Source organism: Ochlerotatus camptorhynchus, unplaced genomic scaffold (assembly GCF_037179485.1).
Source record: "Ochlerotatus camptorhynchus isolate MF236.1 unplaced genomic scaffold, CSIRO-AGI_Acam_v1.1 ptg000292l, whole genome shotgun sequence".
Classification (NCBI taxonomy): domain Eukaryota; kingdom Metazoa; phylum Arthropoda; class Insecta; order Diptera; family Culicidae; genus Ochlerotatus; species Ochlerotatus camptorhynchus.
The window spans coordinates 1,425,391-2,002,106 of NW_027040781.1; the positions used below are offsets into that span (position 1 = coordinate 1,425,391).

The window sequence follows — 576,716 nt, forward strand, 5'->3', positions numbered from 1 at the left end:
TTTAAAGAAAGTTCATACAACTTCTTCTACTAGCTTCAAGGCATTTTGTTAAAGATTAAATTCAGGAAGGTTTGTAGAACTTCGAGGTATTTCTCAGGAAATCAACGGATTTCAAAAAAGTTTAGGGAAACTTGTAGAAGTTCAGTGAACTTCATAGAAATTTTGAGACCTTGGTTGAAGGCAAGAAAATTACGAGGAGCTTCGTAAAACTTCATAGAAGCGCTAGGATTTTTTTTTTACTTCAAGTAGAAGTTCTGTCAAAATTCTAGGAGCTTAGAGAGTATTCTAAAAGTTTAAAATACTTCTTAGAGCTTCAGGGCTTGATTTGGGAACATACTGAAAGTTTTGGAAACGTTGTTAAGCCCAGATTCCTTGGGAAGTTTGTAGAAATGATTTAAGGTCTTTCCTGAAATTTGGAGAAGATCATGTGGTAAGATAAGGGAACATTATGGAGTAATTTTTCCGCCACGCAGAAATTTTTCGCCACCTGCTGTGTATGGTGCTAGCCGTTTTGAGGTTCACCAAAACTCGTACACCAGAAAAACGCCCCGGAGTTCATCCAATCCATACAAAATATTTAGCTCAACAGCTATAAAATAAATATTTATCTAGCGACCAAAAAGGCAATGCTCTGCGATGATATTCACTATTACCATCGTGTTCCCCATATGGCCGTCTGACGCTATGATCACTTACAGGATGAAGACCATCGGGGGGGTTATTTTGCGGCGGGAAAACTCGCTTCTGTTTCGAAACTGCACCGTGCACTTTGGAACTTTCTTCTAACGGCCAAAACCAACTCCGTACGACGCGTTCCGACAAGGCCACGATCCGGAACAGAAGAACGTCCAAAATCGAACTTTCTCCACGCCGATGTAGCCGTGAAGTGTTGTAAATCGTTTTACAACAATTTTAGACAATTATTTTGATTGAAATGCATCGAGCTGACAGCAGCAAATAAGTGTAAACAGACAAACACTTCATATGCACACGGAGAAAATACTGCTTAGATTGACGAGGATACGTAAAAATCTCAATGCATCACTAGCGTAGTGCAGCTTCGTTTTTGCATCATGATCCCCTTTCAGCAATGCAAAAGCTGCTAGTCAAGTGTGACGTTAATATTTGGGAAATGTGCAGCATTTTACCCATCATGTGTCAAACGTCAGCGAGTAGATTCCAGCACCACCGTCTGGGCGTCATATTGGTGGAACGGTGGGTGTTTCTCGTTGTTGCTAGTTTAAATATGGTCATACAAAAGGTGCAACGACTGCAAGTGGGATATTTCCCTTTCAAGACGTTGAACGCGTGTTGTGGGTGGTGAGTGCTAAAAATATCGGAATCTGATACAGTCGAAACCATGCATGGCTCGGAACCGTCATCATCCCATATGTACCCATCAAGAATGAGGGCCAAACAAAGTACTAATGGCCGAACAAATGATACCATTGCGAGCGGTCTTAATTTCCGCTCATTTGGAAAATGTGATGGGTCCATCCGTTTCCCCCGGCGAAGATGGACGTTTGAATGGAAGTGTGAAAAGGCTAGACTCGGACACAAGAAAGTTGCATCCCAGCAAGATGGGTTGGATTTTTTTTGTGTGTATCGAAGGATTGAATTACCGAAAAAGACGTTTATCTTCTGTTTCGCTTCGGGGATACGGAAGATTTGCTATAAAAATAAAAGTGAATTGATTCGTGAATTGATATCGATATACAAACAAGTGATTTTTTTATTCGTATGGTATCATTTAATTTTTTTTGGGTAGGTCAGAGGTGGTGATGGAAGATCAGCAGAAGTTGGGAGCAGTCATACTTGTGGTGTAGGTTTAGTCTAGACGACAATTTCAACGAAAGGGCATGTTCTGAAGTTTCAATACAGCGAATTCGTCTCCTTAGTCTTCACTCAAATCCATGGGGACGCTTGGTGTTTCGAGTTACGTTTTTCAATGGATTGTTGGCTATCATTTCTTGTCCGACAAAAATATTGACAATGAAGATTGGTATACCGACAACTCCCTCTGCTTATTCGAAGTCAGTCAAACGAAATTCAATCTCATATTATTGTGACAGAACATAACGTGATGAATGAATAACAAAACACTCTATTGTGCACGCAATCTTTGCTCTCGCACTTGTTGATGGGAAAACACCCAAAGACGAATGACTCGATCAATCAAATTGCAATCCTACCTAACTGATGAGACAATGTTTTGTTTACTGTTCGCTTTGGAGTAACGATGTGGATTCAGTCAGGCAGTGCTTATAGGGAAGTGTTTTTCTATAGATACGTTATTATGGTCGATTGACTGCATCTTCTTTCTGGGGAGCAAAAGTATGCCCCTCACCTCTATCCCTCATTGTTGAATATAAATCGTCTTTTAGGTTTTTCTCCAATGATTCAATTCCCTTTTAGAGAAGGAAAAGCTACGCGGAATTTGGTGCTTGTAAATGCCACATTCCAATTACCATCCATCAACGTCGACGGCAGCAGCAGCAGTAGCAGTAGCAACAGCAACAGTATGCTTCACTTCTAACATACCATCGTTTTGTATCCTCCCCCACAGTTTTCCTCCCCACAATCTCATTAGCGGCAAACGGCGACGGCGAAGATGGTGACGGTTAGAGCAACCGTACCGGTGCGTTGTTAAAGCTATTTTAGCAATCTCTATCATACCGGTGGTTGCTCTCCGGGTGAGTAAAATAGAAATCGGTGAACAGCGGGTCACTAAACAAGCAGCGCGGTAGCAACCGACCCAAGCGCTGCTATTTGTGAAACGTCATTTTATGATTAGGAAATCGGTTATGAAATAACTTGTAGTGATGATAAATGAATTAATTTGGATATGGGACCGGACTGTGGGCTCCAGAGACCACAAAATGGTCCTTCGAATGATCCGGAACATCCGTAAAAGTCGCCAATTATTAAAACTGATTACGGAATTTAATTTAAAATCACATATAGTGATTGATGACAGAGTGAGCAATTCCTCGCGGTGCTCCAGATGAATGTTAGCGTTAGCGTTAGCGTTAGCGTTAGCGTTAGCGTTGTTATGATATACTTCGTAGATTGGATACTAGCGACACTCACGTCTCTTCTGGAATTCTCAGTTAGACTACTTTCAGGAATAATGCTGGGGAGTAAACATTGGTTCCAATCTAAACAAGAGTAACAGAAGCATGACTGTCGCTATTCCCGGCCACGCCCATCTTTACCATAACTAGGGATAGGGAAGGAAATGTTGATGTAGTACTAACTTAACGAGAGGCCACCGACTTAGCGACACCCTCATAGGTGCTACGGAGTTGGAGGGTTGGGAAGGGTATTCGGTTAGGATTCACCTCAAGTTGGCGATGCAACCAAAAGTATGTATTGTTTATTTGCTGTTTATTTAATCTCTCGATAGCCGGCTATCGAAAGAACATATTCATTTTGTTTAGTGATCATGAAATTTAAGAGTCATGGCGGAGAGCTTGGGATTAAACCCATGATTTTCTTTTTTTTTTTTTTTTCTTTGATTTGTTTTCCGTCGATCTTGTTTTCCGTGCTGAGCACCAATGCTACCGACGTGCCAGGAAGGCAGCTCCCACACCTGGACCCTACCTATCGACCCATCAACTCATGAACCGGGGACCAACGGCTTTACTTCCCATCCGAAGGAAGGCGTGATCAGAGATGTTATGCCTCAGAACATCCCGGCGGCGCCGACTGGGATTGAACCCAAGCCTGCTGGGGTGAGAGGTAATCACGCTTACCACTACACCACCGGCGCCGCTGCCATGATTTTCTGCTCAGTAAGCAAAAACGATCCCTCCAGGGTCATCGAGCATCTCATAATCCAGAGCGCTTCGCATCAAAGTACGAATATATGGATAAAATATCTATTATTGAATAACTATTATTTACGATAATTACATGAAAGAAATCTCGCGGTGCTCCAGATGAAAGTTCTGCAAATAGTCCAGAGGAATGCGGTTTATGGTTTTTGTAGTGTTTACCTTTAGTCCAGTGTTTGGAATAAACGACTTTACTGAGACCAGGGTGTCTAGATTTATGTACTCTTCTCCATCCATATATGCTGAACAGTCGGAAATTTGGATAAGGAATGATCCAAAGGATGATCAAAACAATTTGAAGATATGGTGACGTTTGCGTCGTTAACCACGATGTTGACTTCGTCAATTCGTTCGATATGATTTTGACCATACGTTTTCTCCATAGGACAATGAGCGGAGTTCCCATTCATCAATTGCGTAACGCATTGGTCAGTTAATTTTGTCTGGGAACTGGAGCAGACAAACAAATTCTTCAACTTCGGACACAGTGATTTTACCGAATATGATTTGATGCGTTTCAAGAAGTAATTTGACTGAATATGAACCTTTGAAGCGTTATTGATAACCGGTTCTACCGGTAGTATAAATCGAAGTTAATGGCTTTAATCTTTGGAATTTGATTATCGGTATGTAGGATGTATGCACTTGCAATGTCTAAAATGTCGTCCGGAGAATCCAGACCAAAGTGACTGTCCGTTATGAAGTTTTTGGCCAACTGTAGTTTCTGTATGGTGATGAGACGGCTACTGGGGATATTTACCCTAGCTAATGCTATTGTATCTTCTATTGTCTTCTATTCTTCTTTCCTTTATTTAACGTCGGTCTCTGTTCCGCAATCTAGTGCCAATCACCGACGGACATCGATTGCCATCCATTGACGGCAATCGAATGTGCAGGAAGGCAGCTTCCACACCTGCGTAGGATATTGCACCCATTCAACACACATGGGCCGGGACCAACGGCTTTACTTCCCTTCCGAAGGCAGACGTGACCAGAGATTTTTATGCCTCAGAAAAATCCCACCGACCTCGGCTGGGATTGAACCTGTGTGGGTGCAAAGAAAGCCCAATGCTTCTCTGTGCCGTGTGCTGAACATTCAGCGCTATCGCAGGGACTGGTAGTATAAGCCATGATGAGCGTCGTTAGGACAACGAACTGGACACTGCATTTTCCTCTCTCAATCATCAACCACCGTGGAGGTAAGACGTTCGGCGATATCGGGCAGATTTCTTTCCGGCTGATGGTCAGTTATCCACAGAACCCAGACCCATCGGGGTGTTAGAAAGCAGTCACGCTTACCACTACACCACCGGCGCCGGCTATTGTCTTCTATTGAACTTATAGCGACATTTACGATAAATGAAGATAAAGATTCTGACATTTTAATGATTCTATTTTCGAACCGTCTATCGATTTCAATTTGGTCACTGTTTTGTTTTATAAGTGAGTTTGTGGTACTGTTTATGACTCGTAAATGCTTTGCATCTGGTCTACCTGAGATGTACTTCCAAGCTGAGCCTAACCCGAGCAGGAAAAAATAACTTATTAATACCAAATTCAGATATGAAAATAGCATAACTGGCAACCTAAATATGGTATTAGTGAGGCTGACATAAGAGGTTAAATAACAAAAATAATACCTCAAACATATTCTACAAATAACGAACTAATAAATAATTTAGTTATTACAATAACAAACGGATAACAGACGCTTTTTTAGATGCCAGAATCCCATAGTTTGTTATTTTGAAGGTCTTCTAATACCAATTCAATTACTCTTTTAGGTGTTATTGTCTAAAAACTGAAAGATCACATTTTGTTATTTTGGTATTCATTTGATATTTTAGAAAATATTTCGATAACTGAATAATATCAAAACAAGGTTTTATACCACAAGCATACCAAAATATGGTATCATACCACATTAAGTTATTCATTTGTTATCGATTAGCTATCGGTTCTGCTCGGGAATTGGGCTACAAAATGATGATTTGACAACCTGGAAGGAGCGGAACACCTAGCCCTGGTCCTCACAAGTTCCTACTTCACGCCTCCTCGAGTCATATGATAACAAAAGACTACCTGCTGAAATATGGACATAACTGGGTGACGTAGCCTGGGCAATGTTGCCAGTCCGGCAATAGCAAAGTGAAGTAACCATAGTACGGTGATAGAGGAAATGCTTCACCAAACCTGAGCGTCTGTGCATCATGGAGGTGCGGCTCAAAACGGCGTCTGTTCTCCATGTTAGGAGCATCTGATCACCGTCCTAGTGCCAGCGTGGGACTCTAATCAGAGCTGTGCACGATGGTCCCCCGGCGAGACAGAGGGTTGGGGCAGGCCCAACAAGCCGCCCTGGAAAAAAAAACATAAAGATGCAAATGCTGAAGAAAGAAATACGGATCGGAACAATCGGCACAGACCTACGCGACGAAATAAGGACTACGATTGGAAACTCGGAACATGGAACAGCAAATCGCTCAGCTTCCCGGGCTGCGATAGGTTAATCTATGACGAACTTCAACCACGCAACTTCGAAGTCGTAGCACTGCAGGAACTTTGCTGGACGGGACAAAAGGCATAGAAAAGCGGGCATTGAGCGGCTACTTTCTACCAGAGTTGTGGCACAACCAACGAGCTAGGAACCGGCTTTGTAGTACTGGGTAAGATGCGCCAACGCGTGATTGGTTGGCAGCCAATCGACGCGAGGATGTGCAAGTTGAGGATTAAGGGCCGTTTCTTCAACTACAGCATCATCAACGTGCACTGCCCACACGAAGGGAGACCCGACGACGAGAAAGAAGCGTTTTATGTGCAGCTGGAGCAGGTGTACGACGGCTGTTCGCAACGGGACGTCAAAATTGTCATCGGCGACATAAACGATCAGGTAGGACGGGAGGCAATGTATAGACCGACAATCGGGCCAAACATCCTGCATGTCGTATCGAATGACAACGGCCAACGATGCATGAACTTTGCAGCCTCTCGGGGTATGGTAGTTCGAAGTACCTTTTTTCCCCGCGAGGATATCCACAAAGCCACCTGGAGATCACCTGACCAACACACAGAAAACCAAATCGAGCACGTTCTAATCGACGGGAAATTCTTTTCCGACATTATCAACGTCCGCACGTACCGCAGTGCGAACATAGATTCGGACCACTACCGTATGCGTGATAATGTTTGCACCATCGTACAAATAAGATTCCCTTTTCACCTGTGCATACAATGCCTTGGTTTTCTTTGCATGCACGTAACCTATAGCTCATACCGTAGTAGGCTGTGTATAAAAGAAAATGATTTACTTAGTTTGACAGTTGCACCATGACGAAGTGGCAGCGTATTCGTGATTTGTCCCACGCGCAAATGTCGCAAAAAATACATTTCAATCGCCGTAGGAGTGTCCCGGTGGACCTTCAAAAGGGTTTTAGACCGAGAAAAGAAAGGACAACTATCCGCGAAGGTGGCCACAGGTCGTCCGAGGTCAGCTCGGGTTTCGAGGGTTATCGCTGCTATCAAAAGGAATATTCGGGTGAATCCAGTGCGTTTAATAATGAAAATGGCAAAGGAACACGGGATCAGTGACTTTACGGCACGGAAGATCGTAAAGGAATATTGCGGGGTGAAGTCGAGGGCACGGAAAAAAACTCACATGATTACCAACCGCATCCGGAAGCTACGAGTCGAACGATGCAAGAAAATCTTGAACTTCCTTAAGCGAAAAAATCCGGTAATCCTGTTCACCGACGAGAGCATGTTTACCGTCGATCCCGTATCAAATTCCAGAACCGACCGGTATATTAGTTCTCTTCCGGTAAAAGACGTGGCCGACGAGCACAAGAACGTGTATCTGACCAAGCATCCTGCTAGCGTTATGGTGTTTGGATTGGTGGCTTCCGATGGCAAAAAAATGGATCCGGTGTTCATTCCAGAAGGCGACAAGGTCAACACGGAGGTCTACATCGGGATTTTAAGTAAGTATGTTCTTCCGTGGATCAAAGAACAGTACGGTCCGAAACCAAATGTCATGAAGGCCAAGGCCTGTTCTGAACGCCACCCGAGTACAGCAAGCCTCAGACAAACATTGACCCGTACCTGGAGAGAAATGGATCCCGACTACATTATTAGAACTTGCCGTACATTCCGGAAACGTGTGGAGGCCGTAATTGCAGCAAGTGGAAACTCGATCGATGATTAACATAGTTTAAGACTCTGAGAAACATCCCCCTTTAAATAAATAAAAAAACTCAAAAACGAAATTTTTGAGAATTTTTTTTTATTTTAAAATTGTTCAATGGTGCAAACATTATCACGCATACGGTACCTAGTTGCAGTATGCATGCGCTCAAAACTCTCGACGGTGCATAACACCCGTCGAAGTCGAACGCAGCGACCCAACATTGACCCAACAGCTTCTCTTGAAGATGGCTAAAGGGACATCCGTTCCGCCATAGGTAGTACTGCTGCAGTGGCACTAGGTACTGCAATCCCGGACCGAAGAAATGACTGGTTTGACGGCGAATGCAAACTGTTAGTAGAGGATAAGAATGCAGCACGGGCGAGAATGCTGCAACACCGCACGAGATCATAAGCGAGCGATACAGACAAGCGCGGAACAGACAAAACTCGGTATTTCGAAGGAAGAAGCGTCAGCAGGAAAACCGAGACCGCGAGGCGATGGAAAATCTGTACCGCGTAAACGACACACAGAAGTTCTACGAGAAGCTAAATAGTTCGCGCAAAGGCTACGTGCCGCAAGCCGATATGTGCAAGGACTTGGACGGTAACCTTCTCACTAACGAGTGGAAACAGTACTATGACGAGCACCTCAGCGGTGAAGCAGCAGAAAACGACAGACTACCGGCCCCTGATCTTCAAAAAATTGAGGAGGAGATCGGTCGGCTGAAGAACATCAAAGTAACTGGTGTAGATCAACTACCAAGTGAGCTATTAAAAAAATGCACTGGGTAATTGCCAAGATTTGGGAGGAGGAGATATTACCGGAGGAGTGGATGGAAGGTGTCGTATGCCCAATCTACAAAAAGGGCGACAAGTTGGATTGCTGCAACTACCGCGCGATCACACTGCTGAGCGTCGCCTACAAGGTACTCTCCCAAATTCTATGCCGCCGCCTGTCACCATTTGCAAGAGAGTTCGTGGGCAATATCAGGCGGGATTCATGGGTGCCCGGGCTACCACGGACCAAATTTTCACGATTTGGCAGGTTCTGCAGAAATTCCGCGAATACAACGTGCCCACACATCATTTGTTCATCGATTTCAAGTCCGCATACGACACAATCGATCGAGATCAGCTATGGCAGATTATGCACGAGTACGGATTTCCGGATAAACTTCGCCGATGACATTGACATCATGGCACGGAGCTTTGAGACGGTGGCGGAAACGTACATCAGACTGAAGGCTGAAGCTAGGCGGATTGGACTTGCCATCAACGCATCAAAGACAAAATACATGAAAGGAAGAGGTTCTAGGGAAGACAATGTAAGCCTCCCACCCCGCGTTCAGATTGACGGTGACGAAATCGAGGTGGTCGATGAGTTCGTGTATTTGGGCTCACTGGTGACCGCCGAAAATGATACCAGCAGAGAAATTCAAAGACGCATTATGGCAGGGAATCGTGCCTACTTTGGACTCCGGAGGACGCTCCGGTCGAATAAAATTCGCCGCCGCACGAAGTTGACTGTCTACAAGACGCTGATTAGACCGGTGGTCCTCTACGGCCACGAGACCGTGACTATGCCCGTGGAGGACCAACGCACGCTTGGTGTTTTCGAACGGAAGGTGTTGCGTACCATCTACGGTGGAGTGCAGATGGATGACGGAACGTGGAGGAGGCGAATGAACCACGAATTGCACCAGCTGCTGGGAGAACCATCCATCGTCCACATTGCAAAAATTGGGCGACTACGGTGGGCTGGGCACGTCGTAAGAATGCCGCACGACGACCCAGTGAAAATGGTTCTAGAAAGCGACCCAACAGGAGCAAGAAGAAGAGGCGCACAGCGGGCAAAGTGGTTCGACCAAGTAGAAGGCGACCTGCGGACCCTTCGCAGACTACGAGGCTGGCGAAATGTGGCCATGTATCGAGTAGAGTGGAGGCGACTTCTTCGGACAGGAGAGGACAACAAGGCCTTAGCCTGATTGTAACTACCGGGATAAACCGTCGGTAATAACTTACGGTTCCCAAAAAAGATTTAAGTTGTTTCGAAGTCTTCGGTAAAGGCCAGTTTAAAACTGCCTCTACCTTTTAGGGTTAGGTTTTACTCCCTCCGTCGTTACAACGTGACCAAGGAACTCAACTTCCTTGCGGAGAAATTCCGATTTGTCACATTGAACCTTCAAATTTGCATCACGTAGGGTTTGTAATACCAGCGTGATGTCTTTCAAATGCTCCTTTAGGGAGGTCGAGAAAATAATGATGTCGTCCATGTAGCCGAAACATCTTATTTCCGAAGAACTGAATCCATCAGTCTTTGAAACGTTACCGAAGCATTCTTTAAACCGAACGGCATTCTAACAATCTTAAATTTGCCGTGGTCAATATTAAATGCTGTTTTCGGAACGTCTCTGGGGTTGATTTCAATTTGATGAAATCCACTGGCTAAGTCTAAGACCGTGAAGTACTGTGCTTTTCCGAGACGGTCTAAAATTTCACTGATCTCCGGTATAGGATATCGGTCTGCAGGAGTCTTCTCGTTCAATTTCTGTAGTCCACCACTATCCGGTATTTTTTCCTACCAGAGTTTTCCATCTTTTTGGGGACAACCCATATTGGCGAGGTCCATGGGGATGAACACTTTCTAATTCTGCCCGAAGCGAGCATTTTCTGTATCTGGTCAGATACTTTGTTTCTCAAGTGGTAGGGGTAATTATAAGTTTTTTTGGTGAATTGGTTTATCATCGCTAGTTTTAATACTATGTTTAACCTCATGCGTGAAAGTCAACTTTCGCTCTTCGTCAAAGAATACATCTTTGAAAGGCTTCAATACTTTCACCAGTTCGCGTTTCTCCTCTCTGCTAAGGTGATTCGCAGGAAAATTAAGCTTCGAACATGTTTCGTTCTGGTTCAAGAAGAAATGTTCGTTTCAAGTTTATCGTTTCTCCTTGCTTAGACGTGGACAGATAAACAGGGGCTTTATTGTCTTTGGACAAGAATAGGCAGGTTGTTATGTTACACACATTAAGCTTCATTTCATTTTCTATGTCTCAACATGTCCCGTCAGCTGTAGTGCAAATTTCAACAAAGTCAGTGCTAACATTTGAAAACGGCGCAAAAGCCATTTGTAAACAAATGGTTTGTGGGCCCTTTACTCGCTACCCGAAGAACGCCCACGCAAACCAACAGCATCGTCAGGAAGGGGAAAATTTCCCCTACCCGATGTTGCTGTTGTGTCGCGTGGGTGTACTTCAAGTAGTGAGTAACGGGCCCACAAACCATTTGTTTACAAATGGCTTTTGTGCCGTTTTCAAATGTTAGCACTGAAGTGCTCCTTTTGCTCATGAAAATTCATGGTAGATGGATAGTATTTTGAAAATGAATATTTTGTATCACCAAGTTGGTGATTATTTGAATCAATTATGGCTTTCATTGAAGCTATACTTTCATAGCCAATTAGGCCGTCAAAAAAGTTGTGAAACTTGAAAACGTTGTACGGGAGTTTCTTGTCAAATGATTCTGAGAAGAAATTTGCATGTACTGCTTTGTCGATTAAAAACTTTCTATTTTTATTGGAAACGATTGATGGAGATTTTGATTTGGAAGCTCTTTTTACATGTTCGGAGTTGATATAGGATTTATTAGCCCCTGTGTCAACTAAAATATTGATAAACCCTTTTGTTGTTGGGAATCGTAAATACGGTATATAGTTTAAGTCAGCTGTTTTTCTTTGCTGACCTTCTGAAAATTCAGTTCATCGAATTCAACTTCGCTGTCGGATCCCGAGCAGGAGAAAATAACTAATGAATACCTGATTCTGATCTGATACCAAAACTTGGTATTGGCCAGCATGACATAAGAGGTAAAATACCAAAGCATAATACCAAAAAATTACATGCAAAATACTTTGTGAATACCAAAAATTGATACTTGGATACCAAAAGAATACCTGGGTGGTATTGATTTGGTATTGCATTATCATAATTTGGTATTGTGGTAATTAATTAATGGTATGATTTTTTGGTATTTTACCTCTTATGTCAGGCTCATCCATACCAATTTAAGGTATCGAGATATTCGTTCCTGCTCGGGATACATCAGTCTCCACTTGTTCTTCTGGTTCATTTATTACTTCATTTTCTTCTGTGTTATTTGTCTTACTTCTAGTTTGTTGCTGGAATGATTTTTTTTTAAAGTGAGGGTGGGTATCTGACACCTTTCCTCTATTCCCGTCGTGTTTTGGCTTCTGCATGCCCAACCGTGGTTTAAAAATGCCGTCGTCACGTGGTCGTGGTGATTCCTTTTGAGTGCGTTGTCCCACGTTTTTGATGTGCTTCTTCAAGATTTCTTGGTTTTGAGTTTCGTATAATGGAACCTAATGGCTAGACAATCTCGAAGGTTAGGTATTTATTTCTTTGATATCGTTGTAAAAACGATTGTGGGACCTGTCCCCTTTCCGTATGTGAAATAAACCGGATAGATTTGTGGTGAAATCCTTTTCGTCACCATAGTGTTCGAGCAACACCCTTTTGATGCCCTCGATAGTTTGGGGGTTCCCATTAGCACATAACAATGTGCGGGCTTCCCCTCTGATTTTATTTTTGATAGCACGGACGTACGTGCTAGGGAGTGCATCCACTCCATTTTCCTTTTTTTATTTTGAAAGATGTGAAAAGTTCGTCGACCTCTTCTATCCAGGCCGACAATTCCATTTTATTCCCAGAAAATTCTGAGAGGAATTTGAATGGGTCTGGGAGACGAAATCCGTCTCCAGCCGTATGGTGAGCCGCAAGTAGGGCACGGAGCTCTGCCATCTCGGCTTTGAGCTGCTCAATTTCCTCATTTTCTTGAGGTGCAGGATTTTTTGGCATTTTACTATGTTCACTGTTCACTTAGTAGAAAAATAAAAGGTTGTGGGTACTTACAGTAAGAACATGGGGTGCGCTCGTGGCGGACAGCAATGGGTCGTCCGGTGTTCAACTTGTTGTGTTAGGGTGGCCCTTTCCATGTAAGGGTGGTCTGAAAATCGTCATTTTTCATTTTTTTAAAATCATAACTTATTGAGTTATTTGCTTGTCACATGAAATTTCTTCGTCAGAAAATTTGTTCTAGAACCGATTCCAGTGGACCCGGTATGAACTCATGATCGTTGTATGATCTCCAATTCTGAAATGGATCGAATGATCTCCAATCTGGGATGAGGCCTGAGATTAGTAAAATTCGCTTTCTTGACACAAATTAAATTGAACCAAATACAATAAAATATCAAATCAATGGCCGAATAAATAAAGTCCGTCAGCTGCAAACAATGTAATACGTCAACAAATATCTTGACAAATAGCTGGTCAAATAGCCATTTCGTAGTATTTGTTCAAATCATTTTTGGTCAAATATTTGTCAAATATCAGGCATGTTGAATGGCTTAGGCAAAAAAAAATATGGCAAAAAACATTATTTGGCAAAACAAACAGTGGAACAAAATTACCAAAGATTACGAAATTCTACGATCCACTTTAATTTTTTTTCTATGGAATTGCTGTATATTTGGAATCGATATGTGGACTCTCGGGGATCTGATCCAAGAGTGCCTTGATTTCGTTTGAACGAATTTTTATCAGAATCACGGACTGTGTAGTATTGATCTCTAGGTGTAGTCGAATTTGACGTATGTTTCATCGTCCATGATAACACAGGCCAATTTTCCACACAGCAATCTATCATATTGCTTCCGAGCCGTCGGTTTGACGGATGCGGCTTGTTTCTGACTCCGGTTCGGCTTCTTCTGCTAGTTGAACATTTTCAGCACGTTTCTTGCGACGTTACTCTTCGATGTTCTCAGTTTTTTGGCCAAATCTCGAACAGAGGCATTTTTTATATTGACGAAAGCTTTGATGATCTTCCGGTTCAGTTTTCACTCCAGCGGTCCCGGTTTACGGCCAGATGGTGGTTCGGACTGCTTTGATACTTACTTTCTCCTTACTCTGGGTAGAAATGGTGCCGAGTTGAAAGTGTGTTTACACTTTCAATGACACCCTATATATCACAACCATACATAACAAAACTTTTTGGAAAAATCACGAAGCTTAACGAACAGTTTCAGCTCGAAGTTCAACGATAAAAATTCAGATTGGAAACTACCGGTGTGAAAGTCAAGATCATAAATTAACAACCTTGATAGCAACGACCGGTGTACAAACTAAAATAGCAACGAACAAAATTGTCAAAATAGCAATCCGAATAGCAACGCACCGGTACGGTTGCTCTAAGAAGTGGATGCTCGGGAATACTTTGTGTAGTAGCATTCAACAGCTCTTTAGCTCTTTTATGTGGGAATCAATCATCCTGGAAGACAAGCATTGCTGCAGTCGAGCTACTGTTGATAGTGTGGTGTGTAAGGATTTATTTGAATGCGACGTAGACAAACCACCTTTGCATGTTATAGTCATAAATTCTTGTGGATGAACTGTGATTTAACGTTTTTGCGCTTATTATCCGTCAGGGTTTCTTTTGTTTGGATTCGTTGTTGGGATATGTATCTACCCACTGCGTTAATCAAATTAGCAAAAAGTTTACCTTCTTGTTAGATTTACATAATTCTCATGGACATAACGTCCTTATAATGCTACCCATTCAGACAAATTTTGCTTTCGCAAAGCACAATGCGCCAACAGTTTGATCCCCAAAGGATGAATGACGAGACAGCAAAGTCATTAAACATGATTTGATTCAATTAGAAGGGTCATGATTGCGGAATGAATTATGTTTTACTCATTATCGTGGCTGCGTTGCGTCCATCCTTCCGACACCGATCCGGAAGTCTCCTCATCTTACTTTGAGAATGATGCCGCCAAAAACATAATCCCAAATTGATCATTTCGGAAAACTGTTGTCACACCGGAATGCCCGAAGTGAAACCCTCAACTTTTTCATCGCGAGCGGAATTAGTCATTCGCTAATTTTCCAACGCCTTTTATGAGACATACCTATATTCTGCGAATCCATTGACGAATGTTTATGCACTCTTCGTTACAAGTGCAAACAACCGAGTGACCTCAACCAGGCAGTTTCGTGCGAAAAATGGTAATCCCCCGACAAACAGATGACTCTACTTTCGAGTGGCTTGGTGGCATGTTGTAAAAGCGATAAGCAGAAGATGTTCAATCTTCCCACCCTCACCCTCGAGGGCAGTCGAATCAGAGGGACACCGACCGCGGTCGTGGTCAAAGCGAGTGCTTTTGAATCCGCTCGTACATGAGAGCAGTTTTAATGATTGTCGGTCGGTTTATCGTTCATTTATTGCTTGGTCCGTGTGCTGGTGTAGGAAAAGTGATACTTGCCGCAAGGCAATTTTCGCGAGTATGACGTAGGTTTCCCGGTAGTAAGTGGTAGAGGGGTTTGAGAGATGTTCCCTACAATTTTGTATCAGAGGCGTACGCAGGAGTGGTCGTTAACAAGTGACTTGTTTTAAATTAAATTTTAAGAACATCCCATGTTGGAGCATTCTGTTTGGAATCTTTCACATTGCCAAGAAAAATTATGTATTTATAAATCGTCAAGGAGGAGGAGAAGGTGCTAGGGCTGTCACAACCTCAAGACTCATATAAGTGCATACAGCCAAGAGCAAAACGCATACAACGATATTGAATTCGTTTCAATTTTCTTGCCGAGAGAAAGTAGATAGAACCATTTACTAGAACAGAGAGAATGGTTGTTTTATAAAGCATTATATGAGCACTTCATCCATATGCATCATTGAATACTTCACCGCGAGCACGAGATTCCCTGGTTTCGGCACCAAAATATGTTCGGGAACTACTTGCACGGTAAGTCACACCGATGTTTTCGACGGGAAAGCTTGTAAGGTTTCGGACTTCCAGAAGAAATGCGTGCAATCTGATTGCTGGTCACATATCAACTAATCTGTATTTCGCATATCGGTTATACTTCTTGTGTGGATGACCGAGATATGATAGTACGTGTATCGAAAGTGAGTGCTATTGCGTGGATCTTGCGGGAAAAGTGAATTTAAAACCGGGTTTCTCAAATACTGTACATGTTACAAAGAATCTGAGTACATATGGTCAAAGGGTTTCAAATTTATCGACTAATGGTACTGTTAAACGGGTTGAAGATGATCATTAAAGAGAAGTTTATCGCTGCACCACTCTAAATTTGATATCTAATGAAATGTGCCACCACATTTATCACTGAAATCTACATTTTTTAATTTTTTTCTAACGATTCAATCAAGATGCTTGCTGTTTTCTTTAAGGACATCACAAAGGCAACTATGATTTTACAGTTATATTTTACAACATTTATTGATATAAATCTTCCTGTGAATTGAATTTATAAATAAATATAACTTATGGACAACGATATAACTGATTGTAATATAGGTTTATTTTTATTTTGAACAGATATTTTGATATAAAAAACATTCAGATTTCTATATTTGATATCTTGATTTAAAAATAATAACTAATTTAGTTTTTTTTTTATTTTTTTTATTTTTCTACCATAGTTGTAATAACAAATTGATTATTTATTTTGTTCATTTTTAACAAAATTACTGATATCAAAACGAATACATGAATTTGTTACCAAGAAAATATGATTTTGTATCTTTTTAATATCCTTTATATGCCATTTAGATCTAATTTTTGTTATGATTACTGTTAACTCGACCACACGGTAGGCAAAATTTGTTTTCATATTGTTTGTTTTTTGTTTTCATTTCTGCTCGGGTAACCATTGACGTACCTGAGGATAACAAAATGATCAATGGACATTTTTATTTTTTTTTCTAAAAAAATTAGTTGTTTGTTAACTACTTGATGGATAATGATCACCAAATTTTAATGTTTTAGTTTGTTTTAAAGACTTTGAATAAAATGTGTTTTAAAGTATTTTTGTACCTTTTAATGTTAAGAAAGTTTTCGAATCTTGCGTGAGCCGATCATCTAATGACGAATGATATTTCAAGTTGATATGATCACATTAGTGGTGAGAACTCACCCAGACCGGCATCTGTGAGCCTTGCTAAAATTGCATGTTATCTATAATTTTTGAGTAAATTTGGCAAATATAGAATTATGCCAGGGGCTCCCTTAGCTCAGTCAGTAAAGGCGCAGCTACAAAGCAAGACCATACTGGAGGTGGCTGGGTTCGATTCCGGGTCCGGTCTAGGAATTTTTCGAGTTGTTTTCAGAGAATAAAATCTATTGAACAAAGACAACCTACCATGGTTATATTGGGGGGAAAACCGTAAAAAATAAAAAAAACCTTTTTTTTGGAAATATGTTTATTTTTTTCAACAAATCTTCTGTAAAAAAAAAATACAAAAAGCCATGATACAATAATCAAAATCCAATATGTTTCAACGAATTTCTTTTTATTCCTCTGTTACAATGTCATCATGAACAAATTCTTCTTCAATTTCATCGACTGCTTTCATAAGTTCCTCCAAGGCATTGAAGTTATTAGTATCGACTACTGAATCACTTACAGAATTTTCAAATATCATGAAACTTTTCACGTTGTCGGGATAATCCAGGGATACTTTTTTCTGTCGTCTTTTTGCCATCCAAATGGAACTTATCAGTGGGTCCGATTCATTAATGGCACGAATAAAGACATCATGTAAATTTTCTACTCTTGATCGTTTTCTTGCATGATGGGTTCGATATTTTTTCAATTGTTTATGTTAACTTTCTGCTGCCTCTTCCGCTAATGAACCAAGTGGTGCTGGTGAATGTATGATTATTTCTCCGGCATGAGCGAGAACTTTATGCACGGTTGCAGGAATTTTGTACCAATCATACAATTTAAGATAGAGCCTATATGTTTCCTTGCAATATGCATCAAATTTTTCCGGGTTTATTGGCTCTTGGCAGTTAATAGCAATTAATATATTCCGGAATCTGAAAATTAACTCTTCATCAATGTTCAACACGGAGCTTAAAAGCTTGGGATTTCCAAATGCTCTTCCTGTAGTACTGGTACCTGCTCCACCCGATCGTGGTTGATCTACTCTTACTCCAAATTTTTCGTAAAGCTGTGTCGTCACATGTTTTTCTCTTTGTTCATATAGTTCTTTGAACGGTTTCGTTACCTTCCATTTTTTAATATCCATTCTGTATGCAATATGCAAAAGGCATTCGAAAAATCTTATCCAAGCATGAACTGGAGATATGCCGTAATGCAAGGCTTCTTCGTTAGATATAAATCCTTCCTCGAATTTCTCTGCATCATTCATTACATCTGGTGTTGCCCCACATATTGGACAATTCTGCATCGACAAATTTCCAGTGATATAAGTTAAGACTTTTCCGTCTATCATACTGAGGAAAAAATCAAAATCAACAAGTATAAATTTGTCGTTTGAGAGTTCAATTTTCACTGGCGTTAGTTCACTCTTTTCTTTTTCTACATCCTGTTTTGTAGCCAGAATAACTTCTTTACTCTCTTTAATGAATTCAAGGATGAATGGCCTACAAAATAGAATACTTTGAGGCATCGGATTAAAGGGCGAACACGAAATTATTGCGACACCGAAAATGTCATGCCAATTTTCTTATAATGTTTAGAATCAAACCAAAATTTTAGGGTAGTTTTATACATATATTTGCTTCAAAAATCAAAAGAAAAGTTAATCGATGGAGCCTTGAGTGTAAAATTGAACGCTTTTTCGCTTGATGCCCTCCATCAAATTCTTTACAGTGTCATCCGGTACCAGTTTCTCAGTTTTTTTTTTTTCCATTTTCTTAACATGTCCTTCTCGTCTTTGACTGTCTTCTTGCTCTTCCAAAGTTCCCGCTTCATTATTGCCCAGTACTGCTCCACCGGGTGCAGCTCCGGACAGTTTGGCGGATTCATGTCCTTTGGAACAAAATGGACAGAATTGGCCTCATACCACTCCAGGACACTTTTAGAATTGTGGCATGATGCCAAATCTGGCCAAAATAGCGGAGCTTCGTCGTGCTGCTGCAAGAACGGCAAAAGGCGCTTCTCGAGGCACTCAGATTTGTAGATCTCGCCATTTACTGTGCCCTTTGTCACGAAAGGCTCACTCCTCAGTCCGCAAGAGCAGATGGCCTGCCAAATGAGATATTTGGAGGCGAACTTCGACATTTTCTTCTTCTTAAATTTGTCGTCCACATCGAACTTGCTCTTGCCGGTGAAAAACTCCAACCCCGGAATTTGCTTAAAATCGGCTTTTATATACGTTTCGTCGTCCATCACACAGCAGCCATATTTTGTCAGCATCTTCTCGTAGAGCTTCCGTGCCCGAGTTTTAGTCATCGATTGTTGCCGCTCATCGCGGTTTGGGAAGTTCTGTACCTTGTATGTATGTAGTCCAGCTCTCTTCTTTGCATTCTGGACGTAGCTCTGCGACATGCCGATCTTTTTAGCCAAATCACGGCTTGAGACGTTGGGATTTGCTTTAATCATCCGCTTCACCTTTCCCTCCGTCTTTTTGTTCTCCGGTCCCGGTTTTCTTCCAGCTCCTTTGCCGTGGTCCAACGTCAACCGCTCCTGGAACCGCTTCAACACTCTGGAGACGGTTGAATGGTGAATGTTCAACATTTTTCCCAACTGCCGGTGCGACAGGTCAGGAAATTCCAGGTGTTTGGAAAGAATTTGTTCTCTCAACTCGCGTTGGTTCACCTCCATTTTCGTTGAATCGAAAAACACGACTTCGAGTTTGACAGCATGTACACAATACACATCAATGAGAAAGTGTGCAAAATTTGGTTGATTTTTTCCCAATGGTAAAAAAGTTATGCCCTGTTGAATGTGTTGCAATAATTTCGTGTTCGCCCTTTAAACCACATAATTTCCTTTCGATCATTGTACATGAACAACTGAATTGGTGTTAAAGTGGACGAAAATACATCTGAATCGTCCTGACATCCTTCTGGTAGCACTTGATGATATTGCGAATATCCAGTTGATCCGTCCATACCCCAGCTACATAGAAGAACCAGTTCCGTAGAAAATAGATCGTTGCTATCCATATACTCGTTGAGCTCTGCATCAATTATTTGGACGATTCGTTTCACTGTATTTTCCATCAGCGCCTGAAGTTTCACTCTTATTTTCAATGCACTTTCTTCGATGAATTCACTAGAAGGGGCGCATATTTTTTTCACTGCTCCGATCACATAGTAAGGTGGAAATCTTGAAGGTGATTCACTATGTATTACTTCGTATTGAAATCTACTCAATCCAGCCTCGATAAGTACACTAAAAGCCTCTTCTGGTGACATCATTCCTCGTTGATCAGTTAGTTGGGCCAGCATGGTTTTAGAGCTTTTTGGTTTTTTTTTAAATATGCCCAATAACTTTAACTAAATTAAAATCCTTTCGATTATAAGCGGTCCGTCTTGCAAATAACAAAGATTTCTTGATGGTATCGAATTTTGGATCAACTGCAACCGCGACGTTTTCCTCTTTCACTCAAATCCAAGAAAGGTTTTAAAGGTCGTCCACGTTTTGTTCCCGAGACCGAGGTTGAGGTAACACATTGCTCCTGTTCGACGAATTCCTCGATGCCAAATTCTCCATCAAGCCAATTCCGAAAATACGACTCAAATCGCTCTTTCGTGCGATTATCTTCATGCCATTTGTTGATGTATTTAGTAACGATTTTATGGATCTTTTCATCGAGACGTTTACGTTTTTCCACCACAAATGAATTCAATGGCTCTGTGAACATTGTCATTATGGCTTAATTTTGCGTCTAATAGATTAATAATGGTTCTATTATCCATGCTCACACTTGGTCTCAACCGTAAATTTGAATTACACTGTAGTAGTTTAAATAAAAGCTACACAAAATACACTATGGCTTCAAATTCACACTACAGTAGGTTAAGTACAGACTTAGGTATAAATTAAACTCATCCGCGCATATGCGTAGGTACATACTAACGCATATGCTTCTATAATCGTCATAACCCAGGTACTTACTTTAGAATAAAGCATAAACATATGTAGTTTTACGTTCATCCAACAGTGAACTTTATGATAATGATGACTTCTTTTTGTACAATAGCTTAAGCCCTTTTTAAAAGTTGGTCATGAAATATTAGAAAATGTTCTTTAACAATATATTTCGACTATATCAACCGAATATAACTCCAAAAGTTGCAAAATAATTGTTGAAAAAGTTTGTTTCCAAACCGGCTCTTGTACAATTTGAAATCTCCCATAATAACCGAAAATTTTCAAATCGCTTATATTTCCAATGGGGCAGGTTAGGGCAGGCAAACTCTTCAGTACTTGTTAGAGTACACTCAAAACTTCATCCAAAACTGAGAATTAGCCTGGGAATGTGCGAGACTCGAAAGTTTGTGATCAATTAAGTTAAATTTTCATTAATTTTCAATTATTTTTTTTCTATTTTTATTTTTAAACTCTTTTTGTATCCATCAAATTTTCAAATGGATTTTATTTTCGGAAAGCTTATTAAATTACCTTTCCAACGATGTATAATGATGTGGTAGTTATATGATAAATAGTGGATGAAATTTTATTTGAGTGGTAGTGTATTTTTGCGGCAAAATTTGTACTTTTCTTACTCTTTTTTGACTTTGACATCCGATATCTCAGAAACTAAAACTGCTAGAAGCTTGAAACTTTCATATTCTCTTAGTTGAAATGTTTACTATCGACCAAAAATAACGAAATAAGGATTAGTGAAAGTCGATTTTTTGATTTTTGGCCGCCTGATATTTGATAGTGACCGGCGCCGCTGGATTACGCCATGTAGTTTAGAGACATAATATAAAAAAATCATTTTAATCACTACTAATTTAACATTTAAGTACAATCCACGTCACAAAAACTCAACTAGTCAACTGCAACTGATTTAAACTAAAACCTTATCAAGACTGACTTCCACCTTCGTTCTCTAACTGATTTTGTTCCTCGGTCCTGTAGTAAGAGCAAAGTCTTCCGGATGGTAACTGGTCGTTCGCTAACTGAGCCAAAACTTGAATGCTTTTTCTGATTGAAAGTTGTTGGGTTTCATGCTTGAATCGAAAGTACCTGATGATGTCCAACTCCAACGACAAACGGTTTCTGGCAAATGCTTCCTCGCAATACCGGTGATGAGATCCGACTTGAGCTTGGTTTTTGGTGACATGATTTTCTTTTTTGGTTCAGCTTGCTACGGCAATCAAATGGAAACTAATAAATTGTGTGATCCCTCTCCGCACATATACAACAAAAAATATCATTTTAGAAAATTTGAAATATTGTAACTTACAAATTGGACAAAGAACATGCCGTAGCAATTTTTTCTCTTATAGTTTTGACCCTTGGTAATCTGCGAAAAATATAAAAAGTTGAGATTTCACTGAAGTTTAAAGAACTAAAAATATTTATTTGATAATAGCTATGAAAAATGGACTTTTTTCAAAAATCTCGTCGGGGCGAGCTCTAAACAACATTTCCCAGAGTTGCCGCCATACAAAAGTTTGTTTGTAACACACTTAGCTATCATTTGGAGGGTGAGTCCCCAGATTTCCAGACATAGTGCAATCTTGGGACACCCTAATCTGCAAACTTTAAAGCTGTTTTGAGAACTTGAGAGAGCTTTGGAGACGAGCTGCGAACGAGTAAATACACCTTTATTGATGTTCAGGGTACTTATAAGGTCGTGGAATCTATGGGATGCTAAGGAGATTTTTTTCTAAGTTATGAAGGGTTTTAGACATTAAAATCAGAAACGTACTTTCGCTAAAACAGCAAAAACGAAAAAAAAGAGTGTGGGAATGACACTGATGAAGACTACACATTGTAGTCGAAATACGTATCTGGCATAGATACCAAAATTATTTAAGTGGAATTAAATGAAAGATAACCTTTTTTTTTGCTGTTTTATAAGCATCCCGTTAACAACCCAATTTCATAACTTCAGTACTGTTCAATGGATACCTATCAATGTATAAATGTGCAACTTTCTCCCAATGTCAGTATTTGTCAGTATGAAGTATGTATGTCTGATCAAATGCCTGTATAAATACAGGCATGTCTGTACATCTGGCATCCCTGGTGTGCCGACAACTCGGTTGTGGTTGCAAGACGGTGAAGCGGAAGTGAGAACTAAATCGATAATGAGAGTAAAAATGTAAAAGTATGACAGACTTGAAAAGCATGGGCTACAAAATGGTGAGTGACAATCTGGAAGGAGCGATATACCTAGCTCCGGTCCTCACAAGTTCCTACCTCACGCCTCCACGAGTCATATGATCACAAAAGACTGCCAGCTGAAGCATGGACACAGCTGGTTGGCGTAGCCTGGGCAATGTTGTCAATCCGACAATATCAGAGTGAGGAGGTGCGACGCGAACACTGGTGCGGTAACCATAGCACGGTGATAGAGGAAATGCTTCGCCAACCCGAGCGTCTGTTCACCATGGAGGTGCGGCTCAAACAGCGTCTGACTGGCATCCAGCGGCTGAATAAGAAATGCTCTTCCCCGGAAGCTACACCGAAGATGGCAGCCCCATCACGGCGGATAGGAGACCTTAGGCCAACCACCTACTGTCTCTGAAACCTTTACAAACAGAGAAAGACATCAAACTGATATAACGGCAACGACTTTTAGCGCAAAACAACGAACACGAATTGGATCATGGAATGTATTGACGTTAGCCCAGCAGGGTAAACTGGCACAACTCACCAACGAGGCGCGACGCATGAAGCTAGAAGTCCTGGGACTGAGTGAAGTTCGTTGGCCAAACTTTGGAGAACACAAACTGCCGTCGGGACAGGTACTACTATACTCTGGTATTCGAGGTGAAAACGCTCCCCGCCATCGTGGAGTTGGTCTCCTACTTAGCGTCCAGGCAAGTGCTGCGCTCATCAAGTGGGAGCCTGTTAATGAGAGGATAATCGTTGCCAGATTTAGAACACGGGTTCGTAACCTTACCATAATCCAATGTTATGCGCCAACCGATGCTGCCGAGCTACAGGACAAGGAGAATTTTTACAGTCAACTGAATGCCGTCGTGGATAAGGTTCCAAAGGGTGACATCAAGATCTACACTGGCGACTTCAATGCGAAGATCGGCTCCGACAACACGGACTATGAGCGTGTCATGGGACGTCATGGTCTCGGCGAAATGAGCGAGAACGATGAGTTGTTTGCAGAATTTTGTGGCAATAACGACATGGTGATCGGAGGCTCGCTCTTCCCCCATCGGTCAGTGCACAAAGTCACGTGAGTTTCCCGTGATGGACATACCGAGAATCAGATCGACCACATCTGCATCAGCCGAATGGAGACGGAGCCTTCTTGATATCCGGAATAAACGCAGCGCCAACATCGCGTCTGACCATCACCTTCTAATCGGCGAAATCCGCCGACGCGGATCCAGCGACGGGAAATGACGCGGATCCAGCGACGGGAGGAGAGACTCGGGCGGCGGTTCAACACACGCCGACTTGAAGATCCAGCGGTAAAAAGGTCTTTTGTTCATGAACTTGAGACTTGAGCTGCGGACGTTCCAGAAGGTGGCAGCGTAGAAGAACAATGGACGGCCATCAAGAATGCCTTTATAGAAACAAGCGAGAACAACTTGGATGAGCTGCGCACCCAGAGGAAAGAGTGGATCACAGATGAAACCTGGCGGAAAATTGAGGAACGTAGAGAAGCAAAAGCCGCGATAGAGCGGGCGAGAACCAGAGAAGCCAAGAACGAAGCCCGTCAACGGTACTCGGCTCTAGAGAAGGAAGTCAAGCGCTCTTGCAGACGGGACAAGCGAGCACCCACGTATATCGCCAGTGTTTGCGGCTTTCTCCCCTTCGTCGGCCAGGGAGTTCACCCACGAACTCCCTGGCCAACGAAGGGGAGAAAGCCGCAAACACTGGCGATATACGCCTCCTCTACGATATCTCACGACGCCTGAGTGGAGCAAGGATGAACCCGAGGATGCCAGTGAAGGACACGACTGGACAATTGCTTACCGACCCCACTGACCAGCTGAAACGCTGGTTTGAGCACTTCGAACAACTTCTTCAAGTTTCGATGGCCAACCAGCCATCAACATCTCGGCATGATCCGCCTAGGGTACGGCGCATCACTTGCGTCAATTCCGAGGCCCCATCACTGCAGGAGATTGAAGCAGCTATCCCAAGCATGAAATCCAACAAGGCTCCAGGGGTCGATCGCATATCAGCAGAGATGCTCAAAGCTGACCCCATGCTATCCGCACAAATGTTGCATCAACTATTCTGTAATATCTGGGACATCGCGACTTTTCCGGCCGACTGGATGCAGGGCATCTTAGTGAAGGTCCCAAAGAAGGGGGATCTGACTGTGTGCGACAATTGGCGAGGCATCATGTTACTGTGTATTGTTCTCAAAGTTCTGTGCAAAGTTATCCTGAATCGGATACAGGAGAAGATCGACGCGACTCTCCGACGGCAGCAGGCAGGATTCCGTGCCGGAAGATCTTGTGTGGACCATATTGTCACGCTCCGCATCATCCTGGAGCAGGTCAATGAATTCCAAGAGTCCCTTTATTTGGTATTCATTGACTACGAAAAAGCTTTCGACCGTCTCAATCACGAGAATCTCATCGTCGCAGTATGAGGCTTTCACGTGCAGAGTTCTGCATAACGAAGCCTTGTCCGACCCTATCCGGGTAGTCACTGGTGTGAGACAAGGATGTATACTATCACCGCTACTGTTTCTCTTCGTAATCGTCGGGATCATGGTAGGTGCAATTGACCATGTACCGAACCGTGGGCTGCTTTGGCAGCCTATCACCATGGAGCATCTCAACGACTTGTTGCTCTTGTAGCACAACGGCGCTCTAATATGCAGAGTAAGCTCAATGACCTAACCGAACGCTCCTCTGCGGCGGGTCTCACCATCAACGTCAACAAGACCAAATCGTTGGATATCACGGGCAACCCTTCCAACTTTATGGTAGCGGGGCAAGCAGTGGAGAAGGTCGAAAGTTTCCAATATCTTGGCAGCCAAATAGCGTTGGACGGCGGGACAAAGAGCGACATAGGTGCACGAATCAAGAAGGCTAGGGCTGCCTTTGCGAGTTTACGAAACGTATGGAGATCCAACCAGATAAGTCAACGCACCAAAATCCGAATTTTCAACTCGAACGTGAAATCTGTGTTGTGATATGCCAGCGAGACGTGGTGTGTATCAGCGGAGAACACTCCAAAGCTGCAGGTCTTCATCAACCGATGCCTGCGGTATATAATTCGTGCCTGGTGGCCTCACAACTGGATCTCGAATGCCAAGCTCCATCGTCGATGTCATCAGAAGCCAATAGCAACCGAAATTCGAGAGCGAAAGTGGAGGTGGGTCGGCCACACACTTCGACGGGGCGGAAACGAAATCTGCAAGCAAGCGCTGGATTGGAATCCGGCAGGACATCACAGCAGAGGTAGACCCAGGGGCTCATGACGGCGGAGCCTCAATAATGAAATTAAGCAAGTCGATAGGAATCTGACCTGGGCCCAGGTCAAGGCAAAAGCGAGCAGCCGCCCAGAATGGCAGTCTTTCACGTTGGCCCTTTGCACCGCTGGTGGTGCACAGGACCCTTAAGTAAGTAAGTAACTTGAGAAGCATTCATGGAGCCGTTCTCGAAGATACTAGTTCTAATTTGTAGTTCTTGTTCTCCAGACCCGTTCATTCCTTAGTTTTATTCATTCTAAAAGAACTAGGGTAGGTGTTCCAGCAATAGTGGTGCCTCTATAGTTGCGTTATGGAGTTTGTGCCGGAATAGTGAGGAGGACCCGGATATGATTATTTTTCATCGGTAGCTCTCTTAAAATAAAGCATATTTGCATATTTCAATCTTAAAATATGCCCAAAAGTGACGAAAAATAATTAATTTTCCTTAAGATTTTCACTCCTTTGCACCTATAGTAGTGTACCTATAATAGTGGAACCCATAAGAAACCAACGCATTTCACTATTACAGGAACCAAATTTAGCAACAACCACAACTAGTGGAACAGTGTTCCTATTAATGGAGGACGAGTTTTCTAAAATTGTATGCAATTATATTACAAAGTAATATTTTTCTATCAAAATAGAGGTTGGAAGCTATAAATTGATGTATAACGATTGTGTGTATATCGTATATTTATTTTTTATTAATAAATTGATTGATTGGCCATCTCTGGTCTCTGGGATGAAAATGTAAAAAAGTAGGTTTTGCCATACAAATTTCAAACGCAATACGGAAAGCCGGGTTAAAACCAATCGTCTTTAAATGTTGTACAGTTGTTTGAGACCCCAAACGGAACCTAAAAAGGGCTGTTCTCGCTTGATGTGGTCAAGTTTGCGTTTTTTTTCCTTTAACGGTGACATGATCATAACTATAGATCAATTTTGTTTTTGTTTTATTAATTCCCATTTGACTCAAAATCAATTTTTACTACTTTTTACCATTATATTATTGCACAATGTTAGTTAAAACAGCAGTATCAGAAGCGTTAGAAGCCTATTATTGTGTATGGAGACCTCCATACACAGCAATATGCTTCTAACGCTACAAACGTACCGCAACAATAGGACTGTTTCCCCTAATCTTCAGACGACCGCGAGTAATCGGTTCAATTCCTTTAACTCTAGATTTAAGTAAGAACATTAGTTATGTAAAACGCAAATGATAACTTGGCTCTGTAAAGCTTATTCGATTGAGACTGTACAAAAAAATTAATACAAAAAAAAGCTTTTGTTCTTGTTACTCCTAGAAACTATACGGTTCGTTTTCTGATGTGTGCTTAGTTCGTTTTTTTCCTTGATTTGTTTTCCGTCGTTCTTGTTTTCCGTGCTGAGCACCAATGCTACCGACGCCAGGGAGACAGCTCCCACATACTCTACCTATCGACCCATCAAATTCATGAACCGGGGACCAACGGCTTTACTTACCTTCCGACGGGAGGCGTTATCAGAGATGTTATTGCTGGGGTGAGAGGTAATCACGCTTACCACTACAACACCGGCGCCGCTGTGTTTAGTTCGTTGTCTAGTGTCCAGCGTTCAGCATAAAGGGTGTCCACGATGAAATTGCCACACTATGAAATTGCTCTAACTTTTTAACCGTTGGGTAGAATTTAATGAAAATTTGGGTGGATTTAGCTCATAGCGCATTATTTACATCCTGCAAGTTTTAAAGTCCTGTGATCAAAACTCGCGGAAATGGAGTCGAAAGAACAGCTCGTGCGTGATAAAATCTTGCGCATTCATCACGAGAACAAGGATCTCTCGCATCGTTCCATCGCTAAAACGTTGGGAATCGCGAATTCCACGGTGTCGCGAGTGATTAAGCGGTTCGAGGAACGGTTGACCACCGATCGGAAGCCCAGAAGTGAAGGAAAAAGTATTTCGTACAACACCAAAAATCACAACCGCGTAGTTGGGGCCTTCAACCGAAATCCGAACGCCTCCGTTAGGGATGTGGCTAAGAAGCTGCACCTAAGCCGAAGTTTTGTCCAGAAGGCCAAAACTAAGGCTGGGCTTCGAACGTTCAAGGTACAAAAGGCCCCTAATCGCGACGAGAAGCAGAACAAGTCCGCCAAAACCCGTGCCAGGAAGTTGTACCTCAACATGCTGACGAAAGTTGAATGCTGCATCATGGACGACGAAACATATGTGAAGGCCGACTTCAAACAGATCCCCGGCAACCTGTTTTTCACGGCCAAGGATAAGTTCAGCGTTCCGGAGCATGTCCGCACTCAGAAGATGTCCAAATTTGCGAAGAAATTCCTGGTTTGGCAAGCCATCTGCACGTGCGGGAATCGGAGTGCACCTTTCGTGACCCAGGACACGATGAACGGACAGGTGTACATAAAAGAGTGCCTTCAGAAGCGGCTGCTTCCTCTCCTGAAGGCCCACAACGTCCCAACAAACTTCTGGCCGGATTTGGCCTCATGCCACTACTCCAAGGACGTGCTGAAGTGGTATGCGGACAATAAGGTCAATTTCGTGCCGAAAATGTTCAACCCTCCCAACACTCCGGAGCTCCACCCCATCGAGAAGTACTGGGCGATTATGAAGCAGCACCTTCTTAAACGACCTAAGGTAGTGAAGACAGTCGAGGAACTGAAGAAAGTATGGGTTTACATGCAAAAAACGGTTGATTCACAGGTTGTGCAGAATCTTATGGCCGGGGTTAAGGCCAAGGTGCGGGTATTTGCGTATGGACTGTAAATAAAATACGAGTAAAATGGTAAAATGAAGTTTAATAGTTATTTCTCAATCCCTGAAAATTTGATGGCAATCGGATGAAAACTCGAATTTTGCGAATCAATTTTGTGTGTGGCAATTTCATCGTGGACACCCTTTATGCATTCTGCAATCGTCAATTGAAGGTAATATGATCTTATTTCATAATTCTTGCTATAAGACACCAATCATACCGATGAAAGAACACAATCATAAAATGAATGAACACACTTTCGGGCACTTTTCGAGCAGTGCCTCCTTTTGGCGCGCTCTGTCTGCAACACTGTTCGTATCTCGCGACCAACCACCCACACTTGTTTTGCAACACTCCGGTTAGTTTTTTCTCTTGCTCTCAGCATTTTTCGCGCACATGTTTTGCTCGCTCTCTTCTTACTGGCGCGTTTGTTTTGTTGCACACATTCAGTCAATATACCGGCTCGTGACGAAAGACCAAAAAAAAACGATACTCCCACAGTCATCGCGGTCCTCACTGCCAATCCGCCTCGGCAGTAGTAACGCACGCCAGACCAGACCAGACCAACCAGCCAGCCAGTTTCGATTCAAGTCTCGGAACGGTTGGATGCTCTTTCTTCGAGCGGGCGCAAACTGTTAGTTAGTCATCGGGATTCGGTATCGGTTTCGTGTGTGGTGTTGGCGGCATCCTTTTGGCATCAACTGCCAGTTGAGAGATTTTCATCGGTTAGTGTTCAGTTCATTTTGAACCATCAGCCTGAGTGGAAGGACTTTCGGTAATACACTAATCTCACAATTCGATCGGATTGCCTCGTTGTTAAGGGGGATGCTTGAAGATTAGGATCCAATCCAATTTCAATCAAGTTTCCGGGTTTTGGATTTCGGTATCGAACGGACAAAACGGATTGTGGTGCGTGATTTGAAAAAAAAAGGAAAGGCGACGATTGGATGCTGATACCACCCATGGTTCCGAACATGGAATGATCATCAACGACCATCGATAATTTTTGCCGGAATTGGACGACGACGACGACGACGACGACGACGGCGACGCTACGGTATGGGAAGCTTTGATCTCAAGTGTTTGCTTTTGTTGAGTTCTGCGATTACCCAGTAAATATTGTGAGGGTAAAATACGCTTACAACTGAATTAACGATTCTTTTGCTAAGCAGCCTTGCATATATATGTGTGTGTGTGATTATTTTATTTCTGTTGGACCTGGGTATCAGATGTTTATGTGTTTTGCTCGAGATTACAAACAGTGCTAGCGGGCGTTAATTTTGTGGGTGGTTCGCGAAAATGTGATTGGAATTGATTTGTGTGTTTAGGAAGCGAACGATGAAAATTCAATCAATTAGACGGCGAAACGGTTTGTTATGATTAATTAATTACACAGATTACGACCGTGCGATCTTTTACATTTTTACATGAGCATAGGTTCGTTAGGAAGTGAATTTATATTCGTGTGGCCTCTGGAACGGTGTGGTATTTAATGAGTTCTAAGAAGAATGTGTGCTGTTTTCAATGAATCTCTTGGAAAGACATACATCACAGGATTGATTCAGTGAAATTGATGAGAATAAAATCTCAACTGAGAAGATGCTCTAATGAAAAATTTGCTCGACGAGCTGGAACATTTGTTTGGAGTTATTGTGCATAATTAAATGGAAAGTTACCCGTGAATAATTAGTTTTCTCAAATATATATTATATATACATGTCGAATCATAATCGTAAGTATGGACAAAATTTGTATAAACATATCGTGAAGGATTTTCGTGGTAATAAATCATACAGATCCATAAAATATTTCCGAGTAAATGACAAACACAGTACCAATTTTTATTGGCTGTATTGGCTCTTTTTGGCCCGAAAGGTGGCCATGAAAAGAATCAGTTAAGTAAAAATAAAACTTCCTCAATGTGTGTTTTTTGTGTTTAATTTAATTTCTCAAAAAAAAAAAGAAAAAAGAAATATCTATAAAATGATTGCCCAAGGTCTTCAGGGTTCTGACTCAATATGGAATACTCAGAATTTCAAAGTTTAAAATAATTGATTTTCTTTGTTAAGTTCGCAATCTGCAGAGCTTTTCGAAGCCCGACATCTCGAATATTTTGTTGTTGATGTTTGTCTCAGAATCTTGAAAACTTGTTATATCCTAGAATCTTCTCATTGTGACTGTGTGTCGATTTTTCCCAAGTTTTAGGTTAAACATGTCTCAGTTTCATATTGTCGAAAATAATTTCATGTCTCAGAATCCTTAAGATTTTTTAAATCGATATTTTGAATTATGTTTTCCTATCTCTGAATTACCTTAAACGATTTGTTGGTACTTTTAGTTAGCAGTTTTTTAAAGAATCGTCGCATACGTTTATTAGAGTTCATATCAACAATTTTTTTTTTGGATTCTCTCTGGTATGAGAAATGGCTTTTATGTTGGCCTATGGATGTCAAAATTGAATCCATTGTTAAAAATATAATGTTCTTAAATTTTTCGTAGAACATATGTCATCTGGACAATTCAAATTAATATTTTTGATTAATTTTAAAACATTGTCAAAAATAGCTTTTCTTCGAAATTTATTATGGGACCAATATTAGAGACACATTAGGGACATCAACCCTAAGTATTCTCTTTAAGAGAGAAAAAAGAGTTCAGCACTCTAAGTTGCCGTATTCTTCTTTCAATTGTTAATCATGTTTGAAAAATCTCGTTTATGTTTTTCCTTTAAGTAATCATACCACTAGAGCAGTTTATGAAGACGTGTCGTATCACTCAACATTTATCACGTAGCAATATTTTGAGTATTTTCTTCTTCTAGGGCTTCAAGGGTTTTGTTTACGATAGGCCATAAAAATTAGCTCTTCTTTTTAAACTATATAGTATAAGTAGTTCCAAAACTGCTCGACGAAGCGAATGATTCTCTTCAATATTTTCTTAGAAACAGCTTTTCGTCAGGCGTGACCGATTGCCAATTGCAGTGGGTTGATTAGATGTAAGGAGCTCGGTGACCTAGTGGTGACCGTTTATGGTTACTGTGTATACAATCTTAGGTTCTATCCAAGCTGAGTTGATTGGGCCACATCAATGTATCTTTCTCTCGATACACAAGGATACGATTTATCAAATCGTTTATCAAGCCGAATTCATACCCATTACCCCAGCTCTCATACCTTCCTGTGATACTCGAGGACTTCTCGGCTTCCATCAAAGCAAGTATAACGCAATCAAAATACTTTCTTCTCCCTAATGACCTGCATTCGGTCGTGGCCGGCATCGACCTTGATAAAATATATGAGATTGCCAGCATTTGGACATTGAAAATGAACGTTAGTCCCAATAGCCAATTATCCGCAGAATTATCTTCGAATGCTTCCTCGAAACCCCCATTAAATACTCTAGGAACTCATCCCCTAAGGGCCGTTCATAAACCACGTAGACTTTCTAGGGGGAGGAAGGGAGTAGCAAAAAGTCTACGCTAGTCTACGAGGGGGGTATTTCACAAAGTCAGCGAATATTTTTTTCTCCAAAATATGAGATTTATCATCATCTATAAATAAAATTCGCTGCAGATATGTTAATAAATATATATGTACAGGCTCAATCGAATAAACATTACAGAGCCAAGATCAACATGATGTGTTTGTAGTATTTTGTTCCATCATGTATTCAAACAGTACAGTTCTTGATTACTTTTTAGAGCTAGTATATTTATAGCTGGTTTTTCACCGATTTAGTGAACGTGTGCCCCACCCACCTCGAATCTTTGCGCTCTCTTAAATGAGCACCCATTATTGTAATTAAGGGGAGTGCATACAACACTAAAGTATGCAATATTATTGACATTTCTGGAACAGTCCTGAAATTTTTGAAATTTTTCATAACGCCTCCCAAATTTATGGAAGTTCCTGCAAATAATTAAGGTTCAATTTACTTTGATGTATTTTCGAAAAATTCATAAGCAGTTTCTTTTTCGAAGCGTCACTATAGATTGCAAAAAGCTCGCGTAATTCTTTTCCCTTTTCTATTTTATAGAAAATGACGCAAGCTTTTTGCAAACTGAAATGATGCGTCGAAAAACGCTGCTTTCGAATTTTTCGAAAATGCATCAAAGTAAATTGAACCTTAATGCAACTGCTCTGAAGTTCTCTGATCATCCTTCAAGTAATTGGAATATCCTTGAAAATTATGCAATTGTCTAAAAATCTTGACTCCTCTCCGAAGATCTCTGGACTTACCAACTGCATTTTTAAGAAATTCCCTGAGATCCTTGTTAAGTTAACCGGTTGTCTGTACCTCTAAAATAATGCTAAGTTCATTACAAAAATCCTTCAAACGGGTATTTAATAAAATTCGAAATATAGGGGAAATGGATGTAATGTCGGTCTAAATGCCCCTGAATTGGACCCATACATAAATTCAGCAATCGACTAAATTTTCAATAGCTACCAAAAATATTTATTAGTACCGTCCCAATGACGCGTTCATCTAGATAAAATTGATAAATAACAGATTTTTAGTGATAGGCTCAATCTTAGATCCATACACTGAGGCAATTGGACATAAGAATTCCATAAGAATTTTAGCCACAAGAAATAAGTATGAATTTAACTGATTTGCCTTATGAAAAATAATGTTGACAAAAAAATAATAAATCGGAGCAGACTGGAACCGAACCATGAACGTTAAGATTACGAGGCCCGTGTGTTGACCACTCGTCTTTCAACGGTTGGGAAAATGAAATGGTTAAAATCGTATAAGGTATGAGGTAGCTCATGTTACCCGAAAATCATTCATAAGTCACGTTTATGAAATTCATATGTGTTGGTCATAAGTCGAGCCTTATGAAATTCTTATGTCTATTTGCCTCAGTGTAGGCCAACATTAGAGCCATTTCCCCTATCTCAACTAAGAGGCAGGCATATCAAGAAGAATTTAGCATACAAAAATTTAAGAGAAAAATTCATTTTGATGAATAATCAAGATTGCAAAAATTACCTGGGGTCATATTGACCCCAAGATATAGACAAAGGGTTAATTGAACTGAACTGAGATTAATTGGTCATCTGTGATGTTCTCGAAGTTACCCGGAGGTTCACTAAATTTTCATGAAGTTCATTCCCTGAACTGGACTTCTTTTTTTCCCTTGATTTGTTTTCCGACGATCTTGTTTTCCGTACTGAGTACCAATACTAACGACGCCAGGGGGGCAGCTTCCACTCCTGGACCCTACCTATCGACCCATGGACCAACGGTTTTACTTCCCTGCCGAAGAAAGGCGTGATCAGAAATTTTTTGCCACAGAAAATCCCGGCAGCGCCGACTGGAATTGAACACTTTGGGGTGAGAGGCAATCACACTTACTACTACCCCAAGCAACACGGCTTATCATAAAGAGAATGAAAATACTTTGTAATGACTAACGCAAAGAATCACTAATATTTTAATATACATCATTTAATTAATACATTTATACAACCTAAAAAGCGCAAGACGCGGAGCTTATACAACTAAATACTGGTCTTGTAACATGTTTTGGAAACATCATAAAAACCAGCGACAAAAAAAACAATTAAAAAATCTTGAGCATGGGATTCGATCACTGGTCCTTGGCGTGGTAGACTTGTTTCTACCTAACTAGACCAACACCGCTAGATGAAAGGTTTGTTATAAGTATCTATGATGTTCTTGCCAATGGCATGAACATTATTTTCTCGTTCAACACGCCTTCGATCCGTCATGAAGACGTTTTGTTAGTAGCAAAGCGTACATCTAATTGCCAGAATGTTATTTAAACGTATTTTCAACTCCTTATAAGACAACCTGCACATTTTCAGTTGTATTAATTTATGAGATGTCATAAAAAAGTATTTTCAACTTTCTTTATAACAAACCTCCGAATACCTCATAAGAAACTGTCAATCACTGCATGAAGAGACAGTCCGGCTCAATGGCACCCCCAAGTAACACACAAAACATCTTTCTGAAAAAGAATTAGAACGACTTGTTGTATTAATGTATTATAAGTGATGCATAAAACATCCCATGTGTTATATGAGGTTTAAAGATGTTTTCTTCATACTTCCTAGAATTTAACATTTACCAAAATAGTTTTCTTGTGCTTTTAACTTTAAATGTTATTTAAACGTGCATCTTACTGTTTAAATACCACTATAAAACTTGTCGTATGTCAAATCAATCTTAGTTGAGTTTATAAAGCTCTTGAAGAGATTCTGCACTTTCCAGATTGACGTGGACATTGACGGCGCCATTGAGCTGGACTGTCACTTCACGCAGTCATTGACAGTTTCTTATGACGTTTTTGGAGGTTTGTTATAAAGAAAGTTGAAAACACTCTTTTATGACATCTCAAGGATGTGTTATAAGTAGTTGAAAATACATTTAAATAACACTCTGGCAATTAAATGTACGCATTGCTGCTTACAAACGGATCGAAGCAGGCGTGTTGCACAAGAATATAATTTTCATGCCATTGGCAAGAAGATGATAGATACTTATTATTAACCTTTTATCAAGCGGAGTTGGTCTAGTTAGGAAGTAATAAATCTTTCACGCCAAAGACCTGTGTTCGAATCCCATGCCCATTTTTTTTAAATTTTGCTGTTGGTTTTTATGATGTTTCCAAAACATGTTATAAGACCAGTATTTAGTTTTATAAGCTCTGCTTCTTGCGCTTTTTAGGTAGTATAAATGTATTAAATGATGTAACTGAAAGTATTATTGATTCTATACGTAAGTCATTGAAAAGTATTTTCAACTTCATTATGACAAGCCGTGTTGCTTGGGCGTTAATGTTTACGTCAATCTGGATTGATTTTGTATACGACAAGTTTTATAGGGGTATTAAAACAGTAAGATGCACGTTCAAATAACATTTAAAGATAAAAGCAAAAGAAAACTATTTTGGAAAATGTTGAATCGAAGAAGTATGAAGAAAACATCTTTAAACCTCATATATAACGTAGGATGTTTTCTACATCTCTTATAATACATTTATACAACAATCCGTTCTAATTCTTTTTCAAAAGATGTTTTATGTGTTACTTGGGACACCACCAGCACCTCTATTTCTTTATGGGCTTCTGTTAAGTTCCCAAAATATGCATGAAGTTTTCAAAAAAATTCAGAAACTGTCTGGACTTTTCTGAAATTCTCAGAACGCTCAAAGTTTTTGAAAGCTTTCCTGGAATTCATGGAGCTGTCCAGAATTAAACCAAACTAACCCTTACAGGTCTTTAAACTTCCCCTAAATGCTGTCCTGTAGTTATTGGGACTGCTCTTAAGATCTCCGAGCGTGTCTGAAAATCTCTGGACTCAGGTTGTCTGAGGTTCTTGGAATTTCTTTAAAGTGTTCACAGTTTTTATCAAATTCTGTTGACTTCTCTAAAGTTTTCATTATTTTCCTGAATTTCTTAGAACTTCTCAAAAAAGCCAGCAGTTTCCATGAAGCTGATTGTACCGTCTTGAAGACCTTTTCTGAAATGGTCGAATTTTTTTAGAAGTTCTCAAATCTTACCTCATTATCTCCAGGGAATTTTAATTTTTCCAGAAAATACCGGGAAGTCTCAGCAAAGTGAAGAAGAAAAGTCTATATAACTCTTAAAGCGAACATTTTTTCCGACTCGATTTTATTTTTCTAAAAATACTGGGAAAAAATATCAAAAATCCATAAAATTAGTTTTTTCCTTAGATTCCAACGAAAAATTTATATGTAAAAATATTTTTTTTATCTCATCATGAAAACAAAATGGACCCTCAGCAAAGCCGAAAGGTCGATGTTTTGTGGTTTTTTGAGTCCAATTGTATGCAATCATGGCTTATAAAAAAAGTTTTTGTACGTAAATTTTCTTTGAAAAATTAGAAAAATGTGATTTTTTTTAGATTTTTGATAGAGAAAATGAAGGCTTCGGCATGACAGACTATTTTCTGCAACCCAAATTGAAACGCTGGAAACTCGATTTACTTACGAAAACATTTATTTTTCCTTGAATTGTTTTCCGTTGATCTTGTTTTTCGTGCTGAGCACCAATGCTACCGACACCAGGGAAGCAGCTCCCACACCGTGGACCAACGGCTTTACTTCCATTCCGAAGGAAGGCGTGATCAGAGATGTTATGCCTCAGAACATCCAGGCGGCGTCGACTGGGATTGAACCCCGGCCTGCTGGTGTGAGGAGCAATCACGCCTACCATTCGCTGAATGCATTCAAACGATTATTTAGGCTTTCAGCTTCAATTTGATTATATTTTTACCACTGAGAAAAAAAACAATCCAGCAGGGTTTTCTTGATATGAAACACACGCACTGCAAAATGCTGCTGATTTCGAGTTGCCGATGAAAGTGCAGCTACTTAACACGCAACTCGAATAGAAAGGTTGCCGAATAAAAAGATGTTGCCCACAATAGTCGCTCTCACTAGAGAAGATTGGAGCTTTGTAAAAGCGTTTCAAAACAGTTTTGAACAATTCTTTCGACTGAAATTGTTAGAGCAGCTGGCAGCAAAAGATTGTGAACAAACCAATACTGCATATGTGTGCGTTCGTTAGAGAAAAAGGCTATAGAAAGATGGTCGCTGCTTAGGTTGCCGAGAATACGTAAATTCCCCTATCTTTTTTCAATATTTTTAGAAAAATCAAAACGTAATTATTTTTTTGGAGCGATAAACTTCACCTTAATAAGGAAAATCCCCAAAGGTTTGGTAGCCATCATAATGAAGTATTGAAATTGGGTTGCTAGCGGAATGGTTAAATAAAATAGCTAAAAAGGTTGACTTCTAATTCCACTTAATTAATTTTGGTTTACACGTACGTTTGGTACGTTTTTCGACTTCGATTTCTCTCGATTTTTCTCGTTTACTTTACTTCAATTTCAGTTAGGTAGGTTCCAAATCTGCACGTTGTAGTTTCATTTTTATACCTATGAGCTTGAATTTTTTACCAGGGGATGAGTACTTAAAGGGGTTAACTTTTGATAAGTCTTTAGTGAGAATGACACGACTGAAGACATCACCCTTCTATATTGTCAGTGTTTTGTATGTTGGAAGCTTTCTAGTGCCACCTAGTGGAAGAATTACATGGTATCAACCACCCAGCAGCCATTGATCTCTTGATCAACTTTGCCTAAAACAACCGGTCTAAATAATCAGGATCTTGAGATACAGCAATACAGAATATTTGCGTGTGGGATGCTCACTAGCGGTAGAATTCCGAATTGATCTGTCAACCTCCCAGTACCCCTCGACCTCCTGGTCAACTTTGCCTAAAACAACCGGTCTAAATAATCAGGATCTTGAGAGCAATACAGAATATTTGCGTGTGGAATGCTCACTATCACCACCTAGTGACAGATTTACGATTTGATTAGACCACCTTTCTTCAGTCCTTGGCCACCTGATCAACTCTGCCCAAAACATCACCCTTCTATATAATCAGGATCTGAAGATACATCAGTTCTGAACATCACCCTTCTAAATAATCAAGATCCTGAGATACAGCAATACAGTGGGGTGTGCAAAGGATACTTTTTAGTGACTGGCTTGAACAAAGTGACCAACTCACTAAAAAGTGACTCGCTACTAGCCCCACAATTTGATTCCTTGGATAATTTGGCAATAATTAAGTGCACATGGGTTCAACATTTAATGCGTCAATTTAAGATTCCGTTTGATTTAACTAGTTTCTACAATTTGAGAGGAAATCTGCCAAAATGGACCATTTCCTGAAGTTTACCCAAGATGGCACTTCAGCATTCAATTCTTCGGACATGTTTACGTTAGTATAATAATTATATATATTACATTACATTTTTTACCTACGGGATGAGTACTTACGGGGGGTTAGCTTTTGAGAAATCTTTAGTCGGAATGACAAGACCGAATACATCTCCCTTCTATATAATCAGAATCTCGAGATACAACAGCACATAATTTTTGTATGTTGGAAGCTCAATAGTGCCAACTAGCGGCAGAATTGCGAATTGGTGTCAACCACCCAGCAGTCCTTGATCTCCTGATCAACTTTGCCCAAGACTTTACTGGTCTATATAATCAGGATCTTGAGATACAGCAATACAGAATATTTGCGTGTGGAATGCTCACTACCGCCGCGGCGCGCCGCCTACAAATTGATCTGTCAACCATCTATCAGCCCTTAACCTCCTGATCAACTTCGCCGAAAAAATTACCCTTCTCAGGATCTGAGGATACATCAGTTCTGAAAATTTACATGTTTACTAGTTACTGTTACTGATCAGCTTTGCCGAAGACATCACCCTTCTAAATAATCATATGGGGTGGGGTGCATGATAAAATGGACCATGATTTAAGGTTACAATTACAGGGTTAAAAAGGAGAGCACTACACCATTCAATTCTCCGGACATTTTTACATTAGTATAGTGCAAGTGAGTGTAATGTTAATGGCACCAATTTATAAAACCGCATGATAGATGAGTTTATTCAACTATGAGTGGAGATTGGGGAAAATGGTGTTTTTCAGAGGCCACCACAAAACGGGACTAGCACAATTCGATTGCTTAGATAAAGATTGCCCCATACCAAATTGCATCATGGAAAAAACGCTGTAGAAAACTACCTAGTTGACCGATACTTTTCAAACTTTCAGACAATAAAATATAACCCATTAGTAACTTTTGGCATATTTATTTCATTCAACTTCAATACCATAACGTACGACCTTACGATTAACTCCACTCATTAGGCTCTGTACAACATCTGGCTGCAGCTTCTTCTGTACGGAAACCCACTTTTTCTTCATGTCTTTCTCAGATTTGCCCTCTTTGGGATGCTTGCGTAGTGCCTGCTTCATAATAGCCCAGTATTTTTCGATGAGCCTTAGTTCCGGTGTGTTGGGGAGGTTCATGTCCTTGGGTACGAAAGTGACCCCGCATTTAGGGACTGGAAATCGATGTCTGGAAATAATGTCAAATACCCACAAAATTGATGTTTTTGGAATCGGGATGACGTGTAGTGACCGAAAATCAATATCTGACGCCATTTAGAACTCCAAGATGGCAGCTTCCGTCTAGAGAAAAACTGGGAAACACTGTCAAATACTCCAAAACATGGGTATTTTTTGGAATCGGGATGACGTGTACGAATCAGAAATCGATGTCTGATGCCATTTTAAAATCCAAGATGGTGGTTTCTGATTACAGAAAAATTAAAAAAATACTGTCAAAAACCCACAATATGGGAATGTTTGAAACCTTGCTAATATTAGAGACTGGAAGTCGATGCCTGACGCCATTTTAAAATCCAAGATGGTGGTTTCTGGTTACAGACAAAAATAAAAATACTGCCAAATACCACACATTATGGGTAATTTAGAAACCGTGGTTATATTAGGGACTGGAAATCGATGTCTGACGCCATTTAGAAATCCAAGATGGCAGCTTCCGGTTAGAGAAAAACTTGGAAATAATGTCAAATACCCACAATATGGATATTTTTGAAATCGGGATGACGTGTAGGAACTGAAAATAAATATATGACGGAGTTGGTTGGAAGTGCTAATGTAATAACTCAAGGTGGAAGTAACCGTCTACAATGGTACAGCAACAACCACCTTACTTCTTTCTCTCTGAGATGACTAAGTTGGTCTTGACGAGAGGAGCAACACAATAGTTGGGTTAAGAAGAATTGAATTATAACACACCATCGACTGGAAATGCTTTCGGCAACGTGGGGCTTTAGGTAGTGATGAAACGTCGCTAGAACTATTCCACAGTTGCAGACAGTATATGAGCAAGTCAAACGCGCACTTTTTTGCCTGTATATTTGAGGAAATACTTCAAATCTCCTCATACATTGTATGAGTTAGGTAAAGAAGTGTGCATTTGACTAGTACTGTCGTATTACTGGCCCACAAAAGCTTCCTCCATTCAAAACCATGAGGTTGCTTGTAGCTTCCGCCTTCAATAGGAAGCTTTTCCAACTTTCACAAAAAACTTCTTTCTGACATTTTTTTCAGCCTTCCCTCGATTTTTATTAAGCTTCCCTCGAGGTTCTTCTAGCTTCCAACTTTCCCAAAAGTTGTAACCAACTTCTTGCGGAAATATGTTACACTTCCCTTAGAAGGTTCTTAATCCTTCTTCTGGAACTGTTTTTGAATTCCTCCAATTTCTACAGACTTCCTTCGGATTTTTTTTCACTGTCATCTCTCAAGTTTGTTCTGGTCTCCTCGGTAAACTCTTCTGCCTTCCTCTGAAAATATCTTCTGTTCTCCTTCGGAAGTTTTTTTTTGAATTTCCCGGGTATTTATTTCGTCTTTTCGCGGAAGTTATTCCAATTAAAAAAATAACTGGAAGCACATCCGCGTTTTCAACATACAAAAGTCAAGTGGCCGTTTGAGTTCTGTTCGTAGGATAAGGCACTAAAAATTGATTCATCCATTCAATCTGTACCTAATAATGCTGCTCGCTTTCCGTCTATCAGTAGCAGTAGTAAAATAAAATTTTACATCCATTGTTCAAGGTTTTACATTTGTTGTTCCACTTCAATTGATTAAGGGGAGGTTCATGTGGATTTGGCCGAAAACCGTTCAAACTTTGCGAATTTTTTGTGGGAAAACGAAATGAAATACAAAGTTGTGCTATTGAGTTTTAATGCGTTATACATGATGACTACAAATTTTTTTTTTGTTTTAAAAAATTCAAAATGCGGCTTATCAATGGCGAATCTCGTCGGCCTCTGCGCACGAAACAATGTCCCCTGCTGTCAATTGTAGGGCCTTCCGTGGTAAACTGAAGTGAGTCACTGTCATATATTATGAAAATAAATAAAATTTCTTACGGCATATACCTAACCTAAACAAATTTTTATTGAAAAAACCTAACTTTTTGGACATTAAAAAAAAGTTAATTTTTTTTCTTTTTTTTGTACTTTGATCTCGTTTAAAATTATTAAAAAAAAACGATTGTTCATGCCAATAATAGGTATAAGCCGTAAAGAAAAGTATTCACTTTAAAACTATGTTTGATTGAAGCGAATCGGATGAATAGAACAAGACTTATGATTGACAAGAGTTCTCAAAACATGGTTCCGAGAAAAACGCGTTTAAAGTTTTTGGCTTGAAATGGGTCCATTCGTGACATGTGTCCGTCCGAGACGCTCTTACTCAAAAAATACGTATTGTATCGGAATATCCTTTGACACATATATTCTAAACATGTGTAGTTTTCATTTTATGCAAAAAAAAATCGATTTTTTTTCGACGTGTTCAGTATAGGTGACAGCATCACGAATCTCATTTTCCAAGAACACCTTCAGCACACCTCGTTGATCATACCGGAGAAACGTTTGACACCGCCACGGCGAGCCAGACCACTGCTTTTGCTGCTTCTGTTGTCTGCTCACCATCGCGTCCGAAGCAAAAATGAGTTAAGACTGGACAGCAGCGTTGTTTTATATCTTTTCAGGTTAAAGAAAAATGATGTGCAACCAAGTGGTACTCAATTATGACGACTGCGCTTGGGAACAACGTTTATTTCATTAAAACAGTGAACAAATTATCACTTTTTATTTGTACTTTGAATAATGTTTGACATTACCACTTTTCCAATAGTCTCTTGTTGAAAATCATCAGTTGGAAGCATTGCGTGGACATATTTCTGATCGATTGGTGATAAAATTATTGAAATTGATCCAGGGGCAGCTGAGTTATTATTGTTCAAAATCTTTCATAATTTTGTTTCATGTTCCATTTTCGGTTTTCACAAAGTGTACCCCAGTATAGAAATTAAAGACGTAGTCCTACGTCAAAAAAACTGGCGGGAGAAGATGGAAGAATCATTCGAGCGAAGGCTGAAAAAGCTTCCAAGAGAAGTCGAAATAAGTTTCCGAGAGGAATCAAAAAATAATTTACGATGTAAGGTGGAAGGAAGTTCCAGGGCAAAGTTGGAAGAAAATTCAGGAAGTTAAAAGTATTTCCCGATTCCCCTGGAATTACCAGAAAGAGACATCGACTGTTTATCGATTCATGGATAGCCAAAAACCGTGAGAAAATTGAAACATTAATCGACAGGGTATCCATAAGACATTTTTAAGGATGTTTGATTTTAGATTAGATTTTGATTGTTTAAAAAAAATCGGTGTAAATCGGTATAAAACCTCAAAAATCGGTATTCTGAGGAACCTTATCTGTATATCGGTATCTAGTTCGTAAATCGGTATAAATACCGATAAATCGGTATATCAGGCAACACTGCTCCCAAGTGACAAGCACATTGAGTGAGTCCGTAGTACCCACACTCCATTTCAAAACTATCCAAATTTAGGAAGAATCCACCCAGTTTGGTGGGAACTACCAAAAATTGGGTAAACATGCATTTACCCAAATCCGGGTAAACCTACCTGCGACATAAACTGGGTAACGGTTACTCACATGTTGAAATTTGATAACAGGGTAAACTTTACCCATTTTAATAGATATTAGTTGATATGATCGCTGCAGAAGCTCTATCAAACATAACCTCACACGAATAGCTTCTCTAGCCTGTTATTGATTGTTGAGGTCGTATTGTCGGAAAAATATATAACTACGGAATACGACATTGAAATACCCAAAAAAAAAACTATACCATTGCAAATGCTAACCATTTATTGAGATTTGATTTTAAATGAGTTCTATAAATAAGGAACAACGACAAACATTTGACACCGAGAAAAGCTTCACAGAATATCCCGATAACCTAGAATTAGTAGAATATTAAAGGTCCAGAAACTAACAATATACTTACTAACTATAGCTGCTGGTAGCATTCACCATGAAAACAATTCAATATCTGTAATTTTTTTAGCATCAGATTTATATACGTTGAGCATTAAAACTTTCACTGGCAGCGCAACAATTTCCATTTTATACCTGAACAATTTTTAACTTTGGGAATATTTCGATTAGAACTATTTACCCAGAATCTGGGTAGATTTTACTCATCAGAACAAAACTAGTTTACCCAGATTTTGACAACTCCATACTGGATACAAGAATGGGTTCCATCCACCCAGTCACTGGGTAGATTCAGAATAGCGTGCAGCTAATACAACGCAGAGAAAAAAATTACCCTAAATTTAAGTTCTTTTTACATCCCAATCTCACTTTTCGTTGTTTTTTTTTTTGTAATTACTTTATTTGTACAGGCTCAATCGAATAAACTTTACAGAGCCGAGTTATCCTTTGCGTTATACATTATTACTGTCTTAAATTTAAAGTTAAAGGAACTGGACCGAGTACTCGCGGTTGTCTCGAGGTTAGTGGAGATTTACAATTTTTTGGATGGGAAAAGGGAAGAAGGAGGTTTGAAATGTGGTTTACGATACAACTATTTAATTAATCCTAAAGCATGAAATTATTTCTATTCATCTTGGAAACAAACATTGAAAAAAAAACCCCACACGTACAAAATACAAACTAAACACAAGGTTAATCCAACTTACAATCTAAGGTTAATATCCTTAAAGTAAACATATATGAGTTTCATAAACTCCAGATCGCGTCTAGCCAAAATATCCCGAACTGGAACATTAGGTTGTCTACCTCGAGCCCGAAGGGAATCATAAAAATGTGATCTGACTCCACGATACTCCGCACAAGACCAAAGGATGTGATCAGCGTCCTGGTAACCTTGTCCACATTCACAGAGATTGCTGTCTCCCAACCCCACACGGAACAAGTGAGCGTTTAGACAATAGTGATTGGACATGAGACGAGACATCACGCGTATGAAGTCTCGACCCAAGTCCAACCCTTTGAACCATGCAAACTTCGACACCTTAGGGATAATTGAATGTAGCCATCGTCCCAAGCTCCCGTCACTCCATTGATGTTGCCAGCTAACGAGCGACTGCTGACGATAAATAGAGAAAAATTCACTATAGGCGATTTGTCGATCATAAATGTCGCCTTCCATAGCGCCCACCTTCGCAAGTGAATCCGCCTTCTCATTGCCCAAAATTGAGCAATGCGAAGGGACCCACGCGAAGGTGATGATGAAAGAGCGCACGGATAAAGTACTAAGCAGTTCTCGTATTTTCAAGAGAAAATACGAGAAGTGCTTTACCGGCCTAATGGAACGTATAGCCTAGACAGAACTGAGACTATCCGTAAAAATAAAGTAGTGGTCTGGAAGAAGTGAAACAATAGTTTCCAAAGTGTAGTGAATTGCTGCCAGTTCAGCCACATATACAGAACAAGGAGCTTCAAGTTTTCGAGAGGCGCTATGAAATTCATTAAATATACCAAAACCAGCGGACTCCTCTATTAGAGATCCATCTGTGATAAAAGTTCTTGCAGAATCAACATGGCCAAACTTTGCAGCGTATAATGACGGAGCAATCATAGGACGATGATGCTCTGGAATTCCGCGGATTTTCTGCGTCATAGATAAATCAAAATTCACTGAATTGCCGAAATCGGAGAAGACTACACGATTGGGAATATTTCTTGAAGGGCTGACATCCTGTGTTAAATATAAGTAGTACAAAGTCATAAAACATGTTTGAGGATTTAGCTCCAGAAGCTTCTCAAAGTTTTCGATCACCAGTGAGTTCATTACTTCGCAACGGGTGAGGAGCCTCAGAGATAACTCTGAAAAACGGACGGATAGTGGCAACATGCCCGCCAGCACTTCGAAACTCATAGTAACTACCGTACTATAAAACCGATAAAATCTTTGTCCGGTACAACGTCAGAAGATCTTGTGGATGGGCTCCCCACCACGTTCCGGTAATTGATCGAAGGAAATTGATCCTTAGTTGGCATTTTCGTCTCAGATACTCAATGTGGGATCTCCAGGTGCATTTGGAATCGAACCAGACCCCGAGATATTTAAAAGACATGGAATGAGTGATCGGTTTACCCAAAAGTTGAAGCTTCGGTTGTGCTGGGCTATGCTTCCTAGAAAAAACGACCAACTCAGTTTTCTCCGTGGAGAATTCGATACCTAGCTGGATAGCCCAAGTAGACAAATTGTCTAAGGTATCCTGTAAGGGTCCTTGTAGGTCAACCTCTTTTGGCCCTGTGATAGACACTACGCCGTCATCTGCAAGTTGTCTCAACGTGCAATTGTCACTAAGACAATTGTCAATTTCTCTAACGTAGAAATTGTACAAAAGGGGGCTTAAACATGAGCCTTGGAAGAGACCCATGTAGCTAAATCGAAAAGCTGTAGAGTTTCCATGAGAAAAGCTCATATGTTTTTCTGACAGCAAATTGTACAAAAAATTATTTATTAATGGAGACAATCCACAAGCGTGGAGTTTCTCTGAAAGAACTTCAACGGATACTGAATCAAAAGCCCCCTTGATATCCAAGAACACAGAAGCCATTTGCTCTTTCTTAGCAAAAGCTAACTGAATTTCCGAGGAAAGCAACGCGAGACAGTCGTTCGTTCCCTTACCCCTACGGAAACCAAATTGAGTATCTGAAAGAAGGTGGTTCGTCTCAACCCATTTGTCGAGGCGAAAAAGGATCATTTTCTCCATCAATTTCCGAATACACGACAGCATCGCGATGGGCCGATACGAATTGTGATCCGACGCGGGTTTATCAGGCTTTTTAATGGCTATCACCCTCACTCGTCTCCAATCGTCGGGAACAATATTGAGCTCCAAGAACTGATTGTACAAGTTCAACATGCGCCTCTTAGCGACGTCTGGGAGGTTGAACTTGATTCTATCAGATCCCGGGCAGAATTGCCACACGAAAGGAGAGCGAGTGAAAGTTCCACCATGGAAAAAGGCTGACTGATTTCGTCTACCAAATTCGCGGTTTCGCGAGGAATCAACTGCGACGGCACGGAATCCGGACACACTTTTCGCGCGAATTTAAGAATCCATTGATCCGAGCATTCCTCGCTTTCGTTGTTAGTAGACCGGTTACGCATTCTTCGCGCCGTACTCCAAAGCGTATTCATAGACGTTTCGTGCGACAATCCGTCTACAAACTGCCGCCAGTAACCCCGTTTTTTGGCCTTGATGAGGCTCTTGAGTTCGCGTTCAAGAGATGTGTATGCGTCGAAATGCTCGCGTGTTCCGCGTTTCCGAAAAAGTTTAAACGCGTCGGACTTTTTACGGTAAACCTCCGTGCATTGTTGATCCCACCAGAGCGATGGTGTTTTCTTACGAATAGACGATCGCGGCACCGGTCGTGTTTGAGCTTGAAGTGCGCTGTCGACGATGAGATTAGAGAGGAAATTATATTCCTCCAACGGCGGAAGCTCTTCCACTGACGATACTGTATCGCCTATCGCGGATTGGAACTTAGTCCAATCGATGTTACGGGTTAGATCATTCGCGACGTTAACGGATTCTGACGAGTTTAACCCACTGGCAATCGAAATTTTGATCGGCAGATGATCACTACCGTGCGGATCCTGGATTACATGCCAAGTGCAATCCAACGATAGTGAATTGGAGCAAAAGGTGAGGTCTAATCTGCTACCATTCGAGGATGGACCAGGCAAACGTGTTACTTCTCCATTGTTAAGGATTGTCATGTTGAAGTTGTCGCAGAGATCATAAATCAAAGTAGAACGGTTATCATCGTACAGCTCCCCCCAGCCTGTACCGTGGGAGTTAAAATCTCCCATGATCAACCATTTAGCGGGAAGTACCGCACATATGTCGAAAAGTTGTTTGCGATTAACAGAGACTCTAGGAGCAATATATATAGAAGCAATACAAAGGCTCTTACCTTTAATGGTAGCCTGACATGCGACAACTTCAATACCGGGGAACTCTATAGAAGGAATGGCACTTTTTGATCCCCAAAAGTACCCATCCTCCACGTGAATCCTCACGATCCAATCGAATAATGTTAAAATCATAAAAAGGGAGATCAATTTCTGAAGAGAGACATGTTTCACAGAGGGCAAATGCATCGCAATTATTGTTATGGACTAAATACTTGAACGAATCTAATTTCGGAATAAGACTTCGACAATTCCACTGTAGAACAGTGATCAAATCCCCGACCTCGTTTGGAAAATTATCCATCGAAGGAGATGATAGCTGCAAGAAGGGGCCATTTCAAAGTCAATTGCTTCAAGAAGGATTTCACAGTGGGAAGCTATGTGAGGACAATGCTTTTCAGAGGATCAGAAATGTTGAGGTATTTGAGAATACCGTCCACAATGTCATCAAATGAGAACAACCCAGATGAAGAAGGGGTTTCTGTTCTTAAAATTGAGGCATCAGGGGTTTTGGATGTCCCCGGAAGAGGTGGAAAATCCTGCACACTTGGAAATTATTATTTTTACACGAGACGTAATTTAGCTTTGACGTAAATCATGGAACGTAAACAAACATAGCATGTAAAATTAAGTGTCCTGAAACAGCAACATATGCAACTCGACGAAAAGTGCGTTTGATTGAAGTGATTTTCTCGTCCTTTTCAACTGATTCTTATATCGAAAGGGCCGGTTGCATGTGTCGGTCTCAGGGCACTGAAATTTACATGTCTTTTTCGTAGTGTGTGGGTATAGTCAGTTCTGCGGAATCCCGGAGGAGTAGAAGTCTCCTTTTTTCCAAAACTCCTTGATTTGGGCAAGCTGATTTGGGGTTCTTTATTTACAACAATCACTTTTTGTTGTTGTCAATAACGGAACGAGAGATTCGACTTTCTCATGACTTTGAACGATAGTGCTACACACTTAGAAAAAATCATGTAAATTTAGGTGCTCTGAGAGTGACATATACGAGCGTCAATTTTGACATAAATTTGAGTCATAACAGACGCGCAATATAACTCAATCAAACGTACTTTTCATCGAGCTACGAACTTTTCAGTCTCGGAGCACTTAATATTACATGACATGTTTGTTTACGTCTCATATTTTATGTCAAAAATGGATTCCGTCACGAGTAAAATTAGTTATTTCTAAGTGTGTACTAGTGATTATATGAGATATTCTCAAATTTGAGTCAATTGAACTTAATTTTAGGTGTAATGTAAGCTACTATATGCGGTTTACTGAAAATAAGCTTATTGAACGGAACATGGGAGATGAGTGAAGAGAATTTAATTTTGGGGAATTTTTCAGTTCCGTGTACCTATCCGGTCAGCAGTCATTTTACCACCACTCGGACCCGTCAAATGCTATTCACGACTTGCAATCGATCCGCAAAGTTCAAAACGGTTTGCAGGGTAACAATTTCATGTACTTAGTGATGCTTCACACGATTCTACTGCAGCGTGCAAGTTGTTGCAACTTTTTCTTCACGTTTAAACAAAGTTTCACCCGCATTTGCTAGAATCTGAACAGACCGGAGAAAGACGAGCCATCTCCATAAGAGGGACCAGGGAAGAAAAATAAACTGATGGTGGTGTGCTAAATGCATTCCAACTCAGATATTTATATTTGGTGCGAGATTCGCTACTCTTAATCTTGTTAGGTCAAAGATCTTCGAGTTAGCGAATCGGGAAATAATGTGATGATGAAATATAGCGATAATTATCTTGTTGGTAGGGGTAAACATCAGGCCGGTAATGGGCTATTAAACTGAACTCTTGTTAGCTTTTTAGTATACCCGCTTTTGGCTTTGCTGTTTGAATTCTGGATTACGGTTGAACGTTTGATTCTTCTTCTTCTTCTTCGCATTACAAGCTTATTGCTTATCGCATATTAGCTTATTGCATGTTTTCAACTTAGTGTTCTAGATGCACTTCCACAGTTATTAATTGAGAGTTTTTGATGCCTGTACCATTTTTGCATTAGTATAATTGCACAGATAAAAATTCTGAATTTTAATTGTGATGTAAACATTCATTCACGTAAACTTAAATTTAATTTCACACAACCGAGCAACTTGTAAACAATATTGTTTACAAAGATGGGGTTTGTATACAATATTTGCTACATTGCATGAATTGTGCTAGAACTTTACATGATATATAATGTAAACTTATATGAAATATGACGCTCCATTTGTGTGCATCATATTGAACAGAAATTTACACTACTTTTCGAACTGTGTGTGTACTCTATGCCCAGAGAAGTCGAGAAATTTTCCAATCCGAAAAATTCCTAGACCGGACCGGGAATTGAACTAAGCCACCTCTAGCATGGTCTTGCTTTGTAGCTGCGCCTTTAACGACTGAGCTAAGGGAGGTATTGGACGTTTGATTACAGATTTTATTTTTTATTAATGATAGATAGGCATAACTTAGCCGGTTTTCATATGTTCAGATATTTTATTAAATATTTATTCTGACTTGAATTGATTGTTAAATCAATTCGGCAACCCGTGATTGATGTTTTTAAAACTTAAAATCCATTGATTATTCAATCAATTACATCATTCGAGCAGACAGCTTAATATGCCATTTCCAACCACAGTGAACTCTGAGAGCAAGTTTTATCGAGGCTGTAAAGCATGCTACTAGCCTAAATTATGATCTAAAGAACCCTCATAAAACCAACATTGATACTTGGGTATTCTTGTAACCACTTCGAAACTTTAAATGCGCAATTATCACCTTCTACGACACGTGCAACATTTAAATAGTTACTCCACGTTTGCTGCACTGCAGCATACATGTAGCAGCAATTCCAAATGAAATGGGGCCCTGATTTCCGAGATTTGTGTAATTGAAAATTCGAAACGGTAGTGCATGTATAGCCTGCGTGGCGGCCATTTGTGGCCGCAAGGAATTACATTAAGCTAGCTTCGTACCATTGCAATGGTTCAATCCGTTTAGGTGTTTTTCCAAACTTTTCCAGTTTATCCAGTATTATGAAACTATGACTAATTAGCTACCACTTCCATTGAAAAACTCGGTTTTGACAAAAACGCAAATTGTACCGACTTGCGGTGAACGGCAGAATATCCAAAAAGCACTTGTGGAAACTTTTGAAAGTTATAGTTCCTAAGTGGTTCATGATAAGGGCAAATCTTCTTGCAAATACTAAAAACACAATCAGGTAGAGGAATGATTTCTCTGCCAGCTGATGCAGTTTGTTTGCGGCAATTGAAGTCAGTGTTTACAAAAGTTGCTCTAATCTCGAATCACTGTGGAGTTGACGGAGTCGTGTTTCTTAACACGAGAAGGTACTATATTTGTACCAAAGATAGCTCAAAACGTTCAGCTGATGCATTTTCCTGAAATCTTATCTTGACGAACATATTGAAGTGGTAACCTTTCGAATGACGCAACCATAAAGCACTAAATGTTAGAGGTGATGAAAACGCGAATCGGTGGTCAAGGAGCTTTTCGAGTTGGAAATTCTTCCCATATATCATCTCATATCATCATCCCATAAATCATACATCATGTTAAAAACAATGCCAAAATTTCCATCTAACAAATTACCTTGTATCGCATTTCAAAAGTGACTGTCGAATTCCCAACATTGATCGTCATCATCCCATAATGACCTATCATCTCAGCTGAGCCTACCAATAAATCAGTGCCGCTAATTTTCAAAACATGTACTAGAATATTTAACTCCGAAACCAATCAATCAAATTTCATTCCATGTTGTGTTTGAACTCTATCGATCGAACAACGGTTCTCTTATTAAGTTCATCTACATATTGGGTCAATGTCAGATTGCATCAAGTCCTGCAGAATGAATTCCCACATTTGTCTCTTCTGTTATGTCCTGCAATCCACCGGCCAATGTGTTCATAAGTTCCCAGAACTGATTAGCCACACTTAGATGTGTTTCTTAAGAACTGATATTTTTGCAACAAGTACCGCTGTCCGAATTTTCAGAATCCAATAAACTACGTAAACGATAACCTCAAGTTCGCCAGCAAATTTTATCCCACCGCTAGTGGCGTAAATTGGATGAGAGTACGTATAATCTTGCTCTGCAAATATGGAATGACATGTCAAAGCACAAATCATACCACGACGGGGCATTTTCCAATTCAAAACAACAACGCCTGATGCAAATTTAGTCGACGTAGATGATGGCCTTACTTAGCCACCAGACGACTGACTAAAGTAGTGACTGATTCGCAACCGAAAAAAAAAATGAATAGATTATACTGAGGATGAGCCGCTTTGACGCGATGATAGGCGAGAAAGACGCGAATTCCGGCGACAGTGATGAAGCGAAAAGTGTGTGACGATGAGGCGGATATTGCTCGTTCACTTCTATCGGGTAGGCATTAGGGATTGGTGTTTTCTCTGATGGTCATCGTGGCGCTGAATCGCGTGCTGCTGCATCATTAATGACAACGATCTGCAAAAACAAGCAAACATTGATGTCACACAACCAGTCTCATATTAATCGGGTCGAAGTTTCCCGATTGTCATTGACCCACGCGGTTAGGGTTATCAGCCATTGAGAACTGTCAATTGACCTTTTGCTGCTGTTGTGAATCTAGATTACACCCGTTTTTTCAATGCTCCCGATCTGGAAACTGTGGGCCAGTGTTCAGAACAACTCAACAGCTCCAATCTCATTCGTGAGTTTATTCATCGATGAGTTTTGCCTTGCAAAATTCAACTGCGCAAGAATCACCGATGAGTTTTCAGGCATAACAATTCATTGTCTTTCAAGCTGGAATGATTTTTTGGCATTATGAGTACGTGAAAATGCAAGAAATTCTCAAGCGTGAGATTTGTAAGGCTCAATGAGTGAGATTTAAGAACGATTTTCAGAACATGGCTGCGGACTCAATTGGTTTTTTGGCAAGACAATGGAAAACTGCTTGACATTTTTCACAGGTATCGAATTGTTTTGCTCTTCTTCCAGTTGATTCCCACCAAAAACTCTTAGTCTAGAGGCAAATCGTTACATTCTTTTCGTGTATTAATTTACATCAATTTACCTCTAACTTTTTTCATCATCAGAATTCCGTAGGATGATGCATAAAGCACAATGACTTCTCTCGTTGATTTCTAGGAATTCAAGACATGCCTACACAAACCAATATATCCATCGGGTAGGGGAAGTCTTCCCCTACTCGATGGTGATGTCGATTTGCTAGCGAGTGCCATGACTTTCGAGAAATCACCGAGAGAAGTAATTTTCATTTTCATTTTCATTTTATGATGTACAAGGGGGTCATGTCACTGATGTGAATATTCACACCATCCATAATACACCAGGGAAGGGGAGAGGAGTGAGGAACACAGCATCTTTACCCATGGGGGTTGAAAAAGTTCTGCGAGGTATACTTATGGTGAACCAGCTGCTCAGCGATTGTAGAAAGGAAAGGGTTGGGTAGGTTTTGTGTGAAAAGCGCATAAGTAATTATCGTATTGTTAAAAAATGGCCTCGTTTGGTTTGCGCCCTCGTCACATAGCGCATCGATTACATCACACCGTCAATGAAAAAGAAATAAAAATAGATTGAAAGAGATTATTAGTTAGTTTTAAACTGTGATTTGATTTACCTATTAGAAATACATTTGTAAAATTATCTCCGTGTACTGAACAGCCATCTCTCTCGCCCTCCCGCCGCCAAATCGTCTTAAGGAGCGTGACGTCAAACTCCGTCATCCATTCAATCAGCCGGAGAACGAAAGAGCGTGCAATGAGCGTCAGCGACCCTAATAAAAAGTGGGGGGAACACCATACATGAACGATACCACAAATCGTGCCACCGTACCACATATTGCTGGGATGATAACCCGAATAGGTTGTTAGGCACTCGTTATGGTTATCGTTCATGCGGGTGTTTCAAAGCAATTTACATCTAATCAACCCTCTGTGCGACCCAACCCGTGCAATGTATTTAATGTTGAGAGCCTTGTGTGCTTTATCATGAGTGGTCACGGATCTGGCAATCTTCACATGACTATGCGTCCCGGTGACGACGACTACGATCTAGCCGGTTTACAATAGGTTTTATACAAGAGTACTAGAATAGATCGGAGTATACTTACAGTTTCGACGTTCCCATGTACTCCTTGTATACCTTCAATCCTACTTCCTTCTCTTGTTGTATTGTGTTTCTGGATATGCCACTTTCATCATACCTCTGACACAAGATAATGGATCCTCGTTCCGGAATGTCTTCAAAACTGGGCAGAACGTATCTTTTGTACAGAATATGGAAAAAAGGATGGACTTTGGATGTTAATCTAATTTAATATATATAGATATGTTTTACAGTCATTTGTTTGTAATTCATCGAATGTATGTCTCATCTTCCTCAATTTTTTTTAATTTGGCTCTGCGTGTAAAAAATTGTTTTTACTTATAATGGGCTGTTCATAAACTACGTAGACAGAGTTTAAGGAGGGGGGGGGGGCAATTATCCACAGCCCATACAAATAAAAAAAAAATGTATGGACAATTATCTACGCAGGGGGAGGGACGGTCAAGAATCCCAAACAAATGTCTACATAGTTAATAAACAGCCCTTAATTGTGGTTTGATTAAAATTAATTTGTGCAAAGTAATGAGCAGAGGCAGGAAAGCAGCTGTTTTATATCTTTTCAGGTTCAAGCAGAATTATTTGCAACCAAGCGGTATTCGTTCAACACAACGTTTCCCGCCCACAAGCTGTAGACCGAGTGCAGAATCTTTGTGATGATACTTTCCAAACGTGCATACCTATAGAAATAAATCCAATTCAATAAAGGATGGATTAAAAAACAAATGATTTCCACTACGACTAAATCCAGCATTTCTACTAAAATATCAAATGCTGTGCTTAATCATTTATTATATTAGTACAGAGCAATGAACAATGTACGGTGATGATTAATCTGTTAATATGCTTTTATAAGCGGGATAAAATGCAATTTTGGTAAGCATCAACACTGATCTGGCAACACTAGTGTGCATCTTTCCAAGGAGGTAAAGATCCAGATCAGCCCTGGGACCTGGTAGCTTAATTAAACTACCTCAAGGTTTTGCCAAAGCCCAGGGAGAAATCACCGAGAGAAGTAATTGTGTACAAAAGCTATTACGCCATAATTCCAGCTCTATCTAGGCTGAGAGCAATGTGTCCGGGTTGCCAAGCCGTGAAAACGTTTCACAATGCAAATCCAGGGTTGCAACTGTGGTGTTGGATTGAGTGCAAAAAATTTCGGGCCATTTGGAAAAGGCATCCACTATGACGAAATAGTAGCAGCCATCAATTGGAGCAGCAAAATCAATATGGACACGTTCGTCGCGGACTTCGTTGCTGCAGCGCACGCAGTGCACTGACGGACAAACTGCGCTACATCGTCGTCCACATTAGGCCAGTAGATGTAACTGGGTGTCCACGATGCAGCTGACGAACGATCCGCTTGCGAAACTTTGATGGTACGACGATTCGATCGCCATAGAGATGAACTAGCCTAAGGCTAAAAATCTCTTAAATAAAGAAAAAAAAAAAAAAAAAAAAGATTCGATCGCCGACCATAACGCAGTTGTCGACGACTTGAAGTCAATCCCGTCTGGCGAAGAACTTCTTGACATCAGGATCAGAAACCTGCTTCACATTTTCTAACCAACCTTCGTTGAGGAAGTTCACCACTTGCTGAAGAACTGGACCTTTCTGCGTCTCAGCCACAACCATCTGATGCGTGACTGAAATGGTTTCGTCGAGAATTGCTTTTGCTTGAGATTCGACGTACAACGCGGCTAACATGTAGTCCTCGTTTACTGCGATGACATTAGCCGGGAGAGGAAGTCTGCATAGCGAAAATTGGTCATCGAAACGTGTTTAACACTCCGAATACGATGCCTCTGAAAAACGTGTAACGGCAAGTTTGCAATAGCATAACTTAGCCATTTCTTGATTAATTTAAAAAATATGGTACTTCTAGAATTCCTAGGGTCTGTAGATTGTTTTGATTGTAAAAGGATTAAAAATAGGGTCGTCTACTTTATTCAAACGCGAAAATAGTCGCTACACGTTTTTTTTTAAAGAAGTGTATATGGGTTTTGCAAGTGGCCTAAGATCCAAAAATTAGATGAATGGGCACAAATGTTCATAATTAGCCAGAATACAGTCATGGTTTCTATATATGGATCCTGGAGACAACGGAACGGTCCTCCGGAAGATTCGGTACATCCGTAAAATTAGTCAATCCACGAAACGAGCTCCGTGGTTTTTTCGAAAACATTAGGAACTGTGATATAAGAAAGGATTTGGATTCATGACATAAACACGGACCCGGATGGCCATGGGAGCGTGCTCAGGAAGATCCGAAACATCTGTAAAAGTGGTTAATCCATGAAGCTGATCCTAGAGCTCCGCAATTTTTTTTCGAAAACACGTGGATCTGTGATATAAGACAGAATTTGGGGTCGTGACATAAAAATCGACTTGGCTGGCCATGGGATAATCCTCCGAAGGATCCGGAACATCCGTAAAAGTAATTCATCCATGACACTGATTCTAGAGCTCCGCGGTTTTTTTTTTTATCGAAAACACTAGTAACTGTGATGCAAGAAATAATATATGGTCGTGAAATAAACATGGTCCCGGATGGCTATAAGACCGTCCTCCGGAAGATGCGAAAGATCCTTAAAAGGGGTCCATCCATGAAACTGATCCTAGAGCTCCGCGATTTGTTCAAAAACATTAGGAACTGTGATATAAGAAAGAATTTGGGATCATGACATAAACCTAGACCTCGATGGCCATAGGACCATCCTCCGGAAAATCCGAAACATCCATAAAAGTGGTCCATCCATGAAACTGATAATCATGGACCCGTATGGTTATGGAACCGCCTTTCGAAAGATTCAGAGCATCGGTAAAATTGGTTCATCCATGAAACTGATTCTAGAGCTCAGCAGTTTTTTTTTAAATCTCTTGGAACTGTGATATAAGAAAGGTCATGACGTAAACATGGACCTGGATGGGCATGAGCCCGTCCTCTGGAAGATCTGGAACATCCTTAAAAGTGGTAAAGTCATGAAACTGATCCTTAGAGCTCCGCAGTTTATTTAAAAAAAAATAAAAAAAATAGTAGCAACTGTGTTATAAGAATGAATTTGGAGTCGTGACATAAAAATCAACCTGTATGGTATGGTCATTGGACCGTCATTCGGAAGATCCGGACCATCCGTAAAAGTGTTTCATGCATGAAACTGTGAAAAAAAAAACCGTGATTTTTTTCGAAAAATTCACAGCTCGAAGTGTGCTCGAGAAAACCGCGAAGTTATAGAATCAGTTTCATCGATACACCACTTTTACGGATCTTCCGGAAGACGGTTTTATGGTCATTCAGGTTCAGCTTTATGTTATGACCACAAATTATTTCTTATATCACAGTTCCACGTGTTTTCGAAAAAAAAAAAATGGAACTAATGGATCAGTTTTATGGATTGACCATTTTACAGATGTTTCAGATCTTCCAGATGACGATCCCATGGTCATGCAGGTACATGTTTATGCCATGACCCCAAATTATTATATCACAGTTCCTAATGTTTTTGAAAAAAAAAAAAAAAAAAAACTGCGGAGCTCTAGGATCAGTTTCATTGGTTGACCTCTTTTCTGGATGTTCCGGATCTACCAGAGGACGGCCCCATGGCTGTCCGGGGCCATGTTTATGTAATGACCCCAAATTCTTTCATATATCACAGTTCCTAATGCTTTCGAAAAAAAAAAACGCGGAGTTCTAGGATCAGTTTCATGGATTGACCATTTTTAAGGAATTTCCAGATCTTCCGGAGGATGGTTCCATGGCCTTCTAGGTTTGCCATGTTTATGTCATGACCCCTTATTAATGTATATATGACAGTTCCAAGTGTGTTTGAAAATAAAATAGTGGGGCTCTAGGATCAGTTTCATAGATTGAACACCGGAGGACGGTCCGATGGCCATCCAGGTCCATGTTTATGTCATGAACCCTAATTCTTTCTTATATCACAGTTCCTAATGTTTTCGAAAAAAAAAACCGCGGAGTTCTAGGGTCAGGGATTTATGGATAGACCACTTTTACGGATGTTTCAGGATCTTTCGAGAACTGTGCTGTTATCTCCAGGCTTCATACATAGAAACCATGCGAATATCAGGTTCAAAGCTACTCCACTGGTCCGTAATTCATCTCTGCTAGGGTCAGTGGCATGAGCGATTGCCTTCACTTCACCAGTCGGGAACCGATGCATGATGACAGCGCCAAGACCGTACTTTGATGCATCTGCTGCAACAATGATTTCCTTAGACGGGTCCTAGTGTGCAAGCAGCAGGTCGGATAACAGAATGGCCTTGAACTGCTCCTAAGCCTTCTGGCAATCGATGGTCCAGTTCCAGTGTGCATGCAGCTCTGAGTTGTTTCATTTGCTTCACGAATCGACCATGGTAGTTGACAGCACCGAGGTAGGAACGGTGCTGCTTGGTATCCTTCGGATGCTGCATCTTGGAAATGACTTCTGTTTTTGAAGGGTCAGGTCGAATACCGTCATTATCCACGATGTTCCTGAGGAACTCGATCTGCCGCATTACCTTGACAATTTAAAATTTGCCTTTTCGGCCACTCTGTAACTCTTTACTTCTATGGTAAAATCCCAAAAAACAATCGTCAGTATGGAGTATGGAAAGCGTTTTGCGCTCATAATATTACAATACTTCTCCCTCAAACAACACCATGATGACGTCATTCTCGTTTGACTACACTAACTGACAGTTCGTTTAGATACATTATACTTTGCCTCCGCTTATCTATGGAATGTATAGTATCTATAGTGGACATTGCCTCACCATTTCAAGACCAACAATTGAAAAGGCCTTAACTCCATTTTGTTAACAAACCTTGTAAGGCCATTTTCTCGTGAACATTCGCAACCCTACCACACAATCGGGTAGAGGCGAATTTCCCCTACCTGTTCAGTTTGTTGGTTTGCGTTGGCGGCATTTGGTTCGCGAGAAAATGGCCTTACAATGTTTGCTTACAAAATGGAGTTGAGGCCTTTTCAATTGTTGTTCTTGGTTTCACTCCTTTATAAATTCCATGAGAAATTGTCAATCTTTGCGTGAAGCCCGACGTGAAGAGATGGCAGCTTGCTGTTGGAACGAAGAGATAAGACAAAGCCCACTAGATTTGATGTACAGGTTGTCAGATGCTTCTGAAATTTCACCATAGGAGTAAAGAGTTGTAGAGTTGCCGTCGATGTCAATGCTTACTGAGCATGCAACCATACATCTGCCTTTCTTTCATAAGAACCAATGTCGTAAACGTATACAATTACTTCTCGAGAATGAAAACTCACTCAAGTAAACCACCACGATGATTGTGTAGAGGAAGAGTCCGTCTATCCGATAGTGGCTTACATGGATTGACTTTGAACTACGAGAAGTTTACGAAAGAAGCCATTGTTTACGTTTTCGACATTGGTCCTTACGAACGATCAATGTCGATATCATAAAAATTGTAAGATCGATGTCTTACTATGCATTCCTGTTATACCACAGAGGCAACACAAAAAAGGGTCTAAGTCTAAGAGTTTTCAGTTTTTTCTCGGTCAGTATTGCAGTTCATAATTTTGAATTAGTAATTGTTGGAAGATAATGGCTACTAGGATAGTCTATTTTTTCCAAAGTAAAACCATAGTAAATTTATTAGTCTGAGATCTAGGAAATATTATAAGCTCGGTATCTGCAATATTTATGAATTTTCTAAGCATAAGATGTTGATATTCCTACATGGAAAATTGTGTAGGCGGCCTCCGGGTCTTAGATCGGAAAATGTGTTTTTCAAGTGACATTATAGCCTTTCGGTACCGCTAGCCCTAGGTGTACGAGAAAGGCAAAAAGCAAGCGCTGTAGCCGTGATGAACACTAAAACAAACATCACTCTGGTTGGTAACCCTACGAAACCGATCGAAAACGAAACAAGCCGGGCGCTGTGTGACGTTGAAGGAATTTTTATAGCTTTTATTTCGGGATGCTGCAAATCTTCAATCTCAACGACGACGACGACGACGACGACGATGCCCACTGCCGTCGACCCCCGTTTGACATGTTGTGGTACGTGTGCATCGCTTTGAGGTTTTGCTGTAGGCAGTACATACTGCTTTGACGTTGACCATACCGGCTCATATTGCAAGCCAAATATTTATGTCTACGCTCACCGAATCGAAACTTTTCAGCCTTTCGTGCGGGGGAGGATGTTTTCGGCTTGTTTTCAATAGGTGCTTCAATAAAATGAAGAAATAAAAACTAAAATTCGTCGAATATCGACTTCAAGGGTGCTTAGTTTCTCTAGCAGAGAGCAAAGGAAAATAATCTTCGAATGAACTCCACCGCTTTGGCACGATCCGCTGGTTTTGGTAGCGATACACGGTTCTGGGGGAAAAGCAAATAAACACAGGTTGATGCTGGCCGTCCGTCGAATTAAGATTCAAGCAAATTAACTCGAGAGTGCTTGTCTGGGGGCAAACGAGCTAATAAAGGGGAGCCCCGGTTCTAGTAAGGTGTGAAACTGAAAATTTTGTTATTTTAGAAGATGTGTGGAAGGTCGTTGTCTTGTTGTATGTGTTGTTAGATATTTGATGATGGGGTGTATTTTGAAGCAGGTTTCATCTACACCCTATTGGCCTCATTTCACACGAACCTTTGATTCCTTATAATGGTTTGAGGGGAAATTCATCAGGAAGTGAAAGAGAATACGCTTTCTTTCGGTTGTTGGCATCTCATTTGCATCTTATGCGTACAAAAAAAACGTCTCTGGTGGTTTTCTAAGCTCTCAACTATAAGATTATGGCTGAGTCGCATTCATATAGCCATATAAATAACGAAGGAGTTATCATACAGAACCCTAGATTCACAACAATTTTGCTTATCAGGACTCAGCCGTAATGTAAATCACCATCATAAATGAAGGGTTTCTGAAATGTATTCATCGATATGTCCAAAGCATAAATTTGATATGCTGATTTGAATCGGTGTAGTTGCATTTCACGTAGGGGAAATGGCTTTAATGTTAGCGTACGGATCTAAGATTGGGCCCATCGCTAAAAATCTGCTATTTATCAATTTTATCTAGATGAACGCGTCATTGGGACGGTACTAATGGATATTTTTGGTCACTATTGAAAATGAAACATGTATTAGGCCGACATTACATCCATTTCCCCTATAAACTCGAATACTGTATTAATTTTCTTCACTGGATTTGAAAGTATGTTCCTTCGTTTAGAGTTGTGTCTTATATGTAGGGCGAACGCGAAATTATTGCAAGACTTACAACTGGCTGTATCTTTATTCCTACTAGGCGAAAATTAACCAAACTTTGCATAATTTCTCTTTGAAGTGTAGTTTTTTTTTGTATTTATTATAGAGACTTTCAGCCTTAGGCTGGTTCGTCTCTTTTGAAGTGTATTGTTTACATCCTGTAAATTGCTTTATTGTCTATTTCGATGCGGCTAAGACAGAAGTGACTCAAGTGAAGACGCCTGAAAACATTTTGTAAGCTCATATGGAAAATCCGGAGCTGCCCCATCGTGCTTTAGGAAAAATACTGTTTATAAATAATTCAACCGTATCAGGAGCTATAAACAGGCAATGAACAGGAAGGAAACTGGGAGCAGCATGTAGGAAGACGGAGGAAAAAATGAAGGGTAATTACACCCGAAATCCCAACATTTTAACACGTGATGTTGCCAAAAAGGTCGGTGTTTCGCAAGAGTTACGTGCAGAAGGTTAAGGCAAGAGCTTGATTACATGCATTCAAGGTTCAAAACTTCCCAAACCACGATGAACGCCAGCAAACTGTTGCCAAAGCCCGCGCAAGGAAGCTCTACACGGAAATGTTGACCAGATACAGTTGCTGTGTGATGGATGATGAAACATACGTCAAAGCTGACTTAAAAAAATACCAGAATAGTAGTAGTAGTAGTACACCGGAAAAGATAAGTTCCAAGTGAATGATCGCTTCAAGAAAAAGAAAATGTCAAAATTTGGATCAAAATGCTTTATTCGGCAGGCTATCTGCACCTGTGAAAAAAGAAGTAAAATATTCGTCCCAAATATCAATGGTGAAATTTACAAAAATGAATTCCTTCAAAAACGTCTGCGGGCATTTTTTAGGCAGACAGGGAAAACAAATTGATTTGGCCGGACTTAGCTTCATGCCACTATTCTAGAAGCGTGCTGGAATGGTATGAGGATAATTTGGTGGATTTTGTCCCCAAGGATATGAATCCACCGAATCGTATTGGGCCTTGATGAAGCGGGAACTCAGAAAGACCAATGAGAAAGTAAAGGATGCAAATGACATACGGAGGAAATGGATAAAAAATGAGAAAAGGGTACCGGATACCACTGTTAGTTAGCGTGGGTCAAAAGCTTTTTAACTACTAGGCCGATGTTCGATTTTTATTTTGCAAACTAAAGGTATTAGATTGCGCTATCTACGAAAGTTACGAACGGGATGGTCAAACAAGTTGAAATGTACCAAACATTGTATTTTTTTTTTGTGTTTCACACTATTGAGACCCCCCTTTTATATTTTTATTGCAAAGCTCATACTTTTTTACATAATGTACCAGCACATTAAAAACATATTATTTTTCGTTTTTGAGGGTTTTTGATCTAATTTCCGTCCTACTGAGCACATCCTGCACTTTACCTATTTTTTAAAAAAGGGTTTGAACAAAACATGGAATGTTTTCGTCAAAAATAACTTCTAAATTTATTCACCTTTCCATACGTACCTTTGGATTTGATAAAGAGTCATACAATGTTGAGATATTATTAAAAATCTAACACTGCTTCTTGATTCTAAATTCGTCCTACGAGTTTCAATTCCGTCGTAACGCATTGAAACGCCATTAGATTTTCCTCGTCCTACGGATAAACGTAGAAAAAGGGGATTCGCTAGGAGCGCTTCTTTTGTTTTGAGAACAATGAATGTTAATATTCATACAATGTGCTGTAATTGGCTTCATGTGGTGGCTTATGAACTAACGGATCGGAACAAACGTATGATTGTTTTGTGCATGGTGAAATCATTGATATTATTGATGATTTCTGCTCGATAGAACGGAAATGGGCGATTACGACAAAGTAGCGCTCTTCCCTTCCTTTTTTTAAATACCATGTCACAGCGCGAATTCATGTTTATGCATTTAAAGTGCAATGCATCTCCATTGAATCAAAACAATTGAATAATGATGTGTTTTTATTAATGAAAACTGACCTAGGACACAATCGTTATTTTCAATATGAAAGTAGTACCCATACCTTTCAGTTATGTTAGTAAAGTCATGGTGTTTTTAAATGAATCAATGTTTTTTGTTTGTTTTGTCCTATTTGAGCTTCTCACTGTGACAAGCGTTTTGTGGTATAGTGATTTTTTTATGGAACTTTACCATGGCACACAGTGCAAAAAAATCCACCCACGTTCAGACAGAACTCTTTTTCCATGTGGCAAAAATTGAAAGCTGTCATCTTATTTTTACAGTGGCTCAGTTATAGTGGCGATTTATCGGTAGTCCTACCGATTTTCGGGATGCCTACCGATTCACAAACGAAAGGTTCAAAACTACCGATTTTTCACTTTTCCTACCGAGAATCACAGATTTTAAGTAACATTGAAAAATGTTCAATACCTAGGTTTTGTTTTCCGTGTAGTCAGTAAATCTGATCGAACGCGGTGCGTTTTGCAACTTAAATCCAAACGGATGAGAATTTTTACCGATTAATCGACTTCTTCTGTCTGTCTCCAAGCGGGGATGCTATTTTCTGTTTATCCTTTTTTGGTTCCGTGTTCCGTTCGTCCTACTTACACTTACTTGTTATGATTAGACTAGAGTCGGTGTATGACGAGGGAGGCGACACATCTAAATCTCAAGTTTAGATGCTCAACAAATCTCACACTAGCGAATCAATGTTCGAAAAATCTTCTTTTATTTGTCGCATCTACTTGCATCGCGCATCATCTTTTTGCAGGAAATCTTCAGAATCATCATCAATCTTCTTTCTATCTACTCAGCGTGCGCGCAGCTACCAACAGCAAACCACAATCTTTTCTGCATAGTAGATAGAGTCGTCCCCCTCGGTGTATGATGAGTCACGCCAAGAGAAAAACAGTTGAACTCGGTTTTTGAAAGATTCCCTTTCTTTTCACTTGACAACAGAGGACTTCTACATCAACTTCAAATGACTTCTAACGAGAAAAAATACCGGCTGTAGTAAATCATTATGACAGTGATTTTGTCAAATTAACTTAAAAATAGTATAAATTGTAATTACTGATCATTACCAAACGTATCCCATGACAATTTAATGCTCACTGCGTGTTTATGATCATTTATTCAATTATATTTTATTTTTTATTTCAATACCTTTCGTGGACCTTTCAAAGGATCGTAATGTTTATTTACTTTGCACAATAGGTAGCCAGTTTGACAGTTCAATAGGTAGACTTGGCTTTACTCTTGGCGTGACCATAGTCGCTATATTTATAGTCTGGCGGATATAATCTCGGGAACCAATTGAGCTGTCAAATAACGGAACCAATCTAGCATATCACGACCAACAACAGAAAAGAGCACATCAGCTATTGCGATCAAAACTTCGGAAACACTTTTCTCGTGACTCAAGGCTCGCCAACGCAAACTAACACCATCTTTGGGTTGGGGAAAGTTTCCCCTATCCGATGTTGCAAGTTATTTGCGTTCAATTGGCGAGGAAATATTAATCAACGTTTTGTTTATAAAAGTTGATAATACCTTTTCAATTGTTGGTCTACAATATATTGAATTGGTTCCGCTTTTTGATAGCTTGAAATTCTATCCGCCAGGCTATAAACATAGCGACTATAGGCGTGACTCATTATACACCGATTCTAGATTAGACTATTGTCAATTCAGAGAAAAAAATAAGATTTGGCGTCAGATTTGACAAAAAAACTTGAAAATCGTCACTGACATCCTGGGCATTTTAACACACTGAACCAAAACCTTTTACTGAAAAAAAAAAACAAGCCAGGTGAAAATTTGCAATAAATAACAAAGTAAAGGAAACAATTCAACGACAGTCCTACTGGTAATCTTGCCCAACTTCAGCCACAAAAAGAGCCTTAACAAAGAACGGTATTTAATCGAATCATCAAGCAGTTTATTTAATTGATAAACTGGGATCAGCCCAACTCAACGCTTGTGAAAAGTAGAAGTTCGAAGTTGTCAACAAGCCGTCGTCATTGTCCATTTCATTGACAGCTTGTTTTTTCAAGCACTGAACTCCGCCTCGAGGTCCCGTTTTTTCCTTCGGAAATACACCCGACATGTTTGGCCAAGTGTAGTAAACTGGTGGCCAAAAAGTCGATTTCAACGCTTTTAAAATCTTCAGAATTTTTATCTATCTTCATTATTATCTACTCAGCGAAAAAAAAAACTGCTAGCAGAAATTCCTCAAAGTACGTGGTGGGTGCTAGCGGTGGTCCATCCACCGGTTTATCCCGACTGCCAACCAATTGAGCTATTTTTCTGTAGATGGCTAGTTTATGGTTGGTACAAATCGAACAGACAAAAAAGTAATAATTGGAGGATTTCACAAGGCACATACATATTTTTGTTCATAGATTTGACGGCATTGTTTTGAATCCTATTGAATTGACAATTAGTTTATAAATGACTGTCTATAAACCACCTAGATATCTTAAGGAGATAGCGCAGGGCAAAACAATTATAAAAAGAGGCAATGAGTTGCAGATTTTACAGACCTATCCATGATCATGTTGTTCTTTCTCGAAGTTGTCGAAAAAAAAAAATCATAAAATATTGCTTCGTCATAAAGTTTGAGCGGTAGGAATCGTCATTGTTACCTTGATTTTGAACCTTGAAGTTCTTAAGAGCGAAATTTATATTAAATTTGAACTTATGTGGAATCGGATGAACAGTCAGGGTAAAATATTGCTTCAACCGCTTTAATGACTGCTATAAATTTAGACTCAAGTCAGTTTTTCAAAATAAACAAAAAAATGTATGTATGTGTATGTTTGTCATGTATGTATGTTTACCACAGCTGTGCTTGATTTTGTCCTTTTCGAACCTTTTGCAGTCGGTAGGTTATCACTCAATTTATTCTAACTAGAACAATACTGAAATTTATTAACGAAGAAATGATGTTGTTGCGGAATCTGAAGGAAATTTCGAATATTACCCCGGAAGCAACCTCCGAGAGCGCATTGTTAGAGCTCGAATTAAAATGATCATTTTCCTCCTCAGCTGCTTCATCCAAATTCTCATAAAAAAAGGTCGAAATTAAAATCCGGAAGCACTATACACTATAGAGTATCCTCGAGATAAACGTCGGAATGAACTGGTTCGTATCCTTCCATTTTTTTCCTTTCTGCGTTTTTGTATCAGTGTTTATAATGTTTGACAACTGCGGATGTTTTTTTCTCCTTATTTGTGAAAATTCGAAGCATGGTAAGGTTTCTGTGAATTGGCAATATCCAATGTGTGAGGTTGAAGGACTGATTACTCGGTTCGAAAGTCATAAATTGCGCGTGATTTGTTTGCATCCTGCCCCCGCTCACAAAGCTTTTAAGTTTCTGGAAGCCTTCTTAAGACGACCTACCGATAACTACCGATAACCACCGATAAAAGTTTTAAGAAGCTACCGATAATGAAAAAAATAATCTGGCCACCCTGGTGGCTGACTGATCCATACGAGAAAAAGTGAATCTTTTGCAAACCAGTCAGCTTGCTTTTAAGCAGCTTATAAATCTTACTAGTTATGAATAATTGGACAGCAACGTGATTATGCTTGGTAAGCTCTGCAGTTGCTACAAAACTTGCAAACTTTTAATTTTTCGATTCGTCCGTTTAATATATCGGAGAAGGATGAATGTGTGTTGGCCCAATGAAATCCTTGCACAGCTTCACAAATTAGAATGTACTCCGTGGCCCATACATTCTTTTTTAGGTTTTTAAAATTGTTCCCCTATTAACAAGCGATGAAATTGTGTGGCAATAAATCGTTTAATTTTTCCATAAACGTATCTACAATTTCCACCTATTTCCAACTGTAAAGATTCAATGTCACCGTCAGAAAGAATTGCAATAATATCAAAATAAAGGTCCTTTATTCCTGGACATTGCTCACATTTCATCATTGTTCATTTGAATTACTACAAAGAATTTTGGAAAATAATTCATGATAAGTATTTACTCCGGATAAATGCAACTGTCTAAGGGATTCTCTGGTGTTGTCATAATACCTTTTTGCTCTTGCAAGTGCGTTGCCCGGTCTGCCATGAATCGAGAAACTGCGAATTCCTTTACAATTTAGTAAGCTGACCAGCTTTTGGATAAAGTTGGAATGATATTTCTTGCTACTATCAGTAGTCTTCTAAAATTTTCCTTTTAAGGTGAAAGTTAATGCTTTTCCGTTGATACTGAATCCACACCCAGGGTTGCTTCCACTCACTTGCTATAAAAAATTGTTTTTCGGAATTATGAAATCCTTAGATGCAGGCTTGCAATTGATCATTACAGCTAAAATGCTATTTTTCGTAATTATGAAACAATGAGATACTATAATGATAATTTTTATTTGTAAGATGCAAGAAGAGGTGGTAAAGTTTGTGTATGACACATAAAATTTGTCAATTTTGCTTTCAGAAGGTCACAACTAGTGATGTTATGATCGCTGATTGCTCGTTCATCGCGTTGCTCATCGTTACAGCTAATCGCTAGTTGTGACCTTCTGAAAGCAAAATTGACAAATTTTATATGTCATACACAAACTTTACCACCTCTTCTTGTATCTTACATATAAAAATTATCATTATAGTAGCTCATTGTTTCATAATTACGAAAAATAGCATTTTAGCTGTAATGAGCAATTGCAAGCCTGCTAAGATGTTATAATGGTCATTAGTACTTGAAGGGGTCAAGCATTGCAAATTAGAAAAATGGGAATTTTGAACATATTCATAAACACAATATTATTGTATAATTATAATAATTCTACTACTGAAATGACAATTTCAATTCCAAGATTCCAAGTTCAGGGTAGTCCTACTAATGCTCAGAAAAGTTTTGTCGTAGTTCAGGGAAGGCCTGCCAAACTTCAGCGAAGTCCTGATGAAGTTCAGGGAAGCCCTGCCGAAAGTCCTTTCGATGTTCAGGGAAGCCTTGCTGAAGTTCAGGGAAGTCTTGTTGAAGTTCAGGGAAGTTCTGGCGAAATTCAGAGAAGTTCTGTTGAAGTTCAGGGAAGTCCTGCTGAAGTTCAGGGAAGCCTTGCTAAAAATCCTACCGAAGTTCAGGAAAATCCTACCGAAGTTCAGGGAAGCCTTGCCGAAGTTCAGGGAAGTTCTGCCGAAGTTCAGGGAAGGGCTGCTGAAGTTCAGGGAAGTCCTTTGATTTCAATTCTCGGAAATCAGGGAATGATGAAGTTCAGGGAACTCATGCCGAAGTTCAGGGAAGGCCTGCCGAACCTCAGAGAAGTCCTGCCGTAGTTCAGGGAAGGCCTGTCAAAGTTCAGGGAACTCCTGCTGAAGTTCAGCGATGTCCTGCCGAACTTCAGAGAAGTTCTACCGAAGTTCAAGGAAGTTCTGCCGAAATTCAGGGAAGTTATGCCGAAGTTCGTGGAATTATCTAATTATCTTTAAAAATACCAAGATATATCAGAATACCTTCATCAAAAAGGCTGAAATGTTTACAAAATATACTCAAATACTTGTGATACAACGTGATACATTTGAAGATCAAATTGGTTTAAAAAATATTTTATTGATCAATGGCAAAGGTGGATGATTTCTACAATATTTGAAGATATAGTTCAATTTATCTAATTATTTTTAAAAATACCAAGATGTAACAGCATACCGTCATCAAACAGACTGAAATTTTCCTTTACGACTTAGAAATTCTCTCAATTTAGAAATATTTTTACGATTTATTTTCAAGCACTTTCATAATTGAGTTCTTGCGATATCGCCGAATAGCATCCGTTTTCAACTATCGATAATTTTCGCAAAATATTTCAAATTGAAATACCAATAGATATCTTATAATATGCATCAATTATTGCGAATGGAAAACGTCACGCGTGAGCTTGATCCTGCTGTTTTGTGCGAGGGTTCCAAATTACATTGTTCTTCAATCTGGAGCATTCTTACGCACAGATATATGCAAAAGCCAGTTGATTGCTTAGGAAAATGAAATCTAATGCTTGGAGTTGCGTTACAAAAAATGGTTTGGGAGGAAATGTTTCTAACAATATTTTGAAACGATCTACGGGAAATATGACCTTTCATACGAAATACTTGTGTAATTGATGGGCAAAGTTAGCGACCACTATGATTGTGGTCTTAAATTTGAACTTAGAAAATGGTTTACAGAAAATTTAAACAATAAATCAATCTTGTAAAAATTGCTAGAGAATGACTCACTTCATCGATAGTTTAAAAAATAACGCAGCGCTCAATCGAAAAAACTCTTCCGTGCAAAATTAAAGAACTAAAATTGCTATCTCTGCTATCTTAATACACTTGATATCCAAAATGCATCACTAGTTCCCTAATATTTTCAAAAAATACCAATGTTTATATTATTTGACAGGACTAAGGAGTGACTGGTGTTTTGCGATGGAAGATTTTTATGTTGGAAGCAGCTGCAGAAGAAGGCAGACTTGTTTTGGTAGCAAAGAAGTACCGTAAAACGGGGTATCTTTGATAATGCGGGTAACTTTGATAGTATAATATAAAGAATAAATTTAACGCTGTGCTTTTTCCAAATAAGAAACATTGGTTTCATATTGTAGCTTAGGGTATTTCCGTTGATATCGTATATAGTTGTTATATCGTATGTGTTACATATTTTACAAAAATATTAAAAAACCATTTTCGTGTTTTCGCTTTTTTGAAAAAGCACTCAAACCATCACTTATGAAATGTATTTCCGATACAGCCATACCAAATTCAATTTTGTTTTCTTATTGCTTATGAAGTTTTCTGATTATATACTCATTTAAAGTTTCATATTTAAAGAACTAAATTATTTGACATTCTCTCATTTTTTCAACATTCATCGAGCATTATCACATTCGGTCACAAAACTAAAAAAAATAGTGCAAATGCCTTAATTTTCGTTCAACATATTACTAACGAATTATCTCTTGGATCCTCTTTTTTACCGTCTACCAAAGATGCTGAATACAGTTGCCTTACATCCAGTATCTTCACTAGCGCGGTAGCGAATGTGGAGTTTTTAAAACTTTCCGAGGCACGTTTCAAGTCCTCAACAGTCAGACTCGCGTCGGAGACCACGCCTTCTATCTCCACATCTCGAGAAGGGATGTAGATGTTATACTCAACACTAAAAAGCTCGCGTTCAGCAATCTTATTTGCCACATCATAAGTCGGTGCTTCTACCCGCAGTTTGTTGAATCTTTCCTTGTGTACCTAGATTCCCGGATACTTCCGCAGCAAATCTCTCGTAATGTCGAGAGTTTTCAAAGGTTTATTTTTGGGCCGAAAAAAAGACAACCCATGGTCCTTTCGAAGACGATTGGTAGTATCTGGTTCGCGCAACGTAGGCATCCGAAGACGCCATAAGTGTTGCGCAGAAGCGGTGCACAACCGCTTAAAAATAAAAAAACTTAAGAATAACTTTCACCAATTAATTTACTTAACTACTAGTTGTTAATATTTCGTTGCCCGGTGTGCGAGCAACCATACAAAAAAAAAATAATCAAAAAAAAAATTATATAAAAAAAAATTTACTTTTTACTAATTGCAAAAATGCCCCACCCTATTAGGGAGAGCACACTGCCACAAGGCAACTTTGCTATACAATAGCAAGGCAATCGAAAAAACTATCCTATTATACTTATGCCATTTGCTGCTGCTTGCTTGCAGCTGCACGTGGCGATACAATGGAGACGTCGATAACTGCGAAACAATGGAGACGTCGATAACTGCGAAACAATGGAGACGTCGTGATGGGTAGAGATGGACACTCGAAATAAACGGGCTCGCCGAATTTCGGTGCTTCCGAGACACGCGCGCTTATCACCTGGACACTGCACTGTGATGCGAAAAAAACCACGCGGGTGGAAAAAAATCACAACTAATACTTTATGTCGTGTGAGAGACCGGGACGGTGTTAACCGACTCAGCGCTCGATACGGAATGGTCAATGAAATTCATACTGATTGCTTGTGGCTAAAATTCATAAGTGTTTCTTTTGGAATTATTACGTTATTTTGCCTGCGTGTACCTATTGAATCATCTACTCATGAGCATGAGCATGAGCATGATTGACCACCCACGGTTGCTACTCTGTTTTTGCCAGATCCGTTGTAATTACACAGAGTGGCATTCCAAAGCCGCAATGCGTCGATAGTTGATTACTGACTGTTTATCGCCTTTCTTGAAGACAGGAAAAACGAAGAATTCTTCCAGCCATCAGGGAAGATTCCAGAATTCAGCGAGAGGTTAAATATGAATGCTAGTGGTGCGCTCAAAACTCCCATACAGTTTTGAATCACCACAGATGGAATTCCATCAGGGCCAATACTGGAAGAATTTTTTAAGCGAAGGCCTATTCTTTGGTGGATGAGATTCAACATATGAACGTATGGGAATCTCACTTGCTGCATCTGAAACGTGTTCGTCAGAGAGCTTCTCGTTGACGAAAACACTGCAGAAATGTGACCTGAATAGATCCGCGATACCATCCACATTAGACATTTCTCGATCCCCGTTGAACATCGTGGAGGGCAGACCCGATTCCTTTCGTTGATCTTTCACGCAAAAAGGGTTTTTTTCAGCACATAATTCAACTGTCCGTTTTATTCAGCATTGTACACTGTTATGCAGTGTTTATTCAATATGTATGCTTATTTGTGACTCTGATTTGTTTGTTGGGGTGTGTTTGAAAAATGTCCAGAAAACAGTTGTAAATCATTTCTATGGCACGCCATGCCAAATTTCAGAACTCCGCATTCCCACACACATAACTTCTTATTCTTCTTCGCATTTCAAGCTTATTGCATATCGCATATTAGCTTATTGGGGTGCTCTCAACTTAGTGTTCTACTAGATGAACTTCCATAGTTATTTTAATTGAGAGCTTTGGATGCCTGGCACCATTTTTGCTTTGGTATAATCGTGTGGCAAGTCCAATCATACTTCTATGCCCAGGGAAGTCGTGAAATTTTCCAACCCGAAAAATTCCTAGACCGGTCCGGGAATTGAACCCAGCCACCTCCAGCATGGTCTTGCTTTGTAGCTGCGCCTTTACCGACTGAGCTAAGGGAGGTATTCTCACATAATTCTATCCAAATAGGTCCATACTGGTTGCCGCAACCAATGAATGTCTCATACTTACAAGTGAAGGTATACTCAGAACATATCAAATCTCTCGTGTCAGTAGAAACGGAGGATGAAAACGAGAATCACGCTATTTTATTGTTATTATTGTTGTCAATCTGTTTGTCCATGTCAAACTCCACTCACGCACACGTTGTGGGTGAGTGAACAACAAACGAAACGATAAACTTCCATGTACAGAGCACCGAATCATATTCATCTGTTTTTTTTTTCGGTTAAAGTCCAATTCTTGTACGGTAGCAACCAGTACAGTAGCTACTATTAAATTGAGCAATTCCCAAAAAACATGATCTTGTTTTATTTCCCTTTCACGAGCTCCGTGCGGTGCGGTGCTACAGGCTTCGGGTTGCATGACTGTTGGCCGTCCCGATGTGGCCGCATAGCTCGTGCGAGAGTGTGAACGAGCGAATGGAGAATTGATTGCCGTTGCCGCGTGCGGCGGTTGGGACAAGAGCATCATACAAGAGCTCCGAACGTGGGCTTTTGATGGATGGGGTGTTTGTAGGTGGAAATGTAGCTTGTAAATGCTTGCTCCCCATCAGTGGGACCCGTCTGGTGGCTCGTAAATAATTTTGATCTGATGTGTGTGAAGGTGTTACGTTGTTACATTGTTTGCGTAATGAAACGGTAGATTTTGTAATTGGCCAATTTGTCATGCAGTCTTCCAGTACATCGACTTGCCATTGTGAAGGGGATTGGTTCTAAGAAATCAGCTCCAATCAATTCAAGATTATGAACCGATTTGGAAGCCAAAATCACCGCCATCATCTTTCTCGAATGCAGCTAGAATCACGTACAAAATTATCAAATACCTGACTGGAGGCGAAAAACGAAATCGACTTCCAAGCGGTAAATATCCGCAACACGTGCGCTTGAGCTATCATCACGATGGGGGTCGCCTTTTCACGAAGAGGCAGGTGCGAGGAAGAATCTGAAAATACCTTCTTTATTCAGTCAACAAATTTGTCCTACCCCAACACATCGCCCTGGGGTGTTTTTCCCAGCGATGGCGGCATCGCGCGTCACAAAGAAATCAGACGAAAGCAACCTAAATACTAAATACTAACGCCCCACCCAATTTGTAAAGCTGTACAATATCCGTCGAAATAGTCGATCCCTTCAAAGCATCCACCGACCGCCTCGAGGAGGAAACTATGTACATTCCCGTCACGTCAATGCACGGAAGCTGTGTCCGATTTTCTATTCGTTCTTTGCAGGGAACTCACTTTGTGGGACAGTTTTTCTCGACACCAAAAAGAACGTCAAAGTCGTTGTATCGTTTTAAGCTTGTGTCGCTAGGTAAAATGTTTCAAGTTTTTCTGAATCGGTGGAGGGATAAAGAAACAGCTACCCACGATGCAGGGCACCGGTGGACGTAGGCAAGGGGTACTGGTTCTGTATTCTGGAGCAATGGAGATTTCTAATTTATGATAATGATAGGCGATCATTTGGAAAAGCATGTGCAGTCTGTTCCTCAGACGATCCCTTGTATCTATTTAGGTCATTAGCTACCCACATCCGAAATATCCCCACAGGTTTGCCTTGCCATTGTGACCTGGCCCCACCTGGCACCGCCTCTGCGCCGCTGGATAATAGAAAAGGTTTTTGATGGCATCGCATAAGAAAAAGTCCAGTATTTGCAAATATCCCCTGGAATGTGAAGCTAATTTCAATGACTGTGACAGCAAAGTCTACAAGCCATCGGGTATGCAAGCCAAGTGGTTACAAATTTACGACCGCTCTGACCGCATAACTCAAAGAATCAATTTCGCAACTCTTTTGGCATCACTTCTGCCCCGTTACGGCCATGGATCTTCATAGCGTGCCATCCTTGAGGGCAATAATTTTTCTTCAATTCCATCAGAAGCTTTGGCAGAGGCACGAATGCAGTGTGTTGGCTGCTGCAAGGAAATGTATTGCCATTGTGCACTGATGCTGCATGTTGCACGTTCCACACTCATCCCGCCAGCAGCGATGCAGCAGCACCAGCAGCAAAAGCACCGTTTTTCATTCACATCTGTTGCACGTTACTTGAATACCACACAGGCTAAAGTGCTTCGATGTCAGTACCGACAGGGAGGGGCAACCGGAGAGGGCATCGCTCTTCATCTTAACTCCCGTTTGGCTTTTGTTCTCGTTATCACTTTGGTTCTTTTTTTTTTCTTTATCGCTCATATAAAGCCATTCCGATGGCAACCAAGAACTTTCCCACGTTTTTCCTGCTACATTGTCACCGGCCAAGCGGAGCGAAACTGGACCAGTGAAGGGGCAAGAGCTTAACCGAACAGCTTAGGGATTATGGGGCAAAAAAAACAATAATTCTTTCACCACACTCACTGTCGGATCGGGCGGAAAAGTGACAATATCATTATCTGCGCTGAACATGTTTTACAGATAGAGGAACGACTCTCGGAATGTTTGTCCTTGTATGGTTGCATCAACTGAACGTATTAGTAGTAATGATATTTGAGCGAGCAGTTTTTTTTTATTTATGGAGAAGGAGAAAGGAAGGATGTTCGATCGGCGATACATCTTTCGTTATCTACTGCTCTGTGGTAAGGTACCGTCGATAGTGGCACAGCGGTTTGGTTTGACCACAAAAACCGACAGAGCAAATTGAAAAAGTTTTCCCTTGACGATTGAATTTAAGTGGCTATTTTTATTACTTTTCTTTCGGTTTTAATTATGGCTAGCTGAAAGGGTACCTACCTCATTTCCGAGGGTTTGGAGAAATGTGTAAAGTTGGGGTATTAGTTGTTGTGACATACACAATTAATGTTTTCTATTGATTGTGATTGTCTCGTTTTTGGTGAACTACTATTGCAATTCAGAGATGAGCTAAGTGCATTACTGTACAGTCCATTTACGATTGCCCGATATAGTTATTCTGAATGGCAATTGTATTCTAGAGAGCAATATTTATAAATACCGTAAAGCACTGAAATCAAGACAATTATGGGGTGTAATGCTAGATCACTAGTTCAACCAGATTAACCAACTACCATGAATTTCAGTTGCTCCTGAAATCTCATGCTGGTAGATGCTGACGCCTTGTTTACATTTTGTCTCATAACTTTACACGATCTATAATGTAAATTTGTATGATGTATGACGCTTCATTTATGTGTATCATAGTGACCGAAATTTACACTACTTTTTCGAACTGCCAATGCACACTGGGAAAAAATGACAAAACCGTGACTAAATTGAATATATCGGCAGCTAAACGGTTTCAGTCAACATGTTATACATATTCTCAAAGGAAAAACTTTACTGAATCTATTTGAGGTAGTCTTATTGGCCGGAGACTTTTGCGTACCGAGATAGAGGGCCGGGATCAACCCGAGTTCCCGGTAAAGTAGGAAATGCCACTATCTATCGACATAGTTTTACATGTTACTTAACGTATATTACTGTAAATTTAAAGTACTAAGTATATATGGTGTAAAGACACCATATACGCCCTCAGGGAACCTCTACTGGTCTAAAGGAGGATCCGGAAAGACCGATTGCAATGGCTTATTTTTGAATTCTCATGTGATTTTATGTGTCGCATGATGGATTTTGATTCGTGTCAGATTCTATCCATTTTCCAATGAGCATCCAGAATGGAACGCAGTGAATGGCCGTTGTAATCGTGGGCACTCAACTCTATGACTAATATTCATTTCTTGTTAATGTATCACAGATGTTTTGACTCATGTCAGATTCTAAATAGTCACTTCCCCGATGGAATCCGGATGATATCCGGATGTGACCAATGTAGTCCTGGATACTCATTTTAAAAAAAACCAATAATATTATGATTACCTGGAACATTTGATGTCGCATGATGGATTTTGGTTTGAGTCAAATTCTGGTCACTTCCCCGGAACATGTCCGGATGTGGTCAATGGCGTCCTAGGTACTTCATCTGACCTCCAATGGTATTGTTTTCGCATTATCATGTGATTTGATGTGTCGTTTGATAAAGTTTGGCTCAAGTAAAATTCTGGCCACTTCCCAGGAACATGTCCGGTTGTGGTCAATGTGGTCCTAGGTACTTCATCTAACCACCAAAGACCTTATTTTTATGGGTTTTCACTTATTTCATAGTCTGGTCCAGGGCTCTACATTTTCGAAGCTCTAAAATGAACTCGAGTTTTGTTTCTTTCATTCAACGTGTTCAACGCATCATTTTTAAAACGCCTAGCTACACTATCAGCACGAAACGAAAATGAAAAAGAAACACGCTTAGAACGAAAGGCTGGCTGTGGATTTTCTCGTCGTTGCTTTGCTCATCGCTTTGGATGAAAGTAATGGTGATTATCGAGTTGAAACGGAACCTCATTATGACTTTCAATCCCTTTCAACGACATTCGATCACAGCTCTTTAAATTTTTTGAATTTCCGTTATGTCTCTTTTTCATTACCTTTTTGACGCACACTTAGAAATACCTAATCTTACACGTGACGGAATCCAACTTTGACATAAAGGATGAGACTTAAACAAACATGTTATGTAAAATTAAGTGTTCCGAGACTAAAAAGTTCGAAAGTACGTTTGATTGAGCTGAATTTTGCGTCTATTATGACTCAATTTTATGTCAAAATTGACGCTGGTATATGTTAGTCTCAGAGCACCTAGATTTACATCATTTTTTCTAAGTGTGCGTCTTTCGGCAACATATTGGGGGTTTAATTTCAAAAAACCAATGCCGACCGCGTTACGAAAAGTGGTCAGGCTTTGACCACTTATAACTCTGTCAATAGCGGATGGATGTTAGTTCTAAACCCCAAGTAACAATTTAGTAACCATTTGGCATCCACTTTGATTTATGATGGTTTTATAACGGCAATGAACAATCCATTTATTCTAAATACAGCATTTCAAAGTGTAAAACATTCCTGCTTAGTAATTCAGCTTTTTGCTGTTTTAAAAAACTTCAATAGTCTGGCAAGAAAGTCAAAAACTTCCTTGTTTTAAAAATAAATTTAAAACAGTTCTCAATCCCTCCTTAAAACTGCTCTGTAATTCAAGCATAAACGTCATTATAAATTGTTTATGAATGTCTTGATAACATTCTTTATAAACGTGTTCTATCATTATACAAGCAACCATAAAACAGTTAGGTTTTGCATTAGAGCAAAAAGCATTTATTGTTGCTTTTTAGGCTTTTTAAAGTGCATCATAAACTCCCCAATTATTATGTTTACAAATTGAGCCTAAAGATGGTTTTTCATAGTTAATAAAAGCCAAATTTACGACAAAGAAATCTCGAAGGATAGACGAAGTAGGATGAAAAATTCAAGTCAATTTCAGCAAAATTTACTACCTTAGAAAAACCAGCACACCATCAACGACTCACCATCTGGCGGAGAAGAGAAAAGTGAGCGTGGAAAGTTTAAAAACATACCAGCCTTCTCCAGATCTTGCGAATAGATGACAACCGACAGCAAACCACTAAAACTGTTAGTTAGCGGAGATTAGCTGGTTTCCGATCCATAGCAGATTTTATTCGGCGAAAGAATCAACTCTCCGAAAATTTCATTCAACCGTACATCCCTGCATCGTTGGATGGTGCACTTCTGTAACCATCCGGAAGAAGGGGATCTTTTTCGGGAACGATTGCGCTTCCAACTGTTCGAAATGCGAAATGTTGTAAAACAGTATCGCAAACTATCTGAGTAACTGCTCACAATCCATCTGGAGAAAACCGCCTGGAAGAATCCTGGATCTCACAGCGCAAATATCGAAAGATAAACAAACTTTGACGTTTAACTTTTTGCAGGCTACTTCGCCTCCATAAATGCTGCCATAAATCTGAACGGGTTAGGATCAAGCAAAATGGCAAAAGATAAATTTAATTCAGCCTGCAAGTTTTCTTCATAAAAGCCGTTTTAAAACCTTATGAATTTGTTAAGGATTTCTTGAAAGCAAAACAACTTTTTCACAAATGACCCATGAAAATCAACTTTTATGCCACCGCCATGTTACAATAAGTTTGCTTGTTTTTAACAATCTTCGATTTTCAATCTATAGTTCCTTGGATATAACTATATTTTGGTAAATTTAGCAATGAGAAAACATTTAAATGCGAAAATCATAAAAGAAATCTCGGTCTAGCTCAATCTGAAGAATAATCTATTTTTGTCAATGTAAAAAAAATTAGTCAAATCGACGTTTTACGAGGGCGGACTTACTTTTTTCGATGTTTTCACGTTAAAATTAATACATAAAATTTAATAAGGCACTTAAAACTAGGTCACTTAATGAGAACTATTGCAATAAATTTGGATATTCAACAAGATTTTTGTACCATCAGTTTCTACTTTAATTATTTTGATAAGATCGGATTCATAATCCTTTTCTATCTTGATTGATACTTTCCTAGCGGATTTTTTTTTTTTTTTATGAGGCCCGCCAACACACCCCCACACCAAAGAGCTCACACTGAGAGCCCCCTGGTAGTGGACTCCTCGATAATATTTTTTTTTAACGTTACAAAAGAAAACATATAGACATATAAATATAACATTACTAATTTTAAAGGTGTGTGATGCAAAATAACAATCATTAACAAGGTTAGGATGTACCCAGTGGAACAAAGTTCCTTTGAAGGGATCCTAACTCTTAAACAATTCAATTAATTAATATATACAATTTAATATCTTAAGCTTAGCGTAAAGAGTGTAAATTTTATAATTATATATCGATAGTTGAACACGAATTTATATCAAGAACTCGTTGATTTTGGATTTGTAGTATCGCTTTAAACTGGTTTTGAAAAATTGTCGGTTGTTTAAGTTTTTCAAACATTCCGGAAGTGCATTGTACAGAGATGGACCATAAAAGGAAATTCGTATTTGACCGAGGCATGTGAATGCTCTCGAGCGTATTAGGTTATTCGCATACCGAGTGTTATGATCATGATTTGTGATCGGTAAAATGAGGTTACGATGCATGTTGGGATTTTTTAGCGAATCATATATAAACAAACAAGACTGTAACTTGCACAAACCGCGTAACGGGAGAATACTGTGCGAATTATTTGCGTAGAGTTGAAGAGTGGAAAACAATTGTGGAAGGTGATAGATGATTTTTATGCACCTATTTTGCAATACTTGCAAGTTTTTTAGTTTAGCCTTGCAAGCATGTCCCCAAACGATGATTAAGTACTGCAGATGAGAATGAATACAGCCATGATAAAAAGTTAGAAGTGCGTTCCTAGGCACAAATTTACTAACACGATACATTAGGCCACATAGAGATGATACTTTGCGTTGTACATGTTCTATATGATCCCCCCAAGAGAGCGTAGGATCTAATACCAAGCCCAAATATTTAAAACTTGATACTTTCTCTATTACGTTAGACCCAATTGACGGACTGTTGTGTTGAGAAATTTTTTTCCTCGGTGAGTGGAACACCATATATTTAGTCTTTGATAAGTTTAACGAAAGTAAGTTAGTATCAAAGTATCTCATGAGTACCTGTAAATCATCGTTTATGCAGGAAACGATAGATGCAGTATCCTGATTTGGGTAAAAAAGTGCTGTATCGTAAGCAAATAATTTATTGTATCGTCAGCAAATGGATTTAGCAAGTAGCTAGGGGAAATGGCTCGAAAAGGGTTTTTATTGTTGCTAAATAGCTTTTGTTGTAGCTTTCAAATAGTTCTCAATGCGTTCGTTATACAACCTTTTGCAGTAAATAAATCTTGAAGAGCTTCGAGAATACACACTTCAGAACCTTCTCCAGGGTGGGCCAACTGGACATATTCTAGTCTTAATGAGGTTTTGGTGGATGCATTAATGACAAAATAGCCTTGACCAGAGTTTTATGAATGCAGTTTTATAGTTGCTTTGTAGTATTTCATAAAACTTAAAATGTTACTTGGGAAACCAATTGATGGGAATGTCATCTACGAATCTGCTAAAATGAACTTTTCAAAATGTCAGTATTGAAAATTACACAAATGTGCAACTGTTGCTATGATAATGACGACTATCACCGATTCACTGCGAAAAGCGCTTTCCCTAGCACAGATTTAAAAATCAAATTCACTCCGGTCTCACCGAACGGTGTTTATTCAATCACCGCGTGTGGTGAGTGGTGGTGTCCAGTGGTCATCATCATCAGCAGCAGCAGCAGTGCTTTCGGTGCGTGGCGTTGTAGATTGTTCTCCAGTACTCGACGAACGGCTGCCCGCAAGCGCGAGTTGCAGCCCACTGAGCGGTCCATTCGCGGAAGAAAGAGGAAGAAGTTGCACTGATCGGATTTCAGTTGCTCGTCATGAGCCGTTGTTGGCCATTTGTGCCAAGCGCGTCACTGTTCCAAACAATATACAGCTCGCCTGCCTTATCTGTGTAAAACACCTTAATAGCTCAGTATTCTGTTTTCAGAATTTTCTGAACTCTTCTCGTGTTAACTTTCTAATAGACCAATCTACATTGATCGATTTTCTTCATCGACTCTCTCTTACGTTAATAACTTGGCTCCAAAAACATGTTCAGCTGTTATTATCGTCTAATACGTTTAATAATAGTTTCTTTTAATATATTATGTAGAAAAATTAGCCCGAAATATGAATGCAGCCAAGTAATCAACGAAAGAGAGAGTCGATGAAGAGAATCGATCAATGTAGATTGGTTTATATGAAAAGTGACGCGAGACATGTCAAGGTCATCAATCGGATGTCAGTTCCCATAAGTATAAATCTAACATAGGGGGAACGGATGTAATGTCGGCCTAATGCCCCCAATTTGGGCCCATACATAAATTCAGCAATCGACTAAATTTTCAATAGCGACCAAAATTTGCCATAAGTACCGTCCCAATGGCGCGTTTATCTAGATAAAATTAATAAATAGCAGATTTTTATCTATGGGCCCAATCTTAGATCCATAGGCTAACATTAGAGCCATTTCCCCTACCATGTATTTTAAGGCAACATTGGCGGTGCAATTTCAAAACCCAAAGTCGGTTGCGGCATGAAAGTGGTCTTAATTTGACCCAGAGATGATGGATTTTAATTCATAATACGCCAATTGATAGGAAATTTTTCTACGAATCTGTTAAAATTAAGACTATCAATTTTAAAAAGGTCACAATTGAAAATTGCACGAATGTGCAACCATAGAGGTACATAACTCTAAGACTAGAAGGTTCCGAAGAAACATGCTCAACTTTTTGGCTCAGCTCTGGTACTCTCTTCGGTCACAAGTTAATCGATGTACCCCTCGAAGCATAGGAAAATCCACGAACCCCTCATTTTATCTGTCAAACTTTCATAGAGAATCAAAACAAAACATAGTGTAGTACTAGAATTTCTACTAGAATGGGGTACGTTAATCGATTTGCTTGGCACCAATGAGCTAGTCAAGTAGTGAGCCAATTAAAAATCGTTAGTTTCCACCGGTTGGTGCAACTTTTGCTATGATAAATAAAATTATCATCGATTGCCTTTTTGATGCAATGAAATTCTACCCGAATTTTCTTAATAAGAGGGCTTTAAATTTGTCTCACAGAATATCAACTATTTTATCTATATAAATTTATATTCATTATTTCATATTTAATGTTCTGATATATTTCATTTCTCCATTACATAGATTTTCATTATATAAATAAATACTGGGTTGGGAGGGAGCATCAGGGTATCATTTGACCTGGAACTGGACGATGGAGTGGTATGACAATCGGAGTCTAGGAGGGAATAAAAACTATCATTTTCTTTATCCTACCGATTCGATTGTGGTGATGTGAATTCCACTTCAACAGTTTCAGTGAGATTGACGCGCCCTTCTTCACAAACCATCCTGTAGGAAGCTTAATAAGTATTGCGAATTGTGTTATTCGATTTGTTTGATCGTATCGTTGGAAGGAGATTCTTAAATTCCCGTGGATTTCGTGTAAGTGTCTCTGCTTACGGGTCCGCACCTCCGGTTTTTGGACCTTCATACAGCGATATTGTGAATTCAGATCGGTAGCTCAAATTGATCTTGTGGAGCTTTGTATGCAGCTACAGTACAAGATCTTTGAAGGGATGGTGGCTACCTTAAATACATACATACAAGAGGGCTTTAAATTTGCCTCAAAAAGCATAAACGTAGGTACCGTCCAGTATGCTTAGATTCTGTGATTGATGTGTTTTCCCTAACACAGATTTCATTTCCGAATACCAAAATGAATGGGCAGTTCAATCTCTTCAAATTCCTACAATTGTAGTGCGAAGTGATGTGATGTTTGAGAAATTGTTTGCGAGTTTATCGATACAGCCATCTCGCAGCATTTGGCTACATCATACAAGCGTGGATCACTTATAGAAGCGCGCAGAGGAACTGTAAGCGGACAATCCTCCGAAAATTGATGCTGAAGGAAATCGATGTTACCAAGACATGATAAGAACGGGTAGAGACAACATTGCTTTATCTACTGGTTGGGATGCTTAAGAAGGGTCTTCAAGACAAGGTAGAACATTTGACTACTTTTGAAACAAAGGTGTAAATTGTTTGTAACGTATTAATTCGCCAAGAACATCAATTGAGGACTACTATGCCATCGCCCTTCACCAAAATTTTCACCAATCGATCCAGGTGCAACACATGAGCACCGCTATCAGCGAGGAAATAATTACACAGCATTGTTCTAAACTGGCTTCCAAGCTTTTAACCCATCGATCCTTTTCAGGACCACAAATAAAATAGTTGAGTAAAGAGTTCAAGTAAGAGCTTGAATCCAAGACACATCGTCCAGGATTGGCTACATGGACACCGACAGAGCACCTTAAAAACAGAACTCTCAAATTGCTGCCGGATTTCAACCTACCGAAATTTTTCAGTGATAACGATTTAAGAAATCAATTTAATATTTGCTATACTTTTGCTGTGACATCAAAACTACCTTTCGTAATCCTACGTCAAATATACGCTCGTGTTCTGGATACAAACTCTTACTTCTTTTTTTTAGATAAAATTTTGGATGGAAGATAAATTAAACATACAACGTGTAATCTTCAAGTGGAATGCTTTAAATATATATTTTCATTTCCCATCATACCCGTCATGCAACCTTGGTTGATATGTTTCATCAAAGACGAAACTATCAAAGTCAAGCGCTCTTTCACTCGTTCGCTTGACCGAAGTTTGAAAGAAGCGACGGAAGAAAGAGAGACAAACGAATGACAATTTGTTTGTAGACGCCGACCTAGGTTCTAGAAACCTGCGAAGCTGATCGACTTAAATGGAAGACGAACTCACGTTTTTGTTAATATCTCCGGAATCGTATGTAGGTTGGTTGAGATTTTAATAATTAATAGCATTTCGTTCCAGCTCTGAAAGTCGTAAATACAGCGGCACCGGTGGTGTAGTGGTAAGCGCGATTACCTCTCACCCCAGCAGGCCTGGGTTCAATCCCAGTCGGCGCCACCGGGATGTTCTGAGGCATAATATCTCTGATCACACCTTCCTTCGGAAGGGAAGTACAGCCGTTGGTCCCCGGTTCATGAGTTGATGGGTCGATACCCAGGGTCCAGGTGTGGGAGCTGCCTTCCTGGCGTCGGTAGCATTGGTGCTCAGCACGGAAAACAAGATCGACGGAAAACAAATCCAAGGAAAAAAAAAAGAAAATCGTAAACACACTTTGATTGAATGTATAGCTTCCTGTCATTTGACCCAACTAACGAATCAATTTCGATAGTTGGGCTGAGGTTGTGTAGCGAATTTAGACTGTATAGTTGGGATGAAATTCAATAGGATTCAATGCGAGCCCGAGATCTAGTTTGTGTGTTCTCTCAAATCGAATCAGCCATCCTCGAGAGAAACAAGGGAGTTACAAACAAACTGGGCCTCGGTTCGAAAATGTGTTTATCTAGTGATATTATATATAGCTGTTCGTTACATCTCGGTGTACGATAATGACAAAAAGCAATTTAGGCGTTTTTATGGTGCATTTGACATTTCAATATGGTTGTGGTGGTTCTAGGACCATGTCAGCATTTTTAAGAAATTGCAGGGCTGGTAGCAAGTCACTTTCTAGTAACTTAGTAACTTTTTTCAAACCAGCAACTAAAAAGTCTCAGGCCAAGTCACTAAAGTCACTTTTTCTTGTAATCAGTCAATATTTTCAACTTTTTTAGTATGAACTTATTTTAAGATTGATCATTCTTTGCTTCGTGACGTTTAATCGTCTTTCTCTATCCACAGGGTGTCTATTCATCTTTCTAAATAAAATTACCTGAGTTTTCCAGAACTTTGATGGACAAATTCCAGGCTTAAGAAAGCTATTTTGAAAATGCGTTCTAAATATGCTTTTTTTGCAGATCAAAAACAACAATTTTTCTAAGCGTTTTTAAGACATGGCAATCAGTTAAAAAAACGGCTTTGCAATCAAATCCATTGAATGTTGAAGTTTAGCACTTACTTAATTTCTCACTTTATAAAGGTCTCTTTATAAAGATCCAAGATCTAAAATTATTCAATGTCTTGAAGTTTCGCATTCCATGTACAAGTTCAAGATATTGAAAAGTTTCAAAGTGCCAGAATCAAGGAAAAAATAAATGATTTATTTCAAGTTCGTAATTAATGTTAAGATGTTCCATTTCAGGAATGTACAGAGACCTTCAGAGAAATTATGAAAACTTCAGAAATATTTCAGAAACTTCACAGGCGTCCACAGAACTTCAGGGAAATTTAAAGATGTTTAAGGGAATTCAATTTATTTCCGAGCAGAACTGAGATCCTCAATAGAATTTAGAGCTTAAGGAAAGCTTCGAAAACATCAATACAGATCATAGAATCAAAGAGCAATTTTAATCATTTCAAGAAATTTTAGAAACCACCAACCAGGTTTCGAGAAACTCAGCGAACTTCCGGAAACTTCAGCAAAGCTCCGAGAGAATTTCTGGAACGTGATAAAAATTATATGAACGTCCGGAAAACGTGAGAGATTTCAAGAACTAAAAAAACACTGCGAAAATTGAGCTTAGTTGACAACGAAGTTCCATTAATAAAAAAATTGCGAGAACTTTTAGTAAGCTTCAAGGAAATCCAGAGAACTTCTAATACATTTAGATATTTCTAGACGGTTTCATGATTTTCAGTGAAGTTCCGAATACTTCGAGGACCATCAGATCAGAATAATCCCATTAACTCAAACTTCAAAGTAAATTTGCCGCGACTTACGGAGTTCCGTGGAATTATGGGATATTCCAAGAATTCTATGATTGATCTGAAAACGTCAGAAGCGTCAGGGAATTATGAATATGTATCAGAAAATTAGTCGGATTATTAAACAAATTAAGAGAACTTCAGGTAAGCATAGATGAGTTCAGGGAAAATTAGTAAGCGTTTATAATGGTTATAATACCTAAGGAAAATTGTCGAAACTTCAAGGCAAATCATTTAATTTCAGTAAAGTTGCAGGTTCTTAAAAAATACTGATAAATTCAGGGCGGTCAAGCGAACTATGAGCAAATTCAATAATCGTTTGACGATTGGGATAGGCAACCAGAAAAGGTCCACAGTAATCGACACCAACTTTCAGGAACGGTGGCGCGGGTGTAACTCGTTCCGACGGCAAATCTGCCATTAGCTGATCCAACACTTTCGGTCTGCAGCGGAAGCACGGCACGCATTCGTTGATTACGGTGTTGGCTAATCGTCTGATCTGCGTGGGCCAGTACTTCTCCCGTACTCTACTTATGAGAAGCTGTTGCCCAGCGTGGAAAAATTTCTGGTGGTAGTGTATGACTACTTGTTTGCTCAGGGGATGATGATAGCTGAGAATCGCTGGATGTTTGCGACTCGCTGGAATAGGTGCCTTGGATAACCGACCACCTACGTACAGTACGTCGCCAACGAAAATTGGCGTGAGTCTGCTGATCGATGACGACGGCTTGACTTGATTTCCGCTCTGGAGTGCAAAAATCTCCTCCGGAAACGATTCCCTCTGAGACAAACGGATTAGTGATAGCATAGCTTCTTGGAGTTCAGCGTGACTGAGATACCCATTGCGTCTTTCTTCGCGATGGTGACAGTTGTGGATGAAGCGACGAATCCATGCAACTTTACGGATCAGCGTAGATAGAGAGGAATGAAGTGAAAAAATATCGCTGTGTGGCTTGGACTGTGCTGGAATTGCGACTGCACTTCGCTCTTCTAGCAGTGATTGCTCGAAATCTTCCTCAGGACTTCCCGCCGGCCAGGTGCTGCGGTCTCGACGCAGCCATGGTGGACCTTCAAGCCAAATCGTGCTGTACTGAAGCTGTACCAAATGTCACCTGTGTTCTCCAAGCCAGCGACATGATTCCAATCGAAACCCTTCGTAATGTGCTGAATCTCGGACACGCGATTCGCTACGAACATCTGCCACCTCGATGGCAGTGAAGATAACCAATGTATTACGATTGTCGGGTCTGTCCAGAAGCTTGCGGTTTGCGGAATACGTATGCTGTGCTTGACCTTCTCGTACAGATGACTGAGGAGCAGTGCGGATGACAACTCGAGGCGAGGGGTGGTTAACTTCTTCTTGTTGCGCTTGAGACCCTCCAGTGGTGCTACTCTCGATTTGGAAATCAGCAGCCGAACTTCTACTGAGCCATCCGACAGTGTACAACGTATGTAGAGGCATGCACCGTATGCCTTGTCTGATGCGTCACAGAAACTACCATCCAAGTCAAGATCCAAGTATGCCCCCTAATAGCTGTCTGAATTGATATTTATGCTAATATCTACAGGGAGATACAACCATCCCATATGATCATCGTCATCACCACTGATTGTCGATGGGCCCTATATGGTAAAAAATACATGGAAAGAGAGACCTGACATTTTGACGATGCACCTAAATCCTTCGATTTTGTCCTTGTTTTATCTTCAGCAAGGAATCAAAAATATCTCCAAATGACAAAATAACAAGCGATCAGCGAACCGAATAATAACGCTATGTCAGAAGTGGAAAACAATAATGATATAATCTTCACCGTTCTTTTTCATGACAAGCAGCTCGTGCGACCCAACTCATTCGGGGCGGTAGAAGGAAACGAGCAAATTGTTGGCAAGCTGCTTCACGAAGTAAAGCCGAAGATGATACACGTGTGTTAATGGGAATATTTTTGTTATGTATTTTCCAGATTCATATCAAGCTATGTCCTCATCCGTGTATATTGCAACAAAGCAGGCAAGCAATATATCATTATCCTTCTACCACTCGGATCGAGCGAGTTTGTCATGGTAGTCGTAGCAACCGTTTTGTCTGTATCGTTGGTTGATTTATGTGTTTGGATTCGCTGATCTTCAGTGTGACATGCAATCCTTTGAACATTTTTTATTAATTGAATTCATCGACACTCATAATAAAACAACAACCCATTTTCGGGGAAGACAAACATCTCGAATGAATATCGCAATCATCACCATTCCTAATGTTGTACTAATGTATCTCATAATTAGTATCATTTCACGAGTACACAAATTTCACACCCACCACTTGTTTACGTTCCCAGTTAATTTTATCTATCGGCTAAACATCGCAATACCCTTCCATTGCCAGCCACTTCCTACCGGATCTCATTTTTACACGTTGAAGGTAAAAGATTCGCATATTTGAACATTACAAAGAACTGCTGAATGTTTAGAGTGAACCCAGGCTGCTCGGTCATGGCGAAATGCATAAACATCAACTTAGGTGGCGCAAAACACGCCGATGGCGGGCGCGGGAAAACTCCCATCCAGATGCTGATGTAAAATAAACACCGCGCATCATTTTCACGTGTGCTCCATTTTTTTCCCAAGCAATATCGCATCATTTCGCTGTATTGCTTGGAAAAAATTAGATAAGGGAACATCCATTAAGTACGTCACGCGGGTGATTTTGTTATTTTAGTTTTAGGAAAAACGTGACGTCAGGGGGAGGGGAGATTATTTTTCCCAAAATTACATGCTTCCAAGGAAAGCGCATCTCTCCGTTGAGCGGTAGGATTTAGATTTTATTTTGGACCCACTAATCACAATCCGACTTTTTAACTCTCTTGGAATGTTTCTACTATAGAGCATTTTTTAGGGAAAAAATGCTCTTTAGTAGAAACATTCCTACAGAGCAGTTCCACCGCAAATGACGAATCGGATAAACTCGACCTTCTCCGATTGGCATGCAACTTTGCTTCGGAAATTTTGGATGCAAAAACGAAAGACCCTTTATTGCTGTCACACTGAGGCATTTGGCAGACTTTGGGTAATATCCTGAAGACTTGGGCCTTGCCTGATAATAATGCAAAGAAATGGGGCCGTCACACTTGTTCAACATTTCATTTTGAAGCCTGCACAGAGTTAATCAGCACAACTCAAATAAAACATTTTTGCAAATCATCCAAACAGCGTTGGTATTAATAGTTAATACAAGTTGAAGCTTGCCGCCAGTATTGTGCATCTGATTTCGACATTCTTCGAATTCCCATCATCTTCGTCACCGTACTTCGTTAGAGCATTCATTGTAGGGGGCAAACGGAAATAGATCTTCCTATCTTTTTTTTTATCCTTCAAATCAACAGGTATCCCAATCCCATACATGTGTATACTTGAACACTTTGGCTCTCGATTCGTGAGCAATGGAATCCTAAATCAATAACTAGAAGGGAAATTACTCGGAAGAAATTCAATCATCTCTTAGACTTTGCTCAACTCGAGAAGCGTGATGTGCGTGAATAACAAAATGTTTGGTCCTTATTTGATTTTCAACTTTTCCACACCACATGTTGATTCTGCCATATTTCTTTGATTAGATTCAGACGCGGAATATTTTGTGCAAAAACATAATTTCTGATGGAATTTTTCTCCCTTTTTGATCGTTTTAGGAAAATTGAACAAAAGTCTCAAGCAACAAGTCCCCATCAGGCTCGAAAAGCCACTGGCGGTGAAGAAGATTAATATCCATTACATGCCAGGCTGATGTTGCGGCGGAAAACTTTATCTATCATCGAGTGGAATTCCCTGCAAGCTCATGAACGTCGTCGGTGTGTGTCTGTGTCTGTGCCGTGGTGCTCCTGTGGTCCCTATTAAATGAGTGTTAACCAATCGAGCGGTAGTTAACCCAGAAGAACGACCCATTAGATGGTCGTGATTCGAAGAAAGAAAACGAATACTTCCCATCCTCCGTGTTTTCAGCCCCGAAGAAAATTACTCTGGAAATGAGCAGTTGAAGTGGTTTCCTCCCCCCTTTTTCCTCTCCGTATATGGTAGCAATTTCCCTCCCATCTTAAGTGAATTGAGGAAGTCACCGAGCGAGGGTACATGAGTGAGTATGCGAAACGTGTGCGTGAATCAGTGAAAAGTGCCCGCCCGATCGTAATAATAATTTATCAAAGTGCTCTCGGGTGCATTCACGCGCGCAACAAGGCAGTCAGTAGTGTAACGTGCGATTTCGGTCCACGATTGATGCCCCATTAGTGGGTGCTCCGTTCCGCTGGGGCAACTACTAGCACCATTAGTCGAGATTGCTCAAGTGGTGGGCGGTGATGCCACAGCCAGCACCGCCTCCACAACGTTTCTTCCGGGTGTCCTGGCGAACGCAACAGCAAACGCAAAAACGACGACCTCAAGACTTTTAGACGCACTCAGCGAAACCGTAGGGAACCTCCTAGCAGTCAACGGTTCGGACGCAGACGCCAACGCCGACCATCCGGATTACAACGGGAGCTCTGCGTTCGAGTACGGTGGTAGGTTCAGTCGATTGGTCCTGAATGCTACGGGGCAGGTGTTTGAAAATGAGTTCATCAACGGCAGTGGCGTTCACAGTGGCAGCAGCAACGCCGGCACCGGCATCAACGGAAGCAGCAACCAGTCCTACAGCGAAATGCCACAGATTCCGGAGTATATCCGTGCGACTTCGATGGTGTTCTGCATTATCATCATGTGCTTGGGGGTTATCGGTAATATTATGGTGAGTACTTTGATTTGATTACATTTGATTACACATGGTGGGTTTTTTTTATAAATAGGTTGCCATTGGGAGTTACTATCGTGGAGGATGCAAGTTTTACGTGTCATCAAAATGTAAAGTTGAAGGAGATACTTTATTAATACCATCATCAGACTTAAGTTGACATTGTTAGCACCAGATAGTGATGAATGTACAGAATTAATTGTTCCAATAGGGAACGCAGTGTAGAAATTTGTATAGAAGTTGAAAATGAACGAATAATCGAACGAGCATTTATGTTGCCAAGCTACCCTTAGATCATACGATCATGTGGTTGGTCCAAATTCTGGTGTGGGGAATCTTCTTTCGGGGTTTCCAAAAAGAAATGTCACTCGATTTGCTCATATATCGTCTATATGAAGAGAGAGTTCTATCACATAACGTATGTGGAACTAACGTATCAAAAGTTGAAGTTTTTCTTCGATTGCAATGTGTTGTATTGACCTGTAAAATTACTTATAACCCACAACAAATTGCATTACGGAAAAAAACGCTGTATGAAATTATCCATTGATTATTTTCTCTTGAAAATTTGGGTAGAAGTTGTTTAGAGTGTATTATTTACACTGTATTTTTTAACGCTGTCAGTTTTTCGACATTTGGAGAAAATGGCGTCACCCGAAAAGCAACGTCGTGAATTGGTTTTCCGCAAGCACCTGGGAAATCCTCAACAGCTCGGAATCGTGTAGTCAACGGTGAAACGTGTAATTAAACGTTACAACGAAACTCTGAGCTTCAAACGGAAGGAAACATTCGGTCAGAATGGATGTTCTATTAGTGATCAGGATCACAAGCGTGTCGTGAAAGCGTTTGAGCGGAATCCTAATGCTTCGGTCAGGGATGTGGCAAAAAAGTTGAATCTGCCCAAGTCTTTCGTTCAGAGAACCAAGGACCGGGAGGGACTGCACACGTACAAAGTGCAGAAGGCTCCAAATCGTGACAAATGGCAAAATACGGTGGGAAAGTCACGGGCCCGGAAACTGTACACTCAGATGCTGACGAAGCCTCATTGTCTCATCATGGATGATGAAACTTACGTCAAAGTGGACTTCCGGCAGCTTCTAAGGCTACTGTTCTTCACCGTCCAGCACAAGTTTGATGTTCCGGAGGAAGTAAGGAAGCAGAAACTTTCAAAGTTTGCCAAGAAATACATGATTTGGCAAGCGATCTGCTCATGTGGCAAACGTTCGTGACTACCGTGACTGTAAACGGGGAGTTCTATTTGGAGATTGAAGCAACACGAGGGCTCTACGGTCTTCTGGCTGAATCTAGCTTTGTGTCACTATTCAAATGTTGTCATGAAGTGGTACGAAGCCAACGGGGTCACTTTCGTACCCAAGACCATGAACCCCCCCCCCCCCCCCCGCACCAGAACTAAGGCCCATCGAAAAAGACTAGGCTATTATGAAGCAGGCTCTACGGACGCATCCTAAAGAAGTCAAATCTGAGGAAGACATGAAGAAAAAGTGGGTTTCCGTACAGAAGAAGCTGCAGCCAGATGTTGTACAGAACCTAATGAGTGGAGTTAAACGTAAGGTGCGAGCGTACGGTTATGGTATTGAAGTTGAATGAAATAAATATGCCAAAAGCTTACTTATGGGTTATATTTTATTGTCTTAAAGTTTGAAAAAGATCGGTCAACTAGGTGATTTTCTACAGCTTTTTTTTCCGCGATGCAATTTGTTGTGGAACACCCTTTACTAGGTCACTTTGGATTGGAGTGACCCATATATGATTTACGATTAACTGTGCTTGTTGGACGGGGTCTTCAGAAATTCAAATTTTTTTTTGTAAAACTCCTCTTTTAATGATTTCAAATACCTATAAGTTTTCTTCTAGTTACTGGTGTACCGAAATTTGAAGTCAGACTACCCTGTATTCAAGTAAGGTTCAAATTCCTGTACAATACTAATAATTTTCGTTTTTGGTTTTAAAATTATAATTAGCTTGGTTAATATATGGAATTGCATTGCAGGTTCCATTGTAACCAAAAAACGTTCCGCTTCCGCTATCATTGCGCTTGGGCCTTTATGCAAGGAACTAGCCAATATGGAATATTCTTACAATACAGATTAACGAATCTTATTTGCCGGGTAATTATGAAGCAACGATTTCATTTACGAGCATCACAACAAATCTATAATTTTCCTGTTCGTCGGTGAGTTTCAGTTGAATGAAAATGATCCAGAATTTGCATGCATGACAGCAGCTTTTGCTAAATCAATCGAACTGTTTTCATATTTCAGTTCAACCGATGCCGGTGATGTAGAAGTAAGCGTGACTGCTTTCTTACCCCAATGAGTCTGGGTTCAATCCCAGCCGAAATCGGTGGGATTTTTAAGATGCATAAAAATCTCTGGTCACGTCTTCCTTCGGAATGGAAGTAAAGCCGTTGATCCCGGCCCATGTGTGTTTGAATGGATGGGATATCGCCAGTGTGGGCCTTCCTGCACATTCGATTGCCGTCAATGAATGGCAATCGATGCCCGTCGGTGATTGGCACTAGATTGCGGAACAGAGACTTACGTTAAAATATAAAAAAAAATATTTCAGTTCTAAATCTAAATCTAAATTTAAATAATAAAATAAATAAAATACTAAATCAGTGCTGAAAAAATCATTTCTCCTACACTCACTTAACTGAAAATGAACAAAACCTTAACAGATTGACCAACTACCTGCATGAATTTGAAATTTGACATAACAGCATTCTCTTGATCAAGGCAACCTGTGAGTATCGAAGTCAACATTTGTTTTCCTCTGTTGTTGTCAATATTTATATTCGTCTTCATCTTGGTGAGGATGATTTTGAGGATCAAAAGCAAAATGATTATTTTAATTTTACACAAATATAGTGTTGAAGAATCTGTCGAGTTGGTTTTTACTCACAGATCGATGGCAAGTTATTGCCTCATGCTGAATTGATGATAATATAATAATTTTACTCCAAAAAAATATGATTATTTTGCTTTTGAGACTCGCTTCTGATTTGGACAATTTTGGGTTGGATAATCAAACACTGGTGAATATCAACAATTGCGTATGTATAATGAACTCATTTTGCTCGTACGTAAGAGCGAAGATTTTCAAAACAAACGCAATTCATCTACATTGGGTTGAAGCGCTACTCCTTGCTTATGATGGTAGATGACATAAACAGACACTGAACCAAGGGGTTGGTCACTCCACACAATGTGCCAAAAACAGATTTTGCACACCTGGGCACACTCATTGAAATAGTTTGGCACCCATGGTAAGAAATTTTCATGATCTTTAAAGTTACTGGCAACACTGAATTATTGTTTACAAATCAATGTTTTGCATTTCAAACCTAGAATTTTTGCTTTATTCTCCGAAATTGAGTTGGATCCGCAACTGCGAAAATCTTAAGGCCTGTCAACATCGCATGTATAATTACACCGGTTTCGTTATGAACAAATGCAAAAATTGCGTTTGTTTCGCTTGTAGTTTCTTGTGGGAGAAAAGAAGCAGCCAGGGAAGGAATAAGGAAGAGAAACGGCCCTTCATTGAACAGTTCAAAATCGGCTAGATCTAGATTTTATTTTTCTGTGGCTGCGGGATTCTGGCTTTCGCTGATCGCCGCTTCACGGGCACATAACCATTCCGATGGCACTGATAGTGATGGTCGCTGAAAACACTGGCGATGAAGACTGAGTGGTGTGGTGGTGAAAGCAACAAAGGTGAACATAGCTGCTAGTGGAATAACTTTTGTTCAGCACTTGTTTAATGCATCCACCTGCTTCTCGGAACACTTTCGTCGCATTCTTCAGTAGGTACATGACCTTGGTCACCTCAAACCGAGCATCCACGTTGTCCCAGTTCGCTGCCAGGTAGCCATCTGATTTCCGCAGCCTATTTTGATTCCCGAGTGTTCTAGCGATTTCAACATTGGCAGTAGCTTGCTCCGGCGGCTGTAAATTAGAGGCCAGTGACTAGGCCTATACAAACAGCAGTGTTTGACAGTAGGCAGCATGTCCCGGGCTTAAATCGTTTATTTTGCTGTGCTGGGCCCGCAGTCATTAAATTATAGTTCAGTTGATTTAGGTTAGCGACTGAAAGTCAATTTTTATATGTTATATGCGACAGTTAGAAGATACTGAGAGGTTAGCACATATCATCGGCAAGAGACGTGCGTGTGAGAAAATTTGCGAAAAAAATCTAAGGGCACCGGTGGGATTCGAACCCACAATTCCCATTCAGTACACAGGTGCATTGCCAATTATACAACGGTGGACCTATGGTCTACGGATGTATTTGGCTAATGACATATGAGTTTCGAATCCGTTTCCCTCCCTTAGTCTTTTTGCGCAAGCGTTCTCAATACACAACAATCGTCTATTACCGACGATATGTGCTTGTACCGCAGTGCTTGTAGTTCAGTTGTTTAGTTTCAAGTCTGATATTGCGATGTGCAGTTATACCAGCTATAACAGAGCGAGTATAGCAAAATGGCTTAACTTTTTGAAAGGCACCTTAGTTCGATTCCCGGTCCGGTCGAGGGAATCTTTCGGGTTGGAAATTTACTCGACTTCCCTGGGCATTGAGTATCATTGTGCTTGCCACACAATATACAAATTCATGCATTGGTATTGGCATCGAAAGTTTTCAATTAATAACTGTGAAAGTGCACTAAGTTGAGAGCACGCCATAAGCTAATATGCGATAAGGGGCTGTCCATAAACTACGTAGACAGATTTTTCTCCATTTCCAACACCCCCCTCCCCCCCGTAGACAACCGTAGATATTTAGCAACTCCCTCCTCCCCCCCCTACCTGTCTACGTGGTTTTTTCCAATACTCCTAAATACGCTGAAAACCGAAAAAATAGAATTTTTCTGAAAAACAACAATTCAAATTTTTATTTTTATACGTAGATATAACTAAAATATAACAAGAAGAAAAACTCAAGAGTAAAGTAAGAATTAAAGAAATATAAAAAAAATATTGAACAACATTTTTACAGGAGGCAACTCAACAGAAACGTTATCCAGCCAGACAACCTCCATGACATCTGCTGGGCCGTCAACCACACAAAGCACTTCCTCCGATCGCTAATTCAATATTTTAAGTGGCCGTGCCTTGAATTGACTGACAATCGGTTTGTGGAAGTTTTTAATGTGAGCTGCCACATTGCTCTTTGATGCAAAGTATAGGCCATATACAGTGCACACGCGTCCTGGAAAAAGATAAACATTAAGAAAATAATCGATACCGATTGTCGTTTGGGCAAATCCAGACCAATGAGCTAAAATCGGAATTTCAGACTCGACCCTTTCAGATTACCGTGAAACTTTGCAAATTGTTCGCTATGGTAAATCATTAACTCTCCCGATAAAAAATTTGGGGGTACCCCCCAAATAACATACCAATTAACGTTAAATTTCCATTTTCTGTGTGAAATTTGAAAGATATTGAAGGAAATTTACTTCGTAAGTATTTGGATCCATATGTTTTGTAAAATAAAACTTCACTTAAAGTTACATTTTCCCAAATTCACATTGAACAATCATGACTGATTTTCTCAGAATTTGGTTGGCCAAATTTTGAAATTAAAGTGGTAGTAGCACCTTTATTGTATACCCATCAAGCACCGTTAATGATTTTTTTTTATTTTGAAATTTTTTTAAATAATTAAAATAGTTAATTATGTCATCGCTCACAAGTTTGGAGTCACCCTAAAAAAACTGAAAACCTCGTACTTTGATAATTTATAACTCATTGTAGAAATGACGTTGTATAGAGAAATGATAAGAAAATTATCTCATCAATACATTGAAATAGCAATCTATCTATCTGAAAAATGTTTTCAACGGCATTTATCACAGTAGAGGAAAATCGAAAGAAAAATCAGGAAAATCCTTTTACTAGCCTATGGCTAAAAATCTCTCAAATAAAGGAAAAAAAAAGGAAAATCCTTCGCCAGGTTTATGAAAATTTTCTTTTGGTTTAATACATCCTTGAATACTTTTTATCTTTCAGTGGTAATACTAACGACCGGCCATAGGATCTCTAAGAAAACTATCATTTTTTTGTTTAATGATTTTCTTAAAATGGCCCATAATCGTCCATTAATTTTTCCGATAATTACTTTAAAACGGTAAAAGATACCAGAAATTTCCCCTAGTAAAAGATAAGAAGTAATGCAGGGTTGCTTCCACTCACTTGCTATAAAAACATATTTTTTGGAATTATGCAATAATTAGATGATATAATGATATGTTGTACTTGTAAGTAACGAGAAGATGGTGTAAAGTATGTGCTTGACTCATAAAACTTGTCAATTTCGCTTTCAAAGCGTCACAATAAGCGATCTTATGGTTCGTGAGCGTTCACTCAGAGTGAGCACTCACGAGTCGTAAAATTGCTGATTGTGACGCACTGAAAGTAATATTGACGGATTTTATGTGTCAAACACATACTTCACGTCCTCATCTTGTAACTTACAAGTACTAATTATCACTATACCATCTCAAGATTTCATAATTCTGAAAAACATTTTTTTTATAGCAAGTGAGTGGAAGTAACCCTGAAGTAATGTACACCGGGGCAAGTTGAAACGGTATTTTGAAACTTGAACTTTAAGCCTCTCTGGAACAGTAATTAATTTAGATACACCAGATGTTTTTACACCAACAGTTTCATGAAAGTGTTTTCCAGAAGCATATTTGTTAAGCATACAATAATAGTGTGTATTATTTCATGTTACCCCATATAGTGGGGTTAGTTGAAACACTTATTATACAGCAGTTTAACGATGAAAATTGTAAAAAAAAAAATCCTTAAAACACATTTATTCATGTATAAAATAACCCTTTGCGGATATTATAAACCCCTGGCGGGATTAAAAGTATCCTCGTCGGGTATTTCCATCACTGCGACCATTTTTCTGATCTATTGTGATATATTCCCCATTTTTTTTTCTTTAGTTATATCAAGATGCCGTATCACTATTATTAGGAGTGATCGCCATCGCTTGACTAATAGCATTATCCCAGCACGGCATTATACTTCGAATAAAGTGCACTGCTGTACTGGGAGTTGTTCCCCAAATGCCAAAGGGTTTTATCAGCCCCTTGTCGAAGAACTGACGCCTTTTATTGAAAATTGCCGGACAGTGGCATAGCAAATTTTCCGAGTCTTCCTTTTCTATGCCACATAAGCGACATACATCATCTTGAAGTTTTCCAATCAGCTTCAAGTGATAACGGCTCGGACAATGACCTGTTATGAGACCTGCATGTATACTAAGATCTTTCTTAGAAAGTTCCATGATTTTGTGGGTCACAGAAATGTTTGGATTAATGAATCGCTTCGAATGCCTAGCAATAGTGTTCTTCCAGTTTTCCTCCACTTTTGAAGATTCCCACGCTTTTAGCCCCATTCTAAGAGATGCAGCCGATAAGCCACAAAAGGGCTCTGGCCCGATGAACTTATGAGAAGATCCGAGTCTTGCTAGTGCATCAGCTCTTTCATTTCCTTCAATCCCGCAATGACCAGGAACCCAATATAAGTTGACTTGATTATGACAAGACAATTTTTTAAGTGATTGAACACACTCCCAGACAAGTTTTGGTGTACATGTCGCCGACTTTAAAGCATTTAGAGCAGCTTGACTGTCGGACATGACGCATATATTTGAACTCATATAGTTTCTACGCAAACATATAATGGAACACTCTAAAATTGCTTGGATTTCAGCTTGGAACACAGTTAGCCATCTGCCCATAGAAAACGATATTTCTATCCCTGGGCCAGTTACTCCTGCTCCCATTTGATTGTTCAATATTGAACCATCTGTATAAAAATCAATCGATCCTGGAAGAAGAACCGGGCCACCAAATTGCCATGAATTACTCCCAGGGTCAACTACTTGAAAAAGTCGATTGAAATTGTATCTGTTCTCCATCCAGTCTTCGTTGTTCCTTACTAGAGGGTTGATACTAACAGTTTTTAAAATCCTAAGATGTCCTCTAAGGTCTCCTTCAAAGAGTTTCACTGACCTTGTAATCCTTAGAGAACACTTTTCGGCTTCTAGTTGTACAAATTGATGCAATGGTAGGATACAAAGCAAAGCATCCAATGCCTTCGATGGTGTACTTCTCATTGTACCTGTTATTGAGAGAGTGGCTAACCTGTGTAGTTTATCTAACTTTCTCTGAGCAACACTCTCTTTTGTTTTTGGCCACCAGACCAATGCACCATAAGTAATCCTGGGTTTCACAATTGCCGAGTAAATCCAATGGATCATTTTCGGTTTCAGTCCCCACTGTTTACCGAATGTTCTTTTGCATATCCATAGAGAATTAGTAGCTTTGTTTATTGCCTGCTCTATATGCATATTCCAATTAAGTTTACTATCGAGGATTACTCCAAGATATTTGACAGCATTAGAAAGTTCCAAAAGTGTGCCTTTCAATCTTATGTTGTCTACTGAAAATTTCTTCCTTCGCGTAAATGGCACGATAGTAGTTTTAGAAGGATTTATGTTTAATCCTTCCCTATCACACCACGATAAGACAAAATTTAAAGCAATTTGCATTCTGTTAGCGATAATACAATCATATTTGCCACGTACAGTTATGACTATATCATCTGCGAAGCTAATTATTTCGAAGCCTTGGACTATTAAATTTTTGAGAAGATCATCACCTATTAAGGGGAAGCTTACCGGCCCGAAAATAAAAAAATATTTTCGGTACATTTTTATTTCTTTAAAAATATTGGGAAAAAATATCAAAAATCAAAGAAAATCAGTTTGTTCCTTAGATTTTTGTCAAAAATTACATGTAAAATTTGTTTTCTATCTCATCATGAAAAAAAAAATTGGACTCAGCAAAACCGAAAAGTCGATGTTTTGTGGTTTTTTTGAGTCCAACTTTATGCCATAATGACTTATAAAAAATGTTTTTGCACGTGAATTTTCTTTGAAAAATTAAAAAATATATGATTTTCTTAGAATTTTGATATCTTTTTCCAATATTTTTAGAAAAATCAAAACGGAGCGGTGAGCTTCCCCAGACCACAATATGACGTCTGAGACAAAATTGTAGAAAAAAAAATGCTTCTCAGAAAAAATATAAAAGATTCACCAAATTAATGTAACTTTTGGTACAAATCCATAAAAGTGTTAAAAACTTTAATAACAGAAAATGACCCTCTTCAATATTTTTGATTAAAAAGCATACTCAAAGTTCTATTGTATTGTGAAATTTTCAAGTTGAACACTTAAAAATTGACTAAAATCATGGCACAAATTTAAGACTTGTTGTTTATATGTACAAGTTTTTGTAAGTTTTTTCACAGAAAACAATTTATTAGGTCTAAGCAATCAAATTGTGTGTAACGATATACCAAAAAGTCGTTTTAACAAAAAGTTAAAACATTTGACTAGAAGTTCTTGTTCTATGATATTTATCAATTTTTAAGTGTCCATTATGAAAAATTCTATTTTTTGTAAAAATCATAAAACAACAACTTTTAATCAAATATTTTAAATTTTTGTTTAGACGATTTTTTGGTATATAGTTGAACACAATTTGATTGTTTGGACCTAATAAATTGTTTTCTGAGGGGAAAACTTGCAGAAAGTTGTATAAACAAAAAGTTTTAAAGTTTTTCCATGATTTTTGTCAATTTTTAAGTGTCTAACTTGAAAATTTCACAAAAAATAGATCTTTGAATATGCTTTCTAATAAAAATTGTTCAAAAATATTAAAAAGGGTCATTTCTGTTTTTAATGTTTCTAACACTTTTTAGATTTTTTACCAAAAACTTCGTAAATTTTTGTACCATTTATATTTTTTTCTGAAAAGCATTTATTTCTTCCTACAACATTGTCTCAGATGTCATTTCGATTTGTTGTGGCGTTTTCGTAGATTTATTGAAATATTTTGAAAACGCCATTTTGAAACTTTTTGCATGATTCAAAATGGCTTAATTTTAGCTGAAATGTGAATGATTTACCATACAAGGCAACTATTTATATAAAGTTTCATGCAAATCGGAGAAGGTCGAGTTTGAAAATCATTTTTTTTGCTATTTGGCCTGGAACTGCTCTGTTCAATCACAGTGATATCACACTTCCGCTAATAGTTACGCCTTCCTTTTCAAGCACCTTTCAAGCACCTTATTCAAGCATAAAAAATTATAAGAAAAAATGTTTCACCCTGGCAATGGATTTCCGGATTTTTCATGCGGGTTTTTCGTGGATTCCTGAGATGATTTACTTATGCCACGGATACACTTGTATGAGAATCTATGAGCATAAGCATTATTTGTATAATAATTATGAGCACTTAGCATAAACTAGTAATCCTATCCTATATATATATATATATATGTGACCAAGATTACCAATGGATTTGTTTTCAAAAACGATTTTTTTTAAGTCAATTTTTGAACAGCACGGCCGATTCCAAAGATCAAAATATAAAATGAAAGGTAATTAAAAATGCTTCTTAGGAAAAATATGATGATAATACTCTACATGTCTTTTTTGATTTATGTTAGCTATGTATCAATGGAGACGTATGGTAGTCTAGTTGCTAAGGAGTATTGAGTAAAAACCCAAAACTTAATAACTTCCAAAAATATAATTCAAAACCAAAAAAAAAAATTGCTGATTTTTTTAAATTTTGTGTAAAAAAGAGAGAATATCTATTCGTATTACTCTGTCCTGTGGATTTCCTATATACATGGAACTGTTATGCGAATAGCGGTGGTATCCACAAACTATTTCCACTTATCTCCAACTCTTCTTGGGTCTCTCCTTAAATGATACTGCCAAATAATTTGAATATCCAGCTAATTTGTCAAATCTTACTTAAGGCTCACGCACATTTGTTTCGTTTGCGAAGCGTTGATGCAAATTTGATAGTTAGATAATAGATTGAGCTTTTATTTTGCAGGAACGTATTACAACCGGATCAAATGTGCGTGACACTTTATGCATTGTGCGCCGGCCTTCAACCGTTTGCACTAAGCGAAATGGAATCCTTTTAGATGAATTGGAATAGCATTTCGCTGCTGACCTTATATTTTATTCTAACTGCATAATACTCCAGATAGTGGTCATTTGAATTTCATAGACTTAACAACTAATCAATAGTCCAAAAAGGCCAATAATTCGGTCAGCACACCAAATTTTATGCAATTCAACTGTTTATTCCTGTGGGTTATGTTTCCTCATAATGTTCAATGATTGGGATATTTTGTGGTTTTGTTCTTGGTCTCTCAATGAAAATGTTCTATTCGGAATAAATTTGTAGATGGAAGCATCACAATAGTAAGCGGCTAAATACATAAAAAAAAACTGTTCTAATAAAACCACGTAGACAGGACCTTCACCCCTCCCCCCCCCCCGTAGACAAACGTAGACATTTTTGGAACCCCTCCCTCCCCCCAAAGTGTCTACGTAGTTTATGGACAGCCCCTAAGTAATAAGCTTGATATACAAAAAAGAAGAAGAAGTAGTTTGAAATTCCACATATGTTAGGTGGTTCTATGCTTTCTATTGACAAAGCATCTCAAACGATGGTGTTGGAATTGTAGCTCCGCGAACATTGGAAGTTAGCACCTTAGCTGCTACCGATCCTCATTTGAGTTAATGGTCCACGTGGGGCCAAAAAGGGGGACATTACGTTGCTTTTACTGCATTCGTTTATTTGTGTGGCCATAAAAATTACATGAGATTTTCGACATGATTGAAGTGCATCCTCTTGGATGTAATATTAAAATTTATTTTTTGCTGTGAAATTTTATTGCTATTATTATGGGAATTTTTATCAGCTACAACTTTGCAGAAAATCATTTTTCTGCCAAACGTCAAATTAAATAGTTATTAATTTTTTAAGAGATTGATAATCTTATGGCAAGATTAAGCAACTGTATTGTGGGCAACACTGTATTCTGCAATGTGACAGAGTAGCCATGATTTTTGTCCTCTATTCTACGCGCCATAAACACCAATGTTGCCTGTTGAACAGGTGATTGAGCATAATCATAAGACATCAGTGACTTGAATCATTAATAATTTTTGTTCCTTACATTTGATCGAAAAGCGGTCTTGAACAATGTTGTAGTTGGGAAAGTTTTCAACAAGCTCAGCTATCATTTTCTAAAGTAGAGTGAACTGGTGAATTTTGAGATAGATATGAACCGAAATTATGATTTCTTCATAGTAATTCCCATATAAACTTCAAATGGTTTGTGCCAAGTCAGTTTCTCACTAAATGAGTTCAAATTTTGAGAGGCTAATCAGGGCCCTATTTGGAACCGTTTGAGCACTGCACAGTGGTCCAGAATGCAGATTTAGGTGGAATGATATGTTTTGAGCCTGAAATTGAAACTTTAGAATGAAAGTTTCTTCTACAAAGTTTTTCCTTATAGCTAGGCCCTCATTTTTATGACAATGAATTCTAGGGTGGTTCCTATGATCACTAAAACAAAAAATCTAACTTTTTTGTTTGAATAAATTAAGGTATATATTTTTCGGCAAAGTTATAGCTGAGCTAGTTTTAAGCAACTTTGTTCAAAATAACTTTTTTGTATCTCTTAAATTGGCCGATTTAGAGCTATTTTCTTGAATTGAGTTAGGGTGGCTCACTTTAAAAAAACAGTTGTTTTGCTCTAGTTTTCTTATTTCGAATTTCTCAGCAAAGGTGTCTTCAAATAAAATTTAGATTTTAAGAAGGCGCAAATTTTTGCTGCACATAGTTTGTCAGTATCTTTCGCCGATCAAGAGTTATTGACGTTTTTATACTAAAAATATGCACTTTTCAAATGTTACTATCTCTGGTTGGGGCAAACAAAAAAAAAGTTTTATTACGGCATTTGAAACGGCGTATGTTATTCTCAATAATTTGAAAAAAATAATTTGAGGTACAGGCAACAAATTCAGCTATAAAACACTCGTCTTAAAGAGTTTAGAAAGTCTCTAGAAGATGACTTTCACGATAAATTTCAAATAAAAAAGTTATTGGCAAAAGATGGATTTCATAGGACCACTCTAATGACAAATTTAAATAAAATGAGGTAGTACATTTGTTTCAATATTTGGACATTTAGTGTCTTCGAAAAAGTTTTTGTTCTTAAAAATTCCCTTCTTTTGGTGTTTGCAAACGTCATGGAGGTCCTCAAATTAGGTATTTTTTAAAACTAACTTTTATGTTTTACAAAATAAAAACATGTGTTGTTTAAAAAAGTTGTAGCTAAGTTTATTGCAAGCATCTTTGTCGAAGAAAAAATTTTTCTATCTCTTAACGTTCTAATTTTAGAGTGATTTTTCGGAGTTGACTTAGGGTGTTCCTGGAAAAAATAGTTTTTTAGCACTAACGTTTTTATTTGAAATTTCTCATGAAAGTTATCTTCTAGAGACTTTTAAAACTCTTTAAGACGAATGTTTTATAGCTGAGTTTGTTGCTTGCATCTCTTATTATAAAAAAGATATACCTAAATATAGTAAAAAAGATGAATAAATTCAAATTGATTTTATACGAGTTAAAAAAATAACATACCTCCAATTTTTTCATATTATTGAGAATAACATACGCCCTTTCAAATGCCGTAAAAATTTTTTTTTTGTTTGCCCCAACCAGAGATATTAACATTTGAAAAGTGCATATTTTTAGTATAAAAACGTCCATAACTCTTGATCGGCGAAAGTTGACAAGCTCTGTACAGCAAAAATTTGCTCCTTTTTAAGATCTAAAAGTTATTCAAAGACACCTTTGCTGAGAAATTCGAATTAAGAAAACTAGAGCAAAACAACTGTTTTTTAAAGAGCCACCCTAACTTTATTCAAGAAAATAGCTCTTAATCGGCCAATTTAAGAGATACAAAAAAGTTATTCCTAACAAAGTTGCTTAAAATTAGCTCAGCTATAACTTTGCCGAAAAATGTATACCTTAATTTATTCAAACAAAAAAGTTAGATTTTTGATTTTAATGATAATAGGAACCACCCTAGAATTCATTGTCATAAAAATGAGGGTGTAACTATAAGGAACAACTTTGTACAAGAGACTTTTAGTCTAAAGTTTAAATTTCAGGCTCAAAACATATCATTCCACCTAAATCTGCATTCTGGACCACTGTGCACTGTGGAGCGGAAATTTCAAATTTAGCATCAGTCTACTAAGCATGTACATGTTTTACACCGGATTCAATCAACGAACTAAATAAACCATGAGATGATTGGTCCAGAGATTTAGATTAGGTACATACGATTAGTCAAAACACCGTAGAATACCTTGATTAGGTTGTAAACCACAAATATTTGGATCCATACCTCTCACCAAAGTCTTGAGTTCAAATCCACCAAGGTCAGGAAGCTGATGATTAATAATAACAAAAACACTCGGATTGTGACCATGTTCTATAGTGGCAAACATATGACACGTATGGTACGGAGAGCGAAAAGGTTAATATTCTGAAATGTAAATTTATTTAGCTCACATCCTTAAAGGCTTTATTTCAAAAGCTTGTTGATCACATTTCCCCAAAAACAATCAAAAGTTATTTATATTAAATTTATTCCAAACAATTCTCAAAAAAGTTCATATTGATGTTTTAAAATATCACAACCGTTTCTGATAACTTGAGTTTTTCAGACCACGGACGTCCACTGACTCATAAGCTCGCTGATCCTATTTTCGCTTATTGGTATACCCAGAACCCTTGGTCTGAAAACCAAGGGCTTTTAGAATCAAGGTTAAATCGTTTCCAACAGTAACAAAACAGGGTAATTCATTTCGATTTGAATCCGAGGAATTGTTGTCCACTTCTTGATTAACGCTAAAAGTACGGTGTGGATGGTGTAGAAAGTCTTAATTCAGCTACGATCAGCCTAATGCCGCGGATACACTTGGCTGACAAACTATGAGCATGAGCATTACTTGTGTAATAATTATGAGCACTATACAACAAATACATATACAAAAATTATACAAGTGTGACCAGAGATGTGCTCATAATTTATTATACAAATAATTAACATGTTCATAGTTTGTCATACAAGTGTATCCGCGGCATAAATGACTTTAGTTATCATCACATAGCCAAGATCCTAATGGATGGAATAAACACAACGATCCAATCCCAATAAACGAGCAATGGGTGGAAGATTTTCATGACTATCAGTTAAACTGATTTCTGTAACATGATAAACGGATAACGGTAAGTGATACAACTAAGGCGTAGAATATTTGAAAGTGCATTCTCCGCGGCATCATTCAATTAGTTTTTGAAAAAAAAAGAGTCATCATCACTTTACATTTGTTCAAAATTTTCACACAAAACGACGTACAAAAGCTAAACAAACAAATTGAGTTTGTCTAGGAACGATGGTAACAATCTAACGCTTAATATTTCTTAAGTATTTTTAAGTATTTTTAGGTATCTTACATATCAGTATGAACTTTTTATGTACAACGCGAGAAATACTAAGTTTAGAGCGAGCTGCCCCTAGGAATTGAGTGTATTTCACTTAGACATTATTGTATATATTTGTGCTAAAGATTCACTTTTTTCGCTCATTTCCCCGCCAGGTCCCGATCGTCATCCTCAAGACAAAAGATATGCGCAACTCGACCAACATCTTCCTAACCAACCTAAGCATCGCCGATCTCCTGGTGCTGCTCGTCTGCACGCCCACCGTTCTGGTCGAGGTGAACTCACCACCCGAAGTCTGGGTGCTGGGAGAGGAAATGTGTAAGTAGTAAATTACATTCTCGAAAACTATCTAAATTGCCATACCGGCATGCATATCCCCTTTCACTTTCGTCGGTTTGTGATTGCAAACACGAAATGTGCAGCAAGCGTCACCGTCGAACCGACCAACAACGACGACGGTGACGATGGCGGGCGAAAGCTCGCCACAGATATTATCATCCATTATCACGCAGCGACGGCCTTAATTGCATGCAATTTATTTAAAAACAATTCTATTCGACCGACAGCTCAACAGGTGTGAGGTCGCTTGTCAAAGGTGCTGTTGTTGCTGCTGCCTTCATCCAACCTGTCATGTGAGGGGGCGAGGGGTGGTGCGGCGGGTGTGTGAAAGGGTACAAGCTGTTCATTTGGTTGTAATTAGTAAAAATTTCCAACGCATTCCGACGTGAACAAAGTTTAATTAGCTAATATTGTAAAATGCAAAAATCGTCGCGAGGAAAGCGGTGTCGTAGCTAGGAGGCGATGGTAAAGGAAGAATTCACGGATAAAAATTCCTGTTGACGACATTGTTCCAGCAGGTTTTTCGTTCGTCAATCGACCGAGCGTAGGAATGCAAGGGGGAATGTATTGAAATGAAACGTTGTTGCTCGAGCTGGATGTCGAGGGCAGCAAATTGCAAAGAAACCACCAAGAACCGGTTCGAATGAAACAACTGTATTCATAAGCACAGCCAGCAGGGTTGATTTGTCTCCATATAGCACAGTTCCAATCATCCTGCAGTGGATAATAGAAATTTGGTTACCAACACTGTCGATCACACCGGAAGATGGATCACTTTCCGAATAGCTCATCTCGAGACGGGCGTGTGATTTACGGTTGTGGCGTGCGTTGTCCAAACTTGTTGACTTCGGAGCGTTGCGCTTTGTTTTCAAGTGATCAATATTATATATCTGCAGGGAAACGATTAATCAAAATCAAACCTGAATTTCGAACAAAGACGATCCCGACTAACTCTTCAGCACCTCCCCGCCACTGCCGAAACGGTCGGCTAATGAAAATGTTTCGTTGTCGGAATTCTGACATTTGGGTACATGAGGGGGAGGCGAACTGCTGAACGTCGTTCAATTATATTACCTGTTGTTTACGCTAATGAAGCCCGGTGCAGACAACAAAAGTGAACAATATGCTACTTATCATATAGTCCAAAATGGGACCACTGTTGATGGTAAGGAAAAGCGCTGCACCGCCATGAAGAACGACGTTTCCTATAGGTGTATCGAACAACAATAAATTATAAACCGACACCGACAATTTGGCACATTGCGCATCACATGGATACTGGCTCTTTGTGCTTCGCGTTCCAGCGATATTTTTTATCACGGCATTGAGTGTGCTTTTAGAAGTCGTTACGATCGAGCGGGAAGCGGAAGGGAAGATAAAAATATCGTAGATGCATTAGCATCTACACACAAGCGAAAAGGAAGATGCTCATAAGTGGGTTACTGTTTGCCACCGTCAAGCTTACGAGGTTCAATTTCAAAATAGATATCGATAAACTTGGCTAGGACAGATCTTTATTTATTTATTGACGTCAATCAGACGTAGCCCGTTTTGTTACAATTTGTCACAATTGATCCGTTATCATTTACGCATGGAAAAGTTGTTATCTTGGTGAATTTGATTGGAAATCAATCATTAAAAAGATTGTTTATTACTGGAAATGATAATTATTAACTCACTCAAATTGCAGGCGTCTGAATTTTAATTACGGTATTTAAACAACTAAGGGTTGTGTTACAAGCACGACCGCAAAACTTTGACGTAGGTCTACGAGATTGTATTTTTTGCTCAATTTTATAATAATTACAAAGCTATTTATTAATAAATTTTATTCTAAAATAAACAAACATTCAAGTCAAAGTTTTGAAATTAGGCGATATTCAATATCCTTAATTGAACTCAATTTTAATATTTCAAAATTCAGTTCCTATTTCATTCAAAATTAGGTTCCAAACATACACAACCAATTTTCAGGCACCTACTGAATAGTGTTTAGCTACAGTAACAGGAGTGAAAATTCAGTGTTTAATATACATTTCATATAAAACCACCGGTTAAAATACTTCAAAGTACGTCACACTATATTATTACATTTTGATGTTGCAGAATTATGTCAGATAAACTGAATTTTATTTGCGCTTGTCTTTTATCTGTATTCAAACAAAAATCCATCAAATAGTGAATGCTGTAATTCAATACATTGAGAGTAAATTTTTTTTTCATATTGACATATATTTTAGTGAGTTTGAACTGATAGTCTCGTTTACACAAGGCATTGGACTGTATTTAAATTTGCAAACATATGGTTCCATTTTAATAAGTCTCTGTCCGGATTTCTTTCGCTGATGTGTGCCATGAAAGTTGCAAATCGTATACTAACAAATCAGTACGTTAAAATCCAACATGTTACATTTGTGTAATCTTCATTTCACAAGTAACGACGGCAGTCTCAAAACAGCAGATGAAATGAAAGCGAAGTTTCAGTTGGGACGTCACTTCGTTCATTAGTACTGCCTGGTGAAGAAATTTTCAACCAAACTGATCACCATACAATAGGTCATATAAATCTGATCAACTTTCCCAAGAATAGCAACCATCTATCTAGTTGAGCTTTCAAGTTAAAGCTAGTAATTATGAGTCAAATCGTATACTCGCGCAGTCTGGTGTGAGAATTCAGGACTGAGCTATCCACTATACCTTAGGTTATGTAGACGGCAACCTTCTATCTTTTCGAGATGTCGACTTAAGCAAGCCATTAGTATCAAATGGTTAGAGATTTTTTATGGAGGATTACGTCTTTCGGCAACATATTGGGGATGAAATTTTAAAAAACCAAAATCGACCGCGTTACGAAAAGTGGTCAGGTTTTGATCACTTATAACTCCGTCAATAGTGGATGGATTTTTATTCTAAACAAGCCAATCGATTGGTATTTTTTTCTACAAATCTGATAAAATTAATACTTTATCAGTTTTCAATAGGTCACTATTGAAAATTTCACAAATGTCCAACTGTTGTAATGGTGATTAAAATTATAACCGATTGCCTACAAAAAATGGTTTCCCTAACATAGTCGTCAAATATTGATACCGAGCACGTAATGCTACGTCAAATCTACGGTCGAGTTTTGAATACAACCTCTTACTTTTTTTCGAATGAGATACGATAGGTCTTGTAATTCAGCACAACTTTTCTGAAAAAAGAAAACTTCTATCTAGTCGTACTGTCAAGTTAAAGCATGCAGTAAGATGTAAAATTGTACAGTAGCATCAGCTGGTGAGTGAATTCTGAAAACAGCTGTCGATCATCCAATAGGTCTTATTTGTCAGAACAACTTTGACCAGGACAGCTACCTTCTATCTAGTCAAGGTCGCAAGTTAAGGCAACCCCTTATTATGGTATACACACTTAATCTAGCTCGGTAAAATCTCCAACAGCCGATTACCTCGGCATTTACTTTTACTGATATATCTGCAAAACATCTGTTTGTTAGCTGATATATCAGCATAATGATATTTGTTAGCTGAGTCTCGGCAATTGTTTTACTGAATCTCAGCAAAATTAATTGCAGAACTACTCGGCTGTTGGAATCTCGGCGAATTTTTTTAAGTGTGTACTATCAATAAAAAGTTAACATATACTAATGTGATGGAGGACTTAGATTTAATTTTGGGCCTACTAAGCACAACCCGTTCTTCGCCTCTATTTTTCGAGCGGATTATTTCACAAAATGGAATGTTTTCACTACAGATGCCTTCTAAATGTATTTAGCTTTTCGTACGTACCGTACGATTTCGCTAATAAAATTGTTGTTGTTATTTTTATTACGACGTGTTCTGGGTATAATCGAAGACTACAAATCAAGAAGACTGGCAACTCTGCCAAAAATCTGGAGACAGTAACGGCAACGCCTCTTCTGAGCAAAAGTCGAACCCGTGTATGACGGTGTGTGTTAATTCACGAGTGCATTCACACACATAGGTAGAATTAAATAGCTGTCAATTATTGGTTTTGTTATGATTGTCTCATAAAGTAAAATGTGTCTGTTTTTGCTTTATGCTGACAACGGGTAAAATTCCAGCTAAAATTGAACAGATGCGTAAGTAAATTTTGAAAATTTTGAAAATTAAAACTATGGCAATGATGTCCTGGTGGGACCTTTCTCGATCATTAATTTTCTATCTTAGAATTAGAAAAAAATCATGTAAATTTAGGTGCTCTGAGACTGACATATACGAATGTCAATTTTGACATAAAATTGAGTCATAATAGACGCACAATTCAGCTCAATCAAACGTACTTTTCGTCGAGTAACGAACTTTTCAGTTTTTTTTTTTCCTTTGGTTTGTTTTTTCCGTCGATCTTGTTTTCCGTACTGAGCACCAATGCTACCGACGTGCCAGGAAGGCAGCTCCCACACCTGGACCCTACCTATTGACCCATCAACTCATGAACCGGGGACCAACGGCTTTACTTCCCATCCGAAGGAAGGCGTGATCAGAGATGTTATGCCTCAGAACATCCCGGCGGCGCCGACTGGGATTGAACCCAGTCCTGCTGGGGTGAGAGGTAATCACGCTTACCACTACACCACCGGCGCCGTTTACTTTTCAGTTTCGGAACACTTAACTTTACATGACATGTTTGTTTACGTCTCATCCTTTATGCCAAAGATCTTCCACTTTTCCTAAGCCCTTCAGTGATGCATTTATGGGCATTCGTATGGTGCATTAGTAAAAAGCATTTCCGTTCCACACGGCTTTTGCACCTAGCCACAGTGGGGAAGGGGGGGGGGGTTAAGTTGTGACGCTTGGCAACTTGGCACAGTACTCGCTGACCATTTGAATGTCACTGGCCAATCCGACACTGTTGTTATCATTCTCTGGAAGGGGTCAGTCGATTCCAAGAATTGTTAAAGCATACAGAGGAATCCTCTGAGAGGATCACCATCCGGTGGATTCATGTTCTGACAACATCTAAATTGGAAATATATTCTTGATCAATACGTACCGTTTGGGATTGTAGTCCTTCAACCTTTTTTTTCATTTTCTCCAACCTTATACCAACAATCAATACGAAACTATCGATTTGAAATTGGCTCACTACTTGACTAGCCTATTGGTCCCAAGCAAATCGGTTAACGTACCCCATTTAGTCAAAATTCTAATACTGCACAATGTTTGTTTTGATTCGCTATGAAAGTTTGACAGATAAAATGAGGGGTAAGTGGAATTTCCTATGTTTTGAGGGGTGAATAGATTAGCTTGGGACCGAAGATAGAGCTCGTTTCTGGTCACGTCTTCCTTCGGAAGAGAAGAAAAGCCGTTGGTCCCGGCCCATGTGTGTTGAATGGGTGCGATATCCTACGCAGGTGTGGAAGCTGCTTTCCTGCACTTTCGGTTGCCGTCAATGGATGGAAATTGATGTCCGTCGGTGATTGGCACTAGATTGCGGAACAGAAACCTACGTTAAATAAAGGAAATAAAGAACAGGCAAAATAAACAATATTTCCATTCCTCGTTTAACGTGATTCGCTGTGACATCCTTTTTCCAGTAACCACTTCGAAACTTTAAGTGCACACATATTAGCTTCTGCGACACGTGTAACATTTAAATTGTTACTTCAAGTTTGCTGCACTGCAGCATACATTAAGTAGCAATTTCAAACGAAATGGGGTACTGATTTCCGAGATTTGTGTAATTGAAAATTTGAAGTGGAAGTGCATGTACAGCCTACGTAGCGGCCATTTGTGGACTCTACAAGGAATCACCTTAAAAGCAAAAGTTACTTTCATTAGGTATCGATCGATCCGAGTTTCAATCTTCTACTTGATCCACCATGACAAATGTTTCGGGTTGGAGTTGGAAAACCACTGGTTTGCTGGGATTAGGATAAAAATTGCCGTGAAATTTTGTAGAACAAAACAAAAACAACAACGAGTACCGTGTTATGATTATTCGTTTCGGTGACATTAGGTCACATGCACAGTCACTGTTTATGATCAGTCGCACTAACACTTGTGCTTCAAAGTTCTACCTTTGGTTGACAGAGGCGCTGTTATCAGTAATTATTGCCTTCGTTCGGTAGCTTTTTAGCTAAAGTATCGAGGATTTATTAGATATTTTTCTGATAGGCCCAAAGTTCTCTTTCCTACACCATCCAATAATCTAATCTAATCTAATACAAACGCAGCCAGTACGAGAAAGTATCCTGGAAAATGATTAGGTTAGATAACGCTTAATCATTTTCCTTGTCAACATTGCTGTTTGCAGCATCTAAGATATGACACAAACATCAAAACGGCCAGGCCTACTGCGTTGCATTTACCGCAAAGATGATTCAGTGAAATGATTCGAGTTCGATTACATATATTCAAACATCGATGCATTTCGTGAATGGAAGGGTCTAGTCCTAGAGTTATCTCTATGGGTGTACTCTGCACATCGAACCTGATACCATAGAAGTAACTCTAATACCAGAAGGTTTCGAATAAACGTGCTCAACTTTTTAGTTCAGCTGTGGTACTCTCTTCGGTCCCAAGCTAATCGATGCACCCCACGGAACATAGGAAAATCCACGAACCCCTCATTTAATCTGTCAAATTTTCATAGCAAATCAACACAAACATAGTGTAGTACTAGAGTTTCGACTAGAATGGGGTACGTTAACCGATTTGCTTGGGACCAATAGGCTATTCAAGTAGTGAGCCAATTTAAAATCGTCAGTTTCCACCGGTTGGTGATACTTCGTACCTGTACGCAAATGTGAACATCGCAGTTTGCTATGATACAACAGAAAGGGCAGACGAACTCGACTAACGCTTCTTATACGCCTTTAGCCTACACATCTTTTAGAGTAATGAAATACGAGTGGTAAACGTGCAGGTTTAAAACACTCAAAGGTCGTGGTTCGAGCCTGACCTATTCCTTTTTATAATTCTTTTTAACATCATTGATTTTTTCCAATGCCAACGCCTGCTGGTTACTGCACTTGAGTATCGAACGATTTAAACGCTGCAGCAAATGATGATGGAACGATCGAACTTAAACATTGTACTCACGTTGAAATGTGTGTTCATTTGATGGAGTGCTTGCGTGAACACAGAGTGAATTTGTTTCTGCAGCGTGACGTCACAAATGAACTCAGTGTTAATCGGCTGAACCTTTTTGACAGCTCAGTGGTACCAACCGGTGGAAACTAACGATTTTAAATTGGCTCACTACTTGACTAGCCTATTGGTCCCAAGCAAATCGATTAACGTACCACATTCTAGTCAAATTTCTAGTACTACACTTTGCTTGTTTTGATTTGCTATGAAAATTTGACAGATACAATGTGGGGTTCGTGGATTTTCCTATGTTTCGATTAGCTTGGAACCGATATGCATCGATTAGCTTAGAACCGAAGATAGTACCAGAGCTGAGGCAAAAAGTTGAGCACGTTTCTTCGGGACCTACTAGTCTTAGAGTTACCTCTATGGTGGTACCATAGAGGTAACTCTAAGACTAGTAGCATAGAGGTAACTCTAAGACCACTGGGTCCCGAAGAAAATCATTATTATTTTTGGCTCACTCAGTACCAGAACAACGGTCCCAAGCAGTCCCAAGCTATTTCACTCACCCCTGCATGTTCTGCATGAATCCACACACCCCTGATGTTATCTGTCAAACTTTCATAGCGAATCAAAACAAACATAGTGTAGTAATAGAATTTCAACTAGAATAGGGTACGTTAATCGTTTGCTTGGGACCAATAGGCTACTAAAGTGGTGAGCCAATTCAAAATCGTTAGTTTCGTATTGATTGTTGCTAGTAGGTCCCGAAGAAACGTGCTCAACTTTTTGGCTCAGCTCTGGTACTATCTTCGGTCCCAAGCTAATCGATTCACCCCTCGAAACATAGGAAAATCCACTAGCCCCTCATTTTATCTGTCAAACTTTCATAGCGAATCAAAACAAACATTGTGTAGTACTAGAATTTTGACTAGAATGGGGTACGTTAATCAATTTGCTTGGGACGAATAGGCTAGTTAAGTAGTGAACCAATTTAAAATCGTTAGTTTCCACCGGTTGGTAGTACTGTTAACAAGCACTTAGTGGTTTTTCGAAAAAAAATACTTTGAATTTTCCGAATTTTAACTTGAAAATTGTCGAGGAAATGCGCGATGGAAGAAGGTTGCCCGTGGATATTGCAGTAGTGTGGTTTACTCCTCACTGCAGTCTAAAAAAATATCGAGAAAATCTAACCAAGAAAAAATCAACTAAGTCCACGTAAACAGTACCACTGAACTGTCATCAGATTGAGGTTAACCCCGACGGTGCAAATCCAAATGCTTATTTATGTTCAAAAGCCTGCTTGCACATCAGTACTAGGCTGTACCGTAAAGACTGACAGAAACTAACAACACCAGCTAGTAGGCTATGGTGTTAGTTTGCGTGGGTGAGTTAGCAGTTAAGACAAATCGTCGATTGAAGTGATTGTTTACAAAAGCAGATACAGGGGTTGTGAGAAATATAGGGTACTAGCAAAATTTTGTCCAACTTTGGACTGTTGAAACTTCGTTGAATATTGTTCGATTTTTAATCTTCAAGAAACATTCGACTGGAAAACTAATCAAATTTTATAGCGAGGCAATGTAAGTTACCATGGTTACCGGTGATATTCCGGGTTTCCTGAGGGCATGTCTAAATTGCTAAATTTGTGATGAGTTTTTCTCAGAGTGTCCGTTACTAATCTGTGTTTTTTGTTCATACACCAAAAATAGAACCATTTTCAAAGCAAATGACGTACCAATAGCTGAAATCGACTCAGAATCAACCGGGATATGGCTATTTCCCTGGAATCGGTCCTGAGGGAGGGTTCTGAGTGCGGTCAGTTCTTTCATTCACTCAAAACATGCCATGTGACACCTCTTTCTTCATGGTTTTTTACCAATAGGCTTTCTATAGACTTTAAATGGTACATTGACCACATTGGCCACTTTCGGAACCACCGGAGTGCCCTCGGGGGAACCTGAACCAAATTCATTTTTACAAAAATCATGCCGTGTGACACCTCTTTCTTCATGGTTTTTCATCAGTAGGATTTCTAAAGACTTTAATTGGATTATTGGCCACATTGGTCACTTCCGGAACCACCGAAGTACCCCCGGGGAACCTGAAGTAGGGTACAATTTCATTTTTATGCCAAAATATGCCATGCGACACCTCTTTCTTCATGGTTTTTCATCAGTAGGCTTTCTATAGACTTTGAATGGATCATTGACCACATTGAACACTTCCGGAACCACTGGAGTACCCCCGTAGGCACCTGCAGTAGGGAAAAATTGCATTTTTACGCCAAAACATGCACAGCAAAAAAAAGTAGTGTAAATTTCCGTTACTATGATGCACATAAATGGAGCGTCATATATCATACATGTTTAGATTATAGATCGTGTAAATTTATGAGACATGTCATGCAATATTCCATATATTGTATGCAACTGTCCACTTTTATTTACAACATTTCTTGCAAGCTGCTAGTTTACATGTAGAACTACATGAATAATGAATATGCATCTTTGTCTTTATCTCTTTTTCAATTTGATCTTACTACATACTCGCAGCGTGTGAGTATAGTCACATGAACACAGACAAAAGTAAAATTTGAATATTATGTAAGGATGAACTAAAATGCACCCCTGGAGTAAAATGCGTTGTTTTTCGTTGCTTTCCCATTTGAGTGAGGAGCGTGTTCCCACCATCGACGTCTGTAAAAAAGTTGGAAGAACTTTTGATTGACGATTGGTATTAAATACCTATTGACACAATTCATAAACCGTACGATTCAATTTCCAGACAAGTCCAAGGCTAATTGTTGCTTCCGAAAAAAACTTTCTCAATGTTATTATTGAATTTTCATCGGTGTATACCAAACTTTTCATATCTTTTCATATCGTCACATCTTACATGTTGACGAAAAGTATTGAAAAAAGAACTGTCGTACGGCATGTATTGGTGTAAAAATATAATTGACCTCTGCTATAGGTTCTCCGGGGGCATCTCGATGGTTTCAAAACTGGCCAATATGGTCATTAATCCACTTCTACAGAAACCTTTTTGATGAAACATCATGAAGAAAGAGCTGTTGTACGGCACATTTTGGTTCAAACATGTAATTGTACCCTGCTAAAGGGATCCCTCCCCCAGAGACATCCCGGTTGTGCGGAGAGCAGCCAATCTAGTCAATGATCCAATTCAAGTCTTTAAAAAGTCTTCTGATGAAAAACCGTGAAGAAAGAGCTGCCATACGGAATGCTTTGGTGTAAAAATTAAATTGTCCCCTACTACAGGTTCCCTCGGGGGTACTTCGGTGTTTCCGGAAGTGGCCAATGTGGTCAATGATCAATTCAAAGTCTATGGAAAGCCTACTGATGCAAAACCATGAAGAAAGAGCGGGCACATGGCATGTTTAGGTGTAAAAATGCAATTTTCCCCTACTACAGGTTCCCCCGGGGGTACTCCAGTGGTTCCGGAAGTGGTCAATGTAGTCAATGATCCATTCAAAGTACATAGAAAGCCTACGGATGAAAAACCGCGAAGAAAGAGGTGTTGTGTGGCATGTTTTGGTGTAATAATGCAATTTTCCTCTACTACAGGTTCCTCCGGGGGTACTTCGGTGGTTCCGGAAGTGGCCAATGTGGTCAATAATCCATTTAAAGTCTTAAGAAATCCTACTGATGAAAAACCATGAAGAAAGAGGTGTCACATGGCATGATTTTTGTAAAAATGAATTTGTCCCCTTCTACAGGTTCCCCCGAGGGCACTCCGGTGGTTCCGGAAGTGGCCAATGTAGTCAATGATGCATTAAAAGTCTATAGAAAGCCTATTGGTAAAAAACTATGAAAAAAGAGGTGTCGCACGGCATGTTTTGAGTGAATGAAAGAACTGACCGCACTCAGAACCCTCCCTCAGGACCGATTCCAGGGAAATGGCCATATCTTGGTTGATTCTGAGCCAATTTTAGCTCTTGGTGCGTCATTTGCTTTGGAAATGGTTCTATTTTTGGCGTATGAACAAAAAACACAGATTAGTAACGGACACTCTGAGAAAAACTCATCACAAATTTAGCAATTTACACATGCCCTCAGGAAACCCGGAATATCTCCGGTATCCGGTAACCATGGTCACTTCCATTGCCCCATCATAAAACTTGATTAGTTTTCTAGTCGAATGTTTCTTGAAGATTGAAAATTGAACAATATTTAACGAAGTTACAACAGTCCAAAGTTGGACAAATTTTTGCTAGTACCCTATATTTCTCACAACCCCTGTACGTCGATTTGAATAGTTACGCTTGAATTCATAGTTCAAGTAAGTTAAACATCGAATTCAACGGTACGGTTCGGGTTTCTCTTTTGTTTCGGTGACGTGTCAACATGGTGCACCGGGAACTTCCTCAAAGAAAGCCAGTGCCCTGCCTAGGGGCACGCAATAACTTTTAACTCCAATGCAGGCAACGGCTGTGTTATAATTAATTCCATTAACTACTGTTTCAATTACATTAATTACACACTGTAGAACATTAACTACTTTTTAACTTTATTAATTACAGTTGAAATTTCGTAATTAAAGTACATTAATTACATTTTCAATACTTTTAATTTCATTAATTACGGTTAGATAATTTTAATTACCGTCAGTACTACTTTAAAACGCATTAATTACTTTAAGAACTTGATTGTATTTTAACTTCAACGCACCGCTTGCCCCTCGTGCTCTGCATACATGAGTAGGCTGCCACAGAGCCGCGCCGAGCGCTGTTTTTACAAAGTCTGAAAAAGTGTGTTTACCTAGTTAATTGTCAGAACGAAATTTATTGTAAGTGTTTCAAATATGTATATTCGATTAAAATTTAATGAAACCTGTCACTGAGTACCGTATGCGTGATAATGTTTGCACCATCGTACAAATAAGGTTCCCGTTTCACCTGTGCGAACAATGCCTTGGTTTTCTTTGCATATGCACGTAACCTATATTTACTTAGTTTGGCAGTTGCCCCATGACGAAGTGGCAGCGTATTCGTGATTTGTCCCACGCGCAATTGTCGCAAAAAGACATTTCAATCGCCGTGGGAGTGTCCCGGTGGACCGTCAAAAGGGTTTTAGACCGAGAAAAGAAATGACAACTATCCGCGAAGGTGGCCACAGGTCGTCCGAGGTCAGCTCGGGTTTCGAGGGTTTCACTGCTATCAAAAGGAATATTCGGGCGTTCAATAAGGAAAATGGCAAATCCTGTAATCCTGTTCACCGACGAGAGCATGTTTACCGTCGATCCCGTATCAAATTCCAGAACCGACCGGTATATTAGTTCTCTTCCGGTAAAAGACGTGGCCGACGAGCACAAGTACGTGTATCTGATCAAGCATCCTGCTAGCGTTATGGTGTTTGGATTGGTGGCTTCCGATGGCAAAAAATGGACCCAGTGTTTATTCCAGAAGGCGACAAGGTCAACACGGATGTCTACATCGGGATTTTATGTAAGTATGTTCTTCCGTGGAGCAAAGAACAGTACGGTCCGAAGCCAAATGTTGTATTTCAACAAGATGAGGCTCCGTGCCACACCTCGAACCGCACTCAGAAGTGGTTGCAGGCACATCTTCCGTTCTGGGCGAAGGATATGTGGCCGCCATCCAGCCCCGATCTTAATCCGCTGGATTACTCCATATACCACGTCATGAAGACAAAGGCCTGTTCTAAACGCCACCCGAGTACAGAGCCTCAGACAAACAGTATAAGAACCTGCCGTGCATTCCGGAAGCGTGTGGAGGCCGTACACGTTCTTGCGTGTTGTTTGGTTTGCTAGCAGGTTCTCCGATGAAATGATTAATACTGTTATACACTCAATTCTTTTTTACGTAATTTTCATTGGTTTGATTTTGTCCTCAGCTGGGAGATAGTACAGAAGTTTCAATACCATAACATTTGAAAATAGGTTGCCTTAAATTATGATTGCTGTTTGAGCCGAAACAAAATCGCTTTAAAACAGCATTGAGTATATTTCACGGCATAGAACACTGGCTGAAAAACAAACATCACCTGACACCCGAAAAAAATGGTTGCTTGGGCAGCACATTCAATACAAACGAGATGATAAAATCGTTCATCAGAGAGCAAGAGAGTTCTTCAGAGTTACTTTGGATTTCTCTAAATTTCTCACTGTCTTCCCCCTGGATTTTAACGTACCAGTTTGATTGCTCAAATTGTGCGAATTTATATCCCCTTTAACGTATTAAAGTTTCGACCTTTTGTCATTCGACATTTTGTTCCATCGACCTTTAGTTCCCTCGACATTTTGTCATTCGAACTTTTGTCATTCGACCTTTTGCCTCTTCCACCTTAGTAGGACACCTTCGAAAACACGAAACCACCATACGCATCGCACGAACCATGTTGCCAAATGAGAGGCAATTTTTCCAGTTCTCCCACCCATAAGCTAAGGAAGCTAAGGCGGCAAGTGCATCATTACTGGTTGGATGAGGATAAATGGTTTGCTATAAAATTTATTTCTTTAAGCCGTTATTTATGCCCACTGTGCACTCTGGCCATGTAAGCAGGCTTCTTGGCCTCCACGGTGGGGGTACCACTGACTGGCACTAAACTGTGTCGTTGTCAACTGAAGATGTCATTTTTTTTCTTTGCTTTGATTCAGCAGCCTATGGACTCAAGCTAAACTACCCAAGTCTTCAATTTGGAGTACTCTTTACCAAAAAAAAAAAAGCAAATTATAATTACAAGTAGCGAAATTAATATTCAAGAAATCCCATATGGAAGAGAGTGGGCAGTAATTAGCAGCGCCTTGTGTGTCGTGCTAAATAACGAGCAATATTAATCCGTTTGATGTCAGAGATGTCTACCATCGACTGAGAGAAATTAACAAGATGCATTGCATATTTGCGCAATTGATTCATCAAACCGAAGACGAGTGTATGATGCAAATTGAGATGTGTGACTATGTGGTGGGTAGCTTACTGCATTGGCCACATCCACGATTGCAGTTCAAGTAATTATCACTTTGCAGTTTTTCTTAACGAAAAACCAGCTTGATGATTCAGATTGCATTCGGTTCACTTGTATCCTCATGAATTCTTGGCCTATATATGAAGATGAAGAATTTAGGGGACAACGAAATAAGATGACCACCCTTTAGATGATTGAAACCATCAACTCTTGAAAAAAATGAAACAAAGTGTTTTGCTTAAGTATAGTATACACTCATAAAATAAATCACATAACCAGTGAAAAATATCCATGTGAATTTCACATAACTTTCATGTGATCCCATAATTGGAAATTGCACCACTAAATCACATGAACGTTATGTGTCCAATGAAATCTATATGGTAAAAATCATTGTTTTTGTTTTTGGAAAAATACTATGTGCGTTCCTAATAGAAACTAAGTGAAAACTTTTTTCAGTGTAGTATAGTATAGCAAGAGCGTAGCCAGGTTGCGAAAATTGGGGGGTGGGGAGGCAAAACAATTTTTTTGTATGGATAATTAGGTTAGACGTTGATTAGTTGAACCTCATTATGAAACTGAATTTTCAGTCATATTTAGGCATATGTCATCGGTATTTAATGAATTTGTATAAAAATACAACATGTTTATAAGTAATTTATCCAGAGTGCCAAAACCTTTCAAAACTCTAGGGATTGTCTTCAAGTTTCAAGTTTCTAGTCGTATTAAAATTAAGTTAGTTTTAAGTCTTACATTCAGGGTTACTTCCACTCACTTGCTATAACAAAATATTTTTCCTAATTATGAACATATAACATGTTATAATGATAATAATAACTTATAAGTTACAAGAAGAAGTTGTGAACTATGTGTTTGATACATAAAACCTGTCAATATTGCTTTCAGTGCGCACAATCAGCGATTTAACGATTCGTGAGCGCTCACTCTGAGTGAACGCTCGCGAATCATAAGATCGCTGATTGTGACGCTCTGAAAGCGAAATTGACAAGTTTTATGAGTCAAACACATACCTTACACCCTCTTCTTGTTACTTACAAGCACAACATATCATTATATCATCTATTGATTGCCTTATCCGAAAAACATTGTTTTAAAGCAAGTGAGTGGAAGCAGGCTACAATCCTCACAACATTTTTTTTTTAATTTTCCCAAGAAGTTTTTGAGAAACAAGTTTCAAGTTATCTCATTCAAATTATAAATAAAGATGACGGGAATCATGCTCAATAGCATTAAGAATGAAACTAGAATTAATAATTAACCAGAATCGAAAAGCGATAAATTGGTTATACGAATTTTTTAGGGAATCTAAAGCTTGCAATAAATGAAGATTTATAGAATAGATTTATTTAAGGTTTGGAACTATTTTTTTTTTCGATATCTGAATTTTGTTTTTTCCAGACCGGATATAATTCTTATTTTTTCCTACTTCGGTAAACGTTGAGCATTTTGAACATAATTTTTGTTAAACCAAACTTATAAAAGGATCATACCCATGCAGTAATAGTCCTTTTAATGTTGGACATAAAATCCACTCTAAACGATTAGCATTTAGAAAATTTTACAATTTTTTGTAACTCTGACAATTGAGCAAATCAAAATGATAAAGCATCTTTAGTATCCCTAATTTATTAATATTTTCAATCAGCGTATTATATAGATGTTGCGCGTTTATGACGTAGGATTACGTCTTTTTGCAACATATTGGGGGTGCAATTTCAAAAAAACCAAAATTAACCGCATTATGAAAAGTGGTCAGGTTTTGACCACATATAACTCTGTCAATAGCGGATGGATTTTAATTCTAAACAAGCCAATCGATTAGAAATTTTGCTACGAGTCTGCTAAATTGAACACTTTGTTAATTTTCAATAGGTCACTACTGAAAATTACACAAATGTCCAATTGTTGCAGTAGTGATCAAAAATATCACCGATTACCTGCAAACAGCGCATTCCCTAACACAGATTTCAAAATCGAATTCGATCCTGTTTCCCTGAACGGTGCTTATTCAATCACAAGGTGGTCAGATTTTGATCCAGAAATGATGGATTTTAATTCTGAATACGCAAATCAATAGGAAATGTTTCTACGAATCTGTTAAACTTATGTCGTATTCGTTTTTGCGGTGTAGCTACATTGGTGCTACACTGTTGTACACCGAAATAATTTAGGGTGTGGATATAGGATGCACCTTTGTTTACAAACAAATGATGTTGAGCTGTCAAAGACTCGCGCTTATTCCTGCTTACACTAGACCGGTGCTACACCGCAAAACTGAAACCGACATTAAGGATTTATCGTTTTTCAAAATGTCACTATTGAACATTGCACGAAAGTGCAAGTGTTGCTATGATCATAAAATGGTCACCGATTGCGTGCGAAAAGCGCTTGCCCTAACACAGATTTCAAAATTGAATTCCATCCGGTCTCAACGAACGCTGTTCATTCAATCACCGCGTGTGGTGAGTGGTGGTGTTCTCCAGCACACAACGAAAGACTCCCCGCAAGCAGCTAGCTATCAAGGCTGCCCTCAACCCCCCCGTTATTGCAATGCATGCTAGACGTTGAAGTTGATTTTGGCCACCACACTAACGAAGCATACGCTACTTTCGGACGGATTATTGATGTGTAAATCCACATTGTCATTTTTGGTTCCAAACCCCACTTTCTTTCACTAGTTTTGTAGCATGCCCACAGGGCACTGGTTGCTTTGTTAAACACAGAATCAAGCTGAGCATTCCAATTCAACTTGGCGTCCAAAATAACTGCTAGGTATTTTACCTGTTCACTAAGATGAATCTGCTCTCCTCCAAGATTGAATTATTTTAAATTAATCTTCCTCTTTCTAGTAAAGGGGATGATTACGACTTTTGATGGATTAATACTTAGACCCTCTTTAATGCACTAAAACTGGTAAACTTTAGGGTCTCTTGCATTCTTTCAGAAATGATAACGTCAAACTTTCCTCCTACTACAATGACTATGTCATCCGCAAAGCCCACAACTTCGAAACCTTTTGCTTCCAGGCTTCTTAGAAGATCATCTACAACTAAAGACCACAGCAGTGGTGAGAGAACTCCTCCTTGAGGACAGCCTTTCGTTGCCTTTACTGTTATAGATGAGCTACCCAGCCCAGAAGTGATTTCCCTTTTTGCAAGCATAGTCTGAATCCAGTTGACGATGCGCCTATCGAAGTTCCTTACCTTCATGGCGTAAATTATAGAGGAATAGGATGTGTTATCAAAAGCTCCTTCAATGTCCAAGACAGAGCAGAGTGCAATTTCTTTAACTGAAAGAGATTTGTTTTAAATTTTGTTACTAAGGTATGGAGAGCAGTAACTGTTGACTTTCCGGATTGATACGCAAACTGAAAATTAGATAATGGATCCGAGAACATGTAAGTTGAATTGATGAAATCAATCAACACCTTTTCCTTAGACTGATCGGTCTAAATGATTTTGGATGCGTTTTGTCACGCCGCCCATGTTTTGCTATGAATATTTTGCCGCTATTCGCATAACAGCCCCATGTCGATTTTTATCTATTTTGTTTTTTTCGCGTGAATAAGCTAAACTTTACCTGCAGTTGAAGAAGAACTGACTTTAGACTTTGTTCCTGAAATATACAAAATAGACTTTGTTCCTGAAATATACAAAAACAAACCCCACTTGTTTTGTCCCACACAGCAAAAAAATAATTTTGATATCACGTCAAAGTGGATGCACTACAATCATGCATTTGTTTATTTATGTGGTCATAAAAATTACATGAAATTTTCGACATGATTGTAGTGCATCCACTTTGATGTGATATCAAAATAATTTTTTTGCTGTGCATGTTGAAAATATTCGCATAACAGTCACACTTATGTCCGCTCGATATGCTGTGAAAAAAATAAGTTGGAATAAAGGCTTTTTTCATCAAATTATCCTATCTTATCACAGTTAGAGACCTCGAACTCGTGTCGTTACGTATTTTGATTTGTTTCATTGGGTGTACAAACGAAATGGATAGTGTGGGAGGAGACATAGTAGATGAAAATTGTCACCTCACCGGTGACTGAGAGACACGACTCGAAAAATGAGTCAGAGTGTGATGCTATTTTTGGAAAGTGGAAATCAATACAAATAGCATTTAAAACAATGCATGTTAAACTTATATTTGATTTTATTTCGAAAAATTTCTGTATGTGATTTGAAGTTAACAACAGCGTTCAGTTATGTTCCCTTCCGTTCAGGGAGATTATTCCAAAATTGCTTTTGTTCATCTCTGATGATGATGCTGACGGTATTCAGCAGCGCCTGCTTGCGATCAGTACATATGCCGATCGGATCAGTTCGACGTGTAAGGATGCTTTCAATAACAAAATAACTATCTTCAGCTGTTTCTTGGAAAGTATGCAGCAAGTTCTCATTTAATCGCTGTCATCCACTGAGCTGCTGTAGTTCATCTCGTAACTGCTTTCGTTAGCTGCCATGTCCATCGCAAGAACCTTCTGCTTCGCTTTCTGGACCACATCGCTAAACTCTGGGAACGTTGATGTAGGTGGACCGTGACGCATGGCTTTCTTGACAGCCGCGTGAAAACTGTCGGCTGCCATAAACGTATGGCCAGACTCGAAAAAATTGAGCAGAACTTCCTTCACTTTAGTTTCCTTCGTATTGAGCAAGAGAATTAAATAAAGGAATAAATTCCAATTCTTGTTCTGGCTGGAGCAGTTGTCCAACCAGAACGTAACCTTTTCCATTCCGTTACACCACATCATAACTTTGTTAAAACAGCTCGTTATGTCACCCGCTGACCTCCCAGAGGTAGACTTGTCCCAGACACACGGAATAACCGGAAATTCCTTGGCATAGCTACCGACTGGTGCGAATGTTTCATTAAAAGCCAGTATACGCTGAGTGAATACAATCGACTTCAAACCTTCCACACGAGGAAGTTGGATCACCTGTGATAAGAAAACAAATGTTAAAAGATTAAAAAATTTGTATAATTTTCTTTATAAAAAATCATTTTTTGGAGGTCCACAGCAAATGCGATCTCTTTAGGCCGGATTTCGTCTCCATCACTTCGATAAACTGATCGTGAAAGTGTTGTCAACCGTAAATGTTCAACATGCGACTTACAAGGAAGTGAGGAAACGATCTTCTTCCGCGTGTCCATGTGAACTCTGATGTAATGTCGCAGTAACACAAACTTCACATTGCTCCTGACCGAGTTTTACGAGTGAAATGTTCATTCGTTACATTACTTAAGAAAAAAACGAGTAGTTAACTTTTAAGGCAGGGTTAACTGAATCTTTGTAGCTCTGATGCATCGAAACCTGTGCTAGGTCAGATCACAGAACAGAAGGGGAAGTCCAAACAAATCGGTGAATCAAAAGTGGTTCGTTTTTCTGCTCAACAAGCGATGTGTTGTGGCAGCGTTCCACAAGGGGTTTCGATGTGCGCTCACACTATCATAGCATGCTGCCTATCTCAACTGCAGGCAGAAGATGCCTTCTACCGCTAGGTGCGCTAGTGTTCGCAAATAACAAGTGGAGCCACTTTCTGATCCGGAGTTCCACTCCTGTGTTCAGATGGAAGGTAGTAACGATTCGGTGCGTGTGCTCGTCGGTAGTTAGACACAGTCAGGTTGTAAGAAAGGATGTGCGATTTCACAGCTTCCCGTTTGGCTTGACATCTTTCATATTTCCCACGCTTAGTAGGTTTCGGATTCCCCTCGTAATCGCTGTCGACACATCGATATATAATGTTTCTGAAATTAAACAATTGAATTAATATGCATCATTTAAACAGACCAAAACAATACTATTTTCCCGCAGTTGTCTCCATAGCCAATGGTATTCAAAAATAATTTTCGACAAACACGTACATCAGCCGGATCTTGTTTTGGATCGTTCGCTGTGGTTCGGTTCTTGTGTTGGGGTGGCACTGGGCTTCGGTGTACATTTTCTCTGATGTAAAGGGTTTGCTTGGTTTTATCCAGCTTCCAGAACTGGTAATGAACATTGAGCCGCTCGTCCTTCGATACAATCTGGTCACAATTTCTCCGGCATCCACATTTTGCGATAAGCAATTTGTGAGCCAGGCGGTGATTTTTCGCATTACTTGCGTTCCGTATTTCTTTTATGGTTCGTTTCAGCTTTCTGTTCTAGATTTAAAAAAAACTTTCGTCGGAATCCTCCAACTCTTCCTCTTCGCTGTTTGAAGTATGCTCTGTGTTTTCCATAGTGTCTTTATCGAGTTTTTGAATTCTGTCTGCGCCATATTTGTCCAAAAGAAACGTTTAAATGATGAAGGATCACCAGCTGGTTCAACATCAAATCCGATGAATTCATCGTCAGAAGTTTCCGTCTCACTACCGTATGCTTGCAATAATTGCAATGCAGACATTTTAAAAGTGTTGCACTACTGTAAACGCACGCAAGTATTGCTTTTCAGCTTGTAAGATGAACACAATAACATAACAAGTAAGATGATCGACTACAACAACTCACTTGTCAAACTGAAGGCACTAGAGCAATAGACTGGCAGATGCGAATTCTATGCATCCAAATCAACTGTCAAACCGTAAAGAAGAGTTGTTGATGTTTATTATACGTACATTGCGTGATGTGTCCATGTGAAGTCCATAAATTATGTCACGCAAAATGGCCAATTTTCAACCCTCCTTTACCCTTGTGTCAAGTTTTTTGCGTGAACATTTTTTTTTAGTATAGAACGTCATGGCTTCCAAACCCCCTCCCCCTAAAATAGTGGCATAATTAATGGACGTTCCCTCTGATGTAAACATTACACAAGAGATAGAGCACGATTGTATTCTCTTTCATTTTGTTTGCATCCGCTAAGCTATTTATTTTAGGTCTGCATATCACACTGTTCACAGCGAGACTGGTATGCGAATATTCTACTGATCAAATCAAACATTATTTGCATGTCAGTCCCATTGATATTTTGTTCAGATACATCGATCATCCAAGATTTTTTTTTTATTAAAAGTCGATATAACTTGTTATTTTTAACAGATATATAGCGAACATACGATTAAAAGTAACATACGGAAGCGAAATAAAGGAAAACTGATTAAATATTTCAATTGTCTTTTACTCAGCTTGCAGTTTCTACTCTGGCCTCAGTAAAGATTTCATTAGCTATATCTGGTGTGGTGTATCCTGTTCTTTGAGACTCCAAAGAGGTCTCCGTAGAACATCTTTCAACAACAAAATCAGAGTTAGCTGATTTCTCACACAAGACTGATCCTGGAAAATGTGTTTCCATCATTAGATCTAAAGTTTCCGAAGATGGGATTTAAAGAAAACAATATTTTAAAATTTTATAATCTGAATAATAATTCTCAGTACTTCAAGAAAAACCAAGAATCATGAAGATTTCCGTAGCCTGTAATTATCACGACAAAAAATCAATGTATGTATGTATGTATGTATATGTATGTATATACAATCCAACTTCCACTGTCCGGCAGTGTTTTAATGGAAGAAAAATGTTTGCAATATAATCTATTATTATTTTATACTGATCCCATTGCAAACAATTTTAGCCCGGAAGTTGAAAGGTGATAGCTGTGTTGAGATTTAGTAACCCATTTCAGAATGCCTGGTCACGTCCATTCCGAGGTTACTTTCACTTACAATAAGCCTCGCATACACGTAGTACCGATATAAAATGTATATGCGTGTACACTTTCATCATCAGAGCAATTCCTGCTTTGTAGATGGCACGTATTTAGTAGAATGCATTTACTGATTGACATATAATGTAAACAAATAAAAGTTAAGTCTCATCTGAATCAAATGATTCCATATGCTACGGATTAATAGAAATTAAATTTAAATAGATAAAAGTAGAAAAAAGGAACAATCTCACCAAATCAGTCCAAGTGAATCCTTTGCAAGCACGTTTGGTGTAGTAGTTCCGATCATAGACCCGCCTTACGGGGATCAATCCTCTGGTCTAATATAGTGAATCGCTTCAAGTGGAAGTGGCAACTTGCATCTCCTTGACGCGAACGCGAAGCGACCGTTCATAGAATCATACAACGCATAAATAAACTGAAGTTAAAAACTATCACTCGCGATGCCACAAATGTCTGGACTGGGAGCACAACCGAAAACTAATTACAACTTCACAAAAGTCGAGAAAAACGGAGCAAAAATTGACGGCTGAAAATTGTTCATGTCTCTCTTCGAGCACAGCACACTACGATCTATCATAAAAAAAAAATCATTGCTGCTTTTTTTTTAGAGCTTTCTGAAATAATGTATCTAACTTCAATCTGATTCGGAAACTCAAACAAATGTGGAAGTTATATATTTAAAAAAAATTGACAAAGGCTAGTTTAACTTAAAATTTAATTTTTTTTTCTAGATACTTGAACTCTAAACAAATATATTTTGTTGCTGAGTAAGGGGGGACAGTCGCATCCTTTCCTTGGCTACGCCTATGTAGTTTGTGTTGTAAAACACATTCTAGTTTGATAAGAAGTGAAACGACAAAATAAACAATGTACAAAGACAGTAACAGATCATGTGATATTCCATGTGGCCGTCTTACCCCGCATGATTTTTTTCATTCATTATTTAGACTTTTTTTGGTTTGTGATATCAATTTAATTAGGGAAAGTACTCTAAAGGTCAATAGTCACTAAATTAAATGCGGAAAGTTTATACAGTTTTAGGTAAATTTTACGTCTTACCCCGTCGTCTCCTACTTTAATAATGAGGTAGTCGGTGATAGCAGCAGAAGGTGGGTTTGGCTTAAATCAGGCCACAGTGGCACATTATTCTGCAATCTGCAGTATCTTAATTTGCTTTCTCGTTAACTTCCATGATATTGCTTGGTTACATCACATTAAGACACAATTGTCTCAAAGTACGCATACCAGCCATAATCCACGGAATTCGGCTGAGTGAAAGCCTACCATTGAACATCAAAAAATTTGATTGACTAAATACATGAGATGACGATGGCAAGAGTCTTCCCTAACCTAGCCAGTAAAGGTGCGGTTGTAAAGCTGAAGACGACGGGTTCGAACAGAAAGCCTTCAACCAACAACTGTTTTCCATTTGGGCCGTAATAACCGAGCAGAATAATGAGGCGACGACGGAGATGACGAGTGGACGGACTAAGCGCCCGTTTATGGCTCTGTTTACCACTATTTGTTCGATTTCATGCGCCTTCAATTTCGGTAATCCCGTGGCCCGCCTTCGTCCGATTATTTCCCTTTCTGATTATTAATTCTTTCTTCGCCGGTTCACCCGCGAAGAATGTTTCATCACTTCGTCTTGGATCGACAATACATGAGAGTACGGTTGATGGATCCCGACGCGAACGAGCGCACGCTCGCATGCGGTAATGGCGCTAATTGTAATTTATTCAAGCTACTATCATCGCTGGCAACTCACTGGCGGGCTTTCCTCTTTTCAGGCTTTCGGAGTAATTTAGGTATCCGCGTAAAAATTATCCCGACCTTCAATGGGGCTTGCTGCTTCTTCTCGTCGGTAGTTGGGGACCAGTTTTTCGATCGGCCGATGATGCGAGCAACGTCGAAAGCAGTTAACAATTCAATTTTCACGCCTCTGTACATTACTGAGAGATTGTTGTTGCTGCAGGTCGTCGTCGTCGTCGTCGTCGTTTTCGTCATCGTCATTCGTGTCGTCAATCAACAATCGTACCATATTTAGCGGCTTATTTGTCTGGAAACATGGCCGATAAGTGATTCACATTTTGTAGTCTGATGGTAGGTGACGTAAAGTAACACCCTGAATAGTAGGGTTAATGTCCCTAATATCGGACTAAGTGTCCCTAGCAACCAAAAATATCAATTTGCCTTGTCCAGATCACGCATTGCTCTACGAAATCTTGAAGAACGGGAGACTTTTATCGATTTCGCCGAATCTTTAGAGTCATTTCCCCTATTCAGTCACCTACCGCCCGAGAGACTGATAGGGGTCGATGAGCGTACACCAGAATGGAAATAGGTCAAATATCAATTATCGGTGCCTTCGAGGGGGAGAAGATCGAAGGCAGGGAGTGCAATTTGTTCGCCAACAAAAGTCCAAAATTTACGATTCAACTAACAGGGGTGAACCTTTCAAGCACTCTGATTTATAGTTTATTTTAACAGCACCACGCGGGATGTTTACCTGTTCAATATTTGAAGCTCGTTAGAGCTGCTCGGGAATCGAATACGGTCGGTGTCTGTGGGCGCACACAAATGACGTTCATGACGACCTGGATTCGTGTCGTTTCATCATCTTACGTTTGCCAAGGTTGGATGTTGTGCTGTGAAGTTTGGCGCTGTTAGGAGAGCCATATTGGTGTTTTCCTAATTCAGACTGGAGAAGGAAACACCAAGCGGTGGACATAGTGGCTGCCAATTAATTCTGATTATCTCTTAATGAGCTTTGGCGGAGGTGTTGGCATATCAAAAATCACTTTGCGAGAGTATTTTAGCAAACCAATCGGAAACGATTGACAATTTGGCAGCGTAAAGCCTAAGCAATGGTTTTATTATGGGGATTCAAATATGACGTTCACTCTTGAGGGGGAGCAAAGGGCCCTAGAAATCGTGACGGGACGTGTAATAGGTTTTCGATTTAGCGTGACACAGGGAACGTGGGGGTTAAAAAATCGAAAACCTGCTGCTTGTATGCTTTAAAAGTTGAAAAAAAAACAAAGCTCATATACAATCTAAATTCAATTTAAAATTTCTATCGCATAGTAATAAGGTTTTATTTTCATCAAAAATTATGAGAATAAAGTAGTTTGTTTATTGTCACTATTTTATTATTTTTTTCATAAATCATAACGGTGGTGAACAGTGAGACATGCCAGTGCATAGTGATTTAAAAGTGAAATACGTATCTGTCATAGATACCAAAATTAATTAAGTGGAATTAAATGGAAGATAACATTTTTTCCTGTTTTATTTAAGCATTACGCTAACAACCCAATTTCATTACTTCAAAACATTTAATTTCAAAAATCGTAACAGCCCTTTGGAATACCAAATTTAAATTCTTTGGACACAATTTTGGAAACTTTTAAACAATCTTGCAAATGCTCATTACAGCTCAAATGCTATTTTTCGGATTTATGAAGTTATGAAATATTTTAATGATTATTCTTATTTACAAGATGCAAGAACAGAAGGTAAAGTGTGTGTATGACACATAAAACATGTCAATTTAGCTTTCAGAGGGTCACAATAACGATTAGCTGTAACGATGACCGAGCAATCAGCGATCATAAAATCGCTAGTTGTGACCTTCTGAAAGCAACATTGACAAATTTTATATGTCATATGCAAACTTTACCACCTCTTCTTGTAGCTTACAAATAAAAACTATCATTATAGTATCCAATTGTTTCATAATAGCTAAAAATAGCATATTAGCTGTAATGAACAATTGCAAGCCTGCTTTTAAAATATTAAAATGGTTTCTACACACCAATAAATCTTCAAATTGATTACAATCTTTGTACCTTAATATTTCTTAAAATACTGCCATGCATAAATCCAAATTCTTTGATGCAACGGAAACTTATGATCTTAGCACAAAATAAAGATCTGAATCAAAACTTTCAAATGAAAATTATTGCACGTGCAGCGGTTTACAGCTCGCTTAGCTATAACGCATTGAAAAAGGGTTATTTTCGGCTTAAAAATTGCTATAGCTCTCACAATTGTAAACATAAGTGTCTTCAGATCAGTCCGCATCGTGCTCTCTTGCCATGCGGATCTATTTGTGTTTTGCTGAAGGAAGTGTTGCTGCTACCTAAAGCTACAACAAATTTAAACAGCACTTTTCAGTGCTCAATATAACTGTAAATTTTCTACCTTGTTCGACTCTTATTCCTCTTCGATCCTTGTTTGGACCCTACCCGAGGTAATCCTGCTTGGCTATCGATTTGGAAAATTCCTCTTCAATCCTTCATATTCTTATAGTAATCTGCTTGGAAGTCGACTTGGATAAACGGTTTACTGCCGCCATAGCACCTAAGCGCAAAAGAAAAGGGCAATCTCTTGATCCCCCCTCTGATGAAATTAATTTGAGCAATCAATTTGATTTGCTCACGGATGATGAGAATGATCCATCATCCAGGAAAAATTCTAGTAAAATTTCCACCTATTGTGATAATCACTTCCGATTTCTATGCTCTTTGCACGGAGCTTTTGAACTTCGTGAAATTCAAGTTTTCACTGCAAATTGACCATCGGGGTGAATACCGTGTATTCACCCCGATGGTCAATGGACGGATTTAAATGTCTTCTCAACAAGCACAATTTGTTTACTCACGACACCAAAACTAAACGTGTGTTCAAGGTTGTCATGAAAGGACTGCCCAGTGGTGAATCTCTGGATCAGATCAAAGATGAACTGGAAAAATTACTTGGAGTTGTGCCACTCCAAGTAATCAAAATGAAAATAAAATCCCGTCATGGCGATTCGCGCAACTGAATTTCAAATAATTTTTATTTATTTCACATCAAGTCTAGTGAACACAACAACCTAAGGCCTTAGAAAAAGCCGAGTGAACACTTCAGGAAGACTGGAGGAAATTTCCAAAACCTCACCCCGTGCCGTAAGTGCCAGGGATGGGGTCAGGGAACTAAAAAATGCTACATGCTGACTAAATGCATGAATAGTGGTGCTTCCTCTCACTCATGCCTCCTTTCATGCTATTGCAGCGAGAAGAAATCAAAATATTAGCCAACATAATTCTAACACCCGTATTATAGGGTATTTGACAGTTTTTCTTGACCTAATGGCCGCCATCTTGGATTACAACATGACGTTTGGTATCGATTTCCGGCCTCTACACGTCGTCCCCTTACCAAAAATATACATATGGTAGGGTATTTGACAGTTTTTCTTGAACCGATGGCCGCCATCTTGGATTCCAAAATGGCATCTGACATCGATTTCCGGCCTCTACACGTCATCCCTTTTCCGGTTCCTGTTCTCACATTGCACAGCAACATCTGATATGGACAAGCTTTCGAGACATAACATATTAAGAAAGTTCATGTGCACACTAGTGCCGCGTAGTGTGAGAGTTCTGAACTAATATCATCCGAAAGGACTTAGTCACCTGAACAACTTTGCTGAAGACAGTAACCTTTTATATGGCCAGGTTCTCGAGATACAGCTTATACAGGAAATTCACTTGCACACTAGTGCCGCGTGGTGAGCGTGTTCTGAACTAATATGACCATCATCCGAAAGGACTTGATCACCTGCACAACTTTGCTGTAAACAGCAACTTTCTATATGGCCAGGCGCTCGAGATACAGTTTATATAGGAATTGCACATGCACACTAGCGCTGCGTAGTGAGAGCGTTCTGAACTAACATGGCCACCATCCTAAAGGACTTGGTCACCTGAACAACTTTGCTGAAGACAGTAACTTTCTATATGGCCAGGATCACGAAATATTCTATGTTGGAAATATGATCCATATATTATAGCACCCGTCATAAATAACATAAAAGTAAAGCGCCTCTAGCGGCGTAGTTCCCAATTTAACCTGAATCCAATGGCACAGGCTTGTTGGTCTAACCCAGTACAATAAGGAATCCGGCAATAAGGATTCCTGACTGTATATTGCATCCTCGGTTCATGCAGTCTCCACTAACATCCTCTGATGATGAATCCCACATAATTGTAAGCGAATCTTACATCCCCCGAATCTTACATGTCATTGTGAAATCCAAGACGGCGGCGGCTTCCAATTTGAGGAAAAGTGTAAATTTTCAGAACAGAGGTGACACGTAGATCCCGAAAATCGATATTAGACGCCATATTTAAATCCAAGATGGTGACTTCTGGATTCAGAAATAGTGTTGAAAATAGTTGAAAATAGTGTCAAAGACCCATCAATGTGGGTATTTTAGAAATCCTAGTAACGTCTAGAGGCCAGAAACCTATGTTTGACGCCATCTAGGATCAATCTAGGATGGCGGCTTTTGTGAAATACTGTCAAATACCGGTCAATGTGAGTATTTTTGGAATAGGGGTGACATCTAGAGGCCGACGCCATCTTGAAATTCAAGATTGTGGCTTCTGATTTTAGAAGAAGTGTCAAATATCCTACCAATGGTGTCGAATATCGATTTTCCGAGCCCAATGGCCACCATATTGAACACCAAAATTGCGTCGGACATCAATTTTCGGCATCATCGCGTCGTCACCGTTCCTAAAATACCAATATTGTAGGGTATCTGAGACTTTTCCTGAGCCCGATGGCTGCCATCTTGGACTCCAGAATGGACTCGTTATTTTAATATTCGGTTAATTTAACATAACATTTTGTTGCTACATATAATCCGGATGCCATGCCTATCGGCAACCGATATTGTGCGGATACTATCCGGTTACTATATGTTGATGCCTGACGACGCGACACGTCTAATGAGCCCCGAATTGAAGAGAAAGTGGCAAAAACGAAAGAAGCAGTTTTCGAGTCATTCATTGCATCAATTCAGTGCCAACATTTCAAAGGGGCGTAATTGCATTTGAAAACAATGGCTTTAGCCGTCGATTTCTCGCGAATAAAAGCTCACCCATGAAAAATAATGACACCAACAGGTAGATGAATGTTTCGTCTACCAGCTAGCATTGTTATTTTTCAGGGATGAGATTTCATTCGCGAGAAATTGACGGCTAAAGCCATTGTTTACAAAAGCAATTACGCCCCTTTGAAATGTTGGCACTGAATTGAAACAAGTCTTTGTTTCAAATGAAATGAACTGATGTATTTGACGAACGAAACAAGCGATAGTCAAGTCATGTTTGACAGGACGAATGTTCATCGTGACAAGAAACACAATGACATACAGGAAAATGATATTGCTCGAAATGAAGCGATTCTGCGGAGAGTTCATTTTCTTTTCTTTGTTTCGAAAATGTAGAACGCGTACGTGTGTGTGCCACGTAGTTAGGCTTAGATTCCCGCTCCAGCCGGTGGAACCTTTCGTAAAAGGAAATTTCCCTATTAGTCTACTGGGTGTTCAGTTTTTGATGTCAATTGTCTCTTAATGAATAGTGATGTTAGTGGAATACTTCTATGGGTAGAGTCTTCATCAATATGGTGAATTCCGCTTCTTTCTGTGTTTCCAGCAGAAGTCAGACTCCATTAGTCACAGTTAACTTTTTTCACTTCTATAGCCGATTTCTTACAAACGACCATTCAATTATGGAAAGTAATACCGCCATCGGACAAAGAACACAATCTCTAATCTATTGATAATTTTGACTTGAATTATTATTATGTTGTTTGCGAGAAATCTACGGTGAACATTGGCATAGCATTGGCATTTTTCTGTGACCAATAATATGACATTAAGGCTTACTATTATTTTAATTGTGAAAGAATAAATTTGATTATATTTATTCCATAACAACGATTGGGAGCTCGATTTGGAGAGCCTTAAACGCTTACTGATTTTGAAAAAGCAATGATCGTTTGTTCATGGGTTTTTAAATGAAATCACAGTCTGGATCTTGTAAATGTAAGCATCTCAAGCTAAAGAAAATCCTCAGAGTTAGGTAATTTTATAAATTTTCTAACAAGTTTTTTTTTGGTTTTTAATATTTTACTATCAGTCAAATCTCAGGCATAGGAACAAAAATTAAATTCTAGGAGTTTGAATTTAATATTTTTTTTTAAATTCTGGCTGTTTCAAGGTAACGTGCATACAGAATAAATTTAATACATTTAGGACGTAGGAAAATGTTCAAGATGCACATTTTTATGACGTAGGACTATGTCTGTGATTTCTATATGGGGGTACACTTTGCGAAAACCGAAAATGGAACAAGTAACGAAATTATGAAAGATTTTGAACGTTAATAACTCAGCTGCCCCTGGACCAATTTTAATAATTTTATCACCAATCGATCAAAGATATTTCTACACATCGATAACAAAGCTTTTGACTGTTGAATTTCAACAAGAAACTATTGAAAAAAAAAATGAGTAACGTCAAGCATTGTCCAAAAGCGTTGAAATAACTAACAAGTCCACCAATTACGTACATGCATATGCTGCAGATGCACAATTCTTAACATTGTGAATGTTAAAATAAAAATAGTTTTGGGATCCCAAACCTATATGTTCTCAAGATTTTGAAACTAATAAAAAAAGAAATCTCTAATACAGATTGTAAGCATACATTCTTCAAATGTTTTCTAAATATAAGATTAAGATAAAATTGCAAGATCCTTTACTGTCTTCATTTCATAAAAATTCTAGTACATTAATATTAAAAACAAATAAGTATTTTAATTATTATAAAATGTTTGACCTTATCGAAAGTTTAAAAAAAAAAACTCAACAAAATAAATGCGACTGATAAAAAAAACCGACGAAATTATGTTCAAAATAAATTCAATGGATTAAAAAAGGTTCCGATTTCATAGGCTTAGACAAGTTTTGAATCTCCTCGTCTTCAAAATTCGTAATTCAAGATCTTTGTAAACTTACCTAGAGTCTGAAACGCACAACATTTCTCAAAACATTCTTCGAAATAAGAATGTTAGGAAAAATTAAAAGATAAAAATTTCAAAAATCGTGATATGTGGCAAAAATTGTCAGGTCAGCCTCGAACGTATAGATTTGTTGTGGGAGCAAATTAGTGAGACTTCTTGGGAGATCGAATCGCATGGGGACTACGAAGAGCAAGAAGGTGTCGAAAAGGAGCACCTGGAGTTCGAGAATCGCTACTACGATGCGAAATCGTTCTTGATGGAGAAGGCCATGAAGTTCCAGGAAGAATCAGCACTAAATCAGTCAACACGGAGTGCGGACGCCGCCAGTACACATGGTAAAATGGACCGTGTACGCCTGCCGCAAATCAAGCTGCAGACTTTCGACGGAGACATCGATGACTGGCTGAGTTTCAGGGATCTCTACACGTCCTTGATCCATGAGAAGGCAGAACTTCCGGATGTGGAGAAATTTCACTATTTGAAAGGTTGCTTAGCAGGCGAAGCTAGGGCACTAGTCGATCCGCTAAAGATAACTAGCGTCAATTATAAAATTGCTTGGGAGTCGTTGCTAAAACGTTTCAACAACAGTAAGCTACTAAAGAGGAAGCAGGTACAAGCGCTGGTCAAACTACCTTCACTCGCCAAGGAATCGGTCATAGATCTCCACAGATTGGCTGATGGATTCGACTGTGCGATTCAGATATTGGATCAAGTCATCGAACCAGCCGAATACAAGGATTTGCTGCTGGTAGAACTGCTGAGTTCTCGTCTGGATCCAGTCACTCGACGTGGCTGGGAGGAACACACGTCCGCTAAGGTGCAAGACACTCTACAGGACTTGCAGGAGTTCCTACAACGGAGAATTCAAATCCTCGAATCTCTACCAGCGAAGGCAGAACTCAAAAACGAGCCGCAACAACCCAAATGGAAGTCGTTTTGACCGAAGGTCAGCCACAACGCCGTACAATGGAATACCGCTAAGTGCCCATCGTGTACGGAGGTTCATGGACTACATACGTGCCCAGCCTTCCTGGAATTGTCGCTGTCCAGCAGAGAGTCGTTCATTCGAGCACAGTCACTCTGCCGAAACTGTCTCAAGTGAGGACATGTAGCTCGAGATTGTTCGTCAATGTTCTCGTGTCGCAACTGCAAGGCTCGACACCACACATTGCTGTGCTTCAAGGGCGAAGGAAGAAGCAGTAGGAATGGATCACCCAAGAAGGCCAATTCGGGTAAAAGTGGTAACTGGAACGACTCAAGTTCTGATCCCAAGGCAGCGAATGCCGCATCGGTTCAGATAGTATCGTCGAACACAGCACAGAGTCACACGTCGCAGGTAGTTCTGGCTACAGCAGTTGTTGTGATCGAGGACAACCAGGGTTCTCGCTATCCGGCACGCGCACTGTTGGATTTCGGGTCGCAATGCAACTTCATTTCTGAAGATCTAAGTCAGCTGATGAAGGTCTCTAGTGAGAAGGTGGATGTTTCGATATCGGGTATCGGACAAACCGAAACGAGAGTCAATCGCAAAATCCAAGCTGTCGTCAAGTCTCGGTTCTCGTCATACTCTCGAACGATGGAATTTCTCGTCTTGCCGAAGGTCACAGCTTGTCTGCCTACTGCTACAGTGCAGGCAAATGGATGGGACATACCGGTAGACATCGAACTGGCAGATCCAGAATTCTTCCGCTCGAGAAAGGTCGACTTGGTCATGGGCATCCAAGCTTTCTTCAGTTTCTTCCCATCCGGAAGAGAGATTCCACTGGGAACTGGTCTGTCAGTACTCACCGAAACAGTTTTCGGTTGGATAGTGACAGGCGAAGTTACTACATCAAGCCAAGGTACGAGATATGCTTGTAACATGTCAGTATCGAACGATCTCGAGAAGTCCATGGAACGGTTTGGTCCTGCAAGGAAGTGGGAGCCATCAGGAAATACCCGCCGGACGAGACACGCTGCGAGGAGCTTTTCGAGCGTACAGTCGAACGGGAATCGGACGGTCGGTAAACTGTAACTCTTTACAAGCACAACGAAGTTCTTGCGAAACTGGGTGGATTGAGCTGCAACTGTGAAACGGCAAGGTATTCAATTGAACCTACCTGGAACGGTGGGTGAGGTATGGCGAACATTCCACGAGAGCAATGCTTAACACGATTGAACTCACGTGGCGAAAAGGGTCGCCAAAATTCAAGCACTGACAGAGGGAAACGATTGAAGAATGATTTGGGAAGCACCAATCTTGCTGAACCAAGACATTGTCGAGAATGCCCATGGGCATACCTCGTTGGAGGATCCTCCCAAAGATAGGTCAAAAGGTGTTGGAAATCCACCAGAAGAGGACAGGAGAGACGACGCAATGTGGTGGTTTGCGCTTCGTCGAAAATAGCAAATTTCCCTTACTAGGCTAATTCAAATGACTGTTTACCGACTACGCTGCACGACAACTTACGGTGTCCAGGAGACCAAGGATGGACATGTTTTCTTACCGCTTGGGATCTTAACCAAGCCGAATGGACGATCATAGTACAAATGGAATCATTCTTGAAGGAGATTGAGCATATGCCTCGGATGCTCCTGTTCGTCGAAATTCTCGTTTGGAATGATTCAATTCTCACATCGAGGAAAACGGAAGCTTGCGAGTTTTTGGAAGGCTAGCGCAATACGGGTAATCATAGCATACCAAACATCCGATGAATTTACCGATTAGACACGCCTTTACAGAACTGCTTTTTAGCTACTAACACCACAAGCATCTTCACGCTGAACCTCAATTATTTTGATTACGGTTCGGCAGTGGTATACGCTACTAGATGGTGGTAATCTTGCGTGAAAGGTTCGTCAGCGTTGTTTCCGATTGAAACCGTCAATGATTCATCAGAATATGGGCGAGCTGCCAGCTTATAGGGTTATGGTTACGATACCGTCTCAAAAACTGGTGTCGATTATTTCGGGCTGGAGTATATTCGAGCAGCACTAAGCAGATCTGATGACGGGACGATTACTCATTGCTTTACGGAGGTTTTCTGCTCACCGAGAATGGAGTGCATACACTATTCGTATACGGGACCCATTTGTCGGAGCGAAGAATCAAACCCAGGAGCTGTTTCCGTTGCTGAAAGACAAAAACACATCGTGAGAGGGTCTATAATGAGTGTGCAAGCAAAACAAGAAATATTCTGGCATTTAAACCCCACGAATACCAACATTTCGGGGAATTGCGGGTACGTTCAGCGAAGTACCACCTTCTACTAGTTCTCGGTGGAAATCCAGTATCTCAAAGAGTCTTAGTCATTCTGGTAGCACAAGTGGACGGATATATGAACTCGAGTCTTTTGACGGCATTGTCGGACAATCCGTTGGAACTGGAGCCACTAACACCGGCAAAATTCCGGACGAAACATTCAATTCTTCCCATCCCGGATCCAGATTTGAGCGATGTCTAAATAAATCGTTTGTCTAAGTGGCGATTATTCCAGCTGCAGCTTCAGAATTTCTGGAAATGTTGGAGTTTGGCGTGCTTCAAGCTCAAAAATAAACATTGTAGATCAGCAGCACAGATGGAGATCGAATAATTTCTGATTGTCAGCACAATTTAACCACCCATACACAGTCGAAGATGGACCGCATGCAACAACTACACCCAGGCGAGGCTATTATCACTCACACCGTACACTGAAACAAGGACCATAGTTAGGAATACTATTTTGCAGAAAACACTTATTATCAATATAACCACGCTTATTGCTGTTGAATCTACTATGAATTCAGTATAGTTGACTATGAATGTTAACAAATTTACTATGATTCTGGCAAAACTACTATGCTTGCTTAGAATGCATAGTAATTTTGATAGAAATAATAGTAAAATTAAATGAAATTGTTTTCTGCGAAAATCTATTCGTGAGGGTATTTAATCTAAACCACAGACAAACAGACATAACACTCGAAAGTTGTTCGTCCAACAAGCATTTAACGGACAATTTAAAAGTATCGTAGTTGGTAGTACCGCCACCTGTGGCGCGCATAGTCAATTCCCTTGCGTTTGACGTTTACAGACTACCGCCATCTGTTCAGCGTAGTGCCCACCACAGTGTACTCAACAGATGGCGGTAATGTTTTAGCGACGATGTTTTACAGTGAGAAATATTCAATGTGTTATGTCTGTTTGTCTGTGTCTAAACCATCAATATAGTATTTTTGCCAATGGATTTTGTTTCAGTGTAACAGTACGGACGTAGCCGATTATTTGAAACGACCGTTATAAAATTGAAAGTACTACCGTTTTAAGATTCGTAGAAAAACATAAATCAGGTTTGAATTCGATAGTCCAGTGCGTCGAGAGGAGGTTTATTCTTTCTTTTCAGAAGTTTCTCGGCAACTTCAGGGTGGGTGAGAATGTTTGCGAGTAACATAAATAATAAAGGATGCAGCCAGCCGAAAACGCACCTGCTGGGTTTTAGGTACTCCAAGGTGCTACCATTCGATTGAGTGTTAGTGGCTAGTGGTAGCGAACCGGTTCGCCGCGGTAACTCACTATTACCTAGGAGTTGCACGGAGCGGGAGAGGGATCGTCGTCGTACAGTGTGGGAGTAGGAATAGGTAATAGAAGTGTAAACATTAGGAAATTAAAATTAGTCTTAAAAGTACACCGTCGGGAGTAGTCGACCGGGGGCGAACCCCGTACGAAATTATTGTTTGTAGTTTTAGTAAGAATAAATGTAGTGTTCTTGTAATAAACGGTATTTTGTGGATAAGACGTGTTGTGTTCTGCATGCGAGAAAAGGGGATTGGACTACGGATGACGAAGGATTTGGCTCGGGATTTGGTTGGAGCAAGGAAGGATACGGACTGGAAAGGAAAGTTCAAGAGCAAGTAGAAGTCACCATCAATCGGTCGGGACGGTCCCCGACAGGGTGCAGAAAAGGTTCTTACGGTTTGCACTGAGACAACTTCCTTGGAACGATCCGACCAATCTTCCTCCTTATTCTGACCGATGCAAGCTCATAGGATTGGAACCACTATCTGTCAGACGAGTAACGATGCAGCGGCTTTTTATTTTCGATGTCATTGGAGGATCTATAGATTGCCCTGAACTTCTCGCACAGATCCCGCTCAACATTCCTCCTCGACGGTTTCGGAGCTCAGCTTTAATAGCAGTCCCATACCACAGGAAAAAACAACGGCTACAATAACCCTTTCGATTCGTATCTTCGCTTGTTCAATGTTGTCTGTGACGAATTCGATTTTAACTTGACTAGAAACGCTTTTAGAAATAGGATTAGTAGTAATTTCTAGTTTATAAGTAAAAAATTTCAGTCTGTATGACTAGACGAAGACGGTGATAAATAAATAAATAAAATCATGATTCATCATCCAAGATCCCATCTCATTCCATTAGCTGGAAAACTTTTGAATACTTCCTGATCAACTTACAACCTACCAAATATCCAGTGAACTTTACTAATATCTTTGACTATATGGAGATTTTTTGAATATTTTCTGCTGTCTAGAAAGGATGTCAGAAAGAATATCCTGTAACTTATAGAACGTTTCCTGAACATCTACAAAACATAGATTTTACAAAATTTCCTCAACTTCTACGAAGTTCCTTGAATTTATTCCAAATTCCATATTTTTCCATCTCTCTTAACTCTACAAAGATCTCTGAACATCTTAGCACTTCTGGAAAAACACCTAAGACATCTTCAAGTATTCTTGAACACCTAGAAAGTTCCTTAAAATTTAGCAAAGTTCCCAAAACCTCCAAGAAGTTCATGGAGCTTTTTTGGAGTAAGATCTCTGAAAAACTGCAACGAAGTTCCCTAAACTGGAGCGAAGATCACTAAAGTTCTTAGAAGTTAATTGAACTATTTCTAGATCTTTTAAAAAAATCCCTGAACTTTTTCAAAATTCCTGATACTTATATGAAATTTTACGTAGCTCCTCAAAATGCTACGAAATTTGAAAATCATCTACAAAGTTTGCTGCTTTTTTACGTTTCTCGTTGATTTTTCGCGAACATGAACGAAATTTCTTGGATGTGTACGTTATTTCCACAACTATTCCGTAATTTCCACAACTAGTTCCCAGAATTTCTACCAAGTTTACTTAATTTCTACGATCTTCCCTGAACTTTTATATAAAGTTTTATGAAGTTTCCACAAGTTGAAGAAAAATCCCTGGGCTCATGGGAAATTTATAGACCCTGAAGACGACTTATTGCCATCGACCAATTTCAATAATCACTGTTAAATAGTAGCATCGAACTTAACAAGCTAGACAAAATATCGGTGAGTCAAAAAAAAAAACACCAACAATTCTGGAGGGGGCCTGGCCCGCCTGGTACCCCCATTAGCTACGCCAATGGCGACGAAAATGAATAAAGTTAACTGCGAATAATCAAGTACGACCTGTAGTAACATGTCCTTCAGCGAATCGTTTTTCAGCAAAATAGCCCAATCGGTTAATTTTTTAGTGCTGACATGTCCTTTGGCGATCATTTGCTAAATTCCATAAATGGTGGCGTGTTGAACTTTATACGACTCGCTATAAAATATGAAAGATAAACTAAATATTAAATCAAGGTGACTGATGAATTATCTGTAATTTATATTCAACTTCGATTAAAAAATTTGTTTGGAAGGTTAGAAGAGTTTTCCGACTTTCGAACGATACCAAATGAATAATTTCTTGCTGACATCTGAAATAGTTTGACAGCATGCTTTCCCGCAATTAGTTATTCAAATTCTCCCGAAGATGAGTTCACGTTCTCAAAACTGTCACCGAGTGTTGCGCTAGCGTGACAAACGGGAGTTGGCGAAAATTTAATTACGACTCTATTGAATAGGTTTCGAATTTGTTAAGAATGTTAATGGGCGTTTCAACAACATCACGCTCGGTATGTTCAGAGGTCACAGTTGAACGTTTTCAACTTAAAAAAAACATCTTCTCCCAGAATTGTGGGAGCAAACGAATACTGTGCCCGTTATTCTTCTTGGCCACTTCGGTTCTGTTCGTAGCTAGGACAACTAGAAAGAAGAGGAATGGGACTGGTGGTGGTGGCTGCGAGAGAACACCACACCAAGCCCATAACGTCTAATGAAAATTCGCCACAGGACAATGCTCAAAGCGGGCGGAAATTATAATTAGTAAGGAAATGTCCGAGCGTTAGCTCTCAGTTTGCCTTCCGCTCGGTGTTGACCCGAACTCGATGTCGGTTTGGTTATCTCCATCCGGCTACGCGGAACCATGAAAGAACAAAGAAGGTCGTAGGCCTCATCTCCCTGTACTGCTGGGCCTGTGGGCGATGAAACCTAGCGTTACAATTAGAGAACTAATGAGGATTGAGGATACACTTTCTCCGTTGGCTGCAGTGGATAAATTAATGCAAATTGGATATTCGCTGGAACGATTCCCAGAAGTGGGCCCATCTACCTGCAGGATTGCATTTTGGTGAGTGAAATATTCAATAAGTAAGCTCCCCCGCTGCTGCCTGGTGGCTCAGTGCTATCTATTTCATCGGGTTCCTGTGGTTAAGAGTTGTGTAATAGGATTTATTCTGAGAAGGCATCAAACCCCCCAGTGCCTGTTGTGAACTTATTTATCTGGGTTCGATGGCAACGAACGAGGAAAAATGAAGTTGACTTTCCAGCAGCTTAGTCAGCCAGCAACAATACGGGAATTGCATTCCTATGGGCGATGAGATTATTTTCCACTTCACTCGAACTGTCGTTTTTGCAACCGAGATAGTGTCCTGGTGGCCATCTAATGACAAGATGCAGGTAAGGGAAAGGGCGGCTGCAAAGGAACTCGAAAGTGATTTTCCGATCGCTCCGCAGTCGACAATGGCGAAAAAGAAAAAAAGAAAAAGCGGTCGGAATGGATTTGGGTCACCGCCTGATTCGCCTTCACCGCATGTGGTTGTCGGAGGTAGCCGTGGTGAGGAGAAGTATCTTTGGAATGCTATAATAGCATCTCTTTACGCAAACAAATCTAGTGGCATCAGCAGCATTGGTTTTCCTTTTCTTGAAAGAGAGAGAGAGAGGGACAGAGTAAAGTTATTGTAAGTAGAGGACAACAAGTGGAAATTTCCTGACGACATCGATCGAGTGTAAGCTTTTAGTGATTTGCTATCGTTGCGAATGAGTGAATTGATTGAGAGCAGTTTCTTTAAATATTGGTGGAAGGACAACTAGGATTCGCTTGGGTAAGGATGTCTTGTGTCCACTGGCTGGTTTTGAAATGGACAGCTAGTATAGCGGTTGATAGAAGTAGGTCGTGTTTGCTTCCTGGAGATGTGAATGGTGATTATGAGATGGGCTAAGAGCGCTGTCGGATGCTTTCATTTTCAGTAAAACATAATATTTGCAGTGTAGTAGAGCATGTCACTACAGTTGATATCGGAGGCCACCATTATTCAGAAGGCTATGTGTCTTCATGTGTGTATGGCAAATTTGCATAGCCCAACAATTTATCATACATCCAAATCGGCAGTGGGATTTTCAAATCAGATTCACTCGTCGGCAGAAAGGCTCATTGGATCATCTACCACATGATGGAAATATAGCTATTAGGTATGAACTAGATCAATTCGGTACACCACCATTCAACCAGGTGCAATGAACATGATGATTTACAAAAACTACTAAATAGGTACTACATTCTGAAATTTTCTCAGCAGATACGTTGAAAGTCATGTTGCTTGTTGCTGAACGGATGAGCTTTCTTGAGCCGTACATTTTATTGTACCTTATATGTGGTGTTTTTTTTATATTCTACGAGGTTTGTTGAATACACATCTATGAATAAAATCCCAAAAGAGATGTATTTTAATCGTTTAAATCGTTTGAACTACAAAAAAAAATGGGCATCCTAGATCATCCCTAATTTTTTTCTACATAGAACTTCGTCTTTGTCGGCTATTCCGGGGTGCAAATCAAAAAATATGTATGGTGAAATAGTGTTAGGTTTCGAACACTTGTAACTTTGTTATTTACAGATGAAATTAAAATCCAAATACGCCAATTGATAGGATATTACTTTACAAATCTGCTGAACTAAAAAACTTTTTCAATTTTCCTTTAAAAAAACTTTTGAAAAGTGTGCAAATGTCGTCATAATCGAGTACCACTTTGTTGCACATCTTTCTGCTTGAACCTGAAAGATATAAAACAGCACTGCTTTCGTGCCTCTGCTCATTACCGCTTAAGACGGCGTGACACTGGGTCCTGCATAATGTATGCAGGGCATCAGCGTCTACCAGCATGCGGTAGTTGGATAGTACACTAGAGCTAGCAAATCCACAGATGTAAACACCCCTAGGGGTTGGTGGGTAGGCAGTTTTTGTTGGCAATTATCCCCGGCCCATACACATTTAATTTTTTTTATATAGACAATTGTCTACGCAGTGGGAGGGGGAGGGGGAGGGCAAGAATCTCAAAAAATTGTCTACGTAGTTAATTAACAGCCCTCTATCACGGCGTGATCACCTTAACAACCAGCGATGGGGTCGAAGGAGACGGTTGAACTAGTACGAAACGCGGAAATTATTTATACAAAACAAATCTTCCCCCCCTTCTCTATAATGAAAACCTGAAAAAAAAGACATGAACTTTGACGATCACTTTTCTTTTTCGATAAATAACAATTCACAAACTACAATGAAGTAAAAATAATTCCATTAATGTTTTACCCGCATGTGCCTAGAGAGCCAAAATATTCAAATTTGAGAAAAAAAAAATCGAGGCATGACTGTATTTTGATGCTATTCTGTTGATGATGATGATGGTCCCACCTCTTACCCCTACAAAGGTTTGAGCTGGACGAGTTATCTTTAAGATAATTAAATATAAACATTTTAACCAGGTTTGCAAACAAAATCGAGCTGGTTACAATTACAGATATAAATGTCCTGTTAAATATGCTATAGGCATCAACCAAAAACATTCAAAGGTGTAACTAGTTATCAAAAGTCCAAGTATAGTCCTCGACAATACTTCCATTTACACGTGACCTGGGATTTACACGTTTAAGCTTCCGCAGTGCCAGGACTATATCCAAGGAAACGACTTCCAGCCAACCCTTTACTAATTCAAGGCTTTTGCCACAATTTCCACGTATTAGTCATTTATACCTGTATTCCGCGCGCGAGGCTCAAACCATCGTAGACTACTCAAAGCTATTTTTACTATTACTACTACAAAATCAAAAAACTAAAAATCCATTATCACCATCGAGGCAAACAATGTAGTTTTTTGTATATGCTACACCAATTACTAAAATGTCTATATGACAGTCTCCATACAAAATAATCCGTTAGAGATAACTTTGTCAAGATACATGATTTATCCATTCATAAAAATTTAACTGCTCAATAAACAGCTTTTACATGTGAAATGCAGCGTCTCTTGAATTCTGTAAGTGTAGTTGCACGCTTGATGTGTCTAGGCATCGAATTGAAAACATTTATACCTTTGAAAAATAATGAATTTTGTGAAGCATTATTCAAAAGATGTGGTGTTCTTACTTCATCCGCGTTTCTAGTGTTATATCTATGAAAATCACTTCCTCTTTCAATCCGATCACACAAATATCGAGGCAGCAAACCGTTAACTACTTTAAAAATGAACACCATAGTCAAAAACACAATTCTTTGCTTCACTGACAACCATTGCAAAGCGTCCAGCATAAAAGTTGAGGAAGTGAATCTATTACATCTTAAAATCAAACGCATTACTTTATTCTGCAAACGCTGTAATCTCGATATTTGTGTTTCATTGGCCAAAAATAAAATGGAAGGGCAAAAGTCTAGATGAGGGGAGATGATTGATTTGTATAACTGTATTTTACTACCAATAGTTAAATCGTTTTTCAAGCGACATAGGATTCCATACTTCTTGGCAATTTTCTTGATGACATTGTCAATATGAGAATTGAACTTGAGTTTGTCATCAATAATCACGCCAAGATATTTAATTTCCTGAACGCGATCAAGTGTCTCATCATCAATAACAACAGAGACATCATTATCCGCGAAATTACCATGAATTTAGTTTTACTTATATTCAATTTCAATTGTTTATACTTCAACCATCTACTTAGAGAACGCAAATCTTCATTCAAGCGTGAAACGGCTTCTTCTAAATCTTTAGCTGCAATGAATAACACAGTATCGTCAGCAAAAAGATTAATATCACAAAACCGTAAAACTCGTCGCATGTCATTAATATACATAATAAATAAAAGGGGCCCTAATACACTTCCCTGAGGCACTCCAAGGTCATTGTCAACGGGACAAGATACAAAATCATTAAAAACAGTCCTTTGTGTTCTGTCAGATAAATAGCTTTCAAACCATTTGTATGCAGAACCCGAAATTATAAAGCGCTTGATTGTTCTCAACAATAAGGGCCTAGAAATTGTCTCAAAAGCGCGTTTTAGATCCAAAAACACAGCAACAATCGTATCTTTATGCTCCAAATTTTCTTTCCATTTAGCTAACACTAAGTTTAACGCGGTTTCACAAGAATGGCCTTCCCGGTATCCCGATTGTTCCGGTATCAACAAACAGTTACTATTTAAATATTCTAACAGCTGGCCTTTTACAACAAGTTCTAAAATTTTCTCTAATGTGTGCAAACTCTTCGGCTTTAATCGTCCCAGCAACTTTTTGTATAGGAACAACTAAAGATTCTTTCCAAATATGCGGCACGTGCCCAGATTGCAATGATTGATTAATAAGGTCCCGCAGAGTGTGTCGACTGACATGAAAGCAATCTTGAATAACTCTAGCATTAACATTATCTACTCCAGCCGTTTTTCCTAATGAAAAGCAAATATTTTTAAGTTCATCTAATGTAATTGGGTGAAAACCATTAAATCTACAATTACTATTAATCGGCTGTTTTATTTCGTCCGGTTCATTGATCAGTTCAATAGATTTATTGATCAGTGAAACGCTCTCGACGAAATAGTCATTAAACTTAGAAGCAATTACTTGTTCTGACTGTTCTACTATGCCATCAAAAGTTATGGTCCGCGATTTACAATTACTAGGCTTCATCAAAGATTTCAAAATTTTCCATAACTCTTTGCTGTTGTTTTGATGCTGATCAATTTTCCTCTGAATATATTGACATCGAGTTTTCTTAATCGATTGTGAATATTTATTACGCACGACCGTGTACCTATTCCAATGATTATCACTATTAGATCTACAAAACTTTTTGTACCATTTGTCCCTCTTACGTTTAAGACGCAAAAGATCCAAATTGTACCAGCTGTTCGAGTTTTTCAAAGAAACAAACTTTTGTTCAACTAATTTATTGGTACAAGTTTTCAAAACGTTAGTAAGAACAGCTGCATCTTCATCTAAAGTTCCGGTAACTAATGGAAAATCCACGCTTCTCTCAACAAGATTCGAAACAGCTTGCTTCGAATATTTCCTCCAGCACTTCAATTTTACAAAATTATCGTTATCGTTAACACTGTCTAAAACATTAATTACTAAAGTTTCATGATCGGTTATTTTCAAATCAGCTTGAGTAACTGAACTGACAGAATCAAAATTAGAATAAACATGGTCAATCAAAGTTCTACTGTGCCGGGAAATACGCGTACATTCACTTACTAATTGTTTTAAATTAAAGAAATCAGCTAATTGCTTCAGATGGATCGAATTGCTAGTATCATGCCAATTAATGTTAAAATCACCCGCAAGTATATTTAATTTACTAGAATCTAAAAATGTCTCGAACCAGTTCTCTAAAATTTCAATAAAACGCTGATTACTTGAACTGGGCGAATGATACAAAACACCATAATTACCCATCTTCATGCCACGTTCAACTGTAATGCCTAAGAACCAATTGCCATCAATAACTTCGTTTTGGCGAATATTGAATTGAACTGATTCTTTGACATAAATAGCAACACCGCCAGTGTGTCTAGAATGTGACAAACAAGCAGCAGCTTTATATCCCGGAATGCTATACTGATCAAAAGATTCAATTTCTACAATATGTGTTTCTGCTAACAAAACCAAAAGTGGACGATTTTCTTCTACAATCTGACGTAATGTTACGTAGTTTGTAGATAACCCCGCAATATTCAAATATAAAATCTCTAATTTACTCACATTACTACTGGAACTTGGTTGCTATTTATTGAAATGTAAGCTGCTTTTTTTCTGATCATATAGTTTTTTATACACAAAACAATTAGAACTAAATGCTGCGTGGTTGACGTCCAGATTTAATTTACGCTCCTTATTAGTTTTTAAACAATTAACGCATTTCAATACAGTTGACGTACACTTAGAGGTGCTATGTTGTTTGCTGCATCTAGAGCATCGTTCGCAATTTTTGCAATCCGTGCTTTTGTGCCCAAATTCTCCACATCTGAAGCATCGCAAAACATTAATCGCGGGAACTATCGAGCACCGATCAAACCCTACATTTACTTTTTTCGCACATAACAAACATTTATACGTCTCGATATCGACTTCAATCACAACACTAAACTTGTTGTAAGTGAAGCGTGGATTTTCAAACATGTTTACTACTTTTACATCATTAATTGCGATGTCTTCATTTTGACTTTTTAAGAAGTCAATGAAGACATCGGAGGAATACTGATCGCTCATGCCCACCACTTTTAACATTGGCACCGATGTGGGAACAACAGCGTTGTAGTTTTCACCCAAATTGCTTTCAATGCCCTTTTTCACCTCATTTACATTGTATCCTGTTGCACACTCAACAATAATGGAGCCATCTTTCCCGTTTCTAAAGTTACTGATTTTGTGTGTTTTTGGATCCAGGTTTGTTTTCAAAAACTTGCGAGTTTCCTCGCAGTCTTGTTTGGACTCTTTAGGTTTAATCACAATGACCGGGCGAGCCTTACGGTTGTTCAGTTTTTTACTTTCAAACTTACTTTTATCATTTTCAACTTTATTTTTACTGATATCCTTACTTTTACTGTCCCCTTGTCCGTTTTTCAAAGCATCAGCGAAACTACATTTAACTTTATCATTAGTAGAATTCTCTTCGTCATGACTATAACTATTACCATCGGGGATTTGACCCGCTTCAGAGGGAATCGACCCAGATCCACTGCTATTATTCATTGCAACTAAATTTTTGTCCGCAATAATTCTCGAAAATGAACTAGTCATATTTTCCAATTTTTCATTTAATAATATTTCAAGTCCGCCAACGGCTTCCTTCAGGGTACCATTTACATTTAAACGGATAGCTTCCATACCGGTCTTCAACGCGTTATCAATTTGAGCAGCAATCTGATCTCGCATGTTTGTGATCGAGGCCGAAATAGAAGATATTCTTTTCACGTCTTCCTCAATATTTCTAACATGCGAGATCGAATCAGGCTCGTCACAACTAGACAGACAATCGTCACACTTGTATAGGAGATTAACATTCTCCATGACAACCTTTGCCGTACTCCTAGTCAGTGTAGTGCATCTCATGTGGAACACACGAGAACACTTACCACTACAGGTTAACGGCAGATCGCTTGCCATTACCCCCCGCATTTCTACCTAAATACAGTCAACAGACGCTGCATGCAACAATACACAGGGTACAGAAGAGACAATTAAATATCGATTTCACCGCCGCAGCTACTATAGGAAAGCAATTGCTTCCTTTCAGTGCGCCGGGGGGATCGAAGAATAAGCAAAATTTTACGAGAACGGCTACTTTTGTAACCTGTTCTCCTACTTATCCTGTTATCAAATACAATTGGGCACGCGTTGTAATTAATCAATCGCGGCACACAACACAATTTCACACGTAATTAAAAATAATTTTTTCACTGCACAACAAATTGAACTACACTGTTTGCCATCACACAGAGCAATGAACCAAGCAGCACTCCTCCAGGATTCTGGGGAACCCAGCCTGGTGCAGTACCGTTGGTCCCTCCAACCGATGGTCTGACGCAGGTAATCAGTCATCTGACAACGCTTGTCAGTGAAATGCAAAAAAATATGGTACAAATGATGCACTTCATGACGAACTTTCACGTTCACCATCAACGCTCTTAGTTAGAACACCCAGTCAGTGGCTAGAAAACAGCCGGAAATCGTAGTTTCCTGCGCCAACATAACTTCAATGTCGCGTTTCTAACCGAGACGTATCTCAAGTCTGCCAAATCACACAATGACTAGACTGGACCGAGTTCGAGCACAGAGAGGCGGTGGCGTTGCCATTGCTATCAGGAGAGGACTGGAGTACAGGATGCTGCCTGACTTTCGTCTATCGTTCGTGGAAGCCATTGGAGTCGAGCTAGCATCGCCGGATGGTCCCATCACACTCATTGCTATCTACTGTCCTGCCCAATGCAAGGAGTCGGATGGAACAATCGATCGTCTCAAGAATGACTTCCAGAAGTTGACTCGTCGGAAGGGTAAGTTTATCCTCGCCCATGATCTCAACGCACGCCTGTGGGGCAAAGCAAGAAGTAACAACGGAGCAGTACTGGCCACGGACCTGCAGGCGGGACACTATGTGGTCCTCCATCCGGACTCGCCTACCTTCTACTCATCAGCCGGTGTCGGATCCACCCTCGACATCGTTCTCACCAACATGGCGGATGGTTGCTCTGAGCCCCGTGCCATTACCGAGCTGTCATCCGACCACCTACCGGTGGTTTTCGAGATGAATCAAACCATCAACCAACGTCAGCAGCATCGTAGGCGAAACTATCATCGAGCGAATTGGCCTCAACTCCAGTGGTTTATGGAGGATCGAGTAGTCGAAATGCCTGCGTTAACGACGACGGAAGAAATCGATGGCGTGCTGCAAGCGCTCTCCGATGACATAGGCGAAGCGGAACAACGGTTCATCCCAACAACCCCGATGACATGTAAGTTTACCAACCTTGATGATGAAACCAAGCGTGTAATATCTCTTAGGAATTGTGTTAGGAGGCAGTTCCAAAGAAGGCACAACGTTAGTAGGAAAGTTATATATAAAAATTCAACAAAATTATAGCCATTAGGGTGGAAAAACTTAGGAACAGGCAGTTTGCAAACGACCTTAGTAGTTTACCAAATTAATCCAGGCCCTTCTGGCGTTTAACAAGAGTGCTCAAAAACAAACCAAAGCCCATGCCGCCTCTTAGAGTTGATAATGAGGTTCACATAACAGCCGTCGAAAAGGCGAACTCCATTTCTCAACATTTTATGGCTCCGCATAATCTGAGTTGATATATTGTCAGCCCGATGGAGGGTCCGGTGCTTGAGAGCGTCTAGCGAGCTTCCGGCGGACCGGAAAATCACACTTGATGAGCTGGTGAACACCATCAAGTCGACGAAGAAATGAAGGCACCGGGCTTCGACGGACTCTTCAACATTGTCCTGAAGAATTTGGGACCGAATGCGCATACCCTTCTGGTGAACGACTTAAATCGCTGCCTGGAGCTCGGACAGTTACCAGCTGCCTGAAAACGGTCCAAGGTGGTACCGATACCGAAGCCGGGAAAGGATCCTACCAACCCGTCAAGCTACCGTACGATCAGTTTGCTCTCCTCGCTTAGCAAGTTGTTTGAAAAACTCATTTACACAAGACTCCTCGAGCACACCGAGGCGAACTGGACGAGCAATTTGGATTTCGACGAGGTCACTCGACGGTGGACCAACTCAAGCGGGTATCAAACCTCATCAATCAGGCGCAGTCGGTCATGAAGGCAACGGTCATGGCGATACTGGACATCGAAAAAGCATTCGATAACGTGTGGCACGACGGCTTGGTGCACAAGCTTCTGCAATTTCGTTTCCTCAGCTACCTGATGAAGATCATCTCGAACTAGCTCGACGGCAGGACGTCTCAATTATGCGTAAGCAGCATGCTTGGCATACACAGTTTTGGTCACGAACTGCTCATTTGCTAATAACTTTGCACACAGTTGACGAAACATAGTTCTTTTTGAAGCAGTAGATAGAATAGAGTTTAAGTTTGTTATAGATACGTAAAAAAATAGATTTTAATTCTAGTAATAAACTGAATTTGTTTTTGCGTTGTAAAAATGAAGTGAGAAATGCTCGCTACACATCTCGGACTTTTAGTGTAAAAATTCATTGGTGTTGATTCAAATGTTAAGGTTTACCTACTCTTTGCATATCTATAGTAAGCTATGATCCTAATCTATCAAGTACTTCAAAGAAAAATAAATTTCAACAACTGAGTGAAAAGTTATTAACAAATGAGCAGTTGGTGTGTACAACTGTGCATGTCAATCATGGTAGGCAGTGCTCTCTCGGAACCATATGATGTACCCGCCGGAGTCCACCAAGGAAGCATCCAATCTGTACACATCAGACATATCGTGGAACAAGGTGGAACACTGTCGCTGTTTGCTGACGATTCGGCAATCAGCCACAAGGGACGAGTAATGCACACTCTAGTATTTATCTCACCGACTGGAAGATATGTGTGAACGCGGCCAAAACGCAAACCATTGTGTTTCCGCATAGCAACACCGACCGACTCAAACCGTCATAAATCAACGATAAAGGTTCTGAACACTGAAACTGAGTGGTCACCCGAGGTACGCTACCTTGGCCTGATTCTCGACAGTAAGCTCCTCTTCAGGTCGCTCGAGGAAGATCGAGTCAAAAAAAGGCTCCATCATGCTGAAACGTCTGTATCCGATCATCAACCGTAGCTCGAAAGCATCCACCGTCAACAAGCTGGCTGTCTACAGGTAGATTGTTGTGCCTATGCTGGAGTATGGGTCTCCGGTATGGAAGGCTTGCGCTAAAACATATCGAAGAAGCTCCAAGTCCTGCAGAACAAGTTCCTAAAGATGATTCTGAATCTGCCTCCGCGAATTAGCAATCGAGCTACCTGGACTTGGACAGTGAAGATTGCTGACGGACACATTGGCGCAAGTTAGCAACGGAGCAGCCCAAACGAGGACAGTGAAGAATGCTGACGACAACTTTAGAGCGGATGGCAACGATCGACGCACCTTGGCAGTTTATGGCGTGGAGCACCAGCAGCGAAAAAGTGCAAGGAGAGCAATGTGAACTGTAGTTATAATCGATTGTCAAATAAAGTTCAGTTCGTTTTAGGCTAGCGTGTAGTTCTTCTTCTTTTTCCTCGCATTTCAAGCTTATTGCTAATCGCATATTAGCTTATTGCGTGCTCTCAACTTAGTGTTCTAGATGCACTTCCACAGTTATTAGTTGAGAGCTTTCGATGCCTGTACCATTTTTGCATTAGTATAATTGTGTGGCAGCCGGCACCGGTGGTGTAGTGGTAAGCGTGACTGCTTTCTCACCCCAATGGGTCTGGGTTCAATCCCAGCCGAGGTCGGTGGGATTTTTCTGAGGCATAAAAATCTCTGGTCACGTCTTCCTTCGGAAGGGAAGTAAAGCCGTTGGTCCCGGCCCATGTGTGTTTGAATGGGTGCGATATCCTACGCATGTGTGGAAGCTGCCTTCCTGCACATTCGATTGCCGTCAATGGATGGCAATCGATGTCCGTCGGTGATTGGCACTAGATTGCGGAACAGAGACCGACGTTAAATAAAGGAGAGAAGATAATTGTGTGGCAAGTACGATCATACTCTATGCCCAAGGAAGTCGAGAAATTTTCCAACCCGAAAAATTCCTAGACCGGACCGGGAATCGAACCCAGCCACCTCCAACATGGTCTTGCTTTGTAGCTGCTCCTTTGCCGACTGAGCTAACGGAGGCCCCAAGCGTGTAGTTAAGTTGAATTTTTTTTTAATTTAAATCTCGATCAAATCGACCAGAGACGCCAGTTGGCACCAAACTAGGACTCTAAATACAGAGTACGAAAAAAATAGAAATCTTTACCTATAATTTTGTAAATAGAAGGTTTAGTTAGGATTTGTGAAAATTTAAAAATTTTAAATAGAACAAATGTTCACACTGTAAAACGGTAAATACCAATTAGCAAAAATTAGCCAATAGCTTTCAGTAATTTTAGGAAAGATTGGATAAATAATATTGATCACTTACAATGTAAAACTATGGTAAAACAAAACAACTGAATAAAAATAAATTTAATGTAAAAAAAAATATGTTTTACAGTCAGTATTCGAAGGATCGTCAGGTTCTACAAACCAACCCAAGACCGCTGCAGAGAGAGTTCGGTATTAAAAATCCAACATGAAAACAGTCAGATGTAATGCGTCACCATCTACTAATTGGGACGCTGGAGAAGGTCCTTCAATTCGAATAATGATTTTTGGTTGGACCTATCCAAAAATGAATCATGTTGAACCTACTTTTACCGGTGCTAATTTAGTCCATGAAAGTCTAAGAAACTTCTTCTAAAAGTTCATAACTATAGAGAAAAATATTTGTTTTAATGATTAACCTAATTTTGGTTTTATTTTAAGACAAGACAATTGACACAGTCTGTACAACCTCTGGTTGAAAACGGTGTCTTTTGTTTTCAATAATAGTTCACTTTTAACTAATTTTCTCATCAACATGGCTCACTTTAGAACGTCCACAAGAGGAATGTTCATTTACACGGTCAAGTCCAAACTTCATGCTAACAGGCTATTATTGCATTAATTTTATTCTCAAGTTTGAATATTTGACAAAATTCCTAATTAATATTTGTATCATGGATGGACCTAATTATTTCCTGCATTGGCCGTCAGGTGTGCTTCGGTTTATTTACAATTTCCTTCACACGCAGCAACATGATTTTCTGTTTACTTTCCTAGTCACAGCATTCTTAAACAGAGCATAGAGGAAGTAGATGAATTCTCCTGTGATCTAAGGCATCGCATAATGGATTTTAATCCAAGTCTAAAACTGGCTACTTTCCTAGGGGTCTCCGGATATTGACTGGTTGTGGGCAGTGTGATCCTGGCTATTTTTAATAACTGCCATTGAACTGGTTGTTGAATTTTTATGTGATTCAATGGTGGAAGTGAGTAATCACTGAGATTATTTCTAATGTAGTGGGTTTGCGGCAGTACACAATGCCTCTCAAAAATAATTATAGTGAATATTCACTTTCGCTAAGAGATACATGTACCGTTTCAACTTACCCCGGTGTACCTTAACTAGAATGCTTGCTATCAAAACATTGAACCTGTATGTAAGGAAAAACACGGCTTAACGGTTTTTCTTTATTTAATTGAAAGGATTGCCAAGTTAGTGCTCGAGAAAATATTAGAATAAAATCACTTGACCGAATTTACACGCAGCGGTCGCAAAAACACTCTTGCTCTCACGGTAGACCACGGCTCACTCACTCGTTCGGCTTGCAGTACGTTCTACTGCTCTGCGTCGTCCGTCTCTCTCACTCCTACAACTCGGTCATCCTGCGAGGGTTCTGGTCCCCAGACCCGATACAGCTTCAGATGACTCGCTGCTGTCGAAGTCTTCTTCGGCCCTTCGCCGCTGATCTTCTCTACATCATATCGACTGTTGGGCTTCACGTTGGTTATCTTGTAGGGCCCGAGATACTCGGCTGCATACTTCTTACCTGGACCAAACTGCGTTCGTTTGATAGCAACAACATCACCGATCTGATAGGTAGGTGCCTGTCGTGCCCGTAGATTGTACGATCGTTGTTGATCATGCTGGGCCTTCTCGATTGCTGCTCTGGCTTTTGCTCTGATTTCGCTCCGTTGGTCGTCAAACTGTGCCACTCGAATTTCCTCTAGCAATTCACACAAACGTATATCACCTTCATGGCGCATCTGTACACCAAACATAGCTTCAAACGGAGACACAGTTGTACTCTGGTGGACACTTGCATTTATCCATCGCTGTATGTTGCCTACGTGCTTGTACCACTTCGTCGTATCGTTCACACTGAGCTTCGTGAGCATCGCCAGAATCACTTGGTTCACCCGTTCCACCTGGCCGTTTCCTCGTGGTATTCCGGTGGTGATTTCCACATGTTCGACGTTCTGTTCTTCACAGTAATCGTTAAAGTCATTCGAGGTAAATGCTGCCCCCTTATCACTCACGATTCTTCGAGGATTCCCAAACAACTCACTTTGATTTCGAAGTCTCTGGATCACTTCATGGGCATTAGTAGTTTTCGTTGGGTATATCCAGGTGTATTTTGTAAAAGCATCGACGACTACGAACAGATACTTATACAACTTCTCGGTAACATCCATCGGTCCTAGATGGTCCACGTGATAAGTGTCGAACGGCACATCTCCTTTAGGAATTGGAGCTAACAACCCATCTACTTTTCCTCGCTTCCGATTCGCCAAAATACACTTTACACAACAATCAATTTGTCTCTTTATTTTCTCACTCAAACTTGGAATGTAATAGTCACGTTTGATAATTTCTTCAAGCTTTCGCGCACCAAAATGACCATTTTCGTGAGCTTTCCTGATCACTTCACTTTGAAGTTCTGTCGGTACCACGATCACCTCTCGTCCATTAATGAGTTTCATTAACAAGTCGTCACTTACGAAATAGTCATCGAAAGTTTGAGTCTTCAACAGCTCGGTTATCACTTTCAACTTTTCGTCTCGCTTCTGAGCACTTCTAATCATCTCAACAATGGGATCACTCGATGTGAGCATCACAGGCGCGCGACTCAACGCGTCCACATGCTTCATCCTTGTTCCTGCTCGATGTTCCACGGAATAGGTAAACTCTTCCAAAAGCAAGGCCCATCTTGCTACACGGGCTCCCAAATGCTTCGCCTTGAGCGTATGTTGAAATGCCGCACAATCGGTCACGATCTTGAATGGAACTCCCAACAAGTAAACACGGAACCTTTCTACAGCTCTTACCACTGCCAATACTTCCAAATGGTACGCACTGTAATTCTTCTCCGCAATTGACGTTTGCTGGCTCATATAGTACACTGGATGCATCTTACCGTCATCACTCTTCTGGAGCAGCACTGCACCGTAACCTTCCTTAGAGGCGTCAGTGTGCAACTCAGTCTCGGCATTAGGATCAAAAATCTGTAACACCGGATCAGACACTAGACACTGTTTCAACGACTCGAAGCTCTGTTTTTGTGAATCACCGAACTCATATTGTGCATCCTTCTTCAGCAGGGACGTCAACGGCCTCGCAATTATCGCGTACCCCGCAATGAACTTACGGAAGTAACTTGTAAGTCCCAAGAAACGTTGTAACTCTTTCACGTTAGAAGGCTCACGGTAGTGTTGAACTGCGCGGATCTTAGTAAGGGATATACGATAACATCCACCACTTATCACGTATCCCAGATAGTCCACTTCGTTCTTCAAGAATTGGGATTTCTCCCAATTAAATTGAATCCCATTCTCGGCAGCCACTTTCAAAACTTCTTTCAAAACATCGATGTTCTCTTCTTCGGTCTCGGCGGGAATGATCGCATCGTCCACATAAATCATCAGACGACCACTCCTTATCAGGTCACGGAAGACATCGGCCACAAACCGACTGAAGCTCGCCGGACTATTGCACAGCCCGAAGGGAGTCTTCAGGAACTCGTACTGTCCCGCATGCGTCACAAAACTAGTATACTTCTGACTCGACTCTTCCACAGGTACATGAAAAAATGAGTTCTTTAAATCAAGTGTGGTAAACACTTTCGCACTTTTGAGTTTGTCCACTTGATCTTCAATATTTCTCATCGGAAAACAATCTTTCACGACCTTTTGATTCAAACTTTCCTTTATTATACCGGCCTTAAGCCAATCGTCAACAGTTTTCTCTAGGATCTCTTTTTCTTTCGGTGCAAACCGTCGCGGGGAGATATGCACCGGAACATCGTCATTCAGAATTATTTTAGTTTCCACGCGGCTCTTAACGTCACTGTTTGGCACGTAGTTTTCGATCAATCCTTTGATGGTGTCGGCATATCGTTGTGGCACGTCGATGGCAACATCACTTTTCACATCCTTCAAAATCATCATCAGTTCACTTTCTTCATCGCACTTGTTTACATTTTCATTCTTCTTCATCTTTACCCCTTCTTTGCTTATCTCTGCATCCATCTGGTTCAAAGCATCGATGCCCAGAATAGCGTCGTACGACATGCTACCCACGGGCACGACGAAGAAGGACATCTCCGGGAACTCTTCCGCATCAACACATACACCGACAACGACTTTTCCACACGCTCGCGTCTTAATCGCACCGAAACCACTAAACACCATAGAAGTGTTGGTGAACGGAGGCTCTCCGATTCGCTTGTATGCACTTTCACAAATCAAGTTGTATTGGCTGCCCGTATCGAACAACGCACGCAACTCGTTATTGGCTACTGTGATCTGCAGCACGGGCATTCTCTCTTCGGCGAGAATGTTTACTTCGGACTCTTTCTCTTTCTTCTGCTTGCAGTCCTTCGCACGGTGCCCAAAATCACTACACACGAAACACTTCGGTCCGCGAGACTTCATTTCACAATCGTTTGCGTAGTGCCCACGGTTTCCACAGTTGTAGCATCGGACACCTTCGGATGTGGACTCGGCAGCGTCGGTCTTGCTGGAGGTATTAGTGTTCTTTTTTGGTTTCTCTTTCTCGGATCTACCGACGGGTTTCAAACCACTACGACCACATTCTCGCATTTGATTTTTCATTTTCTCATATTGCTTCAGACGATCTTTCAGATCGCTAATTTTGTTCGCACCGAACAAGCCCACTTTATTCACTGGATCGTCGGTTATGCCACGAACAACGTAATCACACACAGCCTCCTCTTCAATATGACCACGTTTAGCGATATTCTGCATGTGGTAGATGTACTGCAGAAATGACTCGTCATTCTTCTTTTTACGATTACGCAACAGTTCGTGAATTTCCGCACTCGTCACTTTATCCTCAAATTCGTCTTCTAGAGCCGCGCTCAATGCAGCCCAGCTGTTCAGCCCAGACGAACTGCTCACAAACAGCTTTGCAGTGCCTTTAAGCAGCCGTCGGCCGTAAACAAACTTTTGCACGTCGTTCCACCCGAAAGTTTCGCTTATCTTCTCGAAATCATACAACCACTCGCGTACGTCACGATCGGAACTTTCTCCGGAAAACTTCTCAAGAGAATCACTGATATCGTTGAAAGTAAACTGCGGTGGCCGCGCATTGCCTTCTTCGTCACTTGACACCATTTTGTCACCACGTTCTCGTTGATTCTTCGGTGTTGATGCCGTAACCTTAGAATTAGCAGCATCAATCACTGTTTCATCTTCGGCGGCACTGTTCTCCAACAATCTTCGCACAAGGGTCACTTTTTTACCACTACTCGATAAATTGTTCTCTGCACACAGATCGCGCAATTGTTTGATCGTTAGGTGTGCAAACTGGTCTTCACGTTCGGACATTTTGCAAACCTCGTTTCTCGATCACACAAACACTACTCAAATCTCACAGGGCTCTCACAGAAGAAGTTATTTATTCTCCCGCCACGTCACTCACAGTGGAGAGGAAATTTCGCTTCGTTCACATAGCTCGCAGTGTGGAGATTTCTCTCCCATCTCACAACACACGGAATTGTGGAGACTTTTCGACCTCCAACCACACAATATGGCGTCGCGATTATCCGATTCAATTTCACAGAATAAAATCGCTTTTCGCCTGCTTTTACTGATCTCGAGACACTGGGAGGCAATCCCGGTTGAGCCCCCATGTAAGGAAAAACACGGCTTAACGGTTTTTCTTTATTTAATTGAAAGGATTGCCAAGTTAGTGCTCGAGAAAATATTAGAATAAAATCACTTGACCGAATTTACACGCAGCGGTCGCAAAAACACTCTTGCTCTCACGGTAGACCACGGCTCACTCACTCGTTCGGCTTGCAGTACGTTCTACTGCTCTGCGTCGTCCGTCTCTCTCACTCCTACATGTATACGAGCTTTTGCTTTAACTTTGAAATTCATCCTAATTTTCAATTAATGTTGTACTAAGCACCTACTTATTCGAAACCAAACGTTTGGTTTGAGAAAAGTCACATTATTCTATTTTGCATCATTCTACGAACACGCTGTAAACTACAATGTCATGAAGAGCTTTGAGTGGGTTGGTTTATTTCCGTTAAATTCCGTTATAATTGCTTATCTTTTGACAAAAGATAAGCAATTATAACGGAATTTAAAGGAAATAAACCAACCCACTCGAAGCTCTTCATAAAGGGATTCCGTTAAGAGGTTCGACAAATTTAAAGGATTACAATGTCATAATGATTATGCATGATAATTTTATGTTAGGGTTGTCCTCCAAATGGGAGAACAAAGAGGTTCTTAAACCCCGTAGGGTCGTTATACCGCTTCCTCCCCTACTTCACTGACATATGAACCAATATTATATCAATTTCGAAAGTCTTCTGATACGGAAATCAACTGCCTGTTGCGTTATCATAAAATGCAACCTTCACTCTCTTCTCTACTTCAGAGACCTAATTTAAAACTAACGATGGAGCTACTGAAAAAAAAAATAACGTATTTTTTGGCAGTTGTTTTATCCCACCTGCATGGCGTCTTTGTGAGGTGCTACTCCAAAATTTATAACGGCTTGTTTAGGACCCCGCATTTGAATTTACATATTTTTTTACATTCCAGGAAAAATACTTGAACCAACATTGAACCATAACCGAAACATTGAGATACTATAGAAAAAATTAAGATAAAGTATAATAGTCAAAAATGACATAGGGGAAATGGCTCTAATGTTGGCCTATGGATCTAAGATTGGGCCCATCGCTAAAAATCTGCAATTGATCAATTTTATCTAGATGATATTGGATGGATATTTTTGGTAGCTAATGAAAATTCAGTCGATTGCTGAATTTATGTATGGGCCCAAATGAGAGGCATTTAGGCCGACATTACATCCATTTCCCCTACATCAATTTTGCGTATTTCTCTGTTATTATACATATATATATATTGTAGCTGAATTCATACAAGATTCGTAAAAAGACCTTTTAAGTAATCCATAGAAAAAATTGGGATTAAAACTGGGGGCAAGACAGCTGCACTCAGAGTAAATATATTTGCAGCGAGTAAATTTGAGTTACTCATATTTACTCAAAAATGAACAAAGTAGTCTCGATTTTCTGATCAAAGAAATATCGTCTGACAGCATCTGTTCGCACATTTGACAGATTGAATCGCTCGTTTAACAAATCGAATTGTGGACAAACGAAAATGCTACTGTGGTGGTTTGACTGAACGACGGTTTTACGGGGCTTGGATGTCTTTCAGGCGCCTTCCCTCGTTGGTGAGGATTGACACGGCCTAGGACGATACAGGATTGACTGGAGTGATCCGTTCCAAAAGGGGTATGCTCCTTTTCGGTTACCTGAGGTACAACCTGAGTTTGAAACTTCGTTCGTGGTCAATAGAATTGGTCCTTGACTGCTGATTGTGGTATATTATGTAGCTGCTGATTCTAGGCCAGATTAGGTCAGCTCTGGCCAGCTTCGCCAGCGGAAGAAAACCACTTCAACTTTAGCGCTTTGCCAGCAACCGTAAATTTATCATTGAAAAAGCGTTGCCAGATGTATTGCCTCTAGCAATGAATTAAAGTTTATTAAAACAAGCAATTGTGAAATTTGACTGGATGTATTTAATGGTGAATAAATATCAGAAACTGAATAAATTAAAAAAAGACCATTTTAGGCATTTTAGCGGTCCAATTAAAAAAATTAATAGGAGAGATGATAGCAGTGCCACAAACTATATTGCTATAAGAATTGAATTTATTGAATTAATTTAGCCTTATTCGAACCTATCGAACCACCCTACACAGAAATTCCAAGAAAGCACGTCAACTAACTTTGCTTGACAGCATCGGTTTCAACGTAATTTTCAATATAACAATCAGGTTGCTATGAGTATATAAGACATTGAGCAGCGTGAGTTACTCAGAGTTACTCAAAATTAACTTCGGTTTTACTCATGATCGATAGCTGTCTTGCCCCCAGGATTAAAACGGTTATTCTAAATTGGTATGCAAATTGGGATCATACAATCAAAAAACGGACGAAATCCGGCGCGTAAAAATATAATTAAGTGTACTGTGAAAAGCGCTTGGGGTGCCTTCTAGCATTTTCCTGAGCCATCCCTCTCATATTTCTCACCTCAAGTTAATTTTCTGCCTGATTGGGGACTCTGAGTCGAGATGAAAGTATTAAAGATGCAAGCTGATCTGACATGACCAGACACATGTTTCTCCTTTCTTCGCCCTCCTTCGCATCCGTTGCCGTGGACGCAGCAGTTTGTTTCGGTTTAGTCACCGGTTAGATGAAGTTGCATCGTCCCCGGACGGCGGCGGTGTTTGCTCCCATCGTCAGCTGCGACTTCTGATGATGCACTCGACGTCGGAATTCGTGCGGGTGGGTGCTTGCAAATGTATCAACAGAGATTTTTCGCTTGTTTTCCTTTCGTTTGTATCATTTTATTATTTTATGCCACCCCCACTTCTTATCCCATCGCATCGCCGTCGTCAACGCTACCGCTTTGGCAGCTGATGAGGTGCATTTGCCGACCACACTGTGCTGTGCGACTAACTTTGGAGCACCGCAGTTGGTGGTGGTGCAGCCAGCCTGCTATACGGAGAAATATCAGATTTCAGTCAAAGTTTAACGTTAAGAGACCTTTCAATCATGTGCACGAATGCACATTTAATGACACAGACAGGTCCCGGTTCCGACTGTGTGATACGATGAAATATATTTCGGACGACGGTGAGGCAGCGGTTAATCGGGTGAGATATTCCCCCCGAAGATCAACATCATAATTGTGAGACGGATTATCGCAATTTTTGGTCGTACAGGTAGGGCTATAATCATCAGCGATTTTTTTCTCGTTAATCCCAATCTTGACATGAATGGACCCGGCGATCGCAGATGAATTTTGAGGGCCGACGTGGTTAGGAGAAATGTGATTTTTCCATTTATGAATAAATACACGATTGGTGTGCGGCTGTTTGTTGGTTTTTGGGCAAAGGAAAATATGGGCTTTGTTATCGTTAACGGTGCAGCACTGACTGCTTTGGCTTGCCATTTATTTCGACTGCGTTTTGATTGTATCTTATCCACCGGGGCGAGAATGATGAATTGTGCTTCCGCAAGGGACAATTTTGTACAATGGAATATTTTGAGGTTCGATTATTTTGACTCATGGGCATGAAAAGGCACATTGGAAACATTTTTTCCGAGTTGACGTAAGCTTTCCGAAAACGTCATTTCATTACTTATTGAGTCATTGTTAGAGTCAGCGAACATGTGGCTAAGAAATGGAGTCTATTATTGGTGTTTGTCAGTTATTTCGATTTGTAGAAAGAGTAATGATCATTTGGTCACGGTGTTCAGAATTTGTGCTTCTGGTATTTCTGCCATAAGATTATCGAACGATCCACACCATATTCAAAATGGGTTATACGTACAGCTGTGTTCGATAAAATAGCAGCGCATGCCGATTTTCATACAAAATGGTCAACTGCCGGAAAGTGAGACACCAGGTAAAATTGATCAATTGCATATGCTATCATTTTGTGAAAGTATATACGGTGACTTACCTTTGATGATGAAGTAACTTACCTAACTGATAACCATCTTCCTTCTTGTCTTTTGTTGGCCTTCTTGTAGGTGGTTGGCCTAAGGTCTCCTATCCCTTGATGGGACTGCCATCTTAGGTGTAGCTTCAGGGGAAGAGCATTCCTTATTCAGCCGCTGGATGCCAGTCAGACGCTTTTTGAGCCACACCTCCGTGGTGGGCAGACGCTTGGAGGCGATTTGAGCGATTTGAGCGATTTTGGGCGAGTTTTCTCAAGAAATTCAATGAGATCGGTTTGAAGCAAGGCAACAATATTGATTAGAAGGCTTCGTGGTGGCACTAGTTTGAATCAGTTCAATCTAAAACAAAATAGAAGGCAACCTGGAAAACGTTTCGAATAATGTACCGAACGTTGGAAGTGACGCAAAACAGAAGCCATTCGACTCAGTTTGTTTGTTTTCAGAGATTGAAATTCTCACTCAGCTGCAAGATAGGCTACGCATCACTCAAACTGCTTTTCACAAAACTGAGCATCGACAATATTGTCATGTATCATCCTTCAACGATTATTCATTATTGGCAAATCAAAGTTGGCCCTCGTGGAGAATAGAAGAACTATGAGAGTGATGATGGTTTCAAAATTTTCCACGGGGAGGTATACGAGTGCAATCTTAAAATGCTTTTATTTTGCAAATGGAGCATTTTATTTAAATCTGGTTGCTGCTACAGTTGTAGAAAAGCTGAAATCTATGTGTACACATGAAAATCTGAAAAGAAATTATTATTTGTATATTATATGTCTATTGAGTAGTCTTTAAGTTTTCTACTAGCGTAGTATTAACCAGGTTTAAATAAAATGCTCCATTTTCAAAATAAAAGCATTTTAAGATTGCACTCGTATACCTCATCGTGTAAAATTTTGAAACCATCATCACTCTCATAGTTCTTCTATTCTCCACGAGTGCCAACTTTGATTTGCCAATCCCCTCCCATGCGAACCGTGATAATATCGCTCTCTCAAAATGGGTCAGAACACTTTTCATCTCCCATTGAACACCGCTCGTGTGTTACTGGCGTCCGAACAGGAGAGTAGAAAATAAGTGTTTGAGCCAAATGTTAACAGACAGCGATGCCACATTGCCAGATATTTGCATACGAAAAAAATTGGGAACCCGAATTTCATATGCCCGATTTACATTAGTGCTGCTTCATTAGCGCAGATGAACCAATTGCTAGCAAAAATGGACATCAGCATTGAGCTTGAGCTTGAGCTTGAGCTTGATTGACCGCCCACGGTTGCTACTCTGTTATTGCCAGATCAGCTGTAATTACACAGAGAACCAATAGACGATGCTTGGGACTAGCAATCATCCTCAATGTATAAAAACTGGTGATCTTAAATTAGGCAATACCAGCGCCGGCCGCGCCCGAACACAGGTCAAGAAAGGAATGGGAAGGATTGTGTTGACATGACACTCGCTTTGATGGAAACCGAGAACACCTCTGCACTTCCACGAGGAATCACTGGGATGTTGGATAAGAGGGTTGTGTTTGCAGCAGGGTTCGTTTTGGTAAACGATAAGCTGAATTGATGTCCTAACGATCATATAACGCGAAGGAGCTTGGGACTAAACCCACGGTCTTCTGCTCAGTAAGCAAAAACGTTTGTCACTAGGCAGACGAGCACCTTTTTAATCACCGAGTTGCTGTTATTACCATGTAGTCATATTAACAAATAAAACGATTGACGAATCTTGAATGTGAATTGAATTGAACCGCCTGAGATTAGACTCATGATGTTCTGCTCAGTAAGCAAAAACGGTTGCCCTAAGGCCACCGAGCCCCTCATATCACATAATACCGTTGCTCAAATTTGTGTATCCATCCAAACCCGGAACCAACGACAACAACGAGTTTCGCAAAATACACGATACACAAGCAATTTTACCATAAATCTCTTTGATATGTAAGGATCTGGGACCGCGTTTTTCTGCTTTACGTATTGTTCAGGCTATAAATAGGCCCTTTTCAAAAGTTACGCGAGAAATACGCACAATCGTCGCCTACCTCGCAAAACTGGTTCCAAACGAAAACAAAGGCATAAGCAACGATGGATTGTTGAACTTTGCTGGCTCCGGTGGTGTAGTGCACAGCAAAAAAAAATTGTAATATCGATCAACGTAATTCAAGCTGATGTATGAAATAATGATGTAATTGTAATTTTGTAATTTATCAGCACATACCCTGGTCGACCACTGTAAACCAATCTGCCGTTGAGCGAGTGTGTACCTACTGAAACCTGGCCGTAGGCCTATGCTAGACTGTAAGGCATAACGACCTTCTTCCACTAGCAGGCCTGTTTCTGTTTGCACAGACAGTCCCACTAGTTTCCGATACATTTATAGGGGATAGTAGGAGATTAAAAGAATGGAGAAGAGTTATAGAGGTTTTTGTTGTTGTTGTTTTGCTGAAAAAAGAGAAACAGAACCATACGAAATTACACCCGCTGGAAAAAAATGAAAAGACTTATTATTTTGGTTAGTGATCGTTTGGATTTGGGTCACCCCACGTTGTGCTTAGGTTAGTATAAATAAATAATACTATATAGTCATGTAAATCACCACAGCTCATTATTTTCAACGTTATCGGTTTTTGTTTCTGGATCTTTAGTTGCCTCTGTGGTATACTTACTTGCGGCATACTATTTTGGGAGTGTATATGAGCGTGTACCATGTGCGGTAGCTCATCTCTCATCGTGATGGTGGGACATAGTAGACAAATTAGAGAGAAAACAAGGAGGTATTAGTATTAGTTATATGTAAACAAACAAAACAAAAGAAGAGAAGAGGAAAGAAGAGCAGAAAAATAAAAAGGGGATAAAGTAGATAACAAAGAAAAGAAACGTAGGCAGATTATTAGAAAAGGCATTATCTGAGACCTCAATCAAATGTCACTCCCGCCGAGATCTCAGCGAAACCCTCCCCGCCGAGACCCGCACAGCCGAGCTCGGTAGAAAAAACTAAGTGTGTAGATAGATTAGTAGGAAAATAAATAAAACTACTTTATGACTCAAAATGCAATGAATGAGCGTTAGTTTCGGGATCATTTCAGTGTTAGGGTTATGTTAGTTTTGATCCGTAATCAGCCCTGCCGACCTCTCCAACATTAGTTGCAGGCAGTGGTTGTTAGATAATGCGGCACTATAACTACTACTATTTTAGAGGTATGATTCGTCTACCTTATAAGAGGACTACTTCGGCCTAATCGCCCATTTTGGGTCTATCGAGCAGAAAACTTCAAATAAATCCATGATTTCAGAGTTAACAAGTCAATTGTGCGTTTGGTACGATACTTTAGCTTATAAACTACGGAACGAAGTCAATGAGAACGCGTGATATGAAGGTTTGCACCCATTATTCCCAAAAACAAAAGAAGCGCTCCGACCGAATCAATTTTTATCTTCATCCGATAGGCCAAAGTAAATTCATTGGCGTTTCAATGCGTTTGGTCGAGTTTAGAATCCCGAGTTTGGCGTCAAGAAGCAGTGTTAGACTTTTGACAATATCTCAACGATTGGTTTCTTTTTATCAAATCTTACGGTACATACGGAAAGGTAAATAAATTTGAAAGCCATCAGTAATAATAACATTCAATTTGGTGCTAAATTGAGCTAGATTAAGAAAGACTAAGTGCGGTTTGTGCTAAATAGGCTGGAAATGGGGTAGTTAACCCTGCAACTATCTCTCTTACAGATACAAAAGTAAACCTAAACTTACAATTATATGCAAATGTAAAATGAAACTTGACAAATCATCGTCAATCCCCTTATTCCAGGGCAGGGCCTGACGATTTGAATCTAATTTTGATCAGTGAACGGGCACCATATGGTACATTTTCTCACCATCAACCTATCATTTCCAGCCTATCTGAACTATTTAATAAATGAAAGCCATAACATGGGTTACGCTCCCCCTAAGCGGGCCCTCCGCATCCTGTCTCTGTCTTATCTCAAATACAAAATGCCAATGGTATGAAAGTATCTATATATAACATGGAAATGACGTACAATCAAACAAACCCGTAACCCACTCACTTGGTCAGGCTGCAGAATCGTCCAGTGGGCAGTGCGCTTTACACTCCAAGTTCCCTTTTTTCAAATTTACCGCGAATTTGATATTTTACTCATTGAGTGTTGATTAGTCACAATGAAACATTGTGACAGAAGTTGAGGTTACTAGTGTATTAAATAATCTAGGTCCTATTTAGCGTTATATCTGAAAAATTCAAATCTGGCCAACGCCCACCCTAAACCTAAACCTTTTCTAATCCACCTGAAATGACTAGCGAATGGAAGACTTTGACTACCCAGCCATGCAATAGTCTCATTCCGTGCCTTATGGCAACTTGATGATTCTATTGCGCTCATCTTCTGGCACCACCGAGGGGAAACTTGGTCCTGTACCCAATGCTTAACTTATCTCCATTCCACTCAGCTACTCGCAATTTCTTGTGATATAGTGGGCGGAATATTATTATATGAGACAATTCAATGCAGACGTCTTTCTAAATTTGACAGATCGACAGGTAATCGGTGAGTTACCACGATAGTTGCTATTCAACAACTCGACAGCGTTCCATCGTCAACGCCTGCTATGAGAATTTCCCATTGCAGACGCCAACGAAATAACGTCATCGAGCTATCGATCAACTACCCTGGTTATCGCCTGGTACCTTATAGCACGATGCTAGGAGGCGGAGAATCGATGAGCTACCTCCCCCTGCTAGCAAAAATGGACATCAGCACTGTGTAAAAAGTTGTCAGCAACTGATTGTTATTAGCTCGCCAGTTTCAGGTGCTCCTGAATTTGTAAGCGGACTGTCATTTTGTGATTTCAGCATGATCAGCTTGCTCGCATTGTGTCAGCACTATTTCATACTGATTGTTATTTTCCATCTGTGCTGGTGCTAGTGAACTAAAACTGTACTAAAAAGTAATCAGCATAATGTAAACAGCGCGTCAGCATCTAGCAGCATGAGATTTCAGGAGCAATTGAAATTCGTACTAGTTGGTTGAGCCAACTGAGGTAGTGAACCAGCATATATGTAAACACCCCAATAAGCAGATCAATTATCAGCGCTAGTGCACCAGCATAAGTGTAAACTGGGCATTACCTTTCTTTCGCGTGCAGATTTTATGTTGCTTATGGGATTTATCAGCGGAGCGGGATATGGAACAATCCATCGCAGACTGACTGCTTAATATGGAACTTTTTTGTAAGAGGTACAGACTCGTTACAGAGGTGAATTTTGAAAAGCTTTGGATTGTTTGGGTCAAATAGGGTTAGTTATACTAAACGATTCACATGAAAACTATGCGCTAATCACAGATCAACAGACATAACACAATGAATAGTGTTCACTATAAAACATCGTTGCTAAAACACTACCGCCATCTGTTGAGTATACTATGATTTGCAGTACGCTGAACAAATGGCGGTAGAGTGTAAACGTCAAACGCAAGGGATTTGACAATGCGCGCCATAGGTTGGTTTACTATCAACTAAAAAACATTTAAATTGACCGTTAGATGTGTGTTCGATGAACAACTTGCGAGTTTTATGTATTTTTGTCTGTGCGCTAGTTATAACTTAAAAGTTTAAATTCATTCAGAACCGAGCTCGTGCCGTACGAGTGGCATTTTTGGCGATGCTGGGTGGTTTTTTGTGGCAGTAGGTACTTGTACTAGTTGTTTTTTATACCGCCACAACTCCAGTCCCATACGGCACGAGCTTGGTTCTGTCAGAAGACAGCAGAAAATCAATTTCAGGATAAATCATACTCACCGGAAAACAATTGCCGAAAAGGAAACGAAATTATCGGTTATCACTACCGAATGAGAAGAAATTATAATGGTTGCTTTTCTCGAGAAAGCTGCTTTGCATGAACGAAGTTCTCTCGCTCTTCGCTTTATCTTTTCATCTTCTGTACGAGTGAAAAGTGCCAGTTCTCTTCTTACATCAGCGATTATTTCAATCTCTGGTTTGTTTACTACAGCTCGGTTGATACTTTTATCATTGGCGGGGCAAGATTGACAACTATGTGGGAGCACTGAATGTGAATGCTGTTGAGATGGTAACAACTTATGATTTTTTAAAGGGTGAAATTTAAAATCGGAAGATAGTATGCAATATCTTATTAAGAGTATCGCGATCGTGATATTGCGTTATGACTGCGAAAATAAGGGAAAGTTGAGCGTGTCATCCGAGAAAAAATTCCCGCGAAGAAAGACTTTGTTATTACACACTCGATTCATTATTTCTATCTGAAGGATGGCGGTATATAGGACAAGTGTTTCATATGCAACATGTAGGGGCACCGGATGAGAAGGAAATCAACAACCGGACGAAGAACAGAGCGAGAACAGTGCATATGATATTGTAGTGGCTGGAAGTACATCGTTGGACAACAACATCAAGGAAAAAGAGGATGATATAGAAATAGGATAGAGCGCTACTTCGTCGTAATCGTCCATTTCCGTTCTAACGAGCAGAAAATATCAGCATAATCAGTTCATCGTGCAAAAATCTGTAATACGTTTGTACCGATGCGCTAGTTCACAAGCTACAACACAAAACCTATTGGAGCGTATTTTGCGAATATTTACACTCATTGTTCTCAAAACAAAAGAAGTGCTCCTAGCGAACTCGGTTTTTCTACCTTCATCCGTAAGACGAAGAAAATCCAATGGCGTTTCAATACGTTTGGACGGAATTGAAACTCGTATGATGAATTTGAAATCAAGAAACAGTGTTCGATTTAAAAAAATATCCAACAATGTGTGGCTCTTTATCAAATTCAACGGTACTTATGGAAAGGGGAATATATTTAGAAGTCCTCTTTGATAGAAACATTCCATTTATTGTTAAAACCCATTCAAGAAAGAGAGGTAAAGCGTGGGGTGTGCTTAGTAGGACGAAAGTTAGATCAAAAACCCTACTCGAAGAAGAGGTTATAGAAATGTGTTTGACGACCCTGCAGGCTAACGAGATCAGCGAAAAGACAATCAAAAACGTAGCTTCAATAACATAGCTCTTACTGCCGATAGTGTTTTATGAGCAATATTCTCCAACCAAACATTATTGTCTGTGTGGTTGTACTAAACCATTCGAATTTTCGTTCCCCAATCCTCGTCTACACTTTAACTTACCTAAAGATTGAACTCGAAAAAAAATGCAACACTTTCTTTTGTGTAAAACTTTTGAAGTAGGACTACGTCTGTGATTTCTATATGGGGGTATACTTTATAAAAACCGAAAATGGAACATGTAACAAAATTATGAAAGATTTTGAACGTTAACAACTCAGCTGCTCCTGGACCAATTTTAATAATTTTAACACCAATAGATCAGAAATATTTCTACGCATTTGATAAATTTAAGACTTCATAGGTTTTCAAAATTTCACTATTTCAAATTGCACGAATGTGCAACTGTTGCTATGATAATTAAAATTATCGACGATTGCCTGCGAAAAGCGATTTCCCTAACACAGATTTCAAAGTTGAATTCCATCCGGTCTCACCGTGTCTCACATTCAATCACCGTGTGGTGAGTGGTGGTGCTCTCCAGTACACAAGCAGCTAGCTATCCAGACTGCCCACAACCACTGATCGAATTCAGTTCTGGTGGTGTCCGGTCGTTGGCATCAGCAGCAGCAGTGCTTTCGGCACGTGGCGTTGACATTGTTCTCCAGTACACAACGAAAGGCTGCCTGCAAGCAAGGTTGCAAAGACTCATTTCAGCTAAAACAATGTTTTTCTAAATTATGAAATAATTAGATGCCATGATCAAATTTTGAATTGGTAGGATACAAGAAGAGGTTGCAAAGAATGTGTTTGACATATTAAACCTGTTTATTTCACTTCATGAGAGTCACAATCAGCGATTTTTCACAAACTCACTCACTCACTCACTCACTCACTCAGCGATCAGCAAATCGCTGATTGTGACTCATAGAAAGCAAAATTTACAGGTTTTATGTTTCCAACGCATACTTTTTAACCTCTTCTTGTATGTTACAAGTAAAACATGCCATCATATCATCTTTTGGTTTTATTATTCCGAAAAACATTATTTTAGCTGAAATGAGTATTTGCAACCTTGCCTGCAAGCAGTAGGAATTCAGTAGCTCTTCATGAGTCGCTGTGGGCCATCTATGTCAAGCGCATCATATAGAAGAGTATAAACAGAGACAACATCGCTCAAATTCCTATTCCTACTCAAAACACAAGCTCCTGCTGCAGTTAACAAATAAGATTTATTATATAAGACCACGTAGTCCTACGTCACCATTGCGTACAACCCCATAGCGCTGTCCCTTGTAGTTTTTATTGCATGGGTAAAAATTGATGAAATTTGGAGTAAAACTAGTTTAGAGTGTAATGTTTACATGTGCAAAATCTCGTCACAATCTGTGAAGTGGTTATCGAAATGGCTTTAAAGCAAGCAGTGCTTCGGTGGTGGAAAATCCAGGCCAGTCCCACAGGTGGATCGCGAAACAGTTTGGAATCGACAATTCGACCGTGTCCAGTCTGGTAAAATCGTTCAAGGACGACCCTGCGGAGAGCTGGCAGCAGAAGAAAAGCGAAGACGACCGACTCGATGAACGCAAGGAAGGCGAGGGATTACTTCAAGCGCAATCCGAACCTTTAGTCAATTCTTCCGTCTGGTTCGTCCAGCAGACAATGAAACGGGCCGGACTTCATGTCTTCAAGGTAAGGCGCCTAACCGAACCGATAAACAGAATATGATGGCCAAATCTCGCGCCAGGAAGCTGTACCGCGTGTGGTTGGTGCAGCCGAAATGCATCGTAATGGACGACGAGACGTACATTAAAGCGGACGCCAAGCAGATCCGCCTGGATTTTCCAGAAGAATAAGGTCGATGATTTTTCCAAGATACTCAATTCAACTCGTGTTTGCCTCCAAGACTTTTACAGTTCTTCTGTAAATTTTGATCCGACCATGTTGCAAGCAATCCGTGGAATACCAGATCACCATCGGTCGATGCTTGTCCTGTTAATTTTTGCTAACGAATACCATCAGGTCAGTTACAATAGGAGTTTTTTTTCACAGATGCGTCAACTATAAACGCTTCCACTGGATTTGGAGTATTCAACAAATTTCATAGCGCGTCATATCAACAGCAAAAACCCTGTTCCATATACGTTGCGGATTTAACAGCCATATTCTACGCAGTAGAGGAAATTGCCAAACTACCTTCTGACCATTATTTCATTTTTACGGATAATATAAGCTCATTGGAGACTATTCGTTCAATGAGGTCGATGAAGCACTCCTTGTATTTTCTGACCGCAATCCGAGCCAAATTGAGTACTTTATCTAACTGCTCCAATACCATCACTTTAGTCTGGGTTCCATCTCATTTCTCTATTCCGGGTAACGAGAAAGCGGACTCGTTGGCTAAAGTGGGCGCTATGAAAGGTGATATTTTTGATCGACAAATCGCCTTTTTTTCTCAATTACCCGTCAGCAAGTCCTCACCAACTGGCAACAAAAATGGAATGAGAGTGATCTGGAAAGATGGTTACATTCTATTCTCCCACAGGTGTCGAACAAGCCGTTGGTGCGTCATGTCGAGCCGTGGTGTGTCATGTCGAGGCTCATGTCCAATCACTGCTCGTTAGTGGTTATCACGAGATCGACCATGTGCTTTGGTCATGCACCCTTTATTGTGTTGCTAGTTTCGAGTTATCCACATCCCTCAGGGCCCGAGGAAAACAACCTTTGCGCCAGACATCTTGGCGAGCCAAGATCTCGATTATTTAAATTTCATTTATGTGTTATTAAAACGGATCGATCTGAAGATTTAGTAGTTGGTGTCATCTTTCGTTCTCTCAAGTTGCTAGGTCCCCATCGGTGTCCCCCATGTTCGTCTTTTTGTCCAGTAAGTTAGTTCTAGATCAAGCTCGAAAAAACCTTGTGTTCTCAATCCCTACCCTGCCATCTGTTTGTTACAATTTGTTACTCCTAACCTCGAGATAACCGCGGGTAATCGGCCCCCGGTTAACTAACGTTAGTTTTAAGTAATTTTGTAATCCAAACAATGAATATCGGCTCCGCAAAGCTACGACAAATGAGCCTGGAAAATAAAAGCATTATAAAAAAAAATTCCAAGTAGTACTTAGTGTGGCAGGCGAATTTTGCGTGCGGCAAATTCAGCAAGCCGTACATAACGACCGGCACCATCAACGGCCAAGTATATAAATAAGAATGCCTCCAGAAGCGCCCGAGCTGTCCTTCCTCCGGTCCCACGAAGGTGACACTCTGTTTTTGGCCGGATCTGGCAACGTGCCATTACGCGAAACCAGTGATGGAGTGGTACGAAGCCAACGATGCCAGAACTTTACCCAATTGAAAAATTCTGGTCGATTATGAAGGGCAAGCTCCGAAAAACAGGAAAGGTCTTCGAAAACGACAAGGATTTGAAAAAAGAGTGGATTAATGTGTGTAAAAAGTGTTGCACAGGAGTCCAGGGCACTTACCCTAGGAGAGGAGGTTGAATAAATCAACTTTGCAAAAACATAGCTAATATGTGTTTATTTATTTCCTGAGAGTCTCAAATATCAAGACCAACAATTGAAATGGCCTTAACTCCATTTTGTAAACAAACCTTGTTAGGTCATTTTCTCGCGAACCGAAACCTTCATTCGCAAACCTAAACCACAATCGGGTAGATGATAATTTCCCCTACATGTTCATTATGTTGGTTTGGCTTTGTGGACTTCGGTTCGCGAGAAAATGGCCTTACAAGAACATTCTTAATAGCATATTTTTTCCAGGGGAAATATTTTGTAAAGGTTTGTTTTTAAATTTGAATGCATACTATACAAAAAATTGGAAAATATCGTACATGTTAGATAACAATTAGGAGTAGACAGTTTACATGATGTTTTCATTGGATAGAGTTGATGAATTGGACTCACTTGACATTGCAATCATTGCTGTTGTTAGACGTATCAAACATGAAATTCTTTCATCATTTAAGACATTTTCATCTCCGAAGAAAAAACATGAAATTATTTCTTCATTTGCAGCTATGAAAATGTAACACGTAGTCCTATTAGAACCATAGATTGTTTTTATCGTACATGTGAAGAATGCATTTCCACAGATAGTATCGTGAGGGAACTTACATCAGTATTAGAAGCAGATGATATGGAAGAAGTTTTATTTCAACAGTGGTTGACTACCGACCGTTGTAATTTGGAAACTATTATTAAACCTGCAGATGAGTTTGTTCAATATTTGACGGAAAAAGTTGAAAAGCTCATAACCCATGATTTTATTCATAAAGAGCAATCATCTTACCTAAGTAATAAAAAAAATTCTCTTCAAAACGGTGAAATTTTAGTGATTTGCGACTTATCTGAAAATTATTCATTTATTATTCAAAACTCAGCACAGGGGTATCATTGGAACAATAATCAAGCTACGATACATCCTTTCGAAATTTACCACATAAAAGAAAACAAGTTGGAAAATTTAAGCTTTATTATTATTTCAGAAGTATTGACCCATGATACAATAGCAGTTCAATTATTTATATCAAAATTGTTAGATTTCATTAAACAATCTATTAGTTTCACAAAAATTACTTTCATGTCAGATGGAGCAGCGGCTCATTACAAAAATAAAAAGAATTTTGCCAGTTTGTGCAACTTCAAGTCCAAGTATGGATTGGAAGCAGAATGGCACTTCTTCGCAACGTCTCATGGGAAAGGCCCATGTGACGCAATTGGAGGAACTCTCAAACGAATGGCAAAGAGAGCAAGTCTTGCTCGAGATTATGGAAACACAATCACAACTCCACAAGAACTGTATGACTGGGCAGTTAAACAAACAGATACAAGCATAACAAAATTGAACTTCTGCTTCATATCAAATGATCAATACACAAAGATGTCCGATGAACTCAAGGAGCTGTTCAGTCATGTAAAAACTATACCTGGTACACAAAAATTTCATTGTTTTGTACCTATTTCTCAAAACATAATTTCTACTAAGCGATTTTCACATTCAAAGGAAACTCCGAAAAATTTCACTCTGTTTCCGACAGACTAATAATCAATGAAAAACTCAAATTATGTATGGAGAATTATAGGAAAATAAATTATGCGCTAAACAAAAACACTAGAGTTTTCATTTATTAAAACACCATTCGAAATGCAGGAAAATCCTCTGTATTAGGCCCTTTCAAATGTTAGGCTAGATTTTTGTTTTAAGCATGCCCAGATTATCAAAAGGTCAAAATCTTTATGCTCATTAAGTTTCAACGGATTTTAATAAGGTTGTGCGCGTATTACTATTCGACTTTGAGTGAAACACGCTAAAAAAAAATTAACATGAAAAAGTTGTTGTTCGAACAACTTTTTTTCCTTAAAAGCGCCCACTTTGCGATGTATGAAGAAAAGTTAGGTAATTATATTGCCTTTCATGAGAAAAAATATCAAGCAAATCTGAGGGGTACCATTTTTGGGAAAATGACTTTTAATTTTTAAATATATTTTTTTAGAGTGTAGAAACCAATTTTTTAATTTATTTAAATTTTTTTATAAAATTTTAGATTATTTGCTAAAAGTTCGCCATACATCACTATTTTGTAGGGCTTGTCATTTTTATGCTATATCGATTTGAAAAAAAAATCGACAAAAAACTTTGACCCTTATCAAATGTTTAAAATTGCAAATGCTTAAAATTGCTAAGTCTCCACACCCACAAAGTTTCATAAGGTTCTGAGAGGGTGCTGCCAACTCCGAAGACGAGTTGGCGTGAAATCCGTCATATAATGTGGAACAATTCAATTGTATAGCTTCAACCTTACAGTTATCACCAATTTCATCGAGAAGTATGAATTATCGTGTTCAAAAATCTGCAGAGATCACAAAGGCAGTGCGTAAAAATATATTTGGGATGGATTCAGACGATGTCAACAAATCAAATGATTTTGACGAAATGATCATGCAGTTAAAGGAGAAATTTAATTTGCCTTCTACGAGTACAAATGACAAATTAAAAGTGTTATCAGTGCTCCCTAAATCATGGTCAGTGAATCAAATAGTTAATGAGTTTAATGCACCCCATCATACAGTGAAACAGATGAAAAGGCTAGTCAGAGAACAAGGTATTCTTTGTAGTAAGAAAGCAAGAAGTGGTCATGGATTTAATGATACTTTGACAGTGATGATATTAGTAGGCCTATGCCAGGAAGTAATGATTATGTTTCTGAATATCGAAATGGATATAAAGAGCATGTTCAGAAACGTTTATTGATGATGTCTCTTAAAGAGGCTTTTATGATTTTTGAAGAGAAATACAAAAGTGTTAAAATCGGATTTACTTCGTTCATTCAGCTCCGACCAAAGCATTGCATGCTGTTGGATGGTACAGGTACACATAATGTATGTGTCTGTACTATACATGAAAATGTTAAATTGATTATTAATAGTGTAAAATTTGATTCATATAAAGAAATTGCAGACAAAATACTTTGCAGTATATACTATGCAATATTTATGAGAAAGACTTAGACAAGTAAGTAAGACTCTTCCATATGAGAAAGAAGACTAGCACCGGGTAGAAATTGAAAATTTAACCAACATAATTTCATTCGAAATTTGGATGCTTTTAACTTAGGTAGGATAACTGATATACTGCAAACTAACCCCATGTTTGACGCTATTCAGACTGTAGTTAAATTTGCGAACAATATCGTCATGACTTTGAAATTCAGCAATGGATTTTAAATTGGAATGTTCGATCTCTTAAAGATAATCAAGACGAGCTATTTAACTTTTTGAGAGTTAATTGTCGTTATAACTGAAACGTTACTTAAAAAGGGACCCAAATTATTAAATTTATAGAAATGACCGTTTTTAAACGCAAAATTTTAATAGAAAATTCAGAATAGCAGTTATGAAAATGTAGTGTGATATTTAAGAGAAAGACGGAGACAAAACACTTCCATATGAGAAAGAAGACCAGCTTAGAATGATGGTCATGAAATCAAATACAGCTATTTATATGAAACCTAGGTACATTTCGCATCTAGTCAAGGTGGTGGATGGTGCTATTAGGTATAATAATAGATATAAAACTCTCTACCTAATCAAATACGGTTAGAGAAAAGAAGCAGTGTACCTGCGAATGTACATTAGAATTGTCAATTTGGAATTATGAGACATGAAAAGGATATAGGGGAATTTACGTATTCTCGGCAACCTAAGCAGCGACCTTCTTTCTTTAGCCTTTTTCTCTAAGGAACGCACACATATGCAGTATTGGTTTGTTTACAATCTTTTGCTGCCAGCTGCTCTAACAATTTCAGTCGAAAGAATTGTCAAAAACTGGTTTGAAACGCTTTTACAAAGCTCCAATCTTCTCTAGTGAGAGCGAGTATTGTCGGCAACCAGTTTTTCTTCGGCAACCGTTCCATTTGATCTGCCGATTTGATTTGCCGATAAATCTGCTGTTCTATTATCGGCAACTCGAAATCAGCTACAATTTGTAGTGCATGTGTTGCATTTCAAGAAAATTTGGCTAGATTGCTTTTTTCAGTGGTAAAATATAGTCAAATTGAAGCTGAAAGCATAAGGAATCGTTTGCATCCATTAAACGAAGTGTTTTCGTAATAAAATCCAGTGAAAATAGTGTTTCAATTTGTGTTGCCGAAAATACTCTGTCATGCCGAAGCCGTCATTTCCCCTAGGTAAGGTTTTTTGATTGAAGTCCCGTCGGTCCGAGCTTTACCTCTTTTTTTCGAACGGAAATGATAGGAGTGAAAGGGTGAGGAAATGTTCACCATGTTTCACGCACAGACTGATGTTTGCTTGATGTTTGCGCAATAATTTACGTAATTTATCATCAAGTCTCATAGAGAAAATACATTCATGGGGCTTTGATCATCAATTGGATGTAACAATGCGTATTTGTGAATCGTGTCGTGGAATTTTAGTGCACAATAGGACACCTCTCCCGAAAAAGAGGCGATCGGATGGAAAAGAATCAAGCCATGCTCGGAAGTTTTAAGAGCCGCAACCATCAACAAGTCATCAGCAATCAGAACATCAGGAATTTGACGATACACTAGGTAAATAATAATAACTTTAACTGTTTCAACTGTGTGGTTTAAGGATTGTACATCGAAGATACAACTTCATTTTCAACATTTTTTTAGAGCACGAGCTGGATGAACCGCTTATCGTACAAATTTGATCGATTGGTAGGCCAACCTCGGTGAACAATCTATCAAATTTTCACGACTGTACGATATGCGGTTTATGCAGCTCGTGCTCCACAAACATGGGGAAAATTCAGATGCGGCTTCGATGTACCGTAAACGGGGATGTCTTTGATAATGGAGGTAACTTTGATAATGCAGTTAAGTTATGACTTAATGCTCTTCGTATTCATTATTTTGGAAGGGAACATCGGTTTCCTATCCAAAATATTGCGTACGATGTGCCTTAAGTCATAAATTTTTGGCTTAGCTGCATTACCAAAGTTACCCCTATTATCAAAACCACCCCCGTTCATGGTACTATCACCTTAACAGCGTTATATATTAATGTGTGGTAATATTTTTTTTTTCTTTTCTTTAATTTTACAGATACAGATCCATCGCTAGAATCAATCCCATCAGCGGATCAGATCCAAGGTCCATATAATGTGGAACAATTCAATTGTATAGCTTCAACCTTACAGTTATCACCAATTTCATCGAGAAGTATGAATTATCGTGTTCAAAAATCTGCAGAGATCACAAAGGCAGTGCGTAAAAATATATTTGGGATGGATTCAGACGATGTCAACAAATCAAATGATTTTGACGAAATGATCATGCAGTTAAAGGAGAAATTTAATTTGCCTTCTACGAGTACAAATGACAAATTAAAAGTGTTATCAGTGCTCCCTAAATCATGGTCAGTGAATCAAATGAGCACCCCATCATACAGTGAAACAGATGAAAAGGCTAGTCAGAGAACAAGGTATTCTTTGTAGTAAGAAAGCAAGAAATGGTCATGGATTTAATGATACTGAAAAACAAATTGTTTTAAATTTCTTTGACAGTGATGATATTAGTAGGCCTATGCCAGGAAGTAATGATTATGTTTCTGAATATCGAAATGGATATAAAGAGCATGTTCAGAAACGTTTATTGATGATGTCTCTTAAAGAGGCTTTTATGATTTTTGAAGAGAAATACAAAAGTGTTAAATGTTCGATCTCTTAAAGATAATCAAGACGAGCTATTTAACTTTTTGAGAGTTAATTGTCGTTATAACTGAAACGTTACTTAAAAAGGGACCCAAATTATTAGATTTATAGAAATGACCGTTTTTAAACGCAAAATTTTAATAGAAAATTCAGAATAGCAGTTATGAAAATGTAGTTTGATATTTAAGAGAAAGACGGAGACAAAACACTTCCATATGAGAAAGAAGACCAGCTTAGAATGATGGTCATGAAATCAAATACAGCTATTTATATAAAACCTAGGTACATTTCGCATCTAGTCAAGGTAGTGGATGGTGCCATTAGGTATAATAATAGATATAACACTCTCTACCTAATCAAATACGGTTAGAGAAAAGAAGCAGTGTACCTGTGAATGTACATTAGAATTGTCTATTTCGTTTTGAGTTTTGGAATTATGAGACATGAAAAGGATATAGGTAAGGTTTTTTGATTGAAGTCCCGTCGGACCGAGCTTTACCTTTTTTTTCGAACGGATATCATGATAGGAGTGAAAGGGTGAGGAAATGTTCACCATGTTTCACGCACAGACTGATGTTTGCTTATGGGATTCTATCAAAGGAGTAAAGAGTTACAGAGTGACCGATAAGGCGAATTGTGAATAGTCAAGATAAAGCACAATGAGATGTAAAAAATTGAGGCCCACGCGGAGAAAAATTTCTTCCCAAAATTTGAGTTCTTTTAACTTAATTTTGAGTTGAGCCTCGCACTTGCACTCGTTATTGTTGTCAAAATAGGAACGAGAGATTCGACCCAACGATATAGTTCAGCCCAATAAGATACTATTGAGTAAAATACATATTCTCAAATTTGCGTGAATTATACTTAATTTTGGGTAGAATATACTAAAGAGTAAGTATTTTTTTTTGCTGGTGTTAAATGGAAACTACTTTATACGATTTACTCAAATTTGGGTTATTGGGCTGAACTCGTGAATTGAGGGAAAAGTACTTAATTTTGGGTAGTTTTTCATCTCCGTGCAGATAATTTATCTTCTCTTTTGTTCCTGCTTGACGGAGTTTGACGTGTGGGCATTCTTTTTTCGGCTAGCTCAACAGCGGGCTTTTCAAAAGGATTTTTGAACTAGTATTTTCGAGTCAGTCAGAAGTCAATCAAGAGCGTTGTTATCCAGTATTACTTTTTTACAAATGTAATATTTCTTCATCTCTTCGATCTAATTGCATTGGATTGATTACGGAAATTATGTTAATTGAATTGAATTTAATGCAAATAACTCGAAGATTTGATGATTACGTTGAATAAGTGTAAAACTACCATTTTGTCTGTGGAATGTTGAAATATTGTTTACTATGCTTTTAGTGAGTCAACTTATGATTACATCACTAAATAACCTGTTGATGCATATTAACGTTTACATTTAAAAAAAGGACTTTTTTTTCTAAACAATAAAAAAAACTATAAACAAAACAACTTCCAGTTGAACCATACAATTATTTTCGTTTCTAAATAGAGCTTAACTTTGATACACCTAGCTGTGAGTCCCACTCTAGGACCTTAGTCATAGTGATTTAACCAAAATCAACCTTGCCACGGTTTTTGTTACAAAGTAATTGGAGTAGTTTTTATGTGTTGGGATTTGAGAAGAAACTTTCAATTGACGGTAATTAAGAAACATAGGGAGTGTTGAAATTTCGGATATTACAGGCATTGATAAGCGCTTGGTTTCATTTATCGCCCTGCTGCAAAATTTTTGCGAATTGAACGATGCAAGGTCAACTCAAAACACTGCATATTTTTCAAATGGTTGTTGTTGTTGTTGTTCTTTATTAGCGACCGTTTAACCATTTGGTCATTCGGGTCGTTTTTGATAAATTACAGTTTAAAGCTTAAAAATTAGTATTTGAATTTATCACTTCTTAACCTATTTCCGGTTGCCTTCTTGGATCTGGTCATGGTCGGGTCTTCCTTAATTAAACGTTGAGTGCTGCTGTCTTCCATTGTTTCCTTAGTATGTTGATGATACCGATGATTAGCTGGATTGACACTATGACGAGGATAATTGAGAGCTTCCAGTTGTGGTCATATAGGTATCCCGTGTGGACTTCTTGATTTTCGATTATGGTGACGTCCTGGTCACCGTTTTGGGTGGTATCTTTGCTGTCTGCGTTTCCCATTGTATGAGTGCTGGATGTATGGTTGTACTGTAGTTGAACCGTGGATGATTTGAATATGACTGTTGCTTGATTGTCATTTCTAGATAGAGCTGGAATTAGGGCGAAACAGCTTTTGTAAACAATGACTTCTATCGATGATTTCTAGGAACTCAAGGCACGCCCACGCAGACCAACATATCCATCGAATAGGGGAAGTCTTCCCCACCTGATGAGGATGTTGGTTTGCGTGGGTGAGCCTTGAATTTCTTAGGAATCATCGATAGAAGTCATTGTTTACAAAAGCTGTTAGGCCCTAATTCCAGCTCTATCTAGATTTGTCGGCTTTATAAGTATTGCAGTTTGCTGACAGGTCTCTTTGGTGGTGAATTTTGTTGCGTTCTTTTTGTGTTGAATAGGTTCGATGTTGATTGTGGTTGTTTATATTAGCGTATGGATTTTGCTATCCTTCAAGAACTTTATTGTTTTTTCTATGGAATTTGCATCGTCTCCTAGTATTTCATGTTAAGAGGAGCCCAGGTGATTGGTTTTTCTTTCTGCGTCGTAGCGGGTACAATCGATTAATATATGCTGAACAGTAATTGGTATGCCACAAGATAGACATATTTCCGGGTTTTCTTTTCTTGCAAGGTGGCCATGACTTAATTTGGTATGTCCAATTCTTAGCCTTGTTATGATTCGGCTTGCATATCGATCTTTATTGTATGAGGTGCTCCATTCAAATTTTGAATGAAATTCCAAAGAGATGTTTAAGGAAAACTTCAAGGGAATCCCGAGAATAATTTCAAGCTCATTCTTGAAAAGAATCTCTGGTGAATACGGAGGAAATTCTTCTGAAACTTTATGGGAATTTCAATTCCAATATATTCCGAGAATAACCTCAAGGATATTGAATTCTTAGGACAATTTCAAAATATTTCTGGGGAGAATTCGAAGAAAATTCTGTGGATAATTTCTAATGCATCTTGCAGATAGTTCCAAGATAATTTCGAAAAGAATACCGGGAAAATCAAATTTTGAGTGAAATTCCAAAGGGATTTTAAGCAAAATTTCAAGTTAATTCAGAGGATAATCTCTAGCTCATTCCAGGAAAAAAATCTTAAACTCTAAAGGAATGTCAGTTCTAATAAGAATTTCAAAAAAGGTCTAAAGAGAGTTTGTTACCGCGAGGCAATTAATTTAAAACCAAAACCATAAGATAACCACATAGTTGCATCCCGTTTGCATAGCCCTAGCTGACGTTGATACCAAGGCCAAGAATATGAAATGAAAAGTAGGGCAAAAGGAGCGAGAGCTCGTTTTACATAATCTAACTGCAGTATTTACTTAGGAACGTTTCTGCGTTCAAGTAGGATAAACACGCCCACGCATGGCATGCTTGCGCATCTAGGTTACGTTTAGCTTTCCCTCTCTGTTTATCCTTAACGAAGGATATAATTATAATGTTTAAACGTTACAAATGTTTCATTCTTATTTGTAGAGCCATATCAGATCTGAGTTACAAAAGAAATAAACTTACAAGATAACCCGAGAAATCCCAGATCTGAGAGGGCATAGTATATAAGATCCAAATAACACAAATTTACCCTTTCAAGGGCGATCGAAATCCTAGCTAATAGAATAGGCAAAATTAGGTCAAAAGTCCGGTATTGAAAGGGATATGTAAAACCCCTGAACGAACCAAGTAAAAGTTTTACATAATTATAAGTTGCTAATGCAACACGTAGCTGTAAGATCACTTTGTACAATTTTGTTGAATAAAATTAAGTTTCATAGGTTACTCCAGATTCTTCTCTTTTTTGAATCCGAAAGAACTTTCGGCCTAGAAGTGAAAACTTCTCTCCTTAACCGGGGAAAAAAGTAGCTCCTAGAATCGAGAAACAGTGTCTGATCTGAAAGCGAAAGACTCTCCCTAACCGGAGAAGAAAGTAGCTTTTGGCGGCGACATTTCATGGTGGCTCCAGAGAGGAATCTTGGAGGACGTTTTCCGACGTTTTGAGCCCGCGAAGTTCCAGTCAGTCGAAATCTGACTGTAAAAGAACCGCAAGTTGGCAGTTCCAGTGGGCCTTTGTGCCAAATAGTGTGGCGTTAAGCCAAATAGCAGTCAGTCGAAATCTGACTGTAAAGAACCGCAAGTTGGCAGTTCCAGTGGGCCTTTGTGCCAAATAGTGTGGCGTTAAGCCAAATAGCAGTCAGTCGAAATTTGACTGTAAAGAACCGCAAGTTGGCAGTTCCAGTGGGCCTTTGTGCCAAATAGTGTGGCGTTAAGCCAAATAGCAGTCAGTCGAAATCTGACTGTAAAGAACCGCAAGTTGGCAGTTCCAGTGGGCCTTTGTGCCAAATAGTGTGGCGTTAAGCCAAATAGCAGTCAGTCGAAATCTGACTGCAAAGAACCGCAAAGTTGGCGTTTTAAGTGGGCCGTTGAGCCAAAGTGCAAATCTGACAAAGGTCAGATAGTGCGAACATTTGGGCTCGTCAAAGCCAAGTAGGCTTATAGCCAAGTGATCTGAAAAGTTTCAGAAAATCCGGACATCGGTGGAAGTGGACATGAACGATTTGCAAAAAGAAATTGATGAATTGGTCGAGTATTTCAACGAAATCGACATTCAGGTTGCAAAATTAAAAAAAGTAAAGAAATATAAAAAGTGGCTAAATGAACCCTTTCCAAAGGGAGTGTATTGTGTAAGCAAGGCGTTTCCAGTGACCTTGTGGCGCGGTACCGATAAAGAAAAAGTGTTCCGGCAACATATTAGCAAATTCACTTTACACCACGCCACAAAGAAGTAGCTCAAGCCAGAGTAATAAAACGCCGCACTTTCCCACGGCTGAAGGCCAGAAGCAGACCACAAGCAACAAGGCTACAAGTTCATCAAATCCGGACTCCCACGGCTGAAGGCCGAAAATATCACAAAAGCTATAGGCCAACCGAAATCCTAGAAGGACGTCCAGTGGCAAGGAGCAGACCAATGGCGAGCTGTTAGGCCATTAATATCAACAAAGTTCAAATTAAAGTGTGAGTAAAATCAGAGTTGACGCTATTATATTATCAGGTAGAAATTTATAAATTAAAAAAAAAAAAAAACAAGATGAGTGAAAAATTTGTTGTTAATAAAAACGGACACTGTCGTCTTTGTTTTGAGAAAGACGACAGTGATAACATGGTGGCCTGCGACGATTGCGATCGCTGGTTCCACCTGACCTGTGTAGGATTAGATCACATACCGAAGAAAAAAGAGCCTTGGACATGTACAAAATGTACTAAGATTAGAGTCCATTTGGCTACACAGGAAGAGCAAATACAAACTCTTCAAAACAGGAAAGAATACAAGACTAATGCAGATAGCCAAGTAGAAGCTTTCGAAGCGATCATTAAAAAAATTAATGGTATCAATGCTAGCGGACAAAACACAACGGAAAAATACATTTTAAGACAGTCATTACTGGAGTTGCCATATTTTGATGGAAACTTCAAAGCTTGGCCAAGATTTAAAAAAACATACCTCGAAACCACACAGCGGGGAAATTTTTCGGACCTTGAAAATTTACACCGTATACAGAAAAGTCTAAAAGGAGATGCATTGCGCGCGGTTAGCGCACTTCTTCTCGACTCCGATAATGTGGATTTGATAATACGAAAATTAGAGGACCAATTTGGAAGTGTAGAATTGGTTTATTCTGGATTATTGCAAGAGGTTCTTGCAACTAGAAATCCTCGTTTTGAAACCCCAAAAACAATGGTGGATTTCATCTCTGCAATTGGGAATTTGGTAATTAATATGACGTGTCTTGATCATAAGGAATATCTAAATGATCAAAGATTAATTAGAGATCTGGCGGGAAAATTACCCAATGGGCTGCATCAACAATGGTTGATGCATGTAAATGAAAATAAGACATTGTCAACTATATTAAATCCATTTATCGCTCCAACACTATGTGATTTCTATGAATGGTTAAAGCCCCAAGAAAAACTGGCTACAATGTTGATAGCTGATAAGGGGATTAAAAATGAAAAGTTTTCCAGATTGGAAAGACCCGATAGAGTGAACTACCACAGTACAGGGTATCCTAAGTGCCTTAAGTGTGGACAAAATCACCGATTAACAGGATGCAATGAATTTAGAGGATTGTCTTCCGAAGAAAGAAGACAGTTTATAATGAAGAAGAAACTTTGTTTTTCATGTTGCAATCCAAATCATATATTAAAGGATTGTAGAGTAGCACGACCATGCAATATTGACGGATGTACCAGTAAACATAATCGATTGCTACATCCAAGAACTGATAAAAAAGAAAAATTAAGGAAAAGTTCTGAAACCACTATTGCGTCTGACAAAGTAAACTGTCACGTACAAAAACACAACATGGTGTATTATCAAATTTTGCCTGTTACTTTGAACAACGGAAAAGACAGTTTAAAAACTCACGTATTTTTCGATTCAGGTTCATCGGTAAGCTTAATTCATAATAGCGTAGTTGAACGATTGAATATTTCAGGATTTAATAAGCCTATGACTATAGCTTGGACAAACGGAGAGGTCCAAGAAGAAACTAAGAGTATGACCGTTCAAGTCCATATCAAAGGTGAAAACGAGAAATCGTTTTTGCTTAAGGATTTACGTACAATTAATGAACTGGCTTTACCCATGCAATCTATTGATTCAAAACAAATACAAGAACAGTTCCCATATCTAAAGGGAATAGAACTGCAATCTTACGATAAGGCAGTCCCAACGATATTATTAGGATTACCACATGCATATCTCTTTAAGGGTATTGAAGAAAGATCGCGTGGATTTTCTGAACCTATTGCCAAGAAAACAAAGTTGGGATGGGTTATATTCGGTACCAGCCGAAATAACACCGAAAACAAAAATCATGTGTTTGTAATGAATGAGGTGAATGAAGAAGAAAAAACAATGAAGGAGATAATGGCAGATTACTTCTCTACAGAAGCCTTTGGCGTAAAGGTACCTCAGAGCGAATTAATATCAAAATTAGACGAACGCGCTCTAAAAATTATGCAAGAAACATGGAAACCAACTGATAAGGGTTACGAAATCGGCCTCTTGTGGAAAAATGATAAGGTCGAATTTCCAAATAGTTTTTCTACGGCTCTGAATCGCTTTCTGTTATTAGAAAAGAAATTAGAGAAGGATTCTTCTTTAAAAGAATGGTATAGTACACAAATTGATGAGTATGTAAGGAAAGGATATCTTAAAAAATTAAGTCCTGATGAGTATATGATTGATACTGCGAGAACCTTTTACATACCTCATTTTATAACTATCAACCAAAGTAAACAACCGCCTAAACCAAGAATGGTATTTGATGCGGCAACTAAGATTGATGGAGTTTCTTTAAATTCACAATTATTAGCAGGACCTGACATGACAGAGTCAGCTCTTGATATAAAGATGAGATTTAGAGAAGGTCCAATAGCAATAACCGGGGATATTCAGGAGGCCTTCCATCAGGTGAAAATCAGAAAAGAAGATCGAGAATCACAAAGAATGGTATCTCGAAAGCAACCTAATACAAGATTGGACATCTATGAAATGCAAGTAATGACCTTTGGAGCTACTTGCTCACCAGCTTGTATGCAATTTGTCAAGAATGAAAATGCTAAACAATTCATAAATGAAAGACCTAAAGCAGTTGAGGCTATAATTAAAAATCACTATGTAGATGATTATTTAGACAGCTTCAACGAAGTAAAAGAAGCTGTAAAAACTGTATCAGACATCATTCAGATACATGATAAAGCTAACTTCCGAATAAGGAATTTTATATCAAATTCGAAGTCCTGCTTGAAGCAATTACCAAATGATAGAATCTCTCCAATAAAGGAAGTGAAACTGGATGATAACGAAAATGTATATGAAAAGGTCCTGGGTATGTATTGGGACACGCAAAACGATAAACTTACATTTAAAATCAACATTCCCAATTTAGTAATGTTGGAACCGACAAAAAGACAAGTGTTGTCTTTTATTATGAGTGTGTATGATCCTCTTGGGTTAATCGCACATATAACAATCGAATCTAAAATAATAATGCAAGATTTATGGCGACGTGGTATAGACTGGGATGATAAAATTCCCGATGACATAAATAAGACTTGGCAAACCTGGATTAATAGATTGTCTTCCCTATCTAAGATAAAAATCCCAAGATGTTACTCTTATTTTAAAGGCGTGATACGTCGAGAACTTCATGTTTTTTGCGACGCCTCACTGAACTCTTTCGCTACTGTTATATATATGAGAACAGTAAGCAAAGACGGCATTGATGTAACGATTGTTGCTGCCAAATCAAAGGTTGCTCCCACGAAAATAATGTCAATACCTCGTTTAGAACTACAAGCTGCTGTATTAGGGACAAGATTATCTAATACAGTACAGAGAGCATTAAGACTACAAATAGACCAGGTTATATACTGGTCCGATTCAAAAACAGTCATAAGTTGGATCAAATCTGAATTAAGAAAGTTCAAACAATTCGTTCAATACCGTGTTAGTGAAATCCTCGAAAGCACCGTTGAATCACAATGGAAATATATTAGTTCAGCAGCAAACCCGGCTGATGAAGGAACTAAAGTAAGGCAATCGAAATCGTCTTGGATTGAAGGACCCGCGTTTTTGAAGCTGGACGAGAAACATTGGCCATCCGTGAATGGGGACAATCATAGTTCAGACTTAAGTCATGAAGAATTACGTCCCGTACATTCGATAAAGAGCATAAGCAAACCAAATTTAGATTGGCTGAACGTTAAATGGTGTTCGGATTGGGACCGTTTAAAGAGGTCTGTATGCATTACAATAAAATATATAGAGTGGCTTAGGTCTAAAACAAACAAAGAATTGAGATTCGATAAGACCATCAGTGCTGTTGATATGGAAAGGGCAGAAATTTTGCTGATTCTGAAAACTCAATGGGATGCATTTCCAGATGAGTTAACGGAACTCAATGTTAAACAGACGGTTGACAAATCTAGCAAAATACGAACGCTAACACCATTCCTAGATCAAAATGGTACAATAAAATCAGAAACACGATATAAGGATGCAGAGTGCGTTCCTTATGCGGCTCGATATCCTTACATACTTCCAGCAAAGCATCATGTAGTTGATTTAATATTGAAAAATCAACATGAACAGTTTAAACATAAAAAAATGAAGGCTACGATAGCAGCAGTGCAACAAAAATATCATGTTATCCAAATAGATGCTGGAATGAAGAGGACAATAAAAAAATGTCAACATTGTAAAAATGAAAATGCGAAGATAAATACCCCTAAAATGGCACCTCTACCTGAGTGTCGATTGCAACCGTTCGTGAAACCATTCACCCATACCGGAGTAGATTACTTTGGGCCGTACAATGTGTCCATCGGACGGAGAACAGAAAAACGATGGGGAGCATTGTTTACATGTATGACAACAAGGGCAGTATATCTTGAAATAGCCCATGATCTGTCTGCAGATGCATTTTTATTATGCTTGAACTCAGTGCAGAACAGACGAGGCAGAATAAAATTCCTTTATAGCGACAACGGTACTAATTTTGTAGGAGCTGACAATGAACTAAAAAAGATTCAGCACAGACTTGCGTCAAGAGGAATTGAATGGCATTTCAACCCTCCATCATCTCCACACTTTGGTGGAGCATGGGAAAGGTTGGTTCAAGAAGTTAAAAGTCTTTTACCAAATCAAACTATGCCAGAACACACATTCCGTGCGTTATTAACAGAAATCGAAAATATAATAAATAGTAGACCTTTGACGAAAATATCTTTAGATGCCACGGATGACGAACCACTCACTCCAAACCACTTCCTAATTGGTTGTGCCGGCGGTGCCGAACCATCATTGAATGATGTGTCGAAGGCAGAGGCCACTAGACAACAATGGAAGAAAGTGCAGTCTATGGCTAAAACTTACTGGGATAGGTGGTTACACGAATACCTTCCTTCATTAGCCAAAAGATCAAAATGGTCGGAAGCTGTGAAAAATGTAAAGGAAGGAGACATCGTTATGATTGCTGAAGATGATCAAAAGGCAAAGTGGAAAAAGGGAGTTGTTTTGAAAACACATGTAGGCAAGGATGGTCAGGTAAGATCGGCTGTTGTGAAAACAGCCTCTGGAGAATACACTCGACCAGTAGTCAAATTGGCTATTATGGATGTTGAGCCGCCAGGCGAAGCTTCTTCAAATGAAGACAATAAAAAAGAACAAGTAGCATCAAAACGGGTGTTGAAACACCAAGATGTTGAAACTACCATTAAGAAAGATTGCTTTGTGGGAATGATACGCAAAGTAAATGACGAAACCTCGCAGGGATACGAATGTGGAAAACGAAGGCGTGTCGATATTGACAAAGTAAAGCAAATAGCTGCGGAAATTGCAACACCAAAACCCAAACCAAAGAAAATCATAAGGCCTGTCACATGGGCAAATTTTATGGTGGTTTTGTACTTAGCATTTGCAATTTTCGGAAGTGTATTATCCTTTGAAGGATCCGGATTAATTGCATATGACTGCGGCAACCCAGAAGTTAATTTAACAAGTTATTCGTTATTGGATGTAGCTTCATGCATTCCACCATCGAATAACTTATCAACTGTGGAGGTACAAATACAAGTATTACAAAGAAATGTTAAAAGTGAAATAAGAGTGTTCCAATGCAAGGTTATAATTAAACGAAGCATAAAACATTGTGGAATGCATTCTCATACTTCTGATTATGAGAGAGGTTACGAATACATTGTAAAGGAGTTTTCATCTGAAGAGTGTCAACTCTCACATCAATTAGGAATTGTCAGACTAACGCATGACTATCGATTACGTGAATTAAAGCGGAACGCAACTACACGTGGAGAAGTCCTCATAACAGGATCTGTGTGGGGAAGTAATTGCAAAGGCGGGACGTACAGAACGCCTGTCTATACCTGGGTCGATGCCTTGGTATATTATGAGTATGAAATAACGCTACGTGATTATGTTGCTACCGTAGATTACGAAAACGACGCTATTTACTTAAAAAATAGTTTGGCCTGCACATACTCTCAAGGAAAATGTTTAGATTCAGAGGATGGCTACATCACATGGGACATAGCACTCAACAAGAAATGTGAAGAAACCGAATTTGAAATAATTTATGAGGGCCTGGTGAACAAAACCGAAAACAAAAACACTCGAAACCAGGGCAGTAATTCTAATGTTGTTTATAGCACCGTCTCTAAAACACATCTGTTTTCAATACGAGCTAGAGAACACACAAAGGTCTGTGGCCACTTGGGTTTTATGACCGATCACCCACGAATTATCATCGTTGAGGTTTTAGGTTTTAAGTCTCCTTTCAGCAAAAAATCAGGGACAGGAAAGAATTTTGATTTGTTTACTTATTTCAATTCCAAGATAACATTGGTTGAAAATTATATTGGACAAAGCATGGTTGAACTATATAACACAGTTATGACTGAAATATGCAAAATTGATAAAACACTAATGGAGACTAAATTAACTCTAGCACGCCTTAACCCAACAGAGTTTGTAAACAGTATCATCAAAAGATCTGGCTATACTGCAGTTGTAGCTGGTGAAGTTTTACATATTCTTGAATGCAAACCCGTATATGTAACACCCAGATCTGATGACAATTGTTATCAAGAAATACCCGTAGCTTATAATAATCAAACGATGTTCATCGCCCCAGTAACACGAACATTACAAAACAGAGGCACTCAAATAGATTGTACACCCCTGTTACCAGCTAAGTTTCAAATAGGTGGAAGATGGTATACGACCGACAGTCGCATCAGGGAAACCACTGCTCCTTTAAAACTTACTACGGATATACTAAATACTTGGTCGTACACACAACTCCCAAATTTAATGCAAAGCGGAGTATACGACGCAGAAAGCGTAATAAAGATGAGAAACTTGATATATGAACAAGGAGATAGACGAGTTGCGTCTAACGTATTACACAAAATCTTGATCGGTGAGCACCCAGAGTATCAAGGATTTCGTTTTGAGGCGCTCGTCTCAGACAAGTTTGTCGAAAATATAATTGGAAAATTTTGGGAGAAGTTGATGTCATGGTCTAATATGCTTGGTAACATAACATCCACGTTTATAGGAATATACATGATCAGTCGGATAATTAAATTCGTCATTGATACAATAATGCATGGGCGCATATTGTACGATATTTACGGTTTAGGTTGGCAATTGCTAGCTTCATTTTGGGACTCCCTAACAAGCTTCCTTTCTCATCGAAATGCAATGAAGAGAACGTCCCAACGAGAAAACAATATAGAATTCATTAATCAGGATGAAGCAACCGCACATGTAGACATGGGTGAGCCTAGCGCACCAACAATATACCCAATCTTACACTCGCGGAATAACGATCATATATAAGTAAACCTAGAAGGATTTACGGGCTCCGGAATGTTACCGCGAGGCAATTAATTTAAAACCAAAACCATAAGATAACCACATAGTTGCATCCCGTTTGCATAGCCCTAGCTGACGTTGATACCAAGGCCAAGAATATGAAATGAAAAGTAGGGCAAAAGGAGCGAGAGCTCGTTTTACATAATCTAACTGCAGTATTTACTTAGGAACGTTTCTGCGTTCAAGTAGGATAAACACGCCCACGCATGGCATGCTTGCGCATCTAGGTTACGTTTAGCTTTCCCTCTCTGTTTATCCTTAACGAAGGATATAATTATAATGTTTAAACGTTACAAATGTTTCATTCTTATTTGTAGAGCCATATCAGATCTGAGTTACAAAAGAAATAAACTTACAAGATAACCCGAGAAATCCCAGATCTGAGAGGGCATAGTATATAAGATCCAAATAACACAAATTTACCCTTTCAAGGGCGATCGAAATCCTAGCTAATAGAATAGGCAAAATTAGGTCAAAAGTCCGGTATTGAAAGGGATATGTAAAACCCCTGAACGAACCAAGTAAAAGTTTTACATAATTATAAGTTGCTAATGCAACACGTAGCTGTAAGATCACTTTGTACAATTTTGTTGAATAAAATTAAGTTTCATAGGTTACTCCAGATTCTTCTCTTTTTTGAATCCGAAAGAACTTTCGGCCTAGAAGTGAAAACTTCTCTCCTTAACCGGGGAAAAAAGTAGCTCCTAGAATCGAGAAACAGTGTCTGATCTGAAAGCGAAAGACTCTCCCTAACCGGAGAAGAAAGTAGCTTTTGGCGGCGACAGAGTTCTAACAAAATCCGAGAAGAAGGATATTGAATTCTGAAAGGATTTCTGTGGAGTGTTCCAATTCCAAAGGGATGTTGGGAAAAATTTCAAGGAAATTCCGAGGATAATTTTAAGCTCATTTTGGGAACAATTTCTGGAGAATACAGAAGAAATTCTTCTGCAACTTTAGGGGAATTTCAGTTCCAAAGTGTTCTGAGAAAAAAAAGTTCTAAAATATTCCGAGAAGAACCTCAATGATATTGAATTCCTAGAACAGTTCCAAAATATATCTGGAGAGAATTCAAAGAAAATTCTGCGGATAATTTCTAGTACATTCTGCAGATAGTTCCAAGATAATTTCGAAAATAATACAAAGAAAATCAAATTTTGAGTGAAATTCCAAAGGGATTTTAAGCAAAATTTCAAGTGAATTCCGAGGAAAATTTCTAGCGCATTCAATTCCAAGGTGTACTGAGAAAAATCATAAAGAGTTCTAAATATAATTCCAGTGGACTTCTGAGAAGAACTCCAAAAGAGCTCCTAGGAGAGTTCGAAAAAAATCTGAGAAGATCCTCAAGGATATTGAATTCTGAGGACAGTCCCAAAGAATTTCTGGGGAGTATTCCAAGAAAATTCTGCGAATAATTTCGAATGAATCCTGTTATAGTTCCAAGATAATTCCGAAAAGAATACCGAGAAAATTAAGTTTTGAGTGAAATTCCAAAGGGATTTTGAGGAAAATTTCAAAGGAGTACCCATAATTTCTAGCTCATTCCGGGAATAATTTCTGGATAGTACTGGGGAAGTTCTTCTGAAACTCTAAGGGAATTTCAGTTCCAAGGTGTTCTGAATAAAAGTCAAGGAGAGTTCTGAAAATAATTCCAGAGGACTTCTGAGAAGAATTTCAAAAGAGCTCATAGAGTTCTAAAAAAAGCTTTTGGATTCCCTAATTGAAAAGTGGGTATTAGTTTGCCATTGAACCTTGGTCGATTGTTGTCTTACTAAAAAATCGTCTAAGAATCTTCTCTGAAAATGTCAATGAACAGCTTTGAGTGTGTTGGTTTATTTCCTTTTAATTCCGTTATAATTGCTTATCTTTTGACAGATACGCGTATTTCGCCTACTACTTGCAGACTTCATCAGTGCCAAGCACTCAATATCACTGATCAAGATTGGATTGATCAAGAGCAATATACTGTTTGTTCACTGCTATGCGCACTGTTTGAACCTTGTACTTGTCGAAGCAGTGTGCATGCGAAAGGAGAATGCGATTCTTATTGGTCATTCATCTCGGTTTGTCGATGCTGTCACCACCATCTGACGTCTCTTCAGCTGAATTCAACCACCAAGGCAACAACATCGCAGCAAATGTATAATTTACGATAAAGCCCTACTATCGCAACCATTTGACGAACCGATCATCATCGACATCGTCGATGGGATTAAATTGCAGTTTGCATTGAAGAAGATGAACCACCACCGGAGCAAAAAATAAATAAAATTAGCTAAATTGAACAGTAGGGAAAAAGTGGGAAGAGGACAGCACCATCTACGACGTACTTTGGAGTACTCCCCATCCCCAGGTTAAATGAACCAAAGAATAAAAATTGCCCCTCCTTAACAAGATTCCTGTGCACGCTAGTGCCAACAACAGAAAAGAGCACATCAGCTATTGCGAACAAAACTTCGGAAACCCCTTTTCTCGTAACTCAAGGCTCGCCTACGCAAACTAACACCATCTTTGGGTTGGGGAAAGTTTCCCCTATCCGATGATGCTGGTAATTTGCGTTCGATTGTCGAAGAAAGTACAATCAAAGTTTTATTTATAAAGGTTGATAGTACCTTTTCAATTGTTGGTCTACAATATATTGAATTGGTTCCGCTTTTTGACAGATCAAAATTCTATAACTGCCATAGTTGGACATCGATCTGTCATAAGGACCAATGTCGAAAACATAAATAATGGCTTCTTTCGTAAATTTCTCGTATGTCAAAATCAATCCATGTAAGCCATCAATTGTATCGGAAGAAGGACTCTTTCTCTACACAGTGCACAGTGGTTTAGAATGCAGATTTTAGTGGAATGATATGTTTTGAGCCTGAAATTGAAACTTTAGACTAAAAGTATGTTCGGCAAACTTGTTCCTTATAGTTAGGCCCTCATTTTTATGACAATGAATTCTAGGGTGGTTCTTATTATCAATAAAATCAAAAATCTTACATTTTTGTTTGAATAAATTAAGGGCATATTTTAAGAAGCATACCGTCAATAACTCTTTATGTGCCTAATATATTGACAAACTTTAAGCAACAAAAGTTTGCGCCTTCTAAAGATCTAAAAGTTATTCGAAGACATCTTTGCTGGGAAATCTGAAATAAGAAAACTAGAGTAAAACAATTGTTTTTTTTTTTTCGAGACATCCTAACTCAATTCAAGAAAATAGCTCTAAATCGGTCAATTAAAAGAGATACAAAAACGTTTTTTTTCACGAAGTTGCTTGAAATTAGCTCAGCTGTAACTTTGTCCAAGAATGTATAGTATACATTGTATACCTTAATTTATTTAAACAAAAAAGTTAGATTTTTGATTTTAATGATAATAAGAACCACCCTAGAATTCATTGTCATAAAAATGAGGGCCTAACTATAAGGAACAGCTTTGTAGAAGAAACTTTTATTCTAAAGTTTCAATTTCAAGCTCAAAACATATCATTCCATCTAAATCTGCATTCTTGACCACTGTGCAGTGATGGTTTACTTGAGTGAATTTTTATTTTCGAGAAATTCACGCAAAAAGTGATTGTTTACAGTTGCGGCATTAGCCTTTACGAAAGAAAAGCATATATATGGTTGTATGCTCAGTAAGCATTGGCGTTGACGATGGCTCTGCAACTCTTTACTCCTTGTAAAATTCCATAAGCATCTAACAATATGTGCATCGAATCTAGCGGACTTTGTTACCATGTTACCAGCCAGCCTGCTGTCGTCTTTTCACGCAAATTTTTGATTTTTCACCTTCAATGCTCATAGGGCGGCCCAAATGATTGATAAATAGGGGCAAGAGAGGCATAATGAGCATCCTGCACTTCAGTCCAACACCTCTTATTATTCGAAACGGAAATAAAAGTAGGTTCAATATCAGCATGACGAATTCATTTGTTCGAACCATAAAAAATCCAAGGCATAGGAAGCTGCCCCACATGTTCACTATGCCCATCTCTCCCCTATGTATGCCTAATCGGCTCAACTAATAGCATATTTGAAGAGTGCAGAACATCCTTAATAGCATATTTGCAAGGGAAATATTTTGTAAAGGTTTGTTTTTTAATTTGTAAAATATTAATACTCTGGAAATCGTTAAGAACTAACTTTAACTAGGTACTTTGAATGCATACTATACAAAAAAATGAAAAATATCGGACATGTAAGAAAACGATTAGGAGTAGACAGTTTACATGATGTTTTCATTGGATAGAGTTGATGAATTGGACCCACTTGACATTGTAATCTTTGCTGTTGTTAGACGTATCAAACATGAAATTCTTTCATCATTTAAGACATTTTCATCTCCGAAGAAAAAGCATGAAATTATTTCTTCATTTGCAGCTGTGAAAATGTTACGCATATACTATGCAATATTTATGAGAAAGACTTAGACAAGTAAGTAAGACTCTTCCATATGAGAAAGAAGACTAGCACCGGATAGAAATTGAAAATTTAACCAACATAATTACATTCGAAATTTGGATGATTTTAACTTAGGTAGGATAACTGATATACTGCAAACTAACCCCATGTTTGACGCTATTCAGACTGTAGTTAAATTAGCGAACAATATCGTCATGATTTTGAAATTCAGCAATGGATTTTAAATCATTAAATATTTTAAATTGGAATGTTCGATCTCTTAAAGATAATGAAGACGAGCTATTTAACTTTTTGAGAGTTAATTGTTGTTATAACTGAAACGTTACTTAAAAAGGGACCCAAATTATTAGATTTATAGAAATGTCCGTTTTAAACGCAAAATTTTAATAGAAAATTCAGAATAGCAGTTATGAAAATGTAGTGTGATATTTAAGAGAGACGGAGACAAAACACTTCCATATGAGAAAGAAGACCAGCTTAGAATGATGGTCATGAAATCAAATACAGCTATTTATATGAAACCTAGGTACATTTCGCATCTAGTCAAGGTAGTGGATGGTGCCATTAGGTATAAAAATAGATATAAAACTCTCTACCTAATCAAATACAGTTAGAGAAAAGCAGCAGTGTACCTGGGAATGTACATTAGAATTGTCAATTTGGAATTATGAGACATGAAAAGGATATAGGGGAATTTACGTATTCTCGGCAACCTAAGCAGCGACCTTCTTTCTTTAGCCTTTTTCTCTAAGAATTGTCAAAAACTGGTTTGAAACGCTTTTACAAAGCTCCAATCTTCTCTAGTGAGAGCGAGTATTGTCGGCAACCAGTTTTTCTTCGGCAACCGTTCCATTTGATCTGCCGATAAATCTGCTGTTCTATTATCGGCAACTCGAAATCAGCTACAATTTGTAGTGCATGTGTTGCATTTCAAGAAAATTTGGCTAGATTGCTTTTTTCAGTGGTAAAATATAGTCAAATTGAAACTGAAAGCATAAGGAATCGTTTGCATCCATTAAACGAAGTGTTTTCGTAATAAAATCCAGTGAAAATAGTGTTTCAATTTGTGTTGCCGAAAATACTCTGTCATGCCGAAGCCGTCATTTCCCCTAGGTAAGGTTTTTTTTATTGAAGTCCCGTCGGTCCGAGCTTTACCTCTTTTTTTCGAACGGATATCATGATAGGAGTGAAAGGGTGAGGAAATGTTCACCATGTTTCACGCACAGACTGATGTTTGCTTATGGGATTCTATCAAAGGAGTAAAGAGTTACAGAGTGACCGATAAGGCGAATTGTCAATAGTCAAGATAAAGCACAATGAGATGTAAAAAATTGAGGCCCACGCGGAGAAAAATTTCATCCCAAAATTTGAGTTCTTTTAACATAATTTTGAGTTGAGCCTCGCACTTGCACTCGTTAGTGTTGGCAAAATATGAACGAGAGATTCGACCCAACGATATAGTTCAGCCCAATAAGATACTTCTGAGTAAAATACATATTCTCAAATTTGCGTAAATTATACTGAATTTTGGGTAGAATATACTAAAGAGTAAGTATTTTTTTGGTGGCTTTAAATGGAAACTACTATATTCGATTTACGCAAATTTGGGTTATTGGGCTGAACTCGTGAATTGAGGGAAAAGTACTTAATTTTGGGTAGTTTTTCATCTCCGTGCAGATAATTTATCTTCTCTTTTGTTCCTCCGCTGTTTAAATGCTTGACAGAGTTTGACGTGTGGGTATTCTTTTTTCGGCTAGCTCAACAGGGGGCTTTTCAAAAGGATTTTTGAACTAGTATTTTCGAGTCAGTCAGAAGTCAATCAAGAGCGTTGATATCTAGTATTACCTTTTATCAAATGTAATATTTCTTCATCTCTTCGATCTAATTGCATTGGATTGATACGGAAATTATGTTGATTGAATGGAATTTAATGCAAATAACTCGAAGATTTGATGATTACGTTGAATAAGTGTAAAACTACCATTTTGTCTGTGGAATGTTGAAATATTGTTTACTATGCTTTTATGATTACATAAATAAATAACCTGTTGATGCATATTAACGTTTACATTTAAAAAAGGACTTTTTTTTCTAAACAAAAAAAAAACTATAAACAAAACAACTTCCAATAGAACCTAACAATTATTTTCGTTTCTAAATAGAGCTTAACTTTGATACACCTAGCTGTGAGTCGTACCCTAGAGGACTACGTCTTTCATTTCTATACTGAGGATACACTTTGTGAAAACCAAAAATGGAACATGAAACAAATTTATGTAAGATTTTGAACATTAATAACTCAGCTGCTCCTGAACCAATTTCAATAATTTCATCACCAATCGATCAGCAATGTTTTTACGCATCTATAGCAGTGCTTTTGACTGATAACGAGAAGATAATGAAGAAGTGGTAATGTCAAGCATTGTCCGATGTACAAATAAAAAGTGATAATTTTATCACTGTTAAACGTTCTTCCCAAACCCAGTCCTCATAATCGAGTACCACTTGGTTGCACATCATTCTGCTTTAACCTGAAAAGATATAAAGCAGGTGTACCTGGAGTATCTAGAAATCAACGAGAGAAGTCATTGTTTACAAAAGCTGTTACGCCCTAGTTCCAGCTCTATCTAGATATATGGTTATATGCTCAGTAAGCATTGGCGTTGACGGTGACTCTGCAACTCTTTACTCCTTGTAAAATTCCATAAGCATCTAACAATATACATGGAATCTAGCGGACTTTTTTTTTTTTTTTTGAACTCTTTATTTGTTCCAAATTCAAAATAAATTACATTTAATTTTTAACCTAGGTGCTCCAGTTACTGCAGTAACGTACCAGTCTTAATTGTTATGATATATATCTAAGTGTTTTTACATTGTTCATGTCTTGGCAATTAAGTATTTTAAACAGGCTTTTTAAACCTGCATGTCAGTATAACAATTGATATCTTAAAACTAAAAACTAAAACTAAATCTTATCTAAGTATAAAGGGAATTAATCGTTGCAATTGAGGATTGCAACGATTTTTGCCTGAAATTATTAATTATTTTGTTGGACATTTGTGCTAAAGTCTCAACATTCGAAATTCTATGTACTTCGGTTGTACTGTACCAGGGAGGCAACTTCAAAATCATTTTCAGAATTTTGTTCTGAATCCTTTGAAGTGCTTTTTCCTGGTAGTGCAGCAACTAGACCATATTGGCACAGCGTAAAGCATGGCCGGTCTAAAAACTTGTTTAAATATTAGAAGTTTATTCGTCAGGCAAAGTTTGGATTTCCTGTTTATAAAAGGATACAAACATTTTATATATTTGTTACATTTGGCTTGAATGCCCTCAATGTGATCTTTAAAAGTTAATTTTTGGTCAAGTATTAATCCAAGATATTTCACTTGGTTTGACCAGGAAATTGGAACTCCGTTCATAGTGACTATGTGACTACTACTAGGTTTCAAAAACGAAGCTCTAGGCTTATGTGGAAATATTATAAGTTGAGTTTTGGAAGCGTTGGGAGAAATCTTCCATTTTTGTAAATAAGAAGAGAAAATATCTAAACTTTTCTGCAGTCTGCTGCAAATAACACGAAGACTTCTTCCTTTAGCGGAAATGCCTGTATACAATATAGGCCCAAGAATGCTACCCTGATGAACTCCTGCTCTAACAGGTAGTCGATTTGATTTGGAATTTTGATAATTTACCTGCAGAGTTCCGTCAGTTAAATAATTTTGAACTAATTTCATAATGTAAAGTGGAAAATTAAACTTTTTCAATTTAGCAATCGAACTTTCATGCCAAACACTGTCGAATGATTTTTCTATGTCTAGAAGAGCAACTCCAGTTGAGTGGCCTTCCGATTTGTTTGAACGAATTAAATTGGTAACTCTTAAGAGTTGATGAGTAGTTGAATGCCCATGGCGAAATCCAAACTGCTCATCTGCAAAAATTGAGTTCGTATTGATGTGATGCATCATTCTATTCAAAATTATCTTTTCAAAAAGTTTACTTATTGAAGAAAGCAAACTTATTGGACGGTAGCTAGAAGCTTCAGCTGGATTTTTATCCGGCTTCAAAATTGGAACAACTTTTGCATTTTTCCATTTATCAGGAAAGTATGCCAAATGGAAACATCTGTTAAATAATTTTACCAAGAAAGACAAGGTACTCTCTGGGAGTTTTTTGATGAGGATATAGAAAATTCCATCATCACCTGGAGCTTTCATATTTTGAAAATTTTTAGTTATAGACCTTACTTCGTCCAAATCAGTCCCCCAGGAATCATCAAAAATATTTTCCCGAGAGAAAATATTCAGAAAATCCCGAGCAACCTGATTCTCAATAGGACTAGTAAGACCCAAACTGAAATTATGGGAACTCTCGAATTGTTTAGCAAGTTTCTGAGCTTTTTCCAAATTTGAGATCAAAATTTTATCACCTTCTTTAAGCGCTGGAATAGGCTTTTGAGGTTTTTTCAAAATTTTTGTGAGTTTCCAAAAGGGTTTAGAACTCGGGTCTAATTTAGAAATATTATTTTCAAAAGTTTTGTTCCTCAGGGCAGAGAATCGCTTTTTAATTTGTTTTTGCAAATCCCGCCAGATAACCTTCATGGCAGGATCGCGTGTTCTTTGATATTGTCTCCTACGGACATTTTTAAGACGGATCAAGAGCTGAAGATCGTCGTCTATTATAATTGAATATCTAGCGGACTTTGTTACCATGGTACCAGCCTGCTGTCGTCTTTTCAGGCAAATATTTGATTTTTCACCTTCAATGTAGAAATATGGCATCAGATGCAAGAAAGGAAAGAGATAATGTATTTGATTCATCTCATGGTTCAAGCTCTGGAAAAGCTTTGAGTAATGAAACAAAAGAACTGGTTTTGAATTTTTTGAGGACGATGATATAAGCCGTGCAATGCCAGGCCAAAGAGATTTTGTTAGCGTAAAGACAGGAAATAAGAGATTAGCTGTTCAGAAAAGATTGTTAATGATGACATTGAGAGAAGCTTTTAATCGCTTTAATGAAATGTACGTCAATGTAAAAATAGGGTTTTCATCATTTGCAAGCCTCCGGCCAAGACAATGTAAACTATTGACTATCACAGGAACACATAATGTTTGCGTTTGCACTACGCATGAAAATGTCAATTTAATTCTACATAGCTTAAAAAAATACAATGTCTTGAATGATCTAAAAACATTAACGAATAGATTACTTTGCGAAAATAAGACAACTCATTGCCATCTACGAAGATATAAAAACTGCCCAGATACCTCAGTTTTAGAAGACAGTTTATTGAAACAAGTTTATTGTTTATTGAAAAGCTTTCATTCGAACAATGGGTTACCACTGACAGATGTGATTTAGAAACTATTGTAAAGCAAACCGATGAGTTTGTTTCATTTTTCAGCTCAAAATTAGAAAGTTTGATTCCGCATGATTTTGTAAAAACCGAACAATCCAATTTTTTGAAAACTACAAAACAAAACTTGCAAGATGGTGAATTTTTAGCTATTTGTGACTTTTCTGAAAATTACAGCTTCGTTTTGCAGGATGAAGTTCAATCACACCATTGGAACGTGCAACAGGCCACAATCCATCCTTTCGTAATATATTATACTGAAAATATTCAAATTAAATATTTTAGCTTCATTATAATTTCTGAAGAACTAAGACATGATTCAGTCGCTGTCAATTTGTTTATTGATAAAATGATAAACTTTTTACAAATTGATCAAAATATTAAAAAGATTATAATATTATCATATTCGAAATTTGGACGATTTTAACTTAGGTAGGATAACTGATATAATGCAAACTAACTCCATGTTTGACGCTGTTCAGACTGTAGTTAAATTTGCGAACAATATCGTCATGATTTTGAAATTCAACAATTGATTTTAAATCATTAAATATTTTAAATTGGAATGTTCGATCTCTTAAAGATAATGAAGACGAGCTATTTAACTTTTTGAGAGTTAATTGTCGTTATAACTGAAATGTTACTTAAATAGGGACCCAAATTATTAAATTTATAGAAATGACCATTTTTAAACGCAAAATTTTAATAGAAAATTCAGAATAGCAGTTATGAAAATGTAGTTTGATATTTAAGAGAAAGACGGAGACAAAACACTTCCATATGAGAAAGAAGACCAGCTTAGAATGATGGTCATGAAATCAAATACAGCTATTTATATGAAACCTAGGTACATTTCGCATCTAGTCAAGGTGGTGGATGGTGCTATTAGGTATAATAATAGATATAAAACTCTCTACCTAATCAAATACGGTTAGAGAAAAGAAGCAGTGTACCTGCGAATGTACATTAGAATTGTCAATTTGGAATTATGAGACATGAAAAGGATATAGGGGAATTTACGTATTCTCGGCAACCTAAGCAGCGACCTTCTTTCTTTAGCCTTTTTCTCTAAGGAACGCACACATATGCAGTATTGGTTTGTTTACAATCTTTTGCTGCCAGCTGCTCTAACAATTTCAGTCGAAAGAATTGTCAAAAACTGGTTTGAAACGCTTTTACAAAGCTCCAATCTTCTCTAGTGAGAGCGAGTATTGTCGGCAACCAGTTTTTCTTCGGCAACCGTTCCATTTGATCTGCCGATTTGATTTGCCGATAAATCTGCTGTTCTATTATCGGCAACTCGAAATCAGCTACAATTTGTAGTGCATGTGTTGCATTTCAAGAAAATTTGGCTAGATTGCTTTTTTCAGTGGTAAAATATAGTCAAATTGAAGCTGAAAGCATAAGGAATCGTTTGCATCCATTAAACGAAGTGTTTTCGTAATAAAATCCAGTGAAAATAGTGTTTCAATTTGTGTTGCCGAAAATACTCTGTCATGCCGAAGCCGTCATTTCCCCTAGGTAAGGTTTTTTGATTGAAGTCCCGTCGGTCCGAGCTTTACCTCTTTTTTTCGAACGGAAATGATAGGAGTGAAAGGGTGAGGAAATGTTCACCATGTTTCACGCACAGACTGATGTTTGCTTGATGTTTGCGCAATAATTTACGTAATTTATCATCAAGTCTCATAGAGAAAATACATTCATGGGGCTTTGATCATCAATTGGATGTAACAATGCGTATTTGTGAATCGTGTCGTGGAATTTTAGTGCACAATAGGACACCTCTCCCGAAAAAGAGGCGATCGGATGGAAAAGAATCAAGCCATGCTCGGAAGTTTTAAGAGCCGCAACCATCAACAAGTCATCAGCAATCAGAACATCAGGAATTTGACGATACACTAGGTAAATAATAATAACTTTAACTGTTTCAACTGTGTGGTTTAAGGATTGTACATCGAAGATACAACTTCATTTTCAACATTTTTTTAGAGCACGAGCTGGATGAACCGCTTATCGTACAAATTTGATCGATTGGTAGGCCAACCTCGGTGAACAATCTATCAAATTTTCACGACTGTACGATATGCGGTTTATGCAGCTCGTGCTCCACAAACATGGGGAAAATTCAGATGCGGCTTCGATGTACCGTAAACGGGGATGTCTTTGATAATGGAGGTAACTTTGATAATGCAGTTAAGTTATGACTTAATGCTCTTCGTATTCATTATTTTGGAAGGGAACATCGGTTTCCTATCCAAAATATTGCGTACGATGTGCCTTAAGTCATAAATTTTTGGCTTAGCTGCATTACCAAAGTTACCCCTATTATCAAAACCACCCCCGTTCATGGTACTATCACCTTAACAGCGTTATATATTAATGTGTGGTAATATTTTTTTTTTCTTTTCTTTAATTTTACAGATACAGATCCATCGCTAGAATCAATCCCATCAGCGGATCAGATCCAAGGTCCATATAATGTGGAACAATTCAATTGTATAGCTTCAACCTTACAGTTATCACCAATTTCATCGAGAAGTATGAATTATCGTGTTCAAAAATCTGCAGAGATCACAAAGGCAGTGCGTAAAAATATATTTGGGATGGATTCAGACGATGTCAACAAATCAAATGATTTTGACGAAATGATCATGCAGTTAAAGGAGAAATTTAATTTGCCTTCTACGAGTACAAATGACAAATTAAAAGTGTTATCAGTGCTCCCTAAATCATGGTCAGTGAATCAAATAGTTAATGAGTTTAATGCACCCCATCATACAGTGAAACAGATGAAAAGGCTAGTCAGAGAACAAGGTATTCTTTGTAGTAAGAAAGCAAGAAGTGGTCATGGATTTAATGATACTTTGACAGTGATGATATTAGTAGGCCTATGCCAGGAAGTAATGATTATGTTTCTGAATATCGAAATGGATATAAAGAGCATGTTCAGAAACGTTTATTGATGATGTCTCTTAAAGAGGCTTTTATGATTTTTGAAGAGAAATACAAAAGTGTTAAATGTTCGATCTCTTAAAGATAATCAAGACGAGCTATTTAACTTTTTGAGAGTTAATTGTCGTTATAACTGAAACGTTACTTAAAAAGGGACCCAAATTATTAAATTTATAGAAATGACCGTTTTTAAACGCAAAATTTTAATAGAAAATTCAGAATAGCAGTTATGAAAATGTAGTGTGATATTTAAGAGAAAGACGGAGACAAAACACTTCCATATGAGAAAGAAGACCAGCTTAGAATGATGGTCATGAAATCAAATACAGCTATTTATATGATACCTAGGTACATTTCGCATCTAGTCAAGGTGGTGGATGGTGCTATTAGGTATAATAATAGATATAAAACTCTCTACCTAATCAAATACGGTTAGAGAAAAGAAGCAGTGTACCTGCGAATGTACATTAGAATTGTCAATTTGGAATTATGAGACATGAAAAGGATATAGGGGAATTTACGTATTCTCGGCAACCTAAGCAGCGACCTTCTTTCTTTAGCCTTTTTCTCTAAGGAACGCACACATATGCAGTATTGGTTTGTTTACAATCTTTTGCTGCCAGCTGCTCTAACAATTTCAGTCGAAAGAATTGTCAAAAACTGGTTTGAAACGCTTTTACAAAGCTCCAATCTTCTCTAGTGAGAGCGAGTATTGTCGGCAACCAGTTTTTCTTCGGCAACCGTTCCATTTGATCTGCCGATTTGATTTGCCGATAAATCTGCTGTTCTATTATCGGCAACTCGAAATCAGCTACAATTTGTAGTGCATGTGTTGCATTTCAAGAAAATTTGGCTAGATTGCTTTTTTCAGTGGTAAAATATAGTCAAATTGAAGCTGAAAGCATAAGGAATCGTTTGCATCCATTAAACGAAGTGTTTTCGTAATAAAATCCAGTGAAAATAGTGTTTCAATTTGTGTTGCCGAAAATACTCTGTCATGCCGAAGCCGTCATTTCCCCTAGGTAAGGTTTTTTGATTGAAGTCCCGTCGGTCCGAGCTTTACCTCTTTTTTTCGAACGGAAATGATAGGAGTGAAAGGGTGAGGAAATGTTCACCATGTTTCACGCACAGACTGATGTTTGCTTGATGTTTGCGCAATAATTTACGTAATTTATCATCAAGTCTCATAGAGAAAATACATTCATGGGGCTTTGATCATCAATTGGATGTAACAATGCGTATTTGTGAATCGTGTCGTGGAATTTTAGTGCACAATAGGACACCTCTCCCGAAAAAGAGGCGATCGGATGGAAAAGAATCAAGCCATGCTCGGAAGTTTTAAGAGCCGCAACCATCAACAAGTCATCAGCAATCAGAACATCAGGAATTTGACGATACACTAGGTAAATAATAATAACTTTAACTGTTTCAACTGTGTGGTTTAAGGATTGTACATCGAAGATACAACTTCATTTTCAACATTTTTTTAGAGCACGAGCTGGATGAACCGCTTATCGTACAAATTTGATCGATTGGTAGGCCAACCTCGGTGAACAATCTATCAAATTTTCACGACTGTACGATATGCGGTTTATGCAGCTCGTGCTCCACAAACATGGGGAAAATTCAGATGCGGCTTCGATGTACCGTAAACGGGGATGTCTTTGATAATGGAGGTAACTTTGATAATGCAGTTAAGTTATGACTTAATGCTCTTCGTATTCATTATTTTGGAAGGGAACATCGGTTTCCTATCCAAAATATTGCGTACGATGTGCCTTAAGTCATAAATTTTTGGCTTAGCTGCATTACCAAAGTTACCCCTATTATCAAAACCACCCCCGTTCATGGTACTATCACCTTAACAGCGTTATATATTAATGTGTGGTAATATTTTTTTTTTCTTTTCTTTAATTTTACAGATACAGATCCATCGCTAGAATCAATCCCATCAGCGGATCAGATCCAAGGTCCATATAATGTGGAACAATTCAATTGTATAGCTTCAACCTTACAGTTATCACCAATTTCATCGAGAAGTATGAATTATCGTGTTCAAAAATCTGCAGAGATCACAAAGGCAGTGCGTAAAAATATATTTGGGATGGATTCAGACGATGTCAACAAATCAAATGATTTTGACGAAATGATCATGCAGTTAAAGGAGAAATTTAATTTGCCTTCTACGAGTACAAATGACAAATTAAAAGTGTTATCAGTGCTCCCTAAATCATGGTCAGTGAATCAAATGAGCACCCCATCATACAGTGAAACAGATGAAAAGGCTAGTCAGAGAACAAGGTATTCTTTGTAGTAAGAAAGCAAGAAATGGTCATGGATTTAATGATACTGAAAAACAAATTGTTTTAAATTTCTTTGACAGTGATGATATTAGTAGGCCTATGCCAGGAAGTAATGATTATGTTTCTGAATATCGAAATGGATATAAAGAGCATGTTCAGAAACGTTTATTGATGATGTCTCTTAAAGAGGCTTTTATGATTTTTGAAGAGAAATACAAAAGTGTTAAATGTTCGATCTCTTAAAGATAATCAAGACGAGCTATTTAACTTTTTGAGAGTTAATTGTCGTTATAACTGAAACGTTACTTAAAAAGGGACCCAAATTATTAGATTTATAGAAATGACCGTTTTTAAACGCAAAATTTTAATAGAAAATTCAGAATAGCAGTTATGAAAATGTAGTTTGATATTTAAGAGAAAGACGGAGACAAAACACTTCCATATGAGAAAGAAGACCAGCTTAGAATGATGGTCATGAAATCAAATACAGCTATTTATATAAAACCTAGGTACATTTCGCATCTAGTCAAGGTAGTGGATGGTGCCATTAGGTATAATAATAGATATAAAACTCTCTACCTAATCAAATACGGTTAGAGAAAAGAAGCAGTGTACCTGCGAATGTACATTAGAATTGTCAATTTCGGTTTGAGTTTTGGAATTATGAGACATGAAAAGGATATAGGTAAGGTTTTTTGATTGAAGTCCCGTCGGTCCGAGCTTTACCTCTTTTTTTCGAACGGATATCATGATAGGAGTGAAAGGGTAAGGAAATGTTCACCATGTTTCACGCACAGACTGATGTTTGCTTATGGGATTCTATCAAAGGAGTAAAGAGTTACAGAGTGACCGATAAGGCGAATTGTCAATAGTCAAGATAAAGCACAATGAGATGTAAAAAATTGAGGCCCACACGGAGAAAAATTTCTTCCCAAAATTTGAGTTCTTTTAACTTAATTTTGAGTTGAGCCTCGCACTTGCACTCGTTATTGTTGTCAAAATAGGAACGAGAGATTCGACCCAACGATATAGTTCAGCCCAATAAGATACTTTTGAGTAAAATACATATTCTCAAATTTGCGTGAATTATACTTAATTTTGGGTAGAATATACTAAAGAGTAAGTATTTTTTGCTGGTTTTAAATGGAAACTACTATATTCGATTTACGCAAATTTGGGTTATTGGACTGAATTCGTGAATTGAGGGAAAAGTATGTACTTAATTTTGGGTAGTTTTTCATCTCCGTGCAGATAATTTATCTTCTCTTTTGTTCTTCCGCTGTTGATGATGCTTGACGGAGTTTGACGTGTGGGCATTCTTTTTCGGCTAGCTCAACAGGGGGCTTTTCAAAAGGATTTTTGAACTAGTATTTTCGAGTCAGTCAGAAGTCAATCGAGAGCGTTGTTTTCCAGTATTACCTTTTTACAAATGTAATATTTCTTCATCTCTTCGATCTAATTGCATTGGATTGATTACCGAAATTACGTTAATTGAATGGAATTTAATGCAAATAACTCGAAGATTTGATGAATACGTTGAATAAGTGTAAAACTACCATTTTGTCTGTGGTATGTTGAAATATTGTTTACTATGCTTTTAGTGAGTCAACTTATGATTACATCACTAAATAACCTGTTGATGCATATTAACGTTTACATTTAAAAAAGCACCTTTTTTATAAACAAAAAAAAACTATAAACAAAACAACTTCCAGTAGAACCATACAATTATTTTCGTTTCTAAATAAAGCTTAACTTTGATACACCTAGCTGTGAGTCCCACTCTAGGACCTTAGCCATAGTGATTTAACCAAAATCGACCTTGCCACGGTTTTTGTTACAAAGTAATTGGAGTATTTCTTTGTGTTGGGATTTGAGAAGAAACTTTCAATTGACGGTAATTAAGAAACATAGGGAGTGTTGAAATCTTGGATATTAAGATCAACTCAAAACACTGCATATTTTTCAAATGGTACTTCTGTATAAACCTTGACAACTTGTTGCAAAATTTTGCTGCTTCTATCGGTGACGTCACGTTCGTGCTACCTGTTTTGCTGACGTGACATTTCAGACATTCTCGACACAGTTTACGGACGTCAGCATTCATTTTAGGCCAATGATACCGTTGTTTAACTGTGTCTCATGTTTTCTCATACCCGAAATGCGCTTTCTCATGGAGTTTCCTAATAATTGATTCCCGTTCCGGTGCTGGGGGATACTGCTTCGACATAAATCGAGAGTCACTCACACGATTTGCTGTCCTGACGTATCGGAAGATTCTTCCATCCACGATTCGGTAATCCTGGTACTTCAGCGGCTCCTGACGAATTCTGTCAAGTAGATCTTCGTATGCGAGGTCAGATTGTGATACGGTTATCACGTCCACCTCTATCGACCTCGAAAGGCAGTCTGCCGTTATGTTGCATTTGCCTTTACGATACTCCACCGCATAAGCTTGGCGTTCCCTGTTTCGGTTCCGATGTTAAACAGCCACAGAAGACTTCTCGCGTCCGTCACTACTCGGAATTTGGTCCCTTCGATAAAGTGCCGGAAATGTTGGATCGCAGACAACACCCCGAGGCATTCTTTCTCGACTGCTGAATATCGTCTTTGGGTTTGATTCAGTTTTTTACTGAAGTAACCCCATCATGTTCCTGTACTAGGGCTGCACCTAAAGCCCTATCCGATGCATCCGATTCGATGGTGAATATCTTGCCAAAATCTGGATTTCCCAAAATCGGTGCCGCTGTCAGAATCGACTTCAGTTCTCTGAAAGCATCTTCTGCTTCCTTAGACCAGGTGAACTTTTTGTTGTCTTTGGTTAGCAGGTCGGTTATCGGTGCTGTAACCTTACTGTAATCCTTAATAAAGCGCTGGTAAAAGCCTGCCAGGCCCATCAGACGCCGAATGTCTTCTTGTGTTTTCGGTCTGGCATAATCTAAGATTGGTTGGATACGACTACACTGAAAATGTATTTTCGTTATTTCTCTGAAAACCGTTTCGTAAAAATGAATATCGTACATACAACACATCTTTCATAAAAGGTACGAAACATTCGTTTTTCATGTCATCTGGCGCAATGTCAATATTACGCCTTATTCGTATAATATACAAATACATCTTCGTACAATCAAAACAACAACTGCGCTTATTGTCTCCTAAAGTGCTGATTGTGTGTTGGAGATGGGATTTTTTTTTTTGAAATATTGTCGGTTTGACCAATACATGCAAGCTACCACAATAAATCAAATTACTAGTCGCAGTGGTTTTATCTCAGAGAAAAAAAGCAAACGAAATCGAATTACCGTTCCATAAATGCTTCTTATTTACCTTTAGCTTGACCATTTCTCGTAGCACAGATAGAGCGATGGAAATAGCTCAGATCTGACGATCGCAAAGTTTATGATCCGAGTCCGGTCTGTAACCTATTTTTATTTTTTGTCATGTTTATTACTTCCAATGATGAAGTTATTTTTACCCATCCTCACTAACTCACTCCACATTTTTCGGTTTCCACAACCAACACTTGTGGCCCGCTGGTTGGGTGTAGCGATATCGAGTGTGACAGTTCTGACGAAACTAGATTCATACAATGTACAAATCCATTTCGTTGCAGAAAACAACGAATAAATTTTATTTTAAGTGTACTGTCAATCGCCACCCCGTGTTCGTTGATTAGGTACCGTAAGTACATTACCTGTTTTCTACGCATTGGGTAGGAGTCCATCACAGTCAGCTTGTTTATTTTCCTAGAATCTAGGCAAACGCGTACCTTACCGTTCTTTTTAGGAACCGGTACGAGGGGATTGGTCCATTCGCTATTGCACTCCTCTATAGCATCCAACGCTTTGAATCTCTCCACCTCCGCTTTTATAGCTTCTTGCATATAAGGAGAGCATCTGTACATTGCCGGATTGCGTGGTTTTGTTCCTTCTTTCAGGACAATTTCGTGTTCGATTAAGTGGGTTCGACCCAATTTCCCCGTTGCTGTAAGCTCGAACTCCTTAATGACGTCTGTAAGCTGCTTTCGCTCGTCTACAGTTAGATCATGTTCAGTTTCGATAGACTCGGGGTCTGGAATCGTCTCCGTTGGTCCTTCGTATACCGGAATCTCCAACGTCTCGTCCTCTTCTTCGTTTTGTATTTGCGACCTTTCCGCGGTCGGTTCGATCGTGAAACATATTGGTTCATTCCGCTCATCCAAAACGGTTTCCAAGATCTCTGGACCCTCTCCTAGATCGATCATAGGTTTGATCCCGAACGCCTCCCAGAAATCTGCTCCCAAGATAATTGTTCGTGAAATTTCTGGAACTACGATTGTGGGTATCACCTTCGTCACATTCTTGTAGGTAAACGGGATGTTTACGAAACCACGACATCTGCAGTTAAAACTCGAATCGCCGCTGGTTGTATCTTGAGTTGAAATCTTTCGATCAGATCTAGCGAGTTCAAAATGCTAATTCCGGCCCCAGAGTCTAATAACGCCTCTGTTTCCAAATTGAATATTTTCACCTTGATGTGAGGACATTGACTTATCCTAAGTTTAATATGGTACACCTGTGCTATAGGATCAAATTGTGATTAGGGAAATGCGTTTAAAGTCGGAATGCTTGATTCCCCAGACTCGCATCCCTTCTTCAGTTGTCCCTGCTGTACATTTTCTTGCGAGTTAGCTGGCCTAGCACATCGCTCGCACGTTCTAATTGTCCTTCCCAAGTTACCACACCCATAGCAGAAAATGTTCCGTGGTCGTGGACACTGTCTCCATCCGTGGCCCGCTTCTTGACAGTTCCAACAGCTTAATCTCGCACTTATTCGTTCAAAATCCTCTCGCTGACGACTCGAAGTGTTCTGCTGAATAGTCTCGGTATTCGATCGGTTCACGGGTGGTCTGTTCCTCGTCTGCTCCCTTCTAATCATTTTCACAGCTGTTGACTGCTCTGTTTCGTCATTGCTGGTTTCATTTTCGGCATCGATTTGGTTGATTGGTCTTCGAACGAGAGTGTCGTTTGTCTGTTGGTGTAGCTGATGATCCGCAGCGTTGATACGATAGTTCAGGTCGATCAGGTGAATCAAATCTCGCACCCTAATGATCGAAATTTTCGATCTATAGTGCTGCCGCATATTATCCCAAATTACCTCGAACTTTTGTCTTCTTGATAACGGTTGCGATAACATCAGGTTGAGCTTCTCGATCTCGAATGAACGATTCGCCCCGCTGTTGTTTCCGTTCTTGGATTCTGGATCTAATTCCTTGGTACTTATTCGGGTTACCGAAACGGTAAGTAATTCCGTTTTGGAAGTCTTCCCATGTCAACAGGCCGTCCACATAAGTGAAAAACCAGTCCGATGCAGCCCCTTCCAGAAGTATGTGGATATCCCTCAACAGCTCATGTTTTGGTATGCCTTCCCGCTCAGCTAGTTTGGTGGTCTTGTAGAGGAAATTTTCTACCGAAATTCCGCGTGGATCCCCAGAGAATCTCAGCTTCCATTTCTCCACCCGACCCTGGCCAGCGTAGCGTCTGTGACGATATGTATCCCGTCCACGAGGTTGCCGGAAATTACCATTGGCGTAGCTCGATAAGGAGTCTTCGTAGCTGTCCCTTTCATCGTCGTCCTGTCCACCTCTGTAATCGTCGGCTCTGTGTCCTGGTACCCGTGGTTCCTCTTCACTGGATTCCGTATTTGATTGGCCATTTACATTGATCGTTAGTTGACGGTTTGTAGTTTTTCGATGTCCATTGCGGCCGTTCAGACGCTCTGGCCCTTCTGCCCTTTCCGGTTTATTCGTGTTCCTAACCTAGGTTTATTCATGGCACTTGTTCCTTTCCCATTTGTTCGTTTGTTTGCTAGCTCTCCCTAATCGTGTGTGCAGTATCCTGATCTGGTTCTAGCGATTGCTAGCCTAACTTGCTAATTTTCTTCGAGCTCATGTGTTTGTGTGTGTGTGGAGATTCGCATGCGTTAATTTACTCACGGTAGTCATTGTCGTCGCTGCTTCATCCGTGTCGGCACAGAAGCATCCCTTTGTCGGAGTGAGGTCGGCAAAGTAGCAGCCTATTCAAACGGTGGTGGTATTGCACATTGCACCCCGGACTGATATGGTGCGGAAATTCCCAATCGAACCCTCGAATTGGTACTGAACTAGCGCCGACTGCCGGTGGCGCAAATGTCAACGAGGGGATCGTCGAAGACGAATAATGTACGTGGGTTCACGTGGTTGACATTGGTGGATTTGGCCAACGCTCTGCCGGAGAACAGTTAAACGGAGTCTCCCTTCCGAATTCTCCCCCGAACCGGGAACCTTGAAGTTGAAGCGTGGGGTCTAGAGAGCGCGATTTATTTCCTCAATTGCGGTGTTTAGAGTAAAGCCATCTATCGCTAGAAGCGATGCGGTGCAAACTCCAATCTGCACAACTTGATCCTACACAAAAACGATCCTAAACAAAAAGCCGTCGAACGGCTGTTCGACACATTTCAGTTACATCTCCACACAAAAGACACTATTCACCTTACCTTTCTATAACTTTGCACACACAATAAGTGAACCGCACGGAACTTTTTACATACAGTTTGCACTCTACAGGCTAACTGAAAGGAACAAAGATGTAACATTAAAATTGGTCTTTTAGACTCCTCACATTTTTTAACTTCACATACCACGAAAAACACACCGCGACACTAAGTACCTTAAGTACTAATTACTCGCACTCCCGCCTCTTCCACGGTTCAAGTCAAAGTGAACGAGTAGAAGTTCCAGATACCCTCAGATAGGCGTGATTTCAACGGTCATCGTGGCCGGAAGTACGTCAAATTACCGAAGTAATTCAACGACGTTTCAAACGACAATTTTCATCATCTTTCTCTCAAGAACATTCAATGCTACATCTCTTTCCTTGTCATACAATTTAAGTATACTATCTTACTCCAATCTATTTTCGGTTATTCTTTTATTAGAGAGAACGGTTCGAATTCGAACCCCGGACTTTGACGAACAGGTAGCGTATTCGGGTCAAATGGAGTGAATTAGCTGAACGTATCGGGAATTTGTTGGTTTTTGTATGACAAGTGTAACTATATATATATATATATTTATATATATGGACGTACGTTCCTTGGCGGTGAATACATTTATGAATTTAATTGTAAAAAACAAACGTTCATGTAATATACTTAAATGTGAAAATTGTATGCTAGGATATCTGTGCAAATAAATAACTAAATAATTAAATGGAAAAGCGTACTTGTTACAAGGCAACTGCATTCAGCATCTTTGCTAGACGGTAAAAAAGTTTATCGGAATTCAGACTCGTTTCGGGTGACTTTCGCAGGTTCAGTTCTCCCAAACTTTGTTAAAATTGATGGTGCTTTTTTTTCAGTGGCTGTTTGTACAGAGGGTATACAATTGTACCAACTGCAAAAGGCTGGGACACTCGGCCAGCCATTGCGGTAACAAAACTCGTTGTGGCAAATGTGGTGAAAACCACAAAGAGGATTCTTGCCACAAAGAATCAGTAAAATGCGCTAATTGTGGCGAGAATCCTCACCCCTTGCAGGAGTGCCCGATGTACAAGCAGATAAAGTGCAGCGTTCAATATCTGGACGCTCCAAGCAGACATATGCTCAAATGGTGAAGGCTGCATCAGCCGTCCAAGATGCAAACCAATTTTCGATTTTGTCAGCTGAAGAATCGGACTATGACTCATGCGATGAAGGTGATTCTACGGTGGTACAAGCACCTTCAAAAATGGACGGATCCACAAAAAAGAAATGCCCCTCCCCGAAAGTGCGCCGTAAGAAAACTAAAGTCACCTCCAGAAGATTGGCAAATTCCCAGGGTAATGGGGTTGAAAAAACGAAACCGAAGGCTCCAGCTGAACCAATCCCTGGATGCAGCACGAATTTTCCACTATTGCCCAACAAAGACAAGAAAAATAATAAAGCTGCTCCTCAAACTTCTCAAAGGAAATCCAAGTCCGAACGAGGTTTGCTAGCTTTTTCGGACATTGTGGAATTCATATTAAATATGTTCAACATACAAGAGCCTCTTAGAAGCTTTTTTTTTTCTCTGTTCGAGACATAACACCACTGCGACCAGTAATTTGATCTATTGTACAGTCATTCTTGATACAGTTGTCATTCTTGCCTTCATCGCACGGAATCGATTCTAACTGAAAGGTTCCGCTATTTATACCCTTCGGAGTGTTGAAGCACCCTCCAAAGGCGTGCCCCTTTGTCAGTCAAAATTGGATTCCTTAACAACATAAAAAAGCTATGAAACCGATAATGACCATGCATCAGAACCCTAGTCTTAACCACTTCAAACTAGGGAACAACGAATAGAAGATTATCCCTTCCAGCCTGTGGTTGTATTACGGTTTTGTGTGCTTGTCATAAAATCAGGCCGTCAAGTCGTCTATAAAACTGTTTTATGACTACTAAATTAAAACTCAGACTTCATAGTTTTAACGGTAGCTGTAAGGTGGTTCTGCATCACTACTTATAATTGAAGAATAAAACCAAAACAAAACATACAATTATGTTTTATGGTACACTTTTTATGACCGATATAAAACTTGAAGCAGTCTTAGACCTTCATTAAAGCTTCATTACAACTATCATCTTTATCAGAGGCCTAAGATTCACAGATAAGAAATATACTGCTACAACAAAAAATACTCTGAAATTTTTTGTCATTATAAAAAACAAATCTATTCAGATATATGAAATGAAAACCCCTTGAACCTTACAGTTATCACCAATTTCATCGAGAAGTATGAGAAGTATGAATTATCGTGTTCAAAAATCTGCAGAGATCACAAAGGCAGTGCGTAAAAATATATTTGGGATGGATTCAGACGATGTCAACAAATCAAATGATTTTGACGAAATGATCATGCAGTTAAAGGAGAAATTTAATTTGCCTTCTACGAGTACAAATGACAAATTAAAAGTGTTATCAGTGCTCCCTAAATCATGGTCAGTGAATCAAATGAGCACCCCATCATACAGTGAAACAGATGAAAAGGCTAGTCAGAGAACAAGGTATTCTTTGTAGTAAGAAAGCAAGAAATGGTCATGGATTTAATGATACTGAAAAACAAATTGTTTTAAATTTCTTTGACAGTGATGATATTAGTAGGCCTATGCCAGGAAGTAATGATTATGTTTCTGAATATCGAAATGGATATAAAGAGCATGTTCAGAAACGTTTATTGATGATGTCTCTTAAAGAGGCTTTTATGATTTTTGAAGAGAAATACAAAAGTGTTAAATGTTCGATCTCTTAAAGATAATCAAGACGAGCTATTTAACTTTTTGAGAGTTAATTGTCGTTATAACTGAAACGTTACTTAAAAAGGGACCCAAATTATTAAATTTATAGAAATGACCGTTTTTAAACGCAAAATTTTAATAGAAAATTCAGAATAGCAGTTATGAAAATGTAGTGTGATATTTAAGAGAAAGACGGAGACAAAACACTTCCATATGAGAAAGAAGACCAGCTTAGAATGATGGTCATGAAATCAAATACAGCTATTTATATGATACCTAGGTACATTTCGCATCTAGTCAAGGTGGTGGATGGTGCTATTAGGTATAATAATAGATATAAAACTCTCTACCTAATCAAATACGGTTAGAGAAAAGAAGCAGTGTACCTGCGAATGTACATTAGAATTGTCAATTTGGAATTATGAGACATGAAAAGGATATAGGGGAATTTACGTATTCTCGGCAACCTAAGCAGCGACCTTCTTTCTTTAGCCTTTTTCTCTAAGGAACGCACACATATGCAGTATTGGTTTGTTTACAATCTTTTGCTGCCAGCTGCTCTAACAATTTCAGTCGAAAGAATTGTCAAAAACTGGTTTGAAACGCTTTTACAAAGCTCCAATCTTCTCTAGTGAGAGCGAGTATTGTCGGCAACCAGTTTTTCTTCGGCAACCGTTCCATTTGATCTGCCGATAAATCTGCTGTTCTATTATCGGCAACTCGAAATCAGCTACAATTTGTAGTGCATGTGTTGCATTTCAAGAAAATTTGGCTAGATTGCTTTTTTCAGTGGTAAAATATAGTCAAATTGAAGCTGAAAGCATAAGGAATCGTTTGCATCCATTAAACGAAGTGTTTTCGTAATAAAATCCAGTGAAAATAGTGTTTCAATTTGTGTTGCCGAAAATACTCTGTCATGCCGAAGCCGTCATTTCCCCTAGGTAAGGTTTTTTGATTGAAGTCCCGTCGGTCCGAGCTTTACCTCTTTTTTTCGAACGGATATCATGATAGGAGTGAAAGGGTAAGGAAATGTTCACCATGTTTCACGCACAGACTGATGTTTGCTTATGGGATTCTATCAAAGGAGTAAAGAGTTACAGAGTGACCGATAAGGCGAATTGTCAATAGTCAAGATAAAGCACAATGAGATGTAAAAAATTGAGGCCCACACGGAGAAAAATTTCTTCCCAAAATTTGAGTTCTTTTAACTTAATTTTGAGTTGAGCCTCGCACTTGCACTCGTTATTGTTGTCAAAATAGGAACGAGAGATTCGACCCAACGATATAGTTCAGCCCAATAAGATACTTTTGAGTAAAATACATATTCTCAAATTTGCGTGAATTATACTTAATTTTGGGTAGAATATACTAAAGAGTAAGTATTTTTTGCTGGTTTTAAATGGAAACTACTATATTCGATTTACGCAAATTTGGGTTATTGGACTGAATTCGTGAATTGAGGGAAAAGTATGTACTTAATTTTGGGTAGTTTTTCATCTCCGTGCAGATAATTTATCTTCTCTTTTGTTCTTCCGCTGTTGATGATGCTTGACGGAGTTTGACGTGTGGGCATTCTTTTTCGGCTAGCTCAACAGGGGGCTTTTCAAAAGGATTTTTGAACTAGTATTTTCGAGTCAGTCAGAAGTCAATCGAGAGCGTTGTTTTCCAGTATTACCTTTTTACAAATGTAATATTTCTTCATCTCTTCGATCTAATTGCATTGGATTGATTACCGAAATTACGTTAATTGAATGGAATTTAATGCAAATAACTCGAAGATTTGATGAATACGTTGAATAAGTGTAAAACTACCATTTTGTCTGTGGTATGTTGAAATATTGTTTACTATGCTTTTAGTGAGTCAACTTATGATTACATCACTAAATAACCTGTTGATGCATATTAACGTTTACATTTAAAAAAGCACCTTTTTTATAAACAAAAAAAAACTATAAACAAAACAACTTCCAGTAGAACCATACAATTATTTTCGTTTCTAAATAAAGCTTAACTTTGATACACCTAGCTGTGAGTCCCACTCTAGGACCTTAGCCATAGTGATTTAACCAAAATCGACCTTGCCACGGTTTTTGTTACAAAGTAATTGGAGTATTTCTTTGTGTTGGGATTTGAGAAGAAACTTTCAATTGACGGTAATTAAGAAACATAGGGAGTGTTGAAATCTTGGATATTAAGATCAACTCAAAACACTGCATATTTTTCAAATGGTACTTCTGTATAAACCTTGACAACTTGTTGCAAAATTTTGCTGCTTCTATCGGTGACGTCACGTTCGTGCTACCTGTTTTGCTGACGTGACATTTCAGACATTCTCGACACAGTTTACGGACGTCAGCATTCATTTTAGGCCAATGATACCGTTGTTTAACTGTGTCTCATGTTTTCTCATACCCGAAATGCGCTTTCTCATGGAGTTTCCTAATAATTGATTCCCGTTCCGGTGCTGGGGGATACTGCTTCGACATAAATCGAGAGTCACTCACACGATTTGCTGTCCTGACGTATCGGAAGATTCTTCCATCCACGATTCGGTAATCCTGGTACTTCAGCGGCTCCTGACGAATTCTGTCAAGTAGATCTTCGTATGCGAGGTCAGATTGTGATACGGTTATCACGTCCACCTCTATCGACCTCGAAAGGCAGTCTGCCGTTATGTTGCATTTGCCTTTACGATACTCCACCGCATAAGCTTGGCGTTCCCTGTTTCGGTTCCGATGTTAAACAGCCACAGAAGACTTCTCGCGTCCGTCACTACTCGGAATTTGGTCCCTTCGATAAAGTGCCGGAAATGTTGGATCGCAGACAACACCCCGAGGCATTCTTTCTCGACTGCTGAATATCGTCTTTGGGTTTGATTCAGTTTTTTACTGAAGTAACCCCATCATGTTCCTGTACTAGGGCTGCACCTAAAGCCCTATCCGATGCATCCGATTCGATGGTGAATATCTTGCCAAAATCTGGATTTCCCAAAATCGGTGCCGCTGTCAGAATCGACTTCAGTTCTCTGAAAGCATCTTCTGCTTCCTTAGACCAGGTGAACTTTTTGTTGTCTTTGGTTAGCAGGTCGGTTATCGGTGCTGTAACCTTACTGTAATCCTTAATAAAGCGCTGGTAAAAGCCTGCCAGGCCCATCAGACGCCGAATGTCTTCTTGTGTTTTCGGTCTGGCATAATCTAAGATTGGTTGGATACGACTACACTGAAAATGTATTTTCGTTATTTCTCTGAAAACCGTTTCGTAAAAATGAATATCGTACATACAACACATCTTTCATAAAAGGTACGAAACATTCGTTTTTCATGTCATCTGGCGCAATGTCAATATTACGCCTTATTCGTATAATATACAAATACATCTTCGTACAATCAAAACAACAACTGCGCTTATTGTCTCCTAAAGTGCTGATTGTGTGTTGGAGATGGGATTTTTTTTTTTGAAATATTGTCGGTTTGACCAATACATGCAAGCTACCACAATAAATCAAATTACTAGTCGCAGTGGTTTTATCTCAGAGAAAAAAAGCAAACGAAATCGAATTACCGTTCCATAAATGCTTCTTATTTACCTTTAGCTTGACCATTTCTCGTAGCACAGATAGAGCGATGGAAATAGCTCAGATCTGACGATCGCAAAGTTTATGATCCGAGTCCGGTCTGTAACCTATTTTTATTTTTTGTCATGTTTATTACTTCCAATGATGAAGTTATTTTTACCCATCCTCACTAACTCACTCCACATTTTTCGGTTTCCACAACCAACACTTGTGGCCCGCTGGTTGGGTGTAGCGATATCGAGTGTGACAGTTCTGACGAAACTAGATTCATACAATGTACAAATCCATTTCGTTGCAGAAAACAACGAATAAATTTTATTTTAAGTGTACTGTCAATCGCCACCCCGTGTTCGTTGATTAGGTACCGTAAGTACATTACCTGTTTTCTACGCATTGGGTAGGAGTCCATCACAGTCAGCTTGTTTATTTTCCTAGAATCTAGGCAAACGCGTACCTTACCGTTCTTTTTAGGAACCGGTACGAGGGGATTGGTCCATTCGCTATTGCACTCCTCTATAGCATCCAACGCTTTGAATCTCTCCACCTCCGCTTTTATAGCTTCTTGCATATAAGGAGAGCATCTGTACATTGCCGGATTGCGTGGTTTTGTTCCTTCTTTCAGGACAATTTCGTGTTCGATTAAGTGGGTTCGACCCAATTTCCCCGTTGCTGTAAGCTCGAACTCCTTAATGACGTCTGTAAGCTGCTTTCGCTCGTCTACAGTTAGATCATGTTCAGTTTCGATAGACTCGGGGTCTGGAATCGTCTCCGTTGGTCCTTCGTATACCGGAATCTCCAACGTCTCGTCCTCTTCTTCGTTTTGTATTTGCGACCTTTCCGCGGTCGGTTCGATCGTGAAACATATTGGTTCATTCCGCTCATCCAAAACGGTTTCCAAGATCTCTGGACCCTCTCCTAGATCGATCATAGGTTTGATCCCGAACGCCTCCCAGAAATCTGCTCCCAAGATAATTGTTCGTGAAATTTCTGGAACTACGATTGTGGGTATCACCTTCGTCACATTCTTGTAGGTAAACGGGATGTTTACGAAACCACGACATCTGCAGTTAAAACTCGAATCGCCGCTGGTTGTATCTTGAGTTGAAATCTTTCGATCAGATCTAGCGAGTTCAAAATGCTAATTCCGGCCCCAGAGTCTAATAACGCCTCTGTTTCCAAATTGAATATTTTCACCTTGATGTGAGGACATTGACTTATCCTAAGTTTAATATGGTACACCTGTGCTATAGGATCAAATTGTGATTAGGGAAATGCGTTTAAAGTCGGAATGCTTGATTCCCCAGACTCGCATCCCTTCTTCAGTTGTCCCTGCTGTACATTTTCTTGCGAGTTAGCTGGCCTAGCACATCGCTCGCACGTTCTAATTGTCCTTCCCAAGTTACCACACCCATAGCAGAAAATGTTCCGTGGTCGTGGACACTGTCTCCATCCGTGGCCCGCTTCTTGACAGTTCCAACAGCTTAATCTCGCACTTATTCGTTCAAAATCCTCTCGCTGACGACTCGAAGTGTTCTGCTGAATAGTCTCGGTATTCGATCGGTTCACGGGTGGTCTGTTCCTCGTCTGCTCCCTTCTAATCATTTTCACAGCTGTTGACTGCTCTGTTTCGTCATTGCTGGTTTCATTTTCGGCATCGATTTGGTTGATTGGTCTTCGAACGAGAGTGTCGTTTGTCTGTTGGTGTAGCTGATGATCCGCAGCGTTGATACGATAGTTCAGGTCGATCAGGTGAATCAAATCTCGCACCCTAATGATCGAAATTTTCGATCTATAGTGCTGCCGCATATTATCCCAAATTACCTCGAACTTTTGTCTTCTTGATAACGGTTGCGATAACATCAGGTTGAGCTTCTCGATCTCGAATGAACGATTCGCCCCGCTGTTGTTTCCGTTCTTGGATTCTGGATCTAATTCCTTGGTACTTATTCGGGTTACCGAAACGGTAAGTAATTCCGTTTTGGAAGTCTTCCCATGTCAACAGGCCGTCCACATAAGTGAAAAACCAGTCCGATGCAGCCCCTTCCAGAAGTATGTGGATATCCCTCAACAGCTCATGTTTTGGTATGCCTTCCCGCTCAGCTAGTTTGGTGGTCTTGTAGAGGAAATTTTCTACCGAAATTCCGCGTGGATCCCCAGAGAATCTCAGCTTCCATTTCTCCACCCGACCCTGGCCAGCGTAGCGTCTGTGACGATATGTATCCCGTCCACGAGGTTGCCGGAAATTACCATTGGCGTAGCTCGATAAGGAGTCTTCGTAGCTGTCCCTTTCATCGTCGTCCTGTCCACCTCTGTAATCGTCGGCTCTGTGTCCTGGTACCCGTGGTTCCTCTTCACTGGATTCCGTATTTGATTGGCCATTTACATTGATCGTTAGTTGACGGTTTGTAGTTTTTCGATGTCCATTGCGGCCGTTCAGACGCTCTGGCCCTTCTGCCCTTTCCGGTTTATTCGTGTTCCTAACCTAGGTTTATTCATGGCACTTGTTCCTTTCCCATTTGTTCGTTTGTTTGCTAGCTCTCCCTAATCGTGTGTGCAGTATCCTGATCTGGTTCTAGCGATTGCTAGCCTAACTTGCTAATTTTCTTCGAGCTCATGTGTTTGTGTGTGTGTGGAGATTCGCATGCGTTAATTTACTCACGGTAGTCATTGTCGTCGCTGCTTCATCCGTGTCGGCACAGAAGCATCCCTTTGTCGGAGTGAGGTCGGCAAAGTAGCAGCCTATTCAAACGGTGGTGGTATTGCACATTGCACCCCGGACTGATATGGTGCGGAAATTCCCAATCGAACCCTCGAATTGGTACTGAACTAGCGCCGACTGCCGGTGGCGCAAATGTCAACGAGGGGATCGTCGAAGACGAATAATGTACGTGGGTTCACGTGGTTGACATTGGTGGATTTGGCCAACGCTCTGCCGGAGAACAGTTAAACGGAGTCTCCCTTCCGAATTCTCCCCCGAACCGGGAACCTTGAAGTTGAAGCGTGGGGTCTAGAGAGCGCGATTTATTTCCTCAATTGCGGTGTTTAGAGTAAAGCCATCTATCGCTAGAAGCGATGCGGTGCAAACTCCAATCTGCACAACTTGATCCTACACAAAAACGATCCTAAACAAAAAGCCGTCGAACGGCTGTTCGACACATTTCAGTTACATCTCCACACAAAAGACACTATTCACCTTACCTTTCTATAACTTTGCACACACAATAAGTGAACCGCACGGAACTTTTTACATACAGTTTGCACTCTACAGGCTAACTGAAAGGAACAAAGATGTAACATTAAAATTGGTCTTTTAGACTCCTCACATTTTTTAACTTCACATACCACGAAAAACACACCGCGACACTAAGTACCTTAAGTACTAATTACTCGCACTCCCGCCTCTTCCACGGTTCAAGTCAAAGTGAACGAGTAGAAGTTCCAGATACCCTCAGATAGGCGTGATTTCAACGGTCATCGTGGCCGGAAGTACGTCAAATTACCGAAGTAATTCAACGACGTTTCAAACGACAATTTTCATCATCTTTCTCTCAAGAACATTCAATGCTACATCTCTTTCCTTGTCATACAATTTAAGTATACTATCTTACTCCAATCTATTTTCGGTTATTCTTTTATTAGAGAGAACGGTTCGAATTCGAACCCCGGACTTTGACGAACAGGTAGCGTATTCGGGTCAAATGGAGTGAATTAGCTGAACGTATCGGGAATTTGTTGGTTTTTGTATGACAAGTGTAACTATATATATATATATATTTATATATATGGACGTACGTTCCTTGGCGGTGAATACATTTATGAATTTAATTGTAAAAAACAAACGTTCATGTAATATACTTAAATGTGAAAATTGTATGCTAGGATATCTGTGCAAATAAATAACTAAATAATTAAATGGAAAAGCGTACTTGTTACAAGGCAACTGCATTCAGCATCTTTGCTAGACGGTAAAAAAGTTTATCGGAATTCAGACTCGTTTCGGGTGACTTTCGCAGGTTCAGTTCTCCCAAACTTTGTTAAAATTGATGGTGCTTTTTTTTCAGTGGCTGTTTGTACAGAGGGTATACAATTGTACCAACTGCAAAAGGCTGGGACACTCGGCCAGCCATTGCGGTAACAAAACTCGTTGTGGCAAATGTGGTGAAAACCACAAAGAGGATTCTTGCCACAAAGAATCAGTAAAATGCGCTAATTGTGGCGAGAATCCTCACCCCTTGCAGGAGTGCCCGATGTACAAGCAGATAAAGTGCAGCGTTCAATATCTGGACGCTCCAAGCAGACATATGCTCAAATGGTGAAGGCTGCATCAGCCGTCCAAGATGCAAACCAATTTTCGATTTTGTCAGCTGAAGAATCGGACTATGACTCATGCGATGAAGGTGATTCTACGGTGGTACAAGCACCTTCAAAAATGGACGGATCCACAAAAAAGAAATGCCCCTCCCCGAAAGTGCGCCGTAAGAAAACTAAAGTCACCTCCAGAAGATTGGCAAATTCCCAGGGTAATGGGGTTGAAAAAACGAAACCGAAGGCTCCAGCTGAACCAATCCCTGGATGCAGCACGAATTTTCCACTATTGCCCAACAAAGACAAGAAAAATAATAAAGCTGCTCCTCAAACTTCTCAAAGGAAATCCAAGTCCGAACGAGGTTTGCTAGCTTTTTCGGACATTGTGGAATTCATATTAAATATGTTCAACATACAAGAGCCTCTTAGAAGCTTTTTTTTTTCTCTGTTCGAGACATAACACCACTGCGACCAGTAATTTGATCTATTGTACAGTCATTCTTGATACAGTTGTCATTCTTGCCTTCATCGCACGGAATCGATTCTAACTGAAAGGTTCCGCTATTTATACCCTTCGGAGTGTTGAAGCACCCTCCAAAGGCGTGCCCCTTTGTCAGTCAAAATTGGATTCCTTAACAACATAAAAAAGCTATGAAACCGATAATGACCATGCATCAGAACCCTAGTCTTAACCACTTCAAACTAGGGAACAACGAATAGAAGATTATCCCTTCCAGCCTGTGGTTGTATTACGGTTTTGTGTGCTTGTCATAAAATCAGGCCGTCAAGTCGTCTATAAAACTGTTTTATGACTACTAAATTAAAACTCAGACTTCATAGTTTTAACGGTAGCTGTAAGGTGGTTCTGCATCACTACTTATAATTGAAGAATAAAACCAAAACAAAACATACAATTATGTTTTATGGTACACTTTTTATGACCGATATAAAACTTGAAGCAGTCTTAGACCTTCATTAAAGCTTCATTACAACTATCATCTTTATCAGAGGCCTAAGATTCACAGATAAGAAATATACTGCTACAACAAAAAATACTCTGAAATTTTTTGTCATTATAAAAAACAAATCTATTCAGATATATGAAATGAAAACCCCTTGAACCTTACAGTTATCACCAATTTCATCGAGAAGTATGAGAAGTATGAATTATCGTGTTCAAAAATCTGCAGAGATCACAAAGGCAGTGCGTAAAAATATATTTGGGATGGATTCAGACGATGTCAACAAATCAAATGATTTTGACGAAATGATCATGCAGTTAAAGGAGAAATTTAATTTGCCTTCTACGAGTACAAATGACAAATTAAAAGTGTTATCAGTGCTCCCTAAATCATGGTCAGTGAATCAAATGAGCACCCCATCATACAGTGAAACAGATGAAAAGGCTAGTCAGAGAACAAGGTATTCTTTGTAGTAAGAAAGCAAGAAATGGTCATGGATTTAATGATACTGAAAAACAAATTGTTTTAAATTTCTTTGACAGTGATGATATTAGTAGGCCTATGCCAGGAAGTAATGATTATGTTTCTGAATATCGAAATGGATATAAAGAGCATGTTCAGAAACGTTTATTGATGATGTCTCTTAAAGAGGCTTTTATGATTTTTGAAGAGAAATACAAAAGTGTTAAATGTTCGATCTCTTAAAGATAATCAAGACGAGCTATTTAACTTTTTGAGAGTTAATTGTCGTTATAACTGAAACGTTACTTAAAAAGGGACCCAAATTATTAAATTTATAGAAATGACCGTTTTTAAACGCAAAATTTTAATAGAAAATTCAGAATAGCAGTTATGAAAATGTAGTGTGATATTTAAGAGAAAGACGGAGACAAAACACTTCCATATGAGAAAGAAGACCAGCTTAGAATGATGGTCATGAAATCAAATACAGCTATTTATATGATACCTAGGTACATTTCGCATCTAGTCAAGGTGGTGGATGGTGCTATTAGGTATAATAATAGATATAAAACTCTCTACCTAATCAAATACGGTTAGAGAAAAGAAGCAGTGTACCTGCGAATGTACATTAGAATTGTCAATTTGGAATTATGAGACATGAAAAGGATATAGGGGAATTTACGTATTCTCGGCAACCTAAGCAGCGACCTTCTTTCTTTAGCCTTTTTCTCTAAGGAACGCACACATATGCAGTATTGGTTTGTTTACAATCTTTTGCTGCCAGCTGCTCTAACAATTTCAGTCGAAAGAATTGTCAAAAACTGGTTTGAAACGCTTTTACAAAGCTCCAATCTTCTCTAGTGAGAGCGAGTATTGTCGGCAACCAGTTTTTCTTCGGCAACCGTTCCATTTGATCTGCCGATAAATCTGCTGTTCTATTATCGGCAACTCGAAATCAGCTACAATTTGTAGTGCATGTGTTGCATTTCAAGAAAATTTGGCTAGATTGCTTTTTTCAGTGGTAAAATATAGTCAAATTGAAGCTGAAAGCATAAGGAATCGTTTGCATCCATTAAACGAAGTGTTTTCGTAATAAAATCCAGTGAAAATAGTGTTTCAATTTGTGTTGCCGAAAATACTCTGTCATGCCGAAGCCGTCATTTCCCCTAGGTAAGGTTTTTTGATTGAAGTCCCGTCGGTCCGAGCTTTACCTCTTTTTTTCGAACGGATATCATGATAGGAGTGAAAGGGTAAGGAAATGTTCACCATGTTTCACGCACAGACTGATGTTTGCTTATGGGATTCTATCAAAGGAGTAAAGAGTTACAGAGTGACCGATAAGGCGAATTGTCAATAGTCAAGATAAAGCACAATGAGATGTAAAAAATTGAGGCCCACACGGAGAAAAATTTCTTCCCAAAATTTGAGTTCTTTTAACTTAATTTTGAGTTGAGCCTCGCACTTGCACTCGTTATTGTTGTCAAAATAGGAACGAGAGATTCGACCCAACGATATAGTTCAGCCCAATAAGATACTTTTGAGTAAAATACATATTCTCAAATTTGCGTGAATTATACTTAATTTTGGGTAGAATATACTAAAGAGTAAGTATTTTTTTGCTGGTTTTAAATGGAAACTACTATATTCGATTTACGCAAATTTGGGTTATTGGACTGAATTCGTGAATTGAGGGAAAAGTATGTACTTAATTTTGAGTAGTTTTTCATCTCCGTGCAGATAATTTATCTTCTCTTTTGTTCTTCCGCTGTTGATGATGCTTGACGGAGTTTGACGTGTGGGTATTCTTTTTTCGGCTAGCTCAACAGGGAGCGTTTCAAAGGATTTTTTAACTAGTATTTTCAAGTCAGTCAGAAGTCAATCAAGAGTGTTGTTATCCAGTATTGCCTATTTATAGATGTAATACTTCTTCGTCTCGTCAATTTAATTACATTGGATTGATTACGGAAATTATGTTAATTGAATGCAAATTGATGCGAAGATTTGATGATTACGTTGAATAAGTGTAAAACTAATATTGTTGTTCTTGGATATTACAGGTATCGATAAGCGCTTGGTTTCATTTATCGCCCTGCTTGCAAAATTCTTGCTAATGGAACGATGCAAGGTCAACTCAAAACACTGCATATTTTTCAAATGGTTCTTCTGTATAAACCTTGACAACTTGTTGCAACATTTTGCTGCTACTCTCTGGACTTTAAAATGAAAGCACTTAAGTCCAAATTTACGCAGTCGTATTTTTCCTCCTACGAAACCTAATGAAATCAAAGTTTGATGCAGTTGGTTCCGAAAAAAATTTGGAAATGTCCAATGAAGAAAATGTTACATACATTTTTCTACTAAGTTTAACACAGTTTTGCGGTGTGAAGCAAGGTGATGAATTTGTTAAAGCTTGCTATATAATTATAAATAAAGGACACAAATGCTTAAAACAATAGTAAGACATGAGTTCATTGTCACAGTCTCCATTGTACCGCCACCTGTAGCTGCAAGCGAGCAGCAGCAAACGGCATAAGTATAATAGATAGTTTTGTCGATTGCCTTGCTATTGTATAGCAAAGTTGCCTTGTGGCAGTGTGCTCTCCCTTATAGGGTGGGGCATTTTTGCGACTAGTAGAAAGTTAATTTTTTTTTATATATTTTTTTTTGATAATTTTTTTTTATATGGTTGCTTGCACACCGGGCAACAAAACATTAACAACTAGAAGTTAAGTAAATTAATTGGGGAAGGTTATTTTTAGGTTTTTTTTTTTTTTATTTTTAAGCCGTTGTGTACCGCTTTTGCGCAACACTTATGGCGTCTTCGGATGGCTACGTTGCGTGAACCAGATACTACCAACCGTCTTCGAAAGGACCATGGGTTGTCTTTTTTCGGCCCAAAAATAAACCTTTGAAAACTCTCGACATTACGAGAGATTTGCTGCGAAAGTATCCGGGAATCTTGGTACACAAGGAAAGATTCAACAAACTGCGGGTAGAAGCACCGACTTATGATGTGGCATTTAAAATTGCTGAACACATCTACATCCCTTCTCGAGATGTGGAGATAGAAGGCGTGGTCTCCGACGCGAGTCTGACTGTCGAGGATTTGAAACGTGCCTCGGGAAATTTAAAAAAACTCCACATTCGCTACCGCGCTAGTGAAGATACTGGATGTAAGACAACTGCATTCAGCATCTTTGCTAGACGGTAAAAAAGTTTATAGGAATTCAGACTCGTTTCGGGTGACTTTCGCAGGTTCAGTTTTCCCAAACTTTGTTAAAATTGATGGTGCTTTTTCTTCCAGTGGCTGTTTGTACAGAGGGTATACAATTGTACCAACTGCAAAAGGCTGGGACACTCGGCCAGCCATTGCGGTAACAAAACTCGTTGTGGCAAATGTGGTGAAAACCACAAAGAGGATTCTTGCCACAAAGAATCAGTAAAATGCGCTAATTGTGGCGAGAATCCTCACCCCTTGCAGGAGTGCCCGATGTACAAGCAGATAAAGTGCAGCGTTCAATATCTGGACGCTCCAAGCAGAAATATGCTCAAATGGTGAAGGCTGCATCAGTCGTCCAAGATGCAAACCAATTTTCGATTTTGCCAGCTGAAGAATCGGACTCTGACTCATCCGATGAACGTGATTCTACGGTGGTACAAGCACCTTCAAAAATGGACGGATCCACAAAAAAAATGCCCCTCCCCGAAAGTGCGCCGTAAGAAAACTAAAGTCACCTCCAGAAGATTGGCAAATTCCCAGGGTAATGGGGTTGAAAAAACGAAACCGAAGGCTCCTACTGCTCCACTTCCTGGCTGCAGTAAGGATTTTCCGCCATTACCCAACAAAGATAAGAAAAACAAAAAAGCTGCTCCTCAAACTTCTCAAAAGAAATCCAAGTCCAAACGAGGTTTGCTAGCTTTTTCGGACATTGTGGAATTCATATTAAATATGTTCAACATACAAGACCCTCTTAGAAGCTTAGTTTCTGCCTTGCTTCCAACACTAGAATCATATCTTAAGCAATTGACTGTTCCATGGCCCCTCCTTGCATCAATCATATCTTTCGATGGATAATTCGTCGAACGAGGTTGAAGATATGATCACGGTGCTACAGTGGAACTGCCGTAGTCTAGTGCCTAAGCTAGACTCGTTCAAATTTTTACTTCACAATTCTGATTGTGATATATTTGCTCTCTGTGAAACATGGCTTTCTTCCGATACAGAACTCAACTTCCACGATTTTAACATTATACGCCTGGTTAGAGACGATTCTTATGGAGAAGTACTTTTAGGGATCAAAAAGTGCTACCCTTTCTACAAAACTTCCCTTCCTGCTCTATCAGGCGTCGAAATCGTCGCTTGTCAAATAAATGTGAAGAACACAGACCTTTGCATAGCTTCAGTTTATGTTCCACCAAGAACCTCCATTAGCCGTAGTCAACTCTGGAATCTTGTTTCGATTCTTCCATCTCCAGTATTAATTCTGGGTGATATGAACTCCCATGGTACTGGATGGGGCGATCTAAATGACGACAATAGAGCGGCTATTTTTTTACGATTTATGCGACGATTCCAACTTGTCTATTTTGAACACTGGTGAAGCGACACGTATATCAAAACCTCCGGCTCGGGAAAGCCGACTCGACCTATCTTTGTGTTCAAGATCGCTATCATTGGATTGTCTGTGGAAGGTTATCAATGATCCCCATGGTAGCGATCATTTGCCAATTATCATTTCAATTAAGTGTGCCCCTCACTCTGCAGAACCATCCCGAGTTCCATTTGATCTTACAAGGAACATAGATTGGCAGAAATATGCAACGGCGGTGACAATCGGTGCAGAATCAATAGATACGCTTCCACCATTGGAAGAATATCGATTCCTCTCCGATTTGATACACAAAAGCTCACTGGAAGCACAAAAAAGAAAAGTTCCAAGTGCGCCATTCAAAAGGAGATCAGCCACACCTGGATGGGACGAAGAATGCACAAAATTGTATGTAGAAAAATCTGATGCTTTCAAAGCTTTTCGTAGACACAAAACTTCCACATATTTCGAGGAATATTCAAAGCTTGAGACAAAGCTGAAACAATTAGTCAAAGAAAAGAAACGCGGTTATTGGCGCAATTTCATCGAGGGACTCTCACGAGAAACCTCAATGAACACCTTCTGGAGGGTGGCTCGCAACATGCGTAACCGCTCACCTTCTAATGAGAGTGAAGAATACTCTAACCGATGGATATTCGATTTCGCAAAAAGGTCTGTCCGGACTCAGTTCCAGCACAACACATTCTTCGAGAAGCGTCTCCGAGCGGCAGCTCACTGGATAGACCATTCACAATGCTGGAATTCTCTATGGCTCTTCTTTCATCGAACAGCTCCTCACCGGGAAGCGATATGATTAAATTCAATCTTCTGAAAAATCTCCCAGATATCGCTAAAAGACGCTTGCTAGACTTATTCAATTCCTTACTAGAAAACAACATTATACCGCTTGAATGGAGACAGGCCAAAGTAATAGCCAGGTCAAAGTAATAACGATTCAAAGTAATAGCCATTTGGCTTCAGTATTCTTGGACATTAAGGGGGCTTTTGATTCAGTTTCCATTGAAATTCTGTTAGGCAATCTGCAGAGATGTGGACTTTCCGGAATTTTAAATAATTTCTTGTACAATTTGTTGTCAGAAAGGCAAATTAACTTTTCCCTTGGACAACTGACAACCTCCAGAATTAGCTACATGGGCCTGCCCCAAGGCTCATGTCTCAGCCCTCTTCTTTATAACTTTTATGTCAAAGATACCGACAACTGTTTGGCAGAACAATGCACGCTAAGACAACTTGCAGATGACTTGCAAGGACCATTGCAAAGTTCCTTAGATAACTTGTCTTCTTGGGCTAGGAATCTAGGGATCGAATTCTCGCCGCAGAAAACTGAACTGGTAGTGTTTACTCGAAAGCGGTACCCAGCCCAAATGCAGCTTAATCTTTTGGGCAGAAACATTGCTCAATCATTGTCTTTCAAGTACCTTGGGGTCTGGTTTGATTCAAAGTGCACTTGGAATACCCATATAACGTATTTGAAGGAAACATGTCAGCAGAGGATCAACTTTCTCCGTTCAATTTGCGGCACATGGTGGGGTGCTCATCCGGGAGACCTCATAACGCTTTATAGAACAACAATTCTCTCTGTTCTAGAGTACGGCTCTTTCTGCTTTCTCTCGGCAAGAAAATGTCACCTAATAAAATTGGAACGAATTCAATACCGTTGTCTGCGTATTGCTCTTGGATGTATGCACTCAACGCATAACATGAGTCTCGAGGTTCTGGCAGGAGTAACACCCCTCCAGAACCGTTTCTGGGAGCTCTCTCTCAGAATACTAATCAAATGCGGAGTGACGAACACACTTATAATTGAAAATTTTGAAGAAATTCTTGGGCTGAACACACAATCTCGATTTATGAGAATCTACCACCACTATATATCGTCAGATATGTGTCTTTCTTGTTACACTCCAGACCGTGCTCACTTCACCAATCGCAGTTCCTAAATTGAATAAGATCTGACCATGAAACAAGCAACTCATGGGATTCCCGATCAACTTCGACCTATTATTATCCCGCGTATTTTTACTGAAAAGTACCAACACGTCAAATGCGTGAAAAGATATTTTACAGACGGGTCACGTCTCAATGGATCCACTGGCTTCGGTGTCTTCAATGAAAACTCTAGCGCCTTCCGCAAACTTATGTCGCTGAGCTAGTTAGCAGCAACTTCGCATTGGGGATGATTTTCGACCATTACTCCATCTTCTCGGATAGTCTCAGTTCGATTGAGGCTATTCGGTCGATGAAACAAGGTAGGCACTCATCTTATTTCCTTTCAAAGGTAAGGGAGCAGATGAGTGTACTGGTCGAAAGATCATAGATGATTACCTTTGTATGGGTCCCCTCACACTGCTCAATCCCAGGCAATGAGAAGGCTGACTCTCTCGCAAAGGTGGGCGCGCAGGAAGGCGCATTTTATGACAGGCAAATTTCACACGATGAATTTTACCATTTAGTGCGTCAGAGTACCCTTTCGAGTTGGCAAACCGATTGGGACAATGGAAATTTTGGACGGTGGTTACATTCAATTATTCCTAATGTTTCTTCGAGAGCGTGGTTTAAAGGCTTGAACTTAAGTCGTGACTTCATTCGCGTGATTAGTAGACTTATGTCCAACCACTACTCGCTAGATGCTCATCTCAATAGAATAAACCTCGTGGACAGCAACATCTGTCGGTGTGGAAACGGTTACGATGACATCGATCACGCAGTTTGGCAATGTACGGATAATTACGCCGCCAGAGAGCGACGTTTGAATACCCTTGAGGCCCAAGGAAGAAAACCCTATGTTCCTATCAGAGACGTGTTGGGAACTCGCGATATTTGCTATATGCTGTCGGTTTATGTGTTTCTTCAAATGTCTAGTATAAGAATTTAATTCCTTTGTCTTTTGTCTCTCTTTAATAGTTTTTGTTTGTCTTGTCCCCCCGTCTCGATGAGTCTCATCGTCGCCCACTGGTCACCATAGCCGGTCGAACTCCAGACGAAACTAGAATCGCACTACCATTCATACTGGCGACAACACTCTGATGAGACAACGAAACCTTACCCCCTAGCTCCTCCCCTGATCCTAACCTTCGACAATGTTGCGAGTATTCGGCCGAACTCCTACTAGACATAGAATTAAGTGAATTTTGTTACAAACAAAGAACAATGAATTATCGGCTCCGTAAAGCTAACGCGATTGAGCCTACCAAATAAACGAACTAGTTAAAAAAAAAGCTTGCAATATTTGAATAATCTTAGCTCAGCCATTTATTGACGAACTTCAAATCTGTTGGCTCCATTTAATACTGCATACCTTAAAGATTTATTCAGTATCAATAGATAAATTTCGTTCCGTTAGATAAATTTCTGAGCAATGATTTTACAAACATTCCAAATTTTCCATTACACATTTTACCGGAGGCATCGTGTTTGGAGTGTTAATCCAATGAAACCGTAAATCGCTTCAAATGAATCATCTCAAAAAGATGCAAGCGTCACAAGATTTCCGATTCCGGTCGTGAAACTGGATCATGAGACATTTAACCCCAAATCACCCGCATATCAACGATTCCCGCGCAATAAGTCCTACGGTTTTCCAGTTACACGCAAGGTTGTTTATCCTCTGTTGTGCTTCGTCCAATGCAGCGGAATTCCCAGACAATCGAAGAGAAGCCCAGAAGTGCGAAGAAGCACTTTTTTCACGAAATAATTTATCACGGGGCTATAAAACCGAAAGCAAGCATGTTTACATGTTTACACTTTACCAATGTTTGTAGTCGCCACTTTGCAAACGCATGTACAAATATTGAACCACCCGTGCGACCGGACGGACCGGAATGTTTATTTGACCAACATTTGAATGCAATCGCTTGAGCTGGGCGGCGGTGCAATAAAAGCTGTCGAGATTGCATCCCGAGCGCGCGCGAAGCAGACACCCAATTATTCGATGCACCCGCACACCCAAGATGCCGTGGCGGCAGCCGTCAGGGAGGAGTGGTTTGTTTCCACCTTAAGATTTCCAGTCAATGTATACAAAAGTAAATTAATTGACTCTCGTTTGTTGATGTTTCACGATCAATTGATGCGTAATTACTGATGAAGTTTATTTGTTCTCTAGATGAAAACAACAATGGCACTGATTTGTTCGTTTTGCCCTTTCTCCAATTAGGTAAAGCGGTGCCATTTGTGGAGCTGACGGTGGCCCACGCAAGTGTCCTGACGATCCTGGCGATATCCTTCGAGCGGTACTATGCCATCTGTGAGCCGCTGAAGGCCGGTTACGTCTGCACCAAGGCACGAGCCCTGATTATCTGCTTGGCCGCGTGGACCGTGGCCGCCATACTGACGAGGTAAATACGAACCAACCGGTATACCGTGAGTAACTGTAATAAGTTTCTGTAGTTCCTAACCTTACTACTGTTAACCTTGTATAGTATGTTTACTGCTTCCATCCTCTTCGATTAGATGTCGCTTGCTTGTGTCTGTGTTGTATGAGTGTTATTACTTTATCCACTTCATCTTAAATCTAGGCAAGAACCCATCCCGACGACAGAGTGCTGAAGGCGCACATCATTCAAAAACATCATCGCTTATATTTATGCGGAAACTTTTCTTTTATAGCCACTTGCCAATCGAGTTGATTGATTTAAATTTATTGGTTCCTCTCATCACACGAACTTATCTCCGTGCTTTTTTTTTCTTCTCTAGACAGAAACAATAGAAAGTGAAATGGACGGTATCTTTTCCGAAACAGAAGCAGCGAAATATGATTGATTGCTTTGCTGGTGGTTAATCCTCCACTAGTTCGGTTTATTTGACACAGTATCCCCTTTTTCCGTCCGGTTTACTTCTGGGATGTGCAATTTTTCTCTCAATCGACGAAGCTTTCCGTTTCAATCAAATAATGATCAACGACGACGTCCAGAGAAGCGCGGCCTGCCACAGCGAACGATGTGATGGGTGATGATGGGTGGTGATGGGAATGTTCACTCCTTTCGTTCGTCCAATTTTAAACGCTTCAATAGATTTGAATGATGCGAGGAAACCGAAATAAGAAAATGAAAAATAGATTTTTGCGAGGCAACCCTTCTAATGCTTTGATGGATTGGCATTAAGCGATTAGAAAAGGATCACTTTTGGTTTGCGGGATTTTCAAGATTAGGCTCGTGTGTTGAGCATTGCGGAAAATGTAAGCACTCATTTCTAATCGGTGGGGAAGAATTGGGTATCACTATTACGAAACCGGTTTTTAGATTTAGATCTTTTTGGATACAACTGGCATTTTTAATGTCCATTTTCTATGTGTTGTTATATGTTAGTTTTTGATGCAATTTTGATGTTTTTACACCGTGGCTGTTAATTTTTGATGATTTTGCTTAAATAGTCATTTTGTTAATTTAGGGCGATGTTGGTGGGTATCAAGTTTTATTTATTGATTCAGGTTTAATTAAGTAATTTTTACGGTGATTTTATAGTTTTCACGTTTTATGTGCGCTCAGTTTGTAAAGGTGCAGCTACAAAGCAAGACCATGCTGGAGGTGACTGGGTTCGATTCCCGGTCCGGTCTAGGAATTTTTCTCAACTTCCCTGATCATAGAGTATGATTACACAATTATACTAATGCACCAATAACGTTTGCATTAAAAAAAATGGACTTTTTTTTCGGATGGTGATAAAAAAAAGCTAAGAGAGATAATTTCTTTTGATAAATTTCCCATGGAAGGTTAATATTTAAGCTTACTTGCAAAAAGTTCTACGCCCTTGCGAAAGGCCTTCCGGCATTTAACCGGAACATTCACCATGGCGGACGAAAACATGCGTGTAGGCATGTTTTTGAGTCCTTTTTTCGTTTTATTTATTTATTTACTTACTCAGTTTTTGCGACAAAATTGTTGGAATAGATCTTACGCTTCAGGTTGGCCCAGAAATTCTCGATGGTTTTTTGAGGTGAACCAGCCCAGGCTGAAAGCCTCCCTAATAAAGATAAATCAATCAATCAATCAAATTCTCGATGGGATGCAGCTGGGGGACGTTGGGCGGGTTCGCCGACTTAGGTACCACATCAATATTCAGCCGCTCCATCTCCTCCAACGATCGCTTCGAGTAGTGGGCCGACGCCAGATCCGGCCAGGTATTTCTTGATGAACGACGCAACTTCCGGCAGGTATTTCGTACTATAAATTTTCCCGTTCACGGCCAGTCCGGAGCGAAAGAAGAGCAGCTTTGACATCCTCTTCTCGTTGATTGTCAGCCACAGCAGCACCTTCTTGGGGAACTTGGTGTGTGAAATGAACTTCACCTCGGAGCTCACTTCCTTCGTGGGGAAGTAAAATACGAAGTGCCCTGCCAGTCGTTGCCATCCAGGGTGAGATAGGTCTCGTCATCCATCACCACCGCCACGTCGCGATTCGCCAGGAAAAACGAGTTGACCATCTTTTTCAGCAGCTGCCGCTGCGCCGTTGCCTGCAGCTCCGAAACCAGTGGACGTGACTTCAGCTTCCTGACATGTATGTTCATGTTCGCCAGGTACTTTTTCACTTGGCCGGTTGCACCGACCTCCCGGCCAAGCGTACGCAGCGATGTAGCCACTTTTCCCTCGGTCTTCCTCTACAACATCCTTTGGAGCTTCTTGTCGCTCAGGGTCGTCGGCCGTGCGGAACCGGGCTTTCTTTCGATGCTCTGATTGTTGTCTAATAGTGCCAAGATGTTGTAGATGCCGAAACGGGCGTATCCGGCGTCCACGAAGTGCCGCACGATGTCCGTTTTCGACGCGGCGGGGTGCCGTTCTTTGAACGCGCACACTTCTGAACGGAGTTGCTTCACTGTTTTTTGCCATCACGGTTAGAGTTCGACTGATAGAGCTGTCAAATTTTGTCTGCTGACTCATGGGTTACTATGATTGATGCTGCATGGGTAGTTTCGTCAGTGCGGGTGAAGATAAACCCATGAAAAATCGACAATGTTTGTCCATTTTTTTAAATGCAAACGTTAGTACAGGCATCGAAAGCTCCCAATTAATAACTGTGGAAGTGCATCTAGAACTATAAGTTGAAAGCACGCCATAAGCTAATATGCGATAAGCAATAAGATTTAAATGTGAAGATGAAGAGGAAGTAGAATACATTTTAAGACAGTGTGACACCTTGGAATCTATTTTCGTGGTTTTCAGCTTAATTTAGGTATTAAAGCATTTGTTTCAGTCACGATGCGGCCCTACGTTGTGTTACTGTATTTCACCAGAACAAACACTTTTCGCTCTTTTATTTGATACAATTGATTGCCTCTGACGGGCACTTTGCCTAATCGGAGTATAGACGAAAAACTTATGGCAATCACAATACATAATCTTCTATATTCACAAACAGTGCGACAGGTTAGACAAATTTGAATTGTAGCTATTAGTTTAAGAAGGTTTTATTATGATAGTAACTATTTATTTTCAAGCATTAAACAAATTTTAAATTACCCAGAAATTTACGTGAGCATTATTAATCTTTATGGAAATGACTTGTCTTTTCATCGATTGTAATGATCGAATTATTCCTCTACTTCTTCTTCTTCGCTGTTATTTTCACGCCCGGTGTAAAACTTGCGGCCACGTTAAGGGTGTACCATATACCGCCATAGCATTTTGGGGGCTCTCCACCCTTACATTCACTCCTGGTCCAGGATCACCATCCTCCATGACGTCGAGCATTGCCAGCTTGACTACCGGCTCTTCTCGTACGCACCCAAGATTGCCGTACTCATCCATCTGCACCAACCGCTACCCTCTCCACTCGTCATCTTGTCCATTGATTCCTAACTGTTCCATCCACCACGAACACTAAATCTCCCTCCTGGACATACTTCACGTCCTCAAACCACATCGACCGCCGTGAAATCACCGGAAGGTATTTCTTCAAGCATCGCTTCCATAACTCAACAGGTAAATGTAGCACTAGCTTCCAACTGCTTCTCAGTGCCATCCGATAATCCGTAAGCTGAACTGGTAACTGCTTGACCCTGGAAGAACTCCCCAGAAGAAAGTAGTTTGGCGTTAATGATTCCTGGTCTGCCGACTCTAAGGGAGGTTAGAGGTCTACTGTTAATCATTTCTTCAGCCACAACGATCACCATTTCCAGCGTCTCATCATCTGGTTTTCGTGGTGCTTCTTTTATCGTCCCCATCGCCGCTTTAACCGAGTGCACCATTCGCTCCCATACTCCCCCCATATGGGGGGCCCTGGGTGGATTGAACGACCAGCGGGTGTTGGAATTGGTGAACTCTGACGCTAGTCTTTCCTCTCGGTCCTGAATCTCCTTCTTTAATGAAATTGGTCCCGTTATCACTATAGAATTCAGCTGGTGATCCTCTCCTTGACACAAAACGACGAACTGCTAGCACACAGGATTCGCTAGACATACTGTGTACTACTGCCATGTGGACCGCAAGGATACTGAGGCATGTTAAAAGTGCAACCCAGCGCTTTACGTTGCTGCGTCCAACCTTTACCAAAATAGGTCCGAAGTAGTCGAGGCCCACGAAAATGAAAGGCCATACAAAAGGTGTAACCCGATCATTCGGTAACAAGGCCATCGGTGGTGACCTCGCGACTAACGCCCGCATCTTCGGAATATGGTACTCCTGTCTCATCTCGTTTATCACTGTCTTCCTATTGGCGTGACGGAAACGCCGGTGGAACTTGTTTACCAGAAGGATGATCCACGACCTCTGTGGCAGCATCGTAGGGTGCTTTGCTGCATATGCTACGTATAGATCTGCATCGATCCTTCCTCGCATCCGCATCACTCTACATTGATCCAAGAACTGTCAAAGCTTGTAGATGTTACTTGTTCTCGATACCACTGAATGCTGCAACAGCAACGTCCTGTCGACTCCGTTGAGCTGAGCTACCTCTTCAGCATACCAGTTCTGCTGCGCTTGCTTATATAACGTAATTTTTGCCTTCGCTAATTCCTCCTGCTTCAGAACTCCCAACTCTAACTGCTTGCCTTGAAGTTTCCGCTTCAAATTATCGACGAACCGATGAACTAGTGGCACTGTTCGCTGAAGTTTTTTTCAGCGGCTGAACCTGGTTGTCTCGATCAATGACTGGATCTTCATGTGCACGTTCACTCTGCGAATTTATTCTTCAGTAGACTACGGCACAGTCCTTGCTGCGGCCAGAAACTCTCCGGTTTGGATATAAAATTTGGCCCACGAAACCAAGGGTTATCCACGTTAATGTTCTTTCGATTTTCCTCCATTCTTGTACATTCGCCGTAGAAAAAATATCCGCCACTTGAAATCCCACGAACTGCTGATACTTCCGATTGTCTGACCGCAACAACGTCAAAACTATCTCGGAGCCTGCCCAAAGCACACGCCGGGCTACTGGAAGTTTATGCATAGCCATTAGAGTGATGCAACATTTGAAATTTTCGCTCCACAATACTTAAATGATTCCAAATAGGATCCTGACTTACCTCTCGAAATTTGAACCCATTTGGTGAGAAACTGAGATGGCACAAACCATTTGAAGTTTGTATGGGAATTACTATGGTAAAACCAAGATTTTTGTTCATGTCTATCTTATAATTCACCATATCGGTCTGCTTTAAAAACATTCACCTGTACTGGTAGGAAATTTTCCCACCTACAACTTTGCTTTGATTAAATGCAAGGATCGAAAGTTATCAATGGTTCAATGCGCTGATGTCTTATGATCATGCTCAATCAACTGCTCAGCAGGCAACATTGGTGTTTCTGGGGCTTTGAATAGGATACAAAAATCATGGCTACTATGTCACACTACAAAATACAGTGTTGCCTACAGAGCAGCTGCTTAATCATGTCATAAGTTTACCAATATCTTAAATAATTAATAACTTTTTCCTGTCTCATTTTACACAGAAACAATCTTGTGCAAAGTTGTAGCTGAGAAAATTTTCTATAAGAATAGCTATCGAACTGTGTAGTCGCTCAATATGGAAAAAGACTAGAAGTCAATGAACAAAAAGTTGAGATTTTCCATAGTAATTTACATGTAAACTTCAAATGGCTTGTGCGAAGTCTGTTTCTAATCAAATGAGTTGAAACTTTGGGAGGCTAATCAGGACCCGATATGAAACCATTTAAGCACTGTGGAGCGAAAAAGTCAAATTTTGCATCAGTCTAATAGCCATCACACTGTTCAGTAAACGGGAACCTAACACAACACCATGTAGCTCCAGACGGGGAATGGAAATTATCTTGAAGGGAGCTACCTTCAATTTTCCAGCCACCAACGCTACTGCAACCTTGGTTTGTGTCCACTCGGAAGTAAACTACGCTACAGCGTCGAGTAGGTCTCATATCCGGCTCTGAAGAAATAGCACCGGGGAATTCGAACCGAATTAAGCTCACTAAGGAGTGCCATCCAGCGCCTCCACTGGCCACATAGCGTATTATTGATTGGTTCTTCCCAGTCTGCATCTAAAGCCTAAATTTCCTGGCTCAATGTTCTGCCGTGGATCAAGAAGAAGCTAATCAATCCTAACGGATCGAATAAGCTCATAACTACACGAAGCACCCCTCGTGTTTTAGATCCTCGCGTATTACAAAAGAGTAACGGGTGTTCAATAAAAAAATGAGAATTTGTTCAGTCATATAGCCAGTAAAAACAAAAAAAAATTTTCAACGAATTCAGTATTTTTTATTAAAAACATAATGTTTATTCTTCAAAAAAAAAGTCACTGAATATTGGAGAAGGGGCCCTGGTCAGCCGTACGACGCAACTTAGTCGCGGTGCTCTCACATGAGCGCTGGACGGCACTGAAATCATTCCCATTTTTTATTGAACACCCGTTAGGTGAGGTCGTTACCGCTCGGGATCCATTTCATTCCTAGGACAGATTCAACGTTTTCACCTTTCTCCGCCTTGATTAACTTCTGCGGTTCCATCGACTCTGCTCCAACTTGTGCGGAAAATTGCTAATCTCAAATCCACCTTTGGCATGTATCCGCTTCACTTCACTTCCCACCTTCACTGCTTCTTCTGCTGTTGAAAAACTGTCCATGTAGTCATCCACTTAATGGTAGTTGACGATTGCTGCTACCGATAAACTAGGGAACTCAGTTTCAAACTCCCGCGCATTCAGATTTGTAATGTATTGCGCGGAACTCGGCGAACACGTTGTTCCAAATATTGCCACGTCCATAATAAAGACCACGACCTCTAGTGATGCACGATTGCCAACAACATAGTTGTTAATTTTAGATGGTTTTGTAGTTTGATAAGCCATTCTGGCATATTAAGTGATCGTGAACCTTATTGTTTACAACCACTAAGGCCTTATTGTATACGACCACTAAGGCCACTTCTTGTTTATTGTTTTCTCATTTCTCCTGAAGTTCTTAGAACTGGCCTGAAATAAATGGAACTGTGCCAAAAATCTTCCGTGAAACTTCTGCCCCTACATTGAAATTTACAAAATATGCCTAGAGTTTTCTAAAATTTTTAGCACTTCTCTGGATTTCCTTCAACTCCTTGAATATCTTAAAGTTTCTCAAAATTATGTTGACGTTCATGGTGCTATCCTGAATTCATCGAAACTAACGTTCAAGGTTTTTAAACTTGCCTGAAAGTCTGGACGTCCCTGGAATTATTGTGACAGCCTAAGATTTCTTAGCTATGCTGGTAATCTCGAGACCCATCGTCCATAGGGAAGGAATCTAGGTTCTAGGTTCTAGGAACTACACTCACAAGACGTGACGTGAGAAAAGACTCAACACTTATCGTTCTTACAACGTTAAAATATATGAAAATTTACCTTTCTGTCAACCGGTCTAAAGTTTTCCCAATTTTCCTCAAGTTTTCTGAACTTCTCTGACGCTTTTTTTTTCATCTTGACTTTCCTGAAGCTCTCTAAATTCAATAACTCCTGATAGCTGATAGAATCAACTTAAAGTTCACGAAGCCTCCTGAACTGCCCGAAATTTTACAGAAGTATCCATACTATCCCGCAGTCTGTCTTCAAAATCCTCGGAATTTCATTTCAATCCTCAGAACTTATTCAAAGTTCCTACTATTTTTGTTGAACGCCCTGAAATTATCTCACCATTCGTGGAGTTCTTACTACTCTTCTGATGATGTTCTTGGAATTGCCATGAAATTAATAGAACTGTTCTAAAGACGTCTAAACTTTGTGACGTTTAGTGCAGTACCGTGATTGTTTATTTCTGTCTATGAAGTTTCCGTTATTTTTCTTGTTCTCTTAACTTAGTAATGTTCTCTGGACTATCGTTAATTTTTTGAAGATTTTCGCTATATTCCTGAAGTTAATGGAACAGCCCTAATGTACTCCAAATTTACCTGAAGTTCTTGGAACTTCCCTGAAGTTCTCTGGATTTTCCTGAAGTTCCCATGATTGTCCCAATAATCATGAAACTGCCTTGAATTGTCAGAACTGCCCGAAACTACGTAACTTCCCTTAAGATCTTTAAACTCAATTGATTTTTTTGCACTACTACTACTGCTGACTACTGCATTTTCCTGAATTTAATAGAATTGTTCTAAAGCTCTTGTATCTTCACTGAAATTCTCGAAATTTTCCTGAAATCTACGGAACTGCTAGGAACCTATCCCTAACATCTTAAAACTTCCATGTTATTCTTGATGTTTTCGGAATTTCTATGAGATTATCATAGAGCATAGCGCATTTTTTCTGATGTTAATACAAAAACACAAGGGGTGTCACTGTACACACTTATTTTGCGCCAAAATTGTTCTCAGTGTGCCACGAGTGTGCCTCACTGTGCCGAGAGTCATCGGACTGACTTTGTTTGTGATTAATGATTTGTTTGGCAACCTGGTATTTTACAGTTCAAACGATTTGTTTTTGGGATGTTAAGCCGTACGAGCTGTCGAAGACAATGGTCACGTCAACGCCAGATCGATAGAAACGACATTCAGCCGTTGGAACGCTTCCGATTCCGTATGGACCACGCAGGTCGATCTACAATGGCAACGTGATCGACATACTGTAGACCATTTCGATTCAGACGCTTCCCTGCGGGAGGAAGGTCTACTGCATCTGGGTAAGCCGGGATCTGGATTCATGGAGGATGAGAATAAGCATCAGAATCTGACGTTAACGTTCAACAGTGTGACAAGTACGGTGGAAAATTTGATTGGGCAGGCCATCAATGAACTCGGATCGGCCCAGTTCGATCTCCCGTACGTCGCAGCGCGATGAAGATTTGATCTACGGAGAGTACAGCAAATACGGCACGATGGTGAGGCACATCGGACACATGGGTATGTGAAGCTGAGCTACCGGAACTCGGTAAGGTTGCTGGTGATATCGAAGGTCATACTGAAGGAAAAGCTTGTGCCACAGTTTATGATTAAGACCGAGGAGAAGTGGGAACCTCCGATGAAAGTGTACCTGTTGACGCAAGTGTTCTATTGGTTCGAGAACGACATGTTCTTCCAGGTTGTGAAGGAAATCCACGGCTTTGGGATGGATCTGTTCGAGTTTATCGGTCGAAGACCCGTGATGACGGAGAAGCTGGGTTGTTGGACCTTTCGACATTTTGCTAATGCTTTCCTGCAATCGTTGAACATTCTGCATCTGGATATCGAAGACGAGAACGTTATCATCGATAACAATTTCCATATCACGCTGATTGACTTCGCATCAACGACGTTAGTACAGGGCAGGGGAAGGGTAACTTTCTACGGCACGATCGAGTACTGCAGTCCGGAATTGTTGACAAGCAACCGTTACTCTTGTTAGGAACTGGAAATGTAGGCTCTCGGTATGAAACTGTACGTGTTGATGTTCTTCGAGAACCCATTCGTGGACGTTGAGGAAATCTTGCAATCCGAACTGATCATTCCGCAGGAAAGTAGCGAAGAATTGGAGTACGAGATGAGATTGGCCTAGATTATATCTCCGGCAGAGAGATGAATATTCTTTCCACCGGTCTCACCAGTCTGTTTCTTAGGGATCCGGACGGAACGTGCATCAGTCTGATCGATGGGGATTGGATTGGTCAACAATCAACAACTGGAGCTTTATTGCTACTAGAAGATAACGTGATGTTGGCATCTTCCCCCCCTATGCCAGTAAGGGTGAATTGGAGGCTCCACCGAAATTATCTGTTGCGGATACCGAAAATTGTTTGGGTGATCAATCAAATTTTGACACATCCACACTGCGCAGGCGCAGAAATAATGCAGAGATGCCAGTTACTTAAAAGATCATAAAAAAAATATGTACCATGGGTGCCAAATAGCGCCAATGAGTGTGCCATGGTGTGCCCTACTGTTTCTGCAATTTTTCTGATGTTCATGAGATTCTTAGCTTCTTTGAAGTAATCTGTACTTTGTTGTTGTAACATCTGTAAAGTGCATATAATTATTATGAAGTTAACCGAACGCACCTGAAATTCTCAAAAATTTCCAAAAGTTTTTGGAACCTCCCTCATGTTTTCACAGTTTTCGGGATGTTCATAGAACTGCCATGAAATTATCCGAACTTTTCCGTAACGTAACGAAATTATGAAAGATTTTGACCGCTAATAACTCAGCTGCCCCTGGATCAATTTAAATAAGTTTATCACCAATCGATCAGAAATATGTCTGCCCATTGATAGTTGATTTTCAACAATAAACAATTGGAAAAGTGGTAAATGTCAAGCATTGTACAAAAGCGTCAAAAATAACTAACAAATCCACCAATTACGTACATGCATATGCTGCTTCCTCAACAATGTCATCAGAGAGTCGTTAGTAGACGAAACAAGTCGAAGTGGCATTCGCCTTCGATCTTCGAGCGTGTGCAAATAGGGAGGATGCAATTGCGTAACATTTTGCATACTCATGAGAACCACACGCCCCCAACGGCCACATAAAATCCTCTCGAGAGTTGTAAACTTGTAACCAAACTTGGAAGTAGGGGTGCAAGTGATTTTGATCGATTCTCTTCATCGACTTTCTGTTTCGTTAATTACTCGACGGCAAACACATTCATTGATACGTTCGTTGTTCTGGATGATAGAAGAGCATAGCAGAAATAGTGCGAAATAGGTTAGTGAAGCCATGGTCACCAAAAGAGGAAATCGATTATGAGAATTGACTTTCACCTCTCAGCTTCTAAGCCTCTTAATTCAGTCGTCGTCATAGCAATGAAAACTAGCATCGCACCGCTTTTGGTTCTTGGGTTACACTTGCTGGTTGCAATTCTGCTGTTCGACATTTTCGAAGAACCACCAAAATCATGAAATTAAACTATTGTTTAGGGATGCCTAAGATTCCAATTATTCGATTAACGATTAATCGTAAAGATTTTTCGAACTATTCGATTAAATGCTTATCGAATTTTCAATTATTCGAGCGCATAACCGACATCCTTTCTTATTTCTACTCGTTTGATTTAGCGCAGTAGAAAAAATAAATAAAAGTACTAATGTATCTAAAAAAAAAGGACCATGACGTGAAATAGGATCATGAATTTGCCGAAAAAAGTGTTAAGTGTCTTTCTACTAAAGGCTAGGATTTACCAACTACTAAAAAGGGGAGGAGCTTTACCTGGATGGACACTGAGGCTGAGACACAAAGGCTTTAAGCCTGTACTACCATCGGCCCTCAAATTCATATTCGTACACAAAACACAAGCTCCTGCTGCAGTTAACAAATAGCATTTATTATTTAAGACCATGTAGTCCTACGTCACCATTGCGTACAACCCCATAGAGCTGTCCTCTGTAGTTTTTAATGTCTTGTAAAGTTCCTGGAATTATCTTGAAGTTAATGGAACTGTCGTGTCTTCATTTAGGTTCACGAAAATTTCCTAATGTTCATAAAACTGAACTGAATTTCTTGGAACCATCCCTTAAAGATCTTTAATCTGCTCCAAAGTCCTGAACTTTCCTGTAGTTCTTGAAATTTTACTGAAGTTCTTGAAATTTCTTTGAACGCTTCGGATGTTCACTCTAGTTATTGGAACATCACAGAATTATTCGAACTATCCTATTTTGTGTGGAGTTCCCTGAATTTATCAGAACTTCTATAAATTTCTTGATATTTTCTTGTAAAATTTGGAACTGTCCTGAAGTTCTCTAATGTGTACCACGAAATCAAAATATACGAAAACCGACCAATGAATCTTGAATGCCAAAATATTTTGAAATGTTTGGATTATGTTTTCTCATGTAAGTTTAGCATGCTAGAGACAAAATAATTTTCTTCTTATTCGGTGGGATTTGATTTTAGCAAAAAAAAATTACGACCAGGGGCATAGCAAAATTTATCCACTTCAATGACGCCGAAGGAAAATTGGAATTGTAGAATTCCTTAATGACTTTGAAAATGTAGGTACCTACCTTAAGAGGAGCATTCATAAGGCCTTTAAAATAAAATCCAACTGTTTGTATCTGATGGACGCAACATATTGTATGACTGCAGAACATTTTGTTGTTTGTATGTGACATTGTTTCAAACTTATTTTTTTTTTATCACTATGGGCGGAGCAATTTTTGTTTACCTGCAAGAGCGCATATGTGTAGAAGGGGGCCCAAATATAATCAAACTGTTTATTTATTTAAACTGAACTGAATTGGACGCATCATCCTAATGAAATTTTTCATGGTCCCATAGAATGCTCTTGAATATTATTCGAATCGGTCAACTTATTCCGGAGTTAAGGTCGGAAAATGTTCCGGTTTGTATGTGTGTGTGTGTGTGTCATCCTCTATCCCTCACCCAGCCGGGGGCGTTGGACAAGTAGAACTGCGAATAATTTGATCAAATCTCATGCTTCGTAATGGTGCCCTTTATGTTGTGAAGACTAGTACTTCAAAAAGGGTAACTTTTGAGGCAAGACAGGGTGTCCTCAACAAGTTAAGGGAACAGGATGCACTAGATGTCCACAACAGGTACAGCAAAACATCACATAGACGCCCTTATTCACACTAACTACTCAGGGGGTAGAAGGTCAAGAAGAGCCACCGCCGCCAACTAAAGCTTGAACCGGGTACCTGGGACTCCCACGATATACCCGCGGCAATGATCAGCAGACGATGCCCTGTGCGTATTTAGTATGTAATATGTTTTATTTGGATACACAAAATGTTTGAAGCCATGCGTCATCTAAACCATAATTTGCATCACCACAAATACACTTGTCAACAATCTTCAACTGGAACGTACTCACCAAATCACTTCACCCGGGAGCGCATTCCCGATGCTTCCACGCATATTTTTTTTCCCTCCACTCCAACCACACAACAACCAAATATCACTTTTCTTCACTTTTCTTTTTCAAGTCACTCCGTGCACAAAAGCAATGCACATCTCAAAACCCTTCCAATAGATCAGCTCACTTCTCATCACCGCGTAAATAAACAGAAATTAAAATTTTCACTCGCGATCGAAAATGTTCCGGTTTGTATGGATCCAAAATCCAACCGAACGAATAAAACCAATCACGTGACTTGAGGTGACATGATATTTTGTTTTTTCTTTATTATAGTAACTTTAACCAGTGGCTGGTTCGTCACTTCATGATAATTCTGAAATCAGTTCAATGGAAGCTATTTTAGGTGCCCAGGACCACAATTACCACATCTGGATATGTTCCGCTACCCCCGGGTAAGTGGCTAGTTTCTGACGGTGATGTCAAAGAGCAGTTTATTTTTCAAAGAAGGGTGTATTTTCTAGAAGATCGTACGTTTGAATATTCCAATCTTTTTGACGTAGGACTACGTCTTTGATTTCTATATGGGGGTACACTTTGTGAAAACCGAAAATGGAACATGTAACAAATTATGAAAGATTTTGAACGTTAATAACTCAGCTGCCCCTGGTCCAATTTAAATAATTTTATCGCCAATCGATCGGAAATATGGCTACGCATCGCAAGACAAGACAATGCAAGAAACTATTGAAAAACTGGTCAGCATTGTCCAAAAGCGTCGAATTAACTAACAAATCCACCAATTACCTACATGCATATGCTGCTTCCCCAGCACAGTCGTCAGAGATTAGTAAGTAGACGAAACAAGTCGAAGTGGCATTCGCCTCCGATCCTCGGGCGCGTGCGAAAAGGGAGGATGGAATTGCGTAATATTTTGCACACTCATCGCCATACTCAGAACTACACGCTCCTAACGACCACACCACTGTGTGGTGGTGTTCGGTCGTCGAAATTAGTAGCAGCAGTAGCAGTGCTTTCGGCGTGTGGCGTTGAAAATTGTTCTCCAGTAACAACGAAAGGCTGCCTGCAAGCAGCGAGCTGCAGAGCCCACATAAGCAACCATCAAAGGAGGAAGAAGCTGCACCGCTATGCTATGGATCGGAATCAGTACCTCTTCGTGAGTCGCTGCGGGTCGGTCATCTATGCCAAGCGTGACACCCTCGCTCCAAACGACATACAGCTCGACAGCCTCATCCGTGTTTAACACCCAGCTCAGAATTACTCAACCATCACTACAAAACGGTCCTTTTCAGAGCCACCAAAAATTTGTTAAAGAGTATTATTTGGAAATTGGTCAAGGTCATCAGCTCCCGCAAGCAGCTAGCTATCAAGGCTCAACCTGTCTATAGAAGGTGTGGAATTGTAGGCCTGAATATATTGGTGCAATTAGTTTTCCCTCGGCTTTCATCCCGCACGATTCGTTTCTTTCGTTTAATCAATCACCCTTGTAGTGACGTCGAAAAGATTGTTTCAATCGGCGCTTACATATGAAATTTATTGTGGATTATAGAATGTTTTGTATGTTACCAAAATTTATGAATGGTTTGCCACTAAATGTTGAGATAATTTATTGATTATTGAATTATCACACTGTATACCATAGGTCACTATTGAAAAATACCAAATGTCCAACTGTTGCAATGGTGATCAAAATTATCACCGAATGTCTGAAAACAGCGCATTCCCTAACACGGACTTAAAAATTGAATTCGATGCGGTCCCACTGAACGGTGCTCATTCAATCACCGTAAGTGGTAGTGTCCAGTCCAGCAGCAGCAGGAGTGCTTTCAACAACAACAACAACAACGAAAGGCTTTTTGCAAGCAGCGAGCTGCAGAGCTTATATGAGCAACCATAGAGAAGGAGGAAGAAGTCCCACCGCTAGGCTAGGATCGGAATCAGTAGCTCGTCGTGCTCAGCTAAGCATTACTCAACCATCACTTCAAAACGGTCCTTTTCAGGGCCACCCTAAATTTGTTAAGAGTATTATTTGGACATTTGTCAAGGTCATCAGTTCCCGCAAGCAGCTAGCTATCAAGGCTCAACCTGGTCTCTATAGAAGGTGTGGAATTGTAGGCCCGAATGTATCGGTGAGATTAATCATCGTCCGACCATTTTCCAGAACACGCTGGTAGGAAGTGTTAAAAATCCATATAGAATTTGAGAGAAGTGGGAATAATTCGCTTTGGGTGTATATTCAGTCCCCAGAAAGCCAATAAAATCAAATTTGTGAGAAAATTAGCTCTCACGAGTTCAATCTCTCGAAGTCATATAATTCGGAAGGAAATCCTGTGAGGGGTGAATTGAATACACTTTAATACCAAAATGCACAAAACTTAAAAATTCATAAATAACAAAAAAAAATCAACATACACCTTTTAAAGTCGAGTAGATGAATCGAAAATACTCAAGTTGACAGTCCCTTGGATTCTCTTCATCAACTTTCTCTTTGAAATAAATACTACAAATTTGATACGCTTACAAATAAAAAACGGAAAGAGTAAAGATAATTGAAGATTGATCAATTAAAAGAACTGCATGTTCACATTTGTTCCGTCCACTAGCGGTCCTACGTCAAGCTTCCGTTCGTGTCCCTAGACACAGACCCTTCTACTTTTTATTATATGATACTTTGAGGACTAGAGCATTGCGAAAACTCGAGATTTCTTCTTAAGTTCAAGCCATATCGCGTACTAAAACGCAATAAATGAATTTCACAAGTTTAATGTGGTGCTCAAGGAGGAAGTAAGCTAAAGTGTTGATAGTTCTGAAAGCCTTTAAAGAAGATGAGCGGTTCACTTCGTTGAAAGTAAGATCTACAGGAAAACGAAGAGGAACTCAGGCAGGCATATTGTTTGATTCCGGAAAATATTATTTATAATATTATTTATTAAATATTATTATTATTTGCAAACCATAATCAAGTTGACTCATGTATACAATTGGGAAATAATGTGACGCAGCTCAATTTCCTTTCTTTCTTAGTGGGTCAAAATATGAAGGTCAAATAACCAAAATCAGTTATCTTCAATTTGATGTAGGTAATTTACATACCCCCGCTACTGGCAGCATCCATCAACGTAGGCAAATCAAAACCGCAACTCACAAATGACGTAGGGAAGAGTTTTTGGAAATTGACTGATTGGCATTCATTTTTTCGGCTTCTATTCATAGCACCAAATGTAAATAAAAAAACTACTTTCTGATTTTTTATTTACATTTGCTGCTATGAATAGAAACCGAAAAAATGTATGCCAATCAGTCCATTTGCAAAAACTCTTCCCTACGTCATTTGTGAGTTGCGGTTTTGATTTACCTACGTTGATGGATGCTGCCAGTAGTGGGGGTATGTAAATTACCTACATCAAATTGAAGCATCCAATCTTATCTAAGGAAATAGAAATCCTTCCACATACGACTTGTGTAGTCAAACTGAAGGTTTTGCTGTTGCTACCGTCCTTTTTTATCGGTATGCTCATAATGTATCATATAAGCCAACGCTGCTTTACTGAAGCAATTAGAACTTTGACCGGTTCAAATTATCCATTTTATCAATTCAATTTAACTGATACATAGTTCTTTAAAAATTGCAAATCATTTGGTCGTTGCATTCCAACTAATTTTTAAATTTTTAATAAACATAGAAAAGTAAACTACGCATCTGTTTATTTTGTTGTATGTTATAACTTTGGTCTTAAAAACGTGGCTTATAGTTGTAATGCCTTCATAAAAATTTCCATTCCCGAAATTTGTATCACACCAATCGTTATTTAGCTTATGAGCTGAAAATTGTATAAGCAAGGTATGGGCTCCATACCCCCAAAGTTCCAACTCCTGTTAAATAAACACATCTATTTATGGGCAACGATCAATTTTGAAGCTACGTATCATTAACCCTCACCATGCATCCCAGAGCAACGATAAAATCTCGTCACAAGGTCAAATCTAAGCAGCTCTTTTGCCGGTCGGTGCCCATTTCCTCGAAGAGGCAAGAGGAAGGGAAATTGCCCATCTCGTTACCGGCTTTTCAAGCTTTTGCTGCTATTAAATTCACTCCAAGAGGCTGGAAACTGAAAAACGAGCCAGATGCCATAAAAAGCTTGATTTTTTTTTTGTTGTTATTTGGACGCTGGAAAAATAGCAGGAATTCTTATCATGGAGGAACATTTGTACGATTTTTATTGGACTACTTTATTACTACTTCCTCCAAGTCCCGGTTAAATGTTGTGTGACGCACAACCAGCACTGTTGTTGGTGTTGTTGTCATGGCGGGAAGGTGATTCAGTGGGACTTTAATACTCTTCAATGCCGCCCTCACCGAACGAAACGGTAATGGGTTAATCAAAGTTTTCCTGTTTTGGAAACTTTGTTCCTGAACTAGTAATAAAATATGTTCCAAATTGAACCATCACTTCAAACCCGTGTTGGATAAGATATACCTCGTTACGGAATGGCCACTGAAAGATTTACCCTCTTTATCAAAGCCATTTTTCTCCATCCGTCCGACAGTATCTCTATTCCAGTAAAGCATCTAGCCGAAGAAAGGATAAGTGGCCAGTATGTGGGAGCATTTGTTTGCTTACTCTGATTGTACAAAGTCCACAAACATTTAATGTCCTTACCAGACCGATGTCGTCCTCTCGTGTAGACCAGGACCTGCTACATGTTTTCGTATAGCTCGACTCACAGCGACTTAAGTTTCCTCGCGATGGTCGTGGTGGTAGCCGACCATCTTCTGAAACTGCTGATGGCACAATTTCGTTCGAAAACACTCAGGAACAATCGTTATTTATGAAAAATTAGATGAGAATCAATACATTAAAGATGACACTTGGACTGCCTTAGTTGGTCCATGGGTTGGTCGGTTTCCGTTGGCGATGACCACGCTACACTAAGAAGAAAGGAAGGGGATTAAAGCCATCGATTGCTCCGGGGACAAAACGAGGACATGATGACGTTCCTTCCTGCGTTGAACACAAACGGCCAAGCAATTAAAGTGGGAAAATGAACATAAATATAACGATAGCTGGTAAGCAATGAGCAGCTGGCACCGCGGAGCGGAAAGCCATCCAGAATCTGACTCCGTCGTTGTGTGGAAAGAAACGAAAAATTGGATGTTTGGTGGTTTTTGGGAAGCGCTGCCTGGAGGTGATGCCAGCTGGGTAATAATTCATGGTTTGAGAAGATTTATTCTTCACTGTATGTATATTCAAATATTGTTTAATGGATACTGATGGATAGCCAGAAATGTATCCTTAAGCTCGGTGGCATCATAAGATTGCTTGGAAAGATGAGAAAATATCTTCATAAATATAAGTAATGGCATATTGCTATCTGCTTGAAAACTTTGTTTATCAGTGAAACAAATATTTATCTAGGACAGGCCTGCCTAAAGTGTGGCACGTGGACAGACGTAGTCTCTGGATCGATTGTGTGGATTTTAGGCCAGAATGAATGAAACATAAATAAAATTCAGCTTGAAACATGTTCATGGTTACTCGACATATGGATACAGACATTGAAATTAATTAGTTCGGCGAGTTTGGGCAGGCTTACTCTAGTACATATCTCCTGGTTGTATTTATTACCAACGCTACATATTCAATAAAAAATAAAAATTGTTTTGTGCAGTCCGCATTGTGCTCTCTTGCGGTGCAGATCTATTTGCTTCTTGCTACTACCTTAAGCTACAACAAATTTAAACAGCAATTTTCAGTGCTCAATATTACCTGTAAAATTTCCACCTTGTTTGACTCTTATTTCTCTTATTCCTCTTCGATCCTTGTTTGGACCCTACCCGATGTAATCCTGCTTGGCCATCGACTTGGGAAATTCCTCTTCGATCCTTCGGATTCTTATAGTAATCTGTTTGGAAGTCGATTTGGAGAAATTTGGTTCTGCCGCCATGGCGCCTAAGCGCAAAAGAAAAGGGCAATCGCTTGAACCGCCTTCTGATGAAATTCAATTTGATATGCTCACGGGTGATGAGAATGATCCATCTTCCAGGTAAAATTCCATTGAACATTCCCGGCTTAATGCCAAAAACGGAAAATATTCCCCCTACTGTGATAACCACTTCCGATTTCCATGCTCTTCGTACGGAACTTGTAACCGGCCAGCCTAGCAAGTTTTTCGGTAATTAAATAAGGTGGCTTATGCACCACTTCTTCCGGAGACCATTCACCAGTTGACGGTTTGCTTGGCCGTTGAGACCCTCAGGGAAGGGTCTAATTACTCCCGAAAGTGGGAAGGGAAACAAGCTGGCTAACACAAAGTCTCGGCAAAGGACTCATTGTGAATACGACCTGAAAGTCGTGGCAAAGGAAAATCTACGTAATAACATAGAAGAGGGCGTTAGAGGCCCCCCTGGATAATAGTTACGATAATACAGTAATAAGCAGAGGCGTCGCGTGCCTCATTTGTTTACCTGTGCACCAAGCTTTCGTTAAGAACCTATCATCTTGTATAAACAAAACTTGTAAGGCCCTTTTCGCGCTAACCGAAGTAGGAGGAATTGCAAAACTTAACTAATACCAGCTGAACATTGCATTAGGTTCTAAGTAATATTGATCGATTCTCTTCGTCGACTTTCTATTTCGTTAATAACTTGAGCACATAACCATTTCTTTTTGTCTTTGTCGTATTCGATGCTAGATAAAAGCTTCTATTATCGATCTGTGTGCTGAAAATACTTGGTAATGTATTTACATGGCCGTGGAGATACAAAGAGAAAGTCGACGGAGAGAATCTGTCAATGTACTTAGGACCTAATGCAATGTTCAGCTTGAATTCTCGTTTTTATCAAACAAAAGGCTAACTCGTTCGACTGAAGTGTAATAAAGAATATCCGTCAAACACTTCCGAAAACATTTTTTGATACAAAACAATGCCAAAATCTAGAGAAAATTCATAGTCCCTTGGGTAGCTAACTTGAATTAATCAACTCTTTATTCATCAGAACAACACTATCAGAATGAACCAGGGGAAGCTCATAAGTTTTGACAGACGCACCGGCACAACTATCGGTAATTGAGAGATTCACACTGACAAGAGAGTGAGAGCGGGTTTTTGCGCTCTCTTTCTCCATTACTCTCTTTGTCTGCAATCAGATATCCAAGTGCACAGCGAGGAATGCACACTTTGGGCACCCATACATCACAAATGTTCTTCTAATTTAAACTCACACATTCAAACCGGTCTGCAAGTATGATACACGTCCAAAGCGTACCAGACTGCTGTTTCCGTGTTGCTCCCGTTTGACGCGTGACTGCTGAAAGCTTCAATTACAACCAATGGTGCAACCAACAATCAATACGAAACTAACGATTTTAAATTGGCTCACTACTAGACTAGCCTATTGGTCCCAAGCAAATCGTTTAATGTACCCCATTCCAGTCAACATTCTAGTACCACACTATGTTTGTTTTGATTCGCTATGAAAGTTTGACAGATAAAATGAGGGGTTATTGGATTTTCCTATGTTTCGAGGGGTGATTCGACTAGCTTGGGACCGAAGATAGTACCAGAGCTGAGCCAAAAAGTTGAGCACGTTTCTTCGGGACCTACTTGTCTTAGAGTTACCTCTATGGTGCAAACCGCCATGTATTGTGGAAAATTTGTGGTATGTTTCAAGAGGTGATAGAAGGTTTGCTTGGCTTACATCAGGCATTAGGCCATTCACAAACTTGCCACCTGCCACCCAAAAGAGCTCGCTTTTAGGTGCACTATTTAACGAGTTTTGTCATGGTAGTGATATCGACATGGTTAGAAATCAATGTATTAGGGATTAGGAAGACCATCCCAACTGAATTTAACCCTTTTTGAAGCAAACCAAGGTCGAAGATTTAATTGAACCACACTATAAAAAAGTGTATTCATGGTCACTTGTGGTCTGGAGTAAAGAAGTACAGCTTTAATGTGACCAAAAAATCTATAAAAATCTAAACGCATTTTTTTTAATTGTTTACACTAAAGAGCCTGAATTTATAACGAGGTGACATCATATCCATTTGACAGGTCTTCTGCTCGATTGGAATTACTTTTCCTATGGCTTTGACAGACAATCGATTGTTCCAATTTTGACATGTCGTCTCTTTATAAATTCAGCCTCTTTAGTTTACACCTGTGTCGTGCACAGGTTGCACATGTGGACGCGACGCCACTGGTAATTAGATATTTGAGTTTTTACGTTGTTTCTGTCGGAAAGCCGGGTCGTTGCCATGTTGAGTATCGTTGTTCGTCTCCAGATCATATCCGTTGTTGGAAGCAGGGTCTTTATCGTATGTGGGAGTTGTAGCATTGATTTGTGGCAGTTTTTGCGGGGCCGTATGGTGTGCTGTCCTTCCTAAGATGTTTTCGGGGTCATATTTGGTCGTATAATTGAGTGTCTTTTAGGAAACAGATAAGAGCCGATGTGGTGGATTTTTCATTTTTAAAGGTGTTCCTAATGCTGTTGGGGATACCGTGTGGAGCTCCCGATAGGACTGGTATGTCGGGCATTCGATGATGGCGTGTTCAACGGAAAGTCGCGTTTGGCAAGTCTCACACAGACACAGTGTTCTGAAGTTTCTACTGTCCCCCATGTTGTGTGAGGAACGCGCCTGGCCAGTGCGGAGTCTTGAAACTTTTATTTGGTCTTTTGGAATGGGAAGGTCCTCCCATTTATGCGTATCACCTTTGATTTTTCGTATGAAAGGATGTCTATGGCTGTTCAACTCAGCCACCCAGGCTGCGCGAACCGTACATGAAATCCATCGTTTGATGTCCTGTCCGGGGACTTCACGTGTTAGAAAAAGAGCGCATCTTCCAAACGCGGCGAGTTGGTCTGCCGTTTTGTTACAGCTGCAATTCCACAGTTTCCCGGAATCCAAACGAGTACGCTGTTGTTATTGATTCTGTTCTGTATCTCTTGAATCCAGGGATGCCTTGAGGTCGGGCTGCATATAGCAGATAAAACGCTGGCGGAGTCGGAAAAAATTACTACTGGACCGGTGGAAAAAGCTGAGAAAATATCCGGAAGACGGTAGTGCTGGAATGACATTTCTTCAGTCATGCTTGTGCCTAATCGCCCTTGTGCCTTAGAGCCATCGGTGAAACGGATCGTATGGTTAGCGTATTTTATGTTTTGTAGTTTTGCAACGGTGTTTCTGAGCGCTGACGAGTTGTCTGCTGCCCTAAATCTGTTTTTAATGGTTTTTTTCGTAGCGCAATTGCGGAGCGGCTCAATTTCTAGTCCCGTTCCACTGCAGTAAAGCAACCGGGGGCAGCTCCTGGTTTGATATTTGACGCAGGAGTCGATAAGCCTCGTCGAGGAGATAGACATTTCCGGAGCAGGGAGTGGTTCTCTCTAGAAAGCAAACGGCTCTTTTGCATACGGCGGTGGTGAGGCAGAAGGCGAAAGGCAATTCCCCAGGTGGTAAGTCAGCTGCCACCTTCTGCCTGTGTTGATTGTGTTTCTTGTGTGTTTTTGAGTGTCGAAAAGTGTTTCTGCATGTCGACCTAGCTGTCAAAACGTTGAGCGAAAATTAATTATTACTGGCAACCATTACATTTGTTTACAAACAGAATCCTTTTCTTTTTGCTCTCGCCAAAAATTTACCAATTTAATAATGCACAGTGTAAGCATGGAATCCCTGTGAAAAATTCTCATACTTGAGATCCTGGCTCAAACCAGTAAAGCCCTCTCGAATCCATCCCAAACGAATTCCAGTCGCAATCAAGCCCAGATAACCCAGCCGAGCATGCCACTTTCTAAGCAATCTCTGGATCTGAATTTCGCAAAGAATATGAACTTTTTTGTTCGCCGCAGCTAGTAGGATGGATCTCTCTGATTTGGTATTGTGTAAATGGAATGATTACCAAATTAGAAAGGTATATCTCTCTTCAGCTATCAGTCAATAATTGACTTGATAACTGATAATTATCATCCGCTCCTTCATTCATACACAGTTCCAGATATTCTAGCTTGTTGTAGAGGCTAAATTGTGTGTTTTTTCAATGTACCAATTCCGGGAGTGAGTGTTACTTTCATGTCCCGATCAGTTTTCTGAGAGATTTCTCCTTCAGAAAAAAAAATCAACTAAAACAAAAAAGAGCATCAAACGAATGTAAACATTCTTGGCTCTAGGCAGTGCTGCCAGACAAGATTGAAAATTGGTTCTCATGGTGGTTGACGGGTGTTTCAGTGTGTCGAAGAGTGTTTTTGAGGTGTTTAACACAAGGTGGCAGAGTGACTTACCCCCTGCAATTCCCCGACCTCAATGCAGGTGGAGAAGGCGGGTGTGCATGGCAAAATTCCAGAGATAATTCGAAGCGAGCTGTTGTATGTTATAGGATGTAAGATCTACCACCGATTCCTAGTCCTAACTACTTCAAACTTATTACTTTTTATGCCTTGTTGATAGTGACAAGACTCGGCTTTGTCCACCGAGGAATAAAAATGAGTTAGTTACACACTTAGAAAAATTCATGTAAATTTAGGTGCTCTGAGAGTGATACATACGAGCGTCAATTTTGACATAAATTTGAGGCATAACAGACAATAAATATAGCTCAATCAAACATAGTTTTCGTCGAGCAACAAAGTTTTCAGTCTCGGAGCACTTAATATTACATGACATGGTCATTATCGGTGTCATTCCTTAATTTTGTTGCTAAAGAATCCAATTTTGACTGACAAAGGGGCGCACCTTTGGATGGTGTTTAAATACTCCGGAGGGTATAAAGAGCGGGACCTTTCAATTAGAGTCGGATCCTTGCGATAAATGCAAGAATGACAACTGTAAAAAATAGAATTTTTCATTATTTCTCAATAGTGATGGAGTAATACGACATGCTCTAAACTAAGGACACGGGATCAGTAATGCAAAATATCAATGACACTCACTCGACACTCGTCAACGCATCACCCGACTATCACTGACAGAACGTTTTGTCACGCAGTGAGAGGTAGAGCCATGGCAAACAACAATCACCAGTTATGGTCGCTGCTCACAAGCAACACGTAACACTCGCTCAGATGAGTGTCGTGATTGTCGGGAATGACCAGATCGGTGATGGATCACCACCGAAGAGGGCATTCACCAGTTGCTTTTTACTTCTTTCGTCAATTTGATGGATGGTTATGGAGAGCGCTTCGACAAGCACATTGATAGGTTACCACCATCAGCTGTTTGACGATCGTGATGGTGATAGGTCGCAACTCTGCACGGGATATACTACAATAGATCAAATTACTGGTCGAAGTGATGTTACGTCCCGAACAGAGGAAAAATATGCCTAGGCCTACATGCTACTTGTTTTCCTGTTCTCTCTTCCTAACATTCTTTATTGTTCATCTTAGAGTCTGGTACGTGCGTGCGATGTGTTCACTCTACAGTGTGTATGCAAGCGCGAATTGAATTAATGCAACTTGAATTTTGCGGTTGTAACCACACTACCTAGTTGTAGTCATTCGGAAGCGGGAAGAACTAAGCCATGTGCATGGTCTTAATTTATATCAGGCCTGATAGTACTCACGGTATTTATAGCGTACCTATGCTTTGAGGCGTGGCGGGAATATCGCCGTTAGAATCACAACGGTCACTACTGCGTAAGTGAGTGCACCGCTGATCGAACTCGCGTCGATGGTGATGATGACGCTGATGTTGATGTTTCGTGGTTTGTGGTTTGACCGTTGCGGCGTCGGAGATGAACTTCGACGATGCAGATAAACTTCCATAATATTTCCGCACAGCGATGGTGCATCTGCACGTTGATTGGTGCGCGAAATGGTGAACCTGCCTAGAGCGTTATATAGCCGAATGTAAACCCTCTTCCGGTCACCGTACTTCCAGGATCTCCGTAGCAAGCAGGTGGGGTCAGAAGCGATCGAAACCCAAGGTGTGATGTACTGGTTGCGCAAGACTGCAACAAACCTATGGAGACACGTGATGCTGTTTGGCAGTGCAATAAACACAAACTAAAATGGTAATCTTTATACGATAGATGAGAAGCTGAAAGTATAGAATTGATAGTTCCGTTTAAAGTAAGGCAGTGTGAAAATTGCATATAGAGAGTAGAAAGCGAGCTAGGACAACTTTAGAAAGGTACAAATCGGTTTTATCATCTCTCTTTACCAAACTCCCCCTTTGGAGAGGGATGGTGAGGGGTGTGTGTCCCCCCCCCCCCGCCAACAACTGGCAAAAAGAGAAATGTAAAAAAAAATGCCAATGGGGGCCGGGAGCTCAATATGACCGCAAATAATCTTATTTTTCTTTTGATCTAAAACCGAAACAACGCAACCCGACAAAAAGTGCGCTGAAGGTGATTCGTAATAGACACCTTATATCTTATTGATCCTACTATCCTACTAAATGTTCTCGACCTCCCTACATGCCACACAATAAACAAATTCATGCAGTGGTGGGTATGGAAAGCTTTCAATTAATAATCATTTATTTGTGTTTTGATATGCCGCATGATGTGTTTGGCTCATTTCAAGTGACTTCTAGTCTCAAAGCCCGTATTCGCTGGAACATGTTCCGGCTATATGTCCGGAACCAGTAGACCGAATGCACAAATATTTAATAGATTTCTATGGGACCATGGAACCCTTCGTTTGGTGCTTGATGCGTCTGATTCTGTTCAGTGGTTGCCGAAACACACGCCTCTCAAAAAATTTGTGACACATGGTCGATCCGGGCTTTAGATTTAGGCTGTGTTCCATTTGGTGAATTTTCACTTAAATTAGTGACAGATGGAAAAATTTCAATTAAACCTGCTATTACACCAGACTTATTTCTGACCGACAAGGAATCAATTTTTTTTGGGGCCTCCCTTAGCTCAGTCGGTAAAGGCGCAGCTACAAAGCAAGACCATGCTGGAGGTGGCTGGGTTCGATTCCCAGTCCGGTCTAGGAATTTTTCGGGTAGGAAAATTTCTCGACTTCCCTTGGCATAGAAGTATGATTGGACTTGCCACACAATTATACCAATGCAAAAATGGTACAGGCATCGAAAGCTCTCAATTAATAACTGTGGAAGTGCATCTAGAACACTAAGTTGAGAGCACGCTATAAGCTAATATGCGATATGCAATAAGCTTGAAATGCGAAAAAGAAGAAGAAGAAGAAGGAATCAATTTTGACAAACACCTTTGCGAAAATCGGAAGAGGGATTTTCGAACATAATAATTTATTTTCGAAATGACAAATTTAAGTGAAAATTCTCCAAATGGAACACAGCCTGAACGTCAGTTTTTCAAGTGGTACATACCGTATGCGTGATAATGTTTGCACCATCGTACAAATAAGGTTCCCGTTTCACCTGTGCATACAATGCCTTGGTTTTCTTTGCTTGCACGTAACCTATAGCTCATACCGTAGTAGGCTGTGTATAAAAGAAAACGATCTACTTAGTTTGACAGTTGCACCATGACGAAGTGGCAGCGTATTCGTGATTTGTCCCACGCGCAAATGTCGCAAAAATACATTTCAATCGCCGTGGGAATGTCCCGGGGGACCGTCAAAAGGGTTTTAGACCGAGAAAAGAAAGGACAACTATCCGCGAAGGTGGCCACAGGTCGTCCGAGGTCAGCTCGGGTTCCGAGGGTTATCGCTGCTATCAAAAGGAAGATTCGGGTGAATCCAATGCGTTCAATAAGGAAAATGGCAAAGGAACACGGGATCAGTGACTTTTCGGCACGGAAGATCGTAAAGGAAGATTGCGGGGCGAAGTCGAGGGCACGGAAAAAAAACTCACATGATTACCAACCGCATCCGGGAGCTACGAGTCGAACAATGCAAGAAAATCTTGAACTTCTTTAAGCGAAAAAATCCGGTAATCCTGTTCACCGACGAGAGCATGTTTACCGTCGATCCTGTATCAAATTCCAGAACCGACCGGTATATTAGTTCTCTTCCGGTAAAAGACGTGGCCGACGAGCACAGGAACGTGTATCAGGCCAAGCATCCTGCTAGCGTTATGATGTTTGGATTGGTGGCTTCCGATGGCAAACAAAATGGACCCGGTGTTCATTCCAGAAGACGACAAGGTCAACACGGAGGTCTAAATTGGGATTTCAAGTAAATATGTTCTTCCATGGATCAAAGAACAGTACGGTCCAAAGCCAAATGTTGTATTTCAACAAGATGGGGCTCCGTTCCACACCTAGAACCGCACGCATAAGTGGTTACAGTAACATCTTCTGTTCTAGGCGAAGGATATGTGGCCGCCATCTAGCCCCGATCTTAATCCGCCGGATTAATCAATATGGCGCGTCATGAAGGCCAAGGCCTGTTCTAAACGCCACCCGAGTACAGCAAGCCTCAGACAATCATTGACTTTGGGTTGGAACTGGTTCCCGATAAAAAACGATATCGCTGTTAAGGCCTGCACTCGAAAAAAATGCACCAGACAAAAATGTTCGCCAAAAATTTATTTTAAGTCGGATTTTCTTTAAACTTTCAGGGAATGAACTAATGCAAATGGATTATGTTTAGGCATAATTACTTTATTCAATTTCCTTTCCATCGCTGAAAGTCCTCACCTTTACCTTAAGACCCCTCATTACATTTTGTGCAATGGTGGAGCCGACCTTTTTGGTCACTTTCATCCATTCTTTCTTCAACTCCAGCCCGTTCTTAAACACCTTGGACGATTTTTGAACTTTGGCCTTCATTATGGCCCAAAATCTTTCCACTGGACGAATCTCTGGTGAATTTGGGGGGTTATCGGTTTTTGGTATTGTCTCTGTACCAATCCAACGTCGATCGCGCGTAATGGCATGATGCCAGGTCCGGCCAAAATAATGTCTCGCCTCCGTGGGACCGCAGGAAGGGCAACATACGCTTCTGGAGGCACTCGGTGCGGTAAATTTCGCTGTTGATGGTACCCATTGTGATGTACGGTTTACTCAGTTTACCGCATTGGCATATGGCCTGCCAGAGCAAATATTTTTTGGCGAATTTGTCCACTTTCTTCTTTCTTATGTCTTTCGGAACATCAAACCGTGATTTGGAAACGTAAAACTCCAGCCCCTGTCATCCATAACCACACACATCGGTTTCGTTAACCACTCTCGATACAGCTTTCTTGCGCGGGATTTGGCCGCCGTGTTTTGTTGATCACGCCGGTTCGGTGCCTTCCGGACCTTGAATACACGAAGCCCAGCTCATTTCATGGTTTGCTGAACGAACCAGGCGAAACACTTTGCCTTCAGAGCCGCGTCGCGAATCGAAAGGTTCGGATTGCGCTTGAAATAATTCCGGGCCTTCCGGGCCTTCCGGGCCTTCACAGGGTCAGCTGTCTTCGATTTTCTTCCACTTCCAGCCCACCGCTCGGTCGTCTGGGACTCCTTAAACGATTTTACCACCCGAGACACAGTTGTATGGGTGATTCCCAGCTGTCTTTCGATCCATCTCATGGTCGCAGTCCGATTTTCCAAGACGGCGCGCAAAATTCTTCGGCGATTTTCTTCTTGTTTCGATGACATCTCAATAACCACTGAACCGATTGTTATGAAATTTTGCACATGTAAACAATTCACTCCAAACTAGTTATACCCAGATTTTCATCAATTTTTACCCACGGATAAAAAAGTAACACACGGATAAAAATGGTGCATTTTTTTTCAAGTACAAGCCTTAGTTTTGTTTTAAAATTTAGTGAGATCTCAGAAAATATGACGTTTGTTCACTTAGGTTCAGCGAAACATTTTCCGACACTCAGTAACCAAACGTCATTGTTATAAATCTTGGCAAAATTGCATTAAGTGTGTATATTGTGCATTTAGATTAAAATGATCTGTAAGTCACTGTGGATTCTGTTCCCATAGAAATACTGTCAGACAATTTGAATAGTAGTGGATTACCCGGTATTTTAAATAATTTCTTGTATAATTTGCTGTCAGAAAAACAAATCACCTTCAATCTAGGTAAACTGACAACTTCTAGAATTAGCCACATGGGCTTACCCCAAGGTTCATGTTTAAGTCCCTTGCTTTATAATTTCTATGTCAAATATATTGAAAACTGCTTAGATAATCGATGTACGCTTAGACAGCTTGCAGACGATGCCGTGGTTTCCCTGAGAGGTTCACGTGCGGAAATCTTGCAAAGACCGTTGCAAAATTCCCTAGATAATCAGTCCGTCTGGGCCAGACCTTTGGGGATCGAGTTATCACCGCAAAAACTGAATTGGTAGTGTTTACAAGGAAGCGGTTTCCAGCCCAACTGCGTCTTAATCGTTTGAGCAGAGACATTTGACCCTCAAATACGTTGGAGTCTGGTTTGATTCAAAATGCACTTGGGGTACCCACATTACGTATTTGAAACAAAAGTGTCGACAAAGGATCAATTTCCGGGACATGGTGGGGTGCTCACCCGGAAGACCTAATTAAACTGTACAAAACTACTATTCTTTCAGTTCTTGAGTATGGCTCTTTTTGCTTCCTCTCAACAAGAAAAAGCCACCTAATTAAATTGGAACGCATTCAATATCGTTGTTTATGTATTGCCCTTGTTTGTAGGCATTCAACACATAATATGAGCCTAGAGGTTCTAGCGGGAGTAAAACCCTTGCAGAACCGTTTCTAGGAGCTCTCATTAAGAATATTGATTAAATGTAGTGTCAGTAACAACCTTGTGATGGAAAACTTCGAAGAAATGCTCGAATTGAGCATCCAGTCTAGATTCGTGCGAATCTATCTTAATTATATGTCATCGGATATTAGCCTTCCGTGCTATAATCCCCCTCGTGTATGCTTTACTAACTACAATTCCCTCATTGACTATGATCTCTCCATGAAACAGGCTACTCAAGCAGTTCCAGTCAACTTCGACCTATCTCAATTCCCCGTATTTTTTTCTAAAAAGTACCAGCAAGTCAATTGCAATAGAAGATTTTTCACTGATGGATCCACTGGCTTCGGTGTCTTCGATGAATACTCAACCGCCTTTCGGAAACTTCAGGAACCTTGTTCCGTTTATGTTGCTGAGCTAGCAGCAACTTCGCTTTGGAGATGATTTCCGATATGCCCATAGACCATTACTTCATCTTCTCGGATAGTCTCAGTTCGATTGAGGCTATTCGGTCGATGAAACAAGGTAGGCACTCATCTTATTTCCTTTCAAAGGTAAGGGAGCAGATGAGTTTGCTGGTCGAAAGATAACATATGATTACCTTTGTATGGGTCCCCTCACGTTGCTCATTCCCATGCAATGAGAAGGCAGACTCTCTCGCAAAGCTCTGTGCACAACAAGGCGAGATTTATGATAAAGGGTGTCCTCGATGAAATTGCCACACTCAAAATTCGAGTTTTCATCCGATTGCCATCAAATTTTCAGGGATTGAGAAATAACTATTAAACTTCATTTTACCATTTTACTCGTATTTTATTTACAGTCCATACGCAAATGCCCGCCCCTTGGCTTTAACCCCGGCCATAAGATTCTGAACAACCTGTGAATCAACCGTTTTTTGCATGTAAACCCATACTTTCTTCAGTTCCTCGACTGTCTTCACTACCTTAGGTCGTTTAAGAAGGTGCTGCTTCATAATCGCCCAGTACTTCTCGATGGGGCGGAGCTCCGGAGTGTTGGGAGGGTTGAACATTTTCGGCACGAAATTGACCTTATTGTCCGCATACCACTTCAGCACGTCCTTGGAGTAGTGGCATGAGGCCAAATCCGGCCAGAAGATTGTTGGGACGTTGTGGGCCTTCAGGAGAGGAAGCAGCCGCTTCTGGAGGCACTCTTTTATGTACACCTGTCCGTTCATCGTGTCCTGGGTCACGAAAGGTGCACTCCGCTTCCCGCACGTGCAGATGGCTTGCCAAACCAGAAATTTCTTCGCAAATTTGGACATCTTCTGAGTGCGGACATGCTCCGGAACGCTGAACTTATCCTTGGCCGTGAAAAACAGGTTGCCGGGGATCTGTTTGAAGTCGGCCTTCACATATGTTTCGTCGTCCATGATGCAGCATTCAACTTTCGTCAGCATGTTGAGGTACAACTTCCTGGCACGGGTTTTGGCGGACTTGTTCTGCTTCTCGTCGCGATTAGGGGCCTTTTGTACCTTGAACGTTCGAAGCCCAGCCTTAGTTTTGGCCTTCTGGACAAAACTTCGGCTTAGGTGCAGCTTCTTAGCCACATCCCTAACGGAGGCGTTCGGATTTCGGTTGAAGGCCCCAACTACGCGGTTGTGATTTTTGGTGTTGTACGGAATACTTTTTCCTTCACTTCTGGGCTTCCGATCGGTGGTCAACCGTTCCTCGAACCGCTTAATCACTCGCGACACCGTGGAATTCGCGATTCCCAACGTTTTAGCGATGGAACGATGCGAGGGATCCTTGTTCTCGTGATGAATGCGCAAGATTTTATCACGCACGAGCTGTTCTTTCGACTCCATTTCCGCGAGTTTTGATCACAGGACTTTTAAACTTGCAGGATGTAAAAACTGCACTATGAACTAAATCCACTCCACGGTTAAAAAGTTAGAGCAATTTCATAGTGTGGCAATTTCATCGTGGACACCCTTTAGTAGAATTTCACATGATGAATTTTTCCCATCAGAGTTCTCTTTTAAGTTGGCAAAACGATTGGACAAGTAATTCTCTTGGGCGGTGATTAAATTCTATTCTTCCAAATGTTTCTTCGAGAGCGTGATTCAAAGGTATGGATGTAAGTCGGGGCTTCATTCGCGTGATGTCAAGACTTATGTCCAACCACTACTAGACGCACATCTCTACAGAATAAACCTCGTTGACAGCAATATATGTAGGTTCAGAACCGGTTATGATGACATCGATCACACAGTTTGGCATTGTCCGGGTAATGACGCCTCCAGAGCCCGACTGTTGGATACCTAGTGGCCCGTGGTAGACAACCCTTCCGTGAAGTAAGAGATGTATTGGGAACCCGTGATCTTCCCTACATGCAGGCAATCTACGAATTCCTTTGTTTGTTTGATGTTGGAGTTTTATGTGACCATCCCCTCCTTTCCAAACAATTTCCAGCCATTATGTCCCAGTCTTATTATCCTCCTATTATGTTTCTGTGCTACTTGCCCCTGTCCAGCCAGGATTTGATCAACCGTCTGAGAGTAGTATCTGAAGAAGGTTTCCGAAACCAGTTTTCTACTTAGCTCCTTCCAATCGAAATGGTTACCCATTAATCTCGAGCCCGCCACGTGTAATTGGTACCCAATACTAGCCTAGAACTACTGCTGTTTAAAATGTAAATTCCAACATTACTGATTGTTGGCTCTGCAAAGTGTCACACACGACTGAGCCTAGTAAATAAACGAACTAGTTAAAAAAATAAGTCGCTGGAGAATTGATTTCCGATGTGACTGTTGACATTGCAAAACAACTGTCGAAAGTACAACAATAATCTCAAAGCCATGATTTCCGTTAAAGTCGGAAGTGAGGTCAGAAGTAGGCTCGAAAGTCGGAAGTCAGTGCTAGCTTCACAATATAGAAAAATTAGAAGGGTCTCCTAATTAGTAAGTTTTAGATTGAGAAAGGTTGCGCATTGGTTGCGAAATCCTATAAAAAATACACGACACAAGTTTGAAAACTTTACGAACAAGTACCATAATTAATAAACAAAGAGAACCATCAAGCTGTGCTAAAAGTTCACTAACTCAGCACGAAAGCTTCTCCTGAATTGACACAAACTAATGATTACACTTATTTGTAGAGGCAAACTTCCAGTTCGACCGAACTGTTTCGCCTCCGCAAAGCAAGTGGAGCTAAAAATACACGCCTTGTCCTATGGAGAACCACCGCCGGCTGGCTATGATAACCGTGCAAAAGATAATTGATTTATAAGAAAACTAAGACGGTGACGAATACAACTTTTCTATATAGGTAGCATGAATGGAAGAATGAACACGCGCTGAAATTGAAAGAAAGAACTTAACTGCAGTAGTTCGAAGAAAAAAAAAACCAACGTCACAGCGTGAGAGGCAACTCTTCTGCATGGCTTTGTTTCGAACTCCCACGTATTTAAACTTTTTGCCCTCATTTCTTTAAACCAATGATTACGATCAGGCACACAACCATACAAACTGGTACTTTTGGTTTTCTTTCGGAAAAGAGTGAAAATGTGCTAAAGCAATATTCCATTAGGGGCTGCACATAAAATACGTGGACTGCCTAGGTAGGGGGTCAGGGGGAAGGGGTGAATTTTGGTTAAGCGTAAGCTTACGGTTCATACAAATTGTGCAAATTTATTTTATGAACAAGTGTTTACCGTTTATGGACAGCCCCTTATCACAGCAAGAGCTGGTTCTTTAGAAGTTTTAAGCTAAAATATTTATGAATGAGTCGGAAGCACAAAATTCCGACAATGGTGCGGTTATTTAAATAGTACTCAATGCTTTGATAAGCTTAGCAATTCTCAGATATTGCCAATTTTCCATCCAAAAGCATAGATAAATATTTCACCCAACGAACGGAAAGGTCTTCCCTGCTGACCGTAATGGTTCACAAATCGCATCGCCGTCTTTTCCGTCAACAGCACAAAAAGCGCGCGCTCTGCCCCCTCCAGCAGTGCGAACGATAAAGCGAACTTTCTGGGAAGTCATTTATTACGGCGCGACGAATAATAATGCAATAGTTTCGCCATCATTGATATTCCATTTTTCTTTTTCTCGCATGCTTTCCCATGAATTTTGAGCACTTTTTGGGTGAAGCATCAAAAGAGGACGAAACGGTATGGCGGCAACGAATGCTCGGAACGCGGGTGATAGCAGACACCAGGATGTGGAAGGGGGAGGGAATAGGTAATAGACAGACTGTGCGTCGGTAATGAAGCTTACAATAATGGTTGACAGTGTGCGAGTCGGTCGGAAAATGGTACTCGTAGGGAAAGGTTACGGTTGGGTGGAGGAAGGAAAAAGGAAAAAGGAAAAGTTCCTCGCAAAAGGATGAAAACGAATGGCTATACATTTGTTGTATCGGATGCTGCTATACTTGAGGGGTAATTTCGAGCAAGCAGGGTAAGGGCACTTGGCCTCTCTTCATCACAAGTATCAGTCTCAGAGGGAAGAACAACAGATCTTCTCCTAATAGCTGACAGTTGTTCGGTACACTTTCCTTTCACGTTCAAGATCAAGAGGCTTTTCCACACTTTCATCCCGCAATAACACTTCAAACTCAAGTGGAGTGTATGATATGTGCGCGTTTGCGTGTAAGCTCGAGTGGAAAAAGTTTGAGATGTTCCTAATGGTGGTCCCCGAATGCAAGCTATTGCCCTATTGAGTACTATTTGTTGAACGTAAAGGCTGACTGAAAGTAAATTGGTACGCACAAAAGACCTGTAATTCGTGATTCAATCAGTTTAAAAAGCCCATTAAAGGTTGCTTTACAGTACTTTTAGTAAAACTTCAAAGTTACAGCATTAAATGGTTACATTTCTCTAGTTCGAACGAAATCTCGAACCTTTCTCTTGATGGAGCCCATTAGCGCCCACACAGTAGAAATGGACACGGAATTAGCGCATTTCTTCCATTTTTCCCGCATTTGCTGGATGTTCTTGACTGGCCCGCCGCTTCGTCAAAGTCGCTGCTTGAAATTGCCCAGTATTTTTCGATTGGTCGAAATTCCGGGCAATTCGGAGGATTAATTAATAATATGATTTGAGTAGTAGCTATACTGAAGATCCGAAAGATGTCGCCCCTTCAGTGGTAGGAAAATCATTTTTGCAGTATGGAGAATATCAGAAAATCCACGATTTGTGACTAAACATGCTTTCACAAAAGGAAACAAATAAACAAGTGTTTACCTTATCACCATAGTAATGTACTCGTGCAATTTTTGTCCATCTAAAACTGCCCATAAAGACGATAATAAATAAAAACTGAAAATTTTCATGCATTTCCAAATGGTTTCCTACCATTCCCATTCATTGGCAAGTGACTGGCCCTCTGGATGTGGATGATGTCAAAAACAACAAAACATGATTAATTAGCTTGAGAACAAAATCGATCTTGTTGGCAGCATACCACTCCAGAACCACCTTGGAGTAGTGGCAGCTGGCCAAATTGGTCCAAAAGATGACTTTGTCCCTATGCTTGCGGATGAACGGCAATACACGCTTTTTCAGGCATTCTTCGATGTAAACTTGGGATGTCAACGTCGAGGATGTGACGAATGGGTCCGTTTTCAGGCTACAACTGCAAATCGCTTGCCAAATCATGGCCTTCTTCGCGAACTTGTCGGCAAACACGAGCTTGAATCTTCCCGGCATATCCCCACGTCCAGTCGCGATGTAAAACTTTTGACCGGGAAGCTGCTTGAAATCGAGTTTGACCTTGTGTTTCGTCACGTTTGGCCACGGAATTCTGCTTCATGTGTCGGTTCGGATGTTTACTGGCTTTGTACGAATTATATCCTTCCCTGGCAAGGATTTTCCGCACCGTTTGTAAGTTGGCGTTCTACCTTCTGGCCACATCTCGGATCGAAAGACCGGGGTTGGCTTTAACACACCTCAACACCTTGCTGCGCAGCTGACGATCCCTGGTTCCAGTTTTTTCGTAGGTCCGCTGATTCCTTTTCACACTCAAGGTTTCCCTGTAGGTTTTGAGCACTCGACAAACTGTTGTTTTCAGCATCTTCAGCACTTTAGCCAGCTTGAAACCGGACTACTTCGGATTTTCCAGGTGTTTGTGTACAATATTTTTTTCTTCTTTCGAGTTCCATTTGACGTTATTTCTGAACGAGATCGACTACTTTGATCAACCTTGCACCAGTTGTTCTCTATAGAAGTGTAAACAAACCACTGTGAAAGATTTTCGATTCCCAACACTAGAGGCGTGCTAGCGGCGTGCGAGGGGCGTACCAATTTACTTTTAGTCAGCCTTTATACTCATGCAAATCAGTGTTTAATGGAAGCACTGAAAGAACAATAGAAATTGATGGATAAGGGTGAATTGTTTCAAATATGAAAACGGTTCATTGATCCGAATTGGTGTAATTTTCGACATAATGGGATCATTGGGCTCATGCTTGAATTTCGAAATAAAGCATTTTTGATCAGTTTTTCGTTAGCACCCACTACTAGCCATTTGTATTATTGTCCATTCGACGTATTGTTCTACATACAAAGTTTTGTTTTCGCCAACGCCAATCTCAACAAGCATGACGTTTATTTGCAGAAATTCAGCAAAACATTTTTCGGAATAATCTCGAATTGTTAAAGGTGGGCCCAATCTTTCGATCCATAGGCAAACATTAGAGCCATTTCCCCTAGTAACCATAATGTTGGTGCTCTATTCTGAGCGCCAGAAACACCAATGCTGCCTGCTGAGCAGTTGATTGAGCATGATCGTATGTCATCAGCGTATTGAATCATTAATAACTTACACTTCTTACATTTAATCGTACAGTAGTCTGCTGCAAAGCTGTAGTTGAGAAAATTCCATACAAGCACAGCATCCAAAAATGTATGTAGAGCAATATGGTGAATTGATAGAAAGATAAGAGCAAAAAGTTTGCATTTCCCATAGTAATTTTCATATAATCTTCAAATGGGTGCACAGTCGGGCTTCAGCTAAATGTGTCCAAATTTTGGGAGGCTAATCAGGACCCGATTTGGAACCGTTTGAGCATTATGTAGCGAAAATTTCAAATTTTGTATACGCTCTAATGACCAAATTTATGAGCAATTTGTAGCTTAATAGGCAGTCGTAATGTAATCATCTTTTAAATGTGTTCGGAATAGTGGACTTAGTGTCCGGCCGGTTATCAAGCCTTTACAGCACTCCAATGTTTCATCCACTCAAATATTCTGAGCTTGAGCAGCCTGAAGTAGGACATAGGACCATCATAAAATATTTACATCCTGGGCTACGGCTTCCTTTCACCTTGACCCGGGATCAAACTTCTATCGACTTGATTGATTTTGTTGTGGAGGCTCTACCGCACACAGTGTGGCGATTTCTAACCAAATTCGGACAAAATTCTGAAAGGCCTTATAAAATGCCACCAAAGGTTTCAGGTCATTTGGCCGAATACCATTTGGCAAAATGCCATTTAACCGAACTCTGATTATTTGCAAAAGAACTTCTGATGAGCAAAGTAATCGATAAATTCAAATTATATTTTGTCTTCATACTTTTGTGATCACAATTCTCAAAGATATTCACGTTTTCAAAAATAACTTACTTACTTACATAAGAATCCTGAACACCACCGGAGGTGCAAAGGGCCTACGTGAAAGACTTCCACCCTGGGCTCGCTTTTGCCTTGACCTGAACCACGGTAACCACTGGTTACAGTCGTCGAAGTTTCAATGCTGCACATTCGATAATTGCGGTTCATGGTGTTTTGCAGCTCTTCGAATGAAATAAATATCGATTTGCATTGATTCCATACTGCATTGGCTCTTCGCTGAGCTTCAACACCAGACACTTCCGGATGAGAATCTCTGTATGCACGTTGCCACTTCAAGTGCAAATCTCCTTGTTTGGACCTTTTTAGATATTCAAATCACTTCACAAAACAGGAAATTGACCTCCATAAACGAAGTTCACAAAGAAATATTGCTGATACCAAACAAGCCAACGTGCGTGAGTGACGTTCTGACATTATCCAACGTTCGTGAAGATACATGCATACATACATTTGTTGTACAAATAACATTTAAGATAAGACATAATCACCAATAGTACGCCACAATACTCGGTTTGCGGCTGCCGCTCTCCATCCTCGGTCACGCCCAATGCTCGCTAGATCACGCTCTACCTGGTCCACCCATCGTGCTCCACGCTTTCTTGTGCAACATGCCCTGCCCACCGCATCCTTCCGGCTTTGGCCACCTTCTGGATGCTGGGTTCGCCGTAGAGTGCAGCGAGCTCGTGGTTCATTCTTCGCCGCCACTCACCGTTCTCCGGCACACCGCCGAAGATCGTCCTTCTCACACGTCGCTCGAAAACTCCGAGTGCTTGCAGGTCCTCCTCGAGCATAGTCCATGTCTCGTGTCCATAGAGGACCACCGGTCTTATTAGCGTTCTGTACATGGTACATTTGGTGCGGGGGTGAATCTTTTTTGACCGTAGTTTCTTCTGGAGGCCGTAGTAGGCACGACTTCCACTGACGATGCGCCTTCGTATTTCACGACTCACATTGTTGTCAGCCGTCAGTAAGGATCCAAGGTAAACGAGTTCCTCCACTACCTCGAAATTATCCCCGTCAATCGTGACATTACTTCCTAGACGAATCCTGTCATGTTCGGTTCGGCCTACTAGCATGTACTTTGTTTTTGACGCACTCACCAACAGTCCGACCTTTGCTGCTTCGTGTTTCAGGTGGGTGTATAGTTCTGCCACCTTTCCAAATGTTCTTGCGATAATGTCCATGTCGTCCGCAAAGCACACAAATTGACCGGATTTCGTGAAAATCGTACCCCGGCTTTTGAGCCCGGATTGTCGCATTACACCTTCTAGAGCGACGTTGAAGAGTAGGCATGAGAGTCCGTCACCTTGTCGCAGTCCCCGGCGAGATTCGAAAGAACTGGATAGTTCACCCGAAACCCTTACGCAGTTTTGCACACCGTCCATCGTTGCTTCTATAGCTCTGTGTGGTCGATACTGTCGTATGCCGCCTTAAAGTCGATGAACAAATGATGCGTTGGGACCTGGTATTCACGGCATTTCTGGAGGATTTGCCGTACGGTGAAGATCTGGTCCGTTTTCGAACGGCCGTCGATGAAGCCGGCTTGATAACTTTCCACGAACTCGGTCATTTTAGGTGATAGACGACGGAAGATGATCTGGGATAGCACTTTGTAGGCGGCATTCAAAATGGTGATCGCTCCGAAGCTCTCACATTCCAAATGGTCGCCTTTCTTGTGAATGGGGCAGATTACCCCCTCCTTCCACTCCTTCGGTAGCTGTTCTGTTTCCCAGATGCTGACTATCATCCGGTGCAGGCAGGTGGCCAACTTTTCTGGGCCCATCTTGATGAGTTCGGTTGCGATACCATCCTTACCAGCTGCTTTGTTGTTTTTGAGCTGCTGAATGGCATCCTTAACTTCCCTCAGCGTGGGAGTTGGGTCAGTTCCGTCCTCTGCTGCACTGACGTAGTCGTTTCCTCCATTGCGCTGGTCTCCCGTGCCTACGTTCTCCTCGCCATTCAGGTGCGCCACGAAGTGCTGCTTCCACCTTTCAATCACCTTGTACATTTTGGCTCGCGGCACGAAGCCGTTGCGGGATGCATTGAGCTTCCGTGTTTCTTGGGAACGGCACAGCAGTTCCATTTCCTCGCACTCCGCTTCTTCCAGGCGGCGTTTTTTTTCTCCCGAAAGATGTGGGTCTGCTGTTTCCGTTTCTGTTTATACCGTTCCATGTTCTGTCGGGTTCCACGTTGCAGCATTACCGCCCGCCCTGCGTTCTTCTCCTCCAAAATCGCTCTGCACTCCTCGTCGAACCATTCATTCCGTCAACTTCTTTCCACGTACCCGATGGTGCTCTCGGCTGCGTCGGTGATGGTTGCTTTTATTATACTCCAGCAGTCCTCTAGAGGGGGCACATCGAGCTCGCCCTCCTCTGGCAACGCTGCCTCGAGATTCTGCGCGTATGCTAAGGCGACATCAGCTTGCTTCAGTCGCTCTAGGTTGTACCGTGGTTGGCGTCGGTACCGTACATTGTTGATGACGGAAAGTTTTGGGCGCAGTTTGACCATCACCAGGTAGTGGTCAGAGTCGATGTTACCGCCACGATAGGTCCTGACGTCGATAATGTCGGAGAAGTGCCGTCCATCAATCAGAACGTGGTCGATTTGTGATTCCGTCTGATGTGGTGATCTCCAGGTGTACCGATAGGGGAGGTGGTGTTGGAAGAAGGTGCTACGTATGACCATGTTCTTGGAGGCGGCGAAATCGATGAGTCGTAGGCCGTTCCCGTTCGTCAGCTGGTGGGCGCTGAACTTTCCAATCGTCGGTCTGAATTCCTCCTCCTGGCCTACCTGAGCGTTTAGGTCTCCTATGATGATCTTGACGTCGTGGCTTGGGCAGCGATCGAAATCGCGGTCGAGCTGCGCGTAAAATGCGTCCTTGTCATCATCAGTGCTTCCGGAGTAAGGACTGTGCACGTTGATTATGCTAAAGTTGAAGAATCGGCCCTTGATCCTCAACCTGCACATTCTTTCGTCGATCGGCCACCAACCGATCACGCGCTTCTGCATTTCGCCCATCACGATGAAAGCTGTGCCCAGCTCGCGTGTGTTGCCGCAACTCTGATAGATGGTAGGATTACCTCTAAACGTTCGCACCATGGATCCTGTCCAACACACCTCCTGCAGCGCTACGATGCCGAATCCACGGTCCTTCAGTAGATTGGCGAGTATTCGGGTGCTCCCGATGAAATTGAGAGATCGACAGTTCCACGTGCCGAGTTTCCAATCGCAAATCCGATTTCGTCGCTGGGGTCATTGCCGTTGGTCTCGGTTCGTATTCCTCTGTTGCTGATTTTCCGTTTCAATGCTGTTTTTACGGCTGGCTCGCAGGGCCTGACACCAACCCCCTAACTTTCCGGAGGACGAGAGTGCACAGTTGTGCTTAGAGTCCTTCACTGGCACTCGGACGTAGATCAGCCGCCCCTAACATGGGGAACAGACGCTGTTGTGAGCCGCTCCTCCTGGTGAACAGACGCTCAGGCTTGCCGAAACAAACCCCCCCCCCCCTTCCCTGTCAGCCTATGACCAAATTTCCCACAAATTTTTCTGTGCGTGCAACATGGTGAACATTTCCTCACCCTTTCACTCCAATCATGATATCCGTTCGAAAAAAAAGAGGTAAAGTTCGGTCCGACGGGACTTCGATCAAAAAACCTTACCTATATCCTTTTCATGTCTCATAATCCCAAAACTCAAAACGAAATTGACAATTCTAATGTACATTCGCAGGTACACTGCTTCTTTTCTCTAACCGTATTTGATTAGGTAGAGAGTTTTATATCTATTATTATACCTAATGGCACCATCCACTACCTTGACTAGATGCGAAATGTACCTAGGTTTCATATAAATAGCTGTATTTGATTTCATGACCATCATTCTAAGCTGGTCTTCTTTCTCATAGGGAAGTGTTTTGTGTCCGTCTCTCTCTTAAATATCACACTACATTTTCATAACTGCTATTCTGAATTTTCTATTAAAATTTTGCGTTTAAAAACGGTCATTTCTATAAATTTAATAATTTGGGTCCCTATTTAAGTAACGTTTCAGTTATAACGACAATTAACTCGGAGCTGAGTGAACGAAGTAAATCCGATTTTAACACTTTTGTATTTCTCTTCAAAAATCATAAAAGCCTCTTTAAGAGACATCATCAATAAACGTTTCTGAACATGCTCTTTATATCCATTTCGATATTCAGAAACATAATCATTACTTCCTGGCAGGCCTACTAATATCATCACTGTCAAAGAAATTTAAAACAATTTGTTTTTCAGTATCATTCTCTGACTCGCCTTTTCATCTGTTGGGTGCATTAAACTCATTAACTATTTGATTCACTGACCATGATTTAGGGAGCACTGATAACACTTTTAATTTGTCATTTGTACTCGTAGAAGACAAATTAAATTTCTCCTTTAACTGCATGATCATTTCGTCAAAATCATTTGATTTGTTGACATCGTCTGAATCCATCCCAAATATATTTTTACGCACTGCCTTTGTGATCTCTGCAGATTTTTGAATGATTCATACTTCTCGATGAAATTGGTGATAACTGTAAGGTTGAAGCTATACAATTGAATTGTTCCACATTATATGGACCTTGGATCTGATCCGCTGATGGGATTGATTCTAGCGATGGATCTGTATCTGTAAAATTAAAGAAAAGAAAAAAAATATTATCACACATTACTATATAACGCTGTTAAGGTGATAGTACCATGAACGGGGGTGGTTTTGATAATAGGGGTAACTTTGGTAATGCAGCTAAGCCAAAAATTTATGACTTAAGGCACATCGTACGCAATATTTTGGATAGGAAACCGATGTTCCCTTCCAAAATAATGAATACGAAGAGCATTAAGTCATAACTTAACTGCATTATCAAAGTTACCTCCATTATCAAAGACATCCCCGTTTACGGTACATCGAAGCCGCATCTGAATTTTCCCCATGTTTGTGGAGCACGAGCTGCATAAACCGCATATCGTACAGTCGTGAAAATTTGATAGATTGTTCACCGAGGTTGGCCTACCAATCGATCAAATTTGTACGATACAGCTCGTGCTCTAAAAAAATGTTGAAAATGAAGTTGTATCTTCGATGTACAATCCTTAAACCACACAGTTGAAACAGTTAAAGTTATTATTATTTACCTAGTGTATCATCAAATTCCTGATGTTCTGATTGCTGATGACTTGTTGATGGTTGCGGCTCTTCAAACTTCCGAGCATGGCTTGATTCTTTTCCATCCGATCGCCTCTTTTTCGGGAGAGGTGTCCTATTGTGCACTAAAATTCCACGACACGATTCACAAATACGCATTGTTACATCCAATTGATGATCAAAGCCCCATGAATGTATTTTCTCTATGAGACTTGATGATAAATTACGTAAATTATTGCGGCTGCAATTGGGATTGTTTATGTTGGCACTACATTGCACCCTTTTAATAATCAATTCAGCAGATTTTTCCATTGTTGTATATATAAACACTTTTTCGTTTCAACAACTATGCAGCACTACACTTTCAACAACTATGCACTACAGCAACTATGAGCATTGTTGTGATATCACCAAACTTAAATATTAGATTATGTCGGTAGAAACAGACTGCGGTGCTTTAAGTTTATACCTTATATATCTCATGTGACTACCTGCGTTGTTATATAACTGCTATATAGCAGGTAACTTAACGATTATTTTAGGCATGCCTTAAATAATCGTTAAGCTACCTGCGCTATTATATGTATTCACTTGAGAGATGAGGTATAAACATATATGCATATTGCTTACTAATGGACACACCTAATACATAAAAATAAATGAATGATTATTTTTCTAATTAAATTAATCACAAATACATGAATTGAAATCTTTTCATGAATAAAACATACTAAGTGATTTTTACTTAGTTGTTGATTTGGAACAATTTGAGGGTGTTTTTATAGAAGTTGGATAGAGTGTATGCATATATTATAATACAATCCATCACAGGAAAGTGCAAACCATGCTGAGATGGCTGTTCCTCATTAGAACGTTTTGTTCTGAACTCTTATTGGACGATTTGCAGGTAACTTCTCTGTACCCTTTTCAAATGTTAGGCTAGATTTCGCCCAGATTATCGAAAAGTATACCCATAAAGTTCAATCGAATTTTAATAAGGTTGTGCGCGTATTACTATTCGACTTTGAGTGAAACACGCTAAAAAAAAAATTAACATGAAAAAGTTGTTGTTCGAACAACTTTTTTTCCTTAAAAGCGCCCACTTTGCGATGTATGAAAAAAAGTTAGGTAATTATATTGCCTTTCATGAGAAAAAATATCAAGCAAATCTGAGGGGTACCATTTTTGGGAAAATGACTTTTAATTTTTAAATATATTTTTTTAGAGTGTAGAAACCAATTTTTTAATTTATTTAAATTTTTTTATAAAATTTCAGATTATTTGCTAAAAGTTCGCCATACATCACTATTTTGTAGGGCTTGTCATTTTTAAGCTATATCGATTTGAAAAAAAAAAATCGACAAAAAACTTTGACCCTTATCAAATGTTAGGCGAGATAAATTTTGAAAAAAATAAGTACTCAAAGTTGCTTAAAATTGCTAAGTCTCCACACCCAAAAAGTTTCATAAGGTTCTGAGAGGGTGCTGCCAACTCCGAAGACGAGTTGGCGTGAAATCCGTCGAATATTAGCTCTTGGATTATTTATTGACGATCACTAATCGTGAAATAAGCTGGCTTCCTGATCAAAATTTTTCCACGTCTTGAAATAAATTAACTTTTGCATATCTATTTTACGCCATCCCATTTTTCGTGAAATTGTTCTCCTAGGAAGTAATTTTCAGCTTCTATTCTAATAATTTAGTCTGCCGAAGGCATTTCAGGCATCTTGTTCGTGTGTGTCACTCTCGTTTATTTTCCTTCCGCACTTAGGGGAAAGTGGGGTTATATGGCCAATGGTGCAATGTGGCCACCCGCTTGAAAGTCAACTTATTGAACATATTTTAGAAAAAATCTCCATTTCTAAGTCCAACAAAATACTTTTCTCTAGAGCAAATATTCGAAAAATGTTAGACTAGCTCAAAATGTCAAAACTGTTATAAGATTTCTAAATCAGAAAATAAGGACTATCAGGAGTGTCTCATAACTTATCGTTGATATTCCTTCAGCAGCTATATAAATGGCCATTGGTTTCTTATATGACAAGATGTTCTTCTAGTTTTTAATAAACATTAAATATTTTTCTTAACAAAATATTACTTAAGTCCATTCGAGGCAATATGAGCACCACTGATATTTCAACATAAATTCTTCAATTTTGCATTATTTATTTCATAAATATGATTGTATCATATGAAATCACGTTTTAAAACAGCTGTTTTATAGTCTTATACATGCAGTTCTTCTCAAATTTAATATATTCTGTAGAAAATTATTGTTTCTGTTAAATATTTTTGTGCTAAAACTGTTTATTGTTGACCCTTCATAAAGCCTCAAGAGAACATAATATTCTTACCCGTTGATTACAAGGTCGTCCAAACCACCCCGACAGGTGCTCACTTTACCCCAACGTTTAATTACGGTTACAAAAGGAACATTTTTGAAAGATTCTTTCATAAGATTCAAAAGTTTACTTGTATTCATGATGTAAATAGGGCTCTAAACTACCCAATTGGTTAAACATCATTCGAATTTTCAACTGAATTTTGTCTGATTAGTTATGATTTTCTTAAGGTGGCCAAACTGCCCCTCTTTCACCTACACGTGCCTTTAATGAAACGACAAAATTTTCACGACAGAACTTTCTCTTTTATGTTTAACTTTAAGCTCCCACCACGTCTCATGGACAAACCCAATTTATTAAAGATCTCTCACCGCTCCGAGCTAAGACGTTGTCAGTCTCGCAACCAATTAGATAAAATCCTCGAACCTAAACTGTGGCACAGTCTTTTTTTTTCTCGTATACTCATGGATAGGAAAATATTTCCAGCGGAACAACAACGGGTCTTTCCCATTTATCGGTCATAAATTATGGAATTACTTCAATGTGCCGGTCAATGTCAGTGGAGCGGTCGGTCGGCAGGAAGTAATCGACATCCACGTCAAATGTGGGATCACGTTTACTCAAGAGGATATCAAAACGGATGAGCTATACGGGGGATCAACGAATGTCGAACGCAGCAAAGGTTTTGCCCTTTGTTGCCCAGCTTTCACTTTCCCTTCAGATAGGCGGTATACTTTTTTTTACTCTAATCCGAACATGTAATAGCGGTCATAAATTATATTTTCCTTCGCTGAAAGGGAAACCCTGCTTCGGTTGGGTAATGGGTGTGTTTGTATGATGTCTGATAAGAATTGGGGAAGCCGACCCACAAAATAAGCCTGTCCATTTGATGCATGGTGATGACGATTGTGTGTCTAACTTCTTGTTTGTATCTTATGACTCACTGTTACAATATGGGTCAAACCTTGTGATATTTGGCAAACAATTTTACATTGTTAATTTGTGACACCTACGATTCCGATCGCGTCCAACAGTGCCGTCAAATTCATAACACATTACCATAACTCCTAAAATGGAATTACGGAAAGTTTACGAAAAATTTCCTCTCAACTCAATTGCGTTTTCATTCACCCCACCTGCTTGGGAATAAATTTCCGTCTTTTATGATGATGATTTGGTGATTTTCCCCCCGAAAACGCATGGACCTATCTCACGAATTTAACTGTCGAGCCTACCCTCAGTTTTTGACCCACTTTAGCCTCCCCAGGAAAATGTCGTGGATGGTGTAACCCTAATAAACGATAAACCAATATAATGGTAATAATAATCCATTGAGGCGACCGGTCGGTTGGTCGGTCGGTCTCGTGTTTGGCATGCCGGAAGCGTTGTTCCCTCCTGCAGAAACGATGCAGAAGAAGAGATATCGATATGCTCCCTGTATAGTAGCCCAATTCAATGCTGAGCGTAAACCGTTATCAAAACAGTTTACGATTGAAACCGTTGGCCCAGGTCGGAGCTCTACCGTTGCGTGGGTGGAGCGTGTACCAGTTCTTTGGGATTGGAAAAGATAACTGGAACAAGCGATAGAGATTAATTGGGTGTTCTGATTGTACATAGTAGGTATTTCGAATTGAGGTTTGACTTCAATAAATGTGATGTAGCTGAGAAAATTTCCTATCAGCATAGATACCAAACTTGCTCTTGTAATTATTCTGGTGTGGTTTACTGCGAGCTTCACTGGATCAACTTACACAGATACGATGTGAACGAACAGATTCATGAAATTATGAAGCACGAAACGGCTTCGCTATTCAAAGGGCTTCAAACAAAGATGATGTTGCGGATTTGTCAAATCAAAAAACCCATCGGTCTAGATGTCTGCAGGGAAATAGGTGAACTGGGTGTTCACCCAAGAAGATTATAGCTTCAATAGATTCATCTTGCTTCCAGGGTCTTCTTTGGAAATTAATGTGCTGTCCCGGTGCGCAATGGGATTTGTTTGTCGCTGGATATGCTAGGATATTTATACATATAAAGTTAGCTTTTGACGTAGGACTACGTCTTTGATTTCTATATAGGGGTACACTTTGTGAAAACCGAAAATGGAACATGTAACACATTAAGAAAGATTTTGAACGTTAATAACTCAGCTGACACTGGTCCAATTTCAATAATTTTCTCTCCAATCGATCAGATATATGGCTACGCATCGATAACAGTGCTTCCGAATGTTGATTTTCAACAAGAAACTATTGAAAAACTGGTAAATGTTCAGCATTGTCCAAAAGCGTCGAATTAACTAACAAATCCACCAATTACCTACATGCATATGCTGCTTCCCCAGCACAGTCGTCAGAGAGTAGTAAGTAGACGAAACAAGTCGAAGTGGCATTCGCCTTCGATCCTCGGGCGCGTGCGAATAGGGAGGATGGAATTGCGTAATATTTTACACACTCATCGCCATGTTCAGAACCAAACGCAAATTCTTCGAGATAACCACCATCCGTCGTCTGGCTCGCCGTGGCGGTGTCTGACGTATCTCCGGTTTGATTTACGAGGTGTGCTGAAGGTGTTCCTGAAAAATGAGATCTGTGATGCTGTCACCTACACTAAACACGCCAAGCGTAAGCGGCCATGGATGTCATCTACGTTTTTGAAGTGACAGAGACGTACTCTGTTTGGTTTCAGAGGTTAAATCATCACCAACATTGGAAACAAAACGGTTCTTTTCAGGGCCACCAAGCTCATTACAGTAAAGAGTAGGAATAGAATTCATCTGTCTGTTTGCCCATATTCAGAACCACCGACCACACAAAATGCTCATGTGATCAAACTGGAAGCAGGGATACAAATTGTTTTGATCAACCTTGATCAACTTTGAATCGCCACGGCCGGATATTTTCGATGGAAGAAGCAACAATCTAGCATCTAATTCGACGAAGACGGCTGGAAACATTTCTGGATCAACAATAGAATAGGGCCCATCAGCATTTGTAAACAAACCGTTCCAAAGCCTCACAAATCGAAGGCCGCTCACAAAAAACCAACACCAACATCTTGTAGGTAGAAGTTTCCCCTATCCGATGATGGTGTTGGTTTGTGTGGGTGGCCTTCGCTTTGTGAGTAAAGGGCTTTGGAACGGTTTGTTTACAAATGCTGATGGGCTCTTTTCTATTGTTGATCCAGATTTGTGAAGCCGAGTTATTTACGAAAGAGAGTGTCGATGAAGAGAATCGATCAATGTAGATAGGACCTATTGAAAAGTGACGCGAGATTTGTTTTCCGTACTGAGCTCCAATGGTACCGACGCCAGGGAGGCAGCTCCCAGAGATGTTATGCCTTAGAACATGCCGATGGCGCCGACTGAGATTGAACCCAGGCCTGCTGGGGTGAGAGGTAATCACGCTAACCACCGGCGCCGATATCTATCACGGCGAATGAGAACGACCCAAATTTGAGTTTAGTTATCTCAGAAATAAGTGCAGGAACTCAGCGATGAGTAAATATTCCTCATGTTTTCCTAGGTTTTTCCAGGATTTTCCAGGGAAAAATTCCCGAATTTGAGAAAAGTAAAGATTGGATTCACTCAGTCTATTGGTACTACTCCGAGACTGAATAAAATGTTCGTCAATTTCCTCATTTTCTGGCCGATTTTTTAGGTTTTCCACAAGAAATCATGAGACAAATTTACTCGTCGCTGAGTTCCTACACTTTTGGCGATTATGAGTGAACTAAACTCAAATTCGGGGCGTTCTCATTCGCCGTGTACGCAAAAAGAAAATAGCCAGTGTCGCTACTTGATAGCAAACTACTCATAATGGACTCCTCTTTGTAGCTTTTATACCACTTGGTTGCACATAATTCTGCTTTAACCTAAAAAGATATAAAGCAGCGCTGCTGTCTGGTATCAGCTCACTCTTTGCTCGACTGTTGAGCTGTTCAGTTCGTTTTCTTTTTCGCTCGAGTTCTCGCTTCGATTCGGTTTGTGCTGTCGCGTTGCGCCGTGGAAGCGTCGCCACCTTCGCGCGTTCTGGCAAGTTTACTGCAACTTGCCAACACGAAACAAATGGTGCGTAAACGTACCAATGATTCAGCAGCGGGCCCTTCAAAGAAGGTGGTAATCCAGCACAGCGCGTCGCAGGATGACGCCGGAAAACGGGTACTACAAGCCAACCAGTTTGCGGTGCTCCCCGAAGAAAATGGCGATGGTGACGTCGTTCCCATCGCTGCAAGAGAGCGGATTCCCCCGCTTTTCACGCCGGAGAAGGATGTTGCCAAGCTGCGTGCCGAACTGGCAAAACACAAGCTGCTGCCTCGCTTCAAGCTTTGCAGCATCGGCACCAAAATCATGTGCTCCAGCCTGGAGGAGTACAATCAAACAGGATGTTTCCTAAAGGAAAACAACGTTGACTTCTTCACGCACGATCTGCCATCGAGCAAGCCACTGAAGCTGGTATTGCGTGGATTACCGTCGTTCGAGGCGGCTGTGGTTAAATCCGAGCTGGAGCGGCTTGGGCTCAAACCTGAGGCGGTGTTCCCAATAAACCGGCGTTCCAACCACAACACCTGCTTCCGTGACCAGTTGTTCCTGGTGCACTTCACGAAGGGATCCACCAGTCTAGCGGCTCTGAGATCCAAAATCCGGGACCTGTTTCAGGTCATCATCAGTTGGGAGCATTACAAATCCCAACATCGTGATGTTACGCAGTGTATGAACTGCCTCTCCTACGGCCATGGCACCAAAAACTGCCATATGAAGACTATCTGCGGCAAGTGTGCTGGAACTCACTCGACTGCGTCCTGTGAGCAAGATGATGACATCGAGCCAACGTGTGTCAACTGCGGTGGTAACCACCAAGCCTCCAATCGTGGATGTCCCAAGCGAGTGGAGTTCATCAATATCCGTCGGAAGGCTACGATCAATAATCAGCCCGGTCGCCTCCGTAATCATCGTTCGCCTCCTGCACGCACGGAAGTCCAGTACCCAGCTCTCCAGCCCCGTCGACATGTTCCGAACTTAGAACCACTTCCGCTCAACAACCAACAAGTCAAGCATGTGAGTATTCCTAACAATCGAACAGTCCAGCATCGTCTCGCTGCTGCTGCTGCCCAGCCAATGCCAGGTCCCTCCACCGCCCCTGGTTTATCATACGCTGGTGTTGTCTCAGGTGAGCCTGTCGATGATTCTCCGTTCACCTCGGAGGAACTTGTGACGCTCGTGGCCGAGGTCATCATCATCTTGCGCACCTGCAAGACTCGATCTGAACAGCTTCATGCTGCCCTGTCCCTTGTCACTAAGTATGGACCGTGAAGCCATCAAGATCGTAAATTGGAACGCTTGCTCCTTGAAGAGCAAAAACATCGAGTTTGTTGAGTTTCTCAATGAACGAAACATCGACATTGCCATCATAACTGAAACCCACCTGAAGCCTGAAACAAACGTCTACCTTCCCGATTTCCGGCTCGTGAGGCTAGATCGAACCAACTCTGGAGGAGGAGGAGTGGCTATTGCAATAAGGAGAAACATCTGCTGTCGACTCATGCCCAGCTTTCAGCTGAAGATCATCGAAGCCGTAGGGGTGGAAGTTTCTACTCCTATCGGCCCCATCACCATCGTCGCGGCTTACTGCCCCAAACAAGTCAACATCAGGGACGGATCGGCAGCAGATCTGCGACGAGATATTATCAAGCTAACACGACGACGGGAAAACTTTATCATCGCTGGCGACCTGAACGCCAAACATCAAGCTTGGGGCAACAATCGGCGCAATCAAAACGGCACCATCCTGAACAACGACCTGCAGGAAGCGCAGTACAACATCTTGAGTCCGGAAACTCCCACCCGGTTGAGTCGGTCCGGTGTTCACGCTACCATCGATATCTTCATCAGCAACATGGGCAACAACATCGCTCAACCTATCACCTATCAGGAACTCAGCTCGGACCACTACCCGGTGGTGACTGAGGTGGGATCCTCCGTAAATCGATTTGAAGCTTTCCGGCGCAACTATCATCGTGTTGACTGGGGCCAGTTTCAACATTGCGTCGACTCCGCTGTAGACTACGATGTCCAACCGGAATCGTCCGAAGATGTTGACCGGTGTCTGCGCTCCATCGATCAAGCAATTTCCCGGGCCAGGGAGCTACATGTGCCAGTATCCAGACAGGTGAGTAATACTCTGAACCTTGACAGGTCTACTAAAGACCTCATTAGACTCCGCAACACGATTCGTAGGCAGTACCAGCGTACTGGGCTGCCTAACCTGAAGACCAATTGCAACCGTTTGAACAAAATCATCCAAGCCAGGATGGTGGATCTCAGAAATATCGATTTTGCAAACAAGATTCGCTCTCTCCCAGATTGTGCTAAGCCATTCTGGAAAATGGCAAAGATTTTGAAAAATAAGCCGAGGCCCATTCCTCCCCTTTCCTCTCCTAACCAAAATTCGGACCCATCTTTACTAATAACCCCATTTGAAAAGGCCAATGCTCTTGGACAACACTTTGTAAATTCACATAACCTTGGCCACGCCATGGTGAGTCCCCACGAGCCTGCAGTATCACAGGCAATAGCTAGTGTCGCTGCCACCCCCGTAGTTGTCCCTGACAAAAGTAGAATATCGGCTGATGAGGTTTTAGCAGCGATTAAATCAACAAAGAACATGAAGGCCGCTGGTGTCGATGGAGTGGTCAACCTCGAGCTGAAAAACCTGAGTGTTGACTTCTTCAAGCACCTTGCAGTGGTCTTCAACAAGTGTTTAATGCTTGGCTACTTCCCTGCATGCTGGAAGTTAGCCAAAGTTATTCCAATTCACAAACCTGGCAAAGACCCTACCAGTGCCAAAAGTTATCGCCCCATCAGCCTCTTGTCCTCCATCTCGAAGCTATTCGAAAAATTGATACTCAGCCGTCTGCTGGTGTTTTCAAATGATAATAACATCTTTCTCAAAGAGCAATTCGGGTTTAGGAAAGGCCACTCTACCATCCACCAACTCGCACGGGTTACTAACATCATCAAGCGGAACAAGTCCGTTTCCAATACATCTGCCATGGCATTGTTGGACGTCGAGAAGGCGTTCGACAATGTCTGGCATGATGGTCTAGTGTACAAGCTGCATCGATACAACTTTCCGAACTACCTCGTGAAGATCATCAAAAACTACTTGTCGGGCAGATCATTCCAGGTCTACTTGAACAATGTCTCCTCTGATACGTTCAACGTTGATGCAGGGGTCCCTCAAGGTAGCCTGCTTGGGCCTATCCTATTCAACATTTTCACGTCAGACGTTCCTCCCCTGCCGGGTGGTGGTATCCTGTCAATGTTCGCAGATGACACCTCCATCATCTATAAGGGTCGAGTGATCCGTGCTCTGGCGAGTAAACTACAATCAGGCCTGGATGTTTTGTCCGACTATTTTAAGAGCTGGAAGATTTGTATCAATGCAGCTAAAACACAAACCATTCTGTTTCCACATTCGTATTCACCTCGGCTTGTTCCGCCTGCTAACGTCAAGATCCATCTTGATAGCACTCCCATTGAATGGTCGAGTGAAGTAGTCTACCTTGGTCTCACCCTCGATAGCAAATTGCTATTCCGATCCCATGTGGACAAGACATCCACCAAGTGTAACATCTTGATCAGGACGCTCTACCCTCTGATAAACACCCTGTCCCTCAAAAACAAGCTTGCTGTCCACAAGCAAATCATTCTGCCGGCTATTGAGTATGGTATGCCAATCTGGGAGAGTTGTGCAAAGTGCCACCACTTAAAGCTTCAGAGGATCCAAAACAAGATCCTCAGAATGATCCTTAACAGTCCACCGCGAACTCGTAATTCTGAGATTCACCACCTGGCCGGTCTTCAAACACTCGAGGAGCGAAAGACTTCCACGCTGGAAAGGTTCAGAGTCGCCTGTCTGCGATCAAACCACCAGATCATTCGTGATTTGGCAACCTAGTTTAAGTAGTTAGGTGCTCAAGTAGGTAGGTTATCAAATTTTTAATTCAAACCAAAACAATCCCACAAAGGGTATCCTGTAAATTAGCGCTAAACGCAATCATCACATTAGAATAACCAATTAACTAGAACAAAGATGAAGAGCCAAAGGCTAACCAATTGAAATGTTAAATCAAATGTTGAAACATAAAACCCAGAAAATAAACGTAAATTTTACTACTGGTATCAGCTCATTTTCGCTTCGGACGGCGTGGTGAGCAATAGTAGCAGTAGGTCGTGGCAAAGGAGGTGCCAATCGTCATCGCAAATTCTTCGAGATAACCACCATCCGTCGTCTGGCTCGCCGTCGCAGTGTCTGACGTATCTCCGGTCTGATCTACGAGGTGTTCGTGGAAAATGAGGTCCGTGATGCTGTCACCTACACTAAACATGCCAAGCGTAAGTGGCCATGGATGTCCTCTTCAATAAAACGGCCCTTTTCAGGGTCATCAAGCTTACATCAGTAAAGAGTTGGAATAGAATTTATCTATGCTTGTTTGTCCATATTCAGAACCACAAGCCCCCAACGACCACACAAACTTGGAAGCAGGGGTGCAAATGATTTTGATTGATTCAGGGTGGCCAGCAAACCGGGAAATCCGGGAATACCGGGAAATATCCGGGAATTTGGAAAGTAACCGGGAAAACCGGGAAAAACCCGTGAATTCTGCAAGAGAACCGGGAAAATAAATTAACCATATCATAGGAACAAATTTTTACATCAGAATTTCAGAATAAACCATTAAAACAGAGTGATCTTTTAGCAAATGAATGTCTTGCTCTATTTGTTGCTCAATTTTCTTCAGTATACCGTCTTAATGTTTTTAGAATTTAATCACTCAGCAATATTGCAAATTGATTTTTGTCGTTTCAATTTCAGATGTAAAGTGCATGGTTCTCTAAAGAAAATATTGAAGATGCTGGAGTTTGGAAACAAATATTTGTAAAAACCGAAACTGAATTATTCTTTTCCGGGGTTTTAATTTTTCGTTGTTCAAAATTCTCATGATGAATTCCAGAATTAACTTGGAATTCTGCTCTGAATTATCTTGAAATTGTTCTGAAATAAACCAGAAAACACTCCGCTTAATAATTACCGTTAAATTCTTTTAGGAATTTTCTTCCAACCCCTTCTAAGAATTTATTGGAATCCTTCATATAATTCCCGTTCCCGCCTATCCGGAGACTTTGATTCCTTTAAAAATCTTTTCAAACATTCCTCTTAACTCTATTCAAAACAAAAGAAATCTTTCGAAAATTAATTTATAAACCCCTTGGAGTATTTTAAAGAATTTCTTTGTAATTATCAGCAAATTTTTTGGAATCAATTTTGTTTGGGTTATGTGATGAATCATTCGCACTAGGGTTGAAATTATTCTCTTGGAATTCTTCTTAAAATTCATCTGTCATGTTCCTCACGATGCCCATACAAATCTCATCAGAACCACGTAGGAATTTTCTGCAATGTTTTATTTTTATTTTCACAATTCTTTTTTAAATCTACTAAAATTACCTAACAGTTTAATTTAGAACTTGCATTATTCTCCAAAGAAATCCTTCCAAATTCATCTAACAATTTCTATGGATTTCATGTAAGAATAATTCTGGAAATCTGCTCTTCTCCTTCGAAAACTGTGTGGGAATCCTTCTCAATATTTGTTTTTAATCAACACTTTGAATTCTTTTAAATTTTACTAAAAATTCCAGGGTTTGTCCGCCAGATTCTACAGATTGCTATGTAATTTGTTACTTACTTGATACTTGATGGGCTACGAATCGCCAGGTTGATTCAACGCCGAACGAAGTACTCTTCTCCATTGGACTCGGTCCTGAGCCAATCGCTTCCAGTCGCCATGAATGTTTAGCGACCTGATGTCCTCCTCAACTACAAATAGCCAACGTGTCCGAGGTCTACCCCGGAGTCGACGACCTCTACCGGGTTCTCGCTGAATATAATATTTGCTTGTCGTTCTTCCGGCATCCGCACTACATGCCCAGCCCACCGTAGTCTGCCGTGTTTTATAAGCTTCACTATATCCGTTCCGTTATACACTTGGTACAACTCGTGATTCATGCGACGCCGCCACATGCCATTCTCCTGTTTACCGCCGAGTATTGTTCGCAGCACCTTACGCTCGAAGACACCAAATGCTCTCCGGTCAGACTCTTTTAACGGGCTACCGGAAGTATCAGCGTCTTATACAGAGCGAATTTCGTTTTCGTTTGCAGGCTACGGGACTTCAGCTGGCTACGTAATCCGTAAAAGGCCCTGTTTGCAGCTGCAATACGTCTCTTCACCTCGCGGGTAACATCATTATCGCATGTCACTAGTGTTCCAAGATACACAAATTCTTCCACTACCTCAAATTGTTCACCATCTAACAACACTACACTACCAACACCACTATTGCTCCCACGCTGTCTACCGGCTACCATGTACTTCGTTTTGGTAGAACTTATCGTGAGCCCAATCCTCGCCGTCTCCCTCTTAAAAGGCACAAACGCCTCTTCCACTGCTCTACGGTCAATTCCGATGATATCGATGTCGTCCGCAAAGGCAAGGAGCATGTACGATCGTGTGATGATGGTACCGTTCCTCTGCACACCAGCTCTCCTAATCGCTCCTTCAAGAGCAATGTTGAACAGTAAGTTTGAAAGTGCATCACCCTGCTTCATTCCATCTAAGGTCACGAACGAGGTCGAAATCTCATCTGCAACCCTTACACTTGATTTCGATCCATCTAGCGTTGCACGAATCAGTCTAATTAGTTTCGCCGGAAAACCATGTTCTAGCATAATCTGCCAAAGCTCATTTCTCTTCACTGAATCGTATGCTGCTTTGAAATCAATAAACAGATGGTGAGTCTGCAAGTTGTACTCCCGGAATTTATCAAGGATTTGACGCAGGGTAAACATTTGATCCGTCGTTGATCGGCCCTCACGAAAACCAGCCTGGTATTCACCGACGAAGGACTCCTCAAGCAGTCTCAATCTGTTAAACAGAACGCGTGACAGTATTTTGTACGCCGAATTCAGAAGAGTTATTCCTCGATAATTGGCGCACTCGAGTCTGTGCCCTTTTTTGAATAATGGGCAAATGAGGCCATCCAACCAGCTAGCAGGCAGTTCTTCGTCCTCCCATATCTTCGTTAGAATACGGTGGATTGCTTGATGCAGCTGCTCACTTCCGTGTTTGAAAAGTTCGGCCGGGAGCTCGTCCTTCCCAGCAGCCTTATTGTTTTTCAGCTCACGTATTGCCTTTTTAACCTCGTCTAGCGTTGGAGGCTCCACAGCTTGATCGTCGTCTGCGATGTTTACTCTGTTCCTCGATACTCCCTCACTCTCTCCATTCAACAATGTCTCAAAATGTTCTTTCCACCTGGCAGCCACCATTGTTTTATCTGTCAGCAAATTCCCCTCAAGGTCATTGCACATGGCGGGAGATGGCTGCTCCGCACACCATTGACAGTCGCGTAGAACCTTCGCATATCGTTCTGTTCCATACTTTCTTGCGCCTCAGCAATCACGCGTTCTTCGTATTGCCTTTTCTTTCTGCGGTGGGTTCGTTTCTCAGCTGCCCTTGCTACCTTGTACCGCTCTCTGTTCAGCCGGGTACCAGACACTAACATCCGGCTTCTGGCAACGTTCTTCTCATCCGTCAACCTCTGGCACTCCTCATCAAACCAGCCATTACGTGGTCGTCTTTGAGCTGTACCTATCACTTCTTGTGCTGTTGTGTTCACCGCTCCGTGGATTGTGTTCCACAGATTGTTGAGGTCCTCGTTCACGTTGATTTCGCTAATCCGCTCATCAAGCTTCTGGCGGTACTCTGCAGCAACACTTTCTACTGACAAGCGATGGATATTGAAACGCATCGATCTCCGGTTCGTTGAATTCGTAACGGTCGATAGACGCGCCCGAATTTTGCAGACAACAAGATAATGATCTGAGTCAATGTTAGGCCCCCTAAAAGTCCTTACATCAATGACATCTGAGAAGTGCCGGCCATCCACCAACATGTGATCGATCTGGGTGCAAGTTTCGCCATTTGGGTGTCTCCAGGTGTGCTTTCGGATATTCTTGCGTGCAAAGTAGGTGCTACTGATGGCCATACCTCTAGCAGCGGCGAAGTTTATCAGTTTCAGGCCGTTATCATTGGTTACTGTATGTAGGCTCTCTGTACCAATGATTGGACGAAAGAAATCTTCCCTCCCGACCTGCGCATTTGCATCTCCGATTACAATCTTCACGTCGTGTTTTGGGCACTCATCATAAGTTTTATCGAGACTGTCATAAAACGCGTCCTTCACGTCATCGGATTTATCGTTGGTTGGCGCATAGATGTTGATCAGGCTGTAGTTGAAGAATTTGCCCCGAATCCTTAATACACAGATGCGGTCGCTTACCGGTCTCCACCGCATAACACGCTTCATCTGCTTCCCGATCACTATGAACCCTACTCCATGTTCTGCCCTATCGCCACCGCTGTGATAGATATGATACTTGAAGGAAGTGTTGGCGATGGGATCCACCGCCCGGAATTCACGTTCTCCGGATCTAGGCCACCGTACTTCCTGAATAGCAGCTACGCTCACATTCACTTTTTGCAGTTCACGAGCCAAAAAGCCCGCTCGTCCAGGTTCATTTAAGGTTCTGACATTCCAAGTACCGAGTTTCCATTCATTGTCCTTATTTCGTTGCCGGGTCGGTTGCCGAAAATTCCGTTCGTTGTTTTCTCTTTCTTCGTTTTTCTGAGTAATGTTGGGGGTTTCAGTATGCTACCTTACCGGGGTCGCGATACCTACATCATGTTGGTGGGGCTGCCACCTTAGGTGTAGCTGACGTGATACAGCATTTCTTATTCAGCCGCTCGCTCCGAGACATACGCTGTTTGAGCCGCACCTCCATGGTGAACAGACGCTCGAGGGTCGCACCTCCTCACTTTGCTATCACCACGATCCGGATCCATGTTTTTATCGTGGTGACATTGCCCAGGCTACGCTACCAGCATCTTTTGCTGGCGGTCTTTGTCATCGGCTGACCCGTGGAAGCGTGAGGTAGGAACTTGTGAGGACCAGAGCTGTTGGGACAACACTCCTTCCAGTTTGTCGACTCACCATTTGTTATTACCCTTAAAATGCTTCCAAGTCTCAGAGCGTGACAATTATGACTCCACGACTCATAAGTATGATGTTACATTTTAATTATTGTTTCTCCAAATCTTGCATCACGAAGCATGTTATTAATCACAAATTTTGAAGAAAAGTTCTAGTTTCAGACTCTACACAAATTTCAAAGCTCCAGAATCTTGGGAATCTTCTTAAATCACATTTTTTTTATCCTATCAGTAAATTTTGTTTTTTTTTTGTTGCATATTAACAACCGGGAATTTTTAAGATTTGAACCGGAAAAACCGGGAAAAAACCTGGATTCTCAAAATGAAAATTCACTGGCCACCCTGTTGATTCTCGTAATCAACTTTCTTTTTGAAAAAGATTACTACAAATTTGGATCGCCTACAATTCAAAAACGGGAAAGAGTTGTGATAATAGATATTTCAGGCATAACATTTGATAACGGCACAAAAGCATTTGTAAACAAACCTTCTTAGGCCCTTTACACGCGAACCAAAGTACGCCCACGCAAACCAACAACATCATCGCATAGGGGCAACTATCACCTTTCCGTAAGTGGTATTGGTTTGCGTGGGCGTACTTTAGTTCACGTGTAAAGGGCCTTAGAATGTTTGTTTACAAATGCTTTTGCGCCGTTATCAAATGTTATGCCTGATTTGATCAATTAAAAGAACTTAATGCTCTTCACATTTATTCCGTCCATTAGCGGTCCTACGTCAAGCTTCCGTTTGTGCCCCTAGGCACAGACCCTTCTACTTTTTTTGCTGTGTGGGGTGTAATTTTCAAATCATGTCATATAAATCCGTCGTCCTAGATTTAAATAGAATTCTCTCTACAACGAATTATTACTCCTATTTTGAATATAATCGTCAAATGATGATCATCTACAATTGTCAACCTCAACCTGTAACAAACCCTCACCAACGGAACGGTTTCATTCCATGATTAGGGCAACCCCATCACCATTCCCATCATCATTGGAAAAGGCAGTAGGTAGGTATAGTGGATCGTATTTGTGTTGACGTCGCCGGCCGACTCGTGAGTTCGCATTGTAAAACGTCGATGCTCGTCGGGAAAAATTGCACGTGGGATCCCGCGGACGGTAGGGTGAATGAATGGCAATAATAATAATAATCATAACATGTGCCATTGAAAGATGCGTGATCAACCGGAAGATGATCGTTTATCGTTTGCTCTAAAATGGGTCGAAGGGCTCGATTAGTCCTATCTCGGATAGTTTTTGAAGAAGAAACAGTGAAGCGAGGTGAATTCGAAAGCGAGAAACAAAGGCACTTTTGGCGAAGGTACTGATTGAGGGCACATCTGATATGTATTTAAAATACGAGTGAAACGAGTGTATGTCGATCTCACAACGCGGGGGGACACTCATCCCTTCGAGCGCTCGTAGGAATCAGATATCCAGTCAGACGTAAAATTGATGCTGATAGCTTCGTGATATTAGTTTTCGATTGTTTAATCGTTTATCGTAATTTTCCATGGTGCCCGCGTGATGCTCCTCTTTCTCTCTCTCTCTTTATGGCGGACGGCGTTGGCCAAGGGGTGCGAAAGTCCTTGACCGGATTGATAATGGCGCATCAACAGCAATGTCGACGAATCGAATGTGTGAAGCGTGTATGTACTGAGTGAAACGGATGACACGTGTGCGCGCTCACACGATTGAAGGATGGTTCGGTACATTTGAATCGTATTTGAATAAGTGTTTACCATTGTTGAAGAATTCTGAAAACTGACCATCCCACCGTGGAATCCTAACGGAAAATCTGCTCCGTCAGCAACTTGGAAATCAATCCTTTTCTTCGATGCCACCGGAAAAGGATTTCCATCATCGTTTGTCTTCTTTCCGTGCTTGTGTATCAATATGCTTTTCCTCGCCCTTCTCGAGGATGTCTCAAACTGGTGTCTATCATCTTACAGCGAGCTATCGTGGGAAAGGCCAACCCTAACACGAAGCCCCCATTTGACGCTGTGTAACTTTTCGTCGCTGCTTATACTAACTAACTTTTAATGTCCTAATCACTCTGTAGTATGTATCGCAAAACTAATATCGCTTTTATACGATCATGTAACCCTTCGCTCTCTCTATATATATATATTATATCACCAGCACCAGCATTTGGTTTGACCCAAATCTTATCCAATCGGAAACGTGCAATGCCTACGGGCCGTATATCCTCGTGTGGTGTCCATCAGTACAATCTTTGAAAAGTAAATTGATTTTCTCGTCCGGATGACGTATGTCATCGTACGCAAAGACAGTTCAGTCGACAAGCCACTATTCTGTTTAACGAAATCTAATGTTGTTTGGCCGGCTTTTCCCCTCCCTTTGCGATGAGTGTCTGCGTTGTTTTTATTTGTTGAGGTCATCTGAATAAGAAGAAGAAAGAAAGCATAAAACCCGGAAAAATACTAACCCAACTAAACCCAGCTCTTTTGGCGTAACGCTAACGGTGTTTGCAAACAATGTACACACATACACATGCAATAACGATGGAAACCACCCCATGTTTGACGATGAATGATGAGAGGTATGATCGAAAAAAAAAAACTGTCGTTGACTAGACTAGACGCAAATAATTAAATTACGGAGAAATTACGGTTGAACAAATTTTAAACCGGCACATCGAGGAACGATTCCAGCAAGCAAATTCCCTCGTCAAATTGGAGCTGTTTTTGGGTTTCCAGCTTCCTTAATGTCAAGTCGTAATTCCAGAGCGAGTTTAGATTAGGGCAAAACTGCTTTTGGCTGATTTATCACATTTTTAAACTCACACTCGCAAACAAACGTTATACCAAGTGGTAGAGGAATCACTCCTCTTCCGGATTGTGATACAGTCAGTTTGTCAGTGTGAGTTTTAATTCGGAAGCAAAAGACGATTGAAGTTTTTTTTGTATTCAAAATCAAATTCGTCCTAAATAAAAATCACTCCGGAATTCCTAATGGAGGTTCAGAAGAAAATTCGGAAATTCCATCAGGGGAAAACTTTAATGGCTTCGATGGAGGGTTTAACGAATCAGATCTCTTAACACACCGAACACGATGCGTCCGGTAAAATGTGTAACGGCGAAATGGCAATGTTTGAAAAATCATTATTCTGCAATTTATCGATGGATTTTAAAGCTATTGGTACCGAATTAGTTGGTGATAATACATTTGAAATTCGTCAATAAATGGCTGAGTTATGATTTTGCAAACATTTCAAGTTTGCCGTTACACATTTAACCGGAGGCATCGTGTTCGGAGTGTTAAGTATTGGCATGCTTATGTGCTAGCAGGGACATAGTGAATGGGTGGCGATAATGTCCCCCACAAAGATCGACAAGCCAAAGGGGCGTATTCAGAGAGTTTCTACTTAGAAAATTTTCCACGAAATTCATTCCATTGCCATTAAATTTTAATTCATTGGCATATACAAAGGGGTCATAGTCATAGGAGTAAGTCGCGTTCTTCCCCACTAATTAAGTATCGACATTAATTTTAAGAATATTGAACAAATATTTAAGTAGACCACCATTTCATTACAAAAAAAATATTTTGGGGTTCTCAGAATTTCGTAAAAATTGATAACTTTGCTCCTTATCGCAAAATATTAGACCCGTATTTTATTTTATTTTGTCATACGGGTGACCATTTCCATGTCAGAATTGAGCACAAATCAGTTTTCTTCGATTTTCTTCGATTTATTTAAAAAATGTCTTATTTTTTAAATTCATAGCACAAAAATTATCCAATCCGCGACTAAAAAGATTATCTCGGCTGCCAAACGGTTTCAGTCAACATGTTTTACATATTCTTAAACTCTGCTGAATCGATTGGTGGTGGTCTCATTGACCGGAGACTTTTGCCTACCGAGATAGTGGGCCATACCAGAGTTCCCGGTAAAGCGGGAAATGCGACTATCTATCGACATCGTTTTGCATCTTACTTTACGTATAATACTTGAAATTGATAGTACTAAATATATATGGTGTATTGATGGGTATAGGCCCACGGTGATGGCCATTCCACTTTTTCGCTTATGTCCATTTCCAAGGGATACTGTATCTTCCCAAATATACGCTCTTCCAAAAAGATTGGTGCCCGACAAACCTTCACTGGATGGCACTGGCTGGCACTGGCTGAACCTTCATTTCAAACGGAATCTCCGCTAGCACCCCTTTAATTTTTGAGAATGCCACCTTTTGAGACCCTTCAAATGATCCAATATCAAATCCAACCCCAAAGACTTTCAACTGTTTCGCGGTACTATCTCTCAATAAGTTGCGCTGTTCATGTTCAATAATGTAAAACATTGCGTTGATTTTGATCGGACCCGCTTGAATTCCGGCTGTGAACTTACTTTGTAGCGTAGGCAAGCAGCTTCCTGCCCGGTTTCGCCGATCTCAATTCCAGCTTTTTCAACCCGTTCCCACGTAGCCTTGTCAATCAGATTATCATCCGCATCAGAATCTATTTTCATTGGGATTTTTCTCCACCCACGATGAACTCAAACGTGTCTTTTCTCATTGGCCCTTTTAAGGTGATTCCTTGTAGAGTCCACAAATTTCCATTTCATGAATACTGCAGTACAGCAAACGTGAAGAAACAGTTTCAATGTGGTATGTTTCGAGGAAGCTGATATTTATGCACTTAAAGTTAAAGAGGTCTCGAGAATAAGGATCTCACAGCGAAACACCTTAATGCACCACCAATGTAGAGTGCGCCAGGCGAGTACGAGAGGCAACGTCAACGAGACAGTTTGTTTACTCTTGAATAAGTATTTTTCACAAAACAAAATAAGCATTTTTCATTGAACATCTTGCCTATTTCCATCAGTAATTGTCTTGGTTTACGATTTTCCACAGATCTGAACTGATTTGCACCTAAACTATTCACACACAAGAAATCTGGAAGATCATAACCACTAAGGCACTATTCTAATTTTCCAATTTTCACAATAAAATCATTCAGTGTTCACTCGGCTGTCGTAAAAAGCAGGCCACTCTCGATGTGTGCTACGCGATCGTCTGTTTTCTCGGCAGCAACCATTGTGTGGTCCTCCTCATTGTTCTTCATCAGCAGTTCTTTCGGTCGATGCGTCGTCGACTTTGGAAAGCAACCGTTTCGTGATGAGTGTGTGAGTGCTGACCACGTTTTGCGTCCATTGTTGCAATGGACGCGCTCTGACCCTCGTTGGCGTACAACAATTTGCCATACAATGAAACTACTCGAAGCGGCTCCAGTTCTGATGGAGGAGGCTTTTTGGATAGCGGAAGATAAAGTATTTATTGTGTTGTACCTTTTGACTATAGTTTTAAGATGTATTGTAAAGTGACCAAGAATCCTCGGCTCTGTAAAGTTAATTCGGTTGAGCCTTATCAAATAAATTAATAAACAAAAAAAAAAAACAATAAAATCATTGCCGAACTCTAGCAGGATCCTTGCAAAAATGATACAGAATTAAATTTTTCAACTGTAGATCATGTTTTGGAGCATCACAGGTGAATCAATTTATTAGGAAAAGTGAAAAAGTGTTCCGCTTCCTATGACTCACGGCAAAAATTTCAGCTCACAACACTCTTTTTGACGTTTTCCTATCCACCGCCAGAGGTTGAATCGATTGCTTACTTTCTATTAAAAATTCGTATAGCGAAATTTTTTTTTCTTCTTTAGATTCCGCTTCTTCGTCACCCGGCTTCGGCTTAGACATAGTGCCCGATTTTAGTTAAAATCAAACTCAATGAACCATACAGGAAGCTCCTCCAAGCTTATCGTGGCAACAAACAACATTTAACGACAAACGGCTTGCCTTGAAAAAGGCCACAATAAACGGCCGAAACGTCGGGAAATGCAAAACTAACGGTTTTGATTACCCTAGACTGAGAAATCCATATAAAAGAAATCTTCTGAAAGTCTCTGTTACGCTTGAGCATAACGCCTACTCTACATTAGTGAGTAGTAGGATGGGTCATCATGATCATTTTTTCAGAACAATGTTTTTTTGGTTCCATTCGGGGTCCCAAACAACTATGCAAAATTTGGGGACGATTGGTTGTAACCCGGCTTTCCGCATTGCGTTTGAAATTTGTATGGAGATTAGCATGGGAAAACCTACTTTTTTGCATCTTTATTACTAGGGACCACAATTGTGCACCACGCATCTAAATACGTTAAAGTATAGCCCAGAAAGTGCCTAACAACTTTGCTGAAGAATATATTGCTCTAGAATGCCCCTAAAAAAGTTATAGCTGTTCAAAGACCAATGTTTCGAATTAAATGCCAAAAATCCCGTTTTCTGCCAACACTGCCGGTGTACCAAAAAAATCAGACTCCAAACTGAAATAATTTCGAAGCTGATTATTTTATCGGTTTGGTATGTTCAGATGAAATATTCAAAAACAATAGATCTATCTCATATGCGTAGACGGAGGGAGTGGGGGAGGTGGGGGGTGGTGTCACTCATATGAATAGAAGTAAAGTTTCAAACTGAAATAACTTCGGTGTTTCTGATCTTGTCAAGTTGGTATGTTCAAATGAATTATTCAAAAACATTTTTTTCAATTTGATTACCTCTCACCCCAGCAGGCCTGGGTTCAATCCCAGTCGGCGCCGCCGGGATGTTCTGAGGCATAACATCTCTGATCACGCCTTCCTTCGGATGGGAAGTAAAGCCGTTGGTCCCCGGTTCATGAGTTGATGGGTCGATAGGTAGGGTCCAGGTGTAGGAGCTGCCTTCCTGGCACGTCGGTAGCATTGGTGCTCAGCACGGAAAACAAGATCGACGGAAAAAACAAACCAAAGGAAAAAAAATCAATATCATAGGCGTATTAAGAGATGAGGGGGGGGGGGACTTCAACTGAAATAACTTCGGTGTTTCTGATCTTGTCAAGTTGGTATGTTCAGATGTATTCAAAAACATGTGCTACATTTAATAGGCGTAGTTAGATATGGGGGCTTACTGTATCCTCTCCGCCCCTCACTTATATCAATGAAAGTAAACATAAAGACTAAAATAACTTCGGAGTTTCCCATCTCTCGAGTTGTTTTGATGGGTTATTCAAAAACATTTGCTCAATCTCATAAGAGCAGTTTGAAAGCGAGTACCCCCATTTCCTTCCCTACTCTTTTGGTGCAATATACAATGTCAGATATATTCACACAAATGTCATTGGATTGTAATGATTATATTTCATTTTAATATAATCCACGATTTCTCAAGGTACTCTTTTCGATACTTTTCTATCCGCTGAAGCAAATATTGCTGTTCAACTAGGTCTCGGGTGAATTTTTTGATAAGTCAAAAATTAGTTTCACACCTCATTCAACCATATCGTTGACAATCATCGAGGAAGCAACTCGTTGTATCGCATTGAAATAAACTGCACTCCACTCGTTTGCCGGTTTTTTCATGAAGCCGGTCGAAATTTCGAAAAGGAATCAGCACTGTATGACGTTTGACTTGGGAGCCCAACTGAAAAGTAGCCCACTTAAAGTTATCCCAGCATGCGAAATCCTCTCTGTGTTTTCTATATGCGGGTGGCCCGAATGGCAGTTTAGTACTTCAAATAAAAGCTTTATATAGAAATAATATAACAGTTTGACTTATAATTCAAACAGCATCTCCTCACTAGCAAATGCACGGACAAGTGGATATTAAATATTTACACTACAACTATTTTCGTTTTAAAATTACTTATATACCCCCCCCCCCTCGCTCTCTAACTACGCTTATGAGATTGAGCAAATGTTTTTGAAGAATTCATCCTGGACATACCAAATCGATAAGATAACACCCAACCGGGGGATGTAAGATTTGCTTACAATTCTGTGTGATTCATCATCACAGGATGTTAGTGGAGACCGCATGAACAGAGGATGTTATGAATCGAGCTACGGTCCAATGCAAGAAAAAGGAGGCAAAGGAGTTCAACAATTTTGGAGAGATTTTGGATGTGGAGAGCTGCTGCTCAAGTATTTGTTTACGAAGCATGCTGTGCTTGTGTTGGTACATCATGGATGCATGTGTATTAGTGACGATTCACATTTACATACGTATTTGTGAGACCCACAAATCGTTTGTATGTGTTAGTGAGCTATCCGCGCACGAGCAGCAGGCTCACCAATACATTTATATCAAACTGTCAAAATATTTGACCCGGCAGAGCGGGTGGTGAAAGACAGCCAGTACACGCTATCTTAAAACTACCCAAATTTGGGTAGAATCCACCAAGATCTGTCAAAACTGAACCTACCCAAAAATGGGTAAACTGTGTTGGGAATTACAAGTTGACAAATGAACATTGTCGACATGAATCCGATCGACGTTGTTAATTTGTCAACTTATCACTCCCAACATAGTTTACCCATTTTTGGGAGATTCAGTTTTGACAGATCTGGGTGGATTCTACCCAAATTTGGGTAGTTTTAAGATAGCGTGTACTGGCTGTCGTTCACCACCCGCTCTGCCGGGTCAAATATTTTGACAGTTTGAGAAATAGCGTGTAAAGCCTCACAGCAAAAGGGAATCTCTTCATCGGGATCACGGTCTCAACAGCAGCAGCAGCAGCAGCTGTTGTATTGTTGTATGCTGACGTAAACAAGAAGGAATCGGACCAGCGGATTGTAGAATCGGAGTGCCCTAATAAACAAATACCATAAACGAACGATAACCCAAATTATGGAACTATTTCACAAAACGGTTCGGATACCCAAATTAAGCAAATTAACCGTAACATTTTTATTAGGGTGGCGGTTCAATTTCTGCACGGATTTTAACCCTCCGTTACTCGCGCTGTTGTACTTTGTACAACCCACAAGAGTTTTCCATTGCCATTTTGTTGCTGAGTTACCAATCGATCTGAAACCAATGAGTATTCTTCAAAAAACTTGTTTTGATCTAAACAAACCAAACTTTGACTACAGTAAACACCTAAAAAATGCGGATAATAGGGAAAATGTAAATGGAATCCGCGTAAACTGTGGCCATACTACATGGTATTTGACTTAATTGGTTACAACATGGAATATATCGAGATCCTGACCAGACAGACAGTTACCATCTCCGACAAAGTTGTTCAGGAGTTCATAGCCTTGTCGCTGGCGGACAGTAGTTCAGAATTTTCTCACTACGTAGCGCTAGAATACATGTGAAATTCTCGCATGTGATATATCTCGAGATCCTGACCAGATAGAAAGTTACTGCCTTTCACAAAGTTTTTCAGGAGTTCAAAGCCTATTGCTTGGTGCTCAATAGTTCAGAATTTGCTCACTACGCGACGCTAGTATACACGTGAAATTCTCGTATAAAATATCTCGAGTTCCCAACCAAATAGAAAGGTACTGTCTTCGGCATAGTTGTTCAGAAGGTCAAGGTTTTTTTCGCAGGTAGACAGTAGTTCAGAGTTTTATCACTTGCGGCGCTACTATACATTTGAAACTCTTGCATATAAAATATCTCTAGATCCTGATCCGATAGAAAGTAAATGTATTCGACAAAGTTTTTATGGAAGTTAAGATCTTTTTGTTGGGTGACAATAGATCAGATTTTTTTCATTATGCGGCGCTAGTATATACGTGCCTTTCTCGCATATTCAATAGCCCGAGATCTTGATCAGCTAGAAAGTTGCTGCCTTCGGCAAAGTTGTTTAGGGGGTCAAGACTTTTTGGATGGTAAACAGTAGTTAAGAATTTTCTCACGACGTGGTGCTAGTACACTTCTCGCAAATGCTTTATCTTGAGATCCTGATCGAATAGAAAGTTACTGTTTGCGATAAAGTTGTTCTGTGTTGTGAATGGCTGTTCAGTCTCGACAAAATCAAAATACTGCTATTTAATTTTTGTCGAGACTGAACAGCCATTCACAACACACATCAATTCCCAGTCGAACCGTTCCATACATATAAAGTTGTTCAGGAGGTCAAGGTCTTTTGGCTGGTGAACAGTAGTTCAGAATTTTCTCACTGCGCTGCGCTAGTATACACGTGCAATGCTCATATATGCTACACCTTTGGTATGCAAAATTTGAAAATGATATTGAGCAATTGGCCTCTTCTTATTTCCATTCAAAATCTTTAAAATGTTCTAAAAAGAACGAAAATTGGACGTTTTTAGGACGTGTCCTTAAACTTATGATCGGGAGTGTACGGTTTTATAATTGTCTCCATTCAACTGAGCAAAAGTGCCTCATTCTCTGAGTTAGTCTCGTTGTCCGTGTATACGTTCTAGACCCTCGATAAGACATTTTGAAATTAGCCTTAAATGAAAGGGAGACTCTAAACATTCAGTTAGTGGAAGTTTCAGCGATATTAATCTTTTAAGATAATGTTTTCCATCAGAGATACGTGTTACCACTAATTTATCAGAGGTATACAAGTGGAATGACTCACCCCAATTTATGTATCCACAAATCTGCATGAAGATCTTCACCAGTAGAAGAAATCCAGATTATATTTGTCTTATACCACTTAGGCTAATGTAAATTGTATTTTTATTTTATAATATTTGATATGCGAGAATTGCCGCCAAATTTAGAGAAATTTCTGAACTACTGTTCATCAGCCAAAATATTTTATCTCCATAACAGCTTTGCCAAATACAGTAAACTTCTAGCTGTTCAGGATCTTGAGATATTATGTATGCGAAGATTTCACGTATATCCTAGCGCCGCGTAGTGATAAAATTCTGTACTGTCGACCAACGAAAAAGTTTTGATCTCCTGGACAACTTTGCCGATGACAGTTTAGCAGGTCTCGAAATAAATCTAATGCGAGAACTGCACGTGTTTACAAGCGCAATGATGTGAAAAAAAAAATGAATTTCTGTCCACCAGCCAAAAGGCCTTGGCTTCCTGAACAACTTTGCCGGAGGCAGTAACATTCAATTTGGTCAGGATCTCGTGATATTTTATATGTGAAAATTTCACGTGTATACTAGCGCCGCTTAGGAAATTCGCAACTATTGTACACCAAGCAATAGGCTTTGACCTTCTGAAGAACTTTGTCGACGACAGAAACTTTCTATCTGGTCAGGATCTCGAAACAAACCACATGCGAGAATTTCACGTGTACTCTAGCGCTACGTAGTTAGAAAATTTTGAACTACTTTTCACTAGCCAAATCTATCTGATCAGAATCTCGAGATATTTTACATGCGAGAATTTCGCGTGTATACTAACGCCACGTAGTGTGAAAATTCTGAACTTTTGTGCACCAAGCAATAGGCATGAACAACTTTTTCGAAGACATTAATTGTCTACCTGTTCAGAATCTCGAGCTATAGCATACGCGAGAATTGTACATGTTTACGCCACGTGGTGAGAAAATTCTGGGCTACTATCCACCAGCCAAAAAGACTTGACCTCCTGAACAAGTTTGCCGAAAACAGTAACTTTCTATCTGCTCAGGATCTCGAGGTATTGTATATGCGGGAATTGCATGTGTATACTAGCACCGAGTAGTGAGAAAATTCTGAACAACTGTCATAACATGTATACGAGCACTACCTATTGAGAAGTTTCTGAACTACTGTTCACCAGCCAAAAGGCTATGATCTCCTGAACAGCTTTGCCTAAGACAGTAACTTTCTATCTGGTCAGGATCTCGAGATATTTTATATGAGAATTTCGCGTGTGTTCTAGCGCTGCGTAGTGAGAAAATTCTGAACTACTGTCCACCAGCCAAAAATACTTGACCCCCTGAACAAGATTGCCGAAGACAGCAACTTTCTATCTGGTCAGGATCTCGAGCTATTGTATATGTGAAAATTGCACGTATATACTAGCGCCACGTAGTGAGAATTTTCTGAACTACTCCACAAACGAAAAGATCTTGAATTCCTGAAAAACATTGCCGAAAACAGTAACGTTCTATCTGGTCAGAATCTCTAGATATTTTATGTGAGAATTTCACGTGTATAATAGCACCATAGAGGTAACTCTAAGACCACTGGGTCCCGAAGAAAATCATTATTATTTTTGGCTCACTCAGTACCAGAACAACGGTCCCAAGCAGTCCCAAGCTATTTCACTCACCCCTGCATGTTCTGCATGAATCCACACACCCCTGATGTTATCTGTCAAACTTTCATAGCGAATCAAAACAAACATAGTGTAGTAATAGAATTTCAACTAGAATAGGGTACGTTAATCGTTTGCTTGGGACCAATAGGCTACTAAAGTGGTGAGCCAATTTAAAATCGTTAGTTTCGTATTGATTGTTGATAGCACCGCGTATTGAGAAAATTTTGAACTATTGTACAACAAGAAATAAAAACATAGGCTTTGATCTCATCAATAACTTTGTCGACGACAGTAACTTTCTATCTGGTCATGATCTCAAGATATATCACATGCGAGAATTTCACATGTATTCTAGCGCTACGTAGTGAGAAAATTCTGAACTACTCTCCATCAGCAAAAAGGTTATGATCTCTAGAACAACTTTGCACAATACAGTAACTTTCTATCTGGTCAGGATCCCGAGATATTCCATGTTGTAACCAATTAAGTCAAATACCACGTTGTACGGACACCGTTTACGCGGTTTCCATTCACATTTTCTCAATTATCTACATATTTTGGGGGTTAACTGTGATAAAATTTTAGCTTTTTTAGTTAAAAACAAGTTTTTTAATGTCGTTTTCGTTTTTGCGGTGTAGCTACACCGGTGCTACACCGCCGAACACCGAAAAAGTTCAGGGTGTATCTATCGGTTGTGCCTTTGTTTACAAACAAATGATGATGAGCTGTCAATGACTCGCGCTTATTGCTGCTTACACTACACCGGTGTAGTGTAGCAAAAACGAAAACGATATAAGAAATACCCGTTGGTTTCTTATCGATTGGTAGCTCGGCTGCAAGATGGCAATGGATAACTCACACAGTTGTACCATAGAAGTAACTCTAAGACCACCCGAAAAAAAATAACAACAAAAATACATTAAAAAACAATGTAACAATAAGACGAAAATTATTGTCTTAACAATGATTTATATTGTTACGTCTACAATAAATTTACCTTGATTTTTGTTGTACAAAACAATAAATTTCATGGTAAATGGAAAATTTACAATAGAAAAGGGGGGTTGTTAAGTATCTTAACAATGAAATTTTCGTGATTTTCCCATATATTTTTTTTCAATAACATTATATATTTTTGTTATTTTACTGTTGGTTGGCGAATTTATTGATTAAAAAAAATAACAGTGTACTTTAGAGTGTATGTGTTGGCTTGACAGATCTACTTTATCGACTTTAAAAATAAATCGAAAAAATAAAACATTGCCCCGGGAAGGGAAGGGGGTGGTATGTCTGTTACGGGTGGTCCTTTTTTTACTGGTTATGGATCGAGATTCGATCCGGAACTTGTGAGAAATGCAGGTTAACTCCTCTGCGCTCGATATCCCTAGGTCACGTCTCCTTGGTGGTTGAGCGTCGTTGATAAGTTAATGCATTCGACTGGAGAGAATCGCCCATGAAATATGCTTCCACCTGAGAGTTCCTTCCTGACATCTTCAAGTGGTGGAATTTTTTATTATTATTGTATGATTATTGACTGCACGGAAAAGGTCTCCATTAAGCTTTAGAGAGGGTCTAGGATAAGATATGAGCGGACGCGGACTGCCTGGTTTTGAGCCAAACGAACTGTCAAAGCCAGAGCCATACGAGCAGCGCCTATCTTAATTACATTGGCAGCGTTGCTGACCCTCTCATAGTCTGCATGCTTCAATCAGATTTATTTTTATTGTTCGTGAAGTAACCCACAATGAAAATACACCAATATTTAATGTAACAACAATTTTTATTGTAATAGAGTTGTTCATTATTGTTCATGATCGAATCATGTTAACAATAAAACAAATGAAAATACGATAAAAATCATTGTAACAATATTTTATTATGTACATTCATTGTACAGCTAGGTAGCAGTTTTGCCGTTTTCGGAAGAGTACAACATTATAACAATCATTTTTATTGTCGACAATAAATATTAATGTTAAAGCATTGTTTCCACTGAAAATTTCACTGTAATTTTTTTTTCGGGCACTGGGTCCCGAAGAAAATCATTATTATTTTTGGCTCACTCAGTACCAGAACAACGGTCCCAAGCAGTCCCAAGCTATTTCACTCACCCCTGCATGTTCTGCATGAATCCACACACCCCTGATGTTATCTGTCAAACTTTCATAGCGAATCAAAACAAACATAGTGTAGTAATAGAATTTCAACTAGAATAGGGTACGTTAATCGTTTATTTGGGACCAATAGGCTACTAAAGTGGTGAGCCAATTTAAAATCGTTAGTTTCGTATTGATTGTTGGTTGTACCAACAATCAATACGAAACTAACGATTTTAAATTGGCTCACCACTTTAGTAGCCTATTGGTCCCAAGCAAACGATTAACGTACCCTATTCTAGTTGAAATTCTATTACTACACTATGTTTGTTTTGATTCGCTATGAAAGTTTGACAGATAACATCAGGGGTGTGTGGATTCATGCAGAACATGCAGGGGTGAGTGAAATAGCTTGGGACTGCTTGGGACCGTTGTTCTGGTACTGAGTGAGCCAAAAATAATAATGATTTTCTTCGGGACCCAGTGGTCTTAGAGTTACCTCTATGGTTGTACTACCGTTGTACTGCTTTAAGCTAGTACCACAAATTGTACGTTTAGAGGTACTAGATTAAAAAAGTACAACGGTATTAATTTGTATGTCTGTCTGTGGTATAACGGAGGGTTAAGAACCATTTACTTTACCGAGGTCAGATGTGAAATTAAATCTGAAAAACGGAAGGAATATGACTTGTTTTTTCAACAGACTGTACGGTGAATAGTTTTCCGTTCTGTAACTTGCAGGCAATAGCAATCAATTAGCAAGCTGATTGGTGGATTTTTTTATCCCGCATCCAAAATAATGACACGCTTGTGCGGGTGGTGAAGAGGTGCCAGAGTCAAGCCGATGACGAAATGCCGACGCGCTCACCGACTCAAAGACCGACCGGAGTACCTAAAAATCCAGATTGATTTTAGGTTCAACTGATTGACATATCGTTTATTTCCGTGTAGCTTACAGGTATATCAATAATCTGAAGTTTCACTCAAAAGTATACCTACTCTGCTCATTGTTACCTACCTAATTGATACCTATCAGACACTATAAAACATTGAATTTAATGATGATCATCACAGTTTGTTTTGAACTATAATCTGGAATGGTCCAAGTGCAATTTGACCTAAAAGTCGTTATAAGCTATAGAAAATTCTACGAGATTTTTTATTACTAGTTCATATTAGCAGTTATCATTCATGATGTTTTTTCCGTGCTCAGTTTGTGATGATGTTTATGTTGAAAAGTTGATGCTTATCAGGCATTTAAGAACTCATATTGGTTTAAAAGTGTTTAAGTGTCCTTGTTCGGCACAATTTGATAAGCTTGATCGATTGACGCGGCATTTTAGAGCATGTAGAACAGTGAATAAAAATAGTGAAAGTGAAGTGAGCGAAGAACAAGACGGAGGCAAGAGTGCCGGTGAAAATCAGGATAATGCTGAACATTTCGGAGAACCTGTGGCTGACGAAAGTACGGATTCTGATACAGAGGAGAGCAGTGTAAGAAGTAACCACTTAGATGATAGTTTTTTAAATCTTTTGCTAAAATTACTGTCTGACAGTGTCTTAAGCCGAAAAAAGGCAGTAAATTTCATTCAGGAACTGAATTGTTTTGCCAAAAATTTATTACAAAACGTAGAATCGAAGATAAAACCATTTGTACAACCAGAAAAATTAGGAAACTTTAGCGATGCTTTCAAAAGCTACGAAAGTCAATTTTCATTAAACTCTGAGCATAAAATTCAAGCATATTTGCGTAGTAATGGGTTATTTCAAGATCCCGAAGAAGACATCATAGAAAATCCATTAGTACCAATCACTCAGCATGGCGAGCGTATACTAGGGCACAAAAAATGTAAAGTTATAATGCCATGCCTTAAATTTACTTTGAAACAGTATTTTGAAAGAGATAATCTTCTTAAATTGATATTAAACTATATGGATGAATTGAGACACGATAATTCTGGAATTATACGTAATTATATTCAAGCCCAAGCATGGAAAGAAAAGATATCAAAATTAGACCCTGCCAAAATTTACATACCTATGTTTTTATACAACGATGACTTTGAACCTGATAACGCGTTAGGGGCCCATAAAGGTAAAAATTCTCAATGTGCTTTTTATTTTTCATGTCCAGTTCTGCCTTGCCGCATAAGATCTAAATTGACTAGTTTAATTCCAGTTATGTTCATAAATTCTAAATTAAAAAAAGTAAGAGCTAGTAGGATTTTCAATCTTTTCATTCAAAGGCTAATTCATATTCAAAACACAGGTATTGAGATTAAAATGGGGAAAGATACAAATGTCCGTTATGTCAAAGTTTTTCCAATAATCTCCATGTTTACTGGTGATAATTTGTCGCTGAATTTTATTGGTGGATTCACAATGAGCTTCAATTCTAGTCATTATTGCAGGGCATGTTTTTCTTCCCGAGAAGATATGCGAAGCATGACCGTAGAAAATGAACTAACACTGCGAGATCAAAATAATTATTTAGCTGACTTAGAAAAGAATGACGTGAATGAAACTGGAATGAAATTTAGGTGCCCTTTTATAGACATTCCATCTTTCAATGTTATTGATTCTTTGAATTTTGATCCTATGCATGATTTTGGAGAAGGAATATGTCCTTACGTTGTTGCGCTAGTATTGTCAAGGCTTCTTCAGGATATGGCATCAGAAAGCTTAACGTTAAATGTAATAAATTTCCGCAAGAATCTTTTCGATTATGGAATGTACAAGATTAGCAACATACCAGAGGATATCACACAACAGCAACTTAATACTAAATGCTTAAAAATGTCGTCTTGCGAAATATTTTCCTTTGTTGACTTCTTACCTTTAATGATTGGTGATTTAATTCCAGAAGATAATGTAGTTTGGGAGTATTTTTTACAGCTCAGGCGCATTATACATATTTGCTTCAAACCATCATTTACATTTCATGAAGTTGAAAATTTGAAACATATTATAAAGCTTCATCATGAAAAATTCCATGAATTATTCCAAGAGCCTTTTAAACCAAAAATGCATTTTTTAGTCCACTATCCTTCAGCCATCCTGAAAAATGGACCTTTGGAATATACCGATGGTAGAAGAGGAGAAAGTAAGAATCGAGATGTAAAACAATATGCCAGATCCACTTTCAATAGAAAAAATTTAAGTCAATCCATAGCTACCAAAGAAATATACAAGAACTCCAAAAACTCTAAAATTGTGTACCGAGATCACGAATTTTCATTAATGAGATCAAAGCAAGTTTATCTTAGTCAATTACAGGTTTCTAGCATACCACCTATTTTTTCTGGAAATACAATTTGTCAGTATTCAACTGTAGGAACGTACGATGATATCAAATTCACTACTAGAACTTGTTTTAAAAATGAAGACAATTTTGTAAAAACGGAACACATAATTGTCATTGAAGACAACATGTACGCAATCGTGAAAAATCTTACTATAAAGCAACACAATGCAAATATGCAGTGTTATTTTGTTAATGTTGAAGAAGACAATCCGTCTATTATGATAAACTTAAAAAATATGAATAACTTTCCACAGACATTACATAAGCTTAACAATGGTGAATTGGCCCTAATTGACCCTAAATTTTTATGGTAATTAATATTGTTGTTGTGTACTTTGTTTTTTTTTAATATATTTTGTATCGAAAGGGTTGAAAAACAAAAAAAAAATCTTAAAATGTGTCTGACAATTATTACTTCAAATATGAATACATGAGTTAAATAATTGGAAAAATAAACTGACAAGAAAAAAAATAATATTTGTTTTGGTTTTTTTTTTTTGAACAGCGATACTCACTCACTTTTCTCAATGATGGTTGGACCGATTCAAGTACAACTTCTTTCAATTTGTTTATGTCTTTTTCTGATAAACCTCAGATATCTGTCTTCGCAGATGTGGCCAAAAAAGTGAAATTTTTAATTAAAATATTAATTTTCGTTTATTTCTCGGCGATGGCTGAACCGATTCAACTGCTGATTTAATTTTGTTTGCACCTATTTCCAATAGAACCTTGTTGAATTTCATACCGATCAGACGTTTGTCGGTGAAACTTGTAAAATATTAAAATATAATTATGTTAAAAAAATATGGTTTAAAGATTTTTTTATTCGAGATTTGGGTGACAATAACATATTTTCACACTTGTTTAATATGAATCGCAATTCATGAAGCTTCCATTCGATTATAAAAATAATTATTTCCTGGTCAAACTTGCGGAATTTTCTTCGAGTAACGTTAGGGTGGCCATCTTGCCCCACTTTCTCCTATTTATTTAATAGTCACGTAATTCTATCGCATTTTTTTTAATCCTCTCATATCATCTGCATGTTTTGCTTTCCATACAAGAACTAAAAAGTACAAAAAAGTGAACAAAGGATATAAACATTGTCAGAGTGAAATCTTGGAAAGGCTTGCTTATTCAAAGTCGTTTGAAATCTGTCAACAGTGTAATAGCATTTACATCTTCGCGTTCTCCCTGGTAAGTAATATTATAAAAAAAGTGTTGGATGAAATGCATCACATCTTCACATTCTTTGGCGTATTCAATGTGGAATACTGTGTGCAGTTTAAAATGCAGGTCAACTGCCGCAATCATTGATCTACATTTCAAAATAAGATTATCTAATATTACGAAAAATGCTCTTGGGCGCGACATAATTCCAACCACAATTATAAAAGGCTGAACCGTCATTTTCATCTTCTCGGCTATTCGGCGTCGCTGCTCCACTGTTTCTTCAATCAAGGCTTCAGTCTGAAATTAAGTTATTTAAAGTGAAACACATTTAATCAAATAATTTTTCAATTACCTCTAACAGCGATATGAAGGCGGCTCGGCAGGCAGCAATCGAAACCTTTTGGCGTTTCTTTTGTTGAGTGGCAAACTGTTGGCGTAGAATCAACGGCAAAGCATACATGGCCAAGAATACAGATTGATCTTAAAATAAAGTTAAAATATGTTATTTTAAAAATGTACATTTCACAACAAATTTCCATGTTGAAACTTTATACCATTTATTCGAACATTTTCAACAAATGTTGCAACAATAGTTTCTGCCAATAGTTTATCTTCGTCGACAAAATTTTTGTAGCCTTCGAAAATGCTTCTGAATTTTTGAATGAATGTCGGAATTTTCAGGGTCATGCAATCGTGTGACTCCTTATGAACGATTCGAAAGTCAAAGTTGATCTAGAGGAAACAAACGGATTAAAATAACATAAGTTAATTGGGGGAAATGCAGGTAATGTCGGCCTTAGTGTCCCTAATTTGGGCCCATACATAAATTCAGCAATTGACTAAATTTTCAATAGCAACCAAAAATATCCATTAGTACCGTTCCAATGATGCGTTCATCTAGATACAATTGATAAATAGCAGATTTTTAGCGATGGGCCCAATCTTAGATCCATAGACCAACATTAGAGCCATTTTGTATAGCATTACCAATTCCTGCACGTTTTCAAAATGGGCTATCACGTCCCAATCATTAAACGAAATGGTCCCTTTTAAAGCTTCGTTTCTTCTGATTGCAAAACTTGCTTTCCAGCTTTCTGTGATAGCATTACTATCGGAATAACCTAGCGTCTTCAATTTTGATTTTGCACCTGGAAATAGACGAATTATGTAAATCTGTTATACTTAAAATTTCAATAAATTGAAAACATTTATATCGCATACAAGATATTCGAACCTAAGCATTGGATCCTTATACATTAATTTACATATCGAGGTAGTATGATGCATGCAAACCGACGCGGAAAACGAAAGAATCGATTCAAGAGAAGAATAATTTTGGTATAATAAACAACATAAAACTACTATACTGAACGTATTTCTTTTCTTGTAGCACAGTATGAAATTAATTGCACCACTGAACATAACAGATGGTTTTTATCAGTTTTTTATCGCCTCATTTTACAAATGTTATATACCGTACACAGCAAAAAAAAATGTAATATTGATCAACGTAATTCAAGCTGATGTATGAAATAATGATGTAATAGCAAAAAGCAGATACAATATTACATCAATGCATGTAATTTTGTTCGCAAAATCGATGTACATCGTACAATGTGATATTACACAACCGATGGATTGACCTGGTTGCAGCAGTTTCGATGTAATATTCAACAACTTTTTTTGCTGTGTAAGTGAGGGTGACATTGGGCTAAAAAACCCATTTATTTTTCTTAGTTGGAGATGCTTTGTAAAAAACGAAAATTTGGTTAAAATACCTTAAAATATGTAAATGTACACTAGATACTAGACTGTAGATATTAGGAGTACACTTATCATACTTAACTTTACAGCACTATTTAAATAAAACAACTGATTCTTCATATTATCCACACTCTACTCCAGGAGTCCAAGAAACATATTCTAGACATCAATTTATGTATATTCAAGATATTTGCATCAATCTACATTTTTAAATTGTGGCCCAATGTCATCCCATCCTACGGTACTGATTAAGTATGATGCATTTGATCACACACTCATTTTATAAACATAAAACAAGTAATTCGATAAATCCAAGCAAGATCATGAAATGAGATTCCAAAATTGAATGCTTATTGTTAAAGTTTAATTTAACCAAAGACATACATGGCCAGAATCTAAGAGACACAGCAGCGCTGAACTTGAGCAAAGGTGTTGGCAATGCATGAGTAGCCACGCAGATTCGCGAATCGTTTCGGATCGACGTTTTTAGAAATACTTGTAATTTTGTACGCGACTTACTTCTGAAAAGGGTTTATGTAAAAATGATACGCATCAATTAAAAAATAGATCGTGTCTTGGCCGAAGTTGTGGGTAAGTATTGTGCCTTTCAAGAAAAAAAATATGCACTGAGAAAAAACATTTTATGCAATAAAGAAAAATAAATTGAAAATCAAAAAAAAAAAAATACTCAAATTTATCATTTTTTTTTAATTATACTTTTTTTAGAATATATAGCGTATGACCTACTGACAATGTATTTTAGTTATACAAGTCATGAACAAAAAAGTAATGTCAATTTATTGACGAGCGTTTTAGTACAATAATTGTACGTTACTACGTTGTTTTTTTCTTTTAATTCTATTATTATCCCGCATAGAAAATAATCATAAGAAGTGCGTAACAACGTATTCGGGTTATCATCCCAACAGTATTTGGTATTGCATAACAATTCATGGTATCGTTCATATATGGCGCTCGTTTATTAGGGATATCATCACTTTCACTTTCACTATCACTTTAAAAAAAATCTATAACACATGCGTATTTCGTTTACTAATTGCAAACTTTTTCAGTGTCTAGTCACATACTAGACTGTGACTGTGACTCAAACTGTGACTGACTGTGAATTAAAATTTATGTTCGCTAACAGTATTGAAAATATATTAAACAACAAGCTTATCTTAACTTAAATGAAACTTTGTATTATAGCAGCACAGACAAACAGACATAACACTCGCAATACGTTCATCGAACAAGCATTTATCGGTCAATTTCAAAGTATCTTAGTTGGTAGTACCACCACCTGTGGCGCGCATAGTCAATTCCCTTGCGTTTGACGTTTTCACACTACCGCCATCTGTTCAGCGTACTACCCACCACAGTGTACTCAACAGATGGCGGATATGTTTTAGCGACGATGTTTTACAGTGAGAAATATTCAATGTGTTATGTCTGTTTGTCTGTGATAGCAGTGTTCTACAAACTATTTCTTTTTTCTTCACAGTCAGACTCAGACTGTTTACTGTTAGTGACTGATAGCATATATATTCCTATGCAGCTGTTTAAGTATTAATTTCTGTTCCTTAAACAAAAATTATCATCAAGCGGTTAGGCATGAAAGTATAATCAGTATACATACTTAGGTACCAAACATTAAGTGGTTTGACTTTCAACGATTGTTTTCGCGAAACTCATGTGTTTGATTTATGGACTGTAAACTTTAAGCTTTAGCTAGCTTTTATACTGCTAACTTTAAGGATATTTACTGGATTCTTCGTTAAAATATTATTAAGACTGGAAATACACGAATAATTGACTAATAGGGTGAAAATTTCCCATAAACGATAATTAAATTTTAACCTACGAATATCTCGAAAATAACAACACTAGACAGTTTAAGCATTATCAGCTTTTATGTTGTAAATTTAATGTTTTTTTTTTAAATATTTACATTATTTCAATGATAACTATTTAACTATTACAACTTTCAGTAGTATTTTGGAAAATGTGTAAAATAATTCATAACTTTTTTGTTTATGAACTGTCCAACTAAAACACATTGTCAGTAATTTAACCATGTTATCTTTACTGAAAAAAAAATAAAAAATATTTATTTTGAAGTAAACCATTGCAATAATATTTTTGTTTGTATTTTTTTCCGTGCTTAGCACCTAAAGACGCAAGTGAGGCAGCCTCCACACCTGGACCCTACCTATCAATCCATCAACTCATGAACCGGTGACCAAAGGCTTTACTTCCCTTCCGAAGGAAGGCTTTATTTATTTTTTGTTGATTCTCAATTTTTTTCTTTATAAAACAAATATTTTCCAGCGCATATGTTTTCTTGAAAGGCACAATACTTACCCACAACTTCGCCTAAATATATGTATTTTTGAATTAATGCGTATCATTTTACATAACCCTTTTTCAGTAGTTTGTTGCGTACAAAACTAATGAACCATTTTTTTTTCTTTTTTCCTCTGTTCGGGACCAAACACCACTGCGACCAGTAATTTGATCTATTGTAGTATATCACGTGTCCTTAGTTTAGTGTATATCGTATTACTCCATCACTATTGAGAAATGATGAAGTATTCGATTTTTTGTATTTATCGCAAGGATCCGACTCTAACTGAAAGGTCCCGCTATTTATACCCTTCGGATTGTTGGAACACCCTCTTTTGTCGGTCAAAATTGGATTCCTTAGCAACAAAATTAAGGAATGACACTGATAATGACAATGCATCAGAACCCTAATCTTAACCACTTCAAACTAGGGAACAACGAATAGAAAATTACGAATCACATAACCGAAGACTAACTAACTCATTTTTTTCCTTGTTTCATGATCATCCTCGGTGGACAAAACCGAGTCTTGTCACTATCAACAAGGCATAAAAAGTAACAATCACTAAGATATGTTCCTTGGATTACTGAAAAATCCTGTTCCCCTAGTTTGAAGTAGTCAGGACTAGGAATCGGTGATAGATCTTACATCCCGTAACGTACCACGAAAAGGTGATCTACCCACTTTACGAAGAATGAACCAAATACGTGAAAAGTTTCAAGTTTCGACTTGATCGTTAAAGGTTTTTTTTCTTCCTTTGGTTTGTTTTTTTCCGTCGATCTTGTTTTCCGTGCTGAGCACCAATGCTACCGACGTGCCAGGAAGGCAGCTCCCACACCTGGACCCTACCTATCGATTCATCAACTCATGAACCGGGGGCCAACGGCTTTACTTCCCATCCGAAGGAAGGCGTGATCAGAGATGTTATGCCTCAGAAAATCCCGGTGGCGCCGACTGGGATTGAAACCAGGCCTGCTGGGGTGAGAGGTAATCACGCTTAACACTACACCACCGGCGCCGTTGAATCGTTTAACATCGTTAAACATTAAAAAAAAAAAAAAAAATCGTCATTTGAAATGGAATCGCTCGCATAGAAATACGAGCTTAAATGCAATTTTTTTTATGATGTTGGAGTCCGTGTTATCAAATTCCTTCGAAGCATTTACCATTCACTTGTTCGATCTAGTTACCTTCATTTCATTATGACTGTATCGTAAAGCTTAACAGCCTATAACTAAAAACTAATAAACATGCAAAAAACATACCTTCAGATGCTGCTTTGTCAGATGATGTCATGGTCTGCCATGTGGAAACATCTTTGGGAGTTTCTGACTGACCAACATCCGGATCAAAACTGGAGCCAGATGTTCGCTTGAATCGTTTGTCGATTTGTTGCACATATCTATACCGGTTGTACAACAAACCTCCTGCACTTCGCTTCTGTAACGCTGGTATGTACCACGTTCGAGGGTCCTCATCTGGTAGCTCGTTTACTATTGTTTGAACCATCTCCATAAAGTGGTTATGGGTTATATGTCCCTTAGTAAGTTGATAAAAGTGCTCGATCATAGCCTTTTTAATCATATTCCGTGATTCTGGAGGATATATCTTTTTTTCATTTTCCACTTTATACATGTGGAGAAACAGGCGACCCGCCTCATATTTGGAACATATTTCCAGCAGCGTCTTGAAACGATAATAAAAACAAGGTTATACGATAATATTAATAAGAAGAAGGAGCTTACTTCTCGACAAACAATTGGTGGTTCCAAATCGACTTGAACAGCTCGTGATACGTTGTCGGTAGCTGCTTTCAGAAAGTCGATTCTATCTCTTAATTTTGGCAATAGTTGTTGGAGCTCCTCAGGATGATCTCTCAGAAATTGGAAATCGGACAATTTTAATTCTTCACGAACGAATATTTCGGTTAGCCTTTCTAACCCGTGATTCTTCAGAAATAATACTGTATTGTTATCCGCCATGCTGTTGGTTTTTGAACTTTAAATCAAAAGCTAAACCGACCACCGGTCCGAAGTTCAAAACTCTACTCGATACGAAGTGTTGGCTACGAAATATTTTATTTATAAAATTTTAGAATGACGCATACGATTTTCTCAAATTTCAATTCAGAAGATAAAAAATGAGCGCTTCTTATTCGCTTTTAGCTGATCCATATTCCGAAGCATGGAAAGAGCAGCGGAGAAAGCACGTGTCTGATAATCACAACGTTCGTTGCTCGAGTCGGGAACCTAGGGGCACGAAATAACCTTTAACTCCAACGTAGAGGGCACCACGCGAGTTCGAGGGGAAACGTCAGTTTCCATCGGTAATTGTATTATTTAACGATTTTCCACACATCTGAACTGATTAACACCTAACGTATTCCCACAAAATCCGGAAGATCATAACCACTAAGGCACTATTTGAATTTTGCATTTTTCTCTTCAACAATATTCCTGAACACTAGCAGAATCCTTGCAAAAATGATACAGAATTAAATTTTTCAACTATAGATCAAGTTTTCGAGCATCTCAGATGAATCAATTTATCAGGAAAAGTGAAAAAGTGTTCCGTTTCCAATGTCTCAAAGCAAACATTTCTTCTCACAACACTCTTTTTGTTGTTCTTTTTTTTTTTTAATTCTTTATTTAAGAGATTTTTAGCCTTAGGCTAGTTCATCTCTATTTTTGATGTTCTTATATTCACTACCAGAGGTTGAATCGATCGATTAGTTTCTATTAAAAAAGCGTATTGTAAGCAAATCTTACATCTCCTGGTTAGGTGTAAACTTTTCAAAAGACTGATATGGCTGTCCGACGTGTCCATATGAGTTCTCACCATAAAAATTTGAAGATGATCTCGCAAGATTCGGCAACTTTAATAACAAAAAAGTCCAAAAAACTTAAAAATAGAATTTTATTTAAAAAAAATCCTAACGAGCTGCAGCATTAAATTTTAGGGATTATTATCTATCCAATAGTAACTATCCCTAATAAAAATTACCATAACCGAATGACAACCCAAATAATTGAACTATTTCACAAATGGTTTGGATGATTCCAGGAACACGTCGTTAAGCAAAATAACCATAACAATTTTATTAGGGATTCAATACAAGGAACTAATTTTCTTAGAAAAAAAATTGTATTGATCATTATGTTTAAGGTTTGTTACTTTTTGGTAGATTTAAAAAAAAAAGAAGTTCTAAATTATGTCAATGTTAAAACACTTTCCAAAATTTATAAACATGCTTCAACCCCGGGGGCAACAATCAAGAATGTTGTCGTAGCTCACATCAATGTGATGAATATAAGAGGTAGGCTGACAGCACCAGACTACTCCTTCTAGCATTCAGCACTGCGATGCAAGTGTGAAAGAGCAAGCTGTTTTGTTCTGCCATACCTCCGTCAGTTTGCACAAAATTGTCAGAGTGCCCAAAAATATCAAAATCATGTGAGCTATGGTGCATCTATATGTGGTTGACAGAAATAGAGTGCCTCTGGTTTAACCGGTTTAACCTTTGCCAATAGACTTATCTGAAGTTTGTGAAATACACAAGTATTAGTGTAGAACGTTGGGTAAATTAAAAGTATTAGTGCAAGAAAACCTTTGAATTTACCCCGAGTTCTGCACTAATACTTGTCCAATTCACAAACGTCAGAGAAGTCTATTAACTTCTCGCCGCAAGATCTCACTAATACAACCTTGCTAGTGAAGCCGTGTAAAATCGATTTGTTTGTTATTTTCAACCACGAAATCAGCTGTCAAAGTGTTCGACTTGACAGCGGTTGTTTTTTTTTTTATTTTCAACCTGAAAAATACATGTATTAGTGAAACTGCTCCCTAATACTAACGGTGGTAGAGAACTCCTAGACTATAGACTATATGTGCAGCATGTACACTCAAAGAGAAATTAAATTAAAAAAGCTTAAAAAGCATGCAGATTCCCGCTTCGCTTATTGAGTCCGAGCCATGATTATTTCGGCAGTAGTCATACATTATTAAATTCGAAATAATTTTTCCAGTATAAAATTTGATTCTTTTTTAATATTATTTTCAAAAATCAACAAGATTAAAATTCAATAAAAAACAATTAAAATAGAATCAAAAATGATTAAAATTTATTCAAAAAGGATAATTTGCAATCTAATCAAGCATGAATAAACCATGATTATTATTTAGAAAGAATGTATTAATTTTTAATCATTCGATATGATTAAACTGAGTTTAATGTCATATTGGTTAAATTTTTAGCAAAATGGGAATATTTTAATTTATCAGTGTAAAGTAAGCATATCAAGCTCAAGATTGCATTAGGTCCTAAGTCACATTGACAGATTCTCTTCGTCGACTTTCTCTTTGCATCCACACGGCCATGTAAAGATATTTCCAGGTATTTTCAGTAGACAGAGCGATAGAAGAAGCTTGTATCTAGCATCTAATACGACAAACACAACAAGAAACGGTTCTGTGCTCAAATTATCAACGAAAGAGAAAGTCAATGAAGAGAATCGATCACTGTTACTTAACACCTAATGCAATGTTCAGCTTGATATACAAAAAATATACGTAGGAAGCCTACATTTTTTATATATTTCTAATTTTGTTCTAGTTACTCCTCTGTACGTTGGAGCTTTTATGGTTTGCATTTATTTTTATTTATTCTTTTGTTATAACAATACACTGAAGCCTTTTTTTACACGGTTTTTTTTATTTTTGGTGCAAATACAGAAATTTTTAAAATATGTCTATATGGACCATATCATGCTTTAATTACAAATGGCATCAAAATCCGATTTTTTAAAAACATTTAAGCAGGCGAAAAATCAAAATCTCGTAGGTTTTTTTTTACACGGTTTTTTTTTTACACGGGCCGTATCCCCCGTGTAAAAAATGACCTGAGTGTACCTAAAATGCATTCCATACTCAAAAATTCAACGAAATTGGTCAATTGTTTTCCATCGATCTTGCTACCGACACCATGGAGGCAGCTCCCATACCTGGACCCTACCTATCGACGCATCACTCATGACCCGGGGACCAACGGCTTTTCCCTTCCGAAGGAAGGCGTGATCAGAGATGTTATGCCTCAGAATATCCCGGCGGTGCCGACTGGGATTGAGCCCAGGCCAGCTGGGGTGAGAGGTAATCACGCTTACCACTACACCACCGGCACCGCTGTTAATTCTAGCTTTGAGTAAAATGTTATGAAACTTGTTGAAACATTGTGTAATTTTAATGAACCTTGATAAAAAATAACTTTACCAATTAGAGCTTTGCATTGATGTTAATTTATTGGACCCTGAATCTATTTTAATGGGTGTAAGAGTAGCATAATGTTTTCCATGTTCAGATGAAGTTACGATAAACAGATTATTTACTTAAGTATAATAAACGGTTAATATTTTTTAACCATGTGTTCTTCAATACTTTGTACTTTGTAGAAAAGATTTAAAAACGTATTTGTGATTCATTCATGGCGTATGTAGTTTTGTCCGAAAATCGCTAGGAAATCATGGGAAAAAAGCTGTTTCTTTAACTGCTATTTACTTATCATTTTTTATATTGCCGCTTGCACCCCTTTCGTTCTTATCCTCTCAATCTATGTAGGTAGTAAACAGCGCTATTTCGATTGACTGGCAAATTTTTGTCTTATACAAACAACACACAAAAATATATTATGTTTTCATTCCCTTCATTCTCACCCCTCAATTAGATTCACAAAAAATGGTTCTTTGAAATTAGGAAAGAGACAACTTTTTTTTAAATATGTAGTATCTTTATCATGTTACTAATCTGATAAATAAAATTTTCGATTTAAGGTTAAACTTTATTAAAATCCAAGTAGAAAGTGGTGTTTGAGTACTACATAGCACTAAAACTCCAGAAGATACGCAATTGCAACTCGATCTGAAGATTCTGGTGTTAAAAACCTAGTTAAAAATTAAATTTGGAATTCACTTTGGGAGTATTGAATTGCTTCATACAAATTTGGAATTACTTTGGAAAAACTGGATCAACTTGAAAAGTTCTTATAAACTTCCACAAGTAATAAATATAATTTCGGTAAAATATAGAATCCGAGATAGAATCACTTCGGAAAGTTTTAGAATCGCCTTGGAAAGTGCTAAGTCAATTCGTGGAGGCGAACCAGCCCAAGGCTGAAAGCCTCCTTAATAAAGTTAAATAATAATAATAATAAGTCAATTTATAAAAGTTCGAAATAACTTCAGGAAGTACTGAATACCTTCAGAAAAATATACAAGCAGCCATGCATTAATTAGTCATGTATTAGTCATTATGATATTTATTTGTTATCGATAAGCTTTCCCGAGCAGGAACGAATATCTCGATACCTTAAATTGGTATGTATGAGTCTGATATAAGAGGTAAAATGCCAAAAAATAATACCAAAAATATGTTCCCACAATACCATTCCAATACAAATTATAATAATGCAATACCAAAACAATACACAGATATTCTTTTGGTATCAAAATATCAATTTTTGGTATTTACAAAGTATTTTTTTATGTAATTTTTTGGTATTTCTCTTTGGTAATTTACCTCTTATATCATGTTGGTCAAAACCAAATGTTGGTATCTGATCAGAATTAGGTATTCATTAGTTATTTTCTCCTGCTCGGGAACAGGTGAACATGTAAGCTGGTACGTAATAACCAGAAAGGAGAAGTAGACGATCAGACTACGGAAATCGAACGAGTTTATTCTGAAACCCAGATAGGTCTGTATTTCAGACAATTTATAACATTTTCATGAAAACTGATTACAATGTGTCGAACGGCATAAATTCACGTTGCAGTGAAGGGAATCCAACTTAATCTACTTTCAGTACTAAAAAAAAGAATGTCTAACTTTGATATCAAACAAGAAAATATGTTTAGTGCCGCTTTGACGAAAGCATTGAACTCGTCAAAAAAGAATGAAGTAGTGCTATCATTATTATTCCATGACACAAAATGTCCAAAACTAACTATAAAAGGCACGTTCTACACATAAATATAAATACGAAATAAGTCACGGAGTCATTCAGACGCCGCATTTCATAAATTAACGTTCTTTTGTTTGTGGTAGCATCAATAAGATCATAAATGTTACATATCAAGACCAACAATTGAAATGGCCTTAACTCCATTTTGTAAACAAACCTTGTAAGGCCATTTTCTCGCGAACCGAAACCTTCATTCGCAAACCTTAACCACAATCGGGTAGAGGAGAATTGTCCCTGCCTGTGAATTATGTTGGTTTGCTTTTGCAGACTTCGTTTCGCGAGAAAATGGCCTTACAAGGTTTGTTTACAAAATGGAATTAATGCCATTTCAATTGTTGGTGTTGATATAGTGCATTGTTAACCAACTTTTTTAACTCTAAATCTTCTTCTCCGATCGCAAAACGTGCTTCACTTACTTTATAAGCCAGTGCCGTTAGAGCACTTGAGTAGAAAAATAAACTGTTACATATTTTTATCGCAAAACAATACCTGGGTCAGAGCAGTACGGCAATACGTGACACAATTCCAACGTTTTCTCGGCAACCAGCTCAAAACCTAAGAGGAAGAGGTGACAATTGGCTTCTTCCTCTTTTATTGCTATCTCTATCTATCTCTATCTTATGCACATGAAATCGGTCAAACAGGAGCTGGTTTACGTTTGACAGAAAAGTGGTTCATTTTCACCCCCGTATTGTCACCTCTTCTCTTAGCTCAAAACGTAACTTGGCGTAAATCCTCCTGACATTCAAATTTGGCTTCCCGCGATGAATCCGTAAAAAATTGTCACACTCACGCATTGTACAACGCGACACTTCGACAAGCTGTGAGGAACGATCAATGCAGAGAGAATCGAAGTTTATAAGAAGACAAGACCAACAATTGAAATGGCCTTAACTCCATTTTGTAAACAATTTTTTTAAGGCCATTCATCTTGCATTCATTGTAATGAATTTTTGTTTTGCGTGTAGATAATGATCTTAGAAGAAGGTAGGTAGACAGTTCCGTTAGAGTACGGCAGTATGAAAATTGAATAGAAGTTGAAAATGAGCGAAGGGCCATTAATGCGACAGTACAAAGTCAAACGCACACCTTTTGCCTAACCCGTACGATGTACGCGGAGATTTGAAGTATGTCTTCAAATCTACAGGCAAATAGTTGGGTAAAGAAGAATTGCATTGTAACACACCATCGACAGGAAATCCTTTCGGCAACGTGGGGCTTTAGGTAGTGATGAAACGTCGCTAGAACTATTCCACAGCCGCAGACAGTAATGAGCAAAGGCGGGCCTGATGAAGCACTCCTCGTATTTCCTGATCAAATTCGAGCTAAATTGAGTACTTTATCTAACTGCTCCTATACTATCACCTTATTTTGGGTCCTATCTCATTGCTCAATTCGGGGTAATGAGAAAGCGGACTCGCTAGCTAAGGTAGGCATAGCGAAAGGCGATATTTTTGATCGACAAATCGCCTTTGCGGAATTTTTTTCAATTACCCGTCAGCTCGTCCTCACCAACTGGCAACAAAAATGGAATGAGAGTGATCTGAAAAGATGGTTACATTATATTCTCCCACAGGTATCGAACAAGTCATGGTTCAAAGGATTGTCCAATCACTACTCGTTAGACTCGCATTTCTTCAGAATCGAGCTCGGAGGCAGCAATTTGTGCGCTTGTGGTAGTGGCTATCACGATATCGACCACGTGCTTTGGTCATGTACCCTCCATTGTGTTGCTAGATCCGAGTTATCCGCATCCCTCAGGGCTTGAGGAAAACAAGCATTTTGGCGAGCCGAGATCCCGATTATTTTAATTTAATTTATGTGTTTTTAAAACGGATCGATCTGAGAATTTCTTAGTTAGTGTCATCTTTTGTTCTCTCAAGTTGTCAGGTCTCCATCGGTGTACCCCCATGTTTGTCTATTTCTCCAGTATGTCGCTTAATTCTAGATCAAGAGCACATTGCTCGAAAAAACCTTGTGTTCTCAATCCCTACCCTGCCACCCGTTTGTTACATTTGTTACCCCTAACCTCGAGTTAGCCGCGAGTAATCGGCCCTCGCTTTACTAACGTTAGTTTTAAGTAATTTTGTGACCCAAAAAATGAATATCAGCTCCACAAAGCTACGTCAAATGAGCCTAGAAAAATAAACGCATTGAAAAAAAAACAACCTCTATAAGGATTGTTTGGAGATTTCAACGGAGAATTCCAAGATACTCTAATGCTAATTATGCCGTTTTGTAAAGAAAATCCAGAAAGAATTTCAATTCATATGCGAAATAATACTCAATACCGTTTCAAATTTCAAGAGAATTTCACGGCAGTATGTTCAGGGAACACTGGGATGAAATTTCGAAGAAATCGAGAGAAAATTTAACGATCCCTTGCGAGAGATTCCAAGTATACAGAGAGAATCATTGAGATTTTGTTGAGAATTGTTTTTTCATATAAGTAAGTACTACAGTGGACTCAAGATTATTATAAAAGAATTTTGAAATGAGATCTATGAAAATTATGGAACAGTTTTATAGCAATTATACAAAGTAGTAGTGCACCCTCATACTGTGCGCGTCTTCTTGCCTTCGTGATACTTAATTTTACCAGATCCTTGGGATTTCTCCAGAAGTCAATTCGCCACTATGATAAATCTAATGAGATTCCCAAATCAACTCCTAAGCTCCTTGAACCAGAAACAATACCAAAACTACTCGAGTTGAGAGTGAGCATAAGCTCCTGTAGCACATCACATCAAGCGTAGAAAGAAGAAGCTTGTTGAATTAACGCTTCCTCATTGTTTCAAAACACCCGAGAAAGCAACTTCAAACCAATAATGTTTTTGAACATATTTATGCTTCCTTATTCCATCACCTGTCTAGAGTGAAAGCATCCGAAAAGGGGGGAACTGAATTTTTCATAGCACATTTTCCGTTTGGTTTTTCGCATCTTGACTTTTGCCCCCCATTCCTCGGTAACCATGTCCAGTCCATCCTTTTTCCATTCCATTTTACGTTCAAAAAAGATTAGGCGAAAGGAATGTGTTAGTTGTTTTCTTTTCCGTGGTCCAAAAAAGGATGGAAAACTAAATTGAATTCCAACATGTGAACAGGTGCTTTCATTATTAAAATTGCTCTCCACTTAGCATTAAAGAAATGCTCTGGCGATCGGATTTGTCCCGCAGCTGTCGGCCACAAAAGAAATTCGACAGTGAGCATGCATAAGGGCCTATACGCGATGATCGATTCTCTTCATCGATTTTCTCTTTGCATTGCTACAGCTAAACGAAACAATTTTCTAGAATTTGTTCAATGCAGAGTAGTAACAGGTTGTATTGGCTATCAAAAGCAACAGCAAACGCACCGAGAAACGTTAAATCTAGCGAGTTATTAACAAAAGAGAAAATCGACGAAGAGAATCGATCATCGCGTATAGGCCCTTATGCATGCTCACTGTCGAATTGTTGTTACAATTTCTTGCCTTTTTGCCGCGCTGCTGCATTCACTTTGGACGGGTACGATGGGGTTTGATAGTGGCTTAGACGAACTACCAGCAGCTATCGCCAACAATGTCCCGGGCAGAAAGCTGCAATGGTTCGGTGACCAGCGGCGTGAGTTTAACTTTGGTAAAATGGAGCTGTCTAAGGGCCCAGCTGGTTCCATCCGGCGGCACGTTCTAGATACCAGCAGCACTCGTTTTTCTGGCATTCAGATAATCGAAGATAAATAAGCATCAACTCGTGTTCGAGAGGAAGAAGATTATCTCATCTTTTCAATACTTTTTTTCCTAAATGGATTTCCGCTCGTTTCCGCTTCCCTTTCTGATGCCTATTTGGCTCGGACCAGGACTTCAAAGACGAACCTACCTATATAGAACAACAAGCTTGCCGGAGAACTTTTTCGTACTTTACGCTTTTTCTACCCTCAACGACTACCGTATGGGTGTTGATTTTCAATTTGCTAGCCAATTTAATTATCGCTTGCTTTAATTCCGGAGTGATTTGAGATTCGGGCGTAATTGCTTTTGTAAACAAACACGTCAATCGCCGATTTCTCGTCAATAAAAGCTCGTAAACTAACTATACCAAATGATAGAGGAATCATTCCTCTACCTCATAGTGTTGTTAGTTTTCGAAATTGAGATTTTATTCGCGAGAAATCGACGATTGACGTGTTTGTTTACGAATGCAATAACGCCCAAATCTCAAATCACTCCAGAATTATGATAAGTGGCTCGTTTTCTGTTCAATTCTTCGAATCAGCCCCATGGCGGCGGTGGAGTTTCTTCTTTTATTTCCCAGAACAAGAAATGGGATAAATTACTCTCACTCGTTTCGCCACATTCGAACAAGACAGACACATCACTCTGGGCTGGTCGGCGAATGTAACTCTTGATTCTCCGCTTCCGCAACGGGGACACATTTCGGATAGAGGCTAAACTGACGGAAAAAAAACTTGGCAGATGGAAGTTCTTTCTCGATCTTGAGATATACGGAGCCAGGGTAGACTTTTCTCAAGATGCCCATAAAATACTACCGACCAGCCATCGCCGAGTCAGAACAAACTTCCTCGTTCCCAAATGTTCGATTCACTTTTCGTTAAAGTTGCCGTGCTTACTTACCCGTAAAGTTAACTTTTTTTTCATCACCGTGGACCGTAAGACCGTTTCTTTACAACCTTTGGACAGGAAAAAAGCACCTTTACTTTTTTTCCAAGGTAATACACTTTGCTATACTATATTTGCAACTAAAGACCACAAACACTACTTTTCTGTGCGCGCTCGTTAGGACGGAAAAAGTTTCAACTGCTATGGCAAGTTTGGCTCGGAAGAAACGAGAAACCAAACCATCGAACAGTTTCACAGTAATACGATAGAAACTTGCAAATGCTTGTAACTAATACGTGGAGTTGGCGTACGGTTCTCACACATACCAACATATGCATTTCGTGTAGAGTTTGTATTTATGTAAATATACGAAAGTTACCACTGTACGTTGATAACTTGAACATATGTATTCGTGCATAAATGTGGTTGGAGAGAATTGAGATTAATGTGTACATCGTTTTCAACTACACGGCAAGATAGAGCTGGAATTAGGGCGTAACAGCTTTTGTAAACAATGACTTCTTTCGATGATGTCTTGAAATACAAGGCTCACCCACGCAAATCAACATCACCATTAGGTAGGCTAAGATTTCCCCTACTCAACGGTAATGTTGGTTTGCGTGGGCGTGCCTTGAATTCCTAGAAATCATCGAGATAATTCATTGTTTACAAAAGCTGTTATGCCCTAATTCCAGCTCTATCTTGCCGTGTAGTTTAAAAACGATGTACACATTAATCTCAAGAATAAAAATCAAGGCAAATGCTTCATGTATAGGTGAAAGCAAAACAGATCGTGAAATAAAAAAAGATTAAAAATCATTACATCGTCTGCAAGCTCAGCTTCTAACCTTCACAGTGTAATTCATATACAGAGAATGTGAGGAGATTGATCTTGCATTCATTGTAATGAATTTTTGTTTTGCGTGAAGAAACTCCGAAGTTATTTCAGTTCGAGACTTTACTTCTATTGATATGAGTGAGGGGCGGGGTATATTATTAGCCCCCCCCCTCCCCTCTCCAACAACACATATGAGATAGAGCGGAAAGCCGAGCTACAACCAATCGTCCCAAAATTTTGCACAGTTGTTTGGAACTCCAAACGGAACCAAAAAAGGGTTGTTCTCGATTGGTGAGGTAAAGTTTGCGTTTTTCCATATAACGATGACCCACTCTAGTGAGCAGTTTAACCACAAACGAAGTGACAGACGGAGCGGCTCGAAAACTTTGGTGACTAACCTGCTATTGCATTTTTTCAGTGTACCACATGGCAACACCACTACTACTGGATTGTACCACATGGCAACACTACTACTAGATTGAACTAGCATTTTCACCAAATGTACTAGAATGTTTTGGTTCTATCTCTTTCACTCTACTCAAAACCGAAATGCCTAAAAAAAATTACAAAATGATACGCACTCTTTGCACACTGTCAAAGAATCATTGTACTTGCATTGTACACAAAATCAACTTTGTTCAAATCAAAACAAAAAAACTAACCCATCTGGTGGATAATGGCACAAGCTTCCAAGAAAATTCTATTACAGTGAACCACATTATTTAAATGGATTTCTTCGCCAGTTAGTCGTCTGTCACTTCGTTTGTGGCTTAACTAACACATTCGTTTTAGTAGTTGAAAATAAAAATAAAAACATACCGCTGTCAAGTCGAACACTTTGACAACTGATTTCGTGGTTGAAAATAATTGGCAAATCAAAGTTCGTACGCGTGGAGAATAGAAAAACTATTAAAGTGATGATGGTTTCAAAATTTTACACGGTGAGGTATACGAGTTCAATCTTAAAATGCTTTCTGGTTAATGCTACGTTAGTAGAAAACTTAAGGACTACTCAATAGATATATAATATAGAACAAATAATTTCTTTTCAGATTTGTAGGTGTATATATAGATTTCAGCTTTTCTACCACTGTAGCAGCAACCAGATTTAAATAAAATGCTCTATTTGCAAAATAAAAGCATTTTAAGATTGCACTCGTATACCTCTCCGTGGAAAATTTTGAAACCATCATCACTTTCATAGTTCTTCTATTCTCCACGAGTGCCAACTTTGATTTGCCAATAAACAAATCGATTCTACACGGCCACACTAGCTACCCGCATAAACAATAACCATAAGAAGCGCCTAACCACCAATTTCAGATATCATCCCAACTTTATGTAGTACGGTCGTACCATCTATGATATCGTTAGTGTATGGTACCTGTTTATTAGGGTAGGCGTATTAGTGAGATCTTGCGTCGAGAAGTCAATAGAGTTCTTCAGATGCACAAGAGTATGCGTGGAACCGCAGGAATTCTTTTTAGTAGTTGTGTTATCACGGGGTACCTTCTTGGTTCTTCTTAATGTTTTCTTCTTTTATATCGACGTTTGGCTTTAGTCATTGGCGTAACGAAGGAAATATCTTAGGGAGGCTAAATTTATTTTTCGAACTTCTCAATAGAGATTTTCCCGTCCGGTTGTATTGGTGCGCGATATATGAGAGCGTGTTAGATTTGATAGATCTAATTTTATACATTTTTTAGGTTGGCCAGAGGAAAATAATGAACATTTTTACACGGCGATGCACCCGCTTGTGTGTGTGTGTGTTGATCTTCACTAATCTCTGTAGAGATAAGTGACGTTTAACCCACGCACACTAGCGGGTCATTGCTGTGTAAAGTTGTTTATTATTTTCCTAGGGGCAAGACAGCGTTCAATCATGAGTAATGTTTGAGCTAATCCTGAGTAACTCAGAGTTACTCTCGTTGCTCAATAATGAATATCGTTGTCAACATGTCAATTTGTATCGCAATGTATGTCGCATTTGTATGTCAATTAGAGAAAACTGTTGATCGAATTATTTGTCTAGTCTGGTAGTCTGGTATCTGGTGTTGGTATCTAGGTAGTCTGGTGATACCTTGTTGCAATTTGCTATTGTTCTATTGTATTAACCAAAGTAAGCCATATTTAAGGAACAACCATGCTTCAACCATGGATTATTTCTACACATCACAGCCTGTCTCTTCAGTGGTAGTGTAACATAATTTCTAATACCATTTTTAAATTGAAATGCGAATATACTTCCAATAACGTATTGTAAAATACATATACATTCTTTCAAAGAACCAATTAGTTGTGAAACCAAATAAAAAATATCATTTATTTCCTCATGAAGTATAAAGTTTTCGACAATGTCGACATAATGAACACATTCGAAAGACGAAGTGATGTGTATATATGAGTCAGCTTATTGTCACAATTCGTTTCAAGGTCAAAATTCGTTCGCTGAGGTTGCACTGAAACTGTTTCGATAGGTGGTTATTTCATAGGGATGTGCAGGTGGTTCAATCGACTTCAGAGCCTTTACTACATGTACAGAGGAACAACAAAGTTGAACAGGTTTCTCTCCTTATTTACATATTTGTGTTGCTGTTCACGCAAATGAAAATAACATATTATTTCTTGATAAACTGGGAATAAGAATACGGGATTTGATCAGGATAAAACTTAACGACGGTATGCGTTATAACACTATCCTTCTGGTTACTAACGAATGTTCAAAGAAAAGGATGTCGATGTTTCAACATAGACAAACGTTTTGATCTTGCATCAGCATCTAAACATGAAAAAGTATTGTTTTACCTAGAGGCTATTATAAAGAAAAATACCTTACATGCAATTTAAAAAATCTGTTTAGAATGGCTGACGTTAGTGTGCTTGTAACAGTTTAAAAAAAGTTTTTGAGGCTACTTCGTTATTTTTTGAGTAAATACGAGTAACTCACAGTAACTCAATGTAAATATATTAGCTCATATTACTCTGAGCTAGTACAGCTGACTTGCCCCTAGTTATTTTCCTTTGGCTAACCTAAAAAATGAATGAAATTAAATTAGATCTGTCAAAATGAGTGACAGCGATTTGTTATGTATTTTCCTCGGATTTTCACTTACGCGCTCTCACATATTGTACTAATACAACCTGACGTGAAAATCTCTATTGACTTCACTAATACATCCCAGCTAGTGTAGCCGTGTATTATTTTCAACCAAGAAATCAGCTGTCAAAGTGACTTGACATCGGATTGTTTTTTTTAACCAGTAAAACGCATAAATTAGTGAAACTGCTCACTAATACCAACAATCAATACGAAACTAATGATTTTAAATTGGCTCACTACTTGACTAGTCTATTGGTCCCAAGCAAACGATTAACGTACCCCATTCTAGTCGAAATTCTAGTACTACGCAATGTTTGTTTTGATTCGCTATGAAAGTTTGACAGAAAAAAATGAGGGGCTATTGGTTTTTCTTATGTTTCGAGGGGTGAATCGATTAGCTTGGGACCAAAGAGAGTACCAGAGCTGAGCCAAAAAGTTGAGCACGTTATTTAAGGACCTTCTAGTCTTAGAGTTACCTCTATGCTAATACCATAGAGGTAACTATAAGACTAGAAGGTCCCGAAGAAACGATCTCAATTTTTTGGCTCAGCTGTTCGATCCCAAGCTAATCGATGCACCCCTCGAAACAAAGGAAAATCCACGAACCCCTCATTTTATCTGTCAAACTTTCATAGCTAATCAAAACAAACATAGTGTAGTACTAGAAAACTGACTGGAATGGGGTACGTTAATCGATTTGCGTGGGACCAATAGGCTAGTCAAGTAGTGTTCCAATTTAAAATCGTTAGTGTCCACCGGTTGCTAATACTAACGGTGGCAGAGAAGTCTATACGACTATCGACACTAAGCGGTCGATTCAGCCTCTGGTGGTGAATTGGAGAACGTCAAAAAGAGTCAATTTTTTGCCGTGGGACATAGGAAGCGGAACACTTTTTCACTTTTCCTTATAAATTTATCCATCTGAGATGCTCCAAAACAGATGATCTACAGTTGAAAAATTAAATTCTGTACCGTTTTTGAAAGGATCCAGCTGGTGTTTAGGAGTAATTTGTTGGGATATATAAAATTTTAGAATCGTGTCTTAGTGGTTATTATGTTCCGGTATTCTTGTGTGTGAATAGTTGGGGTACAAATTAGTTCAGATTTGTGGAAAATCGTAAAATAAGTTACAGTCAGGAATCCTTATTGCCGGGGTAACGGGGGCGTGAATAAGGAACCGCGAATAAGGATACCCACAGCTTATGGGATTTTCACTAATGGGGGCTGTAGAGGATTATCTCATTTGTTTCAATACATAAAGCTATACTGTCTTCAACAAAGTTGCTGTACTGGGTTAGACCAACAAGCCTATGCCATTGGATTCAGGTTAAATTGGGAACTACGCCGCTAGAGGCGCTTCACTTTTATGTTACTTATGACGGGCGCTATAATATATGGATCATATTTCCAACATAGAATATTTCGTGATCCTGACCATATAGAAAGTTACTGTCTTGAGCAAAGTTGTTCAGGTGATCAAGTCCTTTCGGATGGTGGCCATATTAGTTCAGAACTCTCTCACTACGCAGCGCTAGTGTGCAAGTGCAATTCCTATATAAACTGTATCTCGAGAGCCTGGCTATATAAAAAGTTGCTGTTTTGAGCAAAGTTGGGCAGGTGATCAAGTCCTTTTGGATGGTGGCCATATTAGTTCAGAACTCTCTCACTACGCAGCGCTAGTGTGTATGTTGCAATTCCTATATAAACTGTATCTCGAGAGCCTGGCCATATAGAAAGTTGCTGTTTTCAGCAAAGTTGTGCAGGTGATCAAGTCCTTTTGGATGGTGGCCATATTAGTTCAGAACTCTCTCACTACGCAGCGCTAGTGTGCATGTTGCAATTCCTATATAAACTGTATCTCGAGAGCCTGGCCATATAGAAAGTTGCTGTTTTCAGCAAAGTTGTGCAGGTGATCAAGTCCTTTTGGATGGTGGCCATATTAGTTCAGAACTCTCTCACTACGCAGCGCTAGTGTGCATGTACAATTCCTATATAAACTGTATCTCGAGAGCCTGGCCATATAGAAAGTTGCTGTTTTCAGCAAAGTTGTGCAGGTGATCAAGTCCTTTTGGATGGTGGCCATATTAGTTCAGAACTCTCTCACTACGCAGCGCTAGTGTGCATGTGCAATTCCTATATAAACTGTATCTCGAGAGCCTGGCCATATAGAAAGTTGCTGTTTTGAGCAAAGTTGTGCAGGTGATCAAGTCCTTTTGGATGGTGGCCATATTAGTTCAGAACGCTCTCACTACGCAGCGCTAGTGTGCATGTGCAATTCCTATCTAAACTGTATCTCGAGAGCCTGGCCATATAGAAAGTTGCTGTTTTCAGCAAAGTTGGGCAGGTGATCAAGTCCTTTTGGATGGTGGCCATATTAGTTCAGAACTCTCTCACTACGCAGCGCTAGTGTACATGTTGCAATTCCTATATAAACTGTATCTCGAGAGCCTGGCCATATAGAAAGTTGCTGTTTTCAGCAAAGTTGTGCAGGTGATCAAGTCCTTTTGGATGATGGCCATATAAGTTCAGAACTCTCTCACTACGCAGCGCTAGTGTGCATGTGCAATTCCTATATAAACTGTATCTCGAGAGCCTGGCCATATAGAAAGTTGCTGTTTTCAGCAAAGTTGTGCAGGTGATCAAGTCCTTTTGGATGGTGGCCATATTAGTTCAGAACACGCTCACTACGCAGCGCTAGTGTGCATGTGCAATTCCTATATAAACTGTATCTCGAGAGCCTGGCCAAATAGAAAGTTGCTGTTTTCAGCAAAGTTGTGCAGGTGAGCAAGTCCTTTCGGATGATGTTCATATTAGTTCAGAACTCTCGCACTACGTGGCCCTAGTGTGCAAGTGAATTTCCTGTATAAGCTGTATCTCGAGAACCTGGCCATATAAAAGGTTACTGTCTTGAGAAAAGTTGTTCAGGTCACTAAGTCCTTTTGGATGATGGTCATATTATTTCAGAACCCTCACACTACGCGGCGCTAGTGTGCACATGAACTTCCTTAATATGTTATGACTCCAAAGCTTGTCCATATAAGATGTTGCTGTGCAATGTGGGATCAGGAACCGGAAAAAGAATGACGTGTAGAGGTCGGAAATCGATTTCCGATGCCATTTTGGAATCCAAGATGGCGGCCATCGGTTCAAGAAAAACTGTCAAATACCCTATAATACGGGTATTTCCAGAGAGGGAACGACGTGTAGAGGCCGGAAATCGATGCAAGATGCCATTTTGGAATCCAAGATGGCGACCATAGGTTCATACTGGTGACAACGCTCTGATGAGACAACGAAACCGCTCCCCTGATCCTATCCTTCGACAATGTACCTCTCTTACCTAGAGTAAGCCGCGAATATTCGGCCCAACTCCTACTAGACATAGAATTAAGTGAATGTTGTTACAAACAAAGAACAATGAACTATCGGCTCCGTAAAGCTAACGTGATTGAGCCTTCCAAATAAACGAACTAGTCAAAAAAACATGTTTTCCATATATAAGGCTTACCAAGAATATTGCGTATAATTTATTTTGTAGTACGCTAGTATCACTGAGCAAGATCGCAACATAACGTGGAAAATTCCTCAAAACAATAAAACGCTTTTAATTGTTTTGTTTTATTTTTTTCTATCGTAAACTACAGATTTATTCCTGGACCCCTGTACAGTGAATATGGTTGATATTTTCATCCACCACCTGGTGCGGCAGAAATCGAGTTAAAACTAAATCAACTCTTCAAGGTCGAAAGTTTCTGCACATTGGACAGCAATGTTGAACGGAGTGCAAAAATGCAAGATTTGCTAAGGGAAGTCGAGACCCATCTCACGGTGTGGAAGAACGAGAGTGACTAGAATGCATAAAACATGACAGCGCTGGTTGGTTCTTTGTTATCGAAAGAGAAAATAAAATGTGGAATAAATCTGTAGCTTACGATAGAAAAAACAAAACAAATGAAAGCATTTTATTGTTTTGAGGAATTTTCCACGTTACGTTGCGATCTTGCTCAATGATACGCTATACACAATAAATTATACGCAATATGCTTAGTAAGCCTTATTTATGGAAAACATGTTGCCGCCATATTGGATTCCAAAATAGCGGCTGGAATGTATATCTGACCTTTACACGTCGTCCCTTTTCGGAAATTCCTACATTCCTACATCCAGTTTTTCTTAAAACCGATGGCCGCCATCTTGGTTTTTAAAATGGCGTCTGGCATCGGTTTCCGGCCTCTACACGTCCGGAAATACCCATATTGTAAGGTATTTGACAGTTTTTATTGAACCAATGGCCGTCATCTTGAATTTCAAAATAGCATCTGGCATCGATTTTCGGTCTCTACACGTCGTTTTCTTTCCGGAAATACTCATATTGTAGAGTATTTGACAATTTTTCTTGACCCGATGGCCGCCATCTTGGATTACAAAATGGCATCTGAAATCGATTTCCGGTCTTTACATGTCATCTTCTATCCGAAAATATTTGACAGTTTTTCTTAAGCCGATGGCAACCATCTTGGATTCCAAAATGGCGTCTGACATCGATTTCCGGCCTCTACACGTCGTTCCCTATCCGGAAATACCCCTATTGTAGGGTATTTGACAGTTTTTCTTGACCCTATGGTCACCATCTTGGATTCCAAAATGGCGTCTGGCATCGATTTCTGGCCTCTACACGTCGTTCCCTTTCCGGAAATACCCGTATTATAGGGTATTTGACAGTTTTTCTTGACCCGATGGCCGCCATCTTGGATTCCAAAATGACGTCTGGCAACGATTTCCGGCCTCTACACGTCATCCCCTTTCCAAAAGTATCCATATTGTACGGTATTTGACAGTTTTTCTTGAACCGATGGCCGCCATCTTGGATTCCAAAATGGCATCTGACATCGATTTCCGGTCTCTACACGTCATCTCCTATCCGAAAATACCCATGTTGTTGGATATTTGACAGTTTTTCTTGAAACGATGGCAACCATCTTGGATTCCAAAATGGCGTCTGACATCGATTTTCGGTCTCTACACGTCGTTCCTTATCCGGAAATACCCTATGGTAGGGTATTTGACAGTTTTTCTTGACCAGATGGTCGCCATCTTGGATTCCAAAATGACGTCTGGCATCGATTTCTGGCCTCTACACGTCGTTCCCTCTCTGGAAATACCCGTATTATAGGGTATTTTACAGTTTTTCTTGACCCTATGCCCGCCATCTTGGATTCCAAAATGACGTCTGGCATCGATTTCCGGCCTCTACACGTCATCCCTTTTCCGGTTTCTGTTCTCACATTGCACAGCAACATCTTATATGTACAAGCTTTGGAGACATAACATATTAAGGAAGTTCATGTGTACACTAGCGCCACGTAGTGTGAGAGTTCTGAAATAATATGACGATCATCCGAAAGGACTTAGTCATCTGAACAACTTTGCAGAAAACAGTAACCTTCTATATGGCCAGGTTCTCGAGATACAGCTTATACAGGAAATTCACTTGCACACTAGCGCCACGTAGTGAGCGTGTTCTGAACTAATATGAACATCATCCGAAAGGACTTGCTCACCTGCACAACTTTGCTGAAAACAGCAACTTTCTATATGGCCAGGCTCTCGAGATACAGTTTATATAGGAATTGCACATGCACACTAGCGCTGCGTAGTGAGCGTGTTCTGAACTAATATGGCCACCATCCAAAAGGACTTGATCACCTGGATTCCTGACTGTAATTACCGACAACTAAGACAATTGGCAATAAAAAATGCTTTAATTTGCGATGTGAAAAATCTTTATTTTGATGTAAACAAACGGTTTGTTTGACGTTTCTTCTGGAACTCGCGTGGCGAATTTACAGTGAGAATGTTTGGTCCATGCTTTGGAAATTGAAAAGTCAGGCTACAATGTTTTGCAAATTATATGTTTATGTATACCATCATGTTGTGCATAGGTTGAAGATTTTTTTGGTATAAAAATATGGTATACTTTCTTGGGAAATTCCTGAGAAAACATAGTTGCAATCAGAGATGTCAGATGTCGACAAATGAGGTCGACTCCAAGTTGAAATTAGTTCATCCATATTCAGTGTTGGAAAAATATCAAAAAACCAAATCCAACCAATGCCCAAAATCACGCTTGATTTTCGTAGACAAAAATCAACATATAAACATCTGCGGTTGATTTGCAAGCTATGATATCGCAGTTCGGAATATCAAGCTAACAAAACTCACCAAACTGTGGTGGGATTGAGTTTAATGATTTTTGCTTTACACCCGAATGCAACCGAAACTTCCAAAAAGCAGTCCCTTCGTGTCTGCCATCGGTGAAGATTAAAAGGAGATAGCAAACTACGCTTTCTCTTTCTAAGAAAACGATGTGCAACGGAATCATTTTTGTGTCGAGTCAACTCTCAGCTTGATTTTTGCATGCTGTGAATAGACTCGCAATATCAAAGGAGCTTGTAAAACCAATATCAAGTGATGTTGAGAGTGTATGAGAGTGGAAAAATATTATTTGATTGATGATTTTGCCAACACTGCTCATATTCTTGAAAACGTACACCGAAAAAAGTTTTCATATAGCTTCCATTGGGAACGCACATGATATTTTTCCAATAACAAAATTAATGATTTTTATCTGAAATTCACATAACATTCATATGATCACATGAATTCTATGTGATAAATCACATACATTTCATAGGACACATAAGGTTCATGTGATTTTGTAGTGCGATTCCCAATTATGAGATCACATGAAAGTTATGTGAAATTCTAATGGAAATTTTCTATTGGATATGTGATTTATTCTTTGAGTGTATACTTCTAGAATGAGTAGATGTTTTGTCGATTTTTGTCATTTTCGAAAAGATTTATGAGGCTCGGAAAATTTTACTCAGTCTGCAAGTTAACTACGTTTTCTAGAGTTTGAGTAATTTAAACTTAAATTTGAGTCGATCTTATATGCCATGTAGTGTGGAAATCCGTTAGTTACTTAGTACTGGTCCTTTTGCACGCCAGCAGCTGGGGAACGAGCACATCTTAGTGAGAGATTCAACTTTCCTCCACCTGAATATGGTGTTTATGAGATTTCATCATTTTAGTGGAGCATGTATTTTTTTTTCTATAACTTTTTTTTATGCATTGAAATGGCGTTTTGAAGACTTGACGACTCAGACAAAGTTGTTTATCTTGATAAAATAAACAACTCTTCTGAAGAAGTCAAAACTCCACAGCGTACTTTTTTCGAGTTATATGCATTTAAACAATATATTTAAAATTAAAACATTTATTTTCACATTTGTTCTGTAATTCCAAATAACTTGAAAACAGTAGGCTGTGGAGTTTTGACTTCTTCGGAAGAGTTGTTTATTTTATCAAGATAAACAAGTTTGTCCGAGTCGTCAAGTCTTCAAAACGCCATTTCAATGCATTGAAAAAAGTTATAGAAAAAAAATGCATGCTCCACTAAAATGACGACATCTCAAAAACACTAAAATAAACCTTTCTCAAATTTTGATATTTTGTTTATCGAGTATTGCTTAATTTTTGCTCAATATTTCAGGTTGTGATTTTTGCGCTTTGTAAGATATTAAAGTTCAAAAATAGTTGTTTTTTTTCGGTATTTCAACAATATCTTTAAAATTTTAAGCTTGAACCAGTATGTTTCTTCACAAAAGTTATTTATTTAATGCATTTGCATAAGAAAAAAATATAACATTATATGGTTGTTAGCAAAAAACCGAAACAGAAAGAAAAAAACATATTTTCGACAATTTTTCTTTAACTTCATATAACTCGGAACCAGTAGGCTGTGGAAATTTTACGTCTTTAAAAGAGTTGTTTATTTTGTCAAGGCAAACAACTTTTCCCAAGACATCAAGTCTCCAAAACGTCAAAGACAGAAGTTAGATTGTGGCGCCATCTTTGCGGAAGAGTTTTGAACTATTTATTTATGTCAATAGATGGTCCTTATTATGATGAGAAACTTTACCGAAGACATCGCGGAAATGCTTCGTTTCAGAGTTATTAATTTTGCTCCGCTAGATTGCATTTCTGGCCCAGTGTGCAATGGCCTCTTTCAAATGGGTCCCTCGAGAAGTGGACAGATTTAGACATGCGCCGAAATGCATCGTACGATACCTCAAATCATATGGAACTCAACGTAATGATTAGTGCAAGTATTTACATTGATTTTTCTTAACTTATAGCTTACCCGATCTTTTGAAAAAGTTCGTTGTGGGGTCTCCTCTCGGGTTGCCTATAATTTTTCGATTTTTTTCAACACTACTACGACTCTTATTCAGGTAAAAAACGGCGAAAATGGCTGCTTCGTTCAACACTAAAACTGCAGGAAAATAATAAACAACTTTACACGGCGATGCACTCGCTACACTGAAAATGTATTTTCGTTATTTATCTGAACACCGCTTCGTAAAAATGAATAGCGTACATACAACACATCTTTCATAAATGGTACGAAACATTCGTTTTTCCTGTCATCTGGCGCAATGTCAATATTACGCCTTATTCGTATAATATACAAATACATCTTTGTACAAACAAACCAACAACTGCGCTTATTGTCTCCTAAAGTGCTGATTGTGTGTTGGAGATGGGACATTTTTTTTAGAAATATTATCGGTTTGACCAATGCATGCAATCAAATTACTCGTCGCATGAGTGCTTCTTATTTGCCTTTAGCTATACCTCTTCTCATAGCACAGATAGAGCGATGGTTAAAGCACAGATCTAACGATCGTAAGGTTCATGAGACGAGTCCGGTCTGAAGCCTAATTTTGTTTTTTTGTCATTTATTCCTTCCAATGATGAAGTTATTTTTAGCCATCTTCACTAACACATTCCACATTTTTCGGTTTCCACAACCAACACTTGTGGACCGCTGGTTGAGTGTAGCGATAGCGAGTGTGGCAGTTCTAACGAAACTAGCTTCATACAATGTACAAATCCATTTCGTTGCAGAAAACAATGAATAAATTCGTAGAACAAACGAACGATTTCGTTGTATAAACGAAATTTTATTTTCAGTGTAGTGTGTGTACGTTAAACGCCACTAATATCTATAAAAGTGACAGCTCGTTCGTGTGGTGGATTTGAAAACGAGCGAATTTCTAATGCGTGTTGCAAAATGCATCGCACGTGAAATTTGATTAAAGATTTAAAACAGTGTAACCAAATTTTAAAATTTTCACTTGATTACAAAAGTCTGTAAATATCTGTGAAAAAGCTGAAAAGTCTGTAAATTTAAATCTGGCATCTCTGGGTGCAATTTTGCCTATCCTTGCGCGCACATATACACTGACGGGAGAAATAGCCAGCAGTATCAAACACCCCACGTGCATATTCTCTATGGGAGGAAATGCCAGTTTCCCGGAAAAAGCACATCATTTGAAGTTGAATGCTTTTTTCCACCCAAATTTTGTTTAGAAAAAAAAAAAACAAAATCCTTGGCAGCGATCGCACGAAATTTTGTTCCCGATATTCACTTTCCTTCACCGGATTTTTGGGACGTTTCCTGGAAAACCACAAACAATCCGCTCAAAATGTCCGAACGATGGCCTTAAACTGCATTGTGCCTAAAATTTAATCGTGACTCTTTCATTGTTCGAAAATTCATAAAAGAAAAGAGAGGTGCTTTATGCCACCATATGTAAATCTTTTTTTTTTTAAGAAACTACTAATATTGATGGATTGTAATACATACATTCGTTTCTTCATACCGGGATAGTAAAAAATTGGTACGATTTGACAGCGCGCAATTGGTTCGATGTAGCGTCCACAACCTATATACACTTGCACAGCCACTTCTAGGGAGATAATTTCGGACACTATTGTGATTATAAGGATTGAATTTGTATCGCCATATTTTTTGAGTCGCAGCAAACATGGGGAAGCAGTTTTGTTATTGATTTTTTCCCGGTAGCATATAATTGACTTCTGAAAAATGCGAGGGGGGCGACACATCTAAATCTCAAGTTTAGATGGTCAACAAATCTCACACTAGCGAATCAATCTTCGAACAATCTTCTTTCATTTGTCGCATCTACTTGCATCGCTCATCAATTTTTTGCAGGAAATCTTCAGAATCGTCATCAATCTTCTTTCTATCTACTCAGCGTGCGCGCAGCTAGCCACAGCAAAACACAATCTTTTTTGCATCGTAGATAGAGTCGTCCCCCTCGGAAAAATGCGAAGTGGTATCAGAGTCCAGGCTTATGGATTGTATCGCCATAAGCAGATACCGACGATATTTTTACAATAAAACATGCTTCTCATGATGCTTCAGAAGTTTTTCGAAAATTACTTTGATGAGAAATTTGAATTTAAAAAATGCTAAAAACAAACTAAACTATTCAGGTACACCCTAATTCAATTAATGTGCGAACTTGAGAACTGATTTATGTGCTATCTACGATTGTGGTTTTGTTTGCCATACTTTTAGGGCCTAAAACAAGCACATCCATATTTATGGGAATGACATAAAAATTGCCCAAACGCCCATACTACTTTCTTCGATATGGCCTGAAAAACTCATCCGATCTTACTCAGCCTGTATTCACTAACCGCTGAAGACAGACAATCGATGACACACAAAGTGACACTGACGATTTACGGTAGCCCTATTGGCGCTACATGTCATCCACGGTGGTAATTACGTGCGTTTTTGCCGCCTTGCCGGACGACGAGCATATCACCACCGATTTCATGCCGCAATAAAAAAAAAAACTATAAACGATCATTAAAACTGACTGCCGTTCTCAGGTGGCAGTCTTCTTGTATTTTTTTTTGCAACACCTTCGTTTCGACGAGTGATTTATCGTTATGGTGCAATAATACGACACGCATGTCACAATCTTGCTAGCGTCAGTTGAATCTTCCTCCCAGGATGGGCAAGATCAACCCGCTCCGCTCTGCTGCTAGGTGGTAGTAAATGACACAATTGGACACAGTTTATAATTGACAAAAACATTTCGTTTCTTGCTTAATGTGCATAAATTTCAGACCAGAAAAAAAACCCGGAACATGAAACCTCATCATTCAGTCGTCAAACATGCCTCGAAACAGCTTGCACCACCTCAAAAGAAATGTGCTTCCCTATAGATAACTGACAATCGCTTTCCCTTTCTGTATCTCTTCCCCCGAAAAAAAAACTCACCTGCTTACGCGTGGCATCAACCAAACCACCCAGTCCGATACTATTGTTCGCCGAGTACAGCGTCGAGCAGTATCCGGATGGAAGCCGGGCGGCCGTATGCCTCACGAAGGCTTCCAACGTGTGGACGATGACCTTCTTCCTGATGACCATATCGCTGTTCTTTATGCTACCACTGATCATCCTGGTGGTGCTGTATGCCATCATCGCCAAGAATCTCATCGCCAGTAACAATTCGCGGATGAAGATCCGCCTCAGCAAACCGGAACTCAGCTACAAGGCGCGGAAGCAGGTGGTGCTGATGCTGGGTGCAGTGGTGCTAGCATTCTTCACCTGTCTGCTTCCGTTCCGAATGCTCACCCTGTGGATCATTATGGTTTCCGAGGAAACATTCCAAAAATTAGGCGTAGAAAAGTATTACAATTTGCTGTACTTTAGTCGTATCATGCTCTACCTCAACTCGGCTGTCAACCCGATACTGTACAACCTGATGTCGTCCAAGTTCCGAAAGGGCTTCCTGCGGCTGTGCCGATGCACTCGCCTGTGGGGACACCCCCTGCGACGAAGGGGTGGGAAAGTACGCGGCAGGTCAGCCACATTTACAACCACTACGACCTCTTCGTATCTGACGAGCTCATCGATTCGGAAAAGCAGTGAAAAGTACACATTATCGCTGGACGATTTGCGCTTTCAGCAGCTCCCAGCATCTAATGGGCTCCTAAGGGCGGCGAATGGCGACGGTTCAGCAAAGCCGCCGGTCTCCGGTGGCGGCAGGGATGCCTCATCCAATGTCGTCGTTGTCGTCAGCGACGACGAGGAACCCTTCCAGTTAAGTAGATTCTATCGGATGAATCTGCTGCGACAGTATTCTACTCCGCTGCTGGCATGCTATGGGGATGGTAGTGGGGACCGGGGGAGGACACTGTTGCCTTCGACGGGGACGACCGGGATCAATAACAACAAATCTGTTGAAAGTGCGGTCAAGCGGCAGTACAACGTGACCTTTGGGGAAACCGAAAGAGATAACAACGGCTTGGTTGCCGCTGCGAACGGGGGAGTTGTCCTGGAGCCGGCTCGCAGTAATCCATTTAATCTTTGGAAATTGAAATTTATCTGGCAGCAGCCTCAGCCAGAACACAGACAGCACTCACATGTTGCACATGGCGGCGGGAGGGTGGTGCCGAATGCTTCCAGACCGATGAAGCAAATGTCACTCGATGAAAGCTGGTTGGCGACGCGGGGGGAGAATCGGTGCATGGTGAGAGGTGGCGTTGGGTCCGACGATGTCTAGAATGGCTTGGATTTGGAGGCGTGTGTTGTGGGGTTTTTATATGGGATTATCTCTCATTAGGATTGAGGTGCGGTTAGACTCACATAAAATTGTAACAGGGTATTTTAATGTTTGGTTGGGCATTTCTGCGTGTAAATTTTCCTATTTGAACTTGAATAAAGCTTGTAGGTACTAACCCATTCTGAATGTCATTGAAACTTCAAGTCATCAATGATTACGTCCAATTCAATTCAACAAATGATCTACGATATCACTTTCGAACTCATTTTTGGGCACTAGGTGAAGTATTTTGACATGAAAAAATTATTGAGAGGCATAGGAAAATTTCACCTACACAATTATTTATTATTTGCAGGACCGTTCTCAGCAGGTGACGAAAGTGACGATTGCTACCAAAAACAATCATTAGTGAAAATTTCATTAATAAAAGCTTTTTCTAGTCTGATTACACCCTGCAGTCCATTAATTACTTATTAGGTCCATCAATTACAATCGCATTTTCATAATTTAAGTCCGTAATCTACATTACATTTTGAAGGGCTTCCTGAAAATCTAAAAACTTCTTTTCACTTAAACTTCTGTTTCACTTAAATTTCCTGAAATTAATGAAATTGCAACGATCTACCCTGAAGCTTCTGCCAGGTCTTAGCACTTCTGCACGGAATTACATCGATAGGTTGATGTAATTTCGAACACGAAAACTATTTGTGGATTCTATCAAACTTGTCCTTAAGAAGTATAGAACACTTTCAGGAGAAGTCTAAAGAACTGCGAAGAGAAGTCCAGAGGGCTTCCGTGAGAAATTCAGAGGACTATCCGGATGAGTCTAGAGGACTTCCAGGAGAAATTCAGAAGACTTTATGGAGAAATCCAAAACGCAGCCGAGAGAACGAAATGAGTAATCAAGAAGATCAAGGCCAATTTTAAGGACAAGGGAAGAATTCAGTGGTCCTTCAAAATTAATTCAGAAGACTTTCAGCAGAAGTCCAGACATCGTTTAGGAGAAAGCTTTCAATGGAAGTCTACAAACTTCTAGGAGAAGTCTTGAGAACTTCCTGAAAAAATCCCAAAGACTTCCAGGACAAGCTTTTCGAAGAATTCTTCGAGGTATCCAGAAGACTTAGGAGTTATGAGGACCTCTAGAGTGTGGAAGCCATTATGGAGAATTCCAGAGAACTTTCAGTAGAGTTCCAGAAAATTTGTAAGAGATTCTCAGAAGGATTCAGGAAGACTTTTGATAAAAATCCCTAGGACTTTCAGAAGCAGACGATTTTAAGGACACGTCCTATAGACTTCCAGGGGGAACTTTAAAGATTTCTTGCAAGTGCCCAGAATGCATAGAGAGCAGCGAGCTTACTCCATTGCAGTCGAGTACCTATCATGTGCATTCTGTAGTGATCGAAAGAGAGGTATATGCAAGAGTTTTGCTTTGATAATCAGAGGAAGCTTCGGTTCCTATGAACTCCCAGCATTTTTTGGAGATTTTAAGGAGAAATCCTGGAATCCGTGAGAAATGCATGGATGAGTCTAGAGAACTTCCAGGAAAAGTCTAGAGAACTTCCAGCAAGAATACAAAAGACTTATAGGAAAAATCCAACAGCCAGTTGAGAGAACTCAATGAGTAATCAAGAAGATTAAAGACAAGTTTGATAGAAGAATCCAGAGTGAAAGAAAACTTCCAGCAGAAGTCCAGAAAACATTTAGGAGAAAACAAGAGGATTTTGAGGAGAAGTCTAAAAAACTTTCAGAAGAAAACCCAAATACATCCAGGATAAGCGTAGAAGATTTCTTTGAGACGTCCAGAAGACTTAGGTATTATGAGGACCACTAGAGCCTGGAAGATTTTATGAAGAATTTCGGAGAACTTCCAGCAGTGCTCCAGAAGATTTGTAAGACAAATCCAGAAGGATTCAGGTAGATTTTTAATAAAAATCCCTATGACTTTCAGGAGCCGAGAATTTTAAGGAGGTGTCCTATAGACTTCTAGGAGGAACTTTAAATATTTCTTGCAAGTGCTCATAGCTTGAGCTTGAGCTTGAGCTTGATTGACCGCCCACGGTTGCTACTCTGTTACTGCCAGATCAGCTGTAATTACACAGAGAACCAATAGACGATGCTTGGGACTAGCAATCATCCTCAATGTGTAAAAACTGGTGATCTTAAATTAGGCAATACCAGCGCCGGCCGCGCCCGAACACAGGTCAAGAAAGGAATGGGAAGGATTGTGTTGACATGACACTCGCTTTGATGGAAGCCGAGAACACCTCTGCACTTCCACGAGGAATCACTGGGATGTTGGATAAGAGGGTTGGGTTTGCAGCAGGGTTCGTTTTGGTAAACGATAAGCTGAATTGATGTCCTAACGATCATATAACGCGAAGGAGCTTGGGACTAAACCCACGGTCTTCTGCTCAGTAAGCAAAAACGTTTGCCACTAGGCAGACGAGCACCTTTTTAATCACCGAGTTGCTGTTATTACCATGTAGTCATATTAACAAATAAAACGATTGACAAATCTTGAATGTGGATGGGCCTGAGATTAGACTCATGATGTTCTGCTCAGTAAGCAAAAACGGTTGCTCTAAGGCCACCGAGCCCTTCATATCACATAATACCGTTGCTCAAATTTTTGTATCCATTCAAACCCGGAACCAACGACAACAACGAGTTTCGCAAAATACACGATACACAAGCGATTTTACCATAAATCTCTTTGATATGTAAGGACCTGGGACCGCGTTTTTCTGCTCAGTAAGCAGGTCACTGTAACCGACGATCTTTCAAATCCGAAAACTAAAAACTACGAAAAAGTACTTAGGCCTTCATTAAGTTCCACTTTCACGCGACGTTCAATGACAGGGTCCTATCCAGGATTACATCTGAAAAATCCAAATCTGGCCAACGCCCACCCTAAACCTAAACCTGTTCTAATCCACCTGAAATGACTAACGAATGGAAGACTTTGACTACCCAGCCATGCAATAGTCTCATTCCGTGCCTTATGGCAACTTGATGATTCTATTGCGCTCATCTTTTGGCACCACCCAGGGGAGACTTGGTCCTGTACCCAATGCTTAACTTATCTCCATTCCACTCAGCTACTCGCAATTTCTTGTGATATAGTGGGCGGAATATTATTATATGAGACAACTCAATGCAGACGTCTTTCCAAATTTGGCAGATCGACAGGTAATCGGTGAGTTACCACGATAGTTGCTATTCAACAACTCGACAACGTCCCATCGTCAACGCCTGCTATGAGAATTTCCCATTGCAGACGCCAACGAAATGACGTCATCGAGCTATCGATCAACTACCCTGGTTATCGCCTGGTACCTTATAGCACGATGCTAGGAGGCGAACCGGAAGAATCGATGAGCTACCTCCCCCTATAGACTTCTAGGAGGAACTTTAAAGATTTCTTGCAAGTGCTCATAGGAGACTTTATCGGGAAGTCCTGGAGTCCATGAGTAATGCAGTGGAATATCCGGATGAGTCTAGAGGACTTCCGGGAGAAGCTTAGAGGATATCAAGGAAGAATTCAGAAGACTTCTAGGAGAAATCCAAAAGGCAGCCGAGACAACTCAATGAATGATCAAAAATATTAAGGACAATTTTATGAACAAGGTTGATAGAATAATCCAGAGGAGATTCAACATGAATTCTAAAGATTTTCAGTAGATGTCCCGAAAACATTTACGAAAAAGCAAAAGGATTTTGAGGGAAGTCTTGAAACATCCAGGATAAGTCAAATGCTTTTGAACTGATGTGTCACATCATATAAATCGAATATTCCAGTGGTAAAATGTGATCACAGCAAGCGACCATTATTAGATGTTGTTTGCTACTGAATAATTTCAATAATATCAAATAAATTATTGGGCTGTTTTCAGCAAACGTGTTGGGCAAAAAATTAAAAAAATAAACCCATCACACTATTTGACAAATTGTCAAATAAATGGAATGATAAATACAATCCAAATATTTGCCATAGAAATTTTTACCAAAGCAGAAGCTAATAACAAGCTTAATATCTAGATAGAGCTGGAATTAGGAGGTAACAGCTTTTGTAAACAACAACTTCTCTCGAGGATTTCTCGAAAGTCATGGCTCTCCCTGGCAAATCGACATCACCATCGAGTAGGGGAAAACTTCCCCTACTCGATGGATATGTTGGTTTGTGTAGGCGTGCCTTGAATTCTTATAAATCAACGAGAGAAGTCATTGTTCACAAAGGCTGCTACGCCCTAATTCCAGCTCTCTCTAGATATGTCATTTACCGGAATTCTGTTGATGAACAAAGTCGGAGGCAAATTAATACACGAAATGAATGTAAATGATTTTCCATGCCTGCCTGCAACATTTGAGTGCTTCTCGGGTGATACACATCAAGTTTCAGTGACATATGACAGCATAGATTTCACGATAGAATTTAAAATGCAAATTTTGGTGAATTGAGAAATCTGGTTTGATCTCCAAATGTTTCGAAAACCCACAAAGACTGCCCTACACACTTTGAAATAACTAAGTTTACACGTGATGGGATTAGTCTTTGAAGTTATGGTTGGAACGTTAATAAACACGTCTAAATTCAGTGCTCGAGAACAGAAGAAATATATGCAATAGGGTGGAATAATATTTAAATTCCAGTTTCAGTATGATTTCCGGAGGCCTTTAAGATCCTAGAATAACTGTGTAAATTTTTAGGTCGGTCGGTGTAACTAGCGCCAGCGGTTTTAATTTTTACACAAGATTTTCTATGGGAAAATTTACTTTTTCAAATATAAATCTGTCGAGGTCATCCATTGTCCTCTAAAAATAAATCAATCCAATTTTTACAAGGAAACTTTTCTTCGAAGACCGCAAAACGATCTGACGCACGTGTAAAAAGTTATTTAGCCACTACTGATTACTAATCAAACGAACTGCTCATTTTTTTTCTAGCAGCACTGCCTGCTGCTGCCTGCTGCTGTCTGCGCGAGACAGTCACGTTGTGTGGGTTTACTCAGCATGGAGGAAAGCCGATATGCTGAAAGAATCTTCGATTTGGATGAAACATTGCTCAGAGTCATTTGGAAACAAGCGTAATTTTTCACAAGGGCGAATTTTTTTTGCAACACAATTTATTCAAACAATCCTACTTGGAAAAACTTCAACTGTAGAGCAAAATCGTCTAGGAAGAAAATGTAGGCTGAACCTTTAGCTTAGGGGATCCAAGACTCCGTTAATTTCTATCCACTGGATTGGTCTATCCGCATAATTGTCCACTTCATGTCTATCCGGATAATCCGGAAGGTTATTCAGTGGCCTACAGTCTTCATTTTCCGGTCACAAGTCCGAATTCATTCTATGAGTCTTCTAGAAGTGCTTTCGAAAAAAACCGCAAAGCTCTAAGACCATTTCATAAATTGGATTGTTTAGAGGTATTGAGGTTATTCGTTATCTGCATTAAAAATGGATCCGAAATCCAAAATTTCATCAATTTTGGTACACTGGAACTATTTTAAATAAGTACGATTACATTAGCAAAAGTCACCATCTTAGCACCCCTTTGAAGGACTTTGTATGTGAGCGTGCTGTCAACGAATAGATTCAATGTCAATGATCAAAAATTTGAATCATAATTTAGAAATCGAAATTAATCGTTGTGCTCAGAAAATAAAGCACTATCAGATGATGTATAAAAAACGGTATAAGGCCTGTACTCGAAAAAAAAATGCACCAGACAAAAGTGTTCGCCAAAAATTTATTTTAAGTCGGATTTTCTTGAAACTTTCAGGGAATGAACTAATACATATGGATTATGTTTCGGCATAATTACTTTATTCAATTTCCTTTCCATCGCTGAAAGCCCGCACCTTTCCCTTAAGACCCCTCATTACATTTTGTGCAATGGTGGAGCTGACCTTTTTGGTCACTTTCATCCTTTCTTTCTTCAACTCCAGCTCGTTTTTAAGCACCTTGGACGATTTTCGAACTTTGGCCTTCATTATGGCCCAAAATCTTTCCACCGGACGAATCTCTGGTGAATTTGGGGGGTTGGTGGTTTTTGGTATTGTCTCTGTACCCATCCAACGTCGATCGCGCGTAATGGCATGATGCCAGGTCCGGCCAAAATAATGTCTCGCCTCCGTGGGACCGCAGGAAGGGCAACAGACGCTTCTGGAGGCACTCGGTGCGGTAAATTTCGCTGTTGGTGGTACCCATTGTGATTTTCGGTTTACTCAGTTTACCGCATTGGCATATGGCCTGCCAGAGCAAGTATTTTTCGGCGAATTTGTCCACTTTATTCTTCCTTATGTCTTCCGGAACATCAAACCGTGATTTGGCAACGTAGAACTCCAGCCCCGGTATCTGCTTTGCGTCTGCTTTGATGTAGGTTTCGTCACCCATAACCACACACATCGGTTTCGTTAACCACTCTCGATACAGCTTTGGCCGCCGTGTTTTGTTGAACACGCCGGTTCGGTGCCTTCCGGACCTTGAATACACGAAGCCCAGCTTGTTTCATGGTTTGCTGAACAAACCAGGCGGAACACTTTACCTTCAGAGCCGCGTCGCGAATCGAAAGGTTCGGATTACGCTTGAAATAATCCAACACCTTCCGGGCCTTCACAGGGTCAGCTGTCTTCGATTTTCTTCCACTTCCAGCCCGCCGCTCGGTCGTCTGGGACTCTTTAAACGATTTTACCACCCGAGACACAGTTGTTTGGGAGTTGTCTTCCGATCCATCTCATGGTCGCAGTCGGATTTTCCATGACGGCGCGCAAAATTCTCCGGAGATTTTCTTCTTGTTTCGATGACATCTCAATAGCCACTAAACCGATTGCTAAGAAATTTTGCACATGTAAACAATTCACTCGAAACTAGTTATACCCAGATTTGTATCAATTTTTACCCACGGATAAAAAAGTTACACACGGATAAAAATGGTGCATTTTTTTCGAGTACAAGCCTTATTTTATGAAGTTAAACAGCCCAATCGCCACTTTTACGGTTGTTCCGGGTTGGTTATCCTTTTTTTTCAGTACTTACACGTACCCTGGTTAAAAAAATCAATCTCCGAATGTTGCAGCAGCATTTGAAAAAACTGGAATATCTAATAGAAATGCGAGTGTGATTTTGAAACATGTCACATGTCTTCAAGTCTGGCATGAATGACTGGGTGGAAGAGCAACAACAGGATGAGCCTTCAGATCCAGTGCAGGTTCCGGAAGAGGAGAATCAATTTCGATCCTAATGGCCATTCAAGCAAAACATATAAAAGCATCGCAAAGCGGCAGAAACCGGAGCAGTAATAATTCTACGTTATCTGGAGATTCGGAGCCAGGCCCTCCAGAACCATTCCCAATATCAGCGTCAATGAAATCACTTCCGGTAAACCACCCGATTCCAAAATCGCAGAAGCCTGTGTCGGTTCTGAAATGTCCACAACAGCTACTTTCATTGCCTGAATCCACAACATTTCCCGATTTCAGTTCCGAATCGTAGATTTCTACGGATACTCCCGATTCCACAACAATTATGTCCAGATCCGAATCCTGATCTTTGACGTCGGGAATCACCACGATCAGTTCCAGTTACAACTTTGAGGGATCCACGATCATTTCCTGTTCCAAGACACCCGCAACCAGAACCGGTTCGTAATCCAGATCCTCCGACGCCAGCGTTGACTCCAGTACATGATCCTCCGCAGAATTCTCGCCTAGGAGATTCAGTCGTCCTCACGGTCGCGACGAGGAAGATTTCGATCAGTGTCCGCTTACTCGAAAGCAACTAGCTACAAGAAAAGCTAACTCGAAGGATCTACCCATGTTTTCCGGGAATCCTGAAGAATGTCCTATCTTCCTCTCTACCTTCGACAAAACTACAGCAATGTGTGGGTTCACCGACAAGGAAAATATAGTTCGTGAGGCGGTGAAATGTCGGCTAATGCATCCTTCCAATGTCCATGGAGGTGATTATGAACTCGATGATTACAAAAATCAACTCCCTACCAGCGCTGAGAGTGGATAAACTGGAAACACTCGTAGACTTCACCGTCAACGTAGAAAACTTCTGTGCGACAGTGGACGCGCTGGAGGAGTACCTCTACAATGTGCCTTTCTCCATCAACTCGTCAACTTGCTGCCGCCATCTATCAAGCTGAATTGGGCACAATATAGGCGATCGCTTCCGACGGTCAACCTTCCGTCGTTTAGCAACTGGCTGTATTCTCTAGCGGAAGCCGCCAGTGCAGTGATCATTCCCAATATAGCCTCCGATCCCAAACCTGTTTGAAGCGAAGTTCGTGGAAACAAGAAAGCAAATTCCTTTGTCAATGCACACTCTGAGGAACCTACCTCGGACCATCGAACCGCAGCAACATCCAACGTGAAAGCGGCTCACGATAGCTGCCCCGTATGCAAGGGGACCTGCAAGTGGATCGCCAAATGCAAGAGCTTCATAGCGTTCGCTCGTGATTCGCGCTGGGCCACGAGACCTCGGCCTCTATCAGAGATGCCTGCGCCGGCACAATGGAGGATGTCAAGTCAAACTATGTGGTAACAACGGGTGTGAGTTAAAGCACCATGAACTGCTCCACAACGACCAGAAGAACACGTCGTCGTACACGAATACCTCATCCAGCAACACGAACAAATCCTCGTCAACCCAGCGCAATGACCCTGCTCAACCAGGAACAAGTACGTCCGACCACGGGTGCCATACTCATCAGGTTACGTCCAGTCGGGTTCTTTTCCGCTACTTGCACGTACTACTTCAAGAAAAGCACGGTTCGATCCAGACATGTGCCTTCCTGGATGATGGATCGGCGCTTACCCTTCTTGACAAAGATCTAGACAATGAGCTGTAGCTTGAAGTGGAGAAAAATCCTCTGTGTTTGCACTAGACTAGTGGAGCGCAGCAACGAGAAAACAGTTCAAGCGCTGTCAGTCTAGACGTTGCGGCAGCACATCATCCTTCTAGGAAGTATACCCTGAACGGCGTGCATACAGTAGACGAACGTTTGCTTCCATCGCAAACGATCAACGTAGTGGAACTTTGCAAAATGTTTCCCCATTTGAAGGGTTTGCCGATCGCGTCGTATCAAGATGTTCGACCGACAATTCTGATCGGTATCAAGGATCAACACCTCAGTCTAGTCCTGAAAATCCGAGAAGGTACACAAAACCAGTCGATCGCCGTTAAGACCCGACTAGGCTGGACAGTCTGCGGGGGAGGAAATCAAAACGATGCTGCTAATCTGGTGCGCTCCGTCTTTCATGTGTGCCCATGTGAACTGCAAATGGACGAGGATCTACACAAAGCGATGAAAGAATATTTTGCAATCGATAGCTTGGGAGACAGCGGTGCCGTGTTGCGGCAAAATTGGCGACTATCTCAAGTCCAAACCAACCTGTTTTGGAAGCGCTGGGTAAGCGCAAGTAGTCGAGATAACTCGCCGTACCAAGTGGTTCGTCCATCCGAAGCCGATCGAGGTCGACGATATAGTGGTCATAGCTGACCCGAAGATGCCACGGAACTGCTGGCCGAAAGGCAGAATCATATGAACCCAACCTGGGCGAGACGGCCAACCTATATCAGCGACGGTGAGGACATCAACCGGAATTTATGAACGTCCGGTGGCCAAGCTAGCTGTGCTAAGCGGTGAAAACTGACCGGGTGGTCAACGTACCTGGGGGGAGTGTTGGCGAGTCCACGCCAACGCGCCGCTACTGTAGGTCGACTGCAGCTCGGTTTCGACCATCGTGCAACCAACCCAATGCGCACCGGTCTGAACATCTTCATGTCAGTAGTGGTGAGTGGGTAGAAAACTAAAGATAAACAGAGTAAACAAACAAGGTAGACGAAAAGTAGATACCATTGGACATCACTCATAGCATCGTGTTGCATTTAGTTTTCAATAATAGTTTCCAAGTTCTAACAATTAAAATATAAGTATTGCCAGTGGATTATTGATACTATTGAATTTATTAGGTAAAACATACATGGGATGAAATTGAATTATACTTAAACTAACTTTATTTACTTAGTGATTAATGCCTACAAAGTGAATTCCTCGTGATTCCTAACCTAAAACTAAGCCTACAAATTGCAAAGAGAGTAAGTTAAACTCTCTTAATTTATGTAAAATACGACTAACTTAATTTATTATAGTACGGGCAAATGTCGAGATTGCACGAACAGATTTGCCAGACAGTCGACAGTAGACGATTTGGACCAGAGCTACGGTGTTATCTGACTTATAACGAATATACGTTGCATACGAGTACCCCGAATTCAACGTATAGTTCGTTCAATTTTACATTGCAAATGCTACACACTTAGAAAAAAAAACCATGTAAATTTAGGTGCTCTAAGACTGACATATACGAGCGTCAATTTTGACATAGAATGGTGTCATAATAGACGTGAAATTCAGCTCAATCAAACGTACTTTTCGTCGAGTAACAAAATTTTCAGTCTCGGAGCACTTAATTTTACATGACATGTTTGATTACGTCTCATCGTTTGTGTCAAAGATGGATTCCGTCAAGTGTAAAATTAGGTTTTTTTAAGAGTGTATGTAAAATAAGACGAGTCATATGTTGTATTCGGGGTACTCGCATACAACGTATGTTCGTTATAAGTCAGGGAACATAGTAGAATTGTCTATACTGACGGACACGAAACACATAAAAAGGGACTAAACGTAAGTTCATGCATGATTGAAGATATGATGAGCAAACACCGAACACTTGAATATAAAACATTTATAACATAAGGTACAAACACGGACCGTTCTGTCTGAAACAGATTTAAACATCACATGGTAAAACCAATTAAATTCACAGGAAAATAATAATCAATCTGATAGTAACACCTCAGAACCGGAATTTCAAGAATCGTTGGCAATTTCCAACAGTCTCTTGGAAGCGAGTGGATCTGGAATTTTGGGCAGATCTCCACAACTTTCATGACCAACATTACGCTTTGATTGTCATGAAAGCCTTCCAAAATCATCTATGGTTCTTATCGGAACGGAACGTGGCCCTTGCTGTTTTCGATCAAAAGTTGAAATCGACGAAAAAGTAAAGATGGTAGCTGCATATCTTTTTCGGTAAGCCTAATGTTCAGCCTACATTTTTTTCCCTAGACGGTTTTGCTCAACACTCGAAGTTTTTCCAAGCAGGATTGTTCGAATAGATTGTGTGCAAAAACAAATTTGCCCTTGTGAAAAATTACGCTTGTTTCCAAATTACTGTGCAAAGTTTCATCCAAATCGAAGATTCTTTCAGCATGATATCGGCTTTCCTCCATGCTAAGTGAACCCTCATACACAACCCAAGTAACATTATCGCGGTTTTATAGCATTCTACAAGTCTAAATAATGGTCTACAGAACCCTAATAAAACCAAAATTGCTACTTGGGAACGTGACTGTCTCGCGCAGACAGCAGCAGTCGGCAGCTGGCAGTGCTGCTAGAAAAAAGAAATAATGAGCAGTTCGTTTGGTAAGCAATCAGTAATGGCTAAATAACTTTTTCCACAAGCATCAGATTGTTTTGCGGCCTTTGAAGAAAAGTTTTCTCGTAAAATTTACTACGGAACAGTTTGATTGATTTATTTTTAGAGGACAATGGTTGACCTCGACAGATTTTTATTTAAATAAGTAAATTTTTGCAAAGGAAATCCTACGTAAAATTAAAACCGCTGGCGCTAAAATACAGTTACACCGTTTCCTTGTAAAATTTCCTAGAAAAGTTTCCTTGTAAAATTTCCTAGGGGGTAGTTGGCTTGATTTACTTTTAGAAAACCTTGACAGATTTTTATTTAAAAAAGTAAATTTTCCCATAGAAATCTTATGTAAAATTAAAACCGATGGCGCTAAAATATAGTTACACCGACCGACCTGAAATTTTACACAGTTATCCTAGGACCTAAAAGGCCCCTGGAAATCATACTGCAACGAGATTTGTTTTTCATGTATCCGTGTCCCAGCCTAATATATACGATTTATCGAGCTGAATTTTTAAAATGTAGAATTTAAAACTGGCGCTCGTATAAGTCTGTCTCAGAACACTAAAATTTCCTAGAGTGTTTCGTAGTATGTAACATTGTCATTAAACTACGTATGCAGCGCTATCTGCTTGCCATGATACTGGAGAAGCACTCAATTTTCGCCAGCTATTTTGTCTTCATGATTCAAAGTTCAATTCCTCAAAAAAAATGTACGACATTTTACACTGTGTTCAGTTTATTCTTCTTGATGGCCATTGCTCATTTTGATAATAAATTAAATTCAACGGTCCTCGAAGTCCCCACCTCAACGTCAACTTGAGACAGAAATCGTTTAAGCATTCAATTGAACTAACCTTGATTGGCATTAAATTACCACAAAATCGCCAATCCCAGTCAGCACCTCCCCATCCGTCTGCCAGCAAATTATCGATCGGTACATTATTCCCATTGTGATAGATTTCTCTGGGCACCCCCGACCCCGACCAACACAAACGGGAAAGCTGTTGACATCCCGGTAACGCAAAACGGTGTCCAAAAGTGCTGCCCTCCTGATCTAACGCCACGCCACAATTGAACGTTTATCGTTGAGGACCAAACGCTACTGCTGCTGCTGCCGCCAATGTCAAAGTTAAACTGCTGATCCTGGACGACCCCACCGTGACCGGTGGCCCCGCTAGTTAGTATTCGTACCCCTCTCCTGCAATCATTGCGTCATTCCATTGTGCACGAAGACATCATCACCAACCAACCAACCTCGATGCTCTCCGAGGAGGAAGAGTAGGTGACAGGCGGAGCGCCAAACCAAAGGCACTTAGCATCCAGCTGAGAGGAAATAATTGAATTTCTCTGTTGTACTACCGACCATTGTAGCGGTGGTGTAAATGTTGGCTTTTATCGTTCCGCTGCCGGAGATCCGGACGGACTTGAATCAGTCAATCTCCACAGCTGGCAGCAGCATTCAGCCATTCGACGATGACTTCTTATCCGTTTTCCAGCGCACGGATTCCGTTCGCTGTCGATTTACTAAATTAATCCGATTCTTTTGCCCCATGCACTGTCCTTTCAGTTTGATGATATTTAAACCTTTTGTTAGTCGCTATTTGTGTGAACGGTGGCATCGAGAAGGAGAAGGATCTTGAGAAAATGTGAGCCGTTTTGTTTCATTGATCCTTTAAGTAAGACCCGAGACTATTTGCTATCCTCTCGGATGGTGTCTGTGTGCAGGGCCGGAAGCATTGTGCGCCGTGAGTTTTATTTGATGCTGTGGGGCAATGAAAACGAAATGTCCTTTAATTTTATCTTCTTAGATGTTCATTACTGGTGGTTTCTATTTCATGATGGAAAATTATCTAGCTGTACGTTTAATTCGAAGTAAATCATACCGGAAGTATTATTAGTTAAAACTACATCAAAATGAGCTTACTGACAAGTGTTTACTAACTGATGAGGTGTTCAAATCCAACCACTATTTAAGTGTAGTTAAACGTCTAACAAAATCAAATAGATCGATCAGTTTTAAGAATTATATTGTAAGCAGAACCCGAAACTTTAAATTCAACGGTACTTAGTTCACTTTGTGAAAATCATAGATTCCTATTAATAGCATTAACATAATGTGTATTAGCCATCAGTGTATGCTAGTCCTAGTTTATGGCAATAAATTCGTTGAAATCCAAACAAATATTTGATGTTTTATTTACTGAATTCTTTAACTCTCAAACACCCAACGTCAACAAACTAGCCCATTTCAATTCAAAATATTTACAGAATAAAAAGGTTTTTTTTTTATAATCCTTTAAAGCTTATGAGGAGGTTGCGTTTTGTTTTCAGATGCATAGATAATCTGTTCAGAAATAACGGAGTTATGATAGTTTTAGCATTTTTCTGGTTTAGACGTTGGGGGTTTGAGAGTTTATAATCATTTGACTTTTGTTCAACTAGTTAATTTTGACTCTAACTAAGGATAGTTGAGGTCGATAGACATTACATCTGCTAGCGATACGCTAACGCAAATTATCAGCTATTTATTTGTTATCTAATTCGTTTATTACTAGGCTCAGTCGTGTGTGACACGTTACGGACCCAAAAATCAGTAATTTTTGAATTTACATTTTAAACAGCAGTAGTTCTAGGTTAGTATTGGGTACCAATTACTCGTGGCGGGCTCAAGGTTAATGGGTAACAATTTCGATTGGAAGGAGCTACGTAGGAAACTGGTTTCTTAAGCCTCCTTCAGGTGCTACTCTCGGACGGTTGACCAAATCCTGGCTGGGCAGGGGCAAGTAGCACAGAAACAGGAGGATAATAAGACTGGGACACAACGGCTGGAAATTGTATGGAAAGGAGGGGATGGTCACATCAAACTCTAACATCAGACAAACAAAGGAATTCGTAGATCACCTACATGTAGGGAAGATCTCGGGTTCCCAATACATCTCTTACTTCACGGAAGGGTTGTCTACCTCGGGCCACTAGGGTATCCCGGGCAATACCAAACTGCGTGATCGATGTCATCATAACCGGTTCTGCACCTACATATATTACTGTCAACGAGGTTTTATCAACTAAATTATCTATTGTCTAAATGTAAGGTTTTCCGCAACTTCAGTCTTGCGCTTTCAGCGGTCCCGTAGGAATTTTTCGGTAATATCCTATCATACAAAATCTTGACAGGATTTCATCAAAAGACTCAAATGATTGGTTTGACGAGATCACCACGACAAAATCAAGAATCCATTTAGTCACGACTATCTACTCAAGTCCTATGTCACTCATACTGTGCACTGTGACAAACTACGTCAGCGCAAACTCTCGGCTCTGAGCTTAACACAACTTTATACCCCTAAGCAAACCTATTCGTTTATGTCCGAGTGTATGGGTTCTGTCCAGTGCTGAGATTTGTCATTGTCATTGACAGACTTTCGCGCGATATTGACAAAATTGTTTTTCACATAGTCACTTACAGACTCGATCTTAAAAAAGCCTGCATCAAAATCTAATTAATTTTTTCGTCAATGGCAAAGATTCACCTGGTAACAAAAAGTGTAATTTCGTGCATTCTGTGTCACATTATTGTTATTCAAGCAGCTCAGGAAGTAGATGCTTGTTCACTTTTACGGCTCCATGTAATTGTGTTGCTCAAGTCATTTTATTTCGTTACAAATTTAGTTAATACAAAAAACCTACACATGTTCGTCATTGACAGCATTGTCATTGACAATTGACGTCCAGCGGTAGATCAGGACCAAGATGGGAAATGACAGGTGGGCAGGAACTCACGGTCTCCCAGTGTTGGTGAGTTCTTTGCCGTTAATGTTCACGAAAAGTTCACTATTTTGCCATACAGAAATTCAAAACAAAAATTTTTATCTGCGGATTTGGACTGTTTTTGACCTGTTTCGTACGACCGGAAGGTGTATGCTGGTCACAAATGCCGTGCCAAACTGATTTCCTACTCAATTAATCAATCTTTGATGTGAATTTCGCTAATAAACACGAGGAGCATTTCTTATAGCAAACTTGCCATAACAAAATGGGCATGGTTCATTTAAGTAAACAAACTAACACTTTTTCCGACTGTGGCACCTCTTTTACTCGCCTGGGATCAGGACCCTACGTTGACATTTCAGACAGAGACGAGTCCATCCATTTTAATACGGACACCATATTTCAGAAAATGTGAGAAATACTGTTGAATTCTGCGTATCTCAAGGTCTGCTTTCAGGAATTGACCGTTTTCCTGGTGATTTCGAATATCCACAGGACCATTTTCTGGCCACTCAGTACCAGAATCTTTATGGAGATTGCATATTTCCTCTATGCTCATGATTGTATGCAATTTAGAAAAAAAATCGTAAATCTCTGGATCTACTTTCATTAATTGACCATTTTCCTGGTATTCCGGATACGCAGAGGACCATTTTTTGGTTGACTGGCAAATTAATCGATATAGTGATGGCATATTTTCGATATACTTATGATTGTATGCAGATCTCTAGGTCTACTTTCAGGAATTGACCATTTTCCCGGTGAATCCGAGTTTCCGCAGAGCCACCTCTCATGTGTTTTTCCGTCCCAACTGGCCAACCACAGATCCATTCAGATCCCTGTCTATTTCATTCGTAAGAATATAGTCATACCTTTCAAATAGTGGCTCAATCTTAAATTTGGTAACCAAATGGCCGAGAACCAGTCCTTTCAACATGATCGACACGCATTTTGTTCGGGACATTTCCGGATATTTCCATTCTGGATGGCGAACCACACACGCTTAGAAATACCTAATCTTACACGTGACGGAATCCATCTTTAGCCAGCACCGGTGGTGTAGTGGTAAGCGTGACTGCTTTCTAACACCCCAATGGGTCTGGGTTCAATCCCAGCCGAGGTCGGTGGGATTTTTCTGGGGCATAAAACTTTCTGGTCACGTCTTCTTTCTGGAAGTAAAGCCGTTGGTCCCGGCCCATGTGTGTTGAATGGGTGCGATATCCTACGCAGGTGTGACAGCTGCCTTCCTGCACATTCGATTGCCGTCAATGGATGGCAATCGATGTCCGTCGGTGATTGGCACTAGATTGCGGAACAGAGACCGACGTTAAATAAAGGAAAGAAGGAATCCATCTTTGACATAAAGGATGAGACCTAAACAAACATGTCATGTAAAATTTGGAGCTCCGAGACTGAACAGTTCGAAAGTACGTTTGATTCAATGGAATGGATTACCGAGGTGAAGCAATCTATTAAGTTGTGTTAGTGAAACCACTGTACGATACAAGCAATTAGTGACGTCACTAATTGCGTTTACGTTGATTTTTTGGTTTACTAATACAACCATATTTTACGATCTGCTTCGCCTCTCTCTGTACTCATTGCGTTTGATTCAGAGACGATGTCTGATCAGAGACGCGCGAAGACTGTGCACGATGCACGATGAAATCAACGGCAAATCACTTCATTTTAGCTTGAATTGCACATCGTTGTTGATGTGCTGTGCTTTGAAATCTAAATGTCAACCATATTGATATTAACAATCTATCACTTTAATTTTTCCTTGGATTTAATTTTTGCTGAAAATGAGTTTACATAAATATATAGCCTTGTTTATACTGCAAGCCTTGTTATTTGTTATTCATGATATGAACATATCATATTGCTACCCAGATCATATATTTCCAATTGATTTTGAACAACATCGCAAGGCTTTTAGTAAAAGCAAGACGAGACATTGAGCAATAAATTTGATAAGTTTGAAAATGTTTTGTAATCGAACTTATCTGAATAACACACTATTATTGAATACAGCAATAATTTCGTATTACTCATGCTCCAGAACGCAAATTATTTCGGGTGGAGATGGAGAATTATCGCTTCTCTCGCTTGACTTCATTTTTTGTTGACTTGTCCTCTTCGGGAGTAATGTTTGTCATATGATTTTTTGACATTTGCTTCCAAAAGCAAAACTAATCAAATTCAATGGATGAACAGTCGAGCCAATTCAAATGGTAATAATTTTGATTTAAAGGTGTTATAGAGTACATATTTTTCAACGACAAATCACTTTGTATCAAAACGCAAAAAACTTGAAAATCAATGATAAATCACTTCGATTCGTAGTGTCGCATAACAGTCTGAGTCAAGTACAACAGCATTTAGATTAGATGTGATAACTTTTTACCGTGTAGCCTGCAATCTAGGATAAGTTTTTATAGCGATCCTTGAGTGATGCAACTATACTCAACACGTTCGAAGCCGCCAACCAAGCCATCTAGCGGGTCAGCCAAAAACAATTCATGTTGTCCTTAAACGTGCAATAAAGGATATTTGTTATCCTCAAACTTCCAAAAACTATTTCATGGTAAAATGCTTGATATTTGGGACACATATAGTTCTTTGATATCCGCAGAAACTCACAAAAAAGGCCAGGAAATGAGATTTAAGAATCGGACATAATTGATCCGGTTGTGATTGCATAGTAGCGTCGAATATGCCGGAACCTATGCCAGAACGTGTCTCAGAAGAATTTAATGAGACTAGATCTTATTGCCAATTCAGAGAAAAATTAGCATTTGGCGTCAGATTTGACAACCGAAATCGACAACCATAACTGACAGTCAATGTCAATGAAACTTTGAAGCACTCAACCAGAACTATTCACAGAAGGCCATGTCCTAATGACAACGCGAAAAGCATAACAAACCAATAACAAAACAGAGGAAAGTTCGCCGTCAAAATGGAAGAAAAATTAAGTTTGTGCGGATTTATTGCATTACAGTTGCGCCATCCCCGATTGGCCACATAAAGATTGAAAATAAAGAGTAAAACATTTCAAATAAAAAGTACTGCAGTCTATAATCGAGCTGACAATCCAGCCGCCAGCCGTTCAACCCACCAATCATGCCTTGAAATACACCCGAAGCTCATCCTGCATTCCAATTAGGTGATTATTTACGGATAAATTTGTATAGCGATCCAACTATATTCATCATGCTTACGTCAACTAACCGTTACTTCAAAACTTTCACAAATTCAGTCATGGTAAAATGCTTGATATTCGGGACAAACAGATGTCTTAGATATCCACAGAACCTCACAGAAATTGTGGCAGGACATGAGGTTTAAAAATCATGCATTATTGATTCGGTTGCAACAAGTTATGTCAAATATGCCAGAACCTGTACCAGAACGTATCTCAGAAGAATTTATTTTGACTAGCTCCTAATTTTATAGAAATTCGGAGTCTACAATTCATTTAATAATATGTTTTTGTGTCAGTGTTTGGAATGAATAACAGCTGCGGTTGTTTCTTCTTCTTGTCTCCGAAAATTCAATGAATGCTATGATTTCTATGGGCCTTATTACGGGTGTCACTACACGGTGATAAGGAAGTGATACTCATAATAAGAGCCGTGATTGCCATACAAATCAAATGGGAATCACTTCGCCGCGACGACAAGTGACAAGTTTTCACCGCGAAGTGACATCCGTAATAAGCTCCTATATGTGAACTGGCAATATTACGCCAAGAGTGAAATGTCAAACCGAGTAAAAGATAGTATGCTCTGTTTAACCTATATCGCTGTAGGTAGTACGCTCTGTTTCATAATGAGATCGCTGTCTAAGGTCCAGCTAAATAAGATTAAAGATTATAACTAGTTTACATTGACATTCAGATGCATGAAATGGTGGAAGACGGGATGAAACAAGGCTGTTTTAAATTGGGAAATACCATTAGCAGGTTAATTTGCACTTGAGGCGGCTTGCAATGATGCAATCGAGCTATATGTAACAAAGAAGAATTATAACGATGTTGCTAAATTCTTCTTCCGGCAAATCACAAAACTCCTACGGTGACAAGTTGTCGAAACCGAAATCAGCCGTAAAATACTTATAGTCAATGCTGAACATCAACGAGAAATCATTCAGATCCTCCGGTTCCATTACCGTTAAATTTCTATCCGCCAATTCCACAGAAACTTCTTTCACAGCGGCTTTCGTTTCCTTTTTTTTTTTAGACGGCCCTCCTGCGGAAGTAAAGTTGAACTTTTCCTGGTCTTCTCATCCAGCGGTGAAGATATAGAGATTGCTGACGTTTGTCGTACGTAGTGTGCGTCACGTATACGTATACGCAAAATGTTTTCATCGGGAAAAAAAACTTCATAGCGGAAAATTTTCCCGATGAAAACAAATCACTTACACAATCATACTTTAGCAATCTCTATTCTGCAGTTATTTTTTTCCTTTGTTTTGTTTTCATACCGAAACACACAGAAAATAATTTACTCGACTTCAAATCAGGCTTGCTTCCACTCACTTGCTATAAAAACAAGATTTTCTGAATTTTGAAATCATTATATGTTATAATGATATTTTGTACTTGTTAGATACAAGAAGAGGTTGAAATGCAAGTTTTTGACATATGAAACCTGTAAAATTCACTTTCAGATAGTCACAATCAGCGATTTTATGACTCGCGAGCGCTCACTCTGAGTAAACGCTCGCGAATCATAAGATCGCTGATTGTAACACTCTGGTAGCGAAATTGACAGGTTTTTGAGTCAAACACTTGCCTTTCAACCTCTTCTTGTATCTAACAAGTACAAAATATCATTATAACATCTAATGATTTCAAAATTTAGGAAATCATTTTTTATAGCAAGTGAGTGGAAGCAACCCTGCTTCAAATGACAGATCATGGCATCAACTTGGCATCAGGGTTGCTTCCACTCACTTGCTATAAAAAAATATTTTTCGGAATTATGCAATCATTAGATGTTATAATGGTATGTTCTACTTCTAAGTAACAGGAAGAGGGTGTAAAGTATGTGTTTGACTCATAAAACCTGTCAATTTCGCTTTCAGAGCCTCACAATCAGCGATCTTATGATTCGTGAGCGTTCACTCTGAGTGAGCGCTCACGAGTCGTAAAATCGCTGATTGTGACGCACTGAAAGCAATATTGACAGATTTTATGTGTCAAACATATACTTCATGACCTCTTCTTGTAACTAACAAGTACTTATTAGCATTATACTATTTCACGATTTCATAATTCCGAAAAACATCTTTTTATAGCAAGTGAGTGGAAGTAACCCTGCTTGGCATTACAGTAAGCTTACAAGCAACCAAAGTTCTCTGACTTCTAAGCCTTAAGTACTTACATAATATGTGATTATAGGGTCAGTAAATCTGCTTGATGGTACTTGATTAATATTGTAGTGCTTGGTGGCATTTGTCATGCTGTCAAATTGCTTGTACATCATGCTAGATTGAGGTTGATATACAGTTTATTATTAATGCTTATGGTTACTTGGGAGTTGGAGTCAGTCTATTGGTACTACTCCTAAACTGAATTAAATTTTCGTTAATTTCTCATTTTCCACAGGAAACCATGACCCCTCATCGATGAGTTCCTACACTCTTGGCGATTACGAGTGAACTTAACTCAAATTTGGGTCGTTCTCATTCGCCGTTTGACAATTGGAACGCATTCTTAGAGCTACTGATGCCTACGTATGTATATTCCTTCGTTGATCGATACGCGGTACGTTGGAAGTAAGGAGCCATGCAGTTAAAATGAGGAAAATCTAGAAAAAGTTCACCCCGTCACCTAGACTGAGTAAAATTTTGGTAGATTTTCCATAAATTCAAGCAGTTTTCCCGGAAAAGCGAAGAACATTTTACTAACTCACTGAGCAATCCCACTTTCCGAAATTTTTAAATTTAATTGGACTTAGTTCGTCTCTTTGGCCGTGCAAATAGGAGAGGTAAAAAGTGCTGGCAGTGTGAAAGAAACAGAATGCTTAAATAATCTGTATTTCTCAGAAAGCCAGCAGTGTCTCGATGATGGAAAATTCAACACTTTTTACATTTCCCCTTTGTGCTATGTTGACCTTCCGTTCTGTGCATTAAGCTTAATTAACCTACTTAAGGCTTTTATGCCTAAATTGAAGATTTGTTGGAAATTCGCTGTGTGAGGTTGTGACAATAAAAGAGGATATTTTGCTTTTAGGTTTGTACATTGCTTCCAGATGGAATGTAGATGCTATAGACGTGAAACTTCATTCGATGTTTGCTTGAAAGTCGTCTATATGAAATCAACTAAGTTGGCCCTCGATTATGAATTTTAGATTTTTTCTACTGAATCCCATTTTTGTACTACAGGCATACCTCGATATAAAGTAACTGTCTCTTTTGACTTCCATCGTCAATATCTCGCTAATATCATATAATTGAATCATTCAAATTAATATTACCAATACCTGTGGAATTATCTCATCTGTCCGATTGTGATATTACTTTGCTTGTTTATAAGTCAAAAGTGACAGTTACGTTATATCAAGGTATACCTGTACCTCAAAAGTTGGTAGATAGCGCTCAAGGGTACATTTCATATTTCATATTCATATATTACAAAGCAAAATTCAAAAGATATCGCTTTTGGCAGGTGAACCGGTACTCACCTAGTCAACGACCGAAAAGGTGCTACTTGTACAATCACCGAACCTACAACAATACCTCGGCTCGATTAACCCTCCCAGCAAACGAGAAAACTAAAAAAGGCATCTCTAAATACGCACACACAAACGTCTCGCAAGGGATGACTTAATTCTCGACAGCCGATCCCTTTACCCTCGGATTCACCGTAACGTGATTTGATGCCAGAATAATTGGAAGATAACGAACCGCCAACCCGCCAACGACAACTGTGACGAGCTAAGCCTATACGTGTACATTCTTGTGTCGCATGCGAAGCTGCCTACCTACCGCTCACACGCCAAGTAGGATTAATCCCCCGTTTCTGCGATATAATCTTGCCGTGGTAGGTACCTAGGCTTAGGCCTATCTATTTCAAAAAGGGTCAGGTGACGGACGGATGGGGATTGCTCATTTGCCTGACACAAGATATTCTCGAGTGCGTAGAAGAAATTTTAATCCACTCTCATATCCACACTTTTTGGCTTCCGCTCTGCTTCTCGCATCAACAGCTGATTGCGTTGGCGTGTGTTCATTAGGGTCGTTCAAATTTGGGAAATGTTCCAAAATCCTAGCTGGTAGATATAACTATACGAAGGGATGTGTCCATCAGCCAAATTGGCAGAAATGAGGGAAGTTTGTATGAACATTAGTACTGTAATATAGGGGAAAATGTATCACTATTTAACGTAAATATCTAATTGAATTTCTACAATGAACTAAATTGAAAAACTAATGGTATTTAAATCAGGAAGTATGAGGGCTCCATCGTCCTGCATGATTTCTCATAATATTGGATGTTTGGTTAATTCTTAGGAAATTTTTCTAAATCTTAAATTTGAAAATATCGATATGGGGTGAACATTTAAGTAAGGTTGACATATTCTCTTCATCGACTTTCTCTTTGTATTCCCACGGCCATGTAAAGACATTCCCAGGTATTTTCAGCACACAGATCGATAAAAGAAGCTTTTATCTAGCATCTAATACGACAAACACAACAAGAAACGGTTATGTGGTCAAGTTATTAACGAAAGAGATAGTCGACGAAGAGAATCGATCAATGTTACTTAGGACCTAATGCAATGTTCAGCTTGGAATGTGTGAAAAGTATTTTCAGCAGAAACGCCAAAAAACAAAGGTCTTAAATGCATATTTGCGCCTAAATGTAGGCAATTTCGTTAAGCAATACCGAAACACATCGTAGCACACTGATCGGCACGTTAGGGCACTCGATGATAAGTATGAGATAGTTGACATTTTGTTGAGTTGACATTTTGACAAGCGTTGCTAACGTAGAAAACGTTTGTTTAGTTCAAATTAAAGGGGAAGTTTTTTTAGATTATTTTTTTTTTTGCAGCAATCATAATGAAAGGTTACACAATCGGAAGGATTCATGTTTTGGGTCAGAATAGGCCTGCTTACGTATAAACCCCAGATGGCAATAGGATACGGACTGAAAGCAAATTGAATAAACTAGGATAATTCAGAATCCAGTTTCAATTGCAGCATTGATGTACGGTGTCAACAACAACCCGGTCCCACCACTCTGCAGACGCAAATGCAACTGTAACCGCAGCAGAGTCTCTCGCAGAACCACTCCATTCTATGGACTGAACGATCTCGGAGATTCGATTGACTGTGGCTGGTGCCATCAGTAGATCTTGTATTAGCAACATTAAAAAGGATGCTGCTAACAGAATTCTGAAGGTACATCGGAGGTAACGGAGCCCTCGACGAAGCCTATCTGAATCGCGGTAGTTATGTTTGTGTTGTTAAAAAACAATCTCAGTGATTTCCTGGGTCTCCTGTTTATTTATTAAGGTGTTCAAAAGTTCAAAACCATGGACGCAGTCGATTGACTCTCCCAGCAAAACATGTTTAGCAAACTTAGATGAATTCAGTACCCAAAAGTTAAAGCTAACACTAGGAAGCAACTGAAGATCTATTGCTGCTTCTTCTATCGCCAGTGGGAGTTTTAGGTCAAATCCTTCTTGATTTCTAGGTTGTAGCATTGTCCGAGTACCATGATATGATAATGCAGAGGTACATTTTCCCGTTGCCGGGTGGGTCATAAGTACAGGTTTCGGCGAACGTCTACTAGAGTGAGACACAATAAAGAAATGTCTTGTCCTGGATGGACAGCTTTTGCCATCACTCACCCTTCTCTTTCTTGTGGAGGAGTTGAACTTACCAAGGGGGGGGGGGGGGAGGTGGCTGTCAAATACGAACAATCGTCGCCTACCTCGCATAACTGGTTCCAAACGTAAACAAGCCATAAGAAACCTACAGCGTTTGTTTACGTTTGGAACCAGTTTCATACAAGATGATCAGTAGGCTGATTTGACAGCACATCCCCCCCAGGAACTTATTGGTTGGCAACGGTCAGCGTACACTGGCTAACAGTTCCAGCAGTTACCGACGATCTCGCGCTTACCAATCTTATCACTCGTTTGGCATCGTTAAAGCAAGAGGAATGAATGTTGTACAAAGAGCAATTCACATTCGTGTTATTTGATGCACGTTTAACAGCGTTTTAACAGGACACGCACAGTGATTGCCCTCGTATATACTATGCAATATACACAGATATAGCTCGTTTAACCATCCATGAGAACTTGGCAATGCAAACAAACAATGTCAAAAGTCATAGCTACCAGGTTGCCAAACTCATGGGATACTGAGATCGATAGCTTGGTTGCCACTTCGGCACACTCAGCCCAACGCTTGCCTCAGCTTTCGGCACAGATAAAGTTCTCGGTACAGATTGGGGTGTGCAGAGTTGAATATCCCTTGGAAAAAATCCTATATTTCTTAATATTTGAAACAATCTACCGTAATTTATTAAATAATTCGGATTCATTGACACTTAATTTAGTAATAAATGCGAGGGGTGCGGCACATCTAAATCCCAATTTTAGAAGGTCGAAAAATCTCGCGCTAGCGAATCAATCTACAAAAAATCTTTTTTCATCTCTTGCATCTAAGTTCATCTATTCACATCGCTCTCCACCTTTTTGTAGGAAATCTTCAAAATCCTCATCAATCTTCTCTCTATCTATTAAGCGCGCACGCATCACACAACAGCAAAGCAACAAAAATCCTGCATCTTAGATAGAGTCGCCCCCCTCGAAAAAATGCTACTTGAATGGTAATGACATCAATCGTTGCAGTCCTACCCAAGTAACATTGTAAGTTTTATTGAGGTTTTAAAGCACTCTACAAGTCTAAATCATGGTCTACAGTACCCTCATAAAACCCAAATTGATACTTGGGTAAGATCGTTTGTTTGGATGTTGATATTGTATGTTACTTAACGTCAATAACATATTTTATTTGTTATGAAAAACACATTAAAGCAATCATTTGAGTCTCATGATGATATAATTTTAAGATTTCTCTTGATATCTGTCAACGAAAATGTTACACGTAACAATGAGAAGCGCAACGTATAATGACCAATTTCACCCCGGTGATCAATTTGCTCCCGGATTATGGTATTAGGTATGAGGAATACAAAACTCGCTACAAAATTCATTAGTACATTTTAAAAATGTGAACGACCCTAATGTTTATTATTTGGATTTACATTGAATATTTGCAGCTGTTTCAGGGTGTAATTCTAAGCTAACACAAGCATTTTACAAATTGAGAATGTCACTTTCCTGCAATATTGAATACAGTAATCCCATCATTGATGCGGTTGGTTGTACCGTTCTCCCACTGGTATTTCTCTGCTTTTCTTAAATCAATTGAGCTGATTCTTTTGCATACAAATAGTTTAGGATTATCTTCGATAAAACATACCAAAAATCAGCGTAATTGGTTGAAGGACAGCCGAGAAAAAAAATCGAGGGATTGCTGTACACTGGAAAGTACAACGCTCAACTATCTTCCCAAAAATACAATTAGGTAACATTGGACCCACTAATTTGAATGAGCATATCAACAGCAATCAATTACAATCGGAAACACATGACGCTTGCAGCCTTTGTCACCACCGATCGTCGCTGTTTACATCCACTGCCGTGTCCTCTACCCGTAAATTTCCGCACTAATCTACACGCCGTCGTATCGTCAACAGAACGCAGAACCTGTAACAGCCATTCATTGTGGGAAAGTTGTAAATCACTCGGAAGTGTCGTGTGCGCCTCCCTCTTTTCCCAATCTGTCTCTGTCTGTTTGTTTGGCTACATATAGATCGTGCTACAACGAGCTTGGCATAGTTTAGTCCCAAGCCCATGTCATGCCTATACAATACAGATAGCCTCTCATCCCATCCACCGCACACAGCAGCACATGATGTGATGTGAGATCTTGGTGCGAAATGTGACACTGACTGCTGAAATAGAAGGAACAACCCATCAACACTTCACCCGTCGTCAGCACTGCCGTCGCAACCGTATAACCGCTCTAGGACTGTTGTTGGTGGGAATAGTTCTAAATGAGCAGGATCAATTTCAATTAATGCGTTCAACTTGGCTCCATCTGGCAAAGATTAATATTTCTTATCTTGAACTTTCGTGATACCATCCATGCCATCTTCTTTGTAAATACACAAACACACACAAATTGCAAATTAATCATCGCATACTGTAGAAAGTTTACTCGCATATCACAAAGCCATTCCACTAATTTTACAACACTCGCCCCCGGACACACAAAACGCCGCAATGTAGATAAATCGCTTGTGCAACATTTTCCTCCATTCAACATGACGCGCAACACTCGTTTTCCCCGGGAGCAGTGCAGCAAGGTGGTAAGTATCGTAGCAACGTCTCACGATGCGATGTGAGAGCAACAACACCGATGGTGGTAAGCTCCAACCGGTATTATCCTCCGATTAAATCCGGCTGCTTTGATGTCGACATCAGTGTCAACCAACAGCAGCCTGAGCAAACATTTCGCAGATTATCCAAACAGGGACGACGGTGTTAAAAGTTAATCCGAGTTGGAGCTTACCGCCACGAGAGACGGACAGGGAAGCAGCAAAAGTTTCGGTACTTCACACGGGAATTTGTAATTCTATTTCTCCTTTAAAAGCTAATTCGCGTAGATATGCACCGCTCTTTAACCTTTCTACTTGCAGCACCCGTGTAGATACTGTGTTCATCTTATCACCTTCTTCTTCCAGCACGTAGTTTGCATTGATTTAAAAAAATACTAGAGATTAGACTATTCAATCGCTGTTTGCAAAACTAGACAATCGGATTGGACTTCGTCCAACTGGAGAAGGTTAGTATCGCTGTAGTTTGTAAATAACCAAGCGTTTACAATTTAGTTTAATTGCTAATCCATTGTGTAGATGCTGGATGATTGATCCAGCTGTGATTAATCCTAATCCAAAAATAATAATAGCAATAACATCATTCCGATATTGTATTTAAAAAAAAGTTAAATGTTTTTTTGTTTTGATAAAAAAAAAACACTCCTATAGATGCAGATCTTAAGTTAACTCAGAGACGAAGGAAAATGATAACCTTAAGTTATCGGAATGCCGTAATTGAATATCACATTTCAAATTGTTGGATGTGCAGTAGGTGGATTAAAGTGCTTTGTGTTAAGTAGCAAAAGGAATGCAATGATGAGAGCTTTTTTGATTTTTGGACACTGCATCAAAGTTGCGGAAATCAGTGTTGCCAGATATAGTGATTTATCGGTAACAACACACTTAGAAATATCTAATTTTACACGTGAGGAATCCATCTTTGACATAAAGGATGAGATGTAAACCGATATACAGATAAGGAATAGCTCAGAATACCGATTTTTGATATTTTATACCGATTTGTACCATTTTTTTTTCTAAATGATCAATATTATTATAGCCCTTCCGCACTCGAATTTAAGAGAAAATTATCGTGAGTAACTGAATTTGTTGAGCCTTTAAAATTCTCAAAAAAATATTCATCTTTAAAAATGTCTTATGCTTGATCACTAGCGTGCACAGGAATCTTGTTAAGGAGGGGCAATTTTTTTTCTATGGTGCTTTAATCTGGGGATGGGGAGTACTCCAAAGTGCGTGGGGGATAGTGCTGTCCACCCACCACTGTTTCCCTGCTGTTCAATTTAGTTAATTTTATTTATTTTTTCCTCCGGTGGTGGTTCATCTTCTTCAATGCCTTTCAGACAGCCAATGGAAATTGGCCATCGACGATGTCGGTGATGATCGGTTCGTCAAATGGTTGCGATAGTAGGGCTTTAACCGAAATGATACATTTGCTGCAATGTTGTTGTTCAGTCTGTGGTGTTGAGTACTTGGCACTGATGAAGTCTGCAAGTATAATAGTAGATAAAATACGCATATCTGTCAAAATATAAGCAATCATAACGGAATTAAAAAGAAATAAACCAACACACTCAAAGCTCTTCATAAAAGTATATTGCTGTTTTTGTTCTTGCACTTGGCTTGTACTTCAGCAGTGCTGCCAGCCATTGTTCTGGCACCGTCAAAACAGACTGCCATCACCTGCTCCCAAGAAATCTGCATCGCTGTCAGGACCTCAGCAATAGTATTGAAGATGGTCGTTGCGTCTGTTTTCAACACCCGTCCCACACCAACGAATGTTTCCGTCGGCCGATCATTATCAATATATCTGATGACAATCGCCAACTGCTCGCAAGGTTTTCGCAATGTTCCGCAACATTACATTCAGTTACCTTGCTCTTTTGAAATTCTTCTCAGAAGTCATCTGGAATTATTTTTTGAACTTTTCTTGACTTTAACTCAGAACACCTTGGAACTGAAATTCCCTTAGAGTTTCAGAAGAATTTCCTGAGTATTATCCAGAAATTATTCCCGGAATAAGCTAGAAATTATCAGTACTCTTTGAAGTTTTCCTCAAAATCCCTTTAAAATTTCACTCAAAATTTAATTTTCTCGGTATTTTATTCGGAACAATCTGCAGGATTCACTAGAAATCATTCGCAGAATTTTCTTGGAACACTCCACAGAAATCTTTTCAGAAATCAATATCCTTCTTCTCGGATTTTGTTGGAAAACTCCTAAGAGCTCTTTTGAAATTCTTATTAGAACTGACATTCCTTTAGAGTTTCAGAAATTTTTCCTGGAATGAGCTAGAGATTATCCTCTGAATTAACTTGAAATTTTGCTTAAAATCCCTTTGGAATTTCACTCAAAATTTGATTTTCTCGGTATTCTTTTCGAAATTATCTTGGAACTATCTGCAAGCTGCATTAGAAATTATCCACAGAATTTTCTTCGAATTCTCCCCAGAAATATTTTGGAACTGTCCTAAGAATTCAACATCCTTGAGGTTCTTCTCGGAATATATTGGAACTTTTTTTTTTCTCATAACACATTGGAATTGAAATTCCCCTAAAGTTTCAGAAGAATTTCCTCCGTATTCACCAGAGATTCTTTTCAAGAATGAGCTTGAAATTATTCTAGGGATTCCCTTGAAATTTTCCTCAACATCCCTTTGGAATTTCATTCAAAATTTGATTCTCTCGGTATTCTTTTCGAAATTATCTTGGAGCTATCTGCAGGATTCACTAGAAATTATTCGCAGAATTTTTATGGAATCATCCCCAGAAATCTTTTCTTTTGGAACTGTCCTCAGAATTCAATACTCTTGAGGTTCTTCTCGAAAGTCAAGTTTAAGTTGTCCGTCTATTCACCAAAACGTTGTAGTTTTTCTACCAGAAATGTTCCATAAAGCTTGCCCCTCCATTCACCAGAACTGTGCAATTGTTACTCCAGGAATTTTCAATTCAGCTTGCCCTTCCATGCAGCAGATTGTTGCAAATCTTACACTAGAAATTTTCAATACAAACATGCCCCCAGAAAATTTTACAACAGAAAATTTCAATTGACCAGAACGATGCCAATTTTCCAACTTTAATGTTCAATAAAAATTGCTTCTCCAATCTTCTGATTGGTGCAGATTTCCTTTTTTCCATTTTCCACCAGACATTTTCAATATAGCTTGCTTCTCCTATCATCAGAAGGTTGCAGGTTTTCCATCAAATCAAGCTTGCCCCTATTTTCAAATTTTTCATCATAAATTTTCAGTAAAGCAGCTTCCCATTCAATCATCAGATGGTGCAAATTTACACCAGAAATTATTATTAAAGTTTGTTTCTCTATTCAGCAGTAGGATGCAAATTTAAGACCAAAAATTTTCAAAAAACTTGCCCATAGGTGCAGATTTTCCACAGCTCCTCCTGATCCAAGTACAAGTTCGTGGTCGTTGGTGAACCTGAGATATCGAAGTATCCGTTTCGTTTCCATCCAATCCGCTTGTGATGGGCAGCTCACCGGGTGGAGTGTTTACTGCCACGTACAACAAACCACCAACCAAACTTGAGTACTGGTGATTGTTCTGCAGTCGCTCGTTCTCCTCCTTTTGTTGCAGGTGGCCAGGGTCCAAAGGAATCTTCGATGACTTTGCGTCAGTCAACCCAAAACGCTCCAACAACTTCTGGATGTAAGCCCGCTGTTTGAGAGAAAACTCCTTCTCGTTGCGTCGTACTTGGATGCCCAGGAAATGGCGGATGTCTCCCAACGATGTTACCGTAAAGCTACGGTTAAGGGCTGCGATGAACTCGTTGTACTCCTCTTCGGTGTGGCAAGCAATGACCATATCGTCCACGTAGATGACTAAATACGCGAATTGCTTGCCTTGACGTCGCACGTACGAACATGGATCATTTTCTGACTGTGTGAAACCAAAATGCTTTATTACGCCGTCCAGTTTCTTGTCCCAAACATGTCTCGCTTGTTTGAGGCCGTACAAGCTTTTCTGCAACAGACATACCGCATCCACAGCACCAGCTTCGTAGCCTGGCGGTTGCCGCATGAAAATCGTTTCGTCCAGATCGCCGTGGAGATAGGCGGTCTTCACGTCCACATGTTTCACCAGCATGTTCCACTCACTGGCAATCGTCAGCAGTGTGCTAAATGTTACCTGCCGCACCACCGAGGTGAACACTTCGTCGAAGTCCGTTCCATACTTCTGAGAAAATCCTTGCGCAACCAGACGCGCCTTGTACAGCATTTAGAGATAAACTAGCCTAAGGCTAAAAATCTCTGAAATAAAGTTAAAAAAAAACCTTGTACAGCACAATGTTGCCATCCTCATCGAGTTTGCGCTGGAATATTCATTTACTGCCGACTGCTTTGCGTTCTGCGGGCAGTTTCGCTAGCTTCCAGGTACCATGTTCCTTCAACGATTTGATCTCTTCATCCATCGCCGTACGCCACTGTTCCGCCTCTGGCCCGTTCATTGCCTCAGCGAATGTCCTTGATTCCGCCACAAGCCTGCGTGCCATTCTAGTGGTTTCTGGATAACGAACCGGTATCTGTCCCCTCGTATTTCTGGTCGAACGCCAGAGTGGCGTTTCCACAGCTGCAGTATCGCTTTCGTATTCGTTGCCCTCATCGATGCCGTTGCGATAAGTCATAGGACGAGGTATCTCACTCACACTCCTCCTGAACCGGCTCGTCATCATCGGATTCTTCTTCCTCTTCTGGAGTTTCCTGCGATACTTCAGACTCGTATTCCATAATACTCGGTGACGTTGAACCCTCGTTTTCGATATCATCCTCCAATTAAATGAATCGAACATCACGGCTGATTACGACCTTCTTCGTTGCTTTATCGATGAACCGGAACGACTTGTGACACTCGGAACAACCGACGAATGTTAACTTCTACGCCTTTTCGACAATCGACCGGTTTTTCCTCTCCACGACTCCGTTTTGCTCCGATGCATATCCCGCCGTATACTGGGGCGCTATTCCATTCTCCCTGTAGAATCAAACGCTTCGATTTATTTTCGCCTCCCTGGTCCGAGCGAATAACCGTTGGATTTATTCCGAATCGATTGTGCACCATACACACTAATCCAGTCAGTAAGGTTTTACTGGGTTTTTGAATTGCGGAACTGTTCACGTAATCCTCTATTATTTCCGCAGCTTCCGACTTTCTCTTGAGGAAATACACCATGGTGTATCGACTGAAATCGTCAATCATCGTAAGGAAATATCGTGCACCGCCAGGCGATAGCGTGTTCATTGGACCGCAGATATCCGTGTGCACTATATCCAGAATCCTTGCTGATTGTCGATCGAGTTTTCTTGGAAACGGTATTCGAATTAGCTTGCCTTCGACACAGCACTCACATGTCTTGAACACTTCACACTTGTGAATGGTCACGCCCGTCGCCAAATTCTCACACAGCCCACCAATTTTCTTCGCTACGGCTACTGCGACTCCGTTACGTTGGATCACGCAACCACGGCAACCAGAGAAAACAACCTCTGGTCCATTGACAACCAGTCTTCCAACAGAAATCAGGTTCGATTCCAAATTTGGAACGTAGTACACGTCGGACAGGATAACTTCTTGCTGTTCTCCTTCCTCGTTTTGGCAAAACATGCGGCCAGATCCGATGCTTTTCACCAACGTCTCGTTTCCATCGGCCAGCGTGATGGAAATCCCCGAGCTTGGCTTCAGCGAATCAAAGCAAAGCCCAACCTGGTATGCGACACAGTTTTTAGATCCGCATTTTAAAAAATGATGATGTACTAAAACAACTTTCATGCTATTTGACAGATATCAAAACGTCATTACCATTTTCACCCAATTCTTTGGTGCAAGCAATGTAAATATTTACCTTATTTGACAATACCCAGGTAATCATGACGTGTGATTATTGAAAACAATTTGAATGAAGAAAAGAGACCTACTGCTGTCATGATTACCTTTGTTTTGTCAAATAAGGTAGGTAAATATTTACATTGCTTGTACCAAAGAATCGCCATCTGTGAGACAATCGTCACTTTGATTCACCAATATGATCCACAACAATTTTTTCACAACCTTTTTCGCTAGCAAAATTTCAGTTCACTATGAACTAGGCTTAAAATTACAATTATTTTCATTACCAAACTTTACGACATCTCTGATTTTTTTTCCAACCCTAGAAATCAGCCTGATCGTAAAAGCAGGACAATACGTGACTTCTAACAAAATGTCTTCGTCTGATAGTTCCTCAGATCTGCATCTATAAAAGCTGTTATTCGAACATAAAGTTGTAAAGCCGTTTTGTAAATAATGTTTGCATCATCCGTTCAAAAGAACATGAATTGATAAATTGTAATAATGAATCATTGCCATTCCCCCAACAGCCACACTAATGCCTTCCTTATCTTACCTTTTCCAGTCCGATCCTGGTGATCGCAAAGTACGAGTTCGTGGACTACGTCAACAACAAGAAGATGCCGATGTGCCTCACTTCGGTGGAAGGCTTCTGGAACGCCTCTTTCTTCGTCGCCAGCATCGTGGTATTCTTCATCGTGCCGCTCCTGATCCTGGTGATGCTCTACTCCGTTATCGCCAAGAACCTAATGGACAATCCCGGCATTATAATGTCCAACGCCAGCGGAAACCGGAACAATGTGCTCAAATATCGAAAGCAGGCCATCTTCATGCTGGGCGCCGTCGTCGTGAGCTTTTTCTTCTGCTTGCTACCGTTCCGTGCCCTGACCCTCTGGATCATCATCGTACCGAGCGAGAGTATCGTTTCGATTGGGATGGAGCGGTTCTACATTCTGGTGTACTTCTGCAGGATTATGCTCTACATGAACTCGGCCATCAACCCAATATTGTACAATCTGATGTCGTCAAAGTTCCGCAATGGGTTCCTGCAGCTGCTGGGCTGTGGCAAGATAATCCGTTCGGATAGTATGTCTTCCGGTGCGAGAAAAGGTACGTTCCACACGGCATCGACAAATCTCAGCAGTTCGCACAACAGTTCCTGCCAGAGACGGCTGACCAGGGAGGGAAGCAGCGTGAGTGGAAGCATCCGGGCGGTGACGGAGTACAACAGTAGCAGAAAGCGGTTGCTCTATCAACGGCACAACAGTACGATTTCAATCAAATCTTCCCATGATGATCAGAGCGGTAGTGGCGGAGGGTCGGTACCCGGAGTCAGTTGCACACTGGAAACGACTCCGCTGAAAACGGACAAAATTGACGAACTTGAAGAAACGACAAATTCACTGCCAAATGGTTACGGTTTCCATAGATTTAAGCACGCCACCACTGGTGGCGATAGTAGTAATGTTAGCTCTAGGACTAATAGCTGTAACGGTAAGACTAGTCATCGGGTGAATGGAAGTGTTTCGGTAGAACCGAAAGTCGTTCCCCACACGGACAATAAATATGTAATTGTAAGAGCCGCGGTAGTAGTGATGCGAGAGGTCCAGGAACAGCCCGGAGAGGGAGAGGAAAGCGGAATGCCCAAATCTTCGTCGTCGGTAGAGCCGGATTCGACGGAAGAAAAAGTAACGCTGATTCAGAATACACGCGGAAGCGAACAAATAGTGTCTATCATCACTGCCAAAGAGCGAACCAATGGGAACTATGTGAATCAGGGACAAAGGGTCGATGGGAACGGGGGAGATGAGAGAGACAAGTCGGACCTGAATGATGAGGTAGCTTTTGATGATGAGATTACTAAGATAAGGCAGTTTTACGGCTCGATGGAATGTGATATCTAGGCAGAGCAGAGCGAAGCACGTTTTTTGATATTCGGGCTGTCTCTTGAAGGATGGGAGGAGCTAAGTAGTATTTATATGCGAGCCATAACAGAAAAAGAAACTCCATAGTATTGTGACTACATTCTATTTACTGTGTAAGCTGGACGAAAATCAGTTTCTGTAATAAAATTGTGTTTGACATGAGGAGAGTGGTTTGATTGATAGTTCCGAAACAGCTCCAGATGGGTTTAGCTACTTGCTTTGATCACGGGAAATTTGTTTGATTACATTTGTCTTTCTAAACGACTGTTGTAAGTACGGACGGTTTGCTTGGCTCCCTGGGCGAGAGCTGCCTGAATGCTTTGTTGCATGCAATCGGCCCGAGTTGTTGTAACATCCATGTTTATCATGTTTATCCCAAAGGGTCTTTGCTCACAGTTTCACGCGGCCTTAGCTTTTCGAAACGAACGACCGCGTCTAATGAAAGGCCGCACTGTTATTCTCCATATTCTCCATAAGGATCCAGTAAACTGCGAGTGAAAAGCGCGGTGCGTCATTTGGCTAGAGCCAGTGCTGTAAGCGGTCACATTTTCTTTGATAATCGTCTGCCTTTGCTTCATACCAGAGACGATGTTATATAAATATAAGGCTCTGAACCATTTGGCGATTTTTTTTAACTTTTGGTTAAAATTTGACAGATGGAGGCGTGCGGAGAGAATAAAACTAAATCTGGTTGCACGGCAAGGTTTTTCTGCAAGGTTTGGCAACCCGTACTATTGTGTTTACTTCAAGAGACATTTAATTTGAGTGACTGTCGTCTGCTTCAGCATCATGGTAAAATGAATAATTTTTTAACCGTATCGGTAGTATCGCTATTCAATAAAAGTATTTGAAGAATCAATTTTTGACAACTCTAAGTGAAACCAAATATACCACATTGGAGGGTATATTCTACAGACCGTTGCACAAAATTATTCAATCTGCGATTGTTGCTTCCTATCATGTAGGGGAATTTACGTATTCTCGTCAATCTAAGCAGCGTCTGCACTTCTACTAGCATTTTCTCAGCGTCACGCACATATATGATGTGTCTGTTTGTTTACATTCATCTGCTGCTTGCTTCTCTATCCATTCCAATCGACAGAATTTTTCAAAACGTTTTGAAAGCGTTTTTACAACGCTCCAAACTTCTCAGGTGAGTGTGACTATTGTCGGCAGCCTCTTTTTCTTCGGCAACCTTCCCATTAGAACTGCGTGTTAACCAGCTGTTCTATTATCGGCAACTCTAAATCAACCCCATTTTGTAGTGCGTATGCTTTATTTGAAGAAAAATGTTGCATTACTGGATTGCTCGATCATTCAAATGTAATCAGATTGAAGCTGAAAGGCTAAACAATCGTTTGGACACATTCAGGGAAGTGCGTTGATGGGAAAACATAGTGAAATTAACGTTTAAATTTAGGTTGCCGAAACAGTCAATGGGTGCCGAAGCCAACATTTACCCTATTGAGGATCCAAGAGTAAACTCGTTAGTAATATGTTCAATGGAAGTTAAAGCATTAACACTATTTTTTAGATTTGTGACCGAACTTCAGTATTTGATTTGGGGTTACTTTGATAATGCTCGATGATTGTAGAAAAAAAAATGGGTGAAACTCAAACAATTTAGGTCTTAAAATATGAAACTATGAATGAGTATATAATCAGAAAACCTCATAAGCAATAAGAATACAACATTGAATTTGTTATGGCTCTATCAGAAATACATTTCATAAGTGATGGTATGAGTGCTTTTTCAAACAGGCGAAAAACACGAAACTAGTTTTTCAATATGTTACACATACTTTATAAAAATTATATACGATATCAACGGAAATACCCTAAGCTACAATATGGAACCAATTTTTCTAATTTGGGATAAGCGCAGCGAGTAAATTTAATCTTTATATCATACTATCAAAGTTACCCGCATTATCAAAGATACCCCGTTTTACGGTACTCTGAACTAGTGATGCACCGAATATTGCTATTCGGGCAGGTATTCAGCGTTTACAAAAAATGTTAACTGATATTCGAGCATTTCCCACCCAACAAGTGGCTGACAAAGTGTTTGAGCGGAATTTTGTGTCGGCAAAGTTTGATATTCGGCCTAAGCATCCGGCCGAATATTATGCTGGATGAATATTCGGTGTATCACCACTCTGAATGTTTCTTAGTTCCAACCAGGCATGGAAGATTATTTACATTTATTTCGTGCATTGATTTACATTCATTTGCCTCTATTTTTTCCATCAACAGATTTCCGTAAAATGATGTGTATGAAGCTTTTGTAGGTTTTAATATGAGCTACAACTTTTATCAATAACTCAAATCTGTTTCACATAAGCATGACGAACTAGAGCGGGAAGAACTTGTTATTGTTTTTCGATTTTTCCAATTCGTATCGATCTGGAAAGGAGCATTCTGGAAAATTCAAATTAATTTTATAAAAGAATAACAAGTGGATTATCAAGTGTTGGATGCATATGGTATTCCAACGCATGTCAGAGAAATAAACGCATTTCATTAAAGACACAGAGACGAGCGTATCCATTGTCTTTGATGAGAATGACTATCGGTTAACCCTTGCACTTGGCTCGTTAGCCTTTTCAATTTTCGCTTAACATTTGAAAAGGTCCTATATTTTTTTTTATAAACAAAACTTGTTAGGCCCTTTTCGCGCGAACCGAAGAAGAATTTCCCCTACCTGGTGGTGTTTTTGGTTTGCGTGGGCGTACTTCGGTTTCGCACGTAAAGTGCCTAATGAGTTTTGTTTACAAAAGTTCATAGGCTGTTTTCAAATCTTCCGCGAAAATTATGCCTAGTTTTAGTCATTTGTTTAGCTGTTCGACGAAGAGCCATCGGGAATTAATCAGTCTTAAATAAATTGCGTTGACTTCTACTCGGTCGTTACCAATGCGTAACTTTACGGTTGAAAATTAAACACCTTATATATATGATTGCCAAACTGGGACTGCGGAAAACTGCTGACAGGAAACTTCAAAAGCTGTCCATCAGCTGTAAATTGACTGCCTTCCGACCGAACCATAGCAACGATTTATTTCGGCGAAAGGGTTAATTGTTCCAAAAATTCCAAGCAAACGCACATAAACTTCATTGCATCATCCGGAAGACGGAAAACTTTTTGGGAATGATTGAGCTTCCTCCTGTTCCAATTTACGTATATATAGACACACTTAGATGAATTGCCCTTATCAAGGATGTCACGCAGCTTGTTATTCCAACGCTGGAGTAGAACATCGTTGCAATGATCAAACTACAAAAATATCAAAAGATTAAACAAATTTTGACTTTTAACTTTTTGCAGGCAACTTTGCCACCATTAATGCCGTCATAAAACTATACGGAATAGGATCAAGCAAAATAGCTGCAGATAAAAACAATCCAGTTTGCAAATTATCTTCAGACAAGCCGCATTAAAATGTTTAGCATATTTGTTAGAGATATCATGAAAGCAAAACAGCTTTTTCACGAATGGCTTATGGAAAATTAATATTAATGCTATCGCCATATTGTTATTATTCCATTTGCTTTTTTACAATCTTCGTTTTTCCTTTAAAATAACTTTATTCTCATCAATTCAATAATAAGCAGAAATAAAGATAACGATAATCTTCAAATTGTCTCAGCTAGGAACAATGATTAACATATAAAATAACTATATTTTGTTCCCTGAATTAAAAATGATTAGTCAAATCAACTTTTTCCGAAGGTGGCCTTATTTTTTTGATCTTTCGAAGCACATTTCACATTAGATTTAATCTGTCATCTAAAAATAGCCCTAATAAACAAGTACCATAAACGAACTGTATACCGGATGGGTAAACTATCCCACAAATGGTTTGGATGATACCCCGAGAACGTCGTTAAGCTCTCTTTTATGGTTATTTTTATTAGGGAGACCACAATATGAGTTTAGATAATTTTAGTTATTATTTCACTTTGACGGATTCATTTTTGAACAATGAATTTGGCAAGATCGGACGATATTTATGTATCCCTTTTGACGTAGGACTACGTCTGTGATTTCTTCATGGGGGTACACTTTGTGAAAACCAAAAATGGAACATGTAACAAAATTATGAAAGATTTTGTACGTTAATAACTCAGCTGCCCCTGGACCAATTTCAATAATTTTATCACCAATCGATCAGAAATATTTCTACGCATCCGTTTAATTTAAGACTTTATTATATTTCAAAATGTCACTATTAAAAATTGCACGAATGTGTAACAGTTGCTATGATTATCACCGTTTGCCTGCGAAAAGCGATTCCCCTAACACAGATTTCAATGTTGAATTCCATCCGGTCTCACCAAACAGTGTTTATTCAATCACCGCGTGGTGAGTGGTGGTACTTTCCAGAACACAACGATAGGCTCCCCACAAGCAGCTAGCTATCAAGGCTGGCCTCAATCGATGATCGGATTCAGTTCCAATCACCTTGTGCGGTGGTGTCTGGTCGTCGGCATTAGCAGCAGCAGCAGCAGTGCTTTCAGTGCGTGGCTGCAGCCCACATGAGCATCCATAGAAGGAGTAAGAAGCCACACCGCTATTGATCGGAATCTGTAGCTCTTCGTGAGTCGCTGTGGGCCATCTATGTCAAGTGCGTCATACTAAAGAGTATAAATAGAGATAACCCCGCTCAAATTCCTATTCCTACACGCAGGCAAAAGAACGAACGAATTCCATAAGAAACACTTATGAATTTTAGCCAAAAGAAATCAGTATGAATTTCATTGATTTGCCTTATGCAATATAATGTTGACAAAAAAATAATAAATCGGAACAGACTTGAACCGAACCATGGACGTTGAGAATACGGGGCCATATGTTGACCACTCGTCTTTCAACGCTTGAAAAATGGAGTGGTTAAATGCGTACAAGAGCTACCTCATGTTATCCGGAACTCATTCATAAGTCACGGTTATGCAATTCATATTTGTTGTTCATAAGGCGAGCCTTATGAAATTCTTAAGTCTATTTGCCTCAGTGTACACTGAGGTAAATAAAATTAAGAATTTCATAAGGCTCGACTTATGAACAACACATATGAATTTCATAAGCGTGACTTATGAATGATTTTCGGGTCACATGAGGTAGCTCTTATACAGCTTTAACAATTGCATTTTCCCAAGCGTGGAAATACGAGTGGTCAACACACGGGCCCCGTAATCTCTGTTCCGATTTATTATTTTTTTGCCAACATTATTTTTCATAAAGCAAATCAATGAAATTCATACTGATTTCTAGTGGCTAAATTTCAAGTGTTTCTTATAGAATTCTTACATTCTTTTGCCTGCGTGTACACAAAATACAAGCTCCTATTGTAGTTAACAAATAAGATTTATTATATAAGACCACGTTGTCCTACGTGACCATTGCGTACAACCCCATAGGGCTGTCCCTTGTAGTTTTTATCTTGATTGATGCTTTACTTTTAGTGCGCTTAGCAAGCGTCAAAGGTAAATGGCACAAGTATTGATGCCAAATGGCTTTTATTGTACTTTTAATAAGGATTTAAAATGGTTCTCAATGCATTCGTCATATAACCTTAAAATGTCTCGATAATACACTCTTTAGATCCTTCTTCAGGGTGAGCCAACTAGAAAGATTCTAGTCTTAATGAGTTTTTGGTGTATGTAATAAAGGTAAAGCTATCTTGACCAGGGTTTTATGAATGTTGTTTTATAGAAGCCATGTAGTACTTCATAAAACGTTAAATGTTACTTGGGTGTCTATTTACTTCTGGTTGAAAAAACATAAATTTTGAGCCGCCGGACGATACCAGTACATGAGGTTTAGAAAGTGCCCTTTTTGAGCCCTACCGGAACCGGTTCTAGGTATCTGGGTGTGGCCAGATTCACCTTACGGTCCATGATATGATGTCTTTTTACTTCTGGATGAAAAATCATAAATTTAGAGCCGTCGACGGTACTAGTACGTGAGGTTTTGGAAGTGGCCATTTGTACCCTACCGGAACCGGTTCCAGGTAACCTAAATGGCCAAATTGGAAAAATTCTGTAGTTTTAGGAACATTTTTCTTTCGTTTGAGGCTAATAGATATAGAATTGGTTAAAACATTGATTTTTGGGAGCGAGTTGCACAATGTGTCCCTTTTTTGTAGCGCCACTCCTAGAGGTCACTGAAAGCTTCTTTTGACAGTAATATGTTTGTTTCAAAAATTGAGCGAAAGTGAGAAAATTTCAGGTATCTACCATGTTTTGTTACAAAGTGACTGCTTTTTTTTAAGTCAAAAAAGATCCTAATGCACTAAGAAGGTTAAGAAAACCGTTCTTTTAAGTGTGTGTATATATCATGTTAGAGGCTATAGAGTATTTAAAATGTTTTGTAAGAAAGATCCCTGTGTGCACTCTCCCTTATAAAAAGCATGTTATCAATAGGGGATCAATATATCCCTCATATAGAGTTTTTGATCTAATTTCCGTCCTACTAAGCACAACCCATGCTTTACCTATCTTTTTTGAACTGGTTTGATAAAAAAAATGAAATATTTCTGTCAAAGATGACTTCTAAATTTATTCACCTTTCCATTTGATTGGATTTGATAAAAAGTCACAAATTGTTGAGATATTGTTTAAAATCTAACACTGCTTCTTGATTCTAAATTCATCCTACGAGATTCAATTCCGTCCTAACGCATTGAAACGCCATTAGATTTTCTTCGTCCTACGGATAAACGTAGAAAAAGGGGATTCGCTATGAGCGCTTCTTTTGTTTTGAGAACAATGAGTGTAAATATTCATACAATGCGCTCTTATGCGATTTATGTTGTAGCTAATGAACTAACACATCGGAACAAACCTATTATTGATTTGTGCACGGTGAAATCATTGATATTATTGATCTTTTCTGATCGATAGAAAGGAAATGGACGACAAAGTAGCGCTATACTCTATGTTTTTTTAAATGCGTTTTTAGACATCTTTCAGAAAATACGGACTTCTGAGACTTTGGGGGTTTTGAGAATTTATAATTTTACAGAACATATTTCCCTGTAAGCCCATAAAAAAAACCGATTCATGTTTTGATTTTTCGGCCAAGATACAGTTTCGGACATAAATGTAGAACATCGCAATTTTTTTCATGTTCACGAAATATTCTGAAATTTCAAGTATTCGGAAAAAAAAATGAGCGTAATTGGTTGAATCTATAAGAAGTTTGAGAATTTTTAGTAAAACCCTACTATTCAGCTCCTCATTGTTGATAAGTATACATAATGAGCCTTGCTTCCAACATTAGAATCAGATCTTAAGCAATTGACTGTTTCATGGCCCCTCCTTGCATCAATCATATCTTTCGATGGATAATTCGTCGAACGAGGTTGAAGATATGATCACTGTGCTACAATGGAACTGCCGTAGTCTAGGGCCTGTTCATAAACTACGTAGACAGTTTTTTGGGATTCTTGACCCCCCCCCTCCCCCTGCGTAGACAATTGTCCATACAAAATTATTAAAATTTGTATGGGCCGTGGATAAATGTCAACCCCCCCCCCCTAAACTGTCTACGTAGTTTATGGACAGCCCCTAGTGCCTAAACTAGACTCGTTCAAAGTTTTACTTCACAATTCTGATTATACTCAAATACTCTGTGAAACATGGCTTTCTTCCGATAAAGAACTCAACTTCCACGATTTTAACATTATACGCCTGGATAGAGACGATTCTTATGGAGGAGTACTTTTAGGGATCAAAAAGTGCTACCCTTTCTACAAAATTTCCCTTCCTGCTCTATCAGGCGTCGAAACCGTCGCTTGCCAAATAAACAAAGACGTTTGCATAGCTTCAGTATACGTTCCACCAATAACCTCCGTTAGCCGTAGTCAACTCTGGAATCTAGTTTCGATTCTTCCATCTCCAGTATTGATTCTGGGTGATATGAACTCCCATGGTACTGGGTGTGGCGATCCATATGATGACAATAGAGCGGTTATTTTTTACGATTTATGTGACGACTTCAATTTGACTATTTTGAACACTGGTGAAGCGACACGTATATCAAAACCTCCGGCTCGGGAAAGCCGACTCGACCTATCTTTGTGTTCAAGATCGCTATCATTGGATTGTCTGTGGAAGGTTATCAATGATCCCCATGGTAGCAATAATTTGCCAATCATCATTTCAATTAAGTGTGGCCCTCAATCTGCAGAACCATCTCGAGTTCCATTTGATCTTACAAGGAACATCGACTGGCAGAATTATGCAATGGCGGTGACAATCGGTGTCGAATCAATAAATATGCTTTCACCATTGGAAGAATATCGATTCCTCGCCGATTTGATGTACAAAAGCTCACTGGAAGCACAAAAAAGAAAAGTTCCAAGTGCACTCTTCAAAAAGAGACCTGCCACACCTGGATGGGACGAAGAATGCACAAAATTGTATGTAGAAAAATCTGATGCTTTCAAAGCTTTTCGTAGACACAAAACCTCCACATACTTCGAGGAATATTCAGGAAGCAGCGACGTACAAGCAAGCAGTGTCCAGTCCGGATCGATTTTCGTGGAAGGAAGCGATGGTTCGCATAAGCAGAATGGAACATGGGAGTTGGTGTAGAAAGTTGTAGGCAGTCGTTGGGTGTTCAAAGTGCAACGGAACGAATCAAATGAAGTCGTCCGCTACAAAGCAAGGATAGTCGCGCAGGGATTTACTCAGTGCTATGGCGTCGATTATGATGAAGTGCTCGCCCCTGTGACCAAACATGCTACACTCAGAGTCCTGTTGTCCCTGGCTGGAAAGAGAGGTATGGCGTTGAAGCACTTGGATCTCTATGGAGAAATCGAAGAAGAAATCTATATGCGTCAACCACCTGGCTACGAGGTTCACGGAAAGGAGGAGATTGTTTGCCGACTTCGTAGGAGCATATACGGACTGAAACAGTCAGCTCGATGTTGGAACCGGAAGCTAACCGGTGTTCTGACACAAATGGGTTTCAAAGCAAGTGTCGCGGATCCGTGTCTATTTATGGCAACCAGAAACGATAAGAAAATCTACCTTATCGTTTACGTGGATGATTTTCTGATCAGATGTGAGAGCGACGATGAAATAACTCGTGTTCAGAAGCAGCTGAGTCAGCATTCCGAAATAGTTAATCTCGGCGATGTGAAACATTTCCTAGGACAGGAAGTTCGAAGGGTGAATGGCGTGTTCAGTGTGAGTTTGACCAACTACTTTGAACAACTGGTTGCCAGAACAAGTCTTAGCGAAACAAAGACAGCAAGAACGCCCATGGATCAGGGCTATCTGAAGGATGAGGTTGACAGCAAACCATTCGAAGATGGTACGAAGTACAGAAGCGTGGTAGGTGCACTACTATATGATGCGGTGTGTGCACACCCGGAGCGACAAGTGTCAGGATTCTTGGTCGGAAATTCAGTGCTTCCACGGAGGCTGATTGGACCGCTGCAAAGCGCGTGGTACGCTATTTGAAAAGAACGATGGACTGGAAACTGCAGTTTGGAGCCAAAAAGGTGACTACTCGAGGACTTTGGTGAAAAACAGGTGAAAGCAACAGTAATAAACGAAGACAACCAGGGCTGTTTGAGTTTCGCACCTTCGCACAGTTGTTCAAACCTACCGAAAACGTGCGTTTTTTATTTTGGGTATGTAAACGTCATTTTGGAAGGGTAGTGTCTTCAGAGAAGTTGTTAGATACTTTGTAAGCTTTGTTTTGAAGTCAGTAAAATTAGGATCTATCCACCTAGAAGGGCAATAGAAAATTCAAATTTTGTAAACATGCTCAAAAGTGGTTGGCATCTTGAGCAAAGTTGTAGATAATGCAAATACTAGCAACTTTGCTGAAGGTGTCAATATCGTATACTCAATGTATGATGAGTTAACTGACGTTTTTATAAAAACTCCCTCAAAAATCATTTTTTGTTAGAAAAAATATTCACAATTTGATTTTAGCAGTATGATTTGTTCTAGATATCATCAAAACATGCATTTTATTAGAAGACATTAGGTTGTTATAATGAACCTATCAAAAGTTATTCAATATTTTAACATAAAAATAGGTCATTTTCTACGCAAAATATCTGGAGAACGGGGGAATACGGGCAAGCCAAACCATCTTCATTCAAAAAGTATGCCTTAGAACTACAAAATACAAGTAGTTTCATTAGGTTCTGATAGGTTCTACGTTTGGCATGTTAGAAACACATTTGCCATACTACCAACAACATCCAACCTCTACAACACGTCATCTCTCATTCAAACAACACTGTATAGCTTTTTCGGCTTCACATCATGATCCTAGCAAGCCATGATAAAAACGTTTAGCTGGCGCATCAACACAACAATGTGCTTATGAAATTGGCTTTACGTGAGGTGCTTAGAAGAAAGTGAATTGTGAAGTGCAGCTTGCAGCTCAGTTCGGTTGAGATTTGTCAAATTTAATTCAGTATAACAAGACCGCTGATGGAAAACGATTTATAGAAAATGGAGGCAACAACAATAGTAAAAGTTTAGTCTGTTTTTCCGTGAAGTGCCGTGCCGCGTGTTTATTTTCGATCCTTCCGATGCCAATACGTGTGTCCCCGTGAGAACTCTGTGCGCTTTGGTCCGCCCACACATTTCACTCAAATTTCTTAAAATTTTGCATGAATGACTCGAAAATACCTCATTGTGGGTAAGATGCGTTCTGAAATATTGCTACTCTTTTGGAAAAACTTCTGGAAAATTCATTTAAAAATGGTTTCATACATCACCAGTCTGTGCAGACTAATAATCGTTGACGTACATGATTTATATGTTTTGTTTAAAAATTATCGTATAGTTCAATATTGTAAAGGAATAAACAGTAAAAGCTGTTGCTGGCATGCTCAAGCATACTAAGTTGTTGTTTATAAATAAACATTAAGCTCCCATAAAAGGGTCACTCTTGCCCCGTAGCATTGTTAAACGGCAGATACATGGCATTTTGAAAATAAATCATAAACAGTTTTTGATAGGGTCTAATTTTAACTTCATTTATGATACATGAAGACAATGTTATAAACTTACAATTCGGTATAGTTCCCTAGATCCCTTTGGAGTCAGAAATTTCTTTCAAAATACACCACATCAACATCAAATTATTTTTAATAAAATGAAAAGTTTATTCCTTAAAAAATATATGCTCGTTTCTCTTACAAGATATCACTTTCAATTTTCATATTATAGCTGTTGCGCATTTTCTATGGTAAGTGGTAAAATTAAGTAGATGAATAATGTGCTTTAGGTACCTGAATGCTCTATTTCCAAAAGTCGATAGTCATTTTATAGCAAAATAAAAAAAAAAGTTGTATGCAAGTAGCCTACCGATAAAAAGTCGATAGATGAAAAAGTAGGAAGACAAAATAAACATTAACTAATAAAACAAACTTTGCACCATTGAAACGATCCTACCGCTGATATAGTTACATTGGTATTTCCCGGCATGCAATTGTACGGACGGACATCAACGACACACGGCAGTTTCGGATAGTTGCTATTCTCGTTTACTATCTGGGACAGATAGAGCCTACTCTCATTCGACAAAAAGCACAGAGCAAAGCTTACTCGCGGGGAAAAGAAATCAATAAATAGATGGAGTAGAATAAATAGTTCCTACTGCTCTCTGGGATTGCGCTATTAACATTCCGGGTCATTCGAAAACAAAACATGACATAATTTGATAATGACAGGGACTGGGCGTTGTTGGGATGCGAGCGCCCTACTACGTGATTGATGATCCAGCTGGATAAGTTTGCAGTTTCCATTCCGCACGTGTTCACAACCTTAACTGCCAAGTAACGGGCGGCATGAGTAAGTAGTTTTAATCTAATTTAAGTTCTTGTTGTTTCTTTCTTTCCTAAATCTGCTGGGTAGTTAGCGCTGCTGTCGAAAAACGAAAAATGGAGTTGTTGATTTTTGTAGGGGAGCGCAGATGTGTCCCCAATCGGTTAGGAAGCGTAGGTTTCCTTAAATCGACGCTGCACATGCTGGTAGGCGTTGTAGATTCTGTAGAAAAAAAAAGCAATTTAGCGTGATTTGGAGCGATGATACCGAGATGTTGGGAGGATTGGAACAATCAATTTTACTTTGTCTTTGCCGCCTTGAAGGACTTTTTCCTGTTCTTTGGCTTCTTGTCCATCGAGTCGAGCGAGTTGGAGGAACTAGAGGTAGGCATCTCGAGCGGTTCGATGTCGGTGCAGTTGTCTGAAAGAGGGAGAAAGTGAATGGAATGTGGTTTGTTAGGATGGGTTTTTTTTTCTACAAGAATGGAAAATTGGTTGACCAGTTTTTTAAAGTTTGACCCTCTTCATTAGATAGAGATATAATTAAATATACATTTTACCAAAACTTAACATTAGACATATGTGTCCAAATAATGGCTGCATTCAGTATAATAGAACCGACGAACCGACATGTCACTGGAGCATTTGGTTTGTCCGCAATTTGATTTGTCAAATGAGCGATTCGATCGGTCAAATGAGCGACCAGATCTGTCAAATAAGATGAGACGCAAACCAAGTCGATATAAATTTTACTTGTGTACGTTTCCTTGCTCACGTTATGACGCGATTGGATGACTAGATGGCGGTATTTTAAATATGGCGTCTTGGGCAAGAATTTAAATGTAGCTTCTATTAGCTGCCACGTCGGCTCGTCAGTGATAATAGTGCTTTTCATTTGTATGAACAACTATAAATGAGGATCATATTTTTAAAATTATTATTACAAAAAACGCTTGATAGGCTATTGACTATTTCTACTCGAGATTTGACTAGGTACTGAGGTACCTAACGCTTAAATTTTCAGGAGTACTAGTTTATAAGGCAAAAACATTCGGTTTATACCCCGCAAGGGCCCACCAACCCTATTTTCGGGCCGTTGAATATAAAGTCTGAAAAACGCTTGATAGGCTGTATATCACATTGGTGTCAATAAAAAGCAGAGGCGCGATGAGCGGGTGGGACAGGCAGTCCCCGGGCGGAAGGCACTCCGCTGGTGGAACGACGAAACCAAAAGGGCAGTAAAAACCAGGCGAAAAGCACTCCGGAAGCTCAAACGCACCTCCCCAAACGATCCAGCAAGAGAAGAGGTCCTCGCGAACTATCGTCAGCAGCACAACAAACGCCGACAGGAGATCCGGACGGCGAAACAAAATTGGTGGTCGGACTTTCTGGAGAGTATCAACGCCGAACAATCGTCAGCGGAGCTATGGAGTTGCATTATGTCCTTAGCGGCAAGCGGCGATCATATCCGCTCCAGATTCGAACAGACACCATCACTGATCCAACCGTCGTAGCAGACGAACTGGGCAAATACTTCGTCAAACTATCCGGCATCTCGGAGTACAGCGACGACGACCTACCGATCAACAGCCCACTCTCCTGGGAAGAACTCGTGTTCGCTTTCAGTCGGAGCAACGGGAACTCGGTCGGACCGGACGAAATCGGCTACCCGCTGCTAAAGCACCTTCCACCCAAAGGAAAAACGAAACTTCTCGACCTCTACTCTGGACCACTGAAGATTACCCGAAAAACTGGAGAGAAAGCCCCGTTATACCGTTACCGAAAACCAATGTCGGGACCAAGGACATCACTGGGTTTCGTCCCATTGCACTGACCTGCTGCATGGCCAAAGTTTTGAACGGATGGTCAACAGGAGGCTGAAGCAACATCTTGAGGCCAAGGGGCTGCTTGACCATCGGCAGCACGCCTTCAGCCAAGGATATGGCACCTCCACCTACTTCGCCACTCTTGGGGAAGTCCTGAAGGAAGCAAAGGACCAAGGTCATCACGCGGAGATCGTCTCGCTGGACATCTCCAAAGCGTTCAACCGAACATGGACACCAGCTGTATTGAAGAAGCTTGCTGATTGGAGCCTGAAAGGACACATCCTTCACTTCGTCCGGAACTTTCTGACGGACCGATCTTTTCGGGTTTCGGTTGGGGTCTTTGACCAACTACCCAAGAACTTTTACATATTCGTCTACGTGGATGACGTCCTCATTGTAACGATGGGTCCTACCCTGCAGAGGACGAAACTGTGAGCGCAAGCGGCAGTCTCCTCGGTGGTCACATGGGCTGACTCTGTTGGTTTCCAGCTTTCCGCCGGCAAAAGCGTGCGCTGCCATATATGTACCACCAGGCATCACAACAACGGACAGGCCATTATAATTAAAAAAAAACAAGCAATACCGACCAAAAACACCCACCGTGAGGGTCTTGGGAGTGCTCCTCGATCGGAATTTATCCTTTGAGCCGCACTTCCAAGAAGTAAAGAAGGACTGTCGCAATCGGTCCAATCGGATTAAGACCATCTCCCACCCCGACCGATCCAACAATCGTAGCTCGAGTCAGCATCGACAGTCGCCTACTGTACGGTGTAGAGATTACATGCCTTGCCGCCGAGAAAACCGTCCAGATTTTGGAACCGGTGTACAACGGCTACGTTCGAACAGTCTCCTGCCCTCTACCCCGGCCGACACTGCATGCGTTGAAGCCGGTATCCTACCTTTTCGGCTCGTTTTCACCGCAGCTACTGCTACCAAAGCCGCTGCCTTTCTCGCTAAAACGTCGGGAAACAACAGGATCGTTCTTCTCGACGAGGCGAACCGACTCCTCCACACGGCCGCCGACGAAGATCTCCCTCCAGTGGCCAGGGTCCACTGGCACGGATACAAAAGTTGGCTATTGCATAAGATCAAAATTGACAGCCGAATCAAGGACCGCTCCAGGGCAGGAGACAACTCGCTGGCTTTACGCCGGACAGTTGTCGAAACTCTCGGGGCGCACTACCAAGGTTATGAAGCTAGGTACACCGACGGCTCTCTCTCCAGGAGTGGAGTGGGAATGGGGGTCTCCGGAGATGGTCTGCTTGTGAGCAGATCGCTCCCGACCCAGTGCTCGGTGTTCTCAGCTGAGGCAGCGGTCATTCTCCACGCGGTTAAGTTACCGGCCAACCGGTCGATATTAGTCGTAGCTGACTCACACAGCGGGATATTGGACCTAACAACAGAAACACCGAAGTATCCGTGGATCCAAGGAACGATAAAGCACGCGCCGCCCAACACAGTATTCATGTGGGTACACGGTCACTGCGGGATCCAAGGGAACGTAATAGCCGACCACCTCGCCGGCTCAGGCCACACCGGACTCAGGTCCAAGACAATGTACCGCTCCAAGATGTCAAAAAGTGGATTAAGCGGACTATTCGGAGAGCCTGGGACAACGAGTGGAGTAACAACAGGACACATCATCTTCGGAAGATCAAGGCGACCACCGGAACCTGGAAGGATCAACCAAACCTACGAGAACGCCGAGTGGTGTCAAGGCTGCGCACAGCAGTGTCTCCCACAACTTCGGAGGAACACCGTTCCGGAGGACTTGCGAAACCTGCGGAGTGCCAGCACATCCTCGTGAACTGCACGGAGTTGGAAGATCTTCGGGCTGCCTTCGGCTTGGAGTTAATCAGCATTTGGAACCTGTTGGGCGACGAATTCCTGGGCAGCAGCTGCCCTCATCACCTTCCTAAAGGAGGCGAACCTTTACCACAATATCTGAGCGTTCCTTGTTTGTATTTCCGTTTTGTTGGCCCTTTTGGCAGTTTTCTACACCTTTTCATGATAGCAAGATAAATGTAACACAGCCAAGATTGGGAATCTTCTTCTGAGAACCCAATTTTTTCTCCTTTTTTTCAATTTTAAGAGATGAACTAGCCATATGGCTTAAAATCTCTATAATAAAGAAAAAAAAAACTGAATCATTTTAGAACGTACTGAATCACGTCAGAAAAATTCGGAATCACTCCTGAAAGTACTGAATCACTTCAGAAATCTTTGGAATCGCTCCGAAAAGTACTGAATAATTCCAGATAGTTTGAAATCAATTCTGAAAGTAATGAATCACTTAAGAGAAGCTCGAAAATTCTTCGGATAGTATTGAATGACTTAAGAAAATTTTGAATCTCTTTGAAAAAATACTGAATCTTTCCAGAAAGTTTGTAATCGCTTCCGCAAGGACTGAATAATTTCGGAAAGGAGTGAATCACTTCACGAAACATCGGAAAGTACTGTATCAATTCTTTCAAGTTTACAATCACTTCTTCAAGAGCTGTATCACTTTGTAAAAACTTAATGACTTCAGAAAAGTTTGGAATCCCTTCGAAAAATATTTAATCACTTCAGAAAAATCGGAATCACTTTGGAGAGCACAGAATCATAGAAAAAAAAAGTTTAAAATCTCTTCTGAAAGTACTGAAACACTTTAGAAAATCTCGGATTCAGTTTGAAAAATACTGATTTACTGCAGAAAAACTTTAGATAGTACAGACATAATTGAGCATGAGAATGATCAACCGCCGGCGGTTGCTACTCCTTTATTACAAGATTACCTGACAGAGAAGCAACAAACGATGCGTTGGACTAGCATATGCATCTGCAATGTGTAAAATCTGGTGATCTCATACTTAACGATAGGCAATAACAGCGCTGGCCGCTTCCAAATGTAGGTCAATTAGACCGTCAAAAACCGAGAGATCCTCCTCACTTCCACGAATTTTTCAATACTTTTTCAACAGGATTCACTTAAGGGAGTATTGATTTGTATCGCTAAGCCACTCAATTGTGACACATCGAAAAAGGTCTCGGTTCAACTCTCCACAACTCGATGTTCACTAACTCGATGTCGAGTTATATAATCATAATAAAAATGAGTGTCATGGCTACTGCGATAGCTAATTTGTATGGGATTGTCATTCTATAAATCGATAATTCTATAACTCGAGTTGTAGAGAGTGCACTGTAGTTACGTTTCCAAAAACGAGATCAGTCCAAACTGACATTACATTACATTAGGAAAGTTTGGAATCACTTTGGAAAAGTTCAGAATTACTTCAGACAGTACTGAATAACTTGAGAAAAGCTGAAAAAAAAATAGCACGTACAGAATAACTTCGAACTGTACAGTCTTTTACTAAAGTTTTGAATCACTTCGGAAAAATTGGAAACACTGGATCGGTGTATTCAGCTCATAACATATTTGGTAACTTCAAAAAAGTTTGAGTTCAGTAAGGAAAATGTTTAATCACTGAAAGATAGACTCACTTCCGAAAGTGTTAAATTTTCTGGACTGATTTAACACTTTCGGCAGTAATGCCACGAGTTCTTGGGAATGTCTGAAACAAGAACCTGATATAAACGTAAAAAGCTGGCACTGAAACAGTAAACGTATTGCCTATTAAGGTTTCCAAAGGTAACATCAATTGTAACAGCACAAACATCTCTTGTTCTTATTTCAAAGATTTGCTTAGTGACGATTGCGTTATTGACACGCACACATGCTCGAGGAGTTTGGCATTCCACTTTTGCTAAAAGTAGCAAAGGTTGGGTTCACTAGATTTCCTAGATACAAGTTTCCTTTACGAAAGTGAGGTTCTTGTACGGGAGCCACATGTGCCATTTTGCATTAATCTACATAGATGTACCGTTGCTGTCCTTCTATGCTGAAGGTTGATTTGAACTATCTTACCAGTAGTCATAATTTATAACTACTCAAGATATCACAAATCCACTTCCAGCAGCAACGTAGAAACCAAATTGGTAATGATTTTTAAAACGTCAGAGATATTCTGAGTAAAACGCATAAAGCGAATCCATATTTATGAATCTATATTTTTTTGTTATTTTGATTTCAACTATCATCATATCTATAATCCTGCATCTTATTTAGCGTAGTAATTGTGACTTAAGAAGGGGGCCACGGAGAAACAAAAGTCCGTTGCGCCATTGCTTCGGTTAGCGCAGTAAGGGCTTCATACTGCGGAGGTTTTGATTTGATAACATACTGGTAGTTTTGGGAACTTTGTTTTGCCCACAAATGTTCAGGAAAATTTTAAAAAATTTCCATGGTTTTTCCTGAAATTAGGAGAAAGTCAAGTATGATATGAGATAAATAAGAAAGCACAAATTATGGTGCTTGTAAACTGTGACGGAACTTTTGGAAACTAATCATAATTTCAAGAAGAAAGGATAAAGGGACATTGTAGATATTCAAGGAACATTCAAACGATTTTCCACCCTTCGGGTTTTTGTTGTGTAGCAAATGCCACCTTCGCCACCTGTAGAGTACGGTGCTGCTCGATAAAGTGCAAATGTTTTGACGCATCGTTATTTAAGGCAGATTTATATTTTAAGGGTGCTGGTCAATATTGGGTGTGAAATTCCGTCGAAAGTGCTCATCCGATGAGAAAAGTTAGATGAATACCATGTGATTTAAAGTAACGCATGATGGATTTTGGCCCTGCTAGAAACTGATCCGGGGGTTTCCGGAACATGGTCGGATGGGGAAAGTATAGTCCTGTGCTCTGAATATTACTACCATTCAACTGGTTTTTGAATTCTCATGTCATTTGATGTGGCACTGATGGGTTTAAATTTTTTAAACTTTTGTTAATTTCAAGCTGCTTTTAGTTTCATGGCATTTATAAATCAGAACATATACTGGCCTACATCTCTGAAACCAGTTCACAATTTCAAAAATATTGAAAAAGTTGAGCAAAGTTGTGTATTTCAATGATGTCAAAAATTTCTTAGAACATGATATATTAAAATCAATAATATCTCTTTAGAGTTAAGATGTAGAAACAGTATTTTCAGCAAATGATCATAAAATCAACTGCTCTGCAAGTTTATCACTATCTCGTAACTGCAAAAAGATAGAATTTGGATGTGTTATATGAAGTGTATTACTTGTTTTCAGTTAGTTTTCATTCGTCTTGTGTCTTGCAGTTATAACCAAGCGAAACCGAAGTGCCAAAAACATCAGTTCAGCCGATAGCTCATTCTTGTTCTGATCAGTAGACTGAAAAATTGTTTTCAATAAACAGAAGCAATCTTACATTTACAGCGAGTAAAAATAAAAAAAATATAAAAGTTTTATAATTTCACACGTGAAAAGTAGTGAAATCGGTAGCTGTGCGTGACGGTGTCTGAGTGCTCGTAGTGAGGAAGAGTTTGGTCAGCGGGACAGTAGGAGAGTTTTCACGGAACCGATTCAGACGCCATCAAGCAAACCGCATTTGCTTTGTTGCTGCAGGGTGTGAACGGAAGAAGCCATTTCGTTTTTGTCACTGTTTCAATTGCGGTCTAGTGTTTTACAAACGGTAAATCTTTAGGCGGAAGGCAGGCAATCTAGGAACTAAAACTTGCTTCTTTGTGACTCGAGGACATCAGGTTCTAAGCTCGTGTGGTAAGAGGTTGGCCGATCTCACAGGGGACACACAGCTTCTGGGCGACGGTCAAATCATCGAACGGCAAGTAAAATGGCTGACTAAAATGTACTGCCTTTTTATGCCAATGAGGAGTTTTTTTGTGGAGACATCCATCTAATTGTTTTGTATTCCATTTTGCTCTTGTTCTTTTTTTCTGGTGCCATTTTCCTTGTTCTTATTTTATTGTTTTGATTGAATTTTGGATTATAATATCAAAGCATTATAATATGAATTCTTCCAGTATTGCTTGCACTATGGACCCCTATTACCGTAGGGGTACTAGTTTTAATGACTGGTACACCCGGCTTAACTATATTTTCAAAGTTAATAAAGTGAAAGAAGAAGACAAAATGGCTTATTTTGTCACTCTTAACGGACCGGTAATGTTTGATGAAATCAAGTTATTGTATCCGGCTGGAAATTTTGAGGAGGCAGCTTTTAACGATTTAATTTCTAAGGCTGTGAACCATTTGCCGAGTTAAATTTAACTCGTGGTTAAAAGTAACATTTCAAAAGTTATTTTCTATGTTCGAAAATCCCTGCGCTGTCTAAGTTGAGCCTAAGTTGAAAAACAGGCTGGACAAGACTGACTCAGATCTGGTCCAGAGATATAAATTTAGTATCAGAATACAAAACCCTGATGAGACGACAGAGGATTGCATATTATCATTGAAATTACAAGCAGAATTTTGCGCTTTTGCCAACTTTAAGGAAGTAGCCATAGTGAGGAGAAGCTTACATTATCTAATGCTGAAAAAAATATTGCTACATGGGAGGTTGCAAAAGCAAATGCAGGTACAGCGGATGCTCCACAAAATGGAAATGGAGATCGAGTAGCGGCAATTGACAGCGGTTCAAGGGGACATTTCGGGGCAACATTTGGGAAAATGGCGAGGGCCAACGGCCATAAAAACCAAGGAGAAGAGTTCAATGAAGAAGCCGGAAGCAGCAGAGGTTCGATCAAAAGCCGTTTGGGTTATAGGCCATATGAGATTACGCAGCGTTCAAATGAGCGTAAATAGTACGATGAACCAGGTACCCAGGACTAACCATTTCCATCAGAATCCGAGATACCAGCAAGGTCAACGGCCTGACTATTCACAAATAATTTGCAACTGCTGTGGAGTAAAAGGACATATTAAAAAGAAATGTTTTAAATTGAAGAATCTCCATCGTGATGCTGTAAATCTGGTAGATTCCTATCAGCCAGGGTCTTCAGCAGATGAACATGAGACATGAGGAAAGGATGAGGACGACAATGCATGTTGGTTTCTTCTATAAACAAAATTAGCAATCCATGTCTGTTGCGAATACATATTGTAGGGAAAAGCATTGAAATAGAGGTTGACTGTGGGTTATCTGTGTCTGTTATAAAGGGTGATACGGACAAAATTTGGTCAATATCAACTTGACGTATTTCTTTCAATTTTGCATTTAAAAAACCTGAACACCCCTCATTTTGAAGGTGTGTGTGTGTAGAATTTTGCTCCTATTTTGATTTTGGAATTCACTCTTCAGTTGTCAAAATGCCGTCCAAGCAAGAAGAGCAGCGTATCAAAATTTTGCTCGCGCATCGCGAAAATCCGAGCTACTCGCACGCAAAGTTGGCAAAATCGCTAAAAGTTGCCAAATCAACCGTTACAAATGTAATTAAAGTGTTTGGGGAACGTTTGTTGACAGCCAGGAAGTCTGGATCGGGGGGAAATCGAAAACCGGAAGCCGCTGAGACGACAAAGAGAGTTGCCGGTAGTTTCAAGCGAAACCCTAACCTCTCTCTCCGAGATGCCGCAAATAAGCTGGGTGTATCGTCTACAACCGTGCATCGAGCCAAAAAACGAGCCGGACTATCGACTTACAAGAAGGTAGTGACTCCAAATCGCGATGATAAACAAAATACGACGGCCAAAGCGCGATCCCGGAGGCTGTACACGACGATGCTGACGAAGTTTGACTGCGTGGTAATGGACGACGAAACCTACGTCAAAGCCGACTACAAGCAGCTTCCGGGACAGGAGTTTTATACGGCAAAAGGAAGGGGAAAGGTAGCAGATGTTTTCAAGCACATGAAACTGTCAAAGTTCGCAAAGAAATATCTGGTTTGGCAAGCCATCTGTACCTGTGGCTTGAAAAGCAGCATTTTCATAGCTTCCGGGACTGTCAACCAAGAAATTTACGTGAAAGAGTGTTTGAATAAACGTCTGCTGCCTTTCCTGAAGAAACACGGTTGTTCCGTACTGTTTTGGCCGGATTTGGCATCTTGCCATTACGGTAAAAAGGCCATGGAGTGGTACGCCGCCAACAACGTGCAGGTGGTTCCCAAGGGCAAGAACCCTCCCAACACGCCAGAGCTCCGCCCAATTGAGAAATACTGGGCTATTGTCAAGCGGAACCTAAAGAAGACCAAAAAACTGCTAAGGGCGAGCAGCAGTTCAAGGCAAACTGGCTTTCTGCGGCGAAGAAGGTGGACAAGGTGGCTGTACAAAATCTGATGGCAGGGGTCAAGCGTAAGCCCCGGCAATTCGGATTTGGAAAAGCGGAAGCCTAACTGAATATTTTTCCTGAATTTTATACTAATTGAACTTGAAAAAGAAATTTAATTTGATTTTTTAAATAAACGATTTCACCGATTTACACGCGTTTTCCCTTGACCAAATTTTGACCGTATCACCCTTTAGGTAAATAAAAACCAATATTGGTTGAAATTTGATAACCCTTTGCAAAGTTATTGCAAACACTTAGTGGTTGTAAATGGGTCTAAATTGAAAATAGAGGGAGAGGCGACAGTTTTAGTAAAATGTAATGGCAAGGATAAGTTAATGCAATTATTGGTGCTTGATTGCGAGAACGAATTCTGCCCTTTGTTAGGCCGAACATTTGCTTTTTTTTTACAGAATCTTTGATAGTCAACAACATGAATCATGAGCAGAGCAAGGACACTGTTACAAATCTAAGAAAAAGATTTCCAAAAGTTTTCGTTAAAGACTTTTGTCATTCAATCAAAGATTTTAAAGCAGAATTGGTGCTTAAGAACGAGAATCCCATATTTTAAAAAAAGCCCACGATGTCCTAAATAGATTGAGGGACAAAGTTGGTTATTATTTGGATAAATTGAAAAAAGAAAAAGTCATCACACCTATAGATACTAGTGAATGGGCCTCACCTATTATAATTGTAATAAATAAAATAACGATATAAGACTAGTTATTGATTGCAAGGTTTGGATAAACAAATCAATAGTGCCCAACACTTATCCTTTGCCAACAGCACAGGATGGCAGGATGTATGGTTTTTGTGCCCTTGATTTAGAAGGTGCTTATACTCAGTTGGAATTGACGGAAAGGTCCAAGAAATTCGTTGTCATTAATACCATGAAAGGTTTATATACTTATAATAGACATCCGCAAGGAGTTATCAAGTGCATCTATTTTTCAATAAGTAATGGACAAGGTGTTGGAGGGAATTGAAAATGTGTCTTGTTATTTGGATGATGTTTTGATTGCTGGAAAAACCCTGAAGGAATGCAATGAAGAACTTTTGTTAGTTTTGGGAAGATTAGCAAATGCTAATATTAAAGTTAATTTTGAAAAATGCAATTTTTGTGTAAGGAAGCTCACGTATTTAAGGCACATTATAAGCGAAAATGGATTGATGTCTTGCTCTGACAAAATTTCTACTATTGAAAAAGCAAATGCTCCAAAGAACGAAACAGAACTGAATTTTTTTTTAGGTTTGATCAATTATTATCATAGGTTAATCCAACATTTATCAGCTAAATTATACCATTTGTTCAATTTACTGAAGAATAATGTAAAGTATATTTGGGATGACAATTGCCAAAGGGCTTTTGATGAAAGTAAGAAAACCTATAGTTGTTGTCTCCGACGCCTCTAGTTATGGTCTTGGTGGGTTAATCGCTCACGTTGTGTATGACAACGAGCAACCAATATGTTTTACATCTTTCTCATTAAAGCAAGCACAAAGAAAATACCCCATTTTACATTTGGAAGCTTTAGCTTTAGTTTGTAATATTAAAAAGTTCCACAAATATCTTTATGGGCTACCTTTTACAGTATACACAGTTGACTTGGCAGTATACGTCTTCGAAATAATTTATAGACCATCAAATAAATTGGGAAATGCTGATTTTTGCTCAAGATTCCCTCTTCAGCAGGAAGTTCGTGAATAATTAGACGTCATTAAAAGTATAAATTTAAGTTAAATTGTTCCATCGGATTCAAAAAAGATTGCTGAAGGTACGAAGAATGACGAATTTTTTCAAGAAATCATATTTTACATGTGTAAGGGATGGCCTAAAATGACGAACAAATGTTTAAAGGATGTTTTCGCATATCAGCAGGATCTAGAAATGGTGGATGATTGTATATTGTACAACGACAGAGTGATAATACCAGCCACAATGCAAAAAGAAATATTAAAGCTGTTGCATGGCAATTATGCTGGTATAGTCAAAATGAAGCAGTTCGCAAGGCGAATGGTTTACTGGTTTGAGATAAACTCATATATAAATAAATACGTGACGAGTTGACAGCCTTGTGGCAGTATGGCTATTCCTCATCAAACTAAAGTTGAGTCTAAATGGACACCTACGGTCAGACCTTTTAACCAAGTCCATATAGATATCTTTTATTTTCAACATCATACATTTTTGTTATTTGTGGACAGTTTCTCCAAATGGATAGAGATAGTATGGATGAGACAAGGAACAGATGGCAAAAAAGTTTTAAAAAAATTAGTTGAAATTTTTGCACGTTTCGGGTTACTTGATGTTTTAGTGTCGGACAATGGTCCTCCTTTCAGCTCTTATGCATTCATCAACTTTCTTGAGAGGCAAGGTATTAAGGTACTTTTTTTTTTTTTTAATAATTCGTTTATTTTTCCAGGCTCATTTGCTGTAGCTTTGCGGAGCCGATATTCATTGTTTAGTATTAAGGTACTGAAAAGCCCTCCGTATAACCCATCTAGTAATGGACAGGCAGAAATACTAGTTAGGACAGTAAAAGAAGTGTTAAAGAGATTCTTAAATGAACCTGCAATGCTTGAGTTGGATCTGGAACACCAGATAAATTTGTTCTTTATTAACTACAGCAATAATAACATGACGAGAGACGGACATTTTCCGTCGGGTAGGATATTTTCCTACGAACCAAAGATTTTGTTAGATCTAGTAAATCCAACAAAAAAAAAACAGTTAACCATACCACAAACCAGTGATGAACATAGTACAATAAATAAAGATGGGAGAATCCCAAAAAACATGAAGTTGTACTTGATAATCTGATGGTTGGTGACGAAGTGTGGAACAAAAACCACAATCCCCACAATGGTTAATGGCAACCTTCTTAGAGAAGTTCTCTAAAAATATCTTCCAGGTACAAGTTGGAAGCGCAAGAACAATGTCACATAGGAATCAACTACGCATGACCCTCAGTGGCAACCATATGTCGTCTTGAACCGCTGTGAGGCCGACAGCACAGTTACGGATGAAACGGGCAGCCCAACGGGGAGTTTACCAAATGACGACTGGGTTAGCATTGAGGAGCAACCGATTGGCCATCTAGAAAAAGTAGAAAGCGGAAGCATGCCGGAGTCCAAAGGGACGAAGAAGTGGCGATGAAGATACCGAGAAGATCGGAAAGAGAAAAAGAAGATAGACGATATATTTACTCTTAACTTAAATTTTCGAATTGTTAATTTTTGTATTTTTTCCTTTATCGAGGGTTCTGAATTAAATAATGAATTTTACTGTCGGTAAATTCCGAATGGATGTAAAAAACTTAAGGAATAAGGAGTTGAAGTGTATTGCTTGTTTTCAGTTAGTTTTCGTTCGTCGTGTTTCTTGCAGCTATAACCGAGCGAAACCGATGTGCCAAAAACATCGAAAATGTAAACATAAATATGAAATACAGTTGAATCGATACCTCAGTCTTGTTCTGATCAGTAAACTGAAAAGTTGTTTTCAATAAACGGAAGCAATCTTACATAATACTTGCTCAATGATTATTCTGGTGTGTATTCCAAAATATATCATTTTGAACAATTTCTCCGAAAACACCTAGTCTCCAAACCGCCAAAAAAGGATAGAAAATGTTTTTGACCGTCTTTATTCAGATTTGTCCCACTGTGTGACAGTTCGTGACAGTTTATGTTTGGTTCATTTTGACGTTCATATTTTTCGAATCTGGATCCCCATCCTTTTATTTAACACCTTCTCTACACTCCCAACTGTCATTCAACCATTTGTCCATTTGAATTTCAGTCGAATTCATCATTTTTTTTTTAAATAAATTCAGCTATTTATCAAGGCTCAAATGCGGAAGGTTTAGGGAGCTCATTTTACTTTTTACTATGTTTCTTAACAATAGAGTTAGTACAAGAAGCGTCCAAATACTCGTGGCTTTCTCAAGGTAAAGGGCTACAATCTATTAACAAGTAGGGAAGGGGTCAAGGAAAGGTACAAGGATGCGATTCAGCCATTCCATAGCAAAACGATATAGTAGTTCTCAGAATTTCGTTTCTCTTGGTGTTTTCGAACGGAAGGTGTTGCGTACCATCTACGGTGGAGTGCAGATGGATGACGGAACGTGAAGGAGGCGAATGAACCAAGAATTGCAGCAACTGCTGGGGGAACTATTCATCGTCCACATTACAAAAATTGGGTGACTACGGTGGGCTGGGCACATCGTAGGAATGCCGGACGACGACCCAGTAAAAATGGTTCTCGAAAGCGACCAAGTAGTAGGCGACCTGCGGACCCTTCGCAGACTACGAGGTTGGCGACGTGTGACCATGGATCGAGTAGAGTGGAGACGGCTTCTTCGGACAGCAGAGGACAACAAAGCCTTAGCCTGATTGGTAAGGTAAGTATGGAGCGAGAATCGATCCCGCACTTATAATACACTGCTAACCACATGACCACGAATCCCGCAAGCCCTTTTGACTATTCTTTCATGCGGTTTTTTATCCGTTAGACCTGTAGTCCATTCGACCTTTTGTCCCCCTAAGAGTCGGTCCACCATTTTTCCATTCGATCAGGTTTCTATTGGACCTTTTGTCCTCCTAGCTGTTTTAACCTTTTGTCCATTTCGACTGTTCATCCATTCGAACATGTTGTACCCTAACTTTTATTCAACCTTTTGTCCCTTAATGCTTTTGTCTATTCGTCCATTTGTCCTTAGATTTTTTTTGTTCTAGGTTGAATGGAGAATGTACAAAAGATTGAAAAGGAGAAAACGTTGAAAGTGTGTAAATTTCATGATGGAATTTAAGGGGCATATATCGAATGGACAAATAGTCGAATGAAACTGAGTGTGACGAAAGCTCGACGAATAGACAAAAAGTTAAACAAAAACATGTTCAGGGTGTCTACTACCTGGAAAACCGGGAATTTACAGGGAATATTATTTTTCTGGAAAAACCTGGAATATTCAGGGAATTTTGGTTCCACTCAGGGAATTTTCCAATTATCACTTCATTCGTAATTCAAAAGAAGTTTTTCGCTCAGTTTCTCGAAACGTTTCTTAAGTACACTGAACTTGACAAGCATCTGACAGCTAAGACAACGTGTGCGAACGAGACAATTTCATTCAGAGAATCTTGTCACGCTCGCTCTTCGCTGATTTGTATGTGGAGGATCAAAATCGTCGTAAAAAGGAAACGACCGAAGAAGAGAGACTGGCAACCGACAAAAGGAAGCATACGAAGCATGTATTGTATAAGAATAAGCATGCCAGATAGCAGGTCTGAGAGCCTACATATATTTTTTTTTTTGAGCTTCAGAGAGGGTCGGAGATCTACTGAGAAATTTGTTGAGCTTCAGGGTAGTTCGTTGATCTTGAGAACAGAACTACAAACAAATTAAAAGTAATTAACAGAAATTTATAAAAACAAAATCACAAGAGAGGTCGTAGATCTTAAGATAAATGTTCAAAGAAATTTTCAAAACTTCAAGCAAGCAAAAATAATTTCAAATCAATTTGTAAAACTATAAGCGAAATTTTGCAAATCTTCATGGAAATTTGCATAACTTCAGACAAGTCCAAGAATCTACAGTGAAATATAAAGTATTTCACAGTAGTTTGGAGATCCTCGAAACATTAGTCAACATCAGAAAAGTTCGTAGATATTCAGAACAAAGCTACAGAACTTTGAAAAAAATAACAGGACTTCTGAAAAAAGTCAGAAGAATCTCAGAAATGTTAATGGATCTTCAGTAAAAATTGCAGAACTGCAGGAAAGTTCGGCGATTAAAAAAAAATATTTACATGATTTCAGGAAAATTTGTAGATATTTAGAGAGGCATTTAAAACTTCAAGGAAGCTCAAATATTTTCAGATAAATTTTAACAACTTAAGGTAATTTTCAATGAAAGTTTCAAATCTTCAGGGTAACCCGAGAGGAATTTACAAAACATCAGAGAAGTTTGCAGATCTACTGAGAAATTTATTGAGCCTCAAGTTTTTTTTGTAGATCTTGGGAATAGAGCTACGAAGCTTAAGATAACTTTACAAAACTTTAAAAATATTTGCAGGAATTTGACAGAAAGTTTCACAGTTTCACACAAATGTGAGATCTTCAGAAAAATTCGTTAAATGCAAATGAAAATGAAAAGCACCTCAATTCCAAAAACAAATCGCAGCTAAGTACTAAAGTACAATATTTTGCAGAACTCCATGGAAGTCGGAAATAGATAGATCTAAAGAACTTCAGAGAAGTCCGTATACCTTAAGAGAAGTCTGTAGAACGTCAGAAAGTTCGTACGTTTTTAGAAAAATTTGCAAAACTTCAGCAAAACTCACAGATCTTAGGGAAAGTTCGCCGATCTTTAGATCAAGAATCCACAAAGAAATTTAAAGAACTTTAGAAAAGTTCGGAGATCTACTGTGAAATTTATTGAACTTCAGGGCAGTTCGTAGATCTTTAGAGCAGAAATACAGTACTTCAAAAAACTCTACAGAATTTGAAATAAATTTTAGGAACTTCAGAAAAGTTCAGAGGGTAGATCGTAAATCTACTCAAAAACTAGCAGATGTTTAAATAAATTTTCTGAATTTTACTGTGTTTCTTGAATTTTGAAAAACATTTCAGGTAAATTCGCTGATCTTTAGAGATATTTGCACAGCTTCAGAAAAATTAGAAAAACTTCAGAATACCCCTAAAAATTCAGGAAAGCTAAAAAAATTTCTAGATAATCTTTTCATTCTTTAGAAAATTGTATAGATGTTCAGAGATATTTGCAGATATTCATCGAATCATGAAAATCTGCCGAACAAATTACAGAACTTTCGAGAATTTTGTAGATTATTAGAAATTTTGTGAACATCAGAGATAATTGTTGATCTTCAAGGATCTTAAATCTTCAGGGATTCAGGAACTTAGTAGATTTTTAGGAAAATTTGCATAACTTCTGAAGAACGCACAGAACTTCAAAGAAATCTGTAGAACTACCGAGAAATTTGCAGATCGTCAGGAAAGATTATTGACCTTTAAAGAAATTTTACCCGAGAACAGAAACAAAACTTCAGGGACGTCAGAAGGTTTGAAGATCTTGCAGAATTGAGTTGTTAATAGAAATTTTCAGAACTCAAGGAATCATGTAAATCTAGTGAGAACTTTTCCCGCTAGCTTGTCTAAAGTTGGTTTCAACATCCTGGCGAGGTTTTGAAATCCATTTTCATCTTCATATCACAGCTCTTGCAGGACAATATGAGCCAGATCCCTGCCTGTGTTCCTTCTGAGCAACCATGTTCTACTCCACAAAGTTCACCTTCTCTTTCTCATTTTATTTAAAATAATAAAAGCAAATATGTCTGCCGAAACTAGAGCAATTTTCCGGTAATTCATGATGGAAGTATTTACCATAGACAAACAGACCTAACTCTTCATTGTGTATCTTCGTTCATGCATTTAACGGTTGATTTGAATATTATCAGTTCCGCGAACTACTCGCTGCAGCGCTGGCATCGGATCACTTTGACGTTTATATATATATGCTATAGAAATTTCATGCAATATTGTTTACGAGTTAGCGAGCAAGCTTGTTTTCCGCGAGAAGCCAGATAGATGTCGTTACTGAGGTTATATGTTTTGAGATACTATGTTTTCAAGAACAAGTTTTTCAAAGAGTTACGTCGGTTTGTCTGTGTATTTACTATTGGTGCATTTACTAAACATAAATTGTACAAATTAATATTAAACAACCTATGTTTATCTGTTCTGCTGTAATATTCAATAACTTTTTTTGCTGTGCCGACTTATAAGTACCAACGCCTAAGTTTGAACAATCGAAAATAACATAAATCAATAAGTACATAAAAGGGATTCCAGATGGATAAATAGATAAAATAATAATGTGTATAATTTGTATGCACCTGGAATTTTTTTCATCCGACCTGGAAAAACCTGGAAAACTCAGGGAATTTGATTACTTGGATTGAGTAGACACCCTGCATGTTCAAAAGTTTCAACAGAAAATTCGAGAAAACGTTCCAAGGAACTGCTCATAATTCAAAGACTGCCAAATGACAAATAGATGTTTTTGTGACAGGGAAAGGTTCTTATGATGGTTCGAATCCATATTTATGAATCTATATTTTTTTGTTATTTTGATTTCAACTATCATCATATCTATAATCCTGCATCTTATTTAGCGTAGTAATTGTGACTTAAGAAGGGGGCCACGGAGAAACAAAAGTCCGTTGCGCCATTGCTTCGGTTAGCGCAGTAAGGGCTTCATACTGCGGAGGTTTTGATTTGATAACATACTGGTAGTTTTGGGAACTTTGTTTTGCCCACAAATGTTCAGGAAAATTTTAAAAAATTTCCATGGTTTTTCCTGAAATTAGGAGAAAGTCAAGTATGATATGAGATAAATAAGAAAGCACAAATTATGGTGCTTGTAAACTGTGACGGAACTTTTGGAAACTAATCATAATTTCAAGAAGAAAGGATAAAGGGACATTGTAGATATTCAAGGAACATTCAAACGATTTTCCACCCTTCGGGTTTTTGTTGTGTAGCAAATGCCACCTTCGCCACCTGTAGAGTACGGTGCTGCTCGATAAAGTGCAAATGTTTTGACGCATCGTTATTTAAGGCAGATTTATATTTTAAGGGTGCTGGTCAATATTGGGTGTGAAATTCCGTCGAAAGTGCTCATCCGATGAGAAAAGTTAGATGAATACCATGTGATTTAAAGTAACGCATGATGGATTTTGGCCCTGCTAGAAACTGATCCGGGGGTTTCCGGAACATGGTCGGATGGGGAAAGTATAGTCCTGTGCTCTGAATATTACTACCATTCAACTGGTTTTTGAATTCTCATGTCATTTGATGTGGCACTGATGGGTTTAAATTTTTTAAACTTTTGTTAATTTCAAGCTGCTTTTAGTTTCATGGCATTTATAAATCAGAACATATACTGGCCTACATCTCTGAAACCAGTTCACAATTTCAAAAATATTGAAAAAGTTGAGCAAAGTTGTGTATTTCAATGATGTCAAAAATTTCTTAGAACATGATATATTAAAATCAATAATATCTCTTTAGAGTTAAGATGTAGAAACAGTATTTTCAGCAAATGATCATAAAATCAACTGCTCTGCAAGTTTATCACTATCTCGTAACTGCAAAAAGATAGAATTTGGATGTGTTATATGAAGTGTATTACTTGTTTTCAGTTAGTTTTCATTCGTCTTGTGTCTTGCAGTTATAACCAAGCGAAACCGAAGTGCCAAAAACATCAGTTCAGCCGATAGCTCATTCTTGTTCTGATCAGTAGACTGAAAAATTGTTTTCAATAAACAGAAGCAATCTTACATTTACAGCGAGTAAAAATAAAAAAAATATAAAAGTTTTATAATTTCACACGTGAAAAGTAGTGAAATCGGTAGCTGTGCGTGACGGTGTCTGAGTGCTCGTAGTGAGGAAGAGTTTGGTCAGCGGGACAGTAGGAGAGTTTTCACGGAACCGATTCAGACGCCATCAAGCAAACCGCATTTGCTTTGTTGCTGCAGGGTGTGAACGGAAGAAGCCATTTCGTTTTTGTCACTGTTTCAATTGCGGTCTAGTGTTTTACAAACGGTAAATCTTTAGGCGGAAGGCAGGCAATCTAGGAACTAAAACTTGCTTCTTTGTGACTCGAGGACATCAGGTTCTAAGCTCGTGTGGTAAGAGGTTGGCCGATCTCACAGGGGACACACAGCTTCTGGGCGACGGTCAAATCATCGAACGGCAAGTAAAATGGCTGACTAAAATGTACTGCCTTTTTATGCCAATGAGGAGTTTTTTTGTGGAGACATCCATCTAATTGTTTTGTATTCCATTTTGCTCTTGTTCTTTTTTTCTGGTGCCATTTTCCTTGTTCTTATTTTATTGTTTTGATTGAATTTTGGATTATAATATCAAAGCATTATAATATGAATTCTTCCAGTATTGCTTGCACTATGGACCCCTATTACCGTAGGGGTACTAGTTTTAATGACTGGTACACCCGGCTTAACTATATTTTCAAAGTTAATAAAGTGAAAGAAGAAGACAAAATGGCTTATTTTGTCACTCTTAACGGACCGGTAATGTTTGATGAAATCAAGTTATTGTATCCGGCTGGAAATTTTGAGGAGGCAGCTTTTAACGATTTAATTTCTAAGGCTGTGAACCATTTGCCGAGTTAAATTTAACTCGTGGTTAAAAGTAACATTTCAAAAGTTATTTTCTATGTTCGAAAATCCCTGCGCTGTCTAAGTTGAGCCTAAGTTGAAAAACAGGCTGGACAAGACTGACTCAGATCTGGTCCAGAGATATAAATTTAGTATCAGAATACAAAACCCTGATGAGACGACAGAGGATTGCATATTATCATTGAAATTACAAGCAGAATTTTGCGCTTTTGCCAACTTTAAGGAAGTAGCCATAGTGAGGAGAAGCTTACATTATCTAATGCTGAAAAAAATATTGCTACATGGGAGGTTGCAAAAGCAAATGCAGGTACAGCGGATGCTCCACAAAATGGAAATGGAGATCGAGTAGCGGCAATTGACAGCGGTTCAAGGGGACATTTCGGGGCAACATTTGGGAAAATGGCGAGGGCCAACGGCCATAAAAACCAAGGAGAAGAGTTCAATGAAGAAGCCGGAAGCAGCAGAGGTTCGATCAAAAGCCGTTTGGGTTATAGGCCATATGAGATTACGCAGCGTTCAAATGAGCGTAAATAGTACGATGAACCAGGTACCCAGGACTAACCATTTCCATCAGAATCCGAGATACCAGCAAGGTCAACGGCCTGACTATTCACAAATAATTTGCAACTGCTGTGGAGTAAAAGGACATATTAAAAAGAAATGTTTTAAATTGAAGAATCTCCATCGTGATGCTGTAAATCTGGTAGATTCCTATCAGCCAGGGTCTTCAGCAGATGAACATGAGACATGAGGAAAGGATGAGGACGACAATGCATGTTGGTTTCTTCTATAAACAAAATTAGCAATCCATGTCTGTTGCGAATACATATTGTAGGGAAAAGCATTGAAATAGAGGTTGACTGTGGGTTATCTGTGTCTGTTATAAAGGGTGATACGGACAAAATTTGGTCAATATCAACTTGACGTATTTCTTTCAATTTTGCATTTAAAAAACCTGAACACCCCTCATTTTGAAGGTGTGTGTGTGTAGAATTTTGCTCCTATTTTGATTTTGGAATTCACTCTTCAGTTGTCAAAATGCCGTCCAAGCAAGAAGAGCAGCGTATCAAAATTTTGCTCGCGCATCGCGAAAATCCGAGCTACTCGCACGCAAAGTTGGCAAAATCGCTAAAAGTTGCCAAATCAACCGTTACAAATGTAATTAAAGTGTTTGGGGAACGTTTGTTGACAGCCAGGAAGTCTGGATCGGGGGGAAATCGAAAACCGGAAGCCGCTGAGACGACAAAGAGAGTTGCCGGTAGTTTCAAGCGAAACCCTAACCTCTCTCTCCGAGATGCCGCAAATAAGCTGGGTGTATCGTCTACAACCGTGCATCGAGCCAAAAAACGAGCCGGACTATCGACTTACAAGAAGGTAGTGACTCCAAATCGCGATGATAAACAAAATACGACGGCCAAAGCGCGATCCCGGAGGCTGTACACGACGATGCTGACGAAGTTTGACTGCGTGGTAATGGACGACGAAACCTACGTCAAAGCCGACTACAAGCAGCTTCCGGGACAGGAGTTTTATACGGCAAAAGGAAGGGGAAAGGTAGCAGATGTTTTCAAGCACATGAAACTGTCAAAGTTCGCAAAGAAATATCTGGTTTGGCAAGCCATCTGTACCTGTGGCTTGAAAAGCAGCATTTTCATAGCTTCCGGGACTGTCAACCAAGAAATTTACGTGAAAGAGTGTTTGAATAAACGTCTGCTGCCTTTCCTGAAGAAACACGGTTGTTCCGTACTGTTTTGGCCGGATTTGGCATCTTGCCATTACGGTAAAAAGGCCATGGAGTGGTACGCCGCCAACAACGTGCAGGTGGTTCCCAAGGGCAAGAACCCTCCCAACACGCCAGAGCTCCGCCCAATTGAGAAATACTGGGCTATTGTCAAGCGGAACCTAAAGAAGACCAAAAAACTGCTAAGGGCGAGCAGCAGTTCAAGGCAAACTGGCTTTCTGCGGCGAAGAAGGTGGACAAGGTGGCTGTACAAAATCTGATGGCAGGGGTCAAGCGTAAGCCCCGGCAATTCGGATTTGGAAAAGCGGAAGCCTAACTGAATATTTTTCCTGAATTTTATACTAATTGAACTTGAAAAAGAAATTTAATTTGATTTTTTAAATAAACGATTTCACCGATTTACACGCGTTTTCCCTTGACCAAATTTTGACCGTATCACCCTTTAGGTAAATAAAAACCAATATTGGTTGAAATTTGATAACCCTTTGCAAAGTTATTGCAAACACTTAGTGGTTGTAAATGGGTCTAAATTGAAAATAGAGGGAGAGGCGACAGTTTTAGTAAAATGTAATGGCAAGGATAAGTTAATGCAATTATTGGTGCTTGATTGCGAGAACGAATTCTGCCCTTTGTTAGGCCGAACATTTGCTTTTTTTTTACAGAATCTTTGATAGTCAACAACATGAATCATGAGCAGAGCAAGGACACTGTTACAAATCTAAGAAAAAGATTTCCAAAAGTTTTCGTTAAAGACTTTTGTCATTCAATCAAAGATTTTAAAGCAGAATTGGTGCTTAAGAACGAGAATCCCATATTTTAAAAAAAGCCCACGATGTCCTAAATAGATTGAGGGACAAAGTTGGTTATTATTTGGATAAATTGAAAAAAGAAAAAGTCATCACACCTATAGATACTAGTGAATGGGCCTCACCTATTATAATTGTAATAAATAAAATAACGATATAAGACTAGTTATTGATTGCAAGGTTTGGATAAACAAATCAATAGTGCCCAACACTTATCCTTTGCCAACAGCACAGGATGGCAGGATGTATGGTTTTTGTGCCCTTGATTTAGAAGGTGCTTATACTCAGTTGGAATTGACGGAAAGGTCCAAGAAATTCGTTGTCATTAATACCATGAAAGGTTTATATACTTATAATAGACATCCGCAAGGAGTTATCAAGTGCATCTATTTTTCAATAAGTAATGGACAAGGTGTTGGAGGGAATTGAAAATGTGTCTTGTTATTTGGATGATGTTTTGATTGCTGGAAAAACCCTGAAGGAATGCAATGAAGAACTTTTGTTAGTTTTGGGAAGATTAGCAAATGCTAATATTAAAGTTAATTTTGAAAAATGCAATTTTTGTGTAAGGAAGCTCACGTATTTAAGGCACATTATAAGCGAAAATGGATTGATGTCTTGCTCTGACAAAATTTCTACTATTGAAAAAGCAAATGCTCCAAAGAACGAAACAGAACTGAATTTTTTTTTAGGTTTGATCAATTATTATCATAGGTTAATCCAACATTTATCAGCTAAATTATACCATTTGTTCAATTTACTGAAGAATAATGTAAAGTATATTTGGGATGACAATTGCCAAAGGGCTTTTGATGAAAGTAAGAAAACCTATAGTTGTTGTCTCCGACGCCTCTAGTTATGGTCTTGGTGGGTTAATCGCTCACGTTGTGTATGACAACGAGCAACCAATATGTTTTACATCTTTCTCATTAAAGCAAGCACAAAGAAAATACCCCATTTTACATTTGGAAGCTTTAGCTTTAGTTTGTAATATTAAAAAGTTCCACAAATATCTTTATGGGCTACCTTTTACAGTATACACAGTTGACTTGGCAGTATACGTCTTCGAAATAATTTATAGACCATCAAATAAATTGGGAAATGCTGATTTTTGCTCAAGATTCCCTCTTCAGCAGGAAGTTCGTGAATAATTAGACGTCATTAAAAGTATAAATTTAAGTTAAATTGTTCCATCGGATTCAAAAAAGATTGCTGAAGGTACGAAGAATGACGAATTTTTTCAAGAAATCATATTTTACATGTGTAAGGGATGGCCTAAAATGACGAACAAATGTTTAAAGGATGTTTTCGCATATCAGCAGGATCTAGAAATGGTGGATGATTGTATATTGTACAACGACAGAGTGATAATACCAGCCACAATGCAAAAAGAAATATTAAAGCTGTTGCATGGCAATTATGCTGGTATAGTCAAAATGAAGCAGTTCGCAAGGCGAATGGTTTACTGGTTTGAGATAAACTCATATATAAATAAATACGTGACGAGTTGACAGCCTTGTGGCAGTATGGCTATTCCTCATCAAACTAAAGTTGAGTCTAAATGGACACCTACGGTCAGACCTTTTAACCAAGTCCATATAGATATCTTTTATTTTCAACATCATACATTTTTGTTATTTGTGGACAGTTTCTCCAAATGGATAGAGATAGTATGGATGAGACAAGGAACAGATGGCAAAAAAGTTTTAAAAAAATTAGTTGAAATTTTTGCACGTTTCGGGTTACTTGATGTTTTAGTGTCGGACAATGGTCCTCCTTTCAGCTCTTATGCATTCATCAACTTTCTTGAGAGGCAAGGTATTAAGGTACTTTTTTTTTTTTTTAATAATTCGTTTATTTTTCCAGGCTCATTTGCTGTAGCTTTGCGGAGCCGATATTCATTGTTTAGTATTAAGGTACTGAAAAGCCCTCCGTATAACCCATCTAGTAATGGACAGGCAGAAATACTAGTTAGGACAGTAAAAGAAGTGTTAAAGAGATTCTTAAATGAACCTGCAATGCTTGAGTTGGATCTGGAACACCAGATAAATTTGTTCTTTATTAACTACAGCAATAATAACATGACGAGAGACGGACATTTTCCGTCGGGTAGGATATTTTCCTACGAACCAAAGATTTTGTTAGATCTAGTAAATCCAACAAAAAAAAAACAGTTAACCATACCACAAACCAGTGATGAACATAGTACAATAAATAAAGATGGGAGAATCCCAAAAAACATGAAGTTGTACTTGATAATCTGATGGTTGGTGACGAAGTGTGGAACAAAAACCACAATCCCCACAATGGTTAATGGCAACCTTCTTAGAGAAGTTCTCTAAAAATATCTTCCAGGTACAAGTTGGAAGCGCAAGAACAATGTCACATAGGAATCAACTACGCATGACCCTCAGTGGCAACCATATGTCGTCTTGAACCGCTGTGAGGCCGACAGCACAGTTACGGATGAAACGGGCAGCCCAACGGGGAGTTTACCAAATGACGACTGGGTTAGCATTGAGGAGCAACCGATTGGCCATCTAGAAAAAGTAGAAAGCGGAAGCATGCCGGAGTCCAAAGGGACGAAGAAGTGGCGATGAAGATACCGAGAAGATCGGAAAGAGAAAAAGAAGATAGACGATATATTTACTCTTAACTTAAATTTTCGAATTGTTAATTTTTGTATTTTTTCCTTTATCGAGGGTTCTGAATTAAATAATGAATTTTACTGTCGGTAAATTCCGAATGGATGTAAAAAACTTAAGGAATAAGGAGTTGAAGTGTATTGCTTGTTTTCAGTTAGTTTTCGTTCGTCGTGTTTCTTGCAGCTATAACCGAGCGAAACCGATGTGCCAAAAACATCGAAAATGTAAACATAAATATGAAATACAGTTGAATCGATACCTCAGTCTTGTTCTGATCAGTAAACTGAAAAGTTGTTTTCAATAAACGGAAGCAATCTTACATAATACTTGCTCAATGATTATTCTGGTGTGTATTCCAAAATATATCATTTTGAACAATTTCTCCGAAAACACCTAGTCTCCAAACCGCCAAAAAAGGATAGAAAATGTTTTTGACCGTCTTTATTCAGATTTGTCCCACTGTGTGACAGTTCGTGACAGTTTATGTTTGGTTCATTTTGACGTTCATATTTTTCGAATCTGGATCCCCATCCTTTTATTTAACACCTTCTCTACACTCCCAACTGTCATTCAACCATTTGTCCATTTGAATTTCAGTCGAATTCATCATTTTTTTTTTAAATAAATTCAGCTATTTATCAAGGCTCAAATGCGGAAGGTTTAGGGAGCTCATTTTACTTTTTACTATGTTTCTTAACAATAGAGTTAGTACAAGAAGCGTCCAAATACTCGTGGCTTTCTCAAGGTAAAGGGCTACAATCTATTAACAAGTAGGGAAGGGGTCAAGGAAAGGTACAAGGATGCGATTCAGCCATTCCATAGCAAAACGATATAGTAGTTCTCAGAATTTCGTTTCTCTTGGTGTTTTCGAACGGAAGGTGTTGCGTACCATCTACGGTGGAGTGCAGATGGATGACGGAACGTGAAGGAGGCGAATGAACCAAGAATTGCAGCAACTGCTGGGGGAACTATTCATCGTCCACATTACAAAAATTGGGTGACTACGGTGGGCTGGGCACATCGTAGGAATGCCGGACGACGACCCAGTAAAAATGGTTCTCGAAAGCGACCAAGTAGTAGGCGACCTGCGGACCCTTCGCAGACTACGAGGTTGGCGACGTGTGACCATGGATCGAGTAGAGTGGAGACGGCTTCTTCGGACAGCAGAGGACAACAAAGCCTTAGCCTGATTGGTAAGGTAAGTATGGAGCGAGAATCGATCCCGCACTTATAATACACTGCTAACCACATGACCACGAATCCCGCAAGCCCTTTTGACTATTCTTTCATGCGGTTTTTTATCCGTTAGACCTGTAGTCCATTCGACCTTTTGTCCCCCTAAGAGTCGGTCCACCATTTTTCCATTCGATCAGGTTTCTATTGGACCTTTTGTCCTCCTAGCTGTTTTAACCTTTTGTCCATTTCGACTGTTCATCCATTCGAACATGTTGTACCCTAACTTTTATTCAACCTTTTGTCCCTTAATGCTTTTGTCTATTCGTCCATTTGTCCTTAGATTTTTTTTGTTCTAGGTTGAATGGAGAATGTACAAAAGATTGAAAAGGAGAAAACGTTGAAAGTGTGTAAATTTCATGATGGAATTTAAGGGGCATATATCGAATGGACAAATAGTCGAATGAAACTGAGTGTGACGAAAGCTCGACGAATAGACAAAAAGTTAAACAAAAACATGTTCAGGGTGTCTACTACCTGGAAAACCGGGAATTTACAGGGAATATTATTTTTCTGGAAAAACCTGGAATATTCAGGGAATTTTGGTTCCACTCAGGGAATTTTCCAATTATCACTTCATTCGTAATTCAAAAGAAGTTTTTCGCTCAGTTTCTCGAAACGTTTCTTAAGTACACTGAACTTGACAAGCATCTGACAGCTAAGACAACGTGTGCGAACGAGACAATTTCATTCAGAGAATCTTGTCACGCTCGCTCTTCGCTGATTTGTATGTGGAGGATCAAAATCGTCGTAAAAAGGAAACGACCGAAGAAGAGAGACTGGCAACCGACAAAAGGAAGCATACGAAGCATGTATTGTATAAGAATAAGCATGCCAGATAGCAGGTCTGAGAGCCTACATATATTTTTTTTTTTGAGCTTCAGAGAGGGTCGGAGATCTACTGAGAAATTTGTTGAGCTTCAGGGTAGTTCGTTGATCTTGAGAACAGAACTACAAACAAATTAAAAGTAATTAACAGAAATTTATAAAAACAAAATCACAAGAGAGGTCGTAGATCTTAAGATAAATGTTCAAAGAAATTTTCAAAACTTCAAGCAAGCAAAAATAATTTCAAATCAATTTGTAAAACTATAAGCGAAATTTTGCAAATCTTCATGGAAATTTGCATAACTTCAGACAAGTCCAAGAATCTACAGTGAAATATAAAGTATTTCACAGTAGTTTGGAGATCCTCGAAACATTAGTCAACATCAGAAAAGTTCGTAGATATTCAGAACAAAGCTACAGAACTTTGAAAAAAATAACAGGACTTCTGAAAAAAGTCAGAAGAATCTCAGAAATGTTAATGGATCTTCAGTAAAAATTGCAGAACTGCAGGAAAGTTCGGCGATTAAAAAAAAATATTTACATGATTTCAGGAAAATTTGTAGATATTTAGAGAGGCATTTAAAACTTCAAGGAAGCTCAAATATTTTCAGATAAATTTTAACAACTTAAGGTAATTTTCAATGAAAGTTTCAAATCTTCAGGGTAACCCGAGAGGAATTTACAAAACATCAGAGAAGTTTGCAGATCTACTGAGAAATTTATTGAGCCTCAAGTTTTTTTTGTAGATCTTGGGAATAGAGCTACGAAGCTTAAGATAACTTTACAAAACTTTAAAAATATTTGCAGGAATTTGACAGAAAGTTTCACAGTTTCACACAAATGTGAGATCTTCAGAAAAATTCGTTAAATGCAAATGAAAATGAAAAGCACCTCAATTCCAAAAACAAATCGCAGCTAAGTACTAAAGTACAATATTTTGCAGAACTCCATGGAAGTCGGAAATAGATAGATCTAAAGAACTTCAGAGAAGTCCGTATACCTTAAGAGAAGTCTGTAGAACGTCAGAAAGTTCGTACGTTTTTAGAAAAATTTGCAAAACTTCAGCAAAACTCACAGATCTTAGGGAAAGTTCGCCGATCTTTAGATCAAGAATCCACAAAGAAATTTAAAGAACTTTAGAAAAGTTCGGAGATCTACTGTGAAATTTATTGAACTTCAGGGCAGTTCGTAGATCTTTAGAGCAGAAATACAGTACTTCAAAAAACTCTACAGAATTTGAAATAAATTTTAGGAACTTCAGAAAAGTTCAGAGGGTAGATCGTAAATCTACTCAAAAACTAGCAGATGTTTAAATAAATTTTCTGAATTTTACTGTGTTTCTTGAATTTTGAAAAACATTTCAGGTAAATTCGCTGATCTTTAGAGATATTTGCACAGCTTCAGAAAAATTAGAAAAACTTCAGAATACCCCTAAAAATTCAGGAAAGCTAAAAAAATTTCTAGATAATCTTTTCATTCTTTAGAAAATTGTATAGATGTTCAGAGATATTTGCAGATATTCATCGAATCATGAAAATCTGCCGAACAAATTACAGAACTTTCGAGAATTTTGTAGATTATTAGAAATTTTGTGAACATCAGAGATAATTGTTGATCTTCAAGGATCTTAAATCTTCAGGGATTCAGGAACTTAGTAGATTTTTAGGAAAATTTGCATAACTTCTGAAGAACGCACAGAACTTCAAAGAAATCTGTAGAACTACCGAGAAATTTGCAGATCGTCAGGAAAGATTATTGACCTTTAAAGAAATTTTACCCGAGAACAGAAACAAAACTTCAGGGACGTCAGAAGGTTTGAAGATCTTGCAGAATTGAGTTGTTAATAGAAATTTTCAGAACTCAAGGAATCATGTAAATCTAGTGAGAACTTTTCCCGCTAGCTTGTCTAAAGTTGGTTTCAACATCCTGGCGAGGTTTTGAAATCCATTTTCATCTTCATATCACAGCTCTTGCAGGACAATATGAGCCAGATCCCTGCCTGTGTTCCTTCTGAGCAACCATGTTCTACTCCACAAAGTTCACCTTCTCTTTCTCATTTTATTTAAAATAATAAAAGCAAATATGTCTGCCGAAACTAGAGCAATTTTCCGGTAATTCATGATGGAAGTATTTACCATAGACAAACAGACCTAACTCTTCATTGTGTATCTTCGTTCATGCATTTAACGGTTGATTTGAATATTATCAGTTCCGCGAACTACTCGCTGCAGCGCTGGCATCGGATCACTTTGACGTTTATATATATATGCTATAGAAATTTCATGCAATATTGTTTACGAGTTAGCGAGCAAGCTTGTTTTCCGCGAGAAGCCAGATAGATGTCGTTACTGAGGTTATATGTTTTGAGATACTATGTTTTCAAGAACAAGTTTTTCAAAGAGTTACGTCGGTTTGTCTGTGTATTTACTATTGGTGCATTTACTAAACATAAATTGTACAAATTAATATTAAACAACCTATGTTTATCTGTTCTGCTGTAATATTCAATAACTTTTTTTGCTGTGCCGACTTATAAGTACCAACGCCTAAGTTTGAACAATCGAAAATAACATAAATCAATAAGTACATAAAAGGGATTCCAGATGGATAAATAGATAAAATAATAATGTGTATAATTTGTATGCACCTGGAATTTTTTTCATCCGACCTGGAAAAACCTGGAAAACTCAGGGAATTTGATTACTTGGATTGAGTAGACACCCTGCATGTTCAAAAGTTTCAACAGAAAATTCGAGAAAACGTTCCAAGGAACTGCTCATAATTCAAAGACTGCCAAATGACAAATAGATGTTTTTGTGACAGGGAAAGGTTCTTATGATGGTTCGTGACTCCTCTTTCCTCTGTAAAGGGGGGCTCCCAGAAATTTCTGCATAACTCGAGAACTAATCAAGCAAATGGAACCAAATTTGGCATATGGAGGTCATAGGAAGTAATCCCTTAGATAAGAGAGGGGGGGCTACGTACACGATTTTTTTTTTAATTGGCGCATAAACTCAAGCTAATATTGAATCCTTAGCAAGGCCGGACACACTCAGCTGGTGATAAATAATAAAAATACTGAGTATATGGTAGTTGTTCCAATAATGGCTATATGTTCCTATAATGCTGTGTTCCAATTATGGTCTATGGAATTTCCATATGCCATAATTGGAACACACCATAATAAGAACATATAGCCATGACAGGTTCACACCTACCCTATTCTAGCAACATCAAGCGAATTCGAGCTACGTCATTTCACAAAGCTATTTTTACGTACCTGGATGGACGAAGAATGCTATCGAATGTCTTCCGCGGCTCTTGAGTGAGTCCTCCTCCGGTATCACGACCCGGTGTGGCTGTAACGAAAACGACAAAGCATTTAGTTTCGCCGTGTCCGACCGAAAGCTTTTCAGCTGAAACCCACCAGGGCAGGAATCTTCTCGTTGGTCCACGTTGCCAGTAGCTCGCCGGCATTGATCAGTATGGCACCGGGCAGATAGCCGACCCGTTTCCACTTGTCCGTACCGGGCAGTTTCACCTCGAGGCCACCCTCCGAGTCCTGCACCAGCAGCGTGAACGTCCCATAGTCACAGTGCGCTCCACAGCGGGTGTACTGAGCTTCCCGGTCCTCTTCCTCTTCGGCGAGCTTTCTCTTGTAGTCTTCCGGAAGTGAGAGATCGATTTCGTCCCTGAGGCAGCGCTGTTGGCTGTACTGACAGGTACCCCGTTGCAGCTCGTTCTTGCCGTCGTCTTCGATCAGTGGTGGATAGTACAGCAAGCGGAATGTCGACTGGTTTTCACCTTCCCCGTCCAGGATGTGACCGTGCCTGTCGAGGAAGTATTTGTATGGCATTTCGAGCCCAACGGCCAGGGCTTGGAGGAGAAGCGAGGACAGGCGCTGAAAATCTGTTGCCAGGTCGGAGATGTTCTCCCGGAAACCGGGGAGAGGCTCTTCCGGGAGTTGCGCATCCGGCTTCAAGGTGCAGATGTTGAAGGTGTGTCGGATGTCTTTGCTTTTGCCGTCGAAGCGTTCCTGGCCGGGTTTCACGTAGCCATGATTGCCGTCCTTCCGCAGGTATAGCTCCTTGATGGTGTCCGGCAGTTTGCAGAAATCGTCCAGGTGGTTGTAGGCATATTTGATCTGGAATTGAAATCATAAAGTTAGTGCTCTCAAAATTTATTGAGTAATGATAACGAAAAGATCAAGCTAATTTTACCATTTATTTATCGTTCATTTATTTTTACGATAAAAGCAAACCGGAAGTTCTGCAGATTAACAGGGGATTTCGAGTTAAACTCTTTCCTACCTGCGTAATGAATGGATTAGCCTTATAATGGAAAGCATAAAAGTTGTTTTCAATTGATTTCAAATTTATTGAACAACAAAAAGCGATGACGTCAATTGCTCCCGAGGCCATCAAATTCCAAATACGCTATGCACCGCAGGCGTTTAACAAGAAAAACAACCTTTTTATTTTGCCAGTCGCAAAAATTTGCGCGGATTAACGATTAATTACATCCTTTTTATCACGTGATTCTTAGCAGCTAACATTCCATCGAAAAACACCTGCACTGCCCTATCATAACATTCACATATAGAGCTCACAGCTCACACTCCATAACATTTATCACGTGCTCTGTGATGAAGTGGTCACGATTTGCAGAAAATTATTAATATCAATATTTTCTCAGCTTTGCAGACGTCAATCAAGCTGATCGAAGGAAGCTAGGGTTGATGTGTTGTGTTTGTGCATTTCTGTGTTTAATAAACATACCACCAAAACATATAGTCTCCTGTTGGCTTGTTCCATTTAGCTCCAATTCCCTGCAACCAAACAAAAGATTACCATCGCGTTTAGTATCAATTCATGTCTGGTGGCAATTCCTAATCGATCATTCTGATTATTACTTACTCACCAACGGAAAGTCAGTCAATTTCGCGACATGCAAACTAGCTGGGACCGACTTCAATCGAAAAAGGACGCTTTACTAGTCCTATAATCCTATAACCGTTACCGGTACTCGTTTTTCAAGGTTTAGTTTTCATGATCCTCTCCCTCCATAAAGCAATCTTCCTCCGATCCGGGATTGTTTACAGCAACGAATAAGAAAGGGCAAGCATTCAGAAATACCGGCACATCCATGATTCATAAAATGGAACGACAACACAAGTCTAGACGCTTGATGATGAACTTTGGCACGCTCTCTTTCCGGACTCTCTTAAAATGATGCCACCAACAATACCACCTACTAACCGCCATGTGGTTGGGTATTGACTGGGTAACAACCGAAAATCATGTTTGGAAGAGGTGCGCTTCCCTCAACAGAGCGAAGACAAAAGGGTAATTAGCTTTACGCTGCACCGTGTCTTAGGTGAATAGATAGGGTCAAGAACTAACTTCTGTCATATTAAGCACAGCCTGCACTTTACCTCTCGTTTTCCAACGGGTTTGAACGCAAATTGGTATGTTGAAAAATGACTTCTAAATTAATTTACCTTTTCATACGTACCGTTAGCTTGGATAAAGAGTCACAAAATGTAGTTATATTCCATCCTAACGCATTGTAACGCCATTCGATTTTCTTCATCCTACGGATAAACGTTTTTCTACGTTCTCGCTAGGAGCGCTTCTTTTGTTTTTTGAGTATAATGGATGTAAATAATTCTTATTATGCGTTCTTCAAGACTTTGTTTTGTAGCTTTTGAACTAACCCATAGTGGCACACAAATGATTGATACGTTCACGCCAAAATCGTTGATATATTTATGTTTCTATGTGAAATTACGGAAGTTGGTGCTAAAGCCGAAGTAGTGCTCTACCCTATAAAGATGTGAAGTGTTATGTTGTGCCTGGAAAAGACAACCAGTGGTGGTGATTTCCCATAAAAGCGACTCGATATTGCATGTCGAAAGCATCAAGTGGTTTGTGAACTTGAAATTTTACGTGCCGGTGGGAAAAGTGGTTATTTCCTTTGCTGTCGTCGGACAATGCGGATTTGACTTGGTATTGTTTGTGGCAAGTAACTAGGATTAAGAAACATTGAATAGTGGAGTATCTTTTGATAGAGGATTGCAGTTTCAGTTTCTGCTGGTTAAAGTTAGCTTAAATATCATTGTAGTCTACTTTTCTAAATCTCATATTATGTATACTTTTTTTACCCAGTTTGTTTATTTGGAAGGCTCAATCGCGTTAGCTTTACGGAGCCGATAATTCATTGTTCACTGTTTGTAGCAAAATTCACTTAATTCTATGTCTAGTAAAAGTTTGGCCGAATACACGCGGCTTACTCGAGGTTAGAAAGGTACATTGTCAAATGATAGGATCAGCTCCTCCTTAGGGGTGGGTTTTCGTTGTCTCATCAGAGCGTTGTCGCCAGTATGAATGGTAGTTCAATTCTGTATTCGTCTGGAGTTCGACCGGCTGTGGTGGGTGACCAGTGAGCGGCGATGAGATTCATCAAATGGTGGGACAAGACAAACAAAAACTAATAAAGAGAGACAAAAGACAAAGCAATTAAATTCTTATACCAAACATTTAAAGAAACACAAAAACCGACTGCATATAGCAGATATCGCGAGTTCCCGACACGTCTCTGATAGGAACAAAGGGTTGTCTTCCTTGGGCCTCGAGGGTATTCAAAAGTTGCTCTCTGGCGGTTTCATTATCCGTACATTGCCAAACTACGTGATCAATGTAATCGTAACCGTTTCCACACCGACATACGTTTCTGTCCACGAGGTTTATTCTATTGAGATGAGCATCTACCGAGTAGTTGTTGGACATAAGTCTACTCATCACGCGAATGAGGTCACGACTTAAGTCCAAGCATTTAAACCACGCTCTCGAAGAAACATTAGGAATAATTGAATGTAACCACCGTCCAAGATTTCCATTGTCCCAATCGGTTTGCCAACTCGAAAGGGTACTCTAAATGGTAAAATTCATCGTGTGAAATTTGCCTGTCATAAAATTCGTCTTCCTGCGCGCCCATCTTTGGGAGAGAGTCCGCCTTCTCATTGCCTGCGATTGAGCAATGTGAGGGGACCCATACAAAGGTAATCATATATGATCTTTCGACCAGCACACTCATCTGCTCCCTTTCTTTTGAAAGGAAATAAGATGAGTGCCTACCTTGTTACATCGACCGAATAGCCTCAATCGAACTGAGACTATCCGAGAAGAGTAATGGTATGTGGGCATATTGGAAATCATCCCCAATGCGAAGTTGATTGCTGCCAGCTCAGTAACAAATACGAAACAAGGTTCCTGAAGCTTGCGGAAGGCGCTAGAGTTTTCATTGAAGCCATCGTAGCCAGTGCATCCATTGAGACGGGACTCGTCTGTAAAATATCTTTTCATGCAGTTGACTTGTTGGTACTTTTCAGTAAAAATACGCGAGATAAAATAGGTCGAAGTTGATCGGGAATCCCATGCGTTGCTTGTTTTATGGTCAGATCGATTGAAATCTTTGATGAAGCCTATAACTTTTGATCGCAGACCATAACTTTTGATGGCATATTAGAACAGTCAGAACCAGTAATTGCTTCAAAGTTTAATGACTATTTCGTCGAAAGCGTTTCACTGATCAATCAATCTATTGAACTGATCAATGAACCGGACGAAATAAAATAGCCGATTAATAGTAACTGTAGATTTGATGGTTTCCACCCAATTACATCAGATGAACTTAAAAATATTTGCTTTTCATTAGGAAAAACAGCTGGAGTAGATAATGTTAATGCTAGAGTTATTCAAGATTGCTTTCATGTCATTCGACACACTCTGCGGGACCTTATTAATCAATCATTGCAATCTGGGCACGTGCCGCATATTTGGAAAGAATCTTTAGTTGTTCCTATACAAAAAGCTGCTGGGACGATTAAAGCCGAAGAGTTTCGTCCCATCAACATGTTGCACACATTAGAGAAAATTTTGGAACTTGTTGTAAAAGGCCAGCTGTTAGAATATTTAAATAGTAACTGTTTGTTGATACCGGAACAATCGGGATACCGGGAAGGCCATTCTTGTGAAACCGCGTTAAACTTAGTGTTAGCTAAATGGAAAGAAAATTTGGAGCATAAAGATACGATTGTTGCTGTGTTTTTGGATCTAAAACGCGCTTTTGAGACAATTTCTAGGCCCTTATTGTTGAGAACAATCAAGCGCTTTGGAATTTCGGGTTCTGCATACAAAAGGTTTGAAAGCTATTTATCTGACAGAACACAAAGGACTGTTTTTAATGATTTTGTATCTTGTCCCGTTGACAATGACCTTGGAGTGCCTCAGGGAAGTGTCTTAGGGCCCCTTTTATTTATTATGTATATTAATGACATGCGACGAGTTTTACGGTTTTGTGATATTAATCTTTTTGCTGACGATACTGTGTTATTCATTGCAGCTAAAGATTTAGAAGAAGCCGTTTCACGCTTGAATGAAGATTTGCGTTCTCTAAGTAGATGGTTGAAGTATAAACAATTGAAATTGAATATAAGTAAAACTAAATTCATGGTAATTTCGCGGAATCGTGTAGATGATGATGTCTCTGTTGTTATTGATGATGAGACAATTGATCGCGTTCAGGAAATTAAATATCTTGGCGTGATTGTTGATGACAAACTCAAGTTCAATTCTCATATTGACAATGTCATCAAGAAAGTATGGAGTATGCAAGAAGTATGGAATCCTATGTCGCTTGAAAAACGATTTAACTATTGGTAGTAAAATACAGTTATACAAATCAATCATCTCCCATTCATTGCCCTTCCATTTTATTTTTGGCCAATGAAACACAAATATCGAGATTACAGCGTTTGCAGAATAAAGTAATGCGTTTGATTTTAAGATGTAATGGATTCACTTCCTCAACTTTTATGCTGGACGCTTTGCAATGGCTGTCAGTGAAGCAAAGAATTGTATATTTGACTATGGTGTTCATTTTTAAAGTAGTTAACGGTTTGCTGCCTCGATATTTGTGTGATCGGATTGAAAGAGGAAGTGATTTTCATAGATATAACGCTAGAAACGCGGATGAAGTAAGAACACCACATTTTTTGAATAATGCTTCACAAAATTCATTATTTTTCACAGACACATCAAGCGTGGAACTACACTTACAGAATTCAAGAGACGCTGCATTTCACATGTAAAAGCTGTTTATAGAGCAGTTAAATTTTTATGAAAGGATAAATCATGTATCTTGACAAAGTTATCTCTAACGGATTATTTTGTATGGAGACTGTCATAAAGATATTTTAGTAATTTGTGTAGCATATACAAAAAACTACATTGTTTGCCTCGATGGTGATGATGGATTTTTAGTTTTTTTGATTTTGTAGTAGTAATAGTAAAAATAGCTTTGAGTATAGTCTACAATGGTTTGAGCCTCGCGCGAGGAATACAGGTATAAATGACTAATACGTGGAAATTGTGGCAAAAGCCTTGAATTAGTAAAGGGTTGGCTGGAAGTCGTTTCCTTGGATATAGTCACGTGTAAATGGAAGTATTATCGAGGACTATACTTGGACTTTTGATAACTAGTTACACCTTTGAATGTTTTTGGTTGATGCCTATAACATATTTAACAGGACATTTATATCTGTAATTGTAACCAGCTCGATTTTGTTTGCAAACCTGGTTAAAATGTTTATAATTAATTATCTTAAAGATAACTCGTCCAGCTCAAACCTTTGTAGAGGTAAGAGGTGGGACCATCATCATCATATTCAATTGAGGAGCTGCAATTGGTGAAGTGAGCACGGTCTGGAGTGTAACAAGGAAGACACATATCTGACGACATTTACCTAGTGGTGGTAGATTCTCATAAATCGAGATTGTGTGTTCAGCCCAAGAATTTCTTCAAAATTTGTAACTAAAGTGTGTTCGTCACGCAGCATTCGATTAGTATTCTGAGAGAGAGCTCTCAGGTGTTACTCTTGCCAGAACCTCGAGACTCATGTTATGTGTTGAGTGCCGAGAGCAATACGCAGACAACGATATTGAATTCGTTCCAATTTTATTAGGTGACTTTCTCTTGCCGAGAGAAAGCAGAAAGAGCCGTACTCTAGAACAGAGAGAATAGTTGTTTTATAAAGCGTTATGAGGTCTTCCGGATGAGCACCCCACCATGTGCTGCAAATTTAACGGAGAAAGTTGATCCTCTGTTGACATTTTTGCTTCAAATACGTAATATGGGCATTCCAAGTGCACTTTGAATCAAACCAGACCCCAAGGTACTTGAAAGACAATAATTGAGTAAAGTTTCTGCCCAAAAGATTAGGATGCATTTGGGCTGGGTACCGCTTTCGAGTAAACACTACCAGTTCAGTTTTCTGCGGCGAGAATTCGATCCCTAGATTCCTAGCCCAAGAAGAAAAGTTATCTAAGGAACTTTGCAATGTCTTAGCGTGCATGGTTCTGCCAATCAGTTGTCGATATCTTTGACATAAAATTTATAAAGAAGAGGGCTGAGACATGAGCCTTGGGGCAGGCCCATGTAACTAATTCTGGAAGTTGTCAGTTTTCCAAGAGAAAAGTTCATTTGCTTTTCTGACAACAAATTGTACAAGAAATTATATAAAATTCCAAAAAGTCCACATCTGTGCAGATTGTCTGACAGAATTTCAATGGAAGCTGAATCAAAAGTCCCCTTAATGTCCAAAAATACTGAAGCCAATTGCTCCTTGTGTGCAAAGGCCAGTTGAATATCTGTGGAAAGCAGTGCTAGACAATCGTTTGTTCCTTTGCTCTTGCGGAACCCAAACTGTGTATTTGATAGCAAGTTATTTGTTTCGACCCAGTGATCGAGTCTCCGAAGGATCATTTTCTCCAACAATTTCCTAATGCACGAAAGCATAGCAATTGGACGGTTTTTTAATGGCTATTACTTTGACCTGTCTCCATTCAGGCGGTAAAATGTTATTTTCTAGTAAGGAATTGAATAAGTGTAGCAAGCGTCTTTTAGCGATATCTGGGAGATTTTTCAGAAGATTGAATTTAATCATATCGCTTCCCGGTGAGGAGTTGTTCGATGAAAGAAGAGCCATAGAGAAATCCAGCATTGTGAATGGTCTGTCCAGAGAGCCGCCGCTCGGAGACGCTGCTCGAAGAATGTGTTGTGCTGGAACTGAGTCCGGACAGACGAATATCCATCGGTTGGAGTATTCTTCACTCTCATTAGAAGATGAGCGGTTACGCATGTTGCGAGCCACCCTCCAGAAGGTGTTCATTGAGGTTTTTCGTTAGAGTCCCTTGACGAAATTGCGCCAATAACCGAGTTTTTATTGCTTTGATTAATTGTTTCAGCTTTGTCTCAAGCTTTGAATATTCCTCGAAGTATGTGGAGGTTTTGTGTCTACGAAAAGCTTTGAAAGCATCAGATTTTTCTACATACAATTTTGTGCATTCTTCGTCCCATCCAGGTGTGGCTGGTCTCTTTTTGAAGAGTGCACTTGGAACTTTTCTTTTTTGTGCTTCCAGTGAGCTTTTGTACATCAAATCGGCGAGGAATCGATATTCTTCCAATGGTGGAAGCATATTTATTGATTCGACCCCGATTGTCACCGCCATTGCATAATTCTGCCAGTCGATGTTCCTTGTAAGATCAAATGGAACTCGAGATGGTTCTGCAGATTGAGGGCCACACTTAATTGAAATGATGATTGGCAAATTATTGCTACCATGGGGATCATTGATAACCTTCCACAGACAATCCAATGATAGCGATCTTGAACACAAAGATAGGTCGGGTCGGCTTTCCCGAGCCGGAGGTTTTGATATACGTGTCGCTTCACCAGTGTTCAAAATAGTCAAATTGAAGTCGTCACATAAATCGTAAAAAATAACCGCTCTATTGTCATCATATGGATCGCCACACCCAGTACCATGGGAGTTCATATCACCCAGAATCAATACTGGAGATGGAAGAATCGAAACTAGATTCCAGAGTTGACTACGGCTAATGGAGGTTATTGGTGGAACGTATACTGAAGCTATGCAAACGTCTTTGTTTATTTGGCAAGCGACGGTTTCGACGCCTGATAGAGCAGGAAGGGAAATTTTGTAGAAAGGGTAGCACTTTTTGATCCCTAAAAGTACTTATCCATAAGAATCGTCTCAATCCAGGCGTATAATGTTAAAATCGTGGAAGTTGAGTTCTTTATCGGAAGAAAGCCATGTTTCACAGAGTATTTGAGTATAATCAGAATTGTTAAGTAAAACTTTGAACGAGTCTAGTTTAGGCACTAGACTACGGCAGTTCCATTGTAGCACAGTGCTCATATCTTCAACCTCGTTTGACGAATTATCCATCGAAAGATATGATTGATGCAAGGAGGGGCCATGAAACAGTCAATTGCTTAAGATCTGATTCTAATGTTGGAAGCAAGGCTCATTATGTATACTTATCAACAATGAGGAGCTGAATAGTAGGGTTTTACTAAAAATTCTCAAACTTCTTATAGATTCAACCAATTACGCTCATTTTTTTTCCGAATACTTGAAATTTCAGAATATTTCATGAACATGAAAAAAATTGCGATGTTCTACACTTATGTCCGAAACTGTATCTTGGCCGAAAAATCAAAACATGAATCGGTTTTTTTTATGGGCTTACAGGGAAATATGTTCTGTAAAATTATAAATTCTCAAAACCCCCAAAGTCTCAGAAGTCCGTATTTTCTGAAAGATGTCTAAAAACGCATTTAAAAAAAAACATAGAGTATAGCGCTACTTTGTCGTCCATTTCCTTTCTATCGATCAGAAAAGATCAATAATATCAATGATTTCACCGTGCACAAATCAATAATAGGTTTGTTCCGATGTGTTAGTTCATTAGCTACAACATAAATCGCATAAGAGCGCATTGTATGAATATTTACACTCATTGTTCTCAAAACAAAAGAAGCGCTCATAGCGAATCCCCTTTTTCTACCATCATCCGTAGGACGAAGAAAATCTAATGGCGTTACAATGCGTTAGGACGGAATTGAATCTCGTAGGATGAATTTAGAATCAAGAAGCAGTGTTAGATTTTAAACAATATCTCAACAATTTGTGACTTTTTATCAAATCCAATCAAATGGAAAGGTGAATAAATTTAGAAGTCATCTTTGACAGAAATATTTCATTTTTTTTATCAAACCAGTTCAAAAAAGATAGGTAAAGCACGGGTTGTGCTTAGTTGGCCGGAAATTAGATCAAAAACTCTATATGAGGGATATATCGATCCCCTATTGATAACATGCTTTTTATAAGGGAGAGTGCAAACAGGGATCTTTCTTACAAAACATTTTAAATACTCTATAGCCTCTAACATGATATATACACACTTAAAAGAACGGTTTTCTTAACCTTCTTAGTGCATTTGACTTTTTTGACTTAAAAAAAGCAGTCAATTTGTAACAAAACATGGTAGAAACCTGAAATTTTCTCACTTTCCCTCAATTTTTGAAACAAACATATTACTGTCAAAAGAAGCTTTCAGTGACCTCTAGGAGTGGCGCTACAAAAAGGGACACATTGTGCAACTCGCTCCCAAAAATCAATGTTTTAACCGATTCTATATCTATTAGCCTCAAACGAAAGAAAAATGATCCTAAAACAACAGAATTTTTTCCAATTCGGCCATTAAGGTTACCTGGAACCGGTTCCGATAGGGTACAAATGGCCACTTCCAAAACCTCACGTACTGGTACCGTCCGACGGCTCTAAATTTATGATTTTTCATCCAGAAGTAAAAAGACATCATATAATGGACCGTAAGGTGAATCTGGCCACACCCGGATACTCAGAGCCGGTTCCGGTAGGTGCTTAAAAAGGGCACTTCCTAAACCTCATGTACTGGTATTGTCCGGTCGCTAAAAATTGAAGTTTTTTCCGCCAGAAGTAAATAGACATTATGCCACGAACGAATAGGTAGATCTGGCCACATCCAGTACCCAGACCCGATTCCGACAGGGTCTCAAATAGGAAACATCCAAAACTTCATGTCCTGGTACCGTCCGACGGCTTAAAATGAATGATTTTTCATCCAGAAGTAAATAGACATCATGCCATGGACCAACAGGCAGATCTGGCTACATATACCTGGATATGTGGAACCGGAACCGGTATCTGCCGATGGCTGAAAATTTATGATTTTTCAACCAGAAGTAAATAGTTATTAGGCCATGGACTGACAAGAAGATCTGGCCACATCTGGATCAGTGCTGCAAAATCTCGACAATACACGGCGATATTCAAAATTCTGCTCATTTGAGCTAACAGTCATCGTCAAGGCGAGCCATGTCAATTATCAGCGACGAACATGTGCAGATTTTTTTATTAGCTAAATTTGTAACGAAATTAAATGACTTGGGCATAACAATTACATGGAGCCGTTAATGTTAACAAGCATCTACGCCCAAAAATGCTTAGATAACAATAATGTTACATAGAATGCACGAAATTGAGCGTTTTGTTGCCAGGTGAATCTTTGTCATAGATGAAAAAATGAATGAGATTTTGACAAAGGTTTTTTTGAGGATCAAATTTATCAGTGACTACGTGATGGACAATTTTGTCAATATCTTGCGAAAGTCTGTCAATGACAATGACAAATCTCTGCACTGATCTGGATGCCCGAAACTGGTTTCGGTAGGGCCTCAAATAGAACACTTCCAAAAACTCATGTACTGGTACTGTCCAACGACTCAAAATTTATGATTTTTTCATCCAAAAGTAAAAAGACATCATACCATGGGCCAACAGATGGATCTGATTGCATTCGGATACCCTGAACCGGTTCCGGTAGGGCTATAAATGGACACCTGTACTGGTATCGTCCGACGGCTCAAAATTTATGATTGTTCATCCAGAAATAAATAGACATAATCTTCCAGTTCCGGAGACAACCTAACGGTTTCTGGTATTTGATAATCTGGAACGGACGTTGGAAATGGCCAAATTCTTTTTGCACTAGAAACTATTTCATAATTTTGTTTGTATAACCGTCCTAATGCATAAGGAAAAAGTTACACATTGTGCATTAGCGGGTCAAGAAAGACCCAAACTGCAACTCGCTAGCCAAGACACGTGCAACCAACCTTCAACCAACTGACACAAATGCCACTAGGAGAAACGCTCTGCTTTTGGTTCCTATAGTTGTGCATGGAGACTCAATACACAACTATAGGAATCTAACGCTTCTAACGTACCACAACTATAGGAGTGTGAACCCTATAACTTAACCTTCTGTCTAGGCGAAACTGTGACACAAAACTTGATTCTGGATGGCGGGATCAAGTGTGTCCAGTTTCCCCTACCGAATTTGTTTTTGATCCAGTCCGACCCTTTATCTAGTATTAAGATTGGGTCTGTTTATTTTCTGACAAATGTCAGTTTTATCGTTAGTTTAAAGCCTGCCTCAGGCCGAGGTTCACACTGACGGTGATGGAGTGGTAAGCATGTCTGCGTACTCACCCCAGTGTGTCTGCGGTCAATCCCAGCCGGGGTAGTTGGGATTTCTCTGAAGCGAAAATATTTCTGGTCTCGTCTTCATACGGTTGGTGTTGGTCCCGGCTGACATTCAATTGCTGTCAATAAATGGCAATCGATGCACGTCAGTGATAGGCCATTAAATCTTGGCCTCTCACAGCCATCATACAAATGGCTTGCTGATGCAAAATTTGAAATTATAGCTCCACAGTGCTTAAACGGTTCCAAATTGGGCCCTGATTAGCCTCCCAAAATTTGAACTCATTTAGTGAGAAACTGACTTGGCACAGACCATTTGAAGTTTATATGGGAATTACTATGAAGAAACCATAATTTCGGTTCATATCGATCTCAAAATTCACCAGTTCACTCTACTTTAGAAAATGATAGCTACAACTTTGTTCAAGACCACTTTTCGATCAAATGTAAGGAACAAAAATTATTAATGATTCAAGTCACTGATGCCTTATGATTATGCTCAATCAACTGTTCAGCAGGCAACACTGGTGTTTATGGCGCGTAGAATAGAGTACAAAAATCATGGCTACTATGTCACTCTGCAGAATACAGTGTTGCCCGCAATACAGGTGCTTAATCTTACCATAAGATTATCAATCTCTTAAACAATTGATAACTATTTAATTTGACGTTTGGCTGCAAAGTTGTAGCAATCAAGACCCGATTTGAAACCGTTTGAACACTGTGGAGCAAAAATTTCAAATTTTGCATCAGTCTAATGATGCAGTTTTGCAAACATTTGCACGGTGAGGTATGGGAATAAAATTTTGAAACGCTAATATTTAACAAATAATGCTTTTGCCAATTGTTTCCATGATTCTACGGTGGATAAAAACTCAAGGGCAACTCAAAAGACGTATTATATTGAACATTCTAAATTTAGAGAAATTTTAAACAACTGTTTGGGTCTAGAAACAAATCATAACTAAAATTTCCACAACCCAAAGCTTTGAATAAGTAGAAACAAATGTAATAATTGGATCCCTCTGTAGTAAGTGTTGTCACTGAGCCCAACTTGCACGACTGTCAGAGGCTGGAGTTGACGGTGGATGTAATTTGGCAGAAACGTTTATCGCTTACGACCCCTGGCAAAGTGAAAGCTGGTGATCAAGCAGTTTCAGGATTCCTGCCCTATATTGGCGTTGGCTCCTAGCTTCGATCAGCTCGACTTTTAGGCTGTAAATGACGGTGGAAGCGATTTGACAGTCGTTTTTATGGACGCTGCTCTTCGCCTCCCCTCATTTCTGGAGTTACTCTGCTGAGCTCCGATCTACTCGCCAAAATGGAAACCATCGTTTGAGCATGCGCAGTGCGAGTTTGAATTTTGCATGGACTGGAAAGAGACGAAAGTCCAAAAGAATATAGAGTCTACCCTTCAACCCGCTTTTCGGATTGCTTCACGAAATATTCCTATTTTGTTCGTTAAATTTCTTATTGTTAACTATTTTCACACACACCAAAAAATTGCTGAATATTTTTTCAGTCGAATGACACATTGCATGACATATTTCCCATTAATGGTTGTGAGAAATATGCGTTTGAAAACTGCCCCGTTTTCGTTACATGTCTCATTTTCGATTAATTTGATTGTTACTGTGGGATAAATCGTCAAAATCTGCCTATTTAAACATCTTTCCTTATTGTACTGGGGGTAACATTACGAATTGTTCAAATAGGTAGATTTTGACAATTTCTCCCACAGTAACAATAATATATAGACAAGTAAATTTGAATGATAATTTTAAGGTGTTTAATTTTCAGGCGTAAAGTTACGCATTGGTAACGATCGAGTAGCAGTCAACGCAATTTATTTAAGACTGACTAATTCCCGATAGCTCATCGTCGAACACCAGCTAAAGAAATGACTAAAACTAGGCATAATTCTCGCGTAAGATTTGAGAACAGCCTATGAACTTTTGTAAACAAAACTCATTGGTCCCTTTTCGTGCGAACCGAAGTACGCCAACGCAAAACCAAAAACACCATCGGGTAGGGGAAATTCTCCCCTTCCCGATAGTGCTCGTGGTTTGCGTGAGCGTACTTCGGTTCGCGCGAAAAGGGCCCAACAAGTTTTGTTTACAAAAATTGATAGGACCTTTTCAAATGATGATCGAGAATTGAAAAGGCTAACGAGCCAAATCCATGGGTTAACCGATAGTCATTCTCATCAAAGACAATGGAGACGCTCGTCTCTGTGTCTTTAATGACATGCGTTTATTTCTCAGACATGTGTTGAGCTAACACTGCAATTAAAACGGAATACCATAAGCATCTAACACTTGATAATCCACTTGTTATTCTTTTATAAAATTAATTTGAATTTTCCATAATGCTCTTTTCCAGATCGATACGAATTGGAAAAATGAAAAAAAAACAATAACAAGTTCTTCCCGCTCTAGTTCGTCATACTTATGTGATACAGATTTGAGTTGTTGATAAAAGTTGTAGCTAATATTAAAACCTACAAAAGCTTCATACACATCATTTTACGGAAATCTGTTGATGGAAAAAATAGAGGCAAATGAATGTAAATCAATGCACGAAATGAATGTAAATAATCTTCCATGCCTGGTTGGAACTAAGAAACATTCAGAGTGGTGATACACCGAATATTCATCCACCATAATATTCGGCCGGATGCTTAGGCCGAATATCAAACTTTGCCGACACAAAATTCCACTCAAACACTTTGTCAGCCACTTGTTGGGTGGGAAATGCTCGAATATCAGTTAACATTTTTTGTAAACGCTGAATACCTGCCCGAATAGCAATATTCGGTGCATCACTAGTTCAGAGTACCGTAAAACGGGGTATCTTTGATAATGCGGGTAACTTTGATAGTATGATATAAAGATTAAATTTACTCGCTGCGCTTTTCCCAAATTAGAAAAATTGGTTCCATATTGTAGCTTAGGGTATTTCCGTTGATATCGTATATAATTTTTATAAAGTATGTGTAACATATTGAAAAACTAGTTTCGTGTTTTTCGCCTGTTTGAAAAAGCACTCATACCATCACTTATGAAATGTATTTCTGATAGAGCCATAACAAATTCAATGTTGTATTCTTATTGCTTATGAGGTTTTCTGATTATATACTCATTCATAGTTTCATATTTTAAGACCTAAATTGTTTGAGTTTCACCCATTTTTTTTCTACAATCATCGAGCATTATCAAAGTAACCCCAAATCAAATACTGAAGTTCGGTCACAAATCTAAAAAATAGTGTTAATGCTTTAACTTCCATTGAACATATTACTAACGAGTTTACTCTTGGATCCTCAATAGGGTAAATGTTGGCTTCGGCACCCATTGACTGTTTTCGGCAACCAAAATTTAAACGATAATTTCACTATGTTTTCCCATCAACACACTTCCCTGAATGTATTCAAACGATTCTTTAGTCTTTCAGCTTCAATCTGATTATATTTGTACGACCGAGCAATCCTATTATACCAGATTTTTCTTCAAATGAAGTATACGCACTACAAAATGGGGCTGATTTCGAGTTGCCGATAATAGAACAGCTGGTTAACACGCAGTTCTAATGGGAAGGTTGCCGAAGAAAAAGAGGCTGCCGACAATAGTCACACTCACCTGAGAAGTTTGGAGCGTTGTAAAAACGCTTTCAAAACGTTTTGAAAAATTCTGTCGATTGGAATGGATAGAGAAGCAAGCAGCAGATGAATGTAAACAAACAGACACATCATATATGTGCGTGACGCTGAGAAAATGCTAGTAGAAGTGCAGACGCTGCTTAGATTGACGAGAATACGTAAATTCCCCTACTTGTTTTAAAAATATAAAATTTAAAAAAACATTCATTGCTGTAAAAATATTTAGGATATACTTTAAAAAAAAACTATCAATGTGACCCCGTTTTACGGTATTTATTTTTCAGATCTCATTCTAAGACTTATTAAATATAATACCAAACTTAATCCAGATACTAAGATCCCAAGCTTGGATACTTTTTTAAATTCGGGAACGCAGATAGAGTTTAAGATTATTTCTTTCATAAGCAGTTCTTTGCAGTTTCAAGATTTTCTACCTGTTGATATGTCTAGCTACATATTTTTCATATAAGACTTGTCCGTTTTTTAAACATAAGCGGTTTTTTATATAATGCGTTTATTTTTCCAAGCTCATTTGCCGTAGCTTTGCGGAGCCGATATTCATTGTTTGGTTCACAAAATGACTTAAAACTAACGTTAGTAAAGTGGTGGCCAACTACTCGCAGCTATTTCGAGGTTAAGGGTAACAAATTGAAACAAATGGAGGATGGCAGGGTAGGACTTGAGAACACAAGGTTTGGCGCGCAATGTGCTCTTGATCTCAAACTAAGCGACATACTGATGAAAAAGACAGACATGGGGGTACACCGTTGGGGAGCTAATAACTTAGGAGAACACAAGATGACACTAACTACTAAATCCTCAGATCTATCTGTTTTAAAAACACATAAATTAAGTTAAAATAGTCGAGATCTGGGCTCGTCATGAGGCCTTTACCGACCGCAAAGGTTATTTTGTTCGGGCCCTAAGGGATGCGGATAAATCAGATCTAGCAACACAATCGAGGGTGCATGACCAAAGCACCGAGAAGTTCCACCGGCTGGATCGGAAATTGCACTCTCTCTCAGTAGCACTTTCAATACGATTGAAATATATTTTCTGTGGCGGGAACAATTGACAATGCTTTCAAATAAACGAAATAATCTAGATATGTAATTTCAAATATTTGAAATATCTACCGGTCTACTGTGCCGCAAACCAGAAATTTCGGAGCCCCGTTGAAAGTGGCTGATTTTCGATGAAAAATTTCAACTGTTAAGGTAAAAATAGGTCAACACTCCACAACCAACCGGAAAATGTAATATTCTATAACAGATTTACATGAAAATTATGCAGAATTTTCAAAGCTTCGGGACATGAAAAAATCATGGAATATGGTTGCTGGACGGTTGCAAGAACTCCCATTACATTTCTGGTACGAAACATATGCAGCAGATGTGATAAAGGGTGATACGGTCAAAATTTGGTCAATATCAACTTGACGTATTTCTTTCAATTTTGCATTTAAAAAACCTGAACACCCCTCATTTTGAAGGTGTGTGTGTGTAGAATGTTGCTCCTATTTTGATTTTGGAATTCACTCTTCAGTTGTCAAAATGCCGTCCAAGCAAGAAGAGCAGCGTATCAAAATTTTGCTCGCGCATCGCGAAAATCCGAGCTACTCGCACGCAAAGTTGGCAAAATCGCTAAAAGTTGCCAAATCAACCGTTACAAATGTAATTAAAGTGTTTGGGGAACGTTTGTCGACAGCCAGGAAGTCTGGATCGGGGGGAAATCGAAAACCGGAAGCCGCTGAGACGACAAAGAGAGTTGCCGGTAGTTTCAAGCGAAACCCTAACCTCTCTCTCCGAGATGCCGCAAATAAGCTGGGTGTATCGTCTACAACCGTGCATCGAGCCAAAAAACGAGCCGGACTATCGACTTACAAGAAGGTAGTGACTCCAAATCGCGATGATAAACAAAATACGACGGCCAAAGCGCGATCCCGGAGGCTGTACACGACGATGCTGACGAAGTTTGACTGCGTGGTAATGGACGACGAAACCTACGTCAAAGCCGACTACAAGCAGCTTCCGGGACAGGAGTTTTATACGGCAAAAGGAAGGGGAAAGGTAGCAGATGTTTTCAAGCACATGAAACTGTCAAAGTTCGCAAAGAAATATCTGGTATGGCAAGCCATCTGTACCTGTGTCTTGAAAAGCAGCATTTTCATAACTTCCGGGACTGTCAACCAAGAAATTTACGTGAAAGAGTGTTTGAATAAACGTCTGCTGCCTTTCCTGAAGAAACACGGTTGTTCCGTACTGTTTTGGCCGGATTTGGCATCTTGCCATTACGGTAAAAAGGCCATGGAGTGGTACGCCGCCAACAACGTGCAGGTGGTTCCCAAGGACAAGAACCCTCCCAACACGCCAGAGCTCCGCCCAATTGAGAAATACTGGGCTATTGTCAAGCGGAACCTAAAGAAGATCAAAAAAACTGCTAAGGGCGAGCAGCAGTTCAAGGCAAACTGGCTTTCTGCGGCGAAGAAGGTGGACAAGGTGGCTGTACAAAATCTGATGGCAGGGGTCAAGCGTAAGGCCCGGCAATTCGGATTTGGAAAAGCGGAAGCCTAACTGAATATTTTTCCTGAATTTTATACTAATTGAACTTGAAAAAAGAAATTTAATTTGATTTTTTAAATAAACGGTTTCACCGATTTACACGCGTTTTCCCTTGACCAAATTTTGACCGTATCACCCTTTAAGTCCAACCTTACATTTGATGTTTGATTGTTTTCAGTGCAGGTTCCACTGCCCTGAGGATATGAATCAATCCTAGCTTACCTTATCTTCTGCAATTCCATGATTCACCAACAGTGCAACTCCCTTCTCTGTCAAGGCTCGAAACAGCTGTGAACCGACTCGATTTACAACCGATTTGATCGGACATTCCTCTGTGCCTGTGTGGATAGAAACCAGAAACGAAACGAAAATCGCATTATTAGTTGCTCTTTCACATTTTTAATAGATTAATTTTCAGGCCGTCCAGTAAACCAACGATTGCTATTCGATTTCTATGAAAAGACAAACTTGCCTTCAGCTGATAGTGAAATGTGGATTATTTCCAGCAGCAGTAGCATCAGTTGCAAAGTATCCCGCGAGCACAAAAATAAAAGTTGCTCATCAGCAAATGAGACCAATTAAAGCGATAGCGCGGTCGCAAATTTCCAAACAATCTAAAGTATCACCCAAACAACAACCAACCGTCACCAATCGTTCAAGCGCTAAGCAACCGAGTCAACAGCGTTTGGTTTTCAGAGCAGTAATCCACACTCGTCAGCGTGGACGTCGTCGTCGTCATCGTCGTCGTAGTCGCGACCTCGTAATTACGATCTGTCGTCACAAATCCGTCCGATCACCATCATCATCATCATCTTTCTGCAGCATCCCACAGTCGGAATGTATTACCAAGTATTACCGTTAAAGCACACGTTATTAGACTTTAATATCCGTGAAATCCTCAAGCTGCACACATAAAATTTACATCTATCGTTGTTTTTTAGTAACCACTACTACCCGAATAGAAATTTGAATGAGTATTTGCATTTGAGGAACATTGAAAGTTTATTCGACCAGGAGGTGATGGGAAAATAGCCACTAGACTGATGCAAAATTTGAAATTTTCGCTCCACAGTATTCAAACGGTTTCAAATCGGGTCCTGATTAGCCTCCGAAAGTTTAAACTCATTTGACAAGAAACTGACTTGGCACAAACCATTTGAAGTTTAAATGGACATTACTATGGGAAAGCAAAACTTTTTGTTCATTGTCTTCTAGCCTTTTTACATGTTTTACTGTTAACAAATTCTATTGCTATTTTTATGGGAATTTTCATCAGCTACAACTTTGCAGATAATCGTTTTTCAGCCAAACGTCAAATTAAATAGTTATTAATTGTTTAAGAGATTGATAATCTTATGGCAAGATTAAGCAACTGTATTGCGGGCAACACTGTATTCTGCAGAGTGACATAGTAGCCATGATTTTTGTCCTCTATTCTACGCGCCATAAACACCAATGTTGCCTGCTGAACAGTTGATTGAGCATAATCATAAGACATCAGTGACTTGAATCATTAATAATTTTTGTTCCTTACATTTGATCGAAAAGTGGTCTTCAACAAAGTTGTAGCTGAGAAAAATTTTAACAAGTTCAGCTATCATTTTCTAACGGCACCGGTGGTGTAGTGGTAAGCGTGATTACCTCTCACCCCAGCAGGCCTGGGTTCAATCCCAGTCGGCGCCGCCGGGATGTTCTGAGGCATAACATCTCTGATCACGCCTTCCTTCGGATGGGAAGTAAAGCCGTTGGTCCCCGGTTCATGAGTTGATGGGTCGATAGGTAGGATCCAGGTGTGGGAGCTGCCTTCCTGGCACGTCGGTAGCATTGGTGCTCAGCACGGAAAACAAGATCGACGGAAAAAAACAAACCAAAGGAAAAAAAGCTATCATTTTCTAAAGTAGAGTGAACTGCGGAATTTTGAGATAGATATGAACCGAAATTATGGTTTCTTCATAGTAATTCCCATATAAACTTCAAATGGTTTGTGCCAAGTCAGTTTCTCACTAAATGAGTTCAAATTTTGGGAGGCTAATCAGGGCCCAATCTGGAACCGTTTGAGCACTGTGGAGCTAAAATTTTAAATGTTGCATCAGTCTAATAGCCATACATTTGTTAGGTATACGGATGGTTGCCATAATAATTATTTTCCTTCGAGCTTGTTTTCCGTACTGAGTTCAAATGCTACTGACGCCAGGGAGACAGCTCCCACACCTGATCCCTACATATCGACCCAGCAACTCATGAACCGGGGACCAACGGCTTTACTTACCTTCCAAAGGAAGGTGTAATCAAAGATTGTATGCCTCAGAAAATCCCAACGGCGCCGACTGGGATTGAACCCAGCCTTGGAGTGAGAGGCGCTTACCACTACACCACTGACGCCTCTCTTAATAGAAGTTGTCCATAATTTTGTTAGTTTTCTCTAGGAATTTACTCCTTCCTTGTATTGAGCTGTTATTTGAAAGTTAAATTAGTTTCAAAAATTAAATTGAACTGATCACAAATAATTTCTCTCTTTGAGTTGACTACAACTTTGCATCATGATCTGTTCTTTGATAGATAAACTATTTAAAAAAATGAAATGCTCAAAAATTATTTGTTTCTTTGAATTTTATCCTTCGTTGTATCATGAACTGTTGTTCGACTGTTAAAACTTCAAGGGACTGTGGTTGTACGCAATAAGTCTTATTTGTTAACTGCTGTTTATACTTTTTAGTATGACGCGCTTGACATAGATGGTCCACAGCTACTCACGAAGAGCTACTGATCCCGATCAATAGCGGTGCGGCTTCTTCCTCCTTCTGTGGATGCTCATGTGGGCTGCAGCTTGCTGCTTGCAGGCAGCCTTTTGTTGTGTTCTGGAGAACACCATCACTCATCACGCGATGATTTAATAAACACCGTTTGGTGAGACCGAATGGAATTCAACCTTGAAATCTGTGTTAGGGAAATCGCTTTTCACAGGCAATCGGTGATGGGGCATCCCTTAGCTCAGTCGGTTAAGGCGCAGCTACAAAGCAAGACCATGCTAGAGGTGACTGGGTTCGATTCCCAGTCCGGTCTAGGAATTTTTCGGGTTGGAAAATTTCTCGACTTCCAGGGCATAGAGTATAATTGTACTTGCCACACAATTATACTAATGCAAAAATGGTAGCAGGCATCGAAAGCTCTCAATTAATAACTGTGGAAGTGCATATAGAACACTAAGTTGAGAGCACGCAATAAGCTAATATGCCATAAGCAATAAGCTTGAAATGCGAAGAAGAAGAATACGAAGAAGAAGAAGAAGAAGAAGAAGAAGAAGGCAATCGGTGATAATTTTAATTATCATAGCAACAGTTGCACATCCGCGGAATTTTCAATAATGGCATTTTGAAAAATGATAAAGTCTTAATTTTAACGGATTCGAAAAAAAATTCTATCGATTGGCGTATTAAAAATTAAAATCCATCATTTCTGGATCAAAATCAGACCACTTTCATGCCGCGACTGACTTTGGTTTTTGAAATCGCAACCCCAATGTTGCCTTAAAGTATATGGTATGGTAGATTTAAACATACCTAGATAGAGCTGGAATGAGACGTAAAAGCTTTTGTAGACAATTACTTCTCTCGATGATTTTTAGGAATTCAAGGCATGCCCACTAGACTGATGCAAAATTTGACTTTTTCGCTCCACAGTGCTTAAATGGTTTCAAATTGGGTCCTGATTAGCCTTCCAAAGTTACAACTCATTTGGTTAGAAACAGACTTCGCACAAGCCATTTGAAGTTTGCATGTAAATTACTATGGGAAATCTCAACTTTTTGTTCATTGCCTTCTAGTCTTTTTCCATATTGAGCTGCGAAACAGTTCGATAGCCATTCTTATATAAAATCTCAGCTACAACATTGCTGAAAATCGTTTCTATGTAAAACGAGATAGGAAAAAGTTATTAATTATTTAAGAGATTGGTAAACTTATGACATGATCAAGCAGCTGCTCTGTAGGCAACACTGTATTTTTCAGTGTGACATAGTAGCCATGATTTTTGTGTCCTATTCAACGCCCCAGAAACAACAATGTTGCCTGCTGAGCAGTTGATTGAGCATGATCATAAGACATCAGCGCATTGGTTCATTGATAACTTTCGATCCTTGCATTTAATTAAAAAGTGGTCTTCATCAAAGTTGTAGCTGGGAAAATTTCCTACAAGTACAGTTGAAAGCTTTTGAAGCAGACCGATATGGTGAATTATTAGATAGACATGAACAAAAATCTTGGTTTTATCATAGTTATTCCCATACAAACTTCAAATGGTTTGTGCCATCTCAGTTTCTCACCAAATGAGTTCAAATTTTGAGAGGTTAGTCAGGATCCGATTTGGAATCGTTTAAGTATTGTGGAGCGAAAATTTCAAATTTTGCATCACTCTAATGCCCACGCAAACCAACTTTACCGTCGGGTAGGGGAAGTCTTACTTTACCTGATGGTGATTTTGATTTGCTTCGGCGAGCCCATACTTTCAAGACATCATTGAAAGAAGTCATTGTTTACAAAAGCTATTACGCCCTAATTCCAGCTATATGGAAACTGACATCCGATTGATGACCTTGACAAATATCCAAAAAATACAAATTTATGGTGGTCCTGAAAAGGACCGTTTGTCGTGATGGTTGAGTAATGCTGAGCTGTTAGGGTGTGCAACACAGATGAAGCTGGTGAGCTGTATGTTGTTTGGAATGAGGGTGATGAGCCTTTCGTTGTGTACTGAAGAACACCACTTGGTGAGACCGGAGGGAATTCAACTTTGAAATCTGTGTTGGGGAAATCGTTTTTCGCAAGCAATCAGTGATAATTTCAATTATCATAGCAACAGTTGCACATTCGTGCAATTTTCAATAGTGAAATTTTGAAAAATGATAAGTTTTATATTCAACAGATGCGTAGAAATATATCTGATCGATTGGAGATAAAATTATTGAAATTGGTCCAGGGGCAGCTGAATTATTAACGTTCAAAGTCTTTCATATTTTTGTTACATGTACCATTTTCGGTTTTCACAAAGTGTACCCCCATATAGAAATCACAACGTCAAAATATTTTTGAAATTCAATTGAAATGCTCCCAAATCATTTCTCTCTTGCAGTTGACGCCTTCCTTAGCGAGATCCTTAGTAGGGGTTTTGATCTAATTTCCGTCCTACTAAGCACAACCCGCGCTTTACCTCTCTTTGCTGGACGAGTTTAAACAGCAAATGGAATATTTCTGTCAAAGATGACTTCTAAATTTATTCACCTTTCCATACGTACCGTTGGATTTGATAAAGAGTCACAAATTGTTGAGATATTATTTAAAATCTACTACTGCTTCTTGATTCTAAATTCGTTCTAAGAATTTCAATTCCGTCCTAACGCATTGAAACGCCATTAGATTTTCTTCGTCCTACGGATAAACGTAGAAATAGGGGATTCGCTAGGAGGGCTTTTTTTGTTTTGTTTGTTTTTTTTTTTTAATTCTTTATTTAAGAGATTTTTAGCCTTAGGCTAGAACAATGAGCGCAAATGTTCATGTAATGCGCTCTAACAGGATTTATGTTTTAGCTAATGAACTAACGCATCGGAGCAAACCTATTATTGATTTGTGCACGGTGAAATCATTGATATTATTGATCTTTTTTGATCGATAGAACGGAAATGGGCGATTATGACGAACTAGCGCTCTACCCTATGTTGAAAAACTTATTTGAAATGCCTTCAAATAATTTCTCCCTTGGAGTCAACTCTTCCTTTGTATTATGAGCTGTTATTTGACCGATAAAAGCTTTCGAAAAATCCAACTAAAAATGCTCAAAAGTTATATCTCTGGGGCTGTACAAGTGGACAGTTTTTGAGATGTTTTAGAATCCCAAATCTCCCTGCGTGGACAATCATCCATATGAATTTAAAAAAAAAAATGGCATGGATCGTGCACATTCGCCAAACTCCACCCCTCTAAAGTGTCGACGTGGTTCTCCGAATTACATAACACTTCACCTAATTATTTGCTAGGATCAATGATCCAAGTTTGTGCCGGAATTCGGCCATTTTGACTCTCATCTATTTTTTCAAACTGGCGTTTTCGTGATTTCTCGTGTCACTTTTCAAATAGACCAATGTAACATATCCACAATTTTGAGAAAATCAAAGTAGAAATTCGACAGATTATTATTTTAACTGTTTAGAAACAATACATTTTACAATACTATTTTTAATGTAGTCAGTGAATAATAACGTTGAAAATTCAGTAGAAACGGTAAAATCACAATTTTACTTTGAATTTCATGCTACAATATAGAAAAAAAAACACATAGGACGTTTCGACTAGTCAAGTTGTACATCGGACATGTTACATTGGACGATTTTTCTCATTGACATAATCAATGAGTGTTACATTGGACGTTTTGTTCTTCATGATACTTGATTCCCTTTAACAGATTTAAGAGTAGAATACCTAACTTTAGATTGGCCCCGCCTATAGAAAATGAGCACCAATCATGTTGGGCAGTCCGAATGACCGAAGTAACAATCATGTACCCATCATTTCAAACTGTACATTGGACAATTTTTGACCTATGATTATCTTGAATAAATGAAATTAAATTTTGATGGGTTTTTTTGTATCACATACACTAATAGAAGAGCAATAGTTTGTATCACTTAACTCGATTTGTTTTCATTTGTTACTTAGGACATTTTGAAAATTGACGCGAGATTTGTGATTTTTTGTATCAGTGTGTAATTTTTTCAGCAGCTTCTTACAACTTTGTCTCAGACGTAATTTCGATTAGATGAACCGTTTTCGTGCTAAGATTTATTGAAAATATCGAATACGCCATTTTGAAAAATTAAACGAGACTCCAGCCGAACTCCAGCACAAACTTCAGTGCTAACATTTGAAAACGGCGCAAAAGCCATTTGTAAACAAATGGTTTGTGGGCCCTTTACTCGCTACCCGAAGAACGCCCACGCAAACCAACAGCATCGTCAGGAAGGGGAAAATTTCCCCTACCCGATGTTGCTGTTGTGTCGCGTGGGTGTACTTCAAGTAGTGAGTAAAGGGCCCACAAACCATTTGTTTACAAATGGCTTTTGTGCCGTTTTCAAATGTTAGCACTGACTTGGTTCATGGATTTCTAAGCAGTAAAATCTAAAATTTGATCATGCCTATCTGTCTCGCAAACAACTCAATCGGTCAAATTTACATTGCCAATTGATTGAGGATTATCTTTGCAATAAATCGGTACAGGAAGTGAAAAATGTCAACTGCGGACCAACGAGTCCGACGTCCCTAATAAAAAAATTCCATAAACGAATGATAACCCAAATGATTGAAAAATTCCACAAATGGTTTGGATGATACGTCGTTAAGCAAAATAACCATAACAATTTTATTAGGGCTGTATATTGTCCCTTACCCTGCCTTTCTTTTAAATGAGCCAACAATCGGAAGTTTCCATTTCTAGATAGAGCTAGACTTAGGGTGAAACAGTTTTTTTCAGCAATAACTTCTCTCGATGATTTCTAGGAATTCAAGGCACGTCCGCAAATCAACATAACCATCGGGTAGGCGAAGTCTTTCCCTATCCGATGATGATGTTGATTTGCGTGCGCGAGCCTTAACTTTCTATAAATCACCGAGAGAAGTCATTGTTTACAAAAGCTGTTACGCCCTAATTCTAGCTCTATCTATATTTACTTAGGGAAGGGGTACATTTTTTCCAAAAGAACCCCACATCTACCGGACGCTAAGTTTGGCATCGATCATCAAGTCTATAGTAAATCGAAATTCAAGTGAATGCCGACTTTTATTCGGGTACTACATCCATGCGGTTTCAACTTATTCCTGCTTTGATTGGTTTGGTGGCATCAGGCCAGGCAACGCAACGCAACGTGCTGTAAAAGAGGAGAGAAATTGACGTTTGTTGCTACGGAAATAAGCTGTGTCAGAGATACGGGACGTAATATATTATTGGGGATTTGTTAACCACAATATATACAACATACACTCACGCGGGTCGTCTGGGTAAAGTAAACCCAAAGTGTAACAACACGCTATGATGTTACATTGATATGGTAGTGTAGCATCTCGCACGTTCTCAACCCCGTACCCGTCAGGTCAATTATGTTTTCGGGGCCAAGTTCGAAAGCAATACATACGCTATGACGTCTGGAAGATTAGTAAACAGTTTGAGAATTTAGCACTTTGGTGTTGGAAAAGTGTGATATTTACCGCCTTATATTGCCGTATTGGCTTTAGCTTCTATTAGAAAATCAATCACTGATATTGTCCAAACCGGACTGCAATGCAAAAGACATCAATGAGAGCTGACATTAGTGTCTCATTACTGCAGGCATATTATTATCACATCGGAATGAGGAATTCAATTTGACACTTGCTGATAGCAGGAGGGGGTGATTTCAAATTTAATTATCATTCGTGTGACTCACGCACCGAGCGGTTTCTGAGACCATCGACGCTCGTCCACATGTTCGTAGCGTGATTTCGTCCCAGCGAATTGGTGTCTCTCAGAAATAGCGTATTCATCATCGAGGCGTCTGATAGGGATGAGCGGAGCACGCTGACGAATGAATTTTATATCAGACTTGTCATCGTTTACTAGATTGCACAAAGAGTAAACAGATGAAAAGACGATTGCTTATCACCTGCATCCGCACAACTTACTAATGTCGTTTTCGTTTTTGCTGTGTAGCTACACTGGTGTTACACCACCGTACACCGAAAAAAAAAATTCAGGGTGTAGCTATCGGTGGCACCTTTGTTTACAAACAAATGATGATGAGTTGTCAATGACTCTCACTTATTGCTACTTACACTACGCCGGTGTAGTGTAGCAAAACCGAAAACGACATAAGATAATAAAAAAAAATACTTGAATGGTTTTCCAAGAATCGGTAAAAACCGGATGTACTCAGAATTGTGTGTCGCAATCTGAGTAATTTGAGTGAACAGACTAAACCTCTGTGGCAAAACCTATCGGTGAATACCTTCTTAAAGGGTGTATTCGATAAAAATGGCACACACATATTTACTCACCAAAATTAAATCGATTATCGGATTTTCTTGAAATTTTCAGGGAATGAAAAACTAATAATGAGCTATTAATTACAAAATTTGTTTAATTAAATTTCGTCTTCCATCCTGAATGTCCGCACTTTCCTTTTCATTGCACCCATCAAATTTTGTAAAACACATTTTCCCAGTGTTTTTGTTGCTTTTACCCAAAATTTTCTTCAACTCCAGCTCTGTTTTAATAGTTTTGGGATGTTTGCGAAGTTCCGTCTTGATAGTTGCCCAGAATTTCTCAATGGGGTGAATGACAATGACCGGTGAATATGGTGGGTTCTTATCTTTTATCACAAAATTGACTCCGTTGGCTTGGTACGTAGGTGGCAGGATGCTAGATCAGGCCAAAACAGAGTTGATCCCTTGTGCTTCCTTATGAATGGCAAGTGACGCTTCTTAAGGCACTCTTCCGTGTTAATCGCACCGTTGATTGTTCCGGAAGTGATGAATGGAGCACTTATTTCACCACACCCGCAAATCGCCTGCCAGATCAGGAACTTCTTTGCAAATTTCGATAATTTCTTCTTTCGAACATCCTCCGGAACATCGAACTTAGACTTGGCAAGGAAATATTCTTACCTAGGAAGTTGATGGAAGTCGGCCTTGACGTAAGTTTCGTCATCTATCACGATACAACACGATTTGGTGAGCAACTTCGTGTAAAGTTTCCGGGCGCTGGTTTTCGCAGTGATATTTTGCTTTTCATTCCGGTTTGGGGCTTTTTGCACCTTGTAAACATGTAACCCAGCACGCTTCATGGTTTTCTGACAACTTGAACTTTTAGCGACATCTCGAATTGACATGTTTGGACGGTTCTTGAACTATTGCACGACTTTCCTGCCAATTTTACTTTTCCATTGAACCACTTTTACGAGCACTCCCTTCCTTCTTTTGGGCACTCAGTCGCTTCTTGAAGGTTCTTATCACACGAGACCAAGGGGTTAGTCACTCAGCACAATGTGACGAAAATAGATTCGGAACAGTTAAGGCACATTTATCGGCACATCACCGGCGCATTTTCGTGTGTATCGGATTATAATTAAAATAAACTGGAAGCATTGCTGGACGAACTGGAAAATCTACTAAACTCATTCATTAATTATGCTTTTGACCAACAACATCAAAAACTCTCTTATGTTATCATGCGCATTTAACTCTACTTATTTTTATTATTTTTTTTTTATAAAATTTATGTCTGATCTAGATCCAAATTTATGTCACATTTGAACCAGCTAAAATTAAAAAGATCAAGCCAAAATAGATCAAATTGTGTGCGTACGCACCAGTTGGTATATTTTTGGCCGTTCTATTTTAAACGTCAAAACCCGAATCAAAACCAACTCACACCCTGATTTCGTGGTCAGCCATTTTTTAATCTCGTGCGCATTCGTACACGGTTTTATCAGGCAATTACCGTAAAATTGACCTCCGATGGCTGTCTCCGGGATTGATGTGCGGCTTTAACAAAAAGCCTTGCACTGCTCGTCCTCCTGCTCCCCGTGCTTCCCAGTGAAAAAATAATAAAAACCTGTATTTATTGAAATTTGTCTGGTATGTTGTTGCGTGTTGGGTTTTGGCCCATGTCAGAAACTGGACAATTCCCTGGGGGGTACCCGGAATATACCAGGATGTGGATCTAAGCACTATATTTGACTTGAACTGATCTTGTTTCTCAATTTCTGCGAGATTTTATGTGTCAAATCACAGGGTTTGGACCATATCAGAAACTAGTCAATTTCCTAGGGGTTCCTGAAAGATGCCTAGAAGTAAGAAAGTTGGTCCTGGGCACATTATTTGACTTGGTTTCGAAATCTAATGTGATTTGCTATGTGGCGCATGATGGGTTTTGGATTAAATCAGAAACTGACCATTTTCTTGGAGATGCCCGGAACATATCCGATAGGAGGTAACATGATTCTGTGCACTATATTTGACTACCATTGATATTGCTTTTGAAATCTAATGTGATTTGATGTGTCACATGAAGAGTTTTGGACCAAGTCAGAAACTGGCCACTTCCCTGGGAGTTTCCAGAACATGCCCGGAAGTGGCCAAGGTGGTCCTGGGTACTTTATTTGATAACCAATGATTTTGTTTTTGAATTCGCATGTGATTTGATGTGTCGCATGATAGGTTTGCAATCTCCAGAACCGGTTGACGGAATCCAAAAGTATTCAATAGCGTTCAATGGGACCACAGTACCTTTCATTTGGCGCTAGTTGTGTCCAATTCGGTGCAGCGGTTGCTGAGAAGCATGAGCTTTTTATTTTCGTTACACACATGAACACACACATACATTTTCCTCGGAGACGAGCCAGCCAACGGCTAAAAGTCTCCTTAATAAAAATATAAAAAAAAAAAAAAAAAAAAAAAAAAAAAAAAAAAAAAAAAAAAAAAAAACATACATTTTCCGATGTTGTTGAGCTGAGTCGATTGGTATGAAAAACTCGGCCCTCCGAGCCTCGGATCGAAAGTTAGTTTCCCAAGCGGTATATACAGGGTGATTCGGAATAACTGTCCCTTTTTAAAATGGTCATAACGATTGAACGCTTGCATGAATTTTTGATATCATTATATTCCAGATATTTTACATTTATAATCTTCAACTAAGCATAGTTTATTTCAAATCTCTCTCCCTTTACCTTAATTATCAGCCACATTTGTCATGAAATTTAACCAGAGCTGGCACGCACGCTTTATTTCCAGCACTTTTTGAGTCCTGGTGATGCGTTTAAGCTCTGATATTGAACGGATTTTCCAAGCATGGTTCCTTTGTACCTCTATAATGATGCAAAAATAAATGTTACATTCTTGCGAAGAGATTTCAGTTTCTAAAAGATAACACACGATTTTTTTTAAGATTTATGTCATTCTCCATTTTGACGTCAATGCACTGTGGTCCAGGAAGCAAAATTAGGTGGAATAAATTAATAACTCGAAAAATATTAGAGATAGCGTATTGACGTCTTCTAAACATTTTCTTGTGAGCTTTATTCGCGTTGGTTGCAAAAGTGTCCTAAACGCCAAATTCTACCAGCAACGTAATTTGGCCTCTAACTTTTTTATTTCAATAGATAGAGAAACTAAATACTGTACAAAGTTGTGAATTATAAAAAATTAGAAAACTTTCTTGTACATCGTTTTTGTTTATCTCTTCTTTATTTGGAGATATAAGCCATTTAAAAAACAAAAGCCAAAAATCAGTTTTTCTGTCATATTTTTTTTAAATATCACTTTTTCGGCCTACTATGTTCAGAACGATTATAGTTAATTTTAAAATACATATTTGCTCCAAAGACACTATACCAGTACAAGTCTCCTGTCAAAAGTCATCGTCAGTTTTGTAGTCTTTTAGCTCAAATTTTCAAGCGTAATATTTCAAAATGGCGCAAGTACAACCGATAGTGATACATATCACTTTAAAAAGCATATCAAGAAGTACATTTTAGCAACTTTTGGTGAAGGTAATTTTTGATTTTTGTAAATAAATGCACTTTGAAAATAGGGGTTTTATTCCATAAATCTTCATTGTTCGGACTTCTTTCGAGTATCAAAGAACCAGATCGATGATACACTATTTTGTGAATACATTTATATAATATATAGCATATAATCTTCAAAATAGCATAAGAAATGGAACCCAAGCAAGACTGCTAATGCCCTTAACATAAACAAGAATATTATTTATAGGTATGCGTATTTCATACACAAACAGACGAATTTGAAAATTTTAATCAATCATTCACTGCGGTATGAGTTAAAGCAAGCGTTGATTTTTGAGACGCTGAATTGTTCATTTCAAAACGTTGCAAAATGAGAAAAGGTATTTTTTTTCAAGTGCTTTCATTATATTAACTCAGATTTTATTTATCAGCGATTCGTTTGGCCGATCTTACCCTTCTTCTCATGAACGGAGATAAGGTAAAAGATTTATTGGAATTTGTAAAGAAAAAGTTTCTTCTCCAGAAAAACTGGACGTAAGTTTGGTGCAAAGGAAGCTTACCCTGGTGATGCTGAAGTTTCAGAAACTTTGGCGAGCAGCTGGAAGGAAACGTGAACGATTTTTGAAGATCAATGACGCTTGGCTTGGAGGAGAATTTATTGTCGATGTCCTTTCGCCCTCAAAATCATTCGTTGGCCGTCCTTCTAAGCCGTTCAAAGATGCACACAGAAAAGCAAAGAAAAGCAGGGTTCAATCTCTTCTTAATCAATTTTCGGCAGAAGAAATTTCGTTTGTTGCAGAAACATCTGTAGCCTCCGCAGGGTTTCGTAAAGCCGGCAAATTGATAGGAAAAATAGCACAAAACCCCGAGACGGCAATCGAGCTACAGCGTTCAGCAGATCGATCAAAACACGGATTCGAAGCTCTTACAGAAGAGGAAGCTCTTGCATTCTTATGCAAAAACGAGTTTTCAAAGGCTCAGTACATGAACATCCGGCAGATGAATATAAGCAAGGGCGTGGACATGTACCCAGCTTATAACAAATTGGTTGAAGCTAAGAAACTATGCTATCCTTCAGGTATGTTAAACATAGAGTCATAATATTGAATAATACCTATATAATGATATATTAGGTCTCTCTATCCATTCATCTGTTGCTGAAGTGCCTTTACAGGAACTTATGGAGCACACCACGAAACGGCTTTTTGCAAGCGTGATGAGCAGAGCAACGTCCCAAAAGGTGGTACCATACGACGATATACACTTATCTACAAATGGGGTTGTGATGGGAGCAGCAACCATGCTAGATATAAACAATGTTTTTTCGAGGAGGACGAGGATGAAGAGTTACAGGAATACAGCGATTCCCATATATTCGCGTTTTCATTAGTTCCTTTAAGGTTAACTGGACATCGTGAAGCAGAAGAAACCCAAGAAATTGTTTGGAATAATGATCTGCCATCGTCAATTTCGCTTTGCAGACCGATAAAATTGATATTTACAAAAGAGTCAACCGAGTTGACAAAACGGGAGGTTTCGCTTATGAATACGCAAATACAAAATTGTATGAATGAATGTGGAAGTAATGTTGGAGAACCGATCTATTTGTGTAAAACCCCAAATGATGTTCACAATGCTGGATACAAAAGTCGTAAATGATTTAACCGGAACGAACTCTCAATCATGCTACATTTGTGGAAGGTCTGGAAAATGTTTGAACGATTCCAGAAGCGATCCAGATTCTGATGATCCAGCCAAGTACAAATTCGGGTTTTCCTCTCTGCATGCATATATTAGAACGATGGAAATGGTTCTGAAAGTGTCGTATAGACTGGCCCTTGATAAACCTACATGGCGTGTAAGCAAGGCAAATGAAGCGGTGAAAGCGAAATCGAAATTCGAAGCAAGATACGTGCGGAATTAGGTACGTATGGTTAGCAATTTGCAACATTATATTTTTGTTTTTGAAGATATAAGATTTTACCAGATTTTGTCCTTTTTAACAGGATTACGCATCAGTGAGCCTATGCCTGGTGGCGGAAATTCTAATGACGGAAATACCGCCCGGAAGTTTTTCCGTGAATGGAAAGCTGCAGCAAAAATTACCGGTCTCAATGAAAATCTGTTGGAGCGATTTCATATTCTGCTTACTGTAATTACTGTAAGTCGAAGATTAATTATAATTCTTTTGAAATTTATGCTGAAGAGACTAGAGCTTTATACCAGAAATTATACGGTTGGTATGCATTGTCTCCAACAGTGCACAAATTGCTAGTCCATGGGGCTGGCATTATTAAATACACGGTACTTCCGATTGGAATGTGCAGCGAAGAGGTTCAGGAGACGAGGAATAAATGCATCCGGAGATATCGCGAGCTCCACTCCCGAAAATTCAACAGAACGGTTAATATTACGGATGTATTCAACATATTGCTTTTATCATCAGATCCTGTGATTTCATTAAGCAATAGAGCATCTTTGTCTTTGAACAATCCTGCACTACCAGATAAAGCCAAGTAGTTAATTTTTGAAAACTAGCTTTATTTTTTATGTATTTTTTGTTTTTGGTTTAGTCAGTAGCATATAACTAGTTGTAAATATAAATATTTACTGTAAATCATCCATCTGGTTCTTTAATACTCGAAAGAAGTCCGAACAATGTAGATTTATGGAATAAATACCCCTATTTTCAAAGTGCATTTATTTAAAAAAATCAAAAATTACCTTCACCAAAAGTTGCTAAAATGTACTTCTTGATATGCTTTTTAAAGTGATATGTATCACTATCGGTTGTACTTGCGCCATTTTGAAATATTACGCTTGAAAATTTGAGCTAAAAGACTACAAAACTGACGATAACTTTTGACAGGAGACTTGTACTGGTATAGTGTCTTTGGAGCAAATATGTATTTTAAAATTAACTATAATCGTTCTCAACATAGTAGGCCAAAAAAGTGTTATTTAAATAAAATATGACAGAAAATCTGATTTTCAGCTTTTGTTTTTTTAAATGGCTTATATCTCCAAATATAAAAGAGATAGACAAAAACGATGTTCAAAAAAGTTTTCTAGTTTTCTATAGTTCACAACTTTGTAGAACATTTAATTTCTCTATCTATTGAAATAAAAAAGTTAGAGGCCAAATTACGTTGCTGGTAGAATTTGGCGTTTAGGACACTTTTGCAACCAACGCGAATAAAGCTCACAAGAAAATGTTTAGAAGACGTCAATACGCTATCTCTAATATTTTTCGAGTTATTAATTTATTCCACCTAATTTTGCTTCCTGGACCACTGCACAGTGGTCCAGCATGCAGATTTAGGCGGAATGATATGTTTTGAGCCTGAAACTGAAACTTTAGACTAAAAGTCGCTTCTACAAAGTTATTCCTTATAGTTAGGCCCTCATTTTTATGACAATGAATTCTAGGGTGGTTCCTATTATCATTAAAATCAAAAATATAACTTTTTTGTTTGAATAAATTAAGGTATACATTCTTTGGCAAAGTTATAGCTGAGCTAATTTCAAGCAACTTTGTTGAAAATAACTTTTTTGTATCTCTTTGGCCAGAGATATTAACATTTGAAAAGTGCATATTTTTAGTATAAAAACGTCAATAATTCTTGATCGGCGAAAGATATTGACAAGCTTTGTGCAGCAAAAACTTGCGCCTTTTTAAGATCTAAAAGTTATCTGGGGACACCTTTGCTGAGAAATTCTAAATAAGAAAACTAGAGCAAAAAACTGTTTTTTTAAGAGCCACCCTAACTCAATTCAAGAAAATAGCTCTAAATCGGCCAATTTAAGAGATACAAAAAAGTTATTTTCAACAAAGTTGCTTGAAATTAGCTTGGCTGTAACTTTGCCCAGGAATGTATACCTTAATTTATTCAAACAAAAAAGTTAGGTTTTTGATTTTAATGATAATAGGAACCACTCTAGAATTCATTGTCATAAAAATGAGGGCCTAACTATAAGGAACAACTTTGTAGAAGAGACTTTTAGTCTAAAGTTTCAATTTCAGGCTCAAAACATATCATTCCACCTAAATCTGCATTCTGGACCACTGTGCACTGTGCAATGGCTGCTTGAAATCACAAACGAATGAAATTTCAAATCCTACTATCAATACAAGCTGATATTTGTTCACACTTAAAACAAAAAAAATTGAACATATACCCATTTTACCCATTGAGAATTCCATATTTGTGAAATCGGTGACAGTTATTCTGAATCACCCTGTATATACCCTTCAAAAACAACATAAAAAATCCTGCAGAACAGAAGCGTCCGGATGTTTCCCTTGTAATCCTTTCGCAGCTGCGACGACAGGGCCGGCAGCAACAGCAGCACCGATAGCGCGATTTATCGCTCTAGCTTTAGCTGGAACTACACCAATGTCAACAGCAGTCGATTGTTCCGCCCACGTTTCTTAGAAAATCGAGGAACTAAATCGGTTTGTTGCCCACGTTTCTTAGAAAATCGAGGAACTAAATCGGTTTGAGGAACTAAATCGGTTAATCGAGGAACTAAATTCAGTTCAAAATAGATCGACAACTATACTGGTTAAAAAAAATACATTTTAGAACTAGTCGAAAACAAAATATAGACCACCAGTCCAAGGGCTCAGTCTGGGTCTGTTCCAAAATTTTAGACCAAACCAACCAATTGGATCGCCGTTAAAGATGCCCTCCCGCATAAACAATAACATAAGATGCGCCTAACCGCCAATTCGAGATATCATCCCAATTTTATGTGGTATGGTCGCACCATCTAAGATATCGTTAGTATATGGTACACGTTTATTAGAGCTGAGCGTTCACAAGGACCAATGTTGAAAACGTTAACAATGGCTTCTTTCGTAAATTTCTCGTAGTTCAAAGTCAATCCATGTAAGTCACCAATTCTAGCAGATAGGGGGACTCTCCCTCTACATAATCATCGTACTGGTTTACTTGAGTGGTTTTTCAGTCTCGAGAAATTTGCGGAAAAAGTAATTGTTTACGTGTGCGACATTGGCTCTTATGAAAGAGAAGCAGATATATGGTTGCATGCTCAGTAAGCATTGACTTTTTTCGTCGACTGTGCATTGAAACTCTTTACTCCTATGGTAAAATCTCATAATCATCTTGCAATCTGTACATCAATCTAGCGAACTTTGTATTATCTCTTCACTCCACCATGGTACCAGTGAAGCGCCGTCTCTTCACGCAAATCATAACAGTATCTTATGGGATTTTCATAGGAGGGAAAGGGTAAGGAAATGTCCACCATGTTTCACGCACAGACTGACGTTTGCTGAAGGGGAAATACCATAGGAGTAACGAGTTACAGAGTAGCTGAAAAGGCGATTTGTATATTATCAAGTCAATGCGGCCATTCTTTTTTCGACATGCTCTACAGGGGGCTTATCAATTTTTAACTAGTATTTTCAAGTCGGTCAGTAGCGAATCAAAAGCGTTTTTAACTAGTAATATTTTTCACTGTGCTTTTAGTAAGTCAACTTATGAATGTTATGATTTCAGCACGAAATATTCTGTTGATGGATATTAACGTTTACATAAAAAAGTTGATTTTTTTTTTCTGAAAAAGAAAGAAATAAAACTAGGGTGAGTGTGCCAGTCTTCGGCCCTAGTGGTGTTTGAATTGCCCCTATTTTAAATTCCCACATTCATCAGGTTTAAATTACACATTTTTTTATTATTTTAATTTTTTGTTTACGATACAAGGTTTGAACATATGTTCAATTTGAAATATAATATTATTTGATTTAGGCCCTAGGACAAAACATTGGACCACTATTATCAAAACTAATAAACTAACCCTACGTAAAATAGATCTAAGCAAATACTTTCGTTTGTAAATAGTGCTTAATTTTGATAGGCAAAATAGCCGTTCCTGGTAATTTTGAAACAGCTAGCTGGGAGTCTTAGCCTGGGACCTTGGCCATAGTGGTCGAACAAAGTTTGTTAGGATCCTGTTTCGCCCCTCCTTTCCCTTTTAGATCAATCTTTCCACGTTTTTTAGTACCAAGTAATTGGGTTCTTTAATTTTGAAAAATATATCCCTTTTTATACCCCATCTAAAAGAGCTTCGTTTTCTGAGCACAGCGATATTTTTTTCAAACCCACACACTTTCATCTCGATTTTTAAAATCAAGATTTATAGTAAAATAATAACTTCACTGTTTGACACTAAACTGACCAACTGACAGCTCGCTCCCATACAAAGTGACACCGAGGGGCGCTAATAAGGTGATTTTTGCTAATGTAATCGTATTTATTTAAAATATTTCCAGTGTACCAAAATTGATGAAATTTTGGATTTGGGTTCCATTTTTAATGCAGATTACGAATATGCATTAACCTCAATACCCTTAAAGAACCCAATTGGAGTAGATCTTTGTGTTGGGGCTTGAGCAAAAGTCTGCAATTGGCCGCAGTTGAAACATATGGAGGGTTGAATACTTGGGTATTGCAGGTATCGAAGCGCTCGATTCGATGTATAGTCCTGCTTATGGAATTCTTGCGAATGGAACGATGGTTACCTCAAAACACTGCATATTTTTAGATTAAACCGAGCCACTTTTTGCAAAATTATGCTGCTTATCTCTGGACTTCAAAATGTAAGCAGTAAACAACTAATTTGCGCAGTTATATTCTTCCACCTACGAATCCAAATGAATTCAAAGGTTGATGCAATTGGTTCCAAACAATTAGAAAAAGTTTAACGAAAAAAATGGTACGTACATTCTTCTTCTAAGTATACAGAAATAAAATAGAAAAAAAATCCGCGAAAATTTAGAATGAGAAGAATTGAACAAGTATTCACGTGGAGTTTCCCCACGTTTTTACCATAACTACAGAGAAACAATACCAGGTTATTATTATTTTAATAGAATTGACTACCTCCTTGATTCCCTTGCTCATTTTACAGCTGGTATAATCAATTTGACAGATAGATGTCTTTCTATACCATCACTGAAATGGGGTCGATTTTTGATGATCGAGTTCCACATATCTTATGTGCTTTAACCCATATATGAGTATTTGTTACTCATAAATCAATACTTTCTACTTATGTTTGTAGTTGTAATTACTCATAAATGAGTAAAATTTTACTAATTTAATGGGTAGTCCCAGTTTCCCTCGAAAATGCTTACTTTGTAGTCATTAGAATGTCATAAGCGTGACCAGGGGTTGAAACGGTTGTCGTTTTTTACTACACTCGCTTCGTTCTCGTGCGCGACAGTCTGTTCGTATTCGCTCATGCTCTACCGTCGTTTCTCTGACACAAGACAAACGGTAGAATAACATTCGAGCAAAATGAAAGCTATCAAATAACTATCATATATCGGCGCCGGTGGTGTAGTGGTAAGCGTGATTACCTCTCACCCAAACAGGCCTGGGTTCAATCCCAGTCGGCGCCGCCGGGTTGTTCTGAGGCATAACATCTCTGATCACGCCTTCCTTCGGATGGGAAGTAAAGCCGTTGGTCCCTGGTTCATGAGTTGATGGGTCGATAGGTCGGGTCCAGGTGTGGGAGCTGCCTTCCTGGCACGTCGGTAGCATTGGTGCTCAGCACGGAAAACAAGATCGACGGAAAAAACAAACCAAAGGAAAAAAAAAATAACTATCATATGACATGTGTGATTTCGTTCTAATTCCTCAATATTGTGTAAATTAAAGCTTTTATGATCTGAAATGTTATTACTAGGACATCATTGCTGGCTGTTTTCAGAATTCACACATGCAAAACATCAGCAGCTCTTATTATGAGAAAAACTAACATTCATTACACATACATTCGTGACGGTCTTCGGTGACAGTGTCGTATGACAGAGCCTGTCATATGACATTTTAGTTTGGTACTGTACTATGATAGCTTGTTTTGCAAGTGTCGGAGGCAAAGGTAGTGTAAAGGCAGTCGATTATCATATAAAATGTGTCAACTACCGTGACCGCTTACAAGACTGAGCGTGACTAACGAATGGTTCGTCTAATATGAGGTAGCTTAAGAGCTACCTATACCTTTAATCATTTCATTTTCCCAAGCGTTGTAAGACGGGTGGTCAACGCACGGGCCTCTTAATCTCAACGTCTATGGTTCGGTTCCGTTTACTACAAGAAATCAACTAAGTAGGTATTGAAAAATTGTCATAATTTTTTACTAAACCCTCGACCTGTAATAACTCGAATATTATAATTATTCCTCAACTCAATCCACTGTTCAAAGTTTACATTACTTTGATCGAACCGTTCGTTGTGTTTGATCGTATGCGAACTACAATACAATTCTACCCGCTTTGTACACACAGTGCACTTCTCGTGTGCATAAGGCCATTGTAACCGAGATAACGGTAAAAAGCGTATGTAGGCGTGTTCATGATTCATCCAGTAGGAAGAACGTCCGATGTGAGTAAACAAATGTCGTTGTTTTTATGCTGATGCTTCGTAAAACGGTAAAACAGCAAAACCAATTTGTAACGCGTTGCGTGGATATTTTTGTTTTGTTTTTTGAAATATTGTGCTGCTATTTTAGGATATTTCTTGACACGTCAAAACAAACATTTAAATGTTCCCTTGACCCTAGGTACGGACCTCATCAAATGGCACTACATATAGATATAAATTAAGTACCACGTTGCTGCCGTCGCACTTCTACCGGTTGGAAAGAATGTTGATCAATCGCTTTCGCTACCTGTAACTTCACCCTGGTATGGGTGGCTATTTGATAATAGGTGTAATTATTGTTTGAAAATTGTTCGATTCATATACGACATTAGGTAGCACTCGGTGGGTTGCGCATGAGTAATCACTGGAACGCTTAATGGAATGTTTCTTTTTCTTCGACCTTATAAAAAGCATATTTATTAATTACCGGGCTTGCAGTGTGATCTCATTGGTGGGAGGTTGGGTGTTGCTAGATGTGAGAACAAAGGGCGTGAACTTGTATGTTACTAAGCGGAAGCATAAACCACCCCTTTTAAACTCAAAATAATTTAGCCATAGTTATTCTCTTTGCATAGCTCGGGTTGGTGCTTTTCACTTCCAAAGAAATTCCGAAAAACAATGTTCAGCTATCGGTACTTTTGAGAATTTACTTCGAACTCTATTTTTTTCCTTGGATTTGTTTTCCGTCAATCTTGTTTTCCACGAGCACCAATGCTACCGATGCCAGGAAGGCAGCTCCCACACTTGGACCCTACCTATCGACCCATCAACTCATGAACCGGGGACCAACGGCTTTACTTCCCCCTTCCGAATGAAGGCGTGATCAGAGATGTTATGCCTCAGAACATCCGGGCGGCGTCGACTGGGATTGAACCCAGGCCTGCTGGGGTGAGAGGTAATCACGCTTACCACTACACCACCGGCGCCGCTACTTCGAACTCTAACATTGAGTACAAATAGAACTGGCCATGCACAAACGAACCCATTAAATGGACAGTTACCCTCCCTACCTGTTGACTGGTTGCTCTGTTCCGTAAAAAAAAACCCACACAGGGATTCCCCAAAGTGGCCTCCAACTGGCACGATGTCGTCTCATGATTGAGAGGCAACAGTTACGTACACCTCAGCTCTTTACCTTTGAGCAGACGCCAAGCATGATCATCATCATCATCATCATCAATATGCTCACATCCAAGAAGAGAAAAACAGGTTCTCCGGTCACCTAAATCACATGCTCAGTCTGTTATAGCTTATAGGTCACATTACCACCGGGTTTGGCACTGCTGACCGACTATGATGTACCGGCAGACTGACTCCAGCAACTGAGCTATGAATTGTTTCAATGTCACCACCACCAGACGAAGTGTTCTGTTGTATGACATGACAAGCTTCAACAGTGGTTCACGGAGCCGGAATTCCTTTGAAATGATTTAATGGCAACAAATTGGTGATACCTATAGCTGAGCTGTAGGTTGGCTGGAGAGCAGGTACGAATGTACATTTACGATGGAAATGAAAACTGCGATATCGTGACAGAGTGACTTTATAGAAATGCAAAAATATCAACTTTTGCAACGGCACGCGCACCACCAGTACACGTTTCTTTGTGATGCAACGTCTACTAATTTTCTATTATGGACCTCTGGTTAACTACCGACATTTGCCGGCTGCACGGCTGGTCCGTTTATTTGAAATTGCATTCGAATTACTTGCGATCGTAATCGTAAAACGAACCTGGTTTTTGCTATTGGCAAGTATCAAAACGAAAAGTGCTCGTCGTTTATCAAAAACCTAAACACCGCATCGTCGTCGACGTCGTCTGGTGATTATAAACAGATAGGCCGTAGGACGTCAGTACGGCAGTGTTGTATCGTTGTTTGGATATTTTTAACTCGACTGCGTGTATAAATATAATCCACCTTAGGTTGATTTTAGTATAGGACGACGACGAGGCGACTGATGTGCTTTTTTTTTTTTTTTTTTTTTTCCTTTGGTTTGTTTTTTCCGTCGATCTTGTTTTCCGTGCTGAGCACCAATGCTACCGACGTGCCAGGAAGGCAGCTCCCACACCTGGAACCTACCTGTCAACCCATCAACTCATGAACCGGGGACCAACGGCTTTACTTCCCATCCGAAGGAAGGCGTGATCAGAGATGTTATGCCTCAGAACATCCCGGCGGCGCCGACTGGGATTGAACCCAGGCCTGCTGGGGTGAGAGGTAATCACGCTTACCACTACACCACCGACTGACTGATGTGCTTGTTGGGATGACATCGTCTGACAAATGGTAGCTGCCGAACGCCTCGAAACGTGACTCGTGCTTCCGTTCTGAATGATTTGAATCTGGTTTGGATTATGCAAGTCGTCACCGATAATGCCTTGTAAATGTAAAACAAATGGAAGGAGAAGCGGTGTCTTCCCCCGGGGGCATCTCAAAACGAAGATTTCATAAACAGTCCAATTACAGCAGCCCCACAAACAAATCTGGACTCTAGTCTCCAGTAATTGCATCCCACCGAAATTGGTCTAATGAGAAATGCAAATCGGAACGAGTTGAAAATAAAGCTGAACCTACTGTGGAAGCTTCGGGCAGTTGTCAAACAACGCTCTTTTTTTTTGCGCAGGCAATATCGACACAGTATAATTTGTTGAACATTTAAATTATGGCACGGTGGCGACGAAATATCTTTCGCTAACAACCCGAAATGAGATTGAAGCGTGTTGGTGTAGAATGAGGTTTTCAAATGGCTGATAAAAGATTTCGGATCACTTATTTTAGTTCTTAGATCACTCATTTTTGAATTGAAATCGCAGAATTGGGGCTTAATATCACTGCCCAACTAACAATTTTCACAATGTAATCGCTTTACTCATTTCATTTATACAGCCTCAAGCTGTATTCAAACGTTATACGATATGAGGCAACCGTTACTAAACCTCTATACAAGCAAATCTGGCGAACTTAGTCAGCTACTTATGGCTGTTGGGACGGTTGGAAGAAGCTCTTAGGGTTGATGCATATATTATGTCACGCTCTAAGGGGGGAGGGGGGGTCTAAGATTTTGTGACAAGCAATGCATTAGGTATAGGAAAAACGTCACGATAGGGGGGGGGGGGGAGGATAAATTTTTGACTCGATTTAGCGTGACATAATTGCGTATTCATGAACGCTTCTATCCAGCTTTCCATGCTCGGTAATGGCGGCCTGTTTGTATGAATAAATGTATCCTTCACCGTGCTTTTTGACACTAACTGGAGGGCGTATGTTGATCCATTTTCTTCTGTTCCTGGGAGAGGGAAATGAAGGGGTCAAAATCAGACAAATGTCTCAAACCCTGTTCTACCTAGGATCAAAGTTTACCAAAGATTCACAAACCAGGAAACCAAATGAGGGAGATTATCTCGGTTGAAAGATCTCCGACTCATCATGCTTAACCCCTTTGCCAATCTCTCAGTTAACACAGGGCTGGTAGTGCTGATGCGATATAATTGTAGTGACTTTAGTGACTAAAATCACGGATATAGTGACCAAATAGTGACTTGTAAATACTTAATAAGAAACCATTTATATGGTTACTTAGAAATTCAAATACGGTTAGATATGTCATGGAACTTTAAATCAAATTTCACAATTTCCTCTAATTTAATCGAATCTCACAACGGAATCTTCTGTGAAGATTTTTTTTTTTTTTTTTTTTTCTTTATTATAGAGATTTTTAGCCTGAGGCTAGTTCATCTCTTTCTTCTGTGAAGAGCAGTTGAAGTGATTTGAATAATTTACTTTTGCTTACGTTGATCATGATGACTAGCAAATAGTAATTCCCATTTTTTAATGATCTTGAATTTGATTCTGCGTTCGAAATCTTTAAATATTTGATATATCTAGGTAGATTACTTAAATAATTTGCTAAGAACTTTTCACAGAATTTATTCAGAATGATCTCAAGAACTTTTTTAGAAGAATTCCCCTTCCCTTAAACTTAGAGGCAAATAAGCTTTTACAAACATAATATTGCATTCTTGAAATTCTTTGCAGAACATTCAAGAAAATTCTTGGAAATAGATTATTTTCGTAGTTGGGACTGCTTAACATCAAATATCAGAATTAAAGTGGACATTTTATACGATAGATGAGGATATGAAAGTAAAGAGCTTATAGTTCCGTTATAGTGTGACAGCGTGAAATTTGTGTATAGAAAGTAGAAAGCGAACAAAGGACAATTTTAAGGAAGGTACGAATAGGGTAGAGCATCTAATTTACCAACTTACTTACTTACTTAAGGGTCCTGTGCACCCCCAGCGGTGCAAAGGGCCAAAGTGAAAGACTTCCATCCTGGGCGGCTGCTCGCTTTTGCCTTGACCTGGGCCCAGGTCAGATTTCTATCGACTTGCTTAATTTACTTATTGAGGCTCCGCCGCCATGAACCCCTGGGTCTGCCTCTGCTGCGATGTCCTGCCGGATTCCAATCCAGCGCTTGCTTGCAGATTACGTTTCCGCCCCGTCGAAGTGTGTGGCCGACCCACCTCCACTTTCGCTCTCGAATTTCTGTTGCTATCGGCTTCTGATGACATCGACGATGGAGCTCGGCATTCGAGATCCAGTTGTGAGGCCACCAGGCACGAATTATATACCGCAGGCATCGGTTGATGAAGACCTGCAGCTTTTCAGTGTTCTCCGCTGATACACACCACGTCTCGCTGGCGTATAACAACACAGATTTCAAGTTCGAGTTGAAAATTCGCAAAGACAGCCCTAGCCTTCTTGATTCGTGCACCTATGTCGCTCTTGGTCCCGCCGTCCGACGCTATTTGGCTGCCAAGATATTGGAAACTTTCGACCTTCTCCACTGCTTGCCCCGCTACCGTAAAGTTGGAAGGGTTGCCCGTGTTGATATCCAACGATTTGGTCTTGTTGACGTTGATGGTGAGACGCGCCGCAGAGGAGCGTTCGGCTAGGTCATTGAGCTTACTCTGCATATCAGAGCACCGTTGTGCTAGTAGAGCAACATCATCAGCCAAATCGAAGTCGTTGAGACGCTCCATGGTGATAGGCTGCCAAAGCAGCCCACGGTTCGGTACACGGTCAATTGCACCTACCATGATCTCGTCGATTACGATGAGAAACAGTAGCGGTGATAGTATACATCCTTGTCTCACACCAGCGACTACCCGGATAGGGTCGGACAAGGCTCCGTTATGCAGAACTCTGCACGTGAAAGCCTCATACTGCGCTTCGATGAGGTTGACGATTTTATCCGGGACTCCCTTGCGTCTCAGGGCGCCCCACAGATTCTCGTGATTGAGACGGTCGAAAGCTTTTTCGTAGTCAATGAATACCAAATAAAGGGACTCTTGGAATTCATTGATCTGCTCCAGGATGATGCGGAGCGTGACAATATGGTCCACACAAGATCTTCCAGCACGGAATCCTGCCTGCTGCCGTCGGAGAGTCGCGTCGATCTTCTCCTGTATCCGATTCAGGATAACTTTGCACATAACTTTGAGAACAATACACAGTAACATGATGCCTCGCCAATTGTCGCACACAGTCAGATCCCCCTTCTTTGGGACCTTAACTAAGATGCCCTGCATCCAGTCGGCCGGAAAAGTCGCGGTGTCCCAGATATTACAGAATAGTTGATGCAACATTTGTGCGGATAGCATGGGGTCAGCTTTGAGCATCTCTGCTGATATGCAATCGACCCCTGGAGCCTTGTTGGATTTCATGCTTCGGATAGCTGTTTCAATCTCCTGCAGCGATGGGGCCTCGGAATTGACGCGAGTGATGCGCCGCACCCTAGGCGGATCATGCCAAGATGTTGATGGCTGGTTGGCCGTCGAAACTTGAAGAAGTTGTTCGAAGTGCTCAAACCAGCGTTTCAGCTGGTCAGTGGGGTCGGTAAGCAATTGTCCAGTCGTGTCCTTCACTGGCATCCTCGGGTTCATCCTTGCTCCACTCAGGCGTCGTGAGATATCGTAGAGGAGGCGTATATCGCCAGTGTTTGCGGCTTTCTCCCCTTCGTCGGCCAGGGAGTTCACCCACGCTCGCTTGTCCCGTCTGCAAGAGCGCTTGACTTCCTTCTCTAGAGCCGAGTACCGTTGACGGGCTTCGTTCTTGGCTCCTCTGGTTCTCGTCCGCTCTATCGCGGCTTTTGCTTCTCTACGCTCCTCAATCTTCCGCCAGGTTTCATCTGTGATCCACTCTTTCCTCTGGGTGCGCAGCTCACCCAAGTTGTTCTCGCTTGTTTCTATAAAGGCATTCTTGATGGCCGTGCATTGTTCTTCTACGCTGCCACCTTCTGGAACGTCCGCAGCTCGAGTCTCAAGTTCTTAAACAAAAGACCTTTTACCGCTGGATCTTCAAGTCGGCATGTGTTGAACCGCCGCCCGAGTCTCTCCTCCCGTCGCTGGATTCGCGCCATGCGTAGGCGGATTTCACCGATTAGAAGGTGATGGTCAGACGCGATGTCGGCGCTGCGTTTATTCCGGACATCAAGAAGGCTCCGTCTCCATTTTCGGCTGATGCAGATGTAGTCGATCTGATTTTCGGTATGTCCATCACGTGACTTTGTGCACTGGCCGATGGGGGAAGAGCGAGCCCCCGATCACCATGTCGTTATTGCCACAAAATTCTGCAAACAGCTCACCGTTCTCGCTCATTTCGCCGAGACCATGGCGTCCCATGACACGCTCATAGTCCGTGTTGTCGGAGCCGATCTTCGCATTGAAGTCGCCAGTGTAGATCTTGATGTCACCCTTTGGAACCTTATCCACGACGGCATTCAGTTGACTGTAAAAATTCTCCTTGTCCTGTAGCTCGGCAGCATCGGTTGGCGCATAACATTGGATTATGGTAACGTTACGAACCCGTGTTCTAAATCTGGCAACGACTATCCTCTCATTAACAGGTTCCCACTTGATGAGCGCAGCACTTGCCTGGACGCTAAGTAGGAGACCAACTCCACGATGGCGGGGAGCGTTTTCACCTCGAATACCAGAATATAGTAGTACCTGTCCCGATGGCAGTTTGTGTTCTCCAAAGTTTGGCCAACGAACTTCACTCAGTCCCAGGATTTCTAGCTTCATGCGTCGCGCCTCGTTGGCGAGTTGTGCCAGTTTACCCTGCTGGGCTAACGTCAATACCTTCCATGATCCAATTCGTGTCCGTTGTTTTGCGCTAAAAGTCGTTGCCGTTATATCAGTTCGATGTCTTTCTCTGTTGGTTTCTGTAACAATTGTAAAGGTTTCAGAGACAGTAGGTGGTTGGGCCTAAGGTCACCTATCCGCCGTGATGGGGCTGCCATCTTAGGTGTAGCTTCCGGGGAAGAGCATTTCTTATTATTATTATTATTTCATGGTGAACAGGCGCTCGGGTTGGCGAAGCATTTCCTCTATCACCGTGCTATGGTTACCGCGCCAGTGTTCGCGTCGCACCTCCTCACTCTGCTATTGTCGGATTGACAACATTGCCCAGGCTACGCCAACCAGCTGTGTCCATGTTTCACCTAGCAGTCTAATTTACCAAGCTCATCCGTTAATGAGGTATGGTGAGGGGTGTTTCCCCCTGCCACCATTGGCAAAAGGGATGATCGGCGATTTGCTCATGTACCTCTGATGTGCGGAAACAGTTCTATCGATTGTTTCACACTCAAGTCGCCATCTAACGTAAACAACTACCCGATTCGTACCTTCCTCAAAATTTGTCCTTTGCTCGCATTCTTCTTTGTGTGTACAATTTTCACACTGCCGTAGTATAACGGAACTATCAACTCTATAATTGAATCTTCTAATCGATCATATAAAATTTCCACTTTAAGTCCGATATTTGACGTTAAGCATCTCCGACTATGTAAATCGTTAAATTCACGCATGAAGTAATTACACATGATTAGTTAAAGCAGATTATTTTCGATTTTTAATTTATTCTTCTAGGAACTCCCTGAAGGCTCCTTCCATAAATCCATCCTTAGAATTTCCATGCAATTAACCTCAGAAATTTTATAAATTTCTGCTTAAAATAATCTTAAACTTCTCCCTTGCATTCAATTTGTATTCTCCTCAGAATCCCCATAGTATTCCTCAGAATTCTGAAAACAAAAATCCATCACAGAATAACTTTGAAACTCTTCTCAGAATTCCTTTGGGATTGAATCCTCAAAATTCGATTCCATTGGAATTCCTCTCGGAATTTATTTCGAACTCTTTAGAATTCTCTGGGAAGTATCGTCACAAATCACCCCAGAATTATTTTAGAACTATCCGCAGAGACCATCTTTGGAGTTCACGGGATTTTCATGGAATTTTCATCAGAGCCCCCTTAAGCAAAATTTCAGAACTAATTTTGAATTCTTATTAGAATTGGACCTAGAATCATCATCCAATCATCATAGAATTCTTCTCAGAACTCTCGTTAAAATGCACTCTCAATTATATTAGAATTATTTCCAAAATAGTTTCGGAGCTGAATTTTGCGTCTCTAATAATTTAAATAATAATCAAAAGCGACGCTCGTACCTGTTAAGCCAAGTTTAACTATATAGGTAAACCTGGCTTAATATTTAAGCGGAGAAGAAGAAATCGGCCCTCAGAGCACTTAATTTTACATGAGACTTTCGTAGTCTGTACTTTGGTATTCTTCTCTGATATACCTGGGTGTCATCCCTAGAATCCTTTAAAATTCTCTTAAAATTTATTTTGGATTTTTTTCTTAGTCATCCTTGAAAGACTTTTGAAAATCTATCGCAGACAAATACCTTTGGAAAGTTTCCAAGGTTCACAATTTATTTTTCGGGAAAAGAGGTATATTTTTCCGGATTTTTAATCGAAATTGTAGGCATTTCCCAATAGTTTTCCTTGGGTTCTAAAGTTTTGCGCAAAAAAAAAAATCAATTTCTTAGTGCCCAAAACTCAATTTAAACATTTTGTTGATATTTTTAAATTTCACTTTATTTTAGTAGTGAAAAAGTGACTTTAGTGGCTATTTTTAGGGAAATAGTGACTTTAGTGACTTTTTGGTGTAAAAAGTGACTTTTTAGTGAGGCTTCAAAATAGTGACCAAGTCACTAAAAAGTGACCTGCTACCAGCCCTGTTAACAGCACACATAGGAATCCGCAAATCAACTTCAGGCATCAGGAGAGATTTTGGTTTTCATGGTTTGTAGACAGACGACTCAATGTTATTAATGTTTTTTTTTATATTTTTCCTTGAAAATTTAGGCTGGGTTTTCACTCGATACTCCTTTGCTGCCCATAATCGCATATCAGTCCCATCGTTACTTGATTTCCTATCCATATGGGACTGTTATGCAATTATGGGTAGTGTGTGACTATCAACACACTAAGATTATTTCACCAAAATCTGTGAAATTTCGCCGAAATCTCAACAGCAGTTCGGTGATTTTTCACAGATTTCCTGTAATTTTTCACCGAATATCTGTGAAAAATTACAGGAAATCTGTGAAAAATCACCAAACCACAGACAAACAGACATAACACTCGAAAATTGTTCATCGAACAAGCATTTAACGAATAATTTAAAAGTATCATAGTTGGTAGTACCGCCACCTGTGGCGCGCATAGTCAATTCCCTTGCGTTTGACGTTTATACACTACCGCCATCTGTTCAGCGTACTACCCACCACAGTGTACTCAACAGATGGCGGTAATGTTTTAGCGACGATGTTTTACAGTGAGAAATATTCAATGTGTTATGTCTGTTTGTCTGTGACCAAACTGTTTACCGAACGTTCACACTTAAATTTTTTCACCGAGATTCCAACAACCGAGTAATTCTGCAATTTATTTTGCTGAGATTCAGTAAAACAATTGTCGAGACTCAGCTAACAAATAATATTTTGCTGAGATATCAGCTAACAAACAGATATTTTGCACAGATATCAGCAAAAGTAAATGCCGAGGTAATCGGCTGTTGGAGATTTTACCGAGCTAGATTAAGTGTGTTCAGCTGTTAACATTTCGGTAAAATTTCACATATTTTGGTAAAATAATCTTAGTGTGCGTCTATGCGTCTATTTTTCCTAAAAAATATTTTTGATGCTTTGATCATTGAAATGGTCCACCCTAACATGGAAATGGTCACCCTAATGACAAAATAACAAAACATGAAATGGCTGCTCTCTTATACTAGACCCTCTCTAGGCTCAGCTACATTCAATAATAATCATCACACCATTCTCGAGGGATCCGAGCACTCTGTATACAGAACTGATAAATTAAACTATTCTCATTTTGCTTAAAATTTAATCAATTTGACATTGCACTCAGTTTAATCATATCGAATGATTAAAAATTAATTATCTCTTGCTTAAAAATAATCATCTGAAATTAAACCCAGTTTAAACATGGTTGATTAAATTGAAAGTTATCTTGTTTGAATAAATTTTAATCTTTTTTGATTGAGTTTTAATCTTTTTTGATTATAGGGTAACCAACTGATTTTGGACCCCTAGAGGAAGTGAGATCACGTTTATGTCAAAATAATATTATTTGTTTATTATTATTATGCAATTTACATGCGGTTGTGTTCGAAAGCTACTCATCTTGGATGTAAAATGTCACTAGATGTTTTATTTATTGATATATACTCGAAAAATAATTCTTTTCACATCATGATATTCACATATTTTGGACCCTTCCACTTGATTTTGGACAGTGTCCATAATATATTTTGGACACACTGAATGGGAACGAATATATTTTGGACATGCTAAAGTTCTTTCAACCTATGAGCCTAAAATTAATTACGACGGTCACTTCTTCCTATCTCGCATTTGTTAGGTCCGGTGGGAAAATTTTCAAAGAAGGTGCCGTAAAACGGGGTGAAATTGATCAGCGGGGTGAATTTGATCGCTGAGTATACCCAATATTGTACTTATGCATAATATTTTTACAATGCATACAAAGATACATTCGTACGCTTAGTAACGAAAAACATGTTACACATGAAAAAATATCACCAGAAATTTCAGCGATCAATTTTGCACCCCGTTTTACGGTATGCATAAAAGTTAACCCCCCGTTACTCGCGCTGTTGTACTTTGTACAACACATATGAGTTTTCCATTGCCATTTTGTTGCTGCCAATCGATCTGAAACCAACTTGTATTCCTCAAAAAACTTGTTTTGAACTAAAAAAGCTAAACTTTGATTACAATTAACCCCCAAAATGCGGATAATAGAGAAAATGTAAATGGAAACCGCGTAAACGGTGTCCATACTACGTTGGTTACAACATGGAATATCTCGAGATCCTGACCAGATAGAAAGTTACTGTCTTCGGCAAAGTTGTTCAGGAGGTCAAAGCCTATTTCTTAGTGTACAATAGTTCAGAATTATCTCACTTCGTGGTGCTAGTATACATGTGAAATTCTCGTGTATAAAATATCTCTAGATCCTGACCAGATAGAAAGTAAATGCCTTCAGCAAAGTTGTTCAGGAAGTCAAGCTCTTTTCGTTGGTTGAGTAGTTCAGAAATTTCACACTACGAGGCACTAGTATATACGTATAATTTTTGCATATACAATAGCTCGAGTTCTTGACCAGCTAGAAAGTTACTGTATTGAGCAAACTTGTTCAGGGGGTCAAAACTTTTCGACTGGTAGACAGTAGTTCGGAATTTTCTCACCACGTGGCGTTTGTATACATATACACTTCTCGCACATGATATATCTCGAGATCCTGACCAAATAGAAAGTTACTGTCTTTGAAAAAGTTGTTCAGGAGGTCAAAGCCTATTGCTTGGTGTAGAATAGTTCAGAATTTTCTCACTATGTAGTTCTAGTATACACGTTAAATTCTCCCATATAAAATATCTAGAGAGCATGACAAGATAGAATGTTACTGTCTTGGGCAAAGTTGTTCAGGTGATCAAGGCCTTTTGGCTAGTGGACGGTAGTTCAGAATATTTCACTTCATGGTACTAGTATATACGTGCAATTCTCGCATATGATATATCTCAAGACCTGCTAAAAATGTACTGTAATCGGCAAAGTTGTCCAGGCGATCAAACCCTATCGTTGGTGGAAAGTACATAATTTTCTCACTAGGTGACGTTGAAAGACACGTGAAATCCTTGCATATAAAATATCTCTGAATGACCGACATACTAGTGCCACGTAAAGGGAAAATTCTGAATTACTGTACACCAACGAAAAGATCCTAACATCCTGAACAACTTTGCCGAAGACAGTAACTTTCTGTCTGGTCAGGATCTAGAGATATTTTATATGCGAGAATTCCTCATGTATACTAGCGTTGCAAAGTGAGAAAACTCTGAACTTAAGTCCACCAGCAAAAAGGCCTTGACTTCCTGAACAACTTTGCCGAAGACAGTAACTTTTTATATGATCAGGATTTCGAGATATTTTATATGAGAATTTCACGTATATACTAGCACCATATAGTGAAAAAATTCTGAACTATAGGCTTTGAACTCCTGAACAACTTTTTCGAAGACAATAACTTTCTATCTGGTCATGATTTCGAGATATATCACATGCGAGAACTTCACATGTATACTAGCGCTATGTAGTGAGTAAATTTTGAACTACTGTCCACCAGCAAAAAGGTTATGATCTCTAGAACTACTTTGGCAAAGACAGTAACTTTCTATCTGGTCAGGATCTCGAGATATTCCATGTAGTAACCAATTAAGTCAGAACCCTCGTAGTATGGACACCATTTACGCGGTTTCCATTTACATTTTCTCTATTATCCGCATATTTTGGGGGTTAACTGTAATAAATATTTAGCTTGTTTAGTTAAAAGCAAGTTTTTTGAGGAATATTCGTTGATTTCAGATCGATTGGTAGCTCGGCTGCAAAATGGAAATGGAAAACTCACACTGTTGTACAAAGTACAACGCGTGAGTGCACGTGTTACAAAAGTTGACGCGAGTAACGGAGGAAATATAATATAACATAAGGAAACAACTGATCATACCATAAAAAAATCATTCAGAAGTAAATCTTAATACGGAGACCTGACTTTATGCTTGCAGTCCATATTATTTTTTGTATGGGCTGTTCATAAACTACGTAGACGGTTTTTGAGAGATTTCAACCTCCCTTCCGTAGAAGACAGTCTCAAACACAAAATTTAAAAAATTGTATGGACCGTAGACATCTGCCAAGCGCTCCCACCCCCTAAAGCGTCTACGTAGTTTATGAACAGCCCCTTAGTTAAATGCGTTTGGGAGATAGGAAAACTTTTGTGGAAAACTAGGAACTAGGAAAACTAGGAAAACTCGGAGTGGACCACTCTACGTGTTTTGCCGTTTTTCCCATTTTGAATCGCCTGATAAACAGGAAACATATTTAAAAACAATGAATTCATATAATTTTGATTGATTTATTACCAATTTAATCAGAAATCTGAGATAATAGCACGATCGACCAACCGGAATTTTTTTTTTGTCGCTCTTTTTATGATTCTCATTTGATAAGTGTCCAAAATAAGTTGGTAACATTTTTTTGCGATCTTTTTTGGACACTTTTTATTTAATACTTTTTAAGTAAAATCTTAAGGTGAAATCTTTATAAACACGTGAAATACATCTTCCAAAGTCAGATAAACTGATTTGATAAAAACAAATCATTGAATTGTATATTTTAGACCAAATTTAAAACAAGTACACTAACGCCGATTCCTCTTGACAAACGTCGAAACATGAAACTTTGTCGATAACATTTTCTAAAACTGCTTAAATTGAGCAATTGTAAGCAATTTGAGGTGAACTAATGATCTTGAGACATAGCAAGTAATTGAAAGAATGTAATTACAACATCAACCCAGATGTATTTGAAGAAACTAGACAGTAAGCGAGGAAAATATATGAAAAGGGTCCAAAATATGTAGGGGTCCAATTCAAGTTGGTTACCCTATACTAATATTCTAAAAGAATAAAATTTAATACTGAAAAGATAAATTTTTATCCCCAGTGATTATTTTGAATTTAATCATGGATGACTATTGCCGAAGTAAACATGGCTCGGACGCAATAAGATGAACCGGGAATTTGCATACTTTTTAAGCTTTTTTTGATTTAATTTATGTTTGAGTATAAGGATAAATTTAACAACAACTGAAAATGACATGTGTTCCAAAGTCAGGATTTCAGGAACGAAAATTCACTTATGGATTCATGAGTCACGAAATAATGATTTTATTTTGTGTTATTTGTTACGAAATCGTTGGAACACGCGTCCAAACCATTTATGGAACAGTTCTATCATTTAGGTAATCGTTCAGGTATGGTATTTTTTTATTAGGGAATTCATGAATTCAAATAAACTAGTAGTTCAGGTCATCGTGATTGTTTGTTCACGAATACAGGAATTCTTAATTTGAAATGCAAGTGAAGGGTAGGTAATTATCAAAAAAGCAAAATCACAAAAAAAAGGATTAGAGCAAAAATAAATTGACAGATATAGGGTAGAGCGCTACTTCGTCGTAATCGTCCATTTCCGTTCTATTGAGCAGAAAACATCAGTAATATCAATGATTTCACCGTTCACAAATCATTAATACGTTTGTACCGAAGCGTTAGTTCATAAGCTACAACATAAAGCCTATTAGAACGCATTGTATGAATATTTATACTCATTGTTCTCAAAACAAGAGAAGACGTGCCTAGCGAACCCACTTTTTCTACCTTCATCCGTAGGACGAATAAAATCCAATGGCATTTCAATGTTTCAGCCATTCAAAAATATCTCAACAATGTGTGGCTCTTTATCAAATCCAACGGTACGTATGGAAAGGGGAATGCATTTAGAAGTCATCTTTCATATAAACATTTCATTTATTGTTAAACCCCTTTAAAAAAAGGTAAAGCGTGGGTTGTGCTTAATAGGACGGAAATTAGATCCGAAACCCTAAGGAAAAAAGTTCACTCAGTGGATTAAGTATGAAGCCAAGTTACGATTCTCCAAAGTTGGCTACATTTGGCTCACATGATCTGCAGCGTGATAAACATAGTAGTTTTGGACGGGCCTGCTGTAATATTTTTGGAATCGTTTCTTTTTTTCAGGACCCGATTTTGATGTGTACATTCTTTAACTTAACATCCATATGTTCCGCTCGAGGACATTTGTTACGTCAATACGATAGATAACGGAAGGTAAACATATAACACATCGATTTGTTTTTTGAGAGGTTCTCCGACACGAAGTGTGATAGTGGATTAGCAACCTACGTCACCACCACTAAATAAATCCCTGGATAAGTCTTCGGGTCTTCGGTCACCACATGATGATGATGATGATGATGATTATACCTTGTTCTTGCTACCACAATAACCACCTATATGTGTTTGTAGGATGTACGTACATGCTAAGGAACATAAAAATTATGTTCCTTGAACTTTGCTTTTTACGTCTTTATCTTATGATTCGGCACATTTTGTGAGAAGATATTTGAAAACTTTCCAATATACTTACCACAGTGAGCAAGATCGATGATCGGTATTTGGCTGGTAGATAGCAGCGTATCCACCTTTTCTTCACCCGATTTTGTCTTCAACATTTTGGTTCTGATAAATGCTTAACTTTCTTGCTCTTAAGGTCAAGATTTGACTGACACTAAGGGCACTACTCCCTTAAGGAACGACACTAGTTTTCTACACTCCAAAAACTGAAAACTTCACCACAGAGGATCACAGAAACTTTTTCTCGTTTCGCTTTCCTTATATGTCAGGTTCAGTACGCTCTTTCAGAGGCAAAAGATTTTACCTATTCGGTATGCTTATTTTCCGCGTTTTGGTTGCTTTTATGCTTTTCGTGCTTGTTTCCACCGTGTTGTGGATTTATTATTGCTTGTATCTCTTTCGCGCCTCCCTTTGCTCGGACGGTTGTTGGACTAGTTCACTCCTCCTCGGGTACGGTTTGGTTGAGGAGGGAATCACACGCAAACCATGTGAGTATGATGGTATAATTTTCTGTTGTGTTTTGGTCTTCACTGGTTTTCCGATGGTACCAATACTACCAATGACACTTTCGAGGGCAACTCTGCTTCTTCTGCTGTTTGTCGATCGACGAGTTGAAAGTACTTTCCATTTGAACACTGTGCAAAAAATGCTGCCTTTGAGCTGTTATGTACTTCCCCGGAAGTTACCCAACTCAACCCCTGACAGCAGATACAAAATTGCAACCGCTCCGCAAAAATCAATTAACACACACGTTCGGAAAAATCGACACTTGTTAATTTTTGACAAAAACCACACCGCTTATACGGCCACTCTTTCACTGATCACCTGGCTGGTTCGGAAATGATCTATCACAACACTCCCGAAAACTCCTACACGACCTGCCTGTACACACGACTGTACACTTCAGCAAGGAACGATCGACTGAAAATCGCTTCGCGTTTTTCCACTCTATCCGCCTGAATTGTGTAAAACCGTTTTGTGTATGATTCGCACTCTCCCCCCGTCTGTGTCTGTAAGGCTGCAGTTGTGTGTGCGAAGAGCTCAAGTAACTGGTCTCTGTCGTCGGCCTGACAGCGTGACACTTTAGCCTTAATTCAGTGGTAATCCTCCGTTTCCACAAAACTCGCTCTTATCTTGGCCTTTTTTATAATCTTCACAGCTCGCAGAGTCACATTTGTTGATAACAAACACCGATGGCACTGCTTGTGGAAGACAACATCAGGATATGATATCTAACGCCAGCAGTGACGATGAAGGGAATACGTCTCTTGCGGACTGGAGTGGACCTTGAAGCGCCGAGATCCAGCAATACGTCTCAATTTTGAATGATCCACAATGTCTTTTGGTTCGAATTAGCACCTTAACAAAGATATGCTAAAGAAGATATATTCTTCTAATTAATTGCTGCACGCCTAATTGCACGAATTTTCGGTAGAATAATTAGTCCGCGTGCAAGTAACCGCGACCAATCCAATAAGTTCGAGTGTTATATCGGCAATGATACTGCTACTACTAGTACAACAACGAACGAACTGCGAGAGGGTTGGCTATATATTAAGTACGCTATGTATGCGATAGCGCGGCGCCTCTAGTTAGGCGCGCGTGCGCACACACACACACACTCATACAGTGGCGCACATTTCCGCTAATGCAGCATCATATTTATGTCTCTATGCTGCCTTTTGACCCACGTGTAGCATAGTTTGGCATTTTGGTAAAGATACAAACCATTATGCTCGCTCGAATATGAGATGCCTGCGCGATGCATGATGGGTTGCGGATTCACCGCTGCAATACCTACTATACCGTGGACCCCCGCTAATCTGAACGACTTTTCATTTTTAATTTGCACTTCTAGTAACCCTATGCCTATCAGCATCAGAAATGCATGTTTCGGGTAGCCTTATTTGCTGTTTTGTTTTGATTCTGCGATCCGTTTCGCAATGCTCCATTTTGCTTTCCTCTATTCCAGATGCTGAATGACGTTAGAGCCATTTTCAGTTTACACGACGTGCATATTACCGCGGTTCTAATTAAAAACATTCAGATTACCGAGGTTCCACGGTACTGGGAATAAGCGCTCTTGTACAGAAGCATGATGCTTCAAGGGTTTCCCACATCAAATTACATCACGGAAAAACGCTGTAGAAAATTATCTAGTTGACCGATCCTTTTCAAACTTTCAGACGATAAAAAACCCATTAGTAAGTTTTTGGCATATTTATTTCATTCAACTTCAATACCATAACCGTACGCTCGCACCTTACGCTTAACTCCACTCATTTGGTACTGAACAACATCTGGCTGCAGCTTCTTCAGTACGGAAACCCACTATTTCATCATGTCTTCCTCAGATTTAACCTCCTTGGGATGCTTCCATAGTGCCTGCTTCATAATAGCCCAGTGTTTTTCGATGGGCCTTAGTTTCAGTGCGTTAGGGAGGTTCATGTCCTTGAGTACGAAAGTGACCCCGTTGGCTTCGTACCACTCCAGGGCAACATTTGAATAGTGGCACGAAGCTAGATCCAGCCAGAAGATCGTAAGGCCCTCGTGTTACTTCAACAGAGGAAGCAGACGCTTCTGTAGACGCTCCTTGAGATAGATCTCCCCGTTTACAGTCCCGGTAGTCACGAATGGCGCACTCCGTTTCCCAAGTAACATTTTTTGTTTTATGAGGGTTCTGTAGATCATGATTTGGACTTGTCGAATGCTATAAAACCTCGATAAACCTGCAATGTTACTTGGGTTGCCACATGAGCAGATTGCTTGCCAAATCATGTATTTCTTGGCAAACTTTGAAAGTTTTTGATTCCTTACTTCCTCCGTAACATCAAACTTGTCCTGGGCCGTGAAGAACAGTAGCCCCGGAAGCTGCCGGAAGTCCACCTTGACGTAAGTCTCATCATCCATGATGGGACAATGAGGCTTCGTCAGCATCTGGGTGTACAGTTTCCCACCGTTTTTTGCCGTTCGTCTTGATTTGGAGCCTTCCCAACAAACAATTGAGAGCTCTTATAAAACACCTGAGTTGATCAAACGTTGAATAATAGCTTCCAGAGTTGTACAAGAATGTAGTTGTATTGCCATTTGGTTAAAAGCTTCAAAAGCTGCTTGGAGCACTCTTAAATGATTGTTTACGTTCGACCAACCACCAACTACAATTTTGTTGCTAAAAATAGCACAAGTGATAGGCACGTTTATATGACCATAAGGCAATGATTATTCGACTGCAAGAGAAGTCACTCAAGATGAGCTTCATATACTTCTCTCATATGATCAAAATATGTATTCAAGAATAGAGCAGATGGAAACAGAAGCGGCTGGCAATCCGGGATCATGAGTTCGAATCTTGCTTCGAGAAACCCTCGGTGGAGTAGAGGTAAATTATATATAGGTTCAAAGTGTTTTGTTACTTCATACGCGAAGTTAACGATTTTCAGAGTTGGTTGGAAATGCTAACATGAAGCTTTAGTGTGATGATTTATTAGCTAGAGAATGATCTTTAGAAGAGGGTAGGTGGATAGTTCCGTGCATTATAACACACCATCGACTGGAAATGCTCTCGCAACGTGGGGCTTTAGGTAGTGATGAAAACGTCGCTAGAACTATTCCACAGCCGCAGTCAGTTTATGAGCAAAAAGAGGGACGCACATTTTTGCCTGTGGACTTGGAGACATACTTCAAGTCCCCGCGTACCTCGTACGGGTTAGGCAAAAATGTGCGTCTATCTTGAAAAACTGTCGCATGAATGGCCCTTCGCTCATTTTCAACTTCTATTCAATCTTCATACTGCCGTACTCTAACGGAACTATCCACCTACCCTCTTCTAAAGATCATTCTCTAGCTAATAAATCATCACACTAAAGCTTCATGTTAGCATTTCCAACCAACTCTATGTATAGGTGTTATTAATAAATGCAAACATTAATTTAAGACATATATCATATAATCAACGATAACATTTCTAGATAAATTCTCTCAATTAATGATTAGAGAGATTAATTGAAAGAATATCAATCAAAGATTAAACAGATGCTTGTTACTACTTCCTCCATGATCACAGAATGTGAATTATGGCATAATTACATATTTTTTCAATGTGCACAAATAAATTAAATTAATAAAAACTGTACAAGCAATTATTTTGGCGTACCACGACAATTGTTAAACTAATTTTAATCTATGAATATTGTGAGTACTTACACAATGAATATTGTGAGTACTTACACAAGTCATTAAAAAGTGCTATAAACGCTTTTCACCGCTTGCTGTATAGTGATTATTTAGGAGTCATAAAAGAGTGTAACAAACGCCTCTCAGGTTTCCTCTCTACTAAATTTCAAAGCAACTGTCAGGAAGTGTCTACAAACGTTGTATAAGAGCTTTCACCAAAACAATAAAGCTTGAGTTTAAATATGTATTTATAAACGTTGTATAAAAGTTGCTTCTACTCCTATACCGCGTATACATATAATGCTGTAGTTGAACAGGTTCTCCAAACCAGTGTAAACAAGAGTTTTACAGAAGTTGTAATAAACAAATTGTACAGTTATTATTCAGCATGCAGTTGAATAAAATCACAATGGAAGCGTTTCTTCAACAAGAAATTGATTTTGGGTAAACGTTTTACTGAATACGTTAGACAACACCTTTGTGTTGCAGTTGTATAGGTTCTCCAAACCAGTGTAAACAAGGGTTCTATAAAAGTTGTGGTGAACACATTGTGCAATTATTATTCAACATGCAGCTGAACAAAATCAAAACGAAAGCGTTTCTTCAACTGGAAATTGTTACTTGGGTTCTACACTTTTTACGTATGCAGTCCCTTCCGGTCCTTGGCTCTCTGAACGAAAGACTTGGACAGGTTCAACTTTTTGGCCATATTCCTGACCGAAGCAATGGAATTCCACATAAACGCTTGCACGACACGCTTGTGATTCTGATCACTAATAGAACATCCATTCTGACCGCATTTCTATTTCCGTTCGATGCTCAGAGTTTCATAGTAACGCTTAATCACACGACTCACCGTTGACTGCATTCCGAGTTGCTTTCCGATGTCCCGATGAGAGAATTGAGGATTTTCCAGGTGCTTGCGCAAAATCAATTCGCGACGTTGCTTTTCGGGTGACGCCATTTTTTCCAACTTTCGAAAAACTGACAGCGATAAAAATACAGTGTAAGCAATACACTCTAAATTACTTCTACCCAAAGTTCCAAGAGAAAATATCCAATGGGTAATTTTCTACCTGGATAGGCTTCGATGGGTACAAAGTTTAAAAGGGTTCTTACAACCTTGGATACTTGACGGGTAATCCCTCCACCCTGGATATTTTCCTGTCGAACATCGGACTATCCAAGCCGGAGACGCACAACGATCTCAGCTCCGACCACCAACCGGTGGTGACTGAAGTCGGTGTCAACGTGGTTCCTACTAGAAGCTGCATGCGAAAAGACTACCACCATATGTCAACTGGGCGCAGTTCGGACGAATGGTGCACAGCAACATCGAAGAAAATCCACCATTCGACACCGTAGATGACATCGACCGGGCGTTGAAGGACTCCAACAGGCCATATCCGTGGCTGACGAGGCATGTGTTCGACAAGTTCCTGTGAGGGGTAAGTTTGTTGCTATTGATTCCCACATCCAATTACTGATTGGGTTGAGAAATGTTCGTAGACGCCAGTTTCAGAGGACTGAAGATCTGGACAAAAAACGTGAAATGGAAGATTGCTTCCAGAATGGACTCACTCCGGAATGAAAGTTTCGGGGGTGTTGTCCAGAATCTGGACAACCGCTCCAGACCATTCTGGAAGGTAGCCAAGGTCCTGAAAACTCATCCCAAACTCGTTCCGCCTCTCAGAGACGGATATGATGACGATCGGCTCATAGTGGGGTGTTTCCATCTGTGCGGATTGGCTAGCGCTAGTGTACTAGCAAACTAGCACGAATTTCAGTTGCTCGCTGATACCCTGTTTACATTATGCTGGCTACTTTTTTGCACAGTGTTAAAACACCATCGCTAGAAAATCCGCACAGATATAAACACCACATTATCATCCCACAGGAGAAAGAAAATGCAATCGGCAAGCATGTTGCTTCATTGATGATCTTGATGGTTGCGCAATGCATTCAAAACCTAGATGCCTCCCCTTGTGTCGTGCCTCCGGCGGATAAGATAACACTATACAACAGATTTGCTCAGCGCTGAAATGCACCAAGAACATCAAGGCTCCCGGGTTTGGCGGTATACTCAACTTGATCATGAAGAGACTCAGCATGAAAGTGCAGTCTCTTCTAACCGCTATCTTCAACAGATGCTTGGAACTGCACTACTTTCCAAGCGCCTGGAAGGTAGCAAAAATCATACCAATCCGCAAACCCGGTAAGGATCCAACATTGTCTTCAAGCTGCAGACCAATCAGCCTCCTTTCAGCGCTGAGGAAATTGTTCGAGAAACTCATTCTCATTCATTTGCTCAAGTTTGTCGAAGGAAACAACATTCTCCATCCGGAACAGTTCGGGTTCAGGAAGGGGCACTCTACCAGTCACCAACTAGTACGGGTAATGAATAACATCCGAAGTAACACTGCTAAGTAACGTCCACAGCCATGGCCTGCTAGACGTTCAAAAGGCGTTTGACAATGTTTGGCATGACGGACTTGTGTAGAAGCTTTCTAACTTCAACTTCCCATTACATCTGGTTAAAATCACCCGTAACTACCTCCAGCAAAGGTCGTTTAAGGTATCGTTGAATGGTTGTCTTTGAGACACATTTTCCATCCCAGCAGAAGTCCCGCAAGGCAGACTGCTGGGCCCCTTGCTTTACAGCATTTACACTTCCGACATTCCTCCCCTCGGTGACGGTTGCGTGTTTTTCCTGTTCGCAGATGATACCGCAATAGCCGTCAAAGGAAGGATGCCTCGCGAAATAACGAACAAACTTCAACGATGCCTTAACGCCTTTGCTGATTATGCCACCACGTGGAAAATCAAAATCAATGCCTCCAAAACACAAGCGATCATGTTCCTCCATCGGCAATCGCCCAAACTGAAACCGGCTCCATCTTGTACTGTAATCATGGATGGCACAAGGGTTGAGTGGTCCGCCGAAGTAACCGATCTCGGGATGTTGTTCGATGAAAAGCTCCTCTTCCGTTCGCATGTAGAGAAAACAGTAGTCAAGTGTTCTGCCTTGGTTAGGTGTCTGTACACGGTGTTTCGCGAAAACCCATTAATGGGTATAAAAATACCCATTTCCGCTTAAAGTGCCCCTCCTCATTTAATGGGTAAACTATGGTTTACTCATAAATGGGTAAATGGGTGGTCTGTCAATAAATGGGTGTTTTTCACCCATTTTCTTATATTGTGTTTACCGTAAAATGGGTGAAAAAATACCAATTTTTACAAATGGAGGATGCAAGCGATCGTTGATGTAAAAATGTTTTTAAAACATTGAAAATAAATGCAGGTGTTCCGCTCAAATTTTTCACGAAACATTATAATACAAATTATCCATTGTATTGACTTATCCGTAAGCCTCTCCAACGTTTTGGATTCTAACATTTTCCGGAGATCGTTGCTGCGGACAGTAACTGTTTGCATCGAGGTTTGCATTCCCAATGAGCCGGTGACGGAAATGAGACGATAAAATTTCGAAGTGTTTTTTCACCCATTAATGGGTAAAAAATATACCCATTATTCAACCGTGAACTGATTCTTTAAATGGGTATTTTTTCACCCATTTTAGGATTTCAAAATTCCCCCATTTTTTGACAGCTGCATACATGGTTTGAAAATGGGTATTTTTTTACCCATTAATGGGTTTTCACGAAACACCGTGATCCGCTGATTTGCCGCAGATCTCGCCTCTCAAGGGTAAACAAACTGGCCGTCTACAAACAAATCATAGCACCTGCGATCCTCTACGCAGCTCCGGTGTGGGAATCATGTGCACAGACTCACAGGAACAAAATTCAGGTAGCTCAGAATAGAGTGCTGAGGATGGTACTTGATCGTCCTTTCGACACTAGAATAACCAATTTACACGAAAAGGCAGGCAGTTCCAAAATAGATTCCAAAATTAACGAAATTAACACTAAATTTGCACAAAAATGTATTTTATCAGAACATGCTTTGATAAGCAATTTGTATATAGTAGATTAGGTGTACAGTCAACTTTCGCTCGTTAGGCTAAACCCGTAGCCCACTTAGTGAAACCCGCATAAACGCGAACCATATCTTGACCTTACCGAAAATGGTTACAAATTGTTTATAATCCCTGCTAAACTTTAACTGAAATGGTTATGGAACTTTACATGAACGTTTGTGTGATAAAGTTTTAACCTTATGTATTATGGTTTTTTGGAAGTGAACCTTACAAATAATGGGTTGTTAAGAACCATTACCATTCTAAATTCTTGTTTTCTCCATACATTTTCTGAAAGAAAACTATATTAGAACCTTTTTACTTATGGTTTGAGAATTTTAATGGTAATGGTTATGGTAGTCAGTAAGGTCCATGGATGGTTTTGTATTGTCGGTCAACTTTACGTGGAATATATCGCGAATTGGTAATCATTAATTTACAGGCAACCTATTCGCGATATATTCCACGTAAAGTTGACTGACAATACAAAACCATCCATGGACCTTACTGACTACCATAACCATTACTATTAAAATTCTCAAACCATAAGTAAAAAGGTTCTAATATAGTTTTCTTTCAGAAAATGTATGGAGAAAACAAGAATTTTGAATGGTAATGGTTCTTAACAACCCATTATTTGTAAGGTTCACTTCCAAAAAACCAAAGGTTCACTTCCAAATAAGGTTAAAACTTTATCACACAAACGTTCATGTAAAGTTCCATAACCATTTCAGTTGAAGTTTAGCAGGGATTATAAACAATTTGTAACCATTTTCGGTAAGGTCAAGGTATGGTTCGCGTTTATGCGGGAAGGCTTTCGTTAGTTGGGCTGAGCTGTCAAGCTGAAAATTGGTTGAGGGATACACCGGTTGTTTATTATCATCACAAACCTTTAGCAACTGTCCAAATTGCTCATACATGAGCCCCTCGAAAATGAATCAGCACTGTCAGAAATGACGTTTGACTTCAATTTAGGTTGGCTACAGCCCAACTAACGGGAGCTCAACTGAAACGCAGCCCACTTAAACATAGCCCAACGAGCGAAATTTGACTGTGGTTGTAAATAGTAGTTATCAGTAGTTTACTGTTTTCAAATTTCAAACAAACCAATTCCACCGAGGTCGAAAATATTTTAACAGGCTTGATAGGACTTAAAGTCGTAGCAAATGACGTCTAGGATGCTCTCTTAGACAACATTTATCAAGTGCTGTTGAGATAGCTTTGGAGTGGGGCTTTTTAACACGTCTCAGGGACTGTAATCACATACTTGTGTCATGCAGAAAATTTCACAAAAAAGAATCCCCTTCAGACACTTAAAAAGTACTGCAGCTCAAAGTTTGGGGGTCTCCGATGACTGCAAGCGTAATCGTCATCGAAAGTTCTTAAAGTGCTTGAAATAAATCTCGGGTCACTTTTCAATCTACATACATTGACCGATTCCCTTCATTGACTTTCTCTTTGGATGACCACGGTGATGAACAATATGTTGTGCAATTTTCGCAACAGATTTTTTATCAAATCAGGGTGTCTACTTATTTTTCATGATAAAATTCCCTGAATTTTCTAAGTTTTTCCATTACTTCATCGGAAAGTTTCCAAGATTTTAAAGAAACATTGTTTTAAATCCTTATGCTGTTTTGGGTGAAATTTAGGTGCTGCGGGCTCATTCAATATGCTTGTCACCTGCCAACTGATGGGAACTGTCAAATGGAAGCCAAACATTCAGAAGCCACGTATATAGTTATTCTTCTTATCCATCGTCAAGCATAGCCACCCTAATAAAAATTGTATGGTTAATTTGCTTAACGACGTGTTCTGGGTATCATCCAAACCATTTGTGGAATAGTTCAATGATTAGGGTTATCGTTCGTTTATGGTTATTTTTTATTAGGGCATCTAATAGAAATAAACCTTGCTTTTTCTTAGCTCATTATTAATTGTAAGGTTATTGGCAGAAACCCACAGGCTCAGAGAAGAAGCCTTAAGAAACAACACAGTTTTGAGGACTCAGCTGGATTACAATTCCAATAAAACATACAATATGTGAAACAAGAATGTAAACAATCTTTATTACAGTCATGGGGGCGGAGGTGGTAAATGTACATTTTTACTACACAGATGGCGCTGTATAAATTGTATAGTTGAAACAGTTTTCCTTATAACATTTACATGATATTGAGACCACCTCTGCATGGTGGTTTGAGCACTCCTGCTCCAGAGATTTTGACGGGATTCAATCGAAGTAGAGCAAAACAATGCAATACTTGAGAAAATATTCATGCAGTTTTCCATTGGCTTGTAAAACAAAATCGATTGAATCCGCAGTACCCAGGGTAAAACAATAATTCAAGTGCCATAAACATTTTTACTTATTGTACATTCGACTGAATGCTGATGCGACGTTTTCATTGGTAACACTTTCCTATGTCACCAGTGGAGATTTTAACGTCGGAAGTCTCAACTAAGACTCACAAACTACACTTTAGTGGAAGCGCGGCAAATACTTAAATGTCATAAACAATTTTAAAATAACAGCTGTATAATCAAAATTATTGAACATCAACAAACCGACATGACACTTAATTTTAACTTATGCCCGAAAATCTTAAGCGGCCGATTTAAATGTGCAGTGATCCGAACTGTCAAAACCATAGGAGTTTTTGATCTAGATAAAAATAATTTCTCCTGAATTGATCAGACACGAACCAATTCATAACTTTTGCATGCTGGTTGTTCATGGCTTAGCTTTTTTTTTTTTTTTGTCTTTATTTTAGAGATTTTTAGCCTGAGGCTAGTTCATCTCTTTCATGGCTTAGCTAAATATTTCCGGCGAACACGGAGCCAGATGTCAGTAGTGTGTTTTGGTTAGAAATTTTATTGTTTTTGCTATGGTCATTCATGTCGGTTTGTCGGTAAGTAAAAGTCGAGTTAATACAGGGTTACTTCCACTCACTTTCTATAAAAAAAATGTTTATCAGAATTACTAAATCATGAGATGGTATAGTGATAATTAGCACTTGTAAGTTACAAGATGAGGACGTTAAGTATGTGTTTGACACATAAAATCTGTCAATATTGCTTTCAATGCGTCACAATCAGCGATTTTACGACTCGTGAGTGCTCACTCTGAGTGAACGCTCACGAATCATAAGATCGCTTATTGTGACGCTCTGAAAGCAAAATTGACATGTTTCATGAGTCAAACACATACACAGCAAAAAAAAGTTGTTGAATATTACATCGAAACTGCTGCAACCAGGTCAATCCATCGGTTGTGTAATATCACATTGTACGATGTACACAGAATCAAATGATGTGATACACAAAACCGATGTAATTTTTCTGACGTTATATATGTGATGCACACAGACGCGATGTATGTAAACGAAGCGATATAATAGTGATGCGATGTAAAGAAAAAACCGAGGAAAAAACGATGTATATACGTATACGTGGCTGATTAAATTGCTTTGCTGTCTTTTTTCTCACATAAATTTTAATCAGTTGTAAAAACTGCAGTTACTCAGTTACAGATTACGGCTTCCTCTGGTACTGCGTGGAGTACTGCGCAGTGTTGGTCGGCATGAAAGGCTACCAGAAAGCATAACGACTAGTCTTTGCCATGTTGAAGGGATGACCACCGGGTGGTAGGAGCCATGGACCATGGACAATCAGCATTCCTACTGAATTCGGGTCAAGTAGAAGGTACAGCTAGCTGAATGGACTTCCTTCGGCTCTGCGTGAAACACTAACAGTATTGGTCAGCATTGAGGGTTCCTAGGAAGCATGGCGTCTCTGCTTAGTTAACCGCCTGGTTGAAAAAATCTCGTCGCGGATGTTCTGCAAAGATAAAAGCGAAATCGTCAATAAATCAACTAAAATTTGTAAAAATTATTTCAACTTACAGGTTGCGGCTTCCTCTGGCAATGCGTGGAGTACATTCACTCCCGATCATCCAGAACGAAGTCTGGCAGTGTTGCGAGATTTAATATAGCATCAACATTATATGATATTACACAAATTTTGTGTAATATTACACAACTATTTTGGAATGACTTGGTTGCATCTGATTCTGTGTAATAATTATGTTATTAATATGTGAATATTACACAGATGACACAGATGCAACGTAATGGACAATGGTAATTTTGTTTCGGTGTAATTTAAAGAGCGATGTAATATGACATCCAAATGGATGTTATTATACACTGTGACTGGCAAGTACCCATTAATGGGTGAAAAAGTACCCATTTCGAAGTAAACTAGGTAAACTCATAAAATGGGTAAAACGTCTTTACCCAATAATGGGTAAAGAGCTTGTACGTCAATTCATCGGGTACTTTTTACCCATTTTTAGAAATGAAAAGATTTAGAAAATGGGTAAAAAGTATACATTTTCGATAATTGAGCTATTTAGAAAATAATTTTAATTTGATTTTTCGCATATTTCATTGAAATGGCGGAAACATTAGCATTAATAACTTGTTTTTTATTTATTTCGATAATAATAACTTGGCATCCACTGTCCCTGCTGTGCAATGTGTTGCTTTTGTCGGACGTTTCTCCATGTCATCCTTTCCTGGAACACTTTGTTCACGGCCACTTCCTTGTGGATCTGAAATTAACAATAAAAATCATTAAATTTTATCTGAATTTCATAATGTACACCACCTAGATATATTTCAAATAAATACTTACATTTCAATACTCATTTTACTAGGCATAGATGGCATAGAAAATCAATTTTTAAGCCCTCGTAATATGCTTTGTGTTAGACAATATTCACTATTGATTAAGATAATTTTCACCCAATAATGGGTAAAATAATACTCATTTTTCTTCCCCGAAGAGGTCAAAAAGATGGGTACAAAAGAACCCATTTTCAAAAATATTCAATTACCCATTATTTGACAGCTTCATATACTTACTTATAATGGGTACTTTTATACCCATTAATGGGTACTTGCATGTTACAGTGTACATCTACTTTTCTTGATTACATCCGTTTTGTTGTACATCATGTGAATTACGTTGATGCATATTACTTTTTTTTTGCTGTGTATTTCACACCCTCTTCGCGTTACTTACTAGTACAACATATCATTATATCATCTAATGATTGCATAATTCCGAAAAATATGTTTTTATAGCAAGTGAGTAGAAGCAACCCTGGTTAATAGTTTAAGATTTGTTTGATAAATTTAAAGACATACATTTTAGTTATTAGTTACATAAAAAAATCATTGATGTGAGTATCAGCAACCGGTGAAAACTAACGATTTTAATTTGGCTCACTACTTGACTAGCCTATTGGTCCCAAGCAAACAATTAACATACTCCATTCTAGTTGAAATTCTAGTAATACAATATGTTTGTTTTGATTCGCTATGAAAGTATGACAGATAAAAAGAGCGGTTCGTTGATTTTCTTATTTTTCGAGGGGTGCATCGATTAGCTTGGGACCGAAGAGAGTACCAGAACTGAGCCAAAAAGCTGAGCAAGTTTCTTCGGGACCTTCTGGTCTTAGAGTTACCTCTATGGTATCAGTGCGCAAAGCAGTCAGGTTCAAGGAGTTATTTTCATATGAATATGAACTTCCATCTGCCTCATCATTCACTGCCTCGTGAGAGTCTGAATGATTGAGAGGTAAACGAGTCACTGATAGCCGAGCACTCAGTCAGAAGCTCAATCAGCACGTTTATTCTTCTGTTATGGTATACTTGTTTTGAATGACTGCGCGTACATTTTACATACTGTGTGAGCGAAGGCGAGCGGTGTGAGTCGCCTATTCGTGAGTGACTGAATGTTTTGTTGGCTCTTTCATTGCCTCGTCCTTTACCGTTTGGTACAAACAAACGGTCTGCACAGAGCAATGGATTGAATAGTGCAGTGCTTTCACACTCAGCCTAAGCAGTCAATAATTTTACGCTCAGGTGAGGATAATTCTTTTCATTCTAGGTTCTAGACCAAACAAAACCGATTTGAATTTTTTTTTTTTAATATTTATACCGATGAAATTGTACAATAAAAATGGTACACAAATTGAATAATCATCATTCAAATGAATGATAATTAATTTAATACTGAATTTTAAATTCTTTAAAGGGTGCCTTAAATTGCATCACTTTAAACAAATCTGTAACATTTTTCTCTTTGGGTTGATTTTAATTAAATTTTGGTACAGCTGACCTCAGCGTGTATTGTGAGTTTCATTGTGAAATTCTATAGAAGTTTTGAAAATGGAGTCGAAAGAACATAGCGTGCACGAGAAAATTTTGAACATTCACCTCAATAACCCACACAATTCGCATCGAGCCATCAGAAAATTTTGGGAATCCAACAATCTACTGTTTCCCGTGTCATTAAAACGTTTCGGAGAACATTTAACCATAGAGGTAACTCTAAGACCACTGGGTCCCGAAGAAAATCATTATTATTTTTGGCTCACTCAGTACCAGAACAACGGTCCCAAGCAGTGCCAAGCTATTTCACTCACCCCTGCATGTTCTGCATGAATCCACACACCCCTGATGTTATCTGTCAAACTTTCATAGCGAATCAAAACAAACATAGTGTAGTAATAGAATTTCAACTAGAATAGGGTACGTTAATCGTTTGCTTGGGACCAATAGGCTACTAAAGTGGTGAGCCAATTTAAAATCGTTAGTTTCGTATTGATTGAACGGAGCCGATAGTAAAGCTGAATAATACTATAGTAAATATAAAAATACTCTTTCATCTCTTGCATCTAAATCCATCTACTCGCATCGCTCTCCAACTTCTTTCTATCTACTATAAGCGTGCGCGCATCTCACAGTAGCAAAGCGAAATTTTTCCTGCTTCGTATATAGAGTCACCCCCTCGGAATTTTTAATTAAATTTTACAGATGGAATTTTTTTAAATAAACCTGCTGTTTTAGCAGACTTATTTCTAACAAACCAGGAATCAATTTTGACAGAAAAATTCTCGAAAATCGGTCGATCAACAACAGAGGGATTTTCAAACATATTGATTTATTTTCAAAGTGTCAAATTTTAGTGAAAATCCACCAAATGGAACACAGCCTTAGAATCGATCGAGCTTAGGCGGTGTTCCATTTGGTGAATTTTCACTTAAAATTGACACTTTGAAAATGAATTATAACGTTCGGATATTCCTCTGTTTGTTATCTTTAACTGTTTGTCATAATTGATTCCTGATCGGTCAGAAATAAGTCTGGTACAATAGCAGCTTTTTTTTATATTTCCCATCTGTAAAATTTATGTGAAAATTCACCAAATGGAACACAGCCTTAGAGGAGCCAATTTGATATTGTGAACCACCCTAACTTAATATTATCAACATAAATATTTACTACACACTCGAAAAGATGTTATGCATGCCCCTCGAAATGATCTAAATGCTTTCCTTTTTATTCGTGTCCACCCAAAAATCAATATTCACCAATTTTGGCTTTACTCAGTATTCACCACTTTTAAGCGAACCACCTACCTTGTACCCAGACGCATCTTGGTTTATTTACGTTTCATGCCACGAAAGAAAACCTCATGTGAAAAGGGCTATGTGCTAAATATAATTTATGGCTTTAAAACCGATATCACACGAATTAATGCTTACATTAAATTAACTCAGGCGAGCCAACAGCAGCATGGGATATGATATTTGATCTATTAGATTTTGTAGTTTGATTGCGTGGGTGTAATTGACGGCTAAAGTAACTGTTTACATTTGGGACATAGGTCTTTTTCATATGTTGTTCGAGTCTTTGAAGTAAACAGATCCAGTGCATTCGTTTGTTTGCTTCTTGTTTACAACCGCCCGATGCAACTGTCACATTTTCTAACGGAATTTTGCTCCTTGCGTGGGGCGCTGTATAGAGCTCGAGTTTGTGGTGCTAGGAAACCGTTTAAAAACAGTGCAAAACCGCAATTTAAAAGTGTTATTCGAATAGAACAATGGCAAACTTCAGCGGGAACTCCCGTGTCACCGATCAGATCATGGAGTACTACTTGAGGTTTGGACAGAATCGAGATTTGGAAAAGTTCCTGCGATTACGAGCAGCGAATACGACCCGTTCGTCGAGCGATGGAAGCATTCCGACGGCAACGATGGCAGCGGAGGAGGTGGATCGGCTTGGAGGGAAAATTGGTCGGTCGATGGAGAATTTGTCCACACTGAAGAAGCAGGAACAGGAGGAGGAACGCGGTAGAAAATCAGCGGAACTGTTGAGTGCATCCGGAGGAACTGAGGGAAAACGGGAAGAGAAACAGAAGGTGGAAGTGGAGAAGGAGGTGGTTGTGAAGGAGACGAAGAGCGAGAAAAAATCGGGACGGAATTTCAACTTCAATCTAGAATCGGTTATCGAGATTAAACTCCCTGCGGTGACGGCGGTCCAGCAGCAGCCGATTGTGTTTTCACCACCGCAGCAGGGCATATTGGGTGAGTTGGAAGTTTTTGGGTGGTTCGATAGGGTTGATTATACATTTATTGTAACATTGTAGCACAAGGTCCGATTATTCACGAAATTAGCACAGCTGGCACGCAAACGATGCCCGAAGCTAGGTCAGTGGAACAGCAGACGGAGGAACCGATTCGACCCATTTTGAAACTGACGAAGGCTACTTTGAATCCGGAAGACACTATCGATACCACGCGGGATGTTTCTCCGGTGAGTAGCGTGGCATCCAACAGGCAGAAGCTGGAATGGGATTCACTTGGAGATATTGGATACAATTCTAGTGATAAGTTCTACTTTTGTGGCGCTGCTGATTTGAATGAAACCGAGATGCGTTGCCTGCAAAAGTACTTCACCAAGAAAGGATTGAGTTTCGACGAGAAGGTTGTGGTTGTGAAGAACGTTCACACTCCGAAGAAGGACAAGAAGCAACCGGAGGATTCCGTGGAAAAGAGCAAGGTAAACATCAAACATAAATGGCAAGACGTTTACCAAAAGTACAAGGAGAAGTATCCCAATCCTTCGGAGATATCTTTAGATTTAATGAACCCGGATGCTCAGAGTACTCCAAAAGTCGTTTCCCTTCAAAACATCCCGCAGAAATCGATTAAATCGACACAAACCAGCTTGGTAAAAATCATGACAAAGGGGATCCAGGCCGAGCAAGTTGTTGACACCTCGGACAAGCAAATTGGAACGGAAACGCTTTCCTCTACTACGAACAAAACGACTTCCGTCTGCGAACAGGGTGAAGTAGCGGAAAGTTTTGAATTCTTTTCCTCGCCTCCGAGTGAGCATGTTGAGGGTGAGGAGTCAAGTCGCAAAGAGGCCGGAGTTGTTCCATCATCTACAGGAAATAGTTTGAAAAGTTCCTCGGATAATTCATCATCCCAGCTGCAACAGTTGTCCTCGTCGGGTAGTGGTAGTGGCAGAAGCCGTGGGAAGTACAACTTCGAGGATGAACTGCGACTGGGCATAACTCTGTACAATACGATTTGCGAGTCGCGAAGTTTGCCTGCTCGGGTTAAGCAAAGTTTGATCGATAAAATTTTCCGTAAAATGCAAAAGAACGATCCGAAGGGAAGGACGAGGGAACAGCTGTTGAGTGATTGCATGCTAGTGAAGCAGCAGCGGCAGCAGTTGAGAGCTGGTGGGGATGAGAAGAGCAGCGAAGCGGACACGGGAATGAGTGGATTTGAAATGATGGTAGAAAGTGGGAAGAGTTCCTCCGCGGGTAGAAGTAGCCGAGGGGTAGATGAAGTCATCGTTGAGATTGTGGACGGTAGAGATGGCACGGAGAAAACGGCTTCCAGTTCTGAAGGTAATTGTGTGAAATTTGTAATTTTAAACTGAATTTATAATTATTAATTATATTGTCCAGACCCCATTATTCAGAATCTCCAAGAATCAAGCATGAAAAGCAACGATGCTCGTAATCCTGTCCGACGATCAGTGACATCTTCTCAAAGAACGATTTCTTCCCATCCGGATTCCTCCAACCACACAGCCCGACAGATCTCCCAACCGACTCCGATCTCAACGGACAAATCATCTCCTTCTACCAGTGGTCTGACCAGCGATGATCGCATCCGCCATGCCATGAAAGAATACCTGAAACCGATTACCCACTCAGAAGTGGATTACGCTAACCAGCAGGAGCTGAAACGAAGTCTCCAAAGAGCCAAAGAACGCAAGAAAATGGTGGGTCGTGATACGGCTAGTGCTCCCTCCACTGGGGACAAAATATTCGAACTGTTCCGCAAAGAAAAGCAATCTCAGCTGCTGAAAATCGACAAAAAGATTGAGCATCTGAAAACGATGAAACTTTTGCTTTTGGAAGAGCAAAAAACGGTTAACGAGATCGGAGTTGACACCCGCACAACCTACCCTCTGGAGCAGAAATCCAGACCTCCACCGACCAAAGCTTCCGATGAAAAAGAAAACCTCTACGAAAACACCGAACGGCGTCCGAAGAGCGCTGTCAGTGTCCCGGTCTACACATCCGTCCACGAAGAAACCCCGAGCGCACAGTCCAACAATGGCACCGAATTCACTTCCGGCACTCGTTCGGATTCCGCCTGGAATTCTCACTACCACATGAAAAAGATGATCCAGAACCGTTCCAAGCTGGAAACACCAACGTCCGACGAGAGCATTGCTACCTTTATCAAAACTCGCAAGGACAAATTCATTGAAAACTACGAACGCCATCGAAGGCAAATGTTCGAAGAGCAGCATCACATCTACACTAAGCCATACAGTGGACGTCAAAGCAAACAGGATCAGTACTCCCACCCGGACGATAAATATAGCATTCGAAACATTTCCAAACCGAAAACGAATCTTCCCCGCAGCGACGTGTTCATCTCGTCTGATTCCATGTCGATTCCGGCGGCCAATACCCTAACCAACACTACCACCCATCAGTACGACATCAAATCGTGCCGTGCCAGTTCGGAGAGTCTCGCACTGAATGCACGACCGGCTGCCACCCAAACCAACACCGGCTCGATCATGAAGACAAAGCCGATCTTCGAATCCAAATCGAAAATTTCCACCTCCGTACAGGTCCCCAGTCAGGCAGGGGGATGCAACTGCGCCTGCAACTGTCCCTGTCGTCATCGGCTTCCAACATCAACCGAATCCGTTGTTCAACACACGGGAATCATCGACGGCACCCAACCGAAGCAGGACAAGCAACAGCAAACCAAACCGAACTCGATCGCATACGTAATCACGTTTCAAGGTGGCGATGGTCGCCAGCAACCAACCGAAAAGGAGCAAGTGTACCATCGGTCGACTAGTTCGGCTTCGAGTTCGAGTGCGACGGATGCGACCGATTTACTGCCATTGAAGGAACAGTTCCGCCGGAACCGACCGGGAACGTTGCTGCGCTTGAAGGAGCGCCAGAAGTGTGTCAACGAGTTGAATAAATTGCGAGAGGAGAGAAATAGGCAGCGGAAGAAGCTTTTGCTGCTGACGTCAGATGATTCGCTGAAGCGGTCCGATGGCAAGGAGCGGTTGCCGCCACCACCGCTGGGTATGTAGCTTCATGATTTAAATTCGCAGAAATAGGCTGTTTTTTTTTAAGTTTCAACATTTGGTTTTACATTTCAATTGGTTAGCCTTTGGCTCTTCATCTTTGTTCTAGTTAATTAATTATTCTAATGTGATGATTGCGTTTAGCGCTAATGTACAGGATACCCTTTAAAGGGCTTGTTTTCGTTTGAATTTAAAAATGTGATAACCTACCTACTGAGCACATGAACCTACCTAACTACTTGAACTAGGTTGCCAAATCACGAATGATCTGGTGGTTTGATCGCAGACAGGCGACTATGAACCTTTCCAGCGTGGACGTCTTTCGCTCCTCGAGTGTTTGAAGACCGGCCAGGTGGTGAATCTCAGAATTACGAGTTCGCGGTGGACTGTTAAGGATCATTCTGGAGGATCTTGTTTTGGATCCTCTGAAGCTTTAGGTGGTGGCATTTAGCACAACTCTCTCAGATTGGCATACCATACTCAATAGCCGGCAGAATGATCTGCTTGTGGACAGCAAGCTTGTTTTTGAGGGACAGGTTGGTCTTCCTGTTTATCAGAGGGTAGAGCGACCTAATCAAGATGTTACACTTGGTGGATGTCTTGTCCACATGGGATCGGAATAGCAATTTGCTATCGAGGGTGAGATCAAGGTAGACTACTTCACTCGACCAGTGCTATCAAGATGGATCTTGACGTCAGCAGGCGGAACAAGCCGAGGTGAATTCGAATGTGGAAACAGAATGGTTTGTGTTTTAGCTGCATTGATACAAATCTTTCAGCTCTTGAAATAGTCGGACAGAACATCCAGGCCTGATTGTAGTTTACTCGCCAGATCACGGATCACTCGACCCTTATAAATGATGGAGTTGTTATCTGCGAACATTGACAGGGTGAAAATGTTGAATAGGATAGGCCCAAGTAGGCTACCCTGAGGGACCCCTGCATCAACGTTGAACGTATCAGAGGGTACATTGTTCAAGTAGACCTAGAATGATCTGCCCGACAAATAGTTTTTGATGATCTTCACGAGGTAGATCGGAAAGTTGTATCGATGCAGCTTGTACACTAGGCCATCATGCCAGACGTTGTCGAACGCCTTCTCGACGTCCAACAATGCCATGGCAGATGTATTGGAAACGGACTTGTTCCGCTTGATGATGTTAGTAGCCCGTGCGAGTTGGTGGATGGTAGAGTGGCCTTTCCTAATATGTTATTATCATTTGGAAACACCAGCATACGGCTGAGTATCAATTTTTCGAATAGCTTCGAGATGGAGGACAAGAGGCTGATGGGGCGATAGCTTTTGGCACTGGTAGGATCTTTGCCAGGCTTGCGTATTGGAATCACTTTGGCTAATTTCCAGCATGCAGGGAAGTAGTCAAGCTCCAAACATTTGTTGAAGATAACGCTAAGATGGTTGAAGAAGTCAATACTCAAGTTGACTACACCATCCATACCCGTGGCCTTCATGTTTTTAGTGATTCCATTAGCTGCTATCACCTCATCAGCTGATATTCTACTATCATCATGCACTACTACGGGGGTGTCAGCGACTCTAGACATTGCCTCCAGTACGGCAGGCTCATGGGGGCTCACCATGGTTTGGCCAAGATTATGTGAAATCACAAAATGTTGGCCAAGTGCATTGGCCTTTTCAACTGAGGTTATGAGTAGGGATGGGTCCGAGCTTTGGTCAACAGAGGAAAGCGGAGGGATCGGTCTCGACTTATTTTTCAAAATTTTGGTCATCGATTTAGGTTAGCGGCTGAAAGTCAATTTTTATTTTGTTATATGCGACAGTTAGAAGATACTGAGAGGTTAGCACATATCATCGGCAAGAGACGTGCGTGTGAGAAAATTTGCGAAAAAATCTAAGGGCACCGGTGGGATTCGAACCCACAATTCCCATTCAGTACACGGGTGCATTGCCAATTATACAACGGTGGACCTATGGTCTACGGATGTATTTGGCTAATGACAATTTGGTTATTTGGTCATCTTCCAAAATGGTTTTGCAAAATCTGGGAGAGAGCGAATCTTGTTGGGAAAATCGTTATTTCTGATTTCCACCATCCTGGCCTGGATAATTTTGGTTAGCCTATTGACATTGGTCCTCAAGTGGGGCAGCCTACGAATGGTGTTACTACGGAGCCTGATAAGATCTTTGGTTGGGCTGTCAAGGTTCAGAGTATGACTCATCTGTCTGGATGCTGGTGCGTGTTGTTCCCTGGCACGGGATATCGCCTCTTCGATGGTTTGCAGACACTGATCGAATTCTTCGAACGACTCCGGTAGGACGTCGTGATCGATTGCTGTGTCCACGCAGCGCTGGGAAACTTGAAACCTATTGGCCGAGGAACTTACTTCGGCCACCACCGGATAGTGGTCCAAGCTCAGTTCCTGATAGGCGATAGGTTGAGAGATGTTATTGCCAATGTTGCTGATGAAGACGTCGATGGTGGCATGAGCTCCGGATCGACTCAACCGGGTGGGAATGTCCGGACACAGGATGTTGTAGTCGGCTTCCTGCAGATCGTTTTACAAGATTGTGCCGTTCTGGTTTCGCCGACTATTGCCCCAGGCTTGATACTTGGCGTTCAGGTCGCCAGCGATGACGAAATTTTACCGCCTTCGTGTTAGTTTGATGATGTCTCTTCGGAGGTCTGCGGTCGAGCCGTCCCTAATGTTGGTAGACCGCGATGATGGTGATTGGACCAAGCGATGTGCTCACCTCAACTCCGATGGCTTCGATACTCCCCTCCCCCGGACCTGGTGCGGTCAAGCCTTACGAGTCGATAGTCGGGAAGGAAGACGTTCAGCTTCAAGTGAGTCTCGGTGATGACGGCTATGTCGATGTGCCGTTCGGGCCGGCGCCGGTGGTGTAGTGGTAAGCGTGACTGCTTTCTAACACCCCAATGCGTCTGGGTTCAATCCCACCCGAGGTCGGTGGGATTTTTCTGAGGCATACAAATCTCTGGTCACGTTTTCCTTCGGAAGGGAAGTAAAGCCGTTGGTCCCGGCACATGTGTGTTGAATGGGTGCGATATCCTACGCAGGTGTGGAAGCTGCCTTCCTGCACATTCGATGGCCGTCAATGGATGGCAATCGATGTCCGTCGGTGATTGGCACTAGATTGCGGAACAGAGACCGACGTTAAATAAAAGAACGAAGAAGAAGAAGAAGAAGATGTGCCGTTCGTTGAGAAAGTCAACAAGCTCGATGTTTTTGCTCTTCAAGGAGCAAGCATTCCAATTTACGATCTTGATGGCTTAACGGTCCATACTTAGTGACAAGGGACAGGTCAGCATGTAGCTATTCAGATCGAGTCTTGCAGGTGCGCATGATGATGATGACGTTGGCCACGAGCGTCACAAGTTCCTCCGAGGTGAACGGAGAATCGTCGACAGGCTCATCTAAGACAGCACCAGCGTATGATGCACCAGGGACGGTGGATGAGCCTGGAATTGGCTGGGCCGCAGCAGCAGCGAGACGATGCTGAACTGTGTCCGACTGTTGGGAACCATTTGTATCAGTGGCGTTTCCTTAACCTCAATCGACCAGTGCACCAACTCTCAAAACATAAACAACTATCAAAATATTACTTGCAATGGATAGATATCGAGTAAACTAGAAGACTAAGTGTATTTTTCAACCGATTCTAGTATGAATATGGCATTCAATCTGGTTTTTAAAGTTGGTGCACAGGTAAAAAGTGAGATTGCGAGACGCCACTGATTTGTATATTCGCAGGATTAGCTTGTTGGTTGTTGAGCGAAAGCGGGGCTAGGTTTGGAACATGTCGACGGGGCTGGAGAGCTGGCTACTGGACTTCCGTGAGTACAGGAGGCGAACGATGATTACGGAGGCGACCGGGCTGATTGTAGTCTTCCAACGGATATTCATAAACTCCACTCGCTTTAGACATCCGCGAATGGAGGCTTGGTGGTTTCCACCGCAGTTGACACACGTTGGCTCGATGTCATCATCTTGCTCACATGACGCAGTTGAGTGAGTTCCAGCACACTTGCCGCAGTTTGTCTTCATGTGGCAGTTTTTGGTGCCATGGCCATATGAGAGGCAGTTCATACACTGCGTTAAATCACGATGTTGGGGTTTGTAATGCTCCCAACTGATGATGACCTGAAACAGGTCCCGGATTTTGGATCTCAGAGCCGCAAGACTGGAACAACTGATCACGGAAGCTGGTGTTGTGGTTGGAACGCCGGTTCATCAGGTACACTGCCTCAGGCTTGAGCCCAAACCGCTCCAGCTCGGATTTCACCGCAGTCGCCTCGAAAGACGGTAATCTACGCAAAACCACCTTCAGCGGCTTGCTCGATAGCAGATCATGCGTGAAGAAGTCCACGTTGCTATCCTTCAGCATTGGCGTGCACAGGGTGGGGCAAGGTGGGGCAATTGCCCCACCTTTTATAAATAAATATATTGCCTGAAAATTGCACCACAACGGTGCATGAAGTGTTAAACTTCAATGAAATTTTTTGGTCAAAAAATTGCACCACATTCCTGGTGTAATTTTTTTTTCAAGGAGTTAATTCGAAGCAAAAGATTTTAATTGAATATTTCTTGTGTAAAAATATCATCAAGGTGGTCCATGGAGGGACTAATCAAAATAAATAACTCTGGTTCTTAAATTGAGTCGCGCAAAAAAATTTGGAGGTGCACATTTATCTGAAAATTTCTGGTGGAAAGTTCACAACACTGAGGTGAATGTAATAGCAAGATTTATTAATTTTTCTGGTGCATAATTTGCGTCGTTTTGATGAATGCAAGCTTAATTGAAACTGTATGGTGGAAAATTTGCACCATTCTGGTGCATGAAGAGGCAAAGCCTGAAGGTGCATGGTGAAACAAACTTCACTGACAATTTTTGGTGCACCGTTCTGGTGAATGGAGGAGTATGCTTTATTGAAAATTTCTGGTGCAAAATTTACATCTCTCTGATTAATGAAATGAACAGAAAATTTCTGGTGGAAAACTTGCAGTAGTGTGGTAAATGAAGGCACAAGCTATATTTAAAATTAAGCTAAATTATAAATTTCTGGTGGAAAATCTGCACCGTTCTGGTGAACGGATGGGCAAGCTTTTCGGATTTTTTTTGTTTTTAAATTTGCATTCTTTTGCTGAATAGAGAAACAAATTTTAATAATAATTTCTGGTGAACATATACACCATTCTGATAATTGGAGGGAAGCTGCTTTACTGAAAATGTATGATTAAAAAAATCCGAAAATAGGGGCAAACTTTATTTGGTGGAAAACCTGCAACATTCTGATGATAGGAGAAGCCAGCTATATTGAAAATGTTTGGTGGAAAATGGAAAAAGGAAATCTGCTACAATCAGAAGATTGGAGAAGCAATTTTTATTGAACATTAACGGTGGAAAATTTGCATCGTTCTGGTCAATTGAAATTTTCTGGTGTAAAATTTTCTGGTGGCAAGTTTGTATTGAAAATTTCTGGTGTAAGATTTGCAACATTCTTCTGCATGGAGGGGCAAGCTGAATTGAAAATTCCTGATGTAAAAATTGCGCAGTTCTGGTGAATGGAAGGGCAAGCTTTGTTGAACATTTCTGGTAGAAAAACTATGACGTTTCAGTGAATTAACGGACAACTCAAATTGACTTCCGAGAAGAGCCTCAGCTATATTGGCAATGTCTGGTTGGAAATGGAAAAAGGAAATCTGCACCAATCAGAAGATTGGAGAAGCAATTTTTATTGAACATTAACGGTGGTAAATTTGCATCGTTCTGATCAATTGAAATTTTCTGGTGGCAAGTTTGTATTGAAAATTTCTGGTGTAAGATTTGCAACAATCTGCTACATGGAGAGGCCTGATGTAAAAATTTCACACTTCTGGTGAATGGAGGGGCAAGCTTTGTTGATCATTTATGGTAGAAAAACTACAACGATTTGGTGAATGGGCGGACAACTTAAACTTGTATTCCGAGAAGAACCTCAAGGCTATTGAATTCTGAGGACAGTTTCAAAAGAAAAGATTTCTGGGGATGATTTCATGAAAATTCGGCGAATAATCTCTAGTGAATTCTGCATATAGTTCCAAGATAATTTCGAAAAGAATACCGAGAGCAGGGATGGAAAATCATTTACATTCATTTCGTGCATTCATTTACATTCATTTGCCTCTATCTTTTTTCATCAACAGAATACCGTTAAATGATGTATAAAGCTTTTGTAGCTTTTGATATTAACTACAACTTTTGTTTGTAACTAAAATCTGAATCTCTGATGCATGATGAAATAGAGCTGGCAGAAAATGATATTGTTTTTCAGTGAATGCAATTTACATTCACTGAAAAACAATGGTAGGTTTTTTTTTTTCCTTTGGTTTGTTTTTTTCCGTCGATCTTGTTTTCCGTGCTGAGCACCAATGCTACCGACGTGCCAGGAAGACAGCTCCCACACCTGGACCCTACCTATCGACCCATCAACTCATGAACCGGGGACCAACGGCTTTACTTCCCATCCGAAGGAAGGCATGATCAGAGATGTTATGCCTTAGAACATCCCGGCGGCGCCGACTGGGATTGAGCCCAGGCCTGCTGGGGTGAGAGGTGATCATGATTACCACTACACCACCGGCGCCGTTAACAATGGTAGATTATCGCTTATCGCTCTGATTCATCATGCATAAGAGATACAGATTTGAGTTGTTTACAAAAAATGTAGCTTATATCAAAGCCTACCAAAGCTTCAAACACTATTTTACGGAATTCTGTTGATGAAAAAAGTTAGAGGCAAATGAATGTAAATGAATGCACGAAATGAATGTAAATGATTTTCCATCCCTGACCGAGAGAATCAAATTTTTAATGAAATTCCAAATGGATGTTGAAGAAATTTTCAAGGGAATCCCGAGGATAATTTTAAGCTCATTCTGGAAAGATTTTCTGGAGAAAACAGAGGAAATTCTTCTGAAAGTTTAGGGGAATTTCAGTTCCAAGGTGTTCTGAGAAAAATAAATTCTAAAATATATAGAGAAGAGGGGGCGACCCCGGCGTAGTGGTTAACATCCATGCCTCTCACGCCAAAGTCACGAGTTCAAATCTCACCCCGGACAAGTCACGAATAACCCAAGAGTGTTAAAGTGACTATAATAAAAAAAAAAAAAAAAAAAAAAAAAAAAAAAAAATATATATAGAGAAGAACCTCAAGGATATTGAATTCTTAGGACAGTTCCAATATATTTCTGGGAAGAAATCAAAACAATTCTACGGATAATTTCTAGTGCATTCTGCAAATAATTCCAAGATAATTTCGAAAAGAATACCGAGAAAATCAAATTTTGAGTGAAATTCCAAAGGGATTTTAAGCCAAACTTCAAGCGAATTCTGAGGATAATTTCTAGTTCATTCCGGGAAAAATTCTGAAACTCTAAAGGAATTTGAGTTCTAAAGTGTTCTGTGAAAAAATCATGAAGAGTTCTAAGCGTAATTCCAGTGGACTTCTGAGAAGAATTTCAAAAGAGCTCATAGAGTTCTAAAATTTTTGAAAAGAACCTCAAGGAATTCTGAGGATGGACTTTTTTGCAACTGTACAAAGATTAAAGACAGCTTTTGGATTCCCTAATTGAAAAGTGGGTATTTGTTTGCCATTGAACCTTGGTGTATTTTTGTCTTACTAAAAATTAGTCTAAGAATCTTCTCTGAAATTTTTTTGTCATTTGTGCTACCATTGTTAGAAACCTACAGCTGTTTATGTGCAATAAAATCGGGATTGTCCTTTATATCATCTTTAAAACATGTTGAATGTTCGGCATCATTTTCTATCATCCCGACTGGCGGTACTTTGGGACAGGGTTGACATGCTCAATCCTTCGCACAATTCGTCATTCCGTTAACAATCGTTCCAATCGTTACATATTTTTTAGACCTTTTTAATGAACCTATTAGCCTTGGCATTTAGAACAAAATTTGAAAAAAATAGAACTACTATTTTTGCTGATGACCAAGTTCAACGTTCTCGCAATGGTAATAGTAAAGTGTAACTACAACAGCATATAATACTCCGTACAGACTATGGCTTACATCATGTAATAACCTTGCAATGAGCACTCATACATAGGATTTCGTGGGTGTGAGACGGGTGTTGAAAACAGACGCGACGACCATCTTCAATACTAAAGCTGAGGTCCTGACAGTGATGCAGATTTCTTGGGAGCAGGTGATGGCAGTATATTTTGACAGTGCGAGCCCAATGGCTGGCAGCACTGCTGGAGTACAAGCCAAGTGCAAGGACGAAAACAGCAATATACTTTTATGAAGCGCTTTGAGTTGGTTTATTTCCTTTTAATTCCGTTATAATTGCTTAGCTTTTGACAGATACGAGTACTTCGTCTACTACTTGCAGACTTCATGAGTGCAAAGTACTCAACGCCACTGATCAAGATTGGATTGATCAAGAGCAATATACTGTTTGTTCACTGCTATGCGCACTGTTTGAACCATGTACTTGTCGACGCATTGTGCATACGAAAGAAGAATGCGAGTCTTATGGGTCATTCATGTCGGTTTGGCGGTGCTTTCACCACCATCTGACGTGAATTCAGCTCAATCCAACCAACAAGGCAACTACATTGCAGCAAATGTATCATTTCGGTTAAAGACCTACTATCACAAACATTTGACGAACCGATCATCATCGACATCGTCTCTGGGATTAAATTGCCAATTTCCATTGGCTGTCTGAAAGCAGTTTGCATTGAAGAAGATGAAGCACCACCGGAGTAAAAAATAAATAAAATTGGCTAAATTGAACAGTAGGGAAACAGTGGTGGGTGGACAGCACCATCTCCCACGCACTTTGGAGTACTCACCATCCCCAGATTAAATGCACCATAGAACAAACAATTGCCCCTCCTTAACAAAATTCCTGTGCACGCTAGTGTCCTTCAGGAAACATCCTATTTGTTTGTACTCTTCCAGGCTGGAGTACATGATTTTGGCACCGATGCTGCAAAGCTTGAAGCGAGGCAGCAGCTTGTGTTTTGCCAGTTCGGCACCCAGCTTGGCAACATCCTTCACCGGCGTGAAAAGCGGGGGAATCCGCTCTCGTCTTGCAATGGGAACGGCGTCACCATCGCCATTTTCTTCCGGGAGTACTGCATACTGGTTGGCTTGCAGTACTCATTTTCCGGCGTCATCCTGCGACGCGCTGGACTTGATTAGTACCTTCTTTGAAAAGCCCGCTGCTGTCTCATTGGCACGTTTACGCACCATTTGTTTCGTGTTTGCAAGTTCAAGTAAACTTGCCAGAACGTGAGAAGGTGGTGACACTTCCACGGCGCAACGCGACAGCACCAAACGAAACAAAATCGAATCAAGCGAAAATTCGGACTGAACAGCTCAACAGTCGAGCAAAGAATGTGCTGCCGTTTTACGCATATCTGCCCTTTAAGTAATGTTTTTCCCTTCCGCTGGATATGGGGGTTGAAGTTTCTAAAATGAAGCGTTTTTACTAGCGACTATTGTCGGCACCCTCTTTTTCTTTGGCAACCTTTCCATCTGAACTGCGTGTTATCCAGCTGGTCTATTATCGGCAACTCGAAATCAGCCTCATTTTGTAGTGCGTATATTTCATTCCTCAGTCGTAAACATTTAATCAGATTGAAGCTGAAATACTAAGGAATCGTTTGAATGCATTCAGCGAAGTGTTTTGATGGGTAAATACAATAAGGGTATTCACAAAGTGCATCGTAAACGTGTACAGCCTCGTAAGTGCGTAAACTTCTATTACACTCCAATAGACCCTGGTATTTTTACAACACAGATTTTAGACAGTAGATATCAGTGAAGTTTTAAGCTATCCTAAAAATGAACCCTAAAGTTCTTGACGCCTTATCAACAACAAATGCAATGTGTTGCTTGAATGATAGCTGTGAATCCAAGATCACACCCAAGTCTTTCACTAAATAATATCGGTTGTTGTTTTCGTGAGAACGTAATAGCGGTGCATTTGGCTGGGCTGGGTTCACTACCATTCTGTTTAAACTGCACCAACCAGCGAATACATTCAGCTGACGTTGAAGAAAGTGACAGTCAGCAATGGATCAGATTCGTAGGAAGATTTTGAGCTCATCTGCATAATATGCATCATATTATGATAACCGAGGAGCTTCGATACCTAGATGCACGTCGTTGAAGTACAGGATAAAAATTAACGTTCCCATGTGGCGAAGAAGCTAGCTGATCTGCAATCTCCTATGGCAGCCTTTAGTTGCCGACCGGTAAGATATGATCGAAACCAACTCAGAAGATTACCACATACACCGAGCCTGCCGAGTTTAGCAATCGCAATAGCATGATTCAACTTGTCGAATGCTGCGGATAGGTCTGAATAAATAACGTCCGGTTTGAACCCGATCCGACATGCTTTCGGTTATATACGATGTGAGACACAGCAGATTGGTGGTTGTAGAGCGGGCGACAGTAAATCCATGTTGATCAGCACTCAAATACTGCTTGGCACTTAACGATGCAATTCCTCGATAGTTATCCACAGCTCGTTTCCTTCCTTTTTTGTAGACGGCAAACATGTGCGCAAATTTCCAGCAAGATGGAAATATGCCACTGGAGAGAGATATTCGGAACAGGCGAAGAAGCGGAATTAACAAGCTAGAAATATGTCTCTTCCAAAATACAGATGGTGCAGGATTGAAGGATGACTTGAGCAGAGTCGCGGCCTTAGAAATCATCTCAGCATTAACATCAATTGCACCCAGTGTGTAATCATTTACTGGAACGTTCCTGGCAGCCATGTTAATATGGTCGTCACCTAGTATCTCATTAATGAATACACTGGCAAACATATATCCTGAACGGTGGTAGCAACTTCTCCGTTTAATTCCATAGACGATGGGAGGCCGGATTCCCTGCGTTGCTCGTTCACGTAGTTCTAAAAGGATTTCGAGTGTAGCATAAGTTTGCGCTGGATGCCTGGTTGGAAACTTGAAAAGCATTCACGACTGACTCGCTGGTACATGTGATTCAGCCTCACATAATGTAGTTTCATAGGAAGCGTGCGATACTTCGTAAATCTTCTCAATGCTGCTCTCTTGATTGACTTCAACCTACGTAGCTCTCTCGTCTGCCACGGAGGGTGAGACACTTTGTGGTGAGTTCTTTTCGGGACGTGTCTGTCAATGACATATGCCAAGACATGTGAAAAGGTTTCCGCTGCAGTCTCAACGTCATCTGGATCAAGGATGTTCTCCCATACCATGCTAGACAATACATCTATGATGCTACGGTGGTCAGCTTTACGGAAGTCATAAGAAACCGTAGCAGGATAGTCGTTGAAATCACACACGAGTTTGTCCTCAACAGTGACAATTAGAGGAGGGTGATGTGGAACCAGCTTAGTTAGTGCACAAGGAGCCGAGGAAATTAATGGAGCCGTGTCCTGTGTGCTCACGAAGCAGAGGTCCAAACTACGATCATGTTCGTTAACTACATGGTTAATTTGAGAAAGCGTCGCTGCACTGTAGTTTTCGAGAAGGCTAATAGCTCCTGTGTGAAATGTAGAGCTATCAGGATCTGGATACAGGAATCCGCTATGAAATAGACTCCACTAAACGCCTGGCAGATTGAAGTCACCAAAAATGAATATCTCATCAACTGGAGTGGCACTTTCGATAACTGTGAAAACTGACCGACCCATCGATGAGTTCATTGTCCTGGACTCGATCAGGTGGAATGTACAGAGCGCATAGAAATAGTGTGCGATCACCCAGATTGATGGCTGTCCAAACCTGCTCCACATAGTTCCATGAATCGTTCTCGATGGCCTTTGCCTCAAACCCGCCACGGACAGCTACTAGGACACGTCCACCAGTAGATTTACGCCTGATGTTAGGATTCCGATCGCAACGAAAAACCTCGTAGTCAGGACCGAATACTTGACTGGAAAGCGTTCGATAATCGAGCCACGTTTCGCACAGGACAATTACATCGTAGCAACAATTCGATACAGCTAGGCGGTACTGTTCAACGTCATAATTCATTCCACCGGCGTTTTGGTAGAAGATCACGACGTCCTGCTTACGGCAAGGAATCGAACGACTGCTCTCCCTGGAAATCACAGATACTGACCATCATCAAGTCTGATTGGATACTCTCCACATCCGACAGCAGGTCCGGAACGACTATGATGAACGAAGGCTGCTGATGGCAGGACTGAGACGGAGGGATTGGGGACTTCCATGGGGCTTTCTACGGTGCGTTCCATGATTGGGAGTTACAGAGGCATCATCACAATGACTAACATAGTTCGAATTGCTGAAAATGTGATCGCCATCAGGCAGTGAATAGTCAATATATTGAGCTAGCCAGGAGATGGGAGTTGAGAACTCGGAAGGTCCCGGAACAGGAGAGATCGTGATGGCTGGCGTGTTAAATCGAGACATCCACATGTTTTTTGAACCTTCTTCAAATTCACGGAACAAAAATTCCTTTCGGCCATGCATCCGATGTAAGAGCAACTTCACGTAGTTTGGGAGCTAATCCGACTTTGTACGATATGTACGGCTGATGTCGGATCCTTTTTTAACTAGCGGCACAACCTTAATCGAATCATCGCACTGTACACAACCTTTGACCAGCTTCTCGATTGATTTCGATTTCACGCTAGGATGTATGCAAGAAAAGTACAACCAAAACAGCTCGGTGGGTTCAGGGACAGTAAGGACCTCGGTAAAGACATAGTCATCCGTTACTGCTTTAGTACCACCAACAAGTGGTTTGCTGGTGAGCGAGCCTTCATCGCGGGGTCTTTTAAATGGCTTTTGACGCATAAGATCGCCGAAACTCAATTGTGTTTTAGTTGTCAATGCGGTTCGTTTCGACAGCTGAGCGATCTGCTGTCCTTGCATAGTCATTTCCTTCCTAAGCTCAGCGTGTGCGATTTCCTGAAACAGCAGTTTTGAACCGGGCAAATTTAATCAGCTTCGCGTACTCGTTGCACATCCAAAACAAGTTCGGGCTAGTGTGGACAATGTTCAGAAAAGCCTTGTTTAACTTTGGGCCGCCGCATTTCAGGTGAATCATCCTGTCGCAAAAAGCCATGCAGGAGACGGATTCTTCGTCGCCTTTAACTGGTTTAGCGCATTGGTCACAGGCGGAAGTCATGCTGACTCAGTTTCCAAATCTAATTTAGAAACAGCGGTGGAGATGCTCTAATATGCAAGGAGGAGTTGGATTCTGCAGAGCTTCTGATATCGACAATAACACAACAGTAAACACTAGAAATACTCAGAGGGAGAGATGGGCGGAGAGAATGTTTTGAGCCAAATGAACTGTCAAAAGCTGAGCCAATCGAACATTCCCATTAGAATTTTTCCGAGGATTTCTTATTCTTACTAGAATTAATTTAAGAGTATTGAAATTGAACAGAAATTCAATCACCTTTATGTTTTGTGTGCTTCTCAAATTCAGCTAGTTTTTGGAATCAAAAATAATATTCTAACTCTATTGATTAATTGATCTTCGTTGGTTAATTAATGGCACCAAGAAATGTGCAAAATATTGCGATGCAATCAATTATTATTTTGCACGTAAATCGAATCAAAAATAAAAGTCATGTGACATGCTAGCTTCTAGCAAGGGTTGCAAGATAATTTAGGTACAAATCCCTGCTGCCGAATTGTATTTTGTTTTCTCCGCCTATCTCTCCCTCTGAGTATTTCTAGTTCTTATCTAAGGCAAACACAACAGGAAATGCTATTGCAGTCGAGTTATTAATGAAAAAGAATGTCGTTCAACGGAGATATCACCTTTTGCATGGGACACTTGTGCCTATAAACGGCATTCTACCATAGAGGTAACTCTAAGACCACTGGGTCCCGAAGAAAATCATTATTATTTTTGGCTTATTTTTGGTACCAGAACAACGGTCCCAAGCAGTCCCAAGCTATTTCACTCACCCCTGCATGTTCTGCATGAATCCACACACCCCTGATGTTATCTGTCAAACTTTCATAGCGAATCAAAACAAACATAGTGTAGTAATAGAATTTCAACTAGAATAGGGTACGTTAATCGTTTGCTTGGGACCAATAGGCTACTAAAGTGGTGAGCCAATTTAAAATCGTTAGTTTCGTATTGATTGTTGATTCTACTGCAAACCAATCATTGACTAAAAATGTAGATATTTTTCTTTAAAAACAATTTGAATGTGTGCAAGTTAACGGTGTAAACTAACTCTCCGATTATTTCAGCCCAAAGACGCATCTTCTCCTCGAAGGCCATCCGGGAAAATACGCGGCGACAGGTACGGAACCTACCGGAGGTCCTTCGAAAGAAGGAAGTCGAAAAGATCAACAACCTTAAGCGTAAAAATCTTATCCTACGCGATAAGTTCAATCGGGTATGGAAATTTATTGAGCTTGATAATGATTCACGAGGGTTACTTACCGGTGCTTAACATTACAGAACTTACAACGGAAGGTACTCCACGGTCATGTGGATCTCTCCAACAGTGTGCGCGTAATGCGGGAATAGTAGCGACAGAAGGCGACTTCCCATCCAGTAAGTACAAATAAATAAACATTGTGTTAACCGAGAATGTGTCTTATGAATAAATGTTATACTGTATTTAAAATTAAAATGAAAGATTGTTTGCTCCAAGCGAATAATATCACACCCTTTATTTGAGAATTTTGCACAACCCCACATTCCGTCGAACCGCGGCTACTCCCCGCCAGATGCCGCGCTTCAATTCGCTACCCAACACGACTCGCGACAACCCGCGTTCGCTTTTCATCACATGATGACAGCTCGTCCGGTGGTGAATTTCTGACGCAAATGTAACGAAGGAAATTTTTCTCCCCACAGCAGTGCTCTGAAACGATTTGGCAGCCCATCAGACTCTGAAGTTGCTGAAGTTGTAGAGGGAAGAGGTCACAAAGTTTTTTCTCGTCCACCCGTCAGCACTTGTGTGTCGTCGCTCATCCCGAGTCGAGTGGTCTCCGGGTTTTTCGGTGTCACGCGGCAGTTTCCAGTTCAGTAAGATCACATCCATCCACCACCATCGTAAAGAGGAGGAACCGCGGAGCAGAACAGCAGCAGCAGCAGTCTAGTTTGTGAAGGAACAGCAGAAGGAAAAGGCTGACAAAATGTCCGTCAATCGTCTTACGCCCCAGCAGGCCTCCAAGGAACATGTCCTAGCCGTGTCCAGAGATTTCATCTCGCAGCCACGACTGAGTAAGTACCCTTTTTGATTAGTTCTGCTAGAGTTTAAGGGCTCAGTTCCTCGGAAAGTTACCCGAAAGGAATTGTGCAAATTTTACGTAGTTTGGCAGTGTCATGTGATTGTCTTCGGGGGGGAGATCTTCAAAATCGTCACAGTTTTGTGTCTCCCCTTTGTCTAGATTGTTAATTTTAAGGCAGGAATAATCGTTTTATAACTTGCAGGACACTGCAAAATGGGATTATCGATTAGTCGAGCGGATGATGTCCTCTAGTTTAATGGCAAACATGCCTTGATTGTTGCTCTTGTTCCCTGTTTCAAGTTCCGAAATACGATTCCTAGAATTGTGCAGCAAGAGTAACAAGAGCAATCCTCAAATAATGCCCAAATGTGTGAAATTCCAGCAAAACTCTCAAGATTTTCCCATAAAAAATCGAAAAGAAAATTCTGTTTTGATGTCACATGACTGTCAAAACACCTGACTCTCGCTCTTTGCGAGTTCATTGAGAGCCCTTGCCGCTGTCTCTCGTGGGCACCAATACCAGTGCACATTAGCAAATTGCAGATAATCGTTGAGGCGCCGTTCCTTGTAGTGTATGTGCGAACGGTGCGAACCGAGCCAACACTACGCTCACCGTCTCGCTCTGGCATTCGATTGTTTTCATGGGTCGCTCTCTGTCCCACTCAGCGGTTTTACGCACGTTACCGTATATTGTGACGGTGGTATTGGTATTCGCGATGGGAAAAGCTACTGATATGAATGGTGTCGTTCTCGTGACTCGTGATAATGAATGGTTTCTCTCTGCTTTTTTTTTGTCTATCGTGCCATGAAGGAATGTCATCTCTTTTGTATCGTGTTGTTCATTTGCTGGTTTTCGGATCGAAGAGTTTAATTGGATAGAAGAGAATCTTCAGAAGAAGCAATCGTCCATATAGAATGATCTTAATTTTCGCAAATAATTTAATTGGGATGCATTTTTTTTTAATATTCAGGTACTAATGTGAATGTTGAGATTAGATAACTTTTATCAAGTTTGTTTGACGGACGAAGCGATGATGAGATAGCGCATCACATGTTTCCTCGATTATATAAAGTATCGTAACACGGCTTACCTAGTGTAGACTACATTTGATATGTCTTCCTCGGAAGTAATAATTAAAAAATCTTGTCCATTATAGTAGCTTCAGCTTGACAAGTTTAACTGTATTGATCGGTTTAAAACCAATGTATTTAAGGCTAAACAATGTCGTTAAATGATGATCATGTCACATGGTGACGAGTTCAGCGATTTATTCCGTAAATTCCGGACAAATTTTGGTTGTATCAATAGTCATTCTAGTACGCCAGAACTGATTGATTTCTCCTGTCATATTTTTCCCTGAAAGCTTATAAAAATATAATATTTCTTGGTTTCTACAAAGTTATAAATACTAATGATGATGATGATGGTCCCACCTCTTACCCCTACAAAGGTTTGAGCTGGACGAGTTATCTTTAAGATAATTAAATATAAACATTTTAACCAGGTTTGCAAACAAAATCGAGCTGGTTACAATTACAGATATAAATGTCCTGTTAAATATGCTATAGGCATCAACCAAAAACATTCAAAGGTTTAGCTAGTTATCAAAAGTCCAAGTATAGTCCTCGACAATACTTCCATTTACACGTGACCTGGGATTTACACGTTTAAGCTTCCGCAGTGCCAGGACTATATCCAAGGAAACGACTTCCAGCCAATCCTTTACTAATTTAAGGCTTTTGCCACAATTTCCACGTATTAGTCATTTATACCTGTATTCCGCGCGCGAGGCTCAAACCATTGTAGACTACTCAAAGGTATTTTTACTATTACTACTACAAAATCAAAAAAACTAAAAATCCATCATCACCATCGAGGCAAACAATGTAGTTTTTTGTATATGCTACACAAATTACTAAAATGTCTTGATGACAGTCTCCATACAAACTAATCCGTTAGTGATAACTTTGTCAAGATACATGATTTATCCATTCATAAAAAATTAACTGCTCAATAAACAGCTTTTACATGTGAAATGCAGCGTCTCTTGAATTCTGTAAGTGTAGTTGCACGCTTGATGTGTCTAGGCATCGAATTGAAAACATTTATACCTTTGAAAAATAATGAATTTTGTGAAGCATTATTCAAAAGATGTGGTGTTCTTACTTCATCCGCGTTTCTAGTGTTATATCTATGAAAATCACTTCCTCTTTCAATCCGATCACACAAATATCGAGGCAGCAAACCGTTAACTACTTTAAAAATGAACACCATAGTCAAAAACACAATTCTTTGCTTCACTGACAGCCATTGCAAAGCGTCCAGCATAAAAGTTGAGGAAGTGAATCTATTACATCTTAAAATCAAACGCATTACTTTATTCTGCAAACGCTGTAATCTCGATATTTGTGTTTCATTGGCCAAAAATAAAATGGAAGGGCAAAATTCTAGATGAGGGGAGATGATTGATTTGTATAACTGTATTTTACTACCAATAGTTAAATCGTTTTTCAAGCGACATAGGATTCCATACTTCTTGGCAATTTTCTTGATGACATTGTCAATATGAGAATTGAACTTGAGTTTGTCATCAATAATCACGCCAAGATATTTAATTTCCTGAACGCGATCAAGTGTCTCATCATCAATAACAACAGAGACATCATCATCTACACGATTCCGCGAAATTACCATGAATTTAGTTTTACTTATATTCAATTTCAATTGTTTATACTTCAACCATCTACTTAGAGAACGCAAATCTTCATTCAAGCGTGAAACGGCTTCTTCTAAATCTTTAGCTGCAATGAATAACACAGTATCGTCAGCAAAAAGATTAATATCACAAAACCGTAAAACTCGTCGCATGTCATTAATATACATAATAAATAAAAGGGGCCCTAATACACTTCCCTGAGGCACTCCAAGGTCATTGTCAACGGGACAAGATACAAAATCATTAAAAACAGTCCTTTGTGTTCTGTCAGATAAATAGCTTTCAAACCATTTGTATGCAGAACCCGAAATTCCAAAGCGCTTGATTGTTCTCAACAATAAGGGCCTAGAAATTGTCTCAAAAGCGCGTTTTAGATCCAAAAACACAGCAACAATCGTATCTTTATGCTCCAAATTTTCTTTCCATTTAGCTAACACTAAGTTTAACGCGGTTTCACAAGAATGGCCTTCCCGGTATCCCGATTGTTCCGGTATCAACAAACAGTTACTATTTAAATATTCTAACAGCTGGCCTTTTACAACAAGTTCTAAAATTTTCTCTAATGTGTGCAACATGTTGATGGGACGAAACTCTTCGGCTTTAATCGTCCCAGCAACTTTTTGTATAGGAACAACTAAAGATTCTTTCCAAATATGCGGCACGTGCCCAGATTGCAATGATTGATTAATAAGGTCCCGCAGAGTGTGTCGAATGACATGAAAGCAATCTTGAATAACTCTAGCATTAACATTATCTACTCCAGCCGTTTTTCCTAATGAAAAGCAAATATTTTTAAGTTCATCTAATGTAATTGGGTGAAAACCATTAAATCTACAATTACTATTAATCGGCTGTTTTATTTCGTCCGGTTCATTGATCAGTTCAATAGATTGATTGATCAGTGAAACGCTCTCAACGAAATAGTCATTGAACTTAGAAGCAATTACTGGTTCTGACTGTTCTAATATGCCATCAAAAGTTATGGTCCGCGATTTACAATTACTAGGCTTCATCAAAGATTTCAAAATTTTCCATAACTCTTTGCTGTTGTTTTGATGCTGATCAATTTTCCTCTGAATATATTCACATCGAGTTTTCTTAATTGATTGTGAATATTTATTACGCGCGACCGTGTACCTATTCCAATGATTATCACTATTCGATCTACAAAACTTTTTGTACCATTTGTCCCGCTTACGTTTAAGACGCAAAAGATCCAAATTGTACCAGCTGTTCGAGTTTTTCAAAGAAACAAACTTTTGTTCAACTAATTTATTGGTACAAGTTTTCAAAACGTTAGTAAGAACAGCTGCATCTTCATCTAAAGTTCCGGTAACTAATGGAAAATCCACGCTTCTCTCAACAAGATTCGAAACAGCTTGCTTCGAATATTTCCTCCAGCACTTCAATTTTACAAAATTATCGTTATCGTTAACACTGTCTAAAACATTAATTACTAAAGTTTCATGATCGGTTATTTTCAAATCAGCTTGAGTAACTGAACTGACAGAATCAAAATTAGAATAAACATGGTCAATCAAAGTTCTACTGTGCCGGGAAATACGCGTACATTCACTTACTAATTGTTTTAAATTAAAGAAATCAGCTAATTGCTTCAGATGGTTCGAATTGCTAGTATCATGCCAATTAATGTTAAAATCACCCGCAAGTATATTTAATTTACTAGAATCTAAAAATGTCTCGAACCAGTTCTCTAAAATTTCAATAAAACGCTGATTACTTGAACTGGGAGAATGATACAAAACACCATAATTACCCATCTTCATGCCACGTTCAACTGTAATGCCTAAGAACCAATTGCCATCAATAACTTCGTTTTGGCGAAGATTGAATTGAACTGATTCTTTGACATAAATAGCAACACCGCCAGTGTGCCTTGAATGTGACAAACAAGCAGCAGCTTTATATCCCGGAATGCTATACTGATCAAAAGATTCAATTTCTACAATATGTGTTTCTGCTAACAAAACCAAAAGTGGACGATTATCTTCTACAATCTGACGTAATGTTACGTAGTTTGTAGATAACCCCGCAATATTCAAATACATACACACATACTGAGCTCATAATCAGACTATTTCGAAAAGATTCGGGCTTGTGTTACATTCGAGCAGTGGAGCTTAGGGCTAAACAGAGACTTTACTTAAAGATAGGAGGTCAAGGGGGCATTTTCCCAGGAATACACATTTCAGGGGCTCCTGAAATTTAAGAAATTTCGATCAAATTTAAAAACAAGAAACGATCTTAAAAGTGAATCTTCTGCCACTACGATGATAGACAGTTTTGGATCCTAGATTGTAAGCAACAAATTGGACTGCAGGAATTTCACAACCGTCGTAGTTCGTTGTCCATCTTGGAATCTTGATCTTCTCCAGCTCCAACGATGACAACGATCGAACAATCTGACAAAATTTGACAGTAGCTGGTGTTTTGAGTTGGGACTATAAATCTGCAGATTCACATTGAGTGTGAATTCTCAGAGATGAATTGCTTCTTCCTCCGATTTTGCTCCTAGATCGACGATGCAGGTATTCTTTTCGAATCCACAATTCTTGAGCCCGTAAGTCACCGTACAAAGCCGGAATAATTGTATCGCCTTGTCTGACGAGCTTCTGCATACCACCCTTCAGAGCTGCAAAATCTCGACAGTACACGGTGATATTGACAATTCTGCTTTGGTCACTCATTGGGGCTAGCAGTCATAGTTAAGGCAAACCATGTCAATTTTCAATGACAATGCTGTCAGTGACAAACATGTGCAGATTTATTTATTAGCTAAATTTTTAACGAAATTAAATGACTTGAGCAGAACAATTACTTGGATCCATTTTAGTGAATAAGTATCTACGTCCTGACCTACTTGGATAACAATAATGTGACACAGAATGTACTAAATTACACTTTTTGTTACCTGGTGAATCTTTGTCATTGACGAAAAAATGAATGAGATTTTGACGAAGGTTTTTTTGAGGATCAAGTCTGTCAGTGACTATGTGACGAACAATTTAGTCAATATCGCGCGAAAGTCTGTCAGTGACAATGACAAATCTCAGCACTACCACCCTTGGCGGTACATTTGTTCAGCTTCCACGTCCAATAACCTGATGTCGAATATCTCAACGTTCGACGAGAATCCGGAAACCATGACACATGAATCATCGAACGCGATCCGGTGTTTGCTCGTGGTGCTGTCTTCCTTCACGATCCCATGATTCAAAACATCGTTCAATGCTGCGACTGCAACCTCTGCCTTTGGAATTAGCTTCATATGGTTCAACTATTGAGTTTTTTGAGGTTGCTATCGTTTTAGAATCCACGTTCCATTGCACGAAGCCTCGTGACGGCTGCGGTCAGCAAATCTCCCAGTTGCTACGTTGAATCGTCCATTGGCATTCTGTTTATTTTATTTATTTGGTTCTACATCAACAGACTGGGTTTAGTCCTAATGATGGATTAAGCAATACTACGAATTTCGTAGTACGAAATACAATAGAGTCAAGAAGTAACAAGCTGCAAAGGTCGTGAAAATATATCACGGAATCTGACGCAACGTGCCAAGTTAAAATCAAATAACCCTTTGTAGCGCATTGATAGCACCATACGAACTACAGTTTGTACGACGAAAAGGTATAAAGGGTGATACGGTCAAAATTTGGTCAAGGGAAAACGCGTGTAAATCGGTGAAATCGTTTATTTAAAAAATCAAATTAAATTTCTTTTTCAAGTTCAATTAGTATAAAATTCAGGAAAAATATTCAGTTAGGCTTCCGCTTTTCCAAATCCGAATTGCCGGGCCTTACGCTTGACCCCTGCCATCAGATTTTGTACAGCCACCTTGTCCACCTTCTTCGCCGCAGAAAGCCAGTTTGCCTTGAACTGCTGCTCGCCCGCAGTTTTTTTGGTCTTCTTTAGGTTCCGCTTGACAATAGCCCAGTATTTCTCAATTGGGCGGATCTCTGGCGTGTTGGGAGGGTTCTTGTCCTTGGGAACCACCTGCACGTTGTTGGCGGCATACCACTCCATGGCCTTTTTACCGTAATGGCAAGATGCCAAATCCGGCCAAAACAGTACGGAACAACCGTGTTTCTTCAGGAAAGGCAGCAGACGTTTATTCAAACACTCTTTCACGTAAATTTCTTGGTTGACAGTCCCGGAAGTTATGAAAATGCTGCTTTTCAAGCCACAGGTACAGATGGCTTGCCAAACCAGATATTTCTTTGCGAACTTTGACAGTTTCATGTGCTTGAAAACATCTGCTACCTTTCCCCTTCCTTTTGCCGTATAAAACTCCTGTCTCGGAAGCTGCTTGTAGTCGGCTTTGACGTAGGTTTCGTCGTCCATTACCACGCAGTCAAACTTCGTCAGCATCGTCGTGTATAGCCTCCGGGATCGCGCTTTGGCCGTCGTATTTTGTTTATCATCGCGATTTGGAGTCACTACCTTCTTGTAAGTCGATAGTCCGGCTCGTTTTTTGGCTCGATGCACGGTTGTAGACGATACACCCAGCTTATTTGCGGCATCTCGGAGAGAGAGGTTAGGGTTTCGCTTGAAACTACCGGCAACTCTCTTTGTCGTCTCAGCGGCTTCCGGTTTTCGATTTCCCCCCGGTCCAGACTTCCTGGCTGTCGACAAACGTTCCCCAAACACTTTAATTACATTTGTAACGGTTGATTTGGCAACTTTTAGCGATTTTGCCAACTTTGCGTGCGAGTAGCTCGGATTTTCGCGATGCGCGAGCAAAATTTTGATACGCTGCTCTTCTTGCTTGGACGGCATTTTGACAACTGAAGAGTGAATTCCAAAATCAAAATAGGAGCAACATTCTACACACACACACCTTCAAAATGAGGGGTGTTCAGGTTTTTTAAATGCAAAATTGAAAGAAATACGTCAAGTTGATATTGACCAAATTTTGACCGTATCACCCTTTAGAATAAAAGGACAATCGATTCTGACCTGTAGAATGTCTGCCACAAACAGGGCCCATGTCGTATTTCTTCAACTCCACAGAGGATCTAGGTGAATTAACTGGCACCGACTTTCGTAGCTTGGAAGGCGACGAGGATCCCTCCAAGGCATTCGTCGAAGGGCAAACCAGATGAATCGTCGTTGTATAGACTCTACTCTGTGTATACTGTTTTGGTAATTGGGATTCCATACAGGGCAGCAGTATTCTAACACCGACCGGACGAGGGAGCAGTAAAGCGACTTCAAACAGTAGATGTCCGTGAAACTTTTAGCTATCCTGAAAATGAAGCCGAGCGTTCTGGATGCCTTGTCGATCACGTACGAGATATGCTGGCTGTATGTGAGTTGACAATCTAAGATGACTCCCAGATCCTTAATGTGATTCACACGTAGACCTTTGCGCCGATCAAAATATTTTCGGCGGCGGCGTGATAGTTATTTTCTGCCGGCGGCGGCGGCGTCACGCCGTTTGCTTTCGGCACATTGTCAAAAAATGCTACCCATATTTGATTTCAGATTACTGAAAATCGCTAAAACGTAGGTCACTCATACTTTGAGTAAATTTTCCGACACTTTCCCGGGGAAAACTTCTCGAATATGGGAAAAATTAAGAAAATTGTACACAGGTTAGAAGTGTACTAAAAGACAGATTAAAACCACAATCAGTTTTTCTCATATTCGAAAAGTTTTCCTCGGAAAAGCGTCGGAAAATTTACTCAATCTATGAGTGATCTACGATTTCGCGAATTTGAGTAATCTGAACTTCCATGCTTCGTTAGTGTGGTGGCCAAAATCAAAAGAGGCTACTGCACAGAGGAAACTAGCAAAACTTCAACGTCTAGCATGCATTGCAATAACGGGTGCGGTGCGTAGCACCCCATCAAAAGCATTAGAAGCAATCCTCAATCTGCTGCCCTTGCATGAATATGTGTAACTAGAAGCGGAAAGAAGGTTCAAAAGATGTAAACAAGTAATGCCAGGTGATCTTGTTGGTCATCTAAGCATCTTATAATACTTCCAAAGAGGACCAGTGATGAGTATGAATGAAGACTGGATGAAACCAGAGGACAACTATGAAATTCCCTTCAACGTATGTGAAACGGCACGTTCGGATTGGGAAACTGGTGGTCCTAACGTTCGTCAAGGCTCAATCATATTTTTCACAGATGGCTCAAAAATTGGAATACGAACAGATGCAGGAATCTTTGGCCCCGGGACAAATATTTCAGTTGCGATGGGACATTTTCCAAAAGTGTTTCAAGCGAACCATACTGTAGAATATCATACTATACGGAAAATGGAACTCAAATGCTGGGAAGAGCAAAGGATGATGGCCAGTTGGATGACTGTCACAAACTGCAACCAGTCGAAAAGATTTATAACTCCCAATCAGGGCGTCACAATATCAGCTTCAATCGACCAAATCGATGCGACGAAGAGACTGCTGGCTTTCTTTTTCTGTTAAAGTCGAACAGCTTCGCAGCATTCTAGAACCTCAGTCGGCGTGCACAAACAAATGTTCAATCGCTTGTCTCTCTTTCTCCCGTCGCTCCATTGGTCTTCCTTTCAAGCTTCGTCGAAATGGATGAGCGAAAGAGCGCTCGACTTTGATAGTTTTCTCTTTCATGAAACACATCAACAGAGGTTTCATGACGTATATGACGAAAAATGAAATAACACATTTAAAGCATTTCTCACGTCAAAACACTTGAAGATTACACGTCATATTTCTAATTTATCTTCCATCCATATATTTATCTAAAAAAATGATCGAAAACGGGACATAACGCATTTTAAACAAATTGAAAGAGCGGCGATAGAGTGTTCGTGAAAGGGGATTGAAAGCCATAATGAAGTTCGTTTAACTAGAAAATCGACGTTATTTACATTGAAAGCGATGAGCAAAGCAACGACGAGAAGATCCACAGCCAGCGTTTCCTTCTAAGCGTGCTTCTTTTTCATTATCATTTCTTGCTGAAAGTCTAGCTAGGCGTTATAGAAATGAAGCGTTGAACACGTGTGTATGAGAGAAACAAAACACGAGTTCATTTTAGAGCTTCGAAATTGTAGAGCCCTGCTCCCAATATAACATACACCAAAAAGCTCTTAGAGCTCAATAAAAGAGCTCTTAGTATATACACTGGCCTAGTAACTGGGCACTGTCCTAGTAGATATCACATGAGGAACATTGGTCGGGTTCAGAGTAATATCTGTCGTTTCTGTAATTTGGAACGTGAAACCTCGGAACATCTGTTCTGCAGTTGTGGTGCATTACACAAGCGTATATCCAAATTTCTTGGAAGTATTAGCTTACAACCTAGTGATATTTAGTCTGCAAATCCTGGAAAGGTAGTTGGTTTTATATGGTTTATACCGGACTGGGAAAAGATGTGTCCAGGCAATTAGCTGTCTACTCGTTAAATAGTACTCGGTTTGCATGATACAAACAGTAAATAGGGGTACCACAAAAGTTCAAATAATGCACGGAGTTGTTTTACTTCACTCCCCAACAAAAAAATAAATAAATAACTGAACTCAAATACGAGTAACTCTTACTCAATTTTGAGTTTTTAATATTGGCCGTACATGCGGAATTTGTTTAGGAAAGTATGTCAAGTGCTTGTTGGTGAAGTCGTAGGGGTGGAAAAAGCCCGATTCAAAATAAATTTGGACGCATTCAAGTGATCATAACTCAAGAATTAAACAACATACACGGTTGATCAAAACGTCAAATAAAAGGGTATTTATTCAGCTTTCAAACGACAACAACAACAACAAGTTATTACATTTCACCGTTTCGAACGAACTGTCGCACTTTAATTGTGATCGATGCCATCATGATCTGCACAGTCGCTGGTGACACTGTACCGGCGAACTTTTTCCACTTGAAACGCATTTGTTGTGCATTTGTCACTTCTTTACCGCATCCTCGAAGTTTTCGCTTGACAATTGCCCAATATTTTTCGATCGGTCTGAACTCAGGGCAATTCGGAGAATTAATCTCTTTGGCGACGAAATTAACATTGTTTGCAGCATACCATTCTAGTGCCTCCTTAGAGTAGTGGCAGCTAGCTAGATCCGGCCAAAACATAACGTTGGTCTTGTGTTACCGAATGAAGGGTAAAATCCGCTTTAATGTAAACCTTCGACATCATTGTGTGAGATGTGAAGAAAACCTTGGTTTTAAGGCCACAACTGCAGATTCCTTGCCAAATCATTAGTTTCCGAGCAAACTTATCAGCAAAAAGAATTTATTCCTGGAAGGGACATCCCTACGACCAGTTGCCAGGTAAAATTTTCGTCCGGGGATTTGTTTTTAATCCATGTTGACATATGTTTCGTCATCCGTTAAAATACAGCCATCAAATTGCGGAAAAACTCGTTCGTATAGTAATCGTGCTCGCTTTTTGGCCACTAAATTTTGTTTCAGGGAGCGATTCGGATGTTTACTGGCACAAAAAGACTTATATCCTTCTCTTAAAAGGATGTTACGCACGGTGGAAAAGTTGGAATCGTATTTCTTTGCCAAATCACGTATGCAGACACCTCAGCTCTTTGTCCCTAGTGCCACTTTTATGAGTATCCTTGTAACGTTTGATTACAAGACTCACCATTGACTTTGGGAACACTTTTGCTATTTTTGTGGCAGACCACGAAGGGTTCTCTAGATGTTTATGCACAATTAATTTTCTTTTCTCAAGTTCCATGATCCGTAATTTCGGGATGCGTAGATCAATCGAGAAAAACTTTGCACCAATTTCTTCGTCAACGAAACATCAACAAATGCCTGTGAAACGTTTTTTGTTCCAACCATCAGGGGCGCGGTGGTGTATTAAACCGTGCGTCCAGATTTACTTTGAATCGAGCTTTATGTCATATCAAAATGTTGATACTTCCGGAGTGATTTGAGATTTGGGCGTAATTGTATTTGTTAACAAACATGTCAATCGCCGATTTATCGCGAATAAAAGCTCAATTTTGAAAACTAATAACACTATGAGGTAGAGGTATGATTCGTCTATCATTTGGTATAGTTTGTTTATAAGATTGAACTTTTATTCACGAGAAATCGGTGATTGACCTGATTGTTTACAAATACAATTACGCCCAAATCTCAAATCACTCCGGACTTGCCTGGAGTTCGGCGCTTCCGCTCTACTGCGGCTGACAACATTTTGCTGCTCTTCTTGTTGCGAGGAAAGCGCAGATGAGGTTACCAGAATCGTCTCAATAGTGTCGTTTGCACTGTCGTAATCCGTTTCGTCTTCAAAATCGTCCTCTTCCAACTGGTTTCTTTCACAACCCTCTACGATTTCATTCTTCAATAACTTCATCATCATTTAATTCTCAGGTTCAGCTTCCAACCTCTGTTCAGTACTTCCGCTACCTTCGGTCAGAAAGACGACACCACGTGACACAAAGACTTTGCCACTTCTCGGATTGAAAAACCGAAGTCCCTTCGAACGATCGGAATATCCAACGAAAACGCCAGGTTCAGATTTCGGATCCCAGTTCGGGCACATGGCACATCACTTTCGCTCTGAACTCCCGTAGTTCAGCTAGGTCTGGCCCGTGAACCGTTTTTCCAAACCTTTCCTCGGTGATCGGTTGATCAGGAATACAGCAGTTGAAACAGCCTCCGCCCAAAATCGCTTCTCCAGATTTGCGTCAGACAGAGCGTATCGCGTTCATTCGATTCACTCCGGATTGTACGGCACCGTAACCTTGTGGTGAATTCCGGATCAGCGAAGAAACTTTTCAAACTCACCGTTTTCATATTCTGTGTCATTATCTGACCGCATGCGCTTGATCCGTTTGCCGGTCTGATTTTCCACCATCGACTTGAAATCTTGCGGCTGTTGTCGTCAATGAATGTTAGGAAACATCGGCTACCACCGATGGACACATTCTTCATCGGGCCACATAAATCGCACCTCAAGCACTTCTACTGAGTTCCGCTCTTCTTGAGAGGATGACGGAAATGTTTTCCCTTCAAGCACGCAATTTAAGCCTGGACCTCTGCATCAACGAAATCGATCCCTGTTGCTATGAACCTTGCTTGCTATGCTTGGACATGTCTTGAGACTTTGCATGTTCAAATGCCCCATTCTTCGGTGCCACAACACCATGTCGGTTTATTCCTTGGCTACGCGGAAAACTTCTTCATTTGCCAAACAGTACACCGCTTTTTCTTCCAATGGACACCTGCATCTTTCGAGAACGTTACTGTGTAACCAACCACTGCTGCAAACCTTACTCACGGATATCAAGTTTATCGCCAGATCGGGAATGCACAGCTCGTTGGACAAATTAACATTGCACGTGCCATCGCCGACATCTGCTTCGATGTTCACGCTGCCAACGGTCTCTACCGTCGACACAGCAGATCGCTGCTGAACCTCCTTTGCATCTTCCAGTGTAATGCCGCTGGTGACACATGTGCGAAGTGGCACCTAAATCGAATATCCAACCCAACTCTTGCCGAGCCTCGCGACTGGTGAGGAATAGGTTAGCGTAAACGCAGCAGGCTTGTTCAATTTGGCCTTCTTCTGCTTCTCATCCTTCATTGGACACTGCGCATCATAGTGCCCCAAACGCTTGCGATAGTAGCATTTTACGCCAGCCTTGTATTGAATGATTTCGACCCTTTCTGCTGCTGGGAATAGAAAGCACCATCATTTCCGCTTGAGCTTAAATTGTTGGAAACCTTGACTTCTTGTAGAATCTTGGTCTTTACGGCATCCGCCGTGATCTTTCTTCCAGACGCCTCGAGGCCCATTATCATCGATTCGTACACCTCGGGGAGTCCCATCAGCAGCAGACTGACTAACCACTCGTCCTCAACCTTGAATCCTGCATCGCTCAGCTTATGACTTGCACTCATCATTTCATTTACGTACACTTCCACGGTGGATTAGTCGCCTAGACGGATACTGGTCAACTTAAGTAGTAATCCAATCCGAAGCGATGAACTAGCCTATGGCTAAAAATCTCTCTAATGAAGAAAAAAAAAAGTAATCCAATCCGCCGTGTCATTCCATCGTCCTGGAAAGCGTTCTTGAGGTTGTCCCATGTTTCGCTGTATTCGCTGATTGCACCAAGCTATACTGCCCATAACAGCATAACTGTCCCATATGAATAGGAAATCAAGCAAAGATGGGACAATTCTAGATAGAGCTGGACGTAGGGCGTAACAGCCTTTGTAAACAATGACTTCTATCGATGATTTCTAGGCACTCAAGGCACGCCCACGCAAACCAACACAACCGTCAGGTAGGGGAAGTCTTCTTCTACCAGATAGTATTGTTGATTTGCGTGGGCGAACCTTAGCTTTCGAGAAATCATCGAAAGAAGTCACTGTTTACAAAAGCTGTTACGCCCTAATTCCAGCTCTATCTAGAATTATGCTTTTATGGGCAGTATAGGTGATCGATTCGATTGTGGTTAATGTCTTCAGTGATTGCGCGTTCTCCGGATTGCCTTCTTCCGGTGCATTCACTGCGTCCAACGTTCGTCCAACGGATTAGCATAATTTTGGTCGCGAATGTCCATGAAGAATAGTTTTCTCGAACACGAAGTCGCTCCACCATGGGCTGCGATACGCCTTCGCCTCCAGTTTGTCTTCCGTTTCCATCTCCGGCATGTCCTCCGTTTCCATCTCCAGCACCGGTCTGACTTTGAGACATCTTGGAAGCCAAAATCTCCAGTGAAAAAAAAAATGTCTCTTATTTTACTCGTCGCTATGGTCCCTGTCACAGCATTAAGGGGAGACCGTAACATGCCCGGGAGGGCCAATGGGATCGTGGACTCTCAATAAAGCCAAAACTGACGGAGCTACGTTAAATCTTGAAGTTTGATGTATGGCGGGTTTTGGTTCAGGTCGAGAATTAATAATTTCCTTGGAGCACTGGTACATTGCCGGGGGGCACTGAGACATGCCTGAGATGGCGAATATGACCGTGAACTGTCAATTAGGCCATTACTGGCCGAGTTCTGAAAAAACCATGAAGTTTGATATGTCTCACGACGGGTTTTGGTTCTTGTCGAACATTGGCTACTTCTTCGGGGCACCGGAACATGCCCGAGGGATCTAGTGTGACCGCTGACTGTTTATAAGGCTATTACCATCGGGGTGTTTTTTTTTTAAATGATTAACTGTGCTGTGTCGCACGAACAGTTTTAATTCTTGCCACTTCCCCGAGGGTACCGGAAGGTGGCCAATGTGAACATGTCATCTCAATAAATCCATTATTCGCCGAGTTAAGAAAAACCATGAGGTTTGATTTGTCGTACGATGGGTTTTGGTTCTTGTCAAGAATTGGCCACTTACTCGGGGGTACCGGAACATGCCCGGAAGGACTAGTGTGACCGTGGACTCTCAATGAGACCATTACCGGCCAAGATTTGTAAAATCATGAAGTTTGATATGTCGCACGATAGGTTTTGGCTCTTGTTGAGAATTGGCCACTTTCCCGGGGGCACCGGAACATTTCCGGGATGCCCAATCTGATCGTGGACCGTCGGTATAGCTGCCATTGGTCCAATTACATCATTTGAGAGGAGAAAAAACATGATGTTCATCGTGTGTATACTTATTACAGAACAGTAAAGCCGAATACCGACCAAAAGTGACCCCAACGGGAACCGGAATAACTCCGGAACCATTTATTGATCCAAATGTTTTCATATTGATTCAAAAACTTCTATAGATTCCCGACAAAATGCAACTTGTTGTGAAGAAAAATATTGAGAAATTATGTTTTTAGAGCTAATTAAATTTTGAAATCTATGCAAATTTAGACGTTAGGCACGCAGAGGTTACAAGTGACATTTCGCAAGTTATTTCTTATGCTCAAAAATCCCTGTGTTACCGATCGATCGGTTTTCGAGCAGAACTCAGCCACGGTTGTCAAAATTTAACTTCTTGTCTGTCAGAAATAATTACGCTCGGATTATAGTCGCTATATTCATAGTCTCGCGGATAGAATCTCGGGAACCAATTGAACTGTCAAATAGCGGAACGATTCGAGCAAATCACGACCAACAACAGAAAAGAGCACATCAGTTATTGCGAACAAAACTTCGGAAACCGTTTTCTCGTGATCCAAGGCTTGCCTACGCAAACTAACACTATCTTTACGTTGGGGAAAGATTCCCCTATCCGGTGATTCCGGTAATTTGCGTTCGATTGTCGAAGAAAGAATAATCAACGTTTTGTTTATGAATGTTGATAGGACCTTTTCAATTGTTGGTCTACAATATATTAAATTGGTTCCGCTTTTTGATAGATCGAAATTCTATCCGCCAGACTATGAGTATAGCGACTATACGCTCGGATAGCAGGGTTAATCGATAACTTTCCATCTGTCAAATTTTAACCAAAAGTTAAAATAATCCACCAAATCAGTGCCAACATTTCAAAGGGGCGTAATTGCATTTGTAAACAATGGCTTTAGCCGTCGATTTCTCGCGAATAAAAGCTCACTCATGAAAAATAATGACACCAACAGGTAGATTAATGTTTCCTCTGCTAGCTAGCATTGTTAATTTGGAGGGGCGAGCTTTTAATTGCGAGAAATCGACGGCTAAAGCCATTGTTTACAAAAGCAATTACGCCGCTTTGAAATGTTGGCACTGAAATGGTTCAGAGCCTTAGTTAGGCAGCAGAAGGCCACTGAATCGGGAAAATCGGGAATCTAAAACATCAGGGAATTTGATTCGAGTCTTGAAATATACAGGGTTTACTACCTTGAAAAACCTGGAAAACCTAGAATCCTCATGGAATTTTATTTTTCCTGGAAAAATCTGAAATTCTAAGGGAATTTTGAAAATCTCGTATCAAAAATTAGAATATAATATATTAAAGTACGCGCCAATGAACCTTCTCAAAAATATCAAAACTTGTTTTTAAGGGTTCTGAAATTAAAATTTTTTTTTTTTTTAATTTAATGGGTATAAAATTAGCCAAATTTTGGAAACCCTGACCAGGCATTGTAAAAGTTCGCTCGTGAGCTAATCATCAATGAAATGCTCGATGAGACCTGTCACTCATTGACCAAGTGAGAAATGAGCGCTCGTGCTCGGTGCAAACAGTGAGCATGAGCTTGAGCTTCATTCCGCACGGGCTGATAAGGAGCAGAATTCATGTGAACTTGAAGTTATACACCACCACTACATGCAATTAAAATCTCAGCAAGTAAAAAATTGATAATATGCGCATTTAAGTGCAAATGCTCAAGCATATTCCTAACATTGAGCACTCATGCTCGTGAGCTGAAGTGAGGATGCTGGGAAAAGCCTTCAAGTCTAATAGAATTCGGATGAATGTTATCGAATCTTTCCCCTTAAAACACACCACACACATTTACAGGATAGATGACATAACCATTCATATAAATCTAATCACAATCTTACCTCCGTTTCTCCCTCTAGCCTACAAGACCGTGTCCGGTGTGAACGGTCCGCTGGTCATTCTGGACGAGGTCAAGTTCCCCAAGTTTGCCGAAATCGTCCAGCTCCGACTGAACGATGGCACCATCCGCTCCGGTCAGGTGCTGGAAGTCAGCGGCTCCAAGGCCGTCGTCCAGGTGTTCGAGGGCACGTCCGGCATTGACGCCCGCCACACGGTGTGCGAGTTCACCGGCGATATTCTCCGTACCCCGGTGTCCGAGGACATGTTGGGCCGTGTGTTCAACGGTTCCGGCAAGCCCATCGACAAGGGTCCGCCAATTTTGGCCGAGGACTTTTTGGATATCCAGGTTTGTACTTTGCTTGCATTTTGGGTGGGAGAGTGTTTTCATGATTGTTGATTTTTGTTTATCCTAGGGTCAACCCATCAACCCGTGGTCCCGTATCTACCCGGAGGAAATGATCCAGACCGGTATCTCGGCCATCGATGTGATGAACTCGATTGCCCGTGGTCAGAAGATTCCGATTTTCTCGGCTGCTGGTTTGCCGCATAATGAAATTGCTGCCCAGATTTGTCGTCAAGCCGGTCTGGTCAAGCACACCGGCAAGTCGGTGATCGATGAGCATGAGGACAACTTTGCCATCGTGTTCGCCGCTATGGGTGTCAACATGGAAACTGCTCGTTTCTTCAAGCAAGATTTCGAGGAGAACGGTTCCATGGAGAACGTGTGCCTGTTCTTGAACTTGGCCAACGATCCGACCATCGAACGTATCATTACTCCACGTCTGGCGCTGACGGCGGCTGAGTTCTTGGCCTACCAGTGCGAGAAGCACGTGTTGGTCATCTTGACTGATATGTCCTCGTATGCTGAAGCCTTGCGTGAGGTGTCGGCTGCCCGTGAGGAAGTGCCCGGACGTCGTGGTTTCCCCGGTTACATGTACACCGATTTGGCCACAATCTACGAACGTGCCGGACGTGTCGAGGGTCGTAACGGATCGATTACGCAGATTCCAATTTTGACTATGCCTAACGACGATATTACCCATCCAATTCCCGATTTGACTGGCTACATTACCGAGGGCCAAATCTACGTCGATCGTCAACTGCACAACAGACAGATCTACCCACCAGTCAACGTGCTGCCGTCGCTGTCTCGTCTGATGAAGTCTGCCATCGGTGAGGGCATGACCCGTAAGGATCACTCTGATGTGTCTAACCAACTGTACGCTTGCTACGCCATCGGTAAGGACGTGCAGGCCATGAAGGCCGTCGTCGGTGAGGAAGCCCTCACGCCAGACGATCTGTTGTATCTGGAATTCTTGACCAAATTCGAGAAGAACTTCATCGCGCAAGGTAACTATGAGAACCGCACGGTATTCGAATCGCTGGACATCGGCTGGCAGTTGCTCCGTATCTTCCCCAAGGAAATGCTCAAGCGTATCCCGGCCTCGATCTTGGCCGAATTCTACCCAAGAGACTCGCGCCATTAAACCCCTGTTCTCGCACGCTTCAAATTTACTTTTTTCTTTTGTTATTTTCCTTCTATCAGTTTTGCCAGTTGAGGTCCCTTTGGTGGGACAATTTTCTCAAGTTTTTTTTTCCAAATTGTTTATTAGCTTTCTAATCTTTTTTTTTGTTGATTTGCCGTTCACCTTGAGCCGGAAAAGTATTGTTATTTAATGTAATGATGAAAATCTCCCCCCCCCCCCTGAAAACAATCACTTACTACAATTTTAATTGCGTCCATCAGCAACTTACCAACCAGCAGCGATCGATTCAACTTATCAATGTTTCACGAGACAATAGTCGAGGGATAATGTCTTTAAATTATATCTAAATGTGTGTGTGTCGATACAGCAAATGTCATTTCGATTTGTGAACATCTCTGTGAATCGCTGTTCAAATTAAAAGCATTCCTAAATCGAACGAAAAACGATATTCATTCTACTTACTATGTTTCACAAAATACAATTCTGAAAAACGACCCACAATTAAAAGTAGCGTAAATTTGTTATTTTGGAATAAGTTTTTAACGCTTAAGGCACGCTCGGCTTTCCTTCGGGCAATTTTCCTGCGCACCATGCGAAGAACCGGGTGAAAAAGTCCCACGATCGACCGTTCAATCGCGTCGGAATAGAATCGACCTTCAATGGTTCAGAGCCAACAAGGAACAAATAACAACAACATCAACAACCACATACAAAATCCATCCAACTTTAAAATGTGTGCAAACTTAAAAAAAAAAACCGACGAAACAAAAGAAGAGAAACTGCACCGGTTGAGGTTGATTCCAGAGGAAATTTCCAGCATCCAATTTCCTTGGTCATACGTTTCGGTCGCACGCGGACTCGCAACGAGATCCCTATCCAAAAGCCAAAGGGTCCGTGGGGGTTGAACGGCTTCGACTGCGGGTACTCCTTCCTCAAATGGTTTCGAGCTGTGTGCGTGAAAAACGGGAAGATTGCACTCCGATCCTGGAAAGCGAGCTTAAGGTAAAATAATCAACAGTGAACAGTTCTTTTAATTTGATAATTTAGAATTAACAAGTAGTCAAATATGTAATCGTGGAAGAGGTATAAATAGATGCAATAGCAGGAAGAACACAAGCGCAATCACTACGTATTTCCCTCTCACGTCCCTTTTCAATTTGTTCGTGCTATAAACTTCATTTTTATTTGTTGATACATTTCTATTATATTAGCCCGTAAGCAATTAGTCGTTAAGTATGAGCGTTTCCTTTTTGCATGGTCTTAAAAAAAATCGAAGAAGTGCTTCCGACAGTCGGGTGTTGCCGACCAACTACACGTGCTTCAGCTGGACTTCCCTGGACGTGTCGTTGTACGTTCGCCTTGGATGAGATGAACACTTTCCGGTTGTACCAACATCTCACACAGTTCCAATCGCATCTGGTTAAATCCCCTTTGATTATCACCACGTCAGCCGAACATCCGCTGCAGAAAACCGCCGTTCGATGGAACTAACCGGAAGGTGGTCCACTCTCACCCCATTGCGCTTCTTGGATGGCACCCATCGATTCCAGCGGAGCATTCGTTGTTGTGCAAGGCAGCCGTACTCGGAAGGGAGCATTTCTGTACAATAATTAGCAGCTAAGGTCTAGAGAAAAACACATACAAATATTCAGAAAAGCGTTACGCGACGTCACAAATTATTTTAGCTGAAAGTTTCCCTTCATAGGTCGAACGACCGAATCTAGCTAATCGGACACATTTTCAACAACAAATTCCAGGATATAGACAAAACTGGCAAGTGGACTACCGATAGGTCAAAATGATCGAGTTTCAGGAATTTTGCACGTGACATCAGGAAATTGGATTCCAAATTATCCTTTCCGATGTGTACCGTTCAATATTTTCAAAACTGCTTCATCCGGATACCATCCGCATCATCTGGTGGTGTTGGGAGACCTATCGGATCAGAAGATACTGCAGATTGAAAAAAATCTTACTACGGAAACACTCTGTACAGATGAAGAAGGTACGCTAGTGAAAGGTGCAGAAAATATATTACGATACCTATTATAGCTGTTGAAGAAAGTATAAAATTATTCACGTGTATACAACACTCTATAATGATGAAAGAGAAACAAACAAAAAAAAACTAATAAAAGCGGACAAAAAACTTATGAGATTTTGGAGTGTTTCGGCGTAGAGAATATCACGCTTCTCTGGTTTGGGGCTTCCGAAATCAAAGGTTTATTATATTTGAATAGGCATAATCCCCATCACTGCAGATAGTTGGTACCAGCAACAATAAGTAACACTCACACGGCGAATGAGAACGACCCAAATTTGAGTTTAGTTCACTCATAATCGCCAAAAGTGCAGGATCTCAGCGATGAGTAAAATTTGTCTCATGTTTTCCCAGGATTTTCCAGGGAAAAATTCCAAAATTTGAGAAAAGAAAAGATTGGATTCACTCAGTCTATTGGTACTACTCCGAGACTAAATAAAATTTTCGTCAATTTCCTCATTTTCCGCCAGATTTTTTAGGTTTTCCACAGGAAACCATAAGACAAATTTACTCATCGCTGAGTTCCTGCACTTTAGGCGATTATGAGTGAACTAAACTCTAATTTGGGTCGTTCTCATTCGCCGTGCAAGTTTTCGATGTGGAGAGAACTTTCCGACGTCCACGTTACGATGGAAGTCAGGATACTATCAACCAACAACGTTTAAGGTTTTAAGGGTGATTGGGCTAGTTTTGAAACTACAGAATTCGGTACAGGTCTGTGGGATGCAAGTGATGAGATGCATACCACCCTGGAAATTGTCGTCGTTGACAGAGTGAGGAGAGAAAAAGGACGGTGTGAAGGAGGAGAAAAGAAAAGGAAGAGGAGATTTACGAAACTTTTTTCGTGACTCATGCAGCCGCCAGGAATATAAGAGTTTAAGGTTCAATTCACTTTGATGCATTTTCGAAAAATTCAAATGCAGTTTTTTTCGAAACTTCATTTCAGATTGCAAAAAGCTCGCGTCATTCTATTCTTTTTGCTATTTTACACAAAATGACGCGAGCTTTTTGCAATATGAAGTGATGCGTCGAAAAAAACTGCATTTGAATTTTTCGAAAATGCATCAAAGTCTGAGAATGAATAAGAAATGCTCTTCCCCGGAAGCTACACCTAAGATGGCAGCCCCATCACGGCGGATAGGAGACCTTAGGCCAACCACCTACTGTCTCTGAAACCTTAACAATTGTTACAGAAACCAACAGAGAAAGACATCGAACTGATATAACGGCAACGACTTTTAGCGCAAAACAACGGACACGAATTGGATCATAGAATGTATTGACGTTAGCCCAGCAGGGTAAACTGGCACAACTCGCCAACGAGGCGCGACGCATGAAGCTAGAAATCATGGGACTGAGTGAAGTTTGTTGGCCAAACTTTGGAGAACACAAACTGCCGTCGGGACAGGTACTACTATACTCTGATATTCGAGGTTAAAACGCTCCCCGCCATCGTGGAGTTGGTCTCCTACTTAGCGTCCAGGCAAGTGCTGCGCTCATCAAGTGGGAGCCTGTTAATGAGAGGATAATCGTTGCCAGATTTAGAACACGGGTTCGTAACCTTACCATAATTCATTGTTATGCGCCAACCGATGCTGCCGAGCTACAGGACAAGGAGAATTTTTACAGTCAACTGACGACTTCAATGCGAAGATCGGCTCCGACAACACGGACTATGAGCGTGTCATGGGACGCCATGGTCTGGCGAAATGAGCGAGAACGGTGAGCTGTTTGCAGAATTTTGTGGCAATAACGACATGGTGATCGGGGGCTCGCTCTTCCCCCATCGGCCAGTGCACAAAGTCACGTGGGTTTCCCGTGATGGACATACCGAAAATCAGATCGACCACATCTGCATCAGCCGAAAATGGAGACGGAGCCTTCTTGATGTCCGGAATAAACGCAGCGCCGACATCGCGTCTGACCATCACCTTCTAATCGGTGAAATCCGCCTACGCATGGCGTGGATCCAGCGACGGGAGGAGAGACTCGGGCGGTGGTTCAACACACGCCGACTTGAAGATCCAGTGGTAAAAAGGTCTTTTGTTGAAGAACTTGAGACTCGAGCTGCGGACGTTCCAGAAGGTGGCAGCGTAGAAGAACAATGGACGGCCATCAAGAATGCTTTTATAGAAACAAGCGAGAACAACTTGGGTGAGCTGCGCACCCAGAGGAAAGAGTGGATCACATATGAAACCTGGCGGAAGATTGAGGAGCGTAGAGCTTGAGCTTGAGCTTGAGCTTGATTGACCGCCCACGGTTACTACTCTGTTATTGCCAGATCAGCTGTAATTACACAGAGAACCAATAGACGATGCTTGGGACTAGCAATCATCCTCAATGTGTAAAAACTGGTGATCTCAAATTAGGCAATACCAGCGTCGGCCGCGCCCGAACACAGGTCAAGAAAGGAATGGGAAGGATTGTGTTGACATGACACTCGCTTTGATGGAAGCCGAGAACACCTCTGCACTTCCACGAGGAATCACTGGGATGTTGGATAAGAGGGTTGGGTTTGCAGCAGGGTTCGTTTTGGTAAACGATAAGCTGAATTAATGTCCTAACGATCATATAACGCGAAGGAGCTTGGGACTAAACCCACGGTCTTCTGCTCAGTAAGCAAAAACGTTTGCCACTAGGCAGACGAGCACCTTTTTAATCACCGAGTTGCTGTTATTACCATGTAGTCGTATTAACAAATAAAACGATTGACGAATCTTGATTGTGGATGGGCCTGAGATTAGACTCATGATGTTCTGCTCAGTAAGCAAAAAAGGTTGCTCTAAGGCCACCGAGCCCCTCATATCACATAATACAGTTGCTCAAATTTTTGTATCCATTCAAACCCGGAACCAACGACAACAACGAGTTTCGCAAAATACACGATACACAAGCGATTTTACTATAAATCTCTTTGATATGTAAGGACCTGGGACCCCGTTTTTCTGCTCAGTAAGCAGGCCATTGTAACCGACGATCTTTCAAATCCGAAAAAGTACTTAGGCCTTCATTAAGTTCCACATTCACGCGACGTACAATGTTTCAATTTGCTCTTTACGTATTGTTCAGGCTAGGCCCTTTTCAAAATTTACGCGAGAAATACGCACAATCGTCACCTACCTCGCAAAACTGGTTCCAAACGATAACAAAGGCATAAGCAACGATGGATTGTTGAACTTTGCTGGCTCCGGTGGTGTAGTGCACAGCAAAAAAAAAATGTAATATCGATCAACGTAATTCAAGCTGATGTATGGAATAATGATGTAGGGTAGATGTACCAGTTATGGCTATACGCTCCTATTATGATGTGTTCCAATTATGGCATATAGGATTTCCATAGGCCATGATTGGAACACACCACAACAGGAACGCACAGCCATAACTGGTACATCTACCCTAATTGTAATTTTGTAATTTATCCGCACACACCCTGGTCGACCACTGTAAACCAATCTGCCGTTCAGCGTTTTCGGTTTTTGTTTCTGGATCTTTAGTTGCCTCTGTGATATACTTACTTGCGGCATACTATTTTGGGAGTGTATATGAGCGTGTACCATGTACGGTAGCTCATCTCTCATCGTGATGGTGGGACATAGTAGACAAATTAGAGAGAAAACAAGGAGGTATTAGTATTAGTTATATGTAAACAAACAAAACAAAAGTTAGATAATGCGGCACTGTAACTACTACTATTTTAGAGGTATGATTCGTCATGTTTAACTCAATGTTTCAATTGAGGCAAACTATCTATCTTACAATTACAAAAGCAAACCTTAACTTACAATTATATGCAAATGCAAAATGAAACTTGACAAATCATCGTCAATTCCCTTATTCCAGGGCAGGGCCTGACGATTTGAATCTAATTTTGATCAGTGAACGGGCACCATATGGTACATTTTCTCACCATGAACCTATCATTTCCAGCCTATCTGAACTATTTAATAAATGGAAGCCATAACATGGGTTACGCTCCCCCTAAGCGGGCCCTCCGCATCCTGTCTCTGTCTTATCTCAAATACAAAATGCCAATGGTATGAATGTATCTATATATAACTTGGAAATGACGTACAATCAAATAAACCCGTAACCCACTCACTTGGTCAGGCTTCAGAATCGTCCAGTGGGCAGTGCACTCTACACTCCAAGTTCCCTTTTTTCAAATTTACCGCAAATTTGATATTTTACCCAGTGTTGATTAGTCACAATGAAACATTGTGACAGAAGTTGAGGTTACTAGTGTATTAAATAATCTAGGTCCTATTTAGGATTATATCTGAAAAATCCAAATCTGGCCAACGCCCACCCTAAACCTAAACCTGTTCTAATCCACCTGAAATGACTAACGAATGGAAGACTTTGACTACCCAGCCATGCAATAGTCTCATTCCGTGCCTTATGGCAACTTGATGATTCTATTGCGCTCATCTTCTGGCACCACCCAGGGGAGACTTGGTCCTGTACCCAATGCTTAACTTATCTCCATTCCACTCAACTACTCGCAATTTCGTGTGATATAGTGGGCGGAATATTATTATATGAGACAATTCAATGCAGACGTCTTTCCAAATTTGGCAGATCGACAGGTAATCGGTGAGTTAGCACGATAGTTGCTATTCAACAACTCGACAACGTCCCATCGTCAACGCCTGCTATGAGAATTTCCCATAGCAGACGCCAACGAAATGACGTCATCGAGCTATCGATCAACTACCCTGGTTATCGCCTGGTACCTTATAGCACGATGCTAGGAGGCGAACCGGAAGAACCGATGGTGAGGAGCGTAGAGAAGCAAAAGCCGCGATAGAGCGGGCGAGAACCAGAGGAGCCAAGAACGAAGCCCGTCAACGGTACTCGGCTCTAGAGAAGGAAGTCAAGCGCTCTTGCAGACGGGACAAGCGAGCGTGGGTGAACTCCCTGGCCGACGAAGGGGAGAAAGCCGCAAACACTGGCGATATATGCCTCCTCTACGATATCTCACGACGCCTGAGTGGAGCAAGGATAAACCCGAGGATGCCAGTGAAGGACACGACTGGACAATTGCTTACCGACCCCACTGACCAGCTGAAACGCTGGTTTGAGCACTTCGAACAACTTCTTCAAGTTTCGACGGCCAACCAGCCATCAACATCTCGGCATGATCCGCCTAGGGTGCGGCGCATCACTCGCGTCAATTCCGAGGCCCCATCACTGCAGGAGATTGAAGCAGCTATCCGAAGCATGAAATCCAACAAGGCTCCAGGGGTCGATCGCATATCAGCAGAGATGCTCAAAGCTGACCCCATGGTATCCGCACAAATTTTGCATCAACTATTCTGTAATATCTGGGACACCGTGACTTTTCCGGCCAACTGGATGCAGGGCATCTTAGTGAAGGTCCCAAAGAAGGGGGATCTGACTGTGTGTGACAATTGGCGAGGCATCATGTTACTGTGTATTGTTCTCAAAGTTCTGTGCAAAGTTATCCTGAATCGGATACAGGAGAAGATCGACGTGACTCTCCGACGGCAGCAGGCAGGATTCCGTGCCGGAAGATCTTGTGTGGACCATATTGTCACGCTCCGCATCATCCTGGAGCAGGTCAATGAATTCCAAGAGTCCCTTTATTTGGTATTCATTGACTACGAAAAAGCTTTCGACCGTCTCAATCACGAGAATCTGAGGGGCGCCCTGAGACGCAAGGGAGTCCCGGATAAAATCGTCAACCTCATCGAAGCGCAGTATGAGGCTTTCACGTGCAGAGTTCTGCATAACGGAGCCTTGTCCGACCCAATCCGGGTAGTCGCTGGTGTGAGATAACGATGTATACTATCACCGCTACTGTTTCTCATCGTAATCGACGAGATCATGGTAGGTGCAATTGACCGTGTACCGAACCGTGGGCTGCTTTGGCAGCCTATCACCATGGAGCATCTCAACGACTTCGATTTGGCTGATGATGTTGCTCTTCTAGCACAACGGCGCTCTGATATGCAGAGTAAGCTCAATGACCTAGCCAAACGCTGCTCTGCGGCGGGTCTCACCATCAACGTCAACACGGGCAACGTTGGATATCAACACGGGCAACCCTTCCAACTTTACGGTAGCGGGGCAAGCAGTGGAGAAGGTCGAAAGTTTCCAATATCTTGGCAGCCAAATAGCGTTGGACGGCGGGGCCAAGAGCGACATAGGTGCACGAATCAAGAAGGCTAGGGCTGCCTTTGCGAGTTTACGAAACGTATGGAGATCCAACCAGATAAGTCAACGCACCAAAATCCGAATTTTCAACTCGAACTTGAAATCTGTGTTGTTATACGCCAGCGAGACGTGGTGTGTATCAGCGGAGAACACTTAAAAGCTGCAGGTCTTCATCAACCGATGCCTGCGGTATATAATTCGTGCCTGGTGGCCTCACAACTGGATCTCGAATGCCGAGCTCCATCGCCGATGTCATCAGAAGCCGATAGCAACAGAAATTCGAGTGCGAAAGTGGAGGTGGGTCGGCCACACACTTCGACGGGGCGGAAACGTAATCTGCAAGAAAATACTCAAGTTGACAGCGCCTCGTTCCTCGAGTTCATGAATAATCAACAAAGCATTATAATACACTAGCAATCCCGCAGTCTGATGCTATCGTAATGTTCAGCAACGTCAGGAATGCATTGAATATTACATTCTTAATGCTGCGTATTGGTCGTTCCGCTTGTAGTTTAGTATTACGCTATACGATTTACACAGATTTTGATAACAAATCATTTTAATGAGTGCAATATTGTATCCACTTTTACCATCAATGAGTGCAATACATCATCATGAATATTGTTGATTGCACGAATTCAGTGACAGTTATGCTTGCGCACTCACTAATACTACTTAATCCTTATGTCAGACACAACTCCACGTTCAAGTACGAACAACCGGCTTCGTCACTTCCCCGGTGGTGATTATTTCCTGGTTCGGATCCCATTTCAGAATCGATTTCTGTTTAAAAAAACACAAATAAAATTAATTCGAGTACGGAAACCAAATGCGATCATTTACCAACCAGAGTAGATTCCACATTAATTAATTTCCTCGATCGAAAATTCACAATTCAAAACAGCAGCAGCAAATCATCAAAACCAAAACAAAACAAAATAAAATTTCTCACTTTTTTTTTTTTTTTTTTTTTTTAACTCTTTATTTGTTCCAAATTCAAAATAAATTACATTTCATTTTAACCTAGGTGCTCCAGTTACTGCAGTAACGTACCAGCCTTAATTGTTATGATATATATCTAAGTGTTTTTACATTGTTCATGTCTTGGCAATTCAGTATTTTAAACAGGTTTTTTAACCTGCATGTCAGTATAACAATTGATATCTTAAAACTAAAAACTAAAACTAAATCTTATCTAAGTATAAAGGGAATTAATCGTTGCAATTGAGGATTGCAACGATTTTTGCCTGAAATTATTAATTATTTTGTTGGACATTTGTGCTAAAGTCTCAACATTCGAAATTCTATGTACTTCGGTTGTACTGTACCAGGGAGGCAACTTCAAAATCATTTTCAGAATTTTGTTCTGAATCCTTTGAAGTGTAACAACTAGACCATATTGGCACAGCGTAAAGCATGGCCGGTCTAAAAACTTGTTTAAATATTAGAAGTTTATTCGTCAGGCAAAGTTTGGATTTCCTGTTTATAAGAGGATACAAACATTTTATATATTTGTTACATTTGGCTTGAATGCCCTCAATGTGATCTTTAAAAGTTAATTTTTGGTCAAGAACTAATCCAAGATATTTCACTTGGTTTGACCAGGAAATTGGAACTCCGTTCATAGTGACTATGTGACTACTACTAGGTTTCAAAAAGGAAGCCCTGGGCTTATGTGGAAATATTATAAGTTGAGTTTTGGAAGCGTTGGGAGAAATCTTCCATTTTTGTAAATAAGAAGAGAAAATATCTAAACTTTTCTGAAGTCTGCTGCAAATAACACGAAGACTTCTTCCTTTAGCGGAAATGCCTGTGTCATCAGCGAACAAAGATTTGTGGCAACCCTGAGGCAAATCAGGGAGGTCCGAAGTGAAAATGTTATACAATATAGGCCCAAGAATGCTACCCTGAGGAACTCCTGCTCTAACAGGTAGTCGATTAGATTTGGAATTTTGATAATTTACCTGCAGAGTTCTGTCAGTTAAATAATTTTGAACTAATTTCATAATATAAAGTGGAAAATTAAACTTTTTCAATTTAGCAATCAAACCTTCATGCCAAACACTGTCGAATGCTTTTTCTATGTCTAGAAGAGCAACTCCAGTTGAGTGGCCTTCCGATTTGTTTGAACGAATTAAATTGGTAACTCTTAAGAGTTGATGAGTAGTTGAATGCCCATGGCGAAATCCAAACTGCTCATCTGCAAAAATTGAGTTCGTATTGATGTGAAGCATCATTCTATTCAAAATTATCTTTTCAAAAAGTTTACTTATTGAAGAAAGCAAACTTATTGGGCGGTAGCTAGAAGCTTCAGCTGGATTTTTATCCGGCTTCAAAATTGGAACAACTTTTGCATTTTTCCATTTATCAGGAAAGTATGCCAAATGGAAACATCTGTTAAATAATTTTACCAAGAAAGACAAGGTACTCTCTGGGAGTTTTTTGATGAGGATATAGAAAATTCCATCATCACCTGGAGCTTTCATATTTTGAAAATTTTTAGTTATAGACCTTACTTCGTCCAAATCAGTCCCCCAGGAATCATCAAAAATATTTTCCCGAGAGAAAATATTCAGAAAATCCCGAGCAACCTGATTCTCAATAGGACTAGTAAGACCCAAACTGAAATTATGGGAACTCTCGAATTGCTTAGCAAGTTTCTGAGCTTTTTCCAAATTTGTGATCAAAATTTTACCACCTTCTTTAAGCGCTGGAATAGGCTTTTGAGGTTTTTTCAAAATTTTTGTGAGTTTCCAAAAGGGTTTGGAACTCGGGTCTAATTTAGAAATATTATTTTCAAAAGTTTTGTTCCTCAGGGCAGAGAATCGCTTTTTAATTTGTTTTTGCAAATCCCGCCAGATAACTTTCATGGCAGGATCGCGTGTTCTTTGAAATTGTCTCCTACGGACATTTTTAAGACGGATCAAGAGCTGAAGATCATCGTCTATTATAATTGAATCGAATTTAACCTCGCATTTTGGTACTGAGGCAGCTCTTGCTTCAACTATAGAATTAGTCAGAGTTTCAAGAGCATAATTAATTTCATCTTTGGTTTGCAAAGGAATGTTTGGATCGAAGTTATATTCCATAAATGTTCGATACTGCTCCCAATCAGCTCTATGGTAATTGAAAGTAGAGCTGTTGGGATTACAAATTATTTCTTGGGATATTTCAAAAGTTACTGGAAGGTGATCAGAACCGAAGTCAGCATGGGTAACCAATTGGCTACAAAGTTGACATGAATCAGTTAAGACCAAATCAATAGTGGAGGGATTTCTTGTAGAAGAAAAGCATGTTGGGCTGTTTGGATATTGAATAGTGTAATAACCTGCAGAACAATCATCAAACAGAATATTACCATTGGAATTGCTTTGCGCATTATTCCATGAGCGGTGTTTTGCATTAAAATCACCAATAATGAAGAATTTAGACCTATGACGGGTAAGTTTCTGGAGGTCACCCTTGAGAAAATTCTTTTGCTGGCCTACGCATTGGAATGGCAAATAGGCAGCTATAAACGTAAGTTGTCCAAATTTTGTTTCAACAGAAACTCCCAAAGTTTCAAAAACTTTGGTTTCAAATGAAGAAAGAATTTTATGTTTGATTCGTCTATGAATAATGATGGCAACGCCACCACAGGGTCCATCAAGACGATCATTTCTATAAATCAAGTAATTTGCGTCCTTCTTAACCTTATGGGCAGGTTTAAGGAACGTTTCAGTTATAACGGCAATATGCACGTTATGAACTCTTAAAAAGTTAAATAGCTCGTCTTCATTATCTTTAAGAGATCGAGCATTCCAATTTACAATATTTAATGCTTTAAAATCCATTACTGAATTTTAAAGTCATGACAATATTATTTGCAAATTTTACTCCAGTTTGAATAGCATCAAACATGGAGTTAGATTTAAGCATATCAGAAATCATGTCAATTAATGAATTCTGTAAAAATTCCATTTTGGGGGCAGTAATGCTTCCTAAGTCAAAATTGTCAAAATTTCCGTTAGAACGTTGGTTAGTATTTTGATTTCTACCCGCTGCAATAGCAGCATAGGTAGCTCCATTAACTCGCTGAACATTGTTAGCAGCGAGGCGAGTAGGTACAGATGAAACATTTGAAGCAGGGGAGATATTTGTACCTACGGGTACGAATGTAGAATTTGTTCCTCGCTGACCGTTGTTAACAGCAGAGGAATTTGTACCTGGTCGGAAACGTGGAGCGTTTCCTACCTGACGGTTAGAACGAGATTGTAGGATCGCTTTGCGAGTCTTACATTCCCAAAAATTTGATTTGTGGTTTTCACCACAATTTGAACATTTAAATTTCTTAGGATCTTCCTTCACAGGACAGTCGTCCTTTGCGTGAGAGGAATCACCACAATTCATGCATTTAGCTGGCATGTAGCAATTTTTAGTTCCGTGACCCCATCCCTGGCACTTACGGCACTGGGTGAGGTTTTGGAAATTTCCTCCAGTCTTCCTGAAGTGTTCCCACTTCACTCGGACATGGAGCATAAGGCTAGCTTTTTCTAAGGCCTTAAGGTTGTTTAGTTCACTAGACTTGAAGTGAACTAAATAAAAATCATTAGAAATCCCGTTGCGCGAATCGCCAGGACGGGATTTCATTTTCATTTTGATTACTTGGAGTGGCACAACTCCAAGTAATTTTGCCAGTTCATCTTTGATCTGATCCAGGGATTCACCACTGGGCAGTCCTTTCATGACAACCTTGAACACACGTTCAGTTTTGGTGTCGTAAGTAAAAAATTTGTGCTTCTTCTCAGTAAGATACTTGAGAAGACATTTAAATCCGTCCAAGGTTTCAGCCAATACACGGCATTCACCCCGACGTCCAATTTGTAGTGAAAACTTAACTTTCACGAAATTCAAAAGTTCCATGCGAAGAGCATGGAAATCGGTAGTGGTTATCACAATAGGGGGAATCTTTTCCTTCTTGGCATTAAGCCGGGAAAGTTTACTAGAATTTTTCTTGGATGATGGATCATTCTCATCATCCGTGAGCAAATCAAATTGATTACTCAAATTAATTTCATCAGAAGGGGGGTCAAGAGTTTGCCCCTTTCTTTTGCGTTTAGGCGCCATGGCGGCAGTAAATTTTTATCCAAATCGACTTCCAAGCAGATTACTATAAGAATCTGAAGGATCGAAGAGGAATTTTCCAAATCGATATCCAAGAAGGATTACCTCGGGTAGGGTCCAAACAAGGATCGAAGAGGAATAAGAGTTGAACAAGGTAGAAAATTTTTTACAGGTTGAGCACTGAAAAGTGCTGTTTAAATTTGTTGTAGCTTTAGGTAGTAGTAACACTTCCTTCAGCAAAAAGCAAATAGATCCGCACGGCAAGAGAGCACGATGCGGACTGATAAAATTTCTCACGATCTGTCAAATCACAAGCCAACTAGGCTATCCAAGACAAGGAGAGGAGGTCTGGCAATGTGCAGCTTGTTGTTTTTTCCTTCGCTCGCATTCGAATGGAACAGTGAGTTTGACGTCACACTTGTTGTTAAATGATAACAGTAGGGGAATGAAAGAGACTATACAATTAGCATTGCCCGATCTTTCTCTTTGACATAGCTAGGCTACGTTTGTGTGAGTAAGAGATAGGTGTACGCTGGGTGTGTGAAAATATTCACTGTGCAGAAATTTTCTGCACATAGACAACTATAGAAGGTCCAAAATGCGCAATAACATTGATTGATACATTTTTTTCTGTGTACATATTACAGTGATGGGCGATGCTAGAAAGGTGATACATTATCACGATTAAAAGCTTGTTTCCAGCAAAATAAAAATCACGTAAAACAAACAAAACAAATCTCTAAAAATAGACTGAGTATCTGTCATACGGATCCGTATTTCTGATAAATTCAATCAATACTGAATATTTCGTCGGATCGGCATCACTGACTTGCATTTGTTTTGTTTTTATTCAACACAGCTGAAGCGTTGACAGACCGAGGGAAAAGCAACTAGTGAAAAAATTGCATGGACGAGGGATGCTACGGTTGCAAATCAATGCTTTGGAATGTGCAAGATAGATGGTGCTACACAGAAAAAAAAGTTGTTGAATATTACATCCAAACTGCTGCAACCAGGTCAATCCATCGGTTGTGTAATATAACGTTGTACGATGTACATCGATTTTGCGAACAAAATTACATCCATTGATGTAATATTGTATCTGCTTTTTGCTATTACATCATTATTTCATACATCAGCTTGAATTACATTGATCGATATTACATTTTTTTTTGCTGTGTAGTGTGCACGCTTGACGATATTTTTGAAGAATTTTCTTCTAAGAGTTATGTCTGTTTGTCTGTGCTATAAAGTCAATCTATAGGGTTCTAAACTTATCGTTTTACAATGGGACAAACTGACTTGATGTTGTTTTCACATTTTTCATGATCAAAGTCCGTAGTTTATCTACATAATATAAAAGTAGATTCCAATGGATAGTGGATACCGTTGTTATCACAAAATTGACGAAAATCCATATGGGACTGATATGCGGTTATATGATAACAATCCCTGCTACGATGCGGACACATACGCAGAAAGGCTTTACTCATCATCATCATCAACAGCATCGAAAGTTCGTCGGATGCATCCTGAGAAGGTAAAAGCTGCGGGGGAAGAATTCAGAGTCATGTGCGATTTAGGAATTTGTTGGCCTTCAAGTAGTTGCTGGGCCAGTACCTTACACGTGCTTACACTGTGTGAACAAAAAGAACGGTCAATGGCGTTTCGTTGGAGATTAGCGCCGTTTGCGTTAAGCCACGACGCCGAATCGATACTCAGTCCCTTACATCCATGATTTGTTGAAGTCGTTCCATGGTAAGTACATTTTTTCTACTGTTGACTTAGAGAGGGCTTACCACCAAATCCCTGTAGAAAAAAACGACATTGCTAAAACGGTGGTCATTACCCCGTTTGGTTTGTTCGTGTTCACACAGCCAAACGATCCAGCGGTACATGAATCGAATTTTCGCTGACTTGGACTTTGTAGTCGTCTTTATTGACGAATCGTATTCGAAAGATTGCGTCAACATGGTCTGGTGATAAACGTCGCCAAAAGCGTTTTTGGACATACTGAGGTAGAGTTCCTGGGATACCTCATCAGCGAGACTGGAGTGCGTCCTCTTCCGGTACGTGTACGAGCTGTTATGGATTAAGAATTGCCTACGAGTGTTAAGGATCTGCGCCGCTTCTTGGCGCTTGTGAATGGGTATAAGCGATTTATTCGCCATGTCACGGATATACAAGCTGAGTTGCGGAAACCAATTCCAGACAAAAGGAAAAATGACTTTCGGAAGCTACCATGGACGGAGACTACACGAATAAGTTTCGACCAGTGCAAACATTCTCTGGCACAATCTACGCTTCTCCTGGCTCATCCTCATTATCTTTTAGATATCGAGCATTCCATTTATTTATACCCTTCGCTATTTATACCCTTCGGAGTGTTGAAACACCCTCCAAAGGCGCGCCCCTTTGTCAGTCAAAATTGGATTCCTTAGCAACAAAATTAAGGTATGACACCGATAATGACTATGCATCAGAACCCTAGTCTTAACCACTTCAAACTAGGGAACAACGAATAGAAGATTAGAAATCACATAGATGAAGACAACTAACTCATTTTGTTTCCTTGTTTCAAGATCATCCTCGGTGGACAAAGCCGAGTCTTGTCACTATCAACAAGGCATAAAAAGTAACAAGGACTAAGATGTGTTCCTTGGATTACTGAGAAATCCTGTTCCCCTAGTTTGAAGTAGTCAGGACTAGGAATCGGTGGTAGATCTTACATCCCGTGACGTACCACGAAAAGGTGATCTACCCACGTTACTGGGCCAGAGCTCCGATAACCCTACCCTTGTAGATGATGGATGTGTCATCTGCGAACAGAGACAACGATCCACCATTAGGGAGAGCCGGCATATCGGAGGTGAACAGGTTGCATGAAATGCGGCCAAGGATGCTTCCTTGTGGAACTCCGGTACCGATGTTGATAGTATCCGATGTGATGCCATTCAAAGAGACTCGGAACGTCCTGTTCGATAGATAGTTGTTAATTATCCTCACTAGGACAATTGGAAGACCGTAGTGCTGCAATTTGAACACCAGGCCATCATGCCAGACATTTTCGAACGTTTTTTTCAACGTCCAACAACGCCATGGCAGATGTTTTCGATACAGACTTGTTCCGTCTGAGAATGTTTGTTACTCGAGTCAGCTGGTGGACGGTCGAACGACCTTTCCGAAAACCAAACAGTTCCTCGAGTAACAAGTTGTTTTCATCGGCAGATGTTAGGAGCCGGTGGTACACTGCTCTTTCGAACAGTTTTGATAACCCTGAGAGAAGGCTGATTGGTCGATAACTTGAAGGAGAGGACGGTTCCTTCCCAGGTTTCCGGATGGGTATGACTTTAGCTGACTTCCAACACGAGGGGAAGTAGCCAAGTTGGAGGCACAGATTAAAATTCAGTGCCCGGTGGTTGTAGAATGTGGCACTCAAGTGTTTGAGTTCCAGAGTCAGGATGTTGGTGAAACCTGGGGCCTTCATGTTTTTAGATGATTTGATATAGGCCAACAGTTCGTCAGTCGTAATATCGGATTCCTCGGGAAAAAATATAAGGAATCTGATGGACGTTGGTTGCGTTTTCAGCAACCTCAGCTTCGTGAGGGCTGACGATGTTTTGTCCGAGATTATGGGAGCTGACGAACTGTTGACCTATCGCGGCAGCCTTCTCTTTAGGAGTTATCAGATGAACAACTGGGTTGCCCGGACTATCCAGTGGGGTCAGTGGAGATGAAGAATTTGAAGTAGGGGTGATATTTGTATCTACGGGTCCGAATGTAGAATTTGTTTCTCGCTGATCGTTGTTAACAGCAGAGGAATTTGTATCTGGTCGGGAACATGCGTGGAGCGTTTCCTACTAGACGCTTAGAACGAGATTGTAGGATCGCTTTGCGATCAAATTTGTGGTTTTCACCACAATTTGAATATTTATTTTTTTTAGGATCTTCCTTCACGCCCTGTTGTCGTCCTTTGTGTGAGAAAATTCATCACAATTCATGCATTTAGCTGGCATGTAGCAATTTTTAGTTCCGTGACCCCATCCCTGGCACTTACGGCACTGGGTGAGGTTTTGGAAACTTTCTCCAGTCTTCCTGAAGTTCCACTTCCACTTCACTCGGACATGGAGCATAAGGCTAGCTTTTTATAAGGTCTTAAGGTTGTTTAGTTCACTAGACTTGAAGGGAACTAAATGAAATCATTGGAAATCCCGTTGCGTAAATCGCCAGGAAGGGATTTCATTCTCATTTTGGTTACTTGGACAGGCAATTCATCTTTGATCTGATCCAGGGATTCACCACTGGGCAGTCCTTTCAAGACAACCTTGAACAGACGTTCAGTTTTGGTGTCATGATTTTAAAATGTGTGTTGCTTCTCAGTAAGGTACTTGAAAAGACGTTTGACTCCGTCAAAGGTTTCAGCCAATACACGGTATTTACCCCGACGGCCAATTTGAAGTGAAAACTTAAATTGAACGAAGTTCAAAAGCTCCTTGTGAAGAGCATGGAAATTGGAAGTAGTTACAACAATAGGGGGAACCTTTTCCTTTTTGACATTAAGCCGGACATGTTTAATGGAATTTTACCTGGATGATGGATCATTCTCATCATTCGTAAGCATATCGAATTGATTGCTCAATTGAATTTCATCAGAAGGGGGATCAAGCGATGGCCGTTTTTTTTTTGCGCTTAGGCGCCATGGCGGTAGAACCAAGTTTTTCCAAATCGACTTCCAAGCAGATTACTATAAGAATCCGAAGGATCGAAGAGAAATTTTCCAAATCGATATCCAAGCAGGATTTCCTCGGGTAGGGTCCAAACAAGGATCAAAGAGGAATTTTAAAATAAAAATTTATACTTTTTCTCTAAATCTTTCCAAGCCGATTACTATAAGAATCCGATGGATCGAAGAGAAATTTTCCAAATCGATATCCAAGCAGGATTACCTCGGGTAGGATCCAAACAAGAATCGAGGAGGAGTCAAACAAGGTAGAAATTTTACAGGTTGAGCATTGAAAAGTGCTGTTTACATTGGTTGTAGCTTTAGGTAGCAGTAACACTTCCTTAAGCAAAAAGCAAATAGATCCGCACGACAAGAGACTGATGCGCCTATGATTTTTTCCTTGCAAAATTCAACGTCGCAAAAATCACCATTCAAACATTACTTTCTTTAAATTTTGGCGTTATTCATTGTTATTACTAATATTTGGGCATCAGGGGTTGGAAAACTAATACAACATGCATGCTATTAATTGCTATCAATTGATGTTTGAGCAAGGGGTAAGTGTAACGGTAGACATTTTCGTTAGATCATATTTTTGTTACTTGTTCTTGTTTATTTTCAAATATCCATTCTTAAATTAATCATAGTTCAATTTATAATATTAATTGAAATGGACTGAAGTTAAGCTAAATGAAACGAATTGTAGTTTGCAACTTGTATGCAAGTCAGTTGTCTACGCGTAAAGAGGTTAGCGAAAACGTATTGCTTACGTAGCTTCTCCGAAGGGTTTCACTATTCGTGTTTCTCGTTACTTGGATAGCGAAAACCCAATGGGATAGTTATGAAAGTTGATAGCAGTATAAGGGAACAAGATAGACAGACCGAGTTCGATTGAAGAGGGAAAGAGATACTTCATTTGATCTCTCAAGATCGTGACTAACAAAATCCGTTGAACTTCCATTTCCGGTAATCATACCTTGGGACTTTTCTGAGGAAAATCAGTAATCACCTCTTTTACTTTGATCCTGGCTGTGATAGAAGAAGGGCGTGATTATATAGTTTGTTCCGCGGTGTGACTGGTTAGTAGTAAGAAAACGTGAAGTGTCCTCAGATGTATTTTAATCGATTCCTAATGTTCCCCGTATAGGCTAAAGCTAGATAAGTTTGTAGTGCGGTCATTGTTGTGTGGTTTTGTGCAAGCGTTCCAGGTAACTGCAAGTGCTCCACAGCTAACAAAGCGACCGCTCATCAATAGCGCTACCTCAATTGGCCTCGCACCGCGGCTTTGTTTCTGGTCGCCAACCCTGACCACGCTCGGGTATCAAGGCGTCGATTGCCTATTGGAAGGGAGTTGCCTGCGTTACCAAGGCATTCCGGCTAACGTCCAGCAAGCCACCATCCGCTGACTGAGGTCGGCAACCCGTCAACCAGACCGGTTCACGGCACCACGTGAAAAGTACAAGCGCAGTAGGAGGACACCAGCTTTCGTAAGCTTTCCGAAGTATTGTAAGTAGCGAACCCACACTTGCATGCAAGGCCGTTAGCACGGACACATAATGATAGCGTGCTAGGCGAATAGCCGATCGACCGCACTAGTCAGTTAGAGGGGAACAGAAGATAGGCCGGCCAAGAGCAAGTTCGTAAGTATGTAAAATAAAAACCCTATAGATAAGACAAAACTGAATAGATGTAGAGTTTCCACTTACAAATTAAATCAGTGTTAGTAAGTTTTGATTGAGAGAGTCTGAAGGTTGTTTCACGTTTCGTTCGTCATGTTTAGTATTGTTGTTGTTGAATTGGTTGTGTCGCTCGTTTTCTAAAGCAAGCTCGAATTGATGGGTCAGAGGGATTGCTTCCTGTGATGATACCCCTGTTCGGATTGGTTTTCGGTATTAGAAGTTTTTTCGGACTCGTTAGTTAGGATCTTGGGATTTCGGTGGGTATGCTCACTCCTTTCTTGCGTCTCTCTGGTCTGTTGGTCTTGTTCCCGACACTGTTGATGAATTTTAGAACTGGCTCATTTGGTCAGTATCTTGCCGGGCATCGTGAAACACGACAGGTGGTCCTCTTCGGAGGTGGCGCTTAAGCCATCCGTTTAGTTAACCGATCGGGAACAAACAACAGCACCGTAGCTGCCTCGGGGCCACTACAACAGTATGCCGAAAGTAGATTCGACACAGCTTGGGCACATCCATCGGCACAATCTTGTAGGCATTGGATTGTTCTTTTAATAAAATGGTAGCACTGCTGGACAGCTGTCATTGAAGTTGTTCACAACATTACGTGCTGTTTGACTGTTTGTCTCAAAAAACATACTCTAATTGAATATAGTAGAGGAACTCAGACCAGCAATTCACTTCTCGGTTCACATTTAAATTCGAAATGTAGGCTATCGATGCCGGTCACAAGTCTTTCAGGAGTTGCAATTGGAGTGTACTACGAACCGGAATACAAGAACAATTTGGATGGATTGGAGCATGCAGTGGTTGCGGTTGGATACGGTTGGAACTCAAAAGAGAAGATTACTGGCTAATCAAGAACTCCTGGTCCAACTACTGGGGCAATGATGGATATGCTTTGATGGCGGTGAAGGGTAACAACTGTGGCTTTACCACCGATGTGACGTATGTAAATTTGAAGTGAGATTTCGGTTTAAATTTGAATTAAGAGAGGTTTAAATTAGAATTAAAATAGTAGTTTTAATGGTTTTCGATTTTTGTGACGAAAATAAAAACTAATTAGGTTGAGTTGCAGCAATTCAAAATCCGTGTGATTGTGCCGTCAAAAGTAGTTTTTATTTTAATTCTTTATTTGTTCTAAATTCAAAATAAATTACATTTAATTTTAACCTAGTTGCTCCAGTAACGACAGTAACTTACCAGCCTAAATTGTAATGATATATATCTGTGTTTTTTTACATTGTTCCTGTCTTGGCAATTCAGTATTTTAAACAGGTTGCCATGAAAAGTAGTCGGTCGATTGGTCGTCTACCAAACCAAACTCATTTGAGCAATACCGAACTAATTTTGACGGCACAATCACTCGGAATTTTCATTGCTTCAACTAAACCTAATTTAAATTAAGTTACAATTTTTAAACCGAATTTCACTTGTTGATGCACTCCGCTCTCCCGGAACGATGGTAAAATCGAACGTCTTAGCTCGGGATCCTTTTTCTTGGCATAAACCATTCCGACGTCGAAAACCTCCGAAAGTTTCTTGCCCGGAATCATTAGGTTCAGCAGTTTCTCTTCCAGATTGAGCAGAAAGGTGTAGTGCCTCTGAATCGTTCCCGTTTGGAGCAGTAGGACTTGTAACGCGCACCAAGAGCACACATGATCGATCCGAAGTGCAGATAGTTCTTGTCGCTGAATGCACTGAGCTTCAAACTGTAATTGCCACCCGAGACGTACCTTTTGTCCGTCAGAGCCTGTTCGACACCCTCGGACAGTTTGGCATGTTTCACTTTCTTATCAGAATCCATAATCTCCATGATATGATCCTTGAGGTACTTGTTGAATACGTCTACCATCGGATGGTGATAACCTCGGAGTCTTCCTTGGAGCACATGATGTATGTAAATGGGACGGTGATGTCCACCGTGTCGAAGGTCTTGTCCTTGATGAAGGCTCGCCACGATTCGCAGAATTCACCCGGGAAGTTTTACTTGGAGAAGACGCCCAAGGTTTTGACATTCTTGGATTTCTTGATCGCCTCCAGCAGTCTTTGTCGTTCTTGTACCGAACCAACAGCTGCACCGACGGAATGCCCTCCTCACCGTCCTTCTCGATCTACTTCAGGAAATCGATCTTCTTCTTGCTTGTTAGGAAAAAGATTGATTTTTCGCACATCACCGTTATCGTATTGGTCAGCTTGTATCCCAGCAGCCAGGTCTTCAGCGAGGTTGATTTGATGTAGATGGTTTCCTTGTCTACGCCGACCGCCGTCAGAATGCAATCCACCTTCTGCATCGAATCATCATGGGAAAACTCTGGTTCCTTCCAGTTGGCGTAGAGGTGTTTTATTCGTCGGTAGAAGGGATCCATATCGAGCACGATATTCGACATTTTCGGGGCCGTTGAGACTGCAAACTTTAACATTCAAGCAGTCAGAAATACTGGGTTGCCAAATATACTATACCATTCGTATTAAAAAAAACGCAACTTGCTCTATGCCCGGCACAATTGGCACACCAGCGGTACACTTGCGGCACACTGAGTAAAATGTTGACCCAAGACTTACCCCTTAAAGTTAAGTTTAAAGCTGAAATGATTTTTCCGCGTTGTGAGTGTGAGTGTGGGAGAATGCATGAGAATATCAAGCGTGAATTATGTTTGCCGCATTCGCATGCGAGTTTATTCTCACAGGGAGCTCAATGAATGAGATTTGAGAATGATTTTCCGAACACTGGTGGTATTTCTTACCGTTTTTGTAAAAAGTGACGTTCGATCACGTTCCAGAAATCTGGATTTTTTCGAGATATAAACCGGGAAAAACTCAAGAATTACAAAATTGAAAATTCACAGGCCACACTGTGTGATATGAGGGGCTCCGTGGCCTTATAGTGACCGTCTTTGACTACTTAGAGCACCCGCAACAATGCGTTGCTAAAGCTATTTTAGCTACCTCCACCATAACGCAGTAACCGCACTGGGGGGTTGCTATTCAAGTGCCGGAAATAACAATCTGCCTCTCGGTGAACAGCAGGTTGACAAATATTTATAGCAGCGCGATAGCAACCGGCCCAAGCGTTGCTATCTATGAAATGTTTGTTTTGTTTTTCATTTTAACATTATGATAGAGGAAATGGCTCTAATGTTGGCCTATGGATCTAAGATTGGGCCCATGGCTAAAACTCTGCTATTTTCAATTTTATCTAGATGAACGCGTCATTGGGACGGTACTAATGGATATTTTTGGTTGCTATTGAAAATTTAGTCGATTGCTGAATTTATGTATGGGCCCAAATTAGGGACGCTTAAGCTGACATTACATACATTTCCCCTATATGAATGAATCTGGATGTGGGACAAAAATTTGGACCCAAGGGACAGGAAAGCATTCCTTTGGAAGACCCGGAAAATCCATAAATGTGGAAAATTAGTAAAAATGATCTAGATTTTTTTTTATCAACTTGTTGTTATGCTGCATGAATGAATTTGGATTTGAAACCAGTATGTGCACTCTGGTGGCCATGGAACGGCCCTTCGAAAGATCTGGATTTTTAAATCACTTATTTTGATGCTACATTAATGAATTTGGATCTGGGACCAGCATGCGAACTCTGTTGGCCAAAATCCGGTCTTTCGGGAGGTCCGGACCATGCGTAAAAGTGATCAATTCATAAAAAAAAGTTTCAAGAGCTTCACGATTCACTTATTCTGAAGGTACAATGGTACGAATTTGGATCTAGGTCTAGCATATGCAAACAGGTAGCGGTGTGGTTCTCTGGAAGATTTCGAACACCCATAAAAGTAGACAATTCGCGTAAAAATCCTAGTTTTATTTGGACTTCCGTGAGGTTTTGAATCTTTCCTGAAGTTCATGAATTTTTCTATTGTTTCGGACATTTTAATCATATTTTTAAAATTTCCTGAAGACCTCGCTTTGTTTCTGAAGCATCGCAAATTTCATGAAATTCTTGAAATATCCCATAATTCCTTTGAATTCCGTGAAATATCCTGCAATTTTCCTTAAATAAATGCAACTGATATGAAGATCTTTAATTATCTACGAAGTTCCAAGAACTTCCCAACATATAATGAAACTATCAAAAAATCTTTATACTTCTCTGAAGGTCTCTAGACGTTCTTGAAGATTTCTGAACATTTTAAAAGATCTCGCGATTTTCTTGAACATAATCTGATCGTCGCTGAAGCTCCTGCATTATTTTGCAGTTCTTTAAACTGCATTGAAAACCATGGAACTCCCTGAAAATGATCTCACATTTTCCTGATGCTCATGTAACATTTCTTATGATTCTGAAATTTAAATAAAGGTCTTGGTTCTTTGATGAAGTTTCGGAAATTCCCTGAGTTTCTTGGAACTTCTTAAACATTCTTCAATTTCCTTGAAATTAGTTCAACTGTTCTTAGTTTATCTGATCAGTCCTTCTGTTTTCGAAGCATTCTTGAAGTACTCTCAATTCTATTGAAGTTCTCGGTATTACCCTGAACTAAATAGAACTGTCAAAAAAGATCTCGAAGTTTTCCTGAAGTTAATGGAATTGACCGGAATTTATCGGACCTTACCCATACAAATCTTCGAACTTCCCTGAAAGTCTGGAGTTTCTTGGATTTCACAAAGTTATGAAATTATTGGAAGTACCGTTAATATCTCCGAAATTCCTTAAAGCCATCTAGTCTAATTTCTTTGAGGTACTTGGAAGTTCTTTAAAATGTCAATTTTCCTCAAGTTACCTCTCCACATCTCTGAAATTATTTTGACTTCTCTAAAGTGAAACGGACTTACAGTCCATGTTTCATTTAGAACCCTATTTGTGGAATTAATTTGCGCCTTAGAAATAGGCAACCAAAGTGCTCGAATCAGTAGGTAAGGATGGTATTAAGGGGAGTAGCATGTCATTTAATTGATCAGACCTTAAAGAAAATTTTAATACGAATATTTGGAATCAAGCACGATAGAACCGGAATAAAAATGAAATTTGGAAAAAATAGGCTTCTGATCACGGAAAGAGCACCGACTCGATCTTTCCCGTTCAGACCGCCGAACTGTAAAGTCGTAAATCAAAAATTTTCAAAGTGCATCTAGAAGCTAATCGAAACCAAGTCTAAGTGATCGTGAAAAAAATTTAAATGTAATGACAAAGCTTCAAGTGAAGTGTGTTGTAAAGTAATAAAAAAATTAATTATTATTTCCAGAGTCTGACTTGTTTACATTAAATGAAAAGCTAATATAAAATCGTGAGTCGTGTTTAATTGGAAATTTGTAAAAAGTAAGAGCTGAAGTAATTTTGAAAAACAAATTGAAGATTAATGGTTACATTTTTAATAGAAATAAAAACGTGAGTTTAGAAACTTCTAAAAAGGAAGCGCAACCATAAAATTGAAACTACGCGAGGTAATTGGTGGAAAATATTTATTTCCTGTTTGGGGTACTAACCTTCTTCTATCCACAGTCACCATACGTGATCGCGTCCATTGTTGGGATATTGGCGACAGATTTATCGGGCCGCTGGTGTGAGCTGCCGCCATCTTGAAGTAGCTAAATCAGCACCCAAAGCTATCCATGTGCTGTTGATCGGACTGGGGCGATCCCCTGGGTTTATTCTTCGTCTCGTGGCTGCGTGCCGCTAAGAATAACCTCAGAGTGCGTGGTCATCGGAAAGGAAAGTTCGGCCTCGTGAGCACCAACCGTTACCACGTGGTTGCCACAATCCGCGAGTAGTCTGTCTGGGGAAAGTTAGCCACTGCCAGAGTAACTCGTCCAGACTCACGTCCCGAGTAAAACTCAAGAACCAGTCCTGATCAGATCCTAGCTCTCCCAGTGTACACCTCCGTCGCCCTAAGGAAGCCGAGAGTCCCCTTCCGGGTGATATAAAACGCTGTCTTGGCGTCCAAGTCACCCTTTCGCACTCACCGCCCGGTCATCGGAGTCGGTAATCCACCGGCTCGCATCGTCCGGACACACGTGGCGATAGTCGAGACGCCCGTGATCGACGAGCGACGACGGCGTCCACCACCAACCCACTCCGTGGCTGGTGAAAGGTAATCCAACGATCGACGGACGCTGTAAGTACCTGAACCATTTCTTTAGTACCCACACGAACACATTCCACCTCCAGTAGGGAAGACAGTTTATAGTAGTAGGGGAAGAAAGGGGAGAGGGGGTTTAATCCCAGGTTGACTCACGTTTAGGGACCAGATACATGGAATGACGTCACAGTTAGGAGAAGGTAGGGTGAGGGAAATGTTTTAATAGTTACAATACAGATATCAATCTTAACAAATAGACCTTGGAGATAAACATATTGCATGAATGGAAGTACAAAAAAACTTTTTATTGGTTTTGTCTCAATAAACACTATGCTTTTCGTTTCAAATTAGTGAATTAAAATTGAACTTATTACGCTAATCAAATCGAATCTGGGGAGAATTTATGGGAAAGGATATTGGGAAGTTGGTTGAAGGTTTAGCACATCCTTGGAGGTGGATTCTGCTGTTGGGTTGGACAAACAGCTAGAAGGGCAAACCGATCTGAGTTCTGACAGACGACTCCCGTCGTCTGGCGCATAAGTCAGAATTTTTGGAGGCCCTACCAGAATCCTCCTTACAAAAGTTCGCTAGATATCCCTGAATTTCTTAAATTGTCTTGAAAGTTCCTGCAGTTTCCTGAAGTTTTTTGAACCACTTTAAAAATCCTGAAGTTTGCCTGTCGTTCACCAACATTTCCAGAAGTTTTCGGAACTTCCCTTTTGTTCCCGCAGTTTGCCTATAAAACTTCCTGAAACTCCCAGTACTTCTTTTCATTCCTCAGACTTTCCGGAAAATTTCTATTGTTTCCTGAATCTTGCTGAAATTAATGGAACTGCCCAGAAGATCTTTAAACATTCCTTTAAACATAGATCTTCTGTGTAGCTTTCTTAATGTTTTAAGTTCATTCTCTGAAGTTTTTTATACTATCCTTAAATTTTCGGAACTTCTTTATGGTTTCCTCTATTTTACTGAAATAAATGGAACTGCCATAAAGTTCTAGAAACGAACCTAAAGTTTTAGGAATGTCCCTCAGGTTCTCACAGTTTTCCTGATATTCATGGAACTGCCCTAACATTTTCAGAACTTACCCGAAGTTCACGTAACTTACTCATAGGTCATTAAGCTTAAATTTTCCGGAATTTAATGAAGCTGCCCTGAAGCTCTTGATCTTCGCTGAAGTAAATTTTCCTGAAATCTATTAGATTTCGCTGGAGCTGTCGAAACTTACTCTTAATGATCTTTTAACTTCCCTACACACACAAAATAAAAATGGTTCTTATAAAAATATTGCAATTTCAAATTAAAAGTTTCCTGAATTTCGTAGTTTTAACTACGAATATATTCGAAATGAATGTAATTTTATTTGCTTAAAAGTTTTTCTTTCACTTTCGACTTGTAATTTTAAAAGCTCATATTTTTTAAATAAAAGTTGTTAAACTGTCAAAAATACCAATTCATAACAAAGTTTTTGGCAACACTGTGCCTTCTTTTGCCGCTAAATTTGAACCGATGTCACTCAGACCAAGAGGTAGAATAAACTGGGACGAAACTTTAATCAATTTATCAATTACAAGTAATTATAGCAGCTTACGCGGAAAACATTCGCTACAGGTAAGATGAAATGACAATACATATAAAAATTTGAGTTTAATAATTTAATTTCAGGTAAAACGGAAAAGAAAATACTATCAAATCAAAAGATCTCCCCGGGAAAGACATTGTTGCGCTGTTCCAATCGATGTGAGTTTTTGTTTGTAAGTACAATTTTGAGAATACAATTGAATAATGCTCTGGATATTTTTGCAGAACCCAAGGTAAGAGTGATGCCAACCGTACAGCTCATCGATTTCCACAAGGAAAGCAACGTGATCCTCGGTTAAACGAAATTATTCAACTCAACCCACTGAAGATGAAAAGCGAACACTGGAAATCATCAACCCCCCTGCAAGTAGGATGAAACGGCTCAGAATGCAAGTGAGTAATCAACGACTGTTTACAGTAGATGCAAAGTGTGTTACTAATTTTTTTAAACTTTCCTCGCCGACGGTCCGATTCAATATCTGACGTCAGACGAAAATGGACCGGGAACCGATCACGATGTTATTTGTTGGGTCATCTTCTTCTGTACCTATCCATACACCTATCGCCGAGCCTATCGCTATCGCACTTGAACATTGTGGTTCCTCTCAAAGTGAAGACAGCTCCAAGACCGAGGCCAAGACGTAAACGAAAGCAACACCATCGATAACACATATTCTTGGATCTTTTTATATTGTTTTCTCGATTTATTTCTTATAAAAACACTATGTAATATTTATGAAAAGTAAATAAATTTTATTTTTATTAAAATTGCTTATTTTGCTTCTGAAAATATTGTATTTTAAATTCAAAATTACACATATGTCATTTTAACTATACCATATTTTCAAGTCGAAATGATGACAATATTCCGCCTTTAATTTTAACACAGTCACGCTTTTAATTTGACAGAAGTACAATTCTTTTTGAAAGTTTTAACTTGTAAAAGTTGCTAGCGAGCAACTTTTGATTTGACAGTTTGCTGACTATCGTTTTGAAAGCTAACCGCTTTCTACCAATGCAAACTTTCAATTCTACCAATGGTTTTTTTTTTTAATTATAGAAACGATTTTTCTTTGTGTGTACATTTCTATCAATCAGAACTTTTTTATTTCTGATGTTAATAGATCTACCGTATTAAATTCGACCAACCGAGCTTGATACATTCACAAGAAAAAAATATTTAATATAGTTAGCCAGATGGGCATCTTTTGCGCAACTTTTATAAGATGAGCATACGAAGATCGATATTTCGATCATTTTTACGAATTGACCACTTTTATGGATGTTCCGCATCTCCCAGAGGACAGTTCCGTGACCACCAGTGTGCGCATGCTGGTCCCAGATTCAAATTCATTCATGTAGCATCACAACAAGTGTTATAAAAAAATCGCTGGGCTATTCGGATCTTCCGGAGGACCGTTTCTTGAGTACCTGGGTCTGTAGTTGGATCTTGACCTTCAATTTTCAGTCTTCGTGGTTAGGTATATCAATATTGTCGAAAAAAAAAACCATCACGAAACTCTGTGATCAATTTCAGTTCGAAATTTTACGATAAGTTTAGCAACTATCGGTGCGAAAGCCGAAAACGTAAATTCACAATCGTGATAGCAACGACCGGTGCGTAAACAAGTTGCTAACTAAAATAGCAATGGCTAAAGTTGTCAAACTAGCAGCCGGAATAGCAACGCATTGGTGTGGGTGCTCTTAGCAGAACATCATGGGTTTAATCTCAGGCCCCTTCACATTCGACAGTTTCCAACAACTTCAACCAATGAAGAACTAAACTTTGAAGTTTATATGAGAATTACTAAGGGAAAAGTGAACATTCAATAAACTTATGTGAAATTCTCCCAGCTTCGACTCTGCGGAATTTAGTGGTCTTCCACTAAAATGCAACCAATGGCAACTCTCGCGTCACGTTTCTTCAAGAAGCCAATAATAAAACCCTTTGCTTTACACCTGCATGATGCTGCCTTTCGAATAAGGAATGCTTTTCACGCATTTTCCCTCGCCACTTTCCATCATCAATCTTTGCAAAGCCTTTTTGCTGAGACGCTGTAGCCATGTAGTGACGATGCGATGTCTCAACAGCAGCATCTCGGATGAATGAAGGTGATGAAAAATCTTGCCGTTAGCGTTTCCCTTCTTTTTATCTCGAAATGTTTTCAAATCGTTTCTCACCCTTTTTATTATAGACGATGATGACGAAAATAATGTTATGAAAGAGCAATATCTTGGATCGATTCATGGTCGGTGAGTTTGGTATGCTCTGTTTTGAAAATGGGTAAGTTTTCGTCTGCTCAATACTCGTGACTGCAGCTTCTAAAAATCACGAACTGCCTTATGCTCAAGTTTTAAGTTACGAAGCCATGAAGCTACCATTATCTACCAGCCATCAACATCAACCAACCTAAGTAGATACACTCTTTGTAATGCAATAGAGCACACTCTTGTCGCTGCAAAGCTCCTTGGCTTAACCTGATGATGCTGCTGCCGTTGAGTATCCACCTGGGAGCGAACGGATTCTCCTTCGAGCGTACCACCTTTCACCAGACCATCGTCATTGGAAGGAAGATCGCCCAGGTGTTGAATTGCTTGGAATTTATTTTCACCTGTTTTTTTTTATCCTTCATCGTAGGATAAACACTTTATGGGTCATAAATATTTAAGTGAAGATTATAACTACTTCTTTGACCAAGGCTCTGGCGGTGAAAATGATAGAGAGCAAACGGGACTTTATAGTCACTTGCAACCACCGGAGACCCGCCACTAAATGTGTACAATTTAAAAGCAAATGGTTCGTGTTAACCCGCAAGGTACTATTGTGATAAAAGAGTGACCTCTTAATCGCGTTTTGTGATATCTGTGCATTCCAAGATTCAAATCCTAGTTCTAAAGAATATGCATTTCACTTGATCATTGAAAATCCTGCCAATGTAGCTAACACCACTTAAATTTTTCAACGAAGGTCACTTTTCGGTTCTCACCAGTCATCCCGATACATAGTTCCGCCCACGCACGATTTCATTCATCCCAACTCGAGTGGCTCCCTCGTCCTTAATCAAACGGACCTAGCGAAAACGCAACAAACATCCAAACTCCTGTCGAAATTTACCTTTTCAAGGGTGCAAAAAATCCGCTGATTTCAACCCCCTTGGAATGCCTCTAAACCTTTTTATAAAACCGTTGATCATGGTGAGTGGGGGAGGGCAAGGTGGGCGAAAGAAAAAGAAAATCGCCGAACAAATAAAACCACAACTTTATAGAAAGGCTCAAGGGGTGGATTGGGCTGCTGCTCCTGGCGTGTTGAGTCAGTTTTGTATGCCACAATCTCACAGAGCTTCAGCTTGAATGATATTTGAAAGGTAAATACAGGCATAAAAATTGAAGTACGGCGGGGGCTGCTTTTGTTGTCGATGAAAAAAAAAATTAAAACAAATTTGAAGCTCGTTAACTTGAAAGCTTGGTGGGTTGTAAAAAAGATAACAATGGTGGCGTAAATTCAGTTTCATTCACCGCTCGGTGGCTCTAATTTACGAATGTTTTTTTTTTTCAATTTACTTTGTTTAAGTCTACTAATCAAAAAGCGAATTGCAAAGAACATGCCATGCTGAAACAATAATTCTTAGTGCTAAGTGAGGCATAATATAATAGGGTAAACGCTCCTATAGTTGCGGTAGGGTACGGTTTTTTTCTTTATTTACAAGGCTTTTGGCCATCGGCTGGTTCGCCTTACGGTAGTAGTGTTAGGTTCCTATGCTTCCAGCTATATTCTAACGTACCGCAACTATAGGAGCTTTAACCCTATCCTTCTTCCATTTCCATCATAATTTGGGAAAGATTTCTCGCGTCACTTTTCAAATAGACCAATGTAACATTTCCACCATTTTGAGAAAATCAAAGTTGAAGTTTGACAGATTATTATTTTATCTGTTTAAAAACAATACATTTTGCAATACTATTTTTAATGTAGTCAGTGAATAATAACGTTGAAAATTCAGTAGAAACGGTAAAATCACAATTTTGCTTTGAATTTCATGCTACAATATAGAAAAAAAAACCACATATATCGTCAAGTTGTACATCGGACATGTTACATTGGACGATTTTTTCTCAATGACATAATCAATGAGTGTTACATTGGACGATTTGTTCTACATGATACTAGATTCCATTTCACCGATTTCATAGTAGCCTAGGGGAAAACCCCCTTTTGTTGCGGTGCGTTAGCAGCGTTAGAAGCCTATTGTTGTGTATGGAGACCTCCATACACAACAATAGGCTTCTAACGTAGCTAACGTACCGCAACAATAGGACTGTTTCCCCTACCTAACTGTAGATTGGCATAGCCTTTAGAAAATGAGCACCAATAATGTTAGGCAGTCCGAATGACCGAAGTAACAATCATGTACCCATCATTTCAAACTGTACATTGGACAATTTTTGACCTATGATTATCTTAAATAAATGAAAGTTAATTTGAATGGGTGTTTTTGCATCATATACAATGATAGAAGAGCAATAGTTTGCATCGCTTAACTTGATTTGTTTAAATTTGTTACTTAGGACCTTTTGAAAAGTGACGCGAGATTTCTCGAAATAGAAAATAGGCGAGTGCACGGATGGATTTGAGATCACTCTCTCGACAAAAAGTGACACAACAGCGAGGCCCTCTCCCCTTCCCGATAGTGCTCTTGGTTTGCGTGGGCGTACAGGGTGCGTGACGAATTTTTGCAGTAAATTTCAAATAATAATTTCTCATGCTTGTGCATCATGATTTAGATATATTTGGCAGCACTGGATAGCTTATACTGTTAGGTGTAAGATTTAAACAAACAATGTTGAGTAAACGTAAAGATGTCGAAACAAGAGAGCAATCTGTCAGCCGTTGTCGCTTTGTTGCGCTAAATGTGTCTGAAAGAACAGTGTATAATATTAAAAAAGGCTTGGGAAAGTGATAAGACGGAGCACCTGCTCATACTGCTAATAAAGCACAGAAATGGCTTACGGAAAATATTTCGTAAATTTGGGAGGAAGAAATTTGGCCCCCAAGCAGTCCCGATATCAATCCGTTGGATTATTTTGTATAGGGCGTCGTCCAACGGGATACCAATAGAACCCCTCACACCACACTTAAGTCGCTAAAAGCTAAAATCAAGGCAGTGATGACATCTATGGATCGAAACATTTTAAAACGTGCATACTGCAGTTTCCGGAAGCGTCTAACTACAGTCGTCGAAAGGGAAGGCAATTTTTTTGAATAAATTTACTTACAACTTCCATATGTTGCGAAAGAAAATAAATCGCACAAAATTCATTGCTAGAATAACTAACTGGTGTATTTTTTCTCAAATATGCCATTTACTGCAAAAATTCGTCACGCACCCTGTACTTCGGTTCTCGTGATAAGGACCTAGCAAATTCTTCACAAAAGTTGATGGGCCCTTTTCAAATGTTACGCGAGCATTATTCATGTGTTCGTTTTTAGTAAACAGGACCCCGCTGTTATTTAATTTTTTTTCAGTGGATGAACAAATGTTCACCCGTGCACTCGTCTGTAATAGGAATTCAAGTCGAAAAATGGATTAACACTCCGAATACGATGCCTCAGAAAAACGTGTAACGGCATGTTTGCAATGTCATAACTTAGCCATTTCTTAATGAATTTAAAAAATTGTGGTACTTTTAGAATTCCTAGGGTTTGTACATGATTTTGATTGCAAAAAGATTGAAAATAGAGTCGTTTACTTTTTTTAAAAGCAAAAAGAGTTGTTACACACGTTTTTTTTTTTTGAAAAGTGTGTTTGTAGGGTCACTAGTGGCTGGTAGGGTTTGTAGGGGCCACTTGCTACAATTTATATATGACAGTTCCAAGTGTTTTCGAAAAAAAAAACCGTGAAGCTCTAGGATCAGTTCCACACATTGACCACTTTTCCGGTTTCTTCGGATCTTCCGGAGGATTATGATTATGTCATTTAAGAGATGAACTAGCCTATGGCTAAAAATCTCTATAATAAAGAAAAAAAATAAAAAGATTGTGTCACGATCCCAAATTAATTCTAATATCACAGTTCCTAACGTTTTCAAGAAAACCACGGAGCTCTAGGATCAGTTTCGGGAATTTTCCACTTTCACGGATGTTACGGATCTTCCGGAGGACGGTCTCATGGCCACAGTTCTTAGTGTTTTTCAAAAACTGCGGAGCTCTAGGATCAGTTTCATGGATTGACCACTTTTACGGATGTTCCGGATCTTCCGGAGGACGGTCCTATGGACATTCAGGTTCATATTTATGTCACAACCCCAAATTGCTGCTATCATCACAGTTCCTAATGTTTATAAAAAAAGACGCGGAGTCTTAGGATCAGGATCGTGGATTTACTACTTTTACGGATGTTCCGGATCTTCCGATGGCCATCTGGGTCCATGACCCAAATTCATTTTTATATTACAGATCCTAATGTTAAAAAAACACGGAGCTCTAGGATCAGGTTCATGGATTCAGCACTTTTACGGATGTTCGGGATTTTTCGAGGACCGTTCCGTTGTCTCCAGCATCCATGTATAGGAGCCTTGACTGTTTTCTGGCTAATTGTGAACATTTGTGCCCATTAATCTAAATTACAGATCTTGCGCCACTTACAAACCCTACAAACACACTTTTCAAAAAACGTGTAACAACTCTTTTCGCTTTTTTAAAAAAGTAGACGACTCTATTTTCAATCTTTTTGCAATCAAAATCATGTACAAACCCTAGGAATTCTAAAAGTACCACAATTTTTGAAATTCATTAAGAAATGGCTAAGTTATGACATTGCAAACTTGCCGTTACACGTTTTTCGGAGGCTTCGTAGTCGGCGTAAAGTTTTTTACCCACCGTATTCGGAGTGTTAAAGCATGACTCACTTAGTAATGGAACAACATCATTTTGGTCTATTTCGGATTTGACTTGACGGATATGAAAACGGTTTTCACTGAAATGCACACTTTTCCTTATATTTTGAGAAAAAAAATGCGAATAATTCGTCCCGGTTTCGAAGGAATTCTCGAACTTTTCCCTTAATACGACCCATCAAGCGGCGCACAAATGTCTCGTCTACTGTTTTGACGATTTTATCCCACCATTTTTTCATCTGAGCTGTCGTCAAAACGCAAAATGACTGTACCTTTTACCTTGAGTTTCCTCTTCATAATTGCCCAGTAGTTTTCAATGGACCTGAACTAGGGACAATGGGGAGGATTGAGGGTTTTCCGGACAAATTGGACTCCATTGTCATTGTACCATTGTTGTACTTCCCGACTGTAGTGACAACTCGCAAGATCCGGTCAAAATGTCACCGGACCATCATGTGACTGGATGAAGGACAGAATTCACTATAGGAGATATTGTAAACCTCTGAGTTCATCTTTTTCTCAGTGACGAAAACTTTTGCGTGCGAATTTATCCGAGCTTCCGCCTTGTAAAATTTTGGTCTTGGAAGCTGTCCGAAGTCGGCCTTTACATGGGTTTCCTCATCCATAAGTCCATAAGTGGTCCGTAGGTTGTCATACGATAGCGCAGATAGCGGGTCACTTTTTAGTGACTTTGTCATATTTTTAAGGTGGTCACCAAAAAGTTACTAACGTCACTTTTTTCGACATTCCTCCTTGAATTGCAATGAAAAATTCGCACAAAAAATAAATAAACGTTGTTACAGTGCTACAGTATGCTTGGTTTCTAGTTGAAAGTTCATTAGACTAACGAATGGAAAAGTACGCAAATGACACCAGGACGATGTATCATGAAAGCACACTTTTATTTGCGATTCCGCATTTTTGAAGAGTTCATTTTAAACTGCAAAATATACTAATTATGTTGACCAGTTAACAAGTTATGTTAAGGTGATACTCTAAGGAAGCCTTTGCGTAAAACTTCAATAGCACAAATTTAAGCTTCAACAAAACACACAATTATGAAATTTGTACTCTCTGTTTGAAGTAACGCAGCAAACAAGGAGAAGCAATTTCACATGAAGCTGAAATTTGTGCTTTTGCCACCGAAAAAAAAAACGAGATGAACCCGTCAACTTTGATGCCAAACTGGAAACAAATCCTGATGAATGTGGGCGTCGAATACCTGTATAATGAGAGAGAGAAGGATTAGTATTTTCCATTTAATTCCACTACTTTATTTGCTTATCCTTGACAGATACGCGTATTTCGTCTACAATGTGCAGACTTCTTCAGTGTCTTGTACTAATACTCGACTGAAGAAAAACATCGCATTTACCGAATATATATTAACACAGGTACATTTTCACTTAGAAAATAGGTAAACTTAAATTTAATTTTCTAATAGGTAAACTTAAAAATAATTTTCTCCACTGCTTACTCGTTGATGTGTCCTAGGTAGTAACTTGAAAAGCCATGTGTGTCCGTTTCCTTGATCCCTGTTGAGTAAAGTTGAATTACGTTGTTTGTTGATCTCGAGGCTTTCTGCAACATCCAATTTCTATGGTGTAGATACGGTTCGTAAAATCGTGATGTCCTCCGTCGATAGTTGGTGGTCCTCTGTGAAGATGTGTTCTGCAACCTTTGATTTGAAATCATATGTTAGGCCTTTTTCTTCTTGCTTTTTGGCCTTATTAACCTCCGCTATATGTTCTTTAAATCTAGTTGCTAAAGTTCTCTTGGTTTGTCCTACATATACTTTGTTACAATGATTACAGCTTATTTTATATACACCTGCTTTACCTAAAACATTAACTGGGTCTTTAGTGGATCCTAACAATGATTTCAACTGGTTATGTCTACTGGTGAAAACTAAATCTAATCCGAATTGTTTTAACTGTGGTCTTAGCTTACAAGTAATATCTTGATCAAATGGAACGGAGACTCGTTTCAATGGTTCAGGTGCTGTGGTGAGGGTTGTAAATAATCTCCTTTGTAGAATTCTCGCTTTTTTATCGATGATTGCCTGGATTGTGGTCTCCTTGTATCCGTTGAGTCTATAAATATATAAGGTTATACCTATAAGCCATAGGATTAAGGTACGGACACCCACCCCACCCAGCGTAGTAAAAAGGATGGAAGCAGAGTTCATCAAGGATATCATCAGACGGCTATATAGCAAACTGGACATGAAGGTTTTGGAATGTTATTATCTACATCTCAAATTGGCCAAGGAGTATCCAATTAAATTCCAGGAGTTTCTGTCTAGGGCCAAGGTAGCAGAGGAGTGCGAATCGGATAGGAAACGGAAGCTGCAGGATAGGAAGCTAAACAGACTACGACAGGAGTCTCAACGGAGACGGACGACACACCGAACGGGTGAGCAGATCCCATCAACCATCACCACGACGCCGAGGGTTCACTCCATTGATGGGTTGGTTGTCAACCGATCGACGACCGCATTCACGGAAGAACAATTGACACACCTCAACAAGGGGCTAGGATACGCGGTTACAACCAAGCCAGACGTGGAGCAGATCATCATTGACGTAGAAACAGCGATTACCAAGACGCTTCCAACAACATTACAGAATACGGTTAGGACTATCGCATCGAACATAATCAAGGACGGACAGGACGGACGCGCCAACGAAAAAAAAAATCGGATTGTAAATGAGCTAAAAAGTAAGGCAGTATACTACGTAAAGGCAGACAAGGGAAACGCGGTCGTTATCATGGACAAGGACGATTACGATAATCAAATGACAACGAAGATTAACAACGGACCGTATAGACAGCTTCGAGTAGACCCCTTACAGAACATAGTGAAACGCGTGGAGAAAGCACTGAAGGAGTGCAAATCGATATTAGGAGATGGAGCAATCCCATTCTACCCAGGATCAAAGGTCTTCCCAAAGTCCACAAACCAGGAAATGAAATGCGAGAGATCGTGTCTGCAGTTGGTTCCCCCACCCACAAACTAGCGAAGTGGCTAGTCAAAGAATTCCAGAGTATGCCGAATCAGTTCCAGAGTAAAGCAGTTAGTAACACCCAGGAGTTCACCCAGAAACTACAATCTTCAGGAGACATCAACGAGGACGAGATTATGGTATCTTTCGACGTCACAGCTCTTTTTTCCAGCGTACCGGTCAAGGAAGCGATCAACCATTTGGAGGACTGGCTATTAACACAACGAGAGGATGCAGCATGGAGAAACAAGGTTCGGACGTACCTTAAGCTGACCCGCCTTTGTATGGAAGAGAACTACTTCTCTTTCCGAGGTAACTTCTACAAGCAGACGAAAGGAGCCCCAAAGGGAAACCCCCTATCCCCCTTCTTGTGTGAACTTTTCATGGCCAACTTGGAGACAATCCTGAAGGAGAAAGGACTATTACCAAACCGTTGGTGGAGGTTTGTTGACGATATCTTCAGCGTAGTTAAACGGGAAGCCCTTCCACAAATTTTAGATGAGATCAACAGAATTCATAAGGATATCAAATTCACTCACGAGGTAGAAAAAGACGGGAAACTCGCATTTCTCGATCTTCTAGTCATCAGGGAATCGTCATCATCTTCCTCGCTTGAGTACGAAATTTACAGGAAACCAACAAGCACCAAAAGAGTTATCCCCTATACTTCCAACCATTCGTTCCAGCAGAAAATGGCCGCCTTTCACCACATGATTCACCGAATGCAGACTCTTCCACTCAGCGATACAGGAAAGGTTAAGGAATTACAGTACATCTTCGAAACAGCAAGACTCAACGGATACAAGGAGACCACAATCCAGGCAATCATCGATAAAAAAGCGAGAATTCTACAAAGGAGATTATTTACAACCCTCACCACAGCACCTGAGCCATTGAAACGAGTGTCCGTTCCATTTGATCAAGATATTACTTGTAAGCTAAGACCACAGTTAAAACAATTCGGATTAGATTTAGTTTTCACCAGTAGACATAACCAGTTGAAATCATTGTTAGGATCCACTAAAGACCCAGTTAATGTTTTAGGTAAAGCAGGTGTATATAAAATAAGCTGTAATCATTGTAACAAAGTATATGTAGGACAAACCAAGAGAACTTTAGCAACTAGATTTAAAGAACATATAGCGGAGGTTAATAAGGCCAAAAAGCAAGAAGAAAAAGGCCTAACATATGATTTCAAATCAAAGGTTGCAGAACACATCTTCACAGAGGACCACCAACTATCGACGGAGGACATCACGATTTTACGAACCGTATCTACACCATAGAAATTGGATGTTGCAGAAAGCCTCGAGATCAACAAACAACGTAATTCAACTTTACTCAACAGGGATCAAGGAAACGGACACACATGGCTTTTCAAGTTACTACCTAGGACACATCAACGAGTAAGCAGCGGAGTACCTGTTCCTATAGAAAATTAAATTTAAGTTTACCTAGTTTCTAAGTGAAAATGTACCTGTGTTAATATATATTCGGTAAATGCGATGTTTTTCTTCAGTCGAGTATTAGTACAAGACACTGAAGAAGTCTGCACATTGTAGACGAAATACGCGTATCTGTCAAGGATAAGCAAATAAAGTAGTGGAATTAAATGGAAAATACTAATCCTTCTCTCTCTCATGGAAACAAATGTACCTCTTCATCTCTTTAAAAATGTTGAGACACTTAGTTTTTTAGGATACAGTCACTTTGAAGAACTCTTAAAAGATTTTTTGATTTTTTTTCCAAAGCAATTTTGAACAGACTTTAGAATGGATTCTAAAAATATACTCCCGATGATATGTTTGGGTCACCCAAAAAATTTAAAAGTTGTAGTTCATGTCTCTGTCATTTTACGTCCAATTTGAAATCTTTAAAGGTCATTTGAAAGGTATTGCATAAAACTTATTTCGTAGGTATTTTGCTAACTATTGTTTTCAAATTTTGTCTTTATATTAAATTACATAAATGATTATCATGCTTGAGTTCTCAGACTTGGGTTGACCAAATTTTGAAATAAATGTGATAGTATAACCCTTATTCTATACCCATCCTTAGTGACAATTTGATGGAAAAAATTAGAGAATAATTTAAATCAATAAAATAGTAAAAGATCATAAGTTTGGGGTCACTCACAAAAAAGTAGAGCTGAGTATAATTCCAAGCCAACCCTGCATGGGATTCAAACGAAATTTTAAAGAAAATTCCTAACAGTTCTTTACGTTAATTGTTATGAAATTATGAGAGAATACCACGATAATTCTGAGGAGAGCTCAAAGGTAATACAAATGATAAATCTAAGGACAGTCTGAGGATAATTTCTAGAAGATTCTTTGATATAGTCTTGATGTAGAGCAATTCTCTACAGATTGACGAATTTTTTAATTTTTTTTTTATTTGTCTGCTCCGATTTCGATGAAAATTTGCACAGTTGTTCTTTTTTAGTAAAGATGCCAATTTGTGCTATCAGTTCTTCAAATTGAATCACGACTACTTTTCTAACAGGGCCTGTGTAAAAATAGAACTAATGAGTTAAAAAATATATATTGCTGAAACGGTTTGTTGGATTGATTTGGTGTCTTCAGCGAAGTTGTAGATATTATTTTGGCAATAATGTTAAAAATATACACTGTAAAAAAATTCGTTTGTTTCAATGAAAAAAATTGTATTTGTTATTAAAAAAGTTAATTTCTCAAAAAGTGCATTTTTGAAAATTTGCGTTTTAAGCCACAAAACAAAAAAGTTATGATTTTTTGAAAATTTCACGATTTTTACATTTTCATTAAAAACACATGTTTTTCAATCGTGTATATTTTTTCAAGATTCGCATTTTAATTTTGTACAACTTTCCCCAAGACACCATAGCAATCCAGCAAGCCGTTTTTGCAATATAGTGGTGGCGGGGGGGACACCCCTCACCATCCCTCTCCAAAGGGGGAGTTTGGTAAAGAGAGATAAAAAAAAAACCGATTTATACCTTCCTTAAAAGTTGTCCTAGCTCGCTTCTCTAATATCTATATACAATCTTCACACTGCCGTACTCTAACGGAACTATCAACTCTATGCTTTCATCTACTCCATCTATCGTATAAAAATTACCACTACAGTCTGTTATTTGAAATTAGCATCTTCAACTAAATATAGGTTTGTTCATTTCATTAATGTTTTTTCTACACAGGCCCTATTGAAAAGTTAGGATTCATTACATCGGATACCATGAAAAGGTATCGTTACTAACAAAACTAAAAAAATCACTTGATGAATATTGAGCTAGAACTAAAGTTAAAATTAAAGTTAAAGAGTATAAAAAGAGAGAACCCCTCTCAAATTCCTATTCCTACACAAAACACAAGCTCCTGCTGCAGTTAACAAATAACATTTATTATATAAGACCACGTAGTCCTACGTCACCATTGCGTACAAACCCATAGGGCTATCTTTTGTTGTTTTTAATTTACTATATCATTCTGATCAAAAATGCCGTTTCCGCACTAAATTTTTTTTGAAATATTTCAAGGGTGCCAAAAGAGCCGAATTTTAGCAAAATGTGAATCATTACCCATAACAAACACTCATGCAAAGTTTCATACAAATTGGAGGATGTCGAGTCTGTTTGGTGTGGAACTGCTCACATGTAGATAAATATTTCTGCGCCCAGTTAGTTTTGATTAAAAAAAAACCCAAATCACCACGAGTAATCACCATGGCCTGTTATCAATATTTAAAATTGAACTGATAAAACCAATAAACCAATCAACAATGAACTTCTTTATTAACCAAATTTTGAAGAAACGGGAATCCAACCTAAAAATATGCTTTTGTCGACTGGTCACCAAATGCTTACACTGCAAACGAATTTGACTCAGTGTGACTTCTACTCATGGGTTGGGATAAATTTATAAAAGTGTAGGCTACTCATGCGCTGAGTGACCTATGCTTTCAGAGATTTTTCATATGAATGAGTAAAAGTGACTCACTCTCTGAGTCAGTTTCGTTTTCAGTGTATACGATCATGGAGCTCGCCAGCCAGATGTAATACGCGGCGATATTCAAAATTCTGCTTTGGTCTCTCAATTGAGCAAATTTGTCATCGTCAAGGCAAACCATGCCAATTGTCAGTGACAATGCTGTGCAGATTTTTGTATCAGCTAAATGTGTAACTAAATTAAATTACTTGACAAAACAATTACATGGAATCGTTAAAGTGAACAAGCACCTACGTCCTGAACTGCTTGGATAACAATAATGTGACACAGAATGCACGAAATTACACCGTTTGTTACCAGGTGAATCTTTGTAATTGACGAAAAACTAAGTGAGATTTTGAAGAAGGATCAAGCTTATCTATGTGAAAAACAGTTTTTTTTTTAAATTCGCGCAAAAGTCTGTCACTGCTCGCCAGTACAAGATTGTGGGTTTGCTATGTAGTATTATCGTTATCGGAATTCGACGCTGCGGAGCAGATAAGTTATCATAATCCATTTATAAAAACGATGTGACGGTGAAGTCAAGTTAGTCCTTATCCAGAGTGCTCAGTTGTAAGGTGAAGAACTCAGTACCTTGAGATATTTTTGTGGTTCTTAATTTGGTGAATGAGGCATAACATCTGTGATCAGGGAAGTAAAGCCGTTGGTCCCCAGCTCATGAGTTGATGTGTCGATAGATAGGGTCCAGGTGTGGGAGCTGCCTCCCTGGCGTCGGTAGCATTGGTGCTCAGCACGGAAAACAAGATCGACGGAAAACCAATCTAGAAAAAAAAAAATTGGTGTGCAAAATTGTACTCAGAAGAATTCAAATTAGTGAAAATAACGAAGTGTGTAAGCGTATAGTGAAACTAAGTGTGAGTATCATAATATGAATATTCGTTTAAAGCTTAATTACAGCCATATAACAGCACGAAAACATTCTAGAGATGACCAAAGATTTTAATTCGATTTGCTCATGCATTGTAACGGAGAGATAAAATATTGAAGATATATTATCTTAAACAAATGGCGCAATGGTGATATCTTGAAATACCTATACACCTATATGATATAAACATTAGAAACCTATCACGCTTGTTCCTTTAATCAGTCCGTGGTCTTACACATATGAATCACATTTTTTCACAGTGAAAAACTGTGATTTATATTTCGGACATCTATTCTATAATCTCATAAGATTAAACGAAATATAACGTAAGGTTTAAAATCGAATAAAATTAGATTATGCAGTGTTTGTTATCGTACGTAGCTTAAACAAAAAAAAATGAAAGATTTTGTGTACTAGACACGACCGCAGTACGACGTAGAACTACGCAAAATTGATGTATGTCAAACATGTTTGACTATTATGATGCTGATGGTCCCACCTCTTACCCCTACAAAGGTTTGAGGTGGACGATTTATCTTTAAGATAATTAAATATGACATTTTAACCAGGTTAGCAAACAAAATCGAACTGGTTTCAGATATAAATTCCCTCTAGAGTTTACAGTTGCTTCACAGCGATATAAATGTGGAAAAGCTCAGGCGTCCACCTCTTAGCTCGCCTTTTTGTTCACCTAAAATATTCATAAGTATTACAAGCAATCAAGAGTTAATGAAAAATCAACAAAGCATCCTATCATACTTGCAACCATGCAATCTAATGCTATCATAATTTTCAGCAATGTCAGGAATGCTCACGAGCCCCCAACATTTGCCAGAAAACATACTACTAACCCAAGGTATCTTCCAAATAAGCTTCAAAATTGCATTTTTTTTTTCATCAAATGTTAAATTCAGTCCCCTATATCCGTAATACACGCGCGAGGCTCAAACTTTTGTAGACTACTTTTTTTAATTAATCTACTATTAAATCAAATATTAAAAATCTATCATCACCATTGTGGCGAACAAAATAGTTTTTGCAGTGCTACAATAATTATTAAAAAAGTCGTTTTGACAGCTATCCATACAAAATAATCCGTTACAGATAACTTCGTCAAGATACATAATTTGTCAATTCATAAAAAAATCACTGGTTACTGTTCAAAAGACAGTTTTAACGTGTGAAATTCAGTGCCTTTAAAATTCTGTAATTGTTGCTGATCGTCTAGGCATCGAATTGAAAACATTTATTCTTTTAGAATATAATGAATTTAGTGAAGCACAAGTCAAGAAATAAGGTGTTCTTATTTCAACTGCGTTATATTATAACTAGTATTATAGTCACTTCCTCTTTCAATTCGATCACACAAATATCGAGGCAGCAAACCGTTAACTACTTTAAAAATGAACACCATAGTCAAATATACTATTCTTTGCTTCACCGACAACCATTGTAAGGCGTCTAGCATCAAAGTTGAAGAAGTGAATCTATTACATCTCAAAATCAAACGCATTATTTTATTCTGCAAGCGCTGTAATCTCGATATTTGTACTGCATTGGCCAGAAATAAAATGGAAGGGCAAATGTCTAGATGAGGAGAGATGATTGATTTGTATAGCTGTATTTTACTGGCAATAGTTAAATCGTTTTTCAGTCGACATAGAATTCCATACTTCTTGGCAATTTTCTTGATGACATTCTCGATCCGATAGGTGACGGCTTCGCGGTCGGTTGTTGTTTCACGTGCATCCGATGTTGATCTCATTTTGAGTGTTAATGTCGGAATTAAATAGTTAAATTGGTGATAAGTGATAGTTTTGCACCTAGGAATGCACAGGACGCTGAAGTTTTTGAGAAAATCAGTGCTTTCCGGTCATAATTCGTGTATTTTGCATCAGTTAGATTTACGATCCGCCATGTTTTTTTTCGTTCGGTTGCGCAGTGCCTTCATCAGATCGCGTGTGTTAATGTGTGTGTGCGTCTATGTCGCAAATGCAGCCATTATTGCTAGATCGAAGTTTTTGAGGACTGAATACTACGAGGAATCAGCTAAGTTTCATATATATAACAACGTATGATTTTCAGCACCCCAAAATTCCAATGATTCGGTGTATTTATTCATGAAAGCGCGGGTTTAATTTTTCTCAATTTGATCAACTTGCAAATTGTTGTGCTACAGTATAAATATTTCTGAGGTTATTTGGTTGAGATGTGTGAGAATATTTTGATCTGTTGATCTTTTTAGCGAAGGAGAAGCGATGAGCGTTGTAAAAGTTTTGTGGTAGTGGTACACAGGGCTCACGGGATTGTTTTTTTTTTGTCTCGCTCGCACGCGTATTGGAATCGTACATCCTGAACGAAAAAGTAAACTGGCGTTTTTCTGGACGTTTTGCCGGGGCTCTGAAGGCCCACGCACATTAGATCCTGATCGGACGCGTTGCGGCAAAGTGACAGCTAAATCTATTGTCTAACTGTAAAATTTACGTCAACGCAACGCAAACGGATCTAATGTGGGTGGCCCTTGAGAGGGTTGTGATGTTCATTTTTATGGCAGGGGATGGTCGTGAAATTGGGATTTTGATATTTATTCGTGGCCGTCTTTTTATCGTATCAATGAAGAGTGGAAGTTTTTGCGCGTGAATTTTTGGAAAAAAATTTCCATATAGAGATTGCTTAAGTGTGACTGTATCAGTGATTGTTTTCATCGGGAAAATTTTCCGCTATGAAGTTTTTTTTCCCGACGAAAACATTTTGCGTATATGTATACGTAACGTAGTATGCGAACGATTCTCGTTCTCTTCATTTCTCTCGTGTCGCTCGCTCTTCTAATTTATCGGGTGGTGGTGGTGGTGGAGGCCTCGCGCGTGGAGGAGAGAGAGTTATTATAGAGAAAGGAGAATTAGGAGATCGGCATTCCATTGAAGTAAATAAGTGTGTAGAGTTTTAACCTTTAAGGTTAAGGTGCTCATACACGGCATGATCCGGCGCAGCGTTTATGGTGGTGCGTCGTTTTTATTAAAATCATTTAATTAATATTAAAAAAAATGTGATGCTAGAAACCTAAAAAGTACCATACTCGAATGATGGACCAACTGATGGATCTTTTCCACAGATAATTCCCTGAACACGTATTAGCGCTTTTCGGTCATGGGAGAGGTGGTCGTTTTGCTTTAAGTTTTATGTTTTACAGGTAATTGAAAACCAGCTATTGATTAGATGAGCAAACAACAGCAGTAATTTTTAAAGCATTCATATTAATTTAGTTTTTTTATTGATGACATTATGCTTGATGGTGCCAAATCTTCCGCTTAATCGTATTATCTCACTAACTTTATTAATGTTTCTGCAGTATAGCACCTGTGGATTATGAGATGCTCGATGACCCTGGAGGGATCGATTTTGCTTACTGAGCAGAAAATTATGGGTTTAATCCCAAGCTCTCCGTCATGACTCTCTCCGGCTATCGAGAGATTAAATGAACAACAAATAAACAATATATACTTTTGGTTGCATCGCCAACTTGAGGTCAACCTCGGAAACTATTTACATATCAAGCGAAAACTTAGTCGTGTTTTGTCGCGAAGTGTTATGGTTATGAGATGCTCGATGACCTTGGAGGGATCGTTTTTGCTTACTGAGCAGAAAATTATGGGTTTAATCCCAAGCTCTCCGTCATGACTCTTAAAATTCATGATCACTAAACAAAATGAATATGTTCTTTCGATAGCCGGCTATCGAGAGATTAAATAAACAACAAATAAACAATACATACTTTTGGTTGCATCGCCAACTTGAGGTGAATCCTAACCGAATACCCTACCCAACCCTCCAACTCCGTAGCACTTATGAGGGTGTCGCTAAGTCGGTGGCCTCTCGTTAAGTAAGTACTACATCAACATTTCCTTCCCTATCCCTAGTTATGGTAGAGATGGGCGTGGCCGGGAATAGCGAAAGTCATGCTTCTGTTACTCTTGTTTAGATTGGAATCAATGTTTACTCCCCAGCATTATTCCTTAAAGTAGTCTAACTGAGAATTTCAGAAGAGACGTGAGTGTCGCTAGTATCCAATCTACGAAGTATATCATAACAACGCTAACGCTATTTTCTTGATGACATTGTCAATGTGAGAGTTGAACTTAAGTTTGTCATCAATTATCAGACCAAGATTTTTAATCCCTACAACGGGATCAATAGTCTCATCATCAATTACAACAGAGACGTTCTCATTTACTCGATTCCGCGAAATTAC

At 39.8% G+C, this 576,716-nt stretch overlaps 6 protein-coding genes across 6 annotated transcripts; 4 read left to right on the forward strand and 2 right to left on the reverse strand.

Annotated features, from left to right (window-relative positions):
- The first annotated feature begins 29,799 nt into the window (after positions 1-29,799).
- On the forward strand, positions 29,800-345,029 carry ETHR. Its single transcript, XM_065228526.1, has 5 exons — positions 29,800-30,263; positions 89,272-90,356; positions 105,960-106,122; positions 236,453-236,633; positions 343,750-345,029. Exons 2-5 carry the CDS (start codon positions 90,270-90,272, stop codon positions 345,002-345,004), a joined length of 1,686 nt encoding a protein of 561 aa, XP_065084598.1. The 5' UTR covers positions 29,800-30,263; positions 89,272-90,269; the 3' UTR covers positions 345,005-345,029.
- Positions 312,615-319,568, reverse strand: LOC135706862 (uncharacterized). Its single transcript, XM_065228534.1, has 6 exons — positions 318,748-319,568; positions 318,268-318,688; positions 313,879-314,039; positions 313,446-313,623; positions 313,244-313,371; positions 312,615-313,188 (listed from the first exon to the last, which is right to left on the reverse strand). Exons 1-6 carry the CDS (start codon positions 318,982-318,984, stop codon positions 312,856-312,858), a joined length of 1,458 nt encoding a protein of 485 aa, XP_065084606.1. The 5' UTR covers positions 318,985-319,568; the 3' UTR covers positions 312,615-312,855.
- Positions 345,030-371,692: 26,663 nt separating the features above from the next.
- Positions 371,693-379,688, forward strand: LOC135706856 (tachykinin-like peptides receptor 99D). The gene is made up of 3 exons (XM_065228531.1): positions 371,693-371,737; positions 372,146-372,213; positions 378,169-379,688. The coding sequence occupies exons 1-3, from the start codon at positions 371,693-371,695 to the stop codon at positions 379,505-379,507; spliced, it is 1,452 nt and encodes a 483-aa protein (XP_065084603.1). The 3' UTR covers positions 379,508-379,688.
- Positions 379,689-390,645: 10,957 nt separating this feature from the next.
- Positions 390,646-478,148, reverse strand: LOC135706851 (uncharacterized). The gene is made up of 6 exons (XM_065228528.1): positions 476,891-478,148; positions 440,654-440,769; positions 422,185-422,901; positions 422,038-422,116; positions 391,633-391,750; positions 390,646-391,552 (listed from the first exon to the last, which is right to left on the reverse strand). The coding sequence occupies exons 1-6, from the start codon at positions 476,973-476,975 to the stop codon at positions 391,495-391,497; spliced, it is 1,173 nt and encodes a 390-aa protein (XP_065084600.1). The 5' UTR covers positions 476,976-478,148; the 3' UTR covers positions 390,646-391,494.
- A 14,763-nt stretch (positions 478,149-492,911) lies between these two features.
- LOC135706845 (centrosome-associated protein Alms1a-like) lies at positions 492,912-511,113 on the forward strand. Its single transcript, XM_065228522.1, has 5 exons — positions 492,912-493,469; positions 493,532-494,806; positions 494,867-496,525; positions 510,778-510,926; positions 510,992-511,113. The coding sequence occupies exons 1-5, from the start codon at positions 492,986-492,988 to the stop codon at positions 511,058-511,060; spliced, it is 3,636 nt and encodes a 1,211-aa protein (XP_065084594.1). The 5' UTR covers positions 492,912-492,985; the 3' UTR covers positions 511,061-511,113.
- Positions 511,114-511,410: 297 nt separating this feature from the next.
- LOC135706850 (V-type proton ATPase subunit B) lies at positions 511,411-532,528 on the forward strand. Its single transcript, XM_065228527.1, has 3 exons — positions 511,411-511,762; positions 528,909-529,234; positions 529,302-532,528. Exons 1-3 carry the CDS (start codon positions 511,675-511,677, stop codon positions 530,373-530,375), a joined length of 1,488 nt encoding a protein of 495 aa, XP_065084599.1. The 5' UTR covers positions 511,411-511,674; the 3' UTR covers positions 530,376-532,528.
- The last annotated feature ends 44,188 nt before the right edge of the window (positions 532,529-576,716 follow it).

Bases quoted from the DNA above. Each gene is read 5' to 3' on its own strand.
- LOC135706862 (XM_065228534.1), bottom strand. From the start codon at position 318,984: ATGGCGGATAACAATACAGTATTATTTCTGAAGAATCACGGGTTAGAA. The intron at 314,040-318,267 runs GTATGTTTTTTG...GTCTATTTCCAG, and splicing joins TGACAAAGCAGCATCTGAAG to GTGCAAAATCAAAATTGAAG. The intron at 313,372-313,445 runs GTATAAAGTTTC...CTTTATTTTAAG, and splicing joins TGAAAATGTTCGAATAAATG to ATCAATCTGTATTCTTGGCC.
- LOC135706856 (XM_065228531.1), top strand. From the start codon at position 371,693: ATGACGCGCAACACTCGTTTTCCCCGGGAGCAGTGCAGCAAGGTG. The intron at 371,738-372,145 runs GTAAGTATCGTA...AAAAAATACTAG, and splicing joins GGGAGCAGTGCAGCAAGGTG to AGATTAGACTATTCAATCGC. The intron at 372,214-378,168 runs GTTAGTATCGCT...TACCTTTTCCAG, and splicing joins ACTTCGTCCAACTGGAGAAG to TCCGATCCTGGTGATCGCAA.
- LOC135706850 (XM_065228527.1), top strand. From the start codon at position 511,675: ATGTCCGTCAATCGTCTTACGCCCCAGCAGGCCTCCAAGGAACATGTC. The intron at 511,763-528,908 runs GTAAGTACCCTT...TTCTCCCTCTAG, and splicing joins CATCTCGCAGCCACGACTGA to CCTACAAGACCGTGTCCGGT. The intron at 529,235-529,301 runs GTTTGTACTTTG...TGTTTATCCTAG, and splicing joins AGGACTTTTTGGATATCCAG to GGTCAACCCATCAACCCGTG.
- LOC135706845 (XM_065228522.1), top strand. From the start codon at position 492,986: ATGGCAAACTTCAGCGGGAACTCCCGTGTCACCGATCAGATCATGGAG. The intron at 493,470-493,531 runs GTGAGTTGGAAG...GTAACATTGTAG, and splicing joins ACCGCAGCAGGGCATATTGG to CACAAGGTCCGATTATTCAC. The intron at 510,927-510,991 runs GTATGGAAATTT...TTAACATTACAG, and splicing joins TACGCGATAAGTTCAATCGG to AACTTACAACGGAAGGTACT.
- ETHR (XM_065228526.1), top strand. From the start codon at position 90,270: ATGCCACAGATTCCGGAGTATATCCGTGCGACTTCGATGGTGTTCTGC. The intron at 106,123-236,452 runs GTAAGTAGTAAA...TTCTCCAATTAG, and splicing joins GGTGCTGGGAGAGGAAATGT to GTAAAGCGGTGCCATTTGTG. The intron at 236,634-343,749 runs GTAAATACGAAC...CAAACCACCCAG, and splicing joins GTGGCCGCCATACTGACGAG to TCCGATACTATTGTTCGCCG.
- LOC135706851 (XM_065228528.1), bottom strand. From the start codon at position 476,975: ATGTTGAAGACAAAATCGGGTGAAGAAAAGGTGGATACGCTGCTATCT. The intron at 422,117-422,184 runs GTGGGTTTCAGC...TTTTCGTTACAG, and splicing joins ACGAGAAGATTCCTGCCCTG to CCACACCGGGTCGTGATACC. The intron at 391,553-391,632 runs GTAAAATTGATT...TTTTTTCTACAG, and splicing joins TTCAAGGCGGCAAAGACAAA to AATCTACAACGCCTACCAGC.